The following is a 565,342-nucleotide window of genomic DNA, read 5'->3' as shown; positions in this document are numbered from 1 at the left end:
GACCAGGAACATTTATACAAACATACTCACCTGTATAGACCAGGAACATTTATACAGACATACTCACCTGTATAGACCAGGAACATTTATACAGACATACTCACCAATATAGACCAGGAACATTTATACAAACATACTCACCTGTATAGACCAGGAACATTTATACAGACATGCTCACACGTATAGACCAGGAACATTTATACAGACATACTCACCAGTATAGACCAGGAACATTTATACAGACATACTCACCTGTATAGACCAGGAACATTTATACAGACATACTCACCTGTATAGACCAGGAACATTTATACAGACATGCTCACCAATATAGACCAGGAACATTTATACAAACATACTCACCTGTATAGACCAGGAACATTTATACAGACATACTCACCTGTATAGACCAGGAACATTTATACAGACATACTCACCAATATAGACCAGGAACATTTATACAAACATACTCACCTGTATAGACCAGGAACATTTATACAGACATGCTCACACGTATAGACCAGGAACATTTATACAGACATACTCACCAGTATAGACCAGGAACATTTATACAGACATACTCACCTGTATAGACCAGGAACATTTATACAGACATACTCACCTGTATAGACCAGGAACATTTATACAGACATGCTCACCAATATAGACCAGGAACATTTATACAAACATACTCACCTGTATAGACCAGGAACATTTATACAGACATGCTCACACGTATAGACCAGGAACATTTATACAGACATACTCACCAGTATAGACCAGGAACATTTATACAGACATACTCACCTGTATAGACCAGGAACATTTATACAGACATACTCACCTGTATAGACCAGGAACATTTATACAGACATGCTCACCAATATAGACCAGGAACATTTATACAAACATACTCACCTGTATAGACCAGGAACATTTATACAGACATGCTCACAAGTATAGACCAGGAACATTTATAAAGAAATGCTCACCAGTATAGACCAGGAACATTTATACAGACATACCCACCAATATAGACCAGGACCATTTATACAGACATACTCACCAGTATAGACCAGGAACATTTATACAGACATGCTCACAAGTATAGACCAGGAACATATATACAGACATTCTCACCAGTATAGACCAGGAACATTTATACAGACATATTCACAAGTATAGACCAGGAACGTTTATACAGACATACTCACCAGTATAGACCAGGAACATTTATACAGACATACTCACCAGTATAGACCAGGAACATTTATACAGACATACTCACCAATATAGACCAGGACCATTTATACAGACATACTCACCAGTATAGACCAGGAACGTTTATACAGACATACTCACCAGTATAGACCAGGAACATTTATACAGACATAATCACCAGTATAGACTAGGAACATTTATACAGACATACTCACCAGTATAGACCAGGAACATTTATACATACATGCTCACCAGTATAGACCAGGAACATTTATACAGACATACTCACCTGTATAGACCAGGAACATTTATACAGACATGCTCACCAATATAGACCAGGAACATTTATACAGACATGCTTACCAATATAGACCAGGAACATTTATACAGACATACTCACCAATATAGACCAGGAACGTTTATACAGACATACTCACCAGTATAGACCAGGAACATTTATACAGACATAATCACCAGTATAGACCAGGAACATTTATACAGACATGCTCACCAGTATAGACCAGGAACATATATACAGACATTCTCACCAGTATAGACCAGGAACATTTATACAGACATATTCACAAGTATAGACCAGGAACGTTTATACAGACATACTCACCAGTATAGACCAGGGACATTTATACAGACATACTCACAAGTATAGACCAGGAACATTTATACAGACATACTCACCAGTATAGACCAGGAACATTTATACAGACATGCTCACCAGTATAGACCAGGAACATTTATACAGACATACTCACCAGTATAGACCAGGAACATTTATACAGACATACTCACCAAAATAGACCAGGAACATTTATACAGACATACTCACCTGCATAGACCAGGAACATCTCTACACACATACTCAAATACATCGAAATATATGTATACCTAAAGTCATGTACAATATCGGCTCTAAATCCGATTGAAGGTTCACATCCACACGCACATACACATCATGGGCGGATACAGCTTTTTTGAAAAGGGGGAGGGGGTGCACAATTCAGATCTATTTATTGTCTTTGGTGGTAATTTATACAGAAATAAAGATTTTTTGCGAAATAAAAAAAGGGGGGGGGGGCTGGGTGCGTGCATATATATTATGCTGAAATGTGTGAAGAAGATCTGATATAATTTCACAATAAGTCAAGTACAGTTCTTTTTCTATATTGTCTTTTTCTATATTCAGGAAAGTGTGAGCCGTTCATGTCGAAGCCTTAGTGAGCCGTAGCCCAGAAGTAATGCCTATAAGTCTACCAGCAATGTAGCCGTCCCCAAGTAGTTTTGAGTTTATCATGTTACATTGTATTTAATATATTCTCTGACGAGGTACACTAATTTGAAATAAATGCGACAAATTTAAAATTACGACGAATTATATCTATTTTTCTCTCCATGTTTCGTGTCCGTGACATATAGGTAATTTACTAACCACCTTGACGCCGGGACCTTTGACGGCATGCGCAGCTGAGTTAAATAGACTCGTGTTGTAGGCGATGTCATTGAGTGTCACATCCCGCCGTAACGACAGACGGTCGGCGCCGACGGATAACGCTTCAATAAATCATGGTAAGGTGCCCTACCTACATATGCACTAGCCGACAGATAAATTACGCAATAAAATGTTATTATCTAATTATTAATATTAAAAAAGATAGGACTTTATCTGTTGAAGTAGATTACTGTAGTTATTTATTATATCACAAGGAAAAACACATAATTGTTCATTGACGGTTACTTTTTTGCAACCATTTTCTTCATTGAAAGAATAAGAATGAAATTTGTATTTGAAATCAAGTCACGCGATTTTACATATTTTTCTTAGATTAGAAACTACTCTCAAATGTCCAATTCCTTAATTTCCCCCATTTTCTGGTCTGATCTCGAAACTGGAAACCTGTTATTGAAAATATCATTTTTATCTTTTTAGTATTCTAGATTTTGATCTTGTGATATCGGGAAAGTTTTCTGAGTGACAGCAAATAGCACATCTGCTATATGCATATTCTTCGCAAGTGATGACTTCCAAGTTTATTTTCTCTTTACGGGAGATGGTGTGTCTTCATGGTCTTATTTTCTTTCTTTTCTATACATATATATAACCGTTTGGTTTCTTCCATATTTTACCAAGTGTAATTGACTGCGATGTATATATCCTGTAATATCTGACAAACATGGGACTCTCCAGGCATGAATAGAAGGGTAAGAACCTTCTGAGAACATAACTCTCGGAAACACTTCCGTTACTTTTTCTGGCAAATTCAGACCACCGTGGAATCTCTCTAAAACAATTTCCGCATAGCCGACATAACTCATCAGTTTGGTGTTGGGCTTTTGTAGTAACTGTGTCATAAGCAGTGCACTCATAGCAATCATCAGTGCATTCTCCAGCCCTGGTAATTATGTGTGGAGATATGTACACTAATTACACAAGGGCTGCACTAGAAACAACGGCTGACTTCCGTCTGCTGATTAAGTGCCCCTCCCCCTCTATCCCGCCCCCCTGTCCTGGTTCTCTATCCCCTGCCTCGCCAGGTGAGGGGTGAGGGAAATACGTTGACTTGATAGGTAGACAACATCAGATAAACGTTCAGGCAGTCAGTGGGTATTGTGATTTCAAGAGCGCAGCCAGCGAGCTGGTGGCTTGTTTACATGGGTCTCGTTGTGTAAAGCCCTGACGCCAGTCTGTCTCGCGCGCACCTGGGCCGCTCGCCCGGCGTTTAACGCACATTCTTTCACATGTCGGCTCCAGGCAGACTAAGATTACTATAGTACCCCCACTCATTACTCGCTTCGGAGCTTTTCCCACACTTGTTGAAATCTAGGATCGCAATGGTCTCGTCTTTTATCTAGCTGTTCACTCCGTGACTTCTCACGTCGAAAAAGTAGGGTTTTTATTAGAAATGTTTAATTCGTGGATAAATGTCATCTTCATTAGCATTATAATAGTTGTGTTTGTTTCCGCAAGACACGATGTGGAAAATTGACAGACTTTTCTCTGATTGGTTCCCCGGTGCAGTACAATAGGGTTATCCGCTCATGAATATGTTTAGAAATGTTAAAGAATGACAAGTCGATTAAAAAATATGCCTGGATCACATGCTTGGGCATGAAGAACAGATGACAGCTAACTCGGAGAAAATAGGAATTGTGAAAAGAAAACATATTTTTCCCAAGCAGAGAAGCAATAGGTGTATCCATGTGGTTTGACCTTTAACCTCGCCCCGACTTGTTCCTATAATTTCATTTAGTGTGTCTACAATACGATTGGCAGCTAAATTTGGTATTATGAAATTTGAATACCCAGGTTAAGCTACAATAATTTGTATTATATAGTCTTATGTGCTTGTACGAGAGTTAAACTGGAGCATACGAGTATATGATTTGGCGAATTGTAATTTAGAATATTATCAAATGATCGTCGTCAAATGCGTATTTTGTCCGTACTCCGGGCGTATATTGACCTCAGTAACATTATACAGAACGTGACTATACCCTGTACTGATATTGTTCCGCGGATAGTATTCACTAAGAGAAACGTGGCTAAATTTTATAATGTCACAAATAGTCACGACTGTATAGTCTTGTACTCGTTTTATTGGACTTTATTGAATACTTTTTATTCTTAAACTCCGTTTTATTGAACTTTATTGAGTACTTTTTGTTCTTGTACTCAGTTATATTTAACTCAACTGACGACTGTATAGTCTTGTACTCAGTATTTTGTACGTTATTGACTATTTTATATTCTTGTAATGGTCTTAGTGAACTTTATTGACGACCGTATATGCTCGTACTCCGTTTTATCGAACGTTATTTGCTACTTTTTATTCTTGTACTCAGTTTTATTTAACTGTATTGACGACTGTATAGTCTCGTACTCTTTTATTGCTGACCGTCTGTCCAAGGCCATCGTGTCCTTCAAAGCTCCTTGACCGGACCACAGGTGCATCTTTCGGACATGGAATCAGTCTATTATTTCCCATTGATAACATATCTGGTTTGTAACTGATGTAGACGTGGTTAGTGTTGACTACTGATAACCCGTTGTGATGGAGATACAAGGCAGTGTGGGATGGTGACAACAAAACCCACCCGAAACACGACTGATATCCTTTGACATTTCAATACGAGTCCCAAAATAAGGAACTCAAAATTCGGGAGGTAGTATACGAAGAAAGTTAACTATTTCTTGTAAAATCTTAAAGTATCTAAATATCTTTCTAAAAAAATGTTTCTATCCACACAGTACACGATCTCGTTCACATTTAGTTTCTTCAATTCGCAACATGCAGTAAACTACGGTTATAACGAACTCAAAAGGACTACTAATTTTAGTTCGTTATAACCGTAGTTCGTTATAAGCGTGTTCGTTATAACGGTAGTTTACTGTATTCAAGTTCGTGTGCCTGTATCCATACACAAGATACATTCAGTACCTATCGGTATACATGAATGCAAACCTGTTACTATCATATGAATTCTAAAACGCATGCAATGTCTGAAATCTGATACAATGACTGTCTTGTAGTGTTTGGGCTCTGTCGAATATACCTACCTGTCTGACTACATACAATAAATATAGTTTTCCAAAGGAATGCCACTGAAATTAACATACAGACGTAAATGCGCTGCACAGACTGGGGAATTTGGCCGTATCTCCTACGTACCAATAAAGCGGGACATGGATTTGTTTCCATGTTAAAGTTATTGAAAACGTTAAGTCGAGTGGATAATTCCCAATGCACCCCATGGAGGTACAGCATTTAATGTCGAATGTCATTAATTATAATATTATTCATGTCATATTGTTTTGTCACAATATCATGTTCCTCTTTCGCTTCGACCAGCTTTACCTCCCGTCGAGGGCTGTCTATTGACAAGATAAGGATTATCTTCCTGATATAACCATTTCGTATCTTAATGACTCGTAAGTGTCATTGCTTTACGCTGTTAATTTATTTTGTGGACCAAAAAGTCCCATGGTGTCTGTGTGTTTGGAATAATGTATCATTCCCGTCGGAATCATACACCGCCAGCGAATACACCGAGTGTGACTCATTTAGCAAACTAACCTGATTTTGCCAAACATAACATACTGATAGAATAAAATCTTTCAATATTTATCGAAAGCTCGTGAACGCTACAGGTAAGCAGTTATCAATAGAGATTACGGGTCCTTACAGGTGAGAAAAGGTAGACCAGGGCAATCACGGGCCTCAGGTGTGCGGCGTTTCACATACTTGAGTATCTGCATGGCGCCAGTCTGTCTCGCTGACGGCGGAGTCGGCCCTCACAGGTGTGTGGGCTCAATAGCGCTACAGGTAACAATAGGCCGCTCTACCCACCTGCACACAACTCCATATACATCTAAATACCAATATCACTTATACCCAAAACATACAACTACGCTAATACAGCGGGGGAATGTACTTTTTACAATTCGTTTGACACAGGATTTGCAATAAACCGCGACGATTATGAGAAATTTGATTGAGAATGAAACGCCATTGAGAGCAGAGACGGTTAGAATACGCCATTGAAGGATTTGTTTGCACGTGTGATGTCATGTTTAATAGCAGCCCTTTATCAACACTCTTGATTGCTGAGGTGAACATTTGAGAGAGCGCTGGGCGACTGAGAACGCCGACAGCAGTCAGCCTTATGTACTGAATTTATTATAGGCAACATAGAGTCAACACCGCATTCAACCTACTGAAATAAATATACGATATTTGATCTAAATTCAATATGTACCTTTTTTCGATGTTTAACAATCTTAAAGGTGTGTACCACAATATGTCAAAATTCAATTCAAACACCCCTTCACTTCATATAACATGGAAACACGAATCGAACACGATATGTTTTTGATATTATTGTCAATAGAGGCATTTACGTCCACCTGGTCTCCAGACCCCACGGTGTTGCGAAAGGCCATATCAATTTCATATAGACATAAAAAGAAATATATTGCAATTGAAGGAATGTACTGCTAATATGTTTATCAAGACCGACATGTGTTCCGATTTTGTAAGCTGGTTTAGAGTGTCTTGAATGCTTGAAGTTCGTTTTGTTCGTCCACATTCTGAAATGTCACAGCGGCCCTGTCCTATTCATTCCGCTCCCTATACCTACATGCATCTTCAGATTTACCTATAGTACATACATATTCACTTATACCTTCCACCCATGAAGATCCGGGGTAGAATAGGCCTTCAGCAGCCCATGCTTGCCGTAAAACGCGACTGCTTGTCGTAGGAGGTGACTTACGGGATCGGGTGGTCAGGCTCGCTGACTTGGTTGTATCCCAATTGCGTGGGTCGATGCTCATGTTATCAATCACTGGATTGCCTGATCCAGACTCGATTATATACAGATCGCCGTGATATAGCTGGAATATTGCTGAGTGTGGCGTTAAACAAGAAACAAACAAAACGCATACCTTCTCTTTCTTTATACTTTACCTTGATCAATGCTTACCTAACTCGTGAAGCATTTTACCTTTGAGCAATACGTACCTTTACATGTAGTCAAGGTACCTTACCGGACTCTGTACACCTGTAGGCATCCCCTTTAAAACTTTTGCATATTTATCTATACTTTACATTTATCTATATCTGTATATTCACCTTTACCTGTTACCCTTTCATTTATCAAAACTCACCTTAAATCTATCTATTTAAAAATATATTTATCTAAACTATATTTTTCCTTCAATGGTTTATGTGTCTGTCCGATGTACGTTTACCTGAAATTTCCTTATGCCTGTATGTGCATCTCGCTTTATCTAAATGTATTTACCTTCAGTAAAAGTCTCTTCCCACTTCGAACACACTTTCCTTCCCCATATCTGTATGTCTCTTTCCCCTTTACACACACTCTCATTCCCCATATCTGTATGTCTCTTTCCCCTTTACACACACTCTCATTCCCCATATCTGTATGTCTCTTTCCCCTTTACACACACTCTCATTCCCCATATCTGTATGTCTCTTTCCCCTTTACACACACTCCCATTCCCCATATCTGTATGTCTCTTTCCCCTTTACACACGCTCTCATTCCCCATATCTGTATGTCTCTTTCCCCTTTACACACACTCTCATCCCCCATATCTGTATGTCTCTTTCCCCTTTACACACACTCTCATTCCCCATATCTGTATGTCTCTTTCCCCTTTAAACACACTCTCATTCCCCATATCTGTATGTCTCTTTCCCCTTTACACACGCTCTCATTCCCCAATATCTGTATGTCTCTTTCCCCTTTACACACGCTCTCATTCCCCCATAACTGTATGTCTCTTTCCCCTTTACACACACTCTCATAACACATATCTGTATGTCTCTTTCACCTTTACACACACTCTCATTCCCCATATCTGTATGTCTCTTTCCCCTTTACACACACTCTCATTCCCCATACCTGTATGTCTCTTTCCCCTTTACACACACTCTCATTCCCCCTTATCTGTATGTCTCTTTCCCCTTTACACACACTCTCATTCCCCATATCTGTATGTCTCTTTCCCCTTTACACATACTCTCATCCCCCATATCTGTATGTCTCTTCCACTTTACACACACTCTCATTCCCCATATCTGTATGTCTCTTTCCCCTTTACACACACTCATTCCCCATATCTGTATGTCTCTTTCCCCTTTACACACACTCTCATTCCCCATACCTGTATGTCTCTTTCCCCTTTAAACACACTCTCATTCCCCCATATCTGTATGTCTCTTTCCCCTTTAAACACACTCTCATTCCCCATATCTGTATGTCTCTTTTCCCTTTACACACTCTCATTCCCCTTATCTGTATGTCTCTTTCCCCTTTACACACACTCTCATTCCCCATATCTGTATGTCTCTTTCCCCTTTACACATACTCTCATCCCCCATATCTGTATGTCTCTTTCCTCTTTACGCACACTCTCATTCCCCATATCTGTATGTCTCTTTCCCCTTTACACACACTCTCATTCCCCATATCTGTATGTCTCTTTCCCCTTTACACACACTCTCATCCCCCATATCTGTATGTCTCTTTCCCCTTTACACACACTCTCATTCCCCCATAACTGTATGTCTCTTTCCCCTTTACACACACTCTCATTCCCCATATCTGTATGTCTCTTTCCCCTTTACACACACTCTCATCCCCCATATCTGTATGTCTCTTTCCCCTTTACACACACTCTCATCCCCAATATCTGTATGTCTCTTTCCCCTTTACACACACCCTCATCCCCCATATCTGTATGTCTCTTTCACCTTTACACACTCTCTCATTCCCCATATCTGTATGTCTCTTTCCCCTTTACACACACTCTCATTCCCCCATAACTGTATGTCTCTTTCCCCTTTACACACACTCTCATTCCCCATATCTGTATGTCTCTTTCCCCTTTACACACACTCTCATTCCCAATATCTGTATGTCTCTTTCCCCTTTACACACACTCTCATTCCCCATATCTGTATGTCTCTTTCCCCTTTACACACACTCTCATTCCCCATATCTGTATGTCTCTTTCCCCTTTACACACACTCTCATTCCCCATATCTGTATGTCTCTTTCCCCTTCACACACACTCTCATTCCCCATATCTGTATGTCTCTTTCCCCTTTACACACACTCTCATTCCCCATATCCGTATGTCTCTTTCACCTTTACACACACTCTCATTCCCCATATCTGTATGTCTCTTTCCCCTTTACGCACACTCTCATTCCCCATATCTGTATGTCTCTTTCCCCTTTACACACACTCTCATTCCCCATATCTGTATGTCTCTTCCACTTTACACACACTCTCATTATCCATATCTGTATGTCTCTTTCCCCTTTACACACACTCTCATTCCCCATATCTGTATGTCTCTTTTCCCTTTACACACGCTCTCATTCCCCATATCTGTATGTCTCTTTCCCCTTTACACACGCTCTCATTCCCCCATATATGTATGTCTCTTTCCCCTTTAAACACACTCTCATAACACATATCTGTATGTCTCTTTCCCCTTTACACACACTCTCATTCCCCATATCTGTATGTCTCTTTCCCCTTTACACACACTCTCATTCCCCATATCTGTATGTCTCTTCCACTCTACACACACTCTCATTCTCCATATCTGTATGTCTCTTTCCCCTTTACACACACTCTCATTCCCCATATCTGTATGTCTCTTTTCCCTTTACACACGCTCTCATTCCCCATATCTGTATGTCTCTTTCCCCTTTACACACACTCTCATTCCCCCATATCTGTATGTCTCTTTCCCCTTTAAACACACTCTCATTCCCCATATCTGTATGTCTCTTTCCCCTTTACACACACTCTCAATCCCCATATCTGTATGTCTCTTTCCCCTTTACACACACTCTCATTCCCCATATCTGTATGTCTCTTTCCCCTTTACACACACTCTCATCCCCCATATCTGTATGTCTCTTTCCCCTTTACACACACTCTCATTCCCCATATCTGTATGTCTCTTTCCCCTTTAAACACACTCTCATTCCCCATATCTGTATGTCTCTTTCCCCTTTACGCACACTCTCATTCTCCATATCTGTATGTCTCTTTCCCCTTTACACACACTCTCATTCCCCATATCTGTATGTCTCTTTCCCCTTTACACACACTCTCATTCCCCCATAACTGTATGTCTCTTTCCCCTTTACACACACTCTCATTCCCCATATCTGTATGTCTCTTTCCCCTTTACACACACTCTCATTCCCCATATCTGTATGTCTCTTTCCCCTTTACACACACTCTCATTCCCCATATCTGTATGTCTCTTTCCCCTTTACACACACTCTCATTCCCCATATCTGTATGTCTCTTTCCCCTTTACACACACTCTCATTCCCCATATCTGTATGTCTCTTTCCCCTTCACACACACTCTCATTCCCCATATCTGTATGTCTCTTTCCCCTTTACACACACTCTCATTCCCCATATCCGTATGTCTCTTTCACCTTTACACACACTCTCATTCCCCATATCTGTATGTCTCTTTCCCCTTTACGCACACTCTCATTCCCCATATCTGTATGTCTCTTTCCCCTTTACACACACTCTCATTCCCCATATCTGTATGTCTCTTCCACTTTACACACACTCTCATTATCCATATCTGTATGTCTCTTTCCCCTTTACACACACTCTCATTCCCCATATCTGTATGTCTCTTTTCCCTTTACACACGCTCTCATTCCCCATATCTGTATGTCTCTTTCCCCTTTACACACGCTCTCATTCCCCCATATCTGTATGTCTCTTTCCCCTTTAAACACACTCTCATAACACATATCTGTATGTCTCTTTCCCCTTTACACACACTCTCATTCCCCATATCTGTATGTCTCTTTCCCCTTTACACACACTCTCATTCCCCATATCTGTATGTCTCTTCCACTCTACACACACTCTCATTCTCCATATCTGTATGTCTCTTTCCCCTTTACACACACTCTCATTCCCCATATCTGTATGTCTCTTTTCCCTTTACACACGCTCTCATTCCCCATATCTGTATGTCTCTTTCCCCTTTACACACACTCTCATTCCCCCATATCTGTATGTCTCTTTCCCCTTTAAACACACTCTTATTCCCCATATCTGTATGTCTCTTTCCCCTTTACACACACTCTCAATCCCCATATCTGTATGTCTCTTTCCCCTTTACACACACTCTCATTCCCCATATCTGTATGTCTCTTTCCCCTTTACACACACTCTCATCCCCATATCTGTATGTCTCTTTCCCCTTTACACACACTCTCATTCCCCATATCTGTATGTCTCTTTCCCCTTTAAACACACTCTCATTCCCCATATCTGTATGTCTCTTTCCCCTTTACGCACACTCTCATTCTCCATATCTGTATGTCTCTTTCCCCTTTACACACACTCTCATTCCCCATATCTGTATTTCTCTTTCCCCTTTACACACACTCTCATTCCCCATATCTGTATGTCTCTTTCCCCTTTACACACGCTCTCATTCCCCATATCTGTATGTCTCTTTCCCCTTTACGCACACTCTCATTCCCCATATCTGTATGTCTCTTTCCCCTTTACACACAACACTATAATATTACCCTGTACATGGACACTCACGCTGGAACGGGTACCGACCTCTGTCCATGTTCTATTGAATCCAGGGAAAAGTGTATTTTAACCCTCAGCAACTGAAAAAAGTAATGGCCACACGAAAATTGAACAACAAAATAAACTTGTTTAATTATTTCGAGTTTGTCGTATTTGTGTTTTGTTCTCTTCACAAGCCTCGGCATTTTTTTCCTTTTAAAATCTGAACATTGTACATTTTGTCCCGCGATATATGAACAAGTGAAACGTTCAACTGTGTCATCTAGGTGAAGCTTACACAATCGCACTAGGATACCCGTGCACGGCTGACTGATGCTGCTGCTGCTGCAAGTGTAGTTTCACCTGGCCATTGTTTCAAGCATGTGACGGTGTTGTGTTCTCTGACTGCACCGTGACCAGCTTCACAGTCCGGGTATCGCACGCCCAGTGTTAGCTAATATTACCCACACTTATGCAGTATGGATAAACGTTGTCAACACCTGAGACAAACCCGCTTTTCACGGGCTTTTCAAAGCGTTACCACTTACTTCCAATTACAGGTGCAAATAGGAGTGTAAACTGTTCGTCTTGACCACCTGGTTGGGGAGGTGGGAGACCGCGGTGGGAACATTAGCACTGGCTATCTATCTTGTTCTGACATCAGTGTCCAAACTGACCCCTTTTAACAACTACAATGAACACTTGGTGTCATCTTTCTCGGGTAGATTGTGTGCTCGTTAGATTCTCACGATTGTTATATGTGTTTGAAAGTGTGGTAAGTGTCGGTAACTAGTGACATGTTGGGGAGCCTGGGGTCCCGCGACGTGGGAGAAGGATGGGGAGGAGGGGTTTCCTGCGCCAGTTGTTTCCTGTTTCAGGTCGATACCGAGATACAGTTGGCCAGTACAGTCAGTCTCCCTATCAACGAGTGTACGTTAACAGGAAAAGTAGAAACAGGTACAAAAAAATCGGGGGGAAAGGAAAAAAATAAAACAGCTTCTTATAAAATACGGTTACTCCTAGCAAACATCTTGAAGACGTAAATTCCCACTGAACTGCGGGGCACAAGGAAGTATACACTTTGATGATGGCTAAAACTGAAACAAAAAGAAATGTGTGGCGATTAGGTGCTTTACTCTGGGTTCGAATCCTGGATGGGACTCAACCAAACAAAAGTACTAGAAAGTACTTTACTAAGAAATTGTTATCCTAAATGCGACATTTGTTAAACAAGAAATGGATATTTCCGATGGCGATGTATTTGGCACGAGTTTCATAGTTGTGTTTTGGACTTTAGGTCTGCAGTGTTTTTTTCGATGACTGTTTTCAGCCTGGTAACATTTTGACAACATGTTTAATGTTTTTTTCAAGTCCAATTTCCAAGTGTATACTTTCATTTGCCCAGCAGTGTATGTTGACATATGCTTGAGTGCCATCATTGTTGATTAAAACCAGATTATTAAAGCCTAGCTTTTTCATCTTTCTCAAAGCAGAAAGTATTTCTCTGGTCTGTTTTCCGCCCTTTTTGTACCATTGCAACTTATGCCCATGTCATTAACACTATGGTTGTGGCAGGTTCTTTAATATCGCTGTTAGTAACCAGAAGAATCAGTTCTGTTAGCAAGGCTTAATTGGAAATGAGGTTAGACTGATTACTACTATTATTCCAACCGTATCCAGTGGCACATCGTGAGTGACTTGTTGACACCGGGTGCCCGCACACTGAAGGAACACCCGCCCTCCCTGATTGACATGGGGGTGGACATATTGCTTGTATGACTATAGCAGTCAATGCCATATTGTATCCATGTCAGTCGGCTGTCCGCAGGTGCCCGCCTCCCCCAGCTTCCACCCTCAGTCTCCCCCACAAACCCTCCCTCGAGCTACCACCCTCAGTCTCTCACCCAACCCCCACATCCTACGTCGAGCTCCCACCCTCAGTCTCCACCCCCACCCCCAACCCTCCCTCCAGCTTCCACCCTCAGTCTCCACACCCAAACCCTCCCTCCAGCTTCTACCCTCAGTCTCCCCCCCCCCCAACCCTCCCTCCAGCTTCCACCCTCAGTCTCCACCCCCAACCCTCCCTCCAGCTTCCACCCTCAGTCTCCACCCCAAAAACCCTCCCTCCAGCTTCCACCCTCAGTCTCCCCCCCCAACCCTCCCTCCAGCTTCCACCCACAGTCTCCACCCCCAAAACCCTCCCTCCAGCTTCCACCCTCAGCCTCCACCCCCAACCCTCCCTCCAGCTTCCACCCTCAGTCTCCCCCCAAAACCCTCCCTCTAGCTCCCACCCTCAGTCTTCCCACCCACCCTTGCCCTCACCCCCTCCTCCCACCCTTTAAAAAGGCAATTGTGTTCTTAATGAATTATTACTAGAGTCCCCAAGAGCTTAAAGTTGTCTTTAATGATCTGCAAGGTACGCGTCCCCTCTCTCCAGGTGGGGCTTATGGAGGTAGTCACGTGACGACGTCGATCTCTGCAGCCTGTAATCAGGTTCCGTCCCATTATTACATGAGCAATGAAAATAGAAGATTTGTATATAGATGAACTCCCTACCAGTTCCTATATATGCAGGAAGTACGTATAAAATCACCAACGGCCTTGTGAAAGGGGAAATAACTCAGTATCCAGAATTCTCATTAACGGTTCTGTTGTTGACGATTAGTGTCCAAAGGCTTGTTGATGACAAGAATCAAAGCTTCCCAGATCTTAATTCCCCATTCCGTTGTTGGTCCACTTTTGTTCCCCTATTGTTCAGCTATTGTTCCGCTATTGTCCCCCTATTGTTCCGCACATCAGATAGCAGCTGAAGTAATTGCCAGACTCTCCTAGTCAACTAAGGACCTGCCCCCTCACAGTATACACACACAATAGTAATTAGGCCTCCCCTCACACGTCAAGCCTGGTCTCCCATGAACCATCTGACCCCCATGCTGATTCCCCGCCCTGCTCCGCAACTACCCCCGGGCGCACGTGCAGTAATAACCCTCACCTCGCTACCGCAACGACATACCACGTGATAGAAATGTTTGCCCGGTTTGAGGTACAAACCCCCTTGATTTAATGTTCAATGTAATTGAAAAGAATACATTTCAAACGATATAATGATTTACACATGTTTAGAAAACGATGAGATGCGCCATGAATTCATTGACAAATACAGTGCCAGCCAAAAGAATGTATACACTTGAAAATTGGGTTTGACTAAAAACAATTACAAGCGTTATAAAAAGGTTGAGGAATGCAAAGAAATGATTTTTCAGTTTTATTTCAATCCCCTTGCCCCCCCCCCCCCCCCCCCCCCCCGGCAAAAAACACAAAAAAACCCAATCCATTCGGACAACACTACTTTTAAATAATTTCCAAGTAAGTTTCAACAGAAAAAAATCGAGTATTTTTTCCTTTGTATTCACAAATTGGTGTATTTAAGTTAAGTTTCTTCACCATGGTACCAAGAGGTATAGGTGAGCGAGTTGCGCTGCTGGCTTAAACATTGTTACTGACAGCAAAACCGAAGACTAAGAAATTTAGAACTTTCAACTAAACACACTAAAACCACTCTTCCTTTTAGATTGGGGGTTACCCAGCCTCGGCGAGCTCAAACTGACTATACTATAAATATTCCAAACAGTTGCAATCCTTTGAAATGTAGCAGCTATGACCGACTTCTGGTCCCACTCGAATATTCACGGCGTCTAATATGGAGAAGACCGAGTATGTAACCTGTGCAGTTCTTAAGCAATTGCTGGTTAATTCCAGTACTTGTTTCGCTGTGAAGCTATAACAAACCTTACTTCAACTTATATGAAGTTACTATGTTTTTTTAAAATCATATATATATTATATTTGCTCTTGTGCCACCGTTATTGGTTCACTTCACGCTACTTCACCATACTGAACACACAGGAAGGACATACACGGGCTGCAGCAGGAACAGGCAACACTTCCGCATCTCTTGTATACGTCATGTTCTGAAGCCTGACAAAGATGATTTGTATAGAGATGAAGCAACACGAATGTCAAATGCCCAACAGACAGAGGGAAGCACGTCACCATGGCGTAACACACGTTAGCTGTGTACTAACCAGGAAGAAAGATTAATGGATATCATTACCTTGCAGGATTATCTCTAATAAGACAAAGTTGACAAGTTCTATTTGAAAAGCGCAGAAAGGAAATAATCTGAAAACCACTACATGAGTAATTGGCAAGAACAATCTTGTTTATGTTTCTGTTATTACGTCATTATTATTTAAATTTGATGTATATTAGAGGTAACATTTTCAACAAAATTAAAAGAAACATTTCTTTTTGTTCCAACATTAAACTTTTCGAAAAGGAAGGAATATGAAACATGAGTAGCTGCGGGATGTAGAACAGGACAAGCTTAATCTTTTCGCGAACACCTGGTGTCGACACTGATTTCACGTGATCCATTCTTATAAATCTACGGGGGGGGGGGGGGGGGGGGGGGGGCAGTCGTCTAAGGCGCCGCGATTTGCTGTGCAGAGTTGCATCCCTTGGGGACGCCAGAAACCTATGATTGTGGGTTCGAATCCCGGTTCGCCCCGATTATGTTTCTAGGTTTGTCAGCACCATACCCGTGCTCGTGGGTTTCACCGAAGTGGTAAACGTGTGAGACCTGCATCACTTCGGGCTTTCCTCCCACATTAAGCTGACACGCCGTGATATAACTGGAATAATGTTAAAAGCGGCGTTAAACCCAACTCACTCAATAATAAATTTATGAAATCTTAAATGTCCTTGAAGGAAGAGGTGTTCCCATAGCCTTTGTCTGTGTACCATGCCCATTCCTCGTCAGAAATAGATATTGTTCATATCTTAAACCAGAGCTGTTTAATGAGTTCTGGATCAAGTACATTGGTCCCCGTCTTTTAGTTCTATTAAACTGAACGTGTTGGTATCCTAAGGTTTGCAACTAATGGCATCAGTGTAGTTATATACCTTATTTAAGTAACCGTCTGTCAGGACCATGTCACTAGACAGCATTGGCATCGACATCAGCATGGCGGGTGCCTCCCAGGTTTATGTTATATAATACATATCCAGTTACTGACATGTTGTTTGTTTGTTTGTTTGTTGTTTAACGCCGCACTCAGCAATACCCCAGCTATATGACGGCGGTCTGTAAATAATCGAGTCTGGACTAGATAATCCAGTGTTTGACATCATGAGCATCGATCCATACAACTGGGATACGATGACATGTATCAACAAAGTCAGTGAGCCTGACCACCCGTTCGCATTAGTCGCCACTTACGACAAACATAGTCGCCTGTTACAGCAAGCATGGGTTGCTGTAGACCTATTCTCTACCCGGATCCTCTATTAACATGATGAGAAACAAGCATTTAACTAAGTCACAGAGACTGACCACCCCATCCATTTTGTCACTGTTACCAGAATATGTTGCAGGGGTTTGTTCTAACCCGGAATCCCTAGGGGGGAATGGAATAACAAGTGATGTTTTCGAATAAATACATAACTGCAACCCTGAATCCAACTGCCGTTATAGCCATATAAGCGTGTTGGACCCATCAAACCATAGCGTATATGTAGACAGGCGTCGTGGTATCATGTTTTCAACAATAATGTTTATATTTAATTTTTGGGGAGAAAATACACTTTCACAAACAATTTTTTTTTTTTTATCATGGGCAATATGTCGCCGTAATGTCCGTATGCCGGGACAGATTTATGGCTATAGAAACATAGGGCGACACACCCACATCCACCCACCCACATGCAACTACCCGCCATCAAGTCATATACAAACTGTCATGCTTTCTGTTAACATCGAATGAGAAATATCCATCACAATTGTATAAAACCCCTTGCTATGCAAACGAATGCATGTCTTCCAATTGCCCTTTCCGCCCCACCACAAATTATTCCCCCTGTTCTCTTCCTATAGACGTCAATTACCTCCCAGATATCATTAAACCCACCCCCCTCTTCCCCTAAACAGACGACCCTACCCGTTCCCAAATCGTAAAAAGTACCCCCTTCCCCTACCCGTAAGACACCAATTATCCGTCCCTAATCGTAAACATGCCAGGGTGGCTCCCCCCGCGGGACAGACAGTTAGTGTCAACCCAAACGTTGCGACCCCTAATTGTCCCTTTTGTCACCGATCGCACAACATGAGCAAACTGCGATACTTGGGTATTGTGAACAGCGACAAGATGGAACCCGTCTTCCCTAACCCGCAGCTGCAGTTGATTGCAAACTACGATGTTATCACCATCCCCGTTGGTCACGCTGCTATCAGTGCCCATAACGTCTCCAGTTTCAACGCTGTCTTATCAAAGACCTCAATGACTCTATCACTGTGTAAATGAAGGCCAGATTGTGGTTTGACATGCCGATACACTAGGCTAGTGTCAACCTCTATACAATAGGCTATTGAAGACACTGTGACTTATTGACAGCGAGTGTGATTGATGGAGAGGAGGGTGGGGCTGTTGGTTTTGTCACAGTATCAAATCTCGAGGTGGCAGATGCATAGAAAGGAATAACTTTCAAATGGGCTTGTCCTCTGTTATTCCCTTTATATTGATGGCAATTCTTTTCTACAGAATGTTTGCGAATCCGCTTTTGGTTTGTATGTTTTACAACACAGAACACCTCCAATATACTGAGCTCGTTTCAATGAAGACATTTTGGCACGGGCAATTGTTTCCAATGTCTAAAGGTTTATCACTCCAATTCCCACAGAGATATATTATTTTAAAAATAAGAATAAAGACGGTCAATTCAAGTACTAGCATACTAGCATACTAGCCTACACCTTTGGAAGAACGTCTCTGTGATAAGTCCTCAGTCCTTGAAGATGAAGAACACGATCTGATGTCTTGTAGTAAATATGCAGATGTAAGGCACCCCCTGTTTAATTCTTTAAAACATAATTAGTTGGAAAGCCTTAACATCACAGAAGTATTTAGTCTACTTTTTTTCAAATAATGAACCAGGTAACATAGAAATAATCTGCTATCATGTATACAACTTCAAATGAATTTGCAGTCCATATTATATATAACCAAGGCCATTAGTAATATTTTGTATTGAAACTTTGTGTTGTTATCCTGACTTGTTATGTATCTGTTTATATAGTTTATAGAATTTTGTCACTGTTTCTTCGAATGTTTGCGCAATATAATCTTGTATCTTGCATCTTGCATCTTGCATCTTGGATCTTGTATATTGCATCTTGCATCTTGCATCTTGGATCTTGGATCTTGTATATTGCATCTTGCATCTTGCATCTTGCATCTTGTATATTGTATCTTGCATCTTGCATCTTGCATCTTGGATATTGTATCTTGCATCTTGCATCTTGGATCTTGTATATTGTATCTTGCATCTTGCATCTTGGATCTTGGATCTTGGATCTTGCATCTTGCTTCTTGTATATTGTATCTTGCATCTTGCATCTTGCATCTTGTTTCTTGTATATTGTATCTTGCATCTTGCATAGATGAGATGGCACGTTCTCCCAACAAACGTTCAGCGCTACTTTAAATGTGACCTGTATATAGCCTCTACCATCGTTGATCATTATTTAACACTCGCACAGTCTGTTATGTCCATGTGTTCTTTTATCTACTTAGCCGTGCTAGGATCCACTGAGGGTCGGGTTCGAACCCAAGATGCATTTTGGTAAACGTATACGACATGCGTACCAATCTCCGAGTGTATTTCCTGTGTATCATTTTAGATTGGGAACACTCCCAAGATGACGCTCTGTATTTGACCTGCCACCGCGAAAGGCCGACCGATTTTACCATTGCGACCACCTGGGCGGATTCGAACACCCACAGCTGGGAGAACCATTAGAGAGCCGTGTATCTCTGTGTCGGCTGATAACTCCCCACTTAACATATGTTGGTTACAATGCGAGCTACTGAGGCGCGGTGTTTATCGGCGGGCCCACCCCCCACCCACCCCCGGCTGCGCCCGCCGTACCTGACAAGACACTAATTACTCACAGCCGAGGTATGGACATCTTTATTATAGCCTGCACATTGACCATGTGACTTATCTCCCCCTGATCGGGCAGCGCCTCCAGCGGGTGCTTGTTATCACGGATATCGCTTGTAATGTTGCTGAAATGGGTTTCCGACACTGCTTCGTATCTCAGATCAGTCCGTCCATCAACGGTGAATGCTCTGTGGAGACTGACCTTGCATAAGATCACTCCTTTCAGTTTGTATTGTTATAATTGGCTCTAACATATGCGTATAGCTTTAGTTGTCTGAGAATAAATGTTGCCATCTATGCGCCTGAATGTACAGCGTTGTAATCTCCACATCTGAGCAATCTTACGGTATTTTGTACGCCTGGCTGTATTCTGAGGTATGTTGTACGCCTGGCTGTATTCTGAGGTATGCTGTACGCCTGGCTTTATATTGAGGCAATGTGTACGCCTGGCTGTATTCTGAGGTATGCTGTACGCCTGGCTTTATATTGAGGCAATGTGTACGCCTGGCTGTATTCTGAGGTATGCTGTACGCCTGGCTTTATATTGAGGTAATGTGTACGCCTGGCTGTATTCTGAGGTATGCTGTACGCCTGGCTGTATATTGAGGCAATGTGTACGCCTGGCTGTATTCTGAGGTATGCTGTACGCCTGGCTTTATATTGAGGTAATGTGTACGCCTGGCGGTATTCTGAGGTATGTTGTACGCCTGGCTGTATATTGAGGTAATGTGTACGCCTGGCTGAAAATTGAGGTAATGTGTACGCCTGGCTGTATATTGAGGTAATGTGTACGCCTGGCTGTATATTGAGGTAATGTGTACGCCTGGCCTTATATTGAGGTAATGTGCGTGCCTTATTGTATAATACTGTAATATACATGTCTTGCTGACTATAGGCCGTCACGATATAGCTGTAATATTGTTGAATACTGGCCGGTGAGATTTTAAAAAAATAGCTTAATGGCATGTCAGACAAATGGTACAGAACAGGCAAATATGGCAAAGATTATAAATGCATTTAGGAAAGTATCCGACAGTGAGGGGTAAAAGCCGATCGGAATCCGCCTCCTGTTTATTTGGCAACAACCAGTGTATGGCCCAGCTATGCCCACAGCAGCTGTAGTCGAGGATACCAACAACACGACATTCCACCACTCAAACTAACATTTGTACAACCAGGACTTTAATGAACACGTGCGAACGACACTTATGTTTTTTTTAAGAAACATGAAATCTATATTGCAGCTCATAACAGCGGAAGTACCATATCCATGGCCACGTGTCTACAGGGACGATCTAAAACAAGTTCCCTTAGTTCCGCATGCCTCGTTCCTGCAAGCTGCCTCTCTATGTCACAATGAAACTTCATGACTTATACATCCTACCACCCCTACCCTCAACCCTTGACCGCCCCCTCCCCCAAACCAGCCCTCTTCTTCATGGCTGTGTCCCTCTCAGTGGGCACCGATAGAGTGAGTGGGTAAGGTTTAATGCCGCTTTTAGCAATATTCCAGTAATATCACGGCGGGGGACACCAAAAATGGACTTCACACATTGTACTCATATGGGGAATCGAACCCGGGCCTTAGGCGTGACGAACGAATACTTTAACCACTAGGCTACCCCACCGCCCCGACACTGATAGAAAGCCTTGCTCCAAGACTATAGAGAATAACTCATTGCCGCATTCTATGCTTGTCTGTGGCTAGTCAAGGTAAGGGGACGGTATTTCATAGGCAAAGTACATTTTGTATGATGGCCATATCCCAGACTTGTACGAAGGACTCGGTCAGTGATAACAGAAGGTGGCACTGTTCAGTAAGCAACCGTAAAACCCGTGCTTGCAAAATAATAATAATAATAATAATAATAATAATAATAATAATAATGGTGAGGATGATGATGATGATGACGACGACGACGATGACAACAACAATAATAATAGACTATTTATATTGCGCATATTTCCACACCACTCAGGGGCACGCTCAAAGCGCTGTTATTGCCCCGAACACTGGATCAATGAGCACTCAAGAATCATTCATTCTCAGCTCCCTGGGGAGAGTACAGGCACTAGAAGGTTAACAACCATATTGATGCTCATCCTACCGGGTACCCATTCACTGCTGGGTGAACAGAGGCACATTTCGAACGAAGACACTTGCCCAAGGCGATGCCACATGTGCTACATGTGCTTCAGTACGGGGCAGGTCCGATTTGTGACCTGTGCGCTGTGCACAGGACCGCGTGCCACCACCACAAAGGGCACGTAAATGCGATCCACGTACATTGTATATACACCATCTTCACGATCATGTCCATAAGTAACCCCCTTCCCAGCTGTCAATCACCTGTATCTATGTACACCTGTGTTGTGATAGCGGGAATCGGCAACACTCAGGTGTTTCTTGACTAACACTACGGCACTGATAGCGCGTGCTCTGTCAGATCGAGGCAGTGTCCACGGTGTCTATGTCAGATCCCAGGTATTCGACAATAATTACCCGTGTGCCGTTCAGGTGTATTTTTGATTATCATTCATAGATAAAAAAATATTTCAAAACTACAATGTCCTTATACCTTTGTCACAAATGACACGAGTTGTAACAACGATACATGAGTGAGTGAGTGAGTGAGTGAGTGAGTGAGTGAGTGAGTATGGTTTTACGCCGCTTTTAGCAATATTCCCGCAATATCACGGCGGGGGACACGAGACATGGGCTTCACATATCGTACCCAGGTCGGGAATCGAAACCGGGTCTTCGGTGTGACGAGCGAACGCTTCAACCACTAGGCTACCCGACCGCCCCACGATACATGAGATAGAACAATACGTTTTCTAATTAATGGATGAAATGACGTCAGGCAATGAAACAAAAAGAAATGTGACGTCATCGAGCTGAAAAGCAGGACGTCCAGGTGACCAAAACAGTTATATAACGCTTTGAATGCGTGCTGTAGCGACCCAGTCACAGGGTGCTGTAAGTATTCGTATCTGGCTCAGACAAACTAGTGGTTGATATCATGAGCAACGTTTCACCACGCTGGGGTACGGTGACCCCCCAACCCAACCAGCCTCTTATGACAAGCGGAAGCATGCATAAGGTGTCCTAAGACGGATCTCCGCGGAGTTTTTGCTACTGATATAGTACCCCGGGCATAACGCAGGTGAAACCCCGCCTTTAAGCCACCCCATCAAACGGTGAACGAGGATACACTAGCTCTCCGGGTGCTCTGTCATGGTTCAAGGGTGGTGGGGTAGCCTAGTGGTTAAAGCGTTCGCTCGTCACACAGAAGAACCGGGTTCGATTTTCCACATGGGTAGAATGTGTGAAGCCCATTTCTGGTGCCCCCCGCCGTGATATTGCTGGAATATTGTTAAAAGGGGCGTAAAACAATAGTTTCAGTTGTATTGCGGCGTGTGGGGATGGAAGGAAAATGCCACGTATTTAGGGACTAACGCAGCTTCACAGTTGACATACAATCGATATTATACCATGGTGTTTTAAATGAACACAATTGTACATATCAGACAAAAACCACATTGAACAGACGTGGCAGAATTACATCCTGATACAAGTGCTGGACAAAGAGGTTAAATTCCAAACACAGGACAATGGCGCCCATCTTCCTTGTTCGACCATCACGCGCTTTCCGCACACTTATATACACAAGTATATACCTTGGCGTCATTTCCTCAATACAACGGAAACGGAAGCAATTGTTCGAAGTTAAATTCAGATTACAATGTTTAGATCGGTTGTCACATCATTCATCGTCCTCCTGTCTATAACGCCGGTTGTCTCGTCATACATCGTCCTTCTGTCTATAACCCCGGTTGTCCCGTCATACAGCGTCCTTCTGTCTACAATGCCGGTTGTCCCGTCATACAGCGTCCTCCTGTCTATAACCCCGGTTGTCCCGTCATACAGCGTCCTCCTGTCTATAACGCTGGCTGTCCCGTCATACATCGTCCTCCTGTCTACAACGCCGGTTGTCCCGTCATACAGCGTCCTCCTGTCTACAACGCCGGTTGTCCCGTCATACAGCGTCCTCCTGTCTACAACGCCGGTTGTCCCGTCATACAGCGTCCTCCTGTCTACAACGCCGGTTGTCCCGTCATACAGCGTCCTTCTGTCTATAACCCCGGTTGTCCCGTCATACATCGTCCTCCTGTCTATAACGCTGGCTGTCCCGTCATACAGCGTCCTCCTGTCTACAACGCCGGTTGTCCCGTCATACAGTGTCCCCCTGTCTACAACGCCGGTTGTCCCGTCATACAGCGTCCTCCTGTCTACAACGCCGGTTGTCCCGTCATACATCGTCCTTCTGTCTACAACGCCGGTTGTCCCGTCATACAGTGTCCCCCTGTCTATAACGCCGGTTGTCCCGTCATACAGCGTCCTCCTGTCTACAACGCCGGTTGTCCCGTCATACATCGTCCACCTGTCTACAACCCCGGTTGTCCCGTCATACAGTGTCCCCCTGTCTATAACGCCGGTTGTCCCGTCATACATCGTCCTTCTGTCTATAACCCCGGTTGTCCCGTCATACAGTGTCCCCCTGTCTATAACGCCGGTTGTCCCGTCATACAGCGTCCTTCTGTCTATAACCCCGGTTGTCCCGTCATACATCGTCCTCCTGTCTACAACGCTGGCTGTCCCGTCATACATCGTCCTCCTGTCTACAACGCCGGTTGTCCCGTCATACAGCGTCCTTCTGTCTATAACCCCGGTTGTCCCGTCATACAGTGTCCCCCTGTCTATAACGCCGGTTGTCCCGTCATACAGTGTCCCCCTGTCTATAACCCCGGTTGTCCCGTCATACAGTGTCCCCCTGTCTATAACGCCGGTTGTCCCGTCATACATCGTCCACCTGTCTATAACCCCGGTTGTCCCGTCATGCAGCGTCTTGTCTACAACATCGGTTGTCCCGTCATACAGCGTCCTTCTGTCTATAACCCCGGTTGTCCCGTCATACAGCGTCCTCCTGTCTGTAAGGCTGGTAGCTGTCAACGAAGAATAGAGTTATATTTTCACAGTTAAAGACGCTAGAGATTTCAGTTCATAGAAACACGTGGAACGGTGTTTAGGACTGAGGGCTAATTGAGGCACAAGACCAAGTTAAAACATCCAAATAAACGACTGTTGACTATGTGACTAGTGAAAAGCGTACCACGGAAGGAGAGAGTGGTTTACCGTCAATGACACGGTCTTAAGACAGGAAACTCGGGACACGAGACAGGAGTAGCTATGTTTTTGTTGTTTTATGCGACTGCTTATTTACGGAGAAGGGAGATAATTCACGCTTATGAGCGTGGCATTTCCTGTCACGTGACTGTCCTGTCAGCTGGCAGTGACACTGACTGGTGTCACCACGCGCACCTGCTTCAGCACGTTACCGGTACGTCACGCAGTCGTGATCCCTTTCCACAACATGTCTCCCTATCTTCAAGACCCATTAATTAGGCGGGATCTGTCGACCTGGTCTTGAGGGACCTGGTGGCCCAGTGGCCTTAGGTGGCGCCAGTCGCTGTGCAGAGTTGAGTCCCTTGGCTGTACAACATACCAATGGATTCGCATACACATTGTCTTGTCACCACTAAAATGGTACTGGTGAGTGTCACCCTCAACATTTAGTAGTAAACGAATACAACCCGCATCGTGATATCAGTGAAATATAGTTCAAAGAGACGGTAAATAAAATTCGACGCTGGCCGAAGTGCGCAGTTCTAAATACATTTTGGAGATGGTTAAGTTTATGTATAAAGCTCTTGTGTTCTCACAACGCTAGGGTACTGGAGACAACCGTAGGGTACTAGGGGGACAACCATAGGGTACTGGGGGACAACCATAGGGTACTAGGATACAACCATAGTGTACTGGGATACAACCATAGTGTACTGGGATACAATCATAGGGTACTGGGGTACAATCATAGTGTACTGGGATACAATCATAGGGTACTGGGATACAACCATAGGGTACTGGGATACAATAATAGTGTACTGGGGGACAACCATAGGGTACTGGGATACAACCATAGGGTACTGGGGGACAACCATAGGGTACTGGGATACAATCATAGTGTACTGGGATACAATCATAGTGTACTGGGGTACAATCAATGGGTACTGGGATACAATAATAGTGTACTGGGATACAACCATAGGGTACTGGGATACAACCATTGTGTACTGGGATACAACCATAGGGTACTGGGATACAACCATTGTGTACTGGGGGAGAACCATAGGGTACTGGGATACAACCATAGTGTACTGGGGGACAACCATAGTGTACTGGGGGACAACCATAGGGTACTGGGATACAACCATAGGGTACTGGGGGACGACCATAGGGTACTGGGATACAACCATAGGGTACTGGGATACAACCATAGTGTACTGGGGGACAACCATAGTGTACTGGGATACAACCATAGGGTACTGGGGGACGACCAAAGGGTACTGGGATACAACCATAGTGTACTGGGATACAACCATAGTGTACTGGGATACAGCCATAGTGTACTGGGATACAATCATAGTGTACTGGGGGACAACCATAGGGTACTCGGATACAACCATAGGGTACTGGGATACAACCACAGTGTACTGGGATACAACCATAGTGTACTGGGGGACAACCATAGGGTACTGGGATACAACCATAGGGTACTGGAGGACGACCATAGTGTACTGGGATACAACCATAGTGTACTGGGATACAACCATAGGGTACTGGGATACAACCATAGGGTACTGGAATACAACCATAGGGTTCTGGTATACAGCCATAGGGTACTGGGATACAACCATAGGGTACTTGGGGACAGCCATAGTGTACTGGCATACAACCAAAGTGTACTGGGATATAATCATAGTGTACTGGGGGACAACCATAGGGTACCGGGGGTCAACCATAGTGTACTGGGATATAACCATAGGGTACTGGGGGACAACCATAGGGTACCGGGGGACGACCATAGGGTACTGGGATATAACCATAGTGTACTGGGATACAACCATAGTGTACTGGGGGTCAACCATAGTGTACTGGGATATAACCATAGGGTACTGGGGGACAACCATAGGGTACTGGTGGACGACCATAGGGTACTGGGGGTCAACCATAGTGTACTGGGATATAACCATAGTGTACTGGGATACAACCATAGTATACTGGGGGACAACCATAGGGTACTGGGATACAACCATAGGGTACTGGGATACAACCATAGTGTACTGGGATACAACCATAGGGTACTGGGATACAACCATAGGGTACTGGGATACAACCATAGGGTACTGGGATACAATCATAGGGTACTGGGATACAACCATAGTGTACTGGGATACAACCATAGGGTACTGAGATACCACCATAGGGTACTGGGATACAAACATAGGGTACTGGGATATAACCATAGGGTACTGGGATACAATCATAGGGTTCTGGGATACAACCATAGTGTACTGGGGGACAACCATAGTGTACTGGGATACAACCATAGGGTACTGGGATATAACCATAGGGTACTGGGATACAATCATAGGGTTCTGGGATACAACCATAGTGTACTGGGATACAACCATAGTGTACTGGGGGACAACCATAGTGTACTGGGATACAACCATAGTGAACTGGGATACAACCATAGGGTACTGGGATACAACCATAGGGTACTGGGATACAACCAAAGGGTACTGGGATACAATGATAGGGTACTGGGGGACAACCATAGGGTATTTGGATACAATCATAAGGTACTTGGGGACAACCATAGTGTACTGGGATACAACCATAGTGTACTGGGATACAATCATAGGGTTCTGGGGGACGACCATAGGGTACTGGGGGACGATCATAGGGTACTGGGAGACAACCATAGTGTACTGGGATACAACCATAGTGAACTGGGATACAATCATAGGGTACTGGGGGACGACCATAGGGTACTAGGATACAATCATAGGGTACTGGGATACAATCATAGGGTACTTGGGGACGACCATAGGGTACTGGGATACAACCATAGTGTACTGGGAGACAACCATAGGGTACTGGGGGACAACCATAGTGTACTGGGATACAACCATAGTGTACTGGGATACAACCATAGGGTACTGGGGGACGACCATAGGGTACTAGGATACAATCATAGTGTACTGGGATACAATCATAGGGTACTTGGGGACGACCATAGGGTACTGGGATACAACCATAGTGTACTGGGAGACAACCATAGGGTACTGGGGGACAACCATTTGTCTAATCATTGGTTTGCTGGTGGTCGTGCTGCAGCCGGAATTGACTGCGGCGTAAAACAACACGGCATGTCCAATCGTGCTCCATTCCAGGTGACGCCGCGTTATTCGGTGTCAAAGGCTTAGTTACTGTTGACAATGCGTCAACTAACGTTGTCTGTTGTCCACACCTGGTTCAGGTACAGCGTCCATCTCTGTCATCCGGGTTACACAACCATACATCATCTCGCTGCAGGTGCTCAAGAGGCAAGTCGGAAAGTGTATTGCCAACCAGATGCTAATGGCCATATTTGTGAAACAGGTTCGTATATTTGAGAAAGAAGCAAGGAATTGTATGAAGTACCTTGTGTACCAAGAGGTATAAATACCGAGATACGCGGCCATACATGGCGAGATCGTACAATACACGTCACACACTGTGAGATGGTAGAACACCCTACAATAAATGTAGTATACGTCGGAGGTAAACATATTTATTGTACATTTATTTTGATAAAAGCCTAGGCAAGTCTAGACCAAACTAAACCAAGTCTAGTTTCCTTGATTCCAAACAACAGAAGAGGAATGGTTCTTTAGGGGAATTACAAATTATTTTAAAGAAATATTTTCATAGACGTAGCATTAGTGTAGGTGGGTGCGTTACTAATGGGACTAAGACGAGGTTCAAAACGTTGTGACAAGTTCGTGGTTTAGCTGCAGTGAATGTCTTCCTGAACAGAACGCATCCTATGAGATATATATTTCATATTTGTTTCCATTTGGCTGATGTAAATGGACGCCAGGTGGCCTCTGAAGAAAACCCGATACTGAAACCGGAGGCTGTTTTAATTGATGAACACACAGCAGAACATCAGTATACAAGGAAATAGTGTCCCACGAGGAAGTGAGATTAAACTCATCTGGGGGATGAGTGATAACAGTGACATCCCCCCTCCCCCTACCTCCCCCTCCCCCGCTCACAACTCCAGCTGACCACGCTATCAGCACCAACTTGAGAACACAGGCTATATCGCTGTATATCAGCGGACTCATCTGATTGGCTGTATCCGACAGTGTCTTTACTGTCGTATTGTACATAAAAAAACGTGTGAGAAGGGTATTAATCTGTGGCCTTGGGGCTACTTCAGGTGCGGCGTCTTGGTGACGAAGAGTGACGTCCATTGGGTTAATAATATGAACCGGAAGTAAACCACACTGTGAGGTAAAATGGCGTTTTACATCGCGTCCAAAATTATTGCACTGACGTAGCGACGTGCATGCACGTGTGTGCTCTTGGATACAGACCAAGATACCATGCCGCAGTTTAACATGAATACCCCACTCAGACACAGTGACTCCAAGCCGACCAGTCCGTGTTTTAGCCCCTTAATGCGAAGCGCCAGACAGGGTACCAACAAGTACCATATTCTAACGTATTTTGATATGACGCGGCCGGGGATCGAACCCCGGATCTTCCGCTCCGGGCGGTCCACGGAGGCTGTCTGGAGGATGAGTAGCTACTCGGAACGGTATCCAGACTACTACATCATATGTAAGCGTAAGTACAGATAAGATATATGGATGAACAACTTTTTTTATTACAGTTGTTCAACCATACATCTTCTAAATGCCCCTTAAAGAAGACATGTGTTAGTAAATATCCTGGGAAACAACAAGTAGTATTGTCGTGGTTATAGCACCTCATAACTGATGCACGTCACAGAATAAAAGAAACTGTGAAGATTTATAAGGTCATTTTGAGGGAATGGTTTATATGATTTTGGAAAACAATCTAGTAGTTGTTGTTCTAACGTAAATTGTTGAATAAAAATAACATAAACACATTCTGTCAACTCGTGTAGAATATTGTTGTATCTAGATTCCAACTTGGGGAAAATCTTCTTGCACTGCACGCATTCCCCCCATTTCGTCACACCGGTGTTGCAGGAATTTGTTCCCAGTGTGAGAATGATCTTTCGCGGTAATATGGCGGCCAGGGTCAATGGCTGGCGTCATCAAGTGCTAGGTCCACGCAGGTGCATGCAGGGAAGCTGGAGTTGCGATCACGTGCGTGTAGGAATTAAACCAGCTGACCTTCGAGTGTGACGTGTTAAATGAATAATTGACATCAGGACAATCAATTAGTATTTTATGCCCTTACTTCAAGACATTGTCTGATGGGTACACTGCACGTCTTGCAATATATTTTTTTTGTTTATTTGTTGTTTAGCGCCGCACTCAGCTCTATGACGGCGGTCTGTAAATAATCGAATCTGGACCAGACAATCCAGTGATTGACATCATCAGCATCGATCCACGCAATTGGGATATATTGTGTACGGTGGGCGACGGTTGGTCTGCACCAAGAACACTAAATGTTGAAAAATAAACGTGTAAAGTGATATAGGATTTGTCAATATAGTATATATATTCTCATTCAAATGCAGATACGTATGACCCTGCTTTCTGTCACGTGACGCAACGTTGTTTGTTTGTTTGTTTAACGCCGCACTCAGCAATATTCCAGCTATATGACGGCGGTCTGTAAATAATCGAGTCTAGACCAGACAAACCAGTGATTGACATCATTAGCATCGATCCACGCAATTGGTATCGATGTCATGCATCAACCAAGTCAGCGAGCCTGACCACCCGATCCCGTTAGTCGCCTCTTACGACAAGCATAGTCGCCTTTTACTGCAAGCATGGGTTGCTGAAGACCTATTCTAAACCGGATCTTCACGGGTCTGACGCAACGTAGATCGTTCACAAGAGAGCGGCGTAAAACCCTACTCGCTCACTCACTCACCCAATGAGGCACAACTTGCACTATTACAAGACAGTGTTTTAAAACTAAACTACATGTTCATCTTAAAAGCGCGTTTGAGAATATATTTTAAATATAGAAAGACACAACACAGTCTTACCTCAGTGGGCTATGCAAAAAGCAGGACCGAGATATTTATTTGGTTGTATCATGTGATATCAAACACATCCATACCTTCAGCACCCTTTTTGATGAATCGTTGACTCTGACTTAATCTTAAGAGTAATCGAGCAGAAAGAATGATCTGACATATTTATAACTGCCATGTCAAGTATGAAGACAAGGGGGAGATAACTCACTGACTGTCCTAAGGCAAGGATTACGAGCTTTAGGCCGGCGCCACTCCGCCAGCGCGGACGCCATGAAGTGACAATATGTTGACATGATATGAGTTAGACCCAGCAATAAACCTTCTCTCCAGCTTAAGTAAATGTGTGCTTGACACAAGCTTGATAAAACACGACAGAGTGGAGATTTTAGTGCCTTTTCTACATACTTTAGCCGAGTAGTTAGTTCATTTATTGATGCCTCTGAGAGCCCTCAGGCATGTCACATCGCCGCCATGATACGAGAGTGTGCGAGAATGTACGAGAGCGGAGTATTAAACAGTGGAGATAGGGTTTGACGCGACGCGACCACAGTGAACAGCCTTTAACAATTGGTTGATGATACGCGATCTTTTCCAATCTAATTTAAACTGCAAAATTTCCCGAAACCCAGGAATCCGAAGCCGAACGTATAATCTGTGCCGTATACTCTGTATGGATTAAATCCAATTTGTGGCGCAAACTTATGCCAAGATTTTGTTTGTTTTCGCCTCTTCCTTTTGAATATCAATCCCGAATAACAGTCCAACAATATCAATCCAGAATGTCAGTCCAGCAATATCAATCAAGAATATCAGTCCGACAATATCAATCCAGAATGTCAGTCCAACAATACCAGTCCAGAATGTCAGTCCAACAATATCAGTCCAGAATGTCAGTCCAACAATATCAGTCCAGAATATCAGCCCACAATGTCAGTCCAACATTATCAATCCAGAATCTCAGTCCGACAATATCAGTCTGACAATATCAGTCCAATAATACCAGTCCCACAATATCAGTCCTACAATATCAGTCCAACAATATCAATCCAGAATGTCATTGCTACAATATCAGTCCAACAATGCCAATCCCACAATGTCAGTCCAGAATGCCAGTCCCAAAATGTCAGTTTCACAATATCAGTCTCACAATGTCAGGCCAACAATGTAAGTGAGTGAGTGAATGAGTGAGTGAGTACGAATTTCGCCTTTGTCTAATATTGAATTCACATCGCACTTTATCAACGTCAAACCCATCCTCTAATCCACCCATCGTCCATGTTTAAGTCGTGTTAATGGTGAGATCAATATCGTAAAGTCAGCCTGTCAGAACACTGCATCACATGACGTCATAATGGCCCCGTTGACGTGAGATGACCTTCCCCCGGGCAGCGATGTCCAAATAGTGCACTCAGAACGACGTTATTACATTGTTGATATGGAGCGTGTCGCCCGCAGCGAGGCCCATCCCGACGCTGTGGGGAATATATTGTGGGACAGTTAAGCCATTAACGACGTCGTAGATGTCGCTGATATAACTTGATGTCGTCTCAGTCAACGGCCTCGGACTTCAGACTGTAGGTGATGTCGCGCAGTACACATGTTATGAAAGTAAACAAGCCCGTTAAGGCCAGTCTTGCGACGCACCTGGCCGGTGAGGTAGCTTACTGGTTTAAGCGTTGGCTCGTTTCGTCGACGGTCCGGGTTCGAATCCCCAAAGAGGCACAGTGTATTAAAGCCCCCTGGGGGATATCTCTACGATATTCTAAAACGGCGTAAAATCATACTCGTTTACTCACCCACTCAATACGACACACTACATATATAGTGATACTTATTGAATGTGTGTGTGTGTGTGTGTGTGTGTGTGTGTGAGTGAGCGTGTGTATGTGTGTGTGTCTATGTGCATGTGTGTGCGTATCTCTCTGTGTGTGTATGTGCGTTTGTATTTCTCTGTGTGTGTATGTGCGTGAGTGTGTGCGTGTGTGCGTGTGTGTATGTGCGTGTTTGTGTGGGTGCTTGTGTGTTTGTGTGTTTTCGTGTGTGCTTGTATGTGTGTGCGTGTGTGCGTGTGTGTATGTGTGCGTATGTGAATGTGTGCGTGTGCATGTGCGCGCGCGTGTGTATTATTATTATATGTAACAAAATAGAACCTTACATGTAAAAATACTTTTTAATGACGACCGCACAGTAATAATGTCTTCCGGTTGCTGTCAGAGATAAGCGTCAGTTCCCATCAGGGAAGATACATGTATGATGTAGCTATAATAATTAACCTGCATATTGAACCAAGCTGCGATGACACACAGACAAGGGTTTTTCTGGCTTCCACGTCAACAATGAGGCTTTCTACGACATTCCGATGTCGTTGTCGCTGATGTGTCGTTACTGTCGACTGCGATGGGACGTGGTCTCCAGGAAGGTTATAAAAATCAGAACGCCGAGGTGGCAGACAATGGCAGGCATGCCCACGATGTAGATTCCAGCTCGGGATATCGGGGGAAACATGCGACATTACCATTCTACTGGAATTGTGACTTCTATATCTGTGCAGCGATGAGGGAGGGTGAGAGACGCCAGAGACAGCGTATATATACTGGAGAGATTGTGCACGTATGCGTCCTCGGCGTGGGCTCGGAAATCGGTCTGTTCAGGACTTCCTTGTTGATGGAGAGGCCAGTATCTGACGCTAATCTCTGTACACCGAGTCAAGAATATTGAATGGGGACGAGCAATTAGACAGAGAAATAAAAAATGGTTTGGTTATGGTTTGGTTATGGTTATGTTAAGTGCATATACATCTATACTTATCAATTTACAAGTCTGTCTTGCATGGGGAAAAAACAAGTCAGGGTGCAGCCTCATCAAAGCGTTTTCACATCACATACACTGCTGTGGTGTCGCCGCCCGCTTAACATGGAAATGCACACGTAAATGTCGAAAGGAATGACATCAATTATCATTATTCTTTCAAAATAAACCCCACTCTCTATTATAGAAGAACATTTAGTCTCTGAAATCTTATATGACACAATATCCTTCTTGACCCTATACTGATTTTAGATGTGGAATAGAGCTACCTTGAGCTGGCTAGACTTGCTTTTGTGTGCATTTCTAGAATTTTGTTTTCATAAAATGAATATATTCCACGGTCATGGTGCAGGACTATCTCTATTACTTCAACAGAGAGGATGTAAACCTCACTCTCTCTTACTTCAACAGAGAGGATGTAAACCTCAGTTGCTCTTACTTCAACAGAGAGGATGTAAACCTCAGTTGCTCTTACTTCAACAGAGAGGATGTTAACCTCACTCTCTCTTACTTCAACACAGAGAGGATGTAAACCTCACTCTCTCTTACTTCAACACAGAGAGGATGTAAACCTCACTCTCTCTTACTTCAACAGAGAGGATGTTAACCTCACTCTCTCTCTTACTTCAACAGAGAGGATGTAAACCTCACTCTCTCTTACTTCAACAGAGAGGATGTAAACCTCACTCTCTCTTACTTCAACAGAGAGGATGTAAACCTCACTCTCTCTCTTACTTCAACAGAGAGGATGTAAACCTCACTCTCTCTTACTTCAACACAGAGAGGATGTAAACCTCACTCTCTCTTACTTCAACACAGAGAGGATGTAAACCTCACTCTCTCTTACTTCAACAGAGAGGATGTAAACCTCACTCTCTCTTACTTCAACAGAGAGGATGTAAACCTCACTCTCTCTTACTTCAACAGAGAGGATGTAAACCTCACTCTCTCTTACTTCAACAGAGAGGATGTAAACCTCACTCTCTCTTACTTCAACAGAGAGGATGTAAACCTGACTTGCTCTTACTTCAACACAGAGAGGATGTAAACCTCACTCTCTATTACTTCAACAGAGAGGATGTAAACCTCAGTTGCTCTTACTTCAATAGAGAGGATGTGAACCTCAGTTGCTCTTACTTCAACAAAGAGGATGTAAACCTGACTTGCTTTTACTTCAACAGAGAGGATGTAAACCTGACTTGCTCTTACTTCAACACAGAGAGGATGTAATCCTCACTCTCTCTTACTTCAACAGAGAGGATGTAAACCTCACTCTCTCTTACTTCAACAGAGAAGATGTACACCTCACTCTCTCTTACTTCAACAGAGAGGATGTAAACCTCACTCTCTCTTACTTCAACAGAGAGGATGTAAACCTGACTTGCTCTTACTTCAACACAGAGAGGATGTAAACCTCACTCTCTATTACTTCAACAGAGAGGATGTAAACCTCAGTTGCTCTTACTTCAATAGAGAGGATGTGAACCTCAGTTGCTCTTACTTCAACAGAGAGGATGTAAACCTGACTTGCTCTTACTTCAACAGAGAGGATGTAAACCTCACTCTCTCTTACTTCAACAGAGAAGATGTACACCTCACTCTCTCTTACTTCAAAAGAGAGGATGTAAACCTCACTCTCTCTTACTTCAACAGAGAGGATGTAAACCTGACTTGCTCTTACTTCAACACAGAGAGGATGTAAACCTCACTCTCTATTACTTCAACAGAGAGGATGTAAACCTCAGTTGCTCTTACTTCAATAGAGAGGATGTGAACCTCAGTTGCTCTTACTTCAACAGAGAGGATGTAAACCTGACTTGCTTTTACTTCAACAGAGAGGATGTAAACTTGACTTGCTCTTACTTCAACACAGAGAGGATGTAAACCTCACTCTCTCTTACTTCAACAGAGAGGATGTAAACCTCACTCTCTCTTACTTCAACAGAGAGGATGTAAACCTCACTCTCTCTTACTTCAACAGAGAGGATGTAAACCTCACTCTCTCTTACTTCAACACAGAAGATGTAAACCTCACTCTCTCTTACTTCAACAGAGAGGATGTAAACCTGACTTGCTCTTACTTCAACAGAGAGGATGTAAACCTGACTTGCTCTTACTTCAACACAGAGAGGATGTAAACCTCACTCTCTCTTACTTCAACAGAGAGGATGTAAACCTCAGTTGCTCTTACTTCAACAGAGAGGATGTGAAACTCATTCTCTCTTACTTCAACAGAGAGGATGTAAACCTCACTCTCTCTTACTTCAACACAGAGAGGATGTAAACCTCACTCTCTCATACTTCAACAGAGAGGATGTAAACCTCACTCTCTCTTACTTCAACACAGAGAGGATGTAAACCTCACTCTCTCATACTTCAACAGAGAGGATGTGAACCTCAGTTGCTCTTACTTCAACACAGAGACACGTATCACACAAGCAGGCAGCTAGCACACACAACAGGTAACAGACACTTATCATTCATAACTGTAGATAGTTGGACTTAAGAGATTTTAATCAAAAAATCTTTACAACAGACCCCACCTTTCTACGTCCTTTCTTTCCTTCTTTCTTTTGCTCTCATGTTTAAATTCGGCAAAATGTTAACAATGAATAACTGTTCCCTAGGCTGTAGGTATTGGCAGATTAAACAGGCAAGTGTTTGAAATGATAATACAAGCAGTTATATGGCGCCTAGCACTGAGTGTTTGTCCGCCGCGACAGATTGGCTGGGTTCCCTGCATCGCTTCCTATCTGTGGGGAGGGGATCAGACGAGCGCGGGGGGTGGGGTAGGGTTGTTGATCACATGTAGGCGTTCAAGGAAGCTAAATCTGTCAACTATCGATATCAATTATCACCGTTACCAACAGGTGTGCAAGGTGCCCGTCCAGTTCCTCGTTATGGCAACGTTTCCTCTTAAACAGGAAGATAGCCTGTTTGCTGCACGTTCCTTATTCGCGACAGTGTCACAGAGCATACATGCGTCACACGGGACATTCTCCAGGGTCATATACAATCAATATGTATGTGTTAAAGGATAAGAAAGAAATAAACACTGCGTTTAATATCCTGTACCATGAAACCCCCGTGAAGATCCGGGGTAGAATAGGTCTTCAGCAACCCATGCTTGCAGTAAAAGGCGACTATGCTTGTCGTATAAGGCGACTAACGGGATCGGGTGGTCAGGCTCGCTGACTTGGTTGATGCATGTCATCGATCCCAATTGCGTGGATCGATGCTCATGATATTAATCACTGGATTGTCTGGCCCAGACTCGATTATTTACAGACCGCCGTCATATAGCTGGAATATTGCTGAGTGCGGCGTTAAACAACCAACCAACCAACCATGAAACCTAAGTGAGTGAGTTGGGCTTGATGCTGCTTTGAACATTATTACATCATCCCAGTTATATTACGGCGTGTCAATTCATCGTGGGAAGGAGGTGAGGTGAGGTGAGGTGAGGTGAGGTGAGGTGAGGTGAGGTGAAATTGGGTTTAACGTCGCGTCCAAGATTATTTCACTTATATAGCGACGTTCATGCACGTGTGTGTGTGTGGCTGCTTGTACTAGTCCGGACTGATGCCGATTTATAGTGCTAGCTCACTGAGATACCATGCCGCAGTTTAACATGAATACCCCACTCAGACACAGTATACTGACTCCGAGCCGACCAGTCCTTGTTTTAGCCCCTTAATGTCGAGCGCCAGACAGGGTAACAACAAGTACCATCTTTTAACGTCTTTTGGTATGACGCGGCCGGGGATCGAACCCCGGACCTTCCGCTCTCCGGGCGGACGCTCTCGTGGGAAGGAAGACGTAATGCAGGTATTTGAGGTCTATAAATTTGAACCTGACAGACCAAGAATCACAATCATTGATCTGGGATACGAACCCTCATCATGTCCTATCACAGCTAACGGATTAAGCAATACTCTTCACAGCAAATTACGGTACCATGGACATCTGAAACAACCTGGGGCAACGTGAGGACGTCTTGAAGACATGTCACATGATAGCATGGAGGCCTATTAAGTTAAAGGGTTCAGTCAGATTTTTAAAATTAAATACCATGCAACAACGCGCCTGCTTAAAAACAAAACGGTGTCAGCGGTATGTTGATGTGGCGGGGCTGGACGGGTGTTTGACGCTGTGGAAATATTAGCGATAGCAGTTGACATGCTTAAGACAAGAGTAGCAAGGAAGGCCAAACACACACGACGAGACCGCCCTATAGCCGGCCATGCTTCTATTTCCGAACGCATGCAGAATATCTCAGCGACGGAATGTTTGCGGATGGGATATATGAGAAATATCACCGTCTTTGCCTTGCTTCTGGTTTGGTGGCAGCGACGACTGGAGCAGAGGATTACCGCCAACGTACCCCCTATCTGACAGTCTGTCAATACCGGCACGTGCCGCTACACAGCATCACAGCGCCACCCAATGGGTGCGTTACACGTCACAGACTGCGCAGGGAGGCAAAGAGATATTTTTAGTGCAGAGGTCAGTGTGTCAAATTTTCTACAACTGTGTTTAAACAATCGTGTAGGGGCAACTGACAACACGGTGCTCAACACAGTAGGGATCAGACTACAGGTATTCCAGGCCGCCCAGGCCTCGTGGATCTGTTTCCTGCTGACCGCGCCGACAGGGAGGAAACAGAGGGTGTACGAGGAAACAATGTTTTCCTTAACAGAAAAATAGGAAAGCGAACCTCGGTGAAAATGAGATGGTAACGGATTACCGTCTTTCATATAAGACGTCTGTCGCTTGTAACTATTTCTTCATCACTCGTTTGAACCAACGTAACAGATCCATGGAAAGAAGGATCCATGAGATGAACCAAGGGATAGAAGGATCCATGAGATGAACCAAGGGAAAGGGTCTCGGGAAACATTGAAAGAATGGTTTCGGTAGAACCTAGGGGGTAAAAGTCCAGGGAGAAGGTGCGGGGGTCCTTGGAGAAGGTGCGAGGGTCCTGGGAGAAGGTGCGAGGGTTCTGGGAGAAGGTGCGGGAGTTCTGGGAGAAGGTACGAGGGTTCTGGGAGAAGGTACGGGAGTTCTGGGAGAAGGTACGAGGGTTCTGGGAGAAGGTGCGAGGGCTGTGGGAGAAACTGCGAGGGTTGTGGGAGAAGGTGCGAGGGTTCTGGGAGAAGGTACGAGAGTTCTGGGAGAAGGTACGAGGGTTTCTGAGAAAAAGGGCGAGGGTTCTGGGAGAAGGTATGGGGGTTGTGGGATAAGGTGCGAGGGTTTCGATGAAGGCGTGTTGGTGAAAGTACATGAAGGCCTGTTGGTGACAGTACATGAAGGCGTGTTGGTGACAGTACATAAATGCGTGTCCGTGACAGTTCGTGAAGGCGTGTTGGTGACAGTACGTGAAGGCATGTCCATGACAGTACATGAAGGCGTGTTAGTGACGGTACAAGAAGGCGTGTTGGTGACAGTATATGAAGGCGTGTTGGTGACAGAACGTGAAGGCGTGTTGGTGACAGTACGTTGAGGCGTGTTACTGACAGTACATGAAGGCGTGTTGGTGACAGTACATGAAGGCGTGTCCGTGGCAGTACGTGAAGGCGTGTTGGTGACAGCACGTGAAGGTGTGTTGGTGACAGTACATGAAGGCGTGTTGGTGACAGTACATGAAGGCGTGACCCTGACAGTACATGAAGGCGTGTTGGTGACAGTATATGAAGGCGTGTTGGTGACAGAACGTGAAGGCGTGTTGGTGACAGTACGTTAAGGCGTGTTAGTGACAGCACATGAAGGCGTGTTGGTGACAGTACATGAAGGCGTGTCCGTGGCAGTACATGAAGGCGTGTTGGTGACAGCACGTAGAGGTGTGTTGGTGACAGTACATGAAGGCGTGTTGGTGACAGTACATGAAGGCGTGTTGGTGACAGTACATGAAGGCGTGTTGGTGACAGTACATGAAGGCCTGTTGGTGACAGTACATGAAGGCGTGTTGGTGACAGTACATGAAGGCGTGTTCGTGGCAGTACGTGAAGGCGAGTTAGAGACAGTACGTGAAGGCGTGTTGGTGAAAGTAAATGAAGACGTGTTGGTGACAGTACATGAAGACGTGTTGGTGACAGTACATGAAGACGTGTTGGTGACAGTACGTGAAGGCGTGTTGGTGACAGTACATGAAGGTGTGTTGGTGACAGTACATGAAGGCATGTCCATGACAGTTCATGAAGGCGTGTTGGGGACAGTACGTGAAGGCGTGTTGGTGACAGTTCATGAAGGCGTGTTGGTGACAGTACGCGAAGGCGTGTTAGTGACAGTACATGAAGGCTTGTTGGTGACAGTACGTGAAGGCGTGTTGGTGACAGTACATGAAGGCATGTCCATGACAGTTCATGAAGGCGTGGTGGTGACAGTACATGAAGGCGTGTTAGTGACAGTACATGAAGGCTTGTTGGTGACAGTACGTGAAGGTGTGTTAGTGACAGTACATGAAGGCGTGTTGGTGACAGTACATGAAGACGTGACCCTGACAGTACATGAAGGCGTGACCCTGACAGTACATGAAGGCGTGACCCTGACAGTACATGAAGGCGTGTTGGTGACAGTACATGAAGACGTGACCCTGACAGTACATGAAGGCGTGTTAGTGACAGTACATGAAGGCGTGTTGGTGACAGTACATGAAGACGTGACCCTGACAGTACATGAAGGCGTGTTAGTGACAGTATATGAAGGCGTGTTGGTGACAGTGCATGAAGGCGTGTTGGTGACAGTAAATGAAGGCGTGTTGGTGACAGTACATGAAGGCGTGTTAGTGACAGTATATGAAGGCGTGTTGGTGACAGTAAATGAAGGCGTGTTGGTGACAGTACATGAAGGCGTGTTGGTGACAGTACATGAAGGCGTGTTGGTGACAGTACATGAAGGCGTGTTGGTGACAGTACATGAAGGCGTGTTGGTGACACTACATGAAGGCGTGTTGGTGACAGTACATGAAGGCGTGTTAGTGACAGTACATGAAGGCTTGTTGGTGACAGTACGTGAAGGCGTGTTGATGACAGTAGATGAAGGCGTGTTGGTGACAGTACATGAAGGCGTGTTGGTGACAGTACATGAAGGCGTGTTGGTGACAGTACATGAAGGCGTGTTGATGACAGTAGATGAAGACGTGTTGGTGACAGTACGTGAAGGCGTGTTGGTGACAGTACATGAAGGCGTGACGGTGGCAGTACGTGAAGGCGTGACCGTGACAGTACGTTAAGGCGTGTTGGTGATATTACGTTAAGGCGTGACCATGACAGTACATGAAGGCGTCTACAGAGTGCCGTATAGTGCAAGGTTCCAAGTGCAACAGATCAGAAACAGTCATCTGGGGGATGAGCATATGAAGAGCATCTTTGTGACCTTTGCACAGATGCGGTGGTCGTGCAATTACAGGGGTGCCGTCCGTCTGTTGGCAACGTCGCCGTAATCGTGATCAGTTATCACTATGTCATTATGTCATTATGTCCTTTGCTAAAACGATGACACCGTTTCTAATTACAGTAACTACGGTTATAACGAGTGAGTGAGTGAGTACGGTTTTACGCCGCATTTAGCAATATTCCAGCAATATCACGGCGGGGGACACCAGAAATGGGCTTCACACATTGTACCCATGTCGGGAATCGAACCCAGGTCTTCGGCGTAACGAGCGAACGCTTTAACCACTAGGCTACTCGACCGCCCCTTGGTTATAACGAACTAAAAGGGACCACTAATTCTAGTTCGTTATAACCGTAGTTCGTTATAGGCACATATACACGCTATATACAACAAATCGACGGGACCCAAAAAAAGTTCGTTATATCCGTCAGTTCGGTATAAGCGTGTTCGTTATAAACGTAGTTTATTGTACAATGGATGTTTTTGCTCCACAAAGCGTTCGGGGATGTTTTGTTCCGCTGCATCCAGTGTGTCGGGCGGCCCATCGTGTCTGGTCAAGGATGGATTTATCCGATGTTCCCAAATGTTCACCTCAGCAATCAAGAGTGTTGATAAAGGGCTGCTATTAAACATGACATCACATGTGCAAACAAATCCTTCAATGGCGTATTCTAACCGTCTCTTCCCTCAATGGCGTTTCATTCTCAATCAAATTTCACATAATCGACGCGGTTTATTGCAAATCCTGTGTCAAACGAATTGTAAAAAGTGCATTCCCGCGGTGTATTAGCGTAGTTGTATGTTTTGGGTATAAGTGATATTGGTATTTAGATGTATATGGAGTTGTGTGCAGGTGGGTAGAGCGGCCTATTGTTACCTGTAGCGCTATTGAGCCCACACACCTGTGAGGGCCGACTCCGCCGTCAGCGAGACAGACTGGCGCCATGCAGATACTCAAGTATGTGAAACGCCGCACACCTGAGGCCCGTGATTGCCTCAACAGTCGGTTACCTGTGAACCGAAATCGTCCTGATGCCAGGGTGTACGGTCCCCTCGCTGGCCAGGGTCAGCCGGTGGGGGATGCTGTGTTAGAGGACGATCTCGATTACGATTCAAGTTTTTCTGTCAAGGTGATCGTTCCCCTCCCACAATAAAGTTTAGCACTTCGAATGAGAGTCTGAAGCATTTGCTACTTTGACCCCCCCCCCCCCCCCCCCCCCCCCCCCCCCCCCCACCAACACACACAACACACCCTCTCCCTCCCCTGTCGGTGTTTCCGCTGATAAATATGGGTAGAATTCATATGTCAATATAGAGCGTGCTGACCAATAGCATCGTGATCATACCTGGACAACATATAACAGAGTATGAGATAGTACACTTGGGCAGTGTATGAGATAGTACAGTTAGGCAGTGTATGAGATGGTACAGCTAGGCAGTGTATGAGATGGTACAGTAAGGTAGAGAACGAGATGGTACAGTTAGGCAGTGTATGAGATGGTACAGTTAGGCAGTGTATGAGATGGTACAGCTAGGCAGTGTATGAGATAGTACAGTTAGGCAGAGAACGAGATGGTACAGTTAGGCAGTGTATGAGATGGTACAGTTAGGCAGACATTTTCCAGTTTGGGTATATCGGTTTATCCAAGCCCAAATGTAGATATATTAGTATAACACAAACTGGTGTTGGTATAGCGGTGTATATATTCCGTAGTGCCGTCTTGCACAAATGGCGCATGGAAATCAGATGGATAAAGGTATATTTAGATTCTATTTCCTGCTTTTTCCTGCGCATACAACGATGTACACCAAAGATGCTATGGCCCTATACAACTGGAATCAGATGACTCCACTGCCCAGTGCTCGCCTTGTCTCCTTGTGTTGATCCGTCTGGCTATGATGACCGTAAGTACCACCCACACACAGAACGAATGGGTAGATTATACCCGGACACACTACCCTGGACCCCCCTCACACCCTGGCCACTCACAGCCCGGGGGAAAGGAAGGGAAATAAAAACAAACAAATGAAGAAACGATTAAACCGAATCTTTTACACATTAGCTGATGCCACAGCAAATTGATAAGGGATCAAAGTAATTTTCTATTGTTTGGTGTTAGGTGACGATTACTTCTAGGTCACGTAAGTATTGCTGCATGATCAGTTTCATGAATCGAAACCCGTTATTGGTCAGTAAATAAAATTGTATACCCCCCATATATAAGTAGAGAACTTATATAATGGGGGTATATGCTTTCTTCTACTGACCAGTAACGAGTACCTGTGCACCAAAGAACCACCTGTCTAGACTATAAAAATATATCTTTAAAAAAATCGTAATTTAAAAAAAAAATAGACGAAGAGCCTTTCCTTCTCTGCTGTTTTCATAGGAATTTAGACATGGTTAAGTTTGATCTGGACTTGCTATAGCAAATATATAAAGCGTCCTACCACGAACCCTTGTGAGCAACCCCCCCCCCCCCCTCCCCTCATACACCACACCCCATCCCTGTATCACAATACAACCTGCCTTCAACCCTCTCTAGCCATGAATCAGGTCTAAATCTTATATATACTCACCTCCAAAAGAAACGCGAACCATAGAAACATTTAGAGAAATATGAACGTCGAGAATAGATATTTCAAATGTGCGCCACTTAATGGCAATCATTCAAGTGTTACCACAGAGTGTCTTTATTCTTATCACGATAAGCTGCACGTGATTTCCAAGCGCTAATCCTGCACGAGGCAAATGGTGCATCTCGAGTCATGGATCTATTACATCACATGTGATGTATTCATGAGCGTCGATTCACAGAAGTATGTTCGATGTGCCTCGAAACAATATAATACCTCTTGAATATAAGTATTTCTTAACATATTAACCAACATGAATGGTATTCGAGTTTCTTTTGTCGGTGAGTATTTTTACTGACACGCCAAATGTAGCTGAATATGCCTATAACAACCATGTTTATCTCATTTGAACAATGACATACAAGATAGTACCCACACATACGGGCTGGGTGATCTACTGGACTGGGCTGTCGTCCACACGGACACTCGTTAACCAGGGAAATATTCCACTAATGTGTAAATATCAATCAACTTGCAGGTGCGCGATCACATCACCGGTGTTGATTACTGCACGTGTGATTTGAATTAATCAATTGCGTAATACACATCAAGTTTATTGGATGCACTAGCTGGTAAATAAACGTGGATGACGCTGTTTAGACGGAGTGACAACTCTGCGGACCGACACAGCTGGCTAGAACATGTGGAGTACATTTTCATAATGGCTTGTATCACTGAGGGCTTGAAGTACACAGACGTACGTGTCAGTCACCATCAAACGCTGGACGTGAGGTGGACACGATGCAGGAAGCGGCTGCGCGCGTTTGTGTGGAGGAAGCGTTCAACCAGTTTAAGTTTGAATAGAAGTGAGGGAGTGGGTGGGTGGGTGTGCGTAGGTGTATGGGTGTGTGTCGGGGTGGGGGGGGGGGGGGGGGGGGAGGAGAAGGTGAGGGGAGGAGGCGTTGGCGTGGGCGTGGGCGTGGGCGTGGGTGGAAGAGGGGGTGAGGAGTGGGGAGAGGGTTGTCCAGGGAGGGTGGTAAGATGATGTAATGGACAATCTAGGACTGACAATCAGGTTAAGGAAGAATATCAAGGTAACAATTATTTTCCCTGATTTGTGTGCAAATATTTAGAAATATATGAAGGCAGGATCGTGGGTATGATAGCGGTGGGGAATTCCCGGGTATTTTCGTTCACGCCACGAGGAAACGAAGAGTCGGCCACTTCCGGGTGTAAGGTGATCGCATGTGACGTTGAACTTCCTTCCCCGGGAACTGATGCCAGGTGGGGGTAAAACTGTCGGCATGAAAACCATTCTGTTAGAAATATCAACACCAGTCAGACAATTACATTTCCTACACGCTTATCACTTGACTGATAACGAAATGCGAGCAGCTTTTGTTATGGACAAGAAGAAGTGAGTCGCCAATCCCCAGGTGTCCGCCCACAACGTCCCCTGTCGTCGTCGTCCCAGCGCTTAGTGTTACAATGTACCACAACTGTGTTGTCTGCGTCAGAGAGGTCTCAAATCTGAAAATAGATTCCCCTACCCCCAAACGTGAGTTTGGTTTTACGCCGCTTTTAGCAATATTTCAGCAATATCACTGCAGGGGAAACCAAAAATAGGCTTCACACATTGTACCCATGTGGGGAATGGAACCGGGTCTTCGGCGTGACGAGCGAACGCTTTAACCAGTAGGCTACCCCACAGAATCTACCATCTCACTGGCCTCCTTTTTCAAAATAATATAAAGTTGCTTGTTTCTATCAAACTTTTCAGAGATTAAGTGTTAGTCCAGGGTGTCATGTTAGTCAACCCGGAGACAGATGGTAATAGTACGAGAAGGCTGTAGCTTATTATGAAGGGTACCCGTTGTTGAACCTCGTACTAGTGTTGAGCTGCTGTAGACGCCATTAGGGGATGCCACTGATCAGGTCAGGAAGATGTGTGTAGTTGCCAGGATGACAGAGTTATAATACTGACAACGTTGCTAGGATGACCCAGAGCTAAGATGCTGACGACGTTGCTAGGATGACCCAGAGCTAAGATGCTGACAACGTTGCTAGGATGACCCAGAGCTAAGATGCTGACGACGTTGCTAGGATGACCCAGAGCTAAGATGCTGGCAACGTTGCTAGGATGACCCAGAGTTAAGATGATGACGACGTTGCTAGGATGACCCAGAGCTGAAATACTGACGACGTTGCTAGGATGACCAGAGCTAAGATGCTGACAACGTTGCAGACGTTGTCTTCGCCCCTACACCGGCAGTCCTAGATTTGAGCCGACTCTACCCCCACCGTGGCGTAATATGAATCTGACAAACAATAAAATAAATTTTAGGCAAAATTCTGACAGCACTGTAACAAAGATGATTTAGATAAACGATTGCAAAATAAAACACCGACATGGAACCTGGTGTGTTTTGAAAGTAGTTTTTATCACCGTGTGATGCAAAATATTATCTGTCCTCAGTGTTAGTATACCAACAGCACACAGCCTGTCAGATCACAACGAAGCAGGTCGCTGTGCACTGTGCGCTGTGACTTGTGTCGTTGTTGTTGATGTCTGGTGCAAATTATAAACTGAGCCAAGAGCTAATGAGAACATGATGATAATTAAAACCAAAACCATGTGCTTCATTAGTCCAGCGTAAACCTATCTCACTCAACATGGGCGTCACTGATTGAAAACATAGCCGCGCAACATCACTACGACATACGGACATGTTATCCGCTCTCCACATCAAGCCGTACAGGACGCCTGACTCCTTGTGTAGAAGCACATGTACTTACTTGAAGCTGTAAAGTATGTAAAAACACAATTTAAGTTGTATCCATGTTGATTCAACAGGTTTTCTCCAGAAACATTGCAACTGTGAGTGAGTGAGTGAGTGAGTGAGTGAGTGAGTGAGTGAGTGAGTGAGTGAGTGAGTGAGTGAGTGAGTGAGTGAGTGAGTGAGTGAGTGAGTGAGTGAGTGAGTGAGTGAGTGAGTGAGTGAGTGAGTGAGTGAGTGAGTGAGTGAGTGAGTGAGTGAGTGAGTGAGTGAGTGAGTGAGTGAGTGAGTGAGTGAGTGAGTGAGTGAGTGAGTGAGTGAGTGAGTGAGTGAGTGAGTGAGTGAGTGAGTGAGTGAGTGAGTGAGTGAGTGAGTGAGTGAGTGAGTGAGTGAGTGAGTGAGTGAGTGAGTGAGTGAGTGAGTGAGTGAGTGAAGTGAGTGAGTGAGTGAGTGAGTGAGTGAGTGAGTGAGTGAGTGAGTGAGTGAGTGAGTGAGTGAGTGAGTGAGTGAGTGAGTGAGTGAGTGAGTGAGTGAGTGAAGTGAGTGAGTGAGTGAGTGAGTGAGGTGAGGTGAGTGAGTGAGTGAGTGAGTGAGTGAGTGAGTGAGTGAGTGAGTGAGTGAGTGAGTGAGTGAGTGAGTGAGTGAGTGAGTGAGTGAGTGAGTGAGTGAGTGAGTGAGTGAGTGAGTGACGTGAGTGAGTGAGTGAGTGAGTGAGTGAGTGAGTGAGTGAGTGAGTGAGCCACTACACTACACCGCCGTCCAGAGCCTGGAAAAGTGATACAGTCGCCGTAATCACATGCATATTTGTATTGTCCCAGCATTTTAACACGTCTTAACAAACAGTGTGTAGGCACAGTCATCAGTCGACCGTAACAGGCAGGGTAGCCACCCTTTTATGGTAGCATATAAAACGATAAAACTTTGCCTCGAGGATAACAGGGCTGAACAAAGGTTTAAAACGGTTTATCCAAATGTTGAACCTCCGCGAGTAGCGCAATAATAATCAAGGTGCCTTTATCGTATAAGAAGTGCAGACTGATTGCTATGCCGATGATTATACGCTGATGGACGTAATGATGGCAGTCAATCCTCACCCCCGGGCGGGCAATTAGCAGGGCAGGGTGGATACTATGGTACAGCAGCTATGTGCCCCGTTACGTACAAACGATAGAAACTGATCACATTTCAACACAAAACAAATTCTAATTTCAACGAAGAAAAATGTAAGCTGTCAGGCTCGTCAGTATTGATATGTTAAACTATTGAATTACACACTGTGTACATTATCATAGAGGGAAGTGCCCGCTTGAGGGGGAAGAAAACGAATGTAGTTCATGAATGTAGACGATGGATTAAAATACATGTTGAGTGAAAATAGATGATGAATGTAGACGATGGATTAAAGTAGATGACGAATGCAGATGCTGAATGATGAACGTAGATGATATCCATATTCCACATGCTCCGTGTGTTGTCATCCTCAGGGATCGCTGCAACTCCCTCACTAGTCTGTCTTACAGACCCTGATACAAATATATATCAAATACAGCCCATGCAAGTCAATAATGTTTGGCAAGTCTAGATTACTGCAGTATCTGAAAATGAGAGTCACTGGGCTCCCTTTTATTATATTTTTACTAAGATAACTGAAAAACTTTTTTTTTTTCGTACGATATGTTCATTTCAGAGACTAGATGTTAGTCTACTCCCTCATCAACAAGACTGCTACATGATAAGTGTTGTCTGACACAAATTCACAATAAATTATTAATTAGACAACAAAACCCTGTCCATTATTATTAAGAAATTTCTTATGAAAGCAGAGTCAGTCTACGATTCCAACTGTATCAGCATTAATGAATCACTATCAAATAATGATGACACCAGGTGTTCGCGAAAAGGTGAACCAGTCCTGACCCACCCGTGGAATCTGTCTCAAACACATGCAAAGCCAAGTAAAATGTTCACCAAAACAAGGGAATATATGATGAGTCAAGATAGGAAATTGCATCAAACAACATGTCATATTTATTCCCAGATGTAGCTAGTTTGTACCCTACCCTACAAGGGTGTTCTGTACTATAAAAATTCTTGATTCTTGATTCTTGTTTGTCTGTCTTACAGACCCTGATACAAATATATATCAAATACAGCCCATGCAAGTCTATAATGTTTGGCAAGTCTAGATCACTGCAATATCAGGAAATCTGAAAATGAAGAGAGTCACTGGGCTCCTTTTGATTATATTTTTATTAAGATAACTAAACAACTGTTTTTTTATGTACGATATGTTCATTTCAGAGACTAGATTTTAGTCTAGATTCTTGTCAGTGATGCGCGTGGAAGGTACTTAAATCCAAGAGAACGTCGTATGCAAGTGGGAATATGAATGACGTCCCCGGGCAGAATGTTCCAAGGATGTCAGTCACCCCGAGGACTATATGAACACCGTCCCCCTATATAACCCGTATCTACCCCTCATGTGAAACGTCTTGTCCCCGGGTTATAAACACATTACTCCTTTAATTCATTTAAACCTGGCGTATCAAAACTCCCGAAACAAGTATAAAAAGTAATTACTATTTTTGTTAGTGTTGAAAGACGGTTACAGTGTTAATCAATGAAAACATTAAGTAACATTAGGTCAGGTAAGACTTCTCATTACAAGCGGGCTAAGTTCGACTTGCGCAACAGACTGAATAACCCTTGAGCTCAGCAAGGCAGTCGCTGTTGTCATCTCCGTCTCGAGGCTGGAGCCGACATGTGAAAGAATGTGCGTTAAACGCCGGGCGAGCGGCCCAGGTGCGCGCGAGACAGACTGGCGTCAGGGCTTTACACAACGAGACCCATGTAAACAAGCCACCAGCTCGCTGGCTGCGTAACACCGCTCTTCCCATGTATTCAACAGAACAGCTGATTGCGAGGGGGAGGGGGAGTGGGGGAGGGGGAGGGGATTGTAGCATTGGGACTGTTTACGATTGGTTTTGATACTTCAGGTGTGCGAGGGGAGCGAGTAGGGAAGGGTCCGCTGGGAGATTGTTACAGGGTGGATGGTTAAGGGATGAAAGTAGAGAAGGGTACACGGTTCTGTTCGACGCTTTAGGGGTACTTTATTTCCATTATTGGTCTAATAAAGCTGACCTCTACTTTTTCACGTTGTAAACGCCTCAACACTAACACGGCTAAATTTTGGTTTGGTTTGTTTGTTGTTTAACGCTTCCACACTCAGTAATATTCCAGCTATATAACGGCGGTCTGTAAATAATCTAGTCTGGACCAGTCAATCCAGTGATTGATCTGGCTAAACACTTACCTCGAGTAATCACATAGGGAACTAGACGGTAACAATGGCCGATGAACTCTTCACGGATGACTCCCCGTCACCTGGCTGTCATTGTGTAGCGTCGTACCCCGACAGTACGTCTCACCATCATCAACCACAGGGTCATCATCTGGAGAGGAGAAATAATATGTCAGTACACTATCGTACGCCTTTTCTGTCATATATATTTACGACTGAGGTATTTCCAAATGAGACCCGTGAATAACCGGGTAGAATATGTATTTAGCAACCCATGCTTGCTGTAAGAGGCGACTATGATTGTCGTAAGAGGCGACTAACAGATTCGGGTGGTCAGGATCGCGGACTTGGTTGATGTATGTCACCGTATCCCATTTGCGTAGATCGAAGCTAGTGATGTAAATAACCGGATTGTCAGGTCAAGGTTCGATTATTTACAGACTGCCGCTATTAGATGGATTACTGCTGAAAGCGACGTTAAACAACAAACAAACACATCTATCTTTCCAAATGATAATACAGTAAAGTACGGTTATAACGAACTCAAGGGGACTACTAATTTTAGTTCGTTATAACCGTAGTTCGTTATAAGCATATATACAGCATAACTACAGCAAATAGTCGGGACCAAAAAAGTAAGTTCGTTATATCCGTCAGTTCGTTATAAGCGCGTTCGTTATAACCGTAGTTTTCTGTATTGTATGTGGTCGAACATGAGGACAGTTGTAACTCTCATGACGGGCGAAGTAACAGTCCATCAGCTGAGTTAACGTGGTCATATTAGACACCGGTACATAGGACTCTTTCTCCAAACTTAATGATAATACTAAAATGGTAACATGCGCTGGCGAATGAAATTATTCAAAACTGTAAAACGTCAAATATCCTCCTATTGAACTGTTATATAAGGAAGTATACAATTACCAGTGTAAACAAGTGCGACCCACCCGCGGTTCGTCCTTGCCGAGTTTTCGTGTTCATTACTTAGAAAAGTTTGAATTAAATGTGGTTGTGAAATCGGTCATGTTATTAGCAGTATATATTAAGGCACCAGATTCCTGGACGCTCACAGGCAGAAATACGACTAAATTAGTGGAAACCCATTATACAAATGTTTATTCTAATTATAGACTTGGAGATCTTGCGAGTTTTCTCTATCAAGAAATTGGTTTTAACATGTATCCAAATATATTTGAGAATACGGGACACCTGCAGGTCTATATTCTGGCGGCGGCTCAACTATTTACCAACTAACTGATAATTCTACGAATTACCAGACAGCGTAGGGGTGATGGGTGGGGGTGGGGTGGGGTGGGTGGTGGTGGGTGGGGTGAAGCAGCTGACTAAACGACGGAAGAATAGATCAAAGAAGTACCGTATACAAGGATAGTTGTGGAACAGGTGTCAGACTGGCAACATTATAGGAAATATTGGTAGTACCAAGGAACTGCATCTTGTCATCATCTTTATTTCCAATGCTGCGACGTGAACGTGCAGATACCATCACCATATCGAGCATGTAATCGTCGCGACAGGGTAAATAAAATAAATAAATATATCATCCGTACCATTGATTGATCACGGTACGACCCTGCAGGGAGCTGACACACATGTATACGTTTTTCGGTGTCAAATGAGTGTAGATCACGGTACGACCTGCAGGGAGCTGACATATACGTATTTCGGTGTCAAATGAGACTAGATCACGGTACGACCCTGCAGGGAGCTGACATATACGTATTTCGGTGTCAAATGAGAGTAGATCACGGTACGACCCTGCAGGGAGCTGACACACATGTATACGTATTTCGGTGTCAAATGAGAGTAGATCACGGTACGACCCTGCAGGGAGCTGACATATACGTATTCCGGTGTCAAATGAGAGTAGATCACGGAACGACCCTGCAGAGAGCTGACATACATGTATACGTGTTTCGGTGTCAAATGAGAGTAGATCACGGTACGACCCTACAGGGAGCTGACATACATATATACGTATTTCGGTGTCAAATGAGAGTAGATCACGGTACGACCCTGCAGAGAGAGTAGATGACGGCACGACCCTGCAGAGAGCTGACATATACATATTTCGGTGTCAAATGGGAGTAGATCACGTTACGACCCTGCAGAGAGCTGACACATACGTATTTCGGTGTCAAATGAGAGTAGATCACGGTACGACCCTGCAGAGAGCTGACACATACGTATTTACGGTGTCAAATGAGAGTAGATCACGGTGCGACCCTGCAGAGAGCTGACATATACGTATTTCGGTGTCAAATGAGAGTTGATCACGGTACGACCCTGCAGATCTGACATATACGTATTTACGGTGTCAAATGAGAACAGATCACGGTAACGTCCCTGATATAAACTTGAAACAGCCCGTTTATTGACTAAATCTTACCATGGCTAGATATTGTCTGACATATACCCCAGGTACGGTTCCCTGACACCGTAAACATCCCTGGCTAGATATCGTCTGATGTAACAGTGTGGAGTCGTTCCGCCGCTATGGCGGAGGTGCAGCTGACGATTGTCCCAGCAGGCTGTGCCGTGCCCCCCTCCCCCCTCCCTCCCCGCGCTGCACCGCAGCTGAAGCCCCAACCCAACACCATCCGCACCCCAGAGACCCAGGCCGACACAGGGATGTATTCAATATTTATACCGACTAGTGGAGCGTCGTCAGGTGTGCCGCCCCGAACGCCGAGCCGAGCACTTCCGCCATTGTTTCTTGGTGGTGTGCAGACGTTCAAGATCCACGTCAGACAAATGTTTAATTACAATGATCAAGCTATATCCTAATTAGAACGGTCTTCTTGTTTGTCGCGAACGGCGCCATCTGTCTTAGAGTTCCTGTCTTTTGTCTAATTTCCCCCAACTGAACATTCTTAATATAACGCACACATAAATGCGCACATTAATTATCGTCAATCGGAACACAGGCGTGACTACAGATGTGGGAGGGACGGGCAAGCTTGCACCATGTGTCTTCAATCTGCTGATACCCAGGAGAACGGCTGTAGTCGACCCAGCTCGCCACAACGTCCATGTGGACCAAGTCCCAGGTCACGTGTCCCATCACTCTATGATCCGGCCTATGTGGAATGGTCTATCCACGACCCGGAACAAACGGTTTGGTCGGTGTAAGTTCTGCTGGCGTTTGTTGCAGCCGATCCCAAGTGTTGTGTGGAGGAGAATGTCAGCTGCACGGGTCTGGATTGTCTGGATAGTGGATTGGGCGATGTTTCATGGACATATATATGGCCATGTGCTTCCCGTGCATCACGATTCGTTTGTTTTACTCTGCAATAGATAAAGCTAGATCAAATTTGGGGTTCATCGCGAACACCAGATTACATGACTATTCCGTGCATCTCCACAAGACCACATTGAAGCGTCACAACCAACATATGGGCATAGTCACTTGACTCCGATATGTTCATGTCCCAAACTAGCCTGTCTCACAGTCCCTGAACCATATTATATCCCCTTTCGCCCAGCCCAGCCCTTGCTGTAATGCTTACCCTAAGTAAGACGAGATTTTCCAAAAGTTCTCACTGGCTCTTTTTCTATTAAAATTGTTGTTTGTTTCCATCAAAATTATATATTTTCAGAGACTAAGCGTAAGTCTAGTCCCACACCAACATTGGGGGAAGCGGTTTTTACGTGATTCCAGGTCTCTAAGCAAGTCTAGCTCATTGAAAAAAAAGACTCAATTGATATATAAAAAAATCAATTTTGGGAGTACGTTTTCAAAACATTAATGTTTACATTTTTAAACAGAGGATATACGTTTTGTACTATCGTATACACATTCCGCAAGACTATATACTACACAAAAGAAGTGAAAGAAAACCCGATTCATCCATACCACTATAGTGAATGTCTCCGCATCTGTGTAGGAGTATGGTAGTATTGGATGTTCCCTACCTTCTATTGAGTAGTATACTTACGTTCGAGGGGCGGTCGGGTAACCTAGTGGTTAAAGCATTCGCTCGTCACGCCGAAGATCCGGGTTCCATTCCCGACATGGGTACAATGTGTGAAACCCATTTCTGGTGTCCCCCGCCGCCGTGATATTGCTGGAATATTGCTAAAAGCGGCGTAAAACCATACTCACTCACACACGTTCGAAACCGCTGAAAGCACAGTAGGTATATCACCTAAATGTTGGCTTGACGTTTCGCACATTCATTGTTCCTGGGCCCCGTCCCACAAACCGATCTTAGTGCTACGTTGATCGTTAGCTATGATGAAGTATGGGAGTTACGACCAACTTAGCACTAAGATCGCTTTTTGGAACGGGTTCCTGAACGATAGGTATACAGATCTGCCCCGTCTCCAGTGAAGCCTGAATTAATCAAACTGAGATGTTGGCCCATTCATCGGGGATATATGTTGATACACTTTGGTTTCATAGATGCGGCATCTCACCCTTCTTTTAGTGATGGGTATCACTTTAACTATGTAGATATAAACCTGTCCCTTCGCCATCTCAGACTGCACCTGATCCGTGAAGATCGGGGTTAGAATAGGTCTGTTTTGGCGTAAAAGGCGACTATGCTTGTAAGAGGCGATCGACTGATCAGGCTCGCTGACTTGGTTGATAAATGTCATCGTATCCCAATTGCGTACACAGATGCTCATGATGTCAATCACTAGATTGTCTGGTCCATACTCGATTATGTACAGCCCGTCGTCACATTGCTTGAATATTGCTGAGCGCGGCGTTAAACAAACAAACAAACAAACAAACAAACAAACAAACAAACAAACAAACAAACAGAACTCTAATGTGTCCACAGCCAAATTCTAAAGTCAACACCACAATGGATGCCCCACTACACCCGAAGTATAAAACTGAAGTGTTTCCTAACCCCAATATATTACATATATACAACCCCTGATTATAGTTTCAATGCTATTTCGTTATTTGCCGTAAAGTAGGACTTAACGACTTAATGTCTTTTGAAGTGGCGGAAGTATGCGGCCTTGAAATGCCGATAAGAGTCACGTTGTACCCCTTTGCAGGTGTGATTGGATAACCACCCCCTTCCTGACCCCCTGACCTCGGCGTAAGGAAGGAGGTACATATTCAAAGATACTCCCTGAAATCACGTGATAATTACAGACCTGCGGTGATGACGTGATGGGTCGTTGCTGAGTCCGCGCCACCATGACGGGTTTAACAACGGATCGAAATAATTATTTAGATTTTGGTTTTTCACACGGTCCGCCATTGAGGCTGTGACGCAATGACACGGATGTAGCGTATCTGAATGATGCTGGTCAAGTCTAAATCACGGCGGATAATCTGACTCTAGAATCTCATATAGGTAAATGACAGAGCGCTACCCACCATGAGTCCACGCCCCTTCCCTTGTCCAGGATGCACCCCTCCTCCCCCCTCCCCCCGCTCAGCCACCGCCCCCTCCTTCGCACGGCGGGTAGCATCAAAAGGACGTCATGGTTTACCTCCTGGCTCCCACTCCTTCTGTCACTGATGCAAGATGTACATAAAATACGCGAATCACTGAAACGTAAAGTGAGTGAGTACGGTTTTACGCCGCATTTAGCAATATTCCAGTAATATCACGGCGGGGGACACCAGAAATGGGTGCACACATGGTCGGGAATCGAACCCGGGTCTTCGGCGTGACGAGCGAAAACTTTAACCACTAGGCTCCCCGACCGCCCTTGAAATGTAAAGGCTTATAGACTTTATGTGGGAATAACGTAAAGGCGAACCGAAACATTTCCATGTAATAGTAGTACAAGCAGTATCTATAAAGCCTTGCATCCGACAAAGGCTCGAATCATACCAAATCTCGTATTTGATCAAGTTTCGCATTAAGTGCCGACCCGGGTCGCTAAATCACAGAGAAAACTAGTAAATTTTCACTTTCCTTGTTTGCCAAATAATCCTCTTTAAATTACAGCTTTAACACCATGCATTGTGTTGGTCAGCTGTGGATTGCAAAATGATGCGCTTCCCGGTGGGGCATTAAATTATATCCACGTTGTCATGGTGTTATTTTACGGCAAATATTTACAAGGCTTCAAGACTATCGCCTGTCCCCGGTATCAACGACTTGTTTTCCTTGTGTACCTTCCCCCTTGTCTGTGCTGGTCCGCCAGTATGTGTATCACCTTCTCATGTTATTATACTTAAAGTTGTAGCCTAATGTCTTATCAATGTCAGCCCGCCCAGTGTCGGGGTACCACAGCCGCGATTTAATATGGCCATGATACACCTTAATCAGCTTTGGCGTGGCCCTGGGTATCAGCTTTATGAAGTCGGCCCTGTTCACGGTGACAGCGACGACGGACGTCCGACAGCATCAGACAGCTTCGGCTGTACTGTGTGTCTTATCGCAGGTGTGGCAGAATAGGTGAGAGGGTCATTACCGTAAAGTGACACCTATATACTCGAACCTGAGACAGGCAGACACGGATACCCGTGGCTTAACCCACTGTGCTAATATACACTCTACAGTGGGGATGATGTATACGGCGCAGGCTACAGACAGATTGGAGGGTGGGGCAGAGCTTTATCGCTGGTCATAGGTCAATGTTTTGTTTAAATCTTTCACATACATGAACTGCATACTTTTCATTGTTAAACATGACAATTAAGTGATTGAGTTTCAACAAGTGGACAATGGCGTTGGTTCGTTTTGTCACTGGGTCTGTACCTCGGGATCACGTGGACCGCTAGAGGTTGACATTCCCGGATTATATGTCCTGGGTCGGGTCTCTAAGATGAAGGGGTGTACACTTTTACGGGTATTTTATAGTGACCAACTCGTATTCTGTTCACATCATTATCAGCGGGAGATGATATTAGCGGGATATCAGCGGGACAATATTAGTCCTGCACCATGACCGTGGAATATATTTATTTTATGAAAAGAAATAATCTAGAAACGCATAGCCTAGCCAGCTCAAGCTAGCTCTATTCCACATGATTCTGAAATCAGCAAAGGGAATTTTATTTTATTTTTAGAGTCAAGGATATTGTGTAATATAAGATTTCAGAGACTAAATGTTAGCCTAGGACAATATACGCCATCACATTAGGCACGTCTGTTGACAGTGTACACTTGTCGTGCTGTAGATCTATCAATAATCTACATGATAGGTCATGCTGTAGGTCTATCAATAAACTACATGATACGTCATGCCGTAGGTCTATCAATAAACTACATGATACGTCATGCTGTAGGTCTATCAATGATCTACATGATACGTCATGCTGTAGGTCTATCAATAAAGTACATGATACGTCATGCTGTAGGTCTATCAATAAACTACATGATACGTCATGCTGTAGGTCTATCAATGATCTACATGATACGTCATGCTGTAGGTCTATCAATAAAGTACATGATACGTCATGCTGTAGGTCTATCAATAAAGTACATGATACGTCATGCTGTAGGTCTATCAATAAAGTACATGATACGTCATGCTGTAGGTCTATCAATAAACTACATGATACGTCATGCTGTAGGTCTATCAATAAACTACATGACATATCATGTATAGGTCGATCAATATTTGTTGTTGTTGTTTGTTTAACGCCGCACTCAGCAATATTCCAGCTATATGACGACGGTCTGTAAATAATCGAGTCTGGACCAGCCAATCCGGTGATTGACATCATGACATCCACATAATTGGGATACGATGACATGCATCAACCTAGGCAGCGAGCCTGACCACCCGATCCTGTTAGTCGCCTCTTACAACATGCATAGTCGCTCTTTACGGCAAGCATGGGTTGCTGAACACCTATTCTACCCCCGGATCTTCACGGGTCAGGTCGATCAATAAAGTACATGACATATCGTGGTGCAGGTGTGTCAATAAACTACATGACATATCGTGGTGCAGGTGTGTCAATAAACTACATGACATGTCATGGTGCAGGTCTGTTAATAAACAACATAACGTCAAGTCAACGGATAAAACCGTTACACACATAGCGACCTTGAATACATACTTTACATATCATACATACAAACAAACAAACAAACAAACAGACGTGTGTGGCAGAGATCGTTGTGGAAAAAAAACATTTGCCAGATTGAAAACACCTGTCAGTGATGAAACTGCGAAAAAAACAAAAAAGTGAAAGTCTGCGAGTTGTCATGACAAGGAGTGTGAAACTATGACGAAACGCATATCGCCACAGGTGCGGTAAAGGGTGATTCCACCAAAGACGTTGGAACATGCACGTATTGATCCGTCTATATTCAACTCACACCTGCTGCGGGTGTCATTGATGAACACACCTGTGAATTGTATTCTACCTGCCATTACTTGAAGGTTACCAGGGTAACAACACCCAACAACTCCGTACGCTATTCTTATGGAGACTCAATTATAAATCAACGGACAATATGGTTGTCTTCTATGAAAATTATTTTGGATGAATCTGGCGGGGGGGGGGGGGGGGGGGGGGGGGCAGTCGTCTAAGGCGCCGCGTTTCGCTGTGCAGAGTTGCGTCTTTGGACACACCAGAAACCCATGATTGTGGTTTCGAATCCCGGTTCGCCCCAATTACCAATTATGTTTCTAGATTTGTCATCACCATACCCGTGCTCGTGGGTTTCACCGTAGTGGTAAACATCTGAGACCTGCATCACTTCGGGCTCCCCCCCCCCCCCCCCCCCCCCCACACACACACACATCAGGCTGACATGCCAGGATATAACTGGAATACTGTATAAAGCGGCGTTAAACCCAACTCACTCACTCACGTTTGGATATTACCGAGTTTTAAATCATTTGTCTCCAAACTCTCTCCGATACATATTGGCAATCCAATAAGCGGATATTTCAAATTCTAGTAAATGCTCCACGTATCATTTAAAAAAAAAAAATCGCCAATAAACTTGAAACATATTTAACAAAACATTCCTCCCCAATTATCCTTTAAATTTTTATTCTTTATGAAATCTTGTCACCGCCTGCCAACATAAAACAGAAAGATGGAATAAAACTCCGTTGAATGAACGTTTATGCAAGTTGTGTGATAGTTTTGACTTTGGAGGAGAATTCCACTATATTTACAAATGTAAATACATATGTATATGTATTTCAATGAACAAACGGCCATCGTGTACATCTCAAAACACTATTCGAAAAGACCAAATATGTCACAACTCCAGCAAATTTTTTATCTGTCATAAGATCTCTGTTCAAAAGAAACGATGTATATTTGTTAACATTATAATGAAAATTGTAAAATCTCCTGGTTAACCTTAGACTATCATTTAGTCGTTGGAATCTTTTCTTACACAATATCCTTCTTGACTCTAAAAAAACCCAAAACAATTCGCTATGCTTATTTGTGGATAGAGCTAGCTTGAGCTGGTTAGACTTGCTTTTGTATGCGTTTCCTAGATTTTTCTTTTTCATAAAGTAAATATATTCCACGGTCATGGTGCAGGACTAGGTTAACCTCTGTCCACCGCATTGTAAAATACTGTTTGTACTTCATATGCCGATGCACTCGGCCTGAGAGAAATAAATTGCTGTTCTGTTCTGTAATATCACTGAACATATGTTTATAGTTACAGGTGTGTTTGATCATACGGCCCCGCCCCTCACGACCGGTGTGTTCTGTGTAAGTGAAATGTACACCAATATAGGCCCAGGTGTGAAGGCGATCCACTGACCCCGGTCAACCCAGAATATTCGAGCCTGTCGGTATTTCCACACTGACCAACTTCTGTTTAATAGTGAAGGAATGTGGCAGGAAAGCCAGGTGATCTACCTGGCCAGATATTCCGACATGGAACATGTGTAGTTAGTGTCTGTGAGCTGGAAGGTGTGACACCGAGCTGTCATCCATGCAAAGCCTATGTGTCAGTGCACAGCTGGCTCAAACACGACTCTCGCTGTAAGTGTTGCTTACTTTCCCACAGCCTAACACTCCAACTCCGCCTTCTCTATTGGCCATCGCGCACCTGTCCCCCATTATCAATGATAGTCTCTATACAGGACCACTCACGCGTTAATTCGCGGTCACTTCTAAACACACCTGCGGTTGACGGAAACATGCGGTGTCTTACTGCATGCTGGGACACATTACGTCATGTGACCCTAATAGTGTTGACTTCATGTTGTGACGTCATCGGTCCAAGGTGATATGTTTCCGGGTAAATACAGGTGTAATCAACGCCAGGTGCACCGACCCGGGGTAGTTGTGTCCATTTACGTTTGCAGCAGGTAGCTTTTACCTCGGTGTTAAAAGATGATTAGTAAGGAAGGAGGAATGTGTCTGTATTGCGCAAACAGCCAATCCGCGTTAAGCTAGATTACTTTTTACGTGAAGCACATTTATGTTTACTGCCTACTCTTTTGAATTAAGTCTGAGAAACGGATATCGAGCTGTGAATCACGTGGAAAACATTTAATACAAACATGACATAAAAACTTAGTTAAGGATTGTGAACATCTGTATGCTAGGCGGCAGATGAGGAGAGAACGGGTGCGTACCCGAGTCTAAATCGGCGTTAGATGTGACATGATGGTAGGGTAGGGGAAGGCAATGGAAGGGGAAGTTAGTCTTTAGTCAACAAGCCGACACCAAGCAGTGAACAGTTGGTCAGACCGAATTGTATCTGAGAACAAATATTGAATTTAGGCTTCGAGCTTTAACAGGATAGTGTAGTATTCTGTTACCGACAGCCCGTGGGATAGTGTAGTATTCTGTTACTGATAGCCCGTGTGTTTACACTCATCTATTCACACCGATATCCTGTCTAAACCGTATTCTCTTCAAACGGTCATTCTCTGTAAACCGTATTCTCTTTATACGAACATTCTGTCTGAAACATAACGTATTCAGTCCAACCGTATTCCGAGTACACCCACATTCTCTCTAAACCATATTCCGAGTACACCCACATTCTCTCTAAACCGTATTCCGACTACACCCACATTCTCTCTAAACCATATTCCGAGTACACCCACATTCTCTCTAAACTCTATTCGAGTACACCCATCTTCTCTCTAAACCGTACTCCGAGTACACCGACAAATCCTGACACTGGGAAGATATGGACGCGAATCCTCATTCCCATGTTGATGTGAGTCATGACGTGGAGAGGCCGAGAGACAAGTCACGCCACGTATTTACTCTGCTGTGAAACCGATATACTACATGCGACATGTGTATTACCTCAGATATGTAGCTGCAATATTGCCGAGTGCAGCTGTCAACAAAACAACAACACAACGACAGAGAGGCAGTGATGCCATGTATATGATTATATGCATATCAATATCAAAATACGATGGGAAGCAAGTATTTACACTGTGGAGCAAGCATGTATTTATACCGTGGAACAAGTACGTTTTTACACTGTGAAGCAAGCATGTATTTATACTGTGGTCCGTCACGATATGACTCAAATATTGCCGATGTGACGTAAAGCATTAACTCACTCACTCACTCACTCACTCACTCACTCACTCACTCACTCACTCACTCACTCACTATACAGTGGAACAAGTACGTATTTACACTGTGGAACGAGTACGTATTTACACTTTGGAACGAGTACGTATTTACACTTTGAACTGCGAGGCAAGTACGTATTGAACCTGTAAGTAAGTACGTATACAACAATGAACTACCCTTTCCTCTTCAGATGGTATTTTGGATTCTCGATAAAAGGAGATAAAATTGAAAGGTCCACTTTGAATTCATTCATGAAATATTTAGAAACAATGGTCGATTGTATCAGCTGGTAACACTATCTATATCAACTTGCATAGACTTGCGCAAGTCTTTAAGGTAATAATTATTAGTTTTATAATTTATAGATTATGTAAATAATAAGAACAAGTTGTCCCTATAAGAGACCGGAGTCGTTGTACTGCCCACATTAATAGACTTGCCTTTTAGGAGGATAGAATTACTACACACCCATGGACTTTACTTATAGTACAGCCTTGGAGCAAGGCTAGTACTTGCAGTGCCGGAACTGCATGTGTGGGGGAGACACTCAATCCCCTGTGCAAGTGTGGGGGTGGGGTGGGGTGGGGTGGGGTGGGGTGGGGGTCGGGGGGGGGGGGGGGGGGGGGGGAGGAAGGGGGGATGAAGACACGGATACACTCGAACACACTCACAATTAATTGCCGAAACCTGCACCGTGCAAGACAGGTTGTGCCCGGGTCGGGGTGACTCCAATACATTTACGAGCCTTGAATCTCGGGCCAGCTTTAACGATGTCATGAACCTATACGGTGTACATCATTTAGAGAGATAAGCTAAGCTCTTAAACCACGAGTGGTCAGTAGAGTCGAGGTGACCTCATGGTCAAGCATTGGTCAATGTTCACCGGTTATGTCACGTGAGCATTAAGTTGACATCAAAGTCGAGTGTGGCCACAGGTGTGGGGTTGTTTATAGGCAAGACGGGTAAGCCGGGAATTACCTTTCATCCATCCTTGTGTACAAGGAGGGCCAGGAGTCCAGGTGTGGAGCGTTCAAAATGTCAACATGCAGCGTGACGGACCCAAGGATTCAGAGACTCGCAATGTTTAGAAGAATATGTTTTGCTTGTTTGTTTGTTGTTTAACGCCGCACTCGGCTATATTCAATGAGTGAGTGAATGAGTTGGGTTTAACGCCGCTTTTAACATTGTTCCATTTATATCGCGGAATTGCCAGCTTAATGTGGGAGGAAAACCCGAAGTGATGCAGGCCTAAGACGTTTATCGCATCGGTGAAACCCACGAGCACGGGTATGATGCTGACAAACCTAGAAACATAATTGGGGCGAACCGGGATTCGAACCCACAATCATGGGTTTCTGGCGTGCCCAAGGGACGCAACTCTGCACAGCGAATCGCGGCGCCTTAGACGACTGGGCCACCCGTGCCCCCGGAAATATTCAAGCTATATGTAGGCGGTCTGTAAAGATAAGTCTGGACCAGATAATCCAGTTATTGACATCATGAGCATCGATTTACGCAATTGGGAAACGATGACATGCATCAACCAAGTCAGCGAGCCTGACTAACCGATCCCGTTAGTCGCCTATTTCGACAAGCATAGTCGCCTTTTACGGGTTGTGAAGACCTATTCTACCCCGGATCTTCACGAATAACTGGCATAGTATATTTTAGCACGTATCGTCTTCACGCTACCGCCAACAATATATTTATGCTGGAATGAAATACTACGTCTCATACGCTTACCACTTCGGTGAAACCCACGGGTAACGTCTCATACCTTTACCACTTCGGTGAAACCCACGGGGAACGTCTCATACCTTTACCACTTCGGTGAAACCCACGGGCAACGTCTCATACGCTTACCACTTCGGTGAAACCCACGGGCAACGTCTCATACGCTTACCACTTCGGTGAAACCCACGGGGAACGTCTCATACCTTTACCACTTCGGTGAAACCCACGGGCAACGTCTCATACCTTTACCACTTCGGTGAAACCCACGGGCAACGTCTCATACCTTTACCACTTCGGTGAAACCCACGGGCAAAGTCTCATACCTTTACCACTTCGGTGAAAACCACGGGCAACGTCTCATACCTTTACCACTTCGGTGAAACCCACGGGCAGCGTCTCATACCTTTACCACTTCGGTGAAACCCACGGGCAGCGTCTCATACCTTTACCACTTGGGTGAAACCCACGGGCAGCGTCTCATACCTTTACCACTTGGGTGAAACCCACGGGAACGTCTCATACCTTTACCACTTTGGTGAAACCCACGGGCAGCGTCTCATACCTTTACCACTTCGGTGAAACCCACGGGCAGCGTCTCATACCTTTACCACTTCGGTGAAACCCACGGGCAACGTCTCATACCTTTACCACTTCGGTGAAACCCACGGGGAACGTCTCATACGCTTACCACTTCGGTGAAATCCACGTGCAACGTCTCATACCTTTACCACTTCGGTGAAACCCACGGGCACAGGTTTGGTGCTTACAAACCTAGTACAGGGATTTGAACCCAACTCTACACAGCGAATCGCGGCGCCTTAGACGACGTGGCCACTCGTGCCCCCATATAATATATTTATCTTTCCATGATAAACAAAACTGATTTTCAGAATATGTCAAGTGTATATTTAAATATATGTGACAGATATGATTATCCCTACCAAATGTTGAGTAGCATAAATCTAGACAGTGTACCGAAGTGTTTACAGTAGTGTTTCTTGACAAAATGTCTCAAATTAAAGTCACTCATACCCCCTAATGCCAACTCCAGCCCATGTCCCTGTAGCGTTCTAGGTTCGAACTTTGGTTTGTCAGCACCATTCCCGTGCGTGTGGGTTTCATCAAAGTGGTAAATGTCTAAGTCACTTCAGGCTTTCCTCCCTCATCAACCTAACCGACATACTTTACTCCAACTCGTTCGATCGTTCGTTTGTTGTTTAACGCCCCGCTCAGCAATATTCCAGCTATATGACGGCGGTCTGTAAATAATCGGGGGCGGTCGGGTAACCTAGTGGTTAAAGCGTTCGCTCGTCAAGCCGAAGACCCGGGTTCGATTCCCGACATGGGTACAATGTGTGAAGCCCATTTCTGGTGTCCCCCGCCGTGATATTGCTGGAATATTGCTAAAAGCGGCGTAAATCCATACTCACTCACTCACTGTAAATAATCGAGTCTGGACCAATGATCCAGTGATTGACATCATGAGCATCGATTCACGCGATTAGGAAACGATGACATGCATCAACCATCCGATCAAGTTAGTCGCCTCCTACGACAAGCATAGTCGCCTTTTACGGCGAGCATGGGTTGCTGAAGACCTATTGTACCCCGGATCTTCATGGGTCTAACTCAAACTCAATCAGTCTTCCCAAGTATTGAAGGAACTTCTGGTGGACTTGACAATACCACCACGGAAATATCTGCGGGGGAGACGTTTTGATCGTGTCTATTTTGACACTAGTTACCAGGACCCACACACATGTCCGTATTTAACATATTCAGCCGAGACAAAGGCATGTTTGTTGAGTGAGATTTACGTTATGTGTGTCTTGGCATCACTTTCCGCCATATCTCCCACATGCCGATATCTTACCCGGAACACGTGTACACGTTTTTATCTTTGTCAAACTATAAAATGATAAGCAAACATTTACTTTAATTTGTAATTTGACAAAAATTATGCGCAGCTGTTGCTGTGAGATTGAAACAGGCAGATTCCGCTTGACTCAGATTCATCGGGAAAACATGTCTCCGCCATCACGGGCATTCCCACAGCCGCACGTGCAGTCCGTGGAGGCTGCACGTGACGTTTTGACAACAACAAACAAACATGTCTGAGTGTAGCGTTCCCCGCGGAGGAGATAGACAGGGCCCTGGACAACATTATCAAAATAATTACCCCATGTGCTCCACGAGATCACTGCTTGGGTTACACGTGGGCCAAATGTTTCCTTAACTTGTTAACATAATTGTTCATTTAAACGTTTAATTTTGCTCTCTCGGGAAACAAATATATGCGAGTGTTCCAGTATTTGAAGGCTGGATTGGTTGTGGACAAAGGCAGTTTATGTCGGTTTTTGTTGTTGAGGATCAGTCTGGAGAAGGAGCTTGAGGAATATTTTATGTAGAGAGGACAATCCTTATATCGAACACGGCTATCTCGAAGCACTGGACTGGAGGGACAATACACGCTCTGCTGGCTTTAAAAGTTTTGTCTCATCCCGTGAAGATCCAGGTCAGAATTGGTTTTCAGCAACCCACGCTTGTCCCTCGTGAAGATCCAGATCAGAATTGGTTTTCAGCGACCCACGCTTGTCCCTCGTGAAGATCCGGGTCAGAATTGTTTTTCAGCGACCCACGCTTGTCCCCCGTGAAGATCAAGAGCAGAATTGATTTTCAGCAACCCACGCTTGTCCCTCGTGAAGATCCGGGTAATAATTGTTTTTCAGCAACCCACGCTTGTCCCCCGTGAAGACCTGGGTTAGAATTGGTTTTCAGCAACCCACGCTTGTCCCTCACGAAGACCTGGGTTAGAATTGGTTTTCAGCAACCCACGCTTGTCCCTCGTGAAGACCTGGGTTAGAATTGGTTTTCAGCAACCCACGCTTGTCCCTCACGAAGACCTGGGTTAGAATTGGTTTTCAGCAACCCACGCTTGTCCCTCATGGAGATCCGGGTTAAAATTGTTTTTTAGCAACCAACGCTTGTCCCTCGAGAAGATTCGGGTTAGAATAGGTCTTCAGTCACCCATGCTTCTCCCTCGTGAAGATCCGGGTCAGAATTGGTCTTTTGTAGGTTCTGGGTGGACTTTTTGTTGCTGTAGACCAAATAATAAATAGTTTGGATAGATATGGCCATTTATTCCCTTGCACAAATATTGACAACAATCAATACTATTCCACATTACAGAGTTCAACAAGATCTCAAATTTTCATTCCAAATAAAACAAAATTCATGTTTCAGGAAAATAAAACAAAGATTCGTTATCCAAGATATACAGTTTATTGACGACCACGTTGACTATCCTTGTGGGACGTAAAGATGTGTTGGGATGTTCAATTCCCAGGTTGCAGCGGAGTCCCAGTGTGTGGGCGGCAATATGGGAGGACGACAGCAGATCACGGAGTCTGAATTGCAAGCACTACCTAAAGACGATCTTTTCACCAGCAGGCAACTCACGTGTCACCAACATATGACGCACGTCTCGTTGAACATAAATATGGTCGCTGTATAGGAATTGAGAGCCAATCATGCGCCTAATTTGGCTTGTCAGAAAGCCATCACATTCCATGGCCTAGCATCACTAAGCCGCGCCAATCACGCCGTCACAAGCTTGAAATCATTTGGGTTCGATCCTAAGGTGACCCTTCTCACGGTGATATGGCCACTAAAACGACTGACTGTCACTGCCGCTATTGTGCGCAAACGCTAAATTGGCGGGGTGTCTTGACATTTTCTGACTCGGTGAGCACGTGCAGTGGTGCGTGGCGGGAGAGGAGGGCACGCGAGGGCATGTCGTCAGTATCTCTGATACGGAACAGGTATCAGAGATGGACGCATTTCACTGGAGTCTCCACACTGGGAATCTGTTCACGAAGGTGGTGAACAGGGCCAGACACAAAGGTCAGCGCATGGTGACGAGGTCCTGAGACAGGATCAGACGCAGTCTCAATCAGGAGAAAATATATCGGTGGGAAACATGCAAGTGGGTGGGCATGTGAAACTTCTCCGACCTGATGTAATCAATCTCAGTTTGCTCTGCCACCTTTACAGGAAACTATTTCAACAATCCTGCAAGTGAGATATTGGAAAGGGGGTTGCTGGTTATTTTAAGAAGCTGTCGTTACATCTTGCACCTGGTTAATTTTATTGACACAAAAATGCAAACAGTCAAGTAAAATAGTTAGATGGCTGTGAACTGAATATTTTCACCATCGAGAAGACCCTTGGTTCCTCACTACTACCACGCTACCTTGCAGGCTGTTTATTGATTGGTCAAAAGAAACACACGTATTAACCCGTTGACTGACGATCTCTAAGAAAACCCAATACACACACGACTTAGTCGTATGACTCCTTGTGTAATGGCAACATATGTAAGATTAAATTAGGAAAAGACGACGTATAATTGTTAGGGTAAATTAATAGTTATATGAAATAGTATGTTCCTGGGTTCTCATTCAACAGGTCGCACTAATGAAGAGTGGACAAAACCATGAGTCCCCGGGGTGGGGGTGGGGGTGGGGGAAGCGGTGGGGGATTGGGGTGAGGTGGGGTGGGGGGGATTCGGGTGGGGTAGGGGTGGGGGTCGTATTACATACTTGTATACTTCATAAAGTCATGGCGCTGTACCTCTTGGTTCGCATTTAGAGGCGTGACATTAGGTGGAGATTGTTGGATCATTGCTATTAAGGTACATAATAATACAAGAAAATTCATATTTAAAAATGCACCATAAACTAAAATGCATGCTTTGTCTAAAACATTACATTGATTAAAATATTTATGAAGTGACGTCCTATCTTTTCCTATCCGTGTAAGTAAGGTGTTATCATATCACTGGCTCAATGAAGTCACTCTTCTGCTAAAGGCTTGCATGGGAATACAAGAATTGCGTAAGTACTCGTTTGTCCTGACTTTTTGTGTTTAATTACACCCTGTATTTTCGCAAGGCAATGCTGGATTTAAATTGAACTGATATTTGACTTTACATGCCACATCTTTCCAATTGTAAAGTATGTCGTTACAGAATGTATTCCGATAGATCACTGGTGATGTGTTATTTACCCTCCATGGCTGCAGACACCTGATGACTGCGTCTGATTGCAGGTGAGCTGCAAGAACAATCGACGTTACACGTGGCTTTGTGATGTCACAATTTACACCTCTAGTTTACCACAGTTTGAGGACCCCATTAACCTTTGAAAGGTCGTCACATGCGTGAAATATACTTACGCGGCCTTTGGGGGCTATCTTTTATTACCCACTTCAAAAGAATGAACCGTGAATTTGCCTTATGGCGAGATGGACATATTTCTTGGTAAGACATTTCATGTTTGTTGCTATTTCTTTAGGTTGGATTCCCTCGTCCACTCACAAACAACTGACTACACAATAAGAATAATTAGACAATGACAGGCGTTTCGTTGGACCTAATGGTGTTGGTATTTTGCTAAATATTTAGCGATGCGACTAATTTGACTTCTAGATTCCTAGCTACGGAGTCGCGTTACCTTCGTGATACAGTAACGTATAACGTCCATGCCACGGAATCGCGTTAAGTTCATGTTACAGTAACGTATAACGTCCATGCAACGGAGTCGCGTTACGTTCATGTTACAGTAACGTATAACGTCCATGCTACGGAGTCGCGTTACGTTCATGTTACAGTAACGTATAACGTCCATGCAACGGAGTCGCGTTACGTTCATGTTACAGTAACGTATAACGTCCATGCTACGGAGTCGCGTTACGTTCATGTTACAGTAACGTATAACGTCCATGCTACGGAGTCGCGTTACGTTCATGTTACAGTCACGTATAATGTCCATGCTACGGAGTCGCGTGACGTTCATGTTACAGTGACGTATAACGTCCATGCTACGGAGTCGCGTGACGTTCATGTTACAGTGACGTATAACGTCCATGCTACGGAGTCGCGTTACGTTCATGTTACAGTAACGTATAACGTCCATGCAACGGAGTCGCGTTACGTTCATGTTACAGTAACGTATAACGTCCATGCTACGGAGTCGCGTTACGTTCATGTTACAGTAACGTATAACGTCCATGCTACGGAGTCGCGTTACGTTCATGTTACAGTAACGTATAATGTCCATGCTACGGAGTCGCGTTACGTTCATGTTACAGTCACGTATAATGTCCATGCTACGGAGTCGCGTGACGTTCATGTTACAGTGACGTATAACGTCCATGCTACGGAGTCGCGTTACGTTCATGTTACAGTAACGTATAACGTCCATGCTACGGAGTCGCGTTACGTTCATGTTACAGTAACGTATAACGTCCATGCTACGGAGTCGCGTTACGTTCATGTTACAGTAACGTATAACGTCCATGCTACGGAGTCGCGTTACGTTCATGTTACAGTAACGTATAATGTCCATGCTACGGAGTCGCGTGACGTTCATGTTACAGTGACGTATAACGTCCATGCTACGGAGTCGCGTGACGTTCATGTTACAGTGACGTATAACGTCCATGCTACGGAGTCGCGTTACGTTCATGTTACAGTCACGTATAACGTCCATGCTACGGAGTCGCGTTACGTTCATGTTACAGTCACGTATAACGTCCATGCTACGGAGTCGCGTGACGTTCATGTTACAGTGACGTATAACGTCCATGCTACGGAGTCGCGTTACGTTCATGTTACAGTCACGTATAACGTCCATGCTACGGAGTCGCGTGACGTTCATGTTACAGTGACGTATAACGTCCATGCTACGGAGTCGCGTTACGTTCATGTTACAGTCACGTATAACGTCCATGCTACGGAGTCGCGTTACGTTCATGTTACAGTCACGTATAATGTCCATGCTACGGAGTCGCGTGACGTTCATGTTACAGTGACGTATAACGTCCATGCTACGGAGTCGCGTGACGTTCATGTTACAGTGACGTATAACGTCCATGCTACGGAGACATGATGCGCCCACGCTACGGAGACGGGGGAGGGTGGGGTGGGTGGGTGGGGCGCGGGGGCATGTATGCCACAAAAACATCTCGCGTCAACGCTACGGACAAGGACAATGCTAGGGAGACGTGTGAACTATATTTTTCAAAATATAGCAAGTGCAAATGTTAAAAGCTGTAACACTACCGTGTTTAAATCCTATATTACAGGTTATCGTGAGTACGCAGTAACGTATAAATTTGCATTGTATAGTATACATATGTGTGTTCACTTTATATTAACATTTGATATTTGAATTGAAAACATGGGTTCATCCAAGCATGCTTACGATAAATCACCTCACATCCAAACAGATTGCAACATTATGTCTGGTTCATTTGGTCATGTACGACCAATGTAGCATTCCCGACACTGTTACGATCATTCTCCAGACATAGAGTCTGACATACACTGATAATCTGGATAGCCTAGTGTTTGTCATGCGCTGGTATGTGTGCTGACGGAAGGATGTCGCCAGATCCACCAGGACCTATCGATCAGGATCTATAAGGATTAACCCTGTCTTAAAAGGAAATCGTGCGTCATTTGTGATTAACGTTGGTGATTAAACTTAAGTATGATCACCACAAAACTTGCTTCAGGAATAATCACACTTGCACCGTTAATCCTTCTGACATGAGCTGTGAGGGTTAACCAGGGGATTATTCTTGCTGACTGTTCTGTAGCTGAGAGAAAATGAATGTGAAAATATGCGGCATAAAATAAGATGCATGGTTCGCCTTTATGATTTAATTGCATTTTTATTTATTGAAATATTTATGTGATGATGCCCTATCTCCCCATGCCCGGATAAGTAAAAATACCATATTATAGCCGTTTTCCTACTCATAATTTGGATGACAAATGAGACCCGTGAAGATGCGGTGTAGAATAGGTTTTCAGCAAAACATGCTTGCCGTAAAAGGCGACTATGCATAATGTAAGAGGCGACTATGCATAATGTAAGAGGCGACTAAAGGGATCGGATGGTCAGGCTCGCTGACTTGGTTGATGCATGTCATCGTATCACAAATGCGTGGATGTCATGATGTCAATCACCGGATTGTCTGGTCCAGACTTAATTATTTACAGGCCGCCGTGACATAGCTTGAATATTGCTGAGTGCGGCGTTCAACAAACAAACAAACAAACAAAATATAATGACATACCTATACATGACATGTCATGTAATTTATTGATAGACCTCCAATTGCGTGGATCGATGCTCATGGTGTCAATCACTGGATTGCTGAATGTGACATTAAACAACAAACAAACAAACGGTGAACGGGTGACAAATGCAGACAAGGAGAAAACGAAATGGGAAAATGTAGGTGTCATGTGAATACACAAGGACAATGAAATGGGGAAAACGTGGGTGCAATGCTAATATAACGTGAATATATAATAGGGAAAATAATGTAGAGGCACTGCGTATAAAACGTGAATATATAATAGGGAAAATAATGTAGAGGCACTGCGTATATAACGTGAATATATAATTGGGAAAATAATGTAGAGGCACTGCGTATATAACGTGAATATATAATAGGGAAAATAATGTAGAGGCACTGCGTATATAACGTGAATATATAATTGGGAAAATAATGTAGATGCAATGCGAAAATAACGTGTATATAAAATAGGGAAAATAATGTAGAAGCACTGCCTATATAACGTGAAGATAAAATTGTAAAAATAATGACGACGCACTGCGTATATAACGTGAAGATAAAATTGGGAAAATAATGTATATGCAATGCGTATATAACGTGAATATAAAATAGTGAAAATAATGTAGAGGCACTGCGTATATAACGTGAATATATAATTGGGAAAATAATGTAGAGGCACTGCGTATAAAACGTGAATATAAATTAGTGAAAATAATGTAGAGGCACTGCGTATATAACGTGAATATATAATTGGGAAAATAATGTAGATGCAATGCGAAAATAACGTGTATATAAAATAGGGAAAATAATGTAGAAGCACTGCCTATATAACGTGAAGATAAAATTGTAAAAATAATGACGACGCACTGCGTATATAACGTGAAGATAAAATTGGGAAAATAATGTATATGCAATGCGTATATAACGTGAATATAAAATAGTGAAAATAATGTAGAGGCACTGCGTATATAACGTGAATATATAATTGGGAAAATAATGTAGAGGCACTGCGTATAAAACGTGAATATAAATTAGTGAAAATAATGTAGAGGCACTGCGTATATAACGTGAATATATAATTGGGAAAATAATGTAGATGCAATGCGAAAATAACGTGTATATAAAATAGGGAAAATAATGTAGAAGCACTGCCTATATAACGTGAAGATAAAATTGTGAAAATAATGACGACGCACTGCGTATATAACGTGAAGATAAAATTGGGAAAATAATGTATATGCAATGCGTATATAACGTGAATATAAAATAGTGAAAATAATGTAGAGGCACTGCGTATATAACGTGAATATATAATTGGGAAAATAATGTAGAGGCACTGCGTATAAAACGTGAATATAAATTAGTGAAAATAATGCAGAGGCACTGCGTATATAACGTGAATATATAATTGGGAAAATAATGTAGATGCAATGCGAAAATAACGTGTATATAAAATAGGGAAAATAATGTAGAAGCACTGCCTATATAACGTGAAGATAAAATTGTGAAAATAATGACGACGCACTGCGTATATAACGTGAAGATAAAATTGGGAAAATAATGTATATGCAATGCGTATATAACGTGAATATAAAATAGTGAAAATAATGTAGAGGCACTGCGTATATAACGTGAATATATAATTGGGAAAATAATGTAGAGGCACTGCGTATAAAACGTGAATATAAATTAGTGAAAATAATGTAGAGGCACTGCGTATATAACGTGAATATATAATTGGGAAAATAATGTAGATGCAATGCGTATATAACGTGTATATAAAATAGGGAAAATAATGTAGAAGCACTGCCTATATAACGTGAAGATAAAATTGTGAAAATAATGACGACGCACTGCGTATATAACGTGAAGATAAAATTGGGAAAATAATGTATATGCAATGCGTATATAACGTGAATATAAAATAGTGAAAATAATGTAGAGGCACTGCGTATATAACGTGAATATATAATTGGGAAAATAATGTAGAGGCACTGCGTATAAAACGTGAATATAAATTAGTGAAAATAATGTAGAGGCACTGCGTATATAACGTGAATATATAATTGGGAAAATAATGTAGAGGCACTGCGTATAAAACGTGAATATAAATTAGTGAAAATAATGTAGAGGCACTACGTATATAACGTGAATATATAATTGGGAAAATAATGTAGAGGCACTGCGTATATAACGTGAATATATAATTGGGAAAATAATGTAGAGGCACTGCGTATATAACGCGAATATATAATTGGGAAAATAATGTAGAGGCACTGCGTATATAACGTGAATATATAATTGGGAAAATAATGTAGAGGCACTGCGTATATAACGTGAATATATAATTGGGAAAATAATGTAGAGGCACTGCGTATATAATAACAATTGTAACATTATGTGTAGGGCGCCGATGTGGACACGACGTACAACGTTGTGACGGAATTGCCACGTGCGTTTGACAAAAGCCATGATCGAAGGACGGCTACAATAGCTTCGAAGTATGAAACTAACTTGTAAAAATGAAGAATATACGTCCATTTGTTTAGTCCCATAGTTTTAGTCAGGGAGACATTACCTGGGTGTCCCAGGAGATAAACGTCGAGAGTGACGGTGTCGGTGTCGTTGTCGGCACCGTCTCCAGTGTGCAGGGTCACAAAGTTTCAGACCCCCCCCCCCCCCCCCCCCCCCCCCCCCACACACACACACACACACACACACCATGTAATTAACATGGTTAAGTGCAACAGTCGACAACAGGGGACGTTGTGTGTGACATAATGCTGCTTAACTTAAATATATGAACCAAAAAAAATATTAAAAAGTATATATACTACTCAAAAGAAGTTAAATAAGATACTGCAACTTATCCGTCATGATATGAAAGAGTGACATTTGGAAGACTCAGTGCTCTTTAAGTCCTTATGAGGATGTAACATTTAATGCATGTACAATGTTCATGCAACAGTTAATGTACACATAATGTATCATGCATTGATGCTGGAATAGATAGGTAGGTGTGTAGGTAGTGTGACGCATATATATTATGTAAATTAAGGTGACATGCACATATTATGCACACACGACAGTAACATGACATTTGCACCTATTATGCACACCCGACACCTGCATATGCGCATAGACATAGGTACATCTGACCAGGTAACTCGTCAGTGCGCTTGGTCCAACTTGTCACAACAGCTGCGTATGTTTGTAAGCAGGAATACGTACACATCCCTGGCCTCCACTCCACTCAGGTGTTCGTGTGACCCCCTCCTGCACCAAGTGCACACGTGTGGGGCCCTCATGTAGATAGTGTGGCGCCGCACTGGCGGTGTCCTCCGGCCATCAAATAACGCGAGGACGGTATTTACCTGTGCGGCCAGGTATGACTCACCGACCCTCTTTCATCTTCCCGCTATGCCAGATCAATCAGAATAAAACAGTCTATCCACAACCTCTTGCAGCCCTCCAGCGCACAGCTATTCTCCCATGTACTTCCGTTAAACACTAATTTTATATTTTTATCCTTTAAATGGTTCGCGGGTTTTATTTTTGTTGTTACTGCGGGGTGTTGATCTGTAGTGCATCTTTTATTGCTACTACGTAATCGGACAATGTCGTGTTTGCTTGGATGGGGAGATCATTCCGCAACCTAGGATAACAATAATCAGTTAGCATCAAAGCGCCCCCTTGGTGCCGGCCTGGGAACGTTTCCCATCCTGGTGATATCACCAAACGAACTGCACATGATATTCACAAGAGAAATTATATTTCTGTTTGGTTTCTATCCTTGCAGGGGTGAGTCAGAAAGTCAGGCATTTGAATACAGTGGAAGTAGTTTACACTAGCTGTGTGTCATGGTGTTTCAGACCATATGTACCAAGATAATACATCCTGATACAGGATAGAGTAACTGGGGAATACATTCTGATACAGCATTTAGTACCTGGTGAATACATCCTGATACAGCATTTAGTACCTGGTGAATACATTCTGATACAGGATGGAGTATCTGGTGAATACATCCTGATATAGCATATAGTACCTGGTGAATACATCCTGATATAGCATATAGTACCTGGTGAATACATTCTGATACAGGATAGAGTAACTGGGGAATACATCCTGATATAGCATATAGTACCTGGTGAATACATTCTGACACAGGATAGAGTAACTGGGGAATACATTCTGATATAGGATGGAGTAACTGCTGAATACATCCTGATAAAGCATATAGTACCTGGTGACTACATCCTCATATAGCATAAAGGACCTGGTGAATACATTCTGATACAGGATAGAGTACCTGGTGAATACATCCTGATACAGAATATAGTACCTGGTGAATACATCCTGATATAGCATTTAGTACCTGGTGAATACATCCTGATATAGCATATAGTACCTGGTGAATACATCCTGATACAGCATTTAGTACCTGGTGAATACATTCTGATACAGGATGGAGTATCTGGTGAATACATCCTGATATAGCATATAGTACCTGGTGAATACATCCTGATATAGCATATAGTACCTGGTGAATACATCCTGATATAGCATATAGTACCTGGTGAATACATTCTGATATAGCATATAGTACCTGGTGAATACATCCTGATATAGCATATAGTACCTGGTGAATACATCCTGATATAGCATATAGTACCTGGTGAATACATTCTGATACAGGATAGAGTAACTGGGGAATACATCCTGATATAGCATATAGTACCTGGTGAATACATTCTGACACAGGATAGAGTAACTGTGGAATACATCCTGATATAGCATATAGTACCTGGTGAATACATTCTGACACAGGATAGAGTAACTGGGGAATACATTCTGATATAGGATGGAGTAACTGCTGAATACATCCTGATAAAGCATATAGTACCTGGTGACTACATCCTCATATAGCATAAAGGACCTGGTGAATACATTCTGATACAGGATAGAGTACCTGGTGAATACATCCTGATACAGAATATAGTACCTGGTGAATACATCCTGATATAGCATATAGTACCTGGTGAATACATCCTGATATAGCATATAGTACCTGGTGAATACATTCTGACACAGGATAGAGTAACTGGGGAATACATTCTGATATAGGATGGAGTAACTGCTGAATACATCCTGATAAAGCATATAGTACCTGGTGACTACATCCTCATATAGCATAAAGGACCTGGTGAATACATTCTGATACAGGATAGAGTACCTGGTGAATACATCCTGATACAGAATATAGTACCTGGTGAATACATCCTGATATAGCATATAGTACCTGGTGAATACATCCTGATATAGCATATAGTACCTGGTGAATACATTCTGATACAGGATAGAGTAACTGGGGAATACATCCTGATATAGCATATAGTACCTGGTGAATACATTCTGACACAGGATAGAGTAACTGGGGAATACATCCTGATATAGCATATAGTACCTGGTGAATACATTCTGACACAGGATAGAGTAACTGGGGAATACATTCTGATATAGGATGGAGTAACTGCTGAATACATCCTGATAAAGCATATAGTACCTGGTGACTACATCCTCATATAGCATAAAGGACCTGGTGAATACATTCTGATACAGGATAGAGTACCTGGTGAATACATCCTGATACAGAATATAGTACCTGGTGAATACATCCTGATATAGCATTTAGTACCTGGTGAATACATCCTGATACAACAAATAGTACCTGGTGAATACATCCTGATATAACAAATAGTACCTAGTGAATACATCCTGATATAACATATAGTACCTGTGAATACATCCTGATACAGCATATAGTACCTGGTGAATACATCCTGATACAGCATTTAGTACCTGGTGAATACATTCTGATATAGCATATAGGACCTGGTGAATACATCCTGATATAACATATAGTACCTGGTGAATACATCCTGATACAGCATTTAGTACCTGGTGAATACATTCTGATACAAGATAGAGTAACTGGTGAATACATCCTGATATAGCATATAGTACCTTGTGAATACATTCTGACACTGCATATAGTACCTGGTGAATACATCCTGATATAGCATATGGTACCTGGTGAATACATCCTGATACAGAATATAGTACCTGTTGAAATACATCCTGATACAGAATATAGTACCTGGTGAATACATTCTGATACAGGATAGAGTAACTGGTGAATACATTCTGATACAGAATATAGTACCTGGTGAATACATCCTGATACAACATATAGTACCTGGTGAATACATCCTGATTTAACATATAGTACCTGGTGAATACATTCTGATACAGAATATAGTACCTGGTGAATACATCCTGATATAGCATATTGTACCTGGTGAATACATCCTGATACTGCATATAGTACCTGGTGAATGCATCCTGATACAGAATATAGTACCTGGTGAATACATCCTGATATAACATATAGTACCTGGTGAATACATCCTGATACAGAATATAGTACCTGGTGAATACATCCTGATACAGAATATAGTACCTGATGAATACATCCTGATACAGAATATAGTACCTGGTGAATAAATCCTGATATAACATATAGTACCTGGTGAATACATCCTGATATAGAATAAAGTACCTGGTGAATACATCCTGATACAGAATATAGTACCTGATGAATACATCCTGATACAGAATATAGTACCTGGTGAATACACAGATTGGCACGCCTTCAAAATATTAATGTTTTTTTTGTTTGTAAACATGTAACGTCTACCTCGACCACTCAGCGACGACTATCTTTAGTCGCTGAAAGGATGACCAGTTATTCCAATTCTGCTTATGATATCCGACGTCTCACTTTGACATTTATCACCATGATTATACAAAGTGATATACGTGTTTATATCTTATGACTAAGAGTCAAATCATAAATGCTGATTTTAATTGAAATTTAACAATGTCGAATGAAACTGATATTAAAATGTAACACCGCAGGTTCATTGAAATAGTGTTTTTGAGCATGTGTTTTAAGGAGTGGTACTTAAATGCATTCATACCAATAGCACAATAGGGCTAAAAGAGGATGTAGTTCGTGGAAACAGAACGTGCCATGTAAATCTCCATGATTTGGATGTCAGGATAAAGGAGAAAGGAATTGCCGGTGACGCACAATTGGGAACTTAAAATTGTGTGAATTATTATTTTTTTAAATACAAAAATGGTGTATTAGTTTAAAAAACAAAACAAGTTAGGTTTGAAAAAACAAGCCAATACAACATTTTAAAAATTAATATTTGCCCCCCCCCCAAAAAAAATAAATAAAAAAAAATAAAATAAAATAAAATAAAATAAAATAAAATAAAATAAAATAAAATAAAATAAAATAAAATAAAATAAAATAAAATAAAATAAAATAAAATAAAAAATGTCTCAACTTAAAGCGCGCTCTCTCCACTTGCTCGACAAAGGCACTAGCATCTATCCAAAAAGGTTGCATTGACAGAATACAGAGGTTGAATTCCATGAGTCAATTCTGTCTTAACTGCAGCTAATTGCGTCTCTATGTTCCAACGACGCAGGTGCAGACCCACTTAACTAAGGTGCATACAAGCACCTATTGTCTTCAGCTCGTGAGATGATATCAAATCTAAGCCCAACGTTGCGTCATGAATACTCTCTTAGCCCCCCTCGTGGGGATAATTACTTTTAATCCGCCATTGTACGCTATGAGCTGTGTGTATACTCCTGTATCAAATGACTTCCCAATTAATCAAGGTAACATTAACGGGTCTTTAAGTGTTTGGAGTCCTAACAGGTGTGCTATATTCATATTCCAAATCAACAATTGTGATACACCGGGATTACGACTTAAATTAATCTCAGCAGTACTTCACCACGTAGAGTGACTCCCTGACCGACGGCATCTGCACGTGCAGCGACAGCGCCCCGGATGTCAAGCCAACTTCCGGCAGTCATGCTTCAGCTTGTTAGAAACGCACTTAAACACGGAACTTGCACAGATGGCTGACAAACAACCAAATAAACTTTTTCCTCATATGATATGATGTTCCTGACCAGCTAGTTTTGTAAACGTCCACGCAACCATGAGTTGGTTACCGAGTAGTAGAATGTAGCAGTGATTGACGATGTAAAATGGAACTCCTTGTCTATGTAACTATGAAGACTGACTTGCTGTATACAGACTATCACCTGACCTTGCATTTACCAATGCTATGTTTTAATTATAAAAAGTACTTTCGTGAAATTAGCCATTCAATTGTAGATCCATTAGTTTTCCCTAAATGATAAAAAATTGTAAGAAAATCAGTGAACAAAATACTACAACCTGGAAGAAACTGTGTTGACGTGTGTAACTTGTATAATCATTTGTGTCAAACACATTGCTTCAAACATGCCCCTATCTGAAATCTGACATACGAGGAAGCAGTATACACAACGAAGAACGTTTACCGCTAATCTGGTGGATTAAAGAATAAACTATCCTGTTGCAGTATAAGATATGAGGAAGGTCGCATGCTGATTGTCGGGGCGTGGTGGAAGGGGTGAGGATGGGGGGTCGTAACGACCAAAGGTGTCCTGTGTTTAACGGAGGAAGAGGGATAACAAGCACCCGTTAAACAGAACAAGTACAAAACATAATCATTTCTCGTTATTTACTCTTTTCCCCCGCCCAGTTCGTCAATATGACGTCATGACGCCATGATGTAGGACTCGTTATCCCACTATCAGGCCCCGGTCCACAGAGGTTTGTATCCCCCGGCAAGGGACGTAATCCCTGCAATTCATCACTGTTTATTGATTCTGTGGTCAGTGTTGTCATGTTTATTGTTTGATGTGAAGGTAATGACCACTGACCATATTGGCATGCCAGCGAAACATCCTGACAGGTGAGGTCAAGATAATGGCGACCGGCAGTGACCGAGATAGCTGTTGCGTCACAGAGCGACACCATTAGCTGACTCAGCGGGATGTCATCAGTCTCGTCCTGCCTGGAGGACCGACTGATTGCAAGAGCCAGGAGATATTCAAGGGGCTATCTAACCCTTACGAAACTTTATGACCCGAACTGAGCTTTGATGTAAAGTTACGTAGTCTCTGTTTGTAAGAGAATAGTGTTTTATTGTTGTGGGCTGTAAAGGCATCATTGGGAGATCAGTTACTTATTACACTTGATAGGTAATTCATAATGACTTGGAGTGTCACTGTCTCACAGTGTGGGAAGAAACTCGCACCATTCTTTGTCTGTGGTGCGTATTTCGGTGTGCATGTAAACCAGTTGAGCACATGCTCCTAATTATTTGGACAAGGTCATTGTACGGCTTGGGTGTTTGTGCAATTTGATCCGCGATGTACCCTGGACGCCGACACATCCACTGGGTAAAGCGTTAACACTAGACGTGATACCTGTATGGGCACCATATATATTCCCCAGAGGAATCATCATTTTGGAATAAGTGCTAAAGTGATCCTTTTGAACATACAATGAAAACTACGAAATACTCTAACCTAGGTCATTTACTGATATACTTCTTATATATGTATACAATTTCAAATAAATCTGGTGTACTTATCATATACAATCCTAGGTCATAACATAATATTTTGTATTGATACTTTGTATTGCTATACTTATTATGCATATGTTTACGTAGTGTATAGAATATTGTCACTGTTTCTCCATGGAATGTTTGCGCACTGAAATCCTGTACCTTGTATCTCTTCTGTACGTTTTCACATTGTCGGATGTTTACAAAGCAATTATGGGAATGAGTGTTTTATGAAACAAAACCCCAAACGTTAAAACTAAGGAAACCTTTCCTAAAATATATCATTTGTTTGCGTATGAAAAGATGAAGGAATGCCTTTTTTTAACCCAAACAAACGAGACGTTATGTAAAGTAATATTACAGGGACATCACCCTGGGCTTGTAACACCATTGGTTGATACCATGGACATGATCATAGCATTGATAGATACCATGGACAGGATCATAGCATTGGTTGATGCCAGGAACAGGAACATAGCATTGGTCGATGTCAGGAACAGGAACATAGCATTGGTTGCTGTCAGGGACATGATCATAGCATTAGTTGATGCAAGGATTAGGATCATAGCATTAGTTGATGTCAGGAACAGGAACATTGCATTGGTTGATGTCAGGAGTGAGAGAGTGAGCGAGTATGGTTTTACGCCCCTTTTAGCAATATTCCAGCAATATCACGGCGAGGGACACCAGAAATGGGCTTCACACATTGTACCCATGTCAGGAATCGAACCCGGGTCTTCGGCGTGACGAGCGAACGCTTAAACCACTAGGCTACCCGACCGACCCGGTTGATGTCAGGAACAGGAACATAGCATTGGTCGATGTCAGGAACAGGATCATAGCATTTGTTGATGTCAGGAACAGGGTCATAGCTTTGGTCGATGTCAGGAACAGCATAATAGCATTGGTTGGTGCCAGGAACATATCATTGTTTGATACCATGAACAGGAACATTGCATTGGTTGATGCCAGGAACATAGCATTGTTTGATACCATGAACAGGGTCATGGCATTGGTTGATGCCAGGAATATAGCATTGTTTGATACCATGAACAGGAACATTGCATTGGTTGATGTCAGGAACAGGGTCATAGCATTGGTTGATGTTAGGAACAGGATCACGGCATTGGTTGATGTCAGGAACAGGAACACGGCATTGGTCGATGTCACGAACAGAATCACGGCATTGGTTGATGTCAGGAACAGGAACACGAGATTGGTTGAAGTCAGGAACAGGAACACGACATTGGTTGATGTCAGGAACAGGAACACGGCATTGGTTGATGTCAGGAACAGGAACACGACATTGGTTGATGTCAGGAACAGGAACATTGCATTTGTCGATGTCATGAACAGGAACATTGTATTGGTTCTTTGCATAATGAGGACTATGGCAGTGGTCGATATGCGTGTATGAGCTCTATTGTGATGTATATGACCTACATGTGAGCTGACAATGAGTTGTGTATGGTCGATGTATGGAGTGTAGGTGTGCACTGTGTAGAAAACATTCCTGTAATTGAGACCGCATGCCCTGGCATCTGGTGCAGTGTGAATTGTTAGCGTGCCACGTACAGTGATAATAAACAACTAAACACGTGAACCATTAATCACAGAGACCTACATGTTAACATTGACATTTACAACACGACAACAATAACACATATATCTTACCCTACACCTATGTAATACCACACGTACCTCACACCCAACATTACACAATGCGGATGCAAAAGTTCCTAATTGGTTATCCCTGGTGATTTAACAGTTTATATGTGTGGGTGTCCATGTACGGGAGACGTCGGCCCAGGGTACACTGGCCTCGTACAATACCCACTCGCCACCAAACCGAGTGAGTTGTACGTTAAGTGTCTACTTCTCAGTGTTTCAACAACAACAACAACAACAACAACAACAACAACAACAACAACAACGACAACAGTGATAATGATAATACGCTGCTCTCATGATACGAAGACACTCAAATAGCCAGGGGTATGAGGTGTTGTTGTTGTGTGGTGGATGTGGTAAACGTCATGGTTGTTGTGTACAGCTACCATACGCACGCACGCATGCACGCACGCACGCTTATATATCGACAGACAAAGTTTTATCCGCCTACTTCAATGACTCATGAATATTGTATGCACATTTTGTCCACGGAGAGAGGTCCCAACGCTCTGCTTTAGTGGCGCCAGACAGGGACAAACAGCTACATTAAATGCAATCTGTCAAAACAATTGTCAGAAAGTTTACTCTGTTTGTAAATTGGCTAAGTGACTTCATTTCGTAAATTCATTCAATCGTCTGAACACTTCACTATACACATATATAGCAATATTCCTTGTAACACGTTCAGCCTCTAGCTCACTGTACACTTATATTGTAAATGTAAATTGTAGCATGAGGAATTCTCAAGTCCATCGTAACGTTTATATGGTGCATATAAACATGCTATTTTATCCATTAAACTTTATATAATCATCGGGCCTTTTATCAAAACATACTCGCTGCCCAACCGAGAACATTATCATCTTATCAAATTAATTCCAGTTTGTTTCAGCTATATAATTACTGCACATTTATCAAAACATTATCAAGTCTATTAAACTCCTTATTGTGTCTAATAACTTGGGACATTATTAAGTCATTTGACCTTTATAGTGTGTATAGACGAATGGGACAATATCAAGAGCAGCATAATCTTTACTATTGTGTGTATAAGGCAGATGATATTATCAATAGTTATCGGGGATGCATTAGTCCAGCTTCATCCGTAGGTCCCGACCACTCGTGTCACTGTATAATGTATATAACTAGGGGAGGAATAGACCCTACTTGATTTCAGGAACCTGTACTTCCATACCTGCCCAACATGCTGAGGTGGGGCTACCCGGAGGTGAGTAGGGTGGGGTTAGCCGGAAGTGTGTGAGGTGGGGTTACCCGGAAGTGAGAGAGGTGGTGCTACCCGGGAGAGCGTGTGGTGGGGCTACGCGGGAGAGCGTGTGCGGGGGCTACCCGGGAGAGCGTGTGGTGGGGCTACCCGGGAGAGCGTGTGCGGGGGCTACCCGGGAGAGCGTGTGGTGAGGTACCCGAGAGAGCGTGTGCGGGGGCTACCCGGGAGAGCGTGTGGTGGGGCTACCCGGGAGAGCGTGTGCGGGGGCTTCCCGGGAGAGCGTGTGGTGGGGCTACCCGGGAGAGCGTGTGGTGGGGCTACCCGGGAGGGCGTGTGGTGGGGCTACCCGGAAGTGAATGAGGTGGTGCTACCCGGGAGAGCGTGTTGTGGGGCTACCCGGGAGAGCGTGTGGTGGGGCTACCCGGGAGAGCGTGTGGTGGGGCTACCCGGAAGTGAATGAGGTGGTGCTACCCGGTAGAGCGTGTGGTGGGGCTACCCGGAAGTGAATGAGGTGGTGCTACCCGGTAGAGCGTGTGGTGGGGCTACCCGGAAGTGAATGAGGTGGTGCTACCCGGGGGAGCGTGTGGTGGGGCTACCCGGAAGTGAATGAGGTGGTGCTACCCGGTAGAGCGTGTGGTGGGGCTACCCGGAAGTGAATGAGGTGGTGCTACCCGGTAGAGCGTGTGGTGGGGCTACCCGGAAGTGAATGAGGTGGTGCTACCCGGGAGAGCGTGTGGTGGGGCTACCCGGAAGTGAATGAGGTGGTGCTACCCGGGAGAGCGTGTGGTGGGGCTACCCGGGAGGGCGTGTGTTGGGGCTACCTGGGAGGGCGTGTGGTGGGGCTACCTTGAAGCGTGTGAGGTTGAATTCCCCCTACGTACAAGCCAGACACATGTGTTGCCCCTTGTTCCCATCATGCTGTCAATCGAGCAGATAAACCCGACTGCTGGTCCACACACAGCCAACTGGAGCCTACAACCAGATACTAAACAACCGACTCCTATCGGAAACTGACGTCTTCCATACCGAAACACCATACAGTACAACCCCACTGTCAGCGTGATGGCAATATCACAGATTTACTTATATTCAGCCTGTGATGTGGCTCGGTATTTAAAGAAACCCAAGGCAAGTCTAAGATAAGATTAGGAGGCCCTCAGCAAGTCTATGTTGCGGTGTGCGAGGCGCTCCCGGCCGTATATCAGCGATCAGCTGACAGTATAATTACCCCCCTTGTTCCCAAGCTCCGCCTTTGGAGACGGCCAGACTAGCACGCACCTGTGGCGGGCGAGGGGTGAATTGTAAACGGGCAATATCGCCTCTTATCGCCCAGGTGTGGTGGCCATCTCGCCGACACTCAGGTGCCTCCCGCATACCTCAACTCACACTGACTAACTCGGCTAGTACAGGTCCGAGTGGAACTGACTGACTGGGCTAAAATACTTGCCGTGTTGGAACATGAGACTGACTGACTGACTGGGCTAAAGTACTAGCTGTGTTGCAACATGAAACTGGCTGATTGACAGGGCTAAAATACTAGCTGTGTTGGAACGTGAGACTGACTGAGCTAAAATACTAGCTGTGTTGGAACATCAGACTGACTGACTGAGCTAAAATACTAGCTGTGTTGGAACATCAGACTGACTGACAGGGCTAAAATACTAGCTGTGTTGGAACATCAGACTGACTGACTGGGCTAAAATACTTGCTGTGTTGGAACATCAGACTGACTGACTGAACTAAAATACTTGCTGTGTTGGAACATCAGACTGACTGACTGGGCTAAAATACTAGCTGTGTTGGAACATTAGACTGACTGACTGGGCTAAAATACTAGCTGTGTTGAAACATGAAACTGACTGGGCTAAAATACTTGCTGTGTTGAAACGTGAGACTGACTGAGCTAAAAAAATAGCTGTGTTGGAACATCAGACTGACTGACTGAGCTAAAATACTAGCTGTGTTGCAACATGAAACTGGCTGAATGACAGGGCTAAAATACTAGCTGTGTTGGAACGTGAGACTGACTGGGCTAAAATACTAGCTGTGTTGGAACATCAGACTGACTGACTGAACTAAAATACTAGCTGTGTTGGAACATCAGACTGACTGACTGGGCTAAAATACTTGCTGTGTTGGAACATCAGACTGACTGACTGGGCTAAAATACTAGCTGTGTTGGAACATCAGACTGACTGACTGGGCTAAAATACTAGCTGTGTTGCAACATGAAACTGGCTGAATGACAGGGCTAAAATACTAGCTGTGTTGAAACGTGAGACTGACTGGGCTAAAATACTTGCTGTGTTGAAACGTGAGACTGACTGGGCTAAAATACTTGCTGTGTTGAAACGTGAGACTGACAGGGCTAAAATACTTGCTGTGGTGAAACATCAGACTGACTGACTGAACTTAAATACTAGCTGTGTTGCAACATGAAACTGGCTGATTGACAGGGCTAAAATACTTGCTGTGTTGGAACGTGAGACTGACTGGGCTAAAATACTAGCTGTGTTGGAACATTAGACTGATTGACTGAGCTAAAATACTAGCTGTGTTGAAACATGAAACTGACTGATTGACAGGGCTAAAATACTTGCTGTGTTGAAACGTGAGACTGACTGATTGACAGGGCTAAAATACTTGCTGTGTTGAAACGTGAGACTGACTGGGCTAAAATACTTGCTGTGTTGAAACGTGACACTGACTGGGCTAAAATACTTGCTGTGTTGAAACATCAGACTGACTGACTGAACTAAAATACTAGCTGTGTTGCAACATGAAACTGGCTGATTGACTGGGCTAAAATACTAGCTGCGTTGGAACGTGAGACTGACTGGGCTAAAATACTAGCTGTGTTGGAACATTAGACTGATTGACTGAGCTAAAATACTAGCTGTGTTGAAACATGAAACTGGCTGATTGACAGGGCTAAAATACTTGCTGTGTTGAAACATCAGACTGACTGGGCTAAAATACTAGCTGTGTTGGAACATTAGACTGATTGACTGAGCTAAAATACTAGCTGTGTTGAAACATGAAACTGACTGATTGACAGGGCTAAAATACTTGCTGTGTTGAAACGTGAGACTGACCGATTGACAGGGCTAAAATACTTGTTGTGTTGAAACGTGAGACTGACTGGGCTAAAATACTTGCTTTGTTGAAACGTGACACTGACTGGGCTAAAATACTTGCTGTGTTGAAACATCAGACTGACTGACTGAACTAAAATACTAGCTGTGTTGCAACATGAAACTGGCTGATTGACAGGGCTAAAATACTAGCTGTGTTGGAACGTGAGACTGACTGGGCTAAAATACTAGCTGTGTTGGAACATTAAACTGATTGACTGAGCTAAAATACTAGCTGTGTTGAAACATGAAACTGACTGATTGACAGGGCTAAAATACTTGCTGTGTTGGAACATCAGGCTGACTGACAGGACTACAATACTTGCTGTGTTGGATGATCAGACTGACTTACTGAACTAAAATACTTGCTGTGTTGAAACGTGAGACTGACTGACTGACTGACTGACTGGGCTAAAATACTAGCTGTGTTGGAACATGAGACTGACTGACTGACTGGGCTAAAATACTTGCTGTGTTGAAACGTGAGACTGACTGACTTGGCTTAAATACTTGCTGTGTTGGAACGTGAGACTGACAGACTGACTGACTGACTGGGCTAAAATACTAGCTGTGTTGGAACATGAGACTGACTAATCTGCCTCTCACAGATGGAAACAGACGCGAACGCGCACATGTCCTCCCCTGGGGCCACGGCTGGTTTGTGACCTCCAGTTGTTGTTGTCGCCATGGACTCGCTGGTGCCATGTCTTTGGGGTTGACAATAGTATAATTCATAACTGACCTATGGTGTAGCAAATGAATGTCACGCGGGTTGAAATTGTTTCTTGTTTTGGAAGCGGGTTGTGAATTCTCTCCTCATGTAGATTCTGGAGCAGAGCAAATGATGGTTATACAGTCATCACCTGGGTGATGTCATACTCTGCACACACGCACGCACACACGCACGCACGCACGCACGCACACACACACACACACACACGGTTGATGGCGTAGCATTGGTCGTTACTCAGAATATCAATCACTGGATTGTCGGGTCCACACTCGATTTTTTTACAGATCATCGTCATATAGCTGGAATATTGCTGAGTGCGGCGTTAAACAACACCGCATCCCAAAACACACCACAATATCATATCTCAGTGCCTGTAGCCTTGCTCCAAGACTGTACTGAAAGAAAAGTCCATGGATGTGTAGTAATTCTATCCACCTAATAGGCAAGTCTAGATGTGTGGACAGTAGTAGTTCACTCTAAGGTTGGTTGGTTGGTTGGTTTGTTGTTTAACGTCCCACTCAGCAATATTCCAGCTATATGACGGCGGTCTGTAAATAATCGAGTCTGGACCAGACAATCCAGTGATTAATATCATGAGCATCGATCCAGGCAATTGGGATCGATGACATGCATCAGTCAAGTCAGCGAGCCTGACCACCCGATCCCGTTAGTCGCCTTTTACGACAAGCATAGTCACCTTTTACGGAAAGCATGGGTTGCGGAAGACCTATTCTACCCCAGATCTTCACGGGCCGTTCACTCTAAGGACTCCAGTCTCTTATAAGGACAACTTGTTCTTATAATTTACGTAATCTAGAAATTATGACTTAAACTTGTGCAAGTCTACAGTGCCTGTGTCGACGTCGTGTACTACACTAACCACATACAGCTGACACAGCTAAAAATCAGTTGTTTAGCAAACACATCAATAAGTATGTGGGTGTTACGGCTATCAGGTGTAACAGGAGGCTGTACCATGTGGACCTGTGTTTCCTCGTTGTCAACATGGAGGATGTTATGTTACTCGATGCTCTAGTGTCGAGATATAATGCACTGTAACGTTTCCGCTTGTTAATGAACATCTGCACTTATTAATCCTCTGTGTAAATATGCTGTACCTCGAGAGGAGCGTGTAAAAGTAGCTGTGCACGGAACATGCATTACAGTTGCGAACTGAGGTAAACATGCACTACAGTCGCAAGCTGAAGAAGACATGCACGGAACATGCACAACAGTCGCGAACTGAGGTAGACAGTCACTGAACATGCACTACAGTCGCGAGCTGAAGAAGACATGCACGGAACATGCACTACAGTCGCGAGCTGAGGTAGACATGCACGGAACATGCACTACAGTCGCGAGCTGAGGTAGTCAGGCACGGAACATGCACTACAGTCGCGAACTGAGGTAGACAGGCACGGAACATGCATTCCAGTAGCGAACTGAGGTAGACAGGCAAGGAACATGCACTACAATTGCGAACTGAGGTAGACATGCACGGAACATGCATTCCAGTAGCGAACTGAGGTAGACAGGCAGGGAACATGCACTACAGTCGCGAGCTGAGGTAGTCAGGCACGGAACATGCACTACAGTCGCGAACTGAGGTAGACATGCACGGAACATGCATTCCAGTAGCGAACTTAGGTAGACAGGCACGGAACATGCACTACAGTCGCGAACTGAGGTAGACATGCACGGAACATGCACTACAGTCGCGAACTGAGGTAGACAGGCACGGAACATGCACTACACTCGCGAACTGAGGTAGACAGGCACGGAACATGCACTACACTCGCGAACTGAGGTAGACATGCACGGAACATGCATTCCAGTAGCGAACTGAGGTAGACAGGCACGGAACATGCACTACAGTCGCGAACTGAGGTAGACATGCACGGAACATGCACTACACTCGCGAACTGAGGTAGACATGCACGGAACATGCATTCCAGTAGCGAACTGAGGTAGACAGGCACGGAACATGAACTTCAGTCGCGAACTGAGGTAGACAGGCACGGAACATGAACTTCAGTCGCGAACTGAGGTAGACATGCACGGAACATGCACTACAGTCGCGAACTGAGGTAGACAGGCACGGAACATGAACTTCAGTCGCGAACTGAGGTAGACATGCACGGAACATGCACTACAGTCGCGAACTGAGGTAGACATGCACGGAACATGCACTACAGTCGCGAGCTGAGGTAGACAGGCACGGAACATGCACTACAGTCGCGAACTGAGGTAGACAGGCACGGAACATGCACTACAGTCGCGAACTGAGGTAGACAGGCGCGGAACATGCACTACAGTCGCGAGCTGAGGTAGACAGACACGGAACATGCACTACAGTCGCGAGCTGAGGTAGACAGGCACGGAACATGCACTACAGTCGCGAACTGAGGTAGACAGACACGGAACATGCACTACAGTCGCGAGCTGAGGTAGACAGGCACGGAACATGCATTCCAGTAGCGAACTGAGGTAGACAGTCACTGAACATGCACTACAGTCGCGAACTGAGGTAGACAGGCACGGAACATGCACTACAGTCGCGAGCTGAGGTAGACAGACACGGAACATGCACTACACTCGCGAACTGAGGTAGACAGGCACGGAACATGCACTACAGTCGCGAGCTGAGGTAGACAGGCACCGACCATGCACTACAATTGTGAACTGAGGTAGACAGGCACGTAACATGCACTACAGTCGCGAACTGAGGTAGACATGCACGGAACATGCACTACAGTCGCGAACTGAGGTAGACAGGCACGGAACATGCACTACAGTCGCGAGCTGAGGTAGACAGACACGGAACATGCACTACACTCGCGAACTGAGGTAGACAGACACGGAACATGCACTACAGTCGCGAGCTGAGGTAGACAGGCACGGAACATGCACTACAGTCGCGAGCTGAGGTAGACAGGCACGGAACATGCACTACAGTCGCGAACTGAGGTAGACAGACACGGAACATGCACTACAGTCGCGAGCTGAGGTAGACAGGCACGGAACATGCATTCCAGTAGCGAACTGAGGTAGACAGTCACTGAACATGCACTACAGTCGCGAACTGAGGTAGACAGGCACGGAACATGCACTACAGTCGCGAGCTGAGGTAGACAGACACGGAACATGCACTACACTCGCGAACTGAGGTAGACAGGCACGGAACATGCACTACAGTCGCGAGCTGAGGTAGACAGGCACCGACCATGCACTACAATTGTGAACTGAGGTAGACAGGCACGTAACATGCACTACAGTCGCGAACTGAGGTAGACATGCACGGAACATGCACTACAGTCGCGAACTGAGGTAGACAGGCACGGAACATGCACTACAGTCGCGAGCTGAGGTAGACAGACACGGAACATGCACTACACTCGCGAACTGAGGTAGACAGGCACGTAACATGCACTACAGTCGCGAGCTGAGGTAGACAGGCAGGAAACATGAACTTCAGTCGCGAACTGAGGTAGACATGCACGTAACATGCACTACAGTCGCGAGCTGAGGTAGACAGGCAGGAAACATGAACTACAGTCGCGAACTGGGGTAGACAGGCGCGGAACATGCACTACAGTCGCGAGCTGAGGTAGACAGTCACGGAACATGCACTACAGGTTAGGTCGTCAGCGATCTAGCCCATTCAGACAACGAGGCTTCCACAAAATAGAAGTCCGACAACTGGTAGTCTAGATCACGTACTTAGTGCACCCCTCTGACAAGTGTATATTGGCACGGCTCCCATGGCTGACTTTGTCTGTTGGCGATTAGTTGCCTCACTCTGGCATTGTGGGTTCGAATCCCAGACAGGACGCAACCCCAAAAAGCACTAGAATCTGTACTTTACTAAGAAAGCGTTATCCCAAATATAACATGTGTTACATTTGACCACTTTCTAAATGGCATTGTGTGTTCAAAGCATATATCGCATGTTATGCTATATAACAAAACACAAGCATATCGCATACTGTGCAATATAATAAAACAATGCCCACAAATATAGCATATATTGAGCATAACAAAACAATAGCCGGCACAAGCAAATCGCATATCATGCTATATAAACACACCCTTCTCACAATTGTTTTGAAATCAGTTTAATAGTGAATCGTTTAGTTTAGTTTAAACATATTTTATTCAGATTGAAATGGATTGGGAACAAGTTATCCAACTTAGGACTCCCTCTCCATGGTATTTACAAAAGATTGTACAGTAAATCATATACAGGGAAAACAGAAAATAAGATGCGTGTACAGCTAACAAAAGAAATGTACAAAAGAGATACTAGTATATTTACATCAAAGTATCACCCAAATCTCTTTGTATCACTTATAAACATATGCACTGCCTTAAAGATATGTTGATTTTCGATAATGGACAAACATTCATGTCCGTTTAACATCAAACTTAAATCTAATTTAACATTTTTGTTCACGGCGTTCTGTAAAATGTCCCGAATTATTATTAACATAGATTTTCTTTGGCGGACATACAATGTACGCTCTAATAAATAATGAAATGCGTTTTCACATGATTACCACATTGACATATTGGATCACATTTTAACTCTATTCTGTATAAATCATAATTCAACTGGCTTTTCATGTATCTTAATCGAGTATGATAAATATTCAACTTTCTAACACCATAGGAAAAATATGGAGGTGGAATAACTTGCTCTTTTTGTATGTATGTCTTGAATTGGGATGTAGACGTACAATTTCTACCTGTTGCAGGAATAGTGTTCCATAACCTTACAGGTGATGGAATAAAAGAACACGTTGAGTGTTTTAATCTAGTATATGGAGTCACAATATTGTCTGAATTTCTTAAATTATATGATACATTTGAACCTACAGTGGTTGGTACAATGTCTTTAAGTTGGGTTGGGGCAATATTACTTTGTATTTTGTAGAACAAACATAGCTTGTTTCCTCCTTGTTCTGTTAACGATTCCCGTCGTGTTTCATGATACAGATGTGTGTGCGAAGTATACTTTGGGAGCCCAGTAACTATTCTGGCAGCTTCTAGTTGTAGATTTCCTAACTGAGTTGATAATTCTACATTACATCTGCCTTTATTGTCGTTCATAAAAGTAAGCGATATGTCGACACAGAATGATCAGAAAATACGATCCAGCCCAATCAGTTACTGGTTGGCCATACTGTACTTATTCAAAAGGATAAAATAAAAATAATATATATTTATTGCAAGAAACATTCCATTACGGAACAGAGGCCATTTTGTAGACATACATATAATCATTTTAATATAAACATACATGTAACATTTAGAGAGTATTTACAAGTAAAAGTAACAAGATATGAGATATGTATAAACATACATTTATATGATCTTACAATCTGCAATATATGCAACTATGATATAAATTGTTATATTAAAAAACTAACAAAACATTAGATAATTACAGAAACAATGTACCAAAAGATGGAGTCTAGCCACATGGTTATTATAAGTTGAAGTTAGTATGTATGAAGAAGTACATCTTCATCAGAAAGTTATACTCCATTGTGTTGATAGTTAGGAGAGGTATGTTGTCGAGTATTCGTTATAACAGTACTTAAGAAAACAGTCAAAGCGATAATGCATATTAATCGTGTGTTGATAGTGTGAGCGGTTTGTAAGATGATTAATTTCCTTTTTGCAGGTCTAGTTTGTATTCCCAAAACAATGTTAGCAATTTGCTATTAAAGCCAATTAAACCCGTGACAATGACTTCAAGAGCATCCGTAATTACTGCATAAACAACCCATCTCCGCCAAGGAGAGGTAATACACCATTTCCTGAGACCTTGTATTAATTAAACTTCCCACGAATCAACAAGTGCTTCTAATTTAACCCCTCAGCTTTCTAATTGCAACATGCACAGTTTCTGCCATGTTAGATCAGCAATTACATAGACGGCTGTACGTCCCGGCAAAGCGAGCTATCACTTTCCCACAGTAATTAAAGATAATACCCCGACTCTTGCACCTCCCCCTGATTGGAAGCAGGACAACGAATACCTACCCTAAACAATAAACACAAACACGTGCAAAGTGGCGGTGTCGCCTAAAAAAGCCGAGGCTGATTGTTGACGCGCTTGATCAGGCACCCCCAGACACCCTGGCGCCAAGGGAATCAGTACCCCCACCTGGGTAGCGATACACATACGCTGACAATAGGTAGGTGGCCCCTATCCCACCTCAACAATCGCCGCTAAGCTCCGGCCCGCCAGTCCGGCGACGCAGTTTGATTTTTCACGTAACTGTCTGAGTGTCGACAATAAGACACGGGATTTGCCGGGCTGGTTGTGAGGGTTCGCGACGATTAGTTTGTACAGCGACATGGCAATACGGATAAGCCGCCGGCGACGCCAGTGTTGTTTGGACTTGTATTTTCTCTTTACTCTTGTTGATATGTTTAATTTGAAAATATTCAGTTGTAAAGGTGTCATGATTAAAGTCCGATAACAGATTTGATGCTGTCAACCTTAGCAACATTAGATTAGTAGATAGCAATGAGATGTCAGTTTACCGGCCAAAAGGTAAATTACCAAAAGAATAAAAATGTAATTAAAGCTTTCAGATTAGATCACTATATTGTGTATACGACACCCAGCCAGGAAAGTGGAACGCACGGACATAGGTTAACGGGAAAACGAAGGAGCATCTAGACACGTTGTTTTTAACAATATTCACTTTATATATATAAAACCACACACATGTCCGTGAATAACATGGTCACTAGATTGCTGAATCACCTGTTTTGATACGATAATTATGAATGATTCAGTTGTATTGATCTGGATGGGTTTCAACAATATGATATTGCGTCTTTACCGATCTAATTTCCCTACTTACAAACTTTATTAGTTTATTCGAGTAACGTGAAAACTGCACTACCAAACAGATAGTTTTAGTGTTTTCTTACATCGTTCGTTACATCAGTTTATTGTGAATAAGAAGGCTTCCTAGAATCTACAAACAAATTACCAAATAACAACTTTATTTTATGTACTTTACATGTATGTATGTATGTATGTATGTATTGTATGTATGTATGTATGTATGTATGTATGTATGTATGTATGTATGTATGTATGTATGTATGTATGTATGTATGTATGTATGTATGTATGTATGTATGTATGTATGTATTGTATGTATTGTATGTATGTATGTATGTATGTATGTATGTATGTATGTATGTATGTATGTATGTATGTATGTATGTAGTAACACATTGCAGGATACAGGCTTCCTAGAATCTACAAACAAATTACCAAATAACAACTTTATTTTATGTACTTTACATGTATGTATGTATGTATGTATTGTATGTATGTATGTATGTATGTATGTATGTATGTATGTATGTATGTATGTATGTATGTATGTATGTATGTATGTATGTATGTATGTATGTATGTATGTATGTATTGTATGTATTGTATGTATTGTATGTATGTATGTATGTATGTATGTATGTATGTATGTATGTATGTATGTATGTATGTATGTATGTATGTATGTATGTAGTAACACATTGCAGGATACAGTAAGGTAAGGAAAACGCCAGACATGCTGGTTAATGACGGGATTACACAACAGCTGCTTGCACTGCTGATGACAGGTACTTCACAAGTATTTTGGGAACATCAAGACGTGTTTGATGCCTAGAAGGCTCGGCCATTTCCCCTACGGGAGTGATAGTTATATTATAGTATTCAGTGAAGAGGACGTTGCTCGACCAGGAAACAACACCGTCAATTATAGCAGGGCATATTTAATAGCTCTTGAAACAACATCCACGTTGTTCTGTATAACCCTGCCACACCTGGGGCAGCTCGAATAAATAGATTCATCTCTACTTTAGAGAACAAGACGCTTTCATAATTAAACATACCTGTTGCGGTCAAATTACGTTTTTCCTTTACGAGGAGAGTATGTGTAGTGACTGTAAGCCTGTTATTAAATGGTAATCAGTTTTCTTTAAAAATCCAAGATTCTATGTGTGATGTATATATTGTGTGATGTATTACGGGTATGATTTCAATAATATTTATTTCCCCCCAAAAGAAATGGGATTGGTGAACAGGCAAAGCCTATTTGAATACCTCTTCCTACAAAGGACATTTAACAATTAATAAGAGTAATGTACATAAAATTGTAAGTTTAGATTAATTGTACCCACTGTTGCAACTGTTATGACGTGAATATACAAGTCACACACAAATACACACATACATATGTCAGTAGATAACCAAATCGGTGCATCAATACACAAATACGTATACACATATATGCTTGTATACCTATACATCCACATACCAGCATGTCACAAATACAAACAACTATTTGATTGATGTAATCGTGTTGCAGACACATATTTAAATTTTAAATCTTTTAGATTTTACAATGAAAAATTGAACAAGTTTTACAGTAGAAGTTTTAGCATTATGTAAAACATTGTGTCGAACTTTGTTATTTTCCTTCCGTTATCATATTATGTGCTATATAATGTTCACGGAGATGTGTTCGGGTAGACACGTAGTTTCATGTTTATCAACATGCATACAAACATAATGCATACACAACGTAATTGTTTTATATCCATGTAACATTAAAAAGCTACTAGAGCGATTTGTTTGGGTAAAATAATCATGGGCAATAAATGCATCTGTCAATTCTGAATAACCGAACAATATTTATTATACTATATCCCTTATGGTAGAAATCAGCAGTTAGATCTTACATGGCTGAAATTTGAACACTGCACATGATAATAGTTTTAATCTAAATATATTTTTATTCTATGAACAAGCCAATAAGGCTTATATCAATACCTCTCCATTACAAGTTTTATTCATGGAGGCAATATCAGAAAATAACACGGGATGATAAAGTAAATATTTTTAACGAAGCAAGTGGTCATGAACAACAGCTTCGTGCCATGAGTGGGGGGAGTTTAAACATTTTGAAATGAAGTATATACAAATGTATTGATTTCATGTTATTGTCTAAAGTTCTAGTTTTCTAAAATTACAGTATACTTAAGTGTTAAAATCACCTCCCTCAGAGTAGAAGAACGAGTCATGTTTGAACATCATTGTAAATGAGACGGAAAAAGAAATAGTGTGATATATTTTTTTGTTTTTTTTTGTCTACAAAAAACAAGCTGCATTATCAGAAATGTGCCGTTGGATGACAACAACCAAGTTTGATGCCAGAATGTATCATCTGACAAAAATCTACTTCCAAAATATAGATCAACATACAAATTGATATTTTTATTATAACGGTTTCTGCATTTATAGTGTCATCATGCAAATGTTTTTAGTGCTAAACATATGAATATTGTCTTCGTAATAGAAGCTACAGCTGCAGGTTATCCCAAGTAAGAGGATAAACTACGAAGACATTGCGGGTTTCTAGTTGGGGTTGGAAACCAGGTTGTACTAATGACAAGTTACACATGCGAGCACAAGTTATGGAATAATTAAGTCCTACATTTAAGTAGTGCATGGTTTCAAGAACATCTATCTGAGAGGTAATAACAAGATCAGTTCCTGTGACACAGACAACCATTTACAAAATGACTTTAGTTAGATACAGTTGTAGTTGACTTATGATCATTGACCTTTGACATCCTATTTTTCAAGGCGACCACTCAACATTCCTCTCCCAGCGGTTTAATGTGCTGGGGTATATCTCCAGTCTGGAGACACTGATGTACCGCCTCACAATCGACACACCTGCACTGACATCGGGGATAAATGGCAGAAACAGGACAAACCTAGCAACTATACATGTTACTCCTACCACCACAACAAATGGTCGCCCCAACTCGGGATTACTGTCACATTATTAGCCCGACATCAAAGTTGACATCGGCATCCGTAACTGGCCTCCACCTGTTGAGTTGTAGCTGGCTTTTATTATTAGGCTTGATTGGAATTTGAGCACCTGTAGCGGTGAGATCGTAACGCACACCTGTACAGGTATTTGAAGTGACCAGTGGTCAGAGGATGGCTTTGAGAGCAGGTGCCCGACATCTGAAGAGCGCATTGAGAGTTGATCTCGAGGGCAGGTTGTACTTCCCATGGGAGGAGGTTGTGGGGCAGGGCTTTGTCAACAGTCCCCTGTACGGAATAGAATGGAAATCAGATTGTTTAAGTTTCAAAACAAAAAAGTTATCTCTGAAAAGAGCACTACTCCCGTATTCATATACAGAAATGTCACACTTCTGTTTCATGTTATATGTTGGATACCATTTTTTAGTTGGATTTTATTTTACATGAATAATGTTTTGGATTAACGTGCCAATTATCTGTGAGATGATACCCTTTTTGTCATTTACCAAAGAGAACGACACACATGTGAATGTTTTGTTTGTTGTTATGTAAATAATCGAGTAAGGGACCAGACAACATAGTGATTGACATCTTTAGCATCAATCCACGAAATTTGGATACGATGACATGAATCAACCAAGTCGACCAATTTTCTTCCCCGGATCTTAACGGGTCGACATGAAATAAGCAGACATGTCAGATACACTCGCAGGTAACTTGTTATTTTTTATGGCACCGGTAGTGAACTTCTCCTTCCAATCCTAACTGAAACCTTCAAAAGAAATATAAAAGGGACTTTTAAAAAAATAAAATAAAATTTCACATGAAAACAGGACTTCCAAGGTATGACATAGGTCCCCTTTCATAAAGAGTCTATTCCCCTCTGACAGGCGAATACATGTGACTCGAGCAACATTATTGCTCTAGAAGAGTGAGCGAGTATGGTTTTACGCCGCTTTTAGCAATATTCCAGCACTATCACGGCGGGGGACACCAGAAATGGGCTTCCCACATTGTACCCATGTCAGGAATCGAACCCGGGTCTTCGGCGTGACGAGCGAAGGCTTTAACCACAAGGCTACCCGACCGCCCTGCTCTAGAAGAAGTCGACGAAAACAAGAAGACACTGTCAGCTCTACATAACATGATAAAATATATAATACACAAAAAAGGGAAACAATATAAACTATACTCATCATGATGCACTATAAACAGGGGACACTTAAGAAACTATACACAACAGAAGACAATATAAACTATAAACAACAAACGACAAAATATATAAAAAACATAAGAAAATATAAACTTTGAACAGGGTACAATATACACTATACACAACAGGAGTTCAATTGAGTAATATAATCTCATATCTACTAAGATTTGATTTCTATAATATCCTGTTAAACCCAACTTTAAGAGGCTCTCAATACCCAAATTGAAAAAGGCTATGCACGTCCTCACGGTTTGGTATTTGTAAAAACAATCATTAACAATTATCAATTGAACTGTATCAACACTCTGCGGCTACCAGAAGCCAGCGCTGGTGTTCCCACGCATCTTTGTAGTAACGGCGGTTTGTGTTGGAGTAAAACATCACTCATTTTGTTTGAGTTGGGCCGCCGAAAAGTGACAAGCCAAGCTTGTAATCTAAAAATAGCCCAGTACGGCTACCTGTCCAGTGACGTTCCGCTCTCTGATTGGTTGTCGGCACACATTGATCGTAGCGGCACGCGCCACTGTTTATTCACCGTAATCAAGTTATCAGCCTTAACAATAGAGCACTGTCGCCTAGACCCTCCCTCCCCGATATTCTATACATAGTGCACGCGCCGCGCGGCTTGGCCACACTTAGCCACGCGACCACTCGGCCAAGGAAGCCACATACTTCCTGGCTCTGGAACAGGTCCGATACAAAGGAAATATCTTTAATATGGATGTACATGGAAAGTCCGACGAACAACCGGACCATCGGACAGGCAGGTCAGCAGAGGCCTACAGTACACTGCCGTGTGGGCCTTTTCCTCATCGTGTGGGAAAAGGCTGAAATATGACTTCTCAGCTGGCGTTGCCCTTTGTCCCTGAGAGCGGACAGATGGAGGATACCCACACCTGTGCTGCTGCTGCTACCAAACCGCTGGGAATCGGCTAATTTCTCTCCCATCTCAGAACGGCCCTGCCCATCTGGTGGACGGGGTAGAGAGACAAGGGCTCCCTAATCAGCCGACATCTGCTAGGATATTGGGAAACTACATACAAGATTAATCAACGACTGTCAAATGGTGCTGGAATATTGCATGAGATTGTCTTGCTGAAATATTGTTGAAACTACCCGATGACACGCCGATAATGAAATCTCACGTGATGCACGGACGGTATAACGCATTTGTTCCAAAAAGGACACGGGGGTTATTGGATTCTGAAGTTTTGGAAACTAATTTCTTGGACTGGATACGTAACTCCTTGAAAGTTAGTCTGTGTAGATGGAACAATTCTTGGACGGTTGGTTACAAATGGGTGTCATGTCAGTGTGGGTCAAACTCTCTGCTGGTGTACCAGGGGTGGAGTGTTAGGGGTCGGGTGCATCTCTGCGATGTGGCGCAGGCACTGCCAAGGATGGATGATGAAGTAAAACAGGTGCCCGACAGGTGGCGCAGTCAATCCCCCCCACCCCCGGGATCCATACCCCATGCAGACAGTGGATGAGTGTTCGCTTATCTTGCAAGAAGACTGACATTGAATACTAACAAACAAGATCTGATGCCAAAACTGGTAGAGTCTCACGCGAGGTTGGAGCCAGGAGCGATAACTCTGTCGCCACCCCGCGGCTCGCCTGTTATCGACACCTCTCACACAGAGCGTCCCACAAATCTGCGAAAGATGGAGTCAGGAGATACAGCAAGCTCCACAACAATATATACAAATGACATGTGCGCCAAGTTACCATCTGCAAAAACTGACACGGTGAACTTGCAATTGGGAAACACTAGCTGGATATCTCTCAATGATCACGATCGTGGTAGATATGTTATGAACACACACCCAAATAAAGACGGACATAAGTATCGCTATACTACAACTCGCGTATTTATCTTCGAAATTAAAAATTGAAGTTTTACTTTGATGTAGCGATAATAAATATTGTGTGTCCCTGAAACCAGTGCTCGAGACTGTGGTTGTGTGCCTCTGTGCCGGGCAGAGCCGTACGCGGTTCATCGAGTGTGGGGCCTTTGTTTCTTTACTAGTGTGAACATGATGCTTTCTGATTAAACACGGCCTGCCTAATGGTCGGGGCAGCTGGGCTGCAATATTTAGTGTCACATACCGCAATGTGGCCGGACATCGGAGGAACAAGCCGGCAGTCAGAATACCACAACACAACACTTATTTATTTTTGCTAATCTCTGCAGCTCCCCGGCGCCTCAAGTCTAGAGCGAGACACTCGAAAGCACACATGAATATATGCAGATTCGCAGGTGTGCGGCTGTGAACCATCTACAGGGCGAAGGTGACGGATTTTAATGCAATTTATCAGCCATGGGAGGGCGGCCTCTTTGATGTTTGTGTTGATTGACAGCGTGGTAGCTACAGCGACCGCCTGGCTGGCGCCGTCTACGATAGCAAATATACACACAGTGAATGGGTGACGTCACAGAGCTGGCGCCAGTCTGTCGCGCTTCGCCGCCGCTGATTGTAGAGCGTAGAGCTATTAATCACCTGCCACCTCTCGCCGCGACTGACAAGGGGAGTTTATTCTCGACTCTACTTCTCTACATGGAAAAATAGTCGTAGCCTTCCAAATATATAATTCAACTTTCCCAAAAATATTTCTATGTCAATAGTTGAAAAAAGGAGACATTTTAAACGCTGATACTTCGCTTGTGTGTTGAAAGTTGAGCCTGGGAAAAAATTGGAGGAGGCGTGGCTTGAATTGATAAGCTTATGCAGTCCCACGTTCTGATTGGTTAAAACCTGACGGGGCTTTTGAAACCAACCCAAGCTGCGGTTGATTGGTCAGCTGGGAGGGCGGAGCTTAGCTGTCAGTGTTGTTGCAGTGGATGGCTGTAAAGAACTCGGTGGTGTATATAAGGCTGGCCAACCCCCTTCAGCCATACACTCAACTGAGCTCGTAGTATTCGGACGTGCTTCTCATTCTCTCGCTCTACTATTACTTACCTCGAGTTACTACCTACCAACCCACCTACATTATGAAGGCTGTTGTAGAAACCTGTGTCCGCGCTGACTTCGGTGTCAAGGACATTAAAATTACCAAACCAAGGATTGAGGATTCCGAAATGTCGGCGTGTTTCCACAAACTGAAGGAACTAGTGCCCTCCGTGCCTCAGCACAAGAGGATTTCCAAGGTAGCGCTTCTCCAACATGTGATCGACTACATCCTAGACCTGGAAATCACCCTGGAGAAACACCCCGCTATGGCGTCTATTCCCCCACCCCTCGCCAGCGTCTGCCGCTCCCCCCTGGCAGAGAAATCGGACCTCAACGCCCAAATTGAGGTAACTATCTATATTCTATTATGATTGTTGATGACCGCCTTCAATACTGATACTGTTTGTATCCCATCCTACCATGTGTCAAGCCGCGTCGGCTTTATTATTGATATTAATATTCAGTTATTACATTTTAAACACGCCAGTAAATTGATATGCTCGCTGAATTAATCGATCAATCAGTGAATACACGGGCTGGCTTTCGATTTGTTTTCTCATGTAGAGTCTTATACAACATTGATTTCTTAAATCTCATCGACTTGCTACTTTAACTCGAAAATCCGACCGTTTTTCATGAAAATCAGGGCAAGAAAATGGCTTCTAGCTTACTTCATTATTATTTTATGTTGATAACTAGCATCTTATGGATTATTTGGCCTCGTTTTCAGCCTGCTTGCGATGTCCTAATGGAGGCAGCAGCTTCGGCCGGCATGTGCGATCTCCGACCCCCATCCAAATAAACATCAAGCGGTCACTTTGGATCTCGAAGGACAAATTAAATGGTAAGTACATCTGAGCGATACATGCTTAGTCCGAAACAAAGCGAGTTGGAGAGAGTCGGTCGGTCTGCCCAGCTGCACAAGCAGAGAGGGCTGCGGGATAGTTGAAATATTTGGCAGGCCGTTGCGGCGACTGACTGGCGCCGCTAGTTGTGGGAGTGTCTCTCGGCGAGGAAACAGGTGTTAGGGTGCTGTCAGTGGGCTAACTAGCCAGATTATTACCAGATACAATAACACAAATAATCTCTCGTGTAAACAACAAGCTCATTTCTTCTCGATATAGACAGACAAATCTGTCCATTTTACCATACATGGTTTTGTAACTAGTCAGTGTTTCTAATTATTTATTCCTTTATTTCAGAAGTCTCTCTGTATCATCCCTGATGACAGGCGATCCTGACAGACCGAGCGACGCTCGAGCGTTCCTCCACACACACACACGGAAGGAAAGGCTATACTCGCACGTGCAGCCGGCCCTTCCCCACGGTCTGCTTGAGATGTGAGGCCGATGTGGCCATCTCGTGGATCATCAGCTGGGACATCCACGGCAACTGTGGCAAGGATGACCCTTCTCTCACTGCCTGATCAGCGGAGAGACGGCATCCGCCGTTACCGGTCCCGTACCGGACTAAGTGACACTCTGACTACCACCACCTCACGACTGGAACCACGCGGATAAACGCGCCAGGAGATTATGACGTTCCCAACGATGCTGTGTCGTGATAGACTTTATCGAAGACTTTTGTACCTTTTGTAAGATACGGTTGTTGAGTTTTGTTATTTAATTATTGTTACCCACTGTTGGACGCTGTATATACGTTACATGGATCTTTCACAATACAAAAATATGGAAAATCAGTGCCCGTGTGTTCTATTTTCTCCATGGCGAGCTCAGTGGTGACGTCACTCAACGATTCCAGTCAGTTCATACAATTTCAAATTAACCCATTTCTAAAAGAAATTATTTCCCTGAGTGATGTCACCACAGTGGCTACACGCACTGGATGTACCTGCAAGTGGGATTATATTTATAATGTATCCAAAACCACACGTCAGGTCTGTGATATTGGGGATGTTAAATATCCTAGGGTATTTAATATTCACTCAAACCATAAGCTCATTTTAATACGAATGTGAACGCGAGGCGCTATACAATAGATCAGGTACGCGTTAAAACCTCGTCCGGTATAAGCCATTAGAGCGCTTGTCTTGTAATCACGCTTGGGTCATCACTCCCTATTGAAGTGCAGGTGTGTACAGTTTCCCCCGATCATCACGTTTGGGGGGAAGCCATCACACGACTAATTAATTGAGCGATCGCTGTCAGGTGTGTCAACCACAGGTGAGAAGGAGTGAACGCTCCGTTGGTCACAGGTGGGCTATCACAACAGCCTGATCTGTGAGATACCCGTCAACAACAGAGGGCCAGGTGCAAGACCCAAGTAATCTACTGTAATCAAGGCGATTATTTGATAACGCGAAATAATTAATAGTGTCAATTCTATGAATCAACATATTAACATGGGCTAACGAAACAAATTTGTGGATACTGTAAATTGTAAAAATGAGATTGGAATTATGGTGAAATATACTGACAAGATTTCTCAAAGGAGGGCGTTGATTTGAACCCCCAACAACGCTGAGTTGTTCTCATGGTGACGGAATGGAAAGTCGCAATCTTGATATTTGAATTTACGAAATTAATATCAAAACGCCGCAAGATGTAGATATTGCTATGTACATCTCCAACAGGAGGACATGACACCACTATTTGTGAAGCCGAGGGATGGATGTCGTTCCTGTAGCGCCAATTACACAGCGGATACCGGTGTATCGGGGGAGGGGCCTTAAGTGGGGGGGTAGGAGCGCGGATATCCCCAAGTAAGTGGGTCTTCCTTCTCGTATACGAGGAATCAGATTTATAATAAATAGCCCAACACTTAGAATGTTTCAAGATGAAACACGAAACCCCAGTGTTACAAATTAACCAGGAAACCGAGTTAAGTTGGAATATTTCAAGTTATGTTGATTTTGAAAATAAACACATTTTTACAGCCAAGTGGGTGTGCTAGAGGCTCTGTATGTATAATGGACCGCGACTGTCGGCACCATCACGGCATGCCTCTCTTAGGTTAACACGTTTTAAGAAAAATCGATCCTGAGTCATGCATAATACATGTACAGTTAGCCGACTAGTCGACTCAAATTCCTTCATAACCGTGTGAGCCATATCCAGTTTCTGCTAAAGGGTATTTTCTATATATATGATTCAACTTAATGAGACTAACCCGCCTCAATAAAACACGCCAAGCACGATCCTGTTCGGACAAACTAGATCTACTATTGTCCCCCACAGCTACTGCTACATCAATTAGCTCGTCAAGCAGAACCATTTTCTTTAGAAACAGATAACAATAAACAATCTGATGACAGCTAGCTAAATCACATCATGTCAAACAAGGCGGTATTGTCTGAACACGCAGGGAAAAGTCGATAGTCAGCCAGTGTTCCATGTGACCTAGTCAGACGTGGGACCCTCCATATTTCCCCCAGACGCTGGGTAATACATAGGGCGGGTCCGAGGGTCGGGATCGATGGGGAGGCGACCCTCTCGACGGGGGACGGCCCGTGGGACACAGGGTAGCGTGATGTTTCCGTGATCATGACAACACAGGCGGGAGGCGGTCTCAGTCGCCACAAGCTCGTGATTTCTCCGCATTGCGCCAGATGGACTGCTGTGCGCCGCATGCGGAAAAGATTTAAATACGTGATCTAATGAACTAATTACAGACTCGTATACACGTCACAATCATATCCTGCCCACTCGCACGCTCCGTTGTATTCTTATAAGTAGCCCAAAAATAATCTTCAAATACTCTATGACTACAAACATGAAAATATAGCAGTTTTGTAAATACCGAGCGCATTCTCTGTTTCAGGTTTTACCAACAAAACTTTTTGTTAATATTATTTAAATCAAATCAGTTTTTTATTAGGGGATTTTACTAAGAAATATTGAGTTTGTTGCTTAAATATATGGCCTACATTTGCATATTCACGTTTTTGGTCTCCTCGCTCCAGTTGGTCTTGTGTTGTTTCCGAGGAAACCAAGTGGAATGTCATTGTAGAAACGCGGTTTTGTAGATAGCAAAACATGAATGACAGGAATTTAAATCAGTTCTGTTTGAACACAACGTGTATTCAAAGTTTCACCATTTATTTATTATCAGTAAGCAAGATCGGAATTAGCATTCAAAGCAGGTCTGTGCCCGCGTCGTGACTAGTTGTAACTGCCGTAGCGAGGTCTGCGTGCCGCGACTAATAAACATTCAACGCGCTGGTACTCTCCTTACTGACTGGAGCATCGAATAGAGGTTACAGTGGAATATAGGTGGTTACAGTGGTAAATAGATGGTTACAGTGGAATATAGGCGGTTACAGCGGTAAATAGATGGTTACCGTGGAATATAGGTGGTTACATTGGAATATAGGTGTTACAGCGAGTATAGATGGTTACAGTGGAATATAGGCAGTTACAGTGTAATATAGGTGGTTACAGTGGAATATAGGTGTTACAGCGACTATAGATGGTTACAGTGGAATATAGGCAGTCACAGTGGAATATAAGTAAACTTATTTTATTGACAAAACACAACATAATTGGACAAAGTGACGCACTTACGATCCTTTCCTAAGTGGAATATCAATACACTGACATCAGTAAAATTCACACGTTTGGCTTGCTGACAGTGAGTGTCACAGTGGGATACATATGGCTACACGGGAATATATATTGTAGGTGGTTACACTGGAATATAGGTGGCTATACTGTGTAATATGTGTGTATAAGTAGCATTTAGATGGTTACAGTGGGGATATTTTGACAAAATATTTCAAAAGTAAATATTATTAAACGAAGAAGAAATATTTCGTAACAAAACTTTTACAAATCTCTAAACCAAATATTTAATAGTCTCTCCCTTTTCTATGAACTCTTCCAGATCAGAAAAGGGTGTATATGTGCATTTTGGTTTCAATTTCACAGATGAGTTGCTTTATTAAGCCTACATTTAAAAAAAACCCATATACTATTTTCAAAGCCGCATAGAAGCGTGTCTTGTGTTGTGACGTCATAATATAGTATGCTGGTGCACGGATAGGGCGATATATATCGCCGAACCATACGCTATACGAATATATTTACCAGAGATATTTATTCAGCTGAAAACCGTTTCCAAATGACATTGTCACACAATTACTCGAGTCTGCTGGAAATATCCCCTGTATATTCTGGTGTACAGGTGGAGCAGTAGGTTCCATGCTTTAGTCTGTAATATCTATCATTTAAGGTCTGATAAATAAAAGCAAATCGTAATCAAACCATTTTAGTATTCACATGAAACGATCAGAATGAAAGTAAATTAGAATTATTAAATGGTACAGTTTTCGACGGAGATTGACGAGATCGCCCTTGAACTAGCTTTGAAATGAAGTGTTTTGCGTTATAGCGAGGCAAACCCGGGAACCTGAGTCTTCCCATACCTGACTTAATGGGTAAAGTCACGCTCTCGTTTGCCGCTAATTAACATTCCATATATAGATGTGGAGTTCTTTACTTATTTATGAGCCAAGCTCAGGTTGTATATGCACGTACACAGGATTATTCCTCTCAGCCTATAGTTAAAATGTCAAAGAAAAATGTGTAAACTATTCCTGGATTCAAAATAGGATTTTTGATGCATAATGGTTCAGTGCAATAAGAAGACATAAGTTATACATACATTTATTGTATTGTTTAACATTATTCAAAAATATACCATTCCAATAAAAAGACTTTTTAATTTTGAATATAGTACAAAGTCAAGTATTTATCAACCCGTTACATAAATAAATACACAGTTTTAAAGAACAAATAAGGATGTCAGACAGGGTAGATACTGAGAGTGTATTGTGTGTCAGACTGTGTTAATAGACACGTTATGGTGTCCCAATAGTAGCCCATCTGCACATAAATATTTCACATTCGGACAGCCAATATTTCTCTATTCGCTGTGTCATAACGCGTCAGTGCTACTACTTTTGAGGACTTGCATTATTGGTAGGCAACGTTATTCGCTTAAAGTATGCAACATGTTTTACTTAAGATTTACTCATCTGAAATAAAATCCTTCAGACGTAATCCATTGAAATTCGACGAAAGATTTGCAAGAACGAGGTAAGGGAGACAACTGCGTCCCGTGTACCCGTTTTGGTTCATGGTGTTTTGTTCAAAATATAGGTGTATACACCCGTGTAAAGTCTACGAAACATTGAGATCGACCCCCTCAGTACCTACGTAATTATAACTCGCATTCTACAGTATTTATTAAATATGCTTGAACAAAATAAATAGAGAATTATTTGGTGACGGGAAATACTTCTGTTTCAGAGTATAATTATTTAACTTTTCGGCAGCCAACTAATATTTTCTTGGAATAAAATACACTTAGCTTCGAATATATTTTCAGTATTTATTCCACGTCTATTAAGAAAGAAGAAAAGCTTAACTGTCACTCCTAGCCTATAACGGCGTAATGGAAGCTGTAGATGATTTTCTGGAAACCTTTTATTTTATCTAACAAATGTGAAAAAATGAAAATTATATTCACTTTAATGTATATCTACACAGCCAAAATCGGTTGGAGATATATAAAGAAGTTTAATAAGTATGTTGAAAGATTGCGCTATTGATATGTTTAATCAAAATTGGATAGCTACTATTATTAATAACAGTTCAAGGTATACTCTTTATAAGGAATATAAAAGTTTGTTGGAACCAGAAAAGTATCTGTATGCAATTAGCGAAGTAAAGCTTGGAAATATTTACTAAAGTTCAGAGGAAGGAATAAGGAAGGTAGGTGGCAAAACACGCTCTATGCATGAGAAACTACCCTTTATGTGATCGAGGTATGGTGGTTGAATAGCATTTTTCTTATATGTGTTACTTTTGGTAATATTAGAAGTAAATATCTACCAAAGACATCTATTACTAATGTAAATATGCATACATTTAAAAAGATAATTGCCTCAAATGATACATAACAAATAAAATCACTATGCCTGTTTATTTATCATGCGTATGAAAATTAAAATTATTTGTTAATAAACATTGTTTAACATTATGTATATTGTCGCTACCAACATTTGTAAATTGTTGTTTGTATATGGGCCCATGTCCTTCATACTGAATGCTTCTACCCACATCTATCAGATACCCCAGTTGTCATAAAGTATAGATTGATCGACACATTCCAACACTATTCAAAAATACTTGTAAATCACATTTAAGTTTATGTAAAATAAGATATGAAGATATTTAAATAATACCCAATCTTAACTCCTCAACATTTGCTTATAAGTTCATTATTACTGAAGTCAAATGGGACACTTAAACACCGTGCATCAACATTTTTCTGTTAGTAAGTGTTTATTGTGCAGTTATAATAATCCAAGGGTGCTTTTCACCCAGTTATTTCACAATTTCTAAATTTTACTTCGCTAAAGGTTATCAAATTATTTTGCATCATAATTTAGTTGGAAAACACAAATTCGCTGATAATTATTATAACATTTTTCTTCACCGTTGGTTTTGAAACATTTACGTTACGGCTTCGTATTAAGTTTGACTTCATCAATGCATTTTGGCCAACAATACTGCATAAACATTGTATCAGTGGTGCTTGTGAAGGATGTTACACCTTTTCTCATACAAACATTTAAATCTGAATTCATCAGTCCTTTAGAAACAAAATAAAGCATTTCTCATTTTCAAAAGTTTTATCGCTGCGTATTAAACATTTAATTTCAACATTGCAAATTATCATTTTACTTCATTGTTCCTTTCCAAAAAATATTTTCACCGTTTTGTGCTGAATAGTTCTCTTCGTCGTTAACATTTAATTCCTCCTTGCTGACTAAGGTTTTTTCGCTTTCTTCCTTACATTTCACTACTTCTTGTTTTTTGAAAATTTATTTGATCGTTTCGTTCGTAAGTGTAATTCATTGGACTTATCAAACATTTCACTTCTTTGTTTTTATCAATGTTTTATTTCAAATGCATTGAATTATAACATCATTTATCTCCAGCGGAAAATATCAACAATATAACGTAATGTTAATTGAATTATAACATCTTTAATCTCCAGAAGTAATTATCAATAATTTAACTTCACGTCAACGGCTTTACATCATTTTCCAGCGGTAATTATCAATGGTATAACTTCATATCAATTGAATTAACATCATTCTCCAGCGGTAATTATCAATGATATAACGTCAAGTCAACTGAATAAACATCATTCTCCAGCGGTAATTATCAATAATATAACGTCAAGTCAATTGAATAAACATCATTCTCCAGCGGTAATTATCAATAATATAACTTCATGTCAACTGAATTAACATCATTTCCCAGCGGTGATTATCAATAATTTAACTTCATGTAAAATGAAATTAACATAATTCTCCAGAGGTAATTATCAATAATATAACTTCAAGTCAATTGAATAAACATCAGCGGTAATTAAGCCGTCATGATGTTTCACATTTCTATTTCCTTAACTCTCCAGCAAAAGACACCAACAATATACATGAGGTAACATTTTACTACCCGTTCCGATTGGTCCTCATCCCACAGAAACCTTTAGATCTAAAATATATATTTTACTGGAATTAAAAATTCAATATAAAGAAGAGTTCGTTGTGCGATTTCGACTATATTATTAGAATGTATTTATGAATCACTATCAGTTAGTTATGAAAGGTAAAGCTGTTCATTAAAAGATAAAAAGAAAAACAAATTATTTGAAAAAAATCACGTCCATAGTTTTAAAACAAAGCGTAGTTATAGCAAATAAGGATATAAGAATTACAAGATAGTTTTCAAAGACTCATACAGTAACTGTTATTTATAATTATGGCTTGATAAATCCAGGTATTTCTTCACATATTACCTGTTCTGAATCCGCGAACTTGTCTGGTCGGCCTAACCCCTGTCGGTGGAGCATATCGAAGATTTATTACATACAATTTGAAGGGAAAAGAAAGATTTTTGACATGTGTTTTAGTTTGAGAGACAAATGATACAATTACTGTCATGTTTTGAAAGAATGTGTTAAATGGGTCTGCACTTAATGCCTACTGCAGCATCACTTATTTGGTTGTTCCCCAGCGGAGGCGCTCGTTTTGCGATGACCCTGATGTAGACTTGCACAAGTCTTAAAGGCAATAATTATTAGTTTCAAACATAATTTCTCGACTGTGTAAATATTAAGAACTAATTGTCCCAATACCAGATTGGAGTCCACATATCTAGACTTGCCTATTAGGAGGATAGAATTACTACACATCCATGGACTTTTCATTCAGGACAGCTTTGGAGCAAGGCTGTTGAATATACACTGTAAAGGTGTCTAAGTTTTGGTCAGAGCACGAGCATCTTGTGTCCGCGCCTCGGCTCTAACTGACCATTTCAACGATTAGACACCATGGTCCGAGTACTCTAACCCATTTAAACAATGTCCTACATTTATAGCATCTAAAATGCTAAAAACAGGTATTTTGAAATATATTCAGGAACTTTATCCTCAGCTGTGAGAACACTGTGTGAGTTGCGTGATGCACGTGAAATATGGTCCCCGAGCCTTTCGCACGTGCACCTCGCACTTTGCCAACTCGAGTTATGAAATGCAATTATACCATTCATTTTGGACCAATTCGAGCACATGTATCAATCACCTAAACATTACTTGTCCATGTTCATGGGCCTTTTATGAGCAAACATAGCCCTGATCAAGATAATAGTAATTTCTTTTCTTTCTATTTGTTTCGTTGAACGGAAAGGTATCAAACCACTTACGCATAAATACTACAATGCATAGAGTAACATAGAGTATAAAACTGTATAAAACACATATTTGACAGTTGATAAAATAATGGATAAACAATTTGTTTTGATGTTAGTAAATATTTCGTTGTTATTTCATACAATTTCTACCATGTCGACGTCCCAGAAGACTATATTCGTTAGCCTTCCGTTTGGGCTTAGCGGGTTTGAATCCCACTACCGACACACGTTTTTCATGAAATTGCTCTATCATCAAGGTAAAATGATAAGGTTCACCAAGAAAGTGACACAATACTTTTCGCTTAGTTTCTCAGTGCTATCAAGACTCTCCAGAAGCGGGACGATCCCACCAAGGGCCCTTTTCAGTGCGTGTTTCATATTTCTATATCTGCGTGAAAACGCAGAATTACAAACCCTAACTGCGTTTTTTGCGAACAATCTGCCTTAACGTTATGATGAGTTGTTATTTGTAAAATAACACACACAATGTACACTACCCATGTGTAGTCGCTCTCAGCGAGTAGTGTGTGTGTGTGTGTGTGTGTGTGCGTGCGCGTGTGTGTGTCAAACAGTATGAGTGTAATGTGTTTGAAGTCGTACGCAACGTCTGTAATATGTGTTTTCGTACGCAGCTTGTATAAGATGTATTTATTCGAAACCAACGTGGATAATATGTGTGTATTTGTACACAAAGTGTGCAATATGTGTGTATTCGTACACAAAGTGTGAAATACTTGTGTATTCGTACACAAAGTGTATAATATGTTTGTATTCGTACACAAAGTGTGTAATGTGTGTGTATTCATACACAAAGTGTGTAATATGTGTGTATTCATACACAAAGTGTGTAATATGTGTGTATTCGTACACAAAGTGTGTAATATGTGTGTATTCGTACACAAAGTTTGTAATATGTGTGTATTCGTACACAAAGTTTGTAATATGTGTGTATTCGTACACAAAGAGTGCAATATGTGTGTATTCGTACACAAAGTGTATAATATGTGTGTATTCGTAAACAAAGAGTGCAATATGTATGTATTCGTACACAAAGAGTGCAATATGTATGTATTCATACACGAAGTGTGTAATATGTGTGTATTCGTACACACAGTGTGTAATATGTGTGTATTCATACACAAAGTGTGTAATATGTGTGTATTCGTACACACAGTGTGTAATATGTGTGTATTCGTATACAAAGTGTGTAATATATGTGTTTTTGTACACACAGTGTGTAATATGTGTGTATTCGTACACGAAGTGTGCAATATGTGTGTATTCGTACACGAAGTGTGTAATATGTGTGCATTCGTACACGAAGTGTGTAATATGTGTGTATTCGTACACGAAGTGTGTAATATGTGTGCATTCGTACACAAAGTGTGTAATATGTGTGTATTCGTACACGAAGTGTGTAATATGTGTGTATTCGTACACGAAGTGTGTAATATGTGTGCATTCGTACACAAAGTGTGTAATATGTATGTTTTCGTACACAAAGTGTGTAATATGTATGTTTTCGTACACAAAGTGTGTAATATGTGTTTTCGTACACAAAGTGTGTAACATGTGTGTTTTCGTACACAAAGTGTGTAATATGTGTATTCGTACACAAAGTGTGTAATATGTGTGTATTCGTACACACAGTGTGTAATATGTAAGGAAGAGAATGGATGTCAGATTCTTTATCATCATAAAGAAGTTGACATCCAAAAATGCTCTTCCTTATGTGCATCTCTTTTAAATGCCCTTCAAAGACTTGTGTTATATGTGTGTATTCGAAAGCATCGTATGTAATATGGCCGTATTCGAAAGCAACGTGTCTTAGATATGTCTATTCGTACGCGACGTGTGTAATATGTGTGTATTCGCCCGCAACGTGCATATGATGTATATCTATCGTGCCGACGACCATTGTCCTTCAGTGATGCGAATGTGATGGTGGTACCATGGCAACAACATATCAACTGGTGATATAGATCAATATTGTCCAGTGATTCTAATGTGACTTATGCATTGGGCAAGCGCATGCGACGTGATGGTTGTGTCATGCGGGATATAGTTGGAGCTTATTAAGTTATTAACACGGTAAGACCCAGCGGGCGTTCTTCCGCCCGTGTTCTAGGGAACAAACACCACCTGACGTGTCAGTGTCACGTGATAATAGACTGCAGGATTAGGTCCAGTCACCAGTTGACATTCAGATGACATCACGTGACATTTGACATGGAGTCTGGCGAGTCTAGTTTCTCAACTACACGGGGAGGAGGACTGTGGTGTGTCACTGTAGATGGAGGTGTGTCACTGTAGATGGTGGCGTGTAAATGGTGGTGCGTCACTGTTGATGGCGGTGTGTCACTGTAGATGCTGGTGTGTCACTGTTGATGGCGGTGTGTCACTGTAGATGGTGGTGTGTCACTGTAGATGCTGGTGTGTCACTGTTGATGGCGGTGTGTCACTGTAGATGGTGGTGTGTCACTGTAGATGCTGGTGTGTCACTGTTGATGGCAGTGTGTCACTGTTGATGGTGGTGTGTCACTGTAGATGGTGGCATGTAGATGGAGGTGTGTCACTGTAGATGGTGGCGTGTAGATGGAGGTGTGTCACTGTAGATGGTGGTTTGTCACTGTAGATGGAGGTGTGTCACTGTAGATGTAGTGTGTCACTGTAGATGGTGATGTGTCACTGTAGATTGAGGCGTGTCACTGTAGATGGTGGTGTGTCACTGTTGATGGTAGTGTGTCACTGTAGATGGTGGTGTGTCACTGTAGATGGTGGTGTGTCACTGTAGATGGTGGTGTGTCACTGTTGATGGTGGTGTGTCACTGTTGATGGTGGTGTGTCACTGTAGATGGAGGTGTGTCAAAGTAGATGGAGGTGTGTCACTGTTGATGGTGGTGTGTCACTGTAGATAGAGGTGTGTCAAAGTAGATGGTGGCATTTCACTGTAGATGGTGGTGTGTCACTGTACATGGAGATTTGTCACTGTAGATGATGGTGTGTAGATGGTCGTGTGTCACTTTAGTTGGTGGCGTGTAGATGGTGGTGTGTCACTGTAGATGGAGATGTGTCACTGTAGATGATGGTGTGTAGATGGTCGTGTGTCACTTTAGTTGGTGGTGTGTAGATGGTGGTGTGTCACTGTAGATGGAGATGTGTCCCTGTAGATGATGGCGTGTAGATGGTCGTGTGTCACTTTAGTTTGTGGCGTGTAGATGGTGGTGTGTCACTGTAGATGGAGATGTGTCACTGTAGATGATGGTGTGTAGATGGTCGTGTGTCACTTTAGTTGGTGGCGTGTCACTGGGCACAAGAACATATGCAACTTGGATATATGGGCTTGACAAGCATTGGGCACAAAGTCTTAAAGGGACAGTACGTCGACAGTTCTTTGTGTTTATAAATCATGCATGAAATAATTTCCCATTGTGACGTCACCATACAATTCTCAAACCAAACCAATAGAGCTCCGCACAGCGAAGTCAACAACGCAAGCGTTGCACAAATTAAACTGTCTTCAGTCATATTTTTTTATTTGAGGCAAATTGAAGAGAAAGCTTGCGTGTTTTTATTACGGATAAGATACAAAATACTAATTGCTGGCAAGATTACATGAGAAACCACTGTTTATCAAAGCCTATATTACATTATAAATAAGCTATTGTCGTATGAAGCCAATCACTCTCCTTCCCAGAGTTCCTTGCGGCCAAGCCAAATACCTCACACCGTCACATCTTACACAATCCATCCATGTGATTTCATCTGTTTTATTTTAGACGATTCAACACATTTAGATAAACTTCACTTTTACTGAGAAAATATCCTAAAACGTGAAAAAAAGCTATTTCACATTGTGACGATTTTTAGACGATTCAACACATTTAGATAAACTTCACTTTTACTGAGAAAATATCCTAAAACGTGAAAAAAAGCTATTTCCATTTGCGACCTTTTCCTCCTCGTGCTATCCCCGAAGCCAAACCGAGAGTTAGCGATACAGTCGCTTCGTGTAAAGCTATTTTGTCACGCACCTCACTGTCGCAGTTGTAGTAGTATGTATATATAATTATGCAAAACAGTATGCAAAGCACATCTAAAGTCTCGCTTCAGGCCCGTCTGTTCTTTTTTTCAGAATAAGTGCGTTTGATAACAAACAGAAGAGCCCGGTCACGTGATAAGCCTACGACCGCTGTGTGGTCACTGGTGAATAAAATTCTTTCGCGGAATAATGTGGGCAGAGCCGAGTAAGCGTGAGGGTTATCGGCTATTGTTTACAAACAATACTTCAGAACGGTCGACGTAATGTCCCTTTAAGACACTTGGATATATGGCCTTGGCTAGGATGGGGCAGTGGGACTGAACTAGCCCAGATATATAACCTTGATAAGCATTGGACACAAGGTTGTGACAACCACGGAACAGTATTTCTTGACAATCATGTGACACAAGGCCTTGATAAGCTTCAGACTAGGCTTTGATAAACATCAGACACTAGGCCTTGACAAGCATCAGACACTAGGCCCTGACAAGCATCAGGCATTAGGCCTTGATAAGCTTCAAACACTAGGCCTTGACAAGCATCAGGCACTAGGCCTTGACAAGCATCAGACACTAGGCCTTGATAAGCTTCAGACAGTAGGCCTTGACAAGCATCAGAAACTAGGACTTGACAAGCATTAGGCACTAGGCCTTGATAAACATCAGACACTAGGCCTTGATAAGCATCAGAAACTAGGTCTTGACAAGCATCAGGCACACGGCCTTGACAAGCATCAGGCACTAAGCCGTGATAAACATCAGACACTAGGCCTTGACAAGCATCAGGCACTAGGCCTTGACAAGCATCAGACACTAGGCCTTGACAAGCATCAGACACTAGGCCTTGATAAGCATCAGACACTAGGCCTTGACAAGCATCAGGCACTAGGCCTTGATAAGCATCAGACACTAGGCCTTGATAAACATCAGACAATAGGCCTTGATAAGCATCAGACACTAGGCCTTGACAAACATCAGACACTAGACCTTGACAAGCATCATGCATCAGGCCTTGATAAACATCAGACAATAGGCCTTGATAAGCATCAGACACTTGGCCTTGATAAGCATCAGACACTTGGCCTTGATAAGCATCAGACACTAGGCCTTGACAAACATCAGACACCAGACCTTGAAGACAATCATGCATCATGCCTTGATAAACATCAGACACTAGGCCTTGACAAACATCAGACACCAGACCTTGAAGACAATCATGCATCAGGCCTTGATAAACATCAGACACTAGGCCTTGATAAGCATCAGACACAAGGCCTCGATAAACATGGGGACTGTGGTGGGAATCTCATTCCACGGGGTGGGTCCCTGTGCAGTTGCTGTGAATGAAGAATGATCCAGTGGACGCCGCCGCTTCGTGTCGTGATGATGGCAGGCTGGCATCATCTTCTGGTTACAGTCATCATACACTGCTAATGGTAATATCACGACTGCCGCGGGAGCACAAAAGATATCCCCCATGCATGAAAAAAACCCTGAAAAATCTTGATATCGATTTCAGACGTCATTTAAAACTTTCTCTAGAAACTGAGTCAAATCTTTTGATCTGTAAATAATGGTAACTTGACGAAACTGCGCCTTTATGCAGGATTTAATGTACAACCCGAATTGGTTCCGGTTATAATGCACGTGCGATTTCTAAAACGATCTCCAACCAAAGGCGGATTATCACACTGCGGCAGGGGGATGCACGTTGCGACCAGGGATTCTTCACGGAAATACATTGAAGGGGGTGATTTATAGCTGGGAGTTTCATTCAGAGCACGATGACCTCTTGCCCTTGCAAGACCTCAATATATTAACGACTTGAAGCCACCTGGTAGAACGGAAGTCAAGCCCGCATGATATATGCGCGCGCACATCGCTGCACGAGTAAGCATAATTGGCAGCGCACGTGGTCCACACTGCGGAGAGTGATTATTAGTGCTCTATTATCAAGTCAAAGTTAGAGACAAATGTTTGTCGTTAACGAGCGCTGTGTTTACTCTGATAGATATATTTGTTGTGCGCCCACACCTGTGTAAATAGACCCCACTATAGCAGAATAATTGTGGTATTTTCCCTCTGATCGTTCAAAGACAAAACTTACGAGCTTATTGTTTCGCGAGGGGCCAGTTTGAGGGGATCAGAATAAGAAGTGGCTGAGAATGCCCCTCATTTTCCCATGTGGAGTACGTTGCCAGTAACAGCACAGACGTCCACAAACATAGCCGACCTCAACGCCAGTCCATTGGCGACACACAGGCGGCAAAGCGAGTGTTTGATTACGTAATTGACGAATTCCATGGCAACGAGGTTGACTTCATTTGAGAAAATAACCCTCAATTTGTTTAATCGTTGATTGAAAGGTCGATGATTTAAAATGTCAGATCAGAGTAAAGGTTTCTCAACACACTTGTATGCAATTATTGGAGTACACGTGGACGCGAGTGTTGTGGATGTATGTGTTGTGCTCGACTCGGCTTCGTGCGCGTGGTATACTGTTGTGCTTCTAGCCGACTTGTTGTAACGAGAAAACAACAATCTACCTCATCTCGTAACTTACGTAACCCATCATTCTGGCTCTCGTCACGTATGTGAAGGTAACCAAAACAAAAACACACGAGGACCCGTCACGTATGTCATGGCAACCAAAATAGTACTTATCCAGCTCTCGTCACGTATGTCAAGGTAACCAAAACAAAAACACATGAGCTCTCGTCACGTATGCCAAGGTAACCAAAACACACCACATCCTTCTCTCGTCACGTATGTCAAGGTAACCAAAACACACCACATCCTGCTTTCGTCACGTATGTCAAGGTAACCAAAACACACCACATCCTGCTCTAGTCACGTATGTCAAGGTAACCAAATAAAAAACACATAAACTCTCGTCACAAATGTCAAGGTAGCCAAAACACACCACATCCTGCTCTCGTCACGTATGTCAAGGCATTCAAAATAAAAACACATGAGCTCTCGTCACGTATGTCATGGTAACCAAAATACAATATATCTAGCTCTCGTCACGTATGTGATGGCAACCAAAACACAACACATCTAGGTCTAGTGACGTATGTCATGGTAACCGCGAATCGCTGAAATATTGCTGGTAAAACAATAGTCATTCATGGCAACTAGAGCACAACACGTCGAAATACCGTCACTCACGCCATGGCAACCAAAGCACACCACGTCGAAATACCGTTACTCACGCCATGGCAACCAAAGCACAACACGTCTAAATACCGTCACTCACGCCATGGCAACCAAAGCACAACACGTCTAAATACCGTCACTCACGCCATGGCAACCAAAGCACAACCCATCTAGCTTTTGTCAGTCATTTTGATTTTCCTAAGTGCAAAATTCTTGTGCCATTTCATCTGATGGGAACTTCTAGCTAACATTATAGGTACCAGACACTTGCAGAGATGACGTCTATAGAACAGAAACAATGTCATTGAACGCCATCTTGTGTCCAGGAGTGACGATGTCTCATGAACATCCTGCATCATGCATTTGTTGGGATTTACTGGTGTCGTAGGTGTTTCCAAAGTGTCCAGAGGTGACGATGTCCCTTGAACATCCTGCATCATGCATTTGTTGGGATTCACTGGTGTCATAGGTGTTTCCAAAGTGTCCAGAGGTGACGATGTCCCTTGAACATCCTGCATCATGCATTTGTTGGGATTTACTGGTGTCATAGGTGTTTCCAAAGTGTCCAGAGGTGAAAATGTCCCTTGAACATCCTGCATCCTGCATTTGTTGGGATTTACTGGTGTCATAGGTGTTTCCAAAGTGTCGAGAGGTGACGATGTCACTTGGACATTCTGCATCATGCATTTGTTGGGATTTACTGGTGTCATAGGTGTTTCCAAAGTGTCCAGAGGTAAAGATGTCCATTGAACATCTTGCATCCTGCATTTGTTGGGATTTACTGGTGTCATAGGTGTTTCCAAAGTGTCCAGAGGTGACGATGTCCCTTGAACATCATGCATCCTGCATTTGTTGGGATTCACTGGTGTCATAGGTGTTTCCAAAGTGTCCAGAGGTGACGATATCACTTGGACATTCTGCACCATTACTGGTGTCATAGGTGTTTCCAAAGTGTCCAGAGGTGACGATGTCACTTGGACATTCTGCACCATTACTGGTGTCATAGGTGTTTCCAAAGTGTCCAGAGGTGACGATGTCACTTGGACATTCTGCACCATCACTGGTGTCATAGGTGTTTCCAAAGTGTCCAGAGGTGACTATGTCACTTGGACATTCTGCACCATCACTGGTGTCATAGGTGTTTCCAAAGTGTCCAGAGGTAAAGATGTCACTTGAACATTCTGCACCATCACTGGTGTCATAGGTGTTTCCAAAGTGTCCAGAGGTGACGATGTCACTTGAACATTCTGCACCATCACTGGGGTCATAGGTGTTTCCAATGTGTCCAGAGGTGACGATGTCACTTGAACATTCTGCACCATCACTGGTGTCATAGGTGTTTCCAAAGTGTCCAGAGGTGACGATGTCACTTGGACATTCTGCACCATCACTGGTGTCATAGGTGTTTCCAAAGTGTCCAGAGGTGACGATGTCACTTGGACATTCTGCACCATCACTGGTGTCATAGGTGTTTCCAAAGTGTCCAGAGGTGACGATGGCCCTTGGACATTCTGCACCATCACTGGTGTCATAGGTGTTTCCAAAGTGTCCAGAGGTGACGATGTCACTTGAACATTCTGCACCATCACTGGTGTCATAGGTGTTTCCAAAGTGTCCAGAGGTGACGATGTCACTTGGACATTCTGCACCATCACTGGTGTCATAGGTGTTTCCAAAGTGTCCAGAGGTGACGATGTCACTTGGACATTCTGCACCATCACTGGTGTCATAGGTGTTTCCAAAGTGTCCAGAGGTGACGATGTCACTTGGACATTCTGCACCATCACTGGTGTCATAGGTGTTTCCAAAGTGTCCAGAGGTGACGATGTCACTTGAACATTCTGCACCATCACTGGTGTCATAGGTGTTTCCAAAGTGTCCAGAGGTGACGATGTCACTTGAACATTCTGCACCATCACTGGTGTCATAGGTGTTTCCAAAGTGTCCAGAGGTGACGATGTCACTTGAACATTCTGCACCATCACTGGTGTCATAGGTGTTTCCAAAGTGTCCAGAGGTGACGATGTCACTTGAACATTCTGCACCATCACTGGTGTCATAGGTGTTTCCAAAGTGTCCAGAGGTGACGATGTCACTTGAACATTCTGCACCATCACTGGTGTCATAGGTGTTTCCAAAGTGTCCAGAGGTGACGATGTCCCTTGGACATTCTGCATCATGCATTTGTTGGGATTTACTGGTGTCATAGGTGTTTCCAAAGTGTCCAGAGGTGACGATGTCACTTGGACATTCTGCACCATCACTGGTGTCATAGGTGTTTCCAAAGTGTCCAGAGGTGACGATGTCACTTGAACATTCTGCACCATCACTGGTGTCATAGGTGTTTCCAAAGTGTCCAGAGGTAAAAATGTCACTTGGACATTCTGCATCATCACAGGTGTCATAGGTGTAACACTGTCCAGAGGTGACGATGTCACTTGGACATCATGCATCATCACAGGTGTCATAGGTGTAACACTGTCCAGAGGTGACGATGTCACTTGGACATCATGCATCATCACAGGTGTCATAGGTGTAACACTGTCCAGAGGTGACGATGTCACTTGGACATCATGCATCATCACTGGTGTCATAGGTGTTTCCAAAGTGTCCAGAGGTGACGATGTCACTTGGACATTCTGCACCATCACTGGTGTCATAGGTGTTTCCAAAGTGTCCAGAGGTGACGATGTCACTTGAACATTCTGCACCATCACTGGTGTCATAGGTGTTTCCAAAGTGTCCAGAGGTGACGATGTCACTTGGACATTCTGCACCATCACTGGTGTCATAGGTGTTTCCAAAGTGTCCAGAGGTGACGATGTCACTTGGACATTCTGCACCATCACTGGTGTCATAGGTGTTTCCAAAGTGTCCAGAGGTGACGATGTCACTTGGACATTCTGCACCATCACTGGTGTCATAGGTGTTTCCAAAGTGTCAAGAGGTGACGATGTCACTTGGACATTCTGCACCATCACTGGTGTCATAGGTGTTTCCAAAGTGTCCAGAGGTGACGATGTCACTTGAACATTCTGCACCATCACTGGTGTCATAGGTGTTTCCAAAGTGTCCAGAGGTGACGATGTCACTTGAACATTCTGCACCATCACTGGTGTCATAGGTGTTTCCAAAGTGTCCAGAGGTGACGATGTCACTTGAACATTCTGCACCATCACTGGTGTCATAGGTGTTTCCAAAGTGTCCAGAGGTGACGATGTCACTTGAACATTCTGCACCATCACTGGTGTCATAGGTGTTTCCAAAGTGTCCAGAGGTGACGATGTCACTTGAACATTCTGCACCATCACTGGTGTCATAGGTGTTTCCAAAGTGTCCAGAGGTGACGATGTCACTTGAACATTCTGCACCATCACTGGTGTCATAGGTGTTTCCAAAGTGTCCAGAGGTGACGATGTCCCTTGGACATTCTGCATCATGCATTTGTTGGGATTTACTGGTGTCATAGGTGTTTCCAAAGTGTCCAGAGGTGACGATGTCACTTGGACATTCTGCACCATCACTGGTGTCATAGGTGTTTCCAAAGTGTCCAGAGGTGACGATGTCACTTGAACATTCTGCACCATCACTGGTGTCATAGGTGTTTCCAAAGTGTCCAGAGGTAAAAATGTCACTTGGACATTCTGCATCATCACAGGTGTCAAAGGTGTAACACTGTCCAGAGGTGACGATGTCACTTGGACATCATGCATCATCACTGGTGTCATAGGTGTAACACTGTCCAGAGGTGACGATGTCACTTGGACATCATGCATCATCACAGGTGTCATAGGTGTAACACTGTCCAGAGGTGACGATGTCACTTGGACATCATGCATCATCACTGGTGTCATAGGTGTAACACTGTCCAGAGGTGACGATGTCACTTGGGCATCATGCATCATCACAGGTGTCATAGGTGTAACACTGTCCAGAGGTGACGATGTCACTTGGACATCATGCATCATCACAGGTGTCATAGGTGTAACACTGCCCAGAGGTGACGATGTCACTTGGACATCATGCATCATCACTGGTGTCATAGGTGTAACACTGTCCAGAGGTGACGATGTCACTTGGACATCATGCATCATCACAGGTGTCATAGGTGTAACACTGTCCAGAGGTGACGATGTCACTTGGACATCATGCATCATCACTGGTGTCATAGGTGTAACACTGTCCAGAGGTGACGATGTCACTTGGACATCATGCATCATCACAGGTGTCATAGGTGTAACACTGTCCAGAGGTGACGATGTCACTTGGACATTCTGCACCATCACTGGTGTCATAGGTGTAACACTGTCCAGAGGTGACTATGATTCTGGAGTGCCATCTCTCCCTTTGCCTGTAACGCCTTTGGCGTTCCACCACACTCATGCCCATCTTTTATACTTTGCACTGAAAAAGCCAAATGAAAGATTGAAAACATATAACATTTAAAGAAGATTTCACAGCCCTAGTCATTACAGTTGCAAAAGACATGTATTAACTGAATGGAGAAATATGTTGACAATTAAACCAAAATCATTAGAGTCTTCTGAAATAGTACAAGGAAAATATAACATGTTCAAGGACATGCCAAACTGAATAAATTGGGTTTCAAGATACCTTATCACTAATCTTCCAATATTCTGTCATTATTGAAAACATAAACTTACTTATTATCATTTTGACAAAAACCTATCACTACCTTTGTCACTACTGTTACACAACCACTAAACTCATATTATTGGAGAAAATGTGTCTACCAATGTTTCATTTCAAATCATTTTTTTGTAAAACCTGAAGAGATATGTTTTAAACACCTATTAAAATAACAATACACTAAGTTACAACATATTCTTTCGAATTGTTAATATCCCTCAACATATCTCTCGTACAACATATACACTTCGAGTAATACTATTAGTATTTCACTGAAATCGGTATCAGTTTTTGTGAAACAGTTTTTAAATTGAAATGTACTTGGAAAGTAATTCTAAGGAATTGAAAAACTTAATCTCCAAAATCATTTTCATACATTAAATATGTTGTCACTCCTGTTACAAAACAACTAAAACACATGGGATTCGATCACTTATGTCAATCAGTTCAAACAAATCTGTCAAACAATGTCAAACCTGCATATATTATTCTTTCAAATCAGCTATGAAAATTAGATAAAACTTTTATCAATACACTTTTGTCAAAACTTGTTATAATCGCTTAATCTCAAGTCCCTAATGTTACTAGTATTTGAAATACCCTTACTGCAGCAATCACGATTGTGATTCTGCTAAGTTTGAAATAAATTCATAAAACTTAATTTAAACAAAATATATTAGTTTGATTGGTTATGTAAGTAAAGCAGAAACTGTATTTAGATCCTTTTCAGTCACAACTGTTACCACCCTTAGTCACTGCTGTTATATTGTCTTGTCCCTTCTGTTACAGATACTTGCCGTGTGTTCTGGCCATGCATGTTTTCAGACCTTTCAAGCAAAGTTATTGTATTCGTTATGATATCTATCTGTACAAACTGCTCTGAATTATTCTTTCAATTTTCCCTGTCTAGGACATCATCCCAGTTTTAAGTGACACGTGTCCCCTAATATACAGTAAACTACGGTTATAACGAACACGCTTATAACGAACTGACGGATATGACGAACTCATTTTTTAGTCCCGACTATTTGCTGTAGTTATGCTGTATATATGCTTATAACGAATTACGGTTATAACGAACTAAAATTAGTGGTCCCTTTGAGTTCGTTATAACCGTAGTTTACTGTAGATATTGATATACATCTTCGTTAACACGTGGCAATGGAGTACTGTTCATAAGACGAAGCAACTCCAGATAATATAGGCTGCGTTTGCTGCAGACAATTGACATGACTGTTACCAGTATGGTCGTACATCGGGGGAATCCCATTCCATAATGTGTATGACTGTATAAATAATATAACAGTTCGCTGTTCGGCAGCTCTCTCGTGATGGTGCTCAAGCATCGAGACATATGGCCAAGCTGTCGAGGTAATACGTTCTTATTAAACAACAAAGGTTCATACTGCTGAAAGTCTGCTTCAAATTAATATTTTATAGTCAACCTGAGAAAGTCGGAACAAAGGCTCTGTAATGGGAGCGATTCATTTGCTCCCCGATATCATTATATCAACATCTGTACAACGAAAGGCAAACTGGTTATTCTGACGCCCCTTGGGTGCTGAGGTAAGCCTTACCGGGCCCAGCGCTACCCCCAGGTAGAGACCGTCCACTGTGGACCTGGTCCCCCTTCTCAGGTGGGGACAGGGAAAACCTTTGTGTGTTTAATTTAAAAAAAATGACATCGGTAACACGTGCACAACATGAAACAGATAGTTCCTCCGACGTACTCGCTAATAACCTGACAGGGTCGACGCTAACTGGGCCCCAGGCCCGTATGGCGAATTAGGAGGGGTCGGGTGGAAAGGGGGACTAACGCTGGTCACTCCGCGTCCATCTGGGAGATGTGGGGACGCAGGTGAAAGGGGGACACCTGCGGCACGGTAGCCCCCGACGCTCTTACCTACATCTGCACGTGCAGCGGCTTAATAACGCGGGGATGTAACAATAATTTAGGGATGTTTAATTTCATAAAGGGTTAATCACCGGTCTGTCCCACGTGTTCCGTCACAGGCCGGCTTTCTCTGCTCACAAAGCGCGCCCCGGTGCTGAAAGCACCCTCAAGTGGGAGGGGGGGGGGGGGGGGGAGGTGAAGGGGGGGAGGGGACACTACAGGTGGACAAGCTGCGGACGCTACCAGTCAAACTCTAAGCTCAGGTTCTGACCCACATTGTTCGTGTTTTTTTTAAAAGCGATTTAATTCGACGCGGTGCCACTTGTTAATTTCGAATTTAATGAGTTGGTCACCATTTTATGCTCGCGGCAAAGTTGATCTTCAATGACCATATCGCCTACCGGGAACCCCGAACACGTGCACAGGTGATTTTACACAAGAAGTAGGCAAACAAACAACAACCTTTCACATTGATATAATTGAAGTAAAAGCCTTGCTGGCAGGAGAAAGTAAAGCAGTCAAACCCTAACAATACCCAGCTTGAGAAATTCACAGCTTATCGCAACTTAACGTAATAGGAACACTATGAATAGATTAAGTCAGTGGTCCTCTCTTTGAGATGGTTTCTATGACGACAGTGTTGTGGTGGCACAACAGATTTCAGGTAGATACACATTTCCTCCGTCTATATGTGTATCCTATTATTTCAACATTATCTACATTATTAAAATAACTTTTAGTGCCTTTTTCTATGAAGATGAAGAGATGAAATTGTTCCCAGCGTGATCGACAAGGCAGCTGTGAGAAGACTGACGTAGCATCTTGTGTCTGACGTACGAATAGGTGTGGAAAAGAATCAGTATTAATATCTATATTAATCAAGCACGATTAATGGACGGAAATATACAAATAGGTGCAGTATACATGTCAAACGTTTCCGGGGCCACATTTCAAATATATTACAAACATTCCCCAGCCTACATTGTGTGTATATTTCTCACATACCCCTCGTTCAGGACAAAACTATACCTTATAACGCTACATATCGTGGCAGAGCACATTTTATTACTCTACACATGGGGCAGAGCAAATTGTATCACTTTTCAAAGACGCCCATTTTAAGAATAATCTTGTTTTCCAGGAGATGGGTATACAATCAAATATGTATCAATCGGTATGGTAAATTGATAATCCTCGAACAGGGCTTACTGACGGGCTGTTCCATCTTTTTGCCTACAACTTCACGTTAAGAGGCAAAATACGTTTCAAGTATGATAAAAAATTGGTATTTTAGAGTCACAGGCACAGTACGTCGACAGGTCTGTGTTTTTAAATCATGCCTGCAAAAATGTCCGTGTGTTACGTCACATGCCGATTCAAGCCGAAACAATAGAGCTCCGCACAGCGAAGCCGACAACGCAAGCGCTGTGCAGATTAGTGAGTGAGTGAGTGAGTGAGTGAGTATGGTTTTACGCCGTTTTTAGCATTATTCCAGCAATATCACGGCGGGGGACACCAGAAATGGGCTTCACACATTGTACGCTGTGCAGATTAAACTGGGTTCAGTCTTTTATATTTAATAGAGGGAAACTGAAGAGAAAGCTCATGTTTTTTTCTTAAGGCTGAGCTACGAAAATACTAATTGTCAGCTTGATTAGGTTGGAAGCCAGTGTGTATCAAAGCCAGCATTACGCTTAAACCATTTTTCGGTTGTATGAAGCCAATCTTACCCACAGTTTCCATTTTGCAGGCGAGCAGAGCCCAGTAAGCTTCATAATGGTCGACGTCCTGTTCCTTTAAATCCATGTCACATGTTATTAATAATTCAGTGAGAGGTTACACCAAATACTACTAGGATTCAGATTTGTTGTCATATAACTTCGGTTTAGTTAAATCACATGACTCCATGTGCACGAAGTTATATGGTTTAAACATATTTATTTTCACAAAAATTTGAAAATGGATTGGTAAACAAGCGAAGCGCTTATGTTAATACCGCTCCATTACTCTTAAGACATGATACAATAAATAAATCAAAGAAGGTTAGATGTAACAAATGAACTGTACATGCCAAGCCAGATGTGTATATATAATAAATACATTTGCAGTTTATAATAAAAAACAGTTTTTAATATGAAGTTTTGAATAGAATCTAATGTTTGGATTTACTCTTCCTTACTCAAATACGTATTTCCGAAAATGGGCTTCAAACGTTGTACCCATGTGGGGAATCAAACCCGGGTCTTCGGCGTGACGTGCCAACGCTTTTTAACCACTAGGCTACCCCACCGCCCCCATTATGAAGAACATAGCAATCTCATTAAAATCAGACCTTAGTTCTCGCTACCCATTCGTCACCACTCGCCCCTTTCCGTAACCTGCAAGAAGGCTTGTCCCGAAATAACACGAGTTGGTCACGAATGCTCGCTACCGCTAAACAAAGATCTGAAGACATCCCATTGAGGGGTCACGTCAGATCGACCTTTCATCCGACCAATCAGAGCGTCGCTTACCAGATTATGAAAGTGACAGTCGGAATGTGATTTCTAATCATGCAATCTGGAAGATTTTAACATGTGGTATTCCGAACGATAGTTACGGGTTTAACGACTGAATCCTTACAATCCAGACCAATTCAGAATGTTTTTTTGTTCAGGTTTCAAATTTGTAATCGAAAATTTGTCAAAATATGTTCCGAAGCGTAGTCGCCAATTTAAAATTTGTGCCGTAAAGCACGAGTAAGCTGCCTTCTGATTGGTCATTCCATTGGTCGGTCAAAGTTCACGCAAGGACGGTCTGAAGTGACCCGTAATGGGATGTCCTCAGATCTTTGTTAAGCGGTAGCGAGAACTAAGATCTGATTTTTATGAAATTGAAGAACATAGCAATTTGTACACACAAAAAAAGAAGTGTAAAGCATCTTCGGTATGATATCCACAGGAACAAGTTTTTGTATCCAAAATATATCTATCATACTGATAACACGAAGTTTTTTGTGTCTGGCTATCTTGAATTGACGTGTTTCTGTCGTAGACGTAACAGGTTATGTTTCCAGCACTTATGTTAGCAGACTGCAGCAACTGCAAGTCATGAAATGGAGTGCTTACCGGGGTGGTCGCCCTACACAGGACCGTAACCGGCAGTTGCAATTGACGTCAATCGACGGCTTGGGTTGGTGAAATGAGTGAGTGAGTGAGTATGGTTTTACGCCGCTTTTAGCAATATTCCAGCAATATCACGGCGGGGGACACCAGAAATGGGCTTCACACATTGTACCAATGTCGGGAATCGAACCCGGGTCTTCGGCGTGACGAGAAAAACGCTTTAACCACTAGGCTACCCGACCGCCCCTCGTGAAATGACGGCGTCGTTGGACGAACATGGCGGAGACAAAGCAACAGCGGTCGTTGTCGTCTTTGTCTGCCGTATGCGGAGCAACAGATGTGGTTATGTAACTTTTCAAGTTTGCTCATCCTTGTGGTCAGTGACAAACAAAATGTCTTGGGCACCAACGCCCGCCTCGGACACTTTGTGGCGTCTGTGGCACGGACATACTGGTTTATATAAGTTTGGGATTGTGGCGTGGCAGATGGTTGACATCCAAAACCCGACAAGTTTCTACATAAAAATACAACGGCATTATGACGTCAGCTCATTATAACGTAACTCAAATTGTGTACTTTATCGCAGGATGAAGTACTGGCGGCGCCTGTGGTCCTTTACCGAAGCATCCAAGAAATCCCGTTACATGAATTTAAATGTATCAACAGTGTGTGAGTGAGTATGGTTTTACGCCGGTTTTAGCAACATTCCAGCAATATCACAGCTTGGGAGAAATGTATCAAGAATGGGTAACTTCATGTTTATAGGTTTTAGAACAAGAAGTGTACTTCCTTTCACTATAAGGGTTTCAAGGTTCTGAATTTCTGTTTTCACTCAACGTTTCGAAGCTAATACATGCTCGAAATACGAATATGTCACAGGTAAAGTTAACTCTGACGGAGGAAGAAATATTATAGATTAAGGTCAATGGGACTATTATTCATTGGATCAGACAACAAAATGGACAAGGTTCAGTTGACAGTGCTATGGCGCACAATCGCAGATACGAATACTGTGTGGAATGTGACATGTGCGCGTGTGTTATGTCATAGGTCTGTGAGAGATGTCCCTGGGGCAAGGGATGGAGTCCAAGACAGTTGGCTGTTGTAGATGTCGCAGATAGACACAGCCTACAAACACAGTTCTGGGACTGCTAAGTCAGTGTTTGAAGCTGACTGTTGGTTAGATTAAAGTAAGAAAACAATGGTGAAAGGTGCAGTGTTCTGACGGGCCTTGGTTGGAGGTCGGCGACATCAAGTCTGGGCTTCATTTGCTTGGCATAGCCGGAGAGTACTGGGCATGCACGCACTAACATATCTAGGCGCAGCGCAAATAATCTCGTTCCTTCATGGATCGAACTCCGCCAAATGTCCGTCTAATTTCTCTCTCTATGATCTTTGCCGTGATGAAGGACCGTTCTCATTTCCTTTTGAAAATGGGTTCTGATCCATCTGCGCATGTGCATTGCGCATGCAGGTGCTTGCAAATGATCTGGCGGGAACGGAAATGGTAGCGGAACGCGGAATGGGCCCGCAAACATTTTCTCATTAAGTTGCATTTACTATAAAACGCCATTCTCTCGGCAATCAAAACTGAAGGCGTGATGGTGTATTTAGCGCTACGATTCGTCCGCGTCACTGCTTCACAGATATGCGGCGCTGGAATATGGCTATTGATGTTTGAACGTGCAGGAAATGAACGCTGAGACAATAGGCTTGGAGGCAGGGACATTAACGACGGAATCCAGGCAACGTGATGACTCCTTATTTCGTCATTGAGAACAACGACATGGCCCTAGCTACTTCTATTCAGGTCATCAAGTAGGCCTTATTACCCGAAGCCCCAAGCTTGCAGGAATATTATAGCCGACTAGAAAATTGCCGTGGTTGTAATTATAATCGGGGGTCTTCTTTTCCAATATCCCCGTGAAGGATGCACCTGCGACACAATGACTGCACGAGAGGCGGTCACGTGGCAGATAATCAGTTTACATATTTGTCCACGAGAGTCGCTAATTGTGCGCCGGAGGATTCGGATGCAGCCTGACGACACGCGGTCACGTCCATATTGCATCTCAATGTCCTCATGCACAATGTGTCACAAATCACTTTCCTGACATAATGACAGATGTATTGTTACCATGGAAACGAATGCACTGACCACGTGATGGGTAGTTTATACATGACACTATTGGTTTTGATATGATCCGTGATTAAGAGAACGGCATCACTGGATGCAGACTGCGATTTTAATATTAACAGCTTTTAGAGGTATAAAATGTCACATTAATGGATCTCGTTTCGTGTTCTTGGAAATGGTAATTGTAGACGGGTTGAGATGTAACTATGGTTTCTCCAGGGGACGAGATACACATCAACCACGGCACTGTGTAGCCTTGTATTTAGCTCTGTGCAAATTGACGTTTCTCGTGTTTGATATTTGAGTTTTTCAGCGTAAGAAGAATACTGAAAAATATTACTATCGTGGTTTTAATCAGATCACGGTTGTCAGAATCGAAACCACATTACTCCTTCTGTAGAAGTCACGAACATGTGAAACAGAAGGGAAGAGATTTAAATTACTAATATTAGAAGCAGGAACTTTGCAGGATTCTGAATACAAAGGCAATGTTATCACCATAAGAGATGGCTAGCAGAATGCATTAAGATCCACAAAGATTTCACATATATCTGTGAACAATGTAGGAACCAGGTGAAACATCTAATCCATAGATTTCTTTCATTAAAATCACATTTAAAGAATTCATATATCACGCGCTTTTTACTGATGTAAAAATGTCAGGATATAACAGGACTTGACTGTGAAATAGTTTTCATGACGATGCCGTGTTCATGGTTCCCGATGCAACGCTTGTTGAAATTTTAAATCTTACGAAAACGTCTTTCTTTCAACTATTTAGCACTAACAATATTATGTCATTAATACTAACATATTTATTTCACAATATATATATCATAATAATATATCATAATATAGATTATAACGGATAATTTTGTAATTGTTTAAAACCAAATGAAAAATATAACATTTTAGCAACATTGTAAGTCGGCTTCTTTATAGATAACACCCGCTATACTTAGAAAAACGCACAAAACATTTATTTTAAATTTATACATACATTTATTCGTTTGATTCCATGGAAATGTATTAGATGTACAGTATATACATGCGGTTTCTAATGTCAACAAATGTCAGTAATAAAAAAACAATTGTGGGAGAGATATGATTTTGTGTAATAATTTCGATAAATGCAAATTAAAGCCACAGTATTATGATTATTATTCAAGCTTGACATTTTATATTTTTATCATATTTTAGTGACACATGGAAGTAAAAAATCATATTAATCGAGATTTTGTAAATGTTCCGTTCGTATCCCCCCAATATGCATTTCAATATGAATACAGTAGGGTTTGGTTTCTGTCATCCTGTCACCATGACAACCTTGCATCATTCCCTCGTTGAAAGTGGTTGACGATGACAACAAGTGTCCGAGATAATACAGTATATGTCCCCTCTACACAGGCCAGCATATAGGTTTGTATCCACACGTGGATGTTGAGGCTATGTGTGAAGGAACTCGAAGGTTGGAGGTCACACAAGGTCTACAAAGATGAAACAAACACGAAAGTTTGCCGAGCGATTCGATCTTTTGACTCATTTTGAAATGGCGGAAATCCCCCTCCTGAGCCCCAAAATACCCCGTGTTTAAGCAAGCCGGTTAGCACATATACGCCAAGGTAAACTTCAGCTCGGACTTAAACAACATCGGCTTTGGAGGAGACTGGTAGGGAAAGTTGGTTTAGAGCGTCCGGTCGCAACGGTCAAGTTGGAGAAGCGGAGGCACACGGCTCAGGTGCACGGACATAGGACGGGGATAGACCCAGACGTGGGATATATATCCCGCCTGTAATGTACACTCATATCATAAACTAGTATCCCGCCTGTAGTTTACACTCATATCATATATCCCGCCTGTAGTTTACACTCATATCATATACTAGTTTCCCCGCCTGTAGTTTACACTCATATCATATATCCCGCCTGTAGTTTACAATCATATCATATATCCCGCCTGTAGTTTACACTCATATCAAATACTAGTATCCCGCCTGTAATTTACACTCATATCAAATACTAGTTTCCCGCCTGTAGTTTACACTCTTATCACATATCCCGCCTGTTGTTTACAATCATATCATATATCCCGCCTGTAGTTTACACTGATATCACATATCCCGCCTGTAGTTTACATAGAGAATCTCACCAGAGTGTCTTTTGATATCAAATATATCAACGCGAGTTGATAAATGTGGGAAAACTCCGAGGCTTGCCGAGGATTTTTGCCACTGTTATCGACGAGTGTTGATATATTTGATATCAAAAGACACGAGGGTGAGATTTTATTTATCATCCAACATCATTGTTTCAACTTTTTTTCAATTTGTAGACAGTAATAAGCAGTGTCTTCAGTGTAAAAAGTACTGAAAACAGCTTCAGTAGCAGAGCCATTAGTGATGTCATTTGATTGTGACGTTATGGTAACCAGTGACGTCACAATGGTCTGCAAACCATTATGATGTAATTTCATTGCAGCGATATCTACAGTGCAGATATCGCTTGATCTCATCCAAGCGATATCTCCTGTGGGAGCCAGTTTTGGATGATAAACTCATATCATATAATAGTATCCCGCCTGTAGTTTACACTCATATCATATAACCCGCCTGTAGTTTACAATCATATCATATACTAGTATCCCGCCTGTAGTTTACACTCATATCATATATCCCGCCTGTAGTTTACACTCATATCATATATCCCGCCTGTAGTTTACAATCATATCATTTACTAGTATCCCGCCTGTAGTTTACACTCATATCATATATCCCGCCTGTAGTTTACACTCATATCATATATCCCGCCTGTAGTTTACAATCATATCATATACTAGTATCCCGCCTGTAGTTTACATTCATATCATATATCCCGCCTGTAGTTTACACTCATATCATATATCCCGCCTGTAGTTTACAATCATATCATTTACTAGTATCCCGCCTGTAGTTTACACTCATATCATTTATCCCGCCTGTAGTTTACACTCATATCATATATCCCGCCTGTAGTTTACACTCATATCATATACTAGTATCCCGCCTGTAGTTTACACTCATATCATATACTAGTATCCCGCCAGTAGTTTACACTCATATCATATATCCCGCCTGTAGTTTACACTTATATCATATATACCGCCTGTAGTTTACACTTATATCATATATCCCGCCTGTAGTTTACAATCATATCATATATCCCGCCTGTAGTTTACACTCATATCATATATCCCGCCTGTAGTTGACACTCATATCATATATCCCGCCTGTAGTTTACAATCATATCATATACTAGTATCCCGCCTGTAGTTTACACTCATATCATTTATCCCGCCTGTAGTTTACACTCATATCATATATCCCGCCTGTAGTTTACACTTATATCATATATCCCGCCTGTAGTTTACAATCATATCATATACTAGTATCCCGCCTGTAGTTTACACTCATATCATTTATCCCGCCTGTAGTTTACACTCATATCATATACTAGTATCCCGCCTGTAGTTTACACTCATATCATATACTAGTATCCCGCCTGTAGTTTACACTCATATCATATACTAGTATCCCGCCTGTAGTTTACACTCATATCATATATCCCGCCTGTAGTTTACACTCATATCATATATCCCGCCTGTAGTTTACAATCATATCATATACTAGTATCCCGCCTGTAGTTTACACTCATATCATATATCCCGCCTGTAGTTTACACTTTTATCATATATCCCTCCTGTAGTTTACACTTATATCATATATCCCGCCTGTAGTTTACACTTATATCATATATCCCGCCTGTAGTTTACACTTATATCATATATCCCGCCTGTAGTTTACAATCATATCATATACTAGTATCCCGCCTGTAGTTTACACTCATATCATTTATCCCGCCTGTAGTTTACAATCATATCATTTACTAGTATCCCGCCTGTAGTTTACACTCATATCATATACTAGTATCCCGCCTGTAATGTACACTCATATCATATACTAGTATCCCGCCTGTAATGTACACTCATATCATATACTAGTATCCCGCCTGTAGTTTACACTCACATCACATATCCCGCCTGTAGTTTACACTTATATCATATATCCCGCCTGTAGTTTACAATCATATCATATACTAGTATCCCGCCTGTAGTTTACAGTCATGTTATATATATCACAATACGTGTTTGTGTCAAGACTTTCAACAATACGCTCATTATACAATCAACTGTGAAGTAGTAAAGGCTGCATAAGACGTCCAAGCTGGTTGTCCCCAAGGTACCGCAACAGCATGTGACCACTGTCAGCACTTGACATCTCGACAATTGAAACAATGTTAGACCTTACAGAGCAATACACTTTGGTCCCCGCGAGGAAGTGATACACATTTATATGATCCGAAAACGCTGTTAATGTCAAAATGTAAATGTTCCGTATGAAAAGAAGAAGTATCCATTAATAAACAATTTCCTAACTGAAATGTCCACGGTTAAGAGTGCTTTCTCGGCGCCTCAAGAATCCGTATTCCTATTCTTTGAGTGGCATTTAGAAGTTGGAATGGTAACTAAGACAAAATTGTTATGGATGAGCAACTTCTTTATTACAATTGGGCATATGCTTGATAACGGTGATAGAATCTACACCGAAACGTCGCCCAAGTGTAATAAAGAAGTTGCTCATCCATAACAATTTTGTCTTAGTATTACAGTTATATCGGCGTGTCAGATTAATGTGGGAGGAAAGCCCGAAGTGATGCAGGTCACTGACGTTTACCACTTCGATGAAACCCACGAGCACGGGCATGGTTCTGACAAACCTAGAAACATAATCGGGGCGAACCGGGATTCGAACCCACAATCATAGGTTTGCCACAAGAATAAGTCTTACAGACTTATAATGATAACACTATAATTGCGTTGTCGAATGACGAGGTATGACGCGGTATGACGAGGTATGACGGAGTATGACGAATATGACGCGGTATGACGGGCCCTACACACATACACACCCGCAAACGCACATACACACGCACACACATGCGCACTCTACATACATATACACACGCAGACACACATCCCTGAACACACATACACACACGCATACACACATACACACACACACGCATACACCAGCTGAGATATCTATTCTCCATCAAATCGATTTGTATATGTTTAAATCATGAAGTAGAAGAAATTGTTTTATGTGAAGAAGTAAATTAATTGCTTAATTCACTTGGTAAATGCATGGTCATGAATATGTATCAACGAAAGAAACAATCATCCAGGTGTACTCCACACAGAGACGTGACACTCTCATAATAGATTTATTACACATGGCACCTGGGAAATTGGCGCGGGAGAACAAAGCGAACGTATATGATTCTGCATTATTAACTGTGAAATAACCCATCATTAGGTACTTGACGCGCACCTGCCTCCGGGTAAGACATACGCACTACATAGGTTCGCATTATATATGCTTATCATGATTATTATTATATACACCAGTGTTATCGTGTGTAGTCATGGTCGCAGCTGGCCCTTGCCCTCATAATGCTGTTTGTGTTTAGAATTTCATTATAATCTGTATAAGCCTCGTTTGTACAACTTTAATGCTATTAATAATATATTAATTCTTTACAGAATTAACTCCATTAAACCGAATAAATATTTAAATAATGCTTTAACACAAACTCGTTTCTTAGAAAAAGAATGAAAACATGCATGAGTTCAGGGTGCTGACTGTCTTAACCCCTCACGCAATACCACCAGATCGTGCCATAATCAGCCTTATTTAAATTGTCTTGCAGAGGTTACGGTGCTCACCGCTAGGGGCGCTGTGAAAGAACTCTTGAAACCGAGGATAACTTGCAATTATGAATCTCGATGGCGTTCGTATGGGTTGATGACATTCGCCATGAGTGGTCCGCAAACCAGGGAATCATTTGCATCCTGAGTTGTCTCCCTTACGGCGCTCTTCAGTCTGCACAACGTTCTGACGATGTTGATCTAATCTCCTAAATGACAGAATGACATTTGAAGCTGGTGATTATTTCAACAAAATCGCCGCTACATCTGATCAACATGATGAACACTATTTCTTTCTTTCTGAAATGTATATTTCTGACAGTGCTTACTGTTGGATAGTAAGCATAACATGCCTTTTCCACATGAAGTAACTGAATCGCTACAAAAAACTTATTTTCTTCGATTTCGCATATTAATTTTTTTCAATCGTAGACACAAGAATCCCATGAAATATATGCATGCAGAAAGCGGCCGTTGGGTTAAGCCTTCAGCTGACAGACAGAAGGTGGTATACCTACTATTTACTCCCCACCTTTAACGAATTAATCGCGGGTTACAATTGTACTGTGAGAACGCTTACTATAACGAGTGAACTTCTCTTTACAAACTCTTCAATTGGGATTTAAAGTTTGTGGACGACGCGTGAAATCTTTTTTATGGATAACAACTTCTTTATTGTTTATAAACACGTTTCTCATCTCGACCTTCAAACACATTACGACATGACACATCTTCCCGAGGCAAGAGAGTTAACTGACTTTAAAAGTCTAGTTTCCCGATGACAAGACCAACACGTTGTTACAAGTAAAATAAAACTTGTCTTGCTGTTTGTTCTTCGTTAAATACCAAGACACACAACCCATTGTGTTATGCAATACAGGCACTCAATTGTATCTGGTGAGCTAGTTGAGTAGGGTAAACAGCAGATCGTGTACACCTGGTGAGCTGGTTGAGTAGGGTAGACAGCAGATCGTGTACACCTGGTGAGCTGGTTGAGTAGGGTAGACAGCAGATCGTGTACACTAGGTGAGCTGGTTGAGTAGGGTAGTCAGCAGGCAGTGTACACCTGGTGAGCTGGTTGAGTAGGGTAGACAGCAGGCTGCGTACACCTGGTGAGCTGGTTGAGTAGGGTAGACAGCAGGCTGTGTACACCTGGTGAGCTGGTTGAGTAGGGTAGACAGCAGATCGTGTACACCTGGTGAGCTGGTTGAGTAGGGTAGACAGCAGGCAGTGTACACCTGGTGAGCTGGTTGAGTAGGGTTAACAGCAGATCATGTACACCAGGTGAGCTGGTTGAGTAGGGTAGACAGCAGATCGCGTACACATCTGCACCAGTGGTATATACAGACCTGCACTAGTGGTATATACAGACCTGCACCAGTGGTGTATACATACCTGCACCAGTGGTATATACAGACCTGTACCATTGGTATATACAGACCTGCACCAGTGGTGTATACGTACCTGCACTAGTGGTATATACAGACCTGTACCATTGGTATATACAGACCTGCACTAGTGGTGTATACAGTCCTGCACCAGTGGTGTATACATACCTGCACCACTGGTATATACAGACCTGTACCATTGGTATATACAGACCTGCACTAGTGGTGTATACAGACCTCCACCAGTGGTATATACAGACCTGCACCAGCGGTATATACAGACCTCCACCAGTGTTATATACAGACCTGCACCAGCGGTATATACAGACCTGCACCAGTGGTATATACAGACCTCCACCAGTGGTATATACAGGTCTGCACCAGTGGTGTATACATACCTGCACCAGTGGTATATACAGACCTCTACCAGTGTTATATACAGACCTGCACCAGTGGTATATACAGACCTGTACCATTGGTATATACAGACCTCCACCAGTGTTATATACAGACCTGCACCAGTGGTATATACAGACCTGCACCAGTGGTATATACAGACCTGCACAAGTGGTATATACAGACCTCCACCAGTGCTATATACAGACCTGCACCAGTGGTATATACAGACCTGCACCACTGGTATATACAGACCTGCACAAGCGGTATATACAGACCTGCACCAGTGGTATATACAGACCTGCACCAGCGGTATATACAGACCTGCACCAGTGGTATATACAGACCTCCACCAGTGGTATATACAGACCTCCACCAGTGGTATATACAGACCTCCACCAGTCGTATATACAGACCTGCACCACTGGTATATACAGACCTGCACCACTGGTATATACAGACCTCCACCAGTCGTATATACAGACCTCCACCAGTGGTATATACAGACCTGCACCAGTGGTGTATACATACCTGCACTAGTGGTATATACAGACCTCCACCAGTGGTATATACAGACCTGCACCAGTGGTATATACAGACCTCCACCAGTGGTATATACAGACCTGCACCAGCGGTATATACAGACCTGCACCAGTGGTATATACAGACCTCCACCAGTGGTATATACAGGTCTGCACCAGTGGTGTATACATACCTGCACCAGTGGTATATACAGACCTCCACCAGTGTTATATACAGACCTGCACCAGTGGTATATACAGACCTGTACCATTGGTATATACAGACCTCCACCAGTGTTATATACAGACCTCCACCAGTGGTATATACAGACCTGCACCAGTGGTATATACAGACCTGCACAAGTGGTATATACAGACCTCCACCAGTGCTATATACAGACCTGCACCAGTGGTATATACAGACCTGCACCACTGGTATATACAGACCTGCACAAGCGGTATATACAGACCTGCACCAGTGGTATATACAGACCTGCACCAGCGGTATATACAGACCTGCACCAGTGGTATATACAGACCTCCACCAGTGGTATATACAGACCTGCACCACTGGTATATACAGACCTCCACCAGTCGTATATACAGACCTGCACCACTGGTATATACAGACCTGCACCACTGGTATATACAGACCTCCACCAGTCGTATATACAGACCTCCACCAGTGGTATATACAGACCTGCACCAGTGGTGTATACATACCTGCACTAGTGCTATATACAGACCTCCACCAGTGCTATATACAGACCTGCACCAGTCGTATATACAGACCTGCACAAGCGGTATATACAGACCTGCACCAGTGGTATATACAGACCTGCACCAGCGGTATATACAGACCTGCACCACTGGTATATACAGACCTCCACCAGTGGTATATACAGACCTGCACCAGTGGTATATACAGACCTCCACCAGTGGTATATACAGACCTGCACCAGTGGTATATACAGACCTGCACCACTGGTATATACAGACCTCCACCAGTCGTATATACAGACCTCCACCAGTGGTATATACAGACCTGCACCAGTGGTGTATACATACCTGCACTAGTGGTATATACAGACCTGCACCACTGGTATATACAGACCTGCACCGACATTTACCGGTATATACAGGCCTGCACCGTCGTTTACCGGTATATACAGACCTGCACCGTCGTTTACCGGTATATACAGACCTGCACCGTCGTTTACCGGTATATACCGACCTGCACCGTCGTTTACCGGTATATACAGGCCTGCGCCGTCGTTTACCGGTATATACAGACCTGCACCGTCGTTTACCGGTATATACAGACCTGCACCGTCGTTTACCGGTATATAAAGACCTGCACCCCCATGTGTGCTTTCTGAACCAATGACGTCTTTGCTCGTCTATTGTTTCCCGCTGTATTGTGCAAAATATACTCAAATGTATACTCAAATGTATTTAATGTTTAATGTAATAATTATAATTATACAGACCGCTTTTGAATGACAGTTCAAGCGTTCAGTGTTTGGGCCGCATATCTAGAAACATACACAGTTCGCGATGTGCCGCTCCGTGCTGCTGTTTAAGTAATTGCAGAAATGCAGATCTTTCAGAAATATGTTTCTCTTAAATTGTCGGACAGCAGGTGACCAACAGGTGTTGTCAAAATTAGATTTGTCCTCTGTCTTAAAGCCTACATTCCCGTTTAATGAAAGAACCAATTTGGCAAGTACTTTTTTCCAGTACAGTAACACATAATCTTATCAATTTCTGTTATACGTGCGAATTGTGTTTGTAAGGGTATGAGAGATGGGTTGAGGCAATATACACGTTCAAACGTAATTACTTCAGAAATACATATACAGTCATGTCTCGTTTATATTTATCTGTTATCAACATGTTTGCGTTTCCATGGGGACGTGTGTATATATACACAGTAGCCTGCTTCTATGGCCAAAACATGAGGAGACATGACATGTTTCTATAGGCTGCATGACATGTTTCTATAGGCTGTATGACATGTTTCTATAAGCTGCATGACATGTTTCTATAGGCTGTATGACATGTTTCTATTGGTTGTATGACATGTTTCTATAGGCTGCATTACATGTTTCTATAGGCTGCATTACATGTTTCTATTGGCTGTATGACATGTTTCTATAGGCTGTGTGACATGTTACTATAGGCTGTATGACATGTTTCTATAGGCTGTGTGACATGTTACTATAGGCTGTATGACATGTTTCTATAGGCTGTGTGACATGTTTCTATAGGCTGCATGACATGTTTCTATAGGCTGCATTACATGTTTCTATAGGCTGCATAACATGTTACTATAGGCTGCATAACATGTTTCTATAGGCTGTATGACATGTTTCTATAGGCTGTATGACATGTTTCTATAGGCTGTATGACATGTTTCTGTAGGTTGTGTGACATGTTTCTATAGGCTGTATGACATGTTTCTATAGGCTGTATGACATGTTTCTATAGGCTGTATGACATGTTTCTATAGGCTGTGTGACATGTTTCTATAGGCTGCATAACATGTTTCTATAGGCTGTATGACATGTTTCTATAGGCTGCATAACATGTTTCTATAGGCTGTATGACATGTTTCTATAGGCTGTATGACATGTTTCTATAGGCTGTATGACATGTTTCTATAGGCTGTGTGACATGTTTCTATTGGCTGTGTGACATGTTTTATAGGCTGTATGACATGTTTCTATAGGCTGTATGACATGTTTCTATAGGCTGTATGACATGTTTCTATAGGCTGTATGACATGTTTCTATAGGCTGTATGACATGTTTCTATAGGCTGTATGACATGTTTCTATAGGCTGTGTGACATGTTTCCATTGGCTGTGTGACATGTTTTATAGGCTGTATGACATGTTTCTATAGGCTGTGTGACATGTTTCTATAGGCTGTATGACATGTTTCTATAGGCTGTATGACATGTTTCTATAGGCTGTATGACATGTTTCTATAGGCTGTGTGACATGTTTCTATAGGCTGTGTGACATGTTTCTATAGGCTGTATGACATGTTTCTATAGGCTGTATGACATGTTTCTATAGGCTGCATAACATGTTTCTATAGGCTGCATTACATGTTTCTATAGGCTGTATGACATGTTTCTATAGGCTGTATGACATGTTTCTATAGGCTGTATGACATGTTTCTATAGGCTGTATGACATGTTTCTATAGGCTGCATAACATGTTTCTATAGGCTGCATTACATGTTTCTATAGGCTGTATGACATGTTTCTATAGGCTGTATGACATGTTTCTATAGGCTGCATGACATGTTTCTATAGGCTGCATAACATGTTTCTATAGGCTGCATTACATGTTTCTATAGGCTGTATGACATGTTTCTATAGGCTGTATGACATGTTTCTATAGGCTGTATGACATGTTTCTATAGGCTGCATAACATGTTTCTATAGGCTGTATGACATGTTTCTATAGGCTGCATAACATGTTTCTATAGGCTGCATGACATGTTTCTATAGGCTGCATAACATGTTTCTATAGGCTGTATGACATGTTTCTATAGGCTGCATAACATGTTTCTATAGGCTGCATAACATGTTTCTATAGGCTGCATGACATGTTTCTATAGGCTGCATTACATGTTTCTATAGGCTGCATAACATGTTTCTATAGGCTGCATGACATGTTTCTATAGGCTGCATTACATGTTTCTATAGGCTGTATGACATGTTTCTATAGGCTGCATTACATGTTTCTATAGGCTGTGTGACATGTTTCTATAGGCTGCATAACATGTTTCTATAGGCTGCATGACATGTTTCTATAGGCTGCATTACATGTTTCTATAGGCTGTATGACATGTTTCTATAGGCTGTATGACATGTTTCTATAGGCTGCATTACATGTTTCTATAGGCTGCATGACATGTTTCTATAGGCTGCATTACATGTTTCTATAGGCTGTGTGACATGTTTCTATTGGCTGTGTGACATGTTTTATAGGCTGTATGACATGTTTCTATAGGCTGTATGACATGTTTCTATAGGCTGTATGACATGTTTCTATAGGCTGTATGACATGTTTCTATAGGCTGTATGACATGTTTCTATAGGCTGCATGACATGTTTCTATAGGCTGCATTACATGTTTCTATAGGCTGCATAACATGTTTCTATAGGCTGTATGACATGTTTCTATAGGCTGTATGACATGTTTCTATAGGCTGCATAACATGTTTCTATAGGCTGTATGACATGTTTCTATAGGCTGCATAACATGTTTCTATAGGCTGTATGACATGTTTCTATAGGCTGTGTGACATGTTTCCATTGGCTGTGTGACATGTTTTATAGGCTGTATGACATGTTTCTATAGGCTGTGTGACATGTTTCTATAGGCTGTATGACATGTTTCTATAGGCTGTATGACATGTTTCTATAGGCTGCATAACATGTTTCTATAGGCTGTATGACATGTTTCTATAGGCTGTGTGACATGTTTCCATTGGCTGTGTGACATGTTTTATAGGCTGTATGACATGTTTCTATAGGCTGTGTGACATGTTTCTATAGGCTGCATTACATGTTTCTATAGGCTGCATTACATGTTTCTATAGGCTGCATAACATGTTTCTATAGGCTGTATGACATGTTTCTATAGGCTGTATGACATGTTTCTATAGGCTGCATAACATGTTTCTATAGGCTGTATGACATGTTTCTATAGGCTGCATAACATGTTTCTATAGGCTGTATGACATGTTTCTAGAGGCTGTATGACATGTTTCTATAGGCTGCATAACATGTTTCTATAGGCTGTATGACATGTTTCTATAGGCTGTATGACATGTTTCTATAGGCTGTATGACATGTTTCTATAGGCTGTGTGACATGTTTCCATTGGCTGTGTGACATGTTTTATAGGCTGTATGACATGTTTCTATAGGCTGTGTGACATGTTTCTATAGGCTGTATGACATGTTTCTATAGGCTGTATGACATGTTTCTATAGGCTGCATAACATGTTTCTATAGGCTGTATGACATGTTTCTATAGGCTGTATGACATGTTTCTATAGGCTGTATGACATGTTTCTATAGGCTGCATAACATGTTTCTATAGGCTGCATTACATGTTTCTATAGGCTGTATGACATGTTTCTATAGGCTGTATGACATGTTTCTATAGGCTGTATGACATGTTTCTATAGGCTGTATGACATGTTTCTATAGGCTGTATGACATGTTTCTATAGGCTGTATGACATGTTTCTATAGGCTGTATGACATGTTTCTATAGGCTGTATGACATGTTTCTATAGGCTGTATTACATGTTTCTATAGGCTGTATGACATGTTTCTATAGGCTGCATGACATGTTTCTATAGGCTGCATTACATGTTTCTATAGGCTGCATAACATGTTTCTATAGGCTGCATGACATGTTTCTATAGGCTGCATTACATGTTTCTATAGGCTGTATGACATGTTTCTATAGGCTGTATGACATGTTTCTATAGGCTGTATGACATGTTTCTATAGGCTGTATGACATGTTTCTACAGGCTGTATGACATGTTTCTATAGGCTGTATGCCATGTTTCTACAGGCTGTGTGACATGTTTTATAGGCTGTATGACATGTTTCTATAGGCTGTATGACATGTTTCTATAGGCTGTGTGACATGTTTCTATAGGCTGTATGACATGTTTCTATAGGCTGTATGACATGTTTCTACAGGCTGTATGACATGTTTCTATAGGCTGTATGCCATGTTTCTACAGGCTGTATGACATGTTTCTATATGCTGCAGATGACATGTTTCTGTAGGTTGTGTGACATGTTTCTATTGGCTGCAACTCAAATTGAAAATAACTGCACAAATGCTGTACATACAAACCCATTTTCTTTTTCTATTATTTGCAGATGACATTGTGTTGATTTTAAGTACTATTGGTGGACTACAGAATTAAGGAACTAGAAAACTATTGTGAACAGTGGAAACTAACTATAAATATGGACAACACAAGGGTAATTATATTTAAGAACGGAGGGAAATTATCACAACATGAAAATTGGTCCTTAGAGGCTATACTTGAGATACTACCATTTCACACAAGTGTTTGGGAGTGCATTTTACTAATCCCCATCCTTGGGCCTCATATACAAGATATGCAGCAATTCATACACAAATGTATAGGTATACTAAGGTATATCAATATTCCTGGAGATATAAAACACACTTCTTTCTTTAGAATATTCGATGTTATGATACATATATACTTCTATGTCGGGCAGAAATCCGAGGATTAAATGAGTTTGAACAAATAGTGAGTGAGTATTGCTTTACGCCGATTTTAGCAATATTCAAGCTATATCACGGCGGGAGACACCAGAAATTGGTTTCACACATTGTACCCATGTCAGGAATCGAACCCGGGTCTTCGGCGTGACGAGCGAACGCTTTAACCACCAGGCTACCGCCCCGCCCTGAACAAACAGAAAGAGTACACTTATTTGTATGTAAGAAATTTCTTGGTGTAAAAACAAATACACCTAACATGATACAGAGCGGATTAGGCTGATATCCTTTATATGTTTCACAATATATTAACGTTATTACATACTGGTGAATGTAACTAAATATACCTTCCTTTCGGTTACCGAGACAGTGTTGTAAAATGATGTTACTATATGATAAACCTAGGCAAAGAAATTGGGCAACAAGTGTAAAGGGTGAGGTGAGGTGAAATGGGGTTTAACGTCGCGTCCAAGATTATTTCACTTATATAGCGACGTGCATGCACGTGTTTGTGTGGCTGCTTGTACTAGTCCGGACTGATGCCGATTTATAGTGCTAGCTCACTGAGATACCATGGCGCAGTTTAACATAAATACCCCATTCAGACACAGTATACTGACTCCGAGCCGACCAGTCCTTGTTTTAGCCCCTTAATGCCGAGCGCCAGACAGGGTAACAACAAGTACCATCTTTTAACGTCTTTTGGTATGACGCGGTCGGAGATCGAGCCCCGGACCTTCCGCTCTCTGGGCGGACGCTCTCCCATGAGACCACGGAGGCGGTCACAAGTGTAAAAGACTTATTGTTAGGATGGATATTTGGCAACTCTCCAGAGCGTGCTCTCCGATCCTCTGGTGGAACTCTACTGTATCAGCCTCTGTCTACTTCTGCTATGTCTGACCGTGCCTTCTCCTTTTGCAGTCCACAGTTATGGAGCTCTTTGCCTTTGAATCTGAGAAACTCTGCTTCTAAGGAAACGTTTAAGTCTCTCCTCAAAACCCACTTCTTCACCTCAGCTTTTCAATAGATCTCCTGATTGTTGGCATATGTACATAGACATTACTTTTTAACCTTGTCACAGCGCCAGTGAGCAACTGTCGATGGATATTAGGCGCTTTACAAAGAAATTATTATTATTATTATTATGTTGAATTTATGAGAACATTTCCACAAAGATTAAAAGATATATATTGACAAAGTTGGTCAGAAAAACAATCAAGTAAAAGTAATTACTATGCAATATTTAAAAGTGATATATGTACAGAACTCTATTCAGCAGAGGCAAATATATAGAAATTTAGGATAAGCAGAGCACGTTTTCCATACTCATCTCATGACTTATTACTCGAAAAAGGAAGATATATGTATAAGAGTGAACTGAGTATTTGCTAACAGGGTGGTTTAAATGAAGTCGAAGATGGGTACCACTTCCACCCTGTAAGGAGCACGGGTGGCCCAGTCGTCTGAGGCGCAGCGATTCGCTGTGCAGAGTTGCGTCCCTTGGGCACGTTAGAAACCCATCCCGGTTCGCCCGATTATGTTTCTAGGTTTGTCAGCACCATACCCGTGCTCGTGGGTTTCACCGAAATGGTAAACGTCTGAGACCTGCACCACTTCGGGCTTTCCTCCCATATTAAGCTGACACGCCGTGATATACCTGGAATACTGTTAAAAACGGCGTTAAAACCCAACTCACTCACTCACTCACTCCTTGTATGTCCAAGTTTTACAACGTTATGAAAAAACTCCATCAAGCTACATTATTATGTCCATCCTACATCAATACATTTGTATCATTGCTGAGGAGTACAAACCATGACCCACTGCTGAATCTGTCCATGTTTATTCATTAGCAATGTTACATGGTAAATACATTCCACTTTAGTCAATGTATAACTGTTGTTGTATAACGTTTGTAATGTACTATCTATATTTATCTATCTGGAATCTGTATGACATGTTTCTGTTGACTGCATGACATATTTCTGTAAACTGTTTGACATATATCTGTTGACCCCATGACATGTTTCTGTTGTACCTGGAAACTGCATGACATATTTCTTTTGACTGCAAGAAATGTTTCTGTTGACTGCATGACATGTTTCTGTTTACTTCATGATATATCTCTGTTGACTGCATGATATGTTTCTGTTGACTGCATGAAATATTTCTGTTGACTGCTCGACATGTTTCTGGAAACTGTGTGACATGTTTCTGTTGACTGCATGACATGTTTCTGTTGACTGCATGACATGTTTCTGTTGGCTGCATGATATGTTTCTGTTGACTGCATGACATGTTTCTGTTGACTGCATGACATGTTTCTGTTGACTGCATAAACTGTTTCTGTTGACTGCATGACATATTTCTATTGGCTGCATGATATGTCCCTGGGGACTATGTGACAGGAACTGCGTACCTCGCTGGGTGTAGGTGACAATGGGTTTTGGGGAAAGGATGGTGGTGTTTGGGGTTAGAAGGGTGGGGTTGGGGTTAGAAGGGTGGGGTTTGGGTTAGAAGGGTGGGGTTTGGGTTAGAAGGGTGGGGTTGGGGTTAGAAGGGTGGGGTTGTGGTTAGAAGGGTGGGGTTGGGGTTAGAAGGGTGGGGTTGGGATTAGAAGGGTGGGGTTGGGGTTAGAAGGGTGGGGTTGGGGTTAGAAGGGTGGTGTTGGGATTAGAATGGAGGTGTTTGGGGTTAGAAGGGTGGGGTTGGGGTAAGAAGGGTGGGGTTGGGATTAGAATGGAGGTGTTTGGGGTTAGAAGGGTGGGGTTTGGGTTAGAAGGGTGGGGTTTGGGTTAGAAGGGTGGGGTTGTGGTCAGAGGGGTGGGGTTGGGGTTAGAAGGGTGGGGTTGGGATTAGAAGGGTGGGGTTGGGGTTAGAAGGGTGGGGTTGGGGTTAGAAGGGTGGGGTTGGGGTTAGAAGGGTGGGGTTGGGATTAGAATGTTACTTGTAACACACGTGTATCCATTCCTCTGTATATTATAATTACTGTAGTCGGACTGTGTGTCCCCTGAATGTTACTTGTAACACACGTGTATCCATTCCTCTGTATATTATAATTACTGTAGTCGGACTGTGTGTCCCCTGAATGTTACTTGTAACACACGTGCATAATTACTGTAGTCGGACTGTGTGTCCCCTGAATGTTACTTGTAACACACGTGTATCCATTCCTCTGTATATTATAATTACTACAGTCGGACTGTGTGTCCCCTGAACGGTACTTGTAACACACGTGTATAATTACTACAGTCGGACTGTGTGTCCCCTGAATGTTACTTGTAACACACGTGTATAATTACTGTAGTCGGACTGTGTGTACCCTGAATGTAACTTGTAACACACGTGTATCCATTCCTCTGTATATTATAATTACTGTAGTCGGACTGTGTGTCCCCTGAATGTTACTTGTAACACACGTGTATCCATTCCTCTGTATACTATAATTACTGTAGTCGGACTGTGTGTCCCCTGAATGTAACTTGTCACACACGTGTATCCATTCCTCTGTATATTATAATTACTGTAGTCGGACTGTGTGTACCCTGAATGTAACTTGTAACACACGTGTATAATTACTACAGTCGGACTGTGTGTCCCCTGAATGTTACTTGTAACACACGTGTATAATTACTATAGTCGGACTGTGTGTACCCTGAATGTAACTTGTAACACACGTGTATAATTACTGTAATCGGACTATGTGTCCCCTGAATGTTACTTGTCACACAACTGTTCCCAAGTTATTATTTCAATCTTCATGTATGGGTTTATAATTGTACCTACTCAATTTTCCGTCTGCACAAACACATGGATTGTTCCTATCACTCACCTATACTACTCAAAAGAAGTAAAAGAGCACTCGATCCTCACCTATTACTGCACTCAAGGTGTCGTACTATGAGTAGTATACGTGGCCATGTTGAATGTTGTACAGTATTGAAAATGCTTGTGTCGGTAGTATGTTTAATTATGCCTTTGTCTGTTTTTGCCCGAAGCTGTGATATGTCCTTTCTATTCCTGTGGAATGTTGTAACAGTATCCCTATTCCTTCAATGTCGATCGATACCCCGAGCCGCTGTGCACAACAGTACCTTGAAACCCTCGCCATGAAGACGTAGACTTAAAGCATATGGTTACATTGTATAATGTGTCGGCACTGGGTACACATGTAGATAGTTAACTCGGTTACAGGCGGTGGGTGGGGGAGGGGGTGCGTCGTGTACACTCACAATTGCTGGGCTGGTGGTGGATGGTGTGTCTAGCTTCCCCTGTCTGTCAGGATGTCGTGACGGCAAGGGACAGGTCCGTGTCAGCTAATCGGATTGTCCGCAGGGAAATTAGATTGCAAGGTGGCAAAGCTGATCACCACCAAATCTAAATCAGATTTATGAAGCTGGAATGGGTTTATGGAGCGCGTGGCCGACAGATTGAGTCCCAGCGCGTGCTGCTAGGGCGAGGACAAAGACAATGACGTCTTCACACTCCTACCGGGGGAACATCAGCGACGGCCAGTTATGGCTGCTGCAATTGTTTGGTATCAACGCGAGCTTCAATTCTTTTATTTGATAACAATTAAACTCACACCAGAAGAATATGGCGAGAGCCCACGTCTCTGTAATATTCAGACTTCAGACATGCTTAGGAAAGATTGTGAAATCTGACACCCGAGATCAACCAATTGACCAACGCTGTATAATCGTCTTCGTCACTGTGGGTTTTTACTCCACTGTAATAGGGATAGGACCCATAGCACTCACACAAGTTACTGAAATGAATATGGTGACGGACTCGCATGAAAATAAACTGTCCTCGGCACTGTTTTCACACTATAACAATACTAAATATCGTTTGCAAGACGGCAAACGTAATCAGTGCATATTTCAAAGAGGAGCTCAAAAGAATTAATAAATAATGGGTAAAATAGAAATGACTATACTCGCATGTGTGCAACACTGATTTAACGAAATTCGTGTAAGAATTCATGTTACAAAAAGTCCGACACTCAAGTTACAAGTTTCGTAAAATCAGTTTGACACACATACTCGTGTAATAGTGAGTGAGTGAGTATGGTTTTACGCCGCTTTTAGCAATATTCCAGCAATATCACGGCGGGGGACACCAGAAATGGGCTTCACACATTGTACCCATGTCGGGAATCGAACCCGGGTCTTCGGCGTGACGAGCGAACGCTTTAACCACCAGGCTACCCGACCGCCCCTACTCGTATAAATAATCTCTAAGAATTGATATATAACACCATTTGTATTATTACGACACTGAACATTATGAACACTATATTAACACTAAGCATTGTTCGAACTGTAGCAATATTAAACACTATCAACTTTATCGTGTCGGGTGGGCGAGGGGCGTCGGGTGGGCGAGGGGCGTCGGGTGGACAAGAGGTAAAATCGGTCGCTTTTCACACCCGGGCTTCGATTCTCACGTGACTGCAATGTGCGAAGACCATTCCCGAGCCGTGATATTGCTGGAATATTGCTAAAATCGGCGCAAAACCACCAAAGCAATATGAAACAATACCAATCACTGGACACAGTAATGCGTTATTGCCATATAATGTCACCATGTAATTGTCAACTATGAACAGTGTCACATGGAATTATCTCTGTCCACATCAACTATTGCCAGTGTAAATGTATCGAGGACTGTTCCATGATGATGATTCCACTGGAGAAGTATTGTTCAATGGAACCATTTCACTCCAGGAACAGATTCACTTTGACATAGAATAGGTCTTAAGCAACCCTTGTCGCAAGTGACGACTAACGGGATCGGGTGGTCAGGCTCGCAGACTTGGTTGATGCATGTTTTCGTATCCCAATTGCGCAGAGCGATGCTTATGATGAAAATCACTGGATTATCTGGTCCAGATTCGATTATTTACAGCCCGTAGTCATATAGATGGAATATTGCTGAGTGCAGCGTAAAACAAAACTCAAATACATTTAGTTTGATCAGCTAATACACATTGATATGTATTTTTCTTTTTCTGGATTCTTCGGACAAAGAAGAATATAATGAATTTAATCTTTGACGATATAATGATACCTATCCTGGTTCAAGTCTCCAGATGAGTAAAATGTGTAAATCCATTTCCAAACGTCCCCCGCCGGTTGCAACGTGCAGACATTCTATTGTTAATTAGAGCTTTTCTCACTGTCTGTTTAATAATAGCATCTTAAGTTGAGACGACTGACACCTGTATGACCAATTTATATTCTTAAACAAAATGAACTACTTTAGCTTAATAAGGTGTGCATTTGTCCACACCTATAAACATCGGTCGGGTTTACAGATCTTAATGTGGCCATGTTCTGTCAAATAAAAACGAAAAAACCTTTATATATCCACAAGAAATCTCTGACAAAAGCAGAGTCGGTTGTACGATTCCGACTGCATCATAAGTGTTTGTTTTTGAATCACTATCAAATAGTGATAATACAAGGCGTTTGGGGAAGGTGAGCGTATCCTGCCCCATCGGTGGCACCGGTGTCAAGTGAGTAAGTGAGTATGGTTTTACGCCGCTTTTAGCAATATTCCAGCAATATCACGGCGGGGGACACCAGAAATGGGCTTCCCACATTGTACCCATGTCAGGAATCGAACCCGGGTCTTCAGCGTGACGAGCGAACGCCTTAACCACTAGGCTTCCCCGCCGTCATACCCATACCCATACCCATAACGATTTACGACCTGCGTCAACAGTCTTCCCATACTGTCACTAGGGCGTACACCTGTTCTCAGGACTCGTGATGATCCGGGGTAGAATTGACCTTCAGCAATCCATGTTTGTCGTAAGGGACGATTCTGGTGTCCCCGCCGTGATATTGCTGGAATATTGATGAAAGCGGCGTAAAACCAAACTCACTCACGTAAGGGGCGACTAACACGCTGACTTGGTTGATGTATGTCATCATATCCCAATTGCGAAGATATATGCTCATGGTGTCAATCACTGGATTGTCTGGTCCAGATTCGATTATTTACAGACCGCCGTCATATAGATGGAAATTACTGAGGTCAGCATTGAAAAACCAACAAACAAACAGGTCCTCAGACTTGAATGGTCATTCACTCATTGGTAAGCCAACATTTCATACTAAACCATTTAAATGTTGTAAGGCTGGAGAACGTATCGCGAAATGGCGGATAGCCCTCTTCTTGGCATCTGTGGAAATTCCAATAAAATGGTTAAAGAAGCTACTTTATTCGTGCGACTTGGTCGGCGACTAGACAAACTCCTCACAGCTGTAGAAGGAAGCACTACAATCCGCTCATTAGAAAGACAAAAACGGCTTTACAATGCAGCTGAAACGTCGCAATGATCCTGCAGTCGAGTATGAGGGTGGCTGGATCATCGGAAAAATATTACATTCGCGGATATTTGACGGCGGAACCATCTCCCGTGCTAGGCAAGCTTTGAAGACGCTTCATTATGGCACATGAATGATTTTAATTAGTGAAGGGCACGTGCGGCTTGGATGCAGGTGCTGTGACACGCACGTGCAGCACGGGTTGGCACCGCCACCAACCTCTCGAACAACTCCAACGAGAAACACGGACTTTGATGGTGGTAAACTTAATGTAGTTTTTGTTTCTGGGTAGAAACACTATTGCAAAAAGAATATGTTATTTTTCTCCCCAATGTAGTTGTTATAGGCAAGTTGAAGTGGCGAAGAGACACTCGCAGTGGTGTTGTAAGCGCAAGTGACATGGCTGATTACCCGCGGTTGATAAGAGTGGTTCCATAATCGAACAAGATGCTTCCCTGATAAAACACTCTCTACAAACACCTGACTAATTTGCTGCTTGTGATCATTCTGCCTACACGCCCAATAAACCTATATTTACTTGGTGTATCCAAAAACTACATCCACGTGCGCTCACATTAAACCACGTAATAGATGTTTAGAAACTGCGCATGTGCACGAACGTTTGTAATTCACATCTGTCCAACAGTGAGTGTTCTACAGCCTTCTTAAACAGTGAGGCAGTAAACACTATACATCACATATAGCACATCACGGCATAATCTTCAACACAAATGGTGCATCAGTACACAACTAATCAGTTTCAATTAGTAGAAAATCTGCAACACAATTTGTACACCAACCTATAACACAAATTGTGTATCAAACTACAACACAAACTGTAATCAGTACACAAATTGTGCATCAAACTACAACACAAACTGTAATCAGTACACAAATTGTGCATCAAACTACAACACAAACTGTAATCAGTACACAAATTGTGCATCAAACTACAACACAAACTGTAATTAGTACACAAATTGTGCATCAAACTACAACACAAACTGTAATCAGTACACAAATTGTGCATCAAACTACAACACAAACTGTAATCAGTACACAAATTGTGTATCAGACAACAACACTAAACTGTAATCAGTACACAAATTGTGCATCAAACTATAACACAAACTGTAATCAGTACACAAATTGTGCATCAAACTACAACACAAACTGTAATCAGTACACAAATTGTGTATCAGACAACAACACTAAACTGTAATCAGTACACAAATTGTGCATCAAACTATAACACAAACTGTAATCAGTACACAAATTGTGCATCAAACTTAAACCTATAACACAAATTGTACACAGCTTAAAGCACAAATTGTAATCAATACACAACCCATAACACAAATTGTACATCAACCTATAGCACAAATTGTAATCAGAACACAACCTATAGCACAAATTATATATCAACATGTGGCATAACTTGTACATCAGTTCACAACCTATAGCACAAATTGTAATCAGTACACAACCTATAGCACAAATTGTATATCAACATGTGGCATAACTTGTACATCAGTTCACAACCTATAGCACAAATTGTAATCAGTACACAACCTACAACACTAATTGTACATCAACATGTGGCATTACTTGTACATCAGTACACAACCTTTAGCACAAACTGTAATCAATACACAACCTATAACACAAATTGTACATCAGCCTAACCAAAAGTAAGGATTGGTTGCTGAAGACCTATTCTACCCCGGATCTTCACGGGTCACACAAATTGTAATCAGTACACAACCTATAGCACAAATTGTATATCAACATGTGGCATATTTGTACATAAGATCACAACCTATAACACAAATTGAAATCAGTACACAACCTATAACACAAATTGTAATCAGTACACAACCTATAACACACATTGTAATCAGCACACAACACATAACACACATTGTAATCAGTACACAAACTATAACACACATTGTAATCATTACACAACCTATAACACAAATAGCAATCAGTACACAACACATAACACACATTTTAATCAGTACACAACCTATAACACACATTGTAATCAGTACACAACCTATAACACACATTGTAATCAGCACACAACACATAACACACATTGTAATCAGTACACAACCTATAACACACACTGTAATCAATACACAACCTATAGCACAAATTGTACATCAGCCTATAACACAAATTGTACATCAGTTCACGAACTACACATTCAGACATGCACATTCATTCATTTATTCATTATTATGTCTTCTATCGCAATCACTGCCGCAGTAAATAAGTAAGAGAATATCTAAATCGTATAGTACACAGGTTTGTAAAAATGCAGAGCTGCCGTCCAAACCCGTCTTCTGTTGTATTCAGATTATTTTGTTATTTTGTTTAAACATGTATAATTTGGTTTGACTAGAAAAGCACTACATACGTCAATTTATTAACAAAAAATGATTTCTAATATTAAAAACATCTGTGAGACTGTTTAAATGGAAGCTGTTGAAGTGGTATGTTTCCCATTCACGGTTACAAAGAATTACAGTAAGACAGAACATAGTTTCCCTACAATCTTATCAACTGGCACCACCGCGCTTGTATTATTTGCCAGATGCGATCATATGCTAACCCTTGGCCAATATCAAACGGACAACATAAATAGCGCATGCGCGCCCGCGAGGGCGGCGAAATGCCCAGGTGTGGCCCACCTGCATACCCCACTAATTGAAATAAACCTGTGTCCAATAATGAAATATTACTTTCTTTGTCAATCAGTCGACCTTTTGTTTTGCTCTCATCTAGCGAACATCTGCGATCGGGATTCTTGGTAACATTTGCCTACGTGGTGTTAACATCTCTATGTTTGGGCGGCGATCACTGGCCCGGCTGTGTGTGACGGGCCGTGGGGAGGGGGGTGGGGGCATGATCGGGCATATGGCTGGTTCCCAAACATGTCCGAGGTGCTGCCGCCATATGCCAACCTCTGTTCTCACTTGTGAACGATCGACATAGTGTCCTACGCTGGGTGATAGCATATGTATCTGTTTCGTGGTAACTGAATTTAACCATGACATATGTCGGACACATATTGAATTTTCCATTAATGAATTCTCGGGTTAAGCACTGAATTGTCCAGTAACGTATTGTCTGGTTTAAGCATTGGGTTTCCCATGTATGTTTTTTCGGGTTAAACACTGACTTTTTCATTAATGTATTCCCGGGTTTAAACACTACAATTTTCATTAATATATTCTTGGCGTTAGGCTTGAATTTTACCATTGCCTGTTTCCGTGTTCAATCCCGAATTTTCACATAACATATTCTTTGTTCATAATATTTTCATTTTGTTTTTTAGTCCGCTTCTCTGAGAAACTAATTTTGAATAAACTATAACATCCTCCCATTGCTACTCACTTTAACGAGCGAGTTGACAATAACAGTGTTCTGGAAAAACACACTATACTCCTCTTTCCGTTGGAAATGAATTTTCACATATGCTATTCTTTGTTTATAATAATTTCGTTTTTAAGAATACAAACGCAGTCCGCTTCCCTGATAAACTAATTTTGAATAAACTCTAACATCCTCCCATTGCTATTGACTTTGATGAGCGAGTTGACAATAACTGTGCGCTGGAAAATCACTCTATAATCCTCTTTCCGTTGGAAATTCTCACATAACCTATTCTTTGTTTATAACAACTTGGTTTTTAAGAATACAATCGCAGTCCGCTTCCCTGAGAAACTAATTTTGAAAAAACTCTAACATCCTCCCATTGCTATTGACTTTAATGAGCGAGTTGACAATAATTGTGTGCTGGAAAATCCCTCTATAATCCCCTTTCCGTTGGAAATTCTCACATAACCTATTCTTTGTTTATAATAATTTCATTTTAAGAATACAATCGCAGTCCGCTTCCCTGAGAAACTAATTTTGAAAAAACTCTAACATTCTCCCATTGCTATATTGGCTTTAATGAGCGAGTTGACAATAACTGTGTTCTGGAAAATCACTCTAAACTTCCCTCTCCGTTGGTAAAGGATGCATTGAAATGGGACAAGTCTATACACTTCACTATGTACAATGGCCATGCTGTACATTCTTCATACGCTGGACCACTTTTCAAGGTTCAGATTAAAATTGAAAAGAAGACATTATTCCTTTAAATAAAAACGAAAAGAGAGTTGATAGCGGAGATGTGATCACAGAAACGCCACTGTATATCTAGTGTAAAGGTTGGCAGTTTCGAGAAGCAGCTCTTCAGTAAGTTTACTTTGATATCGAGAATCATATGCAGCTCTCAACCTAACACATCCAGTACCTTTTCTCACCGCACTTAATCACCCCTTAGCGTCTCATGTGTTAAATACTTAGTATTCTTAATTCACATTTGATTCAGTGTCCCTTCAAAAGCCGGCAGTCTACGATTGTGACAATATTCCTCACTTCTGTCCCCACACAGCTGCTTCTGTCTTGTAGAAATTGACATTTGACCCGAACAATAAAGCGTTTTTTCTTTGTCACTTTGTTTTGCCTATTTGGTGACTAGTGAAGCGCGGTGCGTTCTCCCCCCGCTGCCACATGCGAGTTCCCCGGCCGCGCCCGTCGCACGGCAATCCTCACACGCCTATATCACTAATGTTTCACCCACGTGCAAGGGAGATTATTTGCTGAAGTAACTCAACCTGCCAGACCCACGAGGCGCAGTCAAAATTTTATGAAATCGCAAAATCTGATCGATCTCCGTCATCGATTGACACGTGACAACGCTCCCGATACCGGCGGCGGTCATTTTAATCACGTGACACGGACACGGCACGTGCGATGATGTCGGGTGTTCGACATTCGTGTCAAATGATTAAAGCAGGCTTCGGCCGTATCACTGTGGGAAAAAAGGATGAATTGATCTTTCGGGCAAAAATCGAGAGACTTTGAAATTGTCCTTGCACCTGTAATAATGCTTAAGTTGTCGATAAGACCCGACCGCTCTCACATACATCAAGACCAGGTTTGAACAAAAACACGTTCAGTCTGAGTATACTCTCTGCGGGCATTGTCATGTCATTGTTGTCAGTAAAACTATTGTCAGTACCGGAACCACGAACATATAAGCCTGTGGGACGGTCTTGTTACCCTTTCTCTTCATTGTTTCTCGAGTAGCAGTTGAATGACACTGAAGAACGGGTTTAAGAGTGTCTCGCCAATGACAGTCAACATCGGCCGCACAGTTACGACACAACGGCAACACAAGTGGTTTGGTTTCTGTTGGAGATGTGGGAACAAAAACAATAGCCATTTTCTATTTCAATACATGGCAGTGTAAAAACCGTGTAAGTGATCATGAGAAAATAAATAGAAAAATGTAAAAAAATGAATAAATAAATAAGTGATAATGAAAGAAAGATGTAAATACCGTGTGAGTGATAATGAAAGAAGGATGTAAACAATGTGTGAGTGACAATGAAAGGATGTATACATCGAGTGGATGAAAAAAAGTAAACAATGTGCATGTGATAATGAAAGAAGGAGGTAAATAATGTGTGAGTGATAATGAAAGAAGGATGTAAACACCGTGTGAGTGAAAATGAAAGAAAAATGTAAACACCGTGTGAGTGAAAATGAAAGAAGAATGTAAACATCATATGGGTGATAATGAAAGAAGGATGTAAATAATGTGTGAGTGATAATGAAAGAAGGATGTAAACAATGTGTGAGTGATAATGAAAGAAGGATGTAAACAATGTGTGAGTGATAATGAAAGAAGGATGTAAACACCGTGTGAGTGAAAATGAAAGAAAAATGTAAACACCGTGTGAGTGAAAATGAAAGAAGAATGTAAACATCATATGGGTGATAATGAAAGAAGGATGTAAATACCGTGTGAGTGATAATGAAAGAGGGATGTAAACAATGTGTGAGTGACAATGAAAGGATGTATACATCGAGTGGATGAAAAAAAGTAAACAATGTGCATGTGATAATGAAAGAAGGAGGTAAATAATGTGTGAGTGATAATGAAAGAAGGATGTAAACACCGTGTGAGTGAAAATGAAAGAAAAATGTAAACACCGTGTGAGTGAAAATGAAAGAAGAATGTAAACATCTTGTGGGTGATAATGAAAGAAGGATGTAAATAATGTGTGAGTGATAATGAAAGAAGGATGTAAACACCGTGTGAGTGAAAATGAAAGAATGATGTAAACACCGTGTGAGTGATAATGAAAGAAGGATGTAAACATCATATGGGTGATAATGAAAGAAGGATGTTGATAATGTGTGAGTGATATTGAAAGAAGGATGTAAACACCGTGTGAGTGATAATGAAAGAAGGATGTTGATAATGTGTGAGTGATAATGAAAGAAGGATGTAAACACCGTGTGAGTGATAATGAAAGAAGGATGTTGATAATGTGTGAGTGATAATGAAAGAAGGATGTAAACAATGTGTGAGTGATAATGAAAGAAGGATGTAAACACCGTGTGAGTGATAATGAAAGAAGGATGTAAACAGTTTGTGAGTGATAATGAAAGAAGGATGTAAACAATGTGTGAGTGGGTGATAATGCAAGAGAAGGCTTCAACAGAAACGCCTCAAAAGAGATAATGCAAGAAGGCTGAATAATTGCATAAGTGAGCGATGATGCAAGACACGAATGTAAATAGCGTGTAGCGTGAGTTGATGTGGGGTGTTGATGCACATCCAGTTAGTGTGCAAAGGGTTTCGGGTAACGCGGCTGGGACGAAGAACAAAAGGCGAAAATGTTCTGCATTTAAAGTTATTCATTTGTTTCCACCATATTTCATGATAACGTATTGTTATCACACTGCAGGCATGGTGTCCTAACAATCTCCTGGACTGTAGACGCGAGTAGAGGCTTTCGCATGTACACATTTCTACCTAAAGAAAACCATGTGTGTGTTGGTTATAACCCTCAATAACATGGGTCACTGGCATCTGTGCCATCTTCATTAACGAGCGGCTTTAAACAAGCATTTGTTGGTGAAACTTGTCCGACATAATGAAACAAGATTGGAGACTGATAACCCGCGGCCCTATCAATAATTCAGAAATAACCATGTTGCGCTTTTTCTCAACAGATGGGCCAAGTGGATTTAATGGAATTTTATCCGAATCAAAGCACACAAAACTAAGCCGATTTCTCCCGGGAATCAAGGGCTTAGAGTCTCGCGTAGTATACGACACAGCGTCAGCTTACTTGCGCTGTATGCTACATTGTGTCACATATATCATCTGCCACTTCATTTTTACACCGCATTTAAAATTCTGATAATTTTTATTTGACTTCATAAAACCTTCATAAACTGCCGGGCAAAAGAAAGTGTGCACTTGAAAACTGGATTTGACCAAAACATTACAGACGTCCTGAAAACGCTACAAAGCTGTAAACAGTCGCCGAAACAATGTAAACTTAAGATCCAAAAACATAACTATGATACCCGTACCAAATACATCACTATCGAAAAGAACCATTTCTTGTTTGTTTCATTTTTAGCCACCGTCAAACATGGGTGTATTCTTTGTGTTGCCTGGCAATTTACATCAATCTAGGACAGGAAAATATGTCTTTATTTTTACACTGGCCATTAACGATAGGGATATTTACAGAAATATTGTACTGTACATTGAAAACATTCATTGTCCTCCTTTGCTGTCAAACGCTTATGTTTGTTTGTTTGTTTTGCTTGTTTGTTTGTTACTTAACGCCGCAGTCAACAGTATTCCTGGTATATGGCTGCGGAGTGTAAATAATCGAGTCTGGACCCGACATTCAAGTGATTGACATCATGAGCATCCATCTACGCATTTGGTATACGATGACATGCATCAACCAGGTCAGCGAGCCTGACTACCCGATCCCATAAGTCGCTTCTTACGACAAGGATACTAGCCTTTTGCGGTAACTACTATGTAAGCGAATGTACACGTTAAGAGCTTTCAGTTTGATTGTCAGGGTGTCAGGGTGTCTAGATGTCGAGGTATCAGGGTGTTGGGGTGTCGAGATGTCGAGGTATCAGGGTGTCGGGGTGTCTAGATGTCGAGGTATCAGGGTGTTGGGGTGTCGAGATGTCGATGTATCAGGGTGTCGGGGTGTCGAGATGTCGAGGTATCAGGGTGTTGGGGTGTCGAGATGTCGAGGTATCAGGGTGTCGGGGTGTCGAGATGTCGAGGTATCAGGGTGTTGGGGTGTCGAGATGTCGAGGTATCAGGGTGTCGGGGTGTCTAGATGTCGAGGTATACGGGTGTCGGGGTGTCTAGATGTCGAGGTATCATGGTGTCGAGGTGTCGAGATGTCGAGGTATCAGGGTGTTGGGGTGTCGAGATGTCGAGGTATCAGGGTGTCAGGGTGTCTAGATGTCGAGGTATCAGGGTGTCGGGGTGTCGAGATGTCGAGGTATCAGGGTGTTGGGGTGTCGAGATGTCGAGGTATCAGGGTGTCGGGGTGTCTAGATGTCGAGGTATCAGGGTGTCGGGGTGTCTAGATGTCGAGGTATCAGGGTGTCGAGGTGTCGAGATGTCGAGGTATCAGGGTGTCGGGGTGTCGAGATGTCGAGGTATCAGGGTGTTGGGGTGTCGAGATGTCGAGGTATCAGGGTGTTGGGGTGTCGAGATGTCGAGGTATCAGGGTGTCAGGGTGTCGAGATGTCAAGGTATCAGGGTGTCGGGTGTCATGGGGTTACATTAAAGCCGAATGTCAGGTGAGCTCACACAATCCCATCTACGATGCTGTCAGTCGTAACCACTTCCTGCATTGAACGAAACCAGATATCACTTTGGTATCCGAATACATTGCACGATGTAAATAACTATGGATACCGCGTGTCGATGTGTGTGGACGTGATCGGAAGACCTGTGATGTTCGTACCAGACACACAGAGCTACGCTCCCATATAGGTACAAAGCAGCGCCCACGTGCCACCCTATGTTTGTCTGAAGAGGTTACACACAACCAAATGTTTTCCTATACACTTCTATAGTAACGTTAAATATATTTTTTAAAATAATTAAGCATTCAACAGCTTTTACCTGTACGTATGTGCACAGTTTGGCCTTGGAACAGCAATAAAAACAAAAAAATGACTTAGCCAACTCCTTTTTCGAGTACAGGAAGCTAAACACACCACCCCCAGTTCCGCACTCAATGTCACCTACTTGAAAATATCTGTGGTCACATTCAGCATAAGTCATCATGTTGAAAAAGACAGTACTAAATATAGAAAAAAACATTCTTAGTTTTAATAAGCAGATGGATGTACATTTAAAAGACATAAAAATCTTACACAATATTATCCAATCACAGCCTGCAGATACCTCTCGATCTGCACTGAAGGCTACCCACTATGGTTCTGATTTAGTGTAGTAGAGCCTATAGTATAAAAGTATACACTTCTATGACAGAATACAACCATCTAACAAACACAACTGTGATGAAAAAAACCGCTTATGTACCATCGTTGTTGACCGGAACTGGACACATTTCGTGGAGTAAACAATGTGACCACGTGATAGTAAGCAGACGTGCGCAGACTGGTACAGCCAACTCGGCGTTGACGTCAGAAGCAGCTTAATACTATTGGTTGGGTCTGTTTTCATTTCATTACTTTTTAAAGCGCATTACATGAATAATGAATCACCATTGCCTCGTGTTGTCCTATGTGTTCCGCGTAAAGACAGATGGTTCAGTCAGTAGGGGCCAAATGAATGTAGAATGGCGATGTGGATTAGATCAGAGTCCCATATATTGGAAAAATGTCAGAATTTAGATTCATCAAAGAAGAATGCCGCATATGACGGTACAAATCGGCTTACGACACGGGATGACCCCTGGCAAACCAGAGCCGAGAGAAGGGGGGTTGGAGAAAGAAGCAGGGCTGGGGGAGAGAAGGGGGGATGGAGAAAGGAGGGACTGGAAAATCCGGGTTCGGAAAGTGGAACTACAGGCCTGGAGAAGCAGGGTTGGGAAAGTGGAACTACAGGCCTGGAGAAGCAGGGTTGGGAAAGTGGAACTTCAGGGCCTGCAGAAGCAGGGTTGGGAAAGTGGAACTACAGGGCCTGGAGAAGCAGGGTTGGGAACGTGGAACTACAGGCCTGCAGAAGCAGGGTTGGGAAAGTGGAACTAAAGGCCTGGAGAAGCAGGGTTGGGAACGTGGAACTACAGGGCCTGGAGAAGCAGGGATGGGAACGTGGAACTACAGGCCTGCAGAAGCAGGGTTGGGAACGTGGAACTACAGGGCCTGGAGAAGCAGGGTTGGGAACGTAGAACTTCAGGGCCTGGAGAAGAAGGGTTGGGAACGTGGAACTACAGGGCCTGCAGAAGCAGGGTTGGGAACGTGGAACTACAGGCCTGCAGAAGCAGGGTTGGGAACGTGGAACTTCAGGGCCTGGAGAAGAAGGGTTGGGAACGTGGAACTACAGGGCCTGGAGAAGCAGGGTTGGGAACGTAGAACTTCAGGGCCTGGAGAAGAAGGGTTGGGAACGTGGAACTACAGGGCCTGCAGAAGCAGGGTTGGGAACGTGGAACTACAGGCCTGCAGAAGCAGGGTTGGGAACGTGGAACTTCAGGGCCTGGAGAAGAAGGGTTGGGAACGTGGAACTACAGGGCCTGGAGAAGCAGGGTTGGGAAAGTGGAACGACGGGGCCTGGAGAAGCAGGGTTTGGAACGTGGAACTACAGGCCTGCAGAAGCAGGGTTGGGAACGTGGAACTACAGGGCCTGGAGAAGCAGGGTTGGGAACGTAGAACTTCAGGGCCTGGAGAAGAAGGGTTGGGAACGTGGAACTACAGGGCCTGCAGAAGCAGGGTTGGGAACGTGGAACTACAGGCCTGCAGAAGCAGGGTTGGGAACGTGGAACTTCAGGGCCTGGAGAAGAAGGGTTGGGAACGTGGAACTACAGGGCCTGGAGAAGCAGGGTTGGGAACGTAGAACTTCAGGGCCTGGAGAAGAAGGGTTGGGAACGTGGAACTACAGGGCCTGCAGAAGCAGGGTTGGGAACGTGGAACTACAGGCCTGCAGAAGCAGGGTTGGGAACGTGGAACTTCAGGGCCTGGAGAAGAAGGGTTGGGAACGTGGAACTACAGGGCCTGGAGAAGCAGGGTTGGGAAAGTGGAACGACGGGGCCTGGAGAAGCAGGGTTTGGAACGTGGAACTACAGGCCTGCAGAAGCAGGGTTGGGAACGTGGAACTTCAGGGCCTGGAGAAGAAGGGTTGGGAACGTGGAACTACAGGGCCTGGAGAAGCAGGGTTGGGAACGTGTATCGGTAGGGCCTGGAGAAGCAGGGTTGAGAAAGTGGAACTACAGGGCCTGGAGACGCAGAGTTGGGCACGTGTATCGGCGGGCCTGAAGAAGCAGGGTTGGGAACGTGTATTGGCAGGGCCTGGAGAAGCAGGGTTGGGAACGTCTATCGGCAGGGCCTGGCGAAGCAATACTAGAGGCGAGGGACTACAGGTCAACTGAGGCCGGGAAGTCATTAAGACCTTGTCGTACTTGGCGAGGAGCCAGGAGCAGCCATGATGTGATGGGATCGATGCCGTTATGTATTCATGACTGTGATATTACAAGCAGAGACCAGCTCCACGTTTATGATTGCGTGTCCCTAGGGAGCCACATCATGCTAAGCCGAAATACATCAGCCAGGCTGCAAACTCGGTCAAACCACAGAGCTCGCTCAACTACTGGTACAACTACCAGTGGCAGGGCAGACCATACAACTTGTAGTATTTACTAACTTATCGCGCCACTGTCACTGTACTGCCGTACATTGTTTGATTTGCATCACTGTAAGCTGCCACCAGTCGTCAATCAATAGATCTGCTGCCTAGAGACGAGAATATATAAATAACATCAAGTAAAAAAACTGGATTTCATCAATCGCAGTTTCACAAATTAAAATCTCATAGAAAAAAAGAGAGATAAAAGCGATTACATTGAACTATATCAGACGAAGTCCTGGTCGCAATCCTAGAGTAATTCCCGAGTCAAGACAATAAAACAATAGGGCTTGACTGGCGCTCTTGGTGCCCTGTGTGGGGACTGTGGTGGCTGAAAATGTCGTGAAACAGCACCCTCAACGCTGCTTAGCCAGTAGATACAAGTTGAGTGATTTCGGTATTGGTCGCGGAAATACTTCATTGCAAACACCACCCAGCTCCTGGGAAATCACCGACACTTTCCCTGATTTCCCCGCGGATAAATCCCGGACTGTGCGCAGGCATATCAAATAGGACCCGCTCGATCTACGTTTTTTGTCAGGGTCACGAGGTTGATGATTGTGCGTATTATCAATCTTTTAATGTTCTCCTCGTGATGGTTTTTCTTCTCATGAATATTTCAATGTGAATTTAAGTGCAGCGCTTGTCAGCGTTAAGGACTGGTCCGTGTGTGTTAGACTGGTGTCTTTATTGCCTGGAATGGTAACATACAAAACTAGTGTATACTGGAATAGTAAGGTACCAATATGTTTGGTGTATATTGGGCCTGGAATAGTAAGGTACCAATATGTTTGGTGTATATTAGCCTGGAATAGTAAGGTACCAATATGAAGAGAGGTGATTGTCGTCTACAGTCAGCAATGTCAGTGATGATCACAACGACTTCTGCATATATATGGTCCTCAAAACCGACCCTCCCTCCTCACACTCCCACCCTCCATCCCAACACTCCCACCATCCCACCCTCCCTCCTCACACTCCCACCATCCCAACCTCCCTCCTCACGCTCCCACCCTCCCTCCTCACACTCCCACCCTCCATCCTCACACTCCCACCCTCCCACCCTCCCTCCTCACACTCCCACCCTCCATCCCAACACTCCCACCATCCCACCCTCCCTCCTCACACTCCCACCATCCCAACCTCCCTCCTCACGCTCCCACCCTCCCTCCTCACACTCCCACCCTCCCTCCTCACGCTCCAACCCTCCCTCTTCCCACTCCCACCCTCTCTCCTCAGACATTCCCCTGTCCCTCCAGTCGGGCTCACTCCCCCCCCCCCCCCTTTCAACGCACCCACCAGTCCTCAACATCCCCCCCCCTCCTCTTTCAGACACCCACCCTCACTCCTCTCCTTTCACACTTTCCTGTACCTCTGCCCCCCTCCCCCCCCCCCCCCCCCCCCCCCTCACCCCCCCTCACCCCCTCTCACACACCCACCTTTCCTTCAAGCCGGTCTCACTCCTCGGGCGTCAACACCCCCACCCCATTCCTCACCAACCCACCTGTCCTTCTAGTCGTCTCTCTCCCTTGACCTCGACACCCACCCTCACCCACCCACCTGTCCCTCTAGCCGGTCTCACTCCTCGGGCGTCAACACCCCCACCTCATTCCTCACCAACCCACCTGTCCCTCTAGCCGGTCTCCCTCCCTCGTCGTCAACACCCATGAGCCGCGCTAGTCTAAACACACTATGTATGTATTATATGTACTTATTTGTTCATTTATAATCTACACGAAATGTTCCTTTCTGTAGCGCATGCATATTTCATATTTCCAGAAATATTTCGGTGAACTGCGAGTATTTGTTACGGTTAATAGAAACAGTATTCAGCACCGTGACTAACACGGCACTGGGGCAACCCCAGGTCATCACGATACTGCCTCTGCCTTTGTGTTTTAACTCCAATTTCAAACAAAAAAGTTTAATTAAAACATTCGAATGTGATATTATGTTTATTTTCTTAAAACTGTCTGGAGATTATGATTTCATTAAATATCAGTTCATCACATTTCAGAAACATCTGGGCCATTCCTCTTTCCCTAGCTGGTTTCAATTCGAAACTGATTGTCCACCTTTTTGTAATAAAATGTCATACAGCGCACTCTCTCAGCCAGAAATTTATATTTTCAATTTAATAGACCAAGTCACAAAGGATTTGTAATTTGACTTTTGAATTATCTGAGCACTGTAAGATGACATAAACACTCCCTTCATTTAAAAAAATTCAATTTTGATGACTTCATCTTGACTTCTCCGACTTCACGCTCATATTTCGTTTTAAATCCCCGATCCGGCTGCCGGAATGAGCTGATGTCAGACTCGATAAATTTGATGCTAGTTGCAATATTGTACTGTGCCCAGGGCATTTTGATAAAGGATGGCTTCATCACTGAAGCCCTCATCATCTTTCCCATTTAATTGTCTCCCCTGTCTGTGTTGAAGCACGTGCGCGATGTACTAGCGCGGTGACTGCAGTCTGGCTAAATACCGTCATTACTGACAATGGAAGTATGGCGAGGTGATTAGAGACTCAATTGGTTGGCACAAACACCTCGACGTCAGCAGGAATCTGGCGAGTGATAGTGAGATCACTTTTTAGATTCTCAACCGCCCCAGTCAGTAAACTGCACTATCCATGTCTGGGGTACAATTTGCACAATACCTAAACAATAGGGCGGGTAGCAAGATGCCTCGCCGTCACGCCTTTCGCTACATGTGACGTGATCGTGGATATTTTATACCGGCGCTGCTGAAAGTGACGTGGTCGTAGATAATTTAAATCAAGGCTGTTGAAAGTGACGTGATCGTAGAAAATTTGAAGTGAGACGGCTGAAAGTGACGTGGTCGTAGATAATTTAAAGCAAGGATGTTGATGGTGACGTGATCGTAGATAATTTAAAGCGGGATTGCTGGAAATGACGTGATCGTAGATAATTTAAAGCGGGACTGCTGAAAGTGACGTGATCGTAGATAAAATTTAAAGCGGGACTGCTGAAAGTGACGCGATCGTAGATATATAATTTAAAGCAAGGCTGTGATGTGACGTGATCGTAGATAATTTAAAGTGGGACTGCCGAAAGTGACGTGGACGTAGATAGATTATTTAAACCAAGGCTGTGGAAAGTGACGTGATCGTAGATAATTTAAAGTGGGACTGCTGAAATTGATATGATCGCAGACAGATAATTTAAAGCTAGGCTGTTGAAAGTGACGTGATCGTAGATAATTTAAAGTGGGACTGCTGAAAGTGACAACAGCTATCCAAAACGTTAAGCGGGATTAATGTGAGCGACTTAATTCTCAAGACTCAAGTGATATAAAACGCTCGAACTATAACGCTCGTTTGTGTTGGAGGAATATGCGAATCTCGTCATATCTGAATGATCTCGACGCATCTGTCGTCAGTTGTTGTTGGTTAATGACAGATGGCAAATAACAATTGTTCGGCCAAATGAAAAGTTTGCAAATGTTTATGATGTGAACCCTTATGTGAATATGCTTTACAAAGCAATACAACTAGCACACTGCTACGGCCAGGTTGAAGGTCATAATCGTCCGGTAAGACGGAGGTATCGCAGACAGAGGTCAACGGCTAGCCTTGCTCCAAGGCTGTACTGAAAAGAAACCCATGGATGTGTAGTAATTCTATCCTCCTTACAATAACTTCTAGATATGTGGACAGTAAGGACTCCAGTCTCCTATAGGGACAACGTGTTCTTATCATTTATATAATCTAGAAATTATTATTCAAACTAATAATTATTGCCCCAAAGTCATGCGGATGGAGAACTGCGGAGCTAGTAACAACAAGCAAACACTTATTTTTTAAGAATAAAATAATGTATTATCACCAAATATAGAATCTAATTTCACACGAATGAAACAACAAGTCATGATACACTTCATGCCGGCATTAAGCACCTCAAATCTACCTCGACGACGCTTTTGGTAGCAGAGTAAGAGTGAGTGAGTGAGTGAGTGAGTGAGTGAGTGAGTGAGTGAGTGAGTGAGTGAGTGAGTGAGTGAGTGAGTGAGTGAGTGAGTGAGTGAGTGAGTGAGTGAGTGAGTGAGTGAGTGAGTGAGTGAGTGAGTGAGTGAGTGAGTGAGTGAGTGAGTGAGTGAGTGAGTGAGTGAGTGAGTGAGTGAGTGAGTGAGTGAGTGAGTGAGTGAGTGAGTGAGTGAGTGAGTGAGTGAGTGAGTGAGTGAGTGAGTGAGTGAGTGAGTGAGTGAGTGAGTGAGTGAGTGAGTGAGTGAGTGAGTGAGTGAGTGAGTGAGTGAGTGAGTGAGTGAGTGAGTGAGTGAGTGAGTGAGTGAGTGAGTGAGTGAGTGAGTGAGTGAGTGAGTGAGTGAGTGAGTGAGTGAGTGAGTGAGTGAGTGAGTGAGTGAGTGAGTGAGTGAGTGAGTGAGTGAGTGTAAAAGATGCAATAGTGAGTGAGTGTTGTTTTACGCCGCTTTTAGCAATATTCCAGCATTATAACGACGGGAGACACCAGAAATGGACTTCACACATTCTACCCATATTGGGAACGAGCTCGGGTCTCAGCGAACGCTATAACTTCCAAGCTACCCAACCGCCCCAAAATCATACAAGAAAATAAACTTATTTCCACTTTTCAGGTGACCACACACGTCAGGTGACACAACTCGTGTCAGAGATGGCATGACAGTCGGCCTGATGGACAAATCAGGGTTTCATCTGGCATATACTGAAGGAAAGAAATAAGTAAACGGCTACTTCCATTTTGTGCAGTGACCTTTTTGATGATCTAAAGCATTGTCATTGAACAGTAAGCAATCTGGAACATTATTTTCTTGAAGTATTAACTAGTATTTTCGGAAAAACATAATAATACACCAGTAAAATCAAAATTTGCGGGTTCCAAGTTGTCTGTGAAGTTTCCTGGACATGGTGGTACCCATCTTCTTCCCGTCAGCCGGAGGTGGGTCACGTAAACACAAATATAGTCAAGAAAACTTCAATTAAATATTTCGAAGTTTTGGGAGCGAAAGTGTTTAAAGTAGAGCCCGTACACATCTATACATTTGCTTCGTTAAGCTACACGTACAGTATCGCACTTGAGAAACATTTGCTTTTGCAGTTTTTCATTTCATCAATGAAGGTTATAATTTATCCAACTCATGCAGCATCGCATAAACACCTAAGGCCATTAGAGAAAACACAAGTGGCTAGGGGTATGGGATGTCTATGAAACGGCTACTTTCTAGAAAACTGTTACTTGCAATAGCTTGCCTGAAATTGCCTTTTACTTCAGGAAATGTTTTCCAACTTGTGAATGTTATAGTTTTCAACTGGCCATTGGAGGGTTTAATTGAACAAGAGAAGAATAGGTCGCTCTGTGTTCTCCGATATGAAGCCCTCTCGGCGGGAGGCAGGGGAGGTCGCCCCGGCCACCTGTGAGGCCCTACCCGTGCATTGCCGGATGCAAGGCCCCATGGACGCGTGCGCATCAAAGCGGTATTGTTGACGAGTCGATGGAGTCGTCTGCTCGGCACGCGACAACAGTTCCGGGTTTAATGGCAAAGGCGCGTAGCGATTGGCTGCAGTGCACCTGCATCCGTACTGATATCGACCGGAGAACTTGGACAAGGACAGGAGCCAGTGCAAGCAATTTTCCCACACACAAAACGAAGAAGGAAATTTACAAACGGCATTTGGCTGAAATTTCACACGGATAACAATTCTTGGGTATTGAAAATCGAAACGTTTTGATTATCGCCATGACAGCGGACAAACCCAGGAATAACATTCCCACAACTCACTTGGGTGTTTGCAACTCCAAACCTACTTGCCACACACTGACGAGATACTCTGTGAACAAACGCTATGAGTGGCAGATTATATGTGCCTTCATTATTCCTCACTCACTCACTCACTCACTCACGCACTCACTCACTCACTCACTCACTCACTCACTCACTCACTCACTCACTCGTAGGAAACCTGACTGTGAGGTGAGGTAAACTGACGATGGGGGGTGAGGTAAACTGACGGTTGGGAGGGGGAGGTACAGTCATGGTGTGGGGTGATGTTAACTGACGGTTTGGGGTGAAAACTTACAATGGGGGCGGGGGGATTAAACTGACGGTGTTGGGTGAGATAAATTGACGGTTTGGGGTGAAGTAAACTGACGGTGTTGGGTGAGGTAAACTGACGGTGTGGAGTGTAGTAAACTGACGGTGTGGGGTGAGTTAAAATGACGGCGTGGGGTGAGGTAAACAGACAATGTGGAGTGAGGTAAAATGACGGTGTGGGGTGTAGTAAACTGACGGTGTGGGGTGTAGTAAACTGACGGTGTGGGGTGTAGTAAACAGACGGTGTGGGGTGAGGTAAAATGACGGTGTGGGGTGTAGTAAACTGACGGTGTGGGGTGAGGTAAAATGACGGTGTGGGGTGAGGTAAACAAACAATGTCGAGTGAGGTAAACTGACGGTGTGGGGTGTAGTAAACTGACGGTGTGGGGTGTAGTAAACAGACGGTGTGGGGTGTAGTAAACAGACGGTGTGGGGTGTAGTAAACTGACGGTGTGGGGTTTAGTAAACAGACGGTGTGGGGTGAGGTAAAATGACGGTGTGGGATGAGGTAAACAGACAATGTGGGGTGAGGGAAGCTGATGGTGTGGGGTGAGGTAAACTGATGATGTGGGGTGAGGTAGACTGATGATGTGGGGTGAGGGAAGCTGATGGTGTGGGGTGAGGTAAACTGATGGTGTGGGGTGAGGTAGACTGATGATGTGGGGTGAGGGAAGCTGATGGTGTGGGGTGAGGTAAACTGATGGTGTGGGGTGAGGTAGACTGATGATGTGGGGTGAGGTAAACTGATGTTGTGGGGTGAGGTAAACTGATGGTGTGGGGTGAGGGAAGCTGATGGTGTGGGGTGAGGTAAACTGACGGTGTGGGGTGAGGTAAACTGATGATGTTGGGTGAGGTAAACTGACGGTGTGGGGTGAGATAAACTGACGGTGTGGGGTGAGGTAAACTGATGGTGTGGGGTGAGGTAAACTGATGATGAGGGGTGAGGTAAACTGATGATGTGGGGTGAGGGAAGGTGATGGTGTGGGGTAAGGGGAGGCTGATGGTGTGGGGTGAGGTAAAGCCATGATGTGGGGTGAGATAAACTGTCGGTGTGGGAGACGTAAGCTCATCGTGTGGGGTGAAGTAAACAGACACCGCGGGGATGAACTGAAGTCCCTATACCCTCAACCCAACCCTCAACCCAACCTTCACCAGAGACATGTACCTAAGTCGGCAGTAACCTGTTGAACACTAATATGCCCATTGTCGAGAGTTGTCGTGGTCCAGGGACGTGGAATATCACCTGATCAGCCCAATAATTCGTTCGTTTTATCAGTTTTATCAATAATTATCAAGTCATCATCTGAGAAACTAAACACAATAAAACTACATAATCATTACATTAAGTGTCGTTAATGCGCAATTGCGTGTTTGCGAAATCAAGCAAGGAAGGCACTTTAAAATGTAATTAGGATTTCAAAGTCGATAAATATCTTGTGAATACCTTTTTCTTTACATGTAGAATGACTTTGTATAAGCTCATCGAAAGCTGGCGGAGGTTCGTGGACGCCCATTGTCAGTCAGCCTGTCTGTAATTAAGGACATTATTATATGGTATTGGAGGCGCCTCACGTGGTATACACCCAATCCATGGTCAATGTCGTTGTTAAAGAGGATTTAAGTATAAACACGATTGAAAATCGGATCAAGGTTTTCAGTGCGTTGGTAAATGAGCTGCACCCCCCACTCTCTGAGATGGAAGGAGAGTGGGGGTAGAGCATGTAGGCTGTGCTGGCATATGGCAGTCTGTGTTGTGGAAGTTGTCACCTAGCTGTGGCAGTGGGCCTGACAGATTGCGTATTGAGCTGACACCTGACATCAGGAATAACGTCTTGGCACACGGATCTGCTAGATCGATATTACCTGCTTCATAACAAAGCCACGGACCCTACCATGGATCCAGAGTGCTGGGGGATATAAAAATCACCAGGCATTAAGATGATCCTGCAATAAACGAATGGCAGACTGTTCGTGTCGAGTTGCCATACTGAATAATAATCTTGATATAAAAAAAACGGAAAAAGGTATATTGTTTTCATCAGGCAAAGACTTGCTTGTGGTATTGATTGACACAGATGGCAATGGAAAGAACAAATGACAAAACGCCAAGCCATGAGTCGTTTTTTAATGAATACTATGCATCGGCACTGCGCTAGTCCTGCACCATGACCGTGGAATATATTTATTTTATGAAAAAAACATAATCTAGAAATGCATACAAAAGCAAGTCTAGCCAGCTCAAGCTAGCTCTATTCCACAATCAATCAGCATAGGGAATTTTATTTTTATTTTTAGAGTCAAGAAGGATATTGTTTTATATAAGATTTCAGAGACTAAATGTTAGTCTAGCACTGCGCGTGTAGTTATTGCAGTCATAGTGTGTTGGTTTTACGCCGTTTTTAGAAATATTCAAGCAATATCACTGTCAAGGAAGGGAACTGACACAGTGTTAACATATGGGGAATCGAACTCGGGTATAAAAAACGAACAGCAAGTGCTGTAACAAATGTGCTATTTTTAAAACAACCCACAAGCCACACAACCAACACATCTACACTACAACACAAACAGCATACCACACAACCCACATACCTCACATCTACACTACAACACAACCCACATACCTCACATCTACACTACAACACAACCCGCACATCTACACTACAACACAACCCACACATCTACACTACAATACAACCCACACATCTACACTACAACACAACCCACATACCTCACATCTACACTACAACACAACCCACACATCTACACTACAACACAACTCACACATCTACACTACAACACAACTCACACATCTACACTACAACACAACTCACACATCTACACTACAATACAACCCACATACCTCACATCTACACTACAACACAACCCACACATCTACACTACAACACAACCCACACATCTACACTACAACACAACCCACATACCTCACATCTACACTACAACACAACCCACACATCTACACTACAACACAACTCACACATCTACACTACAACACAACTCACACATCTACACTACAACACAACTCACACATCTACACTACAATACAACCCACATACCTCACATCTACACTACAACACAACCCACACATCTACACTACAACACAACTCACACATCTACACTACAACACAACTCACACATCTACACTACAACACAACTCACACATCTACACTACAACACAACCCGCACATCTACACTGCAACACAACCCACACATATACACTACAACACAACCCACACATCTACACTACCACACAACTCACACATCTACACTACAACACAATCACATACCTCACACTTACACTACAGCACAACCCACACATCTACACTAAAATACAACCCACATACCTCACATCTACACTACAACACAACCCGCACATCTACACTGCAACACAATCACATACCTCACACTTACACTACAGCACAACCCACACATCTACACTACAACACAATCACATACCTCACACTTACACTACAACACAACCCACACATCTAGACTACAACACAACTCACACATCTACACTACAACACAACTCACACATCTACACTACAACACAACTCACACATCTACACTACAACACAACTCACACATCTACACTACAACACAACTCACACATCTACACTACAATACAACCCACATACCTCACATCTACACTACAACACAACCCACACATCTACACTACAACACAACCCACACATCTACACTACAACACAACCCACATACCTCACATCTACACTACAACACAACCCACACATCTACACTACAACACAACTCACACATCTACACTACAACACAACTCACACATCTACACTACAACACAACTCACACATCTACACTACAACACAACCCGCACATCTACACTGCAACACAACCCACACATATACACTACAACACAACCCACACATCTACACTACCACACAACTCACACATCTACACTACAACACAATCACATACCTCACACTTACACTACAGCACAACCCACACATCTACACTAAAATACAACCCACATACCTCACATCTACACTACAACACAACTCACACATCTACACTACAACACAACCCGCACATCTACACTGCAACACAACCCACACATCTACACTACAACACAACCCACATACCTCACATCTACACTACAACACAACTCACACATCTACACTACAATACAACCCACATACCTCACATCTACACTACAACACAACCCGCACATCTACACTGCAACACAACCAAAACATATACACTACAACACAACCCACACATCTACACTACAACACAACTCACACATCTACACTACAACACAACTCACACATCTACACTACAACACAACTCACACATCTACACTACAACACAACTCACACATCTACACTACAACACAACTCACACATCTACACTACAACACAACCCACATACCTCACACTTACACTACAGCACAACCCACACATCTACACTACAATACAACCCACATACCTCACATCTACACTACAGCACAACCCGCACATCTACACTGCAACACAATCACATACCTCACACTTACACTACAGCACAACCCACACATCTACACTACAACACAATCACATACCTCACACTTACACTACAACACAACCCACTCATCTACACTACAACACAACTCACACATCTACACTACAACACAACCCACACATCTACACTACAACACAACTCACACATCTACACTACAACACAACCCACACATCTACACTACAACACAACTCACACATCTACACTACAACACAACCCACACATCTACACTACAACACAACACACATACCATACACTTACACTACAACATAACCACTTATCACAAACCTACTATTGTTGTTAAATTGCCGTGTAGTGTAAACTCACGTGCAAATTAACTTCTTGTACTTTTCAATTTGAATAAAGCTATTTTTTTATATTCAATTTCAAACACTTTTGCATACCAGCCTGGGAGGGCGAGGGTGTGATACACATTGCGTCCGGGGGCAAACTGGTATTTCCTGGTCACAGTCTGAATCCATGTACAGCTGGGGGACCCTGGGGGACCAGGAAACAGATGGTTGGAGGCAGACACTGCACAATGTAGACTATCGTATATGTTGTTTGATGGGCATTTTGAATGAGTCAGTGAGTTGAGTTTAACGCTGCTTTTAACAGTATTCCAGTTATATCGCGGCGTGTCTGCTGGGAGGAAAGCCCGAAGTGATGCAGGTCTTAGACGTTTACCACTTCGGTGAAACCCACGAGCACGGGTATGGTGCTGACAAACATAGAAACATAATCGGGGCGAACCGGGATTCGAACCCACAATCATAGGATTCTGGCATGCCCAAGAACGCAGCTCTGCACAGCGAATCGCGGCACCTTAGACGACTGGGTGCCTCCGGTGGGTATTTTGAAGTTGGGAGAACATGAATACATGACACTTTTTAGGGATAGCAACTTCTTTTATTCTTTGTACATTTCAGAACTACTTCTTACACCTTTATCAGCTGAATGCTTTGTGAGTTAATTTTTATATTTGTACCGTATATGAAGTCTATGAGATCTTTTTATAATTACACAATACATTTTTCTCCACTAAAAGAAAAAAAGTCATTTGTTTTCCTGATGTTAATTTCATATGTAAAGGTCGGGACTTGCTATTATACAGATCTAGATTGGTTTTGTTTTCATAAACGACACATATTCCATAGTCATAATGCCAAATTGTGCACAATGTGCAGCGTTACTTTGCGTGCTCTTCAATAGTGAGTGAGTGAGTTGGGTTTAACGCCGCTTTTAACAGTATTCCAGTTATATCACGGCGTGTCAGCTTAATGTGGGAGGAAAGCCCGAAGTGATGCAGGTCTCAGACGTTTACCACTTCGGTGAAACCCGCGAGCACGGGTATGGTGCTGACAAACCTAGAAACATAATCGGGGCGAACCAGGATTCGAACCCACAATCATAGGTTTCTGGCGTGCCCAAGGGACGCAACTCTGCACAGCGAATTGTGGCGCCTTAGACGACTGGGCCACCCGTGCCCCCTGCTCTTCAATAATATGTCTACAGTGCTTGGTTAAACTTGTTTGTTTTGTTGTTAAACGCCCCACTCAGCAATATTCCAGCAATATGACGGCGGTCTGTAAATTATCGAGTCTTGAAAAGACAACCCAGTGATTGATATCATGAGCATCGATCCACGCAATTGGTGTACCCATAGGAACATATATAGAAGTATTTACGTTGAGAAGATATGTTTCCAATATGTACCAATTAATGACAAAACTAACAATCAGTCAAGTGTTACCACAGAGTGTTTTTATTCTTATCATGATTTGCTGTACGTGATTTCCTGCACGAGACAAATGGTGCATCTCGACTAATGGATCTATGACGTCACGTTGCATGAATTCATGAGCATCGGCTCACACAACAGACCAGTTTGTTCGTTTGTGCACCGAACCAATATAATATCTCTTGAATATAGTAAGTCTTCATATATTAAACATCATGTATGATATTCGCGCTTCTTTTGGCGGTGAGTACAGCTATCGAGAAAGGCAATTCCATCACATTTGTCTTTAGCTCATCAAAACAACTTGTCTCAATGTAAAATGTGCGGTATGTTGGCTTGTGTTGTCCCTCAAAAGAGTGGTGCCTCCCGTGTACGCCAACAACCCACCCCTACCCACCCCACCCCCCTTCCCCGCAGCCCACGAGAACACCTTTACCTCGGCGCTCATGTTCGTGGCGTTCAGGGTACTGGTGCATTATTGACAAGGAGCATTTATTCCGATTGAACTTTTCTGGGCTTCAAAGAGCCCCCTAGATGGTGCCAATTAGCGCGATGATAGTCAAAGATCACTACTGCGACTGTGAGGGGCTTGTCCCCATTTCTGTGTTGACATATCGCCCCTGACTCAGTGGGATGAGATAAGTCGGAGCCACCCAGTCGAGGCACACGCATAGATAAGTCTCGTCTCTCCTCACACACCTATCGGCCGGTGCATCTCCCGTCAGGCTGTCTGCCCTCATTACAACGCACATACGAGGGAGGTCGGTCGGATATGTAACCACGTGCAATAAATGACATACATACGCACGTGCTAAGACCTTCGCAAATCATGAGTGACGTGTGGTTTTACCATTGGCGAACTATGACTAATGAGGAGGGAGTACCCGCTTTGAGGGCAACAGGTATTATAAACAAGCGTTTTATGTTGGACAAGTTATCGATGTACTTGGTAAGCTAAACCCCCTTCAGTAAAGAGATCATTCCACTGGCAGCCCCTCGCCCGTGACCATAGAATACCAACAACACAGGCGTCAGTGATCAGGGGATACTAACAACATACCAATATACCTCAGACGCCAGGCGTCAGTGATCACGGCATACCAACAACACAGGCGTCAGTGATCAGGGGATACTAACAACATACCAATATACCTCAGACGCCAGGCGTCAGTGATCACGGCATACTAACAACACAGGCATCAGTGATCAGGGGATACCAACAACATACCAATATACCTCAGACGCCAGGCGTCAGTGATCACGGCATACCAACAACACAGGCGTCAGTGATCAGGGGATACTAACAACACAGGCGTCAGTGATCAGGGGATACCAACAACATACCAATATACCTCAGACGCCAGGCGTCAGTGATCACGGCATACTAACAACACAGGCATCAGTGATCAGGGGATACTAACAACATACCAATATACCTCAGACGCCAGGCGTCAGTGATCACGGCATACCAACAACACAGGCGTCAGTGATCAGGGGATACTAACAACACAGGCGTCAGTGATCAGGGGATACTAACAACACAGGCGTCAGTGATCAGGGAATACTAACAACATACCAATATACCTCAGACGCCAGGCGTCAGTGATCAGGGGATACTAACAATATACCAATATACCTCAGACGCCAGGCGTCAGTGATCACGGCATACCAACAACATACCAATATACCTCAGACGCCAGGCGTCAGTGATCACGGCATACTAACAACACAGGCATCAGTGATCAGGGGATACCAACAATATACCAATATACCTCAGACGCCAGGCGTCAGTGATCACGGCATACCAACAACATACCAATATACCTCAGACGCCAGGCGTCAGTGATCACGGCATACTAACAACACAGGCATCAGTGATCAGGGGATACCAACAATATACCAATATACCTCAGACGCCAGGCGTCAGTGATCACGGCATACCAACAACATACCAATATACCTCAGACGCCAGGCGTCAGTGATCACGGCATACTAACAACACAGGCATCAGTGATCAGGGGATACCAACAACATACCAATATACCTCAGACGCCAGGCGTCAGTGATGAGGGCATACCAACAACATATCAGTATACCTCAGACGCCAGGCGTCAGTGATCAGGGCATACCAACAACATACCAATATACCTCAGACGCCAGGCGTCAGTGATGAGGGCATACCAACAATATACCAATATACCTCAGACGCCAGGCGTCAGTGATCAGGGCATACCAACAATATACCAATATACCTCAGACGCCAGGCGTCAGTGATCAGGGCATACCAACAATATACCAATATACCTCAGACGCCAGGCGTCAGTGATCAGGGCATACCAACAACATACCAATATACCTCAGACGCCAGGCGTCAGTGATGAGGGCATACCAACAACATACCAATATACTTCAGACGCCAGGCGTCAGTGATGAGGGCATACCAACAATATACCAATATACCTCAGACGCCAGGCGTCAGTGATGAGGGCATACCAACAATATACCAATATACCTCAGACGCCAGGCGTCAGTGATGAGGGCATACCAACAACATACCAATATACCTCAGACGCCAGGCGTCAGTGATGAGGGCATAATAACAACATACCAGTATACCTCAGACGCCAGGCGTCAGTGATCAGGGCATACCAACAACATACCAATATACCTCAGACGCCATTGGTCAGGGCATACCAACAACATACCAATATACCTCAGACGCCATGCGTCAGTGATCAGGGCATAATAACAATATACCAATATATCTCAGACGCCATTGGTCAGGGCATACCAACAACATACCAATATTCTTCAGGTTGTAGATTGTGATAACATCACAACCAGGAAAACACAATGAGTATATGCAAGGCGGTTGTTAATGTGACAAGCCGGCTGTCAGTTATTAAACCACCAAGCGGGTAAAGGCACATGCCCTTCTCAGTGATAGGCCTCTTCATGTGTTTAAATCTACATGTATGTTATAGTTCAAGCACATATCTCATGGGTCACTTATGGGTCATTCCTTGGTCACTATCAAGCTTGTAATCAATATGGCAATTATGGAGCATGTACAGACCCTGATCACATCAATTATATAATCAAGCTTCAAGCAGGGATTATGATGGTCGTGCGTCACAGGTGTGGTCAGACTCCATCACACGACTGCAACAACGTGTCAGTTGACTTTGACAAACCACGATAGTCAGTGGCGCTTAGTGACCATCAGCAGAACCCGGATGTGTGACCTCGATTACCCCAATGTCTGGCCTCTATTACCCCCATCCCGCATCTCCATCAGTTAATTCAACAATTAGCCCCTTACATTGGGGACTAAATGACATGGACGTATTTATCAACTAAACACCAGTTTATGTCCATGATTACAATACCGGGGAACGTCCAGGCAAACAAGCACTGGTTAAAGTCTGGATACAGTGGACAATGGGTACAATGACCCTCGATCGTCAACTCGACCTCTGACAACTCACGATATAGTGTGGATTCAGCCTCATGTCTTCCTTGTCTGTTTGCAAAGCGAAGGTTTCTGGGTCGATATGTTGCATAGGAAAGTGTACCGTTGAATCTGACAAAATCGGACTCTCACTATTCCGAATCCTGTCAATAACGGAAATGGTGTGTTAGTGGTATACATTATGAGGTGAGGTGAGGTGAGGTGAGGTGAGGTGAGGTGAGGTGAGGTGGGGTGAGGTGAGGTGAGGTGCATAAAGGGCGCGCTTCAACAAGTCCGGACCAATGCCGGTGCTAGCCCACTGAGATACCAATTCACAGTTTAACATTAATTCCTCACTCATGATCAGACACAGTATACGGACTCCGGGCCGACCAGTCCTTGTTTCATCCTCTTGTTGCCGAGCACCAGGCAGGGTAATAAAAAGTACCATTATAAACGTCTTTTGGATCGAGCTACCGACTTTCCGCTATCCGGGCACAGACTCTATCCGGTACACGCACTATCCGGTACACGCTCTATCCGGTACACGCTCTTTGTGGTACACGCTTTATCCGGTACAGGCTTTATCCGGTACAGGCTCTATCCGGTACAGGCTCTATCCGGTACACGCTCTATCCGGTACACGCTCTATCCGGTACACGCTCTATCCGGTACACGCTCTATCCGCTACACGCACTATCCGGTACGCCACGGAGGCGGTCACATTATTGGGTCACGGTTATAATGTTTTTCTAACTTAATATATCAATATCATGTCAAATATCGGCACCCTGATATACACATTATGGTTACTGGCCAGATGCAGCGCGTCTCACCCGACAGTCACCCGACCAGGAGATCCGTGAAGATCCGGGGTAGAACAGGTCGAGAATGCTTGTCTAAGAGGCGACTAACGGGATCCGGTGGTCAGACTCGCTGACTTGGTTGATGCATGTCATCGTATCCCAATTGCGTAGATCGATGTTCATGATGTCACTCACTGGATTGTCTGGTCCACACTCAATTACTTAAAGACCGTCGTCATATAGCTGGAATAATGTAAAGTGCGGCGTTAAACAACAAACTAACAAACAAAAAACCTGTTCAGGTAAGTCGAATGTAGCCATAGCCGTGCGTCAGTGAGTAATGGCCGTGCGTCAGTGAATAATGACAGACGACATCGTGCACGCCACTACGACGTGAACATATCTGGCTCCACCAGAGCATCATGAGGGAATTTCAAACATGTCTCCGGGGCCATCTTGTCAGTTAATACGACGGAGTTATCCCCGGCATGTTCTGCACGTGAAGTGGGCGGGGCCCGGGGTATTAATTGTAGCCCCAGTAAGTCAGGTCAAAACATAATCCTACAGTTCCCTCGGCTCAACTTGACACGCCATAACCCACACGCCACGCTTGTACTCATCTTTACCTTTGTTATCTCCACCATATATACATAAACACATTGTACCCAAGTCGGGAATCGAACCCGGGTCTTAGGCGAGACGGACTAAGGCTTTAACGACAAGGCTACCCGACCGCCCCCCATGGCAATGAAATTCAGCGTATTCTGCAACATCCATCTACGTCGTCCTGCCATTGGTGGGGTTGGGAAGGGTTGGGTAGTACAGTGGACTAGATAGTAAACAACTAGCCAGGGAGGAGGGTTGACTAACTAGGGAGGAGGGTTGGCTAGCTTGGGAGGAGGGTTGACAAGATAGGAAGGAGGGTTGACTAACTAGGGAGGATGTTTGACTATCTAAGGAGGAAGGTTGACGAGGTAGGGAGGAGGGTTGACTAGCTAGGAAGGAGGGTTGACTTGCTAGGGAGGAGGGTTGACTAGCTAGGAAGGAGGGTTGACTAGCTAGGAAGGAGGGTTGACTAGCGAGGAAGGAGGGTTGACTTGCTTAGAAGGATGGTTGACTAGCTGGGGAGAAGGGTTGGCTAGCTAGGAAGGAGGGTTGACTAGCTAGGAAGGACTGTTGACTAGCTAGGAAGGAGGGTTGACTAGCATTGGAGGAGGGTTGACTAGCTTGGTGGAGGGTTGATTAGATGGAACGGAGGGTTGACGAGTTTACCACCTAGGGTGGAAACTTGTTTCGATGGACTGTTGAATTGCAGTCACCGACATGATGGTTAAGACCTATAGCTCCAGATACGTGTGGATGCTAGAGTCGCAGCAATCATGACCTGTGATTATGAAGTTCGTATAGGAACCTGCACTCCCATACATACATAACACCATCACGCTTACTACAAACACTGACTCAATGATGCCATGCTTGCCATCGCCCTGCACAGCCAGTGAACCTGGGCGCTGAGATACCTTCTGTATTCAGAGACAATATATCGGTACATGATCTCTGCTCTACATCGTCGTCAGCATTTGTGGACCCAAGCCTGATCACTCCACCTATCTCAGCCACCCCTGTCTCACGCTGCCCCTCCCTGACAAGGTACCACGTGACATGACAACGTGGCGTGACCACTTTCTGCTTTCTGCGAGGCCCGGAACTCAGCCTATCTGAACCCTGTGATGAATGGGAGTTGGCAGAGCAAGAAGACGCAATAGAATCACGTGATTTGAAAAGGTTCCATTTGGGGTGTCATCAGAGACTGGGAGGAACAATCATACGGCTTTAATTATCCCCATCAGTCATCCCCCATATTCTCGTGTCTGCCACGTGCACGTCCGTGCAAACATCGTCCGCCACTGACGACTACCGGCCGCCATTACTGCACGCCATCTTGAATTAGCCGGGCTCAGTATATCTTCAGTCTCCTGACAATGCAGGAAGACGTTGGACCGTCTTAATGGCCGCATCGCCTGCAGAAGTCACGGCCTTTGGTATGAAAGGCTTCGTTAGTAATTTTTGTTGTGGGGATTCTTGGTGGGAAAATCAATAGTAGGCCTGTACAGAGCGCGAGTGAGTCGTGATTTGAGAAAGACAACTGGCTCTCTCTGTAGGTGCTGCCACGGTGGGAGGAGAGATAGATACGAACCACGGAGAGCGTCATAAACCATCACATATACTCCACAGATAAATATGCTCTCTGACGCCTACGGTTTTGACATGATTTCTGAAATAGCTAACATGAAACCAACATTGCAGAATAACCGCTAGTTCCCTGATCGATGGTCCCCGTCGGGGTCTCTGAGACGCGCACAGTACAAACAGTCGTTCTAAACATCTTGAAATGTAACCGGATTCAATCTCCCGCAGGACTGACGCAACCTTACTCAGACGGAGATGAGTTCATTGTATTTCGGGCCTTCAAAAATACTCAAAATTGAGAAGTCGGAGACATTGTCTGGGGTACACTGTAGAATGTAAACACGAACAAGAAATGTTTAGAGCTAAACATGTTTAGAAATGTGTTGAAATCCCAAACGACCGCCTTCCCGGTCTAGTGGTAGAGCGTCTGTCCGGAGAGCTGAAGGTCGGGTGTTCGATCCCTGCCCGAGTCGTACGAAACGACGTTGTAATATGGCACTTGTTGTTACCCTGCCTGGTACTCTGCATCAAGGGGCTAAAACAAGGACTCGGCTCGGAGTCTAAGTGGGGTATTCATGTACATGCACGTCGCTACATTTGGTGTGTTCTCTCTAAACACGTTTAGGGTCTAAACATATGCAATGAGCTATCGTCTCACGGACTAAACAACACCAAAAGACAACATCCCCAAAAACTAAATGCATAACTTTGATAAGTATCCTCATAATCTCAACATGTTTAAAGAAAGTGCGTAAATCATTGTGCATTAAGTCAAATATGGATAAGATGTATAACAATATTGAAATTTGATGTGCAAATCGGATTCACAGGCCCTCACAACGATCATGGTACAGTAACAACATAAAAACATATGCCCTTAACCTTTTTCCTTCCGAATTCCCATTAAAGGCTAAAAGCACCATAGCAAGCACCCCCTTTAAAAATTACTTACAATGAATTTCAAGAATGGAAAATGTTTTTTTCCACATTTAGACTCCGAACAGAACCCTAAACATGTCAAAGTTATGGGAGACCGCCTCCGTGGTCTAGAGGTAGAGCGTCCGCCCGCAGAGCCCAAGGTCCGGGGTTCGATCACCGGCCGCGTCATACCAATAGACGTTAAAAGATGGTACTTGTTGGTACCCTGTCTGGCGCTCGGCATTAAGGGGCTAAAACAAGGACTGGTCGGCTCAGAGTCAGTATACTGTGCCTGAGTGAGGTATTCATGTTAAACTGCGGCATGGTATCTCAGTGTGCTAGCACTATAAATCGGCATCAGTCCGGACAAGTACAAGCAGCCACACACACGTGCATGCACGTCGCTGTGTAAGTGCAATAATCTTGGACGCGACGTTTAACCCAATTTCACCTCACCTCACCTCAAAGTTATGGGACAAGAAACATCTTTTACAGTGTATGTACAACATACTGTCACTCATACAGAACTGTGGGTTCTGATTGCTTTGCAGGGAAACAGGGTAAGGAAGGTGCCGTTTGAAAAGGCCCTGTTGGAAAAGGTCCCGTTTGAATAGGTCCCGCATTAACAAACTTAAATGAGGAACGAGCGGATACAATGTGCTACGTAACTTAATAGTACTGCGCGATATATATTTTGTACTAAAACCCTAGGCAAATCAAGATCAAACTAAAAAAACTCTACTTTCCCTGATTCCGTATGAAACAGCAGAAGAGGAAAGGTTCTTTTGATAAAAACAATTACTATTGTTTTAAAGAAATGTTTTCTTAGACTGAGTGATAGTCTAGAAGCTATCGTACCCCGAGAGCCTGGCCCGGTGCTCACATTATCAATCACTGGCGCTGCTGTCCAGGGCACGGTTAACACGGCTGAATGTGTTTCACTCAGCTACTCTCTGATGACTGTTTCATTTCATAAATTCATAATAGACATAAACAAACAGCAACAAGTATGGAAACTTGGTTTCGTTACGACAATTCTCTCAGAAGCAGATTGCATCCCTGTAAGGTGTAATGAATTAACTGATGACCTACTCCAACCACATGATATTGGGAGGGATACCCCTTGTCTGGCTGCAATGTTGGCACAACGCAGAGCTTCGAGACATGGGAGGGATACCCCTTGTCTGGCTGCAATGTTGACACAACGCAGATCTTCGATACATGGGAGGGATACCCCTTGTCTGGCCGTAATGTTGACACAACGCAGAGCTTCGAGACATGGGTGGGATACCCCTTGTCTGGCTGTTATGTTGGCACAACGCAGAGCTTCGATACATGGGAGGGATACCCCTTGTCTGGCTGCAATGTTGACACAACGCAGATCTTCGATACATGGGAGGGATACCCCTTGTCTGGCCGTAATGTTGACACAACGCAGAGCTTCGAGACATGGGAGGGATACCCCTTGTCTGGCTGCAATGTTGGCACAACGCAGAGCTTCGAGACATGGGAGGGATACCCCTTGTCTGGCTGTTATGTTGGCACAACGCAGAGCTTCGAGACATGGGAGGGATACCCCTTGTCTGGCTGTAATGTTGGCACAACGCAGAGCTTCGAGACATGGGAGGGATACCCGTTGTCTGGCTGCAATGTTGGCACAACGCAGAGCTTCGAGACATGGGAGGGATACCCCTTGTCTGGCTGCAATGTTGGCACAACGCAGAGCTTCGAGACATGGGAGGGATACCCCTTGTCTGGCTGCAATGTTGGCACAACGCAGAGCTTCGAGACATGGGAGGGTTACCCGTTGTCTGGCTGCAATGTTGGCACAACCCAGAGCTCTGAGACATGGGAGGGTTACTCCTTGTCTGGATGTAACATTGGCACAACGCAGAGTCCGACCGTTTGAAGGAATATTGGAACAGTCACAAGTGCGTTCGCTAATGGCGATTACGGAGAACACAAGGGTTCATCTCATATATGGAAACACTGAACGATACATGTAGCCGTCACATTAACAGTCTATCTGGTCAGAACTCTAATACCTGCCTGGTCTGCGTGGTGCAAGTCGACCTGTACTCACCCCGTCACGGTGCACAAGAATATAGATCCCACCTCCCCTACACTCCCCTCATTCTCAGCTCCTGAATTTAGGATGCTTTAATCATCGAGATTTCAATCATACAATTGTTTCTACTTTACCTTGTACACAGCTTTATTTCAGGCACTGTTAGTTAGTCTAACATATCAAGTGTAAAATTATTTAGCATGTCTAAATATGCTTTTGTGCACAGATTCATTGTGTATATACCATGTGTTGAAAGCCTTTATTGTGAACATCGCCGGCACATTGTATAATTATATGAATGATTTCTATTTGTGTTAGTGTATTCGATATGGCATGGGTATTATATACATTATACGCGTGTATCACATACCCCCTCTCTCTTTCCCTCTACCGCTCTCTTTCTCTCACTCTCCCCTCTCTCTCCCTCCCCCCTCTCTCTTTCTGTCTCTCCACACACACATCTCTCTCTCTCTCTCTCTCTCTCTCTCTCTTTCTCTCTCTCTATCTCTCTATCTCTCTCTATATATATGCATGGAATTGGCGCTTCATGGCGTGCATGGACTATCTATAGTGGTCCTGCTGCTGCTGCGTGTTGTCTGAGCGAAGGCTGTAGATCAAAGGGAGGATAAGCTAGCTGCAGATCGATACGGAATCACTTTGATTACTGCAAGGAGATGCCCTATGTCACTTTATCTTTCATATCGATCTGACTGGTCCATCTTTTCTCAGCTTGACCGTCCGTTCAGCTTCAGGAGACGAAGAGTAATTCCTTTGCTGGCTGAGCAAACACTCACGTCAGTCAGAACCAGCTATTGGCCGCAATGTAAATCACTATAGGTCCATAAACCAAGCTAAGCTGCGGACACTCGTGGAACAGCACACAGCAGACAACGTACGGTATTTAAGTCAATATTATCGCATGTAGCTCAGCCTCTTATACAAATACGCACACTGCAGGCAGGTTTTTACAAATGGCATAAAATTCCACCAGAGCGCCATATTATGAAAAACTACCATGACTTCATCAATATTCATAGCGCTCTATCCTGCGTGTAATCTGGATTGATGGATCTCATTCCGTTACTGCCGTCGGTGGGACTTTTTGTATTACCCTACAGAATCAATACTCCGAACTTAACAAGATTGGTGCGTGGAGTTTGAACAGCGCTCACAATGCATCGTGCAGTCAGGGCAGAGGTTATTGGGGTGTGTGGAGCTTTGGACACGAGTTTTAATGATGGACAAGACAGATATTTGTCCAGCTTGGATGTAATGAAGCCGTGAGAGGGCCAGTCATAAATCCATGAAGCCACCGCGCAGTGATGGGTCTGATTAGTGTAGGAACGTGGAATATTAATACACTTCAAGAACAGACATGTCGGCGCAGGCGTCTGTGCGGAGCTCTGACTGCCCATGATCTGACACTGCAAGAGCTTTTTTTTGAGGATTGTCCCTTTAGATTAAGTATATTGTTACAATAAATACAACGATATGTTTTAAATGACAGCTAAATCAGCGGTTTCAATTCCTAGCGTGAAGTTTCATAAAACAGAACGTATCTAATAAAAACAGTCACAATGCTCACTGATTGTAGGGAAATTCGCCCAGCACTGATAGTTATATCAAAGGAGGAATCTCTTATCTTTGATATGAATATTTATGATTTTAAAAATCGATGGATATTTCACAATCATTCAGTACAATTAAACATTATCAACTACGTCTCTACAACACCAGCGGCAGGTAGAAACACTGTTGTTTGTCGTCAATATTAATTAACATGGACAAAATCGTATGAGGTCAAAATAACTAATTTGATTGACAGAATTGCTCTGTTTCGTATCAGCTGACGTTTTGAATGGCTTATACATAAACACAGAACACAAGCGGTACACAGTCACAAACGGGATTTCTGGAACCAGCTGACATTTTGAATATTGTTTTGAGACCCTGCCCACAACGTTCTTCAAGGAGATTAACATACTTGCTGTGATATGTGGTTTTGATCTGTCAATAGCCCTTGTCCTGTTTCTGAAATTTGAATTTTTCCTTGTTAGTTTGTGATGCCAACAGCTTCGTGTTGACTGCTGTGAATGAAGGTATTTCCCATCCCTTCTGCGATACGATGTGAATAAGGAGTGACTCCCTCACTCACTCCATAGATTGAGGGCATGACCCAGCGCCCTGCAGTGAGGCCGGCGTCCTCAACCGGTGCTGACTCCTGCAGGACATGCTCCCGTTAACATGATGTCAGGATCAGACACAGTGAGTGAGTGACTCCTGCAGGACATGCTCCCGTTAACATGATGTCAGGATCAGACACAGTGAGTGAGTGACTCCTGCTGGACCTTCTCCTGTTTACATGATGTCGGGATCAGACACAGTGAGTGAGTGAGTGAGTGACTCCTGCGGGACCAGCTTCTGTTTACATGTAGTCAAGGTCAGACGCGGTAAGTGGGTGAGTGACTCCTGCATGAAATGCTCCTATTTACATGACGTCAGGATCAGACACGTCGAGTGAGTGACTCCTGCTAGACCTTCTCCTGTTTACACGACGTCAGGATCAGACACGTCGAGTGAGTGACTCCTGCTGGACCTTCTTCTGTTTACATGATGTCATGATCAGACATTGTGAGTGTGTGAGTGATTCCTGCTGGGTATGTGCCCGTTTACTTGACGTCAGGGTCAGACATGGTGAGTGAGTGAGTGAGTGAGTGATTCTTGCTGGACCTGTGCCTGTTTACATGACGTCAGGGACAGAAACGGTGAGTGAGTGAGTGACTTCTGCTGGACCTGTGCCTGTTTACATGACGTCAGGGTCGGACATGGTGAGTGAGTTAGTGAGTCCTGCATGATCTGCTCCTGTTTACATGACGTCAGGAGCAGACACAGTGAGTGAGTGAGTGAGAGACTCCTGCAGCATCTGCTCCTGTCTACATGACGTCAGTGTCAGAAACGGTGAGTGGGTGACTCTTGCAGGACCTACTCCTGTTTACATGACGTCAGGATCAGACACGAATAGTGAGTGAATCCTGCAAGAACTGTGCTGGTTTACATGACGTCAGGGTCGGACACGATGAGTGAGTGAGTGAGTGAGTGACTCTTTGAGGGCCTGCTCCTGTTTTCATGACATCAGTGTCAGAAACGGTGAGTGAGTGACTCCTGCAGGACCTGCTCCCGTTTACATGACGTCAGGATCAGACACGGTGAGTGAGTGAGTGACTCCTGCGGGACGTGCCCCTGTTTACATGTCGTCGGGATCAGACACGGTGAGTGAGTGAGTGAGTGACTCCTGCATGAACTGCTCCTGTTTACATGACGTTGTTTTGCGCCGCGGCCAGCAGTGACACTGGTATCCAGGTCCATTTATACCCGTACCTAGTTCCAGTTATACCCATACCCAGTTCCAGTTATACCCGAACCCAGGCCCAGTTATACCCGTACCCAGTTCAAGTTATAGCCGTACCCAGCTCCAGTTATACCCGTAACCAGTTCAAGTTATACCCGTACCCAGTTCCAGTTATACCCGTACCCAGTTCCAGTTATACCCGAACCCAGGCCCGGTTATACCCGTACCCAGTTCAAGTTATAGCCGCACCCAGTTCCAGTTATACCCGTAACCAGTTCAAGTTATACCCGTACCCAGTTCCAGTTATACCCGTACCCAGTTCAAGTTATGCCCGTACCCAGTTCAAGTTATACCCGTACCCAGTTCCAGTATTTATTAATATTAAACAAGACTTCAGTAACATGCATCACGCAGTCACGCCATCTAGATATGACATGATTCGTTCAAGGTACGAAGTGACCCCTTTTTCAATTCACAATCATTTTTGGATAGAACAATTTTTCAGTGATAACATTGCCTGGCGTTAACAAGCTCGTACATGATCAGCTTGCACAATACGTATGCATTGACCCATTCGTGTGGAACGACAGTTATTGTATGACAATAATAGTCTCGCGAAATAACGCTTGAAGACAATCAGCCAAAAACTGCTGTGTATATTTAGCGCAACATTCTGCTATTTCAAGCTGTTTGTTTTTTAGATAAGCTTTTGTATGTATAATTAGCCTGACTTGTGGGTGTGTTACAGGCCAATGGCCGCGTGCACATCCGGCGTGGCGGGTTGTTTCCGAATATACAGTTGACTGCTGTCAACTGGTCAATAAATCCGTCAGCATAGCCAACTCATTGATAGAGCCAAGCTTCTCTAAACCCGTACTCATACAACACATTTTTAACACATGAAAGGAACTTTGGTCTCAACCTAAACACAACCTAAACACAGCATCCCCATTATCTAAACGTGTTTAGAATTTAGACATGTTTGCAACAAAATGCATATCAATGTATAACATTCTAATAATCTAATAATATATATCATTGACCATTTGTTTTACAAATGGATAAGTTGTACAAAATATATTGAAATTACAGGTGAACTCCCAGATACTTGAATGGCACACATATCAGCAGGACTAACAGCAAACCTGGTACAAATTAACACAAACATGAACAAGAAAAGGCTGCCAGTTTAATGGTGACTGGGAAAACAGTCTCCGTAGCAGAGGGAGAAACGTTAACAAGGGGCGGTCGGGTAGCCTAGCGGTTAAAGCGTTCGCTCGTCGTCGATTCCCGACATGGGTACAATGTGTGAAGCCTATTTCTGGTGTCCCCCTCCGTGATATTGCTGGAATATTGCTAAAAGCGGCGTAAAACCATACTCACTCACTAGAAACGTTAATGACTTGAACTCAAGGATTGCAGGGTGGTATACGGCAAAGATATTTCTAAATGTGTTTATAAAGTTGTTGTTGCTATATCACTGACAGTTTTCATAACAGCAACTGACAATGAAAGTATATCTTATCACTACGAGACACCCTTACCTTATGTAAGTCCCTTCTTCTCTCTAGCAATATAATCATAGCAATATTCATAGCAATATATATAATCATAGCAATATTCATAGCAATATATTTACTGGGCAATTTCAGGAACGTGTCTGTGTTTAGGATCTCAGATATTCCTGAACATAAAATTCCGATTGCTTGTATGGTGGGCCTCTGTCATAGCAACATGCACTCTGTTGTAACCATAAATTGAATGCCAGCGATAGGATAAACTAAACAAACATATCACTCGTTCACAGACTGGGACATCAAGCCACATTCTGTCTCACGAGAACGGTATCGACTGACGGACACACATGCCAAGGGACGTAACTCGATATACTCCTACTACAATTAGTCCCCCACGAGTTACGTACCTTGTTGAGCTACATCACGGTGGTGTTCGTGCACTCAAGTTATTTGTTGAGTTGGGACGAGTTTTAATTCATATGAAATGCTTGCTGAACACGTCCTTTGTTAGAATTGCACATGAGCGCCCTGAGACATAGCTTGTACTAAGTGTTCACTAAGAGAAATACAAAGTGTAAACTCAACAGCTGATGAAAGGGAGCCAGGAATAGTGGCTATAGGGAGAAAATGTTTTTTTTATATTATCGTTAGTTTTGGTGGCCATGCGAAGATTGATTGCAGTAAGTGGTTGAGCAGAGTTGACTATGAGTGACATACAGCCTTCGAAGGGGCCATCTACTAGTAATCCAACCTGAATGTGTTGCAAAATGTCGACATATATCAAAGTGTTTTGTTAGCAACATTTTCAATAACGGTTGATCGTCGATCGCCTTCACAATGGGGACGCATGTAGTGGTTGTTTGTCTGTTGTTTAACACCACACTCAGCAATATTCCAGCTATATGACGGCGGTCTGTAAATAATCGAGTCTGGACCATACAATCCAGTTATTGACATCATGAGCATCGATCCACGGGGGAGTTAAAGTCGGGTCTTAAACCACTAGGCTACCCCACCATACCTGAACAGTGCAGGGAGCGGGACGTCGTTGTACAGTGTCACGTGTCGATTCCCAAATTGAAACAATATGTTAACTCAGAAATCTGAACATTGTTGTTGTTTGTTGTTTGTTGTTTTACGCCGCACTCGGCAATATTCCAGCAATCTGACGGCGGTCTGTAAATGATCGAGTTTGGATCAAACAATCCAGTGGTTGATATCACGAACATCGATCCACGCAACTGGGACCGATGACATGCATCAACCAAGTCAGCGAGCCTGACCACCAAATCACGTTAGTCGCCTTTTACGACAAGCATAGTCGCCTTTTACGGCAAGCATGGGTTGCTGAAGAACTATTCTACCCCGGATCTTCACGGCCGTCAGAAATCTGCACGTAAGGAATTTAGCGTGAAACCGACATATAACCATCAACTGGTAAACTATCAACTATTGTATATCACTATTAACTAGGTTTACAAATCAATACAAGTTACTGCACAGAAATTGCAATGGTAGTATGCAATAGAGTGGTAATACAATATTCAATGGCTGTATCAAACACAAAACGTGATGGCAGTGGTGGTATCAAGAAGTTCAGTGATAATAATATTCACCTATCCGCAACAGTGATCAAGTTTCCGAGATGCACCTGGGCTGGGAATCCGGGGTGATAAGTGATGTTCACACAAAAGCTGGTCTTGATGTAATGTCAGATGAAATCTGAGATGAAATGTAAGATGATATGTGAGATGAGACAGGTACACGCCCGCTTCACAATGTAATACAGCTACAATTATTGTTCAACACTACATTACTCTGCCATATAACAGAGACAATGTAATACAGTTACAATCATTGTTTATCACTACATTACTCTGCCATATAGCAGAGACAATGTAATACAGATATAATCATTGTTTAACACTACATTACTCTGCCATATAACAGAGACAATGTAATACAGATACAATCTTTGTTTAACAATGAATTACACTGCCATATAACAGAGACAATGTAATACAGATACAATCTTTGTTTAACACTACATTACGCTGCCATATAGCAGATACAATGTAATACAGATACAATCTTTGTTTAACAATGAATTACACTGCCATATAACAGAGACAATGTAATACAGATACAATCATTGTTTAACAATAAATTACACTGCCATATAGCAGAGACAATGTAATACAGATACAATCATTGTTTAACACTACATTACTCTGCCATATAACAGAGACAATGTAATACAGATACAATCATTGTTTAACACTACATTATGCTGCCATATAATAGAGACAAGGTAATACAGATACACTCATTGTTTAACAATAAATTACACTGCCATATAACAGAAAGAATGTAATACAGATACAATCTTTGTTTAACAATTTATTACACTGCCATATAGCAGAGACAATGTAATACAGATACAATCATTGTTTAACACTACATTACTCTGCCATATAACAGAGACAATGTAATACAGATACAATCATTGTTCAGCAATAAATTACACTACTATATAACAGAAAGAATGTAATACAGATACAATCATTGTTTAACAATAAATTACACTGCCATATAACAGAAAGAATGTAATACAGATACAATCTTTGTTTAACAATGAATTACACTGCCATATAACAGAGACAATGTAATACAGATACAATCTTTGTTTAACAATGAATTACACTTCCATATAACAGAGACAATGTAATACAGATACAATCTTTGTTTAACAATGAATTACACTGCCATATAACAGAGACAATGTAATACAGATACAATCATTGTTTAACAATAAATTACACTGCCATATAACAGAGACAATGTAATACAGATACAATCATTGTATTTTTTAACACTACATTACTCTGCCATATAACAGAGACAATGTAATACAGATACAATCTTTGTTTAACAATGAATTAGGTGTGTGTGTGTGTGTGTGTGTGTGTGTGTGTGTGTGTGTGTGTGTGTGTGTGTGTGTGTGTGTGTGTGTGTGTGTGTGGTTATACGGTGAACAGTGTCAGGGTGGGGAATTACAATGGCGGTAATGCTGAATTATTTTTCAAATGAAAGTAGAAAAAAGTAAATATTAAACGTCAATGCTAGGGAAAAATCAGTCTCAATTATCTGCCGAAAACATTCCATTCCAATGGCAATATAGTGATGAAAATAGTAAGAATGGACCATTGGAATGAAGTGATGACACCAGGTGTTCGCTAAAAGGGTAAGCACTTCCGGTTCTGCTGGTGGAACCCTCCACTCGCAATTTTCACAAAACAAATATGTGTTTGTTTGTTTGTTTGTTGCCTAACGCCGCATCCAGCCCACGTCGGTGGCCTATAAACAATTGAGTCTGGACCATACAATCATGTGATCAGTATCGTGAGTTATGATCCACGTCGTCGGGAACGACGACATTCCATCACCCAAATCACCAAGCTTGACCACCCGATTCATTAAGTAAATCTGTGTGAAAACTCCCTGTAGAGTTCATACTATGGGATAGCATCGCGCATCATGTTGACAAGCAAATTGTCCTGTTGTTCCTCTCTATGTCTTCCATAAACCTTCCGGAATGACTTAACCAGGTCTTGATTGAAAAGTTTAGCTGTAAGCAAAATGTGTTTCCATGAAATTTGAATATTTTGTACATGCTCTTAAATACCTGAGTAACTGGGAAATAACTTAACCAGGCCTTGCTTAAACCTGATTGAAAAGTTTAGCTGTAAGCAAAATGTGTTTCCGTGAAATGTGAATATTTTGTACATGCTCTTAAATACCTAAGTAACTGGGAAATGTAGATGCCAGATGGTATATTGCTCGACACGATGTGGGAATTCACAATAAGAGAATGGAAAGCCTCTCTCTTGTCACACAGCTTGGAACAGAGGTTGCCATTTTATAAATTTCTCTATATAGATATAGATAGAACACGGAATATGGCTTCTTAGATACTTTTTTAAAAATTTCAAACTATGGTGGATAGATGCTTCATTTATCTTGGTATTGTTGAAGAAATAGGGTCTGAAACTGAGGTTGAAGATCGTGGCAATGTGTCTGTTCTTTATCTCAACAAAAGCAGGAACAAATCCGCTGTTTTGGGATTCCAAGGGAACGTCGAAATAATCGGTATTGTCCCATATTTCCTTCACAGATAAAGGACTGACTTTTTATGTTGCACTTTTGGTTTCGTAGATATCCGCTCAATGTCTATTTCCTTGAACAGAAAGTTCACAGTAAGGGCGACGCATCGGATATAATGCACTCGGACTTTCGAAAGCTTTGCTCCTCACACTTGTGTACATAATATAAGCTTTGAATTGAAGTGTTTCCGGTTTCAACATCAATATATACCAGCGGAACAAGTAACTGTGCTTCATATAAAGTTTTGTTAAAAATAACAACATAATATTCTTCTGATCAATGTTTAATCATAACAAATTCATTGACAAAGCTCTTAGCTGGTAACAAGACTTGGTATCGGGTGTAACCACCGTTTGGGTTCACACGGAGAAGCAACGGCGCCGGATTGACGACACCAGATGATTGAAAACAGCCTGGGGAATTTTGTTCCAAATGTCAACCAAAGCTTGGCCAAACTGAGCTGGTGTTATCGGTCCTGTCGTAGGCGTCGTTCAATCTCATCCCAGGCATGTTCTGAAGAAACAGTCGGCCATGGCGGTACATCAAAGCTATGCTGCCTCAAAAAGTATGTTGCAACACGTGCAAAATGTGGGCGGGCATTATCCTTGGCCTCGTGCATTTCCGTGAGTGAGTGAGTGAGTTGGGGTTTACGCCGCTTTTAACAGTATTCCAGTTATATCACGGCGTGTCAGCTTAATGTGGGAGAAAAGCCCGAAGTGATGCAGGTCTCAGACGTTTACCACTTCGGCGAAACCCACGAGCACGGGTATGGTGCTGACAAACCTAGACACATAATTGGGGCGAACCGGGATTCGAACCAACAATCATAGGTTTCTGGCGTGCCCAAGGGACGCAACTCTGCACAGCGAATCGCGGCGCCTTAGACGACGTAGCCCCCGCATTTGCACAAAGAGCAGAATATGATGTCATCCCGATGTCATTCCGGTAGCGCACGCCATTCAAACTGCCATTAACAATGATGATTTGTGTTTTCCCATAAGTTGTGATGCCACCCCTTACCATTACATTCCCACCCCCAAATCGACGACGTTGAGAAAAGCAAGCGACGCTGAAACGCTCTCATGACCATCAGTGAAGTAAACACAGGGATTATGGAGAAAATAACACACTTAGACCATCAGTGTAGTTAACACAGGAATTATGGAGAAAATAATACACTTAGACCATCAGTGAAGTTAACACAGGGTTTATAGAGACAATAACACACTTAGACCATCAGTGTAGTTAACACAGGGTTTATAGAGAAAATAACACACTTAGACCATCAATGAAGTTAACACAGGGATTATAGAGACAATAACACACTTAGACCATCAGTGTAGTTAACACAGGGATTATAGAGAAAATAACACACTTAGACCATCAGTGAAGTAAACACAGGGTTTATAGAGAAAATAACACACTTAGACCATCAGTGTAGTTAACACAGGGTTTATAGAGACAATAACACACTTAGACCATCAGTGAAGTTAACACGGGGTTTATAGAGACAATAACACACTTAGACCATCAGTGTAGTTAACACAGGATTTATGGATACAATAACACACTTAGACCATCAGTGTAGTTAACACAGGGATTATAGAGACAATAACACACTTAGACTATCAGTGTAGTTAACACAGGGTTTTTAGAGACAATAACACACTTAGACCATCAGTGTAGTTAACACAGGGTTTATAGAGACAATAACACACTTAGACCATCAGTGTAGTTAACACAGGGTTTATAGACACAATAACACACTTAGACTATCAGTGTAGTTAACACAGGGTTTATAGAGACAATCTCACACTTAGACCATCAGTGTAGTTAACACAGGGTTTATAGAGACAATAACACACTTAGACTATCAGTGTAGTTCACACAGGGTTTATAGAGACAATAACACACTTAGACCATCAGTGTAGTTAACACAGAGATTATGGAGAAAATAACACACTTAGACCATCAGTGAAGTTAACACAGGGATTATAGAGAAAATAACACAAATCCAATTAATTGCTTCGTTGACCGATATGTAATAGATAGGACAAAGATTTGTGAGCCGTAAGAGGTCGCAGTGTTGATACTTGCATGAATTTATACAACAGACCAACCGGAAGTTGGCAAGTCTATCGGATCCTAAGAAGTTAACTGTATTTATCCTTTGATTATCGATTAGGAAGAAAAACAAAGAAACAGCTACATTCATCAAAATGAATCCCTTTAATGATCAGTCAACAAGTGTCCTTGTCGTGATAACATGGTAGGAGGACACGCACCCTATCAAGTGACGCGTGCTGACATGTAACATTGCTATTTATTGTGAAGGGAGAACATGTGACCGAACCAGGAAACTAACACCCGACATTTTCAATGGTAATTGATTGCACAACATAAATGCACACAATGCCGTCACATCGATTACAAGTCTAGACACAATGAGTTACAGTCACTAAGCTCACTGTTCAATGTTCAATGTTCACTGGCTTCATATTCAGCAATGTAAATGTGATATCAAATGACAGGGTCACCACTCTTGTAGATAGTCCATTTGGTGGAGCTTGAAAACCTTGATGACATGAACGGCGTCACGCGCCAGGAACGTGGTTACATTAATGTCACACTTGTTACACCTTGTAAACATCTTCTCGTTGCATCGGTTACATATTTCACAAAGTAAACACAAACATTGCCCCCAAGCACAAGCACGTGTCCCAAGGGGTCCCTCCCACTAGGACCTGGCCATGAACTGACTCCCGGGGCACTGTATCTCGTTAGCCTCCTGGACCAGGGCACAAGGGTGGCACAGTATGATAGCACAGCAGTCGTTGACAAAAGTCCCGTCTATGCCCTTCCGCTCTCTGATCTTACCCCTGACAGAGAGCAAAGCGAACAGGTTGAGGCCAGGGACGAAGTAGGCGGCCCCGCATAGAAAGCAGCTGTCCCCAACGGCCTCGGCGTTCTTACCGAATGTGTAGCATGGTACCAGGTACGTGACGATGCAAGTTCCAAAGTTGTCAAAACAGCCGAACAGACCATGCTGCCAGGAACCAACTAGTGCCATGATTCCACGAGAGGAGGGATGTTGCGACGACGCTTGTTGAGACGGTGGAGGTGGTGATGGTGTTTATACCCCGGTATCCGCCTTCTGATGACAACTTCCGGGTCAAGTACCCTGCACCTTGGTCCTAATCAGACACTGTCGCAATGCAGATAACAAGTTGATGTCAAGTCACGTGGTCACGTGATATACGGACGCATCATGTGACTGTGTGGGACTATCACTTTGGAGTGACCTACTTGCGACAGCGAAGTTTGTGAACGTGTAACGAGGAAGGAAATGTTATGAAGGTACACACAGGGAATATAGAGCGGGCTTGTGTCATTTAGAGTAACATGCAGGCGATGGCTTAGACAAAGTCCTGGAGTCATAACACTGTGACGTCAAAAACATTGTCTTATTACACTACCTCATATAAACTGACATAGCAGAACACCTCATATACACTGATATAGCAGAACACCTCCCATACACTGATATAGCAGAACACCTCATATAGACTGACAAAGTGGAACACCTCATATAGACTGACATAGCAGAATACCTCCTATACACTGATATAGCAGAACACCTTATATAGACTGACAAAGTGGAACACCTCACATAGACTGACATTGTAGAACACCTCCTATACACTGATATAGCAGAACACCTCATATAGACTGACAAAGTAGAACACCTCATATAGACTGACAAAGTGGAACACCTCATATAGACTGACATAGCAGAATACCTCCTATACACTGATATAGCGGAACACCTCATATACACGGACATAGCAGAACACCTCATATAGACTGACACAGAACACTTCATATGCACTAATACGGAACATAAAATATTCACTGACATAAGATAACTCATCTTATACACTGACATAGTAGAACACCTCATACACAATAAGAAAGTAGAACATCTCATATACACTGAATTTGTAGAACACCTCATATACACTGAGTTAGTAGAACATGCCATATACACTGACATTGTAGAACACCTCATATTCACTGACATTGTAGAACACCTCACATACACTGACACAGAATACTTCACATGCACTAACACAGAACATCAAATATACACTGACATAGTAGAACGCCTCTTATACACTGACACAGTAGATCATCTCACATATGTTACCACTTCAGATTCACAAAGAGAAACATGTCGTGGCACACGCTGAGTGAGCCTTATGAAGCGGCTGTAAAATATGAACCCTGGAGTCACTGAAGCTGGCCACGTGACATTGGCCGACAATGACATGCTCCTGTGACTTACCTCAAGACGCTGTATCTGACATGCAATTGTGTCTGACCTCAAGACACTGTATCTGATATGCCATTGTGTCTGACCTCAAGACGCTGTATCTGACATGCCATTGTGACTTACCCCAAATCGCTGTATCTGAGATGTCATTGTGTCTGACCTCAAGACGCTGTATCTAACATGCCATTGTGAGTGGGTGAGTGAGTGAGTATGGTTTTACGCCGCTTTTAACAATATTCCAGCAATATCACGGCGGGGGACACCAGAAATGGGCTTCACACATTGTACCCATGTCGGGAATCGAACCCGGGTCTTCGGCGTGACGAGCGAACGCTTTAACCACTAGGCTACCCGACCGCCCCACATGCCACTGTGTCTGTCCCCAAGACGCTGTATCTGACATGTCATTGTGTCTGACCTCAAGACACTGCATCTATCATGTCATTGTGTCTGACCTAAGACGCTGTATCTGACATCCAATAGGGTCTGACCTCAAGACACTGCATCTAACATGCCATTGTGTCTGACCTCAAGACGCTGTATCTGACATGTCATTGTGTCTGACCCAAAGACACTGCATCTAACATGCCATTGTGTGTGACCCCAAGACACTGTATCTGACATGCCATTGCGTCAGACCCAAAGACACTCTATCTGACATGCCATTGTGTCTGACCCCAAGACACTGTAGCTGATATGCCATTGTGTCTGACCTCAAGACGCTGTATCTGACAAGTCATTGTGTCTGACCTCAAGACGCTGTATCTGACATCCAATAGGGTCTGACCCCAAGACGCTGTATCTGACATGTCATTGTGTCTGACCTCAAAACACTGTATCGGACATGCCATTGTGTCTGAACTCAAGACACTGCATCTAACATGCCATTGTGTCAGACCTCAAGACGCTGTATCTGACATGCCATTGTGTCTGACCTCAAGACGCTGTATCTGACATCCAATATGGTCTGACCTCAAGACGCTGTATCTGACATGCCATTGTGTCTGACCTCAAGACGCTGTATCTGACATGCCATTGTGTCTGACCCCAAGACACTGTATCTGACATGCCATTGCGTCAGACCCCAAGACACTCTATCTGACATGCCATTGTGTCTGACCCCAAGACACTGTAGCTGACATGCCATTGTGTCTGACCCCAAGACACTGTATCTGACATGCCATTGTGTCTGACCCCAAGACACTGTAGCTGACATGCCATTGTGTCTGACCCCAAGACACTGTAACTGACATGTCATTGTGTCTGACCCCAAGACACTGTAACTGACATGCCATTGTGTCTGACCTCAAGACGCTGTATCTGACATGTCATTGTGTCTGACCCAAAGACACTGCATCTAACATGCCATTGTGTGTGACCCCAAGACACTGTAACTGACATGCCATTGTGTCTGACCCCAAGACACTGTATCTGACATGCCATTGTGTCCGACCCCAAGGCACTGTATCTGACATGCCATTGTGTCCGACCCCAAGACACTGTAGCTTACATGCCATTGCGTCTGAAACTGTAATGTCTGAGGCGCAGTAATTCACTGTGCAGTGATGCTTCCGCTAGGCATGCCAGAAACCTATGATTGTAGGTTCAAATCCCGCTTCGCCCTGATTATGTTTCTGGGTTTCCGTGCTCGTGGGTTTCACCGAAGTGGTAAACGTCTAAGACCTTCATCACTTCGGGCTGTCCTCCCGCCTCAAGCTGACACGTTGTGATGTAACTTGAATACTGTAAAACGGCGTAAAAAACAACTCACTTAATCACCCACCCAATACACTGTACCTGACATACCATTGTCGGGCCTCCGTACATTGTACCTGACATTCCACTGTTGAACCTCAAGACAATACCTTGACATGTTGTGTCTGATCTAAAGACAAATTGTTAAACATTGGATTGTACACCCTGTCATGCGCAGTCATGTCATGTCGGTCACGTGGTGTCGTCGGTGATTGTGCTCCTGAAACAACTGGAGTTATTTCCCTTCAGTCGCTGGTTGCAAGTGAAGCAAGCTGTTCGGAATTTCGAGTAATACGTTTGGTATATTTTCAGGCTAAACACAAGGGTTCCTTTTGTCTATTATTAAGGTAACGTCATGTGAAGCGTTTCAAATACTAGCTGACGTCGTTATAAAGAGTCATTGTATACTGAGTGTACATCACCAGGTGCACGGGGCGGTCGGGTAGCCTAGTGGTTAAGGCCCCTGTACACAGCGATCGAAAACTGGCCAGGACGCTCAATGGTCGCCTGAACCCAGAAAATCATGTTTCTATGTAACTGCTCCAGCAGTTGTTCAGCAGTAACTGCTCGAGTTGTTCAGCGTCTGCAACCACGATGAAACGCTGCAGGTACAAGCCCACTATTTATAGGCAGGCTGAAGAGGCACTACAGGTAGTAGAAAGGAGGCAGGAAAGAGGCAGAAGCATTGCCATAGTGTCTCAAGGGTTGCCGTGGTCGCTCAATGGAGGCACGGCGGCCGCCACAGTCATCGTTCAATGCACGCTGTTGGTCGCCGAAAGGAGGCACAAGGGAGGCAGAAGCATCGCAAAGATTGACCGTACATTTTGCAGCAGAACGCATCTATTACCAGGTGACCATTGGACGACCACTGTACCTTCATTCTGCAACAACAGCAATGTTTTTGCCTCCCCTCTCCGTCCTTTGAGCCACCTTTAAGCAACGAACCTCCCCGGCGACCTTTGCGCGACTGTTTTGAACATGTTCAAAAATTCACGGCTACCATGGCGATGTCTGAATCTTCTGTTTACTACCATGGAACGACTTAGGCAACCATTCTGCCCCCTTTGAGCCTGGCAATGTTCGTGGTCGCACGCGGGAGGCACAGAGGCCCTATTAAAGCGTTCGCTTGTCACGCCGAAGACCAGGGTTCGATTCCCGACATGGATACAATGCGTGAAGGCCATTTCTGTAGAACGGAATTAGTAAACGCAGGGAGTAATAAACGCAGGAGGTAATAAACAAATGAATGTTTAACTAACTGCTCTTAGTTTTAATCCAAACCCCATTTTGATTTTTTGTATGTGTTATACAGACTTGTGGTCCCACATGCATCGTCATGTCGGTAGTTCGGGTCATGCGGTGAGGTGAAATGGGGTTTAACGTCGCGTCCAAGATTATTGCACTTATATGGCGACGTGCATGCACGTGTATGTGTGTGTGTGTGTGTGTGTGTGTGTGTGTGTGTGTGTGTGTGTGTGTGTTTGTGTGTGTATGTGTGTGTCTGCTTGTACTAGTCCGGACTGATGCCGATTTATAGTTCTAGCACACTGAGTTACAATGCCGCAGTTTAACATGAATACCCAATTCAGACACAGCATAAATTCAGACACAGCCCCTTAATGCCGAGCGCCAGACAGGGTAACAATAAGTACCATCTTTTAACGTCTTTTGGTACGACGCGGCTGGGGATCGAACACCGGACCCTTCCGCTCTCCGGGCGGACGCTCTACCACTAGACCACGGAGGCGGTCTCGGGTCATGCGGAGTACCGATACCAGACGATAGTGATGGCAACGTTTCTGCCTCTAACGATATCTCGAAATTAACGCAGTTCGTGGTTGTATTGTATATCCTATGGTTGTACGCACAATCTACTACCTGGAAACCGACTTCGGTGTCAGCGCTCCACGCCTCCTCACCGCCACGGATATGAAGGCTGAGGGAATGTGCCGTTGATGACATCCATCTCCTGATTGCATGAACACTAGGTTTTCCTTCCTGACCTCTGAACTTACGTGACCTTTCTTTGATGCGTGCCCGACAACGCAATACACAGATGACACATTCATTAATGTACTCCCCGACTCGGAATGTTCGCGTAACGACCAACAGCATATGCAACTGAGCAGGAAAAAAAGTACGCTACCACCGTAACACACCTACCCGACTTAAATCATGCACGCTATCACCGTAACACACTAAACCGACTGCAGCCATCAACGCTACCACCGCAACACACCTTCCCGACTGCAGCCATCCACGCTACCACCATAACACACTAAACCGACTGCAGCCATCCACGCTACCACCATAACACACTAAACCGACTGCAGCCATCCACGCTACCACCGTAACACACTAACCCGACTGCAGCCATCCACGCTACCACCGTAACACACTAACACGACTGCAGCCATCCACGCTACCACCGTAACACACCTTCCCGACTGCAGCCATCCACGCTACCACCATAACACACCTTCCCGACTTAAATCATCCACGCTACCACCGTAACACACCTTCCCGACTTAAATCATCCACGCTACCACCGTAACACACCTTCCCGACTTAAATCATCCACGCTTCCACCATAACACACCTTCCCGACTTAAACCATCCCTGCTACCACAATAACACACGTACCCGACTAAAATCATGCACGCTACCACCGTAACACTCCTTCCCGACCTAAAATCATCCACGCTACCACCATAACACACCTTCCCAACTTAAATCATCCACGCTACCACCGTAACACACCTACACGATTAAATCATCCACGCTACCACCGTAACACACCTTCCCGACTTAAATCATCCACGCTTCCACCATAACACACCTTCCCGACTTAAACCATCCCTGCTACCACAATAACACACGTACCCGACTAAAATCATGCACGCTACCACCGTAACACTCCTTCCCGACCTAAAATCATCCACGCTACCACCATAACACACCTTCCCAACTTAAATCATCCACGCTACCACCGTAACACACCTTCCCGACTTAAATCATCCACGCTACCACCGTAACACACCTACACGACTTAAATCATCCACGCTTCCACCGTAACACACTAACCCGACTACACTCATCCACGCTACCACCGTAACACACTTACCCGACTGCAGTCATCCACGCTACCACCGTAACACACTTACCCGACTGCAGCCATCCACGCTACCACCGTAACACTCTAGCCAGGCTCCAACCATCCACGCTACCACCGTAACACACAAACCCGACTGCAGCCCTCCACGCTACCACCGTAACACACTAACCAGTCTGCAGCCATCCACGCTACCACCATAACACTCTAGCCAGGCTCCAACCATCCGCGCTACCACCGTAACACACAAACCCGACTGCAGCCATCCACGCTACCACCGTAACACACTAACCAGTCTGCAGCCATCCACGCTACCACCGTAACACACTTACCAGTCTGCAGCTATCCACGCTACCACCGTAACACAGTAACCCGACTACAGCCATCCACGCTACCACCGTAACACACTAACCCGACTGCAGTCATCCACTCTACCACCGTAGCACACTAACCCGACTGCAGCCCTCCACGCTACCACCGTAACACACTAACCAGATTGCAGCTATCCACGCTACCACCGTAACACACTAACCCGACTGCAGTCATCCACGCTACCACCATAACACACTAACCCGACTGCAGCCCTCCACGCTACCACCGTAACACACTAACCAGTCTGCAGCTATCCACGCTACCACCGTAACACTGTAACCCGACTACAGCCACCCACGCTACCACCGTAACACACTAACCAGATTGCAGCCATCCACGCTATAACCGTAACACACTTACCAGATTGCAGCCATCCACGCTACCACCGTAACACACTAACCCGACTGCAGCCATCCACGCTACCACCGTAACACACTAACCCGACTACAGTCATCCACGCTACCACCGTAACACACTAACCCGACTGCAGCCATCCACGCTACCACCGTAACACACTAACCCGACTGCAGCCATCCACGCTACCACCGTAACACACTAACCCGACTACAGTCATCCACGCTACCACCGTAACACACTAACCCGACTGCAGCCATCCACGCTACCACCGTAACACACTAACCCGACTACAGTCATCCACGCTACCACCGTAACACACTAACCCGACTGCAGCCATCCACGCTACCACCGTAACACACTAACCCGACTACAGTCATCCACGCTACCACCGTAACACACTAACCAGTCTGCAGCTATCCACGCTACCACCGTAACACAGTAACCCGACTACAGTCATCCACGCTACCACCGTAACACACTAACCAGTCTGCAGCTATCGACGCTACCACCGTAACACAGTAACCCGACTACAGCCATCCACGCTACCACCGTAACACACTAACCCAACTGCAGCCATCCACGCTACCACCGTAACACAATAACCAGATTGCAGCCATCCACGCTATAACCGTAACACACTAACCCGACTACAGCCATCCACGCTACCACCGTAACACACTAACCCGACTGCAGTCATCCACGCTACCACCGTAACACACTAACCCGACTGCAGTCATCCACGCTACCACCGTAACACACTAACCCGACTGCAGTCATCCACGCTACCACCGTAACACACTAACCCGACAGCAGCCATCCACGCTACCACCGTAACACACAAACCAGACTACAGCCATCCACGCTACCACCGTAACACACTAACCTGACTGCAGCCATCCACGCTACCACCGTAACACACTAACCAGATTGCAGCCATCCACGCTACCACCGTAACACACTAATCCGACTGCAGCCATCAACGCTACCACCGTAACACACTAACCAGATTGCAGCCATCCACGCTACCACCGTAACACACTAACCCGACTGCAGCCATCCACGCTACCACCATAACACACTAACCAGATTGCAGCCCTCCACGCTACCACCGTAACACACTAACCCGACTGCAGCCATCCACGCTACCACCGTAACACACTAACCAGATTGCAGCCATCCACGCTACCACCGTAACACACTAACCCGACTGCAGCCATCCACGCTACCACCGTAGCACACTAACCCGACTGCAGCCATCTACACTATCTCCTCTGTGTTACGAAGGAAAAGCGTGGATGACGGCCCGACAGATGAGTCTGTTATGGAAGTAGCTTTGATTGAGTATTTTCTTAATGACTCCGATATTTGAATACCCCTTGATAAAAAGTGCGGTGCATGCATAACACTGCGGCATTGTTTGAGCGCACCCACAGCTATAACGAGAGTTTGCGCATGTCTGTTGTCGAAGTTCTTCAAACAGAGCTATTGTCCTTAATCTGGTGGAGGGGAGGTGGTATAGGTACTTCTCGACACGACAACTAGCCCCGGGTCGGTAGCGCAACTGGGCAGTTCTAGACATGCAACCGTATTGTGCATATTTCGTGTGAACTCGTGCCACAGCAGCAATTTCAGATTCAATAATGAATTTCAGGGCGAAGATGTATTTTTAACATTATCGGCAATTGAAATTCAATTGACATATACATAATGATATGCTAACCTCTTCAAAAATCACTTTAGCCATAATGTTTCATTGGAGCTTGTTAGATCAACAGGACTATATCTGGGGTAGAATATTTGGGTTGTGTTCGTGGACTGAAGCACCTTGAGTCAGGGGACACACATAGCTGTGATTCTGGCCTCCCAGACGACTGCGTCTAATGAAACCGCCGGCTTGAACGACCTGCTAATTCAAATGTCAAACTTTACGTTTAAAAAGGGAATTGTAAAAAGTAGAAAGTTGAAACATTTAGACGCTGTCTGACATTCGGCACAACACCGGTTTATAAATACTGCAGCTGATGATGACTCGAGGACGGCCGGTTGTGTGATTACCAGCTGTATGTGTGAGATGTGTTAGTCAGCTGTATGTGTGTGACTGATAGCTGGCTGTGTGAGATGTGTTTGTCAGCTGTATGTGTGTGATTGCCAGCTGTATGTGTGAACTGTGTGATTGCCAGATGTATGCGTGTGATTGCCAGCTGTATGTGTGAACTGTGTGATTGCCAGATGTATGCGTGTGATTGCCAGCTGTATGTGTGAGATGTGTGATTGCCAGCTGTATGTGTGAGATGTGTGATTGCCAGCTGTATGTGTGAGATGTGTGATTGTCAGATGTATGTGTGAGCTGTGCGATTGCCAGCTGTATGTGTGAGATGTGTGATTGCCAGCGGTATGTGTGAGATGTGCGATTGTCAGATGTATGTGTGAGATGTGTGATTGCCAGCTGTATGTGTGAGCTGTGTGATTGAGAGCTGCATGTGTGTGATTGCCACTTGGCTGTGTGAGATTGGTGATTGCCAGCTGGATGTGTGTGATTGCAGCTGGCTGTGTGAGATTTGTCATTGCCAGCTGGATGTGTGTGATTGCCAGCTGGCTGTGTGAGATTGGTGACTGACAGCTGGATGTTTAAGATGAGTGTCTGACAACTCACTGTGTGAACTGTTCGAGTGACAGGGGTAACTATGAGATGTGTGAAAGACATCTGTGTGTAGAGTCGTATGTGTGAGCTGGGTGACTGGCAGTTGAGGGACCCAAGGTTGTGGTTTATTTGTTTGTTGTTTAACGCCGCTCCCAGCAATATTCAGAAATATACCGTCGATCTGTAAATAATACGATGACAAGCATCAACCAAGTCAGCGAGCCCGACAACCCGATCTCATTAGTCGCCTGTGACGTCAAGCATAGTCGCCTTTTGCGTAAGGATTGGTTGCTGAAAACCCACGAGCACGGGTATGGTGCTGACAAACCTAGAAACATAATTGGGGCGAACCGGGATTCGAACCCACAATCATAGGTTTCTGGCGTGCCCAAGGGACGCAACTCTGCACAGCGAATCGCGGCGCCTTAGACGACTGGGCCACCCGTGCCCCCCAGTATTTACAGAATCATGAAACATCATGTAAACCCTTTTTCGTATTTACGCCATGAAAAGAAAAAAAATGAACTAAAAATTATATCTAAAAACCTCAGCAGCAAACCTTAAAGACAATAAACATAGAACTCTTGGTGGTTTTGAAGCGTCTGTGTGACAACAAACCTGCTCGCCAGTGATACACGAGACCTAACATATCACCCACCTTGTGGCTTCACGTGCACGTGCACGTCCACGTGCAGTAGTTGTGCACGTGTAGGCTGAGATATGCAGCTGTCCAACTGCACGTGGGGGAAACAGGCAGCGTGCACTTCCGGTGCTCAGAGAGAGAGAAGGACGGGCGTCAAATGTCGAATTGAGAACACACCATTATAAGCGTTAGCGGGATTTGCTTTGAAATAATACTGCAATCTCTGGCTAAATGTCACTGTCCTTCAACGAAAATGGCATCCTTTGAAAGTCCCAAAATGGGTCGAGACGGATCGGGTGAAGGCGGGACATGTTGAGGCGGGAGACAGCAATGCAGCCAGCAAAGAGGGACATGACAGCCTGATATGGAATGATGAACGAGGCCTTTGTGCGGAGATGAATCATAGTCTTTCCAGGGGGACAACAGAGGTTTATATACAGGAAACGGCGAGGCTTAAACACATACATGTTGATATTATTGCTATACCCAAAGCATATTCATATGATGAATAATTTCAGCTCATATATATAGGGAATAGATTTACTCATAGATCATCACTCACTCATGTTTTACTTATATATCATTATGTTCTCGTTTTGTGGCCACACTGGCAAAACTCCAAATGAGGCTCAGGAAGTTGGGTCTCGGGTGAATCTGCATCAGCAACCATGACACAACATAGAAGAAAGTGATGACAAAACACGGCTAGCTAATTCTTTTCAGCGCTGACGAAATATCTCTCAATAACAGAAATTGTTGTCTATCTTTACACGTTGGTCTTCGTGTAGCAGATATTGTGAACCCCGTGTCTGTAGCAACTATTTGAGATATTGTGATCCCACCTTGTCTACAACAGATATTGTGATCCCTCGCGTCTGTAGCAGATATTGTAATCCCCTTGACTACAGCAGATATTGTGATCCCCCTTGTCTACAGCAGATATTTTGATCCCCCTTGACTACAGCAGATATTGTGATCCCTCGCGTCTGTAGCAGATATTGTAATCCCCTTGTCTACAGCAGATATTGTGATCCCCTTGTCAAAGCAGATATTGTGATCATCTTGTCTACAGCAGATATTGTGACCGCCCTTGTCTATAGCAGATATTGTGATCCCCCTTGTCTACAGCAGATATTGTGATCCCCTTGTCAAAGCAGATATTGAGATCATCTTGTCTACAGGAGATATTGTAATCCCCCTTGTCTATAGCAGATATTGTGATCCCCCTTTTCTACAGCAGATATAGCGATCGCCTTGTCTACAGCAGATATTGTGATCCCCATTGTCTACAGCAGATATTGTGATTCCCCTTGACTACAGCAGATATTGTGATCCCCCATTTCTACAGCAGATATTGTGATCCCCCGCGTCTGTATCAGATATTGTGATTCCCTTGTCTGTAGGAGATATTGTGATCCCCTTGTCTACAGCTGATATTGTGATTCCCTTGTCTAAGCAGATATGGTGATCCCCGTGTCTACCAGGGATATTGTGATCTCCGTGTCTGCAGCAGATATTGTGATCCCCTTGTCTGTAGGAGATATTGTGATCCCCTTGTCTACAGCTGATATTGTGATTCCCTTGTCTAAGCAGATATTATGATCCCCGTGTCTACAGCAGATATTGTGATCCCCCTTCTTTACAGCAGCTCTAGTGACCCCCCTTGTCTACAGCAGATATTGGGATCCCCTTGTCTACAGCATATATTGTGATCCCCTTGTCTACAGCAGATATTGTGACCCCTTGTCTACAGCAGATATTGGGATCTCCTCTACAGCAGATATTGTGACCCCTTGCGTCGGTAGCAGATAATGTGAGTGCCCTCTGATTGAAATATCAATTTCATAGGCATGAATAACAACATATTAAGCGATGGACTCGATGCGAGTGTAGATGACAGGTGACTTTCGCCCTTCCCGCTGACCATGACTCCTGACATGTAGCACCACCTGCTGGACATAGGAAGTATCGCTGGACAATCACTTTCTTCACTTGAATGTCATCAGGGCTGTCAGATATGAACCGACCTCAGCTTCTGTTTGCGTCCCTTCTACATACCTGTTTCTGACACACACCAAGATGGCATCAGTATCTCTCAACACACTGGTAATATGTAGGCATACCTTCTCCGTGATAAACAGTGGTTGACATAATAGATTTTAGGACACAACTCCGTAAGAATATTTGCTAAAACTTATAGTAGTGATGCCGGTATTTATATCCCGCCAGGCAGTTTTCCGATGAGATTGTACCTCTATCTATCCAGGCAGTATTCCGATAAGATTGTACCTCTATCTACCCAGACAGTATTCCGATGAGATTGTACCTCTATCTATCCAGGCAGTATTCCGATGAGATAGTACCGCTTTCTATCCAGGCAGTATTCCGATGAGATAGTACCGCTATCAATCCAGGCAGCATTCCGATGAGATTGTACCTCTATCTATCCAGGCAGAATTCCGATGAGATTGTACCGCTATCTATCCAGGCAGAATTCCGATGAGATTGTACCTCTATCTATCCAGGCAGCATTCCGATGAGATTGTACCTCTATCTATCCAGGCAGAATTCCGATGAGATTGTACCTCTATCTATCCAGGCAGAATTCCGATGAGATTGTACCGATATCTATCCAGACAGAATTCCGATGAGATTGTACCGCTATCTATCCAGGCAGAATTCCGATGAGATTGTACCTCTATCTATCCAGGCAGAATTCCGATTAGATTGTACCTCTATCTATCCAGGCAGAATTCCGATGAGATTGTACCGCTATCTATCCAGGCAGAATTCCGATGAGATTGTACCCCTATCGATCTAGGCAGGGTTATATGTGTTGTCGGCATGCAATACCCGGAAGTATTCTTCACAACACATCACCAGGGTGCTGTTCATCGATGTTACATTGACTGGTGGGGCGGTAGCCTAGTTGTTAAAGTTTTCAGTCGTCCCCCGGGCTCGATTCCCCACATGGGCACAATGTGTGAAGCCCTTTTCTGCCGTGGAATTCCTGGAATATTGCTAAAACGGCGTAAAATAATATTCACCCCCTCACTCCATGGACTGGTGCAGGGTTTCCCCACCAGCTAGACGAGTCTTTACAGTGGAACACACATAATTACCATTATTTTCACTTCGATGTTGCCAAACGCACCCAAGTACATGCGCACCACGAGCTCATTCATGAGGAGTAATGCTATTTTCACTTTGTAAGCAAGGTTTGAACGCACCTGCTGTTGGGTACTTGACGCTTACAGGGGAGTAAAAAACCCTCAGAAAGATGTTGATGCAGATAATAACGCGCGGACAGAACAGTTGTGACACCAGTACGTTTTTCATCTATTTGCATCGCCCGCCGTGAAGATCCAAGTCGTCTTACGTCAGCGCCTTGCGGTTAGTTGTGCCACACCACTTCATCTAACATGGGTTTACTCAAACATTATACTCATGTTGACAAAACTCCATGTTCCTCTTTTATTTTGGTCTGAGGAAAATACAGTTCTGCTCATGCTGCTGCGTTCAATAGACTTAAGGTTGTCTTAACCACGAGAACAAGAATAAAAGAGACTTAACGTTCTTGGGAAGATGAAGGGATACCATGAACCCTGGAACAACAAAGGATGGTTCATTCATCTAGATCAGCGTCAGTAGTGTCTCAAGGGGAGATCAGGAGGTGGCGAGTAGGTGATGTCATTCACCTGGTTTAGCGTTAGTGAGTGAGTGAGTTGGGTTTAACGCCGCTTTTAACAGTATTCCAGTCATATCGCGGCGTTTAGCGTTAGTACTGCTTCAAGGGAAATCAGGAGCTGGCTAGTAGGTGATGTCATTCACCAGGTCATAGTGCTAGTACTGTCTCAAGGGAAGATCAGGAGGTGGCTAGTAGGTGATGTCATTCACCAGGTTTAGCGTTAGTACTACCTCAAGGGGAAATTAAGATGTGGCTCGTAGGTGATGTCATTTACCTGGATCAGCGTTAGTACTGCCTCAAGGGGAAATTAAGAGGTGGCTAGTAGGTGATGTCATTCACCTGGTTTAGCGTTAGTACTGCCTCAAGGGGAAATTAAGAGGTGGCTAGAAGGTGATGTCATTTATCTGGATCAGCGTTAGAACTGCCTCAAGAGGAAATTAAGAGGTGGCTAGAAGGTGATGTCATTTACCTGGATCAGCGTTCCTACTGCCTCAAGGGGAAAAAAGAGGTGGCTAGTAGGTGATGTCATTTACCTGGATCTGCGTTACTACTGCCTCAAGGGGGAAAAAAGAGGTGCTAGAAGGTGATGTCATTTACCCTGATCAGCGTTAGTACTGTCTCAAGATGAAATTAAGAGATGGCTAGAAGGTGATGTCATTTACCTGGATCAGGGTTAGTACTGCCTCAAGAGAGAACTAAGAGGTGGCTAGAAGGTGATGTCATTTACCTGGATCAGCGTTAGTACTGCCTCAAGAGGAAATTTAGAGGTGGCTAGAAGGTGATGTCATTTACCTGGATCAGCGTTACTACTGCCTCAAGGGGAAAAAAGAGGTGGCTAGTAGGTGATGACATTTACCTGGATCAGCGTTAGTACTGCCTCAAGAGGAAATTAAGAGGTGGCTAGTAGGTGATGACATTTACCTGGATCAGCGTTAGTACTGCCTCAAGAGGAAATTAAGAGGTGGCTAGTAGGTGATGTCATTTACCTGGATCAGCGTCAGTACAGCCTCAAGGGGAAAAAAGAGGTGGCTAGTAGGTGATGTCATTTACCTGGATCAGCGTTACTACTGCCTCAAGGGGAAAAAAGAGGTGGCTAGTAGGTGATGTTATTTACCTGGATCAGCGTCAGTACAGCCTCAAGGGGAAAAAAGAAGTGGCTAGTAGGTGATGTCATTTACCTGGATCAGCGTTAGTACTGCCTCAAGAGGAAACTAAGAGGTGGCTAGTAGGTGATGTCATTTACCTGGATCAGCGTTACCACTGCCTCAAGGGAAAAAAAAGAGGTGGTTAGTAGGTGATGTCATTTACCTGGATCAGCGTTAGTACTGCCTCAAGAGAAAATTAAGAGGTGGCTAGAAGGTGATGTCATTTATCTGGATCAGCGTTACTACTGCCTCAAGGGGAAAAAAAGAGGTGGCTAGAAGGTGATGTCATTTACCTGGATCAGCGTTAGTACTGCCTCAAGAGGAAATTAAGAGGTGGCTAGAAGGTGATGTCATTTACCTGGATCAGCGTCAGTACAGCCTCAAGGGGAGATCAAGAGATGGTAGAATGTGTTGTCATTGATCACGAAATGGTTAGTCGGCCATATAATTTACCTAGATCAGCGTTATTACTGTCTCAAGGGTTTCCTGTTTGTTGTTTAACGTCACGCTCAGCAATGTTCTAGCTGTATGACGGCCCCCTGACCTAATCGAGTCGATCTGTAATGTTGTGAATAACGATCCACGCCGTCGGGGTACGATGCCACGGCATCACCCAAGTCACCGAACCTGATCACCCGAACACTTGGTCGCATCTCAAGACCAGCATAGGTTGCCGGGGAATTGTTCTAACCCGGAATCCCCACGCTACGACCAGCATAGGTTGTCGGGGAATTGTTCTAACCTGGAATCCCCACGGTACGACCAGCATAGGTTGCCGGGGAATTGTTCTAACCTGGAATCCCCACGCTACGACCAGCATAGGTTGCCGGGGAATTGTTCTAACCTGGAATCCCCACGGTACGACCAGCATAGGTTGCTAGGGAATTGTTCTAACCCGGAATCCCCACGCTACGACCAGCATAGGTTGCCGGGGAATTCTTCTAACCCGGAATTCCCACGCTACGACCAGCATAGGTTGCTAGGGAATTGTTCAAACCCGGAATCCTCACGCTACGACCAGCATAGGTTGCCGGGGAATTGTTCAAACCCGGAATCCCCACGCTACGACCAGCATAGGTTGCTAGGGAATTGTTCAAACCCGGAATCCCCACGCTACGACCAGCATAGGTTGCTAGGGAATTCTTCTAACCCGGAATTCCCACGCTACGACCAGCATAGGTTGCTAGGGAATTGTTCAAACCCGGAATCCCCACGGTACGACCAGCATAGGTTGCTTGGGGAACTGTTCTAACCCGGAATCCCTACGGTACGACCAGCATAGGTTGCTTGGGGAATTCTTCTAAACCTGAAGCCCCACGTTACTACCAGCATAGGTTGTTGGGGAATTGTTCTAATCCGGAATCCCCACGATACGACCAGCATAGGTTGCTAGGGAATTGTTCTAACCCGGAATCCCCACGCTACGACCAGCATAGGTTGCCGGGGAATTCTTCTAATCCGGAATTCCCACGCTACGACCAGCATAGGTTGCTAGGGAATTGTTCAAACCCGGAATCCCCACGGTACGACCAGCATAGGTTGCTTGGGGAATTCTTCTAAACCTGAAGCCCCACGTTACTACCAGCATAGGTTGCTCGGGGAACTGTTCTAACCCGGAATCCCTACGGTACGACCAGCATAGGTTGCTTGGGGAATTCTTCTAAACCTGAAGCCCCACGTTACTACCAGCATAGGTTGTCGGGGAATTGTTCAAACCCGGAATCCCCACGCTACGACCAGCATAGGTTGCTAGGGAATTGTTCAAACCCGGAATCCCCACGCTACGACCAGCATAGGTTGCCGGGGAATTCTTCTAACCCGGAATTCCCACGGTACGACCAGCATAGGTTGCTAGGGAATTGTTCAAACCCGGAATCCCCACGGTACGACCAGCATAGGTTGCTTGGGGAACTGTTCTAACCCGGAATCCCTACGGTACGACCAGCATAGGTTGCTTGGGGAACTGTTCTAACCCGGAATCCCCACGGTACGACCAGCATAGGTTGCTTGGGGAACTGTTCTAACCCAGAATCCCCACGGTACGACCAGCATAGGTTGTCGGGGAATTGTTCTAATCCAGAATCCCCACGATACGACCAGCATAGGTTGCTAGGGAATTGTTCAAACCCGGAATCCCCACGGTACGACCAGCATAAGTTGCTTGGGGAACTGTTCTAACCCGGAATCCCTACGGTACGACCAGCATAGGTTGCTTGGGGAACTGTTCTAACCCGGAATCCCTACGGTACGACCAGCATAGGTTGCTTGGGGAACTGTTCTAACCCAGAATCCCCACGTTACGACCAGCATAGGTTGCTGGTGAATTCTTCTAAACCGGAGACAAGCATAGGGTGCTAGGGGTCGATCCTGGGGCATGGGGTTGTTTGAAGTGGAGCTGGTTAGCGTTAGCGCTGTCTCTGGGGTTCATCGAGAGATAGTAAGTTGGCCATAGCAAATACCTATACCTATACCACAGTTGGTGATGCAGTGACCCAAGGTAGTGTGTGTGTGTGTGTGTGTGTGTGTGTGTGTGTGTGTGTGTGTGTGTGTGTGTGTGTGTGTGTGTGTGTGTGTGTGTGTGTGTGTGTGTGTGTCTCCAATACCCCGGGTAATGTTGCATTAGGAGACAAGCTCGATATTCCATGTCCTGAATTTGAACAGGACATATGATCAATTCCAAGTTATATCTGGGAATGCTAAATGTTTGTTTTCCTGACGGCAATACGAGTGCAGCCCCGCCGCAGTGGGTAGTGGGTCTACTCCCGCCTCTTGTTTTCCTACCTCTCTGGTAGGCGGCGCAATCCGTCAACATTTAGATGAATTCCATAATTCATTCGGTGTTATGAAAAAGAAAACAGTTCAAACACAACTGTTTGCCTTGTCAAGGGCCTTGCGCTGCGTCTCCAAGCGGCTGTGTCGCTGTGAGCCCTCTAAATCATTGCACGTGGGTTATGGTTTCAATGTTGAAATCGCGGGCCGTGAACCCAATCTGGTGTCTGAGAGCGAGATGGAAACCTTTTAGGTCCACGGTCGCTTGTTTACATTCCGACCAGTTGTCGCAAAAGAACAAGTAGGACTCGCGATGCTGTTTGTATATCGGTACTTGACTCTTTCACCTGTTATTCAATCTTACAAATTGTTAAGCCCTTTGATTACCCGCAGCTTTTTGTCACGGGACTGTGGTTTGATGGATATGTTTATATAAGGGGAAAAAAATAACATGGAAATGCCTTGTTGGTATAAGATTTCAGCCCTTGGAAGCCCGTTGTTATACATACGTATAGGCATACTGTCTCCAGCAAAGAGACTTGCGGGGCGAGACTTCGTGATAGGGCGTTGTGTGATTGTGCTGCGTTGTGCTGCGTTGTGTTGCGTTGTGCGGCATTTCTGTTTGCTTTGTACGTCATTGTGCCTCATTGGCGATGCTGGTCATTAGTCGGTGTTGTGCGAGGTTGTGGTTATTTCTTGGGCGCTCTTATGGGATGTTTTCTGTGGTTGTGTGACGTTGTAAGGCGGTTTGAGGCGTTCTGTGAGGTTATGTGACTTTATTCCCATAACGTTGTTTAAAACGTTGTGGTTGATCATTTATCAATGGACACTTGTGTCCAACAGTGAAAACACTGCCAGTAACACGTTGGTACGTTTTGTTTTGGAATCGCCAAGGTTTTTATTGTAATTTACTCTCCGTGTGCTATTGTGAGTATCTTTTTTCATCTTAATCGTGAATATCCATTCGAAACACATGCTCAATGCATTGTTGCCTTATTGCACGCCATTATTGACGTACATCGTAATGTCTAACAACAGAAGAATACCACGTCACTATCCAACCTTGACGTCGTGATAACATTGAAGGCTTGTGACAAGGCGAGTGCAGTAGAGAACACTATTATCCGCACCACCTGGAGAATTATGCCAGTATGTCAAAGATTTTGCGAAAAACGTTTAGGATTTTTGACACACAGCATATCGCACGCATGCACGCATGCACGCATGCATGCATGCATGCACGCACGAACGCATGCACGCACAGACACACACTGATTGCCCTGTTGGGGATTCTGGATAAGAATAGACCCCTGACATGTCCTACTAGGCGGTTCAGTGGATCGGGTGATCAGGCATAGCTACCTACCACATCTGACCCTATCACCAACTTACGAGGCACAATAGCTACCTACCACATCTGACCCTATCACCAACTAAGCGAGGCACAACAGCTACCTACCACATCTGACCCTATCACCAACTTATCGAGGCACAACAGCTACCTACCACATCTGACCCTATCACCAACTCAGCGAGGCACAACAGATACCTACCACATCTGACCCTATCACCAACTTAGCGAGGCACACCAGCTACCTACCACATCTGACCCTATCACCAACTTAGCGAGGCACAACAGCTACCTACCACATCTGATCCTATCACCAACTTAGCGAGGCACAACAGCTACCTACCACATCTGACCCTGTCACCAACTTAGCGAGGCACAACAGCTACCTACCACATCTGATCCTTTCACCAACTTAGCGAGGCACAACAGCTACCTACCACATCTGATCCTATCACCAACTTAGCGAGGAACAACAGCTACCTACCACATCTGACCCTGTCACCAACTTAGCGAGGCACAACAGCTACCTACCACATCTGGCCCTTTCACCAACTTAGCGAGGCACAACAAGCTACCTACCACATCTGACCCTTTCACCAACTTAGCGAGGCACGACAGCTACCTACCACATCTGACCCTGTCACCAACTTAGCGAGGCACAACAGCTACCTACCACATCTGACCCTATCACCAACTTAGCGAGGCACAACGGCTACCTACAACATCTGACCCTTTCACCAACTTATCGAGGCACAACAGCTACCTACCACATCTGGCCCTATCACCAACTTAGCGAGGCACAACAGCTACCCACCACATCTGGCCCTCTCACCAACTTAGCGAGTCACAACAGCTACCTACCACAACTGACCCTATCACCAACTTAGCGAGGCACAACAGCAACCTATCACATCTGACCCTGTCACCAACTTAGCGAGGCACAACAGCTACCTACCACATCTGACCATATCACCAACCTAGCGATGCACAACAGCAACCTATCACATCTGACCCTGTCAGCAACTTAGCGAGGCACAACAGCTACCTACCACAACTGACCCTATCACCACCTTAGCGAGGCACACCAGCTACCTACCACATCTGACCCTATCACCAACTTAGCGAGGCACACCAGCTACCTACCACATCTGAACCTATCACCAACTTAGCGAGGCACAACAGCTACCTACCACATCTGACCCTATCACCAACTTAGCGAGGCACAACAGCAACCTATCACATCTGACCCTGTCAGCAACCTAGCGAGGCACAACAGCTACCTACCACATCTGACCCTGTCAGCAACTTAGCGAGGCACACCAGCTACCTACCACATCTGACCCTAACACCAACTTAGCGAGGCACACCAGCTACCTACCACATCTGACCCTATCACCAACTTAGCGAGGCACAACAGCTACCTACCACATCTGACCCTGTCACCAACTTAGCGAGGCACAACAGCTACCTACCACATCTGACCCTATCACCAACTAAGCGAGGCACAACAGCTACCTACCACATCTGATCCTATCACCAACTTAGCGAGGCACAACAGCTACCTACCACATCTGACCCTATCACCAACTTAGCGAGGAACAACAGCTACCTACCACATCTGACGACCCGTGAAGATCCGGTGTAGAATAGGTTTTCAGCAACCCATGCTTGCCGTAAAAGGCGACTGTGCTTGTCGTAAGAGGCGGTTAACGTGATTGGGTGGTCAGGCTCGCTGACTTGGTTGATGCATGTCACTGTAATTCAATTGCGTGGAACAATGCTCATGATGTCAGTCACTGGATTGTGCAGTCCAGACTTGATTATTTACAGAACGCCGTCATATAGCTGGAATATTTCTGAGTGGGGCGTTAAACAACAAACAAACAACAACCACGTCTGACTATCTCGCCAACTCAGCTGACACATCACGTATGCACATGTTTGCCAACGTAGGACGCCACAGTCATCCACCATTTCTGACTAGGAACCTATGCAACGCTTATATCTCCCCCTGGTACGTCAAAGACATTTACCATTCCTGACAACGGATATTTAGCAACGCTTATGTCTTCACGCTATCTACCTTTCCTGACCAGGGACGTGACTGGTATCTTTCTTGAACTTCTGGGGTAATAAAACAAATCATGATTCCATTCCACGTATGTTCTTCCTGAAAGGCTTCAAGCAATACGGATGAATAGCACATGTTTCAACTTCTATAGATAAATAAACACACGGAGACAGTGTGACACGAGTGACGAGACGGGAAACCTCGACTAGCAGTGGTGTGAAAACACACCCACTTACTACCCCGTGTCTCAATGCGCAGCTTGTGTTTTACGTCCACGTGTACCACAGAGCCCCACCCACCCCACTCCGGCCTCCCCCGAGGGGCAAGCAGCGATCAGAAGACATGACGACTGCTGAAGGTCCCCTGCCACCCTCTGTCACAACGCTGTGACGTCACAGCGCGTGAAACTGCCGTCTCCCTCCACAGTGGATGTACCTGTGTCGTGCGCGCGGAGGAATACAGGTAGGCGATTTAATTATGGTTAAAACATACACGTACCAGTGTATGACATGCTTTAATAATCAGCTCCTGTTTATTCAGCCGGTAAATGTTAAGTTATTCCATTCCAGTTAAGTAGAACTGGTAATAGTTTGTGTTGTGCTGACTTTAACCACATTACTGATACCTGAAACTCTAGACATCGCAGACCGCGAAACACGGACCCGTGATGCATAATGATATTAAAACAGTTAGAATGAATTAAGAATGGTTAAAATGTCAAATGTAAGCAAAAATCTTGACAGTCTTGTTTGAAGTGGATTTTCAACTTGTTCGCGTAAAAAGAAAGTGAGTTGGAATGTTATTGATACCCGACCCACGTGAGATGACCGCGGAAGGCGCTGCACTTGGGGGTCCGCTCACTCGGAACCAGCTGTAGGTCGGCTTGAACTTACCTGTCGACAGCAACACGTTGGGTATCACTTACAGTGTCAAAACTGGGGGTATAGCATCAATCTATACCAACTCTTCGACAGGTGATAGTTGAGAGATTCCTATATTTGAACGAATGTACACGTTCATATGAAGGTCACGTTACAATGTATGCAACTACAGTTAAACAAGTTTGCTTGTCTGTAACTCATTGTTTTAACAGTAGTCAATGACGTCACAGTTATTTAACAAAAAAAATGTTTGCGAGGAAGCCGATTCCATGTATCCTGGTATTTTTCTAATTCTGTGTGACTGTTGGAGGCCAGCAATCATGATGACATTATATACAGACTACGAGCTACTCTCAAAAACTGATACACAACCTTAAACATGCTGTCTACTATTCTGAGACAACACCACATGTAACGTCAGATGAGGCACCAGTTAATAAAGTACCGTTTCTACCATGGCTTGCTCAGTAACATTGTACGTTAATCACCTAACGTGTCACAATCATGGCGATCATGCCAAGGGTTAAATTGCCGTGAGGTATCCAAGGCCCTATTGACAGGAATCAGGATTTGGGTTATATTGAGGTGAGGTCACCAATGTCCTATTTACAGGAATCAGGATGATGGTTATATTGAGGTGAGGTCACCAATGTCCTATTTACAGGAATCAGGATGATGGTTATATTGAGTTGAGGTCACCAATGTCCTATTTACAGGAATCAGGATGATGGTTATATTGAGTTGAGGTCACCAATGTCCTATTTACAGGAATCAGGATTTTGGTTACATTGAGTTGAGGTCACCAATGTCCTATTTACAGGAATAAGGATGGTGGTTATATTGAGGTGAGGTCACAAATGTCCTATTTACAGGAATCAGGATATGGGTTATATTGAGTTGAGATCTCCAATGTCCTATTTACAGGAACCAGGATAGGTGCTGTGAGTGACCTTTATGTCATTTGGTAGCCTAGTGGTTAAAGCGTTCGCTCGTCACGCCGAAGACACGGGTTTGATTCCCGACATGGGTACAATGTGTGAAGCCCATTTCTGGTGTCCCCCGCCGTGATATTGCTGGAATATTGCTAAAAGCGGCGTAAAACCATACTCACTCACTCACTCACTTCATGTCATTTACTTTGGGAATTTTGAACACAATTGGAATCCGAAATCGAACCCACGACCAGTGTATCCTGGGTCGTCTAAGGGCTGAAGCTGAGGCGCCTGAGCACATTTGGATAACCGTGTCCTCCACCACGTAGTGGGTTATTTCTCTGGATCAGCAATACGTTATCAAACATGCCAGCCATCAAGGGCGGAGTTCATCCATGTTGATACAGACTCCTGTACTAAACCATGTGGTTATACTCGCATGTCCATGGCGTTAATAAACACTTTATGTCTGTTGCTAAATTTATTTAATAAAAAGCAAATCTGATTTTTGAAGATGAACAAAAACATTGTGACTGACATCTGAAAACCAATGGTAAATATGCCCTAAATAACCCACGGGTACATTCCAACAAGGGCATTTGGGATGGAAATGTACGTCTTTACTGTCGCCGTTAGACTTGCACAAGTCTCTAAGGCAATAATTATTAGTTTAAATCATAATTTCTTGATTATGTAAATATGAAACAATTGTCCTTATAAGAGACTACAGCCCTTATCTAGACTTGGCTATAAGGAGGATAAAAGTACCACACATCCATGGACTTTTCTGTCAGTACAGCCTTGGGGCAACGCTGTGTCGCCGTGTGTTGCCTTCGAAGTCTCCGCATGTGCCCAGTCGCAGTGCTCTCTTGCACACGTTCCTAATGCTGTGCACTAGACTACAGTTGACCTTAGGTGACCTGTACATGCAAGTTCTATTCATCCTTTCTAAAGACAAGATTTGTCACATGTTCACTTTCACCAAAACCGCGAGTACATTTTGACAGATGATCTCCAAGACATGTCAACATTGCAGGTTCTCCTACTTGGTGGTTGGTTAACCCTTTTACTGTCGCGTAGTAGAGTAAAAGTGCAAAACGCTTGCTGTTCTATAGTGCAGCTGTTGTATAGAATATTTACCCCTTCAGATGTTGCTGTGCTAATTTGTAGCTGAAAATATAAAATACTTGCCATTTTAGTGGTTGCCGTGCTATATTGCAACTATTGTATAGAATATTTACCCCTTTGCAGCTGAAGTACTTGCCATTTCAGTGGTTGCTGTGCAACATTGCAGGTGTTGTATAGAATATTTACCCCTTCAGATGTTGCCGTGCTAATTTGCAGCTGAAGTATAAAACACTTGCCACTTCAGTGGTTGCTGTGCTATACTGCAACGTTTGTATAGAGTATTTGCCAAACACTTGCCACTTATCAAACTTTGCAAATCCTGAAGTCGACCGAAATCATCACGTTGAAATCCATATTGTTTTCGAACCGGATGTCGATTTCGTTACGCGATTTTGATTGAACAATGCATAGACTCCTAAGTTCAGCCAAAGTGTAACTCCGGAGTTCCAGCCTCCGGCAAGACTGGCAACTGAGGTTTAACAGTCAGTTAACTCCCTTGCCTCGGGAAGATGCTGCATTCAGCTGTGATACTGGCACTTCTGTAACCACTTCCTTATACTTCAGAAGTGCTCACCCAGAACATACAGTCCAGTGTAAAAACTGATGTTGCAGAGACAAAGTTTGGCCTTTATGTTCGATTCGACCATTAATAATAATTCAACCCTACACATGGCGGCTCTTTGCGCATGTCGCGTTTGTCACGTGTTGTGTTGTCACATGACGCACATCCTCGATGGGGGAGACGCCTGAAGATCCGGGCAAGATAGGTCTTCAGCAACCTATGCTTGCCATAAAAGGCGACTATGCTTGTCGTAAGAGGCGACTAACGGGATCGGGGGGTCAGGCTCGCTGACTTGGTTGATGCATGTTATCGTATCCCATTTGCGTGGATCGATGACATGATATCACTGGATTGTCTGGTATTTACTCGATTATTTACAGACCGCCGTGATATAACTGGAATATTGCTGAGTGTGGCGTTAAACAACAAACAAACAAACAAACAAACAAACAAACAAACAAACTAACAAAACATCCTCTGGTCTTGGTAAAAGACCACGCGACACTCGAGATTAAGGATTATCCCCCCCTTTACGCCCATTTTCAGGAAATATGGCGTCCTTGGGGCTGCCTTTAGCTGCAAGTTATCGTTGGTGATGAAAGGTGACAAATTAATTTTCATGTCTTAACAACTTTATGCCTTCTAAAACTCCCTGTCAAAGTTAGGGACAGGAAAGAATTATTCAGGTCGGTACATACAACTTGGTGAAATTCTCTAAATACACATATCAATGGCGGGTTAGTACATACAACTTGGTGAAATTCTCTAAATACACATATCAATGGCGGATTGGTAACATAAACTGCAGGGCAAAGAAAATATACGCCTTACGGTGGCACAATATGAAACAAACAAGAAATGGTTATCAGAAATATATAATACTGGTATTTTAGTTATGTTTTGGAAGTTTGCTGGGCTTCGGCACGTAAGGGTTTGATAACATTTGTAAATTTTGGTTGAATCTAATTTTCATATGTATACTTTCTTTTGCCTGTCTGTTTAGAAAAAAATATATTTAACTTGCTAGTAATACAGACTACTTTGGTATCCACGTGGACATATTAATCTTGTATCTAATGCACATTTATAAGTTTGTTTAACTAAAGTTGACAACACAGGCCAAGGATTACGCTAAAATCGCATTTGATTAGCTGTGGTAGAAACTGTGGCTTCTGATTAATTGAAGAGCCGTATAGACAATACTGATCTCCATCCTCATCTCAATCTTATGTCTGAATCCGAACCTGAAAATGTCCGAGAGGACTCCCTATGAACCTGTTGGTTGTCATCCCGCCAACAGAATAAAGTCATCACTTCGTGTTTAACACGAACAGTTACAGCAACTTGGCCAGTCAGAATTGATTCTTTTGCTTTCATTTGATAGTTTGAGTTAGAAAAGTGATTTGCGCGACAGTATCATCCGGGTATCATCAGCCTGTAGCACGTGATTCCCTCACTGACCCTATGCACATGGGGTCACTTCCGGGTCGACTTTGATCCCCAGCAAAACATTATATGAGATGATGGTTTGATTTTGCAGTGGATTTCCATCAATGCATTTGTGTCATGTCTCGGACATAATGGTAGACTCGGACCACTATGCTGAGGGAAGGAAGTAATACGGCTGAGAGACAAAAGATCCCAGGCGACACAAGGCAACAATATCGGCAGTACGTCATGGACAACCAACAAGTTTGCAGGTTGATCTTGAGCAAGAACATATGAAGACATACCAGACCACGCTACACTGGCAACTTGGATGCGCCTCTGTGATATATATTCCAAACATATAGTAGCTATATCATAAAACAGTTCAATGGTCATATAGCTCTAGAGCACTACTGGTTTCTTGTCGATCCGTCTAAGGGTGTAAACTGTCCCCCCTCAACCGTCCCGTACCCCTGACCATCAGTCTGGCCTGGGTGATCAGTTAGGGCGTAGGTTTCCTCGTCCCCCACATCGCACTCTCTGCATATGATAGTCTTACAGAACACTGCTGACGTCATGAGGCCCCCCAATCCGATAAATGCCATCCCGACGACGATGCAGATGTCGAGGTCGTTGCCAAGTTTGTTGTAGTAGATGTCGACAGCTTCCTGCTGTCGCGCGGTGAGGGAGGGGTCGGGGGTGTGGCCCCGGGGAATCATGTACCCGATGGTGGAGATTAAGAGACCAATGAATACGCTTCCTATAGCAAACAGGATCAGATAGTCGAGTGTAGTCTGCGGAGGTTCAATGAAACACCCGCTTTCGTTGGTGTTGGTGTCGGGCATGATGTGGTCTTTATGACTCAGGTAATGTCTTTTCACATATTACGTATTAAGTTGTGGATTTCTTTTATCAGGCACTTTGGTGTGCCGGGCCTACAATTCCATGTATTGACTGGCATATATAGTTTCCCAACTGGCATGGGGAATCACGTATTGCTATGCTTGTCACAAGGCGGATGTCGTCAACGTTGTATTGCGTCCAGCAGTAGAGTACCTGTTGAAGAGTGGTTGTCTCGCTACAGGCTTCTCTCTGTTAAGGCACCTGACCCCTTCTGAAACATAAGCGTAGAATAACAGGCAGTGCATGATGAATAAAAGAAACTAGTTTAACTACGAATTAATTTGTGTCTGTTACCATATATAGTAAACTACGGTTATAACGAACTCAAAGGGGCCACTAATTTTAGTTCGTTATAAACGTAGTTCGTTATAATCATATGTACAGCATAGATACAACAGTGGGACCCCAAAAAAAGTTTGTCAGTTCGTTATAAGCGTGTTCGTTATAAAAGAAGTTTACTGTATTTGTAACTTGCATCTTGATTCTCAAAAAACAGCAATCTGAGTGGCGACATCCTGATTGCTTTGACCTTTTAATTAGTTGTCACCCAGATAGCCTCATCATGGCACAACAAGAATATTGTGCCCGTGCCATTTTCCTTTTCCCCGACAAACATCATTATATATACTTAACATGTCTTGTATGCTGTGGATGTCGACATATTTCACATTATTGTTTCAACAAGGCAGTGTCTTTTATTCGCGGCAACAAAGCTTGAAATGCCTGAAGGGTTATGTGGACAAAAAGCACATGCCAGATTTGACGCACGTGCTTAATGTCTTGGGGGAATGCTCTTACATCCAGCAGACCGGTCTAACTATCCCAGCTGCCAAATGTTGTTTTATTGTACAATGTTGATCATTATATCTATTGTCAGCTGCCTTATTTAAACATGTCCGTCCAATTAATCCTCACTTTCCGCCATGTGTACAGTGGCCCCGCAATACGTGCCTTATAAAGGCTACTTCTCGAGGTTTGGGCATACATACAGCTCCATGGCATCCCCCCAAAAGGCTGGTGACGGAGAGGCGCGCAGTGCATCATGGGACGTCTGGCAGATGACCTCCATCCAACATCAAACATAGCTCATGAAATATAATCACATGATCCCCGACATGCGGACAGTGAAATCATCAGGATTATACTCTAGTTGACTTTGAAAGTCAAGATGAGCCAGATATAGACAGGTGGGAGACCAGGACCACAAGCCTGCCACTGCAGGTATAAAGCAAAACGTATACCACCCCGCACTGTAAATATTTGTTTGCCGGCAGAATATAGCTTACACTTTCAGAAGCATTGTCAACTGGCTTGTTTCCGACAGGACTACAGTGATCATCGCAGGAAAGAAACGTGCCAAACACCCTTGATATATATATTATGTCATGCAGAGTAAGTTAATATACTAGTGAAGAGTGTCACCAGTTTATTCTACAGTCCCACGAAGATCTGGGTTAGAATAGGTCTTCTGCAACCCATCCCTAACGGGATTGGGTGGTCTGGCTCGCTGACTTGGTTGATGCATGTTGTCGTATCCCAATTATGTGGATCGATGCTCATAATATCAATCACTGGATTATCTGGTCCGGACTCGATTATTTTACAAACCGTCGTAATACAGCTGGAATTTTGCTGAGTGCGGCGTAAAACATTAAACAAACAAATATATTCTACATATAGGATGTGCCAGTGAAGAGTATCACCAGTATATATATATATATATATATATATATATATATATATATATATATATATATATATATATATATATATATATATATTGGTGATATATATACTGCATATATGACAGCTTTACAAGTCCAATATATTGCTGAGGATTTGCCTGTCTTACTACTGCTTTGCTTTCATTGTGCTGACCGCTTCCGTGGCCTAGTGGTAGAGCGTCCGCCCGGAGAGCGGAAGGTCCGGGGTTCGATCCCCGGCCGCGTCATACCAAAAGACGTTAAACGATGGTACTTGTTGTTACCCTGTCTGGCGCTCGGCATTAAGGGGCTAAAACAATGACTGGTCGGCTCGGAGTCAGTATACTGTGTCTGAGTGGGGTATTCATGTTAAACTGCGGCATGGTATCTCAGTGGGCTAGCACTATCAATCGGCATCAGTCCGGACTAGTACAAGCAGCCACACAAACACACACACGTACATGCACGTCGCTATATAAGTGCAATAATCTTGGACGCGACGTTAAACCCCATTTCACCTCATTTTTCATTTTGCTATTAAACCTTAACAAACACATGTTGCCATGAAATCTATAGCAGGTAAGTGTCTGTTACATATCCGGTCGATGAATATCGACATATTGGTCGATGCGCTTTATAGCTATATACATTTCAGTCAGTATCATACTTTTTAATAAGAAAACCTAACTGACCAGGCTACTTGATTCCCTGCGAGTCTGTATGTTGAGTAGGGTGAGGTTATACACATGAATTTGCATTCTTGTGAAGTATGTTCATTAGACGATAGGACCTCCATTCATTCATTCAGACCTCTCACCCTCATATCGGTTCAGACACCTCACTCTCACATCGGTTCGGACACACAAACCTCACATCGGTTCAGACACCTCACTCTCACATAGGTTCAGACACCTCACTCTCACATTGGCTCAGACACCCCACTCACATCGATTCAGACATCCCACTCTCACATCGGTTCAAACACCTCACTCTCACATAGGTTCAGACACCTCACTCTCACATCGGTTCAGACACGTCACTCTCACATCGGTTCAGACACCACACTCTCACATCGGTTCAGACACCTCACTCTCACATCGGTTCAGACACCTCACTATCACATTGGTTCAGGCACCACACTCTCACATCGGTTCAGACACCTCACTCTCACATTGGTTCAGACACCGCACTCTCACATTAGTTCAGACACCTCACACTCACATAGGTTCAGACAACTAACTCTCACATCGATTCAGACATCTCACTCTCACATCGGTTCAGACACCACACTCTCGCATCGGTTCAGACACCACCCTCACATCGGTTCAGAAACCTCACTCTCACATCGGTTCAGATACCACACTCTCACATCGGTTCAGGCACCACACTCTCACATCGGTTCAGACAATCCACTCTCACATTGGTTCAGACACCTCACTCTCACATCGGTTCAGACACCTCACTATCACATCGGTTCAGACACCTCACCCTCACATCGGTTCAGACACCTCACTCACATAGGTTCAGACACCACACTCTCACATCGGTTCAGACACCTCACTATCACATCGGTTCAGACACCTCACTCACATAGGTTCAGACACCACACTCTCACATCGGTTCAAACACCTCACTATCACATCGGTTCAGACACCACACTCTCACATCGGTTCAGGCACCCCACTCTCACATCGATTGAGACACCTCACTCACATAGGTTCAGACACCTCACTATCACATCGGTTCAGACACCTCACTCTCACATTGATCCAGACACCTCACCCTCAAATCGGTTCAGACACCCAACCGTCAAATCGGTTCAGACACACCAAGCGCCTAATCTGTTTAAATTACCTTGTTTCAATACCTGTATTTGTATAATGACATTCAAGAACTTTATGCTAAACTGTGAGAACACAGGGTCGGCCCTGTGCGATGCACGTGAAATATATTTCCTGAGCCATTCGCATGTACAAAATGCTCTTTGGCCACTCGGGTTGCATGTCATGGAGCAAGTGTACATTTCATATAGGACCAACTCGAGCACACTCAGCAATAACCTAAACACTACTGGCCCATGGTGATAGGCATATTATAGGAAACCATACCCCTCATCAAGATAAGAGTAATTTCTTTTTAAAATGTTCGTAAGATCTACTATCACACGTACTGCATAAAACACCAACGTCGCCGTTCCTAACGGATACAAATTAGTAAGTAAATATTTAATTCCATGTCACCGTGTCAAAAGGCTACATTCGTTAACTTTCGGTACGGACTTCGCGGTTAATGAGAAGTTCGGTCATTGTCATTGTGTATCTGTCAATTCAGTCAGTCAATGCCCGGAGAAAAGAGCCATGGTTCAAATCCTATTAAAGGTAGGTGAGGTGTAAAAAGATCCCATGCCGCAGTTTAACAAGGATACCCCACTCAGACACAGTACATGTATACTGACTCCGAGCCGACCAGTGCTTGCTTTATGTCCTTTAACACAAACTGCCGAAACTTGACGATTGATTTTGTTTGGCGGCAAGCGTTAACCGATTATTTGATTATCTCCCCTTCATGACGAATCGTCAATCCGTGCGTCACAAATGATATGTGCGTGAGTGAAAAACATGTCACTGCACGTCAATGCAGCTTTTGGAAGATGTTAACGTACTTATATATAGGTCAAATGTCATGCCATGTAAGCAAAGTAAATTATATAAAGACTGAAAACTATACGACTTTGTTGTGAGTGCACCACCGAGCCGAGCACCCGTGAGGGTAAGTCAGAGTGCCATATTTCAACGTATGTTGGCACACACGCACCAAGGGATCAAACCCCGACACTGGGATGGAGGCTTTCCTTGTCACAGCTGACCCGGGTGTTATATAGAAAATCTCACCCTCGTGTCTTTTGATATCAAATATATCAGCAAGTGTTGATATATTTGATATTAAAAGACACGAGGGTGAGATTTTATTTATCATCCAACATCAGTTTCCAACTTCTTCAGTTGGTAGACAGTAATAGGCAGTGTCTTAAGTGTAAAAAGTACTGCATGAGCCATAAGTGATGTCACTTGATTATGAGGTGAGGTGTAAGGTTAAACGTCGCGTCCAAGATTACTGCACTTATATAGCGACGTGCATGCACGTGTATGTGTGTGTGTGTGTGGCTGCTTGTACTAGTCCGGACTGATTCCGATTTATAGTGCTAGCACACTGAGATACCATGCCGCAGTTTAACATAAATACCCCACTCAGACACAGTATACTGACTCCGAGCCGACCAGTCCTTGTTTTAGCCCCTTAATGCCGAGAGCCAGACAGGGTAACAACAAGTACCATCTTTTAACTTCTTTTGTTATGACGCGGCTGGGGATCGATCCCCGGACCCTCCGCTCTCCGGGCGGACGCTCTACCATTAGACCACGGAGGCGGTCCACTTGATTATGACGTGTGGTAACAAATGACGTCACAATGGTCGGCAAAGCATTGTGATGCAATTTCATTGCAGCGATATCTACAATGTAGATATCGCACAATCTCAACCAATAGAAATTTCCCGTTGGAGCCAGTTTTTGATGATATAGCGTGGCATTCTACTCATCGTGTCTGTTCCCACTATCGACCACGTGGTCTACAGATTGTACGAGTCAGCAGCTGCTCACATCGATCAGGCAGGTGGGCCGTAATATGTTGATTGAATCAATACAGAGTTCCATAGCCTGTGTGTCGGGGAGATAAAAGGCAGCCGGCTGCACCCCGTGTGTCGTTATGCTTGGAGGAACATTCAAATTAGACATTTCAGTAGAAATGAATTGAGAGAATTAATAATATTATTATCATTGGGTTGTCATGTCCTCGCGTCAAGTCCAAATGATATATTTCATATTAATCGATAATATGACACATTACACAGTGAAATACGAGAGTGTTCAGGGAAAAAGCTCAGCTTGTGTTGTTGATGCCCTGGTGGAGCTTGACCCGCCATGCGCCCCAACAACACACCCGACAGTCGCGTGTCAGGGCGGAGATGAACCGCTGCAAATGAGTTAATTCGTTTGGAATGAGAGTCTTTAGTTGAACGTTAAGGAGAACAAATGACTTTGTTACAAGGTAACGTGTACTGACGAGAGGAACAGAGGGCAGTGATATATACTGTTGTTTCATGGGAAACGCTCCTGATGGTAAAGGTAGCGGGCTATTTCTCAAGGAAAATGTTTGGTAATTCAGCTGTCATCATTGGAGTATATTCTAAATAATAACACTGAATGCATGCACACAAACGAAGCTTATACTGAACGAAAGACTGTATATCTTGTTTCAAAACATTATTTGAGAATATACTATTGTGTGGGTACTACGGACATGATCTGGACCCTGTGGGATGGTGTGGGCACTACAGTCATGGACCCTGTGAGACTGTTTGGGTACTACAGACAGGACATGGACCCTGTGAGGCTGTGTGGTACTACAGTCATGGACCCGTTGAGACTGTGTGGGTACTACATACAGGACATGGACCCTTCGAGACTGTGTGGGCACTACAGTCATGGACCCTGTGAGACTTTCTGGGCACTACAGTCATGGACCCGTTGGGACTGTTTGGGTACTACAGACAGGACATGGACCCTGTGAGGCTGTGTGATACTACAGTCATGGACCCGTTGAGACTGTGTGGGTACTACATACAGGACATGGACCCTGTGAGACTGTGTGGGCACTACAGTCATGGACCCTGTGATACTTTCTGGGCACTACAGTCATGGACCCGTTGGGACTGTTTGGGTACTACAGACAGGACATGGACCCTGTGAGACTGTGTGATACTACAGACAGGACATGGACCCTGTTGGACTGTGTGATACTACAGACAGGACATGGACCCTGTGAGACTGTGTTGGTACTACAGACATGGACCCTGTGAGACTGTGGGTACTACAGACATGGACCCTGTGAGACTGTGTGCGTACTACAGACATGGACCCTGTGAGAATGTGGGTACTACAGACATGGACCCTGTGAGACTGTGTGCGTACTACAGACATGGACCCTGTGAGACTGTGGGTACTATCGACATGGACCCTGTGAAATTGTGTGATACTACAGACATGGACCCTGTGAGACTGTGGGTACTACAGACATGGACCCTGTGAGACTTTGTGCGTACTACAGACATGGACCCTGTGAGAATGTGGGTACTACAGACATGGACCCTGTGAGACTGTGTGCGTACTACAGACATGGACCCTGTGAGACTGTGGGTACTATCGACATGGACCCTGTGAAATTGTGTGCGTACTACAGACATGGACCCTGTGAGAATGTGGGTACTACAGACATGGACCCTGTGAGACTGTGTGCGTACTACAGACATGGACCCTGTGAGACTGTGGGTACTATCGACATGGACCCTGTGAAATTGTGTGATACTACAGACATGGACCCTTTGAGACTGTGTGATACTACAGACATGGACCCTGTGAGACTATGGGTACTACAGACATGGACAGACAAGTCCAATCTGTCATGTTATAGGCCACTTGGCGTTCATTACTTAGCCGGTGGAAACATATACCGGCATACGTCATGTAATGTTCGAACATATATAGTTGTATATTCCACGTGTATGAAGATAAATTGACGGCGAAAAGAATCTTTACCATAGTTTAAATTAAATCACTCAAGTTTAAAAACCACTAAAGATAGATGCATGAAGTAAAATAACAGCCGACAGTTTTCCTCCCTTCGAAAGAGATTTATGGATGAGTTTGTAGGATTAACTGCAGTTACAGGTAGATTCACAAATGATACAGGTAGATTAACCGGTGATACAGGTAGATTACCTGCAGGCTAAAGGTTCCCCTCTCATTTGCCTGGATGGGAGTGCGCCACACAAGTGGCTTTGTATTCCACACCCAGGCATAGGCCTATCACCTTTCGTATCCAGATGTAAGTCCAACCTCTGTTGCTGTCATGTTATAGGCCACTTGGCGTTCATTACTTAGCCGGTGGAAATATATACCGGCATACGTCATGTAATGTGCGAACATATCAAGTTGTATATTCCACGTGTATGAATATAAATCACTCTAGTTTAAAAACCACAAAAGATTGATGCATGGACTATAATGTATTGAAAAGATCAAAATCTCAACGGAATCGGCATTTCGAATGACGTCATACAGCAATCTGGTATCAGCATGACATTTGCCCGAATTGAGGTGGGGTAGCAAAAACAAGCTTTCATCGTTGTGGACACAGGGCACACACATCAAAAATCATTGACGTCACGCGGCATACGTCGTCATTCAGGGCCTGCATCAGTTCTTGTCGGTTGGCTGAAGGATCTGGTCGCTCGAAAACAACGATCCATGACACCCCAGAGGTGTTCTATTGGAGGACATATCTGGGGAGTGTACACGCCACGGGGACACGTTGACGTTGTTGGCCGCAAGGAAGTTGTGCACGTTTCGGCTGTATGGGGTCTGGCGTTGTCATGCTGATAAAAGGCACCACGTGGCAGCTGTTGTAGAAATGGTAGGACAATCGGACGCAGAATGACATCCATGTATCGCTGAGCTGTGAGATGTCCGTTACAGATGGCCAGTGGTGTTCTCCCCTGCCCATAAAAGCATCCCTACACAATAAAACCCACTCCACCATACGGCACGACCTCCTGAACTCAACATGCCTTCCATCAGCTCTGAACAGACAGTATGTTCAGCGATGTTTTACTGTCAATAACTGTCCTCTGTAAGATCCGTAAGCCCTAATTCCTTGCGCCTGGCCACTGTTTGTCGACTAACTATATGCGTTAAGGCATTCGTTGCTGATGACGTTACTGTTTCCGGAGATGCAAAGTACGCAAGTACAGGTCTTCTTTGAGCGTAGTTACGTTCGTAGCAGCGCTTGTCATGTCTACTTCTGTTTCATCATTCGAGCCACCATCTATGTCCAGCTTCAGCGCCGGTATTCCAAACACTGCAACCGGTATGATTACAAGGACCAACAACTGAATCAGATCAGAAAAAGGTCTCCCAGCTTTCTGCACTGATAATCTGCCCCTGTCACCCAGGTCTGCACAGCTACGCTTTCCTTTAACGCTGTCACGAGTACTCAGATCACAAATCATGACACATCTTTATATTCCTCACTGAAGTTAACCCTCTTTTCAACATGCAGCCAAACAATGCAACGTTTTGTCACTTGCAATTAAATCATTTAGTCATTTAAGTCTGGTGCTTTTAAAGCGGTCCCATAACCTCTCATTTTCATTGGTACACTCCAATATGTTATAATTGTTATTTACAGATTAAAATATAAAATGCAGCAAAGAGGGTTTGGGTGATCCTGGCACAGTCGGGCTGGTTAGGCTCATCATCACCCAGACAGCGAATGAGACTTCTCCCAGGAAGCGCTGCCTAGTCAAACCCACCCAGAACTTTTCGGAGAATGTGAAATCTCATATTAGTATTCACAAGTCGGATACAAGTCGATAAGTCAGGTGTATTCATCTCCACATCCTGATCCTACTTTCATTACTATTAAGGGGAGTAGTAAGAAGGTCAGCGACAACTTCCTTCAAGTCAAGAGAAGTTAACCTTTTTTCTTGGTGAGTCAGACGACACTTGCATAGCGAACCCGTGTGACTTATTGCAAGTATTCTCCTATAAATGTGTGACATATTGACTTTATGTCGCCACGTTGGCTCGACCCAGGTGTATCATTGCCATGCTATATAAGAATAATTCATACCAAAACACATGCAAATACGAGGTAGGGAACTATTGTTTTGGGTAACGGTGTACCCCTTGACAGGTACACGGCAGAAACGACAGCTACTCCAACGACATGCGCTACTTGAGTGACAGCTCCATCTAGCGACCTGTGTACCACGTGATACCGATATGCGGTGGGGGCCAGTTGTATGCAGGTCCTGACACATTATCAAAGGGCCGGTTTAGATAATAACAGGGCCCAGCAGACCTGACACAATATGGGTGACAAATGCGAAGACGTATGTCCATCTTACCTTCCATGCACAGGTAATGGAGTCGCCCCTCGTCTAGTGACATGTACAACTACGTCAATTTCCCACGCAGTAACATCTGGGATAATATTGATCAGTGAAATAATTTCTGCCGTTCACGTGATAATTCCCTTACTCGCCAACTGTTGCATTCACCCGTGACTCGGACATACGTTTGTGGTGGCACAAAGTCATCTTACCGGTCCCTGATGCAGACCAGGGCGAGGGTGAAAGTACACTATAGGTGTGCACAACGGTGTGGGAGATAACTTTAAACAGGGGTACAGTAAATGGGGGTGGTAACATTTCATTATTGTTGCTTCCCCTAAGCTCGCATCTGGTCACGTGTATTTCTCTACAAAAACTAGCATTACATTTCCTTACAACTGGTCGTGTGTATTTCTCTACAAAAACTTGCATTACATTTCCTTACAACTGGTCGTATGTATTTCTCTACAAAAACTTGCATTACATTTCCTTACAACTGATCGTGTGTATTTCTCTACAAAAGCTTGCATTACATTTCCTTACAACTGGTCGTGTGTATTTCTCTACAAAAACTTGCATTACATTTCCTTACAACTGGTCACGTGTATTTCTCTACCAAAACTTGCATTACATTTCCTTACAACTGGTCGTATGTATTTCTCTACAAAAACTAGCATTACATTTCCTTACAACTGGTCGTGTGTATTTCTCTACAAAAACTAGCATTACATTTCCTTACAACTGGTCACGTGTATTTCTCTACAAAAACTAGCATTACATTTCCTTACAACTGGTCGTGTGTATTTCTCTACAAAAACTAGCATTACATTTCCTTACAACTGGTCACGTGTATTTCTCTACAAAAACTAGCATTACATTTCCTTACAACTGGTCGTGTGTATTTCTCTACAAAAACTTGCATTACATTTCCTTACAACTGGTCGTGTGTATTTCACTACAAAAACTAGCATTACATTTCCTTACAACTGGTCGTGTGTATTTCTCTACAAAAACTAGCATTACATTTCCTTACAACTGGTCACGGTGTATTTCTCTACAAAAACTAGCATTACATTTCCTGACAACTGGTCACGTGTATTTCTCTACAAAAACTAGCATTACATTTCCTTACAACTGGTCGTGTGTATTTCTCTTCAAAAACTTGCATTACATTTCCTTACAACTGGTCGTGTGTATTTCTCTACAAAAACTTGCATTACATTTCCTTACAACTGGTCGTATGTATTTCTCTACAAAAACTAGCATTACATTTCCTTACAACTGGTCACGGTGTATGTCTCTACAAAAACTAGCATCACATTTCCTGACAACTGGTCAAGGTTTATTTCTGTACAACAAAAAACTAGCATCACATTTCCATACAGCTGGTCACGGTGTATTACTCTACAAAAACTAGCATTACATTTCCATACAGCTGGTCACGGTGTATTTCTGTACAGAAACTAGCATCACCTTGCCCTACACCTAGTTTCAATGTACTTCTGTAGATTGTTAATTCAAGGCTATGCTTTGCGGTAGGTTGTAAAAGCGTCCCAACCCGCTGCTCAGCGAACATTTGCAACTCCGGTGTGGTGTAAGTGTATCAAGCGAGTGGGAATTAGCGGGATGAGGGAGGGTAGCACGTCTTTCATTCAGACCCCCGTACAGATAGCGCTACATGAGGCCAAGGTGATCGCACAGGGCTAATCTCCTGATTAACCTGGAGCGACCCCGCGTTCCAGCACAGAGCACCGTGGTCCTGCTGTCCCGAGTAGCAAGCTCTATCCAAACTCTGGGACAATACGCTTGTGTGCAAGAACGAAAGGGGTGGTTTCATTTGACTTGATCGAAATACGACCTTCAAGTTAATTCAAATAGAGTTTAGTTATACAAAACCTACCGCTTAGTCACCAAAACAAAGTGAAGAAAAAGCAAAATATGTCTCGGAACGTAACATCTGGGGGTTTGGGCCCTCTATGTTGGCGGCTGTAGATGGGTGATTGGAACACCCCATCCAGCCCCACCCACCCTACCCCCCTATCACACAGACATCCCTTCCAGCCCCCCCACCCCACCCCCCACCCCTATCACACAGACATCCCCTCCAGCACCACCCACCCCACCCTCTATCACACAGACATCCCCTCCAGCCCCACCCACCCCATCCCCTATCACACAGACATCCCCTCCAGCCCCACCCACCCCATCCCCTATCACACAGATATCCCCTCCAGCCCCACCCACCCCATCCCCTATCACACAGACATCCACTCCAGCACCACCCACCCCACCCTCTATCACACAGACATCCCCTCCAGCCCCACCCACCCCATCCCCTATCACACAGACATCCCCTCCAGCCCCACCCACCCCATCCCCTATCACACAGACATCCCCTCCAGCCCCACCCACCCCATCCCCTGTCACACAGACATCCCTTCCAGCACCACCCACCCAACCCTCTATCACACAGACATCCCCTCAAGCCCCCCCCCCCACCCCCCCACCCCTATCACACAGACATCCCCTCCAGCACCACCCACCCCACCCTCTATCACACATACATCCCCTCCAGCCCCACCCAACCCATCCCCTATCACACAGACATCCCCTCCAGCACCACCCACCTCACCCTCTATCACACAGACATCCCCTCCAGCCCCACCCACCCCATCCCCTATCACACAGACATCCGCTCCAGCCCTACCCCCCCTACCCCCTCTCACACAGACATCCCTTCTAGCCCCACCCACCCCAACCCCCTATCACACAGATATCCCCTCCAGCCAAACCCACCCCACCCCCTATCACACAGACATCCCCTCCAGCCCCACCCACCCTACCCCCTATCACACAGACATCCCTTCCAGCCCCACCCACCCCACCCCCCTATCACACAGATATCCCCTCCAGCCCCACCCACCCCACCCCCCTATCACACAGCGGCATTTTAAGAGACTTTTTGACAATGTCTCATAAATGTATTGATACGAACAAAGAACAGATATGTAAGCATTACAGGATTTAGAGGGGGGTTATCTGTGTTATCTGGGTGCAGGGGTGATTTATTTTTCCAGCGACCACACTTCCAAGAGGTCGCACGCCATGCACATGCTGAGATATATACTTAGGGACGTTGCTCAGGGCGTAGCGTGTTGCAGTGGGTTGCAGCGGGCGTTATCTTAGTGCGGGTCTACATCACCAAACAAATGTTGCTGTATCTATGGAATCCCAGTTCTGCCATCTTCCGGTGTCTGGGATGATGACCCAATGGATCGGCTTGACCCGAAGGTTGGTCTGACCTCAGCGCGGTGTCAGGAGTATACACTAGTTACTTACCCTTGGGGATATAGATCAGTGGGATTTCACATGTGGTATACACTCTTTGCAGGGTAGATACATTTTACTGACCTCTGTACATGTTTATAATTACTCTAGATTGGTACCAGATATTAACAATAAGATGTATGTTCGCATTGATGATGGACAGGTGTCAATCTAGAGATAAACATACTTTGTTTTCAATGTAGAGCTAGGTTACCTGTTGATTTAACCGCGCTAAATTGAACTTTAAACCGAACACGCAGCGTGAGGTTTCAAATTTTTAATTTAGCGCGGTTAAATCTACAGGTAACCAAGCTCTGCATTGAAAACACAGTATGTCTATCGCCATTCTACCATGACTAAATAAAACGCGAAATCTTTGGTGCTAGCAAATATATTGAGTGAAGCGGCATGGGGGAGCCCAGGCTTGTGAGTGGGTTGTCGATCTGAATTACGGATTTACCAACAACAGTCTGTAAACAAAGTACAGTAAACTACGGTTATAACGAACTCAAAGGGACAACTATTTTTAGATTGTTATAACCGTAGTTCGTTATAAGCATATATACAGCATAACCACAGCAAATAGTCGGGACTAAAAAGTAGGTTCGTTATATCCGTCAGTTCGTTATAAGCGTGTTCGTTATAACCGTAGTTTACTGTATGACGCTGTATATACTCAGGCAATCTGTTTACACCATAATATTCACTCGAAGACAGACAGGCACTGAAAGCATATAAGCACTGAAACTTGGAAACTAACATGAGGTGGTCATACCTAAAGCAAACCAAGCAAGCTTTGCAAAGCTTTCGTTACAATGGAGGTTTCCGCTGTAGATGCAATATTACATAACGAGAGCTTATACAATAATGTCCGAATAACATCACGGTAGTGTAGCCAGATACATTACAGCGATGTCACGGCGGTGCACGGCAATATCAGGGCCATGTCACGGTGGTGTAGAGCAATATCACGGCCATGTCACGGTGGTGTACAGCAATATCACGGCCATGTCACGGCGGTGTACAGCAATATCACGGCTATGTCACGGTGGTGTACAGCAATATCACGGCCATGTCACGGTGGTGTACAACAATATCACGGCCATGTCGCGGCGGTGAACAGCAATACCACGGCAATGTCACGGCGGTGTACGGCAATATCACGGCCATGTCACGGTGGTGTACAGCAATATCACGGCCATGTCACGGCGTTGTACAGCAATATCACGGCCATGTCACGGCGTTGTACAGCAATATCACGGCCATGTCACGGCGGTGTACAGCAATAGCACGGCCATGTCGCGGTGGTGTACAGCAATATCACGGCTATGTCGCGGCGGTGTACAGCAATATCACGGCTATGTCGCAGTGGTGTTCAGCAATATCACAACCATGTCACGGCGGTGTACAGCAATATCACGGCTATGTCACGGCGGTGTACAGCAATATCACGGCTATGTCACGGCGGTGTACAGCAATTTCACGGCTATGTCACGGCGGTGTTCAGCAATATCACGGCTATTTCACGGCTTTGAACAGCAATATCACGGCTATGTCGCGCCGGTGTACAGCAATATCACGGCCATGTCACGGCGGTGTACAACAATATCACGTCCATGTACGGCGGTGTACAGCAATATCACAGCTATGTCACCACCGGGCAGTAAGGATACATAGTGTGTTTAAGTCCCCACGGACAGTAAGGATACATAGTGTGTTTGGGTCACCACGGACAGTAAGGATACATAGTGTGTTTGGGTCACCACGGACAGTAAGGGTACATGGTGTGTTTGAGTCCCCACGGACAGTAAGGATACATAGTGTGTTTAAGTCCCCACGGACAGTAAGGATACATAGTGTGTTTGAGTCCCCACGGACAGTAAGGGTACATAGTGTGTTTGAGTCCCCACGGACAGTAAGGATACATAGTGTGTTTAAGTCCCCACGGACAGTAAGGATACATAGTGTGTTTGAGTCCCCACGGACAGTAAGGATACATAGTGTGTTTAAGTCCCCACGGACAGTAAGGGTACATAGTGTGTTTAAGTCCCCACGGACAGTAAGGATACATAGTGTGTTTGAGTCCCCACGGACAGTAAGGGTACATAGTGTGTTTGAGTCCCCACGGACAGTAAGGATACATAGTGTGTTTGAGTCCCCACGGACAGTAAGGATACATAGTGTGTTTAAGTCCCCACGGACAGTAAGGATACATAGTGTGTTTGAGTCCCCACGGACAGTAAGGATACATAGTGTGTTTAAGTCCCCACGGACAGTAAGGGTACATGGTGTGTTTGAGTCCCCACGGACAGTAAGGATACATAGTGTGTTTGAGTCCCCACGGACAGTAAGGATACATAGTGTGTTTGGGTCACCACGGACAGTAAGGATACATAGTGTGTTTGAGTCCCCACGGACAGTAAGGATACATAGTGTGTTTGGGGATGGAGTCCAGGGTAATACCACTCCCCATAAAGGGTGTCTCAGACGGATTGGATGTTACACTGATGCAGAGATGCGTGTTTGCCTCATGGTGACAGACGGGCCTATAGGCTTCAGTAAAAAACAACTCGGCAACTCCTCCCAGCCTCTCCTATCCTCTCCCAGCCTCCCCTAGCCTCCCCCAGCCTCTCCCAGCCTCACCTAGCCACACAGGTTATAGGCGACATGAACATCAACTCAGACTCCAGAAACTAGATACCGATGATCGGTTGGTACAGTGCTTCCATGTCTGTGTGTGATGCTCACGTGTGTAGGTGTTCATGCGCTGATGGTCCAGAGTGATTATACAAAAACATAAACCCAAAGTTTTAACCATTAAAGCGGATTTGTATTATGCACCGTTGAACAGCCTGTGAGAGCTTGACGAATGCACTTCTGGAATGCTGTGATACTGGGAAAGGCTTGGTGAATGTCTGCTTCTCTTTGCTGTGCATTATCATCGAACATTTCCCTAACTCTCTGTAATTTGCGTAATTAACTGATAACCCCGTTCAAATATCAGCTAAGTATACAAGAACGAAGTCCAAACACAGAGAGTACATTTCTCACATCGAGGTGTGACATCACTACTAATGTGTATACACAAGTTAGATGTCACCTTCTTTTGCATCATAATTAAATATTTGTACAAAGCGAGATCCACGTTTTCCCTATGACGGTTCCAGTGGCGGGTGTCTGCGAGCAACACTTCAAACACTGCCCTTGAGCCAACTACATCTCCAGGATCACCAGTACCCGCGAATCAAGCATTCGCTCCGGCTACTACAAACAACAATAAAGTGATCACAGTTTCCGTGTTACTTACTTCCATACAAATGTGCATACATGCGGCAAGTTCAGCAAATCTGCCGAGCCCTAGGTAAACAGACATACAGAGCAACTATACATACTTCAAATTGCATCCTCGTGTTGGCGTTTAGCCGTGGACTGACTACGTTGGAAAAGATAAGTTATATTTGCTCATTAAAGAGTTCCCTAGGTACGTGGAGTGAGCTCGTCCAAGGGAAGACACACACCTTCAGTAGCCAATGTTGACGTTGTAAAACTATAGATTGAAACTTGGAACTTTTACATTTTCCTTTCTCTTGAAAGGGTGAAACAGTGGCACTCTTTGCTTCGACATTGACATTGTTTGTCGGCCGACATTCTAGGGGTGACTGACATCTTATTGCATGTTTCGCTGTTTGTAAGTATCTTATTTATACCGCACTCTGTGCGAAGATGTCCGACAAGGCGACTACTGGATTGCGTCGTGGGGCTTGCAGACACCAGCCGTGCATGCAAGGACCGTTCCTTGTTTTGTACCCGCCTGTACTTATCATACTTCGTCCTTCTTACACCATATACGGTATGGTTGTGTCTCCTTCATATGCCGTACTTCTTACACCATATACGGTATAGCTGTGTCTGCTTCATATGCCGTACTTCTTACAGCAGATACATTATGCTTGTGTCTGCTTCATATACCGTACTTCTTACACCATATACGGTATGGCTGTGTCTCCTTCATATGCCGTACTTCTTACACCAGATAGATTATCCTTGTGTCTGCTTCATATACCGTACTTCTTACAGCAGATACATTATGCTTGTGTCTGCTTCATATGCCGTACTTCTTACACCATATACGGTATGGCTGTGTCTGCTTCATATACCGTACTTCTTACACCAGATTCATTATGCTTGTGTCTGCTTCATATGCCGTACTTCTTACAGCAGATACATTATGCTTGTGTCTGCTTCATATACCGTACTTCTTACAGCAGATACATTATGCTTGTGTCTGCTTCATATACCGCACTTCTTACAGCAGATACATTATGCTTGTGTCTGCTTCATATACCGCACTTGTTACAGCAGATACATTATGCTTGTGTCTGCTTCATATACCGTACTTCTTACAGCAGATACATTATGCTTGTGTCTGCTTCATATGCCGTACTTCTTACAGCAGATACATTATGCTTGTGTCTGCTTCACATACCGTACTTCTTACAGCAGATACATTATGCTTGTGTCTGCTTCATATACCGCACTTCTTACACCAGATAGACTCTCCTTGTGTCTGCTTCAAATACCATACTTCTTACACATATACATTATCCTTGTGTCTGCTTCATAAGCCGTACTTCTTACAGCAGATACATTATGCTTGTGTCTGCTTCATATACCGTACTTCTTACAGCAGATACATTATGCTTGTGTCTGCTTCATATACGGTACTTCTTACAGCAGATACATTATGCTTGTGTCTGCTTCTAATGCCGTACTTCTTACAGCAGATACATTATGCTTGTGTCTGCTTCATATACCGTACTTCTTACACCCGATACATTATGCTTGTGTCTGCTTCATATACCGCACTTCTTACACCAGATAGACTCTCCTTGTGTCTGCTTCTAATGCCGTACTTCTTACACATATACATTATCCTTGTGTCTGCTTCATATGCCGTACTTCTTACAGCAGATACATTGTCCTTGTGTCTGCTTCATATACCATACTTCTTACACATATACATTATGCTTGTGTCTGCTTCATATACGGTACTTCTTACACATATACATTATGCTTGTGTCTGCTTCATATGCCGTACTTCTTACACCAGATACATTATCCTTGTGTCTGCTTCATATAGCGTTTCTTCAGAAAAACACCATCCTTCTTACACCATATTCCCCTTCCTTTCTGCACAAACACATAATCTTTCTTACACCATATCCCTATCCCGTTCTGCTCAAACACCTCATCCTTCTTACACCATATCCCTCTCTGTTTCTTCACCAAAAAACATCCTTCTTACGCCATATTTCTCTGGGTTTCTTCACAAAAACCTCATCCTTCTTAGACATAATTCCTCTTCCTTTCTTCACAAAAACCTCATCCTGAACCATAATCCTCTTCCTTCCTGCACTAAACCTCATACATCTAACACCATATTCCTTATCCTTCTTGCACACAAAAAAACATCCATCTTACACCATATTCCTCTCTGTTTCTTCACAAAAACCTCATACATCTTACTCCGTATTCCTTTTCCTTCCTGCACAAAAGCCTCACCCTTCTTACCCTAGATACTTCTGCCTTGATACACAAAAAGTTTACCCTTCTTACACCACATACATCTGCCTTGCTACAAACAAACCCCACCCTTCTTACACCATATAATTCTGCCTTGCTGCACAAAAACCTCACCCTTCTAGCACCTTCTGCCTAATCCACATGACAAGTGTTACCACCCATGCTTTGCTTCATATACTTTATACATGTATTTTAAAGTTCTTTGCTTGTGCACCGAGGAGTAGGCTCTCGTTGACCGTGGCTGCACCAACAGTATTAACCTGAGGCATCTACTTTGAGTTAAATATTTCTAAGATCATATACACTCCCCTTTTACCATGCTATACACGTGCACATGATATTTCTAACATCTTATGCCTCATACTTCTTACTTAATGATCAACATACTTCTTAAGTCACACGACATATATCTCTTACATCATATTGTTCATCTTACTTACATAAAATGCCTCATACTTTATATATCATATGCCTCATAATTCTTACGCCATAAAGCACACACTTCTTCCATGATATACATCATCCTTCTTACATTATATGCGTCATACTTCTTACATAATATGCTTCATGCTTCTTACATCTTATGTCATGCTTCTTACATCATGAAGCACACACACACCTTAAATGACATGCTAAATCCATCTAACATCATATGCGTCATGCTTATTTCATCATATTCGTCATGCTTATTACATCACATACATCATGCTTATTACATCACATACATCATCCTTATTACATCACATACGTCATGCTTATTACATCATATACATCATGCTTATTACATCACATACATCATGCTTATTACATCTCATACGTCATGCGTATTACATCACATACATCATGCTTATTACATCACATACATCATGCTTATTACATCACATACATCATCCTTATTACATCACATACATCATGCTTATTACATCACATACATCATCCTTATTACATCACATACATCATGCTTATTACATCATATACGTCATGCTTATTACATCTCATACGTCATGCTTATTACATCACATACATCATGCTTATTACATCACATACATCATGCTTATTACATCACATACATCATCCTTATTACATCACATACATCATGCTTATTACATCATATACGTCATGCTTATTACATCACATACATCATGCTTATTACATCACATACATCATGCTTATTACATCACATACATCATGCTTATTACATCACATACATCATGCTTATTACATCACATACATCATGCTTATTACATCACATACATCATGCTTATTACATCACATACGTCATGCTTATTACATCACATACATCATCCTTATTACATCACATACGTCATGCTTATTACAAAATATACGTAATGCTTATTACATCACATACGCCATGCTTATTACATCACATACGTCATGCTTATTACAAAATATACATCATGCTTATTACATCACATACATCATCCTTATTACATCTCATACGTCATGCTTATTACATCACATACATCATGCTTATTACATCACATACATCATCCTTATTACATCACATACATCATGCTTATTACATCTCATACGTCATGCTTATTACATCACATACATCATGCTTATTACATCACATACATCATCCTTATTACATCACATACATCATGCTTATTACATCACATACATCATGCTTATTACATCACATACATCATGCTTATTACATCACATACGTCATGCTTATTACATCACATACGTCATGCTTATTACATCACATACATCATGCTTATTACATCATATGCATCATGCTTATTACATCACATACGTCATGCTTATTACAAAATATACGTAATGCTTATTACATCACATACGCCATGCTTATTACATCACATACGTCATGCTTATTACAAAATATACGTCATGCTTATTACATCACATACATCATGCTTATTACATAATATTCGCCATGCTTATTACATCATATACGTCATGCTTAATAAATCACATACGTCATGCTTATTACATAATATTCGCCATGCTTATTACATCACATACATCATGCTTATTACATCACATACGTCATGCTTATTACAAAATAAACGTCATGCTTATTACATCACATACGCCATGCTTATTACATGATATTCGTCATGCTTATTACATCATATACGTCATAATTTTACATCATATGCGTCATACCTATTTCATCATATGCGTCATGCTTATTACATAATATGCTTCATTCTAATTACATAATATTCGTCATGCTTCTTACATCATATGCCTCATCCTTCTTACGTTTTATGCGTCATGCTTCTAACATCATTAATTCCTCTTAACACTTTATATGCCTCATACTTTGTATGTCATGATCACCACACTTCTAAGATGTCTCAGACCTCTTACAACATATACTTCATTTTTATATCATATGCATCATCCATCTTTCATTGTATGCCGCGTACTTCTTACTTCATGGGGGCGGTCGGGTAGCCCAGTGGTTAAAGCGTTCGCTCGTCACGCCGAAGACCCGGGTTCGATTCCCGACATGGGTACAATGTGTGAAGCCCATTTCTGGTGTCCCCCGCCGTGATATTGCTGGAATATTGCTAAAAGCGGCGTAAAACCATACTCACTCACTCACTCACTCTTACTTCATGTCCCATATGTCGGACGTAATACGCCACCTCCTTCTTAAACCATATGGCTAATTACTTCTTACAGTATATGCCTTATACTTCTTAAATTATATGCTTCACACTTCTTATGTCATATATTATATTGTATACCCCAAACTTCTTACGTCATATACCTAATTCTTCTTACACCATATAACGTCGCTATATAAGTGCAATAATCTTGGACGCGACGTTAAACCCAATTTCACCTCACCTCACCTCACCCACCCCTTAAACCAAATACCTTATCCGTTACAATGCGTAACTTATCAATTTGGTTAATGGTGTTTCGGCTTCCTAGAACTTGACTGACTGTCCACAGACTGCCCAATTCGTTACGGCATTCAGAATGGATTTTCTCATAATCTTCACGCTTTACAATTGATATAGCTAGAAACAGTTCATCCTTGAAGTCCAGAGTGAATGACACACTACATGACAGTCTGGGTGGAGTAGGTACATATCGTGGCCATTTTCTACTTAAACACCCCATTGTCATCACCAGAATACTCTTGTTCCCTCATTGTCATCACCAGAATACTCTTGTTCTCCTATTGTCTTTACCAGAATACTCTTGTTCTCCTATTGTCATCACCAGAATACCCTTGTTCGCTCATTGTCATTACCAGAATACTCTTGTTCTCCTATTGTTATTGCCACAATACTCTTGTTCTCCTATTGTCATCACCAGAATACTCTCTTATTGTGGTTACAAGATATGTCTGTTCTCATCTTGTCTTCACCACCTTAAACATACCTTCATCAATATCAAGGGGTTATTCCAAACATCTAGCAGATAAAACAATTCGGAAACCCAGCAAAAGATGACTATCCCAAGCCCAAACCCACACCAGCCCCATCACCTTTCCTAGTCAGCATCTTATACCAAGGCCCAACCAGTCATCTGACTCCTCACAGAAAAGACAGCCACCACAGATTTGACCTTCTCCTCTGAAAAGACACTTAGAAACATCCTACATGACCAATGGTAGAGACCCCCCCCACACACACACATACACACACCTGTTCGCCCAAACCTAGGATGTGTGTGTATGAGATCACATGCAACAATGGAGACAGAATTGGTGCGACTTAGCCACCAGAATACAAGAACAGAAGACCTTTGTTGCCAAATCGGAATGAAATCAGCCCTTTCGGAACACTTTTTATTTGTCCTGGCAAAAAACCAGAACACCAACATCAATCACTGAAAAAAGAGTAGTCGTCAAGAAACTATAGAAGCAAGCCAACCAATAACAGAAACAGAGGCCTTCACCTTCCCAGCGTGCACTTCATTGTACTGGCCGCTCATTGACTTAGTGGTAGAACGTCTGTCCTGATATCCCCGGCCGCGTCATACCAAAAGACGTTTAACTATGGTACTTGTTGTTACCCTGCCTGGCGCTAGGCATCAAGGGGGTAAAACAATGACTGGTCGGCTCGGAGTCAATATACTGTGTGAGTGGGGGTATCCACGTTTACTACAAACATCGACACACACTCAAGCGCATGCAGTCGCTATATAATCTTGAAAGCGAATTTGAACCTCATTTTACCGCACTTCGCCTCTTCTGAGCAATACCAAATTATTACCCGCAAACGAACAGATTGATTGTGTTATTTTTATATTGTTACCCTATTAATCCAGTTGGTTCCTCGTTATATTGTTGTCGTGTACACATATTAACCTATATTAACCCAACAGGCAACCCTGACATACAATAAAGCAGCTTCTGTTCACCTTTTATGAACACCAGAATGCTTCTTACACTGAGTGATTTTAATTGTTTCGCTTCTCGGGATATTTCCATGATGTCACATATATATATATCGCCGAAGGCCAGGGATGTTTCTTTCAGTCACTGTTGCTGGCTGGAATCGATTTCGTAGATGTGTTGTTCGAATCCAATTGTCTTGTCGATTATTGGTTACGCGTGGCCTGCCACTCCGAGGATGGTCCCTGACTGCATTCGTCTCTTGCCAACGTTGCCATAAACACCAAATGGTGTTTCTGTTGACGTTAAATTGTCTTGCAACACCACGTTGACTCAATCCTGCTTCAAGCATACCAATGGCTCGCAGACGCTCATTTTCGGACAGGCGTGGCATTTCATAATGTTGAACAATTGCGTAATTTTGTTATTTTTCTGAGTGGTTGTTGTCAGCACGATGCTAAACAATGCATATAGAATCCCGTTAACGCACATTCTTTATTACCCATTCTTGGGTAGTGAAATGCGCGGGGCTTGCATAAACGTCAATTTTTGCATGGAATGCATGCTTTTCTGTAGCAGTTGCGTTTTTGTGACTTGATTCCATACATGCACTTCAATATTGAAAACCAAACTTTACTTGTTTGAAAAATACACTAAAATATTGGTGTCACAGGAACTTTTGTTGTTGAGTATATATTGTGTATATTACTACACGAGAGAGCATGCAACCTGGGTCACGTCTCTTCCCCTTGGCCACTTACGTCACAGTGTAGATCCATGAACACGTGAGAACTCTTCTGTACCAATTTCATGTATGCTGTACAGAGATTGTCTCTCATATTCTTGAACATCACCCAAGTCTACGATTATCTCTCATACTCTTGACCGACACCATCCTTGTCAACGATTGTCTCTCATTTCCTTGAACTACAACACCCATGTCTACGGTTGTCTCTCATACCCTTGAATATCACCCCTTCTACGAATGTCTCTTATACCCTAGAACAACATCCATATCTACAATTATCTCTCATACCCTTGAAGTATATTACTCATGTCTACGATTGACTCTCATACCCTTGAACAGCACTCATGTCTGCGATTGGCTCTCACAACCTTGAACGTATTACCCATGTCTACGATTGTCTCTCATACCCTTGAACAACACTCATGTCTACGATTGTCTCTTACATCCTTCAACATCACTCATGTCTACGATTGTCTCTCAAACCTTGAACGACTTTACCCATGTCTACGGTTGTCACTCATACCCTTGGACATCACCCATGTCTACAATTATCTCTTATACCCTTGAAGGACATCACTCATGTCTTCGATTGACTCTCATACCCTTGAACAGCACTCATGTCTACGACTTGCTCTCACAACCTTGAATATCACTCATACCTACGATTGTCTCTCACAACCTTGAACGACTTTACCCATGTTTACGGTTGTCTCTTATTCCCTTGAATATCACTCTTGTCTTCGATTGTCTCACAACCTTGAACGGCTTTATCCATGTATGTCTACGATTGACTCTCATACCCTTGAACAACACCCATGTCTACGATTGTCTCCCCCATCCTTCAACATCACTCATGTCTACGATTGGCTCTCACAACCTTTAACGACTCTACCCATGTCTACGATTGTCTCGTATTCCCGTGAACACCACTCATATCTACGATTGTCTCTCACAACCTTGAACGACCTCTACCCATGTCTACGATTGTCTCTTATTCCCTTGAATATCACTCATGTCTACGAATGTCTCACAACCTTGAACGACTTTATCCATGTCTACGATTGTCTCTTATTCCCTTGAATATCACTCATGTCTACGAATGTCTCACAACCTTGAACGACTTTATCCATGTCTACGATTGTCTCTTATTCCCTTGAATATCACTCATGTCTACGAATGTCTCACAACCTTGAACGACTTTATCCATGTCTACGATTGTCTCTTATTCCCTTGAATATCACTCATGTCTTCGATTGTCTCACAACCTTGAACGACTTTACCCATGTCTACGAATGTCTCTCATACCCTTGAACATCACTCATGTCTACGATGTCGGAGTGACAGTTCATGGAACAACTTCAGAGAGTCTTTATGATATCCTCGAACTTACGCATACAGAAAAGTGCATTCCTTTTTCAACAAAAATAAGATCAATCTGCATAGCTAAAAGCTCATTTAAGGGGTGTGTATAGCGAAGTGTTAGAGGTAGGATTCCCGTATTGACTCGTGGTATTTCCAGTAATGACAGCGCACTGCGTGACAAGGGAGACACATGCACCAAGACTCGCCATCACACACGGGGTGTCAGCTCTCTAAGCTGTAACACATTGGGCGCCAGAGAGGACCACCCAGATACATGTTTAGAAACAAACAGGAATCAGTGTACAGCAAGGTATTCACTACACACTGCAATGCCTTTGTGCAAATCGACGGTAAATGTCCATAAATATAAAATGCATTAGATATTACTACATTATTTAATTCGAGAAGAGTTTTGGTATTAAAATACAAGAAGTGATCAATATTGCGTTATTCAATGGAAATTACTTTACATCTTTACCCCACAGTCTAAATCTTGAAACTATTGTCTGCAACTAACATTCCGGACTATGACGTCGACATTGTGACGTCACAATGGGTTAAACATGGAAACATGTCACAATAGCTTCACATGACATCACTCTGAACTTACAGAGCTGGGCCCTATCCACAAAGTGTTCGAAGCGTTACGACCTATCGCAACTTACGAATATCGTAGTGTTACGAACGCTTTGTGGATCGGGAGCCAGATGTAGAGGCGCATGTTCTACAGCTGTTAACCAAATAGAAACAACGCCATGTATAGTCATAGCCTCCCATCGTGAGACATTATACCTCTCATGTTGGCGACCTAGCGTTTGGTGACAGTGAATGCTCAAATATGTGACCGTTTCACAATACTATGAAATTGCATAAAATTATGGGAATTTTAATGGTGTAGGTTTTCATTACTTAGATCCTTCCTCTAGAGTTCCGGATATAAGAAAAAATATAATCATCTCTTACAATCCTTTTTCAAAGGTAAAGTCAACGTAGGCACCGGCAACCGCGTCCTGTCTTCAGTCACAGGTGTAGAAATATCACCTGTAGAAATACCACCTGTAGAAATATCAGCTGTAGAAATACCACTTGTAGATATATCAGCTGTAGAAATACCACTTGTAGATATATCAGCTGTAGAAGGATAACAGAATTATCAGACACAGTTGTCTTTTTGAAATCGAAAAGAACAGTCTGTTTACTGTTCAGGGTGTTCTCCCAAAGGAAACACAACCAGAACGTGTTTAACTATCAACCAGCAAGATTACTGAAGCAAAAGAACTGTTCTCAAGTGCATGTTATTAAATAAATTCCATCCGAATAACTGTCAACAGCTCTAGAGCCACTATATTCCCACAAAACAATGAAATAAATCAACGGACCAGAGATAGGGCGCAAACAGCCTCTTCACGACAATGAGCGAAGCAATGTCTCGAGCGGAGAACATCCGGCTTTGAAGGAGGGTAGCGAGGGGGTGGGCTGACCTTCACTGGTAGTCGCCCTTGCACTCATCTTTCATACTCCCCCTGACAGGACCCCCTTTGAAGCCCACTTTCAATAAACTATTTGACGACTTGACAAATACTCAGTTTGCTATTACCAGCCAGAGGTCAAGGGCCGTGTCGTTACAAATGACGTGCAGATAAGTCCTACTCTCTTTCGATATGGTCTCGAGCACGAATACAAATATCACATACATCTATGTCGAACTCCCTGTAATCTGGCTCAACGTGTGACAACGTTCTTATTCTAATACACTGCATCCACCCGTAATGTGGAAACAAATCTCACCAGTGTCTCCCTCTCACGCACTGCATCCACCCGTTATGTGGAAACTAATGTCACCAGTGTCTCCCTCTCACACACTGCATCCACCCGTTATGTGGAAACTAATGTCACCAATGTCTCCCTCTCACACACTGCATCCACCCGTTATGTGGAAACTAATGTCACCAGTGTCTCCCTCTCACACACTGCATCCACCCGTTATGTGGAAACTGATGGCACCACTGTCTCCCTCTCACACACTGCATCCACCCGTTATGTGGAAACTAATGTCACCAGTGTGTCCCTCACACACACTGCATCCACCCGTTATGAAGAAACTATTGGCACCACTGTCTCCCTCTCACACACTACATCCACCCGTTATGTGGAAACTGATGGCACCAGTGTCTCCCTCTCACACACTGCATCCACCCGTTATGTAGAAACTAATGGCACCACTGTCTCCCTCACACACACTGCATCCATCCATTATGTGGAAACTAATGGCACCACTGTCTCCCTCTCACACACTGCATCCACCCGTTATGTAGAAACTAATGTCACCAGTGTCTCCCTCACACACACTGCCCCCATCCGTTATGTGGAAACTAATGGCACCAATGCCTCCCTCACACACACTGCATCCACCCGTTATGTGGAAACTAATGGCACCAATGCCTCCCTCACACACACTGCATCCACCCGTTATGTGGAAACTAATGTCACCAGTGTCTCCCTCTCACACACTGCATCCACCCGTTATGTGGAAACTTATGTCACCAGTGTCTCCCTCTCACACACTGCATCCACCCGTTATGTGGAAACTGATGGCACCACTGTCTCCCTCTCATACACTGCATCCACCCGTTATGTGGAAACTAATGTCACCAATGTCTCCCTCACACACACTGTATCCACCCGTTATGAAGAAACTATTGGCACCACTGTCTCCCTCTCACACACTACATCCACCCGTTATGTGGAAACTGATGGCACCAGTGTCTCCCTCTCACACACTGCATCCACCCGTTATGTAGAAACTAATGGCACCACTGTCTCCCTCTCACACACTGCATCCACCCGTTATGTGGAAACTAATGGCACCACTGTCTCCCTCACACACACTGCATCCATCCGTTATGTGGAAACTAATGGCACCACTGTCTCCCTCTCACACACTGCATCCACCCGTTATGTAGAAACTAATGTCACCAGTGTCTCCCTCACACACACTGCCCCCATCCGTTATGTGGAAACTAATGGCACCAATGCCTCCCTCACACACACTGCATCCACCCGTTATGTGGAAACTAATGTCACCAGTGTGTCCCTCACACACACTGCATCCATCCGTTATGTGGAAACTAATGTCACCAGTGTCTCCCTCTCACACACTGCATCCACCCGTTATGTGGAAACTTATGTCACCAGTGTCTCCCTCTCACACACTGCATCCACCCGTTATGTGGAAACTTATGTCACCAGTGTCTCCCTCTCACACACTGCATCCACCCGTTATGTGGAAACTGATGGCACCACTGTCTCCCTCTCATAAACTGCATCCGCCCGTTATGAAGAAACTAATGGCACCAATGTCTCCCTCTCATACACTGCATCCACCCGTTATGTGGAAACTAATGTCACCAATGTCTCCCTCACACACACTGTATCCACCCGTTATGAAGAAACTATTGGCACCACTGTCTCCCTCTCACACACTGCATCCATCCGTTATGTGGAAACTAATGGCACCACTGTCTCCCTCTCACACACTGCATCCACCCGTTATGTAGAAACTAATGTCACCAGTGTCTCCCTCACACACACTGCCCCCATCCGTTATGTGGAAACTAGAAATGTAACATACATGCATCCTCTTTACCCAATGTCTTCAATCCAGATTGGTTACTTAATCTGATACAAGATATATATCAGCTGAAGTCGTTTAGTTAGGTTCACGCGTATGAACACACCCAGCAACAAGTATGTAGGTCTAGTGGTTCAAAGTACTGACGAATTCTGAAGAACAGAGTAGAGAACCAAAGCTTGATATACCTTCGTCAAGAACAACAAAGCGTATCAAAGCCGTCGCCTTAATGTGCAATAGAGATTGGCCCAGACGTTTATGATAGGTGTTTAAGTAACAACTAAGAGTAATATTTAGCTTAGATTGAATTAAAACGAAGACAGTGACATAACAAAGCTCTCTTGTTGTTTATTCAGCAAGGCGATGAAGGTAGGCGTCCCAGCAGTTGTGCAGCAGACAGTATTGTAGCTGAACGTTACATCAACAGTTTTGTCTTTAATTGTATAGACTTATAAGTACACATAGCCAAATTTCATTGGATATTAAATTTATGACTTGACATCGAGACATTGAATCTTTGTTATGTGGGAAATACATAGTAGTTTCGTGGAATGTGCTGTTGACGCAATTCGGCATACACCGTGCACAGAACAAAATGATACTCATCCTCAACAAAACTTTTTTTTACAAACATTGCAAAACCCTTTCATTTCTTGGAACATTTGCATATCTGCCAGTCTCATTTTTTAGTTGGTGAGAACTACACCTAAACTTTGCTAAAGCTACGCGAAATTTATGGATAGAAACATACTTAATATAATACTCTTTACACACTATAGGTTTATACATAGAGCAATTGGATGTTTTTGCACCAGGTGACAAGGATGCATGCCAGTCTTGCTGATAAATACATTTTGCTCTTACCATAAATTCTGATAAAAATGATAGAATACTACAATACACTGATTATACCAAACAAAGCCAAATCCTATTTTCAATAATACATTTCTTAACTTTGTAGCTCAATTGCTTTTAACATAACTCATATCTAATAATATCATACTACAGCATTTCTTTGGCAATCGCTACTCTGGCATGGATAATAATTTATACTAATATTTTATACAACACTTGTAGGCATAGATATATACAGTGTATCTCCCACTCTCACCACGAACAGCACACAAAGACACTATTTGCATGCTTGAACATAAACGCCTTCAATAACTCTGCTAGGCTTACAATCTGAGTCGACCGCCTCCGTGGTCTAGTGGTAGAGCGTCCGCCCGGAGAGCGGAAGGTCCGGGGTTCGATCCCCGAACGCGTCATACCAAAAGACTTTAAAATATGGTACTTGTTACCCTGTCTGGCGCTCGACATTAAGGGGCTAAAACATTATTGGTCGGCTCGGAGTCAGTATACTGTGTCTAAGTGGGGTATTCATTTTAAGCTGGTATCTCAGTGGGCTAGCAGTATAAATCGGCATATGACTCGTACAAGCAGCCACACACACACGCGTGCATGCACGTCGCTATATAAGTGTAATAATCTTGGACGCGACTTTAAACCTCATTTCACTTCACCTTACATTCTGAGTCAATATCGTGTCCCTATATTTCAACACCATAAAATAAAACTGACACCATTTTACCATCTAAGATTTTAAAGAAAAAATGGTATGGCAACGACGTATCAAACAGTTCACCAAACGGGAAGCAGAATAAGGCAATTTGTTCATCTGCATCCCAAAAATCATTCACTGCGACCTGGGCTTCTGACTCGTGAACATCCGGGGTAGAATACGTCTTCAGCAACCCATGCTTGCCGTAAAGGGTGACTATGCTTTTCATAAAAGGCGACTAACGGGATCGGTTGGTCAGGCTAGCTGACTTGATTGATACATGTCATCTTTCAAATTTGCATGGATCGATGCTCATGGTGTCAATCACTCGATTGTCTGGTCCAGACAAGATGATTTACAGACCGCCGTCACATAACTGGAATATTGATGAGTGGGGCGTTTAACAACAAACAAACCCGAGCTTCGTGCAACAAAGCGATCTTACCACCAATACGATCGAAACTGCCATTCTTTATCAAAGACTTACATCAGTCGTAGCGCTAAAATTTGTGTAAAGGGGCCTTTGAACTTCACCTTAAATGTTATAAGTTGAAGTAACAGGATCTGGTTACGCTCATGCATTGCCATTTTATGTTAGATTGTATTGCTCACGGGGTAAAATATACAAAGCTGACCTATCCGCCATTATACGACGCAAGGGACACTAAACGCACTCACTCACTCATACAATGATGCGCTTCTCCAGTTGGCACCAGCTGCATATGATGGCCCTTGAGAAGAACATACATTTGGCATCCCGAATATGCCGTTCTGGTCACGTGATTATGTTTGACATCAACGTACCCCCAAATAGGGACATGAGCCTCGTTCCAGATATGTAAACACTCTCAACCGGGGATACTCTATTCCTGAAGTGTAGGTGTCTGTTCGGGAAATTAAATTATTTTTATCAACATCACATTGTGTATCTTACTAAAAGAATACGTTTCTAGAACATTACAAAATGTGATTTTAATGTAAAACTGACGAATATTGTCGTTCCCGTCCTGGGTTTATTTACCCAAGACAAAGAACTCCTCCCATCAGTTCCGTAAGCTAATGTTTCTCGCAATATCTCCCAAATATTGCAAGACAGACGCCGACAAACCACTTGCACAAACACGGGCAATGTACGCTGGACTGGTGTTATTAGCAGTTCATGCAGTGTGCGTGTGTCTGAGACATCCCAGGTTGGGGGATAAGGCTGTTAGAGTGTACATTTAGATCCATTAAGGTGTCACGCGCCAGCTCGGGGACGATGACCAAACCATGTCGGGGGAGAGCACCGGGATGTAATTATAACAGTAATTATTAAACCAGGGAATATTTAAAAGAAAATTTAGAATTCAAACCTGAATAAGACCTGGCGGTATGTTCATGTGGGTGTTTTAGGCCCCGGCTGTGTTGATATGGTCAGTAGTCGTTTGAGACAGCCTTGCCTTGTGAATAAGACCAGAATATGTATAATTATCAGTCACTTGCACCTGAACATGCATGCATATTAAGGAGGCCATTATTCTGAGATGCTGAAGATATGACTGAGAACATTATGGCTGTATTAACATATCATAATCTCTTGACAATAGTGTTCTCGCCAGAAGGACACCTGTTACTTTTTCATTTGTGCACGTGACATTGTAGGGCGGTCAAGTGTGCGTTTTTTTCTTTCATGGATTTGCTTTTTCTATTCCTTAGCGGATGGAATCTAAACAAAAGTCTCGCAGATGAGAGTAAAAACAATATAACAATACTCGCCTGGCATTCCAGGGGTTTGGATCTAATTAAGCTGCAAGCCCATGCAACAGGTTTAATTTCTCTTTATTTATTTGTGACTATAGTTGTGTAGTTGTAACAACAAATTTGTTACAAGTCAACACTGGACGCTTGTCGTCTAACGGCATTATGCAACGCATTCTTGTCACAGCGGATGTGCACATGTCGATAAAGACGGTTCACACATCCGGCGGAAGTGCCATCCACAAGAACATAGGTCCCCAACACCACAAGCATTTCCCCAGTGGCTGTGCATACAGAAACCACTGTTGTACATTAGGCACGACGTCACGTGTTTGTTGTTTCGCTGTCTGTGTATATTTGTTGCCAAGGGCACGTAACTCTCAACTGCAGTTCATTGCACGGGCAAGTCTTTCCAGTTTTCTCCGGATACAAGCACGTGACACAGTGGGTACCGTTAGAATTAACTCCCATTCGCTGCTCAATAACGTAACGGCCATCTGACGTGCTGAGAGCAATAGAACTAAACGCCGTTGGAAAATTCACATAAAGTTGCAACAGAGTTCAAGTTAAAGCATCAGATGCATACAGGCCAGTGCAGGGGGTGCATCAGATGTGAACGCCTGTGAAGGAGAACCCAAATAAACAGAAATAGTGCTGAAAATAAGCATAATGATGACTTATGCATCTATTATCATCTATTATCATACTACTCATGTATATTTTCCTTTTGTTATCAGTTGTGACAGCGACCCGTGAAGATCCGGGGTAGAATAGGTCTTCAGTAATCCGTGCTTGTCGTAAAAGGCGACTATGCTTGTGTAAGAGGCGTCTAATGGGATCTGGTAGTCAGGCTCGATGACTTGGTTTATGCATGTCATCGTATCCTAATTGCGTAGATCGATGCTCATGATGTCAATCACTTGATTGTCTGGTCCAGACTCGATTATTTACAGACCGCCGTCATATATCTGTAATATTGATGAGTGGGGCGGTAAACAACAAACAAACAAACAAACAAACAAGCAAACAAACAAACAAAATACATCAAGCAGTGTGTCTCAGTATGTTCAAAATTATGTGAAAACGCTTCACACTAGATGCAGGTGTTATATACCATATTAATCTCTCGTAATGCAGTATAGAGTGACTCGCCTTATGTTAAAAGGAAGTATAACAACATTTATATTTTTATAACACATCTATTATGGTGTGACTTTGATAAACAATCAGTCTCTGTTTGTATCAAATCAGAATCAGAATGTTCAACGATAAATTGTTCGTTTTTCAATTACAATACATTTCACTTGTTAAAGTACATGCATCGCACAGGAGGGTCTAGTTGTTACATCCTGCGTCCCCACCCCCGACACCGCCCCACCCCCTCCCGATAACATCCATCTCGAGCTACTGAAGGAGGAACGGGTCACATGTCTCGCACCACACCCATGTATCCGCCACTATTGTTATCTGGTGGTGTTCCAGGTCTTCACATTCCCAGTAATGTTAATGGTAGATGATTACAGCCTTCGACATGAGGCAGCGTTTGTGATGGCCTTATTACGTAATTTGGTGTTGGTTGCTAGGGATTTAGGACAAACATGAAGTAAAGAATCCGAGGAGCATATATTCGGCTATTTGGGCCCTGCATGAAAACATCGCTACATTGTTGCTTGTGACATTCGGCGATGCAACCAAGTTGTTCCAAGTTCCTTATTTGTTCTCATAGACGCAAGCGTCATATGAGTGTGTATAGCCATGATGGGTGTGTAGCTGGTATATGTCTTCACCAGTAGACCGTGTATGTGTTCCAGTCTTATTAGACTTGCACAAGTCGTGGTAGTAGTTTATTCACCAAGGTTAGGGAGGCCATCGCCATGTCGCATCAGTTGTATACAGCAGCCATTATTATGATTGAAATTTACATCAGCAGTTTTGTCTTTAATTGCATTAATTATAAATAAACATAGCCATTTCTTATGATATTTATTTATAACTTGACATCAAGACATTGAACTTATGTAATGTGGGAAATACATAGTAGTTTCTTGGAATGTGCTGTTGACGCAATGCGGCATACACCGTGCATACTAACAACAAATGATGCTCATCCTCAACGAAACCGTTTTTACAAACGTTGCAAAACCTTTCATTTCTTGGAACTTTTGCATATGTACCAGTCTAAATTTTTAATTGGTGAGAACTACATCTAAAATTTGCTAAAACTACACGAAACTTATGGATAGAAATATACTTAATATAATACTCTTGACACACTATAGGTTTATACACAGAGTAATTGAATGTTATTGCACCAGGTGACAAGGATGCATGCCAGTCTTGCTGATAAATACATTTTGCTCTTACCATATATTCTGATAAAAATGATTGAAAACTACCAATGCTTTGATTTACCTAAACATAACCAAATCCCGTTTTAAATAATTCATTTCTTAACTTTGAAGCCCATTACCATGACTCATATCTAACAATATCATATTATAGCATTTCTTTGGTAGTCGCGAGTCTGGCATGGATACAAATTTATACCAATATCGTATACACCGCTTGTAGGCATAGGCATATACAGGGTATCTCCCATACTCACCACGTACAACATGATTTGGAGTTGACGACTTCACACCCAGAAAATATTTGCATGCCTGGACATGAACGCCTTCAATAACTCTGCTAAGCAATTAGTCTCTAAGGCAACAAGTATTAGTTTAAATCATAATTTCTAGATTAGGTAAATAAGAACAAATTTTCCCTTCAAGAGACTGGAGTTCTTAGACTTGCACAAGTCTCTAAGGCAATAATTTTTAGTTTAAATCATCAGTTAGGTTTTCGGGTGTTCTGCCGCATCAAATCCTCCACCTAATACTTGGTTCGGTCAACTCATGGTACTTGGTGCATGTAGACCCCAAGATTATCCTGGATACAGAGTAGAGGAATGAAGTGCCAGTGCTGCTGTTAGTCAGGTAGACAACAGTAAGAGCGTCTCCGGTGGGCGTTTAACCATGAGGGAGAAACGGTCAGTGTTCTCACTGTATGAAGACAAGCGGTAGCACACAAAACTCACTCACGTATACACACCTGTGTAGGTTAAATCACTCACGTATACACACCTGTGTAGGTTTACTCACTCACATCTACACACCTGTGTAGGTTAACTCACTCACTTATACAAACATGTCTAGGTTTACTCACTCACGTATACACACCTGTGTCGGTTAACTCATTCACTTATACACACCTGTGTCGGTTTACTCACTCACGTATACACACCTGTGTAGGTTAAATCACTCACTTATACAAACCTGTGTCGGTTTACTCACTCACGTATACACACCTGTGTAGGTTAACTCATTCACTTATACAAACCTGTCTAGGTTTACTCACTCACGTGTACACACCTGTGTAGGTTAACTCACTCACGTATGCACACCTGTGTAGGTTTACTCACTCACGTATATACACCTGTGCAGGTTTACTCACTCACGTATACACACCTGTGCAGGTTAACTCATTCACGTATACACACCTGTGTAGGTTAACTCACTCACGTATACACACCTGTGTAGGTTTACTCACTCACGTATACACACCTGTGCAGGTTAACTCATTCACGTATACACACCTGTGTAGGTTAACTCACTCACGTATACACACCTGTGTAGGTTTACTCACTCACGTATATACACATGTGCAGGTTTACTCACTCACGTATACACACCTGTGTCGGTTAACTCATTCACGTATACACACCTGTGTAGGTTAACTCACTCACGTATACACACCTGTGTAGGTTTACTCACTCACGTATATACACATGTGCAGGTTTACTCACTCACATATACACACCTGTGCAGGTTAACCCACTCGTCTGTCTCTTTACCCTCATCTCTACCTCTTCAGCATTTCACAGACCATATCTATTCCCCTCACAAGCCCATCTGTGTGCAACACTCCCTCCACGCCCACTGTTCCCTCCCCTGCCCTCTCTCCACCCTACTGTACCCCCACCTCCCCTCTTTCCACGCCTACTGTATCTCCCCTTTCTCCACCCTTACTGTCCCCTCCCCTCTCTTCACCCCTAGTGTCCCCTCCCCTCTCTCCATCCCACTGTCCCCTCCCCTCTCTCCACCCTGCTGTCCCCTCCCCTCTCTCAAACCCTACTGTCCCATCCCCTCTCTCCACCCCTAGTGTCCCCTCCCCTTTCTCCACCCCTACTGTCCCCTCCCCTCTCTCCACCTCTACCCTCCCCTCCCCTCTCTCCACCCCTACTGTCCCCTCCCCTCTCTCCATCCCACTGTCCCCTCCCCTCTCTCCACCCTACTGTCCCCTCCCCTCCCCTCTCTCCACCCTACTGTCCCCTCCCCTCCCCTCTCTCCACCCCTTCTGTCCCCTTCCCTCTCTCCACCCCTACCGTCCGCTCCCCTTTCTCCACCCCTACCGTCCCCTCCCCTCTCTCCACCCCTATCGTCCCCTCCCCTCTTTCCATCCCTACCGTCCCCTCCCCTTTCTCCACCTCTACTGTCCCTTCCCCTCTCTCCACCCCTGCTGTCCCCTCCCCTCTCTCCACCCCCACTGTCCCTTCCCCTTTCTCCACCCCTGCTGCCCCCTCCCCGTTCTCCAGCCTGCAGTCCCCTCCCCTCTCTACACCCCTGCAGTCCTCTCCCCTCCCTCCACCCCTACTGTCCTCCCCCTCTCTCCACCCCTACGGTCCTCCACCCATACTGTCCCTCCCCTCTCTCAACCCCCAGTGTCCCCTCCCACCCTCCACCCATACTGTCCCTCCCCTCTCTCCACCCCCAGTGTCCCCTCCCACCCTCCACCCATTCTGTCCCTCCCCTCTCTCCACCCCCAGTGTCCCCTCCCACCCTCCACCCATTCTGTCCCTCCCCTCTCTCCATCCCCAGTGTCCCCTCCCACCCTCCACCCATTCTGTCCCTCCCCTCTCTCCACCCCCAGTGTCCCCTCCCATCCTCCACCCATTCTGTCCCTCCCCTCTCTCCACCCCCAGTGTCCCCTCCCACCCTCCACCCATTCTGTCCCTCCCCTCTCTCCACCCCCAGTGTCCCCTCCCACCCTCCACCCATTCTGTCCCTCCCCTCTCTCCACCCCCAGTGTCCCCTCCCACCCTCCACCCATTCTGTCCCTCCCCTCTCTCCACCCCCAGTGTCCCCTCCCCTCTCTCCACCCCCAGTGTCCCCTCCCCTCGCACCTGCTCCCAGACATCCTCTACGTGTTCATCATCCCAGCGCCTCCCCGATGTCTGTGAAGCGGAAGTAAAATAGCATCAGTCTCCAAATGATACAGACAATGTAACGACATCGCCCAGTTCATTTCCCTGATTCAGCTGAAAGTCTGACCGTGACAAGAATAGAATTCCGATAAGAGCAAGATTATATTACACTAAATATTGGAGCGGGATGATGGTTTTATATGGAGGCCGAGTGTACTGATATGTCGCGGACTTGATTAAAATCCAGAGTTCTGCCTCAGCATTGGCGTGCCTTGTGTTGTTTTTCCTGTAGAGTATATTTAGAATTATTTGATATAAAAGGCAAGCTGCCGCTGTAGTGCTTTGCTGATAGTCTGTTCCGCTAAGGTTCTCCTCTCTCATACAGATGGAGGAGGTATTTAAACAAACATTCGTCAGCTGTGGCGAGAGCTCAAACAGAGAGGGGAAGACCAACTGGATAAAAAGCTAAGAGTTACGGTGAGCCGCGATAACACAAGTGTCCGGGGGTCATGACCTCACATGCTGCACGTGACACAGCCTCACCTGGCGGTAACATCAAAGGCCACCCCGCCCAGGTGTACCAAAACACAGAATGTTCCACCGAGACCTAGATACAGTCAATCAGGCCGTGTAATGACAGTGATAAATGCCGATATATGTTTTAGGATTACCCAGGTCAGGGGTAAATCTAGAAATCCTATCCTTTCCTGGTGTATGGAGGCATTCAGCGTGTCACGACAATGCCGCCATATGTGGAGTAGTAGGGCGCACGTGTATGTGCCTTAATGCCGCTTGAGCCGGTATTTGGACGTACTTAGCCACTGGTACTCCTTACCGATACTTAACTAACGGTAGCCAAAGAGCACACCGTATGTCGACATTATACAGTTGTGGCACAGCGTACCATACGACCACAGCATTGTACACAGTTGTGGCATGCCGTGCCATACGTCCACAGCATAGTACACAGTTGTGGCATAGCGTACCATACGTATAGAGCAAAGTAGACAGTTATGGCATAGCGTACCCTACGTCCACAGCATAGTACACAGTTATGGCATAGCGTACCCTACGTCCACAGCATAGTACACAGTCGTGGCATAGCGTACCATACGTCCACAGCATAGTACGCCGTTGTGGCATAGCGCATAACACTGTGTCGTCCCCGAGGTAGTTCCATCCCCTGTCCCCGGTCCACCCTACTGTGTTCGTCCTGGACAGGCTGTGCAGCGTGGGAGGACTGAGTCATGGTGTGACGGGTTCAGCATCCTGGAGGAGGAATGGAGGTGTGAGATGCTGTGTAGGTAGAGCCGCTGGATTCTGACCTGCCACGTGGCTGCATTTGTGAAGAAGGCGGGAAAGACTTTCATCACAACTAGATTAAAACTTGACATTGTTACGTTCAAGAAAACTGAAGTAAAAAGAATTAAGGCGGTCGGTGACCTTCCAACGCATATTGGTCCTACAAAAAGAACCACATATCTGATTTTTAGTGTGGGAAGTGCCACATATTTACGACGTACGTGTATCTGATCCATGTACAGTTCTCAGTTGAACAGTTGACTACAATCGCCTTGACAAGCGAAAACCACTTTCCCAGGGCCGAGTCATGGATTTCCCGTGCTGAACATGGACATCGACAGCGTGTTTTATTGGTCATTAATGTTTTTATTTAGTGTGGGTTATGCATCAAGTTGTAAGGCATATCCTTCATGACATGTGTAGATCCTGACAATTTCTGTACACCAACTTCTCCAACTGCGACATCGTCCATCGGATGAAGCGTTGAAAGTGGTTCGTAGTTCAGGCCAAAGTGCTGGTGCCTATGTTGTTGCATTAGAGATGACATATGGGGGAAGATGGCGGCATATAGCAATTCACATTGAGGAGTTAAGAAACGTCAAATTTATTCGCCCGTGAAGGTGTTGATGTTGAGACCTTTGCGGACAAAAAGTTAGGAAGTGGGTTTTTCTACTCTAGTCTACATAAAAAAGTGACACAATCAACGACAGCCTGCTTCAAAGATTGGTTTAGAAACTTGAAACTTGTTTAGACAGAAGTCTGTAGAAGCTTTGAGATCATTGTTTATACAGGAAGCAGAGTACCTTACTGTTTGCTTCAGGTATTGGTATTGTCTAAAAAGGTTAATAAGATTAAATGATTCACTAGTCGGGTCAAAAGACAAAGTTGTCTTGTGTCTTTGTTATAAAGATGGAATCAAGAAGCACATTAGACAGTAAATATAGCAAATATATATAAACGTCAGGATATCTATTCTGTTATCTGCCGAACAGATCGCATTGGGTGTAAAAGGGCAATTACTGAAAAAGTGATGATCAACCAATAAAAATCAGTTATAACACCCGGTGTTCACGAAAAGGGCAAACATATCCTGCCGTACGGCAACATCCGCTATTACAAAAAGTAAGTGTTACTTGTAATAGTGTTATTATTAGTATTATTGTTATTATTTTATAAGTGTTATTGTTATTTTTTAGTGTTATTATTATTTGTTGCCCACTCTGAGATTGGAGATTTCTGACAGATGGAATGCTGCAAAGAGTGCCAATCTTGGTAGAAAACCTGGGTAAATCAGAAGAGTGAAATTGTAATGTGTGTATGTGCTGTGTCATGCAATGTACTGTCATAGCACTTCTAGCCTCACCAGTGATACACAAAGACCATGTCACTGTTAATGCTTTGATAGATGTATGAGAACTGTTAATTTGCAACTTTTGTTTTATTTATATTATAGGCTTTCGTCACTCTAATTATGATATAAAGATGACTCGAGAACAATCCTTTACAGAGATGACTAAATCTATCATCTAAAATAGACCTGCTATGTACACTTCAATACATCCAAGATGACCTGTTATGTACAGTTCAATACATCCAACATGACCTGCTATGTACAGTTCAATACATCCAACATGGCCTGTAATATACAGTTCAATCCATCCAACATGACCTGCTATGTACAGTTCAATACATCCAACATGGCCTGCTATGTACAGTTCAATACATCCAACATGGCCTGTTATGTACAGTTCAATACATCCCACATGGCCTGTTATGTACAGTTCAATACATCCAACATGGCCTGTTATGTACAGTTCAATACATCCAACATGACCTGATATGTACAGTTCAATTATTCCAACGTGGCCTGTTATGTACAGTTCAATACATCCCACATGGCCTGTTATGTACAGTTCAATACATCCCACATGGCCTGTTATGTACAGTTCAATACATCCAACATGGCCTGTTATGTACAGTTCAATACATCCAACATTGCCTGAAATGTACAGTTTGATGTCTGATACGTGACCTGACGTATATCGTATACTACTAACAGCTCTCTATCTGCCCCTGCTCTGCACAGTTTGATGTCTGATACGTGACCTGGCGTATAACGTATACCACTAACAGCCCTCTATCTGCCCCTGCTCTGCACAGTTTGATGTCTGATACGTGACCTGACGTATATCGTATACTACTAACAGCCCTCTATCTGCCCCTGCTCTGCACAGTTTGATGTCTGATACGTGACCTGGCGTATAACGTAACCACTAACAGCTCCCTATCTGCCCCTGCTCTGAACACGCATGCCACCTACCACACTCGCTGACGTGTGTTGACTCAGTGCAATCTTTGACGCCATCATCGTGTGATCCATGGCCCCACGTTAACCTCCTCTCAGTTTCGGGATTTGTCCCCACAAAATACACATTCTATTGACTTCATACAGGTAACAATCTGTAGCGTGCATTCCATGCTCCTCAATCTCACACAATAAAACAATTTGCCCCCAGCAAGTCTGGCATACCAATCCCCGAAACTCATTACAACGTTAGCCAAAGGAAACACATGCATTTTACACTAATTTATTTTCTTTTGTTCAATTTGTGAAAACTGAATTTGAGTGTGTCTGTGCAGTGTTATTCAAATACTATAAAGGACAGCAATTCATTGTCGCAGGGGTTACTTTGTGGCAGGGAGCGTATGAGATACACAAACCAGGGGTAACTGTAAGAAGTGCCCTGACTCCGGGCAATGTAAGCCAACAACATACGTTTGTTCGTGTCACGTCGTGGCGGCCATGTTGCTAGTTGACGGCAAGCACTGGTAATGTTAGGGAATCGCCGTCCAGCTGGCTATTGTCGCATCACGTGCTGTTGTCTGAACAAGGGGTGGGGTGTAGGGGTGGTGATGGTGGGTGTTGGGGAGTGCAGTTACAGACAACGTTATCTAACTTTCACATGGTCTTTTATCAGATATATTTTTTTATTTTATTTTCAGTCGATATTGGAAGATTCGATATCTTTTGAAATCGAACCAATGATTCGTGTTACTTCAGAGAGCGAGTGAGTGTCGTTATACGCCGCTTTTAGCAATATTCCAGTATCAAAAATGGGCTTCACACATTGTAACCAGGAGGAATAGAACCCGGTTCTTCGGCGTGACGAGCTAACGCTTTAACCACTAAGCTACCCCTCGCTGTATGTCACGTGACTTGTGTACTGTGAACCTACGAGTTGTTTACATTGTTCATTGTTCTGCCTTGTGTCGTATGTGGGGTTCAGTTCGTTTGTCGTAACATCATAACCTTAAGCATCTACTAATGTATCTTTGTTTATCATATAACGGGTTGTTTCTTGTCAAGATGAAGCCAAAGAATAACAATGGTTTTGGTGTTATAAGGATAAATATGCAAAGACAGGTAGTTACCACTTTCAGTGTGTACAAACAAACATAACACAGCCCATCGGCGATCGAGTCTGAATTGGCGGCAATGGATCTAGACAAATTACTGAGATAATTGTTATCAATATCAAAATAAAAGTCTAAAATACAAAAATAAGAGTCTTACAGGGACGTAGCTAAGGCATGTTATAATTTTAAGGAAATATAAATTGCGAAAACATGAAGCAAGGACACCAGCGGGATCTGTTCCCATACCAAGCACCTGGGCTTCTTGAGTTCAGCTTTGGGTTGGATTTGTCTGAAAAGTTACCTTGATTCATTTTGTCTCTTTGTGGGTCAGCTGACTGCATTTCGTAACGTTATGACAGGCCAGGCAGACTCTAAACAAAGTTGGCTACATTAGCTTCCTTCTTCCTTTTGATAAAGGGCAATTACTCTTGAGGTTGGACCAAAGGAATGTCGCGAAAGGTGATTCCTGACAAAGTAGAACCATCATCCTTAGGTAATCGTCGTGTTGCCTGAATGTAGCGCCACTGTCTGAAAGTTGGAACTATATCGGTGCGACTGTCAAACTGACTAATCACTGACCTTCTGACGTGATATATTAATGCGCACATTTAAGGAAGACATTACATGACAAAGACATTATCACGCTTGCAATTACATAGCAATGTAAGCGAATATAGAGAGGTTATCGCGCAAGTGTGTTTAGGGATGGTAAATATCCTGTATGAGGAATAAATACTATGTGTTTAGCTTTCGTAGGCTCTCTAAATGCAATGTTATTTCCTAATGCAGGATATGTACCATCCCAAAGCACACTTGCGCGATAACCTCTCTATATTCGCTTTGATTGCAACGTAATTGTTTATGCAGGGACCAATCTAAGGCAGTATCTTGTATTCTATTGGTCTGTTATAACCACGTTTGACATCTGTGACATCTGACGTGAACCGAGAGGAGTATGGGGAATTGGTTGTGTTCTGTTGTGAGAACCTATGACCTATGCTGGACACCTAGGGTATATGTGGAATATACTGGGTCCTGTCATAACCACGTTAGACCTCTGGTGTATACCTTGGGTATATTTGGACTACACTGGGTTCTGACATCACCACGTTAGACCTATAGTGTATACCCGGGGTATACGTGGAATACACTGGGTTCTGGCATCACCACGTTAGACCTCTGGTGTTGATTTTAGTATTTATGTGGAATACACTGGGTTCTGGCATCACCACGTTAGACCTCTGGTGTATACCTAGGGTATATTTTGAATACACTGGGTTCTGGCATCACCACGTTAGACCTATAGTGTATACCCGGGGTATATGTGGAATACACTGGGTTCTGACATCACCACGTTAGACCTCTGGTGTATACCTAGGGTATATGTGGAATACACTTGGTTCCGGCATCACCACGTTAGACCTCTGGTGTATACCTTGGGTATATGTGGAATACACTGGGTTCTGGCATCACCACGTTAGACCTATGGTGTATACCTTGGGTATATGTGGAATACACTGGGTTCTGGCATCACCACGTTAGACCTATGGTGTATACCTTGGGTATATGTGGAATACACTGGGTTCTGGCATCACCACGTTAGACCTCTGGTGTATACCTAGGGTATATTTTGAATACACTGGGTTCTGGCATCACCACGTTAGACCTATAGTGTATACCCGGGGTATATGTGGAATACACTGGGTTCTGGCATCACCACGTTAGACCTATGGTGTATACCTAGGGTATATGTGGAATACACTGGGTTCTGGCATCACCACGTTAGACCTCTGGTGTATACCTTGGGTATATGTAGAATACACTGGGTTCTGGCATCACCACGTTAGACCTATGGTGTATACCTTGGGTATATGTGGAATACACTGGGTTCTGGCATCACCACGTTAGACCTATGGTGTATACCTTGGGTATATGTGGAATACACTGGGTTCTGGCATCACCACGTTAGACCTATGGTGTATACCTAGGGTATATGTGGAATACACTGGGTTCTGGCATCACCACGTTAGACCTCTGGTGTATACCTTGGGTATATGTGGAATACACTGGGTTCTGGCATCACCACGTTAGACCTATGGTGTATACCTTGGGTATATGTGGAATACACTGGGTTCTGACATCACCCCGTTAGACCTATAGTGTATACCTTGGGTATATGTGGAATACACTGAGTTCTGACATTACCACGTTAAACCTATGGTGTATACCTAGGGTATATATGGAATACACTGGGTTCTGACATCACCACGTTAGACTTCTGGTGTATACCTAGGGTATATGTGGAAAACATTGGGCTCTGACATCACCACGTTAGACCTCTGGTGTATACCTAGGGTATATGCGGAATACACTGGGTTCTGACATCACCACGTTAGACCTATAGTGTATACCCGGGGTATATGTGGAATACACTGGGTTATGGCATCACCACGTTAGACCTCTGGCGTATACCAATCAAGGGTATATGTGGAATACACTGGGTTCTGGCATCACTACGTTAGCCCTCTGATGTATACCTAGGGTATATGTGGAATACACTGGGTTCTGGCATCACCACGTCAGACCTCTGGTGTTGATTTGGGTATATGTGGAATACACTGGGTTCTGGCATCACCACGTTAGACCTCTGGTGTATACCTTGGGTAGCATATGGATGCATTTGATTCTGGCTTCACCACGTCAGACCTCAGATAACATATTTGTGATGTTAACCATACTTATCCATCACCAGACACTTTCGCATCCCATTTTCTCAGACATAGGTGACTCGTCTCCGAGTGAATCTGTTGAGAAATGAGCATGATTCATGGCTGCCCTCGCTGTAGGTGGTGAGGATGTTACATATATAACTCAGCATTTTACAGGTTCTATATTTTTGTTCTTCGGGTGTTTTCACATTCGCAGATAAGGAGAAGTATTTTTCAGTCTACGATAATGTATACCTCAGGCATAGCAGTGAGAGTAAACACATCCGCCGTAATGCCCGGTTCACAGTGATACGTTAGCCAGCGTATCCGCTTCTATAAGGTTTCTAAGCTTCAACCAACTGTCATACTAGGAGTCTGCGCATTTGCATCGACAAGTTTCATACATGTAGTCCAGGCTTGTATAAAATGCACAATGTTCGATATGTTCAGCCAATGTGTTTGTGAGGTTCAACCATAATCATACTTGTATCCGCTATATGCCAGAACGGAACACCGTACACCACACTGTACACCCCTGACGTATACTGTACACCACACAGCTAGCTAAAGGACTGTACACCCCTGACGTATACTGTACACCACACAGCTAGCTAAAGGACTGTACACCACTGACGTATAGTGTACACAGCACGGCCATCTTAAGTACTACATGCCAGTAATAACGAACTATGTACTGCAGAACACAGCCCGACCACCTCAACTGGTTTACAATGCCCAGCTGTTACCATCATGTAATGTGAATAACGGGATATAACTATACTGTACACCACACAGATAGATTAAGGACTGTACACCACTGACGTATACTGTACACCACACAGCTAGCTAAAGGACTGTACAGCACTGACGTATACTGTACACAACACCGTACATCACTGACGTATACTGTACACCACACAGATAGCTAAAGGACTGTACACCACTGACGTATACTGTACACCACACAGATAGCTAAAGGACTGTACACCACTGACGTATACTGTACACCACACAGCTAGCTAAAGGACTGTACACCCCTGACGTATACTGTACACCACACAGATAGCTAAAGGACTGTACACCCCTGACGTATACTGTACACCACACAGATAGCTAAAGGACTGTACACCACTGACGTATACTGTACACCACACAGATAGCTAAAGGACTGTACACCCCTGACGTATACTGTACACCACACAGCTAGCTCAAGTACTGTACACCCCTGACTGTACCCCCTGAAGTATACTGTACACCACACAGCTAGCTAAAGGACTGTACACCACTGACGTATAGTGTACACAGCACGACCATCTTAAGTACTACATGCCAGTATTAACGAACTATGTACTGCAGAACACAGCCCGACCACCTCAGCTGGTTTACAATGCCCAGCTGTTACCATCATGTAATGTGAATAACGGGATATAACTATACTGTACACCACACAGATAGATTAAGGATTGTACACCACTGACGTATACTGTACACCACACAGATAGCTAAAGGACTGTACACCACTGACGTATACTGTACACCACACAGATAGCAAAAGGACTGTACACCACTGACGTATACTGTACACCACACAGCTAGCAAAAGGACTGTACACCACTGACGTATACCGTACACAACACCGTACACCACTGACGTATACTGTACACCACACAGATAGCTAAAGGACTGTACACCACTGACGTATACTGTACACCACACAGCTAGCAAAAGGACTGTACACCACTGACGTATACCGTATACAACACCGTACACCACTGACGTATACTGTACACCACACAGATAGCTAAAGGACTATACACCACTGGCGTATACTGTACACAACACCGTACACCACTGACGTATACTGTACACCACACAGATAGCTAAAGGACTGTACACCACTGACGTATACTGTACACCACACAGCTAGCTAAAGGACTGTACACCACTGGCGTATACTGTACACCACACAGATAGCTAAAGGACTGTACACCACTGGCGTATACTGTACACCACACAGATAGCTAAAGGACTGTACACCACTGACGTATAGTGTACAGAACACCGTACACCACTGACGTATGCTGTACACCACACAGGTAGCTAAAGGACTGTACACCCCTGACGTATACTGTACACCACACAGATAGCTAAAGGACTGTACACCACTGACTGTACACCACTGACGTATACTGTACACCACACAGATAGCTAAAGGACTGTACACCACTGGCGTATACTGTACACAACACCGTACACCACTGACGTATACTGTACACCACACAGATAGCTAAAGGACTGTACACCACTGACGTATACGGTACACCACACAGCTAGCTAAAGGACTGTACACCACTGGCGTATACTGTACACCACACAGATAGCTAAAGGACTGTACACCACTGGCGTATACTGTACACCACACAGATAGCTAAAGGACTGTACACCACCGACGTATACCGTACACAACACCGTACACCACTGACGTATGCTGTACACCACACAGATAGCTAAAGGACTGTACACCACTGGCGTATACTGTACACCACACAGATAGCTAAAGGACTGTACACCACTGGCGTATACTGTACACCACACAGATAGCTAAAGGACTGTACACCACTGACGTATACCGTACACAACACCGTACACCACTGACGTATACTGTACACCACACAGATAGCTAAAGGACTGTACACCACTGACGTATACTGTACACCACACAGATAGCTAAAGGACTGTACACCCCTGACGTATACTGTACACCACACAGCTAGCTAAAGGACTGTACACCCCTGACTGTACACCCCTGACGTATACTGTACACCACACAGCTAGCTCAAGTACTGTACACCACTGACGTATAGTGTACACAGCACGACCATCTTAAGTACTACATGCCAGTATGAACGAACTATGTACTGCAGAACACAGCCCGACCACCTCAACTGGTTTACAATGCCCAGCTGTTACCATCATGTAATGTGAATAACGGGATATAACTAGATACACGCTGTATCACTAATTGGCGCTATAGGAGACGCAGTTCATTGGCTTATAAGCAATGTTACTCTACCTTCTCACCAGCAGTAGTCTGGCGAGACATTACATTCCGCGTAGAATAAAGCGCATTGTTCAAAGTGAATAGTAGATACCTATAGCTAACGTAGCAGTGATCTACCCTTGTCGTTAGTTTAACACTTTTAATTCATATAAACTGCAGAAAAGCAAACAAAAATGTTTCAATTCTCTTTGTACTCACTGTCGTTCAAGGATACCGTCATACCGGCTGTAAATTAATACACAATGCCACAACACTTGGTAGAGGGGTACACAAAGTACGTGATCTAGACTACCAGTCAGACCTTCATTTTTGTAGAAGCCTCGGTGGCTGAGTGGGTCAGATTTTATGTGCTGACTTTGTGTGCTGGCGATTAGGTGTCTCAATCTGGCAGTGTGGGTTCAAATCCCGGACGGGACTGAATCCAATAAAGTAGGAGAATCTGTATTTCACTAAGAAAGTGTTATCCCAAATATAACATTTATTATACCAGCTGTAGTTCAAGGATGGCGTCATACCAGCTTTAGTTCAAGGATGGCGTCATGCCAGCTGTAGTTCAAGGATAACGTCATACAGGCTGTAGTTCAAGGATGACGTTATATCCGTTTTACAACTCACTTTAGCTGTTGGCCATCATTCTGTTTTCCTACGCGATATAGCTTAGAACGTCATCTATTTATTACTTCGGCAGAACGTTAAGGGATCATATTATTTGGAGGAATAACTGATAATGTTTGTCTAGAAATACAGAAAGTGCCCTTTAAAATATAACAACTCCGATTCACCCATTTCAGATCAGTGGGAATATTCAAAATGTCGAATTATTGTTTGTCTCATTATGTCAAGTCATTCTGACCCAAGGGCATTGCCGACCACCGAGGCGGGCGGCTGGTTGCTATTATTAGTAATAGAGAGAGTGTCCCCGCCATATCATGTTATATTTGATCTTAATGTCATTCCGTGGTAAGATACTGTCGTGCATATTGCCCGTGCAGTCATGTACAGATGATAGGCCGCCCTAGCATCCTCGGACTAATTGACCTGTAACAAGTGTTCATTGTCAAGGCTTTCCTCACTGAGGTGAGGTGAGGTGAAATGGGGTTTAACGTCGCGTCCAAGATTATTGCACTTATATAGCGACGTGCATGTACGTGTGTGTGTTTTTGTGGCTGCTTGTACTAGTCAGGACTGATGCCGATTTATAGTGCTAGCTCACTGAGATATCATGCCGCAGTTTATTATGAATACCCCACTCAGACACAGTATACTGACTCCGAGCCGACCAGTCCTTGTTTTAGCCCCTTAATGCCGAGCGCCAGACAGGGTAACAACAAGTACCATCTTTTAACGTCTTATGGTATGACGCGGCCGGGGATCGAACCCCGGACCTTCCGCTCTCCGGGCGGACGCTCTACCACTAGACCACGGAGGCGGTCCCCTTTCCTCGCTGAAGTCACACAGCGTTGGGACCTACGCCAACGACGTGGATCATGGATCATGGTCCTGCTCACTGGATTGTCTGGATCCGCGGCCGTATGTCAGAAGTATGGCTTTGGGCGGCGTTAGGCAACAAACAGACAACATATTTTGTGCTGAAAATTGTGTAAATTACGAATGATTCTGGTACGTCAGGACATGCTTACACCTCGCGAACACCTGGGCCCACGTGCACAAAGCGATCTTAGTGCTACGACTATTGTAAGCCTATGTTAAAGTATGGTAGTCACGATCATCTTAGCGCTAAGATCCCTTTGTGCAAGTGGGCCCTGGTGCCATCACTGATTTCAGTAATCTATTCATATTCATTTTCATCAAATAGAATTATTTTCTGGCGTTGACGGTTTGAATCCCCATAGATTGCATGGATATGGCGCGTCACGGTTGCGCCTGCAGATACACCAATATGCAACATCATCCTGCAGCCAGATAGCCTTCTGTACCCGTGGACATCACTATACGGGGCGGTCGGGTAGCCTGGTGGTTAAAGCGTTCGCTCGTCACGCCGAGGACCCGGGTTCGAATCCCGACATGGGTACAATGTGTGAAGCCCATTTCTGGTGTCCCCCGCCGTGATATTGCTGGAATATTGCTAAAAGCGCCGTAAAACCAAACTCACTCACTCACTGTATACAAGTAGAAGAAGCTTCTGTGTAAAAAACCTACGAAGCGATGCTTAGATATAAATGTAGATCTAAAAGTGTTAACGTGGAGGGATGTCCTTGGCATCTGTCCACAAAAATATGAAAAAAATAGTTTATAAAACCAATAAATGAACCCCAAGTCTCTCCAATTGAGACGTGTGGGGTCATCAGTCCTGAGTGAGTCAGTGACTGCGTGAATGAGTCAGTGAGTATACTAGTATTTCGTATTGGGTACACATTATGTGTTTTATCTTCAGTACTTTGTTTTAATTTCCGTATACCCCTACTTTTTCTGAGTAGTGTATTGTAACAGATGTTATATCTAGGATTATACTTTCATATTTAGGATTACGCTTTCTTAGTAACCTATCGCCAACAGAACAAAGTCAGCGATCTAACCCACACAGCCACCGAGGCCTCCACAAGAAAAGAAGTCCGACAACTGGTAGTCTAGATCACGTACTTTGTCTACCCCTCTGACAAGTGAAAATTGGCACGGCCCCATGGCCGAAAGGTATCAACACGCAATGTCATTTAGAATGTCGAGTGTAACGTTATGTTTAGAATGTCACTTTACTAGTATGTACAATGTCTACTACAACCACATTTACATTTGTTAGAGGGGTACACAAAGTACGGGATCTGGACTTCCAGTTATCGGACTACCTTTTTTGAGGTTTAGCTCACTGACTTTGTCAGCGATGTTAGGAGGACTTCCGTGTGGTACTTATGTTAGCAGGACTTCCTTTTACTGTTGGACCGCCTCCGTGGTCTAGTGGACAGAGTGTCTGCTCAGTGAACGGAAGCCCGGCGGTTCGATCCCAGGTAGGGGACAATAGGATTGGCCTTTCGGGGTCAGTATACTGTGTCTGTGTTGGGTATCCATGTTAAAATGCGGCATGGTATTTCAGTGGACCGGCACTATATTAGTTCGTGCTAGTACATGCACCCCAAACAACGAACACCCACATCCACGCACACGCACACACACACACGCGTACACACACACACATGCAAATACACACACACGCACGCACGCACGCACGCACGCACGCACGCACGCGCACACACACACACACACACACACGCACGCACACACACGCACGCATACACACACACACATACACACGCGTGCACTCACACAAACACATGCACGCACACACACATAAGCATACACACACACGCACGCACACGCACACACACATACACGCACACACACACAAATCACACACAAACACACATGCACACGTACGCATACACGAACACACACACGCACACACATATACACATATACACATGCACGCACGCACGCACACATACACGCACGCACACACATATACGCGCGGTCGAATACACACACATACACGCACACGCATTTTGCGCACACGCACACGCACACACACACGCAAACGCACGCAAACACACACCGCATTTACACACGCGCGCGCAAACACACACACAAACACACGCGAACACGCACACACACTTGCACACACGTAAACACACATACGTCACAATAATACGCATCTATAAATGATTAATGGTTGGGTCTCGAAACCGTGAGAGGGTATTACCCTTCTCCCTAACTGCCACACGTTGTCGAATGGGTACCAGGCAGGACCTCTACAATGTAGGCACCTACCATTTGTGACCACCTCGTCCCTCACAGGTGGCGTTCTACGATACCTTAAGCCTGCCAATTTCAACCGTTTCCCGGCCTCGAGAGCTACTTTCAATCACTGACGAAGTAAGGGAAACTTGCCGATGTAACATTGTTACCACACTTTACAAATGTCGCCATCCTCCCATTTCCTTGACACGGAGGTTAGTAGAATGCTTAATGGGACAATTTCATTGTGACCTTGACCTTCACTGGGGACCAGTGCTATCGGTATGTCTAGACGTGCTCAAATATTTTTGCAACACTTGGGTCATCGTTGTGGGCGAATGTATGAGTGTAGGTTGTTGAATTTGGAACTTCAAGTGTACTTGTGCTCTATTCCTGTTCCTGGTTGTTCCGCGGGCACTAACTTCCCTCTCATGCACGGCAACCTCCTTTGGGCACTGACCACCTCCTTTTGGCACTCACTACCACATCAAGCACTGACCACGCCTTCAGGCATTGACTTTCCGCTCAGGAACTGACCACCATTTCAGGCACTGACCACCTTCTCAAACACTGACTACTCCCTCGAGCACTGACTACCTCCTCAAACACTGACTACTCCCTCGAGCACTGACTACCACCTCAAGCACTGACTATCTCCTCAAACACTGACTACTCCCTCGAGCACTGACTACCACCTCAAACACTGACTACTCCCTCGAGCACTGACTACCTCCTCAAGCACTGACTACCACCTCAAACACTGACTACCACCTCAAACACTGACTACCACCTCAAACACTGACTACCACCTCAAGCACTGACTACCACCTCAAACACTGACTACCTTCTCAAACACTGACTACCTCCTCGAACACTGACTACCACTTCAAACACTGACTACCATCTCAAACACTGACTACCATCTCAAACACTGACTACCTCCTCGGACACTGACTACCTCCTCAAACACTGAATACTCCCTCGAGCACTGACTACCACCACAAACAATGACTTCCACCTCAAACACTGACTACTATCTCAAACACTTACTACCTCCTCAAGCACTCGCTACTTTCTCAAGCACTGACTACCACCCCAAACACTGACTACCTCCAGAAACACTGACTACCTCCTGAAACACTGACTACCTTCTCAAACACTGACTACCACTCCAAACACTGACTACCACCTCAAACACTGACTACTCCCTCGAGCACTGACTGCCACCTCAAACACTGACTACCTCCTCGGACACTGACTACCAATTCAAACACTGACTACCACCTCAAACAGACTACCTTCTCAAGCACTGACTACCACCTCAAACACTGACTTCCATCTCAAACACTGACTACCTCCTCAAACATTGACTACTGTCTCGAGCACTGACTACCTTCTCAAACACTGACTACCTCCTCAAACATTGACTACTGTCTCGAGCACTGACTACCTTCTCAAGCACTGACTACCACCTCAAACACTGACTACCTTCTCAAGAACTGACTACCACCTCAAACACTGACTACCACCTCAAACACTGACTACCATCTCAAACACTGACTACCTCCTCAAGCACTGGCTACCTTCTCAAACACTGACTACCACCTCAAGCACTGGCTACCATCTCAAACACTGACTACCTCCTCAAGCACTGGCTACCTTCTCAAGCACTGACTACCACCTCAAACACTGACTACCACCTCAAACACTGACTACCACCTCAAGCACTGACTACCACCGTAAACACTGACAACAACCTCAAACACTGACTACCACCTCAAACAATGACTACCACCTCAAACATTGACTACTCCCTCGAGCACTGACAACCACCTCAAGCACTGACTACCACCTCAAACAATGACTACCACCTCAAGCACTGACTACCTTCTAAAGGACTGACTACCACCTCAAACACTGACTACCGTCTCAAACACTGACTACGGCTTCAGGCACTGACTACTACCTCAAACACCGATTACGGCTTCAGGCACTGAATACCCTCTCTAGCACTAATTATCCCCTCAGACTACAAACGTGAAATATTCCCATGGCTTGGTATGTGATGTACACGGGGCAACACAACTCAAGCTGACTTGTCAATTGTCCATCTGTATTTCCAGACAGGTGTTTCAAGAATAGCATCGGTTCATAGATTAACACTAAACTATTCTGGTCAAGTATTACTCAACAATACTTTCCGTTTCACGTGTTAACCTCACTTGTCACCCTTCCGAATTTACAATTTTATAGCAAATTATGACTAAAAGTTTTCCTATAACGGCAAATCAGCACTTTTATCGGAAATTCTTCACATTGTTCCACGTGGCGCTCTATGAGCCGTGCTATAACAGCCCGACTTACATGGCACATGCAGCCATTATTCCGGTGCATATGCAAGCAATCAGTCTGCTCATTTGACCTGAGTGATTCGAGAATTCCAACCCAAGCTACAAGTATAAGGAGACAATTAATCGGCTGGCCCAGCGCTCTCAATGTGTACCACGTGACGTCCCGGAAGCTACGTACATCCTTTATAAACACGTGTAATATATTGCCAGCACTTTCATTGGAATTTACTCGTGGCAAAGCCTCGCCTGTAACTTAAATGGAATAAGAAATATTACATATTTACTACTGAGAATGACACGATGTTTATTGATTGCTGTGGACCAGTTGTGTGGAATGTAGTTTTGATAACCCGGAGGCATATGTAGAATAGCGTGTAAGCTCATTCACCTGTTCCTGAGGAGACGTGGGCGTATGTGTTGGGAGGGGTCTGTATAACGTAAGATCAACCAAGAATCACATTATCTGTAGTGGGCCCTCGTCATTCCGGACGGTACTGGCCCAGACAATCGTCTGTATTTACATATTTCAATTTTTCTTGTTTCGCCGCAAAAGGCGAGTTTCCGTACATGACGATGGTCTGTAAATCCAATGATTGACATCACAAGCATCGATCAACACAATTGGGATACGATGACATGCATCAACCAAGTCGCGAGGCCTGACCACCCGATTCCGTTAGTCACCCCTTAAGACAAGCATGAGCTTTGATCCCGGATCTTCCCGTGGAACAAGCATGAGTTGCTAAAGAACATTTCTAACCCTGATCTTCACTGGGTTGACGAAGTTTGCGTGTTAGGTAATATTCCTCTGTCCTCTGTATGGCTGTTCGCTTGCTCAAGTTTCCGTTTTAACCAAGTTCACGCTGAATGGATTTAATTGTGTTATGTAACAGACCTTTCACTCACATTGCAGTTGTTAAGCTTCAGAAAGAATATCTAAATGTGACATGTTTGAGAGTGTATTTCTTGTTATTTACCTGTCGCTGGTATTTTCTGTTGGTCAAATATATTAACAGCTAGTTATTTGTTCTTCGAATTATACTGGTCGCTTGTTTTGTAAAAGGGTATTAATTATACACGAACTGATAGAGTTGGTTGGTTAGTGTTAGATTCATAAGGCGACTTTGGACATATACATGTACAATGTATGTTTGCACCCAACATATCAACTGGTTTTAAACAAAAACAATGACATTCATGTAGATTACGAACTGATATATTTGGAAATAGATTCATACCTCCCTTGTATGTAACAAACAATGACAAATCTATGTTTTGTCGAAAAATTCATTCTTTGAACACTCAGAAAGAAAGAAAATGAAAAATTGGTACTATATTGTTTGCTATCGTGAGCATGAAGATATTACAGGCACATTATCATCATGATTGTCGTCGTCGTCGTTGTTGTTGTTATTATTAAGTTAGTATCATCGATATTAAAATATATCTTCAGGTATGTACATGGCTAGAGTGACTTATTTTGACGAGGGGGCACGGATGGCCCAGTCGTCTAAGGCGCCGCGACTCGCTGTGCAGAGTTGCGTCCCTTGGGCACGCCAGAAACCTATGACCTGTGGGTTCGAATCCCGGTTCGCCCCAATTATGTTTCTAGGTTTGTCAGCACCATACCCGTGCTCGTGGGTTTCACCGAGGTGGTAAACGTCTGAGACCTGCATCACTTCGGGCTTTTCTCCCACATTAAGCTGACACGCCGTGATATAACTGGAATACTGTTAAAAGTGGCGTTAAACCCAACTCACTCACTCACTATTTTGGCGAATGAAATCATGTGTGAATGCTCTTTCCGATTCATTCTGCAGCCTGCTTCCCTGGATGCCCACACCAGAGTCTCGGGGTCAACATGTTCATCAAGCAAACAATGGACACAGCCAGCCGTTCTGTTCACTTAACATTAATTCAATAATGTCTATTGGGCGACGAGATGTCATTTTAGTCATTCTAGTATGGGAGGCTTAGTAGGCTGAGGCCTAGTATGTTTCATTCTCTTCAGAGAGATGTTCACCGTATGTAGTACCAGACTGTACTGGTCAGGTTATCTTAAGTCTGACAACCACGACTCACGCATCATCAGTGAGCCAGGATATCTTAGGTCAAAACTGAGACAACCATTAGTCATATCTTCAGTAGGCCACGATACCTTAGATCCAAACTGAGACAACAATTAGTCATATCTTCAGTAAGCCAGGATATCTGAAGTCCAAACTGAGACAACCATTGGTTATATCTTCAGTAGGCCAGGATACCTGAAGTCCAAACTGAGACAACCATCAGTCATATCTTCAGTAAGCCAGGATATCAGAAGTCCAAACTGAGACAACCATCAGTCATATCTTCAGTAAGCCAGGATATCTGAAGTCCAAACTGAGACAACCATCAGTCATATCTTCAGTAAGCCAGGATATCTGAAGTCCAAACTGAGACAACCATTAGTCATATCTTCAGTAAGCCAGGATATCTGAAGTCCAAACTGAGACAACCATCAGTCATATCTTCAGTAAGCCAGGATATCTGAAGTCCAAACTGAGACAACCATTAGTCATATCTTCAGTTAGCCAGGATATCTGAAGTCCAAACTGAGACAACCATTAGTCATATCTTCAATAAGTCAGGATATCTGAAGTCCAAACTGAGACAACCATTAGTCATATCTTCAGCAAGCCAGGATATCTGAAGTCCAAATTGAGACAACCATTGGTTATATCTTCAGTAAGCCAGAATATCTTAGGTCTTAGGTCCAAATTAAGACAACCGTTAGTCATATCTTTCTTTACTCTCTGCCAAAAGCAGGGTGGATTATACGATTCTGCCTATATCAGAGTCAGCATGTGTTTATGAACCACTATCAAATAGTGCTGACACCAGGTGTTCGCGAAAAGGCTAGCGTATCCTGCTAAACCGCTCACTACCGTAAAAACACAAGCAAAGTCAAGTCAATTGTTCACCTGAAATACACGGGAACTTATGGTACTCGTCAAACTTGGGAATCGGACATCATATGATGCGTCAAATTTGAAATTGTTATCCGCATGTCAAACGAAAACCTTTTAAAAGCTTCACTGAAACCTTGAATGTTGTAACATTGATCAAACAGCTTCTGAGCAAGAGTCGAAAAGCGCTATTTGAAATCTTTGTAGAAAGAGCATAATCGACCCTAATAATTGAAATGTAGATACCAAGGACTGGCGGAGCTGCAAGAACATCGCTCGACACAAAGAGAAAGTCGACCATTGGAAAGTTGAAGTCATCCCTCCCATCATACAGTCTTTCGGAGTCTTTCATGTCACTCTGAATCTTTATGTAAAGATCTAAATATGAAACAGATGTTGTGGTCTCACAGATGATGTGGTCTCACTGGTCTATTTGATTTCTAGTTCAGATGGGTAAATCAGTGCAAGGGAATTGGCAATTTGATTGTCATTGATATCAGATATACCTGAGGCTCAAGTTAAAGTTCCTGGCCAAGTTGCCTTTGACTTTGCCAATCCGAGGGGAAATACAGATTCATCTGCATAAATAAACAGATCAGCCAGAAGGGGAGCACAATTGGTGCCCACGGGGATTGCTACGTCTTGCTTGAATGTCTTACCCCCAAACTTAAAATGGACGTTGAGGAAGTCCAGAATATTGTTCACATATTGTTTTCTCAGTAAACTATCTTATTTCACAAATTAAAATGAACCTCTGTAGGTAGATATGTAAGTATATATCTATGTTCACCACGTTTTGTAACAATAAACCCATGGATCAAGGAATGATGTTAGTTCGTCATGTAGGATATTGGTTACAAAGTTGAAAAGTCAAATGTGATTGATTTGGTTCTTTTCTAAGAAAGTATGGATCAAGGAATGAAATGTTTTTCCTTAAGTTTGTCATGTGTGAAAGGGGTGTACTAATTAAAAAATCAAATGTTTGACACAATTAAACTTGGTTTCTTTTCTGAGATTGTGAAAAGACAAGCAAATCATTTGAGCTTTTTAGAATCCACATGGTATTAATTCCACTTGTCTCAAATACTTTCTGTGAATAACAGATAGTCCTTGCTTGATTACATTAAGGATATGGTAAATCTTTGAGACAGGGTATTGGTGGTACATTTGCAATATATCTCTCTTTGTGTGAATCTTTATGGAGCTTTGGAATCCAGTACACAATAGGACTTACCTTGTCTTCAGGTCTTAGAGTCTAGCCAGATGTTGATAGTACTGATGCATGGAAGATTTCTTTCTCAGTTAACATACTGGCTTTATATATGGCATTATTTGATATGTCATTTATACCAAGTTGTTTCATCAAACAATAAATGTAGTGATGCTTACATATAATGGTAATGTTATTTGATGCCTGGCCAGTAGGACCAACTACAAACTTTTCATGTTGGACAGTCAGACTTTGGATGACCGGTGGCTGAAGCAGAAAAAGAATATTCCAATTCTGTTTCCTCTTTTTTAGTTTGTGCATTCATAGTGACAACATCATGCACTGACTCTAAAAGACATTCAGGTTCCTCAAGTCTATTGGGCCATTTTTTTGCAAATGCTTCTACAGCATCCATAATGATTAAAAGTTGTGATCCCAATTGGTAGGAATGCTGCTGGTCCATCCATTAGTCATATCTTCAGCAAGCCAGGATATCTGAAGTCCAAATTGAGACAACCATTAGTCATATCTTCAGCAAGCCAGGATATCTGAAGTCCAAATTGAGACAACCATTAGTCATATCTTCAGCAAGCCAGAATATCTTAGGTCCAAATTAAGACAACCGTTAGTCATATCTTTCTTTACTCTCTGCCAATAGCAGGGTGGAGTATACGATTCTGACTATATCAGAGTGAGCATGTGTCTAGGAACCACTTTCAAATGGTGCTAAGCAAGAGTCGAATACGATATTTGAAATCTTCGTAGAAAGAGCATGATCGACCCCAAAAGTTGTGAAATGTAGACACCAAGGACTGGCGGAGCTGCAAGAACATCGCTCGACACAAAGAGAAAGTCGACCATTGGAAAGTTGAAGTCATCCCTCCCATCATACAGTCCTGCGATATCTAGGCCAGGATATCTCAGGTCCAAATTTAGACAACCATTAGTCATATCTTCAGTAAGCCAGGATATCTGATGTCCACATTTAGACAACCATTAATCATATGATCGGTAAAACATTCCGCCCCAAGAAGGAGGCAAGTACTCGAAAAGAGAGAAAGACAATCGCGTTTTTAAACCTACACAGGTCACAACATAATTTGTACAATATAATTGAAAGTGTCCTTCCGAGCTAGGGAACTGAGCGTCTACCTGATCTGCAAACCTCCTCACTTGGCACATCTTTCCATTTATCCCGACAATGCTATTCTGACTTTATAAAGTGGCAGTTATATGAGGAATTGGTGTGATGAGCAAAGGAGATGCGGTGGGGTAGCCTAGTGGTTAAAGCGTTCGCTCGTCACGCCGAAGACCCGGGTTCGATTCCCAACATGGGTACAATGTGTTAAGCCCATTTTCGGTGTTCCCCCGCTGTGATATTGCTGGATTATTGCTAAAAGCAGCGTAAAACCATACTCACTCGCTCTCACTCACAACATAGGAAACTACTCAGTGACGACATTAATCTCGCCATATCAAAATTACGAAGTGGCGATGCTCACCACATCAAATCAAATGACTAAATATTGACACTCATCACAACTCATTCATTAATATCACATCCATTATAACAGGGGGCACGGGTGGCCCACTCGTCTAAGGCGCCGCGATTCGCTGTGCAGAGTTGCGTCCCTATGGCACGCCAGAAACCTATGATTGTGGGTTCGAATCCCGGTTCGCCCCGATTATGTTTCTAGGTTTGTCAGCACCATACCCGTGCTCTTGGGTTTCACCGAAGTGGTAAACGTCTGAGACCTGCATCACTTCGGGCTTTCCTCCCACATCAAGCTGACACGCCGTGATATAACTGGAATACTGTTAAAAGCGGCGTTAAACCCAACTCACTCACTCCATTATAACATGCCTAGCGTCCTCCCACGTCAAACTCACAACTGTAATACTGTTCAAAGCGGTGTTAAACCCAACCGTCATTAATAACATGTTCATTTAATATCAAGTAAAACACAATGTCATTCAGTAATACCCATGTGTCGATAAACTTCTATTTCATAGTGAAAGTTGTGAAGGCAAAAAATGATCCTTCTCTATGTCGACTGTTGCAACATTTACTAAAAAAACACTTCAAACAATGAGTGATTCTGCCATCTCACCAGACCGCGGTATGAAGTCCACCTGCTCCACGCGTTCCCCCGATTTTCAATGAACTATGTATAACTTCAGATGCATACAATTTCTGAAACACATTAAGACCCGTGCTCCATGTTACTTTCTGAAGTATCCTATGAAACGTTTGTTCTGCCAAACTAGCAATAAAAACAGTAAGTCTAACTTTACATGCTTGAAAGTGCTCGATTGTTTCGACACAAAACATTGTTTATATTCATAACAATTGCCAACACAGACATTAACCCCAGCCTCGCTTTCAGGAAAAGAGGTTGTGACGTCACGACATTTCCGGTCAACTCAGGAAGAGACGGCATTGGTTTCTTATGTTAGTTTGAAACTTGGCCTCAGTCTTCAAACGGCAACAAAAAGCAGGGGCCGCACCTACGGGCAAGGAAACGTAAGAAACCGGTGTATATTGAGATAGGACCCCGTGAAATTGATACCAGGTGTATGTTTTTTCATTGCTATTTATATCCGACTCAATAAAGTAGTAAAAGGGTTTAGTCTGTGTAGGCAGAAAGGTGCATAAACGCAAGACCTTACATTCTTCCGTGCGAGTACGACCCGAGGAGCCTGCATTTGTAGTACGCTGCTCGTAATGATCTGTGCAGAGTCATATCATTGCGGGTTTGAATCCTATTTCGCCCTGGTTTCTAGGCTTGTCAGCAAATACCAGTGATCGTTGGTTTCACCACAGTGGTAAACGTCTAAGACCTGCATCACCTCGGGATTTCCTCCTACATTAAGCTGACACGCCGTAATATAACTGGAATACTGTTAAACTCACTCACTCACTCACTCATTCCATCGATGTCGAAGAGTTTGTTTCGATTCCCAACTCGGCTACAACAGGGTTAAAGCGGAGTGCTCACTTACTCACTCACTCACTCACTCACTCACTCATTCACTCACTCACTCACTCACTCACTCACTCACTCACTCACTCACTCACTCACTCACTCACTCACTCACTCACTCACTCACTCACCCACTCACTCACTCACTCACTCATAATAATCTTTACGCTGGACCGTCATCCTATCGCTGGAGACTGTCTGAGAGATAGTTCACCTTCGCTTCATTTAAACAATTACAGATTTCAAAATGCGTGTTCTTATACACCCTTCGACATATATTACCATCATCGTTGCGCAAAATGCCTAGCCTGTACACAAATCATTTCAATATCTGTGTAAACATGTGGGTATTGTTCTTGCTGTAGAATACATAGCGTTTTGTGTTTAATCTGCATTAAGATAGCATTCTGTTTGATACAGCTAATCTTGTATCACCGTCTTTATTGAAAGCAAACAAGAGCTAGTGTTTCTGATTAGCCCCTTGGCTTCACGGTGAGTCTGTGCGAGGAACAGGTCACCCGCTGCCGACATGCAGACTTTTGACAAGTTGAAATCATATGCTTGTCTTTACCACATCTGTTGTCATAGACTGACCCGTATCAGCGCCAGTCCCCCCTTGGAATTTTAAGTCAACACGCCAGAAACTAATGCAAGTCTAATTTGTGTCAATCGCTTCACATTTCACCACCATTACGCTGCTGCATTTTAAGTCTTAAATAACTGTGCTGACCAGATGTTCCGAATGGGTTCCTGGTTGCCCGTATTGTGACAAGTTAAGTCAAGTTGTATCAATGACCACAGAGTGCAAGACGGGGGCATGGCAGTGTGCCCGGACACAAATGATTACAATGTGCTCCACAAGTTGTTTAAAGTTATATGCAGAAGAATTCTCACACCCAAGTAATCCATTATTAACATCTGAGAAAAACTGGGTATGGAATCTGATGACTCAACACCTGTCTGCCTGGACTTATAACGTCACGTGTTGTGCAGTCATCTCCATATATGGGGCACGTTCGTTGTCCACCCCAGGTTCTGACTTGTTGTCAGGAAACCACGAGGAAACTAAACAGAAATCATTTCACAACTAGTCAATTGTTAGTCTCACCTCTGTCCATATTAAAAACAGATGTGTAGCGGATTACACACATGACGGGAAGTTTGGTGTGTGTGAATTCTTATTCTTGCATTTTCATATTTTGCTGTCAGAAAGTAAACCCGGGGAGGCTTCAAGAAGAGTGCACTTGTTTAATTGTTTGCTTCTGTTTGTTTGTATACACGCCAGGTCACATATCCATACCATTGTGTGCACACCGTGAAAATAAACAGGTATACGAGATATGAATGATGTGTGTGTTGCACGTGCACCATCCAGGCACACAGTGTATACAACCCCCTTCTTTCAAATAGGGAAACTGACCTGAATCGGCAGTTTCATGATGTGTTGGGCCCACACAATATGTGACGTTTGTGTGAAATCGGGCACATGCTGTGGTCTGATGTCTACAGTACAGCATGCGTTGGTGCGGACTGTAAGTGGTGTTGGGATGTGACATTCTGTAGGCGTAGTTGTGATATGTAGTGATCTGACAATGGTACATAGGGATATCTTAGATAGTGTCCACCTTTCTCCTTTGTGGCCTTTATTTGAGACTGGGCTCCATTCGTAGTCAACCTCTAGTATGTCCAATCCATGTGCATATGACCGACACTTGACTTCCAAGTTCCAACACCGATGCCAATTATCCAGACATCATGTCAGCTCGTGCCGATGAGAGTGACTACAGTTTTGTCAATGTCATCTATGTCATCTTCACTCGTCTCCACCATCCAACATCCATCCCAGCTTGTCTCGTCTCTGCAATGGAATGTCTCTGGATGTGTCACCACCATCCCAGCTTGTCTCGTCTCTACTATGGAGTGTCTCTAGATGTGTCACCTCCATCCATCCCAGCTTGTCTCGTCTCTACTATGGAGTGTCTCTAGATGTGTCAGCACCATCCATCCCAGCTTGTCTCGTCTCTACTATGGAGTGTCTCTAGATGTGTCACCTCCATCCATCCCAGCTTGTCTCGTCTCTACTATGGAGTGTCTCTAGATGTGTCAGCACCATCCATCCCAGCTTGTCTCGTCTCTACTATGGAGTGTCTCTAGATGTGTCACCTCCATCCATCCCAGCTTGTCTCGTCTCTACTATGGAGTGTCTCTAGATGTGTCACCTCCATCCATCCCAGCTTGTCTCGTCTCTACTATGGAGTGTCTCTAGATGTTCCACCTCCACCCATCCCAGCTTGTCTCGTTTCTACTATGGAGTGTCTCTAGAGGTATCACCTTCATCCCAGCTTGTCTCGTCTCTTCAAAGGAGTGTCTCTAGATGTGTCACCTCCACCCATACCAGCTTGTCTCGTCTCTTCAATGGAGTGTCTCTAGATGTGTCACCTCCATCCATCCCAGCTTGTCTCGTCTCTTCAAAGGAGTGTCTCTAGATGTGTCACCACCATCCCAGTTTGTCTCGTCTCTACTATGGAGTGTCTCTAGATGTGTCGGCACCATCCATCCGAGCTTGTCTCGTCTCTACAATGGAGTGTCTCTAGAGGTACCACTACCATCCACTCTATCTTGTGTCGGGCATATCCTCGTTCACTGCACATATCAGTTACTTTAGAACGTGTCGTGCCAGGCAGGATGCATGCTGCAGTGTGTGAGACTCCACACCTCTTCATCCCATTGTCCACAGACTGTAGCAGCTGTTTGACATTCCCATAAAATCAATAACGCCATGATACCTACCTTCCTAATCTTACGGTCCAAGTCTGACTGTTCCATTACATCACGCCCGCCCAGCTGATACCTGAAAGGAGAGTCTTCGCCATAACAAGCCATGTTTGGCAACATCAAAGCTTAGTTTTACTGTAAAGAGAGCCAGTAGTTTTGGGTAGGGGTTGATGTCGGCGAGAATTTTCCTTGTGGTGAAGGAATCAAAGCCCACATTGCCTTGTCGTGTCCTCCAGGAAAGCCGATGAGGACATTGTAAACACGGGGATCTGGCCCCGAGGGAGGTCTCGATGGTAACAAAAACGTCTGTCTCACTTCTCATAACTGTCGGTTCTAGCAGTCTTCGAGAGTTGTGTAGAGACAACACTCCCGGGATACATGTGCCTGTGATAGGTGGGTGGGGGTGGGGGTGGGGGTTTTGGTGTGGGTGTGGGTTTTGGTGTGGGTGTGGATGTGTGTGTGTGTGTGTGTGGGTGTGGGCGTGGGTGTGGGTGGGTGGGTGGGTGTGGGTGTGGGTGTAGGTGTGGGTGTGGGGTAGGTGTGGGTTTGGGTGTGTGTGTGTGTGGGTGTGTGTGTGTGTGTGTGGGTGTGGGTGTGGGGGTAGGTGTGGGTGTGGGTGTGGGTGTGGGTGTGGGTGAGGGTTATTGTCCTCTGCTGTAGCTGTGGCCTGATCACGTCGATGGATAACAAACCAAACTGACCACTCGGATGTCATTGAGATGTGGCCAATACACACTTGCTAAGTCCGATAATGATAGGGCAGGTCTGCGTGGCTTTTCCTCAGGTTATTTCTTAATTATATTTTACTTGAAACGATCAGTGCTTCGTTGAAATATTCCCTTGGAAAAGATGATTGATCTTTATCATGACATATGCAATTACTTATTCACCGGGTAGGACATAGGGTATACCACAGCATGCGGCTTCTAAGTGATGACGTTCACGGAAACCCCGTTAATCCAGTCTGTAACGGTATCGACCGCATTTACGAATGTCCGGATTACTAAGTCACTAGAACAGAGTCATGCACAAGGGATATATGTAGTCGCTCGTAACAGAAGTATGTCTATGGACACATGGAAGATCATGAGGCACAATATTGCTGTTTATGCTTGAGATGACAGTCTGATGGAAATGGAAGATCGTGAACCACAATATTGGTGTTCCTGTTTGAGATGGCAGTCTATGGGCACATGGAAGATCGTGAACCACAGTATTGGTGTTAATGCTTGAGATGGCAGTCTATGGACAGATGGAAGATCGTGAACCACAATATTGGTGTTAATGCTTGAGATGGCAGTCTATGGGCACATGGAAGATCGTGAACCACAGTATTGGTGTTAATGCTTGAGATGGCAGTCTATGGACAGATGGAAGATCGTGAACCACAATATTGGTGTTAATGCTTGAGATGGCAGTCTATGGACAGATGGAAGATCGTGAACCACAATATTGGTGTTAATGCTTGAGATGGCAGTCTATGGACAGATGGAAGATCGTGAACCACAATATTGGTGTTAATGCTTGAGATGGCAGTCTATGGACAGATGGAAGATCGTGAACCACAATATTGGTGTTAATGCTTGAGATGGCAGTCTATGGACAGATGGAAGATCGTGAACCACAGTATTGGTGTTAATGCTTGAGATGGCAGTCTATGGACAGATGGAAGATCGTGAACCACAATATTGGTGTTAATGCTTGAGATGGCAGTCTATGGACAGATGGAAGATCGTGAACCACAATATTGGTGTTAATGCTTGAGATGGCAGTCTATGGACAGATGGAAGATCGTGAACCACAATATTGGTGTTAATGCTTGAGATGGCAGTCTATGGACAGATGGAAGATCGTGAACCACAATATTGGTGTTAATGCTTGAGATGGCAGTCTATGGACAGATGGAAGATCGTGAACCACAGTATCGGTGTTAATGCTTGAGATGGCAGTCTATGGACAGATGGAAGATCGTGAACCACAATATTGGTGTAAATGCTTGAGATGGCAGTCTATGGACAGATGGAAGATCGTGAACCACAGTATTGGTGTTAATGCTTGAGATGGCAGTCTATGGACAGATGGAAGATCGTGAACCACAGTATTGGTGTTAATGTTTGAGATGGCAGTCTATGGACAGATGGAAGATCGTGAACCACAATATTGGTGTTAATGCTTGAGATGGCAGTCTATGGACAGATGGAAGATCGTGAACCACAGTATTGGTGTTAATGCTTGAGATGGCAGTCTATGGACAGATGGAAGATCGTGAACCACAATATTGGTGTTAATGCTTGAGATGGCAGTCTATGGACAGATGGAAGATCGTGAACCACAATATTGGTGTTCCTGCTTGAGATTGCAGTCTATGGACATGCAGCATTACTTCAGGGACGTATATAGAGAAGTCATCAAGCCACACACAAATCACATATATGGACAGGCATTCCTCTGCTGACTTCACATCTAAATTTATTTGATAAATAAACCTCCGTTGTTTTCCGTGAGCTCTGTATGATACTACGATATTTGATTAGTTTTAGAAGGTGTTCCCTGTAGGATAAAGCTACATGCATGAGACAAAGACGTATTCATGTGAGATAAAGTGTGGTACATACGAGAGACGGTTTAATACATATAGGATGAAGGTAAAGCGTGAAAGTCAACTTAATACATATAGGATGAAGGTAAAGCGTGAAAGTCAACTTAATACATATAGGATGAAGGTAAAGCGTGAAAGTCAACTTAATACATATAGGATGAAGGTAAAGCGTGAAAGTCAACTTAATACATATAGGATGAAGGTAAAGCGTGAAAGTCAACTTAATACATATAGGATGAAGGTAAAGCGTGAAAGTCAACTTAATACATATAGGATGAAGGTAAAGCGTGAAAGTCAACTTAATACATATAGGATGAAGGTAAAGCGTGAAAGTCAACTTAATACATATAGGATGAAGGTAAAGCGTGAAAGTCAACTTAATACATAGAGCATAAAGGTGCAGAGTGACGGTCAAGCAATACGGGGAGAGATGAAGCCATACTAGTATGAGATAAATCTACATAAATATTAGATTAGAGGAATGAATATAATTCAAGTTATATTGTATAAATTAAAGGCGTGTCTTACACCATATACACCGATAAGTGAGTGAGTGAGTATGGTTTTACGCCGCTCTTAGCAATATTCCAGCAATATCACGGCGGGGTGTTCCTGACACCAGAAATGGGCTTCACACATTGTACCCATGTCGGGAATCGAACCCGGGTCTTCGGCGTGACGAGCGAATGCTTTAACCACTAGGCTACCCGACCGCCCCTACACCGATAAACATATATGGAGCAATATGCATGTGAGAAAAAATACTCTGTAACTTTGGTCGGCATTTTGCGCTGTGCATTTTGAGTGTCAAGTAAAACGGCAGGTAACAATCATTATAATACCTTTTATACGAATACTCTCCTTAAGCCCAGCCCCGTGGGTGTGTAGAGCGATATTACTAAAAGCGGCGTAAAACCATACTCACTCACTCTTCTAAATGCCGCTTTAAGATTCAGGACAATATATGATAGTTCAAGCACTACTACTACTACTTTTGCTGCTGCTGCTACTACTACTACTACTACTACTACTACTACTACTACTACTACTACTACTACTACTACTACTACTACTACTACTACTACTACTACTATATGATAAGTATATGATTTCTGCATATATGTTTCCGCAACTGGTCAACCACACCAAGCAACAAGTTCTCCTTAAAGCGCCGTGTGCTTCCTGGTAGTCGTGTTTTGTCCTCTGTTAAGTGACGGCCGTCCCCACCGGGGACGTTTGGTTAGTGCAAGGCTGAAGTTCACCGACGAAGGCCAAAGGGTGTTGGCCTCTAAAGTTGAATGAAGATCCCGTAACACCAGCTTAATGAAACAAAGACGTCCATGTCATCCCACGTCCCCCCTTCTACCTGGTAAACGACTGCCACTTGGTAGGGGGGGATCGGCGTCTTTTGATGCACTAGGAAAAATCTTGTTGCTATCGATTGCTCTGGTTTGGGTGTTTGCGACAGCTTACTGGATGAAACACTGTACAAACACCCCGGCTCCACTTTAAACTCCAGCTTCCAGGAGAAGCACACTGCGCATGTGCGGTTGTTTTTGTCGTGGCCGCGGGCTGGTGTATGTATGTGTGTATGTATCGCAGTGTCCACCTCCTCCCCCGAGCCGTCAATATAACACGGAGCGCAGGCTGCAGGGGTGAGTGACTTGCTTTTTCACGCATTATATTTCTTTTGTCAATCTGAAACACATTCATAAAATCTGCAAACAAAATGACATCCAACAAACTGTGGTCAGGGTAAGAAGAAAATATAAAATCTTTTATATCAATTATAACAAAAACGTTTTTTATCTTTGCTTATGCAAACTGGACATGTTTTCAGGATTCGATCCGTATGTTTTGGATATATTTGCCAACACAAAGGTAACCTTGACAATTATTATTTAGTTCATGGCCGTGATATAATGCACGACAACTCATCTCTACGTGGAAAATCAGAATGTTCTGGGGGATGTTACCTCACCCCATGGATAACGCGCACAACAAGCAACCCCCAAGCCCGGCCGGTGCACGCTGTACCCAGGGGTCGGGTGGTACACGGTCATCTATGAGCAACTATATCATTCTATGACTCGTCATAGGTTCTCTAGACCATCCCTCCAACTGCTTCCTTGATACAGGAGCCACACTGGACACGACTGGACTGACCCGCTAGGGTCATCAAATTTTTCGCAACCTCATCACAAAAGTCACCGCGGAGTTAATCCTCCAGTACAGTCTAACCACGTTATCATTCATACGCTTCCAATGTAGAATATTACCAATACATTTAACAGATCGTATACATGTAAACTGTTCTCATATTAAGTTGCGCTTGCATATTGACACGTTATACCGTAGACAAACTCTTAAAGGCTTGATGAGAAACAGTATATCTATACTACTCGAAACAAGTTCAGTATCACACAATTCTGTCATATTGTTGTAGTTAATCTTTGTGGTATGTATAACTTTCCGTTGTCACGTAAAGGCTTCGCTCTTGAATGGTCGATCTGTATATGGAGACATGAATCATAGAATGGTTAACAGATTCTTGTTTCGACGTGTGAATCATTCACCCGATGATGGGGCAAGAAACAGTCTGAAACGTTGGAAAATACAAGTTGTTATCCATATAAGGTTTCATGTGTTCAACGTCCAAATGTCACTTAAAACTTCACTATACGTGTACATTAAACGTGTGAAAGTAGCTGTTGTTAGAGTGAAAGATGTGGCATCAACCAATACGGTCAAGATCGCTGTTATGGTTAACATTTCATCCCCACCATGAGTTACTAAGTACATATCGGTATGTAGTGTTCCCATGGACGTATCAGGTACCTCCTATTTAATATAATACGTGGGTTTTTTATTCGAATTATGAAATCAATTCTCTTTAAGAAATAATAATGTTCCATTTGCATAAAATACAATCTTCATATTGAAATGTTTACGACACCTAATATAGCCTTCAGTTTATACACTATCTTAGCTTTGAATGTTACATCTAATGTGGTGGTGCCTACCTGTATGATGACAATAAAGATACTGCTGGGATAACGTTGATGTATCGACATATAGGTAAAGGTCTGATGAAGGCTAAATGTCCAGATCCTCAAATAAATAACTATCACCCACGTTAATGTTTCACCTTTCTTAGCTTGAATGTAAATTGTGACTGTGTCTGACTTTGTAGAATCCGCTACCCCCTCCCCCCTCCAAACAAAAGTAACGACAAAAAACTTTATAAACAACCAAAACACACAAAAAAAATAAAAAAATACTAAAACAAACCAAAAAACAAACATAAAACAAATAACAAAACAAAAAAACCGAAAACGAAGCAAAAGAAAAACAAAAAGACATTTTTCCGTCCAGAATAGAGTCATGTATTTACTGTATAGAATAGTGGCCTCGATTAACTGTATAGAATAAGGGCCTACATTTACTGTACAAAATAGTGGCCTACATTTACTGCACAGAATAGTGGCCTACATTTACTGTATAGAATAGTGACCTACATTTACTGTATAGAATAGTGGCCTACATTTACTGTACAGAATAGTCCCCTACAAGTACTGTATAGAATAGTGACCTACAAGTACTGTATAGAATAGTGACCTACATTTACTGTTCAGAATAGTGGCCTATATTTACTGTTCAGAAAAGTGGCCAACATTTACTGAACAGAATAGTGGCCTACATTTACTACAAAGAATAGTGGCCTACATTTACTGCGCAGAATAGTTGCCTACATTTACTGCAAAGAATAGTGGTCTACATTTACTGCAAAGAATAGTGGTCTACATTTACTGCAAAGAATAGTGGTCTACATTTACTGCACAAAATTGAGTCATGCATGAAATAATATATATTAACTCTCTGAAATAAAGTAGAGAAAGATGAATATACTGTATACTTGTTGAATGCAATACACACAAACATTTACTGTGTGAAAATAGTTAAACATTTACTGCGTGACGACTGCGTGAGTCGTCTGTGTGAACCAAGTAAACACAATGTATGCACACTTGCATATGGGTAGCGACACGAAGTGGAGATGAATAAGTGGTATACGCGAATCAGATATTACGCTTGGTTTTCCTCCTGTAGCATACTGCATATACCTGTTATGGGTAAGTTAGTGATTGGTACAGGCTCGTTTGTATATGCGTACATCCATATACCTGTGATGTGTAATTGGGCGATTGGTATAGGCTCGTTTGTATATGTGTACATCCATATACCTGTGATGTGTAATAAGCCGATTGGTACAGGCTCGTTTGTATATGCGTACATCCATATACCTGTGATGTGTAATTGGGCGATTGGTACAGGCTCGTTTGTATATGTGTACATCCATATACCTGTGACGTGTAATTGGGCAATTGGTACACGCTCGTTTGTATATGCGTACATCCATATACCTGTGATGTGTAATTGGGCAATTGGTACACGCTCGTTTGTATATGCGTACATCCATATACCTGTGATGTGTAATTGGGCAATTGGTACAGGCTCGATTGTATATGCGTACATCCATATACCTGTGATGTGTAATTGGGCAATTGGTACAGGCTCGTTTGTATATGCGTACATCCATATACCTGTGATGTGTAATTGGGGGATTGGTACAGGCTCGTTTGTATATGTGTACATCCATATACCTGTGATGTGTAAGTGGATCATGTACAGACAGGTATTTATAGATATCTGAGAATGTGGTATTATAGTGATGCATTCCACAGATGCCGACATTACGTTTTATATAGCGGCATGTTGACCCGACTGGATGTCCTAATCCCTCCTGCTTACGACTGTGAAATCCAGGGTACATGGACGCCACACCCTCGCGGATACCTCACAGGTGACACTGGATTTAGCGGGGGTTCAGTACACTCGGATACACCTACCCCATGGGGGACAGCATACACTTTAACATAACTGTATGTGTACTCCATGACTTGCGTCACAGTCACGTGATTAAACAGGGGAGCTCACTCCAGGTTACCTCGCTAATTGTGAAAGTATGGAATCATCCCAGAGAAATGTACAACTTGATAAAGCCATGAGCAGGGTAATTGAAGAGGGTGCAACCGCTGAATTTACTGTTATTCGTATAAGATATAACATGGGGACTCGCTCTAGAACGTGTAATAGCAACATAAACCACTAGAATTTACATTAGTACGCCCAGTGATAAAACTAAACAGCGTAAATCGCTCAGCGGCGTTAAAAGAAACAAGGGAGACCACTCTAGATCGTTTGATAATAAGGTAAATTAGGGAACACCTCTTCAGCTGCTTTCATGAGATAATAATAACGAGGAAATCTCCCCAGGTCAATATGAAGATAAAACAGAAGGGCCCACTCTATAAGATGTTACACCAGGATAGCCCACTCTATAGGATGAAAGGGGGCACGGGTGGCCCAGTCGTCTAAGGCGCTGCAATTCGCTGTGCAGAGTTGCGTCCCTTCGGCACGCCAGAAACCGAATGTTTCTAGGTTTGTCAGCACCATACCCGTGTTCGTGGGTTTTACCGAAGTGGTAAACGTCTAAGACCTGCATCTCTTGGGGCTTTCCTCCCACATTAAGCTGACACGCCGTGATATGACTGGAATACTGTTAAAAGCGGCGTTAAACACAACTCACTCACTCACTATAGGATGAAAAGTGGAACAGTAACAAGGTGGTGGTATGGATATTCAGTATAGAGTCCCATGGTAACTCCCCCTCCTGATATAGACTGTAGAATATAGCTGATTTGGATAACTGAACACTATTGCATTCGCCTTATTTCCTATGTTTTCAAGGCTAAAGTTTTCATGTTCTTAAAGCAGTAAGGGATATAACTTGTTAGTCACCATCAAAACTCTTACTGGCCACGGGACAACTTCTAGATGTTTCGAGTGCTGCTTTAACTCGCCAGAGTGTAACCGCTACTATATGTCCTGTGTGGCCACGTGCTGTGTAAGCTCGTCAGAGTGTAACCGCTACTATATGTCCCGTGTGGCCCCACGTGCTGTGTCAGCTCGTCAGAGTGTAACCGCTACTATATGTCCTGTGTGGCCCCACGTGCTGTGTCAGCTCGTCAGAGTGTAACCGCTGCTATATGTCCTGTGTGGCCCCACGTGCTGTGTCAGCTCGTCAGAGTGTAACCGCTACTATATGTCCTGTGTGGCCCCACGTGCTGTGTCAGCTCGTCAGAGTGTAACCGCTACTATATGTCCTGTGTGGCCCCACGTGCTGTGTCAGCTCGTCAGAGTGTAACCGCTACTATATGTCCCGTGTGGCCCCACGTGCTGTGTCAGCTCGTCAGAGTGTAACCGCTGCTATATGTCCTGTGTGGCCCCACGTGCTGTGTCAGCTCGTCAGAGTGTAACCGCTACTATATGTCCTGTGTGGCCCCACGTGCTTGTTTCGTTTCCGTAAGGTGTACCCGTCTTGGAGTGAGTGAGTGAGTGAGTATGGTTTTACGCCGCTTTTAGCAATATTCCAGCAATATCACGGCGGGGGACACCAGAAATGGGCTTCACATGTCGGGAATCGAACCCGGGTCTTCGGCGTAACGAGCGAACGCTTTAACCACTAGGCTACCCCACCGCCCCGTACCCGTCTTGGATAATTGTCCATTTGAAACATTCCTGATGAACTGTGAATATTCGATACACTAGATTCAAATTCCACCTGGTATTTGCCTCTCTTTTCATTCAACACCAACCGTCGGCGCCTACAATTTGGCAGCTAGTGACCTATTGGCAGAACTCTAAAATGTCATCGCAACCGTAGTCGTACAAACACGGGCCAACACCGCCAACGCAAGAATGGCGTTTCTACATATCAGATTTCTCTGTGAGTAAATATGCCACAGACTGAAATAGTCTCAATGACCTAAATCTGCCAATTAAAGATTGTCTGTTTTTTCGCAGTGTACTGAGAATACACTCTGAGCCTCATTTACACCGCGCCACAAGATAGTCGACTGTTGTGCAAGGTTGTTCCCCAGCCCCTACAGTCCATAACTTCATGCTAATGGTCAACAGAGGTCGCCAGCGGGACTCTTCGCGACAACAACAAACTAGGCCAATGACCATGCTGGTCAGTGAAGGAGCAAACTTCAAACACATGTTGAACATCTCCACGCCATGTTAGTTCAACTTAACTCCACATGCCTTCGCGCTGCAAGGAGCTTTGTTCTGGAAGTTGGTTAAGGCACTCAGCATTGTTTGCAAAACAGGAACATTCAAATAAACTGTCAAACTGTAACATTTGGCCAATAACTGGGTCAGGAATGTGCAATCGTGTCACAGGCCCCGTGGTTAACCTGTGGTGTTTATTAAGAGGGGACGTTGTGCTTAGATGTGATGCATAGAAATAAACAATTTAATGAAAACCTTTCGAAAAAAAATGAAAACCACTTTGACATACTACCCATGCAGCCTTATGGTGATGATTGTGATCCGAGGTTTGCAGGTCATCTTTAGAGTACAGAACAGGACAGAATGTACAATAAACTACGTTTATAACGAACACGCTTATAACCAACTGACGGATAAAACGAAATGTGTTTTGATCCTGTCCATGTGCTGTACATTTGCTGTATATATGCTTATACGAACTACGGTTATAACGAACAATAATTAGTGGTCCCTTGAGTTCGTGATAACCGTAGTTTACTGTGTTTCGTATAGTATAGCAATGAGGTCAACAGTACAGATGATTGGATAATATTAGGTACCTTGTGACAGAGCGCTTCAATTGATTGGTTACTTTAAAGTACTGTTACGTTGGTTTAAGCCGAGCCTCCTCTCGGTCAGTGCACTTGATTAGGACTTTTTAACCGTGCTTCTCAAAATAGTGTGAGATGTTCCCATAGTTAGATGACGTCAAACGCGTGGGCGTCGCACAGTGATGGGGGTACAGTGAGATCTGGGGAAATGTCGGAAGAAGACCGGGATTACCGACTGTGACTTTACTGATGGCGGTAAGCGTGCCTCCTTGTCCCGTGTATATACTACAGAGGCGCTAACAAAGCGCAACAAGTGGCTGTCTACATACACTCAGTGGCAACATCTAACACATCAGGAATACTCGACGTTCCTCGCGGTTGTAGCGGTCTGTCGGCTACAAACTGGTCAGTTCGAGCCTCGGCTATGACCTCATCAGGTTAGGTTTGGTCATGGCTGACTGGCCACCTGGTTGCCCAGTCTATTGCACAACGCTGAAGCAGCAAAAGTGTTGCGGGTTGTTTACCCTCCAGGGATCGCTTGTGTTCTAAGGCCTGACAGTGTTGGGGAGGGGATGAGGCTTTGAGAGATGTTCAGCGGGAGGCAGCAACTGTCTGATGCCACGTCCCCGCTGTTTGCTCGCGATCTGGCGTTGTCCTCAGTGGGTGAATGAACTGAAGCACGTGCTCCGGGACACAGGTGTCCCTCCCCACCTGTCCACGGTCGTCACTCCAGCGTCAACACACCCCGGGCCGTACACAGATGTGCTACAGTATGGGACAATACTAGGGTTGTGCTCCACTATGTGACAATTCCTCATCGTATTTCTATTCAAATTCCATCACATTGTAACCAAGATGACGACTTCACGATATACACAGTACCATGACAGCCCAGAAAGGATATCACAGGTGACATATCAATCGTTGTACTATCGGCAAGAGATCAATCATTGTATCGTCGGCAAGAGCTCAATCATTGTACCATCGGCAAGAGTTCAATCACTGTACCATCGGCAAGATTCCAATCATTGTACCATCGGCAAGAGTTCAATCATTGTACCATCGGCAAGAGTTCAACCATTGTACCATCTGCAAGAGCTCAATCACTGTACCATCGGCAAGAGTTCAATCATTGTACCATCTGCAAGAGTTCAATCACTGTATCATCGGCAAGAGCTCAATCATTGTACCATCGGCAAGAGCTCAATCATTGTACCATCTGCAAGAGCTCAACAATTGTACCATCGGCAAGAGTTAAATCATTGTACCATCGAGAAATGATTTCAATGCACTGTTTGGGTACTGATGCTTCAGTCTAAATCAAGCAATGTGATAGCTGTATAACTTGTTTGATAAAGGTACTGGCATCTGCAGCGGACGTCTTATTAAAAGAATATGCTGAAATCCATGTCATCTCAGTGTTCATTGAAACGAATACTCTCCTTAAGCCCAGCCCCGTGGGTGTGTAGAGCGGATGAAGACAGAGATGACTAATGGATTTCACCTTCTTTCTTCTTTCACTGTGACGTCTCAATACAGGAGAGGATGCCTTTGTCAAGCAAGTGACACTCTTCCTTAAAGAGATTTAAACTTATACTACATCTTCTAAATGCCGGGGCGGTGGGGTAGCCTGGTGGTTAAAGCGTTCGCTCGTCACGCCGAAGACCCGGGTTCGATTCCCGACATGGGTACAGTGTGTGAAGCCCATTTCTGGTGACCCCCGCCGTGATATTGCTGGAATATTGCTAAAAGCGGCGTTAAACCAAACTCACTCACTCACTAATTGAAACGGCAGATTAAAACATGCAACTCAAAAATACAGTTCTGTTATTTTATGGCCAGGCCAAGAATTGCGGGGCAGTTCATTTCAGTTTTCCGAGCAATATTATCCCACTTTGTAATGCTGTGGGCATTCCCAGCAACGTAAGCACGCAATGAGCCCCTTTAATTCCCAAACATCCCCATAAGAATGACAAGTTTCAGTGCAGTGTGTTTCCTGGCATACGTCTATGGTGACGAGTGTATCGAGCTATGCAAAGTGTGCTGTGGTTGCTCCTTGTCACGTTCTGTCAACAGCTATGCCACAGTCACTTGTCACTTGGCACATTTATCAACGCACGTACATGTTTATCTCCTGGTTGACACCCAGATCTACCACCAGTGTGCATTGTGGCTGATACACCACCTGCCTGCATTATGGGGTTTGGGGTTTGGGGGGTTAGTGATGGGTGAGAAGTGAACATGTCACTTTCAGTAACTTATTTATTTCACACAGTCAGATATGTTAAGGAGTACATTCTTATCATTTTTTAATTTGAAGTGTACACGATATACGTCTTTTCCATCGGAAGAGAGGCCGGCCACATGTCACATACGCGTTTGAACGACACAATTTGACGTTCATACGTTTTTCACGAGACTATTCTTGAAATGACGTAGACAATGACGGACTACTTCCACATTCCTGGGGAATACCCTGGGATTTCCCTTGCACGAGTACATACAAAAGCGTTGTTTCTGATCGTTTAGACATTTTGATATTGAACACAGCGTTTCAGCATACAGTGAGAAACGTCAGAGTGTTTGACTGCACGGTCGTTCACGAATATCCCCGCTACGTCCTATCCTGGTAAACAAAACGTAGAAATATACATCCACTAGGCCTATCGTAGTATCGACTCGATCCGTGTCTAGACTGAAAGTTACATTCCACAGCAATCTGTGAATTTACCTGAGTATCTATCTCTATAACCACCTTCCACTGAACGGCCAACTGATCAATGATGACGAACACGTATTACCGCCACAGATTCATTAATAACTTCGGAAATCTCTCACGTCACGTTAATCGTGTCGGCCATTTTGACGTCTTGTACTTGATGTAAATGTATTAAGACGCGCTGTCATTGTGACTGACTTACTGGTGTAGTTTTTAAGAGACCTTTCTCACCCAATGATGTTATTATTTGATTACATTTCTTATAAACAAACTAAAATAGATGTTCCTGTACAGCAAAGTTGAGCATACATACACTCATGTCACCTCTCGTTTTGGAGAACTATTTTATTCCAGTGAGTGAGTGAGGTTTTACGCCGCTTTTAGCAATATTCCAGCAATATCACGGCGGGGGAGACCAGAAATGGGCTTCATGTACCCATGTCGGGAATCGAACCCGGTTCTTCGGCGTGACGAGCTAACGCTTTAACCACTAGGCTACCCGACCGCCCCTATTTTATTCCACGATACAGCTAGTTGTTTTGTGTCTCTCAGTGTAAACTTGAAGTCACATGTATAGATCTAGCGCTACATCCTTCATTGTAGAAAATAGTGACATAAAAAATTATAAGAATTGACTTTCACTTTGTGTGAGCTCATTGGAGTATGAACACAAAGTGAAAGTCAATTCTTAAGTACTTACGATTTCTGTATATGCTGCATGTATATGTATATGCAACCATCACACAACATCAACATAAAAACGCCAAATGTCAAAGCAGGAGCATCACTTAACGTCAACACAGAAGCATCACTTAACGTAAACACAGAAGCATCACTTAACGTCAACACAGAAGCATCACTTAACGTCAACACAGAAGCATCACTTAACGAAAACACAGAACCATCACTTAACGTCAACAGAGAACCATCACTTAACGTCAACAGAGAACCATCACTTAACGTAGACACAGAACCATCACTTAACGTCAACACTGAACCATCACTAAGCGCCAACAAAAAACACCTCTAAATGTCAACACAGAAAAATATTTTAACGTCAACACATTAATTCACTTTACGGCAACACAGAACCATCATCTAACGACAAGGAACTCAACACTTCAGTTCCAAGTGGAACCCGTCATTTCACATCGATAACCCTAGATGGCTCGGACGGTATGGTGATTCCCCATGTGTGTTCAAACCTTGAAACGTGCGCGTAGTGTCTCCACCGTAACATCTTAACAACATTACTATACTCGGAGTCTTAATCCTACACTTTCAAGGACTCATTTATGCAGCTACGTTTTTAGCTTAAACCTACTCGTAGAACTGAACAAAAAACAATCTATGCACAATTTCAACAATCACAAAACTTTCCTATAGTCAACTTTCCCTTCATGACGAGCAATATTCCAGCAGCTCCACCCTTTGGTGTTTACATTTCACAACTTTTGAGGTACAATCCTACATGCTCTTTCAACCAAGATTTCAAAGTGCGTCATACGACTCTTTCTCAGAAGTTGTTGGGTCAAGGTTACAACATTCAGGGCCCCAGTAACGTTTTCAAAACGTTTTATAGAAACAGATGACATTTCAAAATTTTACGCATCAGAGACAAAATTTCACTTTTTTGACTTGTACCATATGATCCCGTGTTTTTTTATGTCAACACTTGACTTGCCTTTGCATGTGTTTGTGACGGATGGTTTGTTGGGACAGGGTACGCTCACCTATTCGCGAACACCTGGTATCATCACTATTTGATAGTGATTCATAAACACGTGCCCATGATATAAAGTCGGAGTCGTACAATCGACTCTGCTCTCAGCAGAGATTTCTATTGAATATGGAAAGGAGTTTGTCGCTTTTATTTATTATTCAATGTTGAAGGGCACATCTATCACAGTTTCAAAAGCGTGGGTGAATTTATTCCCCATATTCCATATTACGTCACCCCGTTCTGGAATGTATTAATTACATTCTTGACATCCTCTCTCTCCAACCCCTCCCAGGGATGTTTCCTCGGACCCCGCCGCTGCTGGTGCGATGAGCGAAGACATTTGCTCCCGGCATCATACACGTGCTGCCTCTTTACACAAAGTGCTTCAAATTTGCTGAAGAGAAAACCAGCCCTCGCATTTAACCCTATGATGTAACATTTGAACAGTGCCATGTATCTGTGAGTGTCCGACCCCCTCCAGCTGTGTAGACAGAGAAAGACTGCATCTCCACCTGCCTCACCTGGACCCTCAGATGGGGAGCTGGTCCACCCATCCGCTCAGTGCCAGACACCATGGGCTGCCAATACCAGGCTTCAGCGGGCGCCAATTCCATACACTGGGGTTGTAAAAGGTTGGAGAAGCTTTTCAACACAAAATAGAGTTTGGATTAGTTTGAGAAATACAATATTTTTTATGAAGGTTACATGCCCTAAAAAATTAAAGGTCGTGCAAAGAATTTTTTGTGGATAAGGAACCATCCACTCATTTTATATTCTGTGGATTCGGGGGTATGGGGTTTGGGGGACGGGGTGTTTGGGTGTTTGGGTGTTTGGGACGGGTATATGGAGATTTGATCATTTTCAGCTAGAGCTGCAAAACCAAATATTTTTTTCAGTTTAAGCTATATACCGAAATATTTATAGAAACCTTTTAAAAAAACATCTTGCAACAATTTATTTCTTGTAGCTGACAATATCTCTTTTTGTCAACAGTCTGAAGCATTATTATAGTTTTCTAGCATTGTCTGGAACAATTTATTCTTTTCAATAAAATCTCAGGCCCCCAGAATATCAAATGGTCGGTCCCAAACAACTTAAAAATTGAAAAGTTTCATGTCTTACTATTCTTCTTCAAAACTGCAATCAAAGTTTTGATGAATCTTATTGACCAGTTACAAATAGGATAACATGTCAAGATCAAATAACCGATGGTTCGGTCGGTTGTCCGGAAGTTGATATATGTGCCTTTGTGAGAAGTCTGGTACTCGAGGCTGGAACTGGCATGAGTATAATCTCGTAGACGTGTATTTAGCATTGCTTTTGTGGGGGACAGAAGAAGACACTTCCTGGTGCAAGATGGACAGTATGTCATCAAATGGCCCATCGCTTCATGGTGTGTTATCAAGGACTGTTTACACACGGTTGTCATTACACCGAGGATTGCTACATATAGACCGTATGAAAACATTTGTTTGGAATGTAATTACAGTCTGTTTTCAACCTTCTACACCGTGTTTCACTTATTGCCAGCTGAGACGTTTAACTGCTGAGTCGGCGGAATACAAACGGGCGAGCAGCTTGTGTACCTAAACGTCAGGGATTGAGCGACCAGATATTTGCAGTGGAGTTTTTATGTCAAATTCCGCCGTTTTACAAGTGCGTTTAAAAAGCGTCCGTGTTTGCAATACGCGATATAAAGTTGACGAGCTGAGCTAGATTTTGTCGTCAGCGAACCAGAGGTATTCAATAAGAAACCACTCCCAATTCGGCCCACAATAGCTAAAATAACAACATTGTGCTTCTAATTATTGGGAAAATATGGGCTAATCACAGCCAGACAGCTGATAGTCGGGCCAGCCACCCGTCCAGCTTCCCTTCTATAGCTTGACGAAAGACTTCGGAATTTTAACACTTGCCAGAATGACTATTGTCTGAGTTGTGTCTGAACATAGCGACGCAGACCTATCAACTGCATATAACTGTGCGTGGCTGGGCCACTGATAAACCTCTGCCCACTCTTACGATTGTGTTCTATACATGACCCGGGATACTACATAGTTTTGAAGAACTTCAGAGAGAAGTAATTAATGTAATGCTTATTTGTCTCCTCTTAATGAAAACATTGGATGTGTTCTTTCACTGCTTGTTTCTGTCCTTTACATCTATTGATAGCCGTATCATGTGTGTACACGTCCAACTCATGGAATCTATTCATTGTTTCTTAGGGCACAATATAACTATGACTGGTAGAACCTGTTTATGTTCTAAATATTGACCTGAAATTTCACAGAATATTTTAGTTGTGTTTATGAACATTTATTCATATTAATATGAACAACAAGATTTACGATTATGTTTTGTTGATTCCTTTTGTTTGCTGTTTAATTCCACAGTTTTTATTACGGCTATGTGACGGCGGCCTGTAAATAATCGAGTCTGGATCAGTCAATCCAGTGATTGATATTATGATCAACATCCCACGTAATTAACCGAGCCACAACCATCATCAATTAAGTCGACAACACCATCAATTAATTCGCCTTAGGTTGCTGGAGATCAGTTCTAAGACGGGATAACTTGGCATGTTGAATAAGTTGAGGGACGCCTGGTGTCGCTTCTGTCAACACAGTGCCAATGGCGTACATCAGTTTCCCCAACGGGAAATGTCTTTCTCTACATGTGTTACCGAGTTTAGGTGGACAAACCTATACACTAGTTTTCAATATAGATTATAAGTCCAACTCATGACTAAACGAGTCTTTGTCAAACGCTTAGTTTTGATGAACCATATTTATTCAATCTTTAGTCTACGTCCCACTTCTATTATCAATGTCTAGTTATCCTTCGGTGTTCTATACACAGTCTATGTCACAATATCATCTTCGATACATAGTATTTGTCACAATAACATGTTCTGTACAGAGTCTTTGTCAAAATGATATCTTTTATACATAGCCTGTGTCAAAATAACATCTTCGATACTTGTTCTTTGTCATCTGCGGTGCATAGTATTTGTCAAAATAACATCTTCACAACACAGCCTTTGTACAAATAACACCGACAGAACCCAGTCTATGTCAAAATAACATCTGCTTTGAAAGTTTTTGTTAAAATGACATCTAATACACATTGACTTATAAAATAAAATATTCATACACACTCCTTGTCAAAATAACATCCTCAATACACAATCTTTGTCAAACATAACATCTTCAATGCATAATCTTTTGTCAAAATAACATATTCTATACATAATTTTTCGTCAAAATAGTATCTACTATATATAATCTTTTGTCAAAATAACATCTTCGATAAATAATCTTTTGTCAAAATGATAACGTCTATACAAAGTCTTCGTCAAAATAATAACTTCTATACAAAGTCTTTGTCAATTTAACATCTTTGGCACATGATTTTGTCAAAATAAGACCTGCCATACATAGTCTTTGTCAAAGTAACATCTTCTCTGTATACATCTTTGTCAAAATAACATTTCGATACTTCATTTTTGTCAAAATAATATCTTCGATCCATAGTCGTTTGTCAAATGATAACTTCCATACAAAGTCTTTGTCAAAATAACATCTTTGGTACATAATCTCTGTCTAAATATACATCTTCGACACATAATCTTTGTAAACATAACAACTTCTATATATAATCTTTGTCGAAATAACATCTTCGATGCATACTCATTGTATACATCTTCTATAATTAGTCTTTGTCAAAATGACATCTTTGGAACATAATATTTATCAAAATATACATCTTCGATACATAATCTTTGTAAACTTAACAACTTCTATATATAGTCTTTGTCAAAATGATAACTTCTATACAGAGTCTTTGTCAAAATATAGATCTTCAATGCATACCCTTTGTAAAACAAACATCTGCTACATATAGTCTTTGTCAAAATAACCTCTTTGGTACATAATCTTTGTCAAAATAACACCTTCAATGCATACTCTTTGTAAAACAAACATCTGCTACATATAGTCTTTGTCAAAATAACATCTTTGGAACATAATATTTGTCAAAAATACATCTTCGATACATAATCTTTCTCGAAATAAATCTTCGATACACAATCTTTGTCGATAACATCTTCAATACCTAATCTGTTTCAAAATAATATCATCGATCCATAGTCTTTTGTCAAAATAGCATCTTCTATTGACGATGCTCTGGTCCCCGGAAACCTCTGCTTGTCGTAAGAGGGCACTTAATGGACCGAATACCACGATGACGTGGGTCGTTGTTCACAATACCAATCACTGGATTGACAGGCCCAGACTGGATTATTTACAAGCCGCCGTCATATAGCTGGAATATTGCTGGGTGCGGTGTTAAACAACAAACACACAAAACAAAAGCTTGTATGTTCTCTATTAATCTTCAAATTTCGATGTTCAACATCATGACACACTTGTATAACAGGTACCATGGCATTTATGTCAAAACCATGTTGCCAAATCATTATGTAAGCACTACTCCCGTGTCCTCGAATCTTCTGATGGTGGTCCCACGGGTCAAGGCTCGCTAACTTCTTATATAAAGACTTCACGCCTGCACATGCCTGGCGCTCACACAACAACACCAGTTTTGCATGCTGCGGCGTCAGAACGCTATTTCCAGTGACGGCCGTCCTCGCGACTGGCTAGTGTTTGATGTAACTGATCTCCAGCTAAATAATTTGATTCATGACTTAATATGTTCGCCATGGTTTGCTCTTTAGCGGAGTCAAATCATTAAAAAAAACCAAATATTCAAGGAATGTGGTATTTCTCTTTCAACTAGGCATGAGCCAGAGTGTTATTACAAGGCAAGAGAGGTGTAACGAAGTTGGTGTATTGTACAACGTGTGTCGTTGGTCTGGCCCGCCAGGAGGACGGCTATTGACATAACCTAATGTGGCTTAGCCAAACTCATCAACCTCCTTTTTCTTCAACCTCAACCTATTGTTGCCAGCATATAGACTCTGTCCATCTTGACGATATTAGCAGGGTCTTTGTCCGTATTAATGCCATGAGAATGTCTCGATATGACATATTATGTCTATACACTTAGTAATATGGTTTCCTACTATTTGTACGGCAGTGACAGATAGACGATCAAACACATTAAACATCTCATTCAATATAAAAAGTTTTTTTTATTGGTTAAAGGGCAAGCAATCAGAAAAGCTTGACCAACATTAAATTTGAAAAAGGGAAACAGAAGATAAAAAACCCGGCGAAATCGTCCCCCAATCGAAAAAATCCGCCACTGAGGGGATTTCCCTTACTGGGGTTAAAACGGGTTCCCGGTGTTTGACGCGTTGCGCAATTTCAACCTGCCTACTCCTGCCTCCAATTTTTAAAGATACATTACGTCTTACGTCTGTCTGCTCATCCATTTGATTACCGTGTCCACAACTTAAAGTAACAACACTATTAGGTAATTAATCCCTGACATTTATTGTGTGGAATAGGACCGAGGGTAGCTGGTGTTTTATGATCCAAACAGGATGTGAGTAATAAAACAGTAGTTACCGATTGTTAACTGTTATTGTAATTATTCACAGTGTACAGATCAAGGTTCGTTTCACATATTCAACAATGTATACAATGTTATTTTTTGAGGATTAACAGATTTAGCAGAAACAGTATATGTATAACGGCTAAGAATCTCAAGATAGATAAACACAGCAAATACATGAGCCAATGAAGACAGTTGTCACCGCTGCTCCGGTAGCTTTAGGCCACGCCCCCAAATGGTTTTTTTCGGAAGACCATTACTGAGAGTGTGATCTCAACACTTTCACTTGGATTTTTAAATACTTATTATGAATTACATATTTTTCCCTACCGAAAATTGACTAAATGTATCTAAGAAAATTGATATTCGCAACAAAATCGCAATACTTTTATCATTTTATAAGCCCTTTGGTAAGGTGGCTCTTGACTAGTTGTCGTGGCGCGGAGTACATTGTACTTGGACATGCCTCCATGAAGTAGAGTACGCCCTGTAGTAGTAGTAAGACTAATAGTAGTAGTAGTAGTAGTAGTAGTAGTAGTAGTAGTAGTAGTAGTAGTAGTACATTTGTACCCGTCACAAATCCATGCAAAGGCAAGCCAAGTGTTCCATTGCCAATTGTTCACCTTTAAAAGCACAGGAACAGGTACAAGTCAAAATGGGGTTTGCATCGGCCATTATCTTTTATACGTCAAATTTCGAAATATCCTTCACCATAAAACCTTTTCCAAACCTATAAGAACGTGTAGGCATTATGATCATTATGACAGTCAACATAACCATCCTTACAGGTATATATATGCGTACAATACCGACCACTGAGGATTAAAGTACTAATATATACATAGAAAAAGTAGGTCCTTAAGGTAATAATTACACAACACTGCGGCCAATGCGTTTTCAACGGTACTTCACAGCAACTGATCAGAATGGTTCCTTGTGTTCAAAACAACGTTTCCTGTAGATGCAGGTAGCAGGTGTGATTAGGCAGCGTAGTGATTCGCCGCAGGATTTGTTTCTCTCGTTAAGTGAGAACAGGTCCAGATGGAGGAGGACAAGTGTAGCCACAGTGAACAATAGGACGAGCACGCTTATCACTTGCACGACAATGTTTAGTTTACACGGAACCCAAGCAGCTCCCTCGTCGTAATGGGAAGGCACTGGGTGGAGCGTGGTTAATTTCACATACCGCGGAGGAATAAAAATAAACGATGCTGTAAAATGGAATGCGTCGGATTACACCTCGCGGAATCATCTGTAATCATGTGTAGGATGGTTGGTCTGTTGTTTAACGCCGCACTCAGCAATATTCCAGCTATATGACGGCGGTCTGTAAATAATCGAGTCTGGACCAGACAGTCCAGTGATTGACATTATGAGCATCGATCAACGCAATTGGGATCGATGACATGCATCAACCAAGTCAGCGAGCCTGACCACCCGATCCCGTTAGTCGCCTCTTACGACAAGCATAGTCACCTTTTACGGCAAGCATGGGTTGCTGAAGACTTATTCTACCCCGGATCTTCACAGGTCTCATGTGTAAGTAGGAAGTCCTACTGTTTCTCTGTACATGAGGAACTATTTTCGACAATGCAGTTGGCGTGACTGTAATGATTGGCAAAGAAGATAAAAGGCGACACAGTGTGGCATAGGGGAATATTTGAAGGGTCATAGCGCTTCTTGAAATAAACAGACATTCGAGACATTGTGTTTGGGAAAGAGAAAGGATTGAATGAAACATATATATGTAAATATTTAAAATTGAAACATAGAGACGACTTGACAAATGTTGCTCCGATTTCTTGATCATGTTTGTTTTTAAGCATAAACATATCAATATGTGCTGAACCAAAACAGTGTTTGTCATCTGATTGTCAACATAACGATTGTCATATTGTTGTTAACATAGACTGTCATTAGGGTTGTTAACATAGACTGTCATTAGGATTGCCAACCTGAAGTATGTGATATGGTTGTTAACATAGACTGTCATTAGAGTTGTTAACATAAAGATCGTCATATGGTTGTCAATACGGAGAGCGTTAAGCGTGAAAATGTGTCTTTGGTTGTCAACATAGAACGTGTCATCTGTTTGAAAACATACATATTGTCATATTGTTGTCAACGTAACGTGTGTTATATGGATGTCAACATTGATATTGTTATCTGGTTGTCAACCTAGAACTTGTCATATTGTTGTCAACATAAAGTGTGCTTTATGGTTGTCAACATTGATATTGTCATCTGGTTGCTCACCTAGATATCGTCATCTGGTTGTCAACATAGCGTATATCATGTATTTGCCAACGTAGATACTGTTGATATAGAGAGCGTCAAACAGTTGTGAAAATGTGTCCTATGGTTGTCAACCTAGATATCGTCATCTGGTTGTCAACATAGAACTTGTCATATGGTTGTCAACATAAAGTGTGTTATATGGTTGTCAACATAGAGTGTGTCATCTGGTTGCCAACGTAGATACTGTTGTCTGGTTGCCAACCTAGAGATTGTCATCTGGTTGTGGATATAGAGAGCGTCATACAGTTATCAAAATATAGTGTGCCACTTGTTGTCAAACACAGAGATTGCCATCTGGTTGTTAAGATAGAGTGTGTCATACAGTTGTCAGCATGGAGATTGTCATGTGGTTGTCAAGTGTGATAGTTGTGTACCGGGACAGCTGTCTGGTCTGTCCACACGACACAAACAACCATTGGACCATTGGACCATTTGGTAGACCATGTTCGTGAACACTTCACAAGACGACATTTGACCATTTGGCAGACCATGTTCGTGAACACTTCACAAGACGACATTTGACCATTTGGTAGACCATGTTCGTGAACACTTCACAAGACGACATTTGACCATTTGGCAGACCATGTTCGTGAACACTTCACAAGACGACATTTGACCATTTGGCAGACCATGTTCGTGAACACTTCACAAGACGACATTTGACCATTTGGCAGACCATGTTCGTGAACACTTCACAAGACGACATTTGACCATTTGGCAGACCATGTTCGTGAACACTTCACAAGACGACATTTGACCATTTGGCAGACCATGTTCGTGAACACTTCACAAGACGACATTTGACCATTTGGCAGACCATGTTCGTGAACACTTCACAAGACGACATTTGACCATTTAGCAGACCATGTTCGTGAACACTTCACAAGACGACATTTGACCATTTAGCAGACCATGTTCATGAACACCTCACAAGGAGACATTTGACAATTTGGCAGACCATGTACGTGAACACCTCACAAGGAGACATTTGACAATTTGGCAGACCATGTACGTGAACACCTCACAAGGAGACATTTGACAATTTGGCAGACCATGTTCATGAACACCTCACAAGGAGACATTTGACCATTTGGCAGACCATGTTCATGAACACCTCACAAGGAGACATTTGACCATTTGGCAGACCATGTTCGTGAACACTTCACAAGACGACATTTGACCATTTAGCAGACCATGTTCATGAACACCTCACAAGGAGACATTTGACAATTTGGCAGACCATGTACGTGAACACCTCACAAGGAGACATTTGACAATTTGGCAGACCATGTACGTGAACACCTCACAAGGAGACATTTGACAATTTGGCAGACCATGTTCATGAACACCTCACAAGGAGACATTTGACCATTTGGCAGACCATGTACGTGAACACCTCACAAGGAGACATTTGACTATTTGGCAGACCATGTACGTGAACACCTCACAAGGAGACATTTGACCATTTGGCAGACCATGTACGTGAACACCTCACAAGGAGACATTTGACCATTTGGCAGACCATGTACGTGAACACCTCACAAGGAGACATCTGACCATTTAGCAGACCATGTACGTGAACACCTCACAAGGAGACATTTGACCATTTGGCAGACCATGTTCATGAACACCTCACAAGGAGACATTTGACCATTTGGCAGACCATGTTCATGAACACCTCACAAGGAGACATTTGACCATTTGGCAGACCATGTACGTGAACACCTCATAAGGAAACATCTGACCTTTTGGCAGATCATGTTCGTGAACACCTCACAAGGAGACACTTGACAACTTGGCAGACCATCTTCGTGAACAAGGAGAAATGAGACCTGCTGTAACTGTAATGAAATGTTTCAAACCCACTTTGACATCCCTCCAATGAATACGCACGTTTCGTGGCGTAAAAAATGTGAAAATCTAAAGCTAAATCAGTTGAGATACAGCATTCGAATCCAAGACTGTACAGCATTAGTATGAACTATCCTGAACATATAAATTAAATGTAGTTTTCCTAAGTGTTCACTTGGCTGATTCCTACAACTGCTTCTGGTGATACTCAAGATAATTTATTCGTGGCTTTGCTCGCCAAGCCCTTCCTGAATTTGATAGAATCAGTTTCCTTCAAGAACAGCCTGCCAGATGATGCTTCTCAACGCGCACCTTGCAGTTTCTTCTTGGAGACTCTGAATTTTAGTTTCTTCTCCACGTGCTCAAGATAACAAAATATACCCGTAGGTTATTTCTACATTTACTAAATCTGACGGACATTTGTCGTTGGATGGTTCTTGTTATTTCAGTGCAGGTTTTTTTCGCCTTGTTTCTTTATGATTATGCTACAGTTGGTGGAGAGAGTTTCTTTTCTTCTGCGTGCATTTACAATCAGTGTGATGTCCCAAAGAAACAGCATGATGTTCACATGATCAACCACAGGTTGTCCATGTCATGACTCATCAGTGTCCACGGACAATGTTACATTGCGGAACAACTTGTTTTTGCTTTCAACACTCTCACTCATCTTGAAGACAACTGATTTGAATATCCACCCCGTTCTGGTGAGGACCGGTGCAACCGTGTACATACATATATGTAAATAAACACGTACCTGATTATCATATAAGTTGTACAAATATTCTTTGGGCATACAGTATGTCTCCTTGTGGCGTCAACAGGCTGCGAATGACGTCTCCAAGGTCACCCTTCTTTCTTTGGTTAGTACCTGACGTCAGAATACCACTGTAAGCCATGTTCACGTTTCAGGGCAGAACAATCACCGATTTATGGGCGCCTTCGCTCGTTGTACACATCGCCTGTGTTCGATTCAGTGTTTAGACCACTGTCTCGCCATTGTGACATGGCTGGAGTCCTTGAGTAAGTTGTGTAAGACCACTGTCTCGCCATTGTGACATGGCTGGAGTCCTCGAGTAAGTTGTGTAAGACCACTATCTCGCCATTGTCACATGGCTGGAGTCCTTGAGTAAGTTGTGTAAGACCACTGTCTCGCCATTGTGACATGGCTGGAGTCCTCGAGTAAGTTGTGTAAGACCACTGTCTCGCCCTTGTGACATGGCTGGAGTCCTTGAGTAAGTTGTGTAAGTCCACTGTCTCGCCATTGTGACATGGCTTGAGTCCTCGAGTAAGTTGTGTAAGACCACTGTCTCGCCCTTGTGACATGGCTGGAGTCCTTGAGTAAGTTGTGTAAGACCACTACCTCGCCATTGTGACATGGCTGGAGTCCTTGAGTAAGTTCTGTAAGACCACTGTCTCGCCATTGTGACATTGCTGGAGTCCTTGAGTAAGTTGCGTAAGACCACTCTCTCGCCATTGTGACATGGCTGGAGTCCTTGAGTAAGTTTTGTAAGACCACTGTCTCGCCATTGTGACATGGCTGGAGTCCTTGAGTAAGTTGTGTAAGACCACTGTCTCGCCATTGTGACATGGCTGGAGTCCTCGAGTAAGTTGTGTCAGACCACTGTCTCGCCCTTGTGACATGGCTGGAGTCCTTGAGTAAGTTGTGTAAGACCACTGTCTCGCCATTGTGACATGGCTGGAGTCCTCGAGTAAGTTGTGTAAGACCACTGTCTCGCCCTTGTGACATGGCTGGAGTCCTTGAGTAAGTTCTGTAAGACCACTGTCTCGCCATTGTGACATGACTGGAGTACTTGAGTAAGTTGTGTAAGACCACTGTCTCGCCCTTGTGACATGGCTGGAGTCCTCGAGTAAGTTGTGTAAGACCACTATCTCGCCATTGTGACATGGCTGGAGTCCTTGAGTAAGTTCTGTAAGACCACTGTCTCGCCATTGTGACATGGCTGGAGTCCTCGAGTAAGTTGTGTAAGACCACTATCTCGCCATTGTGACATGGCTGGAGTCCTTGAGTACGTTGTGTAAGACCACTGTCTCGCCATTGTGACATGGCTGGAGTCCTCGAGTACGTTGTGTAAGACCACTATCTCGCCATTGTGACATGGCTGGAGTCCTTGAGTACGTTGTGTAAGACCACTATCTCGTCATTGTGACATGGCTGGAGTCCTTGAGTACGTTGTGTAAGACCACTATCTCGTCATTGTGATGTGGCTGGAGTCCTTGAGTACGTTGTGTAAGACCACTATCTCGCCATTGTGACATGGCTGGAGTCCTTGAGTACGTTGTGTAAGACCACTATCTCGCCATTGTGATGTGGCTGGAGTCCTTGAGTACGTTGTGTAAGACCACTATCTCGCCATTGTGATGTGGCTGGAGTCCTTGAGTACGTTGTGTAAGACCACTATCTCGCCATTGTGATGTGGCTGGAGTCCTTGAGTACGTTGTGTAAGACCACTCTCTCGCCATTGTGACATGGCTGGAGTCCTCGAGTAAGTTGTGTAAGACCACTGTCTCGCCATTGTGACATGGCTGGAGTCCTTGAGTAGTTTGTGTAAGACCACTATCTCGCCATTGTGACATGGCTGGAGTCCTTGAGTAAGTTGACCATGGCCACTATATACATGAATCATTGTGTACGACCACAGCATATCATAAAAGGAGACAAACCTATGAGATTCGATACGTATTTATTTTAATATTAAACCCGAACGCGATAGCGTGAGGTTTCGAATTTCTTTCCTTTTCTCAACTGAAAACACCGTTGCTCTATCTCCACTCCTCCATGTCACCGTGACCGTGAAAATGATTACTGGTATGGCATCTGTTGAGTGTAATATTTTCAGTTTTTATTTTGAGTATAATCAGTTGCATTGAAAGGACGAATTCAGTTATCACTGAACGCATAAGGTTTTTGCTCTCATATATCCAACTTTCAGCATTGTGCTGGAACCACTTCAAGGCTACGTATTCAAACTGCCACACCGTTATTATGACATCATAAAGTCCTACAGACGGGAGGTCCAAGCATTGTGACGCGTTAGACATGACGTCACAGTACGTGATAGAGTAGCGACAAAAGTCAAGCTGTGTTTATGCTACTGAATTTCACATTTCGCTCTCTAGGTTGCTGTTCGTCAAGTTTTCCGCCTACAATAAATTGCCACATTGCTTTCCATAATGAAAGAACATGTTATTCAGTCTATGAGTGTTTGAAACTGCTTACCGGGCGGGTTTGCGAAAAGAGTTCTCCTGAATAAATATTTTATTTCGCGGTGATGCGGTCATCAGCAAAATCGTGGTCTAACGTAGATATGATACCGCTTGAGGACCAATCAGAATTCAGGGTTCTAACACGTCAAGTCGGAGATGCTTTTGATACAGAGAAGGGGTGTCAAGGCACTTGAAGAACTTGTTCCAGGATTATTATCTCGTTGACTATTTAGCTAACACCTGGTGTCGACGTTGCACTGTAATACATGAGTTTGGAATATAAACACAAACAAGACATGTACTAAACTTGTTTAAACGGCATACACATTTGGTTTGTTCTATCTGAACACGTTAGTGTCTAAATACATGAAATGTGCTATCGTCTCACAGATTTAACACCACCCAAACACAACATCCCCATTATCTTAACGTTTAGAATTTCAACATGTTGAAATAATTAAACATGTTTTTAATTTAAACAAACTTAATTAGTGTTTGAACATGTTTGAAATTTAGATGTCTTAAACAAGTCAAATTTATGGGATAAGGAACGTATTTAGGTTTGTGTTTAGGATCTAAACATATTTATCACTGTGTGACAGGTGACTTAGCCCCTGTAGTTTTGTTTGAACCCTGAATACAACAATCCCAAAGGCACTGAAGTTTGAATTTCTGGCCGGATATGTATGATAAATATCCGAGTTTCAGATGAATAACTCGCAACGTTTCACAGACTTGTAGCATGATGTGACTCAATCCACACGTACGGCTGTGCAGGCATACTGCAATAGGCATGCACATCCTTGGGTGTGACATGTATATTTTGTATTGTTCAGTAAGAACGCAGTCATTAATAAAATATAAGTAAATATATCCCAACTCCGAAAATGAGGGTTTGCTGGGAAACCAGAGGCAAGCAATACTCTGGAACGTTTTGAACCGAAACACACAAACGTTCCAAGTGTGTTGGCAGGTCAGATTGTGAACCCAGTGTCACGCAAGAGGTTGTTCATATGTCACCCTCGGACCTAATCGGCCTTCTCTGTGGCGCATTCTAAACCCGTCGCAGCTCGACGGCTTGTTTGCAGTCATATGCCCCTTTAAAACACATTCTACCTTACTGCTGATAAATGCATACAAGATATCCCCAATACTAACTGTTGGCGGACCCCTAGTTCATGGTAGCGCACGACCAAACTGCCATGGCCGGTACGCACAGTCCGTACACGGGACTGGACGGGTAGTGTACAGTCACCATGGTTATTCGTCTGCCTACCTTCTCTGCTGAAGAGTTCTACCACGCCCCCTACCGGGGAAATGTGGCGGTCTCGTGGCAAACAGTGAGATTCGCGCATGCAACAATGGCAGACGTCATATAACCCTGGAGAGACTTACCTCAAGTCGAGGGATTTTCTGCACTTTAGGGATCCGCTGGCGGTACTCGGGTTAGGCAAGCGCCTCTCATTACGGCTACTGTAGTGTTGGACACAGAAGGATAATGTTGAATTTGTAGGGAGAAATCTGCTTGACTTGTTGCTTATCTTGGGATTTTTACTTGATGGGTTAACTTTAATCAAGGCGGTCAGCGTATGGTTTATCAGGTAGGTGATGCAATTCATCGGAACTTTTCTCTTCTTTTGAAAATAAGTAAATAATACTTATATCATATGTTAATTTTATTTTCATATTATTTAATGTCTTTGTAACTATTTTCTTTAGTATTTAGCTTGACGGGTTTGAATGAAGGGAGTTTTATGTTTGAGTTTGATAAATATGTCGCAAACTCCCCCTCCTCCTGTGCGGGTTGATTTTTCTCCTGTGCAGCCTCAGCACATTAGCGGTGTCCGAGCACACATCGTTCTGACGTTCGTAACGGAATGCAATTTCTATTTGTACTGGCATAAAACACGCTCCTAAATAACTACGACTAGCATCATCATATTGTTTTTTTAAGTGTTTTAGCAAAGGTTGAATGTTACATCATCGTGAGAGAGAAAATTGAACAAAAAACTTTTGGCCACGAGTGAGAAGCACCTCTAGCGTTTTATTGATGCAAATCTGGGTGGAGAGCTGTGATTTAATTGACGTACTTTATTTGATGACAGACTTATAGAACAGCGTCACGTGATCCTGTGTTTAACTTCAAAATGAACACGACTGTGTATATCTGGGCGTGGATGGGAATGCGCTGGACGGATAATAAAGCCTTGTTTTAAATTCTGGAAATTAGCGAGAGGGTTATTTTAAGATATGCGTGTGATTAAAGATCGCGATCGTGAAACTTTAGATTGGTTCGCTTCATTCAGTTGGTATGGCTGGGTTTCTATGAGGCAGGGGGAAGGGGGGGGGGGGGGGGGGAGGCTGCGAGTTAATTTTGGACTTACCGGAAGTATTGTAATGAACATTTGACCCCGAGTAGGATGGATCTATGGGAGAATAAGCACCAGATGGGTGTTGCCATGCTGTATACATTCATACCTACGCTAAGTTAACCTGAAATATCGGCACTGTGGCAGTATATATATGTTTGTGGTCCAGTCAAGACGTCCGAGGTACCTGACCAGAGCGGGTAGATATAGGTGTATATTATATATATAACCTGGTTATTGCTGACTGTCATCAGATATGATATCTAGATGTTCTCGTGCGACGTGTAAAGTTTTTGGCGCTTTGTAGTATCTTCTTCGGCAGTTTTCTGATGGTGTTTCTATGAGTGTAGCTTTGAAACAGGGCGTGTTACATTCGAGTAGCGGTCCTCTCGTGTCGTCTTATATATTTATACTCTCGTTCTCTTTGCAATGCAGATTGTACCAGCGGTGTGTGGAGTTCTGACCTGGATTATGCTGTGCAGGTGGAGTTTACTGTAGCAGTGTTGGGAGTTTACTGATGTTTGCGACTGAAGAGGATTCGGAGATTGTTCGTAACACCACTGTCCGGAGCAGAGTAAGTTGTAACATTTCCTCTTTTAAATAACCTAATCAACATTTTGGGTGTATATATATACAATTCATTGAAAGTCAAAAGGTATTATGACATTTGATGTAATGGGACCGGTTCAAGTTCACACGCAGTGGACTTTCGTTCAAGCGATAGGCGAACGTCATTCACTGGATAGACGAATATAAAGACCAAATGGACTTCAGAGTAGATGTAGGAACCTTGCTCGCAATGGCAACTCCTTGCAGGGCTGTAGCGTGTTCTCCTTCCCAATGGCCACACCCGGGTGTGAACGTGGCCAGGCCGTTCAGGCCCTCTGACAACTCTCCACATCAATCTTGAAGATCACATTACAACACTTAGGTAGCTTTGCCCCGACTCATTGGTTTCAACACAACACTAACGCACCTCTACAACCTGTTAATGTATATCACAATTGTAATAGGAATACATCGCTTGTCTGGTCATATTCTGTATGGGATTTCAAGTATACGGAGCATGCGTTGACAAGCGCTCTTCATTCAGTAAAAGATGATGATGTTGCCGTACTTGTTGTTGCTGTTGGCACCGGCGCGGGTCGAGACTGTTTCCCATTTTTGTGGCCACGTTTCAAGCTTTTATTTCAGTCTAAAACTCGATAGAACAACACAGTTAGATAACATCTTGCTTCAAGACCCATGCCAAGAATCACAGCTTCTTAGTTTGCTGCTAGTGTTTTTGAATACTGTTATTTTCCACCGTCGTCGTCCCATTACGGCGTCTTGGCTGCTGCCGGTCATGTCGCTGTTTGAGCCTTGTGTAATAGGCATGTCAGTTATTGGCGCATGAGAGACATGCATATAAGTAATAAGCCACCAGCCACATGAGAAATAGGAACACCGGCAATACGTAAGCACGGTAGTAACAACCGTTGCGTCTACGTCATATCGGTATATTTCTGACTGAAAACTGCAGGAAAGAAAATATTTTATAGTCGTTGCAGTTTTCTAAAACCTCTGTTCTGAACAGAATAATAGCAGAATTATCATAAATTCGTGTTGGGAATGGAACATGACAAAATACGACATTCCAGTGGTGGTTTATTCGGGCATGTAGTGACCTCAGCAGAGAGGAGGTTCACCGTTCTACATCGCCCGGTAGTGTGTTTGCTGTGTACATTAAACATATGCCAAAACCAATGCATCTCCACTTTGGTATTTTGAATCCGTGAGTAACGATGATAGACAGACCGACCACAAAGCAACATCGCTGATTGCAGCACGGGTTCCGCACACAGAGGCGCTATGATGCAACCTGCACAGGACCAGCGAGTCAGCACTGGGCATGTTTAGCTAGGCTGCATGTACATGTGTGCACACAAATACAACCTGCGACAAGAATAGTCTGCAGATGAGGAAGAATTGTACTGAATTTATTGTCCGTGTAGTGTACGTTGATTTTACGACTACCCCAGTGATGGAAGGTATGGCTATATCAGCCGCTTTCTTTGTTTGTTGTTTAAATTCGCACTCAGCAATATTTCAGCTATATGACAGCGGTCTGTAAATAATCGAGTCTGAACCAGACAATCCAGTGACTGACATCATGAGCATCAATCCACGCAACTGGGATACATGTATCAACCTAGTCAGCGACCACCCGATCCCGTTAGTCGCCTCGTACGACAAGCATAGTCGCCTTTTACGGCAACGTGGGTTGCTGAAGACGTATTGTACCCCGGATCTGACTGGAGTTTGAGTCTGGAAGCAGATATTCATGACATCTTGCACCAGTGACGTCGTGTTTCCCACCTATTGTATCAGTGAGTAGGGACATGTGTGTTCGCTCGTCTTAAAGAGTGTCCGGGTTCGATGTGTGGAATTAACATATAATCTCTTGTTCCTGTTAAGCATGTTTCCTTAACCGAAAGTATCCTAAACCCAACTTTCTCACAGACGCAGCCACCATCCAAGTTGTTGACTTACCCCCAATCAGTCAGTCACGAACTAACATACTATCTCACTCACTCACCCCTTAAAATACTTTTGACTTACTGACTACTTCACTTACTCAGGCACTTCCACATGCCTTGACTAAATCACTCACCTACTTCTACGCGTCTTCACTACTTCACCCACTTCCACACGTCTTCACAACCTCACCCATCCCCTTCCACAAGTCTTCACTACCTCACCATCCACTTCCACACGTCTTCACTACATCACCATTCACTTCCACACGTCTTCACTACCTCACCCATCCACTACCACACGTCTTCACTACCTCACCAATCCACTACCATACGTCTTTACAACCTCACCATCCACTTCAACACGTCTTCACTACCTCACCATCCACTTCCACACGTCTTCACAACCTCACCCATCCACTTCCACACGTCTTCACTACCTCACCCATCCACTTCCACACGTCTTCACAACCTCGCCATCCATGTCCACACGCCTTCACTACCTCACCATCCACTTCCACACGTCTTCACAACCTCACCATCCATGTCCACACGCCTTAACTACCTCACCATCCACTTCCACACGTCTTCACTACCTCACCCATCCACTTCCACACGTCTTCACAACCTCACCCATCCACTTTCACACGTCTTCACTACCTCACCCATCCACTTCCACAGTCTTCACTACTTCACCCATCCACTTCCACAAGTCTTCACTACCTCACCATCCACTTCCACACGTCTTCACTACCTCACCATTCACTTCCACACGTCTTCACTACCTCACCCATCCACTACCACACGTCTTCACTACCTCACCAATCCACTACCATACGTCTTTACAACCTCACCATCCACTTCCACACGTATTCACTACCTCACCATCCACTTCCACACGTCTTCACAACCTCACCATCCACTTCCACACGTCTTCACTACCTCACCCATCCACTTCCACACGTCTTCACAACCTCACCATCCATGTCCACACGCCTTCACTACCTCACCATCCACTTCCACACGTCTTCACAACCTCACCATCCATGTCCACACGCCTTCACTACCTCACCATCCACTTCCACATGTCTTCCCTACCTCACCCATCCACTTCCACACGTCTTAACAACCTCACCATCCATGTCCACACGCCTTCACTACTTCACCCATCCACTACCATTCATCTTTACAACCTCACCATCCACTTCCACACGTCTTCACTACCTCAACCATCCACTACCACACGTGTTCACTACCTCACCTTGTCACCTACTGACGTATTCACTCACTTGCTACGTTACTATCTCACTCACTCACCCTTTACCTCACTTACAGAGTGGCCCTATCGTCTACGTCGTCACAATCCGCCGTGCAGAGTTACGTCCCTTAGCCTTGCCACATTTCTATCATCGTGTTCGAATCCCCGATTCGCGTTGATGTTTTCTTTAGGTTTGTCAGCACCATATTTATACTCGTGGGTTTCACCAGTGTGGTAAACGTCTAAGACCTGCGCCACTTCTGGCTTTCCTTCCACATCAAGCTGACACCCCGTGATGTAACTGAAAGCGGTTTTAAACCAAACCCACTCACTCACTTGAGTGTATCTCCTTGTACTCTGCCACTTATATATCATATACACTAGTCCATTAACCGCATATCAAATCAGCTTTGAGAACACTTACAGCAGGCAACAGAGATCAACTGTGAGCTGTTGAAACCTGGCCTATACATCGCCACGTTCTTTAGTCTATGGGCCTCACGTCATACAGAACACCTCACTCTCATATACATGCCACAGTTCCTGTTTACACTCACTTCAACACACCCGATTTATCATGACCGTATATTGTGTAATGCACTTATTACTGTTGATCTTGTACCCAAGCGTGTTCCGTCAGATGGGGTTATCCTCGGCAGGTCGATCCGCTGCGCGCGCATACAGTTGTGTGAGAACTTCGTGGACCCTTGATGTAACGGATGTGAGAATTTGTCTTTCAAAGTTGAGGCCTATGACTTAACATTTGTCATTTACACTTCATTCCTGTGAGGTCATAGCTTGGGAAAACCGCAGTGGCGACCTGGTGTCACAGCCCCTGAATACCTACACACTTCACACATCTACATCAGCTGGAACAGCCTAACTGGCGAGCACTGAAGCACTGCTCAAGCTTTGGGGAGGCGTTAGAACCACGTTCAAATAAGTCCCTCTCAAGTGCAGGTTCATCGGTATCGCGATGCCGTCAGCTGATGTATTCCGTTATGATGTCCACTCTGTCTATATATTGTGCTTGTCACCATGGTGATTTGATAATTTGCAGGATTTCCTGATTTTATGTGTCAGTTAGGACATTAGGAATTGGGTGTGTGTGGAATGCTCACGTGCATTATTTGATGTGGGTCAGTTTAGTCGGTGTATGATACACACGTGCATTATTTGATGCGAGTCAGTTTAGTCTGTGTAGGATACACAAGTGCACTTGGTGATGCGAGTCAGTTTAGTCTGTGTAGGATACACACGTGCACTATTTGATGCGAGTCAGTTTAGTCTGTGTAGGATACACACGTGCACTATTTGATGCGAGTCAGTTTAGTCTGTGTAGGATACACACGTGCATTATTTGATGCGAGTCAGTTTAGTCTGTGAATGATACACACGTGCACTATTTGATGCGAGTCAGTTGAGTCTGTGTAGGATACACACGTGCACTATGTAATGCGAGTCAGTTGAGTCTGTGTAGGATACACAAGTGCACTATTTGATGCGAGTCAGTTTAGTCTGTGTAGGATACACACGTGCACTATTTGATGCGAGTCAGTTTAGTCTGTGTAGGATACACACGTGCACTATTTGATGCGAGTCAGTTTAGTCTGTGTAGGATACACGCGTACACTATGTGATGTGAGTCAGTTTAGTCTGTGGAGGATATATACGTGCACTATGTAATGTGAGTCAGTTTAGTCTGTGTAGGATACCCACGTGCACTATGTGATGTGAATCTGTGTATGATCAAGTAGAAAATGAACATAGTTGTAATAAAGTGTAGTTGAATAAAAGCTTATTATCATTCTACTGTTCTTCATATATGGTCTATATCAACTGTACATGATGACACCTACATAACGTGAGTTATAAGTTCATATCCCGGTACTTTTAATGACAAACTTGAAACTTGAGCCAATCAAAGATAAGAGAATCGTTACTCTTATAACCTTGACCTTTTTACCCCCGGATTTATATTGACGTATTATGACGTATAATTACGTTGTGGGTATCGAATCCCCAACCTTCTGTTGTTCTGCTAATCCACCAAATCCTTGTCTCAAAAATTACGATACTCCTAAATGCAACCAAGGAAGACTTTCTTTATATTCACTAAAAGTATTTAAGACAGAAGAAATTAATACAATGTGGAATCTCAAAAACTCAAAGGATTTGCCTGACCTTTTGCAATTTCAGAAAAGAACAAATTCAATTATGTCAAAACTTTGCCACACGACAAAGAAAAGCTCAATGCCTTGATCTATGAGACATGTGGCTCTCAACGCTGTGACCATAGACACAGTTGCATCACCTTCTGCGAAGGTTCAACAAATGCTATCTGAAGTGTACTGAGAATGCAATATGTGAAATGCTGGACGTCCTCTAAGATAACATCAATGTAAAATATGGGGAAAAGGCATTGAGGCAAGGCGTAGGCATCAACAGATTGTTTTCGCACTCTTGCTGATCTGGATGACAAGAGGGATGATTTCAACTTCCAGTACTCAACTTTGTCTTCATGTCGAGCAATATTCCAGCAGGTCCAGTCTTTTGTGTTTACATTTCACAACTTTTGATGAACAATCGAGCATGATCTTTCTACCAAGACTTCAATGAGCGCCATACGACTCATGCTCAAAAGTTGTTAGATCAAGGTAACAACATTCAAGGTCTAAGTTGTGCTTCAAATTCCGAATTTGACGTACCAATGGACAAAATGATCACAGATACAATTCCATATAATGACTTGTGCCATAGAGTACGATGCTTTCTCAGGTGAACAATTGACTTACCTTGACATGTGTTTGTGATGGGTGCCACCAATGGGGCAGGATACCCTTACCTTTCCGCAAACACCCGGTATCAACACTATTTGGCAATTGGTGTCTTATGTCTGTGGCAAAGGTTTGGGCGCTAATAAGATGACTATTCCTTGTTTCGTCATACATACATACATACCTTGTTATGTCATAGATGTAATCCTTAGAGGCCTTAGAGGAATAACAAGGAATACGTTTGTGACAGCGTAAGGAATTCCTCTATGAAAGGGAAAGGAATACTTCCATGAGAGGAAAAGGAATACCTCTATGACAGGTCAAGGAATACATTTATCACAAAACAAGAAACACCCCTTTGACAGAACAAGGAATATCTATATGAAAGGGCAAGGAATACCTCTATGACAAGACAAGATATACCTCTATGACAGGAAAAGGAATACCTTTTTGAGAGGGCAAGGAATATGTACATGTATGTATGTATATATGACAATGCACGAAATATGTATATTTCAATGCAAGGAATGCCTCTATGGCAGGGCAAGGAATAATTATATGACAGGGCAACGCATATTTATATAACAAGGCAAGGAATACCGCTATGACAGGGCAAGGAATACTTCTTTGACAGGGCAAGGAATATAATTACGACAGGGCTAGGAATACATCATTGATAGGGCAAGGGATATTTATATGACAGGGCAAGGATTACCTCTTTGACAGGGCAAGGAATACAATTCCGACAGGGCTAGGAATACCTCTTTGACAGGGCAAGGGATATAATGACGACAGGGCTAGGGATACCTCTTTGACAGGGCAAGGGATATTTATATGACAGGGCAAGGAATACCTTTTTGACAGGGCAAGGAATATAATTACGACAGGGCTAGGAATACCTCTTTGACAGGGCAAGGGATATAATGACGACAGGGCTAGGGATACCTCTTTGACAGGGCAAGGAATACCTCTTTGACAGGGCTAGGAATATAATTATGACAGGGCTAGGAATACCTCTTTGACAGGGCAAGGGATGTATTTATGACAGGGCAAGGAATGCATCTATGACAGGGCAAAGAATGCATATATGACAGGGCAAGGAATACCCCTATGACCAGACAAGGACTATCTCTATGACAGGGCAAGGAATACCCCTATGACCAGACAAGGACTATCTCTATGACAGGGCAAGGAATGCATCTATGACGGCAAGGAATGCCTCTATGACAGGGCAAGGAATGCATCTGTGACAGGGCAAGGAATACCCCTATGACCAGACAAGGACTATCTCTATGACAGGGCAAGGAATACCCCTATGACCAGACAAGGACTATCTCTATGACAGGGCAAGGAATGCATCTATGACAGGGCAAGGAATACCTCTGTGACAGGGCAAGGCATGCCTCTATGACAAGACAAGAACTATCTCTATGACAGGGCAAGGAATACCTCTATGACAGGGAAAGGCATGCCTCTGTGACAGGGCAAGGAATACCTCTATGACAAGACAAGAACTATCTCTATGACAGGGCAAGGAATACCTCTATGACAGGGCAAGGAAAATACCTCTATGACAGGACAAGGAAAATACCTCTATGACAGGGCAAGGCATGCCTCTATGACAGGGAAAGGAATACCTCTATGACAGAGCAAGGAATACCTCTATGACAGGGCAAGGAAAATACCTCTATGACAGGGCAAGGAATACCTCTATGACAGGGTAAGGAATACCTCTATGACAGGGCAAGGAATACCTCTATGACAGGGCAAGGAATACCTCTATGACAGGGCAAGGAAAATACCTCTATGACAGGGCAAGGAATACCTCTATGACAGGGCAAGGAATACCTCTATGACAAAGCAAGGAATACCTCTATGACAGGGAGAAGTGAGCTTATTGTCTCCCCTTGTATGTCACCGCACACGGATAAAGGATGGAGACAGTCGTCTGCCGTGTTACAGACAGCACCTTACAGTCTCGCACTTCATATTGTAATACTCTACATCTTGATGTGGGAGATTAGTCTGCCGTGTTACAGACAACACCTTACAGTCTCGCACTTCATATTGTAATACTCTACATCTTGATGTGGGAGATTAGTCTGCCGTGTTACAGACAGCACCTTACAGTCTCGCACTTCATATTGTAATACTCTACATTTTGATGTTGGAGATTAGTCTGCCGTGTTACAGACAGCACCTTACAGTCTCGCACTTCATATTGTAATACTCTACATCTTGATGTGGGAGATAAGTCTGCGGTGTTACAGACAACACCCTCCAGTCTCGCACTTCATATTGTAATACTCTACATCTTGATGTGGGAGACAAGTCTGCCGTGTTACAGACAACACCTTACAGTCTCGCACTTCATATTGTAATACTCTACATTTTGATGTGGGAGATTAGTCTGCGGTGTTACAGACAACACCTTACAGTCTCGCACTTCACATTGTAATACTCTACATCTTGATGTGGGAGATTAGTCTGCCGTGTTACAGACAACACCTTACAGTCTCACACTTCATATTGTAATACTCTACATCTTGATGTGGGAGATTAGTCTGCCGTGTTACAGACAACACCTTACAGTCTCGCACTTCATATTGTAATACTCTACATCTTGATGTGGGAGACAAGTCTGCCGTGTTACAGACAGCACCATACAGTCTCGCACTTCATATTGTAATACTCTACATCTTGATGTGGGAGATTAGTCTGCCGTGTTACAGACAACACCTTACAGTCTCGCACTTCATATTGTAATACTCTACATCTTGATGTGGGAGATTAGTCTGCCGTGTTACAGACAGCACCTTACAGTCTCACACTTCATATTGTAATACTCTACATCTTGATGTGGGAGATTAGTCTGCCGTGTTACAGACAGCACCTTACAGTCTGGCACTTCATATTGTAATACTCTACATTTTGATGTTGGAGATTAGTCTGCCGTGTTACAGACAGCACCTTACAGTCTCGCACTTCATATTGTAATACTCTACTTCATACTGTCACGCCGAAGACCCGGGTTCAATTCCTCTGCTAAGTACAAGGTGTGATTCCCATGTCTGGTGTCCCCCGCTGTGACATTGCTGGGATATTTCTAACAGCGGCGTAAAACCATACTCATTAACTCTCTCACTCACTCACGTCATACAAGTGACAGGTCGTGTATTACTTGCGATGACGTCACTGTGAACACTGTGTATGACGTCATGGTACTATTATGTCAATGGAATGACGCAGATCAAAATGAAGGAACTGAAGCTCCCCGTGCATGAAGCTACCCATTTGTCCGTCGAGTAAGCTACATACCGATAGACTCTGGCGGTTTTTTAAAAAGAGGAACGTGTCATCGACATGTCCCCGAAAAACTGTAAAAATGTAAAATAGTTTTCCTGATACCCTGTAAGGGTGGTACAGAGTAGCGTCCGCTTATACGTCCGAGGTAAAGTGTACCTTCGCCGGTGAGTAATCGGGGCTGACGTAACTGAGTGCATGTCGACCTACTTACTTGTCAATGGAACAGCTGGATTAAACAACCTGGATCTTAAACATTACTTTCATCGACGAAACTCTGAACACCCTGATACAGATTAGCACACACCCTTAAAGTAAGGTATGTCAATATCCAGACGAGTAACACCTTACCCGATATCACATCCAGCGTACCTGGCACACATAGGCCCTCCTAATGAAAAGAATACCAAACCTTTGGATATTTTCACATTGTAGACAAAAGGTCTTTGGAGGGTCAAATGAAACAGATTATTTTTTTTGTAAAAGGTGAACGACGCTTCAGTGTGTAATACTTGCTCAGGTAATTACGCCAGAAATCACTAACTCCTGTCAGTGGAGTGAGTGAGTGAGTGAGTGAGTGAGTGAGTGAGTGAGTGAGTTGTGTTTAACGCCGCTTTTAACAGTATTCCAGTTATATCGCGGCGTGTCAGCTAAATTTGCCAGGAAAGCCCCAAGTGATGCAGGCATCAGACGTTTACCACTTCGGTGAAACCCAAGAGCACGGGTATTGTGCTGACAAACCTAGAAACATAATTGGGGTGAACCGGGATTCGACGGAAGTATGTACAGGAGATTCAACATTAACTATATACCACGTGGGTTCTATGACTATAACAAGCCAAGATATATGGAACGCATACGAGAACTGTCAATTGTGAATAAGAGCGACAAGACGTTTCCATATTCATAATACATATCTGCCAAAAGCAGAGTCCATTGTACGAGTCAGACTATATCATGAGCATGTGTTTATGAATCACTATTGTAAGCCTATGTTAAAGTATCGGAGTTAAGATCATCTTAGCGCTAAGATCGCTTTGTGCAAGTGGGCCCAGGTGTTCGAGAAAAGGTAAAATACAAAGAAATACGACGTTGTTGGAGGTATTTTTCACACTGCTAGATATTCCTGTGTAATTCTACCACCACTACACCTCTCTGTGTACAAATTGCTTATGAAGTACAAATGAGGGAAGACTATTGCCCTATATTACTGCCTGTTGTCGACTGTATTCGTCGAGTGTTAATCTGATGTGTGTTTACATGGTGTCTGGGTCAACAGTGACACTACCGACACACGGCAAACTGGCAAATGGGAGTTAGCACTTTGTTCTTCATTTCAGTGCAAAGTGCACAGGGGCTAAAATAGAGAAAAAAGCCTGCGGTGTAGAAGCTCTTAAAATAACTCTTGATTCCGCTAAACGTAGCTTGTTTAAATTGACTGTTTGGATTTCTCGATAGCTTAAATGAGTCTGTTTGTAGTGTTTTTTAATGGAAGCTTCTTTGTAAGGTTTGTACATAGCGTGTTAGACGGAAGGCAGATAACGCATATATGTATAGACAATGACGGCGGAATCTGGGTGTCACCGTGATGGCTGTACGACATAAGTGAGTTAATGACTCCATTTAATACACTGATGCACAAGATGGGGTGTATACGCGTGGACAACGTGGAGTTCTAATTTTAGTAGACACCAGCTGTAAGAGACCAGGGCCCACTTGCACAAAGCGATCTTAGTGCTAAGATGATCGTAACTCCCATACTTTAACATAGGCTTACAATAGTCGTAGCACTAAGATCGCTTTGTGAAAGTGGGCCCAGCATTATATATTTACAATTTAAGATACTCGGGTCGATTACTGTATCTGGTTTTATCAAAGCGAAACATTAAGTAAACATACATAAGGACATTTATATATTTGGAAGCGTTTTTCAAGCCAGCTTTAAGTTCGTAAAATACGCATTGCATCAAACAGATCTTTTGAGCTTACAAGACCAAACCAAATGGATCTGCCAAATAGTGTTATTCCTTCATCAGCATTAGACAGAGGACTGATGCCGATTCTAAGCAGACCCGTCTCCTTCACTGGACAGTAGACTGATGTCGACTCTAAGCAGATCTCTCTTCTTTACTAGACAGTAGACTGATGTCGACTCTAAGCAGATCTCTCTTCTTGACTAGACAGTAGACTGATGCCGACTCTAAGCAGACCTCTCTTCTTTACTAGACAGTAGACTGATGCCGTCTCTAAACAGACCCCTCTTCTTTACTACACAGTAGACTGATGCCGACTCTAAACAGACCCCTTTTCTTTACTACACAGTAGACTGATGCCGTCTCTAAACAGACCCCTTTTCTTTACTAGACAGTAGACTGATGCCGACTCTAAACAGACCCCTCTTCTTTACTAGACAGTAGACTGATGCCGACTCTAAACAGACCCCTCTTCTTTACTAGACAGTAGACTGATGCCGACTCTAAACAGACCCCTTTTCTTTACTACACAGTAGACTGATGCCGTCTCTAAACAGACCCCTCTTCTTTACTAGACAGTAGACTGATGCCGACTCTAAACAGACCCCTCTTCTTTACTACACAGTAGACTGATGCCGACTCTAAACAGACCCCTTTTCTTTACTAGACAGTAGACTGATGCCGTCTCTAAACAGACCTCTCTCCTTCACTAGATAGTAGACTGATGCCGACTCTAAACAGACCCCTCTTCTTTACTAGACAGTAGACTGATGCCGTCTCCAAACAGACCCCTTTTCTTTACTACACAGTAGACTGATGCCGACTCTAAACAGACCCCTCTTCTTTACTACACAGTTGACTGATGCCGTCTCTAAACAGACCCCTTTTCTTTACTAGACAGTAGACTGATGCCGTCTCTAAACAGACCCCTCTTCTTTACTAGACAGTAGACTGATGCCGTCTCTAAACAGACCCCTTTTCTTTACTAGACAGTAGACTGATGCCGTCTCTAAACAGACCCCTCTTCTTTACTACACAGTAGACTGATGCCGACTCTAAACAGACCCCTCTTCTTTACTAGACAGTAGACTGATGCCGTCTCTAAACAGACCCCTTTTCTTTACTAGACAGTAGACTGATGCCGTCTCTAAACTGACCTCTCTCCTTCACTAGATAGTAGAATGATGTCGTCTCTAAACAGACCCCTCTTCTTTACTACACAGTAGACTGATGTCGACTCTAAACAGACCTCTCTCCTTCACTAGATAGTAGAATGATGTCGTCTCTAAACAGACCCCTCCTTCAGTGGACAGTAGACTGATGCCGTCTCTAAACAGACCTCACCTTTACTAGTACAGTAGACTGATGTCGACTCTCAGCAGATCTCTCTTCTTTGCTAGACAGTAGACCGATGTTGACTCTAAACAGACCCCTCTCCTTCACAAGACTTTAGACTGTGCCGACTCTAAACTCCTCTCTCTCCTTCGCAAGACTTTAGACTGTGTCGACTCTAAACACCTCTCTCTCCTTCACAAGACTTTAGACTGTGCCGACTCTAAACAGACCTCTCTCCTTCACAAGACTTTAGACTGTGCCGCCTCTAAACAGACCTCTTTCCTTCACAAGACTTTAGACTGTGCCGCCTCTAAACATACCTCTTTCCTTCACAAGACTTTAGACTGTGCCGACTCTAAACAGACCCCTATCCTTCTTCCCCAGCCAGTAGGGAGAGAGGCACGAGGCGACAGGTGCCCCCCTCCCCCACCCCCACCCCCTGCCAAGAACAAGCACTAATGGTGGGCGTGTACTCCTCACGTTCCAATTGACCGTTAATTTAGGTTCACCACGTCTCAACACACCGAAGAAAGCTGATTACTCTGCCGGTGGCAAACTTCAATCCGTCTTCAGAGAAGATATTTTTCCAGACTATTTCACTATTTTCATTCCTCTGAAATAGTACAATTTTACACGCTTGAAATACTCCCGGTGCTATGTTGCCGGGTTTGTTTATTTTTGGCGCACGGCATATTAACCAAACCTTGTTTTGAGATACAAGATATACATCTAATTGATTCTTTGACTGCAGCGCGTGCCTATCCCCCTTAGATCAGCCCGAGACAAATCTTCACACACACACACACACACACACACACACACACACACACACACACACACACACACACACACACACACACACACCACACACCACACACACACACACACACACACACACACACACACACACACACACACACACCACACACACCACACACACACACACACCACACGCACACACACCACACACACACACACTCACGTTTGTATTTAGTACATACCATAACACGTGATATTCATCAACAAAGAATTTAAATTGTATTGCGTACACAATGTCTTATGTCGTGATATATTATTGTGCCTTCCTAGTTCAGTATTTAATCTATGTTAACTACATGTGATAGTGATGTTGAAAACTTTCTGGTACACAGCCATCAAATAACCTTCAATAGATGATAATAATTTGTAGACGTTCACTGTGGATGTACATATTTACAATAGTTTGTCATAGTGACATTAAAAATACTTCTTGACTTTTTATGGCACACATTGCATGACACCCCATGCAATCATAACTGTCTGGCGACTATGCTTGTCGAAAGAGGCGACTGACGGGATCGGGTGGTCAGACTCGCTGACTTGGTTGATGCATGTCATCGTATCCCAATTGCGTGTATCGATGAGCGGATTGTCTGGTCCAGACTCGATTATTTACAGACCGGCGCCATATAGCTGGAATATTGCTGAGTGCGTCGTTAATCAACAAACAAACAAACAAACAAACAAAACATAACCGTCACCTCATTTATACAGTACATTCTGCACATGATACCCCAGACTTCAGAGCCAGGAGGTCCATACAACAGCATCCTACATGCACTCATCCTATTTGCAGCAGCCAGCTGATCTGACGTGATAGTGTCATCGTACATACTAGTACATGCACGTGTGTTCATCTTCTTTCCAGATCTCACATCACACACACACACACACGTGCACTCATCGTATTCACAGCAGCCAGGTGATCTGTTCAAGGACATACACGCACGGCTACCGTAACTCATTGATTTCAAACATGTTTGTTTTCACGTAACGTCCATCGTGCTGACTTGTTAAAATTTCATTTTCTTGCGATTTCATTAAATAATGATCCAAGTATAGCACGAAATGTACAGCATAGCCAATAGGAAAACCATGTTTTGAATCTACGAAGTAAACATAAGATGTGCAGGTGCAGACATTAATGCAGAAACGTCAAGTCATATGTAATGTAATGCCACATACTTAATGTACATTCCTAAAGCCTCTGGTATCGTTCATTTGAACGTAAAATTGTTTCAGTTCCCAGGCTATACGGTAAGCCACTGTTCCCGCAAACTTGCTACAGCCAAGGTGTCTGTTGCCCGTCTGTTTATCGGCCATTTGCTATTTAGCAAGGGTACTGTTGCCCCCGATTTATTCGTCAGCTGTGTCTGTAGGCAGGGTGAATGTTCCCCTGCGACTTGCAATGGACTGCGACATGCTACGTACTGGTCGGCTGCTGTGAACCACCGCCACGTGGACACTTGCAGGCACACAGACATCAGGAACAGTGCGATTGCAGTGTGACCATCTGGTCTATACCCACTTCGGAAGAACATTTATTAATTTATATAATTGCCATAACAGAAGTGTTCACAGTCTTAGTTAACACAGACGTGCGTGACTACACGTAACATGGGCTGCAGAGGTTGTTGCAATATCTCCCACGGCATATAGGCCACGTCAGCATCTTCGGTGTCTGCATCTCCATCTGAGACTCAGTGAAAGGACATACTTCACTTGTTAAACATACAATGATGTTGTCGAAACGATATACTATAGGTGACATATTTGACAAGGGTGTGTGCGAATGTAAAAGCGTGATTCAGTGATAAACTGGAGGCTGTGATTTTTAATGACATTGTGCATGATATACTGAAGGTATGTTTTCTATGACATACTGCCAATGATATACTGAAGGATGTTGTGGGAATATTGCTGACCCCATATGGAGATCAATAAATGAAATACTGCACCTTATTTGGTGGGAGAAATTGTGTGAATAGCATACTGCACATGATGTATGTTAGGGTATATGTTCAAGGACAAACTCCCAATGAGATACCGAAAGGTATGTTTTCAATGACATACTCCAAATGATATACTGAAGGGTATGTTTTCAATGACATCCTCCCAATGATATACCGAAAGGTATGTTTTCAATGACATACTCCCAATGATATACTGAAGGGTATGTTTTCAATGACATACTCTCAATGATATACTGAAGGGTATGTTTTCAATTACATCCTCCCAATCACATACTTAAGGGTGTGTTTTCAATGACATACTCCCAGTGATATACTTAAGGGTATGTTTTCAACGATATACTCCCAATGAGATACCGAATGGTATGTTTTCAATGACATACTCCCAATGATATACTGAAGGTATGTCATTAGGAGCATATCAATGATACATACCTTCAGTATATCATTTGGAGTATGACATAGCCCGAGGGCAAGGTATCGTTGGGGAGAATTCAGAATATGATATAGGTGGCCTGATGTACAGGAGGCACTGTGACAGGACATACACATTCTGGCATATAACGAGCTTTTTAATCCGAACAAAAATACGTCTTGTTTGTTACACTTGTAATAACATCATCAAATCTAGGTCACAATAATTACAAAACTGTGCACATATCAGCCAAACACCGTTGATTAGCTGCTCCAGCTTGTAGTCACACGGTACATCTATAGCTGAGCCTGTGTTGCTGGGTGTGGCCAGACTGTCTCTCGCAGCCAGACCGTGTCAGTTTCTTAGTTTCAAAATCCAGATAGACTTTGACAATAAATGTTCAAAATAAGAAGGCGCATGTCAGTCATGGAGGACTCTAGTCCCCTCCAGACATTACACTTTACTAAAGAACGTTCCAATAACACAGGTCACCAATTAAAGGAAGAGAAAGCCATTCTTGTTGTTGTGATAACCTGTTTCTAGAGGGCACAATTACCCATGTCATCACAGCTATTTCCGGTCGGTCGTGTTTTACATATCCCATCTGAGAAATATATGTAGTACATAGTATTCCCGATGTGCCACGTGCAGCGCACATCTTCCTCACACCATCACGTCAGCAACACCTGACACCCTGAATGCCAACTCACCAATACTTCACGTCTACATTATTCAGACATAGCTGCCTAGTACTCGGCATTACCACGTGGCTTCTGATGACCACGTGGCGCCCAGGGTGCGGGTCAGTGACCTGCTGAGCACCTGGAGAGAGAGAGAGAGAGAGAGAGAGAGAGAGAGAGAGAGAGAGAGAGAGAGAGAGAGAGAGAAAGAGAGAGCGAGAGAGAGAGAGAGAGAGAGAGAGATTGATTATATCGTGTATGTGTTGTCCAATACTTGCTACATACCCCCATGTCCACACTGACCAACAACTGTATACCCCCATGTCCACACTGACCAACAGCTGTATACCCCCATGTCCACACTGACCAACAGCTGTATACCCCCATGTCCACACTGACCAACAGCTGTATACCCCCATGTCCACACTGACCAACAGCTGTATACCCCCATGTCCACACTGACCAACAACTCCATACCCCCATGTCCACACTGACCAACAACTGTATACCCCCATGTCCACACTGACCAACAACTCCATACCCCCATGTCCACACTGACCAACAACTCCATACCCCAATGTCCACACTGACCAACAACTCCATACCCCCATGTCCACACTGACCAACAGCCCCATGTGTCCATGTCACATGTTTGTCATCTGTCACGTCCGTTATTAAGCCGACGTGTGACATTTCCAGTCCATCTCCCCACAGTACTGGAGATGTTTCCTTCTGGGGAATCAGATGCTTGTAACACTTTAAGCATTTGAAGGCATTTCCGTTTTCTACAAACAAATGAAAGTTTGATTCTCGACATATGGCCTGAAAGTGTAATCAAGCCTATTAATTTCACAGATTTCTTGTTCATGGGCGTGTAGTGAACAGAATACGTCTACAATCCTGAACCAAGGCAATATATAAGGTGGATGTGTAGGATACGGTGGACATGTACCCGATGTTGTTGTGTTCGGGTTGAGGTGTATTGAAATGGTGTGTCTATTCTACGGTATTGGGCCTAGTCAATGTGTCAGGTGAGTGCATTTCAAAGCAGTGAAAAAGTCTTCGATCCTGTACACAAAGTGTAATGGTTGGTTTGAGCTGAGTATTTTTAGGTATTGTATTGGTCAATAAGTACATTGGAAGTGTGGTTGTATTTTAGACTGCTTTTTTCCCGGACAATGTGTAAGGTGGGTTTATATAATATTGTATTATACCCAGGAACTGTGTAAGGTGGGTGTATCTAATAATGTATAAAACCCAGGCAATGTGTAAGGCGGATGTATCTAATACTTTATTAAACCCAGGAACTGTGTAAGGTGGGTTTATATAATATTGTATTATACCCAGGAACTGTGTAAGGTGGGTGTATCTAATAATGTATTAAACCCAGACACTGTGTAAGAAGGTTGTATCTAATACTTTATTAAACCAAGGAACTGTGTAAGGTGGGTTTATATAATATTGTATTATACCCAGGAACTGTGTAAGGTGGGTGTATCTAATAATGTATTAAACCCAGACACTGTGTAAGGTGCTTGTATCTAAAACTTTATTAAACCCAGGAACTGTGTAAGGTGGGTTTATATAATATTGTAATATACCCAGGAACTGTGTAAGGTGGGTGTATCTAATAATGTATTTTACCCAAGCAATGTGTAAGGTGGGTGTATCTAATAATGTATTAAACCCAGATACTGTGTAAGGTGGTTGTATCTAAAACTTTATTAAACCCAGGAACTGTGTAAGGTGGGTTTATATAATATTGTAATATACCCAGGAACTGTGTAAGGTTGGTGTATCTAATAATGTATTACATCCAGGCAATGTGCAAGGCGGGTGTATCTAATAATGTATTATACCCAGGCAATGTGTAAGGCGGGTGTATCTAATAATGTATTATACCCAGGCAATGTGTAAGGCGGGTGTATCTCATACTTTATTAAACCCAGGAATTGTGTAAGGTGGGTGTATCTAATAATGTATTACATCCAGGCAATGTGCAAGGCGGGTGTATCTAATAATGTATTATACCAAGGCAATGTGTAAGGCGGGTGTATCTAATACTTTATTAAACCCAGGAATTGTGTAAGGTGGGTGTATCTAATAATGTATTACACCGGGGCAATGTGTAAGGCGGGTGTATATATTACTTTATTCAACCCAGGAAATGTGTAAGGTGGGTGTATATATTACTTTATTAAACCCAGGAATTGTGTAAGGTGGGTGTATATAATAATGTATTACACCTAGGCAACGTGTAAGGCGGGTGTATATATTATTTTATTCAAACCAGGCAATGTGTAACTCGGGTTTATATAATTCTGTATTATATCTAGGCCATTTGTAAGGTATGTGTGTGTATAATCCTGTATCATATCTAGGCCATGTTTAAGGTGGGTTTATATAATCCTGTGTTATATTTAGGCCATGTGTATATAATACTTTACTAAACCCAGGTAATGTTTAAGGTGCGTTTATATAATAATGCATTATACCTTGGCCATGTTTAAGGCGGGTGTATATAATAATGTATTATACCTAGTCAATGTGCAAGGTGGGTGTATCTAATACTTGACTAAACCCAGGTAATGTTTAAGGCGGACGTATATAATAATGTATTATACCTTGGCAATGTGTAAGCCGGGTGTATATAAACCTGTATTATACCTAGGCCATGTGTAAAGTGGGTGTATATAATAATGTATTACATCTAGGCCATGTGTAAGTTGGGTGTATATAATATTTTATTAAACCCAGGTAATGTGAAAGGTGGGTTTATATAATAATGTATTATACCCAGGCAATGTGTAAGGCGGGTGTATCTAATACTTTATTAAACCCAGAAATTGTGTAGGGTGGGTGTGTATAATCCTGCATCATATCTAGGCCATGTTTACATAATATTTTATTAAACCCAGGTAATGTGAAAGGTGGGTTTATATAATAATATATTATACCTTGGCCATGTGTAAGGTCACCTCTCCCCAAGCCGGCCAGTCACGTCAGGTCATATCGCCCAAAGCCGGCCAGTCACGTCAGGTCATATCGCCCCAAGCCGGCGAGTCACGTCAGGTCATATCGCTCCAAGCCGGCGAGTCACGTCAGGTCACCTCGCCCCAAGCCGGCCAGTCACGTCAGGTCATATCGCACCAAGCCGGCGAGTCACGTCAGGTCACCTCGCCCCAAGCCGGCGAGTCACGTCAGGTCATATCGCCCCAAGTCGGCGAGTCACGTCAGGTCATATCGCCCCAAGCCGGCGAGTCACGTCAGGTCACCTCGCCCCAAGCCGGCGAGTCACGTCAGGTCACCTCGCCCCAAGCCGGCGAGTCAGGTCACATCACCCCAATCCAGGGAGTCAGGTCGCCTCGCCCCAAGCCGGCGAGTCACGTCAGGTCATATCACCCCAAGTCGGCGAGTCAGGTCAGGTCACATCACCCCAAGCCGGCGAGTCACGTACTTAAAGACATTGCAACAAACCGAATAGTCAGGGGGGAGACTTTATACTGACGGGGGCTCGAAATATATCCGACCGGGGTAGATTTTATTTCAGAACAGATTCTCCGGGGGAGAACCGGTGTAAAATCTCAGGGGGAGAATTTGTACGGGGGAGAGTTTATACCGGGACACCGGCGAGTCACGCCAGGTCACTACCTTCATAGTTGAGCATAACTGGCCCTTGGTGGTTTGACCTTTCGGTTCAATAGTAGGATTCTTTTGGAATCCCAGAAAACCGAAGTCATTACCTTACCAGCTAATGGAGCAGACTTTGACATCTTTGGAGGAGGAGACGGTAGATGTTTCCACTGCTTTGAATGTTGTTTACTCTCTGGCTGATGGTGTTGAAACCAAGACTCATTCATGGTTACAAATTGCTCCTTGAAATCTGTTGGGTCTGCTTCAAAACGACGTGAATACTCACGAGAGGTTACGAACCTGGCGCGTTTCTGATCAGGAATACGAAGCCTTGGATCCCAGACTCTGTCATTCCGAGCTCAGAATGTTCTCAACTCTCTCATGACAGATACCACTGTATTGGCTTTGTGGCGTGTGGTGACTCGCCGATCTTCATAACTCAGATCATGTATTTTATCAACATTTCCTTAAGTAGTAGCAGTTGAATGTCTCACTGACCTTGGATCATCTTCGAGGCTCTGTCTCCCCCTTTTAAACCAACTCAACTCTTAACAGTGGCAAAAGAAGGCTCTTCAACTCCTCTGGGTGACACCATGTCCGCATGGATGTCTATAGACTAAAATCTAGTCTCTGAAATGAACATATCGTACATAAAAAAACCACTTCAGTTATCTTAATAAAAATATAATAAAAAGGAGCCCAGTGACTCTCTTCATTTCCTGATACTGCAGTGATCTAGACTTGCCAAACATTATAGACTTGCATGGGCTGTATTTGATATATATTTGTATCAGGGTCTGTAAGACAGACCAGGATGTCTACTGGATGCCTTTAAAGTTGGAGATGCTTGATGACAGCGCTGAAGCCACCAAATGTTTGTCCTCAATGGATAAATCTAGTCACCTTGATGCCTGCAGACATATGCTGCCTTGTTGTGTATTTAGTTCAGATGATGCCTGTAAACATGTGTAGGGTGTCCATCGACCTTTCATTGTTAGGCTCAGAACCTTCCAGTCACTCTCGTGTGTTATAGTGCCTTATACCCTGGTTATGTGGAAAGTGGGAGTATTCTATACTTACAAATGCATCTACATGTACATGTATTTCTCTTTAGGATACGCTGCTGGGTGCCAAATCATTGACTGTCTTTCTGTTATCACCTTTGCACCTGTTAAGTCGGGAACTCTCCTTAGGCCCTGCAGAAATAGATTTGTATAAAGAGAAAGATAGTGAGGCAATTACAGCCAACGCTCTCTCATTCAGAATCAGAGATTAAAATAATCGCAATTCAGAACAACGCATCCTTGCCCTCGTGTTTCCAGAGTCTGTGTCTGAACAGAAGAATGTTGCTGACTACTTCACAATGCATGTAGACCGCCTCCGTGGTCTAGTGGTAGGGCGTCCGCCCGGAGAGCGGAAGGTTCGGGGTTCGACCCCCAGCCGCGTCATACCAAAAGACGTTAAAATATGGTACTTGTTGTTACCCTGTCTGGCGCTCGGCATTAAGGGGCTAAAACAAGGGCTGGTCGGCTTGGAGTCAGTAAACTGTGTCTGAGTGGGGTATTCATGTTAAACTGCGGCATGGTATCTCAATGAGCTAGCACTACAAATCGGCATCAGTCCGGACTGGTACACACACACACACACACAAACACACACAAACACACACACACACACACACACACACACACACACACACACACACACACACACACACACACACACACACACACACACACACACACACACACACGCGTAGTATGACATGCACGTTTTTAAAGCAAACAAATAGTATGACATACCCGCGTTAAGGCAAACAACAGAGTGTATGACATACCCGTGTTAAGGCAAACAAGACATATTATGACATACCCGTATTAAGGCAAACAACAGAGTGTATGACATACCCGTGTTAAGGCAAACAGCAGATAGTATGACACACCCGTGATAAGGCAAACAACAGATATTATAACACACCCGTGATAAGGCAAACAGCAGATAGTATAACACACCCATGATAAGGCAAACAGCAGATATTACGACACACCCGTGATATGACAAACAGCAGATAGTATGACATGCACGTGAATAGGCAAACAGCAGATAGTATGACCCACCCGTGATAAGGCAAACAGCAGATAGTATGACATACCCGTGATAAGGCAAACAGCAGATAGTATGACACACCCGTGTTAAGGCAAACAGCAGATATTATGACACACCCGTGATATGACAAACAACAGATAGTATGACACACCCGTGTTAAGGCAAACAGCAGATAGTATGACACACCCGTGTTAAGGCAAACAGCAGATAGTATGACATACTCGTGTTAAGGCAAACAGCAGATAGTATGACACACCCGTGGTAAGGCAAACAGCAGATATTATGACACACCCGTGATATGACAAACAGCAGATAGTATGACATGCCCGTGAATAGGCAAACAGCAGATAGTATGACATACCCGTGATAAGGCAAACAGCAGATAGTATAACACACCCGTGATAAGGCAAACAACAGATAGTATGACACACCCGTGATATGACAAACAACAGATAGTATGACATACCCGTGATAAGGCAAACAGCAGATAGTATGACACACCCGTGATAAGGCAAACAGCAGATAGTATGACACACCCGTGATAAGGCAAACAGCAGACAGTGTAACACACCCGTGATAAGGCAAACAACAGATAGTATGACATGCCAACTAACTTGCTGCCTCGCGCTACTGACTACTAATAAACTACCAACAACGACTGACTGACAAATGAGTAACTGGCTTCCTACTTGGTACTGACATTAACTGACTAGCTACCGAATAGCTACTGACAGGATACAGACTAGCCTCTTATAGAACATATAGGTACCCAGAAACCTTTGCTTGTGATAGGCTAGTAATAGGCTACAAACTTCAGACTGTCTGTGTACTGGCTATTACAAACTACTGCCCGTCCACTGATTTAGTACTGACTGGTCACTGACAATTTACCTACAAGCGACTGACCGCCTACTGACGTTGCTACGACTTCTAGTAGCCAGATGATTCGTCTCCATCTTGGACAAGGGGTCAGTATCAACGTGGTGAAAGACAGCTGCACATGTGCACCAGTTGCAGCGATGGGATCTGTCTGAGTAAGCAGTTGAGGGTGTGATTCACAGCACGGAATCCTGCAGCAGCACAGTTCTCTGAGACCCAGTCATAACATTATTATCTCTCACCAACAACATCTTTGATAACACACCCACGGATTAGGGTTGGCAAGGCGAGGTGGCGCATATATTCACTATATATAGGGCTAGGTGCCTCCTCGGGAGACAAGTGTCTACAGTGTAGGTGGGAGATGCATTCAGCTTCGGCCAGTTACATCACCGCAATAAACACCGGCAACGTTCAACACTTCCGGGTTGGGGAAAACATACAAATACAGACACTTGGAATAACAGAAATACTTTTATTACTTGGAGTTGTTTGGAGGTTGCTTGAAAAATACACAGGGATTGCTAAGCTTTGTTTATTATCTGCAACATACTTTACTTGAAACAGATATTTGTTCATCCAGGATCATTAGCATCCAGCTGAATGTAAGCATGACAGATCCATCTTCAGTGTGTATTGTTTGATAATATTGTTGTAATGTACAAGGATGATTGTCTTACCCCTGGTAGTCCCATCTGTCGGTGTGGTTGATAGTGGGCCAGCCGATTACCTCCTGCTGATGGATACATCTAAGATGAGGGAAATATACCAGGCAAACATTTACATGGGAACTGGTGATGACAATAACAAGAAAATAAACTTGGATGGCGGAACAAAATACTCGCTGTGTCGGGCTGTAGGTCTCCAGGTGGTCAGGTAGAACATGGCCGCTCACAACTGATGGTTGGGTCGGGGAAGTCACGCTCTGTACCATACCAGGATGACGGCGTGTGTTCAGATAGGACATTACATGTGGAAACAGAGAGCCTGGGCGTGTGGCAATAACGCATGGGTGGGCTGTATGGCTGCATGGTCATTGGAACTGTAGCAGGTTCGAGGTGTAGGCAATCCAAGTCGTGGCTTCAAGCCTGTTGTAGCGTCATTTAGACCTAAAGTATCTGGTTCAAGGTGTAGGCAATCCAAGTTTTGGCTCCAAGCCTGTTGTAGCGTCATTTAGACCTAAAGTATCTGGTTCAAAGTGTAACCAATCCAGGTTTTTGGTTCGAGCCTGTTGTAGCGTCATTTAGTCGTAATGTATCTGGTTCGAGGTGTAGCCAATCCAAGTCTTGGCTTCGAGCCTGTTGTAGCGTCATTTAGACCTAAAGTATCTGGTTCGAGGTATCACAACGCAAGTTTCGGCTTTGAGCCTGTTGTAGCGTCATTTAGACCTAAAGTATCTGGTTCAAGGTGTAACCAATCCAGGTTTTTGGTTCGAGCCTGTTGTAGCGTCATTTAGTCGTAATGTATCTGGTTCGAGGTGTAGCCAATCCAAGTCTTGGCTTCGAGCCTGTTGTAGCGTCATTTAGACCTAAAGTATCTGGTTCGAGGTATCACAACGCAAGTTTCGGCTTTGAGCCTGTTGTAGCGTCATTTAGACCTAAAGTATCTGGTTCGAGGTATCACAACGCAAGTTTCGGCTTTGAGCCTGTTGTAGCGTCATTTAGACCTAAAGTATCTGGTTCGAGGTGTAGCCAATCCAAGTCTATGGTTCGAGCCTGTTGTAGCGTCATTTAGACCTAAAGTATCTGGTTCGAGGTGTAGCCAATCCAAGTCTTAGGTTCGAGCCTGTTGTAGCGTCATTTAGACCTAAAGTATCTGGTTCGAGGTGTAGGCAATCCAAGTCTTGGCTTTGGGCCTGTTGTGGTGTCATTTAAACCTAAAGTATCTGGTGCGTGGTGTAGCATAACGTAAGTCTTGGCTTAGAGCCTGTTGTAGAGTCATTTAGACCTAAAGTATCTGGTTCGAGGTGTAGGCAATCCAAGTCTTGGCTTTGGGCCTGTTGTAGAGTCATTTAGACCTAAAGTATCTGGTTCGAGGTGTAGCCAATCCAGGTCTTTGCTTTGAGCCCGTTGTAGCATCATTTAGACCTAAAGTATCTGATTCGAGGTGTAGCCAATCCAGGTCTTTACTTTGAGCCCGTTGTAGCGTCATTTAGACCTAAAGTATCTGGTTCGAGGTGTAGCCAATCCAGGTCTTTACTTTGAGCCTGTTGTAGCGTCATTTAGACCTTAAGTATCTGGTTCGAGGTGTAGCACAACACAATTCGTGGCTTTGAGCCTGTTGTAGCGTCATTTAGACCTAAAGTATCTGGTTCGAGGTGTAGCCAATCCAAGTCTTGGGTTCGAGCCCGTTTTAGCGTCAATTAGACCTAAAGTGGCTGGTTCAAGGTGTAGCATTACGCAAGTCTTGGCTTAGAGCCTGTTGTAGCGTCATTTAGACCTAAAGTGTCTGGTTCGAGGTGTAGCCAATCCAAGTCTTGACTTTGAGACTGTTGTAGAGTCATTTAGTCATGGGTTCAATGTGAACCTTACTGAACGTGTTCATGGCGTGTTCTTACAATGAGATTGTGAGGTAATCTTGTTATGAGACAGTGAGTAGGTTCGAGGTGTAACAGCCAGTGTTTGTGTCTATTGTAACACCATCTGCTTCTAATTCAGCAGGTTGCAGGTAACTTTTGTGGTTTGTCAGTTGCCCAATTCCAGAGGTTGGACCTGGTTCCAACCAACTGATGAAAACACAGCGGCCTTGGAGGCTGTCAGCCAATAGTGCCACGATGTGCGGTCTGAACTGTCAGACAGACACTGACTTTATCGTTCACTGTTATCTGAACACCCGCATTGTTAACTCAAGGCTATGTCGCCCTGTAGATCCGACTGCTGATGGTGATACCGCTGTTCGTGATCTGAATCTGAAGGGATGACATAATCACCTGTCTCATCTTGACATTAAAATGAAGCTGACTAGAGAGCTAGTTGTGGTAAATTTGTCATAATTCATTGATCGTGTTTGGGGGTAACGCTGCCAAGATCACTCTTAAATCAGTGTAAGATACTTGGCATTACCGCCTGCCACACGTTAGCCAGAGCAAATGTCGAGATAATAAAGGTCTTTACTGCCACAAGTTGTACAAAGCGTATCTTTTTCTGAGACGTGTTTGTTGTGACACTAATTTTTACATGTAAAACATATCATGACACTGGGTGTTATAAAGGGTAGGGCAGCCCAGGGTGTCAGCGGTACACGGACCCTTAACTGACAGTCGGGTGCTGCACTCTAGCCACAAGGGGATCACTAGTTTAAGACGTCCTATCAGTATTCCGGCCATATGACGACCGCTTTTCAAATAGTCGTCTCCTCACGTTTGAAAACACAAGGGAATCACATCAGTGTTTTTCGCGTTACATACGACCGTATACGACCAGATCGAGAATCATCAGGCTACCCACCGTCCCCACCAGTGGGTACATATCGAGACCCACCATGCTTCCAATAGGAACATATCGAGACCCACCATGCTACCAATAGGAACATAGCGAGACCCACCATGCTTCCAATAGGAACATATTGAGACCAACCATGCCACCAATAGGAACATATCGAGACCCACCATGCTACCAATAGGAACATATTGAGACCCACCATGCTACCAATAGGAACATATTGAGACCCACCATCCTACCAATAGGAACATATCGAGACCCACCATGCTACCAATAGGAACATATTGAGACCCACCATGCTACCAATAGTAACATATTGAGACCCACCATGCTACCAATAGGAACATATCGAGACCCACCATGCCACCAATAGGAACATATCGAGACCCACCATGCTACCAATAGTAACATATTGAGACCCACCATGCTACCAATAGTAACATATCGAGACCCATCCTGCTACCAATAGGAACATATTGAGACCCACCATGCTACCAATAGGAACATATTGAGACCCACCATGCTACCAATAGTAACATATCGAGACCCACCCTGCTACCAATAGTAACATATCGAGACCCATCCTGCTACCAATAGGAACACATTGAGACCCACCATGCTACCAATAGTAACATATCGAGACCCACCATGCTACCAATAGGAACACATTGAGACCCACCATGCTACCAATAGTAACATATCGAGACCCACCCTGCTACCAATAGTAACATATCGAGACCCACCCTGCTACCAATAGTAACATATCGAGACTCAGCACATCAGTGATACTATTGCCATTGTTGGACATATCTCACATGTATGTGGTGTCGTGGTGTCGGTGTCGTGGTGTCATTACCTTCCTAATCCGATGCGCCATGGTAAACTCTATATGTAAATTAGATATACACAGTTCCCATCATACATCATATCTCATCATGCTTATCTCACACTGCATGTCGCCATGTGTTCCGTGTATAGTGAACGTGCTTGTACAACTGTGTTTTGTCTTGTTCCAGGAGACATGTGGCCACTGATGACTACATTCCCGACAGGAGTGTTCTTTATCTTAAGCAGTGTATCTAGCCGTAAGTACGACATCTTCCTTACACACCTATCAACATGCATCCCTTTCATCCCTGGTAGGGTTCCAGTTCCCAATGTGTGTACGCAGCTTTGGATGGGAGGCGAACCTGCGCCAGCTTCACGAAGCAACATCACCATCAACCATTCACTGATGACAGCTGTAGTACGTTGGTCACTTCGCAGACAAAGACTAAACATATTCTATATGAAAAGAAACCAAAGTTATGGTTTTCGTTTTAGAAAACTAAATCTGTCTGTTGACTGTATTTTGAAACTGTGTGATACTTTAGTTACTCCTGTTCTGTTTTATGGTTGCGAAGTATGGGGTTTTGAAAACTTATCTCGTGTTGAAAATATACATTTGCGAGTTCTTAAATAGGTATGTTCATTTTGGAAAAGTACTTCTCATTTTTTGATGCATTGAGATCTTGGTAGATACTCACTTGCCAACCTAGTTAAAAGCAGAATTATATGTTTTTGGTGCAATCTCTTAACTCGAAAAGCCTCCAAATTATCTGTTTAAGTGTACAAGCTTATTTATAATGACACTATTTGGGGAAAATGTTATCACAAATGGATAACTTGCATTAAAGGCATTTTGACCAAGTAGGATTGAATAATACGGACATCACAGAATTTTCAAACTATATATCTGTTAAAAATGTTTGTCATTTCTAAATTGAAATATGTCTATAATCAAACATGGATAACAAACATAGAACATTCTTTAACAGGGGTAAAATATGATATTGTGAAATCTCGAGATTTATGATGCGAGCAGTACTTTGTTATTTACAAGAATCCAACTGGAGAATCTTATTAAAATTCAGGACGTCAAATCACAATCTGCCGGTTGAGACCTTAAGATTGACAAATATCCCCATAATTAATCAGAAATTTAGCCTATGCAATCTCGATGATGTCGGATTTGAATTTTTGTTTGTCAAGCATTTGAAATGTTTTGTTCATAAATAATTTTATGTTAAACCAAAATTATACAAACTGAGTTATCTCTTTCATAGCTCATAATTCGGAACCCCAATAACATTGTCTTAATTTTGCAATAAAATCAGAGCTACATTTAGAAAATGAATTGTATGTTAGGAAAGCACTGTATTACCTCATCCTTGCGAGGCAATGGCTTTAACTGACTATTAAAGTCCAGCAAATGCAGTGATATGAGTGATGGAATTTGATTGGTCAACAGGAGGGACATAGAAGCGACATAACTCGTAATAGATATTGGTGACGATACGATCGAGCCTCGAAATTCCAGCCTAGTTCGGCAAGGCTGGGAACAGGACTATTATAGTTAGTTAACTCCCTTGCCTCGGGAAGATGATTGTACCTCTTTTGACACAGGTTGTGTAGTCCAGTTCAGGGCAGTTCAGTTCAGTAGAACGGGGCGCGGGAACTCATTGACTTGTTCGTGCACTAGTTGTGGGTTGAGAACAATATGGAAGGTTTAGCCGTCAAATACTACTCAAAAGAAGTTCAGGAACACACGATTCTTTCATATTACTACAGTTGTCCTGCCAAAGAATCAGGTGTTCCTTGACTTCTTTTCAATAGTACGAATTTCCAGCACATCCATGAAGACTGTCAGTGTTGAATCTGCACCTCCATAAGTGAAGCGGTGCAGTGTGTAGCGAGGTGCCTTAGCCCTGAAGTAAGGCGTCATTGTTTAAACGTGTGAGTGTGTTGACGACACAGATTCTGAGTTCCCAATGTAATTTCCACAGTCTATCATACGAATTTTTTGTGAAGCTCAATATTGGCCCAGAAAGGGAATGACATCCGAGAAGGGTCGTACGACCCAACTCACTCACTCACTCAATATCACCGCTGTCTTCTCGCCGTCCTCATCACCGCTTCTCATCAATTTAGCCACGTTGCCACAATTCTGTTTAAGGCAAACAAATTATATTGACTATTTGGATTATTTTGTTTAAAATGAAGAACTGGCGATAATACGAATAGGGTTCTTTTATTAGTTCTCCAGGTGTCATATATGTTTGTTTGTTTCTTGTCCTAACAATACGTTACCAGTGCATAGCTATTTAGATATTACTGACTTTTTCAAGTTTCATCGTAGCAAGACCTATGTTTTGGATGAAAATGGATTTTTCAACATCATACGATTTAAATGAAAAAACAACAAACGAAAAAGCTGTAATTCTGATGAAAACCTATTTAATGTCATGTGGCCTTGGCTGATGTGAAGGATTTTGGAGGTATCAGTGGCTGGGTACATTTCTATCATACTATCACAGAGACACAGACTCTGGGTTACTGAGGGCAGAGTTGGGACTGTGTGTACAAGTTGGGGACCACACGCATGCTTCAATTTGTTATTATATAAACGTTCTATTTCATGTAAGAAATGACATATTCACATAGCCATGTACCAGTACAGTCCCCATGGAATGGGATCCATATTGGTGTCAGAGCCAGTCCGCTCACAGATATGAGGTTTAGTTGAATCAGCAAAACTCTCTGATGAACAACTGCACTGTGTGTGCATATGCACATGAACGCTGACACGTTTGTGTATATTTTCTAATCCTTGATATAAAACACGATCAAAGGCGGGTATTTATTCTTCATAAACACCAAGGGTGTTAAAAGTAAATCACTTCGTTTCACACCAGCCTTTATAAAAATACGGGTTTGGGGGCAAAAAATAAACTATGTCAATAGCCTCCGTTATCTGACTTGAAAACCCATAAACTATACCATGTAATACTTTTGAAAAAGTGGCTGTAATATATTGTTTCTTGAATTTACAGAAGGATTGGAAATAAGACAAAAAGCAGTAGGTTGTTTAAACTGTACATATTGCCTATACACGGCTGAAGACGTCGCCCATAGTATCACGTGTGTTCCCCTGACGTGGGCATATTGAAGCATCAGATGCTTTCTGTTAAGGTTTTGTCATAGAAACACCACTGCCCTGACTGCAATGACTCAGTAATAGTCTTACTAGCTGTCAATCATGCCGTGCCTAAGTATATGCGCCTTAAAAAACTCTTTGTTGGGATAGTTAAACTAGAAAGCTGACTTTGGATTGAATGAAAGAATGCTGAACTGCTTTCAGTTTCTTTTGACTACCTATACTATGACATGGAAATAGCTCCCCGCCCCAACCCCAACCCCCAACCCCACCCCAACCCCAACCCCACCCCAACCCCAACCCCAACCCCAACCCCAACCCCAACCCCGAACTCCCCGAACTCCCTCCTAATGGCGGCCTCGTATGTCGAGCAAATGTCATCTCCATGTGCCAGCGAAAAGTGGCGTACCGCTATGTTCTTGGGTGGAGGTCATGTGACGTAACACGACTATTGATAGCACTGATGAGGTTAATTACAGCTTTAATTGAGGCTGAAAAAGCATCTGTATTATTAACGCCTTGGTTTAAAACAACTCAAAGGTGCACTACAATCTCTTGTGCAAAGTGATCGAGGGTTCTTAATAAAAGACATGAGACGTGTAAGCAATAGCTCTCAGTTTTTAATGGTTCTTTACATTGTTGTTAATACCCGGTACACTCTCATACTTAGACCACAATACCCAGTACACTGTTATACTTAGGCCACAATACCCAGTACACTGTCATACTTAGGCCACAATACCCGGTACACTGTCATACTAAGGCCACAATACCCGGTACACTGTCATACTTAGGCCACAATACCCGGTAAACTGTTAAACTTAGGCCACAATACCCAGTACACTGTCATACTTAGGCCACAATACCCGGTACACTGGCATACTAAGGCCACAATACCCAATACACTGTCATACTTAGGCCACAATACCCAGTACACTGTCATACTGAGGCTACAATACCCAGTACACTGTCATACTTAGGCCACAATACCCAGTACACTGTCATACTAAGGCCACAATACCCGGTACACTGTCATTCTTAGGCCACAATACCCGGTAAACTGTTAAACTTAGGCCACAATACCCAGTACACTGTCATACTTAGGCCACAATACCCGGTACACTGGCATACTAAGGCCACAATACCCAATACACTGTCATACTTAGGCCACAATACCCAGTACACTGTCATACTTAGGCCACAATACCCGGTACACTGTCATACTAAGGCCACAATACCCGGTACACTGTCATTCTTAGGCCACAATACCTAGTACACTGTCATACTTTGGCCACAATACCCGGTACACTGTCATGCTAAGGCCACAATGCCTAGTACACTGTCATACTTAGGCCACAATACCCGGTACACTGTCACCCTACACCCTTGGCCAGGTATGACACTGAAACTGTGCAGGCTCCACATGTCAGTTTACAGAGCGACACGTGATACACCAGTTTGGGAGTTGCCCTTCAGTCTTTAATACACAGGCACCTCGCCAACACATCTACCAGGGACCTACACATTTACCAGGGACCTAGCTAACACATCTACCAGGGGCCTAGCCTACACATCTCCCAGGGACCTAACCTACACATCTACCAGGGGCCTAGCCTACACATCTCCCAGGGACCTACACATTTACCAGGGACCTAGCTAACACATCTACCAGGGACCTAACCTACACATCTCCCAGGGACCTACACATTTACCAGGGACCTAGCTTACACATCTACCAGGGACCTACACATCTCCCAGGGACCTACACATTTACCAGGGACCTAGCTAACACATCTACCAGGGACCTAACCTACACATCTACCAGGGGCCTAGCCTACACATCTCCCAGGGACCTACACATCTACCAGGGGCCTAGCCTACACATCTCCCAGGGACCTACACATTTACCAGGGGCCTAGCCAACACCTACCAGGGACCTAGCTTACACATCTACCAGGGACCTAACCTACACATTTACCAGGGACCTAGCCTACAAATCTCCCAGGGACCTACACATTTACCAGGGGCCTAGCCTACACATCTCCCAGGGACCTACACATTTACCAGGGGCCTAGCCAACACCTACCAGGGACCTAGCTTACACATCTACCAGGGACCTAACCTACACATTTACCAGGGGCCTAGCCTACAAATCTCCCAGGGACCTACACATTTACCAGGGACCTAACCTACACATCTACCAGGGACCTAGCTTACACATCTACCAGGGACCTAGCTTACACATCTACCAGGGACCTAGCTTACACATCTACCAGGGACCTACACATCTACCAGGGACCTACACATTTACCAGGGACCTAGCTAACACATCTACCAGGGGCCTAGCCTACACATCTACCAGGGGCCTAGCCTACACATCTCCAAGGGACCTACACATCTACCAGGGACCTACACATCTACCAGGGACCTAACCTACACATCTACCAGGGGCCTAGCTTACACATCTACCAGGGACCTAACCTACACATCTACCAGGGACCTAGCTTACACATCTACCAGGGACCTACACATCTACCAGGGACCTACACATCTACCAGGGACCTAGCCAACACCTACCAGGGACCTAGCCTACACATCTACCAGGGACCAACTTACACATCTACCAGGGGCCTAGCCTACACATCTCCCAGGGACCTACACATTTACCAGGGGCCTAGCCAACACCTACCAGGGACCTAGCTTACACATCTACCAGGGACCTAGCTTACACATCTACCAGGGACCTAACCTACACATCTACCAGGGGCCTAGCCTACACATCTCCCAGGGACCTACACATTTACCAGGGGCCTAGCCAACACATCTCCCAGGGACCTACACATCTCCCAGGGACCTAACCTACACATCTACCAGGGACCTAGCTTACACATCTACCAGGGACCTAGCTTACACATCTACCAGGGACCTAGCTTACACATCTACCAGGGACCTAGCTTACACATCTACCAGGGACCTAACCTACACATCTACCAGGGACCTAACCTACACATCTACCAGGGACCAACTTACACATCTACCAGGGAACTAGCCTACACATCTACCAGGGGCCTACACATCAACCAGGGACCTAGCCTACACATCTACCAGGGACCTAGCCTACACATCTACCAGGGACCTAGCCTACACATCTACCAGGGACCTAGCCTACACATCTACCAGGGACCTAGCCTACACATCTACCAGGGGCCTAGCCTACACATCTACCAGGGGCCTAGCCTACACAACAACCAGGGACCTAGCCTACACATCTATTAGGGGCCTAGCCTATACATCTACCAGGGACCTAGCCTACACATCTATAAGGGGCCTAGCCTACACATCAACCAGGGACCTAGCCTACACATCTACCAGGGGCCTAGCCTACACATCTACCAGGGACCTAGCCTACACATCTATTAGGGGCCTAGCCTACACATCAACCAGGGACCTAACCTACACATCTACCAGGGACCTAGCTTACACATCTACCAGGGACCTAGCCTACACATCTCCCAGGGACCTACACATCTACCAGGGACCTACACATCTACCAGGGACCTAGCCTACACATTTCCCAGGGACCTACACATCTACCAGGGACCTACACATCTACCAGGGACCTAGCCTACACATTTCCCAGGGACCTACACATCTACCAGGGACCTAGCCTACACATCTCCCAGGGACCTACACATCTACCAGGGACCTACACATCTACCAGGGACCTAGCCTACACATCTCCCAGGGACCTACACATTTCCCAGGGGCCTACACATCTACCAGGGACCTAGCTTACACATCTACCAGGGACCTAGCCTACACATCTACCAGGGACCTAGCTTACACATTTCCCAGGGACCTACACATCTACCAGGGACCTACACATTTCCCAGGGACCTACACATCTACCAGGGACCTACACATCTACCAGGGACCTAGCCTACACATTTCCCAGGGGCCTACACATCTACCAATGATCTACACATCAACCAGGGACCCTACCTACACATCTCCCAAGGACCTACACATCTACCAATGACCTACATATCAACCAGGGACCTACACATCTACCAATGACCTACATATCAACCAGGGACCTAACCTACACATCTCCCAGGGACATACACATCTAGCAATGACCTACATATCAACCAGGGGCCTAACATACACATCTCCCAGGGACCTACACATCTACCAATGACCTACACATCTCACAGGGACCTAACCTACACATCTCCCAGGGACCTACACATCTACCAGGGACCTAGCCTACACATCTCTTCAATCCTAATGCGGAGACAGATGGTGTCGCTCTCCAAGACGCGACTAACGTTAGAGGTAACAACCAATTACTGGCCCCAGCACGGCACCATGTAGGCTTCATAACGCCAGCGTCAACAATGGTTAAACAGATTTACAGGAATATTGGAATTGGTGAGAAGTGGCCACAACTAGAAACTGTAAACTGTGTTATATAAAGGTCATGGTGACACCGTTATACAACCGATCGCCAACGTTCCATGTGCTTCTAATGGCATTATACCGTATGACCTTTAGGCCATCTGAGTACAACGGCAGTTTAAGCAGGGTTGTATTTCAATCGTGTTTTAACATTTCATGACGTGACAGATTCCCAAACCCTCCCCACTTTGCGAATGGAAGCTCGGTATTGAAACTGGAGTGGACAGGCATCCCCACACAGCGCTTAGCACCGACAAATACAGCTTACTGTAATGCCACGGTGGAATTCTCAAAAACAATAGACACAAACTGTATTTTATCCAAGTCCATATTATTAAGAAACATCAATTATACTATATATATGTTACAGTTAATGTATAAAATCTGTCAAACTGACTGAAATATTACGCAGAATTGGCACATTGACTTAAATGTTGCAAAATGGACTAAGAAAACATGATGGTTTAATGGACTGGATGGATAAGGACTCACATCCTCAAGTTTATTTTTTTACCAAGTAGCTATATATTTACAAATACTTTTTCCCAGGTAGCCACTGGTAAAACCAAGAAGTCAAGCCAATATTTAGGGTAACCCAAATATTTGAAATTATTTTTAAAAATTAAATTTTAATCAAATTCCTTTAAATCCAAATTAACATTAAATATTTAGAAGTCATAGCATTTGTCTTAGAACGTACATAAGCAACGCATACTTCGTTAGTCATTTTTTGTTTAATTTACTTTCGCAGCAACCAATTTTGATTTTCTGTCGAATGCCACCGTTATGGTGGGTATCTCTATGTCTACATTTGCAACCTTCGGCCTGGAATCACGTCCGCCATCACTGCTTTTAGTTCCCTGTCTTCATCGTTTCCACTCACAACTGTTTTCCGCTGGTTTCCTTTGCAACTGTGAGTGGTATTTGTTATGTATCCTTGATCCATCTCCTGCATTGTAACTGTGACACTGTTTGAATCTGACATGATTTTACTGAGTATTGTACTGGTCATATTGATGATGTGATTGTCTTGGGTTGGGACACGTCACAATTCGTGTCCCTATCGTGAGACTAACGTGTATGGTGTGGTACATTGTATACTAGTATTTCATGATATTAGTGCGTTGTTATTGGCGGTATGAGACCTTGTATGTCATGAATGAGAAAGTTTAACACCGCTTTTAACAGTATTCCAGTTATTTCACGGTGTGTCAGCTTAATGTTGGAGAAAAACCCTAAGTGATGCAGGTACCTTGTATAGGTACCTTGTATAGGCCATGAGACCAGTGCGTTGTTACTGGCGGTATGGTACCTTGTATAGGCCATGAGACCAGTGTGTAGTTACTGGTGGTATGGTACCTTGTATATGCCATGAGACCAGTGCGTTGTTACTGGCGGTATGGTACCTTGTATAGGCCATGAGACCAGTGTGTAGTTACTGGTGGTATGGAACCTTGTATAGGCCATGAGACCAGTGCGTTGTTACTGGCGGTATGGTACCTTGTATAGGCCATGAGACCAGTGTGTAGTTACTGGCGGTATGGTACCTTGTATAGGCCATGAGACCAGTGTGTTGTTACTGGTGGTATGGTACCTTGTATAGGCCATGAGACCAGTGTGTAGTTACTGGCGGTATGGTGCCTTGTATAGGCAATAAGACCAGTGTGTAGTTACTGGCGGTATGGTACCTTGTATAGGCCATAAGACCAGTGTGTATTTACATGGCACGACTCGTCAGTGTCATGTGCTTTGTGTTCGTCGCACAACAGCCCCAAGACAGATGGCCACTGTTGTTCTAGTCTGTACCTTGTGTGATACATCAGAAATTGGAGTTTATCCCTGAATCTAACAGTATCCACATCCACATCGTTCTGGCGTCCTCGCAGCCAGGTAAAGGTCGTGTATGTTGGCAACACGATACCATCAGGGTTGACTGTCACATGCAAAGGCTCGTCCCCAGTGTCCTCCGTCTCGCCCGCTATCTCGGTATCTCGGTATCTCGGTATCTCGCTATCTCGTTATCAAAGGAAACCTTTCTGGGAGTGGAGCATAGACTAGGTTACACTTGATGTCACTCCTACTCAACATTCAGTTACTATAACTACCGTTACGTTGACAGTAACATCGGTGACATGCTTGAAGAGTAAACACAGACACTGCAATCGGTTACTTATTCATCATTCATTTGCGGGCATGAACGTGCTTGTCACGTGAGTCGAACAAAGATGTGGTCAGGCTCGGGGACGTTGTCATGGTACCCCTTGGACGCTGGGCGTGGGTCATGATATCAATCACGGGTTCGTCTGGCCCAAACAGGCTTATTTAATGTTGTGTCAGTGCTGAAGTTGTCCTTATTGCCGCGTTAAACCAAAGTTATTCACTCCTGTCACTCACCCAAAGCTGCCAAAGACCTTTGGTAGTCAACGATGGCATGTTGTAAATTGCTGGACAAAAGAAAATATACACCCATGTTTGATGCTGGATTAATATGAAACAACAAGAAATAGTTGTCGATGGTGACGTATTTGATACGGGTATCATAGTTGTGTTTTGCCGTGTTTCGGCGGTTGCTTTGTAACTTTTTGATAGCGTTTATAACTTTTTGGTCACACCCAATTTTCAAGTATGTACTTTATTTTGCCCGGCAATTTATAAAAGCTCCCCCCTGATGTGTTAGGTATGGGAATCTGATTTGGAAATTGCAAAATAAACGTTCATAATGAGAAAAAATAACAAACCTGTCAAGTTATCAGTAGTTATTTCCCTTCAACAGGCTTATGCAATCTTTTTCTGGAAATAATTGCCAAGGTTCCTGTTCTGTCTGTTCTGTTGGATGTGTCAAGCATTAGCAGCCTACAGGGAGGGGTGAGAACACGTTGAAGGTCGTCACCTACGCGAAAGGACGTGTTTGCAGATGCAAGGCTTGATTATTGAAGCATACGACTGGTGTGTATAATACACCATACCCCAGCTTGACTCCCTACCAGGGTTCAGAGACAGCCAATCTGGTCTGCATCCCCCGCCAGACCCACCCAGAATACTTTAGTTATCTCCGCTTACCTTTGCCATTGCCCGTTTGCACCTTAGTCTAATAAACAACGCCATCAAAACATTAAGATAACCTGTGTTCGCCGTTTGATGTAAGTAATAGACCTAAGGTACAGGTGGGGCGACACAGTGCACCCTGGAGCTGTTGCACGCACAGCACAGGCCCATGGGGTCCGCATATGGATCATATGCAAAAGGGCATTTGCGCCCTTGGATTCGAACGGTTTCCGGTATGTCGTTCGACCAGACGCTGACGTAATTTTACGGCATTGGAGCAGAAACATATGGAATCCGGCAAATGTTAGACTCTGCTCCAAGTTGTGAAAAGTAAGCATTAATGTATGCATGTTATCAAAACAAAACTGGTCAATCAGAAAGGGGAAGGTTTCAGCGAGATGTTGCAGTCGCGGAGGTGGGGTACGTTCCCCGAAGTTGGCAAGCCTAACATGTGGCGTTTTTCCGTGGGTACTGAAGCCGATGGGGAGGAATGTTCCCCGTAGATCTCCTCCGTGAGATTTGAGTGACTTCCAGCTTTTATTGTTTTATTAGATGCAGTAGGAAAGGGAGGGGGGAGGGAGGGGTGTCGACGAGATGTTCCGCATAGGTCTGTCGAAATCGCAACATCAGGACAAGATTACAACGATGCAAATGTTATCGAGAGAAAAAGTGAGAATTGTTTGTAAAATAACAGAGCTGTGTTGTGCACAGTTTGTTCTTGTTTGATTGACCGTATGATAAGGAATTAGTCTTGTTAGCATTACAGGAAGCCTGCAGACTGAACCGTCTCCTCTGGGAGAAAACCAGGCTATTCACTCCTTTGCAACTCACCAGATGTCATCGGCCGTTCATTTTCCAGTTATATTCTGCTATATATTCTAAATGTCCTCACCTTTCTGGATAAACTACAATTTACAGAAATAGGTTCAAATACTAATGATGTCCTCCCTTATTAACCTTATGCTACTTGTGGACAACGACAAGCTTCATTATTTCAAGGACACCTGGTGCTCGCGGTAGATCAGCTCATAACCAGACACCTGGTGCACAATGGCTCGAATGAGAAGGTGCGAGTATCTTCCGGTTGTTGGCGAACGTTTAAGACATATAAGTAGTAAGACTCCATGTAATGGCCGTTATCTGGCATACGCTTACGTGACAGCAGGGTTGGCTATCTGTGGCCGGCTGAAGCCAAGGTGTTTGTGTGGGTGGACGACGTGAAACAGGCACCTCATTAACGGCGTGTTTAATCCTCCCCACCCACAACACACGTGTATTTGTTTCAAACTATGAATACGACAGGCGGAGATATAATTTATCATAGTTCCTGAACTATTCCGAATATTCCGTTGTGACTCAGGCAATGGAGCCACACCCAAATATTTCATTCACAATCCATGTCCTCTCACGAAAGGTCAGACTGAAAAAGCACGTTGACGTTCACAGTGTTTGAAGTCACTTCCTCTGAATGAGGATAACATGACAGCCTCCTCCGTGTAATAGCTACTCCTACATCGGAACAGTTATATATGCATCGACAAGCACCGCATACACCCGCTAAATACTCACCACACACACACGCACGCACGCGCGCACGCACGCACGCACGCACGCACGCACGCACGCACGCGCACGCATCAATATTACTAAATATCCACACACCTGCTGAACACACACCACGCACCCGCCTAACGCCCGCAGCACACCCGCGTAACACCCACAGTACAACCGCCTATCACCCGCCTAACGCCCGCAACACACCCGCCTAGCGACCGCAGTACGACCGCCTAACATCCGCTGTACGATCGCCAAACAACCGCCTAACATCCGCAGTACAACCGCCTAACACCCGAAGTACAACCGCCTAACACCCGAAGTACAACCGCCTAACACCCGCCTACCGCCCACAACACACCGGCACCACATTCCAGTACGTGAGTATAACCCACGATATCAGGATCAGGAGGCAAGAATTTCTTCTATTTATCAAAATATATCTATCTCTCAACATGTTATTACCTTTGGGAAAGTAGAAACATTCATGATAACCAGAATGTGGGTGAACTAACGCTTGAACGACAAGTAGGCTTGTGGCAGTCGCAAAGTGGGCTGTGCATGTGTTAAGGTGTAACTACAAGCATTGGACACCGTCTTAAAAGGATGAGTCAATTAAACATAAAAGCCTTCTTCCCGTGACATCACCCACGGGTATCTATATTTACCTGTGCCCCGCCTTCCTGGTAAGCCAGGTGAGTTTATCTAGAGGGAGGAAGACGGTCAAGTATCACACATTGCTGGGAGGAGATCTAGATGCACATGTGAGTGTGTACCGTGCAGACGGAGATGGGCCTATAGCAGTCCACCATGCAGGTATTACCGGGACATTTTGCGTGTGTGTATATGGTAGATGTTTGAGTTATGTCGGCATCAGATCACTCTCCACGAACGACAACTTTCATTGACGTCCAGAAATTTGCTGAAAAACGAATGCCACTACAAATTATTCTAATTACGAGCTGATGACGTGGTGGACGTGGTCTAGGAACGTGGTGACGATATTACCGGGGAGTGAGTGCATGTTTTCTCACGCCGCCGCAATATTCAAGCTCTGTCCAGCAGCATGTAAATAATCGGACCAGACAAACCAGTGAATTACAATCATGTGACAGAAGTACAGTTGTCCCAGTGCACAGCTCACGAGGTTCATATTTTGTGTCATTGTACGTTTGTTGCATTTTATAATCTTGCCTGAAAACACACGTGAAGACAAGTCATGTCCGTGTAAGTTACACCTGCCGCCTTCAAAGGATAGCGTGTGACGTACGTATCACGTGACTTCGTGTTGCGGTGTTTATGGATCATCAAGACCCATCCAGGTTACACTCAACCAAATGTTTTCCAACAGACTTCTATCGTAACGTCATATTTAAAAAAAATGGTAATTAAACATTCAACAGCTATTACCTGTACGTGTGTGGAGGGCTTTGCCTTAGCGCAGCAACATAAACAAAAGATATGACTACCTTAGCCAGCTCTTTTTCCGAGTACAGGAAGTATAACACACCAACCCAAGTTCCGCACCAAATGTCACCTACTTGAAAATAGCTGTGGTCACATTCAGCATGTCATCATGTTTAAAAAGACTAAACATGGTCGGTTTTAATATCTGGATGGATGTACATTTAAAAGACATAAAAATCTTACACAATAGTATCCAATCACAGCCTGCAGATATCTATCGATCTGCAGTGAAGGCTACGAAAAACCGCACTGTCACAACTGGTTCTGATTTAGTGTGGTAGAACCTCCAACATATACTCAGCGTGTGCTTGTTCAGAGATTGGATCTGCTTATCACAGCAGAGTACAATACGTTCCCAGACCCAGAACTTGAACACTCGTACAGTGCACGTGCTTTGATAGGCCTTTGGCGCTTTGCATTGTAAATTTCTGTATTTTGGCATCACTATGGAATCAGGATAAATCTTTACTGATAACGAGATAGGCTTCGTTGGAGCTGAGGTTTTGAAGCATACCGAGATACGCGGAGGGTATACATCTATAGATTTGTTTATGCCTTTTTTTCTCGAGATACGCTGAACATATACATCAATGGGCTTGGTAATGTGTGATATCGAGATACCTGTTTAAATCTATGAATGTAACCTCCATGTAAATCAGGTAGCATCATTTACGAAGTCTGTGAAATTCTTCCTCCTGGCTCAGGTCATCTACATTTGACACCCGGGGAATCCTCAGCTTGGTCGGCTTGTGCTGGGCGGCTAGGGAATATGCACCACATGCAGCTGCACTTCTGTAAACAAACTGCACATTCCTGGCCGACAGAAGACCCACAACCACATAACACAAATACGATGTGTTGTGAGGATACCTTTATCTAGGGTGACCAATCCTTAGTACGGGGTCCACCTCGTACAGTCACGTGATCGGAGATAAGCCTATCTCATCTCTACATCTGTCAGGGGAGAAGCAAGATCCGTGTGATGGACCAAGATGCCACCGCTATGTTGAGGGATTGAAATTCAGATAGTGTTTTATTAAAAAGATGTGTGGCTTATCAGGGCAAAACTATTTCTTGTTTAGGTGAATGGTATTGAAAAACGTTGCATCAGCGTAAAATGTCACTCCGTGATTTACACAACACACAACATCACACATCACACAACACACATCACACATCACACACCACATGTCACACATCACACATCACACAACGCACTTCACACAACGCATCACACATCATTTACAATTTCCCACATTCTGCCTTTCCTTATACAACTTTCCTGATGTGGCATTAGTGTACAAATCTTTAACACAAGGTGTTGTACGTTGGCAGGGGGTAGAGACATGAGTAGGTATAGACTTGGGTTGTGGGCAGGTGTAGAGGTATGAGTAGATAAAGACTGGGGATGTGGGCAGTTGTAGAGGTATGAGTAAATATAAACTGGGGTTGCGGGCAGGTGTAGAGACATGAGTAGGTATAGACTGGGGATGTGGGCAGGTGTAGAGGTATGAGTAGATATAGACTGGGGATGTGGGCAGGTGTAGAGGTATGAGTAGATATAAACTGGGGTTGTGGGCAGGTGTAGAGACATGAGTAGGTATAGACTGGGGATGTGGGCAGGTGTAGAGGTATGAGTAGATATAGACTGGGGATGTGGGCAGGTGTAGAGGTATGAGTAGATATAAACTGGGGATGTGGGCAGGTGTAGAGGTATGAGTAGATATAGACTGGGGATGTGGGCAGGTGTAGAGGTATGAGTAGATATAGACTGGGGCTGTGGGCAGGTGTAGAGACATGAGTAGGTATAGACTGGGGTTGTGGGCAGGTGTAGAGGTATGAGTAGATATAGACTGGGGATGTGGGCAGGTGTAGAGGTATGAGTAGGTATAGACTGGGGATGTGGGCAGGTGTAGAGGTATGAGTAGATATAGACTGGGGATGTGGGCAGGTGTAGAGACATGAGTAGGTATAGACTGGAGTTGTGGGCAGTTGTAGAGGTATGAGTATATATAGACTGGGGTTGTGGGCAGGTGTAGAGACATGAGTAGGTATAGACTGGGATTGTGGGCAGGTGTAGAGATGTGAGGAGACGTATTGTTCCGTCGTCCAAATGACCTATGGCAGTTTGTTACTTGCTTTACTTATTTTAGTTGGCATCAACATACACGTGATGCCGACGATGAGCTGATATCCATACCTACAAGTATTATTATTAATCCTACTGCGACTGACATGTACATGCACTCCTGAAATATAGTTACATTGAACACATATCTGCAATGGAACAGGTTTGCTATTGGATTCTATAAGTCTCAGGTACATTTGATCCTGAGTGACGTCCCTGCCATAACCACACTCGGGGGTGGGAACGTTGGTTGTGGATGTTGGAAGCCGGCCCCTGCGGTGGGAAGCGATTACCGGTCTTACCAACAGTGGGGGACGTGACGGGTGAGTGTGGATCCCTGAACAGGCCAGCTGCTATCTCAGAGATAATGCACGAAGGGGGTGCCAGCTGAAGTTATTCCGTTTCCTCAGCGCATACGCCATGGCATCTCCGCCCCTTCTTGCTCCAGGGACACTTGAAGTATTTCGTCAGTGAATTTACATTTTGTGGACGTATGATGAAGACTGAGAGCTGCTCATGAAACATCTTAGAGGTCATCTGGTCAAACATGACGACAGGTAGTTGCACATTATATGTATGTGTACTGAGATCAAATTGTAAGGGTTCCTTGGAGATCCCGTGAGGTCATCACGTATTTATGAGAATGAATGAAGGTAGCTACTGACAGATTTATAAATGGAGGCCATGGCTATCGATGGCAACTGAATGTTGAGGTCAGTTTGACTTTAAACTAAAGGTAATGGCTACTGAAATATTGCATCGTATCAGTTTGCAAATTGCTGGTAACTGAGGTCAGTGGTTACTGATTGCTGGTTGTGTGGGTAACCTTGACTACACGTTAAATGAACAGCTACAGCTACTGGAGTCTCCTGGGTGGACCTTTAGGCTTGACAATACGGTGACAGGGAAAGAAGATAGCGACTGTACATACCTGCATCGTCTTAGAAGTATTGTAAGCTCTACGAATTCTGGGCAAACATTGGATGATGTGGCTCATTGTCGGCGAATGGCGGCCGTTGACTGAGCAACACAGATGTAAACTGTTACTCGTGGTTGATAATAAACATGGCATTATTGGTGTATCAACTCACCAATCAATCACGAAAAGATGCAATATACAACCTTTGCTTATGATACTGTCGGAGCTGAAGGATACGGTGACGACATCAAAGAGCGCTTCCAATACCGATACGTACAACAGTGCGGCTGTTCCTTCAGGATAGAACATGTGTTGTCGGTAATGCTAAAACACCATGACACTCATACAGTCTACTCCACACAGGCTCATGGTGTAATCTGTTCCTCTTTCAAGCGTTTTTGTCAGTCTCATATTTGAGATTAAGTTAATTTAGCATAAAGAGGTCTGTGTGCTAATGTCTGCATTAAGCGTAAAAATTAATGTTTTGAAAACTTTTCACATTGTACTCCATGCTCATATTATCAATAGTTCTGTGATATTCTCCACTGTTTCTTGTGAACCTTGGACACCCTGATACCCTTGATGTGGACATTAACGAGAGTTGGAACACACTTATGACTCAATCTAATCGAGAAGCAAATTTGGAATTTGTGGAGCACGATTCTTCTTCTTTTGAATTTTACGTTTTCCAGATTGCACCAGGACATTATTGCTTGTGTATGGCCAGACATGTAGGGGTTTGAACTTTTCTAGAGTTTACAACCCAGTATCACCCTGTCACCGTGCTTTGTACATAGGTATGTGCTTCACCATGGGCCAGGGCACTGCCAGCAGACATGGATCCTGCTTTTCAGAATACAGAATGCATCATTCTGTTCTTGAAGGCTAGGTCCATGTCTCCACCATGCCCATTATTCTGAAGATGTTTCTTTACGTTGAATAAATATCTGATCACCTGCCCACATGTTTCATTTTCTTCCTGGAGCGGTTCGCTCGTCTCGCCGACATGGGTACAATGTGTGAAGCCCATTTATGGTGTTCCCACCGTGATGTTTCTGGAATATTGCTGAAAGCGTCGTATAACCATACTTACGCACTCACTCACTTATTTTCTTCTTCCTGGACCTTACGAAGATTTTTGTGATTCAGTTCTAGTTTTCTTACTAATTGCGACTTTATCACATTGTATATTTGTTGATTTTGATGGGACTCCTGCAACTACACTAGCGTCCACTTCTACAGCAGCTGATTCGGTGTCACCAAGTCTACTAGAGTCCACTTCTATAGCAGCTGATTCGGTGTCACCAAGTCTACTAGAGCCCACTTCTATAGCAGCTGATTCGGTGTCACCATGTCTACTAGAGCCCACTTCTACAGCAGCTGATTCGGTGTCACCAAGTCTACTAGAGTCCACTTCTACAGCAGCTGATTCGGTGTCACCAAGTCTACTAGAGTCCACTTCTACAGCAGATGATTCAATGTCACCATGTCCACATTGCTTGCATGGAGTTTATGATAATCCATTAGCTTTGAATGTCTATGTCCTGGTCTGTACTCAATATCAAACTGATACTCTGAAAAACGAGTTAACGAATGAGATAATGAATTCCTTGAAATTGTAAAGTAATTGTAAAGCTTCATAATTAGTCCTCAATTAAATGGAATGGAATCGGCAACCGCCAAACGTTCTCTGTGGGTGACACAGTAGTTCTTTTGAGATTTTGAAAGTGGTCCGCTGAAGTAGTATCATGAATCTGGGGTAGTGCCCACCTATGTTAATACTTAAGACATCTGTATCAGTATGTACTCAAAGTGTGGCTATGCATATATTAATGCACACACTAGTTTCTCTTTCAGTGGTTTGAAAGCATGGTTGCAGATAATCCTACTTGTACAATAACTCCCCAATCGGTTACCTTGTGAAATTGTGTAGCAAAATTAACAAACTTTTTGACAAACCATCTGTATTATAAAGCAGATGAAAAAGGATTGTCTCATTTAATTGACATTATTAGGTATCAAGCAGCCTCTCACAGATTTACTTTTGGTCTGACCCCTGTCTACCTGTCTACCTCCCACTCATACCCCTTATCAGACACACCAATCATACACACCCATCACCCCCCCCCCCCCCCCCCCTCACACACACACTTACACACTAGGACTACCTGCTGTAGGTCTCACGAAATAGGTACAAATGTCCGACTGGGAATAGTTTGACCGTAGCCCTACCAATATGTCTGCAGATACTCGTATAAAACGATCAGGTCTTGCATAAACTTTGAATCTCCATTCAAATTGATAAAATTAGAAAGAAATGCGAACACTTTTTGCCATTTAACAATATATCACGTGACTAACCACGGGTCCGGGGGGTCCTGTGGGTATCCGGGTCCTACTAAGGAACCACTGGATCCGAGTACCCGAGTTACCCGTTCCAGCCCAATTACACGCACACCTCGCCCTCTCTGGATATAACTTGCTCTAAACGACATACACTGTATTTTAAATAAGGCATGACTTTTTTTTATTTTCACATGACTCACGAAATCGGCTCAAAACTGTTCCGAGGCGAGAAGTGTGTTCATCTACACTATCACTGAACATGGCCACAGCATCCAGTTTTAACCACGCACGTCTCTCATTGTAGTCCAGCTAACACTGATTCCCTGATTCTCTGTAATGTACTAAGTGCTCCTGTTAATCCAAAAGGCATTACATTGAAATGGAATAATCAAACTCGTTTTGTAAATACCGCCTTCTCATTATCGCCTGAGCTCATTATCACTTGCAAAGACCCCGACAACATGTCCAAAGTGCTGGAGAATTTGCCTCTTGCCAAAGAATCAAACATATTTTGTCTTGTTGGAATTGGACAGACATCTCTCTTTAAGTGAAAATTAATTCAATTGGCGATAATCCACGCACAATCTCCTTGTAGCACAATTGGCGCCTCCCAGTAACTACACAATGGACGGATTCAGCCCTTGGGCAAAGTATAATCAGTTATTATGTGTAGTTCTTGCTCCAGCACTGAATCAAGTTGGTAGATGGGACTACCCTGGAACCACCTGGGAGAGGATCTGTATCACCAGTATCAAAGCTTAATCAGTTTGTCTCAAAAAAAATCTCATCTTGATGTACTGTTAACAGAGACGTCCATCCCGCGACTCCCTGCCCTAGTTCCATCCCTCTACCCCTTCCCATCCCACCATCCCGCAACCTTCCCTTTACTCAATCCCGCTACCTTCCTCTTACACCATCTCTACCCCTTCCCCTCACTCCATCCCTCTAACTTCCCCTCACACCATCACTACCCCTTCCCCTCACTCTACCTCTCTACCCCTTCCCGTCACTCTCCATCTCTCTACCGCTTCCCCTCACTCCATCCTCTACCTTCCCCTCATTTTATCTCTCTATCTTCCCCTCACGCCATCTCTACCCCTTCCCCTCACTCTATCCCTCTACCTTCCCCTCACTCAATCCCTCTGCCCCTTCCCCTCTCTTCATCTACCTACCCCTTCCCCTCACTCCATCCCTCTACCTTCCCCTCACACCATCCCTCTACCCCTTCCCCTCACTCTACCTCTCTACCCCTTCCCCTGACTGCATCCCTCTACCTTCCCCTCACTCCATCCCTCTACCCCTTCCCCTCACGCCATCCCTCTACCCCTTCCCCTCACTCTACCGCTCTACCCCTTCCCCTCACTCCATCCCTCTACCTTCCCCTCACGCCATCCCTCTACCTCTTCCCCTCACTCCATCCCTCTACCACTTCCCCTCACGCCATCCCTCTACCCCTTCCCCTCTCTCCATCTCTCTACACCTTCCCCTCACTCCATCCCTCTACCACTTCCCCTCACTCAATCCCTCTACCCCTTCCCCTCTCTTCATCTCTCTACCCCTTCCCCTCACTCCATCCCTCTACCTTCCCCTCACACCATCCCTCTACCCTCCTCCCCCTCCCTTCCTATCTCAGGGGAAAACATTGCGTGCTTTACCTATCAAAACAATTGTCTGTGTGTCGACACTTTCATCCACGCTTTGAAAAGCCGTGAGTTAAAAGATCATGCAGCTACCAGACTTGCACTGGACCGGATTCCATACGTTTCTGTGGTACCGTCCAATACCAGACGCGGGGGTCATCGGGTGCAGTTACCGTATGACCATGTACGTTTACCGACACATCGACTTTGCAATGGAGGTACAATCTTAGCACTTTTCAGACAATTTCCCACATTGTAATGTTTGTTTTTACAAAGTCCTCCCGTAAATTCGGTTATAATATCACAATAATATTTAGTTTTATTTTATCACAAACATTGCAGAAGAACCCAAATAAGCACATAGAACCTGTTTCAGTGACATTGTTTTCTTTTAAAAACTGCGCGTATAAACGCAGGGGTATATGTTATAGCAATATCAGAGCACGAACAAAAGTTAAATGTCAACAACGGGTGTGAGGTTGTAGGAGAGTTTCAGTCATGTGACCATGCCTTTGTTCCTTGCCTAATTACCTTCCATGTACATTGCCGTAACATCCACCAACCACACGTGCTTTTCATTTTGGTCTTGTTGGATAAATACACGTCAGTTACACAAATATAAATCACGAAAACGAAGCTAGCTATATCAACACATCTTATAAACAATCTAATTTTACGAGAAACCCGATTCTCAACCTCAGCTGTAAATTTTTCAACAAACCTTACTTCTTGTAGGTTTGAGTAGAAATAGCAGGAAATCTTAATACCAATAAAAGTTCCGTAAAAAAACCTAAAATGTTGTTGATACAGCCTCTCGCAGCAACCCTGGGGGAATCAAGCAAACATCTCATGACGTGCATCGTCCCCCACCCCCTCAGTCCATTCCCCGACCTCACCACCTATATCCCCACCACCACACACACTCCTTCCTCTTCTAGTTTCGCGGATCTGAAAAATTTAAATATTGACAAAATGTTTGGATGTGTCTGGTATAGAGAAAACCTCTCGCGGTGAGGGGAGATAAGTGCCGATGATAGCTTTAAACGCTGCTCTATTACTGGACATGTTAACGCGTGACACAAGAATAATGCATACCGTACATTGATGCCTATCTTTGTACGGAGACTGTAGTGCCTAGAGTCAACTTTATGCCCGAAACCCCTTGTTAACCTTCAGTGGGACGGGCATCTGTCGCTAAACCTCAACCCCCTTGTTCACATGCAGTGTATCAAATAGGGGTGGGTTTACCGGAATCCCCTTGTTTACATGGAATTTGACGGACAGGTGTGGGTATACGTGAATACGTGAATTCCTTGTTAACATGCATTTTGACGGACAGGTGTTTTCGTAAATCTCCTTGTTAAATGCATTTTGAGGGATAGAAATGTTTATACGTGAATCCCCTTGTTAACATTCATTTTGACGGACAGGTGTGGGTATACGTGAATCCCCTTGTTAACATTCATTTTGACAGATAGTTGTGGGTATACGTGAATACCCTTGTTAACATTCGTTTTGACGGTCAGGTAAGGGTATACGTGAATCCCCTTGTTAACATTCGTTTTGACGGATAGGTGTGGGTATACGTGAATCCCCTTGTTAACATTCGTTTTGATGGACAGATGTGGGTATACGTGAATTCCCTTGTTAACATGCATTTGAGGGATAGATGTGTGTATACGTGAATACCCTTGTTAACATTCGTTTTGATGGGCAGGTGTGTGTATACGTGAATACCCTTGTTAACATGCATTTGACTGACAGGTGTGGGTATACGTGAATCCCCTTGTTAACATTCATGTTGACGGACAGGTGTGGGCACTCGTGAGTCCCCTTGTTAACATGCATTTTGACAGACAGGTGTTTTCGAAACCCCCTTGTTAAGATGCATTTGAGGGATAGATGTGTGTATATGTGAATACCCTTGTTAATATGCATTTTGACGGGCATGTGGGTATACGTGAATCCCCTTGTTAACATTCATGTTGACGGACAGGTGTGGGTATACGTGAATCCCCTTGTTAAGACGCATTTGAGGGATAGATGTGTGTATATGTGAATACCCTTGTTAACATGCATTTTGAGGGATAGATGTGTGTATACGTGAATACCCTTGTTAACGTGCATTTTGAGGGATAGGTGTTGGTATACGTGAATACCCTTGTTAATATGCATTTGAGGGATGGATGTGTGTATACGTGAATACCCTTGTTAACATGCATTTTGACGGGCATGTGTGGGTATACGTGAATCCCCTTGTTAACATTCATTTTGAAGGATAGGTGTGTGTATACGTGAATACCCTTGTTAACATGCATTTTGACTGGCATGTGTGGGTATATGTGAATACCCTTGTTAACATTCATTTTGACAGATAGTTGTGGGTATACGTGAATACCCTTGTTAACATTCGTTTTGACGGTCAGGTAGGGGTATACGTGAATACCCTTGTTAACATTCGTTTTGACGGATAGGTGTCGGTAAACGTGAATCCCCTTGTTAACATTCGTTTTGATGGACAGGTGTGGGTATACTTGAATCCCCTTGTTAACATGCATTTGAGGGATAGATGTGTGGATATGTGAATACCCTTGTTAACATGCATTTGAGGGATAGATGTGTTTATACGCGAATCCCCTTGTTAACATTCATTTTGACGGACAGGTGTGGGTAACCGTGAATCCCCTTGTTAACATTCATTTTGACAGATAGTTGTGGGTATACGTGAATACCCTTGTTAACATTCGTTTTGACGGTCAGGTAGGGGTATACGTGAATCCCCTTGTTAACAATCGTTTTGACAGATAGGTGTGGGTATACGTGAATCCCCTTGTTAACATTAGTTTTGACAGACAGGTGTTTTCGAAATCCCCTTGTTAACATGCATTTGAAGGATAGATCTGTGTATATGTGAATACCCTTGTTAACATGCATTTGAAGGATAGATGTGTATATATGTGAATCCCCTTGTTAACATGCATTTTGAGGAATAGATGTGTGCATACGTGAATCCCCTTGTTAACATGAATTTTGAGGGATAAATGTCTGTATATGTAAATTGACTTGTTAACATGCATTTTGACGGACTGGTGTGGGTATTCCCCCAATCCTCTTATTAACCTGATGTGACGAACATCTGTCGGTATACCTGAATCCCCTTGTTAGTCAACAGTGTGACGGGCATCTGTGGGTATATCTGAAACCCCTTCTTAACCTTCAGTGGGACGGGCATTTGTTGGTATACCTCAACTCCCTTGTTCACATGCAGTGTATCAAATAGGGGTGAGTTTACCTGAATCCCCTTGTTAGCCAACAGTGTGACTGACAGGAGTGCTTCACATGCGATGGGTCTGCTCGTTAACTTGTGTGACGCTGTCTTTATGTACTTACAAGACAGCGTCCACCACATGAAAACTTACGTCTTGGTTCCTCGATCCCAATTAGTCTCATGACAGTTTGTAACAGGGGCCTATGGGATTACTTAAAGACTATGATCTTTTCATGATCTTCCCAACTATCAAACCCTACAGATTGAATAGAGAATGCCAGCCTCCCTATCAAACACTGAAGAGTATAACAAGGGCCTCAATGACACATGCGGTTATTGATTACTTTATAACGACACGGTGGAACTTGTACAAGAACACGTGTAACACTTTACCTTTATGTAAAGGAATTTCAAGAATGTTCACTTTTCTTGCGTGAATATTACGACAAACAACCACATGAATACGTGTTATAATCTATATTTGACGAAACGAACATCACATTTGTTAGTTTGAACGTTTCCGTTACATATCCGTCCCGCCAGCCCGCATGTATCTATGCTGGTGTTACTCCATTGTAGAGAGAGGCGGGAGGGGGGAAGCTCCCCCACTGACAATGGCCTGGTCACGTGCCTCGACTGAACCGCAAGTGTCACGTTGTCGGTTTAAGGAAAGACGCCGAAAGTGACACGACCAGGGGGCATACACCCTGTAATAAAACCATATTGTGGTAGTAGTTGTATAGATAGCATCTCTATGTGGACAGACAGGCGGGTGATAGGCGATGCAGCCTATACCAAACAGAAGTCTGCGGCTCGCTGGCCCCTCCCTCGCTTTGTGGTGAGGTGAGGGTACTGTGGTCAGTACCCAGCTAGTGGATAGAAACGTATCACGATTGTTGAAGCAACCTGATGCAGGTTCTGAACTGTGTCATCTTTCATCAGTGCTGGGCAGACTTTAGGTGTCATCTTTCATCAGTGCTGGGCAGACTTAAGGTGTCATCGTTCAGCAGTGCTGGGCAGACTTTAGGTGTCATCGTTCAGCAGTGCTGGGCAGACTTTAGGTGTCATCGTTCAGCAGTGCTGGGCAGACTTTAGGTGTCATCGTTCAGCACTTCTGGGCAGACTTTAGGTGTCATCGTTCAGCAGTGCTGGGCATACTTTAGGTGTCATCCTACAGCAGTGCTGGGCAGACTTTAGGTGTCATCGTTCAGCAGTGCTGGGCAGACTTTAGGTGTCATCGTTCAGCAGTGCTGGGCAGACTTTAGGTGTCATCGTTCAGCAGTGCTGGGCAGACTTTAGGTGTCATCGTTCAGCATGTCTGGGCAGACTTTCGGTGTCATCCTACAGCATGTCTTGGCAGACTTTAGGTGTCACCCTACATCAGTGCTGGGCAGACTTTTGCTGTCATCCTACAGCAGTGCTGGGCAGACTTTAGATGTCATCGTTCAGCAGTGCTGGGCAGACTTTAGATGTCATCGTTCAGCAGTTCTTGGCAGGCTTTAGGTGTTCACCTACAGCATGTCTGGGCAGACTGTAGGTCTCATCGTTCAGCACTGCTGGGCAGACTTTCAGTGTCATCCTACAGCAGTGCTGGGCAGACTTTAGGTGTCATTGTTCAGCAGTGCTGGGCAGACTTTAGGTGTCATCTTTCAGCAGTGCTGGGCAGAATTTAGGTGTCATCGTTCAGCAGTGCTGGGCAGACTTTAGATGTCATCGTTCAGCAGTGCTGGGCAGACTTTCGGTGTCATCTTTCAGAGTGCCGGGTAGACTTTAGGGGATGTTATCATCTTTCAGCAGTGCTGGGCAGACTTTAGGTGTCATCGTTCAGCAGTGCTGGGCAGTCTTTAGGTGTCATCGTTCAGCAGTGCTGGGCAGACTTTAGGTGTCATCCTACAGCAGTGCTGGGCAGAATTTAGGTGTCATCTTTCAGCAGTGCTGGGCAGACTTAAGATGTCATCGTTCAGCAGTGCTGGGCAGACTTTAGGGGATGTCAATATAAAGTACTACAAGTGTGGCCTTCTGTCAATATATACACCAGAACATTAATTAAGTACCACCCATATTTTCATGAATGATTTGTACTTGAAATTTGTCATCAGAAAAATGGACTCTCCGCCGCGATGCAGTTTTCCAGTTTAGACGTTGATTAGACCATACTAAACGAGCATCTTTTTGTGCCTGAGTTTGAAAGGCCTTCTGTAACTGTATCCAGCTGTTTCCAGGCCATTTCTGGTAGTTCCGAAACCGCTCTGCCTGGTAGCGACTGTGCCTTTAAAACAGTACTGTCGTCTAACGAGCTTTAATAATTCTGCATCTTCTCTCCCGAGTTTCTTGCGAGGCTGGCCTTGGCGCGTCATGCTCTTAAATTCATTTGTTGTTCGGTATTTCTGCACTAGTCTTGAAATTACAGTATAGTGACGTCCAAGTCTGCATCCAATTTCCCTTCAAGACATTCCTGCAATATTCTATTCTCTATAATCTGCCATCTTAACGCTTCAGACAATCTACGACGGGTCATGATAATGCTTTGTAATGAGCATGCAGTCTGTTTTGAGAAATGTGCACCTGCAATGTTAGCGACCAAAATGTGTTTTTAGACATTTCATGGATATTGTGCTTCACGTGCAGTATGTGCAGTGGTATCGGCAATGGTATGGTGTAGGAAAAGGGCCATAATAGCAAGTATGCGGATACAACTTACTAATTTTCAAAATGTTGATTCTGGTGGTGCTTAATTAATTTCCAGGTGTACAGTTGGCTGTCAACATTATTCATTATTATTACCAACGTAGGTAAATGTTACCTATTAATATTTAACAATAAGTTTTGTATAGAGAACTGTCAATACTGTTCATTCCTGCATGTACACAGATTATCAACGACAGTATAATTTTATCGCACAAGGAGGAATAAAAAGCCGTTCTATGAAAAAATGAAAATGACCACAGATGGCTAATGTTGTACTGGAATCGACTGTTATAACGACCAGAGAACGTGTTTTGCTGTATCAGCAGTTCTAAGGGTGTCTGAGTGACCTTATACGTCAGAGCCCAAAACACACCAGACTGCAATCCCGCCCTCGACCACTGCGCTTTTTCTATGACTTAATAGTGAGAATGGCATCTTGTTCAAGCTGAATGAATCAGAAATAGGAAGCCTGCACTCTAATGAATGTATATGGGGGCATAAATATGTCTGAATTAAAGGTTATATGTCGTTCTACCTGTTGCACGTGTTTTACATAGAGTCCTAAGCTCGACCGTTACCCAAGCCGCAGAGGCCACTTTGTCCTCAGTAGTAGGCGATCCTGGTGTCCCTCCTACCCATAAAAGCAAACGATAATAGAGAGGACACGTGTCTCTATTTAGTTACAGGAATTTGATTGTGACGTCACAGTAAAGAACATTGTTGACAACTGGTGCCTAACATGGGGCGCGTTGCGCTGTGTCCAGCTGGGTCAGTTTAGATTTGTTTGTTCGTTGTTTAACGCCGCACTCAGCAATATTCCAGCTATATGATGGCGGTCTGTAAATAATCGGGCCAGACGATCCAGTGATTGACATCATGAGCATCGATCTACGCAATTGGGATACGATTACATGCATCAACCAAGTCAGCGAGCCTGACCACCCGATCCCGTTGGTCGCCTTTTACAACAAGCATGGGTTGCTGAAGACCTATTCTACCCCGGATCTGCACGGGTCGGGGGTCAGTTTAGAATATGTAGGGAAGGCGAAACTGCCAGATAGCAGATTGCGTTGTTGATCTTTCCCTTTTAAAGACAAATACACAATGGATGTGAGATGGCACTACTTCAGTGGAGAAAGGAGTGACTGTCTCTCATTCAGAGTTTTTTAATAAAATATTAAATATCAAAGAATATACATCTTGATCGCAGGTTGATAAAGACAGTTTCGACCCTCCAGAACTGCCAACATGATAAGCCGTATCAGTGAAATGTCTGGAACCCGATGTATTTGATGGACATTTTGTATTTGTATAAGCCATAAAGATATGAATAGTTTCTTTATTATTCATGCGGACGGATCAGAGGTATTTCCCCTTCCCGGCCGAATGACTGCTGGTAAATGTTGACTACTGATAATTGTTATTATGTTGTTACATTTATATTACAAATGTCACGTTCTTATTTCAGAATTACTACAGCCATCAGCAGTATGTCCTGAGATTAGACCGGGCGAGGATGACCTTCCGGGTGAGTTGCGCATGCGTTAAGTCAAAAATGTCTCATTTCCGGTCCATGCCACGTGTCTATGCCAATACATGTACAAACATTCAGTAAATTGCACAAACAATCGTTTCACATACTTAGCTATGTTAAACATGCAGCTGCCATGCTCGACGTGGACAGGACATGGTGATAGTTTCAATATGGCGTTGTAAACAATAGAAGACATTTGGTAGCCATCTCGCGCCCCCTGCGTGGACCACTGTTCCAGTGAACTTATTTAGAGCCCACAATTGACATGTGGCAAATACAAAACTGAAGATTTGCCAGCTACACAAAATAACATGCAAACATTCTTTCACACACTGCCTATTTACGATGTTGTCCATAAACTGACCATACCATGACTGGTTATTGCAAAGTTGACCGTGGACAGGGCCCCGTTGCACAAAGTGATCTTAGCGCTAAGTCGATCGTAACTCCCATTCTTTAACACGGACTTACTACAGTCGTACCGCTAAGATCGCTTTGTGGAACGGGGCCCAGATACTGTTTAGCAATTACATTGTCCACATGGACACGAGAATGGTGAATTGACATTAAATGTTTTTGAAGCATTTAAGTCATAAAGAAAAATTATCCACATAAGCCTATGTTAATGCAGAGGAAGCGTTGGCGTTCTTGAACTAGGTAGCCGGACTGACTGTCACTGCTGCTGCTGGTTGTAGTTAGTGAGTGAGTTGGGTTTAACGCCGCTTTTAGCAGTATTAAAGTCACATCGCGGCGTGTCAGCTTAATGTGGGAGGAAAGCCCGAAGTGATGCAGGTCTCAGACGTTTACCACTTCGGTAAAACCCACGAGCACGGGTATGGTGCTGACAAACCTAGACACATAATCGGGGCGAACCGGGATCATAGGCTTCTGATGTGCCCAAGGGACGCAACTCAGCACAGCGAATCCCTTTGCCTTAGACGACTGGGCAACCCGTGCCCCCGCTGCTGCTTGTAGCAAGAAAGAGCAGCGGAAGAACCGTCGTGGTTCTTCATGTTCATGTGCCTTTGTAGACTGGTGTAGCTAGTGCTGCGGTATTAACTATCGTTCTTTCACATACTTACCTTAGTCCATTGTGGGCGGTATTGTTCTGATGCTTTCCCTTTACACTTCAATTCGACTACAGCTAATGAAGTGAGCATCTTCCATTCATAGAAATGGAGACTTTCTCAATGTTATTGAGATACACAACATCAATAGTGTCAAGACACGCATTGGTGCCCTAACGATATCATTGAACTTTTACGTTAAGATAGCACTCTAGGAACTCAACTTCATTGCATGGACTACACGTCTGAAAAAGGGTGACATTTCCAAAATACACATTTTTGAGAAAAGAATAAAGACATGATGGTGATATTGATATTCAGTTGGACAATACGTGATAGAAAAAGACTTCCCCGGGCTGTAGCATATGGGTCCACTGGATACAGAGGTTGAGCGACTTCTGCGATGATGACGTTCTTGAAGCTCTCTGTACACACAGGTGTCCATGCTCGCTGTGAATCTATCTGAGCGTTGTTCAGGCTTCTCCAGACACAAGCTTACCATTTGCTGCCTCACACATACACATATACATGCCCTGGCTACACCTAAATGTGTAAACGGCTGTTAACGAACTTCCACACCATGCGGAATTGCAACCATATCCCCATATCACAGACTAACATCGCCTGGCATGTTCTCAAATAGTGGTAATCCACTTCTCCATATGGCCACGAGATCCTGCTACCAGCTGTTCTGGGAGCTTCTAGGATGCGAACCAATATTAACCTGTAGGTCAGGTAATGGTAGCATAAGTTGCCATATCACACCACCCTCCCATATCAGTATATCACACGGGTCTCCCATATCACCATGTCTCAAACACGTGGCTTCTGCTGCGCGCATAGTCCTCCTTGGTGGGTTTGTTTGTCTGTTTGTTTGTTTGTTGTTTAACACCACACTCAGCAATATTACAGCTATATGATGGCGGTCTGTAAATAATTGAGTCTGGAAAAGACAATCCAATGATTGACATCATGAGCATCGACCCATGCAATAGGGATACGGTGACATGCATCAACCAAGTCAGCGAGCCTGACCACCCGATCCCGTTAGTCGCTTCTTACGAGCCATAAACGACACAGTCGCCATAAATGACAAGCATGGGTTGCTGAAGACCTATTCTACCCCGGATCGTCACGGGTCTCATCCTTGGTTTAGGACTGTGGAAAGGAGATCACTGCAACCGGCTGGACAACTTATCCTCCCATCGCCATCCTCTACAGACCAATGCGTACAGTTATAGCACATACATATACAGGAATACACATACACGTGTATTACATCACGTTGGACTTGCTGTTTGTTTACAAATGCCTGTCACTTTATACAAAATTAATATTGATTTAAGTGAAGCATTTGGTGTAGCGAGTAGGACGAGTGTTGGAGTGTTGCGAGGGTGGTCACGGTCCAGTATGTCACGTGTACAATGTATGCTGGTCTTTCTCGCATTCCCTCGTGTATAACGAGATATGCAAACAGAACGCGGAGTAGAGGGGAAGTTATGTTTGCACGTGCTCCTCACGAGAGAGTTGAACACGATATTGTTCTAGAATGGGAGGAGGTATGTCTTTGATATCGTCAAGGGAGGAGGTGTGTTATGACGGAAATGTGACATCTCGAACTCGTTGTGAAGGGATATAAGATACTTGGTTATATTTGAATGAATCGATGACCAGTAGTATACATTGAATTGCTTTGTTGACTGGACAGAAATTCCAAAAGGAAACTATTAAATGGATAATTCATTTCATCAACGTAGATGAATGCGTGCCCTAATGTGAAAGAGCTGAGTTTCTAAGGGAGGCGAAAAGGGGCGTAACGTCGCGTTCAATATCATTGCACTTATAACGACTTGCATCCATGTGTGCATGATTGCCTGTACTGGATAATACTGATGCTGATTTTATAGCGCTAGCCCACGAGATACAATGCCGCATAAAATTTAAACTCAGACACAGGACATTGACTGTTTTATCTCCATAATACCGAGCGCCAGGCAAGGTAACAACAAGTACCATACTTTTAACGTCTATTTATATAACGCCGGGGGTCGAATCCCTGACCTTCCCCACCGGACATCTTTGAACAGCTTTAGGTGTACTGGAGGAATCGAACGACCGATATCTAGATATTAGATGCCAGCCAAGATTTGATTGCCTTGAGATAACAGCGCTAGATGTGGATGACATTGAAAGCATCATTCTGCTGGCAGGTCGGAAGTAAAATATAACCAGATTCCCGTCAGATTTTGAAAACAAATAAAGACCATGATGACATGACTGCTGAATCAGCGGGAAAGAAGCGACGGAAAGAAGCGAGCTAACGCCGTCATACTGGGCCTGCAGGAATCTAGGGAAATGTGTACCAACTCAGAATAGCTCAGTTGAAGAGCAGGAACTAGGAATATGGCACCAACAGCACGTACGATGACACTTAAGCGATGTTGTTAAAGAGCATCTACAATGTGATGCAACAACAATGATGCAACAACAGACGGACTGAACATAGCAGTGCTGAGATACATAATGTAGGGGTTGACCATTCGAGTTTGTGGGTGGGAGGGTTGTTTGAAGGGGGGGGGGGGGGGGGGGGGGGGGGGCGACTTATCTTTTTCCGTATTTTCTGCTGTAAGATGTTCAAGATGTGCCTGATGTGTGTACTTTGCGAGATTTGTGATCAGTTCAAGGTCATCTTTGCTGGGGTTTGAGCGTGTGAAGTGTGTAGGTAGGAATATCATAGCATATGCTGATGGCAATAAAAAAGGGCATATATGACACCACTGCACCATAAACATCAACTCAATACTAGAGAACACTAGAGAACATCTGTTGTGCCACTTACAAGTGGATGTCTTCACAAATCGTTCATTTATATATGTTTTCTTATTGATTTCCTACATAAGTAGCGAAATACAGCATGTGTTACTTTTGAAGTGACTTCATTCATTGCTTTCTTTTCATTTCAGGTTTTGATTTTATATCTAAGTTTTCATTAGATAATGATGATATACGGGTACCGGGCGTCAAGAGGGTCAAGGGGTCAAATGACTTCCAAGTAGCATATAAAATCGGTAGAAGAGCAAAATTACGGAAACGAACCACGTAAGTGAACAAATTACATTCGCCATACTAATGCAAGCTGACACGAGATTGCAACCATTGCTGACATCATCGTATAGAGTAGGGTCAGTTCACATAGTGTTTGGTGGCATGTTTACATCCCATACCTGTCTCAAACCGTGGGTGTCGTCGTGCGCCGATTATGATGCCGATGTAACCGGTGTCGTTGCCCCAGGCCTGCCAGAGGGCATTGAAGACCACACTTTTGTGAATGATCACTAATGTTGTAATTTTAACGAATTATGGCCTCAGCGACATATTGCTGACAACATGTTGCTGTTTTATAGCTGTAATATTGCTGACAAGAGGTTTCCCTGTTATAGCTGTAATATTGCTGACAACAGATTACCGTGTTATGGCTGTAATATTGTTGACAACAGGTGTCCGTGTTATAGCTGTAATATTGCTGACAACAGGTCTCCGTGTTATAGCTGTACGATTGCTGACAACAGGTCTCCGTGTTACAGCTGTAATATTGCTGACAACAGGTTTCCGTGTTATGGCTGTAATATTGCTGACAACAGGTCTTCGTGTTATAGCTGTAATATTGCTGACAACAGATTTCCGTGTTATGGCTGTAATATTGCTGACAACAGGTCTCCGTTTTATAGCTGTAATATTGCTGACAACAGGTCTCCGTGTTATAGCTGTAATATTGCTGACAACAGATTTCCGTGTTATGGCTGTAATATTGCTGACAACAGGTCTCCGTGTTATAGCTGTCGATTGCTGACAACAGGTGGCCGTGTTACAGCTGTAATATTGCTGACAACAGGTCTCCGTGTTACAGCTGTAATATTGCTGACAACTAGTTTCCGTGTTATGGCTGTACTATTGCTGACAACAGGTCTCCGTGTTATAGCTGTAATATTGCTGACAACAGATTTCCGTGTTATGGCTGTAATACTGCTGACAACAGATCTCCGTCTTGTAGCTGTAATATTGCTGACAACAGGTCTCCGTGTTACAGCTGTAATATTGCTGACAACAGGTTTCCGTGTTATGGCTGTTATATTGCTGACAACAGGTCTCCGTGTTATAGCTGTAATATTGCTGACAAGAGGTTTCCCTGTTATAGCTGCAATATTGCTGACAACAGATTACCGTGTTATGGCTGTAATATTGTTGACAACAGGTGTCCGTGTTATAGCTGTAATATTGCTGACAACAGGTCTCCGTGTTATAGCTGTACGATTGCTGACAACAGGTCTCCGTGTTATAGCTGTAATATTGCTGACAACAGATTTCCGTGTTATGGCTGTAATATTGCTGACAACAGGTCTCCGTGTTATAGCTGTAATATTGCTGACAACAGGTCTCCGTGTTATAGCTGTAATATTGCTGACAAGAGGTTTCCCTGTTATAGCTGTAATATTGCTGACAACAGATTACCGTGTTATGGCTGTAATATTGTTGACAACAGGTGTCCGTGTTATAGCTGTAATATTGCTGACAACAGGTCTCCATGTTATAGCTGTACGATTGCTGACAACAGGTCTCCGTGTTATAGCTGTAATATTGCTGACAACAGATTTCCGTGTTATGGCTGTAATATTGCTGACAACAGGTCTCCGTGTTATAGCTGTAATATTGCTGACAACAGGTCTCCGTGTTATAGCTGTAATATTGCTGACAACAGGTTTCCGTGTTATAGCTGTAATATTGCTGACAACAGGTCTCCGTGTTATAGCTGTACGATTGCTGACAACAGGTGGCCGTGTTACAGCTGTAATATTGCTGACAACAGGTCTCCGTGTTACAGCTGTAATATTGCTGACAACAGGTTTCCGTGTTATGGCTGTAATATTGCTGACAACGGGTCTCCGTGTTATAGCTGTAATATTGCTGACAACAGATTTCCGTGTTATGGCTGTAATATTGCTGACAACAGGTCTCCGTGTTATAGCTGTAATATTGCTGACAACAGGTTTCCGTGTTATAGCTGTAATATTGCTGACAACAGGTTTCCGTGTTATAGCTGTAATATTGCTGACAACAGATTTCCGTGCTATACATCCAAGACATCCATGAAGGCATTTCCCTGTAGCACTAACTACAGATCCGTGGCTGTAGTTTTCTTTTTACATTTAGCTTCGATATATCGATATTTTTCTACAATCAACATGTTCGTGTTGCTTGCAGGGATCTGTTTCCCCAGGGTCTGCCCGACCAGTTTTCGTTTGTTAGTACGTTTCGCATGAGTGGCAAGACTCGGCGAGAAAGATGGAATTTATTTCAAATAAGGGATATTCAAGGAAATCCGCAGTTTGGAATACGGCTGGATGGAAAACAGAAAACAATAGAATATTATTATATCAATGTTGAAGGGAAACTGACAACATTAAAGTTTAATAGCAAAGCAAAACAGGTACGTATATACTTTGGTTCGGTTACTTTGGAACGTGTTTAATAATTACGATCGTAATGTTTAAAATTAATTTGTAGCCAAGCACGCATGTCTACCTGTGACTCATGGCTCTGTTTATCAAAACATATGGTAATCGCAACAACTATACCATATTAACTGGATATAATAAAAAAAATCGTGTTGTGTTTGAGAACTTGTATCTATACAATGCTGACCTCTATCTACTTTGTCCCACTTTGTTTCAGCTATTTAGCAAAGACTGGCATAAAATCCATTTTAGCGTAGGTCGGGAATATGTGGAATTTTACCTGGACTGCAAGCCGATCACCTCACAGCCTCTGATACCCGCCAGACAGATCGACGTGAATGGGGAGATCGTGCTGGGGACGCGGGAGCCGGATGGCGGGACGGTACCGGTGAGTGTCCGGCTTACAGACACTGCATGAAATAATTTTACAATGTATATCTAATGCGATAGAGGCGAACAGGCGTATCGTTATGTTTCCTATAGCTGAATACACACAGCTGCATACACAGAAGCTGGGTAGCGCAATGGGGAACGTGTTCGCTCGTAACGCGGAAGACACGGGTTCGATTGCTTGTATTTGTACACTGTGTAAACCCTTTCTTGGTGTTCTCCTCTGTTTTATGACTTGGATATTGTTACGAGCGACTTGCTTTCCACTTATTGATTTTCAGTGATCCTTTCATATAATGTCCACAGCCATTGTACCTTCTACGCCAAGTGGAATATTTTTGTCGTATATTAATCTTTCTCTGGAGTTGAAGTTTTCTGTATACGCATGTATAAAAAAGGCACGGCACAGTGTCAATATTCTCCATAATATACCAATTGCGTGGATCGATGCTTATAATGTCAATCACTGTCAATGTCTGGTCCTGACTCGATTATTTACAGACCGCCGTCATATTGCTGGAATATTGCCGAGTTTGGCGTTAAATAATAAACAAACAAACAAACATAATAAACCAAATTAAACGCTACTATGAATAATCACCTTGTTCATCATTGTGGTATAATCTGAAGAAAGTAAAATCGTCGCATGAACAGCATTAGTATGAAGGTGGGCATGAAACCAAACTCGTCATCCTATCCCCTTCCACTGATGTAACACCAAGTGATCCGTATATGACGAGATGACTGTGTCAGGAACGTAGCTGGGGGAAATCAAGATTTTTAAATTTCTTACATTTTAAATTTTTAAATTGAAATGTAAGAAATCACATTGCAGTACTTTTGTCTTGAACACTCATAACGATTATTTAACACAAACAGAAGCTGGTCAGTGTAACATATGACCCGTGAAGATTCCGGGGTAGATTAGGTCTTCAGCAACCCATGCTTGCCGTAAAAGATGACTTTGCTTGTCGTAAAAGGCGACTAACGGGATCGGGTGGTCAGGCTCGCTGACTTGGTTGATGCATGTCATCGATCCCAAATGCGTGGATTGATGCTCATGATATCAATCACTGGATTGTCTGGTCCAGACTCGATTATTTACAGACCGCCGTCATATAGCTGGAATATTGCTGAGTGCGGCGTTAAACAACAAACCAACCAACCTACCGTGTAACATATCTAAAACAGATATATCACGAATATTCTTACCACGTTCTTTACATGACATGTTTTCAGTATTATTGTGATCAAACCCAGATATCCTTATAAAATATAGATTGTCAATGCAAGAGAATAACCACTCTAGATTATCCACCGAAACAGATTCAATATGGCGTCAAGGGAAAATAGCTGTGAAAATTAAATGTATGGACCACTGAAAATCAGTTGACACCAGGTGTTCCCGGAAAGGGTAAAGGAAATTTAATGTAACAAGCAAACAACATCGAACCAACTCATCAACAATAATTTTGACACGGGTAGGCGGGTCAACCTATAAATTAATAAAATATCATGTCAATATAACAAACGACTGAAAGAAGAACACACAGAAGCACTTTATTAAAAGTTATTATATTTTATTTTATTTTTGTGACGATGGCAAGGTGTAAGGACTTGCTTGTTGTGCTCCATGGTATCTGTGCCACTTGATGTGTCAATAACTCCGTGTTTCTCCTCCCCGCAGTTTGAGCTGCAGTGGATCAACCTGCACTGCGACCCCTCCAAGCCGGAAAGAGAACAGTGCGATGAACTCCCTGTAAGTGTATATAATACCATAAGCATGCATGTCGGACACTGATATAGGCGAATCCAGAGGGAGAAAAGGGAGGCGGGTGCTCCCTTTTAAAAATGCTTGATAAGCCCTTGCACCGTACCGTGTTTCAGAAAGGTTAAATTGCAATGATACATTAAGATGTTTTTATGTAAATGTAAATGTAATTTTATATAATTGTGTCTGATCTGCAGGAATATGTCTCAGTCTGTTTTCGGTTGACCAAACAATGTGTTAAGCCCAGTGGTTACATTAGGCAACTGAATGCTATGTGTTTGTGTCGATATTTCATATCCAGTGCATATCAGTATCAGTAAATATCCAGTAAATGGCAAAGTAGACATCCAGACATGCCGACATTACAAATCTGTTAGCTCCTTATCCTTATAAATATTTATTTGTTGCTATGGAAATTCCATGTAGAATTATTTGTTGTGAGTATAAGTCTTATTTTAAGATGAATATCCTTAACAGGTTGTTTATATATTTAAGAAGTTTTTTTATTTTGTTTAATCAAAATTTTCACTTTCAGCTAAAATATAACCTGAAACACGTTATGCTCGTCGCTTGCAGCGCCTTGTAACTCGCCAATCAGCTGCCTGCTAAAGGAATAGCGTTTAACACATTAATTGAAACAACAGCACACAGAATTAAAGGGGCTTAGCACTGAGAGCATCATGCCCTTTTCGCAATAATAAGATAGGATAGAAAAGGCAACCCTGTCGTACCCAGCTTGGGACGGACATACTCCTTCCAGCGCAGGTGGTGCTGCTGAGCTGCCGATACGCTGTATTCTGCTTCAACATGTATATCTCTGCTGCTCGTGTCCTTCACAATACTTGGACGCACTGATTCCATTCAGAATAACGTACTTAAGCAACGGAACTTACACAGCATACTCCACCCAAGCTTCCTCGATGTAGTAAGGATTGAACGGAGGGTTCCCATAGGACCATATCTATATATGAGAGTGACAGTCACATGGATTATGCCCGAACTAGGCATTAATGTGAATCAGATTCATACTAATCAATTTGAAGAATGAACGTCAAGATGCACTTTAAAGACTAACTATCATACAATACTGAAAGATTGCTGACTAATCATGTTTTGCGGTACTCATGCTCTCATTGTCTGATTTGCATTGCCGGGATTATTTTGATAGACAGGCTAGCCTAAGACGAAGCTGAACGTACATGAATGCACAGTTGGTAATGTAATAGTTATTTTCACAAGAAACAAACACTTATACAACATGTGTTTGTTTATTTACTGCAGTCATTTGACTTAATGTTATATGGTGTACCACGTGCTATTATGCAAGCGACTCCCCACTTTTGTAAATGTTATATACAAATAGACGCACTTAAAGTATTCCGAATTTATAGCTTTATGTCATGTTGTTTGTTTCCATGGATCAATGTAGCTTTCTTTATCTCATGGTGAAGGGTCGATGTTGTATATTCTGTCATATTCCGTGTGGTGACGGGACCTCACGTGGAATCTCTAGAGATTTGGTCACGTGCTTGACTTTTACTTTCTCTTTCTCAGCCCCCCAAAAAGAAGATAAAACCTCCGCCACCGCCGAAACAGGTAGAGTGCCACGCCAGACAGAGGCGCAGAAAGCTGGCCTTATATTTCCCATTGCATTTGCATGTCGCTGTTGTTGATGTCGCTAGGCACAAGTGAACACTGACGTCGCTGCTGTCACCGCTGGCGTATATTCAGCTCTGGTGTTTACTTCTGGCTAGCAAATGGCCTGTTCCTGTTGTTTGTGAATGTGTTGTTATATTTGGCGATTTATACATAGAACTGACGAATCTCTCTCCTTCTTCAGAAATGTGTAAACGTTACTTGCATAGTTGGACATTTGTAACCCCTGCTGGAAGGTGCGATCAGCCTATGTTAGCCTATATTCGTGTCCCGGCTGACCGTGCGCTTCTTCCAAGTTATACAAGTCTCCAATATATGAAGAAAAACGTTCACACAGATTTTCTATAAACCATAATTACAACTTGAATAATTGAAACGACTTTTGAAACATTTGTTGTGCGTGTGTATAGTGGTGTGTTTTGTCAGTTGCAGTATGTTGTCTCCCCTTTCCGCGCGTAAACTTCAAATTAAGCCAAAATGACTGCATGTGTGTATGTCTTGCAGAGGAAGGCTAGCTGTGACAAGCCCTGCCCACGCGGACCGCCTGGTTTGAATGGGACACAGGTTGGTTTTGTACAAGTTTGAAACTGAGTCGGTAACTGTAGTATACTTAGTTTATTTACAGGCTCACGTGACCTGGGATAACGCGGACTGGTGTTGATTTCATTTGCTGTTTGGGTTTCAGTTCCTTGTTTGATGGTCTGTGCCGTGCACTAACAATTAATCTTTGTTTTTTAATGATGATTTTGTGAAAGAAATATCAGTTAATTTAATAAAAAAAACCATAATATTTGAACGTCTTTCTTACCTTTGATAACTGCCACATGCCTTTCTAAAATACGTCATACAAAAGTGTTTCCCTGTGTACTTCTGATGCAACCGTTCTTCACAATACTATCTGCAACTGTGTTAAAGTTGCCCTCTGCAGTGTTAGGTATTCAGTTAGTGGCGACTGGGAGAAGCCGTACCGCCGGGTAAGGCCTGTATCATAACCACGTTATACCCCCACCATACCCGCACCCCACGTAAACTACCCCACCATGGAATACACAAGTATAAGCATGACGAAGATTAACGTCCCTCCCGATCCCTACCCGATGTACCCCGAATATATTCCCGACCTCCTTCGTGTGGTGTAATCTCCAAGGATGAAACTATGTATAAAGACTCTACATGGCACCTGCCATGCTAAACCACATGTACGTACTGCAATGTATAAGCATTAGTGTTTAACGAGGGGAGGTTGGGTATCGTTCGCTATCACGCTGAAGGTCCGGGCTCGATTCTCCACTTGGGAGGGGCGGTCGGGTAGCCTAGTGGTTAAAGCGTTCGCTCCTTACGCCGAAGACCCGAGTTCGATTCCCGACATTGGTACAATGTGTGAAGCTCATTTCCGGTGTCCCCCGCCGTGTTATTGCTGGAATATTGATAAAAGCGGCGTAAACTATACTCACACACTCACTCATTTCTGGTGTCCCCCGCCGTGTTATTGCTGGAATATTGCTAAAAGCGGCGTAAACTATACTCACACACTCACTCATTCCTGGTGTCCCCCGCCGTGTTATTGCTGGAATATTGCTAAAAGCGGCGTAAATCATACCCACTCACTCACTCCCCACTTGGGTATATGTGTGAGGCCCTTTTCTGGTATCCTCCGCTGTCGTACTGCTATAGTACTGTGTAACAATGAAGATGTCAACGCCGTTAGTATGAGTAACAACTGTAGATTTGTGTCTAGGGAAATGCCGGGCGGTCGGGTAGCCTAGTGGTTAAAGCGTTCGCTCGTCACGCCGAAGACCCGGGTTCGATTCCCTACATAGGTACAATGTGTGAAGCCCATTTCTGGTGTCCCCCGCCGTGATATTGCTGGAATATTACTAAAAGCGGCGTAAAACCACACTCACTCACTCACTCTAGGGAAATGTCAGTGTATCTGGCTGGAATGATAATTTACTTTTCGGTGGTTTGTTTCTGATGGGACAGAAGCCCGAAACACATGGAATTCTTACAAGTTGATCGAGACAATAACGATGTTGTTGTATGGTCGGGTGGTTCATCAAATCAGGGAATAGGATTTCGACATCGGGGGTTGGGAATGGAGGATGAGTGTAAAGTTGGATAACATGGCATGGAAGGTTGTCATGACACCAAGACTGAAGTTTGACCTGTGTGTTGTAGGGTCCCCCCGGGCCTCCAGGTCCAGCGGGTCCTATTGGGCCTGCAGGCGCCGACGGCAAGGATGGGCAGGACGGGAAGATGGGGCAGAAAGGGGAGTCAGGCCAGGACGTGAGTAGCCGCTTGCCATGGTGATGCAGTGGATCGGAGAACTTACTTTCTCAGTAACAGAATCATGAACAATGAACATGGACACGACTGCCGTGCATAGCACTAGAATTAAAACTAAAATAAAACATAAAATACTCCGTATGTCTTCTTACTAACTACCCGTGTATGTGAAGGAACTTAAGAGCGCCATACACTGGTTTACACTGGTTATTGTTATGATAACGGTACTGTCCACTGTTCATTGTTTATGTCCTCTTGTCTTGAAATCTCAGACTCATTCTTCAGTTTCTTTTTTGTGAAGTGAACTAACTGATTGACCTAACGCCACTCTGCATGTACATAGACGTAACACAATAACAGACCAGCTGAGAATATCTTGACAACATTCGAGGCAAATCGGCCATCAGATATCTAACGTGCAAAATAAATATGGTATGTGATTTGGTACGGTAACCATGGAAACATTGTGACGTCATATGTTGCCAGGGAAATCCCGGACGGCCAGGAAACACCGGCAAGCCAGGCAAAGACGTGAGTGGGCCATGGTTGAACATGAACACACTGGGTGTATACAGCATTGCCAAACACACCTCAATACAGCCCTTGTAATGTCACAGGACATCTGTTAAGATTTTCAGCTTACATCTGAGTGATTTTTTCTACTTTTTTTCTGAGCCTGATCCTGATCCTAACGACAATAACATTATTTGACATATAGACTAGATCTGCCTGTTTAACGTTTGATGTTAACATCTTAACGTAGATGAGTGCAGTAACTCGATAGTATAGATGACTGAAACTGTGCATGTAAAGCCCGCACTAATCCCTGGCACCTAGGTAAGTGAGGGCAGGTGCTTGTTGCGGTGATAGAGGTAAACCTCATGTGTCTCCAAACAGGGACAGATTGGCAGGACAGGCCCAACAGGACCCCGAGGAACCACGGGCCGCACGGTAAGTCCATTTTGTACACTGTCTGCAGGGGGATATCAGAACACGTGTTCTTATTGGTGAACACTATTTGTAATAATGGCAGAAAGTATCTGATCTATATCCGGAGCTGATGATTAAACGCTATATTCAATACTTTGATATGTTGTTGTGGTAACTGCCTCCGTGGTCTAGTGGTAGAGCGTCCGCCCGGAGAGCAGACAGTCGGGGGTTCGATCCCCGGCGTCAAATAAAAAGACGTTAAAAGATGGTACTTGTTGTTACCCTGCCTGGCGCTCGGCATTAAGGGGCTAAAACAAGGACTGGTCGGCTCGGAGTCAGTATTCTGTGTCTGAGTGGGGTATTCATGTTAAACTGCGGCATGGTATCTCAGTGGGCTTGCTCTATAAAATTGGCATCAGTCCGGACTAGTACAAGCACACACACACACATACCTTGTGTGATTCTACATCGTTTACTAAGTTGGTGTGTGTCAATGAGTCCGTGTATTGCAGGGTCCGAGGGGACCTCGTATCATTCAACATCGTTTACCAAGATGGTGTGTGTCAATGAGTCCATGTATTGCAGGGTCCGATGGGACCTTGTATCATTCAACATCGTTAACAAGTTGGTGTGTGTCAATGAGTCCGTGTCTTGCAGGGTCCGAGGGGAGCAATAGGAGATGAAGGGCCGCAAGGGTTGAAGGTAAGTCGTTGTACCTGGACCTGTATGACTCCAATAAATTCAAACTTATTCTGTATTGCTAAATGCCTTACCTTTTATCATTCGACGTCTACCTGCTCTGTGGAGGACATTGGTTTGTCACTCTGTTCATCGATGCCATACCACGTTGCTGAAGATCCGGCATAAAAACTGGACTTTAGCAACCCATGCTTGTCATAAGAGGCGACTAACGGGATCGGGTTGTCAGTTTCGCTGAATGGGTTGTTGCACGCCATCGTGTCCTATTTGCGTAGATCGATGCTCATGGAGTCAATCACTGGATTGTCTGTTCCAGACTCGATTATTTACAGACCGTCGTAATATAGTTGAAATATTGCTGAGTGCGGCGTTAAACAACAAATAACAACAACTTAGCTGCTGGTAGTACTTCAGACGCTGCCGGTCCAGAACACCTGAAGTGGGTAATGAGTACCTTGACAAATACCAGCATTTCCGGGTTACTAATCCGAGGAGGTTAGGTGTGTTTGCAATGTCCCGTACACTGTCCCGTGTTTCCTGTAGGGCTCGGCCGGAAGTCCGGGGAAGACCGGAAGTCAGGGACCAGTGGGCCCCGCGGGCAAGTCGGTGAGTGATCTGTCTTCTTCACAAGGATAATGGATACAAGTAGGAATAACCCGTTTCAAACATATCGCTGTCGTACTGATATATAATACTATTTCACATGCTTTTGTTTACTGGTACAGTAAACTACGTTTATAACGAACACGCTTATAACGAACTGACGGATATAACGAACCTACTTTTTTGTCCCGACTATTTGCTGTCGTTATGCTGTATATATGCTTATAACGAACCACGGTTGTAACGAACTAAAATTGATGGTCCCTTTGAGTTCGTTATAACCGTAGTTTACTGTACTTGGCTGCGGCCAGATCCCATGCGACTGTACGGATGTTTTCTGAGAATCAGCCATTCAGATTTACCAGTTTTGAAACATGACAGTGGCAATATTAAATTTGTAATCCTTTCCATCTTACACATGTGTTAATAGGAAAATATCTTTTTTTTTAAATAAACTTTTCTGTCAGATTATTACTCATTGCAAATATATTTTTTGTGGTGTGGATTTGGTGATGAATGATGACGTCATTTGATTGTTTATGACGTCATTCTTGTAGATCGAGGGTGAGAAAGGTACACGCGGGGAGCAAGGAGAACAAGGACTACAGGGCCCAGAGGTAGGCCTGACTGGGGACTTCCGGGGTCAGCGTCACATGACGTCAATCTATATCCCTTATATCGATATTGTATATTGACAGAGATAAGAATATGAGCACAAGAAGTGTGTTATTTATTTTAATAAGGGAAACTATCAAATGCATATTATTACGTCACTTGCTACAAATGATCTACGTAAATGATATATATTTAAATCACTGGCGCCAAATGATTTCATGTCTGTACACTAGTATTTTACAGGTTCAACATAAATCAATATGTATACGTAAATCACCGGGTAGAAATAAAGGCATACACGTCCAAACCATAGTTTTTCACGAGGTTTGGTATATCCCTGATGTATAGGCCGGCAGAGCTCCAGATAAGCTTTTGGTGTTGTGGGTATTTTACCCATGCATTTTAAAATCATTGCGTATGAGTAATTCTATTTGGGTATTCAAATTTCTGTTACCCACTAGTTTGTACACATGTGGGTATTTAAGTTAAATATTTAAAAACACTATTCATCTAGTCCCTGCAAAGTGGTGTCATATGGGTTTCGAGAGCTTTATAGGACGTTACCACGATACTTCCACAAGAAAGTGTGATGGCAAATGATCATGATGCAACTGTCATCATGGAGTTTGGCAAGGTTGAAGGAATGCCCGTTTAAAATTTCAAAATAAGTTGCTGATTTGCTAATCGAATACACAGGGTTACTTCACAATATTTTGATGATACGCACAAGTATTATTTTTGTAGCGTATCTGTAATGTTCGTTGCGTATTTGATACGCTTGGATTTTATTTTACTGCGTATTTCTGCATTTCTGATGCGTATTTTACGCAGACACGCAGCTTATCTGGAACTCTGATAGGTGTTAACACGTTCATTAGCTAGAACCATGGTCACATGCTGCGGGAACACTGAGTTAAGTACTCCACTGACACGTGTCTGTTTCAGGGACCCCGAGGTCGGCCGGGGCCACGTGGACGAGGGGGGCCGGGGGGAAAGAAGGTACGGTATTGAGGGGTCCTACATGTATGTGTTAGTGAAAATAGGTAAATTTGTCTTCTTAAACTCAAAGATGTCAAATTAGAAATGATTTGCTAAATGTTTTGGAGCACAGATTTGAAGTACGGCATTATTTTAACAGTACCAATATTCACAAGGTCCAAGCATTCAGTCAACTGTACTGGTGAAACTGTATTATAACTGGTGCTGGTTCAACTGGTGGCGACACCCGGTGGTCAGTCCATGGTGCTTTACTACCCAATACTGACCAATCAGAAACACAGGTTTGCATAAGACTGTCAAAACTCTCAACCGGATCTTTAATAAAATTTAAAAACAAAACAAAATATAGCCACACGGGTTCTTCCCTTCCTATTTGTCTTGGCCTCAGACGGGACACCCGATGTCTTTAGCAGTTATACATCGGGATATACAGAGTCTTTATATGGCGTTTGGTTTTGGATATGATGTAACGACAAGGCTGAATTCACAGCAATTCACAGCTCATGCGTTGTGTCAACATGCACCCTTGTTCCAGTCCTTGATTTCCGGGTTAGAATAGGTCCCCAGCAACCCACGCTGGCCGTACTGCGGGGATTCCGGGTTAGAATAGCTCCTCAAAAACCCACGCTGGTCAGATTGCGGGGATTCCGGGTTAGAATAGCTCCTCAAAAACCCACGCTGGCCGTACTGCGGGGATTCCGGGTTAGAATAGCTCCTCAGAAACCCACGCTGGTCAGATTGCGGGGATTCCGGGTTAGAATAGCTCCTCAGCAATGTATGGTTGTCGTGGATCGGGGGGGGGGGGGGGGGGGGGGGAGATCATTGTTCACAGTATGAATAAGTGGATTGTCTGGTCCAGACTCTATTATTTACAAACCGCCGTCATGTAGCTGGAATATTGCTGAGTGCGGCGTTAAACAACAAACAAACAAACGTGTCAATTGCTGCCACCAAAAGTTGTCCCACCATTTGGCAGCCGTGGGCACATCATGTGTTAACAATCTACAGCCTACAATTGCAATTGTTCAGCAGTTACGAGATTCCATGCTCCCTCCTCCACCCCCAACACCTGGAACCAGTCCTGTCAACCATCCCCTCCCCCCAGCCCCCACAAAATCCACCCCCACCACCTGGAACCAGCCCGTCAACCCTCTACCTTCCTGCTATTTGCCAGCGCGCTGCACGCTGACCCTATGACCTGATCTTACTTGACCCGAATTTTGAAAATCCCCGAAATCTCTTTGGAATTATCAATACAATAGAATCAATTTCACACGGAGACGTGAAAATGTGGAGTTAATCCGTCAGTGAAGCCGGTCTTCCATTTAACGCAAGTAGTCCCAGTTTCCCTGCTCTATATATAGAGAACGTGTACACATTCTGGCGGAGCAATTCCGTCTCGATATGGAATGAATTATCATCGCTATATACATTACACTACTGTTTTAGATTCGAATGCCCCGGCGCCTTATTGTGTAATGAATTTTATCAGGATAATTTATAACTTTTTACATCAAAGCATTTCAGCATATGAAACAACAACAGTGGAGAAAGTACGAATTATTGTAATTTTATGCGGTTGCGGAAATTTGGAATATGCCGATCCACTTGTTATTTTGCAAACTTTAAATTGCCAACACATGAAATAATGTTCAGATAATTCTTGACAGATCTGCCTCAGAATAGCCCAGACGTGCTGATAACAGCGTTACATGTGCAATGGCGGGTTCACCGCTGTGCGGGTTCACATGGTTCGCGTGGACACAGTGAACATGAGCCGTTCCTCAGTCCTCGAGATATCTATACCTCCTCTGTCAGCGGTGGTTCGCATACTGGCGCACCTTAAACACCCGTGTACTGGGCGGGGTTCGCCAAAACACGTGCTTTTGTCTTTGTGTATATTCACATCACCTTCACGTGCTGTTGGCTGCACGTGCCATGGCGGCCATCTTGTATGGGATATGAATTGCAGAACTTGTTGATATCCTGCCACTGTCATGTGGTGACCAACGGTGGGATGTAGGGCTACCACCGCGTCATTCATTACGCGGCACCTGTTCGTGTTTAGGACATGGCGTATGCAGACGGATCTGGGCCGAATGTCTGGTTAATACAGAACTAGGCTAACTCAGGCTCCCAGTTGTTATAAATGTCTTTCATTCAGTTACCTAGAGTAGGTGTGGGGTTTCAGATTCCCGCATGGCAATAGTTAGGCCTTGTGTCGCGACCTTTGGCTCGGCTATATTCAGACCACGAGTCCCAATTACTGGACAGGATATATTGAGACCATGAGAACCCGTGAAGACCCGGGGTAGAATAGGTCTTCAGCAACCCAACTTGTCGTAAGAGGCGACTAACGGGATCGGGTGGTCAGGCTCGCTGACTTGGTTGATGCATGTCTTCGTATCCTAATTGCATGGATCGATGTTCGTGATGTCAATCACTGGATAGTCTGGTCCAGACTCGATTATTTACAGACCGCTGTCATATATGGCTGGAATATAGTGCAACGTTAAACAACAAAGAAACAAAATCTGAAAATCCTCCCCTCGAAATCTTTTGACGAAAAGGTCGCTATTCCTTCACATTACACGTTCGAAACGATTTTCGAATCAGATATAGATGGGACGATCTTGTGAAAAAATTGATGTCAAATTTAGTGGAGCGCCGATAGATGCTGTGGGTGTGGTCAGTTAAATTAGTTAAATTAAAATACTTTGCAATCGTAGGCGAAATGGTTCTCTATCATACTGACAATATGAAGAAAGCACAGAGGCTATGTCTGATTCACCGCCACAGTGTTGAGAAACGTTTTGATACAATTATATCCCCATGTATTGTGTTAAGCCGCCCACTCTCTGAGGATGCTGTGGCCTTTTACAAGTCTCAGTTTTGTCCTTGTGTAGCTTAACCTTGATAACTTCAAAATGGCTATGTGCTTTGATGTCGCGCGAGATGTACAGAGTTATCTCCCTTCGATACCTCGAGAATTTGAAGTGGTCGGTTTATCGCCAAGCTCCGTGCAGCACTTGAGAGGAACAATTGCAGTGGACGCCCGCGTGACACCGGCCCTATCACGACAACTTACACCTCGAGAAAATAAACAATTCAAGTGTGGAATGAAATACGTCTTTCAGCAGCCTCAGTTTGAGTTTGTTTCAAGTGGAAGAATTATTTGAAATTTAAATAAACCTCGAGATCTAGAATCCACTGATTAACTCGATTTATCGTAGTGATCTAAAAAATACGTACTAATTAGCTCCTTGTAGGTGTTCTTCAAGCTTGATATTTACCAGCGTGTTTAGACATAAAGCACTGTGCATTCTCTAATGTGTAAAAAATGTCGTTAGATCTGGCTTAATGTGTCGACAAACAGTCGAGGTGTTGTATAATGTCCCACTTCTGTGTGTGCAGGGCGAGCCAGGGAAGATGGGGACTGATGGAGAGCAAGGAGCGAGGGGATATCCGGTGAGAACAGCTGCCATAAACTGCATCTCTAGTTAACGGCCATGGCCACAGCTGCCATAAACTGCATCTCTAGTTAACGGCCATGGCCACACCTGCCTGGTAGCTGATAAATACCAATACGAAAATAGTTTTCAATAATAATATCTGATAATGTGCCATGAACTACGGAGATACATTTAACCAAGCGATGCTGTTGCTCATGAGCGTGTGGATCTTTTACGAGCGCTTCTGATGGAGTGTATTTCGCACGGAGAGATGTAGAGATGTTTCTGTGTAGATGTGTCGTGTGACTTATTCATTGTTCATTGTATTCTGCACCAGGGTGCGGCCGGTGATCCGGGAGTTCCAGGACCCCCCGGTCCCCCTGGGTTGCCAGGGCAACCGGTGAGTACCAATATGCATGCTTGTCTCTCAGTGGCAATTTAGAGAAAAAGGTTCTGAATACCCATGCTTGTCTCCCCATGGGGATCATGACTAAATAGGTCGCCAGCACTCAATGTCTGTCTTGTCGTAAATATCAGAGTAGGTCGCCAACACTCAATGTTTGTCTTGTAAATATCAGAGTAGGTCGCCAACACTCAATGTTTGTCTTGTCGTAAATATCAGAGTAGGTCGCCAGTACTTCATGCATGTCTATCATTCTTGATCAGATCAGATTAGGTCACCAGTACCCCATGTCTCTCATTCGTGTTCAAATCAGATTAGGTCACCAGTACCCCATGTCTCTCATTCGTGTTCAGATCAGGTCACCAGTACCCCATGTCTCTCATTCGTGTTCAGATCAGATTAGGTCACCAGTACCCCATGTCTCTCATTCGGGTTCAGATCAGGTCACCAGTACCCCATGTCTCTCATTCGTGTTCAGATCAGGTCACCAGTACCCCATGTCTCTCATTCGTGTTCAGATCAGATTAGGTCACCAGTACCCCAAGTCTCTCATTCGGGTTCAGATCAGATTAGGTCACCAGTACCCCATGTCTCTCATTCGGGTTCAGATCAGGTCACCAGTACCCCATGTCTCTCATTCGGGTACAGTTCAGATTAGGTCACCAGTACCCCATGTCTCTCATTCGTGTTCAGATTAGGTCACCAGTACCCCATGTCTCTCATTCGTGTTCAGATCAGGTCACCAGTACCCCATGTCTCCCATTCGTGTTCAGATCAGATTAGGTCACCAGTACCCCATGTCTCTCATTCCTGTTCAGATCAGGTCACCAGTACCCCATGTCTCTCATTCCTGTTCAGATCAGGTCACCAGTACCCCATGTCTCTCACTCCTGTTCAGATCAGATTAGGTCACCAGTGCCCCATGTCTCTCATTCCTGTTCAGATCAGATTAGGTCACCAGTGCCCCATGTCTCTCATTCCTGTTCAGATCAGGTCACCAGTACCCCATGTCTCTCATTCCTGTTCAGATCAGGTCACCAGAACCCCATGTCTCTCATTCGTGTTCAGATCAGATCAGGTCACCAGTACCCCATGTCACTCATTCGGGTTCAGATCAGGTCACCAGTACCCCATGTCTCTCATTCCTGTTCAGATCAGGTCACCAGTACCCCATGTCTCTCATTCGGGTTCAGATCAGATCAGGTCACCAGTGTCCCAAGTCTCTCATTCGGGTTCAGATCAGATTAGGTCACCAGTACCCCATGTCTCTCATTCGGGTTCAGATCAGGTCACCAGTACCCCATGTCTCTCATTCGTGTTCAGATCAGGTCACCAGTACCCCATGTCTCTCGTTCAGATCAGATTAGGTCACCAGAACCCCATGTCTCTCATTCATGTTCAATCTAAGTCGCGAGATACTTCCCATGATGCACTGCGCTTGATAACTCGGCCTGCAACACTGATTTGCAGCACACTTCTTTCATGTCACAACCAGTTTCATTCGCCGGCCACCCTCGTGGCATCCTTCATCGTTTAACACAACTAAACGCAACCACCCCCACATTTAAACCAGTTGTCTTCAAACGATCCTGCCATCACACATACACACAGAGGTGTTTAAACCTACAAAAGTAGGAGCGCTTTTAAATCGTTTAATTCTTGCCATTTGGTATGATAATGTTTGCCAGACAACTAGCTGCAGTACCACCACTACCAGAGGGAGCTTCTGTTTGAACAAAAAATCAAAGGACAATATATTTGTTGTACTGACTTCAAGGAAGTGTTTATTGTTTTGGTCCTGATCAGACGGCTGGCGCAGTTTATTGTGAGATATCTTCTCGCTGTCCAACAGTATCAGAATCAGGGATCTCAGGAAAAGCGCAATCAGCATTCGATGTGTCAACAAGAGTAGAACAATGACACAATGCAAAACGCGCCTGATCTCAACCTGACCCTGAGATTTCTGCCTGTGTCACACTCCGAACGACGGAAACATCCCTAATATGCTGACGAATACACACAGTGCGCGTATTTTGAGGGATTCGTGATAAATGAAGCAGAAGTGTTTAAATGTAATCTTTTAGTAAGTCATTTATCGCAATGCCATATAATCCTCGGGAGCGGTATTTATATAAGCATTGTTACTTGTTTACCAATCCCCATTTGATTCTAAATGTATGTGATGAAATAGAAATATGTTTAAACAAAATGAAGCGAACATAAAATCCTCATTGCTGTTACAGTTGATCCTCATTTTCCGTTTCGTTACAGGGCACTCCGGGGGAAATCACATCCAACGACATTAAACCAGTGCCCGTGAGTTATCTCCCCTTTGTATAAGATACTATTAGCCAAACTATGGATCCGGTCACCTCAGTATAACGCCATCAGTTATGTGTAATGATGCGGTGTTTATGAAAAAATATCAGTGATGTGTAATGATGCGGTGTATATGAAAACATATCAGTGATGTGTAATGATGCGGTGTGTGTGAAAACATATCAGTTATGTGTAATGATGCGGTGTATATGAGAACATATCAGTGATGTGTAATGATGCGGTGTATATGAGAACATATCAGTGATGTGTAATGATGCGGTGTATATGAAAACATATCAGTGATGTGTAATGATGCGGTGTGTGTAAAAACATATCAGTGATGTGTAATGATGCGGTGTATATGAAAACATATCAGTGATGTGTAAAGATGCGGTGTATATGAGAACATATCAGTGATGTGTAATGATGCGGTGTATATGAGAACATATCAGTGATGTGTAATGATGCGGTGTATATGAAAACATATCAGTGATGTGTAATGATGCGGTGTATATGAGAACATATCAGTGATGTGTAATGATGCGGTGTTTATGAAAACATATCAGTGATGTGTAATGATGCGGTGTATATGAAAACATATCAGTGATGTGTAATGATGCGGTGTATATGAGAACATATCAGTGATGTGTAATGATGCGGTGTGTGTAAAAACATATCAGTGATGTGTAATGATGCGGTGTATATGAGAACATATCAGTGATGTGTAATGATGCGGTGTGTGTAAAAACATATCAGTGATGTGTAATGATGCGGTGTATATGAAAATATATCAGTGATGTGTAATGATGCGATGTATATGAGAACATATCAGTGATGTGTAATGATGCGGTGTATATGAGAACATATCATTGATGTGTAATGATGCGGTGTATATGAAAACATATCAGTGATGTGTAATGATGCGGTGTATATGAGAACATATCAGTGATGTGTAATGATGCTGTGTATATGAAAACATATCAGTGATGTGTAATGATGCGGTGTATATGAGAACATATCAGTGATGTGTAATGATGCGGTGTATATGAGAACATATCAGTGATGTGTAATGATGCGGTGTATATGAAAACATATCAGTGATGTGTAATGATGCGGTTTTAAGAAAACATATCAGTGATGTGTAATGATGCGGTGTATATGAAAACATATCAGTGATGTGTAAAGATGCGGTGTATATAAATGAGAACATACCAGTGATGTGTAATGATGCGGTGTATATGAAAACATATCAGTGATGTGTAATGATGCGGTGTATATGAGAACATATCAGTGATGTGTAATGATGCGGTGTATATGAAAACATATCAGTGATGTGTAATGATGCGGTGTATATGAAAACATATCTGTGATGTGTAATGATGCGGTGTATATGAAAACATATCAGTGATGTGTAAAGATGCGGTGTCTATGAGAACATATCAGTGATGTGTAATGATGCGGTGTGTGTAAAAACATATCAGTGATGTGTAATGATGCGGTGTATATGAAAACATATCAGTGATGTGTAAAGATTCGGTGTATATGAGAACATATCAGTGATGTGTAATGATGCGGTGTATTTGAGAACATATCAGTGATGTGTAATGATGCGGTGTATATGAAAACATATCAGTGATGTGTAATGATGCGGTGTATATGAAAACATATCAGTGATGTGTAATGATGCGATGTATATGAGAACATATCAGTGATGTGTAATGATGCGGTGTATATGAGAACATATCAGTGATGTGTAATGATGCGGTGTATATGAAAACATATCAGTGATGTGTAATGATGTGTATGAAACCATATCAGTTATGTGTAATGATGCGGTGTGTGTGAGAACATAGCAGTGGTGTGTAGGTCATCAGATTGTTATCACATGGTTATCACATGATTATCACATGGTTATCACGTCTAATTTCAGGGTCCAGTGGGTCCGCAAGGTGTTCCCGGAGCGAGAGGGGAGAGAGGCCTTAAGGTGTGTGTGCACAAGTACTATTAATGTTATATCAATTACAAGTAATGTTACTTGGGTAGTGGGCAGGTAGTATACTGTGTAGAAAATGGGTAGAATAACGGGTAGAAGATGGGTAGTACACAACAATGAAAATAGGTAGTATACTTAATAGAAATCGGTTGGTAAAGCGGGTAGTATTTATTGTATACTTTGGTTATAAATAGCTGTGTTTGTATAAGTTTTGAGTGCACTAGAATTGAAATTTACGTACACTGTATTTCTGTGATGTTCCTTGACTATAATAACACTACCGATATCTGTGACCTGACCATTCCAGGGGTCTAAAGGTGAATACGGCACTGATGGATCGAAAGGGACGAAGGTAAGGGTAGTACGTCAATCCGCAACGTTTGTTTGGTGTGTTCATCACGTTCCCTTGCATACCAGTAATAACAGGGGCCTTGCTGTACATACCCTAGTAATGCCATCGTTCTACATAGTTTAATAATGACCCGGGTATACATGTCGTAATTATGACCCCGTTATACATGGCATCATAATTACTCCGTTATATATATCGTTATGATGACTCAGTTATAAATATCCTAGTGGTTAAAGCGTTCGTACGTCACGTCGGGTTCGATTCCCGACATGGGTACAACGTGTGAAGCCCATTTCTGGTGTCCCCCGCCGTGATATTGCTGAGATATTGCTAAAAGTGGCGTAAAACCATTCTCACTCACTCACTTTAAATATCGTCATTATGACCCCATTTATACATATCGTTATAATGACATTGTTATATATCGTAATAATGACATCGTTATACATCGTAGTAATTAATGACCTCGTTATACGTCGTAATTATGACCCCGTTATGTATAGTAATTAATACCTCGTTATACATCGTAATAATGACCCCGTTATATATCGTAATTTTATTACCCCGTTATACATCGTAGTAATGACCCCATTATACACAATAATTATGACCTTGTTATACTTTGTAGTAATGACCCCGTTAGAAATATTGTAATTATGACCTCGTTTCAACCTAGAAATGACCCCGCTATACATCATAATCATGACCCCGCTATACATCATAATTATGACCCCGTTATACATCGTGGTAATGACCCCGTTATGCATAGTAATTATGACCCCGTTATACATCGCAATTATGACCCCGTTATACATCGTAATTATGACCCCATTATCATGGTTATACATCATAATTATGACCCCGTTATACATCGTAATAATGACCCCGTTATACATCGCAATTACGACTCCGTTATACATCGCAATTATGACCCCGTTATACATCGTAATTATGACCCCGCTATACTTAAAATCATAAAGAACCAAATGAACGTTTAGCAATAATAATCCCGTTAAACAAGTACAGGACGGTACAGGGTAAGGTAGTCCTGTTACCGTTATGGCCGAGTTATATGTGTAGAAACATTGGCCGAGGAACCCGTATAAAGCGGTCATTGTGACTAAACAGAAGGTACTGTTACAATTTGTCGTCATGCAGACCACGTGAAAGTTCACTCCGTTGCACTTTTTCTAACATATCACCTTTCATAAAATAATTCTGTATGTAGTCAAGGTATTCATAATGGTTTTATAATAATAATAATAATAATAATAATAATAACAATAATAATACCTGAACAATATTTGCATGCAACTTAACAAGTCATTATTCAATCAAATATTATAAACTCGTTTCATCTACAGTTTTCACTGCAAAGTCTTTCCCCATTACCTGGAAATATATCTGTATGTACACCCTTGTGTGTTGCTATATCTACTGTTTGTGTTGCTATGCCAACTGTTTGTGTTGCTATGTCAACAGGGTGAGCGGGGTGATCGCGGTCCTACGGGAAAGGACGGTGCTGATGGCTTGACGGTAAAGGTTTAACCTGTCCTCGTTCGAGATATCCACTGTACTGCTTACACACGTACGCTGACACCCTTAAAGTACCATTGAGTGCTGCAGAATATAATAACAAAATATTACATACAGAATATTGTGACATAGATAAGATTGCTCACTAAAGGTCACTAAATAATAGTTATGATAAAAGTGAGTACAGGTCGCAGCGGACCCGTGAAGATCCGGGGTAGAATAGGTCTTCAGCAACCCATGCTTGCCGTAAAAGGCGACTATGCTTGTCGTAAGGGGCGACTAACGGGATCGGGTGGTCAGGCTCGCTGACCTGGTTGATGCATGTCATCGATCCCAATTGCGTTGATCGATGCTCATGATGTAAATCACTGGATTGTCTGGTCCAGACTCGATTATTTACAGACCGCCGTCATATAGCTGGAATATTGCTGAGTGCGGCGTTAAAAACAAAGAAACAGGTTGCAGCGTTATGTCTGTATATATAGATATTGGTGACAACAGACTGCTGTGAAGTTACAATATTACCGACCAAAGAGCTGTTGGTCGACACCCATTACCTGCAGCAGTCGCCCGCATGTGCCCGTGCTATACTTTTACGTCCGCTTCATTTCAGGGCGAACAAGGACGCACTGGAAAACAAGGAATTCTGGGACCGAAGGGAGAGCGGGTGGGAAAAGTTTTATCCCTCACGGGCTCCAGTGAGAGGATCAGCGTGGCCACAAGAAACTCTTATCTCTGTTTAGATAGTTTAACATCTGTCTCTGAATAATACTGAATAACAGCATGTCTTTTAACAACCAATACAGCTGTTTGACTAATGTATGTGCGAGTGCGAGTTATTGCCCTTGTTTCACTCTCTAGACGATTCAGACGATCAATTAATCAGTCCTTGAATAAGCATTACATATGCATATACCTGGTATAGTAATGAAGTCAATAAGAAGAGCAAAGATCAAACATTTAACAAAGAATATTAAAATGGTTTCATTTTAAATGTAGTTTGATGTGTCACTTTGCTATTGTATTAGTTCGTATGACGAATATTTTTAACACCGTGTTTTGATTATCTCCCCTCACAGGGAACGCCAGGCAACAGAGGGCGCAATGGTTTGCGGGGACCGCCAGGGCCGACGGTAAGGGAATGAGTTTAACAGTGTACACGCCAGGACGTTCAACGGTGAACCGTTTAGACTTTCTTCAAGAGTTTATTGCCAAGTTCAAACTGAGTCGGTGACAATCTCGTTTATGTTTTAGGTCGACCCGATGGTAAGATGAGTAATTATTGTTGAAATAATTGAATGTCAGTAGTTTTACTAATGACTGACACGTGATGCCACTAATGATTCACTTCTACCCGTCATGCCTTTCGGTAGGCCCAATTCTCAGGAAGCGTAAAGTTTGAAACGACGTAAGGAAAGGCTTGAGTGGTCTCTGACTGCGGGCGACTTCACAATCTGTCTCCTGCCAGGGCGTACCGTTACACCGATACTAACCGATATCCTGTGGCCGCGTCACTATATATCTGTGAGGAATAAGGCATATAGGGAGTAACGCATATTGAAAATGAACATATCGGGACTAGTGACGTTGGGAATAAGGCATATCTGGAATAGGCAGGTTGAGAATAAGGCATATCGGGAATAGGCAGGTTGGGAATAAGGCATATAGAGAATAGGCAGGTTGGGAATAAGGCATATAGGGAATAGGCAGGTTGGGAATAAGGCATATCGGGAAAAGGCAGGTTGAGAATAAGGCATATAGGGAATAGGCAGGTTGGGAATAAGGCATATAGGGAATAGGCAGGTTGAGAATAAGGCATATCGGGAATAGGCAGGTTGGGAATAAGGCATATCGGGAATAGTGACGTTGGGAATAAGGGATATAGGGAATAGGCAGGTTGAGAATAAGGCATATAGGGAATAGGCAGGTTGAGAATAAGGCATATAGGGAATAGGCAGGTTGAGAATAAGGCATATAGGGAATAGCCAGGTTGAGAATAAGGCATATAGGGAATAGCCAGGTTGAGAATAAGGCATATAGGGAATAGGCAGGTTGAGAATAAGGCATATAGGGAATAGGCAGGTTGAGAATAAGGCATATAGGGAATAGCCAGGTTGAGAATAAGGCATATAGGGAATAGGCAGGTTGAGAATAAGGCATATAGGGAATAGCCAGGTTGAGAATAAGGCATATCCAGAATATTATTTAAAAAAAGTTTAGCTGCAGAAGCAGGGGGTTCACAGACGCAGGGCTCTGGTTCGTGATTCATCCTACAAGTTGGGCTCAGTCTGTTTGACAAGTCTAGATAGTCAGGAACTGACCAGGTAGAATTGCTTCTTTCCGTGCTAACAAGTCATCATTTTTTCTGAACGTGTTACTTTTACGGGAATAATGTGTTGCTAATACATTTAATTCAGTGGAGCATTTGAAAGCAATTTAGAACACTAGATATCTAATGCTTGTAGACAAACTAGGTTTTAAGAATCTTCTTTTTATTTGATTTGCATTTATTTGGTCCAACTAACAAGATCGCATGCCATTTGTTTTTCATGCCGTGAACATAAAGTAATAAAACAGAAAACACCCCGTTTCAGCTTATAGCCGGCTGTACTACTAAAAAAAATTATGGATCATAGATTCTTTCATATTACTATAGTTAATCTGCCATTTGACTTCTGATTAACTATAGTAATATGAAAGAATCGGGTGATCCTTAATTTTTTGTAGTAGTATATTGCTGGTATATTACTGGTTTCATTGAAATGTTAAAATGGTAATATCTATATAGTTACTGCTGATTTGACATTTCATTCTGTTTTACTGACGGAAGAGATTGCTGAATGAAGACGTAAAGCTTCAAACAATGTTGATGTTATATAATTGATGTTGATGTTTTGACTTATGTCATACTGAAGTTCTCTACGCATGGCCTGCAACATACTTCCACGTGCATGTACAGCACATTAATTAGATGTGTTTGAAACATGTGTTTCCTTTCGGCTAATATTTCTTATTCGCTACAGGGCCCGCAGGGAGACCAGGGTCAACTGGGACAGAAAGGCAACCGTGGCGACCCGGTATGTCCGTCTGTCGACGAGTACCAACCGCTCCACGGCGCATGGCGGGGCCGCATATCTCAGCCGTAGCTGCACGTCGTGCCACGTCTCATACTGCTCCTCACACTGTTCCTCACACCGCTTCCACATACAGCTCCTCACGCCGCTCCTCGTGCAGCTCCTCACACCGCTTCTCATGCAGCTCCTCACACCGCTCCTCATACAGCTCCTCACACCGCTTCTACATACAACTCCTCACATCGCTCCTCATACCGCTTCTACATACAACTCCTCACATCGTTCCTCACATCGCTCCTCACACCGCTTCTTCATACAGCTCCTGATACAGCTCCTCATACCGCTACTACATACAGCTCCTCACATCGCTTTTGCATACAGCTGCTCACACCGCTACTACATACAACACCTCACATCGCTCCTCACACCGCTTCTACATACAGCTCCTCACACCGCTCCTCACACCACTCCTAATGCAGCTCCTCATACAGCTCTTCACACCCATCCTCATACAGCTCATCACGATGCTCCTCCTACCGCTCCTCATGCAGCTCCTCACACCGCTTCTACATAGAGCTCCTCACAGTGCTCCTTATACCGCCTTCCCTGGAAGATATAACCATCTGCCGCTCAGCAAATAGATCACGTTCCGGACACTTCATCGAAATGTCTCTAACCTGAAAAACACATTTTCTTTTAAAAAATGGAAACCATTCCAAATGGTCCATCCCCTCATGCCCCTCTGTTTCTAACGTAAAGAACGAGTTAGGTGATGGTTGAATACCACTATCTGCTGGGAGGCAACCTTGTCACGCATTACTATATATGGTCATCACGCGCACAGTGGTACGTCACGCTATGCTATATATAGTCAAAACACCAGCACTGGTTGCCATGTTGCTTCGTATTGTCAGAACTCGGTACTGTTATACACAATGTCACGTTTGAATATATATGGATACGTCACGCTATTCTATATATCCTTAAAACACCTGCACGTGGTTACTGACAGGTCACGCTATGCTAAATATAATCAATACACCTGCACGTCATGCTTTGCTCTGTATGAAGTCAATAACATTTTGGTGTACGTGAAGCTATATTGTTTTACACGCGTAGACTGGTACGTGACGCTATGCTATATCGTTCCCACACATGAAATACTACATCTTATGCTATAAACAGTCCATCTAGATATATACTAGTACGTCACGCTAACTATATACTGTTAATATATACACGTACACGCTTGTACGTCGCTCTCTCTATATATACAGTTAATACATACGTAGTCTGGACGTCTGGCTAAATCTATGTAAATACACACGTATTAGTACACACCGATTAGAATTCCGGCGTTTAATAGATGAAATGCGGTATATATTGTTAATACATGCGTAGACTGTTACGTCACACCATACTAATTATTGTTAATACTCGTGAAGATTAGGACGCACCACTATGTAATATATTGTTTATACACGTGTCGACTGGTATATCACGCTATATCATATATTGTTAATACGTCACACTATACCATATATTGTTTATATATCACACTATATCATATATTGTTTATATATCACTCTATACCATATACTGTTGTATATATTATATATAATATACTTGTATATTGTTAATACATCACACTGTATTATACATTGTTTATACGTCACACTATAATATATATTAAGACACGCGTACACTGGTTCGTCACACTTTACTATACATTGTTTATACGTCACACTATAATATATATCAAGACCCGCGTACACTGGTTCGTCACACTTTACTATACATTGTTTATACGTCAGACTATAATATATATTAAGACACGCGCACACTGGTTCCTCACACTGTATTATACATTGTTTATACGTCACACTATAATATATATTAAGACACGCGTACACTGGTTCGTCACTCTTTACTATACATTGTTAATACGTCACACTATAATATATATTAAGACACGCGTACACTGGTTCGTCACACTTTACTATACATTGTTTATACGTCACACCATAATATATATTAAGACACGCGCACACTGGTTCGTCACACTGTATTATACATTGTTTATACGTCACACTATAATATATATTAAGACATGCGGACAATGGTTCGTCACACTTTACTATCCATTGTTAATACGTCACACTATAATATATATTAAGACACGCGGACACTGGTTCGTCACACTTTACTATACATTGTTTATACGTCACACTATAATATATATTAAGACACGCGTACACTGGTTCGTCACGCTTTACTATACATTGTTTATACGTCACACTATAATATATATTAAGACACGCTTACACTGGTTCGTCACGCTTTACTATACATTGTTTATACACTATAACATATTTTTTTATACGTCACGCTGTACGATGTGTCACACAAACACCTGGCTCACCTGCCCTGGATCTTCAGCTTCAACTTTACGTTTTGTGGCGACATAGGTCTCGAGTTCATGGCGACTCTTGAGTCCGACGAACAGCGGTGACCGTGCAGCAGGGAACCCCACCCCACACGTGGAGTGCGGGGAATATGACAACCCCTGACCTCTGCCAGTGTCCTGTGTCTATGTGTATATAGTATCTGTATATAGATGCATGAGCTTCTCAATGTGCACCCGATGTGCATCCCAGGACGACTCCGCTGCAAGACGCATACACTATTACTGGCATAACTCCTTGCTGCATGACACACCAATTCACATCGGATCGTAACACTTGTCCAACAATTAACATAACCACATGTACCGATGTGCAAGGGGAACTAACATTATATGTTGTATAATACACTAACATCCCAGTACAAACTTCTTGACTGGCAGTAGTAGAACTGCTAATAGTGTTATGTTGAAGTTAATGAAATAAATGAGTTAAATGAATAGAAACGAACGATACGAGCATTAGCGCATTGAAAACACCGACGTCTGTTTGCTATGAGGAAGTCAGTTTAAATGCATGTATTTTCTTTTCTTTACGTCATCCTTGAGGTAAGCTCCCCTTTATCATTATTTAAATGCAACATTCAGCAGCGTTATATGAGTTACTTACGCCACATGCTGCTGACGATAAGGCTCCAGACGTAGTCGTGCAAAGCAAGCGCTTGAAAAACCGCAACAGTCTAAGGGAGATAACTTTTGACATTCTGTTTCAGGGGAGGTAACTGTGTGATATGTCATGTTTCAGGGGCCCCCAGGTCCGCCTGGGATTCCCGGTCTGCTGTCGGAGCCGCAGGAGGGGAAAGCGGTATGGGAGGATCTTATCAAGAAGTTTCAAGTACTACTCCATTGGTTTTTTTGCATGTATGCTGTCGACCCGGGGGATGCTCTTCCTCACACGCCATAGTCTAGACATGCACTCTCCTTTCGTCAAATCCTTTTTTCAAATTCCATACTTTCCCAACAATAATGAAGTATGAGAGTCATACACCTATATGGGAGAGGGTCACTCATATTTTCCCTCAACACGCCTTTCCATTTACTTTCGTCCAGTCGCTTTTAGACATATTAGATTCGCCTGTGTACTGGTGGTATATCTATAAGTAATATCCTTCATATATTTTGCGCTCGCGACATCCTTATTTTCCAAGCGCATATTGATTTGAGTCTTTCAGACGATTGACTTTTAACGCACAGAAATCAGAGGAGTAGTACTTGTTTCCGGCGGAAGCGTTCTGAATGCGCATGCGTTGCAAAGAGTTAGACAAATTGCTTGGCTCTGTTTATGGAATTATTCTTGATCTGACCTCAGTCATTTCTTTAGTTTCAAAAATGGAGCCTACCTCTAGCAAGCGCACATCGCGTCAAGACGCCTCTACCGGTTGTTCATGCTATACACGTATATTGATGACCCATTTTGTTGCCTGTTGTCCCCAGTATTCCAGAGCGAGTCTGATCACTGAAGCTCAGTGGCGGCGCTCAGTCTCTGTGCGCAGGTGAGTTGACGCACATCCGGGTACTGCTGCACAGCGAGCGTTGCAAGGCAAGACATCTGTAATTAACACGTGCTTCAACCTCTTGAGTTATCAGGTGTAATATCGGACTACGAATATACCGTTTGTAGTTTTGTTTATCATGAATGATATTACTTCAAATCCCATCCAAATATAAATTAATATATTATTCAATCATTCTATTTTTCTTCTAGTCCAAACGATGAGGAATATATAAATCAGTGTTTGTCCACTGAAATAAATGTTTTCTCCAAGCTTAGAAAAATAAAAACGGAATTTGATAGAATGTCTCCTCCTTTTTAATGACAGTAATATCTCCAATGACCAACATAATTATTACTGGATTCTGAAACGTTTCATCGAATTCCCGCCTGTGATGTCCTAGAGCGCTGCCCCCACCCTCGCTCCCACCTGCCCCACCCTCCCTCCCACCTGCCCCACCCTGTCCTCATGCCGTCTACCCCACGGGCGGAGCACCTGCTACCTCCCCCACCGTCCGTCCCAGCGGATCAACCCTTAAACCAAGCACAGTACAAACATAAAAAAAACGCTGCGCAAACTTAGCGCGCGGTAAGTACCGCTTTGCATGTCCGCCTCCCCCGGACGCTGATGCACACACTCATTCTCCTACCAATTGAATATTGACAGGGTCCAGCAGGGCTTCCGGGAGCTCGAGGGGTGCCGGGAGATAAAGGACCAAGGGTGAGTATCAAGGACAGAACACGATTATTAGGGCTATGATGCCAAACTTCGTCCTTTCAATAAAACCTTTTTTACAAGAATAAAAGATTCTCTTTACGTTGTCAGGCAGTGTCAACGTAAGTGATATCGTTGATATCGCAGTATATGATATCGTGGGTACCGACGCAGTTGGTTAAGTATAATGCCGGGCAAAAGAAAGTATACGTGCACCCATGTTTGATGGTGGCCGATATGAAACCAACAACAAATGCTTATGCGATGGTAATGTATTTGATAAGAGTATCATAGTTGTGCTTTAACCGAAAAAAAACTACCCTAATTTTTGTCTATAGTTTTCAGTGTTTTGGTGACTGTTTTCAGCCTAGGAGTTTTTTTTTATGACGGTTGTATTTTATTTTGTCAAATCAAAAAGTGTATACTTTCTTTCGACCGGTAGTGTCATGGGATGTCATTGATGTGGTCCGGGGTGTATGGGGATGTCCCGTTGTAGAGTAGAGGTGTCACACATTCTGCACTTACAAAACCTTCATGTCGCCAGCAAGCACAAGCCGTTTGAAGCTGAAATAACTTCTCACTCACTCTGGCGATCGTGTGAAGATATTCAAGGCTATGGCCTCCCCCATCAAGAACGTAACTTGTCCGACCACAAGTACATACATGGCTTCCCCTGAGCCAACACGGCGGGGGATTGGAGAGGGGGGGTGCACCTCATGTCGGAGGTAATGACTCTACATGCTGGCTGGGTTGACTTGATCGCTGAGGCAGCAGATTTAATTTCAACAGATGCAACCTCATAGACTTACATCTAGTCTCTTATCTGATTTACTAAAATGAACATATCTTACCTAGACTTACATCTAGTCACTGAAATGAGCATACCTTACAGAAAAAAAACAGCTGTTAACTTATCTCTCTAAATTATAATAAAAAAGAGCCCAGGGACTCTATTCATTTTCAGATACTGCGGTAACCTGGACTTCCCAAACATTATAGACTTGCATGGGCTGTATTGGATATATATGTTTCAGGGTCTGTATGACAGACGAGCAGCTTCCCCGCGTCGTGTTATAACGGGTGGGATCGGTGTTTTCATGTATCAATTGATAAATAATAATGTAGACATACTTTGGGGCTATGCCCGTGATTGTGATCACGTGCATTCGAATGCAGTTTGATAGAACGTCCAGTTATCATTTTTATAAGACCTTCAGCAACCCATGCGTGTCGTTAAAGGCGACTATGCTTGTCGAAAGAGGCGACTAACAGGATCGGGTGATCAGGCTCGCTGACTTGTTTGATACATGTCATCGTACCCCAAGTGCGTGGATCGATGTTCATGGTGTCAATCACTGGATTGTCTGGTCCAGACTCGATTATTTACAGACCGCCGTCATATAGCTGGAATATTGCTGAGTGCAGCGTTAAACAACAAACATACAAACAAACATATATGATATTAGATCCTGTGCAATTTCAACGTCAAGCGTGATATACGTGATTATTTACCTGGACACACTACAATTGTTCCATAAACCAAGGTACATACCAGACGCAGGTACAATCTTAGCCCAGGGGTAATATAGAGGTTGTTACACCAGACGCAGGTACAATCTTAACACTGGGGTAATATAGAGACTGTTATACCAGACGCAGGTACAATCTTAACACTGGGGTAATATAGAGACTGTTATACCAGACGCAGGTACAATCTTAACACTGGGGTAATATAGAGACTGTTATACCAGACGCAGGTACAATCTTAACACTGGGGTAATATAGAGGCTGTTATACCAGACGCAGGTACAATCTTAGCCCAGGGGTAATATAGAGGCTGTTATACCAGACGCAGGTACAATCTTAACACTGGGGTAATATAGAGACTGTTATACCAGACGCAGGTACAATCTTAGCCCAGGGGTAATATAGAGGCTGTTATACCAGACGCAGGTACAATCTTAACACTGGGGTAATATAGAGACTGTTATACCAGACGCAGGTACAATCTTAACACTGGGGTAATAAAGAGACTGTTATACCAGACGCAGGTACAGTCTTAGCCCAGGGGTAATATAGAGGTTGTTATACCAGACGCATGTACAATCTTAACCCTGGGGTAATATAGAGGTTGTTATACCAGACGCAGGTACAATCTTAACACTGGGGTAATATAGAGGCTGTTATACCAGACGCAGGTACAATCTTAGCCCAGGGGTAATATAGAGGCTGTTATACCAGACGCAGGTACAATCTTAACACTGGGGTAATATAGAGACTGTTATACCAGACGCAGGTACAATCTTGGCCCAGGGGTAATATAGAGGCTGTTATACCAGACGCAGGTACAATCTTAACACTGGGGTAATATAGAGACTGTTATACCAGACGCAGGTACAATCTTAGCCCAGGGGTAATATAGAGGCTGTTATACCAGACGCAGGTACAATCTCAACACTGGGGTAATATAGAGACTGTTATACCAGACGCAGGTACAATCTTAACACTGGGGTAATATAGAGGCTGTTATACCAGACGCAGGTACAATCTTAGCCCAGGGGTAATATAGAGGCTGTTATACCAGACGCAGGTACAATCTTAGCCCAGGGGTAATATAGAGACTGTTATACCAGACGCAGGTACAATCTTAACACTGGGGTAATATAGAGGCTGTTATACCAGACGCAGGTACAATCTTAACACTGGGGTAATATAGAGGCTGTTATACCAGACGCAGGTACAATCTTAGCCCAGGGGTAATATAGAGGCTGTTATACCAGACGCAGGTACAATCTTAACCCTGGGGTAATATAGAGGTTGTTATACCAGACGCAGGTACAATCTTAACACTGGGGTAATATAGAGACTGTTATACCAGACGCAGGTACAATCTTAACACTGGGGTAATATAGAGACTGTTATACCAGACGCAGGTACAATCTTAGCCCAGGGGTAATATAGAGGTTGTTATACCAGACGCATGTACAATCTTAACCCTGTGGTAATATAGAGGTTGTTATACCAGACGCAGGTACAATCTTAACACTGGGGTAATATAGAGGCTGTTATACCAGACGCAGGTACAATCTTAGCCCAGGGGTAATATAGAGGCTGTTATACCAGACGCATGTACAATCTTAACACTGGGGTAATATAGAGACTGTTATACCAGACGCAGGTACAATCTTAGCCCAGGGGTAATATAGAGGCTGTTATACCAGACGCAGGTACAATCTTAACACTGGGGTAATATAGAGACTGTTATACCAGACGCAGGTAGAATCTTAGCCCAGGGGTAATATAGAGGCTGTTATACCAGACGCAGGTACAATCTTAACACTGGGGTAATATAGAGACTGTTATACCAGACGCAGGTACAATCTTAACACTGGGGTAATATAGAGGCTGTTATACCAGACGCAGGTACAATCTTAGCCCAGGGGTAATATAGAGGCTGTTATACCAGACGCAGGTACAATCTCAACACTGGGGTAATATAGAGACTGTTATACCAGACGCAGGTACAATCTTAACACTGGGGTAATATAGAGGCTGTTATACCAGACGCAGGTACAATCTTAGCCCAGGGGTAATATAGAGGCTGTTATACCAGACGCAGGTACAATCTTAGCCCAGGGGTAATATAGAGGCTGTTATACCAGACGCAGGTACAATCTTAACACTGGGGTAATATAGAGACTGTTATACCAGACGCAGGTACAATCTTAACACTGGGGTAATATAGAGGCTGTTATACCAGACGCAGGTACAATGTTAGCCCAGGGGTAATATAGAGGCTGTTATACCAGACGCAGGTACAATCTTAACCCTGGGGTAATATAGAGGTTGTTATACCAGACGCAGGTACAATCTTAACACTGGGGTAATATAGAGACTGTTATACCAGACGCAGGTACAATCTTAACACTGGGGTAATATAGAGACTGTTATACCAGACGCAGGTACAATCTTAGCCCAGGGGTAATATAGAGGTTGTTATACCAGACGCAGGTACAATCTTAACCCTGGGGTAATATAGAGGTTGTTATACCAGACGCAGGTACAATCTTAACACTGGGGTAATATAGAGGCTGTTATACCAGACGCAGGTACAATCTTAGCCCAGGGGTAATATAGAGGCTGTTATACCAGACGCATGTACAATCTTAACACTGGGGTAATATAGAGACTGTTATACCAGACGCAGGTACAATCTTAGCCCAGGGGTAATATAGAGGCTGTTATACCAGACGCAGGTACAATCTTAACACTGGGGTAATATAGAGACTGTTATACCAGACGCAGGTACAATCTTAGCCCAGGGGTAATATAGAGGCTGTTATACCAGACGCAGGTACAATCTTAGCCCAGGGGTAATATAGAGGCTGTTATACCAGACGCAGGTACAATCTTAGCCCAGGGGTAATATAGAGGCTGTTATACCAGACGCAGGTACAATCTTAACACTGGGGTAATATAGAGACTGTTATACCAGACGCAGGTAGAATCTTAGCCCAGGGGTAATATAGAGGCTGTTATACCAGACGCAGGTACAATCTTAACACTGGGGTAATATAGAGACTGTTATACCAGACGCAGGTACAATCTTAACACTGGGGTAATATAGAGGCTGTTATACCAGACGCAGGTACAATCTTAGCCCAGGGGTAATATAGAGGCTGTTATACCAGAAGCAGGTACAATCTCAACACTGGGGTAATATAGAGACTGTTATACCAGACGCAGGTACAATCTTAACACTGGGGTAATATAGAGGCTGTTATACCAGACGCAGGTACAATCTTAGCCCAGGGGTAATATAGAGGCTGTTATACCAGACGCAGGTACAATCTTAGCCCAGGGGTAATATAGAGGCTGTTATACCAGACGCAGGTACAATCTTAACACTGGGGTAATATAGAGACTGTTATACCAGACGCAGGTACAATCTTAACACTGGGGTAATATAGAGGCTGTTATACCAGACGCAGGTACAATCTTAGCCCAGGGGTAATATAGAGGCTGTTATACCAGACGCAGGTACAATCTTAACCCTGGGGTAATATAGAGGTTGTTATACCAGACGCAGGTACAATCTTAACACTGGGGTAATATAGAGACTGTTATACCAGACGCAGGTACAATCTTAACACTGGGGTAATATAGAGACTGTTATACCAGACGCAGGTACAATCTTAGCCCAGGGGTAATATAGAGGTTCTTATACCAGACGCATGTACAATCTTAACCCTGGGGTAATATAGAGGTTGTTATACCAGACGCAGGTACAATCTTAACACTGGGGTAATATAGAGGCTGTTATACCAGACGCAGGTACAATCTTAGCCCAGGGGTAATATAGAGGCTGTTATACCAGACGCATGTACAATCTTAACACTGGGGTAATATAGAGACTGTTATACCAGACGCAGGTACAATCTTAGCCCAGGGGTAATATAGAGGCTGTTATACCAGACGCAGGTACAATCTTAACACTGGGGTAATATAGAGACTGTTATACCAGACGCAGGTACAATCTTAGCCCAGGGGTAATATAGAGGCTGTTATACCAGACGCAGGTACAATCTTAACACTGGGGTAATATAGAGACTGTTATACCAGACGCAGGTACAATCTTAACACTGGGGTAATATAGAGGCTGTTATACCAGACGCAGGTACAATCTTAGCCCAGGGGTAATATAGAGGCTGTTATACCAGACGCAGGTACAATCTTAACACTGGGGTAATATAGAGACTGTTATACCAGACGCATGTACAATCTTAGCCCAGGGGTAATATAGAGGCTGTTATACCAGACGCAGGTACAATCTTAACACTGGGGTAATATAGAGGCTGTTATACCAGAAGCAGGTACAATCTTAGCCCAGGGGTAATATAGAGGCTGTTATACCAGACGCAGGTACAATCTTAGCCCAGGGGTAATATAGAGACTGTTATACCAGACGCATGTACAATCTTAACCCTGGGGTAATATAGAGGCTGTTATACCAGACGCAGGTACAATCTTAGCCCAGGGGTAATATAGAGACTGTTATACCAGACGCAGGTACAATCTTAACACTGGGGTAATATAGAGACTGTTATACCAGACGCAGGTACAATCTTAGCCCAGGGGTAATATAGAGGTTGTTATACCAGACGCAGGTACAATCTTAACACTGGGGTAATATAGAGACTGTTATACCAGACGCAGGTACAATCTTAACACTGGGGTAATATAGATGCTTTTATACCAGACGCAGGTACAATCTTAACCCTGAGGTAATATAGAGGTTGTTATACCACACGCAGGTACAATCTTAATCTTGGGGTAATATAGAGGTTGTTATACCACACGCAGGTACAATCTTAATCCTGGGGTAATATAGAGGTTGTTATTCCACACGCAGGTACAATCTTAATCCTTGGGTAATATAGAGGTTGTTATACCACACGGGGGTACAATCTTAACCCTGGGGTAATATAGAGGTTGTTATACCACACGCAGGTACAATCTCAGCCCTGGGGTAATATAGAGGTTGTTATACCACACGCAGGTACAATCTTAATCTTGGGGTAATATATAGGTTGTAATACCACACGCAGGTACAATCTTAATCCTGGGGTAATATAGAGGTTGTTATACCACACGCAGGTACAATCTTAATCCTGGGGTAATATAGAGGTTGTTATACCACACGCAGGTACAATCTCAACACTGGGGTAATATAGAGACTGTTATACCAGACGCAGGTACAATCTTAACACTGGGGTAATATAGAGGCTGTTATACCAGACGCAGGTACAATCTTAGCCCAGGGGTAATATAGAGGCTGTTATACCAGACGCAGGTACAATCTTAGCCCAGGGGTAATATAGAGGCTGTTATACCAGACGCAGGTACAATCTTAACACTGGGGTAATATAGAGACTGTTATACCAGACGCAGGTACAATCTTAACACTGGGGTAATATAGAGGCTGTTATACCAGACGCAGGTACAATCTTAGCCCAGGGGTAATATAGAGGCTGTTATACCAGACGCAGGTACAATCTTAACCCTGGGGTAATATAGAGGTTGTTATACCAGACGCAGGTACAATCTTAACACTGGGGTAATATAGAGACTGTTATACCAGACGCAGGTACAATCTTAACACTGGGGTAATATAGAGACTGTTATACCAGACGCAGGTACAATCTTAGCCCAGGGGTAATATAGAGGTTGTTATACCAGACGCAGGTACAATCTTAACCCTGGGGTAATATAGAGGTTGTTATACCAGACGCAGGTACAATCTTAACACTGGGGTAATATAGAGGCTGTTATACCAGACGCAGGTACAATCTTAGCCCAGGGGTAATATAGAGGCTGTTATACCAGACGCATGTACAATCTTAACACTGGGGTAATATAGAGACTGTTATACCAGACGCAGGTACAATCTTGGCCCAGGGGTAATATAGAGGCTGTTATACCAGACGCAGGTACAATCTTAACACTGGGGTAATATAGAGACTGTTATACCAGACGCAGGTACAATCTTAGCCCAGGGGTAATATAGAGGCTGTTATACCAGACGCAGGTACAATCTTAACACTGGGGTAATATAGAGACTGTTATACCAGACGCAGGTACAATCTTAACACTGGGGTAATAAAGAGACTGTTATACCAGACGCAGGTACAGTCTTAGCCCAGGGGTAATATAGAGGTTGTTATACCAGACGCATGTACAATCTTAACCCTGGGGTAATATAGAGGTTGTTATACCAGACGCAGGTACAATCTTAACACTGGGGTAATATAGAGGCTGTTATACCAGACGCAGGTACAATCTTAGCCCAGGGGTAATATAGAGGCTGTTATACCAGACGCAGGTACAATCTTAACACTGGGGTAATATAGAGACTGTTATACCAGACGCAGGTACAATCTTGGCCCAGGGGTAATATAGAGGCTGTTATACCAGACGCAGGTACAATCTTAACACTGGGGTAATATAGAGACTGTTATACCAGACGCAGGTACAATCTTAGCCCAGGGGTAATATAGAGGCTGTTATACCAGACGCAGGTACAATCTCAACACTGGGGTAATATAGAGACTGTTATACCAGACGCAGGTACAATCTTAACACTGGGGTAATATAGAGGCTGTTATACCAGACGCAGGTACAATCTTAGCCCAGGGGTAATATAGAGGCTGTTATACCAGACGCAGGTACAATCTTAGCCCAGGGGTAATATAGAGGCTGTTATACCAGACGCAGGTACAATCTTAACACTGGGGTAATATAGAGACTGTTATACCAGACGCAGGTACAATCTTAACACTGGGGTAATATAGAGGCTGTTATACCAGACGCAGGTACAATCTTAGCCCAGGGGTAATATAGAGGCTGTTATACCAGACGCATGTACAATCTTAACACTGGGGTAATATAGAGACTGTTATACCAGACGCAGGTACAATCTTGGCCCAGGGGTAATATAGAGGCTGTTATACCAGACGCAGGTACAATCTTAACACTGGGGTAATATAGAGACTGTTATACCAGACGCAGGTACAATCTTAGCCCAGGGGTAATATAGAGGCTGTTATACCAGACGCAGGTACAATCTTAACACTGGGGTAATATAGAGACTGTTATACCAGACGCAGGTACAATCTTAACACTGGGGTAATAAAGAGACTGTTATACCAGACGCAGGTACAGTCTTAGCCCAGGGGTAATATAGAGGTTGTTATACCAGACGCATGTACAATCTTAACCCTGGGGTAATATAGAGGTTGTTATACCAGACGCAGGTACAATCTTAACACTGGGGTAATATAGAGGCTGTTATACCAGACGCAGGTACAATCTTAGCCCAGGGGTAATATAGAGGCTGTTATACCAGACGCAGGTACAATCTTAACACTGGGGTAATATAGAGACTGTTATACCAGACGCAGGTACAATCTTGGCCCAGGGGTAATATAGAGGCTGTTATACCAGACGCAGGTACAATCTTAACACTGGGGTAATATAGAGACTGTTATACCAGACGCAGGTACAATCTTAGCCCAGGGGTAATATAGAGGCTGTTATACCAGACGCAGGTACAATCTCAACACTGGGGTAATATAGAGACTGTTATACCAGACGCAGGTACAATCTTAACACTGGGGTAATATAGAGGCTGTTATACCAGACGCAGGTACAATCTTAGCCCAGGGGTAATATAGAGGCTGTTATACCAGACGCAGGTACAATCTTAGCCCAGGGGTAATATAGAGGCTGTTATACCAGACGCAGGTACAATCTTAACACTGGGGTAATATAGAGACTGTTATACCAGACGCAGGTACAATCTTAACACTGGGGTAATATAGAGGCTGTTATACCAGACGCAGGTACAATCTTAGCCCAGGGGTAATATAGAGGCTGTTATACCAGACGCAGGTACAATCTTAACCCTGGGGTAATATAGAGGTTGTTATACCAGACGCAGGTACAATCTTAACACTGGGGTAATATAGAGACTGTTATACCAGACGCAGGTACAATCTTAACACTGGGGTAATATAGAGACTGTTATACCAGACGCAGGTACAATCTTAGCCCAGGGGTAATATAGAGGTTGTTATACCAGACGCATGTACAATCTTAACCCTGGGGTAATATAGAGGTTGTTATACCAGACGCAGGTACAATCTTAACACTGGGGTAATATAGAGGCTGTTATACCAGACGCAGGTACAATCTTAGCCCAGGGGTAATATAGAGGCTGTTATACCAGACGCATGTACAATCTTAACACTGGGGTAATATAGAGACTGTTATACCAGACGCAGGTACAATCTTAGCCCAGGGGTAATATAGAGGCTGTTATACCAGACGCAGGTACAATCTTAACACTGGGGTAATATAGAGACTGTTATACCAGACGCAGGTAGAATCTTAGCCCAGGGGTAATATAGAGGCTGTTATACCAGACGCAGGTACAATCTTAACACTGGGGTAATATAGAGACTGTTATACCAGACGCAGGTACAATCTTAACACTGGGGTAATATAGAGGCTGTTATACCAGACGCAGGTACAATCTTAGCCCAGGGGTAATATAGAGGCTGTTATACCAGAAGCAGGTACAATCTCAACACTGGGGTAATATAGAGACTGTTATACCAGACGCAGGTACAATCTTAACACTGGGGTAATATAGAGGCTGTTATACCAGACGCAGGTACAATCTTAGCCCAGGGGTAATATAGAGGCTGTTATACCAGACGCAGGTACAATCTTAGCCCAGGGGTAATATAGAGGCTGTTATACCAGACGCAGGTACAATCTTAACACTGGGGTAATATAGAGACTGTTATACCAGACGCAGGTACAATCTTAACACTGGGGTAATATAGAGGCTGTTATACCAGACGCAGGTACAATCTTAGCCCAGGGGTAATATAGAGGCTGTTATACCAGACGCAGGTACAATCTTAACACTGGGGTAATATAGAGGTTGTTATACCAGACGCAGGTACAATCTTAACACTGGGGTAATATAGAGACTGTTATACCAGACGCAGGTACAATCTTAACACTGGGGTAATATAGAGACTGTTATACCAGACGCAGGTACAATCTTAGCCCAGGGGTGATATAGAGGTTGTTATACCAGACGCATGTACAATCTTAACCCTGGGGTAATATAGAGGTTGTTATACCAGACGCAGGTACAATCTTAACACTGGGGTAATATAGAGGCTGTTATACCAGACGCAGGTACAATCTTAGCCCAGGGGTAATATAGAGGCTGTTATACCAGACGCATGTACAATCTTAACACTGGGGTAATATAGAGACTGTTATACCAGACGCAGGTACAATCTTAGCCCAGGGGTAATATAGAGGCTGTTATACCAGACGCAGGTACAATCTTAACACTGGGGTAATATAGAGACTGTTATACCAGACGCAGGTAGAATCTTAGCCCAGGGGTAATATAGAGGCTGTTATACCAGACGCAGGTACAATCTTAACACTGGGGTAATATAGAGACTGTTATACCAGACGCAGGTACAATCTTAACACTGGGGTAATATAGAGGCTGTTATACCAGACGCAGGTACAATCTTAGCCCAGGGGTAATATAGAGGCTGTTATACCAGACGCAGGTACAATCTTAACACTGGGGTAATATAGAGACTGTTATACCAGACGCATGTACAATCTTAGCCCAGGGGTAATATAGAGGCTGTTATACCAGACGCAGGTACAATCTTAACACTGGGGTAATATAGAGGCTGTTATACCAGAAGCAGGTACAATCTTAGCCCAGGGGTAATATAGAGGCTGTTATACCAGACGCAGGTACAATCTTAGCCCAGGGGTAATATAGAGACTGTTATACCAGACGCATGTACAATCTTAACCCTGGGGTAATATAGAGGCTGTTATACCAGACGCAGGTACAATCTTAGCCCAGGGGTAATATAGAGACTGTTATACCAGACGCAGGTACAATCTTAACACTGGGGTAATATAGAGACTGTTATACCAGACGCAGGTACAATCTTAGCCCAGGGGTAATATAGAGGTTGTTATACCAGACGCAGGTACAATCTTAACACTGGGGTAATATAGAGACTGTTATACCAGACGCAGGTACAATCTTAACACTGGGGTAATATAGATGCTTTTATACCAGACGCAGGTACAATCTTAACCCTGAGGTAATATAGAGGTTGTTATACCACACGCAGGTACAATCTTAATCTTGGGGTAATATAGAGGTTGTTATACCACACGCAGGTACAATCTTAACACTGGGGTAATATAGAGGCTGTTATACCAGACGCAGGTACAATCTTAACACTGGGGTAATATAGAGGCTGTTATACCACACGCAGGTACAATCTTAATCCTTGGGTAATATAGAGGTTGTTATACCAGACGCAGGTACAATCTTAACCCTGGGGTAATATAGAGGTTGTTATACCACACGCAGGTACAATCTCAGCCCTGGGGTAATATAGAGGTTGTTATACCACACGCAGGTACAATCTTAATCTTGGGGTAATATATAGGTTGTAATACCACACGCAGGTACAATCTTAATCCTGGGGTAATATAGAGGTTGTTATACCACACGCAGGTACAATCTTAATCCTGGGGTAATATAGAGGTTGTTATACCACACGCAGGTACAATCTTAATCCTGGGGTAATATAGAGGTTGTTATACCACACGCGGGTACAATCTTAACCCTGGGGTAATATAGAGGTTGTTATACCACACGCGGGTACAATCTCAGCCCTGGGGTAATATAGAGGTTGTTATACCACACGCAGATACAATCTTAATCTTGGGGTAATATAAAGGTTGTTATACCACACGCAGGTACAATCTTAATCCTGGGGTAATATAGAGGTTGTTATACCACACGCGGGTACAATCTTAACCCTGGGGTAATATAGAGGTTGTTATACCACACGCAGGTACAATCTTAATCCTGGGGTAATATAGAGGTTGTTATACCACACGCGGGTACAATCTTAACCCTGGGGTAATATAGAGGTTGTTATACCTCACGCAGGTACAATCTTAACCCTGGGGTAATATAGAGGTTGTTATACCTCACGCAGGTGGTGACACAGGTACTAGGGGCGCTCCATGCATGTTGTGTGCTTTTACACAAAGTATGTTCTTGTTCCAGGGGCCTCGCGGCTCGGCGGGAGCACTCGGAGTAAAGGGCGAGGCTGGGATACCTGTAAGTACATTCTGCACGTTTCCAGAAAATAACCCAAACATATTATCTATATTCTATAAGAAATGGCTGACAGCGTCCTCGCGTCGACACACTGCTCGACTTTAGAAGAGGGATGGAGAGAATGAGTGCACGATGAGTGAGTGAATGAGTATGTTTTACGCAGCTTTTAGCAATATTCCAGCAATATCACCGCGGGTGACACCAGAAATGGGCTTTACGCATTGAATCCATGTCGGGAATCGAACCCGGGTCTTCGGCGTGACGAGCGAACGCTTTTACCACGAGGCTACCCGCCCGCCCCTGAGTGCACGATGAAGAGAGGTTGAGAAAGAGATGGAGTGAGTGACGGAGTGAGGGGATGAGAAAGAGATGGAGAGAGTGACGGAGTGAAAGGTTGAGGAAGCGATGGAATGAGTGACAGACTGAAAGGATGAGAAAGAGATGGAGTGAGTGACGGAGTGAGTGGATGAGAAAGAGATGGAATGAGTGACGGAGTGAGGGGATGAGAAAGAGATGAAGTGAGTGGATGAGAAAGAGATGGAGTGAGTGAAGGATTAAGAGGTTGAGAAAGAGATGAAGTGAGTGACGGAGTGAGAGGATGAGAAAGAGATGGAGTGAGTGACGGAGTGAGTGGATGAGAAAGAGATGGAGTGAGTGGCGGAGTGAAAGGATGAGAAAGAGATGGAGTGAGTGGATGAGAATGGGATGGGTTGAGTGGATGAGAAAGAAATGGAATGAGTGACGGAGTGAAAGGCTGAGAAAGAGATGGGGTGAGTGGATGAAAAAGGGATGGAGTGAGTGACGGAGTGAGAGGATGACAAAGAGATGGAGTGAGTGACGGAGTGAGAGGATGAGAAAGAGATGGAGTGAGTGACGGAGTGAGTGGATGAGAAAGAGATGGAGTGAGTGGCGGAGTGAAAGGATGAGAAAGAGATGGAGTGAGTGGATGAGAATGGGATGGGTTGAGTGGATGAGAAAGAAATGGAATGAGTGACGGAGTGAAAGGCTGAGAAAGAGATGGGGTGAGTGGATGAAAAAGGGATGGAGTGAGTGACGGAGAGAGAGGATGACAAAGAGATGAAGTGAGTGACGGAGTGAGAGGATGAGAAAGAGATGGAGTGAGTGACGGAGTGAGTGGATGAGAAAGAGATGGAGTGAGTGGCGGAGTGAAAGGATGAGAAAGAGATGGAGTGAGTGGATGAGAATGGGATGGGTTGAGTGGATGAGAAAGAAATGGAATGAGTGACGGAGTGAAAGGCTGAGAAAGAGATGGGGTGAGTGGATGAAAAAGGGATGGAGTGAGTGACGGAGAGAGAGGATGACAAAGAGATGAAGTGAGTGACGGAGTGAGAGGATGAGAAAGAGATGGAGTGAGTGACGGAGTGAGTGGATGAGAAAGAGATGGAGTGAGTGGCGGAGTGAAAGGATGAGAAAGAGATGGAGTGAGTGGATGAGAATGGGATGGGTTGAGTGGATGAGAAAGAAATGGAATGAGTGACGGAGTGAAAGGCTGAGAAAGAGATGGGGTGAGTGGATGAAAAAGGGATGGAGTGAGTGACGGAGTGAGAGGATGACAAAGAGATGGAGTGAGTGACGGAGTGAGTGGATGACAAAGAGATGGAGTGAGTGACGGAGTGAAAGGATGAGAAAGAGATGGAGTGAGTGACGGAGTGAAAGGATGAGAAAGAGATGGGTTGAGTGGCGGAGTGAAAGGATGAGAAAGAGATGGAGTGAGTGGATGAGAATGAGATGGGTTGAGTGGATGAAAAAGAAATGGAATGATTGACGGAGTGAAAGGTTGAGAAAGAGATGGAGTGAGTTGATGAGAAAGAAATGGAGTGAGTGGACGTGAAAGAGATGGGATGAGTGGATGAGAAAGAAATGGAATGAGTGACGGAGTGAAAGGTTGAGAAAGAGATGGAGTGAGTGGATGAAAAAGGGATGGAGTGAGTGACGGAGAGAGAGGATGACAAAGAGATGGAGCGAGTGACGGAGTGAGAGGATGAGAAAGAGATGGAGTGAGTGACGGAGTGAAAGGATGAGAAAGAGATGGAGTGAGTGGATGAGAATGAGATGGGTTGAATGGATGAGAAAGAAATGGAATGAGTGACGGAGTGAAAGGTTGAGAAAGAGATGGAGTGAGAGGATGAGAAAGAGATGGAGTGAGTTGATGAGAAAGAAATGGAGTGAGTGGACGTGAAAGAGATGGGGTGAGTGGATGAGAAAGAGAGTGAGTGAGTGAAGGAGTGAAATGATGAGAAAGGGATGGAGTGAGTGACAGAGTGAGTGGATGACAAAGAGATGGGTTGAGTGACGGAGTTAAATGATGAGAAAGGGATGGAGCGAGTGACGGAGTGAGTGGGCAAGAGAGAGATGGGGTGAGTGATGGAGTAAGAGGTTGAGAAAGAGATGGAGTGAGTGACGGAGTAAGTGGATGAGAAAGGGATGGAGTGAGTGACGGAGTGAGTGGATGAGAAAGAGATGGAGTGAGTGACGTAGTGAGTGGACGAGAAAGAGATGGGGTGAGTGATGGAGTAAGAGGTTGAGAAAGAGATGGAGCGAGTGACGGAGTGAGAGATGGATGGGGTGAGAGATGGAGAAATAAAATGGAGTAAGAGACGAGGAGAGAGGTGGAGTGATGAATGGTGTGATTGGCGGAGCGAGAGACTGAGAATAAGATGAAGTGAGAGACGGAGTGAGAGAAGTGAGAAATGAAAGAGTGACAGTGAGAGATTGAGTGGTGGAGTGAGTGACGGCGTGAGACGGAGTGAGTGACAGAATGAGTGATGGGCCGAGAGATGGAGTGAGAGATGGATCGAAAGAGTGACGGCGTGATTGATGGCGTGAAAAAAAGGAGCGAAGGAGGGAGAGGTTGAGTGAGACAAAGAGAGAGTGGGGGAGTTAGTGACGACATGGGTGATGGAGTGAGAGACTGAGTGAGAAAAAGAGAGCGTGATTTAGTGAGTGACGGGGGAAGAGGCGATGGATGACAGATGGTAGCGCCGAACGCTCCATCACCAAGTCTTTGATAGGTATTTGGAGGTTGGGAGAACATGAATACATGACACTTTTTTATTAGCTCCATCACCAGTTTGAAATCTGTTTCCGGGGCAGGAATGTGTGTAAATTTAGATCGGATGATATGAGTTCACTACGTACACAGCATCCCCAGATGCGGTCAGAGATACATCATCCAACACACCTGACTCCCCCTTCAAACGTTCAGTTTATGACCAATGAAATATGAGTAAATAGCACCATCAATAAAAGTAATCTGTGTATATTTTGAGGGTTCTTCCATCCGCCCTCTGATGGCTGTGATACAATCAGAGCCGTGTTAATGGGGGATACAGTTACCCCGACACAGCCGTATCACCCGGTACTGATGATACGCTAATACAAGAGGTCCACCGGCGTTGTCGCATGCCGTGGTGATGCTTCTACTGGAATGTTTAAAGGGGATTATATCTTTAAGCGGCATTTAGAATCTGTCGTATCAATGAAGACAGAGTTGACTGATGTATTTCAACTTCTTTATTCATATCACACTTGTTGTTATGATGATGATGATGATGATGATGATGATTATTATTATTATTATTAAGCGGCATTTAGAATCTGTCGTATCAATGAAGACAGAGTTGACTGATGTTTTTCAACTTCTTTATTCATATCACACATGTTGTTATGATGATGATGATAATGATTATTATTATTATTATTATTATTATTATTATTATTATTATTAAACTCTGTCTGAACAAGACCCAATATATATACACACCAGAGTCATAGCGGGGAACGTTGTACATAGTTGTACACCCAACATTTATTTATATGATGCCAGCAAAAACAAAATTAAATTATTCTCGTGTTACGTCTGACATTGGGAAGATTCTGAATGACCTGCCCACTAATGCACACCTCTCTTCTTCAGGGAGATCCGGGACAACCGGGAGACAAGGGCTACATCGGCCCCAAGGTAAGGCCCAGCGGCATCCGACACATCACCACCTACCACTACCACATCACGCACCTGCAAGGCTTCACGAGAAACTCAGTCGTCTAAGGCGCCGCAATTCGCTGTGCAGAGTTGCGTCTCTTGGACACGCCAGAAACCTTTGATTGTGGGTTCGAATCTCGGCTCGCCCCGATTATGTTTCTAGGTTTGTCAGCACCATACCCGTGTTTGTGGGTTTTACCGAAGTGGTAAACGTCTAAGACCTGCATCACTTTGGGCTTTCCTCCCACATTAAGCTGACACGCCGTGATATAACTGAAATACTGTTAAAAGCGGCGTTAAACCAACTCACTCACTCACTCACGGAGAGATGAGTCTGCTTTATAATACAGCGGCTACCACACTTCAACTCTCTCATGAGAGGAGGGTAGCCTAGTAGTTAAAGTGTTTGCTTGTCACACCTAATTCACAGGGTCGATTATAATCATGACACACTACGTGAATCCTGGCATATTTTTTGATGCGGCATACATTCCAACTCACTCACTAGCTCAACCCTCACTCACTAACACAGCTACACCAACAATCCCAATGCCACGCAAGCGGTCTATTATACATGGTGGCCATCGCTCTCTTCACCGGCAGCATTGTGGTTGGAAAACAGCATAGTTTTTACTTAAATAACAGGATCAGGAACGATGTTAGTGTAAACAAAGCGTTGTTTTTATTATATCATTAATAAGATAATATAGTTAGCATTTAAGCAAGTTGTCGCTAATACTGGTCAGAATAAGGTTTCCACGTCGGTTTCCACCCGTCCAGCCTATAGAAGTCTCTGTGTGTCCTACACAGCCCATCATTGGCGTTTTACCCTGGGGTGTCTGTTATGATTCAACAACGCGAGAAAACATGGAAGTAAATCACCGGCAACACACCCCAGTGGGTCTAGATGGCTGATACTGCATGTAGTAGTATCACACACGATGACTTCGCTCCCCCCAAAAAAAAACCCACCCCCACCCTCCGTGGGGTAGTTCCTTGGGTGCCACAACCCAATCGTAAGCCAACACCGCGATATCGCTGCGGCCCCATCTTTCTGATCAGGCAACTCGCTCCAGTACACTAGGCCCTCTTTACAGGGGAATGTCGGAGATCTATCACCGACTTCTGTAGTGATTCTCAGATATGGAAACGATATATGTCACGCATGTTTGACTAGGTCGCACTAACTTTGGTTCGTGATTTTTCTAAGGGGTTAAGCAAATTGGGCCAAAAGCTAAAGAATTTTAACTACTGGTAATGTTATGACTGCAACCTCCAGCTGTAACAGAGAAGCTATTTAATTAACTCTGTGTTCTACACTGAAATATGTAGTTCCTATAGAATTAGCTAAGCTGCCTTTACTGTCGAAACCCATTTAAGGAGTACCGTAAAATAAGTAAATATATCAACAATAACCCCCTTTTCAAAGAAGTTGGCATTTAGTCCGTGAATTGGCCCTTTCAAAGCTGCTGACTGTGCTATTTCTACACCGCAAACCGTCTATTTCTGTGAAGGAGTTTGCAGGTATTGCAGTGATGACGTAATAGGCATAATGCCTTCAGTAGACATTTCTTCAGCTTCTGTCAAGTGATTTCGAAATGTTTTCTCAATCAACAAGGAGCGAGTAACGCTGAGACAATAGTGTACACGCTAACCGGGCAGTGTTACACGGAGTTACAGGGGGCTAGATGAAGACAGGTAACCAGCCACTTGGGTCTGGGTTTGAACTGTCGGAAGTGTTGAAGGGGGCAACTCGATACAACCGGCAGCATTCCGTATTTACCTTCCTAGTGCAAACGTACTTGGTACTTCCCGTTACGTGTGTTAATTATCGCTGTTACTATGACATTGTATCCAAGTAAATTTGACGCTCTCTTTGTCACTTCACTCGCGATAGGAAGCTGAGATTTCCATACTGTGCGACAAATAGGTTTTTGGAACCTCGAGCTGATGAAACGCTTTTGTTGAGCTTCTTGTGACCTTTTCACATCACCCAGCGTCCCGGAGCTAGGTGAATGGTTGCTGATATAACTCAGTTCCAGACAAGCGCTCCCTGCCAGGGCGACATAAATCGCGTTTCGTAGCCGTACCAGGATCCGCTAATAGCAGGTTGCACACGATTATGACGCTTGTTTGTCAACGGTCTCACCAAAGTCGTAAAGGTCTCAATCAGTGCAATGTGCTGCATCACGTACGCCGTGATATAACGGAGTTAGTGAGTGAGTGAGTTGGGTTTAACGCCGCTTTTAACAGTATTCAAGTTATACCGCGGCGTGTCAGCTTAATGTGGGAGGAAAGCCCGAAGTGATGCAGGTCTCAGACGTTTACCACTTCGGTGAAACCAACGAGCACGGGTATGGTGCTGACAAACCTAGAAACATAATCGGGGCGAACCGGGATGAGAACCCACAATCATAGGTTTCTGGCGTGCCCAAGGGATGCAACTCTGCACAGCGAATCGCGGCGCCTTGGACGACGTGGCCATCCGTGCCCCCTGATATAACGGAACATCTGTGGAGAGCGGCGTTAACCCAATTCTAACGTTTATTAACGCAACATCAGACCAGGCAAACACATTTCACTGTCATTATTTCCAGTTGTGTAACGGGCAATATTTCAGCCAAATCAAAGCGAGGGTGGTCCTTACACGTTGCACCTACGTAGGGACTCAACACTTTACCCCGGTGTCCACCCAACTGCCCGTAATTTTGTTGTTTGTTGTTTAACGCCGCACCCAGCAATATTTCAGCTTTATGACGGCGGTCCGTAAATAATAATCTGGACCAGACGATGCAGTGATTAATGTCATGAGCATCGATCCACGCAAATGGGATACGATGACACGCATCAACCACGTCAGCGAGCCTGACCAACCGATTTCGTTAGTCGCCTCCTACGACAAGCACGGGTTGTTGAAGACCTATTTTAACCCGGATGTTCACGTATAGCTCGTAATGGTATGGTGGGGTAGTCTCGTGGTTAAAGCATTTGCTCGTCACACCGACGACAGGGTTCGATTCCCGACATGGATACAATGTGTGAAGCCCATGTCTGGTGTCCCCCGCCGTGATATGGCTGAAATATTGCAAAGGCTCACTCACGCATCCACTCACTTACTCATCCACTCACTCGCTGCTCCATGAACGTGAACGTGTAACAGCACGCACGGTGGGTAGTATGTAGTGACACGAAGGCTGTGTGTGCATAGTGGTATTAATTCCTCTGTTTAATAGACCGCCTCCGTGGTCTAGTGGTAGAGCGTCCGCCCGGAGAGCGGAAGGTCCGGGGTTCGATCCCCGACCGCGTCATACCAAAAGACGTTAAAAGATGGTACTTGTTGTTACCCTGCCTGGCGCTCGGCATTAAGGGGCTAAAACAAGGACTGTTCGGCTCGGAGTCAGTATACTGTGTCTGAGTGGGGTATTCATGTTAAACTGCGGCATGATATCTCAGTGAGGAAGCACTATAAATCGGCATCAGTCCGGACTAGTACAAGCAGCCACACATACACACACACGAACATGCACGTCGTTATATAAGTGCAATAATCTTGGACGCGACGTTAAACCCCATTTCACCTCACCTCACCTTTAATCCCCGGCTGCGTCATAGCAAATGACGTTAACATATGGTACTTGGTACCTGGATAAAATAATACAGTCAATATACTATGTATGAGTGGTATATTCATTTTAAACTTCGGCATGTATCTCAGTGGGCTAGTTCTGCAAAACCGGCATTAGTCCAAACTAGCACAAACAGCCACACACAAACAAATTAAACACACGCTATGTGGGTGCAATAATATTGAACACGAAATAATAATATTTCACCAAACCTCTGTTAAATACGTATCTCTTATCATATCACTGTCAAGACTTAAGTGTATTTTCTAGACACACGCATTGCCATCTTGGGGCGAGAATGAGATGGGTAGGCCAACCTACATTCGGAACATACCATCACACAAGTTCCTCACCTACTAGCATGACATCACACGATAACACAGTACACCACCCTCACTAGTATTGAACACATTATGCTGGTAGGTGTACGATGTATTGGTATGATGAACCAGATGTGTGTTGCAGGGTGATGAAGGCGAGCGAGGTGATGCTGGACCACAAGGAACGGACGGCAGACCGGTGAGTAGCCAGGGTGACGTCAGCGGAATCAGGACTGGCGTTTCCTGATGGTATAACCATTATGTCTCGGCGCTTCTCTGGGTCTCTTGGGGATCAGTCTTAGTACTTCGCTGGATTATTCCAGGCACTCCTGTGGGTCAGTCTAGGCACTCCAGTGGGTCAGTGTTGATACTTCTCTGGATCAGTCTAGGCACTCCGGTGGGTCAGTGTTGGTACTTCTCTGGGTCAGTCTGGGCACTCCGGTGGGTCAGTGTTGATACTTCTCTGGATCAGTCTAGGCACTCCGGTGGGTCAGTGTTGGTACTTCTCTGGATCAGGCTAGGCACGCATGTGGGTCAGTGTTGGTACTTCTCTGGATCAGTCTAGGCACTCCGGTCGGTCAGTGTTGGTACTTCTCTGGATCAGTCTAGGCACTCCGGTGGGTCAGTGTTGATATTTCTCTGGATCAGGCTAGGCATTCCGGTGGGTCAGTGTTGGTACTTCTCTGGATCAGTCTAGGCACTCCGGTGGGTCAGTGTTGGTACTTCTCTGGATCAGTCTAGGCACTCCGGTGGGTCAGTGTTGGTACTACTCTGGATCAGGCTAGGCACTCCGGTGGGTCAGTGTTGGTACTTCTCTGGATCAGGCTAGGCACTCCGGTGGGTCAGTGTTGATATTTCTCTGGATCAGGCTAGGCACTCCGGTGGGTCAGTGTTGGTACTTCTCTGGATCAGTCTAGGCACTCCAGCGGGTCAGTCTTGGTACTACTCTGGATCAGGCTAGGCACGCATGTGGGTCAGTCCAGGCACTTCACTGGATTAGTTTATGCACTCATGTGGGTCAATCTAGGCACTCCAGTGTGTCAGTCTTGGTACTTCTAGTGGTCAGTCTAGGCACTGATGTTGGTCATTCTAGGCACTCCTCTGTGTCTCTATCATGGTTCGTGTTCCCTGATTTATGGGGGGATCAAGAGGCGGCTCGACTGTTGAAAGTTTCCCGGGCCCCTTTCCACCCATCTGTATACAATGATGATAATCATACATGTTACCAAAAGCCTCTTTAATAAGAAATAAATACACCATAATGTCTTCCACTGACGCCGTATATGTACCAAGGCAGCTGCGCAAGCAGACAGCGTAACCAGTCCTTTCCTGTAGCAGCACCACCTCGTGGTAATAGCTTCGAGCGAACCCAGCGTGCATATGACCCTCCCGTCCACAAGGCGTTCCCAGCGCTCCGGCTGCCGCAAGCCCCACCCTCCTCATTCGGCCTCTCAGCATCGTCAAGTATGAGTGCTGGGGCTGGTGAACACATAAGTGTTTCGTTAATTGGTAATTAAGGACTTGGTTTGGTTAAGACCACGGCGACAGAGATTTGAGCAGCTGGACGTGTTTTCACTCACATATCATCATTACGTGTTCACTTATTAATCCTAAAAACACTCACAGTCGGGACGTCTGGATTAGCCGTGCACGATATTGACCCTGAGTGAGTGCCTGGATAGACGTCTTCACCTCATAAAGTGGTCGTATTGTCAACAACGGGGGTGGAATCAGCGCACGACGCCGACCTCGAGAGTGCCTAAATAGACATGTTGTAGTCAGAGGAAAGAATGAATTATCAAATCACAATTTCTAGAACCTCTGTAGGATGTTTAGACAAGTACATACCGTTCGGTACTAAGGCCAACCAAACATTGTACTCCTCCTGAATGTTTGCCAACATCTGTACCTTGGCGTCCCAGACCGACCTTGAATGTTTGACCACATCTGTACCTTGGTGTCCCAGACCGACCTTGAATGTTTGACCACATCTGTACCTTGGCGTCCCAGACAGACCTTGAATGTTTGACCACATCTGTACCTTGGCGTCCCAGACAGACCTTGAATGTTTGACCACATCTGTACCTTGGCGTCCCAGACAGACCTTGAATGTTTGACCATATCTGTACCTTGGCGTCCCAGACGGACCTTAAATGTTTGACCACATCTGTACCTTGGCGTCCCAGACAGACCTTGAATGTTTGACCACATCTGTTCCTTGGCGTCCCAGACAGACCTTGAATGTTGACCACATCTGTACCTTGGCGTCCCAGACGGACCTTGAATGTTTGACAACATCTGTACCTTGGCGTCCCAGACAGACCTTGAATGTTTGACAACATTTGTACCTTGGCGTCCTGGACAGACCTTGAATGTTTGACCACATCTGTACCTTGGCGTCCAAGACAGACCTTGAATGTTTGACAACATCTGTACCTTGGCGTCCCAGACAGACCTTGAATGTTTGACCACATCTGTACCTTGGCGTCCTGGACAGACTTTGAATGTTTGACAACATCTGTACCTTGGCGTCCCAGACATACCTTGAATGTTTGACCACATCTGTACCTTGGCGTCCAAGACAGACCTTGAATGTTTGACCACATCTGTACCTTGGCGTCCAAGACAGACCTTGAATGTTTGACCACATCTGCACCTTGGCGTCCCAGACGGACCTTGAATGTTTGACTACATCTGTACCTTGGCGTCCCAGACAGACCTTGAATGTTTGACCACATCTGTACCTTGGCGTCCTGGACAGACCTTGACTGTTTGACAACATCTGTACCTTGGCGTCCAATACAGACCTTGAATGTTTGACCATATCTGTACCTTGGCGTCCCAGACAGACCTTGAATGTTTGACCACATCTGCCGTTAGTGTTATTGATGATACACAATGCCGTGTTTGTCATTGGTGGTGCACAGTGTCATTATTGTCATTGGTGGTACACAATGCCGTTAGTGTCATTGATGGAACACTTTGCCGTGTTTGTCATTGGTGGTACACAGTGTCATTATTGTCATTGGTGGTACACAATGCCGTTAGTGTCATTGATGGAACACTTTGCCGTGTTTGTCATTGGTGGTACACAGTGTCATTATTGTCATTGGTGGTACACAATGCCGTTAGTGTTATTGATGGTACACAATGCCGTTATTGTTATGGGTTGTCTAGCTGTCAACAATGCCATTGGTGAAAGAGGCGGTTTTGTTGCTATCAGTGCTGCAGTATGTCATCATTGCCCTGGTGCACAGTGACGGCCGGTAGTTAATGTCCTTTCCCATGTGGCACATATGTCGACGTCCCATTTCTTAAAAACAATACACTTTACAGCCTTTTTCTGAATATGTTCTTAACCTATTAACCCAGTTTAAAATATCCCTGCCTACCGCAACACAGCAAATCGACCAGTTCAACATACCGACGAGGAGTTGAGCTGAGCACATGTTCTAGTCACGCACTGTCTCCGCTGAAACAGCTGATGCAGGGATTCTTCACGTGATGCGTGATGCTTTGGGGAGGGGTTGGCAGGCATGGGAGGGGGAGTCTGGGACAGGATTTCATTAAGCAGGCTAACTAGGCATCAACCTCCTATTTCAATGATATTTGAAAAATGCAACTAAGAACTAAACGTCACGGGGACCTTACCACAAGCGTATTGCATTACACCCCATTTAGGAGAGGCAGTTACCGCAACTTTCATGTCATGCCTGTTTCAGAAATGAGTATTTATAAAGTGTATGTGTTTTAACTGTTAACCTCTGTAAAAAGGGGGTGGGGCTTGTGTATCAAGGGGTACGGTGGTCTGTAGAAAGGGGGGGGGGGGGGGACTTGTGTATCAAGGGGTAGGGTGGTCTGTAGAAAGGGGGGGGGACTTGTGTATCATGGGGTAGGGTGGTCTGTAGAAAGGGGGGGGGACTTGTGTATCAAGGGGTACGGGGGTCTGTAGAAAGGGGGGGGGGGACAATTTACGTGGGTGGAGTCCTCAAGCACAGGTGGCCACGTGGTGTATCACCCGCGATTCGCTGTGCGGAGTTTTGTCTGGCAGGATCCGCTGATCGGTTTGCCAGCACCATGCCCTGAAGCGCCCTCTAGTCACGACTGTGGTAATCATCTGCGATCTGAATCCTATTTGGTTTCACCCACACCCATCTGACGCACAGCAGCATTATGTGACTGTAAACTGTTCCTAGTGACCCAGCGTCTGGACGGACATCAACACTCTAACTGTAAACTTTTAAGTGACCCAGCGTCTAGACGGACGACAACACTCTAACTGTAAACTGTTTCCAGTGACCCAGCGTGTAGACGGACATCAACACTCTAAATGTAAACTGTTTACAGTGACCCAGAGTCTAGACGGACATCAACACTCCAACTGTAAACTGTTTACAGTGACCCAGCATCTAGACGGACATCAACACTCTAACTGTAAACTGTTTACAGTGACCCAGCGTCTAGACGGACGTCAACACTCTAACTGTAAACAGTTCCCAGTGACCCAGCGTGTAGACGGACAACAACACTCTAACTGTAAACTGTTTACAGTGACCCAGAGTCTAGACGGACATCAACACTCCAACTGTAAACTGTTTACAGTGACCCAGGGTCTAGACGGACATCAACACTCTAACTGTAAACTGTTTACAGTGACCCAGCGTCTAGACGGACATCAACACTCTAACTGTAAACTGTTTCCAGTGACCCAGGGTCTAGACGGACATCAACACTCTAACTGTAAACTGTTTACAGTCACCCAGCGTCTAGACGGACGTCAACACTCTAACTGTAAACAGTTCCCAGTGACCCAGCGTCTAGACGGACATCAACACTCTAACTGTAAACTGTTTACAGTGACCCAGCGTCTAGACGGACATCAACACTCTAACTGTAAACTGTTTACAGTGACCCAGAGACTAGACGGACATCAACACTCTAACTGTAAACTGTTCACAGTGACCCAGGGTCTAGACGGACATCAACACTCTAACTGTAAACTGTTTACAGTCACCCAGCGTCTAGACGGACGTCAACACTCTAACTGTAAACAGTTCCCAGTGACCCAGCGTCTAGACGGACATCAACACTCTAACTGTAAACTGTTTACAGTGACCCAGCGTCTAGACGGACATCAACGCTCTAACTGTAAACTGTTTACAGTGACCCAGAGTCTAGACGGACGACAACACTCTAACTGTAAACTGTTCACAGTGACCCAGAGTCTAGACGGACGACAACACTCTAAATGTAAACTGTTTTCGGTGACCCAGGGTCTAGACGGACATCCACACTCTAACTGTAAACTGTTTACAGTGACCCAGAGTCTAGACGGACGACAACACTCTAAATGTAAACTGTTTACAGTGACCCAGAGTCTAGACGGACGACAACGCTCTAACTGTAAACTGTTTACAGTGACCCAGAGTCTAGACGGACGACAAAACTCTAACTGTAAACTGTTTACAGTGACCCAGAGTCTAGACGGACGACAACACTCTAAATGTAAACTGTTTACAGTGACCCAGAGTCTAGACGGACGACAACACTCTAAATGTAAACTGTTTACAGTGACCCAGCGTCTAGACGGACGACAACACTTTAACTGTAAACTGTTTACAGTGACCCAGAGTCTAGACGGACGACAACACTTTAAATGGAAACTGTTTTCGGTGACCCAGGGTCTAGACGGACATCAACACTCTAAATGTAAACTGTTTCCAGTGACCCAGAGTCTAGACGGACGTCAACACTCTAACTGTAAACAGTTCCCGGTGACCCAGAGTCTAGACAGACATCAACACTCTAACTGTAAACTGTTAACAGTGACCCAGCGTCTAGACGGACATCAACACTCTAACTGTAAACTGTTTACAGTGACCCAGAGTCTAGACGGACGACAACACTCTAACTGTAAACTGTTCACAGTGACCCAGAGTCTAGACGGACGACAACACTCTAACTGTAAACTGTTTACAGTGACCCAGCGTCTAGACGGACGACAACACTCTAACTGTAAACTGTTTTCGGTGACCCAGGGTCTAGACGGACATCAACACTTTAACTGTAAACTGTTTACAGTGACCCAGAGTCTAGACGGACGACAACACTCTAACTGTAAACTATTTACAGTGACCCAGAGTCTAGACGGACGACAACACTCTAACTGTAAACTGTTTACAGTGACCCAGCGTCTAGACGGACATCAACACTCTAACTGTAAACTGTTTACAGTGACCCAGAGTCTAGACGGACGACAACACTCTAACTGTAAACTGTTTTCGGTGACCCAGGGTCTAGACGGACATCAACACTTTAACTGTAAACTGTTTACAGTGACCCAGAGTCTAGACGGACGACAACACTCTAACTGTAAACTGTTTACAGTGACCCAGAGTCTAGACGGACGACAACACTCTAACTGTAAACTATTTACAGTGACCCAGAGTCTAGACGGACGACAACACTCTAACTGTAAACTGTTTACAGTGACCCAGCGTCTAGACGGACATCAACACTCTAGCAAAGGAACGTGCTTAAATGTGTAACGTCATTGTTGTTGTAATAAAGACACTGACGTTACGGAATTTAACATGTTTGACATTTAACCTTAAAACAGTGGTACAATTTAACAACCTGTCTGTCCTTTAAAGAAATGACGATTTTTCCAAAGCCCACATTTCCCCGCCGACTGGTGCCTTGACCTTTGCGTCTGACCTTGAATTACCGTCGCGGAGCGGAGATGTACGCTGCGATGACGTGGTTATGGCATCACGAACGTCGCCTTCTTCAGGGCAGGCAGGAGTAGTCGCCTAGTTATAATGTTTGACCAGGTAGTCTGATGTGGCTGTGTTTGCATACTTACATAATCACACAGTTCGCCTTTGAAGTGTCCCGTGTTGGTTGTTGCAGGGCGCTCCGGGAGTTCCAGGGAACCCGGGACTGCCAGGAACCGATGGAATAAAGGTACGTTCAGTATACTAAACAGGAATAGCCATTCAATCAATCTCAGCATAATCCTGCTGCGAGATATATAGATGTTGTTCTTGTGTAGTGCAAAAAACTTTTCCTCATTTGTCAGTCCCTCATATCTGGCACATTTCCAAGTCTTGGTCAGAATAACGTTGTCAGTTCTTTACTGGACGAGCGGATCGTGTAGGGTCATATGTCTATGCTACTGTGTGTTTGGTAAAGGAAGCCACGTCAACGTCCCTCTGCCGTAACACCCCCCCCCCCCCCCCCCCCCCACACACACACACACACACACCCACCCCACCCCACACACCTCTCTCTCCCCTCACTCTCTCTCCCCAATCTCTCGCCCTAACTCTCTTTCTCCCCTCTCTTTTCTCTCCTGCCTCTTTCTCTCGCTCATTCGCACTCTCTGCCCTCTCTCTCGTCACTCTCTCCTCTCTCTCTCATCCACTCTCTCTCTCATTCACACACTCTCTCCTCTCTCTCTGACCCCACTCTCTCATTCACACTTTCACTCTCTCTCCCCCTCTTTCTCCCTCTCTCTGTTTCCCTTCTCTCTCTATCTCTCTCTCTCCCCTCTCTCTCACCCACTCTCATTCACACACTCTTTCACTCTCACTCACTCACCTACTCTCTTATCTTACTCACTCACTCCATCATTCACTACACTCAAATTGTTTTGCTCCCCCTTTCCTCTCTCTCTCTCCCTCTCCCTCTCTCTCACCCTCTCTCTTTCTCTTTCTCTCTCTTATAATAGTTGTCAGAACAGATGCAGGGGCGAGGTTGGTGTCTGACAGTTCTGCTGTAACCATCAGCTCTCTTGCATCAAGTCAAGGAATGCCACTGGCGGAAATACGCAAAGGCTTGACGATGTTGAGCTCAGAAATCTAACCAAAAATATGTCTGTGTCAACACACTGAACAAAGAGTTTGTAGTATATACACACACACATATATATATACACACAACAACAATCACCCATGGCGGACAGACGAGAAGTAGCGAACGTTCGCCTGTCTTGACTCGTCCCCAGTACTGCTGTAGCTGTACTGAGCGCTCACATGGGTCTTGTCACGAGTGAGTGAGGAGGTCATTGTCTCACACACGTCACCCTAGCAATTGTTCCACAGAGGATAAATTACAACCGACAAGTCACACACCCTCTCTTCACGCATCGCTCTCTCACACATCTAACAACTCATGCACTTTCTCACTATCCATCTCCCCAGCAGGACATAACCCTTGTTCCCGATTCCATAAAACAGCGCCACTCCTTCTTCAACTCACTTCAAAATCCTCGTAACCCCCTCCTGTTTACACCTCCCAAATAAGTAACGTACATGCGTTTATTCCGTAAGTAACTTATTCTTGAGATTGCTTACAGGGAGTAACCGCTCCCTCCCCCCTCCCTCCCTCCTGTGCACGAGCGACCGGTGGAGCGTTCTCCTCGCCGCAAGCCGGCAGTACATATCACGAGGACTGTCTGTCCGTCGCTCTTTTTCCCTCGCCGGTAGTGGCTACAGGACACTGACAGACGGGAGGAGCGTGTGTACGGGAGGTCGATATGAAGGAGATACTGACGTTCCGGTTGCTACTCCTAGTGCACATAGCTACCCTCCCCTCCTTGCAACAATCCTCACGGGTGCGTTATCTCTACTTTAAGGGGGACCCAGGCGAGAGGGGTAGAGACGGAGGTAGGGGACCCCCCGGGACCGACGGCCGACCGGTGAGTACATTGTACATTTATCATATATTGGAATATATCCTGTTAGTGCGGGTATGCTGATGTATGCATATATCACAGTGAAATATCCCAGGTATGCATATATTGGGGTGAGACATTGTAAGTATGTGGATGCGCGCCAACTATGTGCATGTGTGACAGCGGTATGGGAGAGAGGGCGTCTCACAAAGAATTGTATTTTTGAAAAATATGATTGTGCAGCGTTTTCGGTTGACGTTCTCAGATATATTAACGGTGTAAAGATAGTGGTGTAACGGCGACTACATATAGCAACTACAAGGCTTGATAGCAAGTTTGGTCGCCTCTGTCAATGAGCGGCAGTGGGTGTACACGTGTCTTATACACGCTCATGTTGTGAGGATGGCGGAAAACACAGCACGACACGAAATATCATTGCCCGTATATTCTCTGGACGGTGTCTTCTGTCACCCAGACTTAAACCTGTTAATCCACGTCCATAAGTGTGTTCCTCTTAGCAAAGGAAACGTTTAGGTTTGAATGTCCTTTTTATGATGGCAACATCAGATGAGCGACTTACGTATAGGTTTGTAGCAATGGGGTCACGTAAGTAACATGTAACAAAGATCAAATGCTTGAACCTCGAGCTCTGGAGAACGATGCTGCTCTATGCTAGTGGCTAACGACCCTTGAGCTGCTCTATGCCAGTACCTGGCTGCCCCATGAGCTGCTCTATGCCAGTACCTGGCTAACCAGGAGCTGCTCTATGCCAGTGCCTGGCTACCCCATGAGCTGCTCTATGCCCGTGCCTGGCTACCCCATGAGCTGCTCTATGCCAGTACCTGGCTACCCAGGAGCTGCTCTATGCCAGTACCTGGCTAACCAGGAGCTGTTCTATGCCAGTGCCTGGCTACCCCATGAGCTGCTCTATGCCAGTGCCTGGCTACCCATGAGCTGCTCTATGCCAGTACCTGGCTAACCAGGAGCTGTTCTATGCCAGTGCCTGGCTACCCCATGAGCTGCTCTGTGCCAGTGCCTGGCTACCCAGGAGCTGCTCTATGCCAGTGCCTGGCTACCCATGAGCTGCTCTATGCCAGTGCCCAGCTACCCCAGGAGCTGCTCTATGCCAGTGCCTGACTACCAAGGAGCTGCTCTATGCCAGTGCCTGACTACACATGAGCTGCTCTATGCCAGTGCCTGGCTACCCATGAGCTGCTCTATGCCAGTGCCTGGCTACCCCATCCATGAGCTGCTATATGCCAGTGCCTGGCTACCCATGAGCTGCTATTTGCTAGTGCCTGGCTACCCATGAGCTGCTCTATGCCAGTGCCTGGTTACCCACGATTTGTTCTTTGCCAGTACTTGGCTACCCATGGGCTGCTCTATGCCAGTACCTGGCTGCCCCAGGAGCTCTTATATGACAGTACCTGGCTACCCGAGGAGCTGCTCTATGCTAGTTCCTGGCTACACATGAGGTGATCTATGCCAGTGCCTGACTACCCAGGAGCTGCTCTGTGCCAGTGCCTGGCTACCCCAGGAGCTGCTCTATGCCAGTGCCTGGCTACCCAGGAGCTGCTCTGTGCCAGTGCTTGGCTACACATGAGCTGTTCTATGCCAGTGCCTGACTACCAAGGAGCTGCTCTATGCCAGTGCCTGACTACCCATGAGCTGCTCTATGCCAGTGCCTGGCTACCCAGGAGCTACTCTATGCCAGTGCCTGGCTACACATGAGCTGCTCTGTGCCAGTGCCAGTGCCTGGCTACCCCATGAGCTGCTCTATGCCAGTGCCTGACTACCAAGGAGCTGCTCTATGCCAGTGCCTGGCTACCCAGGAGCTCCCTTACTTGGCCAATAACCGAGACACACCGAAATGATCACCAGAGCACGTCTCTCTGAGAGAGTACAGCATTCTTCAATCCTGTGTTATAATGATGGGAATGTAGCAAATGTGCAAGTAAGCGTTTTAGATTATTTTGTTCAAGACCCAGATTTCTCCAAGGCCACGTCGTACAAGATTTCTGCTCGACCATGACGAATGCGAGGGTCGCTGTTTTTTAACATTTTTTCGGATGTATTTTGTAAATAACCATGCTGCTAGGTTTGTGTTGTGGCACAACATAAACTGTCAGTCACACATGATGATTGTTATAGCGCCTTTGCAATATTCATGTTTGTGTTTTGTGTTTAACTAGGCATGTAGGTTGTTGTGTGAGTGTATTACATTACAAGCGCTACACACTTACATCAGACAGATTTTTTACAACTGGCTTTCTGTGAGTAAGCTGTGAAGGAGTGGGAGGGGAGAGTTTGTTGACCTGTTAGCATGTCTATTGTGCGTACCATTCTTACTAGCGTTGTCTGTACCCTCTAACCAGCGTCTGATGGTGTACCTCCCATCTCACTACCGTCTTCGGTACCTCCCTTCTCACCAGCGTCTTCTGTACCCCCCTTCTCACAAGCGTCTTCTGTACCTCCCACCTCACTAGCGTCTTCGGTACCTCCCATCTCACTAGCGTCTTCTGTACCACCCTTCTCACTAGCGTCTTCTGTATCTCCCTTCTCACTAGCGTCTTCTGTACCTCCCATCTCACCAGCGTCTTCTGTACCTCCCATCTCACTACCGTCTTCTGTACCTCCCATCTCACTAGCGTCTTCTGTACCTCCCTTCTCACTAGCGTCTTCTGTACCTCCCTTCTCACCAGCGTCTTCTGTACCTCCCATCTCACCAGCGTCTTCGGTACCTCCCTTCTCACCAGCGTCTTCTGTACCCCCCTTCTCACTAGCGTCTTTTGTACCTCCCACCTCACTAGCGTCTTCGGTACCTCCCATCTCACTAGCGTCTTCTGTACCACCCTTCTCACTAGCGTCTTCTGTATCTCCCTTCTCACTAGCGTCTTCTGTACCTCCCATCTCACCAGCGTCTTCTGTACCTCCCATCTCACTACCGTCTTCTGTACATCCCTTCTCACTAGCGTCTTCTGTACCTCCCATCTCACTACCGTCTTCTGTACCTCCCTTCTCACCAGCGTCTTCTGTACCTCCCTTCTCACCAGCGTCTTCTGTACCTCCCATCTCACTAGCGTCTTCTGTACCTCCCTTCTCACTAGCGTCTTCTGTACCTCCCACCTCACTAGCGTCTTCGGTACCTCCCATCTCACTAGCGTCTTCTGTACCACCCTTTTCACCAGCGTCTTCTGTACCTCCCTTCTCACCAGCGTCTTCTGTACCTCCCATCTCACTAGCGTCTTCTGTACCTCCCATCTCACTACCGTCTTCTGTACCTCCCTTCTCACCAGCGTCTTCTGTACCTCCCTTCTCACCAGCGTCTTCTGTACCTCCCTTCTCACTAGCGTCTTCTGTACCTCCCATCTCACCAGCGTCTTCTGTACCTCCCATCTCACCAGCGTCTTCTGTACCTCCCTTCTCACTAGCGTCTTCTGTACCTCCGATCTCACTACCGTCTTCTGTACCTCCCTTCTCACCAGCGTCTTCTGTACCTCCCTTCTCACCAGCGTCTTCTGTACCTCCCTTCTCACCAGCGTCTTCTGTACCTCCCTTCTCACTAGCGTCTTCTCACTAGCGTCTTCTCACTAGCGTCTTCTGTACCTCCCATCTCACTAGCGTCTTCTGTACCTCCCATCTCACTAGCGTCTTCTGTACCTCCCATCTCACTAGCGTCTTCTGTACCTCCCATCTCACCAGCGTCTTCTGTACCTCCCATCTCACTAGCGTTTTCTGTACCTCCCATCTCACTAGCGTCTTCTGTACCTCCCATCTCACTAGCGTCTTCTGTACCTCCCATCTCACTAGCGTCTTCTGTACCTCCCATCTCACTAGCGTCTTCTGTACCTCCCATCTCACTAGCGTCTTCTGTACCTCCCATCTCACTAGCGTCTTCTGTACCTCCCATCTCACCAGCGTCTTCTGTACCTCCCATCTCACCAGCGTCTTCTGTACCTCCCATCTCACTAGCGTCTTCTGTACCTCCCATCTCACTAGCGTCGTATGTACCTCCCATCTCACTAGCGTCGTATGTACCTCCCATCTCACTAGCGTCGTATGTACCTCCCGTTATTAGCTTACATGGCTTCTTGTCTGACATCTGAAAGTGTTACTATGCATGTCAGTGTGTGACGAAATCCGTTATACTAGAATGTGAGAGTTCAGATATATGAGCTGCTTCGCACAACAAATCTAACTATTTCGACACATGGTGACGGTAAAATTCTGTACTCATTGTGTATATTGAAAACATTGAAAATGTAAAGTTAAGTATTTTTGATGAAAAGGTGACATTAACGTTTCTCATATCTAAGTTCTACTCCGTTGTGTTTCCGATGATAACTGTATCGAATTTCACTTGACGCCTCAGTGTTTCGTGTACTAACAATATGGGTTCGCGATGTCCCATTAAGATCTCATTTGTAAATATGTAAAAACACTCAGATATCCTACATCAATTTCCGACGTGTCTGGTTCCCATGTAAATGAAATGTTTTCTGTTGATATGCCCAGATATTTAACACAAGACTGATGCTTCAGGGTGTTAGTGTACAAGTTCCTACTTATACGTTACACCTGATCAGTTGAACTCGACTGACACAGGCATGCCTTACATAGTCCTGACAAGCATGGGTTGCTAAACACCAGTTCTAACCCGGATCTTGACGGGGCAATATTGGGTATGGACTCATGAACTGATGGTATCTTAGATAGAGAATGTATTGATGTGTATTTAATAGTATGCTGTGAGATATAGTTGTATGAACAGAAGGTTCTGAGGAACTGGTGGCTGTTTTTATACGGAACATTATTGTGAAGCCCAGTCCCAGATAGAGGTGTTAGATATAGAGACGGTCAGTGTATGAACAGAAGGTTCTGAGGAACTGGTGGCCTGTACCCGTTTTTATACGGAACATTATTGTGAAGCCCAGTCCCAGATAGAGGTGTTAGATATAGAGACTGTCAGTGTATGAACAGAAGGTATGGTATATAGACATGATATATAGATGTATGTTCCGATGGTATGTGATTATATGGTGTGTGAGATATAGATATATGTTCAGATGGTATGTGATTATATGGTATGTAAGTTATAGATTTATATTCAGATGGTATGTGAGATATAGATTTAATTTCAGATGGTATGTGATTATATGGTATGTGAGTTATAGATTTATATTCAGATGGTATGTGAGATATAGATTTATGTTCAGATGGTATGCGACATATAGATATATTAACTGTTGCCATGATAGACATAAATCAGTGTGATCATGTGTTGGATGAAGGAGCGAGTACGGTTTTACTCCGATCATCGTTACTCCCGCAATATAGAACCAATAAGAACATAGTGAAGATCACTAATGAACTAGCGGCCCCATACAGAGCTCTAACAAGGTTATACCATACAATGTAGATCAGTAGCACATGACATTCTTTGTCATGTGTTATTTTGGAGTGGGGTTGAGTTATATGGCCCGTGGCGACGCTTCCGTTGCAGTGTCGGCGGCAAGTGTCTCCATGATATGTTTATGTGCCTCGCTGTTCAAACAGATGGCAGTACGAACACGTGACGCGCTTCAACCCGGTGCTTAATGATTAAACTGTTCCAAAGAGGTGTTAATGTCAGTCCTATGTTTCACAAAGTAATCATAACGTGTCCACTAACAGGTAGTAAACAATTACTTGTTCACAGAGTTGAGTACCATAGATCAGGTCCGATACCGAGACATCGCAAAGCCGTTCTCCAGATATCTCATCGCCTCCTATGTAGGAACAAGTGTTGGAGTAACTGTAAACTACATATACTCGCAGACGCTTCTGTGAATGAGATCTGGCTTAGCGGGTCACGTCGAGATTGGGGTTGTCGAGCACCTCGCCGTGTCGACAGGAGTGCTACTATGTCAAGGCGTTGAACGTGCATATGTAAACAGATGCCCAGGATATATATGTAAATAGGTGTTCAAGAAGTATTTGTAAAAGCGAGTTGAAGATATGTATATAGATATGTAAACAGGTGCCCAAGATATATATGTAAACAGGTGCCCAAGATATATATGTAAACAGATGCCCAAGATATATATGTAAACATGTGTTCAAGATATATATGTAAACAGGTGCCCAAGATATATACGTAAACAGATGCCCAAGATATATATATGTAAACAGGTGTTCAAGATATATATGTAAACAGGTGCCCAAGATATATATGTAATCAGATGCCCAAGATATATATGTAATCAGATGCCCAAGATATATTTGTAAACAGATGCCCAAGATATATATCTAAATAGGTGTTCAAGATTATGTAAACAGATGCCAAAGATATATAGGTAAACAGTTGTTCGAGATATATATGTAAAGAGCTGCCCAAGATATATATGTAAAGAGCTGCCCAAGATATATAGGTAAGAAGATGCCCAACATATATATGTAAACAGATGCCCAACATATATAGGTAAACATATGCCCAAGATATATATGTAAACAGATGCCCAAGACATTTATGTAAACAAGGGTTCGAGATATATATGTAAATAGATGCCCAAGATAAATAGGTAAACACATGCCCCCGATATATAGGTAAACAGATGCCCAAGATATATATGTAAACAGATGCCCAAGATATATATGTAAACAGGTGTTCCGTGAGTGAGTGAGTATGGTTTAACGCCGATTTTAGCAATATTCCAGCAATATTACAGCGGGGGACACCAGAAATGGGCTTCACACATTGTACCCATGTCGGGATTCGAACCCGGGCCTTCGGCGTGACGAGCGAACGCTTTAACCACTAGGCTACATCCCTAAACAGGTGTTCAATATATACTGAACCGCAAAAGAAATGTCACCATGGATAGATATATGAGAAACCTTATTTGTCCAAACACTGTAAACATACTTTGAGATATATTAAAAAGATGAAACTAATCATCAAGGTTGAAATTAAAGGGTCAAATGTTCTTAAAGTGAAACACAACACTAGTCTCTGAGAAAATGGCATCGTAAGTCAGTATCTCTTGTGTCCGCCATGTGCATTAATGACTGCCGTGCAACGTCGATACATGGAATGGATGAGGCGGTTGATGAAGGTCATAGGCACTTGAGCCCACACTCTGAGGAACGCATGACGCAGTTCAGCTGCAGTTGTCGGCCTTGGTCGGATGTCATTCAGCCGTCTTTGAAACTCGTCCCACAGGTGCTCAATGGGATTTAAATCGGGACTGAGGGCAGGCCACTGCATGGTTCTGATGCCATTCTGCTGGAGGAAGTCTCGTTTTGCTCTCGCAGTGCGGGCACGGGCATTATCATGTTAAAACTCGTGGTTGCGGCGACGTGCCAAATGAGGTATGACGTGTAGTTTCAAGACTTGAGCAATGTACCGAACTGCTGTAACACCATGGCCTCTCCTTGGACAGATTTTCTGGAAGACCACAGGGTCGACCCTCTGTGGAAGACTAATTCCTTCCCACACTATGATGCTCGGACCACCCCACGAGTCTCTCTCAACAACACAAGCATCTGAATAACGTTCCCCATGGCGTCCCCAGACTCTCTCTCTCTCTCTCTCTCTCTCTCTCTCTCTCTCTCTCTCTCTCTCTCTCTCTCTCTGCCATCTGCTGTTGAGAAACAGTAACGGCCCTTGTCTGAGAAAAGGACTCTTCTCCACTGCTGGTGGCGCCAATCCTGGTGCTGTGTTGCCGACTGAAGACGGTCCCGGCGATGACGTGGTGTCAGAATGGGTCCTCGGTGTGGCCTGTGACAGTGGAGGTGTCTGCTCGTCAGCTGGTGTGTCCTGGTGTGTCCCCATGGTCTGTCGAGCAGTTTCCACAGCAGTAACAAAGCGATCTTGAAGATGCTGTCGCACAATCTGACGATCCTGACGTCGGGTGGTGACCCTTGGTCTTCCACTACGTAGATGGTCATCTGTAGTGTTGGTGGTCTGGTACCGTTACTGGAGCCTGTATATGGTACTTACGTGTACTTGAAATGCATTGGCTACTTGCCGGGCGGTTTGTCCAGCTTGTAGTCCTCCAAGGGCTTGGTGTCGCTGATTTCTTGTCAATCTTGGCATGTGGTAGCAATTCAATAACGAATGATTGTTATTCGATCTGGGTGGATTTTTATAGGGCAAGAAATGGGGGAACGTATGTGCATCGGGTTACCATGGCCGTTTCCGTGATGCGTTTTGGCGATCGGTTTTATTGTCGCCTGCTTTGTTTTTTTATCATCAAATTTCATTTTTCCAAACAAGGTAATGTTAAATTTTAGAAACTCTGACAAAAATAACCCAGATATTGAAATGATAACTTTTCATGCAATGTTACTTGGGGTGACGTTTCTTTTGCGGTTCAGTATATATATATATATATATATATATATATATATATATATATATATATATATATCTGGTGTAGCTCTATGAACTTACAGGGATACCAGGTGTTGGTCTAACTCTGTAAACAGACCGAGCACTCTATAAAACCTATTGGAATATTTTCATGTCACTGTCATATCTTGTCAGTTTTTTTACAAGCACCAAGGTTTGTCAAAGTAATCAACGCCTTAACTAAAACATGCATTCATGCCTTTGTATATATATAGCCACTTTGTCAGGTGGCACTGCTAGTATGTGGAATACAGCGTACTTGACGGGTTCACGCGGGGCTGGAGTCATTCTGGACAACAGGTAGACCTACGTCGATACTTTCCCGAGATTTAATGTTCAGATAGCCGAGCCTTAATGTCCGTACTGGGCTGTGACTGGTCAAGCCGTGGTTCCTACATTCCTCGATGCGCTTAGATCACACCGTGTAAAGCTTCACGCGTTCCAGCCTCGGTCGCGTCAGTTCAGTTTGCGAAAGGTCAGTGACTCCATTGTTCTGGAAACATGCTGGATGCTGCAATTGTCAGTACATTCGTCACCACTCGCCCCTTTCCGTAACCTGCAAGAAGACTAGTCCCCTTATCGATGAATGGTATGTGCGAAAATACGACAGACCAATCAGAATGCGCGTACGACTTCAAGTACTTCAGCCAAAGAATCCCTCCGGAATAACTTTTGACATACCTCTTGCATTAAAAATAGATAGACACAGTTAAATATGTTCAATCATACTGTATAAATACCGTAAATCCCGATGTGTTGGAACATATATGACATGGAGAAATATATGTGAATCATTACGCAACGAGTTGACAATATTTTTAACTATGCCCGTTTGCACTTAGACGGAACTCAGTCGCAAAAATTGACCACGAGAGGGACACGAGTCGCTATTCGGCTTGTCCTGGAATAACACGAGTAGGTCACGAATGTTGTCAGTACCGCAGTAATACCAGTGAATGAGTGAGTAGGGTTTTACGCCGCTTTTATTCCAGCAATATCACGGTGGAGGACACCAGAAATGGGCTTCAAATAGTGTAATGTCGGGAATCGAACCCAGGTCTTCGGTGTGACGAGCGAAAGCTTTAACCGCTAGGCTACACGACCGCCCCGCAGTGATATCACAGCGTCAGAAGATGACTGTAATTATCTGAAAGTGACATTTGTGTGTGTTTTGAGATGTCCGGTATATGAGATACCTGTTGCTCCGTGACATGGAATTATGACTTCCGCCAGAATCTGATTTACGATTTGCCTGTGGCCTGGTATGTGTGCTTTGACCCGTGCGGTCTGTGCGGCCTGTGTGGACTGTGCGGCCTGTGTAGACTGTGCGGCCTGTGTGGACAGTGCGGCCTGTGTGGACTGTGCGGCCTGTATGGACTGTGCGGCCTGTGTTGACTGTGTGGTCTGTGCAGTCTGCGTGGACTGTGCGGCCTGTGTGAACTGTGCGGCCTGTGTGGACTGTGCAGCCTGTGTGGACTGTGCAGCCTGTGTGGACTATGCGGCCTGTGTGGACTGTGCGGCCTGTGTGAACTGTGCGGCCTGTGTGGACTGTGCGGCCTGTGTTGACTGTGTGGTCTGTGCAGTCTGCGTGGACTGTGCGGCCTGTGTGCACTGTGCGGCCTGTGTGGACTGTGCGGCCTGTGTGGACTGTGCAGCCTGTGTGGACTGTGCAGCCTGTGTGGACTATGCGGCCTGTGTGGACTGTGCGGCCTGTGTGGACTGTGCAGCCTGTGTGGATTGTGCAGCCTGTGTGGACTATGCGGCCTGTGTGGACTGTGCGGCCTGTGTGGACTGTGCGGCCTGTGTTGACTGTGTGGTCTGTGCAGTCTGCGTGGACTGTGCGGCCTGTGTGCACTGTGCGGCCTGTGTGGACTGTGCGGCCTGTGTGGACTGTGCAGCCTGTGTGGACTGTGCAGCCTGTGTGGACTATGCGGCCTGTGTGGACTGTGCGGCCTGTGTGAACTGTGCGGCCTGTGTGGACTGTATGGACTGTATATGGAGTCAAAGCATTAGGTTTATCAAAGCACTTTGTGTCGGACGCCTTGGCCCACATACCAGGCAAGCAGCACAGCCCCGTCTCAGTGGGCGCACACTGGGCGGCAACACGAATATGGGACACTGTTCTTGTCGCGTTTGTACCGTAAAGTGCACTGACCCACTTCCCTGTGAGAACGGTGACAACTGGAAACATGTCTGTGAAACACTGATTGGTGGAATGAATGGTTCAGCTCACTTCAGATGGGATATTGCTGGGTGCGGCGATGAACAACGAACACAGAAAACTAAGCTCAGATGAAACTTCACATAGTTCACGAACGAAACGATTCGTTCTTCTGCCTTTATCCTAGCCAGTGTCGAAACGACCACATATTTCCTTTAGCCAACACCTCACACAATTTCAGAACGACCCGATACTTCCTTTAGCCAACAATAGCTCACACAATGTCAGAACGAACAGACACTCCCTTTAGCCAACACCTCACACAATGTCACAACGACCAGATACTTCCTTTAGCCAACAAGATCTCACACAATGTCAGAACGAACAGACACTCCCGTTAGCCAACACCTCACACAATGTCACAACGACCAGATACTTCCTTTAGCCAACAAGATCTCACACAATGTCAGAACGAACAGACACTCCCGTTAGCCAACACCTCCCACAGTTTCAGAACGACCAGATACTTCCTTCAGCCAACAAGATCTCACACAATGTCAGAACGTCCAGATACTTTCTTTAGCAAAACACCTCACACAATGTCAGAACGTCAAGATACTTCCTTTAGCCAACACCTTCCACAATGTCAGAACGTCCAGATACTTCCTTTAGCAAACACCTCACACAATGTCAGAACGTCCAGATACTTCCTCTAGCCAACACCTCACACAATGTTGGAACGACAAGATACTTCCTTTACCCAACAAGATCTCACACAATGTCAGAACGACCTGATACTTCCTTTAGCCAACACCTCACACAATGTCAGAACGACCAGATACTTCCTTTAGCCAACACCTTCCACAATGTCAGAACGTCCAGATACTTCCTTTAGCCAACACCTCACACAATGTCAGATCGACCAGATACTTCCTTTAGCCAACACATCCCACAATGTCAGAACGTCCAGATACTTCCTTTAGCCAACACCTCACACAATGTCACAACGACCAGATACTTCCTTTAGCCAACACCTCACACAATGTCAGAACGACCAGATACTTCCTTTAGCCAACACCTTCCACAATGTCAGAACGTCCAGATACTTCCTTTAGCCAACACCTCACACAATGTCAGATCGACCAGATACTTCCTTTAGCCAACACATCCCACAATGTCAGAACGTCCAGATACTTCCTTTAGCCAACACCTCACACAATGTCAGAACGACCAGATACTTCCTTTAGCCAACACCTCACACAATGTCAGAACGTCCAGATACTTCCTTTAGCCAACACATCCCACAATGTCAGAACGTCCAGATACTTCCTTTAGCCAACACCTCACACAATGTCAGAACGTCCAGATACTTCCTTTAGCCAACACCTTCCACAATGTCAGAACGTCAAGATACTTCCTTTAGCCAACACCTTCCACAATGTCAGAACGTCCAGATACTTCCTTTAGCAAACACCTCACACAATGTCAGAACGTCCAGATACTTCCTCTAGCTAACACCTCACACAATGTTGGAACGACAAGATACTTCCTTTACCTAACAGGACAATGACCTATAACACGAGTATGTCTGTGGTTGTGGTGTGGGTGTGAGGCCCCATGTGTCCTGGAAGAAGTCAACACACCTTCGTCAAAACTGCCACGACCTAGACAGACATGTTATGTATCCGCACACTGCGTAGCCTGTGTACAAATCTACGTCTGCTGTAGAGACCTGGACTACATCGCGCCTCTGAGTTAATGGTGTTCGACAGTTACATCGTGGGGAGTCTTTAACCCTGCTTATAGGACGCATACAATTCTTGGTGACTGTATATTTTATCATATGCACATTTTCCGTTGGGGCCTATCTTGCTCATCTTCATCTTCCTCCTACCTGTACACTGACCGCAAGTGTTGCAATACTATAGTTTGCCTTTCCTAGTGTGAGACTTGAATTAATCATGCAATGTTTTTGGTTGTTAAACTGGAGATAGCATGCAAAGGTATTTTGATAGGATGTCACAATGGAGTCTGTTCGCCGCCCTTACAAATGTTGCAGACGTTATTGTTGAATAGCGTCAATAGTGTACAGGTTTGTGATTGATTGGGGTCAGAGATATGCGGGTCATTAGCCCAAATAAGTCGTGAAATCGTCCAGTGATCAAATGGCGATTTCGACCAGTGCGCTATTGAACTCGCAACTAGAACTCGTTGTTTGCCGTGATAGGACACGCACATATCCATCGTACTCTTTGTCGCGGTCCACCCGCTACCCCTTTGTTCACAGTGGTACCCACCAGTGGGCGGACCTCACACACGGGGTTAACTGTCAGGTCACAACTCAACTTATAAACCTACTGGCTGTTTGTGTAACTCGATATTGAGTTTTTTAAATTGTGGTAACACCTCGTAGGAGGGCTTACTATCATTGTAAACCCTTGACAGAACAAAAACTACGAACAGCCTACGAGACGCACGTGCAGATTTCGTGCCATTGCGAGACGCACGTGCAAATTTCGCACCGTTGCGAAACCCACGTGCTGAGGTCACCGGTTTCATTGAACCGAGTTCACGACTGCAGGCGATATTTCATCTCCGATACAGGTTATACATTTGAGAGTTTCTCCTACACATATCCTGGCTTGCCCGTATCTTCAGGTCCCCTTGTCCCTAATGACCAGGCGGGTGCTACTGCAGGCGTCACGCGTTTCATAGAAGCATAACGCGTGGAAGCAGATGATGCGGGAAAAGGTGTTTCGACAAGATTCGAAGGCATAGTTGGGTCGTGGATTCGAATCCCAGATTTGCTCCGATGTTGATCCATGGCCTGCTAGGAGCACGGAGGTGCTGGTAGCGTTCCGCAAATAGAATCTGTGACCTGCATCACGGTGGGTTGCATTCCCCCAGATACGCAGTGACGTAACACTGTCACATGTGACGGGGACTACACTCACGATCTCACCTCACAGTTCATCTGTTAACCAAGGTCTGTAACAGCTACATGCAGGGTTCATTCAGATGTCTGCATATTGTCCTCTAATGTCCGGTCATGGTATTTGAGACCGCCTCCGTGGTCCAGTGATAGAGCGCCCTCCCGGAGAGCGGAAGGTCCGGGGTTCGATCCCGGCCGCGTCATACCAAAATGCTTTAAAGGATGGTACTTGTTGTTACCCTGTTTGGCGCTTGGCATTAAGGGGCTAAAACAAGGACTGTTCGGCTCGGAGTCAGTATACTGTGTCTGAGTTGGGTATTCATGTTAAACTGCGGCATAGCACCTCAGACTGCCTCCGTGGTCTAGTGGTAGAGCGTCCGCCCGGAGAGCGGAAGGTCCGGGGTTCGATCCCCGGCCGCGTCATACCAAAATGCTTAAAAGGATGGTACTTGTTGTTACCCTGTTTGGCGCTTGGCATTAAGGGGCTAAAACAAGGACTGTTAGGCTCGGAGTCAGTATACTGTGTCTGAGTGGGGTATTCATGTTTAAACTGTGGCATGGCATCTCAGTGGGCTAGCACTACACATCGGCATTAGTCCGGACTAGTACAAGCAGACAGACACACACACGTCGCTTTATAGGTGCAATAATCGTGGACACGACATTAAACCCCATTTCACCTCACCTCACCACGTGATATTTGAGGGTGGGGTACCCTAGTCGTTAAAGCGTTCGCTCGTCACACCTCATGGTACAATGTGTGAAGACAATTTCTGGTGTAAAAATATTGCTAAAAGCGGCGTAAAACCACAGTCCCACACTCACTCATAATATTGGGGTTGTGTACTCCAGTGCAATCCGCAGAAAATGTTCCTATCTAGACGGATCTTGTTTTGTAATAAAACTGTCAGCAGGGCCCACGTGCACAAAGCAATCTCAGCGGTCAGCAGACATTCCAGACTTCCAGACATCGCCGAGCTTGTAACAAGGCAGTATCACATACCACCGATAAAAGACGAAAGAGAACATTGTGAACAGCATACTTAGGAAATCTCTGCAGCAATAGCATGAGACACAAAGGTAATACTTTCCTAACGACACCACTTGATATGGAACAAGATGGAGTAGATGCAGAGACAGCCGAGGCATCAGACCTGCTCACGGGTGCTTCCCAATGTACCGTCTAAGCTATCCGGAAGAAAGTAATGGTTTAGCTACAACTGTAGTCTGGTTCCCAGACGCTAGAAAATAAATATAAAAACCAACCCAGCTTAAGTCAAGAGCGAGTTATTGCCTCAGCTCTGACATTAAGCATTCTGGGCTCCGTATGGATTTTTTTTCCTATTTTGTAGATATATATTTTGAATAAACATTACTTTATTTCTGGAGCTAACTGTTCGTCTACTCCACCTGAAAATTACTCAAACAGCATATGGAAAAATCTGGCTGAAGCATACTGAATGTCCTACTGACAAAAAGGAGTCGCCTGAATCTCTACGAGACTGACAAGAAGTATCACATAACCTTGAAATGGGCAGCCAAGAATCGCACTTAGAAAACTAGATGAACCATCCACACAGAATCCAAATGAATATTGGAAACTAGTAAATGATTCAACAGGAAGAAATAGAGAATCTCACCGAGTGTCTTTTGATATCATATATATTAACGAGTGTCGTCCTGTTTGAGTCAGGTTTGGATGATAAATGGTGTTGATCAAACAGATGAAATTTCTTTTGTTACATAAAATATATTTTAGTACATATCACTGATCAGATGGTGTATCTTGCCTTTGATACATTGTTGAAGTAGCTTGTAACGTAGACCTTTTTTTGCTTTGATTTGCTAAGTCAACAAAACCCGCATATCTTTAATACAAACTTCCACATGGATATCCCAACCTGTTCCCTCATCTGTTAGTGTTAAACTGGAAAAAAATGTCTATATCAAAAGTGATTGGGGGTCAATAAATGTGTTGATCTCAAGAGGCACTTCCTCACAAAGACTAAACCAGTTGAAATTTGAATAATGGATAATTCAAGAAAGCAATAAAGAATGTGGAAACCAAAGCCATGTGAGCGTGGTCTCAAAGCTAATACGACACACTTGTAGAACCAACAGCAACACGTGGTTCGGAGGTGCGGGGTGCTTAACTCGTCAAACATCGAGATGTGCTTCAAAACTGGTCTAAACGGCAAGTGTATTCATCAACTACCAAACTTGCAAAGAGTATTTCAGAGTTTCTCGGATAACGAGAACATCGACTCCCTGACAGGAGTTTAACTATAACCTCTTAACATTTCTCTTTCCCTCTCTTTGTTTCTCTCTCTCCCTATCTCCCCCCCCCCCCTCTCTCTCTCTCTTCCCCCCTCTCTCTCTCTTCCCCCCTCTCTCTCTCCCTTTCTCTCTCTATCTCTCTCTCTCTCTCCCCTCTTTCTCTCTCCCTCTCTGTGTACAATAATTACCTTCGGTGATAGATATGTAGAATGACAGGTTCTCTCTGCAGCCTTCATTGAAGATAAAAATGAACTCGTGGGTCTCTTCAATCAACGTTCTACTCAACTATTCTTTCCCTGACCTAACACAATAATATTTCTTCTGGACGATATAAGGCAACTGTACATGAAAGTCCAAAGACCACTTAAGCTCAGACATGTTGAGAAAATTGGAGATGAATTTAACCATATCTAGAACTCCGCAAAACGGTTACAAGACTGAGACTAAAGTCCACGGCCTTTCAAATGAGGGTGGAAGAATATGTACTTGTTGCAAAACAAGCGAAATAGAAGACGAAGAACATTTCGAACAAAGATGCCCTCGTAACAAATGTTATATTTGGGGTAACACTTTCTTAGTAAAGTACAGATTCTCGTACTTTTTTGGGTTGAGTCCCGTCCTGGATTCAAACCCTCCTTACAAAGAACGACGACGGGAACTACTGTTATCACTAGCCTTAGCCCCAATTGCTAAATCACTTCACTTTATCCATCAGCGCCTTTTACCAACTGTTCATGTCCTTGGACAACCCACAATCTGGTCAACAATGACCTGTTGCCTGATGCACCGTGACAGGCCTGGCTGTCAACGGGGCAGATGTATGCGATGGAAGAGCTAATCCAGGGGTATAAGATACGTTTTTCAAAGGAGTAGGTGGATAACAGAACAACACATAGTATTGTTTTACACTTTTCAAGGGCAAATTTAAATTCTTAGGTGATTTTAATGTTTGCCTAATTATTGTTATTGGGTTATACGTTGTTGGGATAAAAACTTGTGGGCTTGTTGATATTACTTTTTTTACGTTTAGTTTGAATGTTTGACTTATGTTTGTTCAAAGACTTATATACAATCTCTATATATATATACGTCTTTGGTTTGTTGTAATATTGAATATGTCTATCTGGGGCTGTAACGATTCACCGATGCATCGCCACGACACTAGTATGTTTAAGTCTTGTATCATTGCAACAAACCTTCATCACATCGTTAAATATGAGGGAAAGGGTTTTTGGTTTGAAAATGAAATGTAAATGCAATCTTCTGCCGGGGCATGAGGTTTTTAAGCCCTAATTTGTTCCGTGCTTTGCATCGAGTGACGCATCGTGACAGTACACTGCTTGACAAAGTCAGGCCCAGATGAATGCAGCGTAATAACGGTGTTATAATCTACATCAAAACGTCGCTGTATACAATGAACAAGAAGTTGTTATCTATAGGGACTTAATTGGGTTCAACGCCGCTTTTAACAGTATTCCAGTTATATCGTGGCGTGTCAGCTTAATGTGGGAGGAAAGCCCGAAGTGATGCAGGTTAGACGTTTACCACTTTGGTGAAACCCACGAGCACGGGTATGGTGCTGACAAACCTAGAAACATAATCGGGGAGAATCGGGATTCGAACCCACAATCAGAGGTTTCTGACGTGCCCAAGGGATGCAACTCTGCACAGCAAATTGCGGCGCCTTAGACGCGCCCCCTTTGTTATCCATACAGTTGTACGTTTTCTAACCCACGTGCATGTCACTCTGCAGTTGTATGTGTTCTTAACAGTGTTTGTCAATTCTTGTGCTTCATCACTTCAGGGCCCCCAAGGACCGCCCGGCCCCCCGGGACGACTAGGAGGTGGAGGCCCCCCCGGGCCACCGGGACCCCCGGTAAGTGCCCAGTGTTCACTTCTTGACGTCACAATGCAGCAGAACATTGCATTAAATCTACGTCGAGGAGTTCGAGTTACACCAAGCAAGAAATCACACAATGTACAAAGTTATAAGAAATCGAAATTGAAAAGACAAAAACATAAATAGCAACATGTGGAAATTGAAATTCTTTGTCCGACAAAGCAGGGTTAAATAGTGTGAAATAGGAATAGCTGAAATACCTTCACAGTGCCGGGTTAATAATGGATAAATATATAAATGAAGGTCTACAAACAAACAAAACTATTTAAGAACGGTGCTGTCTGGAAATGTGCGAGATTGAGATTATAAATGGGAGGTGAAGAAAGTATCCCCCAGGGACGCAGGGGGCATCTGTTGTAGCGTTCCCCTACACTGGTACCCACGCTATGCCTCTGTGGAATTGGTAAGCCAGCTGCAGACATAGGCCTGCAACAGGTGAAGTGCCGGGCTTGCTGTGTCGTGACTCTGGGGCGCTTGACGTTAGGTAATCTGTTTAATGATGGTATGGTGAGAGGTGCCCCTGCTGATCTCCGGCCGGGGGGTAGTGAACATGGAGGGCGTGGCACAGTCGACGAAATAGCTGTCAGATTCCAGTTCCTCGCCATGGGAGTTATGATTGCTATAAAGTTGAAATTCGGACTCAACCGACGTAATGCTGAAAGCTTCTTTGGCAGGACTGGCAAGTTTAAGTCGTGTCCTTAAAGAACTCAAGTAGTTAAAATTCCTCCCAGCTTCTTATAGACTTGGAAAGCCATCTGGCAACAGAGCGCAGCCGGAAGTTGCGGGTTTCGGTGTTTTTTTAATTTATTCTTATCATAAACTGTTGTACTTGTAACACGATATGATGTTTAAACCTCCACGTCGACATGTCCGAGGTATTCACGTGTCCTCAACCGTCAATCCGCCACTTCATGACCTTTTTGCATTTTAACTGATTACTTGTCATATTCCCCACTACAGGATCTTAAGGGTAAGGATTTCCCGATGGTGGATCTCGTCGTAGGGATTTCCCGCTACAGTATATTGTCGTAGGGATTTCCCGCTACAGTATATTGTCGTAGGGATTTCCCGCTACAGAGCCTTGTTACAGAACCTTGTCGTTAGATCCTATCGTAGGGATTTCCCGGTACCAAATCTTGTAGGGATTTCCCACTACAGGATCTTATCGTAGGGATTTCCGAGTACTGATTCTTGTACGGATTTCCCGATACAGAACCTTGTGGGGATTTCCAGCTACAGGTTCTGTCTTACGGATTTCCCGTTGTGGGACCTTATCGTAGGGATTTCCCCCAACAGAACCTTGTCGTAGGGCTTTGATCCAAGATGCATTACTCAACCTTACATTCACATTTAAACCTAAAGGTCACGGTCGGCCCCAAAGACGGCGAGAAACTGATCCTTTTCCATAAAGGGTGTCGGACTGTTATATATATATACCTGCCGTGTACAATGGAGATGTCAACAACATCTTTGAGAAACGTAAATTCGATGGTTTTTTAACATCGACAAAATTAACCTCTGTCGATCCTATACGGAGGTAAGGGAGGGCGAGGTACACGCTGCGGTGTCGATCAAACGGGGACGCACAAGCGTTTTGCACGCCGGTATCTTGCCGTCTAATTAAATAATCAAACAAAGCCGCTTTCTTCTCATGCGATATCGTTTCAATTTTAGGCAAGTGTAATCTTTCTCTCCCCAAAATAAATATTTAACCATACACAGACGTGCACGTATTAAATATCGGCTCATTCACTGCAAGGCAGGTTCGTTGGCCTGCACTCACAGCGCCATCGGGGATCCAAATCCACACTTAGTTAAACATGTGAAGCCAAACTCTGATCTTCCACGTAGCATTAAGCTTTTTAGTTGTATTTGCCACATACTACTGTATACATTTTAGGATGCCATAAGTAAAACAGTGCATTGGTACAAGAGTATGGACACTTGTGTTCTGAATCGTCTTGTATCGTTTAATGCATTCTATTGTTCTGCACTGTTAAAAAGCAATACACTAATATATTGCACCGTTATAATGTATTACAGTACCGTTGCAATGTAGTACAATGTCTATTTTTATGATGTCGACAAACTTAGATGCAGATATTGCGCAGTCACGATACAGGCCTAACATTATGATTGTTAGGTTGTACGTTTTGTCCGATGTTACAAGGTTGTACATGATTGTGCGTTGTTTCAGGGTAACCCCGGCCCCCCTGGGGAGAAAGGTAACACGGTAAGTTGAGGCTTGACTGGGGTGGATCCAGACACCGGTAAGAAATCTCAATACCTTGATATGCATTCACTCCATACCCCCACACATGTCCCCAGCACCTATACGCTGTCGTCAGAAACGATCGATCTGGCTGTAATATTGCTGACCTGAAACACCATACCCTCACTCACTTCATACTTCCTTATATCGACCTACAGTATGTGAAAGGTGGCTAAAGACAAATACTTTTAGTTTATACCGTTACACACTTATATTTCTCGAAATGATAGTGTCACCATGGCTGCTTGGTTAATTAGCCAGTTGTTGGTCTGTCTTTCACCATATGTACCCAAGTAAAGGCCTATCTCCATATGTACCTCCATGACAGGACTGTCTCCCACCCTACGTACCCCGGTACATCTTCCATAGCAACGTACCAGGGCACTGCATCTCCGCGAGCCCGGGAGGGACAGACCCTGACACCCCCCCCCCCCCCCCCCCCCCCCCCCCTCCTTTCTTAACGACATACCCTTCTTAACGACTTAACGTGAAACCCTTACCATGTGTGTACTAAAGTTGATGTGGGTCTTTACCTGACTACCTTTTGTTCAATGACCAGATTGATCTCGAAGAACTCCAGGTATGTAATGGAAGCATGGTTAAGACATTTTGAATTTCTTTTGATTTGTGTTCAACGACTCTTCTTTTTCCTAACATCCTAATGATACTTTTCCGATAGTCCACCAAGGTAACAATGAAGTCTGTTAAATTGGTTTGTCACTCTTCTTTCCACGCACCTAACCCACTCTCTCGCGGTGAACCTGTGTTTCCTGAACTAACGTGTTGTGTCGTAGACTTAACTCGACTACATTCTTGGTGTGAACCTCAGAAGGTTCAACATTCACCTTTTGATAACTTCAGCTCGTGAACGTGAGGCAGGTGACCTCCGAACGTATTCAGGCTAATTAAAGGAATCAACTGACATATCTGTGTCGTAGCATGAGAGCATGTGTTGTGGTGTTACTTCTAACAACGTGGCCAAACGCCGTGCCGTGCGCTACCTATGGTCATACAAACAAGTCACCAGAGATCGCCTGGCAACACACATTTCCTAAGGCCACATAAAAACGTTGTTGTTTCTTATTACTGCTCGACTCTGAAAAAAGCATCACAGTTTGATTGTTTTGGGGAGTTTATCTATTATTATTTTTTTATTATTATTTCATTTTATTTATTTATTTTAAAATTTGGGGTGGGGGTGGGGGTGGGGGTGGGGGTGGGGGTGGGGGGATGCTCAATTCTGTTCCGTTTCCACATTTATTTCATTTTACGTTTTGGTACAACTTTATATTAAGGTTTGAACGGTTCGGAAATAACAAAAAAGGTATAATCTACCCAGTTAAAAAAAAAGAAAAGTTGAGAAAGAAATGTTTTAATGTGGCCTTTTACTGCCATCGTAAATGTCTACCTAACATGGTGAATCCTGACTTGATAAATTATATATTTTACCCGCGACTGGGGTCGACAACTCCTATATGTAATCCGACTAGGGTAGATAACTCCTATATATAATTTGACTACGGTAGATTACTCATACATATCATCCGACTAGGGTTGATAACTATTATATATCATCCGCCTATGGTAGATAACTTTTATATATCATCCGATTACGGTAGATAACTCTTATATATCATCCTACTAGGGTAGATAACTCTTAAATATCATCCGACTATGGTAGATAACTCTTAAATATCACCCGACTATGTTTGAAGAATACTACCCTCACTAAAACGGGTTCAGTTACTCATTATGTCTGAAAATGTACTAAACTTTGACCTCTGTGGAGAGTTCAGGTAAGACAAGGCCCTCTGTATGTTATGATTGTCGTGGGAATCTACTTCAGTTGTATCGGGTGGTCAACCTTTGCGACTTGTATGATTGACGTGTCAGCGTACCCCAGTTGCGCGGATCGTTGCTCATGTATTCAGACACTGGTTGACTGCCCGCGACTCGTCTTATTTACCAGCATCCGTGCTGCTGCAACATCACTGACTGCGGCGTCAAACACGTTTTAGAAGAATGTTTGAAGTAAAGCTTTACAGAAACATGTTTATGTTTTTCAATCTGAAATTTAACTTGACATTATTTCTCGCCCCCAGGGCTATGTGGCCAACGGATACACAGGTGGGGGAGGGACCGGCCCCCCGGGGCCCTCGGTAAGTATACACACGTCTTTGTTACCTCGACTGTGGTTGTCTCGAATTTGAGTGAGGTTTGAGATAAAGGGGTAATTTGAGTATGGCCTTATAATGGGGATGTACCCTTCGAGGTATACCACAGTCAATTTAGAGTGATTATCACGTTACAAAATGTCAATCCAGACAGTTTAAAGCAGGGGCATCTTGTATTGCGTGGCATGTGTGTACGTGATCAGCAAAATCCTGTAACATCAGTATAGCCTTGGTCCAATATGACACTAGCTCCTCCTACTTGACACCTATAAAACACTAGTTCATCCTTTTATTATGTCAATATGACACTAGCTCCTCCTACTTTACACCTATAAAACACTAGTTCATCCTTTTGTTATATCAGTATGGCACTAGCTCCTCCTATTTTAAACCTATAAAACACTAGTTCATCCTTTTGTTATATCAATATGACACTTGTTCCTCCCATTTTACACCCGAAACACTAGTTCATCCTTTTGTTATATCAATATGACACTAGCTCCTCCTACTTTACACCTATAAAACACTAGTTCATCCTTTTGTTATATCAATATGACACTAGCTCCTCCTACTTTACACCTATAAAACACTAGTTCATCCTTTTGTTATATCAATATGACACTAGCTCCTCCTACTTTACACCTATAAAACACTAGTTCATCCTGTCGGTATGTCAATATGACACTAGCTCCTCCTACTTGACACCAATAAACACTAGTTAATCCTTTGTTATGTCGATATGACACTAGCTCCTCCTACTTTACACCTATAAAACACTAGTTCATCCTTTTGTTATATCAGTATGGCACTAGCTCCTCCTATTTTACACCTATAAAACACTAGTTCATCCTTTTGTTATATCAATATGACACTAGCTCCTCCTACTTTACACCAATAAAACACTAGTTCATCCTTTTGTTATACCAATATGACACTAGCTCCTCCTACTTTACACCTATAAAACACTAGTTCATCCTTTTGTTATGTTAATATGACACTAGCTCCTCCTACTTTACACGTATAAAACACTAGTTCATCCTTTTGTTATGTTAATATGACACTAGCTCCTACTTTACACCAATAAAACACCAGTTCCTCCTTTTGTTATGTTAATATGACACTAGCTCCTCCTACTTTACACCAATATAACACTCGATCCACCCTTTGGTACATCAATATGACACTAGTTCCCGTTTACTCACCAGGTACCTAATAACCTCATTCAGATATACTTCAGACTGATATGTTTCAATTCCTGAATTACGCGGTGTACCTGAGACACTTAATAGAATGTTCGTACACAAAAACCACCAGAGGGCAGCAATTCAAAAGTGTTAGAACCATTAAAAGTTATACATAGCAATATCCACTAGACATATCAAGTATTGCCATGTGGTTCCGTGCTGCAAGTAGCACCTGTCGTTGGTTTATGGAGAACCCGACCCAGTGAATGGAAGAAATGTACACCACAACATTCTTTGAACCACGCTCTTGGTTTGCTGACTTGGCACTTTCTGGTGGTAATCGTCTTTACAGAGGTTTAACATGAGCTCTGTAAGCAGTCTTAGACCAACCCTAATTCCAACACATTATTTCTGGGAAACGTGCATACCCGCCTTTGTCGTGCCAGGCGGAGATTGCAATGTTATAATTATTATATCCAATATAGGACATATTTTTGCGTTTTAGCGCTTGATAGTTTTTGTTTTGCTGCTTGAGTTAAACATTCTATATTCTGTATTGCGGGGAGGTGGTTGAACCCCTCGTGTCGTGGACTCCACATAACGACGCCAACGAACGACATGCCTAGAAAAGAAAACTCGACCTATGTCATGTGGATTGTAGTTTATCTCTCTGTAAAATGTGCGGGTGTTAGATTAAATAAACATTTTAATGTATTAGGGTCAAATACCGATCGTCAAAAGGCCAAAGTAGACGTTTCTAGGGATGTGGGATAAAAACATGTATTTAAACATTTCCTCTCTACTGACAGGGACCTTCAGGACCCCCTGGCTCCGTCGGGATGGTGAGTATAGAGATGCCCGGTGCATATAGGTCATTAGGACCTGTAGGTCATCTCGACCCGCTTTGTGAGACATCGATGGAATCACTAGTTTTACTCATTCACGTGATTATGCTACGTAGCAACACAATCTGGTTGTAAAGACCCGTTTCCTAGTTTCCTAGTTTATTTTAACGATGACAAAGCTCATTTCTCACTGTTTTCTGTATTATATGCGGAGTGATGGGACGGTGTACGGTATACAGTGAAAAGATTAATCTCACCAAAGATTATACATCTATATACGTCATTGATCTCACCGACCTATTATACAGTAATACGGTGATTAGATACAAATGTGCCCGGATGTACCCGGCGAACGTACCCGGATGTAAAATTCTAAGCGCCGAAGTATTTGCAGGTTGGTCTAGGTCGTGAAACAGCCAGGTTGACATTAAGAAACCAAATTAGATGCATGAGCAATCTGATACCTAAAAAATATTCTCCAGATATACATTTGTAAATGAATGAAGGAATAATCGTATAAACACTTGTACCGAGTGCTAGCGTCTACACAAACTGTGGATGTGAGATCGACCCTCGCGGCCGGGGTCAACTCTTGCAGCCTGCCTTCACTGGCATCATGTGAAATTTGAAAATGCACAGCAGACATATATGTCACGTGACTCTGGGAATGGGGAACTGCATTAATTGTTTTCGACAGAATTCAGCCTTTTTTTTAGTTTCGGCGACAGACACAAGCTGGAAGCTACGTGCAGATATTTGCTGTAACAATTAAGCCTTTGGTAGGGGCCTGCATGAAAACACCAGCCTGTGGAACGTCTAACTCACAGAGAACTGATTCTCGCTTATGCTGCAGATTTCTGTTCCAACGAAAAACATTTATCTAATTTGACTTAGGAGTGCTAACGGTACTATGTTTAAATATATCACAAATCAAACGATGGTCCCGCTATGTTACATGAATGGCTTGATAAGGAAGGGATTTCAAGAGGGGTAGTTAGTTTACCGTTCTTGCATCAATGTACCGTTGCTGATATTCCATGGACTAGGGTAACCCTCCCCGCTCCCTGTTTTTACTGTGAGTGCGCGAGGGGGGGGCGTCCCACCTGCCAGCTCCTATCAACGTTGTGAATGAGTGCCATGACCCACTTGAGGTGTGGCGCCCGACCGGATCCCGTCTGTGGGTTCGCCACCGTGGAGCAAGACACGCTGTCAAGAAGTCAGCACACAAAGTATTTTAAGTGTTTCTTGAATCTCATTATTACATTAAAAAATGTGAGGTAACAGCGACAACCAGTTACAAGCCCGATTAAATCAATAAAGCCGTCGAAACCAATATGTAACATGACTATAGGCCGTCGATATAAACCTGTAACTATCGGCAAAGCTGTACGTAGTTGACAGCACAAATGGAATTAATTAATGGATTTAACTCGCTATATTCTCCCAGCCTGGTGAACGCGGGGCCCAAGGAGACAGAGGTCCCCAGGGATCACAGGGGCAATCTGGGATCCCCGGCTTGTCCGGACCCCCGGGACCCCCTGGGCCTAGAGGACTTCGAGGACAGTCAGGAATGCCGGGAATGCCAGGACTTCCGGTAAGGGAGATCACTCGTTTACTTAACCTCGTGACAAGCATAATGCAGTACCCAGTAGAGTTTACGTTATACTGAACATTGTTTGGAGATATGTGGCGTCCGTAATGTAACAAAGTCACTTCATGCCTAAATACACGAACAATAAATTTAACGTAGCAGTGCATCAACGTTATCAATAAATATGCCAAGAGGGCGTAATCAATGGTATGTGTAAACGTATAATCAGGACTACCGCCGATGTACTGCCTTTCCGGTCTGGTGGTAGATGTTGTCTGTGAAGTTGCAGGTGTATATTTCAATTGCAGGGACGCAGTATATCTGAGACCGAGATGCGGGAACTATGCAGCATGGTACTGAGAGGCGAGTATATCCTGTATATCATCATGGAATAGTGACATAGTCACAATCTGCTGGTGTTGATATTTGTTTTGCCACATGTATGTAATAGCACGGGTGTTGATGTAGTCAATATACACCAGCAGCCGAGTCTAGTCAAGTATTATGTATTATGAAAAGTAATATGTAACGTCATTGGGACACAGAACCCTTCAGGGCATATTCGGTAGCTAACAGAATAACACAACACTAGTTTCCTGACAAATGCAACCTGTTCTGTTGTAGACCAACTAGAGGATCTGATCGCGGACCTCAGAGGACCGCCCGGCCCACCAGGAGTCGGGAAGAAGGGGCGCCCAGGACCACCTGGACCTTACGGACAACAGGGTATGTTAGTGCTCACTAAGCAACAACAGGATATGTTAGTGATCAACAGGTAACGACAGGGTATGTAAGGAGTCACTTAGGAACGACAGGGTATGTTAGTGGTCACTAGAAACGACAGGGTATGTAAGTGGTCACTAGAAACGACAGGGTATGTTTGTGTTCACTAAGCAACAACAGGATATGTTAGTGATCAACAGGCAACGACAGGGTATGTTAGTGGTCACTAAGCAACGCCAGGGTATGTAAGTGGTCACTAGAAACGACAGGGTATGTTAGTGATCAACAGGCAACGACAGGGTATGTGTGTGGTCACTAGAAACGGGGGCGGTCGGGTAGCCTAGTGGTTAAAGCGTTCGCTCGTCACGCCGAAGACCCGGGTTCGATTCCCGACATGGGTACAATGTGTGAAGCCTATTTCTGGTGTCCCCCGCCGTGATATTGCTGGAATATTGCTAAAAGCGGCGTAAAATCATACTCACTCACTCACTCACTCACTAGAAACGACAGGGTAAGTTAGTGGTCACTAAGCAACAACAGGATATGTTAGTGATCAACAGGCAACGACAGGGTATGTTTGTGGTCACTAAGCAACGCCAGGGTATGTAAGTGGTCACTAAGCAACAACAGGGTATGTTAGTGATCAACAGGCAACGAATGGGTATGTTAGTGGTCACTAGAAACGACAGGGTATGTTAGTGATCAACAGGCAACGACAGGGTATGTTAATGGTCAACAGGCAACGACAGGATATGTTAGTGGTCACTAAGCAACAACAGGGTATGTTAGTAGTCATCAAGGAACAACAAGGCATGTTAGTGGTCACTAAGCAACGATATGGTATGTTAGTGGTCACTAGGAATCAACAGGATATGTTAGTGGTCACTAGGCAACGACAAGGTATTTTAGTGGCCACAAATCAACGACAGGTTATGTTAGTGGTCACTTAGCAACAGCAGGGTATGTTAGTGGTCACTAGGCAACGACAGGGTATTTTAGTGGCCACAAAGCAACGACAGGTTATGTTAGTGGTCACTTACAAACAGCAGGGTATGTTAGTGGTCACTAGGCAACGACAGGGTATTTTAGTGGCCACAAAGCAACGACAGGTTATGTTAGTGGTCACTTAGAAACAGCAGGGTATGTTAGTGGTCACTAGGCAACGACAGGGTATTTTAGTGGCCACAAAGCAACGACAGGTTATGTTTGTGGTCACTTAGAAACAGCAGGGTATGTTAGTGGTCACTAGGCAACGACAGGTTATTTTAGTGGCCACAAAGCAACGACAGGTTATGTTAGTGGTCACTTAGAAACAGCAGGGTATGTTAGTGGTCACTAGGCAACGACAGGGTATTTTAGTGGCCACAAAGCAACGACAGGTTATGTTAGTGGTCACTTAGAAACAGCAGGGTATGTTAGTGGTCACTAGGCAACGACAAAGTAATTTTAGTGGCCACAAAGCAACGACAGGTTATGTTAGTGGTCACTTAGAAACACCAGGGTATGTTAGTGGTCACTAGGCAACGACAGGTTATTTTAGTGGCCACAAAGCAACGACAGGTTATGTTAGTGGTCACTAAGGAACAACAAGGCATGTTAGTGGTTACTTAGTAACAGCAGGGTATATAAGTGGTCACTAAGGAACAACAAGGCATGTTAGTGGTCACTTAGCAACACCAGGGTATGTTAGTGGTCACTAAGGAACATCAAGGCATGTTAGTGGTCACTCAGCAACAGCAAGGTATGTTAGTGGTCACTAAGGAACATCAAGGCATGTTCGTGGTCACTCAGCAACAGCAGGGTATGTTAGTGGTCATTAAGGAACATTAAAACAGAGATAGAATTATCAGGAAGAAGCCCGCATACAGCCACTAAGCTCATGCTGCTGTTTGTTGCTGTATTCATTTTGTGATTAGATTTCACCATTTTAACAGCTAATATAACAACGTTAACGTTATTTGTGAGGGCATGATCATTTGCCGACCGCTGAGTCTGTTCAACTGCCCTTCGTCATACAGTTCACGAAAGACCGCAGTCTTCAACAAATGATATGCCCTGAAAAATACCGTTACCCTTATAACATGGTATGTTAGTGGTCATTTAGGAACAGAAGGGCATGTTAATGGTCACAATGCAACAACGGGGCATGTTAGTGGTCACTAAGCAACAAAAGGCCATGTAAGTGGTCACTAAGCAACAACAGGGCATGTTAGTGGTTACTAAGCGACAACAGGGTATGTCAGTCGCCTTTAAAGGCACAGCATATTACGTTAGGAAAATATCTTCGATAATCATGTTGACTTTGAAACTTTTGATAAACGCGATTTTATCATCCACCTGTTTCCAGGAGAACGCGGTCCCCCGGGCCCTCCAGGTGAACGTGGATTTATGGGGATGCCAGGTCTTCCCGGGGCCTCAGGTCCCCCCGGATCTATGGGTGAGTGAGACCAGTAGTGTAGTGCTGCGGGCGACTAAATTCTCCCCCGAATCCTTAGGTAAGTGTGACCAGTAAAGTAGTGCTGAAGACGACGTTATTCTCGAGATTTGGGGTGAGTGTGATTGTTTAGGCTGCAATCAACGACATCTGGTCCTGCTTCAAAAATATATTCGCAGTTTAACTATATGCAGACAACCTTTGAAACTTTCGGGAACGTTTGTAAACGAAAATACTTTGTAAAAACAAAACTTTTAAGTGTGACGACAGGCAACCGTTTTGGAAGGTGTTGATCCATCTTAGCCGGCAGGGTCTCTTACATTCTTGTACTACATATTGCAGGCAACAGGGGACCGAAGGGCGAGCGAGGATCTACCGGACACGGCAACCAAGGAAAACCAGGCCCCCCAGGAATACAAGGTGAGTCCCCTTGGGTGCACTAGTGGGTAACATATTGATTGAGCTAGTGCTGTCAAGTTGGCATACAGTCATCACTGGTAGGAATTGTGCGACCTTCGGGCGCAACAAGGTAGGTAGACCCAGGGTTACCAAGTCTCCAAACGGCCGGTTTTGGGGGTATGCCCCACAGAAATGTTTAAAAATTAGATGCTCTTAAACTGTATTTCCTGCATTTTGGGACCGTTAATGTTAGATTCTATTTGTAGCAAATATTGGTAATTCATTTAAGACTTTCATTCAAAAAACATCTATGACAAATAAAATTTCAACATTAAGACGAATTGATAATAATATATTGTGTTTTTACATGTTTATTCGTAGTATTTTTATTTACAAATTTAACGCGAGCCGACATATCATTATAATGAAAATAATTGTGAGAGCGCGGTTTGCTTACGTCACACCCATCTACCGCTAAAATCCTAAAGTGCGTGAAGGTTCCGAGTTTCAAGTTAGGCAATAAGTATCATGTTTAAACGTGAAGAGTTTGAATTAATAATTTACTGAATAGATGGTAAATTGATGTTTAGTCATAAAACAAATTATGCTTTTTTCTTAGGTGTAAGCAATTGCTTTTCTGCTCCAATGGTATTGTCGCCCCTGCGATCACTGTACGACCACTGTACGATCACTGAACTATTGCTTTTGCTCCGTAGGTCCGACTGGCCCGACAGGCGAAGGCATCATGGGACGGCCTGGCGAGCGTGGGCCCCCGGGCACGTCAGGCCAACACGGTCGCCGTGGTATCATGGGTCCCCCCGGGCCCCCAGGGTACTGTGAATACTGTAACTACGCCCTACCAGGACCCGAATACATACGACTGCCGAGAAATGACATCAAGGGGCCTTAAAACTTTCAAACCCCCTGATAAAATGGTTTAAATGCCCGTCACCTGTAGCCATTGATCTTAGACTCTCTCCATCTTTATTTCGTTTGATACTCCCTCTCTTACTCTTCTCCTCCTCAGAAGATTTCCCCGCTTTGTCTCTCCCTCCACGATACTACCTGCGCATATCCATATGCAAAACTACCATCACCCGAACTTGTATTCGGGTTAATCGTTCTCCACTAACAAGTGTGTTCCTAACATGTATTTGAAGCATAATTTTATATTTCTGACCTTTCTACCTGCACTAGTCATCATCGTAGCATAGATCCCCCTTTTGTTGGATTATATATAAACCTGATGGTCCACTGGCCACGTATCCCGACATTGCAATGTTCTACCGCATAAGGCTTCGGCCATTGCGGGGTATGCGAGCAGTTTACCGTTGCGGTCCTCCTGCATGTTAGCCCGACACGGGTTACCTCCCCTTCTTTAGTTGTTGCGATTTACGCTACAGGCTGACGCAGGTTTGAGATGTTTTGGGAGCTTTTTATGATGTCATTTCTTCATGCCATCCAAGCAAAGTGTCTGTGTTAGAGGATCAGCTTGAAAGAGTGACAGGATCTTTGTATCCCGCCAAGTGTCACGTGACGATTTGGTGACGATCAGATGACATGTTTGGGTCCCGCCTTACACTGAAGGCCTTGCAGGCGTATCATGTGATATCTTCATCTGCCCTCATTCAATATATTACAGACACGTCATAGTACAGAACAGAGCTCTATCGTGATTGGTTTCAGCGTATATCACGTGTCCAATATGATTGGTTGTTTGTTTGTACAGTAAACCACATGACAGTTATCATTCATGACTCGTGTGGAGATTTAGAGAGCGAAAGCCAAGTTGAGACTATGTGCGTGCTTTGGACGATGTGTTTTCTTTGGTGCTATTGAACTATTGGTCGAGTTTGGCCATCTGAAACTTACACAGAACCATTTTACCTCCGTACTGCTATCAAGAGGCAATAACAGACTGGGAGTTGTTCTACTACTGTCTTCCGGTCACGTGTCCATCATGGCCGCCGAGGCTCTGGAAGAATTCCACATGTTACATTGTATTCAAGACACTCACCTTACGACGTCACTACTGCATTTTCCAAACTTGCATATGGGTGATATTGTTTCAACTAGCTACATGACAACTACTCATGAACATCGGAACACCTGTCAACTTCCAAAGAAACACTGCCAAAGAATTGTACATCACATAATTCTGAAACGAGGTAAATTATCCATAATTCGTTGTATACATTGAATTTATTCTTAGAATTTCTTTCTTGAATTCTTTGCGTGTTTCTTGTTGTGTTAAATCTCGTTACTACTTGTATGCACATTTCAGAGCATTTATTGTGTAATTTAAACACAACTACTGTTATAGACTACGTCATATTGCCACCTCGTCATGTTAGCCACGCTTCCTTAGTGTACAGCAGGCCTTAGATATTCAAAGTCTGCTAATCTTAGTGTATGTATTCAAACATAGTCGTAAGTGCAAATTGTATTTGTGACAGCTGCTCTAGATTTTCGTTTTGTATATTTACATCCACTGGAAGATAAGATCTCTTTAGGTAATAAATTACTTACTTCTTGTACAGCCTGTTGCGTTGTTTGTGATGGTGACGCCTCCAAGGCTTCAAACACGTCTCTTGACCTCCGACACCGTGATTTCCAGCACTTCTGGCTTTCCTCCCAGAGAGAGAAAGAGAGGGAGCGAGAGAGGAGCCAAACAGTTTGAGTGTGGTGAATAATGGAGTGACAGTGGGAGAGAGTGTGAATGAGACAGAGGGGAAAGGGAGAGTGTGAGAGAGAGGGTGTGAGAGGGAGATAGAGTGTGAATGCGAGGGAGAGGGGGGAGAGAGAGCGTGAATGGGTGAGAGTGGGAGAGAGTGAATGAGAGAGACGGGAGAGAGAGAGAGTGAATGAGTGAGAGGGGGGGGGGGGATAGAAAAAGGGGAGAGAGATACCGGGGGAGGGGGGAGGGGGAGGGGGGAGAGGAGCCAAACAATTTGAGTGTGGTGAATGATGGAGTGAGTGAGAGAGTGGTTGGGGTGGAGAAGGAACGAATGGAGGAGCCACACAATGTTTGTTTCTCCCACAACACCCCATCTTTTAGAACATCCAGTATGTCCGGCTGTAAAACCTGAGATCTAAATGTGTATACACCCCGCTCCCATCTCCACCCTGAATCCATGAAAACAGGACAGATCCCCTGGGAGTCTCAGTGGCCATAAAGTTGATTGGGCGGTCACTATGAAACCGGCACAAGTCCGCATTAGTACAAGTCCGCATTAGCACAACTCCGCATTAGCACAAGTCCTCATTAGCACAAGCAGTCCTACATACACACGTGATTGCAGCTCACTATAGAAAATGCATTAAATTCACCAACCTATCGAAACCATTGACGAAGTAACGTAGAGTGAGTGAGTATGGTGTGACGTCGCGTTTAGCAATATTCCAGCAATATCACGGCGGGGAACACCAGAAAAGGGCTTCACACATTGTACCCATGTCGAGAATCGAACCCAGGACTTCGGCGTGACGAGGGAGCGCTTTAACCACTAGGCTACCCGACTGCCCCTGTAACATAGAGCTGCAGTATGACACTGAGATAGATAGATAGATATATAGATAGATAGATCAGTGGTGAAAGCTACGAGCAAGGGTATAGACCAGACAACCCCTAGAAACATAATTAGGGCGAGTATGGGATTCAAACCCAACATTATTTGTTTCTGGCACGTCTACGGGACTCAATTCTGCAGTGAGTTACGGCCTACTACATACTTATACTCCAGGACACCAACTGCACCACTGTCTTATATCAACCAATGAATAACAAAGGTTATCATATATCAAACAATGAATAACAAAGGTTATCATATATCAACCAATGAATAGCAGAGGTTATCATATATCAACCAATGAATAACAAAGGTTATCTTATATCAACCAATGAGTGAGTGAGTTGGGTTTAACACCGCTTTTAACAGTATTCCAGTTATATCACGGCGTGTCAGCTTAATGTGGGAGGAAAGCCCGAAGTGATGTAGGTCTCAGACGTTTACAAATTCTGTGAAACCCACGAGCACGGGTATGGTGCTGACAAACCTAGAAACATAATCAGGGCGAACCGGGATTCGAACCCACAAGCATAGGTTTCTGGCGTGCCCAAGGGACAAGTGACGCAACTCTGCACAGCGAATCGCGGCGCCTTAGACAAACTGGGCCACCCGTGCCCCCATATCAAGTGAATAACAAAGGTTATCTTATATCAACCAATGAATAATAAAGGTTATCTGTTATCAACAATTATATAACAAAGGTTATCATATATCAACCAATGAATAACAAAGGTTATCTTATATCCATCAATGAATAACAAAGGTTATCTTGTATCAACCAATTTATCACAAATGTTATCATATATCAACCAATGAATAAAAAAGGTTATCTTATATCCACCAATGAATAACAAAGGTTATCTTATATCAACCAATGAATAACAAAAGTTATCTGTTATCAACAAGTATATAACAAAGGTTATCATATATCAACCAATATATAACAAAGTTTATCTTATATTAAGCAGTGAATAATAAAGGTTATCTACCAATGAAAAACAAAGGTTATCTGTTATCAACCAATATATAACAAACATTATCTTATGTCAACCAATGAATAACCAAGGTTATCTTGTATCAACAAATATATAACAAAGGTTATCTTATATCAACCAATATATAACAAAGGTTATCTTATATTTAGCAGTGAATAACAAAGGTTATCTTATATCAATCAATGAAAAACAAAGGTGATCTTATATCAACCAATGAATAACCAAGGTTATCTTGTATCAACAAATATATAGCAAAGGTTATCTTATATCAACCAATGAAAAACAATGGTGATCTTATATCAACCAATGAATAACAAAGGTTATCTTATATCAACCAATGAATAACAAAAGTTATCTTATATCATCCAATGAATAACAAAGGCTAAATGAAGGAGGACATCCAACAGGAATGGTGTGCCATAGAAAACTATTATCTGTGTTCAATCTGAGATGTGCGTACAATACACGGACTTGAGATGTGCGTACAATACACGGACTAGAGATGTGCGTACAATACACGGACTAGAAATTTCCGAACAATACACGGACTAGAGATGTGCGTACAGTACACGGACTAGAGATGTCTCTTGACCTCCGACACCGTGATTTCCAGCACTTCTGGCTTTCCTCCCAGAGAGAGAAAGAGAGGGAGCGAGAGAGGAGCCAAACAGTTTGAGTGTGGTGAATAATGGAGTGACAGTGGGAGAGAGTGTGAATGAGACAGAGGGGAAAGGGAGAGTGTGAGAGAGAGGGTGTGAGAGGGAGATAGAGTGTGAATGCGAGGGAGAGGGGGGAGAGAGAGCGTGAATGGGTGAGAGTGGGAGAGAGTGAATGAGAGAGACGGGAGAGAGAGAGAGTGAATGAGTGAGAGGGGGGGGGGGATAGAAAGAGGGGAGAGAGATACCGGGGGAGGGGGGAGAGAAAGAGGGGGAGGGGGGAGAGGAGCCAAACAATTTGAGTGTGGTGAATGATGGAGTGAGTGAGAGAGTGGTTGGGGTGGAGAAGGAACGAATGGAGGAGCCACACAATGTTTGTTTCTCCCACAACACCCCATCTTTTAGAACATCCAGTATGTCCGGCTGTAAAACCTGAGATCTAAATGTGTATACACCCCGCTCCCATCTCCACCCTGAATCCATGAAAACAGGACAGATCCCCTGGGAGTCTCAGTGGCCATAAAGTTGAGTGGGCGGTCACTATGAAACCGGCACAAGTCCGCATTAGTACAAGTCCGCATTAGCACAACTCCGCATTAGCACAAGTCCTCATTAGCACAAGCAGTCCTACATACACACGTGATTGCAGCTCACTATAGAAAATGCATTAAATTCACCAACCTATCGAAACCATTGACGAAGTAACGTAGAGTGAGTGAGTATGGTGTGACGTCGCGTTTAGCAATATTCCAGCAATATCACGGCGGGGAACACCAGAAAAGGGCTTCACACATTGTACCCATGTCGAGAATCGAACCCAGGACTTCGGCGTGACGAGGGAGCGCTTTAACCACTAGGCTACCCGACTGCCCCTGTAACATAGAAGTGCAGTATGACACTGAGATAGATAGATAGATATATAGATAGATAGATCAGTGGTGAAAGCTACGAGCAAGGGTATAGACCAGACAACCCCTAGAAACATAATTAGGGCGAGTATGGGATTCAAACCCAACATTATTTGTTTCTGGCACGTCTACGGGACTCAATTCTGCAGTGAGTTACGGCCTACTACATACTTATACTCCAGGACACCAACTGCACCACTGTCTTATATCAACCAATGAATAACAAAGGTTATCATATATCAAACAATGAATAACAAAGGTTATCATATATCAACCAATGAATAGCAGAGGTTATCATATATCAACCAATGAATAACAAAGGTTATCTTATATCAACCAATGAGTGAGTGAGTTGGGTTTAACACCGCTTTTAACAGTATTCCAGTTATATCACGGCGTGTCAGCTTAATGTGGGAGGAAAGCCCGAAGTGATGTAGGTCTCAGACGTTTACAAATTCTGTGAAACCCACGAGCACGGGTATGGTGCTGACAAACCTAGAAACATAATCAGGGCGAACCGGGATTCGAACCCACAAGCATAGGTTTCTGGCGTGCCCAAGGGACAAGTGACGCAACTCTGCACAGCGAATCGCGGCGCCTTAGACAAACTGGGCCACCCGTGCCCCCATATCAAGTGAATAACAAAGGTTATCTTATATCAACCAATGAATAATAAAGGTTATCTGTTATCAACAATTATATAACAAAGGTTATCATATATCAACCAATGAATAACAAAGGTTATCTTATATCCATCAATGAATAACAAAGGTTATCTTGTATCAACCAATTTATCACAAATGTTATCATATATCAACCAATGAATAAAAAAGGTTATCTTATATCCACCAATGAATAACAAAGGTTATCTTATATCAACCAATGAATAACAAAAGTTATCTGTTATCAACAAGTATATAACAAAGGTTATCATATATCAACCAATATATAACAAAGTTTATCTTATATTAAGCAGTGAATAATAAAGGTTATCTACCAATGAAAAACAAAGGTTATCTGTTATCAACCAATATATAACAAACATTATCTTATGTCAACCAATGAATAACCAAGGTTATCTTGTATCAACAAATATATAACAAAGGTTATCTTATATCAACCAATATATAACAAAGGTTATCTTATATTTAGCAGTGAATAACAAAGGTTATCTTATATCAATCAATGAAAAACAAAGGTGATCTTATATCAACCAATGAATAACCAAGGTTATCTTGTATCAACAAATATATAGCAAAGGTTATCTTATATCAACCAATGAAAAACAATGGTGATCTTATATCAACCAATGAATAACAAAGGTTATCTTGTATCAACCAATATATAATAAAGGTTATCTTATATCAACCAATGAAAAACAAAGGTTATCTTATATCAACCAATGAATAACAAAGGTTATCTTGTATCAACCAATGAATAACAAAAGTTATCTTATATCAACCAATGAATAACAAAGGTTATCTTGTATCAACCAATATATAATAAAGGTTATCTTATATCAACCAATGAAAAACAAAGGTTATCTTATATCAACCAATGAATAACAAAGGTTATCTTGTATCAACCAATGAATAACAAAAGTGATCTTATATCAACCAATGAATAACAAAGGTTATCTTGTATCAACCAATATATAATAAAGGTTATCTTATATCAACCAATGAAAAACAAAGGTTATCTTATATCAACCAATGAATAACAAAGGTTATCTTATATCAACCAATGAATAACAAAAGTTATCTTATATCATCCAATGAATAACAAAGGCTAAATGAAGGAGGACATCCAACAGGAATGGTGTGCCATAGAAAACTATTATCTGTGTTCAATCTGAGATGTGCGTACAATACACGGACTTGAGATGTGCGTACAATACACGGACTAGAGATGTGCGTACAATACACGGACTAGAAATTTCCGAACAATACACGGACTAGAGATGTGCGTACAGTACACGGACTAGAGATGTGCAGTACAATACACGGACTAGAGAGGTGCTTACAATACACAGACTAGAGATGTGCGTACAATACACAGACTAGAGATGTGCGTACAATACACGGACTAGAGATGTGCGTACAGTACACGGACTAGAGATGTGCGTACAATACACGGACTAGAGATGTGCGTACAATACACAGACTAGAGATGTGCGTACAATACACGGACTAGAGATGTGCGTAGAATACACAGACTAGAGATGTGCGTACAATACACAGACTAGAGATGTGCGTACAATACACGGACTAGAGATGTGCGTACAGTACACGGACTAGAGATGTGCGTACAATACACGGACTAGAGATGTGCGTACAATACACGGACTAGAGATGTGCGTACAATACACGTACTAGAGATTTCCGAACAATACACGGACTAGAGATGTGCGTACAATACACACGGACTAGAGATGTGCAGTACAATACACGCACTAGAGAGGTGCTTACAATACACGGACAAGAGATGTGTGTACAATACACGGACAAGAGATGTGTGTACAATACACAGACTAGATATGTGCGTACAATACACGGATTAGAGATGTGTGTACAATACACGGACTAGAGATGTGCGTACAATCCACAGACTAGAGATGAGCGTACAATACACAGTTTAGAGATGTGCATACAACACACGGACTAGAGATGTGCGTACAATACACACGGACTAGAGAGGTGCTTACAATTCACGGACTAGAGATGTGCGTACAATACACAGACTAGAGATGTGCGTACAATACACACGGACTAGAGATGTGCGTACAATACACACGGACTAGAGATGTGCGTACAATACACATAGACTAGAGATGTGCGTACAATACACAGACTAGAGATGTGCCTACAATACACACGGACTAGAGATGTGCGTACAATACACGGACTAGAGATGTGCGTACAATACACGGACTAGAGATGTGCGTACAATACACAGACTAGAGATGTGTGAACAATACACAGACTAGAGATGTGCGTACAATACACAGACTAGAGATGTGCGTACAATACACACGGACTAGAGATGTGCAGTACAGTACACGGACTAGAGATGTGCGTACAAAACACAGACTAGAGATGTGCGTACAATACACAGACTAGAGATGTGCGTACAATACACACGGACTAGAGATGTGCGTACAAAACACGGACTAGAGATGTGCGTACAATACACAGACTAGAGATGTGCGTACAATACACAGACTAGAGATGTGCGTACAATACACACCCTAGAGATGTGCGTACAATACACACGGACTAGAGATGTGCAGTACAGTACACGGACTAGAGATGTGCGTACAATACACAGACTAGAGATGTGCGTACAAAACACAGACTAGAGATGTGCGTACAATACACAGACTAGAGATGTGCGTACAAAACACAGACTAGAGATGTGCGTACAATACACACGGACTAGAGATGTGCAGTACAGTACACGGACTAGAGATGTGCGTACAATACACGGACTAGAGATGTACGTACAATACACACGGACTAGAGATTTGCAGTACAATACACAGACTAGAGATGTGCGTACAAAACACAGACTAGAGATGTGCGTACAATACACAGACTAGAGATGTGCGTACAAAACACAGACTAGAGATGTGCGTACAATACACACGGACTAGAGATGTGCAGTACAGTACACGGACTAGAGATGTGCGTACAATACACGGACTAGAGATGTACGTACAATACACGGACTAGAGATGTGCAGTACAGTACACGGACTAGAGATGTGCGTACAATACACACGGACTAGAGAGGTGCTTAAAATACACGGACTAGAGATGTGCGTACAATACACGGACAAGAGATTTCCGAACAATACACGGACTAGAGAGGTGCTTACAATACACGGACAAGAGATGTGCGTACAATACACAGACTAGAGATGTGCGTACAATACACGGACTAGAGATGTGCGTACAGTACACGGACTAGAGATGTGCGTACAATACACGGACTAGAGATGTGCGTACAATACACAGACTAGAGATGTGCGTACAATACACGGACTAGAGATGTGCGTAGAATACACAGACTAGAGATGTGCGTACAATACACAGACTAGAGATGTGCGTACAATACACGGACTAGAGATGTGCGTACAGTACACGGACTAGAGATGTGCGTACAATACACGGACTAGAGATGTGCGTACAATACACGGACTAGAGATGTGCGTACAATACACGTACTAGAGATTTCCGAACAATACACGGACTAGAGATGTGCGTACAATACACACGGACTAGAGATGTGCAGTACAATACACGGACTAGAGAGGTGCTTACAATACACGGACAAGAGATGTGTGTACAATACACGGACAAGAGATGTGTGTACAATACACAGACTAGATATGTGCGTACAATACACGGATTAGAGATGTGTGTACAATACACGGACTAGAGATGTGCGTACAATCCACAGACTAGAGATGAGCGTACAATACACAGTTTAGAGATGTGCATACAACACACGGACTAGAGATGTGCGTACAATACACACGGACTAGAGAGGTGCTTACAATTCACGGACTAGAGATGTGCGTACAATACACAGACTAGAGATGTGTGTACAATACACACGGACTAGAGATGTGCATACAATACACACGGACTAGAGATGTGCGTACAATACACACGGACTAGAGGTGTGCGTACAATACACAGACTAGAGATGTGCCTACAATACACACGGACTAGAGATGTGCGTACAATACACGGACTAGAGATGTGCGTACAATACACGGACTAGAGATGTGCGTACAATACACAGACTAGAGATGTGCGTACAATACACAGACTAGAGATGTGCGTACAATACACAGACTAGAGATGTGCGTACAATACACACGGACTAGAGATGTGCAGTACAGTACACGGACTAGAGATGTGCGTACAAAACACAGACTAGAGATGTGCGTACAATACACAGACTAGAGATGTGCGTACAATACACACGGACTAGAGATGTGCGTACAAAACACGGACTAGAGATGTGCGTACAATACACAGACTAGAGATGTGCGTACAATACACAGACTAGAGATGTGCGTACAATACACAGACTAGAGATGTGCGTACAATACACACGGACTAGAGATGTGCAGTACAGTACACGGACTAGAGATGTGCGTACAATACACAGACTAGAGATGTGCGTACAAAACACAGACTAGAGATGTGCGTACAATACACAGACTAGAGATGTGCGTACAAAACACAGACTAGAGATGTGCGTACAATACACACGGACTAGAGATGTGCGTACAATACACGGACTAGAGATGTACGTACAATACACACGGACTAGAGATTTGCAGTACAATACACAGACTAGAGATGTGCGTACAAAACACAGACTAGAGATGTGCGTACAATACACAGACTAGAGATGTGCGTACAAAACACAGACTAGAGATGTGCGTACAATACACACGGACTAGAGATGTGCAGTACAGTACACGGACTAGAGATGTGCGTACAATACACGGACTAGAGATGTACGTACAATACACGGACTAGAGATGTGGAGTACAGTACACGGACTAGAGATGTGCGTACAATACACACGGACTAGAGAGGTGCTTAAAATACACGGACTAGAGATGTGCGTACAATACACGGACAAGAGATTTCCGAACAATACACGGACTAGAGAGGTGCTTACAATACACGGACAAGAGATGTGCGTACAATACACAGACTAGAGATGTGCGTACAAGACACGTACTAGAGATGTGTGAACAATACACGGACTAGAGATGTGCGTCCAATACACACGGGCTAGAGATGTGCAGTACAGTACACGGACTAGAGATGTGCTTACAATACACACGGACTAGAGATGTGCAGTACAATACACGGACTAGAGATGTGCAGTACAGTACACGGACTAGAGAGGTGCTTACAATACACGGACTAGAGATGTGCAGTACAGTACACGGACTGGAGAGGTGCTTACAATCCACGGACTAGAGATGTGCGTACAATACACAGACTAGAGATGTGCGTACAATACACACGGACTAGAGATGTCCGTACAATCCACGGACTAGAGATGTGCGTACAAAACACAGACTAGAGATGTGCGTACAATACACACGGACTAGAGATGTGAAGTACAGTACACAGACTAGAGAGGTGCTTACAATACACGGACAAGAGATTTCCGAACAATACACGGACAAGAGAGGTGCTTAGAATACACGGACAAGAGATGTGCGTACAATACACAGACTAGAGATGTACGTACAAGACACGGACTAGAGATGTGTGAACAATACACGGACTAGAGATGTGCAGTACAGTACACGGACTAGAGATGTGCGTACAATACACGGACTAGAGATGTGCGTACAATACACACGGACTAGTGATGTGCAGTACAATGCACGGACTAGAGATGTGTGAACAATACACGGACTAGAGATGTGCGTACAATACACGGACAAGAGATTTCAAAACAATACACGGACTAGAGAGGTGCTTACAATACAGGGACTAGAGATGTGCAGTACAATACACGGACTAGAGATGTGTGAACAATACACGGACTAGAGATGTGCGTACAATACACGGACAAGAGATGTGCGTACAATACACAGACTAGAGATGTGCGTACAAGACACGGACTAGAGATGTGTGAACAATACACGGACTAGAGATGTGCAGTACAGTACACGGACTAGAGATGTGCGTACAATACACGGACTAGAGATGTGCGTACAATACACGGACTAGAGATGTGCGTACAATACACGGACTAGAGATGTGTGAACAATACACGGACTAGAGATGTGTGAACAATACACGGACTAGAGATGTGCGTACAATACACGGACAAGAGATTTCCGAACAATACACGGACTAAAGAGGTGCTTACAATACACGGACAAGAGATGTGCGTACAATACACAGACTAGAGATGTGCGTACAAGACACGGACTAGAGATGTGTGAACAATACACGGACTAGAGATGTGCGTACAATACACACGGGCTAGAGATGTGCAGTACAGTACACGGACTAGAGATGTGCTTACAATACACACGGACTAGAGATGTGCAGTACAATACACGGACTAGAGATGTGCAGTACAGTACACGGACTAGAGAGGTGCTTACAATACACGGACTAGAGATGTGCAGTACAGTACACAGACTAGAGATGTGCAGTACAGTACACGGACTAGAGAGGTGCTTACAATCCACGGACTAGAGATGTGCGTACAATCCACGGACTAGAGTTGTGCGTACAATACACAGACTAGAGATGTGCGTACAATACACACGGACTAGAGATGTCCGTACAATCCACGGACTAGAGATGTGCGTACAAAACACAGACTAGAGATGTGCGTACAATACACACGGACTAGAGATGTGAAGTACAGTACACAGACTAGAGAGGTGCTTACAATACACGGACAAGAGATTTCCGAACAATACACGGACTATAGAGGTGCTTACAATACACGGACAAGAGATGTGCGTACAATACACAGACTAGAGATGTGCGTACAAGACACGGACTAGAGATGTGTGAACAATACACGGACTAGAGATGTGCAGTACAGTACACGGACTAGAGATGTGCGTACAATACACGGACTAGAGATGTGCGTACAATACACACGGACTAGTGATGTGCAGTACAATACACGGACTAGAGATGTGTGAACAATACACGGACTAGAGATGTGCGTACAATACACGGACAAGAGATTTCCGAACAATACACGGACTAGAGAGGTGCTTACAATACACGGACTAGAGATGTGCAGTACAATACACGGACTAGAGATGTGTGAACAATACACGGACTAGAGATGTGCGTACAATACACGGACAAGAGATGTGCGTACAATACACAGACTAGAGATGTGCGTACAAGACACGGACTAGAGATGTGCGTACAATACACGGACTAGAGATGTGTGAACAATACACGGACTAGAGATGTGCAGTACAGTACACGGACTAGAGATGTGCGTACAATACACGGACTAGAGATGTGCGTACAATACACGGACTAGAGATGTGCGTACAATACACGGACTAGAGATTTGCGTACAATACACGGACTAGAGATGTGTGAACAATACACGGACTAGAGATGTGCGTACAATACACGGACAAGAGATTTCCGAACAATACACGGACTAGAGAGGTGCTTACAATACACGGACAAGAGATGTGCGTACAATACACAGACTAGAGATGTGCGTACAAGACACGGACTAGAGATGTGCGTACAATACACACGGACTAGAGATGTGTGAACAATACACGGACTAGAGATGTGCGTACAATTCACGGACTAGAGATGTGCCTACAATACACACGGACTAGAGATGTGCAGTACAATACACACGGACTAGAGAGGTGCTTACAATACACACAGATTAGAGATGTGCAGTACAGTACACGGACTAGAGATGTGCGTACAATACACGGACTAGAGATGTGCAGTACAGTACACGGACTAGAGATTTGCGTACAATACACACGGACTAGAGAGGTGCTTACAATACACGGACTAGAGATGTGCGTACAATATACGGACTAGAGATGTGCGTACAATACACGGACTAGAGATGTGCAGTACAGTACACGGACCAGAGATGTGCGTACAATACACGGACTAGAGACGTGCGTTCAATACACAGACAAGAGATGTGTGTACAATACACGGACTAGAGATGTGCGTCAAGAGATACGCGTACAATCCAATGACTTGAGATGTGTGTACAATACACGGACAAGAGATGTGCATACAATACACGGACTAGAGACGTGCGTTCAATAAACGGACTAGAGATGTGCGTCAAGAGACACGCGTACAATCCAATGACTTGAGATGTGTGTACAATACACGGACAAGAGATGTGCATACAATACACGGACTAGAGACGTGCGTTCAATAAACGGACTAGAGATGTGCGTCAAGAGACACGCGTACAATCCAATGACTTGAGATGTGCCTACAATACACGGACAAGAGATGTACGTACAATACACTGACAAGAGATGTGCATTCAACACACGGGTTTGAGCTGTACGTACAATACACGGACTTGAGATGTGCATTCAACACACGGACTAGAGATGTGCATTCAACACACGGACTTGGGATGTGCGTACAATACACGGACTGGAGATGTACGTACAATACACGGACTTGAGATGTGCGTACAATACACGGACTTGAGACGTGCGTTCAATAAACGGACTAGAGATGTGCGTCAAGAGACACGCGTACAATCCAATGACTTGAGATGTGCCTACAATACACGGACAAGAGATGTGCGTACAATACACTGACTGGAGATGTTCGTACAATACACGGACTAGAGTAATTTGCCTACAATGCACTGATTTGTGATGTGCCCACAATACATGGGCTAGAGTAATTTGCCTACATTGCACTGATTAGAGATGTGCGTACAATACACGGACTAGAGATGTGCGTACACTACACTGATTTGAGATGTGCCTACAATACACAGACTAGAGTTTTGCTCACAATACACAGACTAGAGATGTGCCTACAATACACTGACAATAGATGTACGTACAATATACGGACTTGAGATGTGCGTACAATACACGGACTTGAGACGTGCGTACAATACACTGACAAGAGATGTGCATTCAACACACGGACTTGAGATGTGCGTACAATACACGGACTTGAGACGTACGTACAATACACTGACAAGAGATGTGCATTCAACACACGGGTTTGAGCTGTACGTACAATACACGGACTTGAGATGTGCATTCAACACACGGACTTGAGATGTGCGTACAATACACGGGCTTGAGACGTGCGTACAATACACTGACTAGAGATGTACGTACAATACACTGACTGGAGATGTCCATACAACACACGGACTAGAGATGTGCATTCAACACACGGACTTGGGATGTGCGTACAATACACGGACTGGAGATGTACGTACAATACACGGACTTGAGATGTGCGTACAATACACGGACTTGAGATGTGCATTCAACACACGGACTTGAGATGTGCATTCAACACACAGACTTGGGATGTGCGTACAATACACGGACTTGGGATGTGCGTACAATACACGGACTTGAGATGTGCATTCAACACACGGACTTGAGATGTGCATTCAACACACGGACTTGGGATGTGCGTACAATACACGGACTTGAGATGTGCATTCAACACACGGACTTGAGATGTGCATTCAACACACGGACTTGAGATGTACGTACAATATACGGACTTGAGATTTACGTACAATACACTGATTGGAGATGTCCATTCAACACACGGACTTGACATGTGCATTCAACACACGGACTGGAGATGTGCGTACAATACACTGACTAGAGATGTACGTACAATACACTGACTGGAGATGTCCATACAACACACGGACTCGAGATGTGCATTCAACACACGGACTTGGGATGTGCGTACAATACACGGACTGGAGATGTACGTACAATACACGGACTGGAGATGTCCATACAACACACGGACAAGAGATGTGCATTCAACACACAGACTTGGGATGTGCGTACAATACACGGACTGGAGATGTACGTACAATACACGGACTGGAGATGTACGTACAATACACGGACTTGGGATGTGCATTCAACACACGGACTTGAGATGTGCATTCAACACACAGACTTGAGATGTGCGTACAATACACGGACTTGGGATGTACGTACAATACACGGACTGGAGATGTACGTACAATACACGGACTGGAGATGTACGTACAATACACGGACTTGAGATGTGCGTACAATACACGGACTTGAGATGTGCATTCAAGACACGGACTTGAGATGTGCATTCAACACACGGACTGGAGATGTACGTACAACACACGGACTTGTGATGTGCGTACAATACACGGACATGAGATGTGCATTCAAGACACGGACTTGAGATGTGCATTCAACACACGGACTGGAGATGTGCGTACAATAAACGGGCTTGAGACGTGCGTACAATACACTGACTAGAGATGTACGTACAATACACTGACTGGAGATGTCCATACAACACACGGACTCGAGATGTGCATTCAACACACGGACTTGGGATGTGCGTACAATACACGGACTGGAGATGTACGTAAAATACACGGACTGGAGATGTCCATACAACACACGGACTAGAGATGTGCATTCAACACACGGACTTGGGATGTGCGTACAATACACGGACTGGAGATGTACGTACAATACACGGACTTGAGATATGCGTACAATACACGGACTTGAGATGTGCATTCAACACACGGACTTGAGATGTGCATTCAACACACAGACTTGGGATGTGCGTACAATACAGGGACTTGGGATGTGCGTACAATACACGGACTGGAGATGTACGTACAATACACGGACTGGAGATGTACGTACAATACACGGACTTGAGATGTGCATTCAACACACGGACAAGAGATGTGCATTCAACACACAGACTTGAGATGTGCATTCAACACACGGACTGGAGATGTACGTACAATACACGGACTTGAGATGTGCATTCAACACACGGACAAGAGATGTGCATTCAACACACAGACTTGGGATGTGCGTACAATACACGGACTTGGGATGTGCGTACAATACACGGACTTGAGATGTGCATTCAACACACAGACTTGAGATGTGCATTCAACACACGGACTGGAGATGTACGTACAATACACGGACTTGAGATGTGCATTCAACACACGGACAAGAGATGTGCATTCAACACACAGACTTGGGATGTGCGTACAATACACGGACTTAGAATGTGCGTACAATACACGGACTTGAGATGTGCATTCAACACACAGACTTGAGATGTGCATTCAACACACGGACTGGAGATGTACGTACAATATACGGACTTGAGATTTACGTACAATACACTGATTGGAGATGTCCATACAACAGACGGACTTGACATGTGCATTCAACACACGGACTGTAGATGTACGTACAATACACGGACTTGAGATGTACGTACAATACACGGACTTGGGATGTGCGTACAATACACGGACTTGGGATGTGCGTACAATACACGGACTTGAGATGTGCATTCAACACACGGACTTGAGATGTGCATTCAACACACGGACTGGAGATGTGCGTACAATACACGGGCTTGAGACGTGCGTACAATACACTGACTAGAGATGTACGTACAATACACGGACTGGAGATGTATGTACAATACACGAACTAGAGATGTGCATTCAACACACGGACTTGGGATGTGCGTACAATACACGGACTGGAGATGTACGTACAATACACGGACTTGAGATGTATGTACAATACACGAACTAGAGATGTGCATTCAACACACGGACTAGGGATGTGCGTACAATACACGGACTTGGGATGTGCGTACAATACACGGACTTGAGATGTGCATTCAACACACGGACTTGTGATGTGCGTACAATACACGGACTTGGGATGTGCGTACAATGCACGGACTGGAGATGTACGTACAATATACGGACTGGAGATGTACGTACAATACACGGACTGGAGATGTACGTACAATACACGGACTTGAGATGTACGTACAATACACGAACTAGAGATGTGCATTCAACACACGGACTTGAGATGTGCATTCAACACACAGACTTGGGATGTGCGTACAATACACGGACTTGGGATGTGCGTACAATACACGGACTGGAGATGTACGTACAATATACGGACTGGAGATGTACGTACAATACACGAACTAGAGATGTGCATTCAACACACGGACTTGAGATGTGCATTCAACACACAGACTTGGGATGTGCGTACAATACAGGGACTTGGGATGTGCGTACAATACACGGACTGGAGATGTACGTACAATACACGGACTGGAGATGTACGTACAATACACGGACTTGAGATGTGCATTCAACACACGGACTTGAGATGTGCATTCAACACACAGACTTGGGATGTGCGTACAATACACGGACTTAGAATGTGCGTACAATACACGGACTTGAGATGTGCATTCAACACCTGGACTGGAGATGTACGTACAATATACGGACTTGAGATTTACGTACAATACACTGATTGGAGATGTCCATACAACACACGGACTTGACATGTGCATTCAACACACGGACTGGAGATGTACGTAAAATACACGGACTTGAGATGTACGTACAATACACGGACTTGAGATGTGCGTACAATACACGGACTTGGGATGTGCATTCAACACACAGACTTGGGATGTGCGTACAATACACGGACTTGGGATGTGCGTACAATACACGGACTTGAGATGTGCATTCAACACACGGACTTGGGATGTGCATTCAACACACAGACTTGGGATGTGCGTACAATACACGGACTTGGGATGTGCGTACAATACACGGACTGGAGATGTACGTACAATACACGGACTTGAGATGTATGTACAATACACGAACTAGAGATGTGCATTCAACACACGGACTTGAGATGTGCATTCAACACACAGACTTGGGATGTGCGTACAATACACGGACTTGGGATGTGCGTACAATACACGGACTGGAGATGTACGTACAATATACGGACTGGAGATGTACGTACAATACACGAACTAGAGATGTGCATTCAACACACGGACTTGAGATGTGCATTCAACACACAGACTTGGGATGTGCGTACAATACAGTGACTTGGGATGTGCGTACAATATACGGACTGGAGATGTACGTACAATACACGAACTAGAGATGTGCATTCAACACACGGACTTGAGATGTGCATTCAACACACAGACTTGTGATGTGCGTACAATACAGGGACTTGGGATGTGCGTACAATACACGGACTGGAGATGTACAATACACGGACTGGAGATGTACGTACAATACACGGACCAGAGATGTGCATACAATACACTATGACTTGAGATGTGGCCACCATCCATGATGACTTGAAGAGATTGATCACACAGGAGTTGCCAGTCATGGTTGGAGAGCTGTTCGATGACCAGAAACGTTTCTTTTCTCCGAACCTCCGAACCCCGAACGTGGAACCGGAAGTGACCAATGCTCGGAGAACTTGAATCATCTGGGAGATTGTCATCTTATACACTGTCAGCCAGTCAACTGTTTGCTAAGTCAGAAATTGACCAGTGTTCGCGAAGACAAAATTTTGTCCAGTGTTTTGCTTGGACAGAGGCCAACTCCGTGGTCTGGTGACAGAGCGTCCGCCTAGACAGTGGAAGGTCCGGGGTTCAATCCCATACCAAATCGTCATAAAAGACGTTCAAAGATGGTACTTGTGACCCTGCCCAGCGCTCCGCATTAAGGGGTCAAAATAAGTTTTGGTCGGCTCTGAGTCAGTATATTGTGTCTGAGTGGGGTAATCTGCGGCATAGTATCTCAGTGGGCTAGCACTATAACATCGGCATCAGTCCAGACGTACAAATATTATTGTTGGGTCTGACAAGCAGCAACTGCGGATCATGTACCGAGGATCTATTCTGACCAAGTATCCTCATAGGGCAGGTTACTAGCGAGGAGGCGACTTCTGTGGGACAACATTAACCTACACCGACAGATTCTGCTACATTACCATGTATGATTCTGGTAAAAAGACGCCTTGGAAACATCTGTTTTATTTCCTATAAAACACACACAGCTTCTTGCAAGGACGCCTTGTAAACAGCTGTTTTATTTGCTATAAGATACATACAGCTTCTTGCAAGGACGCCTTGGAAACATCTGGTTTATTTGCTATAAGATACATACAGCTTCTTGCAAGGACGCCTTGTAAACATGTTTTATTTCCTATAACACAAACACAGCTTCTAGCAAGGACGCCTTGTGAACAGCTGTTTTATTTCCTATAACACACATACAGCTTCTTGCAAGAACGCTTCGTAAACAGCTAGTTTATTTCCTATAACACACATACAGCTTCTTGCAAAGACGCCTTGTAAACAGCTGGTTTATTTCCTATAACACACACACAGCTTCTTGCAAGGATGCCTTGTAAACAATTGTTTTATTTCCTATAACACACACAGCTTCTTGTAACATGTCAACATCTGGTTTATTTCCTATAACACACACACAGCTTCTTGCAAGGATGCCTTGTAAACAATTGTTTTATTTCCTATAACACACACAGCTTCTTGTAACATGTCAACATCTGGTTTATTTCCTATAACACACACACAGCTTCTTGCAAGGACGCCTTGCAAACAGCCGTTTTATTTCCTATAACACACATACAGCTTCTTGCAAGGACGCCTTGTAAACAGCTGTTTTATTTCCTATAACACATATACAGCTTCTTGCAAGGACGCCTTGTAAACAGCTGGTTTATTTCCTATAACACACACACAGCTTCTTGTAACATGTCAACATCTGGTTTATTTACTATAACACACATACAGTTTCTCAGTTATTTCTACACACAAACACGCACATGAATATGACATATAAGATTCCACACAAGGTCCACATGTTTTCAGAGGGGTTATCACAGTCACAATCAATGTGTCATATATGCTGCATACGTCCACACCCCACTAGACACTCAGACGGACCAAGGGGATCTGTATCCATGTTTCAGCCGCAAGGTGTCCACATTTCCTTGTAGTTATATCCTACATGACAGCTCCCACTACACTGGGTCATTCTTCTTCTTGCCGAGGTCCAGTACATGATCTTCAGGCCTGCAAAACAAGATGGCAATCAGGAAACACAAACTCTGAATCTGTACATCCATTAAGTGGGATCACAAAGTCTAGAACTGTGAGTTCCTTGACCTTGTGATGTTGACATGCATTCAACAGGAGTGTGTGCTGCAATCTGGCTGCTTCATCTAGTTGTTAAATCGGATTGGACTTTTCAATGCAAAAACAATGCATGAATACGTTTCATACTATTTTACATAAATCTCAAATTGAAAACACACATGCCATTCTTCTTTGCTAATTAGATCTTAAGTTTGATCAACATTTATCCAAACAACTTTGACCGAGTTGGTTTTTTCGACATTCTGCTGACCAGGCAGGTTTAGTCATCACAGAAAGACATGTCATCTATTTCAGCATGACGTCATGGCATCCAGAATGTCTGCATGTCTGCCACACAATGGTGAGAGTTCTTGAGGAGAGAAAGAATGCTATGAATTTATCTTACCAACATGTTTTAAAACGACATTGTTAAAGAAATAACACAAATTCAAAATTGATAGAAGGGCCTTGATTGAGCTGAGGTTAACTTGCCCTATGTCATATGACTACCATTGACTCGGAAAAAGCGTGGGGCTCTTTACTTTGAAGTGGGGTATAAGGGAATTATTCTGCCTCCCAGAATCCACGTGCAGCCTGACTTGCTCATGGCGGGGTATAAGAGATTTCCTCGCCAGCTGAGAAATTTATTACCGTCCAAGGCAGGTTACACAGTATTCCATAAAGATCACATGGACCACTCAGATCTCATCATTCTGACATGAAGGTGTGATAAAATGAGTTGTGATGGGTTTTTTCCCCAATGCAAAGACATTACCGTGAGCTAACACCAAAAATACCATGTCAATAAGTCTGTACTAAAGTAAGCAAGTAATCTTGTAATTACTCTGTCTGGCTATTAAAAAGTGTTCATTGTATATCTGGACTTATGTTTGTAATCTATTTTATTCAAATTTCATTCGATATTGTTGGGGAAATCATGTGTGAAGTAATTGGTAGATCACACAACTGATTACCGCTATTGACGCCTTGAACCCATCTTTAGTTGATAGAGAATGGATACATATATCATAAATGCCATACTTTGACTGGGTTAAAGTCATATTTGTTGTCGCTTGACTATAATATGTCACCATAAAGTTTTCAAGATTGCAAATGTGGGCCCCTCAGCCGTGACTGGTCAAATTGTTCCATCGTAAGAAATATCCAGTAACAGCGATCAGCTGTACCAAAGTGCAAAGCTTATGGTTATTCTTATTTCAAATATACATAATAAAAGATGCAACTAAAATAACATGCTACTGAAATATATTATTCCTGATAAAATCATTGTTTCAGATACAATTCTTCCGATCACTGCATCAAAATTCTTGAAGTTATATCATTGTGTAAATTTTAACTGAATCATCGGTAGATTTGGAGAAAACATAATCCTCGAAAAATCTTTTTCATTGAAATAATGAATACTCATTCAACAGGTTCAATAAATATGCACAGATGCACACACCGGCTATTTGGCTAGTGTAAAAACATTAAACACATGATAAAAAATTCCATATCACCCGATAAACTGAGCATTAAAAAATGATAATGTGATACATATTGTGGAAAGAGCGAACCTCAATATACCAGTAATACCAAGCACCCTCACTGACCAGCCAAGTAGTGTATGTGCTATACACTGACCAGCCAAGTGGTGTATGTGCTATACACTGACCAGCCAAGTGGTGTATGTGCTATACACTGACCAGTCAAGTGGCGGATGTGCTATACACTGACCAGCCAAGTGGTGGATGTGCTATACACTGACCAGTCAAGTGGCGTATGTGCTATACACTGACCAGCCAAGTGGTGGATGTGCTATACACTGACCAGCCAAGTGGTGTATGTGCTATACACTGACCAGTCAAGTGGCGGATGTGCTATACACTGACCAGTCAAGTGGCGTATGTGCTATACACTGACCAGCCAGGTGGCGGATGTGCTATACACTGACCAGTCAAGTGGCGTATGTGCTATACACTGACCAGCCAAGTGGTGTATGTGCTATACACTGACCAGCCAAGTGGTGTGTGTGCTATACACTGACCAGCCAAGTGGCGTATGTGCTATACACTGACCAGCCAGGTGGTGTATGTGCTATACACTGACCAGCCAAGTGGCGTATGTGCTATACACTGACCAGCCAGGTGGTGTGTGTGCTATACACTGACCAGCCAAGTGGTGTGTGTGCTATACACTGACCAGCCAAGTGGTGTGTGTGCTATACACTGACCAGCCAAGTGGTGTATGTGCTATACACTGACCAGCCAAGTGGTGTATGTGCTATACACTGACCAGCCAGGTGGTGTATGTGCTATACACTGACCAGCCAAGTGGTGTATGTGCTATACACTGACCAGCCAGGTGGTGTGTGTGCTATACACTGACCAGCCAAGTGGTGTATGTGCTATACACAGACCAGCCAAGTGGTGTATGTGCTATACACTGACCAGCCAAGTGGTGTGTGTGCTATACACAGACCAGCCAAGTGGTGTGTGTGCTATACACTGACCAGCCAAGTGGTGCATGTGCTATACACAGACCATATACCCTGACCAGCCAAGTGGTGTATGTGCTATACACTGACCAGCCAAGTGGTGCATGTGCTATACACAGACCATATACCCTGACCAGCCAAGTGGTGTATGTGCTATACACTGACCAGCCAAGTGGTGTATGTGCTATACACTGACCAGCCAAGTGGTGTATGTGCTATACACTGACCAGCCAAGTGGTGTACATTCTATATATTGACCAGAAAAGCAGTTTTTATCGATGGTGATAGATGGCATATACTGACCAGTCAAACAGTCTTGGGAATGTTCTCCTTTCCTCCTCTGTGTATTCATCATATCGTTTTGGCACCGGCATCACTTGACGGATCTGACCGGTAACATTTGCCAGGATCTCCTCAGGGACATTCTGAGGAAAAGACACAGGATATAGTTTAGAACATGGTACAACATAGAACATGAAGTAGTACAGAATACAAGGGAAAGTATAGAACAGAGGATACGACCAGATACACCACACACATCAAACGTCACTACTGTTGGCAACTGACCCTATGCAGGAGAGTGATTACAACCTCAATTGTCAGAGGGATATTTTCAGTGTTACATAGAAATATTTGAGGTGTGACTTTTTAGGAATGTAAAGTTTGTATTACCCTTGTATGCAGACTCAAATATGTGTCCATGTTTGTCATACATAGTACTCCATTTGGAAGTTCCATTAAAAGATTTAGCACCCATTTACAAGAATTCAAAGCATCAGCAGCATTCCAGCTGTGTCACTGCAGCCTGCAGACAATCAAGTCTGGACAAGCAATAATAATAGGATCACCTGTATAGCTTTTAAACAACACGGTGGAAGATGCATCCAGTCAAGGCCTTTTCAATGTACTGTTACATACAAGGCCTTCTTATGTTGCATCTACAGTCAAGGCCTTTTTCAATGTACTGTGACATACAAGGCCGTCTTACGTTGAGGCATTTACAGTCAAGGCCTTTTCAATGTACTGTTACATACAAGGCCTTATGTTGAGGCATCTAGTCAAGGTCTTTTTCAATGTACTGTTACATACAAGTCCTTCTTATGTTGAGGCATCTACAGTCAAGGCCTTTTCAATGTACTGTTACATACAAGTCATTCTTATGTTGAGTCATCTACATTCAAGGCCTTTTTCAATGTACTGTGACATACAAGGCCGTCTTACGTTGAGGCATTTACAGTCAAGGCCTTTTCAATGTACTGTTACATACAAGGCCTTATGTTGAGGCATCTAGTCAAGGTCTTTTTCAATGTACTGTTACATACAAGTCCTTCTTATGTTGAGGCATCTAGTCAAGGTCTTTTTCAATGTACTGTTACATACAAGTCCTTCTTATGTTGAGGCATCTACAGTCAAGGCCTTTTCAATGTACTGTTACATACAAGTCATTCTTATGTTGAGGCATCTACAGTCAAGGCCTTTTTCAATGTACTGTTACATTCAAGGCCTTCTTATGTTGAGACATCTGAGTCAAGGCCTTTTTCAATGTACTGTTACATACAAGTCATTCTTATGTTGAGTCATCTAATCAAGACCTTTTCAATGTACTGTTACATACAAGTCATTCTTATGTTGAGGCATCTAGTCAAGACCTTTTCAATGTACTGTTACATACAAGTCATTCTTATGTTGAGTCATCTAATCAAGACCTTTTCAATGTACTGTTACATACAAGTCATTCTTATGTTGAGGCATCTAGTCAAGGCCTTTTCAATGTACTGTTACATACAAGTCATTCTTATGTTGAGGCATCTACAGTCAAGGCCTTTTCAATGTACTGTTACATACAAGTCATTCTTATGTTGAGTCATCTAGTCAAGACCTTTTCAATGTACTGTTACATACAAGTCATTCTTATGTTGAGGCATCTACAGTGAAGACCTTTTCAATGTACTGTTACATACAAGTCATTCTTATGTTGAGTCATCTAATCAAGACCTTTTCAATGTACTGTTACATACAAGTCATTCTTATGTTGAGGCATCTAGTCAAGACCTTTTCAATGTACTGTTACATACAAGTCATTCTTATGTTGAGGCATCTACAGTCAAGGCCTTTTCAATGTACTGTTACATACAAGTCATTCTTATGTTGAGTCATCTAGTCAAGACCTTTTCAATGTACTGTTACATACAAGTCCTTCTTATGTTGAGTCATCTAGTCAAGACCTTTTCAAGTCTCTATGAATCGTGCTACAGGTCTGAACTCTCCTACCTCCTCTTCAAAAAGATGCAGTCTCCTCATCAGGGTGTGTCTGAGCAGGTTGCCGGGGAGACGGCTGTACACAGCTTTGTACACGACCTGCAATATTACAACCAGCAGTCTGACAACTGATGACACAACATGTACACAGGATGGCTTGTTGATTGTTTAGTTTATGGAATTGAGGATGAGGCCCTTTGAATAATACCAGCAAAACAAAATGACACCAAAGTAGGTTAATATATTAAATGAAGTAACCCCTTCAACTTATCAAATGTAGAGAAGATTCATTTCTTGTATACTTCACCCAAAAGAGGAAAACCCTGTACTCATGGTACTGTTGACCAGGGGTCCGGAAACCGTCATATGCGCCGGACATGTCCGATTGGGAATCTCAAATGTCCGGTTTAAAATATTGCTTACCGGACATTTAAATTTTTCTGTCCGGACATTTTAAAAAGTATTGTCCGGACATTCTTAAATTTTGACCGGACATGATCAACAGTTAGGACTGAGCAGTTTCTGTCTGCAGTTGTAACACAATAAAGATTATCTACACTGACAAGCTTTGTTTGTTTTGATTGCTGTAAATACATCGTACCTACATGAAAGTCCAATCGGTCAATCACTCTAATAGGCAATAAACTGAGTTGACACCGATTAATCGAGGATTAATTACTGCGAACATCTTGTTAATTTGAGTGAAAGGTGTTTACAACTGTACATAAATACCTTGCATCATCGATGTACCTCATTATCCTCACAATGCTACGATACGTAACCTCAGACAAGAAGCGAAAGCGTGACGACAGCCAGTCGACCGATGCAGATCAGTCGAGCGGATCTGCCAAACCCTCAAAGTCTGGACGATCATTTTGTAAGTCGTGGCTAACGACTTTCACTTGGTTGACATACAATGAGGATTTGCAGATTTTATTGTTTTCAGTAGCTAGTCGTATATTGAATCTTGATTGACCGCCATTTTGCTTTCTGTGACGATCGATATCAAATATTTTTATGGTCAATAAATAAGTACTGATGAAAATAGTATTCAAATAACTATTGCTATCAACGATATTTTAGTATTTGTGATTATATTATCTGTCTTGTTTTTAAATAATCTTTAGTTTAAAAAAATCTTTTCCCGTGAGGTCACGTGATAACCAAATATGGGATAATAGTCTCGATCCAAATGTTACAACGCGTACACTTGAGCAGACTCATGAATATAACTCATGAATATTAATTAGACCGTTCACTACGTTAACAGATCATTATTATAACAGAAACAAACGTATGTTTTCCATGTATATCTAAAATGATATTATTTTTTATTAATTGTCCGGTGAATTAAACAATTTAAATTGAAACAATTCATAATTCATCATATTATGAATACGTAACAACTTGTAATGTGTGTGAAAAGTCGTACTAAAATACGCTATTTGAAGGGGGCGTGGCCTAAATGCAAATGTCCGATTGGGATTTTAAATTTTCCGGACCCCGGCTGTTGACACTAGTAACACAAAAGAAGGCTGAAAGTATTAGGGAGTTAAATGTTTAGCCATCAACACATGATCAAGTAAGAAGAGGGATGGTCAGGTAGCCTAGTGGTTAAAGCGTTCGCTCGTCACGCCGAAGACCTGGTTAAATTCCCGACATGGGTACAATGTGTGAAGCCCATTTCTGGTGTCCCCCGCCCTGATATTGCTGGAATATTGCTAAAAGCGGCGTAAAACCTTACTCACTCACTCAAGTACGAAGAGTGTCATGGTTAACTGGCTTTGAAATTGTAACGTGTCTGTTTGAGGGGTGGAGACTATGATATCAATGCAATGTTTCTTCAATGTTATGGTAGCAAATATTAAGAAAAGTAAAGAGTTTATGATTCAGGGTGACTTTGGTGAAAGGGGTCAGCCCCATGTGTGAAGGGCACAGCATGTTACCTTTGTGGCATCCAGCTGGTGTAGTCTCCATGCTGACGTGGCAGTGTAGCCGCCCCCATGCCTGCAACACAGAGACGAGGAGATGAAACAATCACAAACACAATCAGTGCCCCCATCCACAAAGTCACTACCAGCGATACTAGTGATGAGTACTGTAGGGTATAACGTTACCATAGTTACAAGAAATGAGTACTGTCAGGTGTAGCTTGCGTTACCATAGTTACAGAAGAGTACTGTCAGCTTTTAGCATGACCATAGTCACAAGAAGTGTGCACTGGCATTGCAAGTATTGACTTGATGGAGTCTTCTTGGGTTTCTTTCAACATAGCTTATTCACATGAAAAGGACTCGACATAAATTATCACAACTCAAACCCTTTTGCCATGCAAGTATGAGTGTTGACATTTGATACATTAAATTATGGGATGAGTGAGTGAGCGAGTTAAAATTTAACGTCGCATCGGCATTATTTCAGCCATATAGCGACGAGACCAAGCTAATATATACACAATTTAGTTATTTATGCAATGTCATATTCAAAAGCAATTAATGAAACATATTGGAGCATACTATATTTAAAAACAAATGATGAAACATATTTTAACAATATCATTAATACAGTTTAAAACATGGGCTATGGGATGAAGCGATATAGAGAATTGCCCATCTTCTTATCGTGCTTATTACCTCTTGGAAACAAAAACCAAAGTAAATCTTTTAGCTGTAAAAATCACAGACAGTGAGAATTGCATGGCCCTTATCACAACCTACTGAAGTTATCTATTCATATGAATAATATAAAATAACCAAACGTGTAGTGATGGAAACCATGGCAACAAGCATGTGTGATGTAGTCATGGTAACGTACCCAATGTTGTGATGGTAGTCATGGCAACATGTCATTGATATGATAGCAGCCATGGCAACCTATCCCATGTTGTCATGGTAACAACAGCAACCTAGTAAATGTGTTGATGGTAACCATGGCAACCTACCCTGTGTGATGATGATACCGCCACTTCCTCCAGTAGTCTCCCTTCATGGCGATGTGCTTTGTGTTAATGACAACAACATGGTCACCGATATCACCTGGAGACAGAAACATGTTCTCACTAGCTGGTGACAGATTATAAGTAAGCAGCATGGCATATCACTGTAACACAGAAATACCCTTACATTGTATCAACATGATCAAGGCTAAGACTTCCACCTTTATTTAAAAGTGTAACATATCCAGAATCTACCTCTACATGTCACAGATGTGACCCAGCGTAGACACAACCTAGAGACATAATTCCAGCCTACTTCAGCAGGGGTGGAAACTGGACTTAAAGTCAGGTAACTCCCTTGACTCAGGAAGATGACTTCACTGAAGCTCCTGACATGTTCAATGTGGTTTGGTTTTGGTTTGTTGATTTACGCCGCACTCAGCAATATTCCAGGTATATGACGGCGGTCTGTAAATAATTGAGTCTGGACCAGACAATCCAGTGATTTACATCATGAACATCGATCCACGCAATTGGGATCGATGACATGCATCAACCAAGTCAGCGAGCCTGACCACCCGATCCCGTTAGTTGCCTTTTACGACAAGCATAGTCGCCTTCTACAGCAAGCATGGGTTGCTGAAGACCTATTCTACCTCGGATCTTCACAGGTCATGTTCAATCTGATCTCGGGTTCGCAAAGATGTCAGTGAACTCATACACACCCTGTGCTATATTTAGAAATTCAAGTACTCTTCAGGTTCAGAGGTAGGATTTTGTATCACATGACAAACAAGCAGTTCAAGCGTCCAAATACAATAAAGCACAATGGGGTCTTACTCAGTGGGTGATATATCGGCTTGTGCTTCCCCTGGAGATGGGGCACCAGGACTTTGGCTGACTTGAGGGGGCACTGGCAGTTAGCATCATATATCCACCATGTGCGAGCAAACGTTGCCCATTGCTGAAAGTAAAATATGCATTCAACTTAAAATGTCAGTTGGCTTTAGAAGCATATATAGAATGAAAAGGGATTCAGAAAAAAACAAGAAAACAGCATTAACACTAATACACTGGCATGGGGCACATCAGTATTATGTTTGTTCATATAGTCAGCAATAGTACTGTAGTGAATATAAACTATAAAAAAAAGAGTCTATAAAGCCTTTTAAGACATTGGCTTTTGGACAGCTTTATACAGTGTAAACACTGTTATATGTCATTAGAATAAAATGACTAAATGTGAAATTAATACACACTAAAAGGCCCCTTCTCTGGTAAAAATAACTCAGTCTTGATATGTATCTCAGTGATAAGCTAACTTCAGTAGTTTCTGAGAAAACTTGTCCTCATTGCACACTATATGCACTAAGTTGAAAAGCACAGAGCAAGGGTCATAACAAAGTAGACACAATTTAGGGATAACAACTTCTTTATTTACTGTAAAGGCAACGAATTCAGTCTTGCTTGACAACAGTATAAGGACCTATACCAAAACGTTGCCTTTACAGTAATTAAAGAAGTTATTATCTATAACATTGTGTCTACTTTGTCATCCATCAAGGGCCATAACTCTGTTAAAAGAAGTGAATTTACCACACTAATTTTCGTGGCAGGTGATCATAAATATTATGTCTTATTAACAGTGCAATAAATGGTCTGCTAAATTTTGACCAATTATAACATCATGTATCTACTTTAAAACAAATCATCGTGGGCATGAAGGTGAATTAACATACACATCAATATTCAGCATTACGTTCAAGGGACATTTCAGAAGCAATAGTACCAATGAAGACTGGATTTCGATGTCATTCTTTCTTCAATATAGATGCTAGCGTGCCCGATCTAGTTGATCACTTGCTTGATAAATGTATACAGAAACATTCCTGTTGTAAATATCGATGGTACCATGGCATTCATCGTATCGCGGCATTTGTGATTTCCGGTAGTTCACGCGGGACACGCCTCTTAGCGGCTGTCTATTAATGCAAATCAGTAACCAGGAAGTGCTCACTTCGTAAACAATTTCAATTTCCTCGGAATGTTCCGTCTGCTGTAAGTAAAGAGTTATTAATGCGTTGATACATATTTCTGGCATCTTTTGTAATATTGCCTTACCCCCATCTATCAATGGCCAACAATATAACCCGCAGTTCCCCAAGTTAACTTTCTCTAACGACCTGAACTAGATCATCTGCATATTCATGGCCACTAATAAGGTAACGGAACTTATGTCGTCTGCACATTTTTTCCCGCTCTGTGCCCAGAATCTATTGGGAGATCATAAGGGCCATAATGCCAAACTTAGAAATATGTTCTTCACTGGTGGCCAAAACATAAATACATACTTTGGGCATACTAGGAGTGTTTTTTTATATATTTATTGTTAACGTTAAACAATTTTCCATTATGTGACAAATTATTGTCATCCAGTTTTTTTTTATAAACAATCTTAGAATATCATTTCTGAAATTTTGTTGTTGATTTTAAAAATATTTTTCACTTACTTTTCTGTAAATACGCATTGAATACCTATTACAGATAACACATTTAGAATTTTACTTGTGCTGTCTTTGCACTTGTCTGGACAAATCACTGATGTCTGGCATGATCATACAAAGTGGTTGGTAGAATTATGTTCTCTTTTTGTCCCATTCGGACCTCCATACACAACTTTTCTCTGTACCGCGATACGATGGAGTTCTCTCCCTTGTCAAACAGAGCGCGAGGCCCGGCTTTTACTCGGAGCTACTAATGTAAATAATGAACTTTTATCAGTAAAATATGCATTGTTAGATCAAATAAATGACATCTGATATAGAGAACACGAATAATCATAAAGGTTAGTGAGTGCATTTTGTTCCGTTCAGCGTACATGACAAGTATCGCGATACCCCGAGGTTGCAGGCTACTACCCGTGCCAACAACGACCTCTTCAGCGTAAATGACCTGGTACAAATATTGCTGCCATGCAGTTTTACGTCAGTTTCGTCCAGGGTGTCTGGTGAAACATACTTTGTTCGTTTAGAATGTGTTGCATATTACAACTGCGACACTGTCCGGTCTGGCTATCATAACAAGTGTTTACGACGTGCTACAGTCATGGGTCATGACACTTTTGACAGTGACTTTGGACTGGTGTTTTGTGCTGACGATGTCAGTGTTTCCATCTAGAATCGTATACAAAAGACGATGCATTGTTCTGTATCCTTCATCTTGTGTATGTGCATCGAAAGAAACACAACACTATTTCATACATACCAATACTCTGTTGTTTGCCATTTACGGATAATTTCTGAAAATTCAGACCATGCCTTGCTGTGCTGTGGCGCGTTATCAACTTCCGGTAAACTGGGGGGAAGTCATTGGGGTACATATAGCTGGTTTGAAATTGGCATTCTTCTTGAATAATAGAATGCAGTTTTCTTTAAAGTATATAGTAGACTTTTTGAATCCCAACTGGGTTAAAGCTGAGTGACTTGAAAAGTTTGTAAGATCAAAAACAAACAAATTAACTGATCCAAATAATGATCACCCATTGGTCGTGTTCTGGCGGAAACATTACCTTGAGAAAATGGCACTATACGCATGTGGTTAAAACGGCACCGCTTCAGTGAAATCTTGAGTGGTGTCTGGTGTTAATTGAAGGTGTTGCAGCCGATTTATCTCAAATCACAGAAACTAATCCACCGGTTTTCAAGGAAATACTTTTAAATGGTTCATTTCGTATGTATCTTATTTGAATAAACGGACTCGATAGAGCAGATGATTAAATGACATTATATAGCGTCTGCTGTTGCAAATATTGTTAAGTTTGGAGAACATATCAACACGTATGTCTTAATTGTGTAGGGGCACGGGTGGCCACGTCGCCTAAGGCGCCGCGATTCGGTGGGCACGTCAGAAACCTATGATCGTGGGTTCGAATCCCGGTTCGCCTCGATTACGTTTCTAGGATTGTCAGCACCATACCCGTGCTCGTGGGTTTCACCGTAGTGGTAAACGTCAGAGACTTGCACTACTTCGGGCTGTCCTCCCACATTAAGCTGACACGCCGCGATGTAACTGGAATACTGTTTAAAGCAGCGTTAAACCCAACTCACTCTTAATTGTGTAAGTCTTTATTCATATAGTTTGAAAAATAGAAAGGTATGATATTTGTCCCATTGAAGGGGTTAAATGACTACAACATTCTGCAGTTTTAGAACTTTTGAACACACTGCAACATATACAGAAGCCCCCGGAGGCAGCCAGTGATGTTATCTGCTTTGTCTTCACCTCCATTCCTAACACAATCAGTTAAGGTCAAAGACATTCCCACTTAATAAAATGGGTAAACCGCTTCCCTAAAACGAATATAAATTTAAATATTTACCCTTTTCTCACATTTTATTTCATGCTGCTGCGGTTCCAACAAATCAAAATACAAGGTATTTGACGCTTCTGATGTCTATCATTACAATTTTCGACAACTTTTGTCATGCTTATTTTTCCAATTTGGAAATTCTTTCTGATCTACTAGATTTGATAAATTATCATTACCCTAGTTACTGTTTAAAAGTAAAAGATCATTGTCGGGTTTCATGAATCGTCGTTGCTCTAAACACCGGTAAGGTAATTGTTTTTATCAAAAATATCTCTTGATTATCCTGCTGTTCTGTTGTCTTTATCAAACTGATCATAAGTTTAGTTAAATAACACACAATATAAAATCTAATTATGTCGTAAGGTTTTAGCCGAACGCAACAATTTTGTCTTAGCCAAGCTCCAATTCCATTCTCCGATCATATAGCTGGAATATTGCTGAGTGCGGTGTTATACAATAAACAAACAAAATCTAATTCCGTTCTCGACATATGTTACTGTTTAAGCTGGATGCTGTTTTGGCATTGTGCCGTTATCTTCCCCGCCTCGTTAAACAAGGGCAAATAACTCGTGCCGATATAACGACACCTTCAGTTTGTTTCGCGTTGTAGATTGTCCGTCAAGGTGTCATGGAATAGTTCTATAAAGTTTCGCACGTCACGCTGAAGACCCGGGTTCGATTCCCGTCATGCTTACAATGTGTGAAGCCCATTTCTGGTGTCCCCCGCCGTGATATATTGCTGGAATATTGATAAAAGCGGCGTAAAACCATACTCACTCACTATAAACACACTCTTAGAGTCCCCACGAGCCGCCTTTAAAATAAAACGCATACAGCAAGTAGAGGGTTGGATGTTTATATGACCTGTAATCAACACATAATCTGAGTGACTTTGAATGGAGGTCAGAAATATGTTATTAGCTATGAGACCAATAATATAGCACGAACTTTATCACCAAACTTAGAAAAAACGAGTGCCACGTGCTATCAGTAATGTTACTGACCTGACAGATTGTCAGGTATAAGTGCAGTGTGGGGAATATACAACAAAGTTCAACAGTAACACTGACGACTAGTAGGCCATGTACCGACGATACATGAAGGGTAACAGGGAAAGAACTTTGGTACTGAAGTGAGGTATCCCGTGAAGGTCCGGGGTAGAATAGGTCTTCAACAATCCATGCTTGCTGTAAAAGGCGACTATGCTTGTCGTAAGAGACGACTAACGGGATCGAGTGGTCAGGCTCGCTGACTTGGTTGATGCATGTCATCGTGTCCCAATTGCGTAGATATCAACCACAGGATCGTCTGGCCCAGACTCGATTATATACAGACCGCCGTCATATCGCTGGAATATTGCTGAGGGCGGCGTAGACAACAGACAAACAATCAAACAAATTGATGTAAGGTAGAAATGCCTTCCCATAAGCCACAGAGACTCCTTGGACACACAATGACTGCATAGCTAACACACTTAAAGAATGACCCAACGTCGACATTCAGACGCGATTAATCCTCGATGTTTTGAAGATGTGTTTTATGGGGCTATTATTGAGATGCCCTCTGTGCAACTCTGCAGTATGTATCTGTAATGTTTACTTTCATTTTTATCTTATGAATCACGTGAATTTTTTTTTTTACCATGCTCCATGCGCTTCGTGACTGGACGCTCCTTGTTCTGAGTGACTGCGACATGCAAGTCTCTCAATTAGAACACATCTGTGACATTCTATTGTTTATATGCTCCATTATTTTTCAGGAATGGAGAGTTGTTTAATTAGACATTATCTTGAACCAACATTTCAATTAATTTGCACTTGGAAAAAACAAACTAATTTTTAAACATTTTGACAAGAGAATAATTTCAAATTTTGTCGGAATTTTTTTTGTCGGCCAGCGGGTTTCGAACCCGCATCGTTTGATTTGAAGACGAGTAAATGTCAACCTCAACTACGGCTACACATGAAGTTATGGTGTGAAATTAACTAGTAAATATTTTCATAATTTATAATTTATAATTTATAGCAATTTGATAAACCTTTGACGAGAAAAAACAAATCTGGTAAACATGTTTATCCTAGTTCTGGGCTCTATATTTCCTATAATCCCCGTCAGCATGTATTTACAATGTCCAAGCGATTGATAAAATACTATTTCAGGACCCCACGAAATTATGAAGAGCCATGTACCATGCATTGTAAATGTCAGCTCGCGACGGAGCTTGGTGCACGTGCAACAGCGGCAGAGAATGCATTCCTCGTGCATCACGCAAGGGCAACTCACAGAAAAATACCGACTGCAAAGTGTTCTGGTTCATTTTTCAAATATTTTCCACAAGAGAACATTTTGTTAAAATGTGAAAGTAGAGATGTGTTTTAAGTAGGGGAATATCCTCGTAACTCTCCATTCCTTATAAATATTAGGCCTCTGCTACATTACTGTTAAGGAATAGAGTTACTCGGACATTCCCCTCTACATATATACTTCAACCGTTTGGTATCAACTGCCTCCAGTTCAGTAGGGGGCACGGGTGGCCCAGTCGTCTAAGGCGCCGCGATTCGCTGTGCAGAGTTGCGTCCCTTGGGCACGCCAGAAACTTATGATTGTGGGTGCGAATCCCGGTTCGCCCGATTATGTTTCTAGGTTTGTCAGCACCATACCCGTGTTCGTGGGTTTCACCGAAGTGGTAAACGTCTAAGACCTGCATCTCTTGGGGCTTTCCTCCCACATTAAGCTGACACGCCGCGATATAACTGGAATATTGTTAAAAGCGGCGTTAAACCCAACTCACTCACTCACTCATGCAAGAAATTACTCAGAATGATGTTGGATACAATTTCATTCGCGTGTTTTTCGACTTTGAGTTTTCTACTTTAATCGACGAGAGTTGATGATTTTGATGTCAAAAGACACTCGGGTGAGAGTCTCTGTCTTTGTTGCCTGATGCAAGTCTGTCATACAGACCCTGATACAAACATATCCAATACAGCCCATTCAAGTCTGTAATAGTTGGCAAGTCTAGTTTACTGCACAGAGTCTATAGGCTCCTTTAATTACACTATATTAGGATAATTTAACGATTATGTTTCTGTAAAACATTTTCATTTCATAGACTGGATGTCAGTCCAACGCGAATCCTTACTCTGCTACACGATGGTGGATGTAGAATCGATCTCGGCAACAATGCCATCTAACGTAGCAGTAAATCAATCCTATAACCAAATACAACTGTTACAGGATTGGTATTCCCACTTTAATTGTTCAATCAATACAACACTAGGCTGGGTACCTGTGACTTTCATCACTTTTATGTTCAGCTGAGTAGCGCACGCGGCAAGTCAGTGTTTTTCCAAATGTCAGAGGAATTCAAGCTTTAATTGTTACCTCATTTTTTAAAACGAAATGTTATTTCTTATCGTCTTGAATATTTTCACAATGACAGAACTTAAATTTCACGCGATCAAACAGAATCCTCTAGTGCTCGACCAATGTCTGATTCACGGTATGGTCATGGACGTTTTTGCATATCCTTAATTTCAAGGTGAGTACTTGGAGTCAAGTTTAACCAATTTAAGGACAGCAAGCGGGTGAGAGATTGTGATCAGTGGGCACCTGCCGTCTTCCACTGTCGACAGAAGGAACATGCACTGCCTGTGTGCCGCGCTGCTGCTGTCAGGGATTCTGGGCGTATATGCCCCTATTAGCTTTAATTCAGGTATGTTATATGTATCAGTAGAAACTCCATCACCATCACGCGTTTTAATCTTAACATAAGATCTGTAATATGGTGGTTTTGATTGAGTTTCGTCTGGCGATCTGCTTTTGATGTTATTTTTTTCGGATGATTTTTGTTGTGTTATACTGAATGTTACACACAACACAAGTTTTAAAGAACACGTGAGGACAAATAATCTTCAAAATATATATTTTTTTTTTTACATTTATAATACAACTGCATGTCCTTGGCCTCCTGATAATACCATGCATCAGAAATATGCCACCAACTCACAACTTGACCCATTGTTGACTGACTGAAGGTCGCAGTAAGTTTTTAGTGTATGTCACAGGTCCAAGACGGAGTCCTGGGCCCACATGCACAAAGCGATCTTAGTGCTAAGACTATTGTAAACCTATGTTAAAGTATGGGAGTTACGATCATCTTAGCGCTAAGATCGCTTTGTGCAAGTGGGCCCTGATAGAGGTTCTATCCGTGCCTGTATTCGTACAATATTAGACCCGTGAAGATCCGGGGTAGAATAGGTCTTCAGCAATCCATGTATGCCGTAAAAGGCGACGATGCTTGTCGTAAAAGGCGACTAAAGGGATCGGGTGGTCAGGCTCGCTGACTTGGTTGATACATGGCATCGATCCCAATTGCGTCCCAGGATTGTCCGGTCCACACTTGATTATTTACAGACCGCCGCCATATAGATGGAATATTGCTGTGCGGCGTTAAACAACAAACAAACAAATCATATATAATCTGTGTGCTTCAGGAAGCTGCGCGAACAACGTCGGCCATGAAATGGACGCGGGCACCATGTGGTTTCACAAGGGGGAGTGTGCTAAATATGGCTGCTTCGTGAAGAATGACGTGAGAATCCGATACAGGGAAACGTGAGTCTACGAGAATTATATTTAAGGGTGTGCGAGATCCTGAAAATAAGACAGTGTTACTGTGAAGCGTGAGTCTACGAGAACTGGAAGTTATTGAACGTGAGTCTACGAGAATGGGATGTTGCGGAGCCTGAGTCTACGAGAATGGGATGTTGTGGAACGTGAGTCTGCGAGAATGAGATGTTGTGGAACGTGAATCTACGAGAAAGAGATGTTGTGGAACGTGAATCTACGAGAATGAGATGTTGTAGAACGTGAATCTACGAGAATGAGATGTTGTGGAACACGAGTCTATAGGGTGAAATATGAAGCAATGAGAAGAAGATTATGATATTCGAATACGTTCTGACGCACGTAAAGAAAATAGGCTCGACCCGCCGTTCCGGCATTGTCTAATCACGATGTTGAGATAACACAATACCTTCCTTCTACTCTGATTTAAAGGGTCAGCGGATGAAAACTGTTTCACACAACCGCTTATTACAACTGGTGCAATACAACTAAGGCTAGACAACATACCACTGGTACCACGTTTCATTTCAAAATATTATTCTAAAATATATGCAGTTAATGTTGCGTTTTTACTGTCACAGTACTAGTATACATGCATGACACACCAAGCCACACCTCCTCCGACACCACCGTCCTCTTCCTCCTCCCTCTCCTCCCCATCCGCTCGGTGAGATACACGGCGTATTGCTCCCAGTGCTTGAGATACCCCAACCCTGTTCCACTTAATACATAAGCGGAATCTACCGACGATTACCGATCGTCAAGCAGCTGCCGTCGTTCACTTTTTTCACACCTGTTGGAATCATGGGTCCGCTCTTCGTCGCCGTCCTCGTCTCGTGTGTTATAGGAATATACGCGCCTATAACGTTCCATGAAGGTAAGAATGTGGGCTGCACTGTCTCTAGTTTCTCATAACAAGAATTATGTTCGTTAATTTTACACGACTCATCCATTTACAAGTCAAGTGACAGATTGCGCTTGTGCAGCGCGTGATTATGGTGTCACTTTGGCAATATTGTTTCCTTTGTGGCAGTATAATCTAAAAAGACATCATTCTTTCGTGATTCCTTAACCATATAAGATTCGACCAAATAACTTCGACCGTCGCACGTCACTAGAACATATTTACTGTAAACTACGGTTATAACGAACTCAAAGGGACCACTAATTTTAGTTCGTTATAACCGTTGTTCATTATAAGCATATATACAGCATAACGACAGCAAATAGTCGGGACAAAAAAGTAGGTTCGTTATATCCGTCAGTTCGTTATAAGCGTGTTCGTTATAAACGTAGTTTACTGTATCTGAATGGCAACAAAATGGCCACATGGCCACTTGAAACTTTAAAGCAAACAGAAGCCAAAAGAGACAATGTATTCCTTCGTCCGTTTGACAAAAGCACTTATTCAAGAGTTCTTACAAATTTTAAAAATATGCTGTCGTTATTTTCAACTATACAATCCTCAAGACTTTTCTCATACAACCAGAATACTGTTGTATAATATAGGATAAACCACGTTATCATTCAGTTACCATTAACATGTCAGTCACGTGCACCTGTGTAACCTAGGTAACTGCGTGAACAACGTCGGCCATGAGATGGACTCCGGCACCACGTGGTTCAACGCTGGAGAGTGTGCCAAGTATGGCTGCTTCGTGAAGAACGATGAAAGAATACAGTACAAAGAAACGTGAGGCTTCCCCTCCTGGGGACGACGGGAACTTCAAAAGACAGCATGTAGTGACGCAATAATCCATGGTAGAGCGTCTGCCCGTAGAGCGGAAGGTCGGGGTTCGATTCCCGGCCGCGTCATAACAAAAGACGTTAAAAGATGGTACTTGTTGTTACCCTATCTGGCGCACGGCGTTAAGGGGCTAAAACAAGGACTGGTCGGCTCGGAGTCAGTATACTGTGTCTGAGTGGGGTTATCAAGTTATTTAAGCTACGGCATGGTAACTCAGTGGGCTAGCACTAGAAAATCGGCTTTAGTCCGGACCAGTACAAGCAGCCGCATTGCATGATACCATGCCGAAGTTTTAACATGGATGCCCTACTCAGATACAATATACTGACTCCGAGTCGACCAGTGCTTGTATTATCTCCGAGTGCCAGACAGGTTCACAACATGTACCATAGTTTTTAATGTTTTTTTTCCGTATGATACGGACGGGGAGGCGTTCGATGCAATAATCTAGCCAGTAGGAGGAATTAACGTCAAACGACGACTACGTCGTGATGAAATATACCCGGCACTCAGAAGATAGGATAAATACGTAGAAAGACGGTTTGTCGTGTTCCAATATTCCCATCAGGGGGACAAAGGTACAATATTCACGTGTAACGACGGTATTGTCAAAAGTGGTAGTGGTGAAAAACTCTCGTCAGAAGCGCGACAGTAACGTTACAAAACGGCATGTAGTGACGTAAAATTACCGTCAGAAGGACAAGGGTAACGTCAAAGGACAACATGTACTGCTGATGTGGTGATGGTAGGATAAGTGACAGAGATATGGATAAGAAACAGTTCGATTGTTTGTTTGTATGGCCGACAGAGTGTTGGCGTGAGGCAGACGGTTTGCGGAGGGTGTGTAGATGACGGCGGAGGGTGTGTAGATGACAGCGAGGGGTGTGTAGATGACGGCGAAGGGTGTGTAGATGACGGCGAAGGGTGTGTAGATGACGGCGAAGGGTGTGTAGATGACGGCGAAGGGTGTGTCGATGACGGCGAAGGGTGTGTAGATGACGGCGAAGGGTGTGTAGATGACGGCGAAGGATGTGAGGATGACTGCATGCTGTTTTACTGATGGCTGATTGATTGTGTGTCTTGCCGACACCTATTCTTTCATAAGTGTGACAAGCTCAAATTAGTCACATTAGCATGTATACGGTAACTGATATGTCACTGGAGTGAGTGAGTGAGTTGGGTTTAACGCCGCTTTTAACAGTATTCCAGTTATATCGCGGCGTGTCAGCTTAATGTGGGAGGAAAGCCCGAAGTGATGCAGGCCTCAGACGTTTACCACTTCGGTGAAACCCACGAGCACGGGTATGGTGCTGACAAACCTAGAAACATAATCGGGGCGAACCGGGATTCGAACCCACAATCATAGGTTTCTGGCGTGCCCAAGGGACGCAACTCTGCACAGCGAATCGCGGCGCCTTAGACGACTGGGCCACCCGTGCCCCCGATATGTCACTGGAGGCTACTGGATGACTTACAACGTATTTGGGCCGTGTTCCACCAAAGTGTGGTCATTGTGAGCCTGGAATGTTACAGATGGTCTAAATGTAGTCGTCAGTCAAATTATTAAGTGCTGAAATATAACCTGCATTTTCGTGACTATTAAGTTGTTTTGAATTGTTTCATGTTCTTTCTTCATCAAACACGTCATATTACGTCACGTTATTTGACGTTGTTGCTGCAGGTGCCCGGATTACCCCATCCCAAGCTGCGCGTTCAACCTGAAGAAAGACCCGAACGGTCCCTTCCCAGAGTGCTGTGATGTCCCATATTGCAGAAATTCTATTATAGGAAAATAAACTACGTGTTCTGCGCCGACGTACGACATTTCTCTGTTTAGTTTGTCCCCATCCAACAGGCCAAGGTGTAAGTACAGTTGTCATGACGTCACGTTTACTGCCAATTCGGAGTGAGTTATTTTAAAACAGTAAACCGGTTATATCATGGCGTGTCCGTATAATGTGGGAGGAAAGCCTGAAATGAGGCAGGTATCAGACGTTTACCACTTTGGCGAAACCTACGAACACGAATACGGTGCTGACAAACCTGGAAACAAAATCGGGGCGAACCAGAATTCGAACAAACAATCAAAGGTTTCTGGGGTGCCAAAGGGACGCAACTCTGCACAGTGAATTGCGGCGCCTGAGACGACTGCCATCTCGGGACATGATGACCTTTTTCAAGATTCTTCCAATTGATTTAATTAATTTGAGATGCCCTGAAATTATTAGAGCCATTTCTTGTATTACCTAATCTGTGTAGGAGACCGGAATCAGATCATTGTGGCAACCGATGTCATGGTACACTTTCAATCGGCGCTCTTTGGATCGACAATCATGAATATTTCGGAAATCGATAACTCTATATTTTCCGATTTTAAGGTCATCATGTTACAACCGGTATGTGTACACTGCACAACTGGGGGTAAACAACACAGTGCGCTCAGTTGGATTCCTATAGCCGCGAGCCCCGAGACAGTCAACACCATTGCCGGGTCAACATGCACAATAACATGGGGCCAAGCATGGGTGTTTTATATATGCATTGAACACAAGCTGATATGATAACGATCGTCCCACTAAGTTGACACCGTCTGGGTTGGATTGCAAGAGCTGTGAGAACAGTTTTGTGTGAAAGGGGTACTTTCTGCCAGAACCACTAAATGACCTCAACTCATCTTCCCAAAACCCACCAGCGCTTACCGCACCGCACCGCACCGCACCGCACCGCACCGCACCGCAACACACCACACCACACCACACCACACTGCAACACACCACGCAACTCACACAACACCACTACACGCCGTAAGTCTGTGTTAAAGTACATGAGTTGCGATCACCTTTGCGCTACGACTGCCGTAAGTCTGTGTTAAAGTATAGGAGTTATGATCACCTCAGCGCTACGACTGACGTAAGTCTTTGTTAAAGTATAGAAGTTGCGATCACCTTAGCGCTACGAATGCGTAAGTCTTTGTTAAAGTATGGGAGTTGCGATCACAATATCGTTTCGAATGCTGTTAGCCTGTGTTAAGGTATAGAAGTTGCAATCACCTTAGCGTTACGGCTGCCGTAAAACTGTATTAAAGTATAAAAGTTGCGATCACCTTTGCGCTTTGGGAAACGGGACCTTGGAATTTCTGAAGTTATATTGGACTAATGACACGTTACAACTATTTTCTATAGTTGTTGCGTAAAAATCACGGGCGTTGGTCCCACTTGTATAAATGCAGTTAAAAATGAAATTAGTGTCCGATCAATGGCTGCTTCTAACACAAGAGAAGCCCCGCGAAACAATAACAGCGGAACCGAGACCTTCCGCCAGAGACCGAGCTTCGTTCCCCACGTGGTGCAGTGTGTGCGACCTGTTGATGGTACTTCCCTCGCAGATCTTCGTGTAGAGTGACTGAGTATGGTTTTACGCTGCTTTTAGCTATATTCCAGCAATATTACAGCGGGGTACACCAGAAATGGGCTTCACACTTTGTATCCATGTGGGGATTCGAACCCGGGTCTTCGAAGTAACGAGTGAACGCTTTAACCACTAGGCTACCCGACCGCCCTGCGACACCGATTTCATGTGACGCTGCTGGGGGTAGCCCACACCAACTCACTCACCGAGCCAGGAGAATTGACTATCGATTCAGTGTCATGTAAAGACTTGTCCCCGCGCCACAAGATCTCCAACTTTCATCCAGTTAACCAAATAGCATTGTCTAAGGTCTTATGACGACACGTGTGTGTAATCCCCTTGTTGTGTATAACATTACAAACATGTCTACTCGTCACTCCCAACGTAGCGCCTTCTTACTGAGCAGGTATGGTTAAACGAAGGCTCGTGTTACGGCTGAGACATGACTCCGACACACTGCCAGCAATTATCGTATTAAATTCATACGCGGGTATGAAATGGGAGAGACGACCCTATGAATGTCGGTGCCAACTCTTCCCCTCAACGCCACGTGAATAAATTACTTACTACTTATCAAGGATCGTGGCCATTCAACTGTTTGCTTTGTTGAATGAATAGAGTAGAGATTTACGTATCGGCCCGTCAATCAGACATTGACGGTGGTCTTGAGAGTGTTTGCTCGACGTATCGACTCTCATACTCTCCCCTTCCGTTGTGAGCGTGTTGAGACGACGGTTGCCGGGAGCGACTTCACTGTCTCGAGCTGGACGACGAGGGCTACTGTTTCAACCAACTCAGGGGTTCCAACCCAGCTACATCAACAGGATACTTGTAACACATTCTCTCGGCCTCTCGTCGGGGATTTTAAGATCTGGTGAGTACGACGACAATGTGTTAGACTCATTAATCACACATGGCCATGTTAAGCGAGAGTTGACTTGATCGATATCAGACGACCGGGGTATAGGTACGTTACGGGCTTACACGTCAGGTTCTCGGTAATTACTGTGGGGTTTATGGCTAGTAATACCCTAGTAATACCCTGGTAATACCCTGCACTGCTAGGTTAGGGTTTTGTCCAATAGGCGGGTACTCCACCCAAACTGAGGGCCAACCCGTTTATTACCAGGTGGATGCTGTGCCCGGAGGATGCCTACGTCTCGCTATTGATTCTATTGATTCCGTTGTTGTTTACATACATAGAAGATTCTTGATCTCGCAAACAATAACAGCAGATCTGGTAACTGTGTTTATCTCCCTGGAGAATATCATGCACACCTGCTTGTGGCCTGCACATTAAACAGGGAATAACCCTGTCGCTGAACACCCGTAAGTATACCTTATCTGGTAGCCAAGATTAGTTGGTTGGTTGGTTTGTTGTTTAAAGCCGCACTCAGCAATATTCCAGCTATATGACGGCGGTCTGTAAATAATCGAGTCTGTACCAGACAATCCAGTGATTGATATGAGCATCGATCCACGCAATTGGGATCGATGACATGCATCAACCAAGTCAACGAGCCTGACCCCTCGATCCCGTTAGTCGCCTTTTACGACAAGCACAGTCAGCTTTTACGGCAAGCATGGGTTGCTGAAGACCTATTCTACCCCGGAATATTCACGGGTCTGGTTGCCAAGGCCTACTACAACCTGTATGTAAGCCCCGAATTGTAATTAGTGTCTGTGCCCAATCTGTATGTCAACACTACTGATCACTTCTAATGTATTTGTAAACATTTATTACAAAGATAGAAACTGTACATTCATGTGACATATGCGCATATAAAACATCTAACATCATGTGTAATAACACGAGTGTTTGAAGTACAATGCCCAGCCAATATTTGCTTTATCAGACACAGTAAGACGTACATATAAACACTTATATTAGATACCTACTGTCCAGCGATATGTCAACTCTATATTATATTCGACCGCCTCCGTGGTCTAGTGGTAGAGCGTCCGCCCGGAGAGCGGAAGGTCCGGGGTTCGATCCCCGACCGCGTCATACGAAAAGACGTTAAAAGATGGTACTTGTTGTTACCCTGTCTGGCGCTCGGCATTAAGGGGCTAAAACAAGGACTGGTCAGCTCGGAGTCAGTATACTGTGTCTGAGTGGGGTATTCATGTTAAACTGCGGCATGGTATCTTAGTGAGCGAGCACTATAAATCGGCATCAGTCCGGACTAGCACAAGCAGCCACACACACACACACACACACACACACACACACGTGCATGCACGTCGCTATATAAGTGCAATAATCTTGGACGCGACGTTAAACCCAATTTCACCTCAGCTCACCTATATTATATTCATTCCTTCTGCTCATATATATGTTGACCAGATAATATTGTATTCAGTCTATGTGAACATCCCACCTGTATTCGGTAAATGCTGCTCTCCTAAATGTTCAATATTAGTGTCAAATAAACTCTGTACTCTGTTACCCCTATATTGTATTCCGTGTAGACTGCCCATCTTGTTTAACCATATGTTGTATTCAGTATATTCTGCCCATCTATATGTTAACCTTGTATTGTATTCAGTATCGTCTTGCCATGTATATGATAAAACTATATTTTAATCCGTATCGACTGGCCATCTATGTGTTAACCCTATAAGGTATTCAGTATCGCCTGTCCGTATATATAGTAGCCATATTGTATTCAGTACGTCATACCCATCAATATGTTAACCCTATATTTTATTCAATATCGCCAGCCCATCTATATGTTAACTATGTTGTGTATTCAACATCGCCTGTCCATCAATATGTTAACCCCGTATTGTATTCAGTATCGACTTTCAAGCTATATGTTAACCATATAGTCCCCCTAGCGTCAGTGTAAGTGTCACTGGGCAATGCGGTCACGTGGCCCATCCCCATGGCAACTGGTGCAGTGTCCCCGTATTTATGTCTTCTTCCGGTGCTTCCTGTCTGGCAACATTGCGCCAGCGGTATTAAATAATTAACCCTGACACGCATGAATGATGGCGTTATTTATAACACAGATCGATGCACATATTGGATTCATGGGAAAGTTGCTATGTACATTTAGAAGAACAACCCGATTAAATATAACAGATGATCTTGTTGCATTGGGTAGCCCGTGACTTGATGACACGGTCCTATTGATAGGTCAGTACAATATCTGCATACACTTCCAGGCAACGGAGGACAAGGAAGTCGACGACGTCCCACATCCCACGTACAACGCCGTCCCTGCTGCCACCTTCAGCCATCATGGATCTGTGCGTGTCTCCTATCGACAGATAATATTCTCTTCAAATATTTCTAATTCATGAACGATATCTGCTGAGGTTGAACAAAGCTGTGGTGTTTACAGGTGAGAGCTGGGATAGTGTAAACATGTCGGTGAAAAGTTATCGTATGCGAATTGAGACGGAGGACCCGTTGTACTATGGGTGGAAGAAACTAAAAGTGCGGGGGAAGGACTTGGCTAATATATCCGACTCTGTGTTCCATCTTCTGGAGCTGGAGGTCCTTGACCTGAGTCCGGAGCGAGAGGCGTGTCTGGACTACAAGCTCCCGGCATGTCCACCCACTATAGGGAGACTGGTCAACCTGAAGGTCCTGATGCTGGACACAAACGAACTGAAGGACTTGCCCCCCGAGATCGCTCTGCTGCAGCAGCTGGAGAGGATTGCCCTCAGCAACAACCACTTCTCCTCCCTCCCCAGCAACTTCTGCAACCTGAAGAACCTCCAGAGTCTTCACATGGCCAACAACGACTTCAAGGAATTCCCGCTGCAGCTGTGTAAACTAGAGAATCTCGAGTTTTTGGACATCAGTGACAACCACATCAGCTCTCTGCCGGAGGAGATCCGAGACATGAAGCAGCTGGAAACTCTCCTCCTCTTCATCAACGACCTCACAAAGCTGCCCGACATCATCTGCACGCTCACGCAGCTACGGTGTCTCTGGATCGGCAACAACAGAATCCGGCAACTGCCGAGAGACTTTGGTAAGCTGCTGAAACTGGACTGGGGGTTCCGATACACTTCGTCCGCTCTGGATGGGAACCCGCTCATCCACCCTCCCATCGAGATATGCCGAATGGGCCCCGATGCTATAGATCGGTACATGTCGTCACTCTCCGGAAGAAAGTCCCGGAATAACGACACAGACAGGAGCGACGGGGACAGGATCAACGGCTACTGATCTCCACATCTGTAATCTATGTATCCTATGAATCAAGGTGCGTATCCTTTAATTAGGCGACACGTTGTCGTGGTGTTTAAAAATGTTAATGTATGCTTAGTTCCGTTAAAGCGACAACGGACAAATAGGATAAAATCCATTCCAGGATCCCATATATATCTGGTGAGGTGAGGTGAAATTGGGTTTAACGTCGCGTCCAAGATTATTGCACTTATATAGCGACGTGCATGCACGTGTGTGTGTGTGTGCTAGCCCACTGAGATACCATGCCGTAGTTTAACATGAATACCCCACTCAGACACAGTATACTGACTCCGAGCCGACCAGTCCTTGCTTTAACCCCTTAATGCGCCAGACAGGGTAACAACAAGTACCATCCTTTAACGTCTTTTGGTGTGACGCGGCCGGGGATCGAACCCCGGACCATCCGCTCTCCGGGCGGACGCTCTACCACTAGACCACGGAGGCGGTCCCATATATATCTGACATAGATAGCGACAATGTAATCAAATCAATCTCTCGGTCGTCTACTGTAAACAATTTGAAATTTTGTGAACGTAAGCAGTGAAAATTCAATGGCTTGGTGTGACCTATATCGTTTATGGTATTTTGAAGGATTATCGAGTTTATTTTAAACATTATTTAAAGAGTTAAGCATAAATGAATCTGATGCTTGTAACAACCCGTTCACAGAGTCCTTGTTGCGGCTATGTAAATACAGTAAACTACGGTTTTAACGAACTCAAAGGGACCACTAATTTTAGCTCGTTATAACCGTAGTTCGTTATAAGTACATATACAGCATGACTACAGCAAGTAGTCGGGACCACAAAGTAAGTTCGTTATATCCGTCAGTTCGTTATAAGCGTGTTCGTTATAACCGTAGTTTACTGTAGTTTGTAATAGGATCAATATTTGGCTTCATTGTTGAGATGAGGGAAAGTGTTTAGTGTTGACATTAAATTTTGTTTACATGAATTGTTGCTAGGGACAACAATTTATGCCCAAGAACATCAGCGAGTGTTCCATCTTCACAATATTCTATAGAGGAAGAATCAGCCTCCATTCTCCCGATAAGAGGATGATTAGGCAGCCATTTCTGCCACTGTAAACATTGAATGTCAACGGCTCCTGGTGAACATTGGGTGTATTGCAGTGTAAAAATCAATATGAATAATTGGTTTTTTTCTTCAATCACTTGAGGGAGAATATTTTAATCATTGCACACTACTCAATCGTGCCATGTACAGGGTGCCGAGTAAATCTGAAGGGGTCGCTGTCGACCCGGGTACTACAGATATGCACCCCAGCCAAAATCAGAATACAGAAGGGTACCCGGTACCCTAAACGGCGGACGAGTTCATATTCCTCAACTCGAAACCGAAACCGGTTCATCTTGTATTTCTGGTTCGCCTGATGACGAGCACATGCAGTATAATGCTGTGCATCGTGGAGTATTACAGTAATGTGCGTACAGTAATGTCACTGTGTTTGCTCCTTTTTAAATATATATCAGACTGGAATGCATCTCACACAACAGTATGACAGTTCCGATCCATTTACGATAAGGAAGTACCGAGACAAAAATATACAACGCGTACTGCCATGTTGAATTATACCGCGTTTTGGCACCCCTGACGTGTCGTATAGGAAAGCGTTCAAGAAACCGGTTCAGCGTATTGCGCAATTCGGCCTGCGGTGGAATTGACTTATCCAGTGATACCCTTCTGTATTCTGATTTTGGCTAGGGTACATTTCTGTATACAGAAACGTACCTGGGGTACATATCTGTAGAACCTGTGCCGACAACGACCCCTTCAGCCACAGTATACTTGAATGATTTAATGCCATCAACTCACAGGCACCACAGTCAACACACGGGTACCACAGTCAACACACAGGCACCAAGTCAACACACAGGCACCACAGTCAACACACAGGCACCACAGTCAACACACAGGCACCACAGTCAACACTCAGGCACCACAGTCAACACACAATGCGTGTCAGACCCGACAGAAAGTATTCTTTGTTGTTGAGGCTGTAATGGCCAACAATCAGTTGTGACACGTCATGTCAGTATTGTCACGTGGAGCCAGCTGCAGTGTAACGCAAGACGTGTAAACAGCTTGTAGGTGAAAGCGACCAGTTTTCAAATGACTGTTGTTTGTCCCAGCTAACAATCAGCTACACCGCTCCAGTCTTGCCCATTACCTCATCTGATCCTGTAAGGGAATTACCTCCACAACTATAGCATTGCAATCCCTGTGAAACGTTCCATTGTCCACGCATTGTTGTGTATACACGTTTATATGAGCTCAGGTGACTGCGATACATTCGCTGAGATTAATAGTTGATTATTGAAATCGCCTCGGGGCAGTGAAGCGAGACGGCGTTGAAAGTCGCCGAGAGACTAGTCATGCGTGTCACTTAAAGACTAAACAACAAACATGCCTGAAGCTTGGTTACTGTTTGGTGAAATAAAAACCGACAAAAGGTCGGTTACCAAGGAATAATGCGTCAATTATATGTACAGAAAAAATTGCTTAAAGTAGACTTGATAGTACGATTCCGACTATATCATGAGCATGTGTTAATGAATCACTATCACATAGTAATGATACCGGGTGTTCGCGAAAAGGTGGGCGTATTCTGCCCCACCGGTGACACCCGTCACAAACACATGCAAAGGCAAGTCAATTGTTCACCTAAAAGACACGAAACATCCAGCTGTTAGACTGTCACCACTTCCTGAGTAGATCATTTCAACATATGCATAATATAAACTACGTTTATAACGAACACGCGTATAACGAACTTACGGATATAACGAACAATTTCTTGGTTCCGTCCATTTGCTGTATTTATGCTATACATATGCTTATAACGAACAACGTATATAACGAATTAAAATTAGTGGTCCCTGTGAGTTTGTTGTAACTGTAGTTTACTGTATTATCATTATGTCACACAGGGCTATATAAATCCAGACTGTGTTACGCTGGTTATATTAAACCAAACTGTGGTAAACCAAGTTATGTTAAACCAGATTATATTAAACCAGGCTGTGTTAAACCAGGATATTATTTAACCGAGCTGTGGTAAACCAGTTTATATTAAACCAGGATGTGTTATACGAGGTTATATTAAACCAAGGTGTGGTAAACCAGGTTATGTTACACCAGACCGTGTTAAACCAAATTATATTAAACCAGACTGTGTTAAACCAGGCTGTGTTATTCGAGGTTATATTATACCAAACTGTGGTAATCTGGTTATGTTAAACCAGACCGTGTTAAACCAGATTATATTAAACCAGGCTGTGTTAAACCAGGTTATATTAAACCAGGCTATCTTATTCGAGGTTATATTAAACCAACTGTGGTAAACCAGATTATATTAAACCAGGCTGTGTTAAACCAAATTATATTAAACAAGACCGTGTTAAACCAGGTTATATTAAACCAGGCTGTGTTATACGAGGTTATTTTAAACCAGGCTGTGTTAAGCCAGGTTATATTAAACCAGGCTGTGTTATTCAAAGTTATATTAAACCAGACCGTGTTAAACCAAATCATATTAAACCAGACCGTGTTAAACCATGTTATATTACACCAAGCTGTGTTATACGAGGTTATATTAAATCAGACCGCTTTAAACCAAATTATATTAAACCAGACCGTGTTAAACCAGGTTATATTAAACCAAAATGTGTTTTATGAGGTTATATTAAACCAGGCTGTGTTAAACCACGTTATATTTAACCAGATTGTGTTAAATCAGGTTATATTACACCAGACTGTGTTAAACCAGGTTTAAGTAAATCAGGCTGTGTTAAACCAGGCTATATTAAACCATTACCTGTTGTATGATTTCTGTGTGTACTATATCAGGAGGTATTATACCATACAATGTCACACCTGGATATACTTATCCAGGATGTTTCATATTTAATAATGAAAATAATTAAATTGACGTATATATAGTTTGTGAGTAACGTCTTTGTCATTTGTGAACCTACATCTCTAAATGCCACGCCCCGGTCTTCACGGCAGAGACACACAGGCACCTTCACATCTCTCACTTCGTGTACAACCAGTTAACTGATATGTTTATACACAAACCATCTGACTAGGGACGGGTGTGGTTAAGTATCGTATCGCGACTATCGGAGTGAGTGTCCTGCCTTGCTGGTATGACCAACAGGGAAATATAGCACTGGCACAAAGTACTCCTGCATGCCACATTGTGCAGGTGAAACTCTTTATCGGCGACGTCAAATAGTAAGACGAAACGTTGTCTGTTCGACTCGTAATAAAAATATTATGAGTATAAGACCACATCCAGAGGGTATTTTGTTAGGTGGGACTGTATAATAAGGTGACAGGACTTTGGGTACATTCAGATGTTACTGTATAGTGAGGGAATGGGACTGCATAGGGGGTATATTCGGAGATAATTGTATAGTGAGGTGATTGGAATTGGGGTATACATGTATTCGGATGTAACTGTATAGTGAGGTGATAGCGACGGGGGTATATTCGGATGTAACTGTATAGTGAGGTAGGACTTGGGGTATATTAGGATGCAACTGTATAGTGAGGTTTTAGCATGGGGGTACATTCGGATGCAACTGTATAGTGAGGTAGGACTTGGGGTATATTCGGATGCAGCTGTATAGTGAGGGATTAGCATGGGGGTACATTTGGATGCAACTGTGTACTCAGATGATAGCGGCTGAGGGGTGATATTCTGATGCAACTGTATAGTGAGGTGATTGGAATGGTGGGTATATTAGGATGCAGCTGTATAGTGAAGTAGGACTTGGGGTATATTAGGATGCAGCTGTGTAGTGAGGCGATAGCGACTGGAGGGTATATTCACTGATAACTGTATAATGAGGTGATAAAGACTCCTGAGCCTTCATTCGCCAATTTACCCGGGTATACACGTGAACACGATCTTGTAAGGGTCATACGAGTACTCTCCACTACAGTGTGTGGCATACGGGTACTTTCCACTACAGTGTGTGGCATACGGTACTCTCCACTACAGTGTGTGGCATACGGGCGCTCTCCACTACAGTGTGTGGCATACGGGTACTCTCCACTACAGTGTGTGGCATACGGGTACTTTCCACTACAGTGTGTCGCATACGGGTACTCTCCACTACAGTGTGTGGCATACGGGCACTCTCCAATACAGTGTGTGGCATACGGGCGCTCTCCACTACAGTGTGTGGCATACGGGCACTCTCCACTACAGTGTGTGGCATACGGTGCTCTCCACTACTACAGTGTGTGGCATACGGGCGCTCTCCACTACAGTGTGTGGCATACGGGTACTCTCCACTACAGTGTGTGGCATACGGGTACTTTCCACTACAGTGTGTCGCATACGGGTACTCTCCACTACAGTGTGTGGCATACGGGCACTCTCCAATACAGTGTGTGGCATACGGGCGCTCTCCACTACAGTGTGTGGCATACGGGCACTCTCCAATACAGTGTGTGGCATACGGGCGCTCTCCACTACAGTGTGTGGCATACGGGCACTCTCCACTACAGTGTGTGGCATACGGGCGCTCTCCACTACAGTGTGTGGCATACGGGTACTCTCCACTACAGTGTGTGGCATACGGGCACTTTCCACTACAGTGTGTGGCATACGGGTACTTTCCACTACAGTGTGTGCCATACGGGTACTCTCCACTACAGTGTGTGGCATACGGGTACTTTCCACTACAGTGTGTGGCATACGGGCACTCTCCACTACAGTATGTGGCATACGGGCACTTTCCACTACAGTGTGTGCCATACAGGTACTCTCCACTACAGTGTGTGGCATACGGGTACTCTCCACTACAGTGTGTGGCATACGGGCACTTTCCACTACAGTGTGTGGCATACGGGTACTTTCCACTACAGTGTGCGGCATACGGGCACTCTCCACTACAGTATGTGGCATACGGGTACTTTCTACTACAGTGTGCGGCATACGGGTACTCTCCACTACTACAGTGTGTCGCATACGGGTACTCTCCACTACAGTGTGTGGCATACGGGTGCTCTCCACTACTACAGTGTGTGGCATACGGGTACTTTCTACTACAGTATGTGGCATACGGGTGCTCTCCACTACTACAGTGTGTGGCATACGGGTACTTTCTACTACAGTGTGTGGCATACGGGTGCTCTCCACTACTACAGTGTGTGGCATACGGGTACTTTCTACTACAGTGTGTGGCATACGGGTGCTCTCCACTACTACAGTGTGTGGCATACGGGTACTTTCCACTACAGTGTGTGGCATACGGGCACTCTCCACTACAGTGTGTGGCATACGGGCACTTTCCACTACAGTGTGTGGCATACGGGTACTCTCCACTATCGTGTGTGGCATACGGGCACTCTCCACTACAGTTTGTGACATACTGATAATGTCCACAACACTTGATGACATATGCACGGGCTACCCCTTGTGGTATGTGTGTCCACCCCTTCGCTTGTCTACAAAGGGTGCACCGATACCCCTTCTGTTGAGACAACCCAACCGGTTTTAATAGTGGAGAGGTTTGTGTTTATCCTGGAGTGCAGACTGAAGTGGGAAATAATCCTCAAGTGGCTCGACTCTCCTGGACTCCATATTCTGGCTTGTGTCTGGGTAGATATTAGCCCCGAAAATGCAACACTTCACATCAAGATTGAAACGAGCGACAGCTCGTGTATTGTTTTGTCTTTTTTCCAAATGCCATGTTTTGAACTTCGTATATTGACCTTCCATCTTGCCAAATGAACACCATATAAAGGATTAGCTTTTTATTGGGCAAAATGGTAAGAGTGGAGAACAGTACGAATTTGTTTTTAATAAATATTTGTTTTCGTTTTCAAGTTGTACAGATAGTCACAGTTTGTACGCTAGCCATTAACGAGTGTCGGCCTTCCTCCAACAACGAGCTCCATATTTCATTCCAGTATTCGATCTCTTCTTGTCCTTTTAATAACGCCATATATTGCCAACAAAGGGGGACATGATCTTTACTTGTCACACAGAATGAGTTCATTTGGCTTTTCCTCAAGAAGGGGGTAACTATTGCACACATAAGGACACTCAGACAACAATGGCGCGGACAATCGTTGAGTTGAATGTTTGTGGGTTTCATCAAGTCGAGCACCCTGACTGATAACACTGTCATAAATCTACAAAGGGATATAATTAACTCACGGCGTGCCAACAGCTGTACTGTAGGGAGAATTCGAGGAGATAAGCTTTAGCTGAAGGTCTTAGTGTTAACGTGGCAATTACCGCTTACCACTGGATTTACTGGGACATCTACGTGAAATACCTGCCGGTAAAACCAGGCGCCTTGTAGCGAGGTGTATCTCCTTCCGGTGTACAGGCATGTTATAGTGAGGTGTTTCCACCGGTTTACATGCACCTTATACTACACACTGTCTATAATAGCTTGACACATATGTGGAGGCCATAGACACTGTCTTTAATAGCTTGACACATTCGTAGAGGTCACAGACACTGTACATAATAACTTGACACATATGTGGAGGCCACAGACACTGTCTTTAATAGCTTGACACATTCGTAGAGGTCACAGACACTGTCTATAATAACTTGACACATATGTAGAGGTCACAGACACTGTCTATAATAACTTGACACATATGTGGAGGTCACAGCCACTGTCTTTAATAGCTTGACACACATGTGGAGATCACAGACACTGTCTATAATAACTTGACACATTCGTAGAGGTCACTGCCACTGTCTATAATAACTTGACACATATGTAGAGGTCACAGACACTGTCTATAATAACTTGACACATATGTAGAGGTCACAGACACTGTCTATAATAACTTGACACATTCGTAGTGGTCACAGACACTGTCTATAATAGCTTGGCACATGCGTAGAGGTCACAGACACTGTCTTTAATAACTTGACACATCCGTAGAGGTCACAGACACTGTCTATAATAGCTTGACACATGCGTAGAGGTCACAGACACTGTCTTTAATAACTTGATACATTCGTAGAGGTCACAAACACTGTCTATAATAGCTTGACACACATTGTTGGAGGTCACAGACACTGTCTTTAATAACTTGACACATGAGTGTACGCTCTTGGGGCGCATGAACATTTAGTGTAGGTACTCTGACGCCAGAAATTTCTCAGAATCAACATGGATCTGACGGTCTGTTTGTCAACAGTCAAGACGAAGCTCTGTACAATATTAATAAATCCTGGACCTAAAATGCAATATGTAATCTCAGATATAATTAAAATCAAATACAAAATACTGTGTTAGCAGCTCCCTATAACCTGGACACATTCATGACGTCTTCTTACAAATTTCAAAAGGATTGTCTATAACCTGGTTTATGCCTTTGTTTTGTTGAAGCTATTGAAGATAACTATTGTGTAAAACATTGTTTACGTTTGCAATTCCGTTCATTAGAAATACACCTCCCTTCATATCTCATGTTTCATGTTTCAGCACAGTCAGCGCCACCCGCAACCAACACAGTTCTCACCGTCACGTGTGTCCTTGTTCCAGGGGCAATAATCCGTTTACATCCGGTCCGTCTATGGATCGACTGATGCTTCTATAGTGACTGTCTGTATTACCTTTCCAGGAGTATTCCCAGTGTATCGCCTTTGATTGCAGACTTTTGGTGATGACTTTCGCTACTCTTAAGGACGCTGCGTCAGTATTATGTTTGGAACGTCACGGGAGTTAGTTATTACACAGGCTTGGAGATGTATATATTTATCAAGATCAAGCCTTTCTCGTTTAGTTGTATAATCCAGCGTAGAGCGGCATACTCCGTGCATTGTCTGACACGACTGATCAGATATCCCAGTGACTACCCACTGTACTCATCAAATAATAAAAAATCCGTTACAGTACAGTCGTGTTCGTCATTCATACAACCGGGTTCTTTACATTACAGAGTTTAGTGGGGCACGGGTGGCCCAGTCGTCTTAGGCGCCGCGATTCGCTGTGCAGAGTTGCGTCCCTTGGGCACGCCAGAAACCTATGATTGTTGGTTCGAATCCCGGTTCGCCCCGTTTATGTTTCTAGGTTTGTCAGCATCATACCCGTGCTCGTGGGTTTCACCGAAGTGGTAAACGTCTGAGGCCTGCATCACTTCGGGCTTTCCTCCCACATTAAGCTGACACGCCGCGATATAACTGGAATACTGTTAAAAGCGGCGTTAAACCCAACTCACTCACTCACTACAGAGTTTAGTTCTCTGTGTCCAGTGGAACAATCAGTGTTGCCGATGACATTCGGACGACATGTCATTTTACGTCCGCTTCACTCACTTTCATTGCTGGGGCTGTGTGCAGCCAAAAGGTTTAGTGAGTCAGTGAACATGGTTTTACACCGCTTTTAGCAATAATTCAGCAATATCACGACGGGGGACACTGGAAATGGGCTTCACACATTGTATCCATGTGGGAAATCCAACCCGGGTCTTCGGCGTGAAGAGTGAACGCTTTAACCACTAGGCTACCCAACCGCCCCTCTTATGTTATGTTGGTTTAAGGCAGGACATGACATTGAAGATGATACGATGCCAGTAATACCCACTGATTTTCAACACGCCACCAACGATGCTTAGGAACTGTAAATTATGAAATTAATGCGTCTCTAAAAGAATGCGACCGCTGGTCCCTAGCCAAAAATGCGACTCAATATGAATGCGACACCCCCTCCTCTCAAACATCAGTTATATCTAAAGAAAACGTCCTCTGTCAGGTTTACAGTAGAATCCTCACCTTAATCCAACCTTACATTAATCCAATCACACACCAAATAGCACCGCTTATTAGCACTGAGTGGAGTACTTCCACTAAAACAATACATGCTCGCTGGCTCGTGTCTGCCTTTGACGCAGTCGCAAAGAACAAAGACACCGTGTTGCGTGGGTGGCGTCTGTCTGGACTTGCAGGTGTGATCAGTGATGACATAAGTGAGTAGAACTCTTGTCTTGACCCCAGCAATTCACAGGATGTAATAATTCGTGTTTGAATGACATTGTTTATATACTTGATACAATTGATGCTCAATAAACATTAATGTGGAATACATAGTTGTTTGTTTTCAGCGTATGTCTAAGATGGTATTTCTGCTATCCAAAATGTCTTATTGTTGATATAAATGCGATGTTTAATAACGCGAGCAAAGACCACTCGCATTTTTCGCATTTAATTCACGCTCGCGTTAATTTCAAGATTTACAGTATATGCCTCATTGCCTGTGCTTAGCGGTAGTAGCTGGATTGGGTTTCATGCCAAACGCAGCAATATTACTGTTTGTTATACCTCTATTAAGAATCTTGCAATTCCATTGGTAAATCCGTACCACGTATTGATCTCATTTATAGGTGTGAGAAAATGGTCACGTGTCTGTTTTTGACCAATCAAATTAGGAGAAGTTACGTCTCTTTACGTCCTTATTCCTTTGAGGGATCTACTTTGACAACGTAAAATCACTGAAATAAAGAGGAAGGCGAACCATCTCAGGAGGTAATTTGGTATTTATACCAATTAATTAATTACGTCTAATTGATTCACTAATTGCCTTCTAACACAAGATAAACAATTACCTCCTGCTACGTCCTTGCTGCCTGCCGAGAGGACGTAAAAACAACAAACAACATCAACTGGGAATTACGATGGACAATTCAAAGTGGAGGATTACAAATGTCAGAAGGCAATTGAAATTTATCTCATACATAAGACGCTTGAAAACACGAATTGGCAACTGATGTGCTTTGACGGAAGCACTGGATGTCATATTTATGAGAAACATGTTCATAAAAAGTGACGCTAAATACTGCGCATGAATACATCAGCGAAGATTACATAGTTCCTGATGTCAGAACCAACAGCAACTTTAATACACGTCTTGGCATATCATCAAATACGATTCTGGGTTCCCCTGTACGTATTTCATTATATTAAATAAACTTTATAATGCAAAATGCTAAGCTTTAGCCAAAATCAGTAATTCCAATGCCAATCTCATTAAAATCAGATCTTAGTTCTCGCTACCGCTAAACAAAGATATGAGGACATCCCATTAGGTGTCCCGTCAGAACGACCTTTCATCCGACTAATCAGTGCGTCGTTTACGTGATTATGAAAGTGACAGTCGGAATGTGATTTCTAATCATGCAATCTCGAAGACTTTAACATGGGGTATTCCGAACGATAGTTAGGGTTTAACGACTGAATCCTTACAATCTAGACCATCTATTAGCCATTCCAGAATTTTTTTGTGTTCAGGTTTCAAATTTGTAATCGAAACTTTGTCAAAATATGTTTCGAAGCGAAGTCGCCAATTTGAAATTTGTGCCGTAAAGCACGAGAAAGCTGCCTTCTGATTGGTCATTCCATTGGTCGGTCAAAGTTCGCGCAAGGTCGGTCTGACGTGACCCGCAATGGGGTGTCCTCAGATCTTTGTTTATCGGCAGCGAGAACTAAGATCTGATTTTAATGAGATTGTTTCAATGCGACCTAAGTAGCTGTCACAAAGTTAAAATGGCGGGCGTCAGCGAAACGCGTAGCTCTGCCCTGATCACAAATTCATGCAAATATGGATAAATATCGGGCTGCCAAGTGATTGTGGCCTGCTTGTTGAAGAACGAAGGTATGATTAATCTGTATCTGATGGTTAATTTGCGTAACTATGCTTGGAACGATGAATTCTTCAAAAGTTACGGTCAATGGAAAACTCTTGAAAAAGTAAACAAGATCGTTTTGACAGGCACGTTGTGGACATCGATGCTTACGAGGTACTGACATATCCTAAACAATATGCGTAACATGATGGCATGGACATATGATTATTTTTACAAGATAACAGTGTGCTATGAAGCTCTGTAACAGCATGCTATGATCCTCTGATAGATTTATTACCAAAACAGAATTAAAAAACATTGAATTACGTGTAAACGAGGTTGTCAAAAATATACTGCTATATACCTGCAAAACTAATTACAGTTTCAGTTTCAGTTTATTATTCTCCAAACCACCGTCGGTGGTACAAAAGAGTACAAAAGTACAAGCATGTAAACAAAGTATTAATATGTGACAAGATGACAGTATGTCATGCATGAATATGTTATATCTTTTCTGTTTTGTGTTTTCTTACTGCTTTAAATATTTCATCAATAAATCTCGATAGGTTTTTAAGATACCTCGTGTTTTGACAGGATAATAACCTCTTGAATGTATATAAATTAGACCAATTATTTTGGTAAGCAGTTGGTAAGTATACACTTCTATGTTTTGACAGAGCCTGGCATCTAAACAGATAATGAAATTCGTCTGCAACTGAAGGAGAGTTGCACAGTTCACATACACGATCCTCTTTCTTTACATTATTCCAACGGCCGGTTTCAATAGGTAGATTATGGTTACATGTTCTGAATTTTAAGATTGGAATATACATATTTTTTGTCATTAGTAGGTATCTTTCAAATTTTGGTTTTTCTGTCAGATACTGATAACAGTAGCCTTTACTGCTCAATGCCATATTGCATCTCCATTCTTGTAGGAATTGATCCTGTAGTATCTGGCCTACCTTTGCAACCAGCCATGTGGTATTACAAGTATAAGGGTTATAGAATATATGATTTAGTCCACAGTTATTTAATATAGTTTTAATCCATTCTAGCCAGGGATTGCTTACATCATGATTCCTTTCAACAATGTGATAAATCATTTGTGAAAGTTTCTTATCACACATAGGTGTTGCGAGGTTATGCCAGAATTTAATTACACGTTTTGAGATAGTTATGCGTAGAGGTTCCCTGCCTAATTCGCCATAAACCATAAAGTTTGGAGTTGATGCTCTTAATCCAGTAGCAAATTGGGGTGGGTGGGGGGGGGGGGGGGGGGGGGGGGGGGTGGCAGGACAAGGTCAAGCCAGTCACACACACGCGCGCACGCGCACGCGCACGCACACAGACACACACACACGTCGTATAATCTTGAACGCGACGCTGAACCTCATTTCACCCTCAAAGTGACAATCACAATCTGAAGCTCACGTAAAATCTCTTACTTCGGACACGTAACAAGCACGAGAAACAGACCCAACGCAACGCATGCCAAAACAGTACTATAATTTTACAGTAATTTTATATCGAAGGTAGAACTGCCATTTTGTCGAAGTTGTAATTAAGGTATTTCAAGACTGGCACTACTGGAGTACACAATGCCATTGAGAAAGTGGTCAAATGTAACAAATGTTATACAGTAAACTACGGTTATAACGAACACACTTATAGCGAACTGACCGATATAACGAACTTATTTTTAGTCCCGACCATTTGTTGTATAAATGCTATTTATATGCTTTTAACGAACTACGGTTATTACGAACTAAAATTAGTGGTCCCTTCGAGTTCATTGTAACCGTAGTTTACTGTATTTGGGATAACACTTCCTCAGTAAAGTACAAATTCCAGTACTTCTTTTGGGTTGAGTCCCATCCGGGATTCGAACACACAAATCGCCAGCACAAAAAATCAGCGATCTAATCCACTTTGTATGCTGTCGAGTTGGTGCCTCACTCTCAGAGTGTGGGTTCGAATCCCAGATGGGACGCAACCCCCTAAAAAAGAACTGCAATTAAATTCAGTAACGAATGAATGTTATCCGTTCTTTGTGAATTTTTATAGAGCAAGTAATGGGGGAACGCATGTGCATTTCAATTGGCACGGAACTCACGTGCATTGGGTTACCATGGCCGTTGCCGTGATGTGTTTTGGAGATCGGTTTTATTGTCATCTGCTTTGTTTTTTTATCATGAAATTTCATTTTTCCGGACAAGGTAATGTTAAATTTTAGAAACTTTGACAAAAATTTCCCAGATATTAAAATGACAACTTTTCATGCAATGTAACTTGGGGTTACGTTTCTTTTGCATAAAAGAAGGAAACTGTTCGTATCCTGGACAAAACATTATTATAGATGGTAATATTCATAGTTAACATAATGTTCATGGATTAAAGTATTGTTTACGTTTATACATTTTATAAAGTGTGCTTGCTAATTGGACTTGTACATTTTTTACTTGAATATAAACATAGATTTGTTTAAACCAGTCAGATTTGTAAAGGTAAGATTAAATAACATGCAATATTTAAAACGCGCTTGTCTTAAATCTTCATAAAAAGAACGTGTTATTAAGAAATGCAATTCGTCTTGAATAGTTCTCTTATAACAGCATGTGCAACCAACGTCTTATCTGCAACCAGACGGATAAGTAATCTACTCTCGATAGCCACTACAACTCCTCACAAAACACCACGGATGCATAGACACACTATGCATTGGGGGGGGGGGGGGGGGGGGGGGGGGGGGGGGGTGGGGGGTGATTTCGAAAAAAAATCTTCATATCTGTATAAATTACCACCAAAGACAATAAATAGATCTTAATTGTGCACCCCTCCCTTTTTAAAAAAGCTGTATCCGCCCATGCTATGCAAGCACCTCAAAACTCGCTGCGGTCAGGCCTGTCGACACACTTTACTTGAATTTATCAGATATAGCATAAAGTCGTATAAAGTAAAGGAAAACTTTGAAATGCATCACGACCTGAGATACACACACACACACACACACACACAGACATACACACACACACAAAATGTGCACTAATATATTTTTGTAGGCAATGTTACTACCAATCAGCTCTCACTGAGATATAAATACTTCAATTATTGCACAAATCCACAACAGTTGTCGTATGACTGATGCATCTATCCTAACACAGGAAGAATCTGAATACGTGAACAAATAGAACCGCTGTGTGAACAGCCCCACGGCAACGTGCACGAGAAGCGTTTGTGGATTTGGGGCTGTTTTCATTTCCTAGCTGTGACACCTTCTTAACACGCGCACAACGAGACCAAGATATATAATCTATTGCACATTGTGTAATGCAACAAAGTACGATCAATATTCAACAATACACATCGAAAACTGACAGCCTTAGTAACCAGTAAACATAATAAAAGATGCCTGAGGCAAAAGGGAAATATAGAGTGACCTCCCTTTAGCGCTCTTTTGTCTTGGGAGAACGATTTACTGGTAGAACGGGAAGACGCAAGTCTACAAACAAACAGTTATGACACCGTTGTAACAGTAAGTTTTGATTGCCATGGACGACTCACATGTACTCCACGTCGCCTCAAGCTTCGGCGAGAAGGAGGAGGTGTTGAAGTTGATCCGGGCGGGACATGATATCAATGCCTTGGACGAACACAGGCGTACACCTGTCACGGTAGCGTGTGAACAAGGGCATTATGACATCGTCAGCATCTTAATCGATGCTGGGTGTGATTTAAACCATCCTGCTGTCGGCGAAAGTGATGCTTCCGTTCAAACACGAAGCAGGGCACAATTGTCAACGGACGACACCGGACTCCAACATGCAAGCGAAGCTGATGAATCTCTGTCAGGGGAGGCAACTCTGGCTTCTGTGACCGTACACCCGCCTTTACATGCAGCGGTATCGGCTGAAAATGAGACTATTGTTAAGGTTTTACTTAACTCGGGAAGGGTAAATGTAAATTGTATGTATTTGAAACAAACGCCATTGATTATTGCTGTCAAATTAGACTGTCAAAGTATCGTGGAGATTTTGATTGAAGCTGGTGCTCAGGTGAACTTTGACAAAATCTCTGTCACTGATGATGGAGTCATCACCCCCATTCATTATGCAGTTGTTAATGGAAATTATGACATGTTGAAGTATTTGATAGATCATGGGGCAACTTATATAACAGAGCTTCCTTTAAATGTGAGAAGCTACCGTATTCCAGGTGCAGTGGCCTTGAGGTACTACGGATCCCTTATAGAACTCGCTTGTCAGAACAACCAGCTTGAGATACTGGTTCTGTTGATCAATACCTATGAGAGTGACATCACATTTCTTTGTAAGCACTATGCCTTGCTATGGAGTTGTCAGATGGAACACAAAGAGTGTCTGGACATTTTGTTGGTACGTTTATACAACACGGAGTGTGAACTCAATAACGCACACTTAGCACAGAATCACCAACAGATTCTCAGAATAGCTCTGCGTCAAAACTCTGGGAAAGATGAGGTTATTCCACTGCGTCTTCTGGAACATTTTGGTCCAAAAATGTTCACAGACTCCACAAGCTATTACACGACTCTGTACATTGGTGTATTAAGAGTTTTTCCAAAGTTTGTTAAGGAAATGCTTGCCTTCCATGAAAAGTTCCCTAGGACAGAGGACGAAGATTTGGTGATGGACATCTGCTACTCCGCACTAAATGGAGTCAACTTGTCGATCCTGAAGGACCTATATGAAGTTGGACTGATAGATGTGAAGTACATCGACCAAACCGGAGAGAATGCAGCTTTCAACGTGGTCCAGAGTAGCAGAAGTACAGAAATAGATGTAGGTTTGTCATTGGCAATAAACTATATCATCGCAGTAGATTTCCAGGATGTGAATTAATTACGTAGTTTCCAAAGTTGCACGCCCTCATCATATTTCACTAGCCGTACTTTGTTGACGCTGCCATTTGCAATATGTGTCAAAGTATTCTTGAGATTGGTACACTAAACAACAGCGAATCTGATAAGTTGCTTGTTACTATAGTTTGTCTGACATTTGTGATGGTTCTTAGACCTTTACACGCACCCCTAATACCACATGTACAATGCATATCAGTCACAATCAGTGTAGGGTAGGGGCGGTCGGGTTCCCTAGTGGTTAACCGTTAAAGCCTTCGCTCACCACGCCAAAGACCCGGGTTCGATTCCCGACATGGGTACAATGTGTGAAGCCCATTTCTGGTGTCCCCTGCCGTAATATTGCTGGAATATTGCTAAAATCGGCGTTAAACCATACTCACTCACTCACTCAATGTACGGTATAAACCTGGTTTCTTATAAACCACAAGATGAAAACAACATGACAACAGATTTTGACATTAAATGATACCTTGACTAATGCCATAGAAAATACTGTACTAGCAATAAATATTGACTAGAATTTTCAACTAGACAGTTGGGCCAGCTTTACAGAAAAGTTTACAAATTTACAAATCAGTGGTATTTGGCTAGCAGACAGGCAGGTAGGCAGCTACATGTATTTGGAACACAGCTCCCCAGTAGGGCATTAGACAGTGGTGGATGTTGATAGAGACCTCATGACATGCTTGAGTAGGCAGTGATAGGCAGATATATGTAATGATGTATGACAAGGATTTAGTCGGAGGTATTTGCTATATGAACAATAACAATGAATCACATGGTCAAGAAAGTGTTTTGGGGAACAGGACAGTAAATAACAAAGAGTGAGTGAATATGGTTTCACGCCGCTTTTAGCAATATTCAGCAATTTCACAGTGTGGAACACCAGAAATGGGCTGCACGCATTGTACCCAGGTCTGGGAATCGAAACCTGTGATGAACTAATGTTTTAACCACTAGGCTACCCGACCGCCCCTAAATAACAAGAAAATACACATGCTAACCTTGCTTAGGATGTGATGATACACCAACCGTACGTATCGGTACGTATCGCGACCTGAGTCTTGAAACAAGACATTTAATTTACATCACTTCAGCATGACATTTTCCATGGGCCATGTGGTTCAGGTGATAGCAGGTTGTTGCTCTCAACCTTTGTTTAATTCACAATCACATGACAGATTATTATCCAATAGACTTTGATTTCGTTCTTTGTTTTGTGAAAGGCAGTAAGATAACATTAGCACAAGCTGTTATCATGGTGGTCTAGAGGTGATTATTGGGGCTTTTCACTTTGCGATTACATTGCTCATACTATTGTTTCATGATGCTCTTTTCACAAAAGCATATTTTTAATCATTCCATTTTTGATGTAACCATGATTATGATAATACCTCAAGAAAAAAGACTATATTTTTGCTTCACTTTTTGATGAAACTTTTCTTTTTTTATATTCTGAATGTACTTGTTGACATGGTTGTCCATTCAGTTTCATAGGTTTACGTCACACTGTGATCAAAGCAGCCTTCCTTAACCAGTGCTTAATTCCTTTGCAGTCAACCGAAAGTCACAGACATGTTAGGCCTAGACATGTTCAATATAACCTTGAATTTTGATGAAACAAAGGGATGGTCTCTCATACCATCAGCTCAGTACTATTGCTTTAGCATCACAGTTGTGTTTTGAACTGTTACTTTAACTTGAATCTGGATTTCCCCCATACTCATGTAAGATATAAGTACACATTGGCTCCTTAAAACTAATCAAAAATATCTTTTGATTGCCTCACAGGAGCTGGTACAATGGCTGTCAGATTTAGGGGTCGACTTCACCAAGAAGAACAACAAGGGCTTGGAGCCAATCCACACAGCTGTGGGTGCACGCACATACAAGACCATCGCTGCCCTTGTGCGTCAGGGAGTAGACATTGACTCACGGACAAGCGATGGCCAGACACCACTCCACCTTGCCCTCAACACAGGCTGGGAGCTGGAACGGTCAATTGTGAAGACATTATTAGACGCAGGGGCTGACCCATGTGTACGAGATAACCAAGGTCGAACGCCGGTCACCATGCTTGTGCTGTCCTATTTCAACACGTTTCACACAGGACAGGCATGGTGCCTGGAGAAGCCGAATGGCTGGAGGTGGGCGCTGGACCTGCTTGTTGGGAAGCTGGGGTGCTTCCTGTATAACGTGCATGTGATAGGGTTTGTGGCGCACAGCGACTGGCGGAAGCTGGTGGAGGCGATGGAGGAGGAGCATCGGTTGTTGCTGCAGTCGTTCCCTTCACTGCAGACTCTGTGTTGGAGCAGCCTTCGACAGACGCTAGGTGGCATCCGCTTCTGTGACAAAGTGGAGCAACTACCTCTTCCTCAACCGATGAAAATATTCCTGAAGACGTTTTGAAGGGATCTTCTTCAGATTATACAATCAATCATTAAGCAATCCAACTGATGAGCTTCCCATAGGAAGTGTGGTTTTCTCTCCTCATGATAACTGTATTATCAGGATTTAGAAACATTCTTATCGGTATTTTCAGATTGCTTATGTAATTTCAGGGATAATTTTACGTTTAATTGTTGGAAATTATGTACATGGCATTCTGTTGAATTAACTATTGAGCTGTTCTCATGATATGATGGGCCACTGATATTGGTCTCAGAAGAAAACCAACATCATAAGTTTATATATATAGCTGATGTAAGCAGCGAATATAATAAAATAATGCTACTGACATTTCTTAATATCCAAAATGTCATCTTGTCAGTGGCAGCAAATGTAAGCTTATCAGTGTGAGCTAATGTCATCTTGTCAGTGGTAGCCAATGTCATCTTGTCAGTGGTAGCTAATGTCATCTTGTCAGTGGTAGCTAATGTAAGGATGTGCTTGTGTATGTGCTTGCAAGGAGCAATAGTCATGTTTATATCAATTCTCATAAACACTGGTTGATTGGCCATCTATACTGCTCAAAAGAAGTTGAGGAAGTAACTGCATATGAAAGAATCCTGAATGGTGGTCCTTAACTTATTTTGAGTAGTATATTAAGAGATATGCAGCATGTTTCTGTAGCAACACAATCAGAGTACACTATGTAAGGAAGGATTTAGTGGACTGGGACACGGATACACATACAGGTACAGGGTTTCCTCTCAGCTGTCAGAGATTTCCTGGTAGTTAGTTCTAAGTTAAGCTATTACACATGCACCCAGAGAGAGGTGTAGTTTTCAACCACTCATAGTTATTACTGGGTAATGAGTCCTGCACATCTATGTCACATTATAATGAGTATGTGATTATGACTAATAACAACAGCTGTTTCACAGAATTGAAATTGAATAGAATTGCATATATCCCTTTGCTGTTGCAGCATGAAGCTATAATCACTCACTTCACACAGTCACATGCACACATGCAGTAGTCTTTACATAATCCCTGACAAGCTTTTAGTTAAATGTTGAAGTGCTCACTGATGTACATCTGCAATGTTGAATATCTGTTATACTTTTATGTGATCTTCTGTTGATGTATTTTGCTTGCGTTGGCATTGTTATTAGTTATAAAGCTAACCATATGTATTACAACTGGAATGTTTTTGGGTGGATTAGTTATTGAATGGGATCAGTACTTGGTTTATGGACTCTTTCAGATGCCACTGTCAACTGACGGTGTACAGTAAATAGTCAACAGGTTGTCGGGACAGACAGTTCCTCATAATCATCCACCAATTGGCATCCCTTGGCCTTGTCGGTACGGGCAGTTCCTCATATTTATCCGGCAATTGGCATTCTTAAGCCTTGTCAGTACAGGCTGTTCCTCATATTTATCCAGCAATTGGCATCCTTAAGCCTCGTCAGTACAGGCTGTTCCTCATATTTATCCAGCAATTGGCATCCTTTAGCCTTGTCAGTACAGGCTGTTCCTCATATTCATCCAGAAATTGTCCTCCTTAAGCCTTGTCAGTACATGCAGTTCCTTATTTTCATCCAGCAATTGTCCTCCTTAAGCCTTGTCAGTACAGGCTGTTCCTCATATTCATCCAGAAATTGGCATCCTTAAGCCTTGTCAGTACAGGCAGTTCCTCATAATCATCCGACAATTGTCATCCTTTAGCCTTGTCAGTACAGGCAGTTCCTCATAATCATCCGACAATTGTCATCCTTTAGCCTTGTCAGTACAGGCAGTTCCTCATAATCATCCGACAATTGTCATCCTTTAGCCTTGTCAGTACAGGCAGTTCCTCATAATCATCCGGCGATTGTCATCCTTTAGCCTTGTCAGTACAAGCAGTTCCTCATATTCACCCAGCAATTGGCATCCGTAAGCCTTGTCGAGACAGGCCCATGTTGAAGCAAATTCCCTCCTTAAACCTTGTTAGCATAAGCAGTTCCTCATGATCCGACATCTTCCCGAGGCAAAGGAGTTCAGTGACTAGCCAACTCGGCTTCGACAGATATATTCAAAATCTCTAGACTGAAGTTTTTGTTTGAAGCAAATGCAAGTGTTGCAAGAGGTAGAATCTTCTTGGTCAATAGGAGGGACATAGATGGGACTCGTAATAGCCACTGGTGCGCCACGATCGATCCGAGAACTTCAGACCTAGTTCGGCGAGGGTGGAAACTGGACTTTTAGTCAGTTAACTCCCTTGCCTAGGGAAGATGGGTTCCGAATCCCGTTGGTTGAATCCCAAATTCTCCCTGATTAGGATCCTTGGACTGCCAAACCTGAAGATTTACACTATGCTAAAAGCCTGAAAATCTGATGTTGTACTTTGCCATGGCATTAGCTGGCACACCTGACAACTGGAAAAGTGTTTAACATGTACCCGGGTGAGCCAGGGCAGAATTGACCCCACCTGACTTGGTAGATTTGGTTGCAATAACTCAACAGTGAGGAACGTTGCTAATACTATCGGTTACTGGTTTGTCTGGTCTAGACTCGACTACTTAAAGCCCCCACGGTGAAGCTTGAATGTTGCTGACTGCCGTGTGAAACAGCATTCACTCGCTGTACAACATGCACTGATGGACTCACCTCACTCACTCACAGAATCCATTCAGCTACTGAATGAGTGAGTTTGGGTTAACGCGGCTTTTAACAGTATTCCAGTCATATTATCCAAGGGACGTAACTCTGCACAGCGAATCGCGGCGCCTTAGACGACTGGGCCACCCGTGCCCTCCATTCAGCTACAGAACTGTTACAGGGTTTCATCGACACAGGGGGACCAGTCGCCTTAGGCGCCCCTGTTCGCTGAAGGAGTTGGGTTCGAATCCCGGTCCGCCCCATTTAGGTTTCTAAGTTTGTCAACACCCTACCGGTACACGTGAGATTTGGTTGCAATAACTCAACAGTGAGGAACGTTGCTAATACTATCGGTTACTGGTTTGTCTGGTCTAGACTCGACTACTTAAAGCCCCCACGGTGAAGCTTGAATGTTGCTGACTGCCGTGTGAAACAGCATTCACTCGCTGTACAACATGCACTGATGGACTCACCTCACACACTCAGTGAGTAAAAGCTTGCCGTAAAAGGCGACTATGCTTGTCGTAAGAGGCGACTAACGGGATCGGGTGGTCAGACTCGCTGACTTAGTTGAAGCATGTCATCGATCCCAATTGCGTGGATCGATGCTCATGTTGTCAATAACTGGATTGTCTAGTCCAGACTCGATTATTTACAGACCGCCGTCATATAGCTGGAATATTGCTGAGTGCGGCGTAAAACAACAACCCAACCAACCATCAAGTCCAGCTTTTGTGAAACCAAACGAAGCGCAGGTAATATCCCTCCTACCATCGTTATTTCACACCGCATTCTGACATTACAGCGGCTCGCGTGTTAATACAAAATCAGACAAACATGGCAGACGTACAGCTAACCGCCCCCGAGGGAATACCGGGTGAGAAAGGACCTTTATATGCAGGCCATGCGAGGCGACCACGTCGACGTAGCGGATCATTGCTCATGCTATCGGGCACCGGTTTACATGTCCCTGACGCAGGCCGTCCATATACTGCTGAATACAGCGAAACGTAAACTAAACTTGGATAGACCGGATCCTTGACGATCCGGGTAGAGAATAGGTCTTCAGCAACCCATGCTTGTCTTAAGAGGTGACTAACGGTATCGGGTGGCCAGGCTCGCTGACTTGGTTGGTGCATGACATCGTATCCCAATTGCGTAGATCGATTCTCATGATGTCAATCTCCGGATTGTCTGGTCAAGACTCGATTTTGTACAGACCGCCGTCATATAGCTGGATTATTGCTGAGTGTGGCGTTAAACAACAAACAAAGATATCCACCGCGTCCTCTTACATAAAAAAATCCAATGTTTTCACAAAGAAAAAAGTTAAGCATACCCCTATTTCTGAATCATGACAAATGGCAAAATTCATGGCATGGGATGACTGACCACAGGAGCTGGGCAATACGAATGTCATCGGATAGAAGAAACATTTAACAACAAATAAAGAAGATATTGGTGAGTTGTGATTGACATTTACTGACAAAAACATCATGGTAACACAGGTACTGTTTTTGAACTCGGACAATATCTAAAAAAAATATGGATATGCTGGATTAAGTAAACGAGTTACGTTTGATGTTTCATGTGAAATTTTTCCTTAAAGTCTCTACTTGACGCGTGAAATAGATCAGTAGCTGTTATTACCGTCATGTGCCCGGACGACGCATTCCACCCTATGTCATGCCTTCAGTCAGACGGTGGATATGTTGATGGATCAACAACAACAACAACTCCTGATGCAATGCTGCTTCCAAATGGCTGTACATCTTGTACAGGAGGATCTCGTGCCTGTATGCGCCGCCCCAGAATATCCCAAACATGTTCAAGGGGGTTCAAATCTGGGCTCATTGCTGGCCAGGGTAGGGTCGTTATTGCATTGGCCCTCATGTAATCCATGACTGCATGCGAACGATGAGTCTGACATTGTCATCCATGTACTGAGGTCGAGTAGCAAGAGGGTGGTTGTCAAAATGAGGAACGACGACTGGCCTCAAAACGTCCCGGATGTACAGAGCCCCTGTTAAGTTGCCCCTTATGGTGACCAAATCCAACCTGCAATCATGAGAGATACACCCCAAACAATTACCGAGCCCCCGCCGTATGCAACAGTCGGTTTAATGTTCCTGGGGGTATGGGCCGTGTTCCAGTGCCTCCAAACTCTCTTCTTCCATCAGTGACGTGGAGCAGAAAGCGACTTTCATCTGACCAATGGATCCGTCTCCAAGTTCTCAGATTCCAGTTCTGTCGCGCAATACACCATGCTAAACGAGCAGCTTTGTGGTGATCTCTCAACAAGGGACGCTTTATGACTCGTCTAGCCCTCAGTCCTGCTGCTTTCAGCCGGTTCCTGGCGGTTCTAGTGCTGAAACGACGATTGGGCAACCACAGCTGTTTCAGACGAGTACTTGTTAAAAAGGGTTCTCGGCGTATAAGACGAAGAAGGTCCCTGTCTTCGTGATGTGTCGTCACGGGAGGTCTTCTGGATCTGGGACGGTCCTGGACATCACCGGTCTGAGCATGTTTCTCGACTCAACGACAGTGTGATGATATCCCAAATTCCGACTAATGGAAGTACAAGACCTTCCTGCGTTATGCATGCCAATTATTTGCAATCTTGTGGCGTTTGATAATCGCCTTCGTGCCATGGTCACACAATGTCATGGAATAACTGTTTAAAACCGAGCTTAAGAAAGCAATTTTAACGCTTTTAGAGATACTCGAGTGTAGCATGCTGCGCGGGCATACCACGCATGGCACGTGAGCTTTCGTCACGCATGACTGATTACATCATCTCGAGAAAACAATTCTTCCCGAAATTATATCTTTCATGACTGTTACAAATATTGAGACCAAACAATAATGAAATATATTAGGGCTATGCTTAACTTTTTTCTTTGTGTATATTATGACAGTTTCTTTGTCTTAGCTGTACAAGAAGACGTAGATATGGGCTGGACGTGGTGAAAGGTCAATAAACATTGGTAAGCCTTATTTTTTCTGCAGGTTATACAAATATACTTGATGTGAGTGAGTGAGTATGATTTTACGCCGCTTTTAGCAATATTCCAGCAATATCACGGCGGGGGACACCAGAAATGGGCTTCACACAATGTACCCATGTCGGGAATCGAACCCGGGTCTTCGGCGTGACAAGCGAACGCTTTAACCACTAGGCTACCCGACCGCCCCATATTTGATGTGAAACTAGTGCGTGATAACTGGTACATTTTTTTCAAATGTCGATGAATAAAATAAATAGCAATCGTCTCATCATTCTACTCAGTGACGCCCATGCCGGGGGAGGTGTTGACTACACATACCAGTGCGAGTGCCTACGGCTAGATGTGATTCATTCAGCCAGAATGTGGACCCTCGGTTGATAAAACACGATACGAGAAACTATTGAGCTTTTGAGTCCATGCAGCTGAAACATTCAGTCCACAATATCAGCACTGTCTGCTTGCCATGGTCCTGCGGTCACAGGGGCCTTCTGACAACAACGAGTTAGTCATCGAGACGGGGAAATGTAATACAAGAAGGTGACCGTAGATACATGATATATATACGACACATCTGGCAGGTGTAAGGTAAAGGCCGGGAAACACCAACAAAACAACTGACATATTTGAGAAGGTTCGTCTGTCGGGCGACTCGCTGTGTGTTTGATTGTCAGTTATCGCCATAAAGACGGAAGCCAGTTGCACTCCTTATTTCTAAACACGCTATTAAAGATATAAAAGTGAAAAGAATCCACGTCTAAGAACTTTTTGCCTTTGAGTATATACAGAGGAGTTGAATATGCGTGGATACAGCTTTTCCTTATTGTGTAGAAAACAGGAAAGGTGTGTCGTGTCGATGAGGATCAATGCCGCGGAATTTGTGTAGCGCGTCTTGTCGATTCCCAAGACGACGATGTAACCGACGCCACTTTATATATATCTCAGACCTTCAAATTTATTTCCTTGAATAATGGATCCGCCGACCTTAAAACGTCAGAAGGTCAGAAAAAATAATAATCAGAAGGACAAGGGTTTTTTTCTATACCGCAGACTGCAAAGATCGCTTTGACAATATAAATATTCAAATGGTTTTATATGTCCTCAGCACAGCCGACTTTTAAAAAAATCATTGTTGTCTCGAAAATACCCAGATGAAACCCTTGAAATGGGTCAAAACACTAGCTTCTAGTATGCAACCACCGAGGTAATACCCTGAGGATCTCAAAGGCGTATTTGGAATTTGGGAAAATTGTCTGCGCACACTTCTTTGTCCCGTTTTCCCCCTTGCCTCCATTGTCTGTACCAGACTGCCCAGGGTCTACTCGACCGCCTCCGTGGTCTAGTGGTAGAGCGTCCGCCCGGAGAGGGGAAGGTCCGGGGTTCGATCCCCGGCCGCGTCATATCAAAAGACGTTAAAAGATGGTACTTGTTGTTTCCCTGTCTGGCGCTCGGCATTAAAGGGCTAAAACAAGGACTGGTCGGCTCGGAGTCAGTATACTGTGTCTGAGTGGGATATTCATGTTAAACTGCGGCATGGTATCTCAGTGTGCTAGCACTATAAATCGGCATCAGTCCGGACTAGTACAAGCAGCCACACACACACGTGCATGCACGTCGCTACATAAGTGCAATAATCCTGGACGCGACGTTAAACCCCATTTCACCTCACCTCACCAGGGTCTACTCTTTCCGCAGGTACCATATTGTTGGTGGTTTTCGACATTGGTCTTTAAGTTTAAGGAGTTAATGATACACAGTTAAAATCACCTTAAGATATGATTATTCCATAACTTCAAATTGCTATAAAATCATTATGTTGGTGGTCTTTAGTGATTGCCATTTCCACGAGCTCAATTTCAATATACTATAACAAATGGTGTAGTTTCTAAAATGGGTCACGTGACAAAACCCCTTATGCATTGTGGCCGGAAATTAAGATTGAGCCCGGGTTTGAGTGAGTGAGTGAGTGAGTATGGTTTTACGCCGCTTTTAGCAATATTCCAGCAATATCACGGCGGGGGACACCAGAAATGGGCTTCACACATTGTACCCATGTCGGGAATCGAACCCGGGTCTTCGGCGTGAGGAGTGAGTGAGTGAGTGAGTGAGTATGGTTTTACGCCGCTTTTAGCAATATTCCAGCAATATCACGGCGGGGGACACCACAAATGGGCTTCACTCATTGTGCCCATGTCGGGATTCGAACCCGGGTCTTCGGCGTGACGAGCGAACGCTTTAACCACTAGGCTACCCGACCGCCCCTCGGCGTGAGGAGCGAACGCTTTAACCACTAGGCTACCCGACCGCCCCAGCCCGGGTTTGACGTGCAGCGGGAGGATATGACTAAAACAGATCATTTTTTCCATTGATGCTCTTCTGTATCATCTTACTCATCCACATCAGACTTCAAGATGATTTTAAAAAGCCATGCATTTCATTATGTGTTTTAACACCTGAGGATTGCGGGGCGAAATAGGTCGCCAGCAGTGTGCCATGCTTATCATAAGATCCGACTAACCCAAGGATCGGTGCTTACAGGGTGTAGTCTGGTTGATTGTGTGACATCCCTCCTTGCGACATATACTATCAACCATTGGCAATCCTTGCCGAGACACCATTACATCTGTTGGCTGTCTTTATATAATTGGAACATTCACTCACTCCATACGTTGCCCTATTATTCCTATAATTTGATTGGGTGTCTCATTTTATAGGGGGCACGGGTGGCCCAGTCACCTAAGGCGCCGCGATTCGCTGTGCAGAGTTGCGTCCCTTGGGCACACCAGAAACCTATGATTGTGGGTTCGAATCCCGGTTCGCCCCGATTATGTTTCTAGGTTTGTCAGCACCATACCCGTGCTCGTGGGTTTCACCGAAGAGGTAAACGTCTGAGACCTGTATCACTTTCCTTTCATCCCACATTAAGCTGACACGCCGTGATATAACTGGAATACTGTTAAAAGCGGCGTTAACCCAAACTCACTCTCTCACTCATTATATATATTGGCCATGGTGTAAAACAACTTCAATCACTAATACATGGAAGCAACGAGGATATTTAGGGATGTATTGAAGCATGTCCGTGTAAGTCATGTTTCTGAGTTTCATTTTACAGCTCTGAAAATTAAATAATTGACCGAGTAGTGAGGTGAGATGAGGTGAAATTGGGTTTAACGTCGCGTCCAAGATTATTGCACTTATATAGCGACGTGCATGCACGTGTATGTGTGTGTGTGGCTGCTTGTACTAGTCCGGACTGATGCCGATTTATAGTGCTAGCTCACTGAGATACCATGCCGCAGTTTAACATGAATATCCCACTCAGACACAGTATACTGACTGCGAGCCGACCAGTCCTTGTTTTAGCCCCTTAATGCCGAGCGCCAGACAGGGTAACAACAAGTACAATCTTTTAACGTCTTTTTGTATGACGCGGCCCGGGATCGAACCCTGGACCTTCCGCTCTCCGGGCGGACGCTCTACCACAAGACCACGGAGGCGGTGACCGAGTAGTGCATTGACATGGCGTTAAATAATTTGGCTTTAACTCAGAATGGGAACCCCAGACCATGTGTCGATGTGTGGTCTCTGTGGAAACTACAGTAGCATGACTTGTTATGTTATCAAACTATCTGATTGGTTAATTGCAGTCTTGTATATACATCGGTTGACCTGTTCAACTGGTTCTTGGTTCTCCCTACATGTGCATGGTCAATAGTTATTGTGATGAGGAGACGGAGCTCAGTTATTTAGTCGGCCTGCACGTACAAATGGCTTGTTCGCGTTTTCTGGAATAGAACGGACAGAAGATGGAAGACAAAACTGTGGGGAGAGGTTTAAAACGACGGTCATCGACCTAGTCGTCGGAGATACGGTAGCCGTAACCGACGCTACGATTAGCCACGCATTCCGTCTGCTCCTGTCGATGATCTGAGCAGACCGCAAGGCTCTCGTTGGCGTGTATTCCTGGACAGGTTCTGTGAGAAAAATTATTATGTTGTTCGTTTGTTTAAAGCCGCACTCAGCAATATTCCAGGTATATGACGGCGGTCTGTAAATAATCGAGTCTGGATCAGACAATCCAGTGATTGACATCATGAACATCGATCCACGCAATTGGGATGCGATGACATGCATCAACCAAGTCAGCGAGCCTGACCACCCGATCCTGTTAGTCGTCTCTTACGACAAGCATAGTCGCCTTTTACAGCAAGCATGGCGGTGAGATATGTATGCAGGTGTTTGAGAGGAGTCCTCGGAAAGTAAGAGTTCGTATACTTTAATCTTGATGCTGTCCACAACTTTAAGCCAGTAGAGATCCTTCAGAGCCGGTGGTTGCTCTGGAAACATTTTGAAACAATTAGGTATTTGGGATAAATAAAGTTTTAAAGAAACCTATTAAAGATGTTTCCACTATGGCACGGCTATAATGTTGATGTAACCCTACCTTGTCACGTGATAATTAACCCTTCGAGTTACCATGCGGAAAGTTCAATGGCTGTTATAAAATAGACTTTATTGCCACACAAAGATTTCATCGTAGATAAGTCTTTGCTTTGTGAATTCGTAATTAATCGATACAATTGTCACTATATGGTGAACTTGATGCCCGGGTCTTAACATTGCTGTTGAACCCACCTTCGTCTCCCCAGTGACGCGTGTTGCTCGGAGATAGTGTTGAGGTACGTTAATCGTAAACAACGTGAACGCATTTTAACGTCATTTACGCAAATCTGCGGGCATGGGTATTTCGTGTACCGGCCACGTAAATCTTCAATCACACTGAAGTGAACCCAACATTGTCTGCTATTTGAAAGGTATATCAATATTATACACAATGTGAAATTGACTTTACTCTGTGGAAAAACCCTGCGTGAAAGGTTCAAAGTCCACGAGACAGACGGTATTCAGTCTGACTGACCCCTTTGTCGTTGTGTGACTAGTAGATAACAGCGATACAGTTTTAAAGCGGAATTCCGACGGTAAATCAGTTTGGTCACAAGGCCATCATGGAAGGCCAGGCGTGTTTCAAAGCTGCCCTGGGAAATGAGGAACATAGGCTCATATCTGCCCATGCCGCTTACTACAGACATGCAGGATCTAAAAAATAAAGTTTTGGGTACCGTAATATTTGTCTTCTTTAAGAAAAGAAAGGAAATGCATTTCTTGGAACGTTGACTCAAAACAATATCAAACAAAATTCCAGCTTGATAAATACTGTCAACCTGTGATATAACTACCCTATACCCGATAAATGCAGTCCTCTCTAGATACTATCCAGCTATACTCGATACCTACAGTGTGAGTAGTCATGTTGCTAACACGGTATATGTGTGTGTGCGTGTTGATAGGGCGTGTGTGTGTATGTGTGTGTGGACGGGACGTGTATGTATGTGTGTGTGGACGGGGTGTGTGTGTGTATGTGTGGACGGGGCGTGTATGTGTGTGTGGACGGGGTGTGTGTATGTGTGTGTGCACGGGGCGTGTGTGTGTATGTGTGTGTGTGGACGGGGTATGTGTGTGTATGTGTGTGTGGACGGGGCGTATGTGTTAATGTGTGTGTGGACGGGGCGTGTGTGTGTATGTGTGGACGGTGTGTGTGTGTGTATGTGTGTGTGTGTGGACGGTGTGTGTGTGTGTGTGTGTATGTGTGGACGGTGTGTGTGTGTGTGGACGGGGTGTGTGTGTGTATGGACGGAGCGTGTGTTAATGTGTGTGTGGACGGGGTGTGTGTGTGTATGTATGTGTGGACGGGGTGTGTGTGTATGTGTGTGTGGACATGGCGTGTTTGTGTGTGTGGACGGGGCGTGTGCGTGTGTGGACGGTGCGTGTGTGTGTTTTTTTGTGTGTAGACGGGGCATATGTGTGTATGTATGTGTGGACGGGGCGTGTGTGTGTATGTGTTTGGATGGGGCGTGTGTGTGGACGGGGCGTGTGTGTATATGTGTGTGTGGACGGGGCGTGTGTGTGTATGTGTGGACGGGGTGTATGTGTGTGTGGACGGTGTGTGTGTGTGGACGGGGCGTGTGTGTGTGTGTGTGTGGACGGGGTAATGTGTGTATGTGTGTGTGGACGGGGCGTGTGTGTATATAGTGTGTGTGGACGGGGCGTGTGTGTGTGTGTTTGGACGGGGTGTGTGTGTATGTGGACGGTGTGTGTGTGTGTGTATGTGTGTGTGGACGGTGTGTGTGTGTGTATGTGTGTGTGGACGGTGTGTGTGTGTATGTGTGTGTGGACGGGGTGTGTGTGTATGTGTGTGTGGACGGGGTGTGTATATGTATGTGTGTGTGGACGGGGTGTGTGTGTATGTGTGTGTGGACGGGGCGTGTGTGTATATGTGTGTGTGTGAGGAAGGGGCGTGTGTGTATGTATGTGTGTGTGTGGACGGGTGTGTGTGTGTGTGTGTGTACGGGGTGTGTGTGTATGTGCGTGTTGACAGGGCGTGTGTGTGGACGGGGCGTATGTGTATATGTGTGTGTGGACGGGGCGTGTGTGTGTATGTGTGGACGGGGTGTATGTGTGTGTGTGTGGACGGGGCGTGTGTGTGTGGACGGGGTGTGTGTGTATGTGTGTGTGGACGGGGTGTGTGTGTATGTGTGTGTGGACATGGCGTGTTTGTGTGTGTGGACGGGGCGTGTGCGTGTGTGGACGGTGCGTGTGTGTGTTTTTTTGTGTGTAGACGGGGCATATGTGTGTATGTATGTGTGGACGGGGCGTGTGTGTGTATGTGTTTGGATGGGGCGTGTGTGTGGACGGGGCGTGTGTGTATATGTGTGTGTGGACGGGGCGTGTGTGTGTGTGTGTGGACGGTGTGTGTATATGTATGTGTGTGTGGACGGGGTGTGTGTGTATGTGTGTGTGGACGGGGCGTGTGTGTATATGTGTGTGTGTGAGGAAGGGGCGTGTGTGTATGTATGTGTGTGTGTACGGGGGGGGGGGGGGGGGGGGGGGGTGTGTAGGTGCGTGTTGACAGGGCGTGTGTGTGGACGGGGCGTGTGTATATGTGTGTGTTTGTGTGGACGGGGCGTGTTTGTGTGGACGGGGCGTGTGCGTGTTGACAGGGCTAGTGTGTATATATGTGTGTGTTGACAGGGCGTTTGTGTGTATGTGTGTGTGGACGGTGTGTGTGTGTATGTGCGTGTTGACAGGGCGTGTGTGTGTGGACGGTGTGTGTGTATGTGTGTGTTGACAAGGCGTGTGTGTGTATGTGCGTGTGGGCGGGGCGTGTGTGTGTATGTGGACGGGGCGTGTGTGTGCGTGTGTTCACAGGGCGTGTGTGTGTGTGGACAGGGTGTGTGTATGTGTGTGTTGACAGGGCATGTGTGTGTGTGTTTACAAGGCGTGTGTGTGTATGTGTGTGCTTTTGTAGTTTATGTGTCCACCCCTGTGATTGTGTACGGCAGGCAAACTTTCCACAAGGGAAGTGCAGACGTAAGTCTGCAAACATCGTTTCAGTGTAGCATTTTCCTGTATTTCTCGAGTTCTAAGCATTTTTGTCGAAACCTTTTCAATGCTGTAAAAGCAAAGACCTCAAAATGCTTTTGTCGCGAAATGTCCAATCTCATTAAAATCAAATCTTAGTTCTCGCTATCGCTAAACAAAGATCTGAGGACATCCCATTACGGGTCACGTCAGAACGACCTTTCATCCAACCAATCAAAGCGTCGCTTACCAGATCATGAAAGTGACAGTCCGAATGTGTTTTCTAATCATGCAACCTTGAAAACGTTAACACGGGGGTGTTCCGAACGACAGTCACGGCCCATACGGCTGATTCCGTCAAAATTATCGTCTATCTCTCGCTTCCGTGGGATAAACATTTGAACGGATAAGGCGTTGCACAGTACGTGGGAAGCACTGCCACACAAACACAAAGTTTATCTCCCTCCTATCACAGGTGAAACAAGGGACAGTCATGTTCACTCATGCATGACTTTCCGAGCATCAGACCGTATCATTTCATGATTTGACTGCCGGCTCATTGGGAAGACACCTCATCGCCAAAACCATCAATCAACAGAGATCAAGCCTCTCATCTCATCCGCCTACTTCTCATTTAGCAATAATCACTCCACATATGAAACCTTATCTTGTTTAATTGGCTTCCTCATCATGTGTTCTGTCCATCATGTTGTTACAGTATTATCATTCTGTTGTTATTATTTAACCTACTCATGTTAATCTCTCTCATGTATGGAATTGTTCCTGTTAATCCTCCACCTATCATATATACTTGGGACCATGACCCGTGAAGATCTGGGGAAGACAAGATAGGTCTTCAGCAAACCATGCTTGCTGTAAGAGGCGAATAACGGGTGGTCATGCTCGCTGACTTGGTTGATGCATGTCATCGTATCCCGACCTAGAATTGCACAAGTCTCTAAGGCAATAAATAATAGTTTAAATCATAATTTCTAGATTATGTAAATAACAAGAACAAATTGTCCCTATAAGAGAAACCCGTGAAGATCCGGGGTAGAATAGGTCTTCAACAACCCATGCTTGCCGTAAAAGGCGACCATGCTTGTCGTGAGAGGCGACTAACAGAATATGCTCATTATATCAACCACTGAAATGTCTGGTCCAGACTCGATTATTTACAGACCGCCGTCATATAGCTGGAATATTGCTGCGTGCGCCGTTAAACAAACCAACCCTATAAGAGACGGGAGTCTTGTACTGTCCACATATCTAGACTTGCCCATAGGAGATATTACAACACATCCATGGACGTTTCCTTCAGCAAGACTGGGGGCAACCTTTCAACTGGCCGTGCACTTGGGCAGCATGCGACAGTTTCTATATATAGAACATACTGAGCGCGGATTACACAACCGCCTGAGCAATTGCTCGGGCCCGCCACGCTAGGTACATTCACATACAATCTCACGCTGTGGGAGCGTGCTCAGCTTTATTCATAGAATGAAACGCCCACTCAATGGTGACGTCACAGAATGGCTGTAAACACGCCCCACACAAATGTCGGTTAATGGGGGAAAAACTGACGATTGCAATGGTGATATGGGTCGGGGTTGAAGGCCTCGCTTGAGAAGTTCCCATAGCAGGAAAAGGTACGGGCCTATGCCGTATCTCGTTCTTGTGCACCGTCGCCTCGTTACCTTGGGTAAACGAGTACATCTGCGACTCGCACAATACCAGAGATGTCGGCTTTCTCGAGCCGGCGGAGGCTTACAATTGTATACACAGCATTCCTCCATGAACGGCCATCGCAAAACTCCAGTGACGACTGAGGATGCAGTAATTAGCACTATAATATTGAACCTATCTCCTTGCGTAAACCAAGGTCCAAGTTGCGCTTGCAACAGACGGCCGACTAATGTAATTACACGTGATAAGTGAGTCATACTCCGTCCCACGGTGTAGATAAAAGTGTTAATACTACCAGACATCGCGGTTGTCCATTACTGAATATAAACATAATTGTTGCAACACCTGTTGGAAAGCTCTTGCCAGCATAACCGCATATTGACTAAAAAAGTGAAAACTTGTCATAAGATTTTAATAAATAGTTTATTTTGACATGTGTACAAAACAGATCAGTGTAAATAAATTAGATGAGGCATGTACAATGGGGGAGGTGAAATACCATGGAGGACTTGTTGCTACAACAACTGCATCCAGAACAGATACCTGTGCCTACTCAGAACCACACACTGTGACAGAGCAAGTATGGAGATGTGTACAGAATTTCTCAATCATCAGTGGTGATGGCTGACAAACTGGATGACCATTATTGTTAGCTTAATACTTATCAGTAGGGAGTTTCTGTACTGGACTTTAGCCCTTGCAGTGGAGTAACCTGACATGGATCTGATTGGTGACCTGAATGTCACAGCCAGAACACACTGAACTCTATCTGACCTGACCTCTCTCTCTCTCCTCTCTCTCTCTTCCTCTCTCTCTCTCTCTCTGAACTGGTAAATGATGTGGTTGAAATAGCAAAACACGGAAAACTTGAAGCCTGCTGCCATTACATATGTTCGCTTGACATTGGACACATATGCAACATCCTTATGAAAGTACCAAGAACTATGTCCAATATTGCACCCAGTGTGGCTGACTGCCCGACTGCGTTGTGTGTGGTTTTGTGTCTTAACCAACAAACAGCTGATCACTTGCAACATTGCCACCAAAAAGACAACAACCATTACATTGAACAAACAAAATGCAAGTTAACAAAGTTTCAGAAAAGACATTAACAGTTTATAAGAGTAGGTATCATAACGTAATAAACTGTTCCCTTCTAGTTGTTGAGCTAAGACTATATCTCCAACATTCAGATGGGTAGAGGCAAACAGACTTGTATCAGGCTAGGTGTCAAACCCACTTGAGTCTGACTTCATTGATAGGCATTTAGAAGTTGGAGTACTAAGTAAGGATAAGAATTTATGGATGAACAACTTCTTTATTACAATTAAGAGACATTTTGGTGTAGGTTCAAACGGTTGATAACGGTGTTAGAACCTACACCGAAACCTTGCTCTTAATTGTAATAAAGAAGTTGTTCTTCCATAAATTCTTATCCTCACTTGAGTCGGGATTCACATATTTGGAATAAACTGAATTGTTGAAGAACTCCTTTTTTGAAAGTTTTAAAAAGTAAAAATACTTAACATCCCCAGCAGATTTTATTAAATTTCAAATCTTACTTGAACATGTAAGGGGAGTTATTTGCAATTATATTTCAAAATACAGCCATGACAATCTTAGAATTGAATTTTCTTTTGAAAGTTAAGTGCAAGCCTCTGCCCTTTATGATGAGAACTACAGCCATTTTTTCTACAAAGCCTGCGACTTTAATTAACATTCATATATGATGTATATGCAGTGCACAGGGCTGGGGAAACAACAGCAGAAGTATATTCATGTACCCTGTGATTAACCCATGTCATGCTGACTAACCCATGTCGTCCTGGAAAATGTCAGGGTTAAGAATAAGAACATTTAATAATAAATCGACCTGTGTTCCAGCCTCACACGCTTGCAGTGCTTGTATGTCACAGAGACAGGCAAGACAAGCACAAGGACATTGAAAGACTTGAGGGTTGAAGGAGCACAAACTTTGTTCATAGTTCACGGCCTGTGTGTAGCCCTCACACACCATCAGTGTCCGAGGGGCTGGACAAAGCCGGGCTGCTTGGGATACAGTCTGATGACTTAGACGACTCTGTCTGCCAGCTGGGAACTTTCTTGTTGGCGGCATGGCGCCGTAGGTGTTTGGCAAGGTGGTCACTTCTCATGAACTTCCTGTCACATTGTCCACAGCTGAAGCGTTTCTCTCCGGTGTGAGTGCGTTTGTGTCGAGACAACTCGTCTGATCTTGCAAATTTCCGACCACAGTTCTCCCAGTCACAACTGTACGGCTTCTCACCTGAAAGTACAGAGGGACATGTCAGCAGGGGAAATAAAACACCTGCAAGAACAGAAAGACATGTCAGCAGGGGAAATAAAACACATGCAAGGTCAGACATGTAAGCAGGGGAAATAAAACATATGCAAGGTCAGAGGACATGTCAGGAGGGGAAATAAAACACCCGCAGGGTCAGACAGGACATGTCAGGAGGGGAAATAAAACACCTGCAGGGTCACAGGACATGCCAGGAGGGGAAATAAAACACCTGCAGGGTCAGAGGACATGTCAGGAGGGGAAATAAAACACCTGCAGGGTCAGAGCACATGTCAGGAGGGGAAATAAAACACCTGCGAGGTCAGAGGACATGTCAGGAGGGGAAATAAAACACCTGCAAGGTCAGAGGACATGTCAGGAGGGGAAATAAAACACATGCAAGGTCAGAGGACATGTCAGGAGGGGAAATAAAACACCTGCAGGGTCAGAGGACATGTCAGCAGGGGAAATAAAAAACCTGCAGGGTCAGCAGGGGAAATAAAACACCTGCAGGGTCAGACAGGACATGCCAGGAGGGGAAATAAAACACCTGCAGGGTCAGAGGACATGTCAGCAGGGGAAATAAAACACCTGCAGGGTCAGAGGACATGTCAGCAGGGGAAATAAAACACATGCAGGGTCAGACAGGACATGTCATGTCACCAGTTACCATGAGCAACAACTCACTTAGCAGACATTTTTCACTAGGGTTGTACACTATCAACTTTTTATCAACAGTTAATTCCAAGTTATCCTTTTCCCACTGAGAAGATTCCCTAAGCTTGTACCACACAACTCGTCCAGAACTGAGAGAATACCTTAACAGCTGCCCTTCATTCAGCTGATGGCTGTACAACTCGGGCACATACCTGTGTGTGTTCTGATGTGTGCCTTGAGATGAGAGCTCTTGAAATAGGTCTTAGCACAGCTACGGAAGGTACATTCGTGAGTTCGCCGTCTCTTGCCATCACCAAGACCTGCTTCCTCAAACCGGCTTCCAGACTGCATCACCACAGGATGAGGCGCAATTGGACAAAAACTGTCCACTTTAGTCGTCTGTTCCTTTCTGGGCCCTGCACTTTGCTGGTTCAACACAAACACCTGTACAATGGAAGGCATGGTAGGCACAAGCTTGCCGTCAACACTCGTCAGAACAATCGGCACCCTCGCCCCTCCCGACGGGGGGGACGAACAGACAGCAGGGGTACAAGCTGTGCAGATTGCAGGGGGACAAGTTGAGCAGATTGCAGGGGGACAGTTCGGCTTGCAGCTTTGGGATATCAAGGGAATCCTGTCACACAGCACGGGACTTGTTTCGGCCATCGCTGGGAGGACACATGGCAAACAATGAGGACTTGCAGCAACTGTGGTCATTGGTCTATGACTAGCTTCTGGAGGGGAGGAGGTCGATGGTGTCACATGGGTTGGCTTTCTTGGTGGGTAAGCACATGTAGTAGAGTCACTAGGTGGGTTTGTTCTTTTCTGAGACAGGTTCATGGGCTGATCTGTGCAATGCACAGCAGATGGGTTGCTGTGGAGAGATCTTGGTGGAACGATGACCGACACATGTCGGCTTAGGGAGGCAGCAGCTGGTTGCACTTCCTGTGATGATACAGATTCCAGCCTCATCGAACTGTCACCAAGCAATAACTGAAATAACAACATGAAAACATATAATAATGGTTCAGTGATCAGTATACATTTAAGGTTGGAACAGTTAGCAGTTTCATTTGAAAAATTGTCATGAAAAGAAAATCTGCATCTCCCCTCTAGAACTTAAAATAGCAATTTTTCTGTTACATTGTGGGTATCAAAAGTTCATAGCCCATGCATTATACCATTCTGCTTCCTTTATAACCACCAATGTTCATGTACCCCCCCCCCCCCCCCCTTGTGTTTATGTTAAAAAAAAATCTGCTAAAAAAAGTCCTCTAGTATCTCAAAAGTAAGTGACTATCTAAATAACACATGTCCAACATGTTCAGTTCTCAATAATTCAATTGTTCATATACACACAGAAGTAAATTTACCCTGGCTAATTTTGATTCCTTCCTGTAGCTGAGAATCTTAATTTCCTGGTCATCGTGACATGGCGACCTTGACCCTTCTGAATGTGGGTGGGGTCATGACCCCAAGATAAGGGTCATCATCAGACTCCCTCTTCCTCTTGCCTCCCATTGCAAGGAGTGTTTCCACAGCATCTCTCTCCAGGGGGTCCTGGCATGATGTCTGACTAGGGCTTCGCAGTACCATGTCTTTATCCTGAAAAATAACACATTCAATATATTCAGGAAACGAATATGAATCTTTATGAAATTCATAATTAACATTCACTTTCATTGATGGTTCTCATGATTAAGGTGAATGGGATAGCACGAAGACGGTCGCACAGCTTCGTCTGAGTAATTTCGTAACATACTGGACTATAATTGTGAAAAGTCAAGGGCTTTTTCTTAAATATTCATTATTACACAACAATTTATTAACATTATCGTATGTGTGACACATTCCCACATCTTTACCTTCATTGGTGAAACGAGTGCCAGACACATCTCAACGCGAAAATGAACATGCACCTGTTTATGCCTTCCCGATCTACCATATCGTCAAAGTGAGATGCGCTCGTTAAGCTTTTATAGCCCAAATGTCATATTACTGACGCAAGTCCCGTTCAAAGTTCGACAACTGGGGATACTACTTGAGCGAGCACGTGTTCAGTGTGTGTAAAACCTTCCAAATATGGTGCGCAAGGTCACGCTCATAACAAAGAGGCGTTTACTTCCGGTTTCCGTGTGCTTTCAAAATAATCAACATAAACATATGGAAATTTGTGATAAAGAATTCTAAATAACACGGATAAGGGTAACAGTCTATTATGTTACAGTATGGGCCAGAATGTTAAGAGATAGTATGAAAAAAAGTATCCTAGACAGCCAAGTCGCGTCGAGTCGATGCTACGGCTGAGTGGCCACACCTATCAACAAGTCACGACCATCTCACGCGCTGAGTGCATGCACATGTACGCTCGGTGCAGAGACGCTGACATCAGGAGAGATGGTAATTGTAGCCACGCCGACACAGAACCTTACATACAACCAATACAAACCAAAAATGCTGTCTCAGAACTCAAACTGAATGTGTTTCGGATCCAAACAGTATAAAGCTGTCTTTGTTTACAAACAAAGCTTATAGGGCCTACAGTTTTGACTCAGCAACAGCCGACAACTGATTTGTAACTCACAAGTGGATCATATTAAAAATTGTTCCTTCGATTAGGTTTACTACCAAATGTGTTTTCTTTCAATACATTTTAATAGAACAAATGATCAAGCCAGCTCCCAAGATTTCGGACAGCTCACTGCCGAAGTCGCTTATCGATGTCGTCAGGAAATAAGGGCAACACTGGAGTTTTTTATGAAGAAATACACTGACTAATATAATACTTACTGTGACATACGCCGGTGGGGTGACTGGTGGTGATGGTGGGTATGAACATATATCCTCTCGCATTTTCGTTTATTTCTATCTGGCTCCGATCAAAGGCCAATTTGCATCTTCTATGACTGTACGAACTACGCTCACATTCAAGGCGAGGGCGGGGAACAATAAACCAATCAAAAATGGGGGCACGGTTCGGCCAGCCAATCAGCATTCATCTATCATGTGATCAGCTAGTGACTTTGCTGTCCATGTGCACGTGGCCTTGTGATGGCAATGGCATGTCACACAGTTCTCGTCGCCAATGTTTACATCAGAACTCGCACGCAGCTGGTCAACAAGACTGGTACCACGCGTGTTAATGTGCTTCTAAACTATGTATAGACGTGTCTGAGAAAGAAATTAACTGAATGTGTCAACCCTTATGCTCATAATATTTATGAATTTAATTTTTTTTTTAAACATTCGACAAGTCAGATAAACTTCCATTAATAGTCGTGCTTTTATGAAAATCGGATGTCAAGGTAATTCTGTTATCATTCGGTGGTAAACAGAAAGTGAAATTGACATGACAGTATTGGGTAACTGACATTGACGTGAATTACAGATCTCCTCGCGATGCCCGGCTGTTCACAGCACGCGGAGCACGTGATTTCAGGGCGCCGTGATACTCGATCGCGGCTTGAATAAATTAACTGACATAATCTGTCTGGACTGTGTAATTGCTTCAAAGGTCACATCAAACACGTTACGACGTCAGCGCTATTTAATTTGTTCAATGTACTGTCTATATTTGACACTATACATAATCAATGGGCGTGGACTGCACATGTGACAAACAAAGTCATGTCAATTTCAATTTACCTTTTTATATAGATCAACTGAATGTAAGAATGCCTCTGTCACATAGCTGTTAGTGGAGGCGCTCTACATTTGAACTGGAATTATATAAAATCGGTAAATGAGAATTACAGACCAATGTATTCGCGCACTAAAAAAAATGCTGTGTGATAGTCTCTGTGGGGTGTCGCCATGTGTGGAGGGGGTGCGGGACAAAAACAAAACTGTCAAATGGATATTTTGGTATCTTTGACCAAGTGCTATAGTGTAAGTACGAACCAATTGGCAAGGTAGCTTCTGCTAAACAATACCCCTCCTCTCCCCCCTACCTACACACACACACACACACACATACATACCATACACTAGACAATTAACAATCAGACAGCGACATTCATTCACTAACTATCGCTCATTTTGAGGAGCTAAATCGTGTCGGATTGTTATAGTTTGTGATAAGACCTTTACGTAAGTTTTCAGCAAGGAAGTGTGCACCCCTTCGCGATTAACTGCACGTACGTCCGCCGCGCACTGGGTCAGTATGCTATCAACAACACGCTCTTCGAAGGCAGGCAAGTACACCATCCCTGACACGTCAACCCATGGGCGGATACAGATTTTTTTAAAGGGGGGGGGGGGGGGGGGGGGGGGGTGCACAATTAAGATCTTTTTATTGTCTTTGGTGGTAATTTATACAGAAATAAAGGTTTTTTTCGAAATAAAAAGGGGGGGGGGGGGGGGGGGGGGGGGGTGCGCACCCCCCCTCTCCCTCTCTGTATCCGCCCATGCAACCTGTTCTCGCTAATACAAATGTGATCAATATTGGATACACTTTCACCTGCCTGCTGGAAAGTGCACAAACAACGTGATCGATCGAAACATGCAGATGCACATATATAGAAATGAAAAGTACATGACGAAATCCAGGTCTGTAGGAGCAGGTGTTCAGTATTTGATAAAAACATAACCCTGAAACACATTGGACTACGTGGGAGTCGTTGAGTTGTCTATTCACAACAAAATACACTCACACACATTATGCACGTTCCACAGAAAAATACACGACTTGTCTATATACTCACCAGGGGCGGTCGGGTAGCCTAGTGGTTTAAGCTTATCACGCCGAAGACCCGGGTTCGATTCCCGACATGGGTACATTGTGTGAAGCCCATTTCTGGTGTCCCTCGCCGTGATATTGCTGGAATATTGCTAAAAGCGGCGTAAAACCATACTCACTCACTCACTATACTCACCAAACGAGCTTGTTCATTCCCTCTGTGACATCAGCTTCTCCCCACCCCCCCCCCCACACACATCCCGACCCCCCCTCCACCCACAGTAGCATGGTCCATCTAAATGTTGGGTTTCTTAACTTTTAACCGTCAGTATATTGCAACAGGATTCAGTGTGCAATGGCGACCGACAATTTAAAAAAACCAAGAACAAACCATTAAGTGGTAGTGATATCTGCAGCTCCGTAAGACGGGTCATCTTCACACTGATTCAGGCCATAGCAACGTCCTCAACGCCCTTATCTTATCATACACAAACATCCACTGTGTCCGTTCTGTGACCATGTAGAAGTTAAGAGCCACATCATGTTGAATGACGCGACTGCGAAGGTCTCCAATATAATTTACATATCTACACAAAATAATGATTGCTTTCAAGATGTTTTTTACACGAAGAGGCCCTGGCTTTAGACATTACTATATTGTGTATTGAAGTATTGCGTATTTCAGGTAGCTCACGCTCGTGCGAAGTAGCTGAATGAAGTTTAACTCCGACCTCACAACACGTTTATATTTTCAATTAAATTAAATTCAGTTTTTTGTTTTAAAGGCCATATGACCCATATTACATACATGTATATCTTACAGTTATATTACATTGCTCATGTATCATGGTATTGGATAACATTTCATTTCCGTTCTTATTTTAAATACAATACATTTTTTTTGACAGTTGAAATATATTCTCAAGTATTTTACAATTAATTATAGACATCAAATAAGCGAGGGCTTGGTTTTTTGTTATAATTTTACAATGAGTACGTGCATCGGTATACAGAGGACAGACAAAACAAACGTGTTTTTCATCATCTAGATATTTACAGTGCGAGCAGAGAGAGTCTTCATCATCGCCATTACGTTGACCTTCACGTACGTTTTGAACACCAGTGGAACAGTATTATATATCCACTTCTATATTTTAACCAGGCCTTTCTGTAATTAAGTACATTATTATTTTGGACATGCGATTCAAACTGAAGTTCTGATTTCTAGGAGGAATAAAATGTAAGTGACCGTTTATATTTTATTCTCTCTCTCTCTCTCTCTCTCTCTCTCTCGCTCTCTCTCTCTCTCTCTCTCTCTCTCTCTCTCTCTCTCTCTCTCTCTCTCTCAATTGCCCCTATGTTGCATGGTGGCAAAAAGTAAACAGACAAAAAAAAAGGCAATTCGATGGTGATGTATTTGATACGGGTGACACGGTTGTGTTTTAGGCCGCAGTGGCGTCTTGATAATTATAGCAAATAGTGTTTCATAATCCGAACTGTGGCTGAGTGTTAATCATATTCTGCACATAGTCAACGTGTATCTGTGGATATTTAACATGCGCCACTTAATTAATGTATTTTCTGTCCGTCCATATGACCAAGGTCAGGCCCACGGCACTTTCAGATGGAAACACTAAACATATATTCCAACATTCTACCTGATCCTGTGTCAGTTTGTATAAAAACTGGAGTTTCTGTTTTCCGAATCCGACATATATACGCTGTACATGCCATGCTTGCTGTGAGAGACACCTATGCTTGTCGTCAGAGGCGACTAACAGGATCGGGTGGTCAGACTCGCTGACTTTAGTTTATGTCATCTAGTCTGTCTTACAGACCCTGATACAAATATATATCAAATACAGCCCATGCAAGTCTATAATGTTTGACAAGTCTAGAATATGAAAATGAAGAGAGTCACTGGGCTCCCTTTTATTATATTTTTATTAAGATAACTGAACAACTGTTTTTTCTGTACGATATGTTCATTTCAGAGACTAGATGTTAGTCTACATGTCATCGTATCCCATTTGCGTTGATCAATGCTCATGATGTTAAGCACTGGATTGTTTGGTCCAGATTCCAGTATTTACTGTCCGTCGTGATAGAGCTGTAACATTGCTGAGTGCAGCGATAAACAACAAAGAATATATAACGCTGGATGGTTCGTTCATCGAACCGCGAATCCTGAAATCTGTTCCTAAAATGGTTTCAAGTTGTGAAGTCAAAATGATAACTACATGTAGGCATTGCCTTCTAATGACACCTGTAACAATATAGAATTTGTACAAATAATATACCTACCGGAAAAAACCCGTCTCGAGTTGTAACTGAATTCTGTCCTGTGTTGGCGTAGCTGATGACGCTCACATCGACGCCCTGCGTCAATACAAATGGGGCACAAAGTGGACACAAATAGAAACAACAAGCGATCATGTCTTTTAACAAGGCTAATGAAATTCTTGACATTGTTTCGGTGTAATCTGAGTCAGCCATGCTCACTGTGGAGATGAGCGGTTGCGTGACGCTGAATAGAACCAGTCTGACTCGTCCTCGTCTTGCGGATAACGATGAGTGAGTGAGTGAGTATGGTTTTACGCCGCCTTTAGCAATATTACAGCTATATCATGGCTCGTGACACTAGAAATGGGCTTCACACTTGCACCCATGTGGGGAATCGAACCATGGATTTCGGCGTGACGTGCGCACGCTTTAACCATAAGGCTACCCCACCGCCCCTGTGCAACGATGAGGGTGAAATGAATCGTTTTCATTTGAACGGGTGTAGCTTGATTTGCCAGAAGCATTATATATCTGCAGTGCCAAATACAAACGTTTATAAGGGACTTTTAGTCCTGCACCATGACCGTGGAATATATAATCTAGAAATGCATACAAAAGCAAGTCTAGCCAGCTCAAGCTAGCTCTATTCCACATAGGGAATTGTTTTTATTTTTAGAGTCAAGAAGGATATTGTGTAATATTAGATTTCAGAGACTAAATGTTAGTCTAAAGGGACTATTAGCGTGCCACAATCTGATTGTTTGCTTGATAACTTAGAACGGTTTCAAATATTCTTATTTTGTTTCACTTGCAAAATGTGTTGAATATTTGTCTCCAATTACCATTTTACCAAAAATGTTGTTCATTCTACTAACAAGGTGGGTCGGTTGCCATGGCAGCGTGAAGCGCCATCCATCGTTTAATTGTTTTCGAAGTGTCTGACACGTGGGAGGGTGTTGTAGAAACTTACCGATAATATTTGTATTACGATATAAATTGAAACCTTCGTCATAAACCGCCAGTTCCACACAAAAGTCTCAGCCAAGAAATACTCAATAACTATGGTGGCTGATTTGGGCCATTCCCATATCACCCTGAGATATCCACGCGATTCGTCGTTACGTCTTGCAATGAGTGGCATGGTCATGCATTCTATGTGAAAACCCCAGTATAATTTACCTGTACCAGGTGTGTATACTGATACGACTCACGAACCCGTGAAGGTCCGGGGTAGACCTATGTGAAAATCCCAGTCTAATTTACCTGTACCAGGTGTGCATACTGATACGACTCACGAACCCTTGAAGGTCCTGGGTAGAATAGGTCTTCAGCAACACATGCTTTCCCGAAAAGGCGACTACGCTTGTCGTAAGAGGCGACTAACGGGATCGGGTGGTCAGGCTCGCTGACTTGGTTGATGCATGTCATCGTATCCCAATTGCGTGGATCGATGCTCATGATATCAATCACTGAATTGTCTGGTCCAGAATCGATTATTTACAGACCGTCGTCATATACCTGGAATATTGTGGATTTGCGGCGTTAAACAACAAACAAACAAACAATACGGGTTCTTACACGGGAAGGCCAAGACCAATGGCGTGGTGGGCCGGAACCATTGAGGATGTGGGAGGTGGGTTGGCACCCTCATCCTGTTCACACTATCGACATCTGGTTCCTTGGTTCCAGACTTGATTTTTTACATAATCAAATTTGTTAAAAATTAAAATATAAATTGAAAATCATGTCGGAATTATTTCACCCATAAAGTGATCTTTACACACGCGTGTTATGTTGCTGAAATATTGCAGTGTGATGCGCAAAATATCATTCACTCACTCAGTCAATCAGTCCCTTTCCTTCAATCCTCTCAGCTTGTTCCCGGGTTGAATGAACGTTGGTTGGGGCTCGCCATTCGGCATTACCCTGGTGTGATCATGTTACGGAAACGGACGAGTGGTTACGAATCCCAGATTGGAAGCGGGAATCCGATTGGCTGAGTGTAGGGATTCCCCTATGTCGTCACAGGTTCACGCACCTGTTGCCCGGAGGCCGGGTTTCAGTTCCGCGTTGTAATCTCCCCATTGAAAAGCCGTCGCGCGAACAAGTATATTATATGTACCACAGCTTATTTTTAGCACCGATTCCCCCTTTACGTAAATAGTACCAGAGAGCTATCTGAAGCGAAGCTTTTCCCAACAAACGCCGAAAACAACTAAATATATACCTACACAAATATCTCATGATTGTTTTTCTCAGATGTTGATAAAAGTAAAGAGAACAATGTTGATAAATACTATATTTGATCAGAGAGCCACTGCGACCCAATCCGCGTATGCCCAAGAACGACATCGTGGCCGACTGTCAACCTGCACGTACACGCGACGTCAGACGTACAGACAAAGGTGAACCCAGTTGCGAATGTCAGGACAAACATGGCAGGAGGTAGGGAGTCGACGAATCCTCGCTATTCATGCTATTCAAGTGTCTCCTACATGTTATAGAATACACCCTGCTTCACGTGTCTCCTACATGTTATAGAATACACCTGCTTCAAGTGTCTCCTACATGTTATAGAATACACACTGCTTCACGTGTCTCCTACATGTTATAGAATAAACCCTGCTACAAGTGTCTCCTACATGTTATAGAATACACCCTGCTACAAGTGTCTCCTACATGTTATAGAGTACACCCTCGTTCACGTGTCTCCTACATGGTATAGAGTACACCCTGCTTCACGTGTCTCCTACATCTTATAGAATACACCCTGCTTCTAGTGTCTCCTACATGGTATAGTGTACACCCTGCTTCAAGTGTCTCCTACATGTTATAGAATACACACTGTTACACGTGTCTCCTACATGTTATAGAATACACCCTGCTACACGTGTCTCCTACATGTTATAGAATACACCCTGCTACACGTGTCTCCTACATGTTATAGAATACACCCTGCTACACGTGTCTCCAACATGGTATAGAGTACACCCTGCTTCACGTGTCTCCTACATGTTATAGAATACACCATGCTACAAGTTTCTCGTTACACGTGTCTCCTACATGGTATAGAGTAAACCCTGCTTCACGTGTCTCCTACATCTTTTAGAATACACACTGTTACACGTGTCTCCTACATGTTATAGAATACATCTAGATACACGTGTCTCCTACATGTTATAGAATACACCCTGCTACAAGTGTCTCCTACATCTTATAGAATACACCCTACTTCACGAGTCTCCTACATGCTATAGAGTACACCCTGCTTCAAGTGTCTCCTACATGTTATAGAATACACCCTGCTACAAGTTTCTCCTACATGTTATAGAATACACCCTACTACAAGTGTCTCCAACATGTTATAAAATACACCCTGCTACACGTGTCTCTTGCATGGTATAGTGTACACACTGCTTCAAGTGTCTCCTACATTTTATAGAATACATCCTGCTTCACGTGTCTCCTACATGTTATAGAGTACACCCTGCTTCATGTGTCTCCTACATGTTATAGAATACACACTGTTACATTTGTCTCCTACATGTTATAGAGTACACCCTGCTTTACGTGTCTCCGACATGGTATAGAGTACACCCTGCTTCAAGTGTCTCCTACATGTTATAGAATATACCCTGCTTCAAGTGTATCCAACATGGTATAGGGTACACCCTGCTTCAGGTGTCTCCTACATGTTATAGAATACACACTGTTAGACGTGTCTCCTACATGTTATAAAATACACCCTGCTACACGTGTCTCTTGCATGATATAGTGTACACACTGCTTAAAGTGCCTCCTACATTTTATAGAATACATCCTGCTTCAAGTGTCTCCTACATGTTATAGAGTACACCCTGCTTCATGTGTCTCCTACATGTTATAGAATACACACTGTTACACGTGTCTCCTACATGTTATAGAATACACCCTGCTTTACGTGTCTCCTACATGTTATAGAATACACACTGCTTCACGTGTCTCCTATATGTTATAGAATACTCCCTGCTTCACGTGTCTCCGACATGGTATAGAATACACCCTGCTTCACGTGTCTCCGACATGGTATAGGGTACACCCTCCTTCAGGTGTCTCCTACATGTTATAGAATACACCTTGTTACACGTGTCTCCTACATGTTATAGAATACACTCTGTTACACGTGTCTCCTACATGTTATAGAATACACCATGCTACAAGTGTCTCCTACATGTTATAGAATACACCTTGTTACACGTGTCTCCTTCATGTTATAGAATACACCCTGCTTCACGTGTCTCCTACATGTTATAGAATACACCCTGCTTCACGCGTCTACTACATGTTATAGAATACACACTGCTACACGTGTCTCCTACATGTTATCGAATACATCCTGGTTCACGCGTCTCCTACATGGTATAGAGTACATCGTGCTTCAGGTGTTTCCTACATGTTATAGAATACACACCGCTTCTTGTGTCTCCTATATCTTACAGAATACATCGCGCTTCACGTGTCTCCTACATATTATAGAATACACCCTGCTTCACGTGTCTCCTACATGTTATAGAATACACACCGCTTCACGTGCCTCCTACATGGTATAGAGTACACCCTGCTTCAAGTGTCTCCTACATGTTATAGAATACACCCTGCTTCACGTGTCTCCTACATGTTATAGAATACACCCTGCTACAAGTGTCCCCAACATGGTATAGAGTACACCCTGCTTTACGTGTTTCCTACATGTTATAGAATACACACTGTTACACGTGTCTCCTACATGCTATAGAATACACACTGTTACACGTGTCTCCTACATGTTACAGAATACACCCTGCTACAAGTGTCTCCTACTTCTTATAGAATACACCCTGCTTCACGTGTCTCCTACATGGTATAGAGTACACCCTGCTTCATGTGTCTCCTACATGTTATAGAATACACCCTGCTACAAGTTTCTCCTACATGTTATAGAATACACCCTACTACAAGTGTCTCCTACATGTTATAGAATACACACTGTTACAAGTGTCTGCTACATGTTATAGAATACACCCTGTTACAAGTGTCTCCTACATATTATAGAATACACCCTGCTTCAAGTGTCTCCTACATGTTATAGAATACACCCTGCTTCGCGTGTCTCCTTCATGGTATAGAGTACACCCTGCTTCACGAGTCTCCTACATGTTTTAGAATACACACTGCTTCACGTGTCTCCTACATATTATAGAGTACACCCTGCTTCAAGTGTCTCCTACATGGAATGGAATACACACTGTTACACGTGTCTCTTGCATGGTATAGAGTACACACTGCTTCAAGTGTCTCCTACATGTTATAGAATACATCCTGCTTCACGTGTCTCCTTCATGTTATAGAGTACACACTGCTTCACGTGTCTCCTGCATGGTATAGAGTACACCCTGCTTCACGTGTCTCCTACATGTTATAGAATACACCCTGCTTCACGCGTCTCCGACATGGTATAGAGTACACCCTGCTTCAAGTGTATGCAACATGGTATAGGGTACACCCTGCTTCAGGTGTCTCCTACATGTTATAGAATACACCCTGCTTCAAGTGTCTCCTACATGTTATAGAATACACCCTGCTTCGCGTGTCTCCTTCATGGTATAGAGTACACCCTGCTTCACGAGTCTCCTACATGTTTTAGAATACA

At 43.6% G+C, this 565,342-nt stretch overlaps 10 protein-coding genes and 2 long non-coding RNA genes across 28 annotated transcripts; 7 read left to right on the top strand and 5 right to left on the bottom strand.

Annotated features, from left to right (window-relative positions):
- The first annotated feature begins 14,150 nt into the window (after positions 1–14,150).
- LOC125381964 (protein TRACHEARY ELEMENT DIFFERENTIATION-RELATED 7A-like) lies at positions 14,151–14,627 on the top strand. Its single transcript, XM_048399361.1, has one exon. The coding sequence runs from the start codon at positions 14,151–14,153 to the stop codon at positions 14,625–14,627; it is 477 nt and encodes a 158-aa protein (XP_048255318.1).
- A 15,367-nt stretch (positions 14,628–29,994) lies between these two features.
- LOC124118842 lies at positions 29,995–30,993 on the top strand. The gene is made up of 2 exons (XR_006858538.1): positions 29,995–30,149; positions 30,822–30,993. It is a non-coding gene; the product is annotated as an uncharacterized LOC124118842 (long non-coding RNA).
- A 68,795-nt stretch (positions 30,994–99,788) lies between these two features.
- LOC124118840 (DNA-binding protein inhibitor ID-4-like) lies at positions 99,789–103,785 on the top strand. The gene is made up of 3 exons (XM_046481113.2): positions 99,789–102,433; positions 102,817–102,930; positions 103,289–103,785. Exons 1-2 carry the CDS (start codon positions 102,128–102,130, stop codon positions 102,886–102,888), a joined length of 378 nt encoding a protein of 125 aa, XP_046337069.1. The 5' UTR covers positions 99,789–102,127; the 3' UTR covers positions 102,889–102,930; positions 103,289–103,785.
- A 16,060-nt stretch (positions 103,786–119,845) lies between these two features.
- LOC125381963 lies at positions 119,846–123,306 on the bottom strand. The gene is made up of 2 exons (XM_048399360.1): positions 121,491–123,306; positions 119,846–121,395 (listed from the first exon to the last, which is right to left on the bottom strand). The coding sequence occupies exons 1-2, from the start codon at positions 123,304–123,306 to the stop codon at positions 119,846–119,848; spliced, it is 3,366 nt and encodes a 1,121-aa protein (XP_048255317.1).
- Positions 123,307–166,227: 42,921 nt separating this feature from the next.
- Positions 166,228–208,623, bottom strand: LOC125382095. Its single transcript, XR_007222307.1, has 3 exons — positions 208,341–208,623; positions 192,565–192,670; positions 166,228–167,878 (listed from the first exon to the last, which is right to left on the bottom strand). It is a non-coding gene; the product is annotated as an uncharacterized LOC125382095 (long non-coding RNA).
- Positions 197,323–198,361, bottom strand: LOC124118841 (cell number regulator 10-like). Its single transcript, XM_046481114.2, has one exon. It carries the CDS (start codon positions 198,180–198,182, stop codon positions 197,850–197,852), a length of 333 nt encoding a protein of 110 aa, XP_046337070.1. The 5' UTR covers positions 198,183–198,361; the 3' UTR covers positions 197,323–197,849.
- An 11,094-nt stretch (positions 208,624–219,717) lies between the features above and the next one.
- On the top strand, positions 219,718–470,639 carry LOC124126572 (collagen alpha-1(IX) chain-like). Of its 11 annotated transcripts, none has more exons than XM_048400127.1 (45): positions 219,718–219,811; positions 319,412–319,550; positions 347,097–347,165; positions 375,041–375,100; positions 379,137–379,272; positions 381,433–381,658; positions 381,904–382,074; positions 383,764–383,835; positions 385,402–385,443; positions 386,008–386,067; positions 387,682–387,789; positions 388,276–388,320; positions 388,687–388,740; positions 389,377–389,421; positions 389,962–390,024; positions 390,579–390,638; positions 391,582–391,635; positions 395,050–395,103; positions 395,425–395,487; positions 397,762–397,806; positions 399,740–399,793; positions 400,110–400,154; positions 401,637–401,690; positions 402,304–402,357; positions 402,770–402,823; positions 402,945–402,956; positions 404,714–404,767; positions 407,971–408,060; positions 409,385–409,438; positions 422,139–422,192; positions 426,130–426,174; positions 430,287–430,340; positions 437,054–437,107; positions 438,780–438,842; positions 456,385–456,456; positions 458,678–458,713; positions 459,312–459,332; positions 460,855–460,911; positions 462,920–462,952; positions 464,403–464,549; positions 464,855–464,909; positions 465,171–465,272; positions 467,617–467,706; positions 468,046–468,123; positions 468,819–470,639. In XM_048400127.1, the coding sequence occupies exons 3-45, from the start codon at positions 347,102–347,104 to the stop codon at positions 469,010–469,012; spliced, it is 3,048 nt and encodes a 1,015-aa protein (XP_048256084.1). In that variant the 5' UTR covers positions 219,718–219,811; positions 319,412–319,550; positions 347,097–347,101; the 3' UTR covers positions 469,013–470,639. The 11 variants fall into 11 exon arrangements, with proteins under 11 accessions (XP_048256084.1, XP_048256082.1, XP_048256081.1 ...); XM_048400125.1 differs by lacking the exon at positions 219,718–219,811 and adding an exon at positions 293,083–293,199; XM_048400124.1 differs by lacking the exon at positions 219,718–219,811 and adding an exon at positions 317,836–318,208.
- Positions 470,640–489,057: 18,418 nt separating this feature from the next.
- LOC124126569 (39S ribosomal protein L13, mitochondrial-like) lies at positions 489,058–501,142 on the bottom strand. 5 transcript variants are annotated; one of them, XR_007222303.1, is made up of 8 exons: positions 500,991–501,142; positions 498,567–498,690; positions 497,733–497,826; positions 496,738–496,798; positions 494,804–494,890; positions 492,836–492,957; positions 489,471–489,972; positions 489,058–489,422 (listed from the first exon to the last, which is right to left on the bottom strand). XR_007222303.1 is itself a non-coding variant. In XM_048400123.1 (7 exons), the coding sequence occupies exons 1-7, from the start codon at positions 501,009–501,011 to the stop codon at positions 489,921–489,923; spliced, it is 561 nt and encodes a 186-aa protein (XP_048256080.1). In that variant the 5' UTR covers positions 501,012–501,142; the 3' UTR covers positions 489,058–489,920. The 5 variants fall into 5 exon arrangements, 1 of the variants encoding a protein (XP_048256080.1); XR_007222304.1 differs by having other exon boundaries at positions 489,527–489,972; XR_007222305.1 differs by having other exon boundaries at positions 489,583–489,972.
- Positions 501,143–505,653: 4,511 nt separating this feature from the next.
- On the top strand, positions 505,654–510,290 carry LOC124126571 (U-scoloptoxin(16)-Er12a-like). Of its 2 annotated transcripts, none has more exons than XM_046490047.2 (3): positions 505,654–505,810; positions 506,592–506,712; positions 510,153–510,290. In XM_046490047.2, exons 1-3 carry the CDS (start codon positions 505,738–505,740, stop codon positions 510,265–510,267), a joined length of 309 nt encoding a protein of 102 aa, XP_046346003.1. In that variant the 5' UTR covers positions 505,654–505,737; the 3' UTR covers positions 510,268–510,290. The 2 variants fall into 2 exon arrangements, with proteins under 2 accessions (XP_046346003.1, XP_046346002.1); XM_046490046.2 differs by lacking the exons at positions 505,654–505,810; positions 506,592–506,712 and adding exons at positions 507,459–507,601; positions 508,297–508,417.
- Positions 510,291–512,285: 1,995 nt separating this feature from the next.
- Positions 512,286–524,996, top strand: LOC124126567 (leucine-rich repeat and death domain-containing protein 1-like). Of its 2 annotated transcripts, none has more exons than XM_046490039.2 (3): positions 512,286–512,753; positions 515,051–516,102; positions 524,584–524,996. In XM_046490039.2, exon 2 carries the CDS (start codon positions 515,253–515,255, stop codon positions 516,063–516,065), a length of 813 nt encoding a protein of 270 aa, XP_046345995.1. In that variant the 5' UTR covers positions 512,286–512,753; positions 515,051–515,252; the 3' UTR covers positions 516,066–516,102; positions 524,584–524,996. The 2 variants fall into 2 exon arrangements, with proteins under 2 accessions (XP_046345995.1, XP_046345996.1); XM_046490040.2 differs by lacking the exon at positions 512,286–512,753 and adding an exon at positions 513,000–513,208.
- A 6,190-nt stretch (positions 524,997–531,186) lies between these two features.
- On the top strand, positions 531,187–536,213 carry LOC124126568 (ankyrin-2-like). The gene is made up of 2 exons (XM_046490042.2): positions 531,187–532,539; positions 534,411–536,213. The coding sequence occupies exons 1-2, from the start codon at positions 531,271–531,273 to the stop codon at positions 535,026–535,028; spliced, it is 1,887 nt and encodes a 628-aa protein (XP_046345998.2). The 5' UTR covers positions 531,187–531,270; the 3' UTR covers positions 535,029–536,213.
- Positions 536,214–550,161: 13,948 nt separating this feature from the next.
- Positions 550,162–555,817, bottom strand: LOC124114370 (Krueppel-like factor 10). The gene is made up of 4 exons (XM_048399359.1): positions 555,504–555,817; positions 554,139–554,318; positions 552,926–553,706; positions 550,162–552,041 (listed from the first exon to the last, which is right to left on the bottom strand). The coding sequence occupies exons 1-4, from the start codon at positions 555,564–555,566 to the stop codon at positions 551,764–551,766; spliced, it is 1,302 nt and encodes a 433-aa protein (XP_048255316.1). The 5' UTR covers positions 555,567–555,817; the 3' UTR covers positions 550,162–551,763.
- Positions 555,818–565,342: the final 9,525 nt, after the last annotated feature.

This window comes from Haliotis rufescens, unplaced genomic scaffold (genome assembly GCF_023055435.1).
Source record: "Haliotis rufescens isolate VD_foot unplaced genomic scaffold, xgHalRufe1.0.p SCAF_2, whole genome shotgun sequence".
NCBI lineage: Eukaryota > Metazoa > Mollusca > Gastropoda > Lepetellida > Haliotidae > Haliotis > Haliotis rufescens.
The sequence above is the reverse complement of the archived record's forward strand: the minus strand, read 5'-3'. Positions and strand labels throughout refer to the sequence as shown.

Coding starts and splice junctions, on each gene's coding strand:
- LOC125381964 (XM_048399361.1), top strand. CDS start 14,151: ATGTCAGTCGGCTGTCCGCAGGTGCCCGCCTCCCCCAGCTTCCACCCT.
- LOC124118840 (XM_046481113.2), top strand. CDS start 102,128: ATGAAGGCTGTTGTAGAAACCTGTGTCCGCGCTGACTTCGGTGTCAAG. Junction 102,434..102,816: donor ACCTCAACGCCCAAATTGAG/GTAACTATCTAT, acceptor CCTCGTTTTCAG/CCTGCTTGCGATGTCCTAAT.
- LOC125381963 (XM_048399360.1), bottom strand. CDS start 123,306: ATGACACCAGTGATGGTGCAGAATGTCCAAGTGACATCGTCACCTCTG. Junction 121,396..121,490: donor GACATCGTCACCTCTGGACA/GTGTTACACCTA, acceptor GTGATGATGCAG/AATGTCCAAGTGACATTTTT.
- LOC124118841 (XM_046481114.2), bottom strand. CDS start 198,182: ATGGCACTAGTTGGTTCCTGGCAGCATGGTCTGTTCGGCTGTTTTGAC.
- LOC124126572 (XM_048400127.1), top strand. CDS start 347,102: ATGTGGCCACTGATGACTACATTCCCGACAGGAGTGTTCTTTATCTTA. Junction 422,193..426,129: donor AGGGCGAGGCTGGGATACCT/GTAAGTACATTC, acceptor TCTCTTCTTCAG/GGAGATCCGGGACAACCGGG. Junction 458,714..459,311: donor CTGGGGAGAAAGGTAACACG/GTAAGTTGAGGC, acceptor TTCAATGACCAG/ATTGATCTCGAAGAACTCCA.
- LOC124126569 (XM_048400123.1), bottom strand. CDS start 501,011: ATGGCAAACAACAGAGTATTG. Junction 496,799..497,732: donor CGGTATCATCATCACACAGG/GTAGGTTGCCAT, acceptor TCTGTGTTGCAG/GCATGGGGGCGGCTACACTG. Junction 492,958..494,803: donor TGCATCTTTTTGAAGAGGAG/GTAGGAGAGTTC, acceptor TCTTTTCCTCAG/AATGTCCCTGAGGAGATCCT.
- LOC124126571 (XM_046490047.2), top strand. CDS start 505,738: ATGCACTGCCTGTGTGCCGCGCTGCTGCTGTCAGGGATTCTGGGCGTA. Junction 505,811..506,591: donor CCCTATTAGCTTTAATTCAG/GTATGTTATATG, acceptor TGTGTGCTTCAG/GAAGCTGCGCGAACAACGTC. Junction 506,713..510,152: donor AGAATCCGATACAGGGAAAC/GTGAGTCTACGA, acceptor TTGTTGCTGCAG/GTGCCCGGATTACCCCATCC.
- LOC124126567 (XM_046490039.2), top strand. CDS start 515,253: ATGTCGGTGAAAAGTTATCGTATGCGAATTGAGACGGAGGACCCGTTG.
- LOC124126568 (XM_046490042.2), top strand. CDS start 531,271: ATGGACGACTCACATGTACTCCACGTCGCCTCAAGCTTCGGCGAGAAG. Junction 532,540..534,410: donor GCAGAAGTACAGAAATAGAT/GTAGGTTTGTCA, acceptor ATTGCCTCACAG/GAGCTGGTACAATGGCTGTC.
- LOC124114370 (XM_048399359.1), bottom strand. CDS start 555,566: ATGCGAGAGGATATATGTTCATACCCACCATCACCACCAGTCACCCCA. Junction 554,319..555,503: donor CCCCACCGGCGTATGTCACA/GTAAGTATTATA, acceptor GTTATTTTTCAG/GATAAAGACATGGTACTGCG. Junction 552,042..552,925: donor ACACATCAGAACACACACAG/GTATGTGCCCGA, acceptor CTGTACTTTCAG/GTGAGAAGCCGTACAGTTGT.